This window comes from Panthera tigris, chromosome A2, assembly GCF_018350195.1.
Source record: "Panthera tigris isolate Pti1 chromosome A2, P.tigris_Pti1_mat1.1, whole genome shotgun sequence".
NCBI classification, from domain to species: domain Eukaryota; kingdom Metazoa; phylum Chordata; class Mammalia; order Carnivora; family Felidae; genus Panthera; species Panthera tigris.
The window spans coordinates 96632973-97156704 of record NC_056661.1 but is presented as its reverse complement, the minus strand read 5'-3'; the positions used below and the strand labels follow the sequence as shown (position 1 = coordinate 97156704).

Sequence of the window (523732 nt, the reverse complement as noted above, 5' to 3'; positions counted from 1 at the left end):
CTGATGGAGAGCCCCTGGCGGACACTGGCCAAGGTCCTCAGCTCTGAAACCACATGTACCCTTGAGGTTTGAACTTCATGCTCAGGGGTCTCTCCCACCACAGCAGTGAGGTAGGTCCTGCATTGGTGCTCAAGACTATCAGATTTACGTGAAGTCCTCTCTAAAACAGTTTTTGTGTCCTGGAAATGAGGATTCCTCTCAGGAACACTTCGGTTATCCGGTCAGCTTTGAAAACTCTTATATTTGAAGGGAAAGCTTGTTTGTTATCAATAAAACAATGTCTTGGTTCTTTTTTTGTCCTTGTCACTTTTTTTCATGAGTCCATGAGAGAAAGTTTGGAGGGGAAGGGATGAACATAACTTCAATAGTCTGTCTTTCAACGCATCCTCTAAGGCTGATAGGTTCAGAGGGTCCCATCAGACCAGCATCCTTACTGGATAAGTTTTGCCATGGGCCACCTATCCAAACCTAGTAAGACCTTTCTTCTGTCTCGCCTTGGGTTCTTTGATAATTACTTAATTTAGTTTCTTTTGCTTGGAGCTAGAAGTCTCAAAGCTGTGAGACTAGCTCATCAGCCAGATTCCTACAGGTGCTGCAGGAATTCCAGGGTCTTCTTTGACACCCTGGACAATACCTGTGCCACCTTCACACTTTCATGCAGGTGCATATTTCTTTAACTGGCCTAATGTCACCAAGGAGAATTTAGAAGTTTTGTGACCACTTTGGGGTATTTCTGACATGAACCGGATAAATCATTTAAGGGACCATTTAGAACAAGTAGGAAGAAAACCTTGGGAAGACATTCTCTGACTTGTTTGTCTAAATGACAGATCACTTTTTCTCATAAGAGATAACCTTCTCAGATTTTCCTACTTTGGTGTTGAGTGGGTTCCAACTTTTTAGTCATATGGTTTGACTGAATCATTAAAGACCCTAGCTATTGTTTCAATAAGCTGTAATGCTTTTTCTCTGGTGTGTATACATGTAAAAATAGGGTTTCTGTCATCTAATCCTCCTTTCCTTGTAGAGTTTAGGTAATTAGACTTTTACAGAGAAATTTTATAACTGTCTTAAGCTGGCTTCCCCTTGCTTCTAACCCCACCCCCCCCCCTTTCTTTTACTTTTTTTTCCCCTTTGGAAATTTGGAAATGAATCTGTTCATGCATATGCTCTGTCATTATGCGCAAATACTAGGACTATATAGTGCAGCTATAAAGTGAAGTCTTTCCAAAAAAAGGGAAGAGCAGGGGAGATACTAAATTGTGCTTCTTCTGTATGTTTTCCCTTGCCAAGAGTGAAACTCAGAAAAAAAGTTAACTGTGAATTCAAGTAATAGACATGGTTCAGAGGTAGAAAGAAAAATTCAACACTGAAATGTTTTGGCAAAACTCCAGTCTTTAAATTTTTTGATATTTTTAATATGGAGATTTATTTATATTTGAAAAATCAGGAAATGATATTCTTCTTAAATAGACAATTCTTTGGACAAATCAGAACAATTGTAGCTTAAAATCAACATTGTCTTCTTACTAATTTTATCAACATGTAAAAATATTTAGCAAAATATTTTAGTTAGTACAAGATGAGTTTAATTTTTAATCATTTAAATATTTAAGATTTCCTACATTAGTTCCATGGATCCAGTAAGTTATCTTTGTTTCCACAAATTTTTTAGGATTAAGAAAGTAAATAAAGCTGTTTTTCAATGAAAATGTAATGAGAGATGTCTTTGGAAAGAGCTTAAGCTTTGAAATTGTTATTTTCTGGCCCAAAATGTCAACAGTGCCAAAGTGGAGAAACCCAATTTTATGAATCTAGTTTAATTTGTCCAAGATTTCACCTTGATAATGTGGATGTAGATTCTTATGTAAAAGTGCCTCTGAACTAAGTCCTCTAGAAAGGTTTTTTTAAAAGACTAGTGTGTATAAAATATTAAAATTTAGTTTCTTTAATTTCTAGAAATTCTGGGAACATATTATATTATTGTAACTTATTAACTTGTATAAACCAATCAGCATAGAGCTCTTTTCTTTTGTAAGACTTTACAATCTAATTTATTAATATCCTCTGGAATAAGAAAATATTTAAAATCACCCCAAAAAAGCTGAAGACCTTCCTCAATCACAAAAACACAGAGAGAGCTTGCAGCTTTGAGTCTATAATCTCAAGTAAAAGTAAACACAACACAAAAACTCCAGAGTTCAGATATCAAAGGGCTATTCTCCTCTCCAATGAACAGAAAAATATTTTCTTAATTGATATGAGTTCACAAATAGTCAAACAGAAAAACAAGCTAGATTCTCTATTGTCTCTTACCTGACAAGGAACAGATCTCCATCACCCCTTGAAGATTACTAAATGGCAAGACCATACAAACAGACTACCAGTCGTTTTTGCAATCAATTAGGAGACATTTATTGGCCACACACAAACCAAGTTCACGTAAACACAAGGTGCTCAACTGACTGCACAGTCAAGATAGCCTACTATATCATTCGTCCCTGCTCTTGGTTATAGAAAGCAACCAACAGACTTGACCAAACACCAAAAATAAAGCAAAACTCAGAATGGGGGAAAAAAAGGAAAGGAAAGAAAAAAGTAGAAACTGTGAGTCAGCAAAGATAAGTTTCCACAGTTGATTGGGAAACCCTGGGGAGCCAAGAAAAAACATGGCTTGGCTTAGTGGCTCATTGAATTCACTTCCTGGACAATGCCATTCTATTGAATCCAGCAGACAAATCCACTTGGGTATCTCAGTGGATGACCTATCAACATGTTAAAGTACAGTATAACACAGAATTGAAATATAGTTCTCATACAAATATAAAGTGAACACAAGTCAAATATTTTGTCCAACTGTTTATTTATTTATATTTTTAAAAAAGTAATCTCCATACCCAACATGACCTCAAGATCAAAAGTCACATGCTCTGCCAACTGAGCCCGCCAGGCACCCATTTTGTCCATTTTCAAAATATTAAATTGTCAGGAATTGTGAAGGGTCTGGGCCACCTGGGTGGCTCAGTTGGTTAAGAGTCCGACTCTTAATTTTAGCTCAGGTCCTGAACTCACAGTTTGTGAGATCTAGCCCCGTATGGGGCTCTGTGCTGGCAGCATGGAACCTGCGTGTGATTCTTTCTCCTCTCTCTCTCTCTCTCTCTGCCCCTCCCCATTTGTGCATGCACACACTCTCTCTCTCTCTTTCTTTCAAAAAAAAAGTACTGTGAAGGATCTGAGAGTTTACACTATTTGCAGGCAAAAAAGTTACTTGCAGTGGATTCGTGGATGCTGGAAGAAGACACAAGTTGCCTGGGACAGAAGCAAAAAGACATTTATTACTTACGGCACAGCAAGCAGTATGAGCATAAGCATTTTTGGTGCCGGTTCTTCAAACCCTAATTTCTACATAGTGATATGAAGATGGCCAGGTGCCACTTCCACATGTAGTGGGTTGCATTCTAGAAGAGGAACTCTGAGCTTAGGTATACACACTAAGCATGAGTGACCCCCAGCTCAGGAGGGGGGGTCTATCTCTACCTTCCAAGGCTGTAAGCAAAACTGCACTTCATCCTAGAAGCAAGTAAATGTATCATCCAAGGCTATGGCTGAATTATCATTTTTGGAATGATAATTCAGAACAAAGGCAGTTAGTACCTCTACCCATAAGACACACAGATATGTGAGAGACCCACGGAGAATTGTCTTCTAACATTAACAATTAAAATGCTAAACCTAATTCAAAAAACATTTTGAAAAACTATTTATTGGCACTTGAGTAAAGTAATGTTAGTATAAAATTGCTGGGTTAGATATAAAACTGGTTACGTCACAGTAAGAAACAAAAAAAATGCAACACAACTTTGGAAGTTAACTTCTTTCACACAGAAATCTATAAGATAACATGAATTTCATGGTGTCTAGGCTCTAATCAAACAGAAAAAAGGACAATAAAATACAAGTAAAAGTGCTAGTTTAATTTTCTTGAAGAATTACATAATATTTATTTTTAAAAATTTAATAGTGATCCAATATGACATTGAAAATATATCTGTACTTTCTTGGCTTTATTTCCCAGCCCTGGATAATTTTTCATAAACTGTGAACATAACCTGCTTGTTCATCATTTCATGTCTTTGCATGGATACTGAGGATATACTTACCTTCACTGCTTACACAGTAAACACTTTTGCATCCTTCAAAATCTTACCCAAAGTTGCTAACAAAGACTAATGCTCATAGTTGTCGTGGTAATATTCAGAGTAAAATATAATATCTAGAACACTGAGATATCCAATTTTCCTTGACAAATTTGCTCATATCCCAGAAGGAAAAAAACAGCATGTTTCCTATCCAGGGATTTATCAATTGTATGAATATTTTCAAAGAACAAACTTTTTGCTTTGTTACTTTTCTCTATTGTTGGTCATTTTCAATTTCATTGATTTCTGATCTCCTCTTTATTGTTTCTTTTGTTTGACTTACTTTGGATTTAATTCTTGTTTTAAGGCTTCTGAGGTAGAAACTTAAGTCAATGTTGTTCAATATTTCTGCATGTCTAATATAAACATTTAAAATTATAGATTCCCCTCTAAACATTGCTCTAGTTGCATCTTGAATATTTTAATATGAGGTCTTTTCATTATTATTCAGCTCAAAATATTTTAGATTTTTATTGTGATTTCTTCTTTGACCCATGGTTTATTTAGACGTGTAATTTCCAAATACTTAGAGAGTTCCTAGATATTTTTTGTTAGTATATTCTGCCTTTAATCAACTTTGTTGAGGTATAATTTTTGTACCAACTACTGCATTCAATTCAAGTATACAATTTGATGAGTTTTAATAGATCTGTAACTCTCATGATATCACTGCCAAGCAACATGTTGAATTACTACATCAACCCCCAGGTTTCCTCATGCTCTTTTGCAATTTCTTACCTCCCTGCAACAGGTAGGTTAAAATGACCTGAAAGATATACTATGTAGACAATAAAACCCCCCACAAACTTAGTGTGGTATATGAATACCATATAATGGAAACCTCAAACCAAGGAAATACTACCCAGGATAAAGAAAGATATATAATAATCATTCAAATGAACATGAATCATTCTCCTAATAGACCATACTATGGGTCATATAACAAACCTCAAAAAACTAAGAAAAAATGAAATCATACAAAATGAAAAAAAAAAAGGAAAGAAATACAACCCTTGACAATCAGGACAGGTAGCCTAGCATGTTTTTTGAGGAAAAACAGAATAGATTTATTGTAACGTTGAGTTTGTTCCAGAATATTAAAGAACATTGTAAAGGATAAAACTTGAGTGTGTATAGCAAGTTATAGGAGGTTTGAGGAAAATGAATTTTATTTGCCATACTTTATATCTGAGTCTGAAGGAAAACAGACAAAATATATTAAGATTTTGGCAAAATTTGCTTAATTTTGATGTGTTTTTTAATAAGATATGTTAATATTCTTTACCCAAGACTAAATTAATGTAATATTAGAATTTTATTTTCTACCTATGAAAATATAAATTGATCTTGAAATATTTAGTCTGCTTTTAACAAGCGTAATAAAAGATTTTTCTTTATCTTCAGTGTAATCTGAAAATGTAGCAGAAATTCCATGTATCATCAGAATAATTTCCTGTCATTTGTGCTGACTTTATTATATGCTTGATGACTTCAAAAAAAGTACATCTTTTCAGAACAGCTAAAATTCAGTTCCTTACAAGTTTGTTACCTTCTTCTGTTTTTATTGTATATTGTTGGAACTTTTATTTATGTATAGTTAAGCTATAACTTGTCATTGTCCATAGGTAACTGTGCTCCTGTCTCAAACAAATGACCAAATCTTTTTGTTCTTTTTTTTTTTTTTTTGGGGGGGGGGGTGAAATTGAGCAAGGGGCAGAGAGAGAGAGAGAGAGAGAGAGAGAGAGAGAGAAGCGGGGCTTACCTGGGGCTCATGTTCACCTGAAGCAGGGCTCGTGCTCACCCCATGTGGGACTCAAATTCACAGACCCTGAGATCATGACCTGAGCCCAAGTCAGATGCTTAACGACTGGGCCATCCAGGAGCCCATGACCAAATTTTTTCTTACAATTCTTTATTTTGTTTCCTCAAGATCAGATCCTAAATTCAGGAAAATAAATGTTTAGGATGTCTTTTTCATTTTTTAAATTGTGGTAAAATATGTATAACATAAAAGTCACCATCATAACCATTTTTAAGTGGACGGTTCTGTAGCATGAAGCACAATAAGTACTTTCACGTTGTGCAACTATCACCACCATCCAGAACTGTTTCATCTTCCCCACTTGAAACCTCATACCCATTAAACAATATCTCCCTGTTCCTCCCTCCCCTGCAGCTCCTGGCAACCACAATTCTGCTCTCTGTCTCCATGAATTTCACCACTCTAAATAGCTCATGTGAGTGGAATCGTTGAGTAGTTGTCATACTGTGACTGGTTTATTTCACTTAAAATGTCTTTAAGCTTCATCCATGTGTAGCACGTATCAGAATTTTCTTGCTTTTTAAAAAATGCTTTATTTATTTTTGAGAGAGTGCAAGCAGAGGAGGGGCAGAGAGAGGGAGACAGAGGATCCAAAGTGGGCTCTGAGCTGACAGCAGAGAGCCTGACATGGGGATTGAACTCATGAACCATGAGATCATGACCTGAGCTGAACTCAGATACTCAGCTGACTGAGCTACCCAGGTGCCCCAGAATTTTCTTGCTTTTTAACGTTGGATAACGTTCCACTACATGTAAATTTCATGTTTTGTTTTTATCCCCTTCATCCTGCAATGGACTCATGGATTGCTTTCATTATTCAGCTATTGTGGATAATGCTGCTATGAACATGGGTGTACAAATACTTTTTCGAGAAGTTGCTTTGAAATCTTTGGGGTATATACTGAGAAGTAGAATTGCTGAATCATACGGTAATTCTATGTTTAATTTTTTTTTTAGGAGCCACCATACCAGTCTTCATAGTGGCTGCACCATTTTATATTTATACCAGAAATGTCAAGTGTTCCATTTTCTCCACATCCTTGACAACACTTGTTACTTTGTGTTTTTTGAAAACAGTTGTCCCAATGGTTGTGAGATGATATTTCATTGTGGGTTTAATTTTCATTTTTCTCTATTGATTAGTGATTTGAACATTTTTTTCTTGTGCTTATTGGCCATCTGTATATTTTCTTTAGAGAATTGTTAATTCAATTTCGTTGTAATTATTTATTTATTTAAACATTTTTTTAAATAGGCTTCACACCTAGTGTGGAATCTAATGTGGGGCTTGAACTCAACAACTCTGAGATTAAAGCATGAGCTGAGATCAAGAGTTGGATGCCTAACCAACTGAGCCACCCAGGCGCCTCTCTTGGCCCATTTTAAAATCTGGTTGTTTATTTTTTTGTTGAATAGTAGGAATCTTTATATATTTCTGTGTATTAAACCCTAATGAGATATATGATTTGCAAATATTTTCTCCCATTTCATGGGTTTCTGTTGATAGCGTGTTTTGAAGCACAAAAGTTTTTAATTTTGATATAGTCCAATTTATTTATTTTTTCTTTTGTTGTCCGTGCTTTTGAGGTCATATCCAAGAAGCCATTGCCAAATCCAATGTCATGAAGCTTTTCTCATATATTTTCTTTTAAGAGTTTGGGTTCACTTTAAGCCAACCTCTTGTAGATAGTATAATGTTAGAGTCCATCTTCATTCTTTGCATGTGAATGTTTACTTTTCCCAGCACCATTTGCTGAATAAATGTTGAATGCCTTAAAAATTCACATGTCCTCCTTGCACAGAAGCCATGCTAATCTTCTCTATATCATTCCCATTTTAGTGTATGTGCTCCCAAAATAACCACTAGATGTCTTTTTAAATTAAAATTAAAATTATCTTTGAGATTTCTCAAGGAGCCCCTGGAAAATCACAATGATTTATATATTTACCTTATAAAAACAGAGATGCCAGAAATATTTTAGGTTGCCCTGATATAATTTATATTTCTGAATTAGCTTGTCACTATTATAAAAAAATTCCTGGGAAGAACTGTCAAGTGAAAGGATAATTTTGTACAGATAAAATATTATCCATATAAAATTTTCTGAGACTGTACATTGCACCAAACAAATTGACAGCCTCAAGAGATTTGTTAATGCTTTCATTGTCTGTGATAGGATCTTAACTGTAGAAAAATTTTGTTACAATTCTTTGAAAGAGTTATGTATTATAGTGCAATGGAGAAGTTTACTCTCCTCAATTTTGTTATTGTTCATTACTGTAATATATCAATCTTATCATAGTCCAATTAGCAGGCAGTTCTGCTTCTTTGGTAGTTATAATACAAAAAGTATTCTTTACCAGATCCAGAAGCCATGTTCTTAAACAGTTCTTCAAGAGAAAGACTTCAAAAGCACAATTTGTAACCCATGAACTGTGACATAATTACTATACCCCAAAGTAGTTACTTTATTTGTGGAAAGATTTTCAGAAATAGTCTGAAAACACCATTTTTGCCTCTTCGATGGAAAAAACATTAAAAAAAAATTTTTTTTAATGTTTAATACTTTTGAGAGAGAGAGAGACAGAGAGATACAGAGCATGAGCAGGGAAGGGGTAGAGAAAGAGGGAGACACAGAATCCAAAGCAGGCTTCAGGCCCAAGCTATCTGTACAGCTTGACTTGGGGCTCAACTTATGAACTGTGAGATCATGACCTGAGCTAAAGGCTGACGCTTAATGGACTGAGCCACCCAGGTGCCACTAAGTAACTGGAATTTGCATAAAAGCTTTAAAAAATTCCTTAAGCTCCTCTTCCTCTAAAGAATACTTCTCAGGGCGCCTGAGTGGCTCAGTCGGTTAAGTGTACGACTTTGGCTCAGGTCGTGATCTCATGGTTCATGGGTTCAGGTCCCACGTTGGGCTCTGTACTGACACTCAGAGCCTGGAGCCTACTTCGGATTCTGTGCGTGTCTCTCTCTCTCTGCCCTTCCTCCTGCTCACACCCTGTCCCTCTCTCTCTCTCAAAAATAAACATTAAAAAAATTATAAAAAAATAAATTCCAGTTAGTTAATATGCAGTGTAATATTCGTTTCATGTGTCTCATACGATGTTTCAACAGTTCCATAAACACCTGGTGCTCATCATGATAAGTGCACTCCTTCATTCCCATCACCTATTTTATACTCTGAATAACAAAGGATATTTTGCATGTTGAAGATGCCCCCTTTTCCATCTCCTACTACCACTAGTCAAACCCAACTTATTATTGAGCCTAAGATATAAGAAACAACTGAATGGATTATTGTTAATTTGAATATCCCAATGGTATAAGCTCTAGGTGATGAACAACTATTTGGTGTTACCTAGCCATGCTCAAAGAAATGGAAGAGATGGAAGAAGAAATAGAACCAGGCATCAAGCCACCAGAAAGCTGGTTGAATTTTGAGTGCAAGAACAATTATATTATTGTGCATATTGCACTAAAATGCCTTATCAGAAAAAAGAGTATCAACAAAACCATACTTCAGAAACATTTTTGAAAAAACAGCCTTTCTAGAGTGTTGGTATCTCTTGCTATTTCCACTCCAGCTGTTCTTATCATCCACAATAATATTAAGATCCTAATCCCAAACCTGGGTGTTCATGCATTCATCCAGCAAACATTTATATATCACTTCTACTGCTGCTAGAGTGCACTGATGAGATGAGAGTCTAGATCAGGCAAAAGGAACAGAAAGAGAGGCTTAAAATACATTTGAGGTAAAATGTATAGAATATGGAGACTGATTGGAATAAAATAAGAAAAGGAAGTTTAAGATTTTATTTTTAAAGTTTTTTTAACATTTATTTATTTTTGAGAGACAGAGAGAGACTGAGCATGAGTGGCAGAGGGGCAGAGAGAGAATGAGACACAGAATCGGAAGCAGGCTCCAGGCTCTGAGCTGTCAGCACAGAGCCTGATTTGGGCTCGAACTCACAAACTGTGAGATCATGACCTGAGCTGTAGTTGGATGCTTAACTGACTGAGCCACCCAGGTGCCACAGAAAGTTTGAGATTTTAAAAGAGGATATAATCATGACTCTCATACAAAAGTAAATTGGACACCTGCCCAAGATCTTATTTCATTCATTAACTAATGAGGAAATCATAGATGTTACAATTGATGCAAATGAGATTTACAGAATCACACATATATTAAGATTAAGTATGCTAAAATTAATTCACAAATAGTTGCAAAACTGGCTCATTCCAGTTTTATTCTCTACCCAGGAGGTAGAGAGAAATCAGTTGCATTTATTCCAGATGAAATTCATATGCATGATTTTGGACAGCAATCATTTGTACTAGCTATTAGTTATCTACAACTTATAAAAATGGTAAAGAAGCTCAAAGACAATGAAAAGTACAGAGAACGTATAGAATCAGATACCAATAATGGTGTGCTTAGGCAACTGTTTTTTTGTGTGTTTTGTTTTTTTAGAGAGACAGACCGTGTGAAAAGTGGAGAGGAGTTGGGGTGGGGGGAGAGAGAGAAAGAGAGAGAGAGAATCCCAAGCAGGCTTCATGCTCAGCAAGGAACCTGACATGGGGCTTGATCTTATGACTCTGGGATCGCTACCTGAACCGAAATCAAGAATCAGACACCCAAATGACTGAGCCACCCAGGTGCCCCAAACAATTGTTTAAGTTTCCATTGAAGACATCCATTTCAAAAGACAAAACGTAATGATTTTACTTAAAAAATTTTTTTAAGAATATAGCTTTTTCAGAGACTTAAAAATAAATACTGACAAGTGCTCTCTATATTTGGCATTTGGCAATTGGTGTTACTTTTTCAGGAAAAAGTAATAACAAGACTCATATTCTTGAGAAGGTTTATTTATCTAAATCTATCAGAAGGATCACAGTAAAACACTGTTAAGAAAATGGACTCTGGTTAGATTGCCAAAGTTCACGTTCTGACTTCATTACTAACTAGCTACTGACTTTGGGCAAGTTATGTATTTTCTCCATAACTCAGTTTCTTCATTGCTTAAATGAGAACAGTAACAAGATTTAATTTATAGGACCGTTGAGAAGATTTCATTAGATAATAAATGTCATGTACCTGACATATGGTAACCACTCAGTAAATGCTATCTATTAGTATCCTGAGAGAAAGCCTATTAATATCACCAGGCTTTTTATAAAGAGTATATTTTGATGGAAACTTAAATGAGTTCAAAATCCTTTCTCTGATTACAGCATTTTCCAATTCCCTGAAATTTCCATTCACACACCTCCTCAGCCCTATCACCTTCAGAGCCAACCCCATGAGATGCAGGTAAGAGCATTATCATGAGAGAGGGAAGGAACAATCACTTCATGACTACAGCCACAAAGTCTCAATCCCACCATCACTAATGTCCTCCGGGCATCTAAAGTCCCATGGTACTCACCTGTCAGCAGTGAGTATTTTGCAGATAAATCCAAACTCTAATACTGTGGCCCCAAAACTATTGCGTGGTATCTTTCCCCATAGCAAGTATTCATCAATCAAATAAGTTGTTTTTAATCAGGTTAAAAATTCCCAAATTATATAAACCGTACATGTCAACTAGGTAAAATAAGCATTCTAAAGCAAAAGTAAGACATATTAGTAGGAAAGGCTGAATGACGGGTGGCTTGGATAAATCCTACTGCTAGAAAATAAAGGAAAATAAATACTGAGCAAAGCAGTGTTACACATGTGCCCCAGCCACTTAAACAAGGACTCCCCAATTACCTTTTATAATTTCAAGTAAAGCCTTCAATAATTGCAGCTATGTTTAAAAAAAATGCTTAGGGAAAAAATCCTGGAAGAACACGCATCAAATTATTAGCTAAAATTGAGTCAGGATAAGGAGTTCATTGCCTTTTTTTTAACTTAGTTTACATTTTAATTTGCTATCCAAATTTTATATAATGAATCACTTCAATGTTTAAAAGTAAAGGAAACCAAGACCCACAAAACCCTCAAGGATGCCCTTTTGAAGCCTCAGACAGAAGAGAAGGGAGAAACATAGACACAGAAAGTAATATAAATTGTCTTAATTATTTTATTTTATTTTTTTTACTAACTGCCATACTGCTATGTCAATAACGAACATTTCCCTACATCGTTAATACAGAAAATATTGCTCCTGTATTGGGAATACACTTGAAGAGGTATGGAGCACCTGGCAAAGAAAAGTAGCCAACTTTATGATAGAAAGTTCTGTATTCCCCTGGTAAATGCACACTTGTTATTCCAGCTTTAGCAATATCAAGTGAGCACTTCTGTTAAAGTTACCAACTTACTTACTCCCCCAGTTTCCATTGTAACTCCTTTTTTTTTGGTACATGTGTAAGAATCACAAAACTAAGAATGGAGTTTCTTCCAGAAACTTCCACAGCACCAAGAGGAGAGGAGGGTGGTCTGTGTTTGAATGGACCTTAAAATAGATCGGCACTTCTGGTCCCTTTGTAAGGATCATAACATAATTCTCCTCCGTCAAACTAAAAGAAGATGTGGAAATGAGAAGAAACAATCAATAGGGATTTAACTTCAAAAACAGGAAAAAAAATACTGCTTAAGAGAGCATGCTAATGGGCTGTGAAAGTGAGTCCCTCACAATGTTTTTCTGCTGGCCCCCAGAAAGGAATGCATAGGTTATGCACATAAAATCCCTTTTTCTATGGTAACAGCAACTTTCCCCAGGGCAACAGGAAATAGGAAAGGAAAATGTTTTGCAGGTCTGAGGTAAAGTTAAATATAATTTTTTAGTAAATAATCAGACTTCACCAGCTCCAACTCTCTTGCCACCAAGGACCCTATGCTGTCTTGCTCTTTTTTTATTGTATCTTTTTTTATTGTATTGTATGCTGTCTTCCTCCCTTATTGTATCAAAGCTTACTCTTTATAATCTGGATAAATGTTCTTTAAAAAGTAAATATTTAAGGGGCGCCTGGGTGGCTCAGTCGGTTAAGCGGCCGACTTCGGCTCAGGTCATGATATCACGGTCCGTGAGTTTGAGCCCCGCGTTGGGCTCTGTGCTGACGGCTCAGAGCCTGGAGCCTGTTTCGGACTCTGTGTCTCCCTCTGTCTGACCCTCCCCCGTTCATGCTCTGTCTCTCTCTGTCTCAAAAATAAATAAACGTTACAAAAAAAAAATAATAAAATAAATAAATAAATAAATAAATAAATAGTAAATATTTAATTGTAGGTCATTATTTGAGGTATTTACTCACAATAGGAAATATGTTCAAAAACACAAGGAATGATGCTCTAAGGTTGGCATCTAAGACATAAACGCAGGTTAGAGAGAAAAGAATCCTCTGGTGAGCCTTAAATTACATTCCTATAGCTGCCTTCTTATAAAGCCATAAAATTAGGCCTATCCAGAAAGATTTATGTATTTCTTATTCTTAATTGAAATAAAAAACACATACAATTTATTATCTTAACCTTTTGGAAGAATACAGTGCAGTAGGGTTAAGTATATTCACATTGTGGTGCAATGCATCTTCAGAACTTTTTATGCTGCAGAACAAATTCTATACCCATTACACAAAAACTCCCCATTTCTCCCTGCTCACATCCCTTGGCAACCACTATTCTACTGTTCTATGAATTTGACTACTTTAGATACTTTCTATAAGTGGAATCACACAGTGTCTTTTTATGACTGGCTAATTTCACTTAGCACAATGTCTTCAAGTTTCACCCATGTTGTAGCTTGTGACATGATTTCCTTCCTTGTTAGGGCTGAATCATATTCCATTGTTAGGCATATACCACCTCCTTGCTATTATGAATAACACTACTATGAACATGGGTGGGCAAATAGCTCTTCAAGATCCTCTTTCAATTCTTTAGATACCTGCCCCAAAGTGGGATTGCTGGATCATATGTTAACTCTATTTTTAATATTTTGAGGCACCTCCATACTGTTTTCTATAGCAAATGCAACATTTTGCATTTCCACAAATGGTGTACAGAGGTTCCAACATTCTTGCCAACACTTGTTATTTTCTGGGGTTTCTTAGAGTAGCCGTCTTAGTAAGAGTAAAATAATATCTCATGGTGGTTTTGAAGACTTGTATTTTTGATACTACTTTTTTTCCAATTTATAAACGTTGCCTATAATTTCACTAAATTATAATATTGTGAGCCTGCAAATATTACAATACTTGGCAAGTAATGATACACAAGAATTTAAAAGCTTTGTGATTTTGCAATACTCACAAGAAATTGGTGATAATTTGGGAGTTGAATTTGAAATTATAAATCCCCCAGTTATTTACTTAATTCCTGAAGGTATACATAAACTTCTGGTTTCTATGTTCTGGTATTATTTCTCTTTGTTAAATATGTACTTTTTTACATTAATATTGGTGCCACCAAATTTTTATGAAGAACATACACAAAGTTATGTATTTTTCTACATGTTAACATAAAAAGGACTCTTTTCAATAAATTATTTACATGAAAATGAAGAGAAAATTATTTCTGATTAATAGTAACCATAACACAACTTTTTTTTTTAAGATTTTACTTTTGGGGGAGAAGCCAAGATGGTAGAACAGCATGGAAGTTTTTTGTGTGTCTCGAATCCATGAAATATAGCCAGACCAACACTAAACCATTCTGTGCACCTAAAAAAAATTCTTCTGAGGATTAACACAATCTGCACAACCTGAACTACAGAATTCAGCAGGCACATGGCGTGGAGAGGTAAACTGGGGGAGAAAGTAACTACAGAGGGCAGGGAGCTGCTTTTGCGTGAAGGGGGGGTGGGGGAAAGAGAAGAGAATATGGGAAAAGCACTCCCAACCCCCCACCAAAAGCAGCTGGAGAGAAAGTGGAAAAGTGGAAACAGCCCCAGGGACTGAACTAAAACGGAAGAAAGGAGAAACGAGAGGGTTTAAATTCCATTAATACTACAAACAGCGGGAGTGGAGAGTCTGAAACTCTGCAGCTCAATACCTGGTGGTGCTCTGCTGGGAGGGGCGAATCCCTGGGAGCAGAGTGGAGTCTGGGTTTCTTCAAGCCTCACAGGAGAGAGGCGGTTTCCCTGCTGCAAGGACGCCTGGTAGAGGCTGTGTGGGTCCCCCAAAGACAAGGCCCCAGTGGACATGGGAGAACAACCACTTTGCTGGTGCTGGAACAAAGTCGTTGAAGGTGAAGCCTGGTGCCAGATGGGTGTTGTGATTTTCCATAATCCCTGAAATGCTGTGGCTACACTATCTTGTGAACTTTCTCTGGGGCGGGCTGGCACCCATCCGCATTCTCTGGGTGTTGGCAGCAGCATGGACCTGCAAATGTTCCTGGGTGCAGCCGGCACCCAGCCATTGCTCAGTGAGGTCTTCCACAGAGGGGCAGAACGGGTCAAAGCTGTAGTCCCTTAGAAGTAAGGGGTCGGGAAAACAGCCACATTGGAGACAAAACTCAGGAGGGAGGTGCTGCCTGGGGCTTGGTCATGAACTGTGTGAAAGCAGGGAGTGGACAGAGTCCAAAGACAAAGACCAGGTGTGCGATTGCTGATTGGGGAGAGCAGAGTTCTGATAATAGAGACTGAGTAGATGGATGACGCCATTTTCACCGCTCCCCCACCTGTACATTCGCACCTACATGCACCACAACAATCCACCCCAGTAAGCTAAGCAGCTCCATCTAGTGGAGTACAGAGCCGTTACACTAAGTCCCACCCAACTGGGCCAACCTCCCTCTTCAGGAACACAGTCTCTCTGCTTGCTTAGTTTATGGACTATAAAGCGCTTCATAGTTTGACTTCTAGGGGAAAACGAAGTAATTTCAGTCATATTTCAGTTTGTTCGCTGGTCCATCTATTCAATTTTCTTTCTTTCTTTTTTCTTTCTACTCTTTTTTGTTTCTTTTCTTTTTGTTGAATACAGAAAGAGAAAAACTTCATTTTTATCTTCAATTTTTATAAAAAATATTTCTCTTTAATTTTTTTCTACTATACTTTTTACTTTTGTGTAATTTTTTTAAAAATCCTATTTTACTTCCATCATTTCATTTTAGTCTACTTCAGTGTATTCATTTTTTCAAATTTTCAAACGATTTCCTTTTTTTGTTTTCTTTTTTTCCTTCCCCTTTTTTCTCTAATCCATCAAGCCCCTTTCAACACTCAGACCAAAACACACCTAGGATCTAGCATCACTTATGCGATTTTGTGTGTGTGTATTTGTTTTTAATTTTTAATTTTAATGTTTTTTTAATTTTAATTTTTTTAATTTTAATTTTTTACCTCATTAATTCCTTTTCTGCCTTCAAAATGATGAAACAAAGGAATTCACCCAAAAGAAAGAACAGGAAGAAACAACTGCCAGGGACTTAACCAACACAAATACAAGCAAGATGTCTGAACCAGAATTTAGAATCCTGATAATGAGAATACTAGCTGGAGTTGAAAAAAGATTAGTATCCCTTTCTGTGGAGATAAAAGAAGTAAAGCTAGTCAGGATGAAATAAAAAATGCTATAACTGAGCTTCAATCTTGAATGGATGCGGCAGTAAGGATAGATGAGGCAGAACAGAGAATCAGTAATATAGAGGACAAAGTTATGCAAAATAATGAAGCAGTAAAAAAGAGAGAGGTTAAGGCAAAAGAGCACGATTTAAGAATTAGAGAAATCAGTGACTCATTGAAAAGGAAGAACATCAGAATCATAGGGGTTCCAGAAGAGGAAGAGAGAGAAATATGGGTAGAAGGGTTATGTGACCATATCATAGCAGAAAACTTTCCTAACCTGGGGAAAGACACAGACATCAAAATCCCAGGAAACACAGAGGACTCCCATTAGATTACACAAAAATTGACCATCAACAAGGCATATCATAGTCAAATTCACAAACTACTCAGGCAAGGAGAGAATCATGAAAGCAGCAAGGGGAAAAAAATTCCTTAACCTACAAAGCAAGGCAGATCAGGTTTTCAGCAGACCTATCCACAGAAACTTGGCAGGCCAGAAAGGAGTGGCAGGAAATATTCAATGTGCTGAATGGGAAAAATATGCAGCCAAGAATTCTTTATCCAGCAAGGCTGTCATTCAAAATAGAAGGAGAGATAGAAATTTTTCCAACAAACAAAAATTAAAGGAGTTTGTGACCACTAAACCAGCCCTGCAAGAAATTTTAAGGGGGACTCTCTGTGGGGGGAAAAGATAAAAAAACAAAAAATAAATAAACAAAGACCAAAGGCAACAAAGACCACAAAGGACCAGAGGACACCACCAGAAATTCCAACTCTACAAGCAACATAATGGCAATAAATTCATAGCTTTCAGTACTCATTCTAAATGCCAATGGACTCATTGCTCCAATCAAAAGACATAGGGTAACAGAATGGATAAGAAAACAAGATCCATCTATATGCTGTTTACAAGAGATCCACTTTAGACCTAAAGACACCTTCAGATTGAAACTAAGAGGACAGAGAACAATCTATCATGCTAATGGTCAATGCAAGAAAGCCGGAGTAGCCATACTTAAATCAGACAATCTAGACTTTAAAATAAAGACTGTAACAAGAGATGCAGAAAGGGATTATATCATACTTAAGGGGTCTATCCACCAAGAAGACCTAACAATTGTAAACATTTATGTGCCAAATGTTTAAATCAGTACCCAAACATTTAAATCAATTAATCACAAACATAAAGAAACGTATCAATAGTAATACCACAATAGTAAGAGACTTTAACACTCCAATTACAACTGACAGATCATCTAATCAAAAAAAATCAATCAGAAACAATGGCTTTGAAGGACACACTGGACCAGATGGACTTAACAGATATATTCAGAACATTTCATCCTAAAGCAGCAGAATATACATTTTTCTCCAGTGCACATGTAACATTATCCAGAATAGACCATATACTGGGACACAAATCAGCCCTAAGTAAGTACAAAAAGATCGAGATCATACCATGCATATTTTCAGACCACAACACTATGAAACTCGAAATCAATCGCAAGAAAAAATTTGGAAAGGTAACAAATACTTGGAGACTGAAGAACATCCTACTAAAGAATGAATGGGCTAACCAAGCAGTTAAAGAGGAAATTAAAAAGTATATGGAAGTCAGTGAAAATGATAACATCACAACCCAACACCTCTGGGATGCAGCAAAGGCGGTCATAAGAGGAGAGTATATAGCAATCCAGGCCTTCCTAAAGAAGGAAGAAAGATCTCAGATTCACAACCTAACCTTACGTCTTAAGGAGCTGGAAAAAGAACAGCAAATAAAACCCAAAACCAGCAGAAGACAGGAAATAATAAAGATTAGAGCAGAAATTAATGCTATCGAAACCAAAAAAAACAGTAGAACAGATCAATGAGACCAGAAGCTGGTTCTTTGAAAGAATTAACAAAATTAATAAACCACTAGCCAGTTTGATCAAAAAGAAAAAGGAAAGGACCCAAATAAATAAAATCAAGAATGAAGGAAGAGAGATCACAACCAACACAACAGAAATAAAAACAATAATAAGAGAATATTATGAGCAATTCTATGCCCATAAAATGGACAATCTGGAAGAAATGGACAAATTCCTAGAAACATACATGACCAAAACTGAAATAGGAAGAAACAGAAAACTTGAATACCCATAACCAATAAAGAAATTGAATTAGTAATCAAAAATCTCCCAAAAAACAAGAGTCCTGGGCCAGATGCTTTCCAGGGGAATTCTACCAAACATTTAAGGAAGAGTTAACACCTATTCTCTTGAAGCTGTTCCAAAAAATAGAAATAGAAGGAAAACTTCCAAACTCTTTCTAGGAAGCCAGCATTACCTTCATTCCAAAACCAGAAAAAGACCCCACTAAAAAGGAGAACTACAGACCAATTTCCCTGATGAACATGGATGCAAAAATCCTCAACAAGATATTAGCCAACTGGATCCAACAATGCATTAAAAAATTATTCACCATGACCAAGCGGGATTTACTTGGAATGCAGGGCTGGTTCAATATCTACAAAACAATCAATGTGATTCTTCACATCAATAAAAGAAAGGACAAGAACCACATGATCCTCTCAATAGATGCAGAGAAAGTATTTGACAAAATACAGCATCCTTTCTTGATAAAAACCCTCAAGAAAGTAGGGATAGAAGGAGCATACCTCAAGATCATAAAAACCATATATGAAAGACAAAATACTAATACCATCCTCAATGGGGAAAAACTGAGAGCTTTCCCCCTAAAGTCAGGAACAAGACAGGGATGTCCACTGTTGCCAGTGTTATTCAACATAGTATTGGAAGTCTTAGCCTCTGCAATCAGACAACACAAAGAAATAAAAGGCATCCAAATCGGCCAGGAGGAGGTCAAAGTTTCATTCTTCCCAGATCATATGATACTCTATATGGAAAACCCAAAAAATTCCACCAAAAAATTGCTAGAATTGATTCATGAATTCAGCAAAGTTGCAGGATATAAGATCAATGCACAGAAATCGGTTGCATTCCTAGACACCAACAATGAAGCAACAGAAAGAGAAATCAAGGAATAGATCCTATCTACAGTTGCACCAAAAACCATAAAATACCTAGGAATAAATCTAACCAAAGGGGTGAAAAATCTATACACTGAACACGCAAGAAAGCTTTGAAAGAAATTGAAGAACACACAAAAAAAAAATGGAAAAAGATTCCATGCTCCTGGATAGGAAGAAGAAATATTGTTAAAATGTTGACACTACCCAAAGCAATCTACATATTCAATGCAATCCCTATCAAAGTAACACCAGCATTCTTCACAGAGCTAGAACAAAGAATCCTAAAATTTGTATGGAACCAGAAAAGACCCCGAATAGCCAAAGTGATCTTGAAAACAAAAACCAAAGCAGGAGGCATCACAATCGCAGACTTTAAGCTATACTACAAAGCTGTCATCATCAAGACAGTATGGTACTGGCACAAGAACAGACACTCAAATCAGTAGAACAGAATAGAGAACCTAGAAATTGACCCACACACTTATGGCCAACTAATCTTTGACAAAGCAGGAAAAATATCCAATAGAATAGAGGCAGTCTCTTCAGCAAGTGGTGCTGGGAGGTCTGGACAGCAACATGCAGAAGAATGAACCTGGACCACTTTTTTACACCGTACACAAAAATAAACTCAGAATGGATGAAAGACCTAAATGTAAGACAGGAAGCCATCAAAATCCTGGAGGAGAAAGCAGGCAAAAACCTCTTTGATCTTGCCTGCAGCAATTTCTTACTCAACATGTCTCCGGAGGCAAGGGAAACAATAGCAAAAATGAGCAACTGGGACCTCATCAAAATAAAAAGGAAACAATCGGCAAATAATAGGCAACCGACATAATGGGAGAAGATATTTGCAAATGACATATCAGATAAAGGGTTAGTATCCAAAATCTATAAAGAACTTACCAAACTCAACACCCAAAAAACAAAGAATCCAGTGAAGAAATGGGCAAAAGACATGAACAGACACTTCTCTAAAGAAGGCATCCAGATGGCCAACGGACATCTGAAGAAATGTTCAACATCACTCGTCATCAGGGAAATACAAATCAAAACCACAATGAGATACCATCTCACATCTGTCAGAATGGCTAATATGAACAACTCAGGCAACAATAGATGTTGGTGAGGATGTGGAGAAAGAGGATCTCTTTTGCATTGCTGGTGGAAATGGAAGCTGGTGCAGCCACTCTGGGAAAAAGTATGGAAGTTCCTCAGAAAATTAAAAATAAAACTACCCTACGACCCAGAAATTTCACTACTAGGTATTTATTCAAGAGATATAAGTATGCTGTTTTGAAGGGACACATGCACCCCAATGTTTATAGCAGCACTATCAACAATAGCCAAAGTATGGAAAGTGCCCCAATGTCCACTGATGGGTGAATGGATAAAGAAGATGTGGTATATATATATACAGTGGAGTATTACTCAGCAATCAAAAAGAATGAAATCTTGTCACTTCCAGCTACGTGGATGGAACTAGAGGGTATTATGTTAAGTGAAATTAGTCAGAGAAAGACAAATATCATATGACTTCACTCATATGAGGACTTTAAGACACAGAACAGATGAACATAAGGGAAGGGAAGCAAAAATAATACAAAAACAGGGAGGGTGACAAAACATGAGACTCTTAAATATGGAGAACAAACAGAGGGCTACTGGAGGGATTGTGGGAGGTGGGATGGGCTAAATGGGTAAGGGGCATTAAGGAATCTACTCCTAAAGTCATTGTTGCACCATATGCTAACTAACTTGGATGTAAATTAAAAAAATAAAATAAAATAAAAAAAGATTTTACTTTTAAGTAATTTCTACAGAGGTTCACAACCCTGAAATCAAGAGTCACATACTCCACCGACTGAGCCAGCCAGGCACCCCTAACACAACTTTTTGATACAGCTTTAAGAAAATGTAAAAGCACATAAATCTGAGGCAACAAAAGGAAATCTGTTAAAATAACACAAGAAATTTTGAAGTAGTTTTATGTTTCACAAAATATGTAATTTTCAATTTAAACATTTTTATGTTTATTTATTTACTTTTTGAGAGAGAGAGAGAGAAATCCCAAGCAGGCTCTCGCCCATGGGGCAAGCTCACAAACCGTGAGATCACGAACCATGAGATCACCATCTGAGCCCAAACCAAGAGTCGGTTGGACACTTAACCGACTAAGCCACCCGGATGTCCCTGTAACTTTCAATTTAAAAGATGGTGTGTGTACAGTGCTTGATTAAAATTATGTAATAAAGTCCAGAAAAGCACCAAAATTCAGGCGAAATTGATTCATTTATCTGTATTAAAGTATTTTTACAAAACCCTTTGGACGATTTTGACAGACACTGAGATATGAGAAGCTTTTCGCTAGATAATGCTTTGGTGGTTGTCACCTCAGTATGACACTGAAGGGACATTGTACCCAACTTTTCACCTCACTTTCAAATTTTGCCTATTTTTTTCATAGCAAATAAAAATGTTAATAATTTGTACTCTACTTTTCTGAGGTTTTGAAAATGCCTCCCAATGTCACTTTCACATTTAGGGTCATCTTCTGTCTCTTACTCCTCAGAGCTTTTTATAGGATGAGGCCCAAATATTAAATAAAGTGAAAGGCTAATGTTATAATATTTAAATAAAATAATCTTTGTGCACATAATTTCATATAATTTATGGGAAAATTTGAGAGATATGGGTTGTTAGCCAAATTATAATGAAATTTACAAAGCTTTGTATTTGCCACAGTAGACCTTAGAAGAAATCTCATGTTATAAGGTTGGTAATGTATTAGTTCTTCTGCATAATAAATGTTATTGTTAAATGAATAGTTAACATTGATTCTTTTGTTGCACATTCCTAACAAAATTATAGTTCTTTTTAGGTGTGCTGACAAGACTAATTTCCAATCTCAGTTTTTAAAACTTTGTTCTTCCTTAATACAATGCTCTGAAGCAGTTCTAACCAGTCTCTGGAGGAAGAAACTTCCAGCGATAACACGTTCTATTTCACACTGATTCTCATGAGTCATCTCAATAATATGTTGTTTTGAAGGACAGCAGCTGGCAGGAAAAAGTAGAAAAGAAATAATGCATGAAATTTTAAACTTCATAGTATACCCAAAAATCTCTATGCAACTGGTACAGATAAGACTGTTCATGCTTTTAGATTTTTCCATACCTTAAATATACTGCTCAAAAATGTGATCAGTTCTCTATGTAGCCACAGGCATGGTATAACATTCTTCTAGCAAACTGAAGGAAAATGAAAGAAATACACTTATTTTTAACGTCCCTTTTTAATTATATATGTGTTTATTGTAGAAAATTTGCAAAACACAATCTAAAAGCAAAAATGGCATCACTCAAAATTCCACTTTCTAGAATAACCATAATAAATATTTTAATCAGTGTATGGAAAATATATTTATGTTAACAGACATATCTATGGCTCAGAAAAGAGCTAAGAAAAAATTCTCTGAAGTATTGAAATGAATTGTAAAACATCAAGTAATACTTTGCATTTTACAGTAATATAGTAAAAAAGCCTAAGTCTAAGAATTTTGGCACAAGTACAAATTCCAAAGTACCAATGGAAAAGCTAAATTTTCTTTATTTTTTTTAAAGCTGAATTTTTAATCAGACCAATGCATATTTAGTCTAAGCTAACCTGTTCATTCTGATTTTATCCATTGATATATTTACCCATGTGAAGTGGAAAAAACCAAATGCCACCACCACACTGAGATGACGGACATTTTATTTTCATCTGTAAAGTCTCCTTGAAAAATAGGAGTTATATCAGAAAAGGAACAAATCTAACAGAACTGAAGACAAAGCAGGGTGTCCTTATCATACAGAAAATTTGAGGAATTTCTTGAAAATATACAGTAGATAGTGGGGTGAGTGCTAGAAACCTCAGAGGAATGCAAAGCACTGAGCCAGCAGGGTTGGTAATGTGAGCTGGCCACAGGCCAGTTAGTAAACCAATTCATTAAAGAATTGTGCAATAGTTGGGGTCCCAACTTGAATGATCTTTATCTCACAGGCTAATTCCCTTTAGAAGAGCTAACTAAGATGGAAATTCTGACTTATGGGAAATGAAAATCTACTATGAGCCTCGTGGCTCGAATAAGGCAAAAAAGCAAAATCTGACCTTCAAATGGGCATGAGTGGACATGAAGAAAACAACAAGGACATGTAGCTTTAAGTTAAAATGAGTTGGACCACGTGATCCTTTCTTTATCTCACCATCTCAGGTAATTCAGTAGGTTGTCTGGTTATCTACAGGCCCTTCAGAAAAGTTGCCTTTTATCTCCTGGAAAGAAGCATTCCTTAAGCTTTTCTCTACCACATTTATGGAACCTAAATCACTTCTTCCTGGGTGGCAGTTCTCAACAGAATAGAAAGCTTGAAAATGGCCAAGGTTCATGACTACTATACTGATGAACCAAATCTTTCATTTATAAATAATGAATACCAAAAAAAATGAGTTACAAGACATTTTGAGGAAAATGAATAGTAAAAGTGACACCAAAATCAGTACACAAATATTGAGAAAAAAGATAATCTTCTAAAAATTTATAATTCATACCTTCAAATAGATTTGAAAGGTTATTGCAGTCAAAAACTGAAACTATCAGAATAAGAGGATTTTTGGAATTTAAAAGCCTTATGATATTTTGAAAAAAGAAAAGAAAACTCTATTGCAGGACTGAAGGGCAATAAAATATTTTTACAACAACCTAATAACTGAAAGATAAAGTAGGAAGAAATTCACTGTTTTAGGCACTAAGCAAAGAGGTGGAAAGTATGAGAAAATATGTAGTAGCCATTTGTAATTCTTTCTAGCTACTCAGCAATTTTGAACAACCTTCCAATATTTGAGGAATTTCCCACCTTATGAGCATCACCAGGACAGAAGCCACTTTCTTTCCCAGCCTCCCTTGTTATTTGAAGGTAAAATTTGATTAATAAAAATGAATACTGCAAACTATGCTAAATTATTTTTTAAAGAGGCATAATTTATATGCTAAAAGATAAATGGAATCACAAAATGCCCAGCTGAAACACAGAAAACAGAAAAAGAGGAAGGAGAAGGGAACAAAATAACAAGTTCAGTGAATAGAAAACAGTTATAAACAAAGTAGATATTCATCAAACTATATCAATAATCACTTTAATGTGAATAGCCTAAATACACCAATTAGAAGACAGAGATTTCAGAGTGGATACAAAAATTCAAACTAAACATATGCTGTTTACAAAAAAGCCACTTTAAATATAAATACACAAATGGATTAAAAATAAAGATATGGAGAGACATATACTATACTAACATTAATAAAAAAGAAAGCTGGAGTAGCTGTATTAATTTCAGAAAAAAGCAAACATCAGAAAAAAAATTTTTAGGGATAAAGACATACATTACATAACGATAAAGATATCAGTTCTCCAAGAAGACCTAACAATTGATGTATGTGTACCTAACAACAGGACTTCAAAACACATGAAGCAAAACTGATAGAACTGTTAGGGGAAATAGATAAAACCAGTATTATATGTGGAGACTTCAACACCCCTCTGTAGGTCATGCATAGATCAAACAGGCAGAAAATCAATGAGAATATAATTGACTACAACAGTACTATCAATCAACTTGATTGAATTGACATTTATAGAATACTCTGTACAATAAGAGCTGAATGCACATTCTTCTCAAGTCCACCTGGAGCATTCATGAAGGTAGACTACACTCTGGGTCATAAAGGTCACCTTTAAAATTTTTAAAGAATAGAAATCATACAAAGTATGGTCTCAGATCACAATGGAATTAAGTTAGACCAATATAATTATAGATCTGAAAAATTCCCAAATATTTGGAGATTAAACAACATACATCTATATAATACATGGGTCAATGAAGAAACCCCATAAGAATATGGGAAAAACAGGAAAAACAGTGCTTAGCAGGAAATTTATAGCACTAAATGTCTATATTAGCAAAGAAGAAAATCTAAAATCAATAATCTAGCTTAGGAAACTAGAACAATTTATACCTAAAACAAGCAGAAGAAAGGAAATAAAAATTAAAACAGAAATTAATGACATTGGAAAGAAGAAAATAGTAGGACAAATTGGCAAAACCAAAAGTTGCCTTAAAAAAATTAATAAATTGATAAAGCTGTGGCCAGGTTGGCTAAGAAAAAAGAGAAAAGGGGTGCCTGGGTGGCTCAGTTGCTTAAGTGTCTGGCTCGGGTCATGATCTCCCTCTTTGAAAGATGGGGCCTGCACTGACAGCGTGGAGTCTGCTTGGGATTCTCTCTTTCCTTTGGCCCTGCCTCTCGTCTGTCTTTCTCTCTCTCTCTCTCAAAATAAATAAATATTTAAAAAAATTAAAACAAGAAAAATAAAAAGAGGAGATACAAATTATCAACATCAGATACAAAAGAGGGGTCATCACTACAGATCCCATGGACATTAAAAAGATAATAAAGGAATACTATGAAAAACTCTATGCTCATAAATTTGTTAATTCAGATGAAATGGACCAATTCCTTGGAAGACACAATTTGCCAAAACTTACACAAGAAAAGACAATATTTATATCTATTAAAGAAATTTTATCAACAATTAATTACTTTCCATCCCAAACAGAATACACCAGGTCCAGATGGGTTCATTGGTGAATTATACCAAACATTTAAAGAAAAAAGCATACCAATTCTCTGCATTCTCTTTCAGAAGATAGAAGCAGAGAGAATAATTCTAAATTTGTTTTATGTTAGCTTTACTCTAACATCAAAATCAGACAAAGACATTACAAGAAAAGAAATTATAAATTTGTCTCATGGACATAGGTGCAAAAAACTCAACAAAATTTATAGAAAGAATTATACACCATGACCAAGTCGGATTTATCCCAATTATGCAAGTCTGGTTTAACATTCAAAAATCAATTAATGTAATCCATGATACCCATGGGTTAAAAAAGAAAAGTCACATGATCATATCAATAGATGTAGAAAAAGTATTTGATAAAATCCAAAGTGCATCTGTGACAAAAACTTTCAACATAGGATTAGAAGGGAACATTCTCAACTTCATACAGAATACCTACAAAAATCCTACAGTTAACATCACACTTCATGGTAAGAAACTTGAAGCTTTTCTACTAAGATCAGGCACAAAGCAAGGCTGTCCCCTATCCCAACTCTTTTTTAGCATTGTACTGAACCTCCTAGTTAATGAAATAAGACATGAAAAGAAAATACAATGTATACAGATTTGGAAGCAAGAAATAAAATTGTTTTTCTTAACAGATAACACAGTCATCTATGTGGAAAATTAGAAAGAATTGACAAAAGGACCCATGCCACTAATACGCAATTATAGAAAGGTTTTGAGATACACGGTTAATGTACAAAAGGTAATAGTTTTCTTTTTTTACCAGCAATGAACAAGTGGAATTCTACTACTGATACTTTGAGAACTGAGTCAATTATACCAACTGGTTATATAAGATTTGAACATATTGGAGACAAGACCAGCATAAAAAATATACTTCAAAGCGTCAAAGTTAAGAGCGTATGAGTTTTAAGGTGATAGAATTATTGTGAGTGTAAGGCATAAATGACATGTAAGAGTCAGGATTCTTAAGAAGAGCACTGGGAAGACAAAGAACATCATAAACAAGCTGGGTGACAATAGTTTGAGTTTAGTCCTCGGTTATGTTTGGGAATGGTGGGAAAATATTTCCTTTGTGCAATTATTCAGCTTGAGTTGATGAGACTCCACAAAATTTCTTTGAACAATAGATGCTTTTTGAAGACCCAGAATCTTTGACTTCATGTCCCTCACTGTGGGTCTCCTGCCATGGGCCCCCACCAAGAAAATCTAGATGAATATGTTAGAAGAGAAATGTTAAGCTTTACCCATCAGTGCTAGGTTTCCTCTTGATAGAAAAGAAAATGGAGCAAACTTAGAAGCAGGTAAAAAATGTAAAAACTCAACTAGGGCAGTCAAAAAGAATGAGTAAATGACAGGGAAAACAAAATGGATCAGTAAAGTTTATCCCAATTGATGCTGCAAAGGGGTGTTTAAAGGGAGTATCTTTGATGCAATCAAAGCAACAACAGTTACTCTAGGCCTGGAAAAATAAGGCTTAGAAGGGTGCAGAGGACAGATCATATTGATCCTTATTGGATCTTTGAGGATAGGCTTTGGATGTATCACCAGTAGCTACAGTTCACAATTCTGAGTTGGATTCTCTGGTTGAATATACATGAGACAAGTAAGAACACCAGACTCAAAGGCTTAAGAATTTCCAGGGCAATAAAAAAAGAACCACAAATGCCTTGGGACTTTGCAGGAAATGAAGAAATACAGACAGTAGGAGATTTGGAGAATGAAGGAAGCCATGAAATGAATTGTACTTAAATAATTTCTTGATACAGATGTGGAGAAATATGTTCAAAACACGGCATGGAACATTGCCATGATTTAAACCCCATGCTCAGTTCATTCCTGGGTGCCAGCAGAAAGTACAAAAGAGGGGGCTGGGAATAAGTGTTTTAACTATTCATGATAGGCCACATGAAGAGACCACATTGCACATTTTTTAATTTTTCAAAGACAAGAATGAGTCAAATGAAATTTCTGGACAATAAAACCATGTGCATAGCTGGATATTATCCCCCAAATATGTTGAAAACATGGCAGTAGAATTAATAGCTTAATAGAAGACTACTTTTAATTGAGTTGAATTTGATAGGTTTTGGACTCAGAATAGCTGGTTCTGAATTAACTACTGCCATATAGGCAAGGTTCAAACCAAACTGTTTTCTCTTATTTTGTTCATGATTCTCTTTGCTTACCTTTCTTCTCTTTTTATTATAATTTTTTAATGTTTACTTATTTTTGAGAGAGACAGAGAGAGACAGAGAGAGAGAGAGAGAAAGAGAGAGAGAGAGAGTGGAGGAGCAGAGAGAGAGGGAGACACAGAATCTAAAGCAGACTCCAGGCTGAGTTGTCAGCACAGAGCCCAACACAGGGTTCAAACTCACCAACTATGAGATCATGACCTGAGTGAAAGTTGGACACTTAAACGACTGAGCCACCCAGGCACCTCTCTTCTCTTACTACAAGTAGATCAGAAGCAATGTGGATCCGGATTGTACTATATGTTAGAAACTAAGTTGTCTACTCTAACTTCATCAGTTATTTTCTTTTTCCTTAGAAGCAGATCCCAGAGTTTTAGCTGGGGGTGAAACATGTGGAATGAAACATTGTTTTTCTATCCTCCCACACCTTCACCCCAAAATGTAACCACGTTCAGACCAATGAAATATTAGTAAAAATGTGTGGGATTTAGCTTAAAGGGAGATGACTCAGCAGAGAAGGACCCCTTTTGTTTTTCTGCCTTTCCTCCTTCTGGCCAGTGGTCATCTAAGACTGGAAGATGGTGGAACAACAGAATGGAGTCTATGTCTCTATTGATACTATGGAGTCACTTCACCAACCCTGGAGTTATTTCTTTTTGGTCTTTCATTTGGGAGAGAAATAACTTCTATCTTGCTTTAGCTACTGTTACCTAGGAGTTTTCTTTTACATGCAGCTGAAACTAATACTGACTGATGCACCTCATACACCAAGGCCTAAGAACAGCTTGGTTAAAGTCTTTAAGGGGTTGGGGGTATGGGTGTATATGTGTGTAAATGTAATACAGGTATACCTCAGAGATATTGTGGGTTCAGTTCCAGACCACCACAATAAAGCAAATATCACAATAAAGCAAGTCAAATAATTTTTTTGGTTTCCCAGTGCATATAAAACCTATGCTTACGTTATACTGTAGTCTATTATGTGTGAAATAACATTATGACTAATAAAGCAATGTACATACCTTAATTTAAAAATACCTTATTGCCAAAAAATGCTAACCATCATCCGAGCTTTCAGTGAGTCATACATAATCATTTTGTTGGCAGAGTGTCTTGCCTCGATGTTTATAGCTTCTGGCTGATCAGGATGGTGATCGCTGATGGTTGGGACAGTTGTGGCAGTTTCTTAAAATAAGACACCAGTGAAGTTTGACACACTGATTGACTCTTCCTTTCACAAACTATTTCTCTGCATCTTGTGATGCTGTTTGATAGCATTTGACCCACAGTAGAATTTGTTCCAAAATTGAAGCCAGTCCTCTCAAATCTTGCCACTGTTTTATCACCTAAGTTTATGTAATATTTGAAATCCTTCGTTGTCATTTCAACCATCTTCGCAGCATCTTCAACCAGAGTAGATTCCATCTTAAGAAACACTTTCTTTGCTCATCCATAAGAATCAACTCCTCATCTGAGATTGCAGCAATTCACTCACATCTTCAGTCTCTGATAATAACATCAAAGATCATTTACCACACATCACCATAGCAAATACAATATTAATGGAAAAAATGGAAAGATTGCAAGAATTACTACAATGTGGCACAGATACACAAAGCGAGCAGATGCTGTTGGGAAAACGGCACCCGTAGACTTGCTTGGCGCGGGGTTGCCACAAATCTCCAATCTTTAAAAAACATAGTATCTGTGAAGTGCAATAAAGTGAAGTGCAATAGAATGAGGTATGTCTGTCTTCTTATGTGTTCTGTTGACTGTTTTTTTAAAGGGACACGTGAGAGACTGGGATTGAGTTTGAAGGATGCCAAAGAAAGTACCAGCATCCCTTCAGGACCAGACAGTCCAAACTTAAGGGAACCCTATTCACCCAGAGGGCAGTGAAATCCCACTGAATAGACTGAATTGAATAAGAAACTAGAGGGGAAAATTGTGAATTTTGACCTAATTTGGAAGGGCATTTCTTTTCACTTTAACTCCTCCTAGAAGTAGCAGGGCGGGTGGGGGGGTTCATACATTCTAACTTGGGTCCCATATCATGGATTTCTAAATTTGTCTGTACAACCTCAAGTGTGCTTTCTTGGGCATAATTTGAGATTAAAATAATAAATGGGATGAAATTTTGACCTAGGGTATAGAGTGTTTTAGAATTAACAACCTATTATGACCTATTTCAGAGATTACTATGAATAAAAACTAAACTGCCCATCAATGGGCATAAAATAAACAAAGTAGCAGTGTGTGTTGTTGGGGAGATTCCCAAGGATAATTATAGGTTTACCTTATCAAGCTGTTGGTGGCCCCTTCTCAAGTGTGACAGCCACCCCATAGGTGTGATTGTTAAACCCAACCAGATAATAGAATGAGAAGCTGAAGAGAGTAGAGGGAAACCATTCTCTATCTTACCCCACTTCATATAGTGGCTCATTTAACAAGAGCTTGCTTTCTTTAGGGCATTCTGGTGAGGAATCTCTCCCCTGTAGCATTCGAAAAATGGAAGTGAAGGCCATTGCTTCCTCATGGCCCAACACACTGCATTTGCTCTTTCTTGCTGAGGACTGCTGACAACAGAATGCTATCTATTTCTTTGCTCTAGCTCTTGAATTCCAGAAGCCCACTTGCGTTGAAGTGAAACGCAAGGTTGTAAAACTATGGGGGATTCTATGACCTATGGTGAACTGTACTATAGATATTCCACTGGTTTTGATATAAAAATGCAAACATCGGGGTGCCTGGGTGGCTCAGTCAGTTGAGCATCAACTTTGGTTCAGGTCATGACCTTGCAGTTTGTGGGACCGAGCCCTGCATGGGGCTCCATGCTGACAGCTCAGAGCCTGGAGCCTGGTTCGGATTCTGTGTCTCGCTCTCTCTCTGCCCCTCTCCTACTCATGCTCTGTCTCTCTCTGTCTCTCAAAAATAAATGTTAAAAACAAATAAAAACACAAACATCAACCAGAGAGAGTGTGTTCATATTTCTTATATTTATTTTAGCATAATAAATACCAAATATGTGCATGTATTTATACTTGTCATACCTATATTCATATTATATTATATTTACATTTATTTTAGTATTCTACATGTATACTATAATGTAGAACACATCAAAATAATTATATAATATGACACATAATATGTCCTGTTAATGACTTACTATATTATGCTTACATTTATTATATTATACTACTCTAAAATTATGATAAGTATAAAATTTATAGAATAACATAGAATATTATATTGGTCTACTAGGGCTGCCATAAAAATACAACCACAAGCTGGGTGACTTAAAGACAGTGATTTATTTTTTCACAATTCTGGAGGTTGGCAATCCAAGATGAAGGTGCCAATAAGAGTGGTTGCAGATGATAATCTCCCTGTCTTCACATGGTCTTTCCTCTATGTGTATGTGCTGTCTCCAAAGTGGAAGTTAGGGCTTCAACATATGGATTTTGGGGGGACAAAATTCATCACGTAACAAATATTTTATATAGATTTTATGTATTAACCATTTATGGAATATGTAAGTGTAGAATTAATCAACATTAAAAAAAATCCAAGATAAAACTATCTAATCCACCTAAACTACATTTTTAAATGAACAAACACCACACGTGCGCGCACACACACACACACATACACACACACCTTTGTAGTAGGTATAGAAGGCCACCTCTTAACCTCTAGGTGTGTGTCTGTGATGGTCCAGTAATCATCTTGTGGTAGGGACCTCTCTCTCTTCCAAGTGGCCCTCTAGTCCATCACTGTGGATTGGAATCACTATGCAGGCCTTTGTCACATTGACTTTCAGAGCTTCTGCCCAGAGATTTGATCTTTCAATAGGAGAGAAAAAAAAAAGTGACAGCAGATACTACGCAGCAGAAGTAGATGTCATCAAGTTCTAAATAACAAGGATTAAAAAAAAAATTTTTTTAATATTTATTTATTTTTGAGAGAGAAACAGAGCACAAGTTGGGGAGGAGCAGAGAAGAGGGAGACACAGAATTGGAAGCTCTGAGCTGTCAGCACAGAGCCTGACGTGGGGCTCGAACTCATGAACCATGAGATCATGACCCGAGCCAAAGTTGGATCTCAACAAACTGAGCACCCTAGGTGCCTCGATTTGTATACTTAGTGAACCCTGATATGTTGGTCCTAGATACGGTTAGTTTTCCTGATAGGAGCTATCACTGGAATGGAGACATCTCTAATACATTGGTATCAATATTGTCCTAAGGACAAACTGGAGCTTAAGTTCTACATTCTGTTCACTTATGCAGTCTACACAGACTTGCCCTACAAAGGTAGGCACAACTGAAATGGGGGAGAAGTAGAAGGATAATTTTAACCTAGGGCCCAAATTGCATTCTACAACTTAGCTTTATCATAAGAAAGATGCATTTTATACCAATGAAACTAAGCTGGTTTTTAAGCTAAAGACAAATCTTTAGCTAGATTCAACAAGAAAAAAAGATAAAGGACTCAAATGAATAAAATCAGAAATGAAAGAGGAGACATTTCAACAGATACCACAGAAATACAAAGGATCATGAAAGACTATCTGAACAATTATACATAAAAAATTAAACAACCTAGGAGAAATGGATAAATTTGTAGAAACATAATGTACCAAGACCGAGTCATGGAGAAAAACAGAAAATCTGAACAGACTGATCACTAGTAAGGAGACTGAATCAGTAATCTAAAAAACCTCCCAACAAACAAGAGTCCAGGATCAGATGACTTCACTGGTGGATTCTAATACTTAAAAAAGAAGTAATAGCAATTCTTCTCAAACTCTTTCAAAAAATAAGAGGGAGCACTTCCAAACTCATTTTACAAGGCAAACATTACTGTGGTACCAAAACCAGAAAAGGACATACAAAAACAGAAAATTATAGACTAATAGCCCCAATAATCATGTATGTAACAATCCTCAACACAATATTCATTAACTGAATTAAACAATATATTAAAAAGATCATACAACGTGACCAAGTGGGATTTATTCCAGTGATGGAAAGATGGTTTAACATCCACAAATCAATGTGATCCACCACATTAACAAAATGAAGGGGAAAAAATCACGACCATCTCAATAGGTGGAAAAGAAATAGTTGACAAAATTTAACATCCATTCATGACAAAAACTCTCAACAAAGTGGATATAGAGGGAACATACCTCAAAATAATAAGACGAACCCATAGTTAACATTACACTCAATGGTGAAAAACTGAAAGCTTTTGGATGCCCACTCTCACTATTTTAATTCAACATAGTACTAGAGCACGTAGTCATAGCAATCAAAGAAGAAAAAGAAATAAAAGGCAATCAATAGGAAAGAAAGAAAGCTATCTCTATTTACAGATGACATGATAGTATATACAGAAAACCCTAGTGACTCCACTAAAAGCTGTTAGTAATAATAAACAAATTTAGTAAAGTGAAAAAATACGAAATAATATATAAAATCAGTTGCATTTCTATACACTATTAACAAACTATCAGAAAGAGAAATTAAGAAAACAATATCATTTACAATTGCATCAAAAAGAATAAAATACCTAGGAGTAAAGTTAACCAAAGAGGTGAAAGACCTGTACATTGAACATTATAAAACATAGATGAAAGAAACTAAAGAAGGTGCATCTGGGTGGCACAGTCAGGTGAGACTCAGACTCTTGATTTCAACTCAGGTCATGATCTCACATGATCTCATGGTTTGTGAATTCAAGCCCTGCACTGGGCTCTGTGCTATTGGTGTGGAGCCTGATTAGGATTCTCTCTCTCCCTGTCTCTCTGCCCCTACTCTGTGCTCCCCTCTCTCTCTCTCCCTCTCTCTCTCTGTCTCAAAAATAAATAAAGTTAAAAAAAAAAAAGAAAGAAACTGAAAAAGACACAAATAAGTGGAAAGATATTCCCTGCTTAAGGTTTGGAAGAATAAATACCATGAAAATGTCGATACTATCCAAAGTAGTCTACAGATTCAGTGCAATCCCTGTCAAAATTCCAATGGCATTTTTCACAGTAATAGAGCAAATAAACCTAAAATCTGTATGGACCTACAAAAGACCCCAAATAGCCAAAACAGTTTTGAGAAAGAACAAAGCTAGACGCATCGCAGTCCCTGATTTCAAACTATATTACAAAGCTATAGAATCAAAATTGTATGGTATTTGCATAAACAGACACAAAGATCAGTGAAACAGAACAGAGAACTCAGAAATAAACTCATGCACATGTGGTCAATTAATTTACTACAAAGGAAGCAGAGATATACAATGGGGAAAAGACAGTCTTTTCAATAAATGATGCTAAGAACGGGGCGCCTGGGTGGCGCAGTCGGTTAAGCGTCCGACTTCAGCCAGGTCACGATCTCGCGGTCCGTGAGTTCGAGCCCCGCGTCAGGCTCTGGGCTGACGGCTCTGGGCTGACGGCTCGGAGCCTGGAGCCTGTTTCCGATTCTGTGTCTCCCTCTCTCTCTGCCCCTCCCCCGTTCATGCTCTGTCTCTCTCTGTCCCAAAAATAAATAAAAAATATTAAAAAAAAAATGATGCTAAGAAAACTGGACAGTCACATGCAAAGGAATGAAATTTGACGACTACCATACCACACACAAAAATCTACTCAAAATGGATTAAAGACTGAAATTAGAAAAAACAACCAGTAAGCTTCCTGACCTCATCCTTGACGATGATTTTCTGGATTGTACACCAACAAAAGGAAAACTTAAAAAGTAGGACTACATCAAGCCAAAAAACTTCTGCACAGCAAAAGAAATAATAAAATGAAAAGCAACCAACTGAAGGGGAGAAAATATTTGTCAATTGTATGTCTAATAAGTAGTTAAAATCCAAAATATATAAAGAACTCATACAACTCGATAGGAAGGAAAGAAAGAAAGAAAGAAAGAAAGAAAGAAACAAAGAAACAAAGAAACAAAGAGGAAGGAAGGAAGGAAGGAAGGAAGGAAGGAAGGAAGGAAAGAAAGAAAGAAGGAAGGAAGGAAGGAAGGAAGGAAGGAAGGAAGGAAGGAAGACCAGAAGGGGGAGAGAGAGAGAGAAAGGAAGGAAGAACCATCTGATTAAAAAACAGGCAGAGGATCTAAATAGACATTTTTCCACAGAAGACATACAGATGGCTAACAGGTACATGAAAAGATGCTTAACATCAGTAATCATCAGGGAAATGCAAATCATTTTTTTAATATGAAATTTATTGTCAAATTGGTTTCCATACAACACCCAGTGCTCATCCCAACAGGTGCCCTCCTCAATGCCCATCACCCAATTTCCTCTCCCTCCCACCCCCATCAACCCTCAGTTTATTCTCAGTTTTTAAGAGTCTCTTATGGTTTGGCTCCCTCCCTCTCTAACTTTTTTTTCCCCTTCCCCTTCCCCATAGTCTTCTGTTAAGTTTCTCAGGAGCCATATAAGAGTGAAAACATATGGTATCTGTCTTTCTCTGCCTGACTTATTTCACTTAGCATAACACTCTCCAGTTCCATCCATGTTGCTACAAAAGGCCATATTTCATTCTTTCTCATCGCCAAGTAGTATTCCATTGTATATATAAACCACAACTTCTTTATCCATTCATCAGTTGATGGACATTTAGGCTCTTTCCATAATTTGGCTACTGTTGAAAGTGCTGCTATAAACATTGGGGTACAAGTGTCCCTATGCATCAGCACTCCTGTATCCCTTGGGTAAATTCCTAGCAGTACAATTGCTGGGTTGTAGGGTAGATCTATTCCTAATTTCTTGAGAAACTCCACACTGTTTTTCAGAGCAGCTGCACCAGTTTGTATTCCCACCAACAGTGCAAGAGGGTTGCCGTTTCTCCACATCCTCTCCAGCATGTATAGTCTCCTGATTTGTTCATTTTAGCCACCCTGACTGGTGTGAGGTGAATCTCAGTGTGGTTTTGATTTGTAGGAAATGCAAATCAAAACCATAATGAGATCATCTCAACATCTGTTAGAATGGCTATCATCAAAAAGACAAGAAATAACAAATGTTGGTGAGGAGGTAAAGAAAAAGGAACCTTTGTTGCACTGTTGTAGGGAATGCAAATTTGTGCAGCCACTATGGAAAATAGTGTATGGAGGTTCCCCAAAAAGTTAAAAATAGAACTACCATATGATTCCACAATTCTACTTCTGAGTATTTATCCAGTGGAAACAAAGATAAAACCTGAAAAAAAATGTGCATCCCTATGTTCATTGCAGCACAATTTACAATAGCCAAGACATGGAAATAGCCTAAGTGTCCATTGATGAATGAAAGCATGGATACATACACACATACACACACATATACATGGGATATTATTCAGCTATAAAAAAAAGAAAATTTTGCCATTGCCACATATGGATGGACCTTGAAGGCATTATGGTAAGTGAAATAAACCAGACAGAAAAAGACATATATCATATCATCTAAGTGACATGTGGAATCTAAACAAACAAACAAACAAACAAACAAAAACAAAACCAAACTCATGGATGCAAAGAACAGATTGGTGGTTACTATAGGTGGGGGATAAGGGGGGTGGGCAAAATACATGAATGCAGCCAAAAGGTAAAAATTCTTGTTATTAAATAAATAAGTCCTGGGGATGTAATGTACAGCATGGTGTCTATAGTTAATAATATTGTATTTATTGTATATTGGAAAGTTGCTAAATGAGTATATCTTTAAAACCCTCATTATAACAAAAAAATTTTAAACTGGTGATGGATGTTAGCTAGATTTCTTGTGATCATTTCATAATATATACACATATTGAATTATTACCTTGTACACTTGAAGCTAATGTGTTATATGTCAATTATATCTCAATTTAAAAACAATTGTTTAATTCACATCTAACTTCCCATGTTCATTTTCGAGTAAGTTCCAAAAGGGAGAGAGGTAATCAGTGAACACTTTCCCAACCCCAACATTGGAATTTGATGAGGTTTAGCCCCTGCTAACAAGGCTTAAACCTAATTCTCAGAAATGGGCATTATTTCAGTGCTGGACTGATGGGGTAATTTGATATGCCAATTTTGTGGTCCTAAATCTAGTAAAATGCCATCACCCTACTGTGATTAATCTTAAGAACTGCGGGTACTGTTGAAACTTGGGGTGGTACTCAGATGACTCAAAGTTACAGAAATGAGTAAAGCACAGTCTTAAAATATATTTTGGCCTAGAATGTAGGCTGTTGTGCTACCTTATTAGACTTACTCTAACACAAGGTTGATGTAAATAAGATTTAAATAAAGTTGAAACCTCTTAGAAATAGAAGAGAAAAAGTGGTTTTATTATTTTAAAAAATAATTTTTACCTATAATGAATTTTCATAAGGAGCTGTTTTTGAGTATAATGCCCCTATTTTTTTTTTCCTGGCATGACATGAACTGCTTGAGAAGAACAAGGATACAAAGTTATACAAGTAATAATTAATTCGAATTCAGTGATTTTCTTATCTAAGGCCAGATATAAAACAGTAATTAATGATCTTCCAGAGGTTCTCTTGCTTTCTCTTGGAGTTATTGCCATGGGTGCACATGGTATTCTGTAAACTCTACTGATTTGCCAGAAAGCAGCATTCTAGATGCACCTGTGTCACCTGTCTCTAGGGATTATCTGGCAACATAATTAGGGAGCTCTACTGTGTGCTAAAAGAGTTCGTTCCTTGGGAACTCTTTGGGAGGAAAGAGCCACGTAGCCTCCTTTTCTCTTATTGATCCTTCCTAATTCTCAATTAAACACTAATCAAAATAAAAACCATTTAAGAAATTTGGCATATCTAAAGAAATAACTTAAACAGCCCAAATTAATAGAGATCCTTTGTTTGCACTGAATGATGATTACGTAATACCTGTTCAAAGAAGACTTGGGCAACTATGGTGCCCAAGAGCAGTTGGGGTATTCTAGCTGGAGAATCCTTGGGTGCTCATCCTTCAACTGTACTAGCCCAGTGTCTGTGCCCAGTACTGCATCCCCCAAATCCTGGTCTAGTGTCTGGCACAATGAAAGAAATCAGTGAATACTCAGGCACACATACACACAGACACACACAGACACACAGACACACAGACACACATATTTATTTATTTATTTATTTATTTCTATCCAGATTCTTTTCTATATCATATTTAGAGGAGCCAGAAATTAATAAACATACACATGCATACACACACTAACACATACAATCACTATTCATTTATTTATTTCCATCCAGACTCTTTTCTACATATTCAAAGAATCCGGAAATCAATAAATACACACACACACACACACACACACATTTATTTATTTATATGTAGATTCATTTCCATATATATTTAAAGAAGGCAGCAATCAATAAATGTACACACACATGCATTTAATTAATTAATTAATTAATTTTCATCACGTTTCTTTTCTACATGTATTCAAAGAGCCCGTAAGTCAATTATTATACAGACGCAGACACACACACACACACACACACAGGTATATATATACCTTATCTATTTATTTCCATCCACATTCTTTTCTATATATATTTAAACATTTTTTTAATGTTTATTTATTTTTGAGAGAGAGAGAGAGTGCAAGCAGGGGAGAGGCAGAGAGAGTGGGACAGAGGATCTGAAGTAGGCTCTATGCTAACAGCAGAGAGCCTGATGCAAGGCTCAAACTCAAGAACCAGGAGATAATGACCTGAAGTCAGATGCTTCACCAACTGACTTCACCCAGGCGCCCCTCTGTTTATATTTAAAGAAGCCAGATCAATAAATATACAGGCACACAAAGGGCACATGGGTGATTGATTAATTGATTGATTTCCAGAGACATTTCTATATATATTTAAACACACACACACTTATTTATTTATTTATTTATTTTCCAGATACATTCCTATATGTATTTAAAGAAGCCAGAAATCAATAAATATATGGACATACAAAAAGACACACACACACACACATTTATTTATTTACTTGCATTCGGATTCTCTTTTACATATATTTAAAGAAGTTGGAAATCAATAAATATACAGACACAGACACATACACAGTCACACAGACATACACATATGTATTTATTTTCATCCAGATTCTTTTCTACATATATTCAAAGAAGATGGAAAAGGGGTTAAGGGTGGGGGTTGGGTGTTTATTTCTTCAAGAAAATATTAGGAAATTGGGCTCCATCCCACAACCCTGGGATCATCACCTGAGCCGATATCAAAAGTCAGGCACTCAACCCACTGAGCCACCTAGGCACCTATAGTGTATTTTTTGATGTATGGGTCAAAAGTGATTCTTCTCCACGCTCATATTTGATTAATTTTATGTTTTTAAAAGGTGTGTATTTTCTCATTGCTGTGTAACTTATTTTGTATTACTAATATAATTTATTCAAGAAAGGTAAGACCTCCAATGAGTGAGACACAGGTCTCTATCAAGATTGACCAATGAAAGTATATTTGTATGTGTTAAGTTAAACAACGTAGTCTTCATTTTAAACAATTGCTTTTGACTAATTATTTGCCTCAACTATGCTGGATAAAAGGGATTCTTTATGTAATTTGTATAGCTACAAAACAGACCTTGTTGATACCACTCTGAGAAGCCACTTCTTTTATAAAACTGTTCATGTATTTTAACAAATATTGCCTTTGCTAAACGAAATAAGTTTAATGATCTAGACTTGCCTTGTGATACAGTTGCATAATCTAACTTAATACAATGTTGAGGTTCAGCAACTTTTTGTTTGTTTCACTTAAGCTTTAATTATATGAGTTTTCTTTGAAAGTTTGTTCATTTTTGAGAGGGGATGGGGTACAGAGGATCCGAAGTAGGCTTTGTGCTGACAGCAGTGAGCCAGATGGGGGGCTTGAATTCAAGAACCAGGTGATCATGACCTGAGCCAAAGTCAGACGCTCAACTGACTGAGCCACCCAAGTGTCCCTACATGGTTTTTTTTTAAATTTTGTCTCTTGAGAGGGAGAGAGAGAGAGAGAGCATGTGAGCATGCGAGTGGGGGAGGGGGACAGAGAGAGAACCCTAAGCAGGCTCCACACTCATTACAGAGCCAAACAGGGGGCTCAAACCCACCACTCTGGGATCATGACCTGAGCCACCCAGGCCCCTCTAATTACATGGTTTATGGAGAGAGGGGGAGGTCAGGATGGGGAGGAGCCTAGGTGTCATAAAACAAGGGTGAATAGGATATTTCCATTTTCTTTTTTTTTAAATATGAAATTTATTGTCAAATTGGTTTCCATACAACACCCAGTGCTCATCCCAACAGGTGCCCTCCTCAATACCCAACACCCGCCCCCCATCAACCCTCAGTTTGTTCTCAGTTTTTAAGAGTCTCTTATGTTTTGGCTCCCTCCCCGTCTAACCTTTTTTTTTTCCCTTCCCCTCCCCCATGGCCTTCTCTTAAGTTTCTCAGGATCCACATAAGAGTGAAAACATGTGGTATCTATCTTTCTATGACGTATTTCACTCCATTTTCTTTCAAACTGATCTGGTTGATAGTTTTTACATCACATTGTGTAAATTATAAGTAACCCCTATGCAGGCATTTGATAGGCATTTGATTGTGCCCCCACTCCCAGTTTCCCCAGTTCCACCCATCACTCTACATACCTGTGAAAGTCTGTGTACTCTGGGCTGAGTGGACAACTATCCAGGGTAGCCTGCTTCCAAGGTGAGAGTTTTTAATTGTGTGTTTTCATCATTAGTCCCAGCTCTTTTCATTTAGTCACCATCTCCCATGTATCCTTCCCAATAAACCATTGTTTATGCGACCACCGTGTCATATGAATCCAGCAACCCCTTGAAACTGGCACATTAAGTGTCCCTTGGTCAGTGTTTTGTATGCAAACTATTACAACTCTGATGTCATTAGGTTTTGAAATATGATAGGATGAGTGCCTCATGGACCCCATTTGTCCCTTTTCTTCATGACTTTCATGATCACTGTTAACGTTAATTGGTATTTTAAAAATCCACATGTTCATTTCCCATCTTATTTAATATTATCTTATTATTCATCTCCATCTTATTTCATTAGTATGTCTTCCTTTCAGTCCTTAATGATTTTATAATTTTTCTATTAATAAATATCAAGTATTCCATGAGGGATTCATATTAAAATTTATTTTCTTAATAGAATCACCATTATGTGGCTTTATATGTTAAAGTTTTGCATCTTAATGTTTTTATATTATATTCATAAAGCATTAATGGTGGTGCTTTATTTTTACTTTATATGTTAAAGTTTTGCATCTGGGAATAATTTAGTTGATTTCCTGGAGTATTCTGGGTAATTGATACTGGGTTGTTTAACGTGTTCTTTATACGACCCCCCACTTCCAAACTTACCCCCACCCTCCCTCTAGGCTCCCAGACCCTCTCCCCTGCCCCACCCCCATTGCTTCACCCTCCCCTCTCCTTTCCTCCCCTCACCCTCTCCACTTCCCCACCCCCATTGCCCTACCCTCCCATCTCCCTTCCTCCCCCTCCCCCACTCCACACCCTCACCCTGTTCCTTTAATGTCGGTGGACGCTGAAATGATCAGGACACAGTTTGCACTTAACCACTAAATCTTTATTAATTGAATTTTTATTATAACATCAATACAATATTAGTAAATAGAGAGAAATACAGCAATAAAATGGGGAAGGGTAGGGAGGTGGTAGGGAGAGGAGGCAGGGGTAAGTAGGAGGGCCACTGACAGGGGCATCATCACTTTCCGGTAACTTCCATAAATATTTACCTTCCATCATTACCAGTTTCATTCCAGCAAGAATTTTTCAAAGAGTACCTACTCATCCTGTAACTCTCCAAAGGCTTTGCTCACAATCTGGACCCCTGGAGTTAACACCCAGGGCAAAGAGCCTCTTCTAAATGATTTATCTAATCATCTTTGAACTTTTTCCCACTAGAGTTTTGTCCATGTCCAATCTGCCCTAAATAGGTTGATCTCTCTGCAGTTCCCTCTGAGTTTATTTGAAATCTTTAAGGGTAGCAATCATAGGGTAAAGGATCACAAGTAAGTACACATGTCCACTTATAGAGTTATCTAATACATAATATCATGCTAACTTTTAAACTAACCCCACCCACTTAAGATTACTTAATAGTCCCTCCCACCCTAAAATACTTATCATTATATATATCCCCTATTACTTAAATGATTACATAAAGAAATAAAAACAACGCAATTTCCACAGACCAATTCAATTGATCGTTTTCTACAATCCGAGACAACAAAGAACTTTCAACCCCACTAGATGTTCATTCTTTAGATAAACGGTTCCCACCCAGCTCTTCATCACGGCAGGTGATCCTTCATTTTTGTCCGGGTCTTTCCAGCAGTGTTCTCTGTTGCCAATCTTGGAACTGCATCTGATGTTCGATGTCTGTGGTGGATGACAACCAGATCAATCCAGGAGCCCAAGAGGTACCTGCAAACTTAAAAACAAATCCAGACTGCACGATACAGATGTGCCCTCTTTATCCATTGTGCCACCTTGCATGATTGAATCAAACTAATTCTCTGTTTTCCAGCATCCAATACAAATACCTCATTGCTCAAACTAAATTGACCCTTCAGAAATGTATGTAAACTTCCTCCATCTCAATATCCTAGTGTGATGACCTTCACTAGTTCTCTCCAGGGTCGCCCAACAATGGGAGCTCATATCTTCTTCTTCCTTGATTTCATGAACACTGAAAATTTGGGTCAAAAGTTAATCACGTTTGCCAATTTGTTTCAAAAAGGTCGACTACCGGCTTTGCTTAATAATGCTGATATGCTGATTTATTTATGTCCTTTATGCTTTAGTTTGCTCCCTTTCTAACTCCCTTAGAGATTTAATTCCTTTGCTCTTTCCTTTCTAATGAATAAAGGCATTTTTGTGGGAGAAATGCCAAAAAAAAGTGTCCAATTAACATAATCAACAGCAACAAAATAAATTCAGTGAAAGGAAACTTATTAAATCCTGATACTATAGAATAAATTTGAAATTACTTATTCTTAACACCTACATTTATAGATAGTATAATAGAGAGTATATATAGCAATAAAGCATAGTACACACTGCCCAAAGTTTTCCACAAGCTTTACTAAACAGCCAAATGTGCGTCAGGGTCTTCATCCCCATCACCATGCTCTCCCTGACCGCTGCTTTCGTTGGTCAACGTCTCCAGATGTTTGCTTGCGGTGATGGCAAATGTCCGTGTGCACATGCCACAGGGCTGCAGACAAATGACCTACTTCTAGGTCCTCTGCAGCTTGAAGATCAATTGACAACTGTAAGTTTGACACAAAACAACTTGAATCAAATGTATGGATGATGGATTGATCTGAGGTAAACTGAAGTGACGCTTCAAAATAGTCCAGAAGCACAAACGCACCATTTTAAAAGTAATTACTCTAATACACGTGGGTGACTGACAAGCTTTCTGATTCCACTGGAAGGGGGGGGGGGGGAGGAAACGTTTTTGGAATTAACTAGCCAATTAGTTATCTTCTTTGGATTTGTAAATCTTTTTGTGTGACTTGTTAAAGGCCCAATTGATAAAATTGAACTTGTATATGTTAAAATAGAAGACTGAAGGCTAACGGGATAAACCACTATACAAATACTCCAGTTCTGAGGACTCTCATTCACAGTGTTGTAAGAGAAGTTCACAGTAAAATATTTTATACTATGTTAACTTATCCATTTTAATTAGTTTAACAGTAAGAATTGGATAGAACTTTGTAATTCAATGGAAATAACGTCTGAAAGCAGTCACCACTTTAAAACACTGTTAAAAGACACCACTAATCTACAGCTAAAACTTTTAAGTATTTAAACATGCAAGAATGGGGGGGGGGACGATAATGAATGTATGAAAGATGATGTGGATGAAAAATGAAACTTCACCGTTGGACTCCTCTTCATGATAAGCAATTGGAAATATGTACCACACGGCCTACTGCTCAAACTGTGTTTTGGCAATTGGACGTTGTGTATTGAAACACATGCCCCTTGAAGCCTGCCTCTTTCTCCTCCGTGCATGGCAGCAAAATGGAGTCTCAGCAACCAGGCAGGAAAGATGACACGAATCCTGCAGCAGGGTTAATGGCAGTAGTAAAGAATCAAACAGAAAGAGAAAGGTTAGACAAACAGTTCAAGGTAGTAGCAATAGACCAGGCTAAAGAAGTCAGGCAGTCCCAGGTTAGCACAAAGCATCCAGGAGACTAGACGTCATCACCAGACTGAAGACAACACTTGTGTTGTCCGTTGCTTTGAGTCATTTGAGTTGCTTCGAGGCCTTTCATTCATTGGCAGCTTATTATCCTCTCCATCCCCTAGAGGGGACCGCTTTCCGTTGTGTGAACTCTTGATTCTTTTAAAGTGGTTACCCATCAGGTCACTCTCTGGATTTAAAGCTCACAAAAGAAGTCCGTATCTTCAAGGCCATGTCCAGTGCCTCAATCCCTCTTCTTCAAAGATATCCCTCGCAGGCATAGGAGTGTGGGTCTGGGTGCTAAATTCGTGTCCCCTCTCTAAGCATCCTAATGCTATAGTCTAGTGAGGGGACTGCTGATGAAATGCCCAGATGCAAATGGAGGCAGACACATGGAGAGATGCTTCCAAGACTTCAGATGAGGCTCTTCCAGCCCGTTAACAACACCCGTGAAATTTCTTCTGATGGACAAGTTGGTAGCATTAACTCAGTCTCTTAAGAGGTGGGTATGGGTTAGGAATCCTTTTGATTTGCTGCTACTCATTAACCCTCGTGCATGACCAAAACGTAATCACCAACAGTCTCTAATTACCGGGTTTAACACTTCATGGAAGCCATTACTGGCATGATGATGGTAAGGTGTTGTGAGAAAGCCAGAGTTCTTGGGTACATGTGGTTTGCACCAGGGTGTGAAGGCACACTCTAAACATGCCAGAATCCCTTCTGAGAGAGCACTTCCTTCTGAGGCCTGAGGTGTTGCTGTTGCAGGGGGTTTGCCTGCTCCTGGGAGAACCAGTCTAGTTGCTGCTCCTTGAGAATTAACGGAACCATGAATGTGGAGTCTGAAGATGGTGAAGTTTCTAAGGGTGCAGCAAAAAGATCACGGAAGCCGTTTTACACTGCACCAACAATTCTGGCTTCCTTAATAAGGCGTCGGTCCTCCAATGATGTAAAGAGGGTACCGAAACTGCAAGAAAAGTCATGTCCTCCTCCTCCTCCTCTGTATCTCCCCCTCCATAGAGAAATCAGCATTTCCTGTGTTTGTATCAGCTTCTCTGTAAATGTTAAAGGTGGAATCTGGCAGCCTATTAATTCAGATGGTGACAGAGATTTCAACGAATTTTCGTTAATGTTGGCAGTTACGGTGGAAAACCGAGAGAGAATTTGTTGGTAAATGCTCTGTCGCTCTTTTGGTGCTTTTCAGGACATGTGCCCGTCCAGGGTGGCCCTGACCTTTCCGTAGCCGTTTCAGAGAGGACCGTGCCTCAGGTTTGGCCTGAAGATGCAGTAGCCCAATTTGGCACACAGTCATTGGTTGAGAAGCTGAACAGGAGTAAATGTGAGGGCAGAGATCTCGAAGGACACGACAAGTGCTTACATGGTGCTGTAAGACGGCGGCGGCGGCGGAGGCGGCGGCGGCGGCGGCGGCTGCGGCGGCGGATACTGGGGTACCGGAGGCTGGCGGTACCAATGCGGATTCCAGGTGATCATCACGGGGACATAGAGTGATCGCCCGTGTCCGTCTCGCCCCACTGGGTACCAGGCGAATCCTACCGGGTAGGTCGGGTACGTGGCATAGGTGGGGTACGTTTGGTATCCAGGTATCTGAGGTACGTATTCAGTATACGTCGCCAGGTGAGCCTGGTCATCCAAATTTGGAATAGAGAGTCGAGGATACTGATTCTGGATGGTGAAGTTGTTGGGAGCTCGGCAGTCGTAGGAAACTTGCAGTTTCCACCCCCTTTTCACCTGGAGAACTTGGGCTCCGTTGGGGGCGATCGTTGGGGTGATCAGCCCATCTTTCACGTTTCTGGCCACGAAATCTCGCAGAGCTGCCATTTCAGGCTCGGACAGTGAGTACACGTGTCCGCTGGGGATACTGTGTGCTCCAGGGATCATCTCTATGGTCGGGTCAACCAGACGGTGATCTGGGTAGACGTTTTCATCCACCGGAGTGTACACGTTCTGGACGTAGTAGTACCTCACTGGTTGGTAAACTCTGTATCCATCCACCGGGTAGTAGAAGGACGGCTGCGCTGGTGGGGGGAGCGACGGTGGTATCGGAGAGTACATCCGGCAGTGGTATCGGCAATATTCAGAATCAAAGACGATAGATCGGGTGCTCCATGTGATGTTGGGGTCGTGTGTGCTCAGCCAGCGCACCCCGAGGACAACGGGGAAGAACGGAGACTGAGTCACGTCGAATGACAGCACCTCGCGGTGATCTCCCAGGTCAACGATCAGGTCATGTGTTTCGTGGACAACGGGGCCCGATGCTATGGGACGTCCGTCAATTGCTTCCACAAGTATCGGCCAGTCCTTGACTCTCAGAGGAATCCCATTTTGGGCAACGTACTCGTGATCGATGAAGTTGCCAGAAGCACCAGAATCGATCATGGCTCGGACGAACAGGGTGTGTCTGCCCGGGAGATGAATCTGGAGCATCACTTGCAAGTGTGGAGATGAAGCATCATCTTGTGGGGACCTTATTAATTCTGGCCCGGTCGCTGAAGGTCCCTCTACAGCGGGGCCGGGGAGTTTCCCGCCGGCGAAGCCTTTGAGGCCTTGGCAGGACAGTTGTCGGCGTAGTGACCTCCATTCCCACAGTAGAGGCAAAGGTTCAGCTTTCTGCGTCGTTCCTTTTCTTCCTGGGTCAGGCGCATGCGGGCACCTCCCACAGGCTCGGTGGGATCTACCTGGTGGTGGCTGGTGATGTGCGGCAGAACGAGCGCGCGCGGCGGGGAGCGAGGCTTGCGCGCCGCGGCTGCTCTGGCCAGCCTCCTCTCGATGTGGATGCACTGGCCTATCAGTGCGGACAGCGACTTGGCCACTTCAAGGCGCGACAGCTCCGCCTGGATGTGGTCGCTGAGGCCCTCGTGGTACTGGTCAATCAGGGCGGGCTCATTCCAATCCAGGTCCTGGGCAATCATCTGGAAGGCGTTGGAATAGTCGATGACTGACCCCATGCCTTGGCGCAGACGTCTGATCTTGCGTTTGGCAGCCTCCCGCCTCTGAGGGTCTTCAAAGACGTGCTTCATCTCGGTCATGAAGGCTGGGTAGTTGTGCATCAGGTAGTGGGATCGCTCCAGCTTCGCGGAGGCCCAGCGGGCGGCACGGCCGGTCATCATGCTGGTCACGAAGCAGACGCGGACGCGATCGACTGAGAAATCTCGGGTGCTCTTTTCCATGAAGAGCTGGCACTGGGCCATGAAAGGAACCAGCATGTCTGGGTTGCCGTCAAACTTCTCGGGAAGGTCATCTGGGCACTCTTCCTCTATGGGAGTGGGCGGGGCAGCGGCCGCCGCAGCACCTCGGAGCTCGAGGTCATCCTCCTCATCCTGAGGGGCGGGCTCCACTTGCTCACGGAGGGAGGTGTTCTCCTCCGTGAGTTTCTGCACCTGGTTCTGCAGGTTGTTGTTCTCCTCTGACTGCTTCATGACCTTCTCTCTGAGGTTGTTGATCTCTTCAGAGAGATCGTCCCGCCTTCGTTCGGCCAGGTTGGGGATGTACTGGCCTCTTTGGCCGCTGCGCGAGGAGGAAGAAGAAGAAGAGGAGGAGGAGCAGGAGGAAGAGGAGGAGGAAGGGCCGTTGGGGGGAGGAGGAGGAGGAGGAGGTGGGCAGTCGGGCCCCAGGGTGAGAGTTGGAGTGGGAGGGGACCTCCCAGGTGCAGCTTCGCTCCTGTGGGGATGGAGGCCTGGGTCCTGGCCTCCTCTTCCACCCTTTCTTCTTTTTGTTTTCAAAAGCTTTTTGTTTCTGTAAAGGAAGACAAAAGCATAAATTTAACATGTACATTCAAAGCAACACATTACAAAAAAGAATTTAGCATTTAGAGTGTCCACCAAAATACTTTAAATACATGAGTACTTAAAGTATGCACCAAAATACTTTAAATACATGAGTATTTAAAGTATGCACCAAAATACTTTAAATACATGAGTATTTAAAGTATCCACCAAAAATACTTTAAATACATGAGTATTTAAAGTATCCACCAAAAATACTTTAAATACATGAGTATTTAAAGTATCTCTTTGCCCTACTTGTTTACATCAGTAATTAATAAAGAAATGCAAACCTTGAAAAGGGGAGAAAGAAATTAATCAATTAAACAAAGCATAACAAAAAGCACCCCATTTTTTAAAAATCCAAATGACCTTTTCCTCCTCAAATGTCACCTGTTCATTATGACTCAACAACACATAACTATATCAACAGCAAGCTTCCCTTCACCGACTAGAAAAGAACACTGAGACATTGTAAACAAACAACTCTGTATCAAGAGAGCACAGCAAAAACCTCTCAAGTCAAAGACCCAGTCAGAATAAAACCACAAAGTAAAGCCAAAATGATTAACTGTTATTAGACAAGTTACCTGAAACACAGCTAATATTCCAGCTAATAGGGAACCAAAAAAAAAAAAAAAAAAAAAAAGGTGGGGGCTTAAAATCACAATGCCTATATTCATCAACTCTGGGGGAAGGGGGCACTTTGGCCAACTGTCATGTGGTCTACCTCCATGCAGAAGGTAAATGATTATCAAAACAAACAACAACAACTGCCACAAAACCCACAAGATTATCTAAATTACTTTTCTGACCACAATTTGACTTCCCAAAGAGAATTCCCTGTGGGACAGAAGTGGCACTGAGCAGCAACATGTGTATATCAGTTTCCCTCCTTATTATACGATCAATCAGCAAATATTAATTGATGCCTCTTAGGAGGAGCTGAGCTATCAAATTGGACACTCAAAAACTTACAGTATAGATTTAATTAAACAATGCAGGTAAGGCACAGGGTGAATATTTAATAACTGTTAGTTATTACATTATTAATAGTTATTAAAGTTATTAATAAGTTATTGATAGTTATTCATCAATAAGAAAATAGAAATGTAACATTCTGTGTAAAGAGGCTAAGATTAAAATAGGGAGGGGCTGCAACTATAGCAACCTAGGCATACATTTTCCACCTAAATTTTTAAATTATTTTTGTATACACCGTAGGTTGAACAAATCCAGGACCTCATTTGACTTCCAGGTCACCAGTTTGCAATTTCTTGTTTTTAAACAAAATTTGTCAGCACAGTCCCACCAAACAAAAAGTTTGTAATTTAGAGCAGGATAGGGCTGCACTCCTAGGTGGTGAGTGGATATATGGCGCATGGGGGGGTTGGGGGATTAAAGGTTCCTAATTATGGGTATGGGGACAATAAATCACACCTAAAATAAATGATCCAACAGTGCCTATGTACTTCCTAAAAATATGGCTAAGTGCATTTAGAGTAATTTTTTTAATAACTTTACAATGAGCATTAAATTCTCATATTTGGAAAACTTTAGAAAAGTGCTCAAAAGTTTAAAAATATAATATACAAAGCAGGCAGACTGCCTATTCACTACAATTTTAACTTGGCAGTCTTGGCCACCTTTTCCTCTCTGACTCATCAAGGCAAAATGGACACTAAATTAATTATATTATTTACAACCCACAAAGATAAACATGTGTTATTCAAAGAAGTTAGGTGAAAAATAGCTAACATTTCAATCAATAGGGCATAAGAAAAAAAAACAACGTGATAATCAAAAATGATGGCTGTACACTTCAGCCTTGACCCTGGGTGTAGAGAAATACCCTTTCCTTCCTCTTCCTTAAGACCCCTCATAATCCTTTAGGCCCCTCCCCTCCCCTCCCCCTCCCTACTCCAAGGAGTGGCTATACAGCAAGCAGAATCTCCCTCCAAGCCCCCAAGCAGAATCTTTAAGGGACAGAATTACTGTGCCATTTTAATAGTTTTAATTGACATTTAAGATTAAATATTCTAAATAGTCTAAAAATGCAGAAAAACTAGAAGATGCAATACATCATAACCTGTGACACTGTTTCATTTCCAACTCCTTGGAGATAACTGTATTGGTGACACTCAGAATATAAGGTTACAAAATAGTGGGCTTTTTATTTACAAAATTAAGAGTTTTAATGTCCCATTAAACAACAACTAATAAGCACAAGTCAGGTGACTCGGGTGCCACTTCTGTCATCCAGACAATACTTTCAAAATTCTGGAAAGGCATTCAGAGCATGGCCTGGCGCTGCCTGACCCAGGTCAGGAAGGTTAACAACCTACATGTCAATCACAGTCACTGAGATGAGTTTTATTGAGGCCCAGATCTGATGGGTTTTAATATCTGCAAAATACAATAATAGGACAGATATAACAACATGTTCAGAAATCAGCAATCATTGTATTGTTTGGGGAATCAGAAGATCAATAATAAGCGTTTAAAATTCAAATGCTTTTAGTAGACAGGAAGGTACCATAAAAGTGAAAAGGACCTGAAGTTAAGACAGTAAGGAGGAGGCTGTGACTGTAATTTGGGGACGCATGCCCCCCCTCCCCAAAGACATTCAATTCTTTAAAAAAAATTGTATTCCAGTGCTGGTCAAACAAATTAAGGGTCTTATTTGGCCTGCAAGGTCACCAGTTTGAGACCCCTGACCTTTACCAAGATCAGGTTTCAGGTGCCCACCTCTGGGGTTTTAAATTTTGGGGTGGGGTTCTACACTTGATCTTAGCCAAAAGGCTGAGAAGCGATTGGGGTGGGGTTCTAAATCCTAAAGGAGATGACTGTCCAGAGAAGAGCGGTTTCAACTTTAAAAGTGATAGTATAGTGGGCAGGCAGGTTAACATTTGTGTAAATAAAGTTTTAAAATATTTAAACAGTAACTAGAGCACCAGTTAACATAGAAACAGGAGCATTATGACTTGATTTGAATTACAGAACTATGGCTCTTTAAACCCCCCTTATGAGGGGCTGTACTGGGGAGGAGCAGTCAGGTTTTAGGAAAACCTGAAAGGATACATAGCATAGAGCCGAGCCACATGGGACAGATGTCACCTTTACATATGAAAAAGAATTCATTGCTAGTCTATATAGGAATTAAATACATTTAATTCATCTCTGACTATTCAGGATGACTTCTAAAAACTTCCGTTCCCCAAACATATCAAAGAGTAATAGTGGTCCAAAACTGTCACACATTAAACATCTCATTAGGAAATGACACTTCATTAAGCAACTCTTAATTGCTTTACATTTTCAAAAGTCCCAATTTCTTTTTTAGTACTCTGTGTACTATTTGTGAAATGCAAATTATATTAATATGCACATTTTGACCATTGTTTTGAACTTTAAAAAAATGCAGACACAGAATTTCCTAAGAGGAGTGGGGGGGGGAGGGTCAGGGTAGCAAGGTGGGCATGGGGACTTACTGAAAGCTGTAATTATAAGTATGTATAAAAGTATCAAGATAAATGAGGTTTTAAAATTTCTTCATTTAGTTAGAAACATAAACATGGTACATATGACTAAAAGTAAGGCATAAATTGGTTTAATAAAAAAGTTTAGCAATGCCAGCTAAAATGTTCAACTATGTTCAAAATGTTTTTACATTATACAAATTTTAAATGAAAATTATGTACCACCAGTAAGTAATCCACTCACCCCAAATTTAAATATTTAAATAATTAGTTTTTGCTTTTTATTTTAAAAAAGGTAATTCTTCTGAATATTTTAAATTAAAATAGTTTTTTTTAATTATAATTACAGCTTGCATTATTGGAGTTTAAAGTATATATATATATATATATATATATATATATATATATACGTATACATACATACACGCTTTTTTTTTTAAAGATCCTATTAAGTGTGAGAAATAAGGCTAGCAATGCCTTGGACAATCCAGCACAGCAAAGCACCACAGAAAAAAAAAGCAGAAAACACCTGCAGACACCAAAGAAGGCACTGAATAAACCAATTTACTCTGGTCATTTAACACATATTTAATGAATGCCTACCATGTGCCAGGCACAATTAATAAATATGCAAGCAAGTTAGCCAGGGCTAATACCCTAGAGTTCCAAGAAAAAAAAAACCTAGCTTCACAGGCATACACATAAACACCTCATCCTTGCTCCAAGGCCAACAATGCCAATAAGCCACTAAACTCCTAGGAAACACAGTTCACATTGTTCCTTATTTTGTATCCACCAAAGAATCCTATTCCAGTAAGCCACCATAAATGCCCATTAGTGTCTCAAAAAAAAACCTTAAAAGTATTTAAAACAACTTATTTCTCATTTATAGTAAAAATATTTAGCTGGATTGCCCTTAGAGGCACCAGCCATGTATGCTCAGAAGCACCTTTCATAACCCACTGTCAAGTTTAAATTGTGGATTATGTTATTTAATATATGCAAAGCACTTGTAAAAAGTGCTTGTAAATTCCAGGTATAATTATCATTGTTGCTAATTGTTCTTGCTTATTGTTCTTATATTTATTAGACACTGCTGGATAAAAAGCAAAACCGGCGCCACAGCAACCGCAGAAGGGAGGGGCTGTGCAGCCAGGCTCAGGCAGAGAAGGCAGTGCGCAGGCGCAGAGGAGGTGGGCCTGATGGGAGGGGCTGGGGGCTCACACTGCGCAGGCGCAGGCGGGTTCCGGGGAGGCGGGGCCGTAGGCCAACTCAGAAGAGGCTGGCTCAGGGAGGGGCCAAGCTTTGGAGAGGCGGGGTTTGAGCAAGCCACCTCAGAGGAGGCGGGCCTAGGGAGGGAGGTTTCAGTGGGGTGCCACCTCAGAGGAGGTGGGCTCACAGGGGGAGGTGGGGTCTGGGGGAGCCACCTCAGAGGAGAAGGGCTCAGGGAGAGGCGGGGCCTGGGGGTGTGGCCTCAGGGGAGGGCTCAGGGAGAGGCGGGGCCTGGGGAAGAGGCCTCAAAGGAGGCGGGCTCACGGGGAGGCGGGGCCTGGGGGACAGGCCTCAGAGGAGGCGGGCTCAAGGAGAGGCGGGGTCTGGGGGGAGACACCCAGAGGAGGGGGCTAGGGAGGGGCGGGGTTGGGGAGAAATGGTCTAGAAGGCGCGCTCTAGGAAGGCGCGCTGCAGAGGAGGCGCGCGCTGAGTAGGCGCTGGGAGGCGCTAAGCCCGCTCTGAGCAGATACTGCAGAGAAGGCGCGCTAGAATGGGCGGGGCAGGTCTGAGACTGGCTGTTTGCCTCTCCCACGATCCCCCCCCTCCCAAAACCCCTCCCACCAGCCTCCAACAGCCAGATTCATTTCATGCAACAAGAGCAATCATCCCCAGATCCAACCCCCCCCCCCCCCCGCCCATACTAAGCAAACCAACAGTTTCCACAAACTGTTGCTGGACGCCCATTCGCGCCACCACTACAACTACACTGCCACTTCAATCAAGCGCAACTAGGCAAGGCAGCTCGCTCTGCCACCACCAAAAGATTCCCTTTTACACTCAAGTCAGCGCCCCTCCACTCCACTGCTATAGCAGGAATGGTGTGGGCAGAATGTTAAACACTAATTTTTGCCCGGGGCTCCATTTTGTGTAACAGCACCATCATGCAGACAACCGTCCTGCAGAAAAACATAGTGGGAGCCATTCCAAAAGGTGTGTTAGAGACAAAGGGTGGGGTCCCCCTCTAAGAAGACGGAGTAATCTTACTCTACAGCTCTTGTCCCTTTATAGCAGGTTTCTTTATAGCATAAAACAGTGCAGCTTGTATATCTCTGCAGCTGTTATTACTTTGTAGTGCATTTTAGGTGTAAATTCTCTGCAGCTCATGTACCTCTGCAGTTCCTGTGCCTTGTAACACAATGAAGCGCTGTTGTAGTGCTAATGGTATCATTTTTGTAGCGCTAATCTTCTGCAGCTCAGATTTTGTAGCGCATTTAAAGCGCAAATCAATCATCAGTCTGTAGCTCATATATTGCTGCAGTCCATAATGGTTTGTAAGCGCATTGAAGCGTCCATCCATCTATAGCGCATCTGACGCGCTTATCAGTTTGTAGCGCATTGAAGCACCCATCAGCTAGTAGCGCATTTGAAGCGCCAGTCTACAGTGCATTTGAAGCGCTTATCAGTTTATAGCGCATTGAAGCGCCAATTAGTTTGTAGCGCCTATCACTATGTAGCGCATTTGAAGAACAAATTGCAAATTGGTCTGTAGCTCTTATCCGTCTGCAGCTCATGTCTGTCCGCAGCTCATGTCTGTCTACAGCTCTTATCTGGACTTGGGTCCTGGAAATCAAAGCCCTGAAGGCTTGGTTTCTCTCTCCACTCTGTTTTGGGGTACAGCCAGTGAAGGCGTGACAAGATTTTCGTGGAGACACTTAGGGGCACTACTCTATCTCCCGCAGCTCCCGAAAAGGACAGGGAATGAATGTGATCTTAAAAAAAGAAACATCCTCACCGCATACTCACCACGCGAGGACTCCTCTGCGAAGACAGGAGGACGGGGTCCCACACCTGTGCCAGGCGTGGGTTCCGCTGGGTGCTCCGCAGCCCGGAGTGGCCCCGGACGCGAGCCCGCTCAGCGGACCTTTCGCAAGGCTCGGTGGACCCTCTTCGCTGTTCTCCCCAGGTCGTAGTCAGGTTTCTTCGACACACACCAACCGAAGTTGAAGCGCGTGTACCGGGAGCGCCGACCGGGAGCCTTATATAGGCTGAACAGAGGAGGGGGGCGCCAAATCCCAGCGTGCTCCGCGGGTTAGGGGGGCGGAGGGGAGCGGGGGCGGGGGTTGGGGGGGGATTGGGGGATGGGGGTGGGGGCGATGGCCACGCTACACTGGCCCGCCGCTAGGGGGAGTACGGGATTAAGGAGGGGGTGCAGGATGCTGATGCTGAACTGGCCAAGCTGGGAGGAAAGAAGAAAGGGAGGGGAGGGGAGAATCGAGGACGGCCGGCCTAGTCAGGCCAAGAATGCAATTGTCCCGGTGGTGGGAGCTGGGAGACCCTTGTGCTTGGACGGGACAGGGTCGGGGGACACGCAGGATGAGCCCCGCGACCACTGGCACCTTCTTGCTGACAGGTTAGTGGCCCGCGCGCGACGGGAGGTCCTGGGGCCAACAGGCCGCCGCCTCCCCATCCCCCGCCCGGGTTTTGGATACCTGGGGGCATTTTCTGGGCGCCAGTCCCTCTTTCTACCCGCATCCTCACGACACCCCTTGTCCAGAACACCCCGCACCCCAATTCCTGGGCCCTGTGAGTCCCTTCTCAGCCTTGACCCCTGGCCTTTTCTTTTTCTCCGCGCCCCCGCGGGCCCCTCCCTGCCCAGAGCGCGCAGAAATTCTGTCTCCAATTTCCATTCCCACCGCACCCCCTACCCCTAATTACCAGCCCTGGTGGTGGACCTCTCCCCATCCCTGAAGCAAAGACTTGGGGGTTGTTGCCCATTTTTCTGGGGGTCGTTACCACACGAATGGGGCTCTGCGGCCCGGAGACAAGCCATAGGAAATGGGTGTCAAGCTGCATCCCCTTCCACATAAACATCCTTTTTTTTCTTTCCTTGAATCCGATCGGGAGGGAACACAAAAATGTGCATTTGAAACACCTAATTCCCCTTCTTCCTAAAAGCATTTCTTGGCGGCGGAAATCTCGTTTTTCTTAGATTTTACGGAGCAGGGAAGCAGAATCGTGAAATGCTGGGAGCTAAACTGGGCGTTCGGGTCAGGGTTAACCCCGGCTGGGGGCCAGAGACGCTGCAAACAGCCGCGTTTGCCCCACCAAGTGCACTATTTTGAAAAGCAAAAACAATTAAAAACAGCTGTGGATGCCTCCAGCGTGCTTGGAGGCTTCGGAGGCTCCCAGCTATGGCCTTTTAGTGGTGATTACAAGGTTTACACAGAGACCTAGCTCTCTCTGCAACGTTACGTTTTTCTAAGTCTTGTAGAGTGAATGAATACATTTAGTCACGGTAACCGCATGTTTAATCCTTTCAAGCGTGTTGCTGAGATTCGGCCACAAATGTTTGTGTGTATTTATGCATATAAACATACATATTTTACTTTAGATAAAATTGCAATGAGTTGCAAACCTCTGAAATACTGATGAACAAGGATGCTTAAAAAAAAAAAAAAAAAAAAGAGCCATAACGAGGATTTCCATTTAAGCGCCTCAAAGTGTCAGGGTCTGAGAAAAAGGACAATTTGTTGATAATCTTAGAAAAAGAGGTTTAAGTTAAAATGGAAAGCCAATTGTCTACAGCTGAGTGAGGTTTCTGAAATGCGGATGACCACATTTGTATTTAAAGGCTAAAATTGAGTATATTTTAGTAACATTGCTACAGATTATTTATACATATAGGATAAATAAGAATTCGACCCATTGTACGTGACAGGGTGTCAGGGATCGCAATTAAAGCTAGCTTTTCTAGGAATAAACAAAAGTGGAACACAATTACTGGGATTTTACTTTTTATCAGAAATAAAATGTTGACCATCAGATCTATGAATGAATGAAGTGAAAATTTCCAACAGTGGAAGATGTTTTTCTAGGAAGTTGGGTGAACACAATTATACTTTTTAGAAGTGCCTTTAATCTTAAGATGTTCATCCTTTTCTGCAAGATAAAATTTTAGGATGTCTTATGTTTGTCAGAGTACCATTCTGACTGCCGAACTGTCAACCCCTTAGATGTTTTTTTCAATCTAGAAAATTTAGTTTGCCTATTTGTTAACGGATAGATATTCTTTATCTAAAAAGTGAGATTAAAAACCAGGATAGATGGTAGGGAAAATAAAAGTTTAAAAATCTATCCCGAGACTTTTAAAGTTTGCATAACTTTGAACCAATTTCATTTTTTATTTCAAAATGTTAACCAGAATTTGTTTGTATAAAAACATCTTTAGTATTATTTTTTATCATACTGAATTTTTATTCACTGTGCAAAATTCAGGAGAATAAAACTCCAGAAAACTGGGAAAAAAATCAAGAAGAAAATCAAGATCACCTGTAACTTCTTCATCCTAAACTAATCCCCATGCACATTATGTAGTTTACTTTTTCAGACTTTCTTTATGCATTTACATGTACCAAAATAACATATATTTCTCATAGAGCTACATATGTATGATTCCTAAAAATTAAAAATCAGATCAAATTAATTTTCCTTCATTATTTTCTTTCCAAAGAGACCTAACTGTTAAACAACATTAAATTTACAGAGATTTTTTAAAGGAAATAATATTAATTGCTTTTTCTAATTAAAATTTAAATGAACAACGTTAGTACATAAATATTTAAAACTGGATAACTGATAATTTCCTCTGATCTCACTATTGTAACATACGCATAGTTATCATTTTGGTGTATTTCCTTGTGTTTTTTATTTCTCTTCATATTAAATAATTTTTATTTTGCTTAGAAATACTTTTCTGAGCAAAAAAAACAACATTGATAAGTAATTATGATAAGACTTTTCAAATCTGAAACAGCAAAACAATATTAAAAATAAATACAAAAATATAACATTGACAAATACCTTAGATAACATTTGTGTTATCTTACAAAACATTAGCCTCCCTCCAATTAATAGACAAGAATTTAAAACACTTTTTTGACATTTATTATTCCTAAGTGAATTTTGGATTTTCTCAGATATTCTCAGTGTTGACTATTTCTTACCCATTTTGCACACAGTTACATGTAAAGCAAAAAAAAAGGTGTTACTGAGCATATTTATTTTATCAAATAATAACTGGGCATTATATTTGGATATTTTAATTCATTTTGATGAGCATTTGCTGTGGATCCATGAAGCTGTTGATTGACCACCTGTATTAAACTTCTAGTGCAATGGGAAAATTGTATTTCAAAACAAAGTAGCATTTTCCCTTGTCAAATACTAGCTAGACTTCTCTTTGGACATTTAACCTATTTTATGACAATTTTCCATCTGTGAAACTGTTGACTTACCTCAAGTATTTAGCCTAATTTCTAGGGTGGCGGGAAAATTGTATTTCAAAACAAAGTGGAATTTTCACTTGTCAAATAATTAGACTTTCTAGTTGGACATTTTATGTATTTTAAATGAAAATTTGCTATAGATCTGTGAACCTGCTAATTTACCAGATACTTTTGGCTTCACTTTTAGGGTGGTAGACAAAATTTATTTCTAAGCAAAGTAAAATTTTCAGTTGTCAACTGGACTTAGTATTTGCTCATCTTACCTCTTTATTATAAGGGTTTTCCATAAATCTAAAAGCTGTTGGTTTACCCGATGTATTTAGCTTAGCTTCTAGGACAATGGACAAATTGTATTTCTAAGCAAAGTGGAATATTCACTTGTCTTGCTCTCAGACATTAAAAATAGCAAGAGACAGCACCAGAGAAACCTAGTGAGAGACCATCCAAAGAGATAAGGGTAACATGTATTCAGTTTATAACGCTGGTTTTCCACTGAGAAAACCATACTCTAAACAAATGCTGAGGCAGTAAAGAAACCCTGACATGTTAAAAAATTCTCCATCAAATATTCAGATTGTTTGGGATTCCAATAAGGGCAGGATTTATGGATATTTTCTCCAAAATAACTAGCCACTTTATTTCTTTTCTTTTTTGATAACTGTACACTTACTCTTACTGACTCCTTTTCTTAAACCTTACCCTTGCCTCAGCTCTAAACACCAAAGTGCAAATCCTACTGCTGATCTTGTTTCCTGCTTAGTGTAAAAGAGGACTCTAGGTGAATAGATGATACGAGTTTATGTGTCCATTAGAGATTCTTGGGCTGGAGCTCTGTTTTAGTCCAAATCTTCACAGAACTATTAAACATGGTGACTTTTTTTTTTTCCTTTTCATCCTTTTGAACTTCTCCAGCATAGATAAAGAGACAGACATAACAGACAGACAGACATGAACAGACTGAGTCACTCACTCTCTGTCTCTCTGTCTCTGTCTGTCTCTCTCTCTCTCTCTCTCTCTCTCTCTCTCACACACACACACACACACACACACACACACACACACACTCTTATATGTATATACCCCATCCAGGCTTTTTCTAAACTTTAGAATACTGTTCTCTGGTTTGCTATCTCTCTGATTTCCAGAAATATTATGCCAAAAACAGGAAAGCAAAATTAAAAAAAAAAAAAAAAAAAAAGAAGCTAGTGTTCCTAAGGATCAACAAGTCTTTTTAACTGAATATTTTTTGATTGGGGTTTTCAAGTTGGTAGGATCAGATAGAGTCTCAAGTCTCTTAAAGCTGTTTTACATGAACTGCCTCCAAGCAACATTCTCTCTAAGAAGAATTCCTGGTGTCTTCAATTTTTTAAACAATGTAACTATAGTAAACACAGTATTGAATAAAAAACAGTCTCCACAGTCTGACGCCCGAACAGACATTTCCATTGAGGCTCCTTTCCTTTTAGTCTTTGTTCTGTGTGCATATGTAGTTTTCAAAGACTATAATTTTAATATGTATAGGTTTTTTACACGTTGTTTTGAAACATAAGTGAATCTTACTTTCAGCAAAGCATTTGTTAAGGCTTGAGATGCTCTTGTGGGTGAGATGGTGTGTTGATTAGCGGGATTGCTTTGTGGGCATGAGGCGGGCTGAACTAGCACCCTCCAGGTGTGTGGGGTACTGGGTTTGGGTCCAAGAGTGGTCCCTGGAGAAAGATCTAACCCTTTGCCCTGGGTCTTTTGTTTTTCCAGCATTTTTATGAATGACTTTGATGAAGATCTAGGATGCTTGCTTTAAAATCCAGGAATGACTTGAAAAGGGGGAACTGTTACAAGTAGATAACAAGAATTTAGAGTTTAATGTGGTTTAAATAGGCTGCGATGCTATGTGAAAAGATACTTAATAGCAGTAAATGCATCATAATTCATCAGTGTATAAGGAAGAAGGTGACTTAATGTGGTGGCAATCTTTGAGGAAAAAGGTTAATATGAACCAGCAGCATGATGTCTCTGTAAAAGAGAAAAAAAAAATCAAATTTAGATTCTGATAATAGTATAGTGTCCATATGTCACAAAAACGAATAGTACCCCACTCTAATTAACCACATCTGTAGTATTGCGTCCATTTCTGGCTGTCACATTTAAAGAGAGACGTTGACAAATTAGACAACTTCCAGAACAGTCCGTGGGGATGATGAGGGGTCTGGCAATCCTGTCATAGGAGGTATCCTCAAAGGGTCTGGAAATGTTTAGCTTGAAGACTAAAAGTAGACATAAACTCTTTTCTGTTTGTTTCGGGAAACAGAACTAGCATCTAGTGGATGAACTAGAAGTGGATGAAAAGTAGAGCTGGATTTCAACTCCAGACCTTTCTAACAGTGCAGCTCAGCCAGGGAATCAACTTAACACCTTTACTTGGTCTCTTCTTTTAAAATCTCAGAACTATTCACCTTTCTTTCAGTGAATATTTAATCTGAAGGCCATGCTAACATTTTTGCGTAGGGCAGCAGAGATACTTGTGATGGAAACATTTTATTTTTTTCTGATAAACTGTCTGAAAAGAATAATCCTCTGTGTTGCAAGTTGATCTCTTACAACTGGAAAGTAGCTGAAACAGGGCAGTTTAACACATTCCTTCCTCCCCTTTCATTGTATTTCGAACTTGAATATCTGAGAAGAGAATTAAAGGGTTTGTTTGTTTGTTTATTTGTGCCCTTTTTATTTCCCCCTGCAAAGTGTCCTGACCTTAACTTGTTTCCTATAGTTATTCCTTTCCTGGTGTTTCTTGCTGGCTGGGAGCTGGCTTCCCGGGCAGAGTGGCCATGGATGATGGGGAGCCCAGGGTTAAGGGGGAGCAACCGCCATTGGCTGCTGGTGCAGGACAGCTAAGCCCTTGGCTGCTGGATCCTCTTACCCTGGGGGAAATGGGGGGCAGTTGTCCCTTCCGCAGTTTTCACCCCTCTTATATGACCTTGCAATACTTAGTTATAATTTTTAGCTTTTCAATTGAAAATAAAACCTTTCAATCAAAAGTAATTTCCTACCCTGTGGCCTTTTAACTTCTCTCCATTTCAGGTTAGCCTGGATTCTGACCATCTCAGGAGCACACTCTCAGTGTCTCAACATGTCTTGTGGCAGATTTTTCTTTCCTGTCCATCTGCCTGTTGATCGTTTATTTTGATTACCATATCTAACTTTGAAAACCTGATTGCTCAAAATTAATTTATAGAGTATACACACAGGACCCCCCCCCCTTCTGAGGCACGATAACCTGTAATACATCTGACTCCATGGAAACTATTTTTATGCTCCAGAGCCTTGAAAACTAAGGGTGACTGTGATGAGCAATGTAAAGAAAGAAGAAACTACCCTTCAGTCATCTTTTTTAACCAACTTTTTCCTACTTTTTTCACTCCTGTCTCTCCCCAACACCCCCAGCCCCATACCCAGAACTTTCTCACTCCAGTTGTTAGGTCAGAACCATGGTCACTCTAACTGACTGTGTTAAGTATATTTTTCATGTTAAACAAGTTTGTTCTTATTTTCTGTATCTTTTATAAAAGTGCCATGCACTTTTGTGGGATTGTAATAAGGCACAGGGCAACTTGTAATGGCTCACTTCCCAGTTGTTGAAGATGCCACAGGCGGTCCTGTGCTGAGCTCATATTTCTGAGAGAGAAATGCTCAGAGATGAGCTTCTGGCTTGTCAACGCTCGTTCACCTGACCCACGGGCGGCTATTTGCGATTCCTTGAATGCAGTGATCGCTCCTGTGCCGGGGAAGTAAATAATCCTCAAAGTTAAATTTTAGAAGTTGAACAAGTTGTCTCAGGAAATAAATAGGTAGTCTCAACACATTAAGTTGTTGGCATGATTATTAATGTCATGTTCCTGGAGAAAAATAACGTGGGTAAAGCTAAAGTGCTGTTTTCTTCTAGAGTCACTTGGGTAGAATTTTTTTTTCTTTTGATCTTCATCTGAGAATCATTATGCAATATGTATGCAATAGCGGTTTAAATGTGCTTTATTGCTTACAGAGAGCTCATCTTTGGCATGTCTCACTTTCTACTTAATTGCCTTGGACTAATCAGATTTTGAGAATAGATCCTCAGCATTCTGTACCCCGGGAATTGCCAGGGCATCTGTTGTGACTTCGGAAGGAAGACTTTCTTTTCTGACAAATGAAGCTGTTCATTTAAAAAATGCTTAGGAGTTAGGCAGCTCTGGTGTAAATTCTTCCCCGTTCTTCAGTGTTTCACTCATTCATCTGGTCACCACTCTGATTATTATGGAGATCTGGGGTTATTGTGAATTTGAAAGGAGAGATCGCAGTTAATTTTCCTATAGTAGTTAAAGTGAAATATTTTAGCTTCCGGTTTCTTCAGCAATAGTCATAGATGTAAAGTTGATCTTTTACCTTGGAATGCAGGAGAAAAGAAAAAAATAGCCCCGGTGTTCTTTTGGGGTTTTTCTCTGTTTCTTTCTTTCTTTTTTTTTCCTCCTTAGCAAATTGGTAAGACATGTGGTTAAATGATGCTGGTTTTTCTCTCTTATGAAATAGTTAATCAGTGTAGCACTTTTAACATTTGTCATTTTCTCTAGCTATAGAGTTGATTCTAATCAAAGGCCAGTACCGCAGAAGTGGAAACAGAACAGGTTGCTACATGTGCTTATCAAAATCTGAAAGGTTATTTTTTATCTGGCTGTTTTACTTCTAAGAGTTTAGCTTATAGGTACACTTGTGAAAGTGCTCAAAAGTAAAAGTATAAGGATGTTTATTGTAGGGTTGATAGCAATAATGAAAAATTAGAAAAAGAAGTGGTCATCTTTACTAAAAATTCTTTTATTTATTTATTTTCTGGGGGTGTCAACTGGTTTTGAGTCCCCTCTGAGATGCTGGGGATTATAGGGTCCCAACCATTAAGGATCTTTTACACTAGTGGGGCTGACAGAGATAAATCAAATAATCACACATATAAATGTGCCCTTCGATCTGTGATAAGTGCTACAAACACTACTAGAATTTCTAAGTAACGGATTTAGCCAGGCAGGGGGATTAAGGAAGGCTTCTCTGAGGAAGTATGCAGATCTGAAGGGTGAGTAAATGTTAGTGAGGTGAAGAGGAAAGGTGTATTTGAGGTAAAAGAAGAGCTCTGTAGAGGCCCTGGGGCAGGTTGACTTGGCAAATAAAAGGTGCTGGAAGAAGTCCAGTGGAGTTGGAGCTGACAGAGAAGAGGGAGCCCAACACAAAAGGAGGCGAGCTAGCAGGTCAAGGAGCAGAGTTTGCAGGACCTGTTAGACTGCATTTAAGAGTGTAATCTTCAGCCTAAAACCTAGGGGAAGTCTTCGGAGGGGTTTAAGCAGGACACGATCAGATTTGCATTTCACAAAGAGCATTTTGGCTGCTTTGTGAAGAAGGGGTTGGAGGGGTCAGAACGGCTTGCAGCACACTCCTTCCAAGGCTACTTTTGTAATCCAGGCTGGAGTTGGAGACCTCCTGAGCTGGTGTGGCTATCGGGGATGAAGCTGGGAGGGACACTTTGAGGAGTAAATAGCAACGGGAGTGGGTCGTGGATTGAATTGGCCGCGGGGATCAGCAGGAGGAGATGGCAGGAACGATTTCTAGATTTCTGTCATGAAAGGAGGAGGATGAATGGGGGTGCCATTCATGGGATGAGGAACACGGTAAGAGGTCCAGGCTTTAAAGGAAAGATCAGGAGTTCTAGTTTGGACGGCTGAGTGCAAGGTGCTGATGCGTAAATTATGATTGAGCCACACCGGCATAAAGCTATCTATGCAGCCTTCAGATGTGATGTCACGTAAACATATTCAAGATCTATGCTAAGGGAAGACACTGTGATCACATTATGTGGAAAAGAGTACGGTGTGTATATGCACGTGTGTATGTGCAAGGACGTATGTCTGTATATGCATAGATGTGAAAAGGTGTAAAGCCCTTTGGGAATGGATGCCCTAGGCACTGGAGGGAGGCCACAGATAGGGGAGAGGGGATTTTGATTTTTTATACCCTCCTGGTTATACTATTTGAATACGTTGCAGTGGTGATACAGGGCTTGTACAATAAAGAAAAGTAATGACAGTTCCAAGTAAACAACTGATACGAGAGTCTTTCTCTTTCAGAGGTTTCTTAATTGGAAAATCTTGTAAGCATTGTACTTTTTGTGTTTTTAACAGCATTTTCCTGACAGTTTGACTTCCCTAACCTGGTAGCTCTTACACTCTGCCTTTTAATCCTTTTCCACTAGATTGCACTATTACACTAGATTTCACATAGCCTACATACTATTTTGTATTCTGCCGTTTGCTAATTTTATTAATTTCAAAATAATCCAACATTTTGCAGATCAGGACATTAAATTATAATGGTGCATATAACTAGTACATATATTATGCATCCCTTTTGTTAAGGGTCCCACTGGTGCTCCTTATCCATCTAACGTTTCTGAGATGGAACACAGATAGTCCTGTTTCCGGGCAGTGGAAACCCAGTATGTGCTTTGGTCAGGCTATTTGAGCAAAGGAGTAAAACTACTAAGAGAAGTGGACAACTGTCCCTTCTCCATTATTCTATCAAATCAACACTTCTTTTATTGGGTATTTAATTTTCGCCCCAATTTTGATATGTATGATGCAAAGTTGATTCTTGTGCCTGTGCAGATTTTGCTTCTGTTGTATTATTTGCTCAGAAAAAAAAAAACAAAACACCTAAGAGTTTATGAGAGTCAGAGCTAGCACGTCGTATCAGTAGAACTCGCTTCTAATTACATCTGGCTTTCCTCTGAAGGATTAGGCTACAGCTCTCGCCCATCATACCATGGCCAATGCCATCATCTTAGTCCTCTGGGAGGCCACGTGGAGTTGGGGGGTCATTGGAGCCCCTGGGCTGTTGGCTCTGCTCATCAACAGCCTCCAGCATTTACTACATGCAGCTCTAGAAATATCACTTTTCATGTGTCTTATGACCATGAGAACAAAAAAGAGAAGCTTAAGTCTGTAATGCCAGTTGTCACATTTTTTTTTCATTTAAGTGTCTACTTTTTAAGAAATCACGTTTAAAGGAATCCAAAATTTCCTTCACTGTGCCTGGGTGGCTCAGTCGGTTGAGCGCTGACTTCGGCTCAGGTCATGATCTCACAGCTGTGAGTTTGAGCCCTGCATCGGGCTCTGTGCTGAGCTCAGAGCCTGGAGCCTGCTTTGGATCCTGTGTCTCCCTCTCTCTCTGCCCCTCCCCGACTCCTGCTCTGTCTGTCTCTCACTCTCTCTCTCAAAAATAAACTTTAAACAAATTAAAAAAAAATAAGATTTCCTGCATGTTAGTTGAAGATTAAATGTAATAATAGCTCACATTTTTCTGAGAACATCATTATGTGCAAAGCACTCTTTTGAGGGTTTTAAATGTATTGTTTAATACTAACAACATCCTTATGAAGCGGGCACTATACTGTCCCTACCAGATGAGGAGACTGAGGTACAGAGATATTGCATAACTTGCTCAGTGGACAAAAACTGGGATTTCAACCCACTCTTATCTTCAGAGACTCTGATACAAAACACTACCTTTCTGTATTCCAACCTTATTTTACTCCAAAGACTAGTATCTTACCTTGCTTATGCTAAAATTATAAAATTCAAATAATTTTCAAACATATTTAATAATTACTTATGTTTTGCCCTGCTGGACTCCTATTTTAACAAAGTTTGGAGGCTTCTTAGTTTGGCATTCCTAGGTTTAAAATCCTGCTGTTACACTTCTCTTTAGAGGATCTTTTCCTGAGGTTGGAGTGGATAGTCCTTCTCAGCAAAGCCTTTTTCCCCCATAGTTTCCAACTTTTTAATTTTCCTCTTTTAATGAATCATGTGTGTGTGTGTGTGTGTGTGTGTGTGTGTGTGTGCATGCATGCCCATGTGTGCAATCATGCACATAATGCATGGAATTAATTTTTATGGGCATTGCCTCATTGCTAGTTATTTCTAATCCAGCAGTCGAGGGAAACTTACTTTTTCTAGAAAGAAAAATAAGCTGAAGATGATGTACTAGTAATAATATTTCAAAATACATTTAAAAGTATGTAGTTTATAAATTGCTTTTCCATTTAACCATTTGGGGTTAGTACTGATGGAGTAGATGATACGGACTTTGCAGTAAGCCAAGAAATAAGTTCAAAGTCCTACTCTGCCACTTAGTAAACTTATGATCCAGGGTATGTTCCATCATTTCCCAAGTCTTTTTATCCTCAGTGAAAAATGGAACTAATAATACCTACTTCCCATAGTTGATAATGTAATGATTATCAGTTAATATGTATAAACTCTTAGTGTAGTGCCTCTCACTTATTATTCAAAACGCAGTAGCTAATGATAATGTCAATGCACATTTCTAGAGAGAAGAATATGAAGACATCTTAATATAAGAGACAATTTTAAAAGTATTAAGGATGTTGCATAAAGGAAGGGAAGAAAAGATACAGAGGGCCAGGAAGCAGCACAGCGACGTGGGGAAAGCAGACAGATGTCAGGGACATGAGCTATCTATCTACTTTATGAAAACAAAGTCTGTGCCCCCTTCAAGTGAAATATGAAAAGAGACAGAGGAGACAGTGGACAGAGAAAGACATGACAGTTTGGTTCAAAGGTGAGTGTGTTAATCAGATTAAATTTCATTTGGCATTCCCTGCTGTTTACTTGGACAGCAATGGCAGAGTAAATCGTTATTTATTATTTCTTTCCCTTGACATTCTGATTAGCTCATCAGCAATCAGTCACCATTCACAGCTCTTCAATTGCTTTTATTAAATAACAAACCCCACCTCCTCAAGTCCGCAAATTATTCAGGTTTGGGAAAGAGTAATGTCTCTTTGGAGAGTGCTTGCTCCAGGCCAGATGAAATGTAGTCAGTCATGGTGCTACGAGACTCAGAATAAATCATGGAATCTTAAGACGAACTTTAAGTATCATATAGTTTCAAGGGAATTTAAGGGCATGCCAGCCACCTTTGGATTAATTCAGACTTTGATGATTTTTGAGAGAGAGCTGTTGAGGAATTGGTTAAATTGTGTATGCCAGCTAATCATGTGAATGTCTTCTTAGTTTGGGCAGTGTAAACGCAGTAAGCATGTTATTCTTTGCTTTTGTGTTTATGCATCAGAGCAAAACTCACATCCAGGTACAATTGTTGCACAGATTATCATGAACCCAGTGAGCACAGTGGAGTTTCTTTCAAGATTTCTGAGGATGGTCTGTTATCTTTGGAAAGAGTCCAAGAACCGGTCCATACAGGTTGAAATTTTTTTGCATATTAGATTTAATCTTGATAAGTTATGTATAGAGTAAATATTCTTAAATTGAGTTGTGTTTTCCCATGCTAACTAAGGAAATTTGTTCTCACAGAAAAAGAAATGCTTTGGTCCTTTTCTAACAAAAATCAAACTTTAAAATGGTAGCTTTTTTCAGCGAATATCTGCATTTGTCATTGCACAGATTATAGTAATTTTCTATACAAGAAGCTAGTCAACTGGATCCATGGTCTTGGACACACAATTAAAAACAAATAGTTATTTCCATGTTATTGAGATTTCTTCCTCAAGGTGTGAGACTTGAATGTGGAAGCAGGCACACCATCCGTGGCGTTGTGCCTTGCCTTTAGTGACACTGTCTGGCGAGTAGAGTCATAAAAAAGTTGTCTTTTTATTTAGATTTATTGGACTACTGTCTTCTGTGGTCAGAGTGGAACTTTAAATGGATTACTCTGAACTTTTAAAAAAAATGAATATGCTCAAAGCAATGCTGGCTTTAAAATAGAATGATGCTGGTGGAATGTGTTTAAACTCTTACACTGCTTCTATTTTTTAATGACTGAGGCACCAATCAAATTTGTCTTTTGAATCTTGTAAAAGCCAACTGGACTACCCTTATATAGGACCTAGAACGTATGAGCAATGAAGCAATGTCCTTCACCTGGCAAGGACGTGACAGAGTGGAAGAAATAAAAATCCCATGGATTTAAGTTATCTTAGTATATTCTTTAAATCACCCATACAGTACAATGTATGTAGTTTTGTGTTTATAACCCTGAACAATTCTTTTTTTTTTTGTATTTTTATTTAAATTTTTTTTAACTTACATCCAAGTTAGTTAGCATATAATCCAACAATGATTTCAGAAGTAGATTCCTTAATGCCCCTTACCCATTTAGCCCATCCCCTCTCCTAGAACCCCTCCAGTAACTCTGTTTGTTCTCTATATTTAAGAGTCTTTCATGTTTTGTCCCCCTCCCTGTTTTTATGTTATTTTTGTTTCCCTTCCCTTACTGAACAACAATTCTTATGCATACATAGTCTGAGAACTACTGGGCTAGAATAAAGGAGGGAACAAAAGGGGTGCTGTCTGGATATTCAAACCATTCTTTTTTTAGAAAATTTTTTTAATACTAATTTATTTTTGAGAGAGAGAGCATGAGTGAGCAGGGGAGGGGCAGAGAGGGAGAGGGACAGAGCATCCAAAGCAGGCTCAGCACTGACAGCAGACAGCCCTCACACTCAGCAACCGTGAGATCATGACCTGAGGTGAAGTCAGACGCTTAACTGACCCCGTCACTCCAAACTGTTCTTTATGGTAACTCTCCAATCCATGGGAAAGTGGAGGTAGGAGTGGATAAAGTTTTCAGTTCTATGGTCAGCCTTACATTTGGCACATATGATGTGACTCAGTGAATATCCTATATACCCTTGGGTTTTGTAGGTCTTCTCTCAGTCTTCTAGAGTTCATATTGTGTATGAGAATTACCTGATAAAACTGTGTAACCCACGTAACTACACTCTCCACGTTGGAGTTATGAATATGTGCTGAAAACATTTTTTTGTTACGAATTTTTTGGGGTATGAATATGTATTTTTAGAGAGTTGCCCACAAGATTCTTCTGTGACCAGAATGTAGTCTTTGGAACCCAGTGATCAAGAGAATGCAGTGGGGGTGGGGGAGATATTTGGCCACAAGAGGCCATGGACATTTCTGATCCTATTTTAGCTTAAATTATTTAGGGAGTAACGACTGTGTTTTTCACCTAGATTTAAAAGGAGACAATTTGGGACTCCTGGGTGGCAGAGTCAGGTAAGGGTCTGACTCTTGATCTCAGCTCAGGTCTTGATCTCAGGGTCATGAGTTCAAGCCCTGCATTGGGCTCTGTGCTGGGCGTGAAGCCTGCCTAAAAAAAATAAAAATAAATAAAAGGACATAACTTCAGTTATTAAGCAAATCAACCATTTCTTAGAAGGATCATCCAGAAGATTGGTCTTTCAGTAGATATAAAATTAGTACACTTAAGTTTGCATATTTTAAAAATTAAATACCCATCAAATCATTTATTTGCTTGGGGTGCTAGGGCCTTTGATTTCTACCTGCAGGCATCACTGAAATGTTCACCTGAGGTTTTGTTTGCCTCTTTGTTAGTTTTTAATAACTTGGGTGTTGAATTGTATTCTTTTTTTTCCATTTTGGAAGGGAACTCAGTATTTCTCATCATTTAATTAAAGTTCAGAATTTTATTCAAAATTCAGTTTAAAAAGGAAATACACATTTCATCTCTTAGGGTGAGGAACCCCTTTCAACATGAAGCTTCCTGTACTCCTGCTGATGTTTTTATCTTCACTTGTCCTTAGTTTCTGATTCGTGAGGTATTTTCTTTACTTGTAAATGCTGGTTTCGCCCATTCTAGTTTCTCTTGCATTGTGTCTCATCAGGTTTGCTCCCTTTCTTTATCCTTAGTCTGCCTGTCTCTTTTCCCGAGCTGAACAAAATCTGTTTTCCCACACTCAGATAACCTGCCCTCTCTCCGCCTTGCTATGTCGCCGTCTATCTATCATATCATTTAATCTCTTTGCTCCCCTATCCCTGCCAATGTTCTTAAGATTAACTATATTTGCTGCATCTATATCTTGACCTTTTGCGGTTTGGTTTCTATTCTTGTCACTTTGTTGCAACTCCACTTTCAAGGAGTCCCTGGTAACTTCTCATTTTACACAGACTAGTAGTCTTTTCTAAACTCTCATTCTCTTTGACCTTTTTGCAGTATGTGAGGATGTTGATTCCAGTCTCCTTGATATCTCTTGTGTTGACATATGTGACACTTCAGGCTCAGTTGTCCAACCTCTCTGACTGCCTCTGCTGCTCTTTGCTGAATCATCCTCTGTGCTTGCTATATAAATGTATTTATTACCATGTTCTTCTGCCTTTGCTGTCCATGCCACTTCTTTGTGCGTTCCTTCTTGCTATATTTCAGCTCCAGAAGCTAGGACAAAATTGTAGGGTATACCCTGGGGGATTCCTGGACTGAGCTGAACCCAGAGGGAACATACCTGAGATGGTTAGAGGAAGGGAGAATGTGTTGGAGACCCAATGTTGTAGTTAGGAAAATCGTACCCGAATATCATGTCTAAAAGGTAAGGATGAGGGGCGCCTGGCTGGCTCAGTCGGTTAAGCATCCGGCTTCGGCTCAGGTCATGATCTCGCGGTCCGTGAGTTCGAGCCCCACGTCAGGCTCTGTGCTGACAGCTCAGAGGCTGAAGCCTGTTTCAGATTCTGTGTCTCCCTCTCTCTGTGACCCTCCCCCATTCATGCTGTCTCTCCCTCTCTCAAAAATAAATAAACGTTAAAAAAATTTAAAAAAAGGTAAGGATGAAAAATGAGGGAGTAAGCAGTAAGAGTGGTGGTTCGATGATGGGAAATAGAATAGATGAATGGCTCAAGAACACGAAGGTGTATCTTCTCCAGATCACCTTGGTATATGAGGGTGCCTAGTGCATGTGACCTGGGAGCATGGTCTCTTTAAAGAATTATGCTGGGGTTTTGGCTTCAATAATCATTCCTCTGGGGATGAATTTCCAATCTGTATCTGAAACCCCATTAAGTTCTCTTATGAACCAGAGTTCTATTTCGATCTTTCTCTTAGATGGTTTCACCTGGATATTCCAAGTAATACCCCGGACTTAATATATCTCAAATTAAATTTGTCATCTTCCTCCTAAAACTGACTCCTTTTGGGGGGATTCCTAATGTATCACTATTTTGTGTCATCCCGGTTCAAAAAGTCAAAACCATCTTTGACTCCCCTTTTAACTAACCGACATGCGGCAATTTGAAAACTTTCTCAGTATTATCTGCATGATGTCATGTAACTGGCCCCAGCTTTATTTTCCTTTTGCTTCAACCACTGATTTATGGGCTCACTGCTACCCTACACTCCAGAGATAGCCTCCTATTTATTAGCCCCTAATCCCAATTCTGCTCATTTCTGCCAATGTAATGTTTCCAAAACTCAACTGTAAAATTTCTTTTTTTTTTTTTTAATGTTTATTTATTTTGAGAGAGAGAGCTTTTGCAGTGTGAGTGGGGGAGGAGCAGAGAAAGAGGGAGAGAGAGAATCCCAGGCAGGCTCTGTGCTGGCAGCTGCACAGGCCCAGTGTGGGGCTTGAACCCACAAAACCATGAGATCATGACTTGAGCTGACACCAAGGGTGGGATGCTTAACTGACTGAGCCACCCAGGTGCCCCCTCAACTGTAAAATGTAAAACATACTTTAAACTTATCACAGCATCCCTATCCAGGGATTATGGCTCCCTCCTGAGGGTTTTGTAGTACTTCTCTATCACTGTGTGTATGTGTAATGATTATATGCATATATATTTCATTCATATTTGTGTACATGAATGATCAATCCCTGAAGATTGTGGACTTGTTGAGTTGCAGAACCTGTATCTTGTTTACCTTATATCCTTACATATTCCTTGTGGTGACACACAACAAATATTTATTAAATGGAATCAAACAGCTAGTGGGCTGAAAGGAATCTAATCCCAGTTAATAGTAGCTGATCTGTGATAGTCATTTTAATGTGACATTAATTTCATTTTTTGTGCATTTGTTTTATTCTGAAAAGCTTTTTTATTAAGCTGTGCTGATGGCATAAATGGAACCATTAACTGGAAGACCAAACAGGCCAACAATTATATTTTCAGCAGAAAAATGACTGGTGGGAAGAAAGATGGTGAGTTTAGGTGGTAAATCTAAATCCCCTTTGGGGGGTCAATTAAATGTTCGCTTCCAGTGTCCCATTTGCTTTTTTAGTCTTGTGTGGATTTTTTTTTTTTTTTTGGTAAGTCAGTCTGAAAAAAATCAGATTTTGTTTTCCTAATCTTCTAAAACTTCTGATCCTCTATGTTCTTAATCCATTATTTTCTAAATTTTTTTTCCTTTGCTGTAGTTTGCCTTTTTTTTTTTAACTAAAAATAATTCTTGTTTTTAACCTATTGTGACCCTTATCCAGTCATTACCTTGCCACTTATAAAAATTGTCCCAGTGTGGTTATTATAACAATTTATTTACAACGTTGAAAAACATTAAGAAGCACATTTAACATAAATCATTTTAAAAACAGTATTTATTCAACCTTAGAAAAATGGTCATAAAATATTTTGGCTAATTGTGGATGGTTTTTTGACTGATTTTTTTGTTGCTGCAAAACCAAATTGATATGTTTTGCTATTAAATAATTAGATGGCACTTACTTTCTATTGGAAAGATGACCTGACCCTTGGATGATTTTTTTTTCCTAAATTTTTTCTTCCCTATCATAAATGTGTCCATTAGCAATATGCCAGGACCTTTGAAATAATGCATTTCATCAGGGAGAAAAAGACTTACTTAATAACCAAAAGATGAGTTGTTTTCAAAATGCTGATTATCATCATAAGCTTTCACTTAACATTTCTTGATTATTTGCCTTTAAGATCTCTGCCCACCACCCCCACCCCAACCACATATATGCACATACACAATTTTGGCTATATGTGCTCCTGCATGTTTGCATGTAGCCTGGTTTCCATAACTTTGGGGCAACCAAAGTGTCTATAAAAATAGCAATTTAAAAATGTGTTTAGAAGAGAAGTAATTTTATGTGATAAAAATGGCTTTACTGCCATATAACAAATCCTGGGTACCTTGTAGGAATGATTCCTGGCTTACCTCACTCTCTTCATACAGCTCTAAAATTAGAGGTCACTAGCTTTATTCCAGCTAGCGCCAAATTATTCCTTAGCTGGAATCATCCACTTCCAGGTCTGTTTCACAGTAAGACAGAGGCTTCCAATTTTCTACTCTGCTGTTTTTGAAACAAACCCGCAAATACCTTTGCATTTTTAAAGGAATTTTGATTGGTAATATCCATAATAAAACATAGAGTTTTATAACAATAACTTCCCATGAGAAGATCACAAAACTTTGTTTTAAAAAGCACTAAAAAATGCATTTGTTCCAGGACCGAAGCCCGTCATCTCAGAGTCCTTTCCCCACACCTTCCTTAGATATTCTCAAGGGATTCCTCCTGGTTTCTTCAAGGGAATTACCCATGATGATCATCAGTATCTGGCTGCTTCCTTACTCAAGCTGAGGGCCCTCAGCTTCTTAGGCATATCCCCTCTTCCTGTTTTCTGATCTTCCTAGTTATGGCCCCAGATGACTCTCGGCGGTGTTGCCATCTGCAATGTACTAAATCTCTTCATCTCCCGAGGCCTTGGGACTTGCTCTGCTTCCTGGTGCCCCACATGAGATCACCAAAAACTCTCCCTTTGGACTTCACACCATTCTGCACTAAATTTACACTCATCCATTCTTTTTTTCTTCAGTTTCTTCTCTTTCACTTTGATCTCTAGAACTCCTGTTATCTTTGAGCATGTCCCTCCATTTCCTACTTGATTTGCCAAAAAGGTGTTCCACAGTAAGCTGTTGAGCCCCGATGAGTCATCTGCTGTGGTGCTTTCTTTCTTTCTTTCTTTCTTTCTTTTTTTAATGTTTATTTATTTTTGAGAGAGAGAGAGAGAGAGAGAGAGAGAGAGAGAGAGAGAGAGAGACACGGAGCATGAGTGGGGGAGGGGCAGAGAGCGAGGGAGACACAGAATCGGAAGCAGGCTCCAGGCTCCCAGCTGTCAGCACAGAGCCCAATGAAGGGCTGGAACTCATGAACCACGAGATCATGACCTGAGCCGAAGTTGGACGGACGCTCAACCGACTGAGCCACCCAGGTGCCCCTGCTGTGGTCCTTTCTTAGTAAAATGTGCGATTCCAAGATCTTTGCATGCAGCATTCTCCAGAATCTTCAAGAGATACTTGTCTCCTCCTCTTTTAAACTTCATGCTCTCATCGGATCCCAAACTGATTTTCTCCTTGGAACTTGAGTGATAATTACAGTTCTCAAAATAGAAGTGATCAATACATCCTAAATCTACTGAGATACCACATCCTCAGTTTCTTTGAACTCAACCTTTAGCTTTTTTTCCCTCCCTGGTCTTCTCATCCGATTTAAACACTATCACTATAGTTCTGTATTATCAAAATATACAGAGAATGATGCCTTATCAACTGTACGAAGAGAATTGTTTCTAGTGGTTCATAGAGCAAGGCCGTTTTAAATGCTACCTCAGGTATCAAATGTTCTTTGAGATGTTCTTGACCGTGAATTCCAATCATCTCTTTTTGGCAATTTCAAGAGAGCACAAAACATTCTAAGAGCATTTATAGAGTAAAGTAAGTTTAGTGATTGTATTTTTTCTACACCTTTTAAAATAATGCTGTGTCCTAAATTTTAGCAGTGGGATGGTATCTCTTCTGTAAATAGGATTTTGAAGAATTTGAAGTCTCAGAGCCACACAGTTGGCACCATTCTATCTTGGCACAAATTACAAAAATCATAAAGAGCATTCTAAATATAGATTCCCTTTTTTTTCCCCTAGGGTGGAGGTAGAGGAACTTAAAATTTATCCCAGAATAATTTAAATAAAAACGGAATAAGCCTTCACATTACTCATTCATATACTTCACTTAGATAAATGTTTTCGAATTCTCCTTTCTTTCTTAACACGACTCACTTTCCAAAATGGGTGAGCCTTAGGTTTACTGATAAACTTTTATTATTTTTTCCCCTAAGAAACAAGAAACAAACTTTCTCCTTAGAGAAAGTCAAAACAATCATGTACTGATTTCCTAATTATTTAATATTAAACTTAAACTTTAATTTGACCTTCTTGGGAATAAAGTCATATGTACTCTGAATAATTTGCTAGAATTCTCTTCTGCTGTCTTAAAGGAGCTCCTCCTTAGCTTACTGACAGTCAAGGACTGGCATGCCTTGAAGATGCAAATATCTCTCTAGATGACTTCTTTTCCTCTGTGGTTGGAGAGGAGCAGGAAGTGCTCCTATGGCTGAAAGTATATATTCTTCTTTGCCTCTGAAAGGTGGCAAATGTAGGAGGAAGAGTCACAAAGTTCCAGGACTTCAAAAGACCATCTATCAGGGATATGAGTTTCTCCTTCTAGGCTCAGGTAATGCCAGCTGAAATGTCTCCTTTTAAACTTCAAGTGTGTTTCTTTCTTTAAACAAAAGAATCTTCAGGTCTGTTTCTTTCTTGGAGTTGTGACTGTCAACTCACTTCTTCCCGTTGTGCAGTGTTATTACGGTAACTTCACTAAATAGAAGAATGAACTCGGACAAATTCTGGTTTGTCATCAAACAGAAGAGATGATTAAGAAAGTGCAGGCATTATGCAACATAATTAGCTTGCTGTAGTAGATCGTAATAATAACAAGGTACAGACAACCACCAAATGTATTACCTTATGCTTCCAAATCAACAAAATACATGACTTACTGGGTTCAAGTCCCAGCCTTTCCTCTTACTCCTCCTGTAGGCTTGAACCCATCATTTTGTCTGTCTGGGTTCAATTTTGTTATCTATAAAATGAAGGACTGAACTCTCCAGGGGGGCAAGTGCATGCCAATTCCGATTGATAGTGTCTGTCAGGAATTCTGGGTTGAGAAGAATGCTGAGGCCATATCCAAGTAGGAAGTAATGCTATGATCTGTCTTTAGTAGAGAAATATATTTGGCATGCTCAGGCAGGATGACATCTAAAGCCCTTCTCAGCAGCAGCGTTCACGAGACTAAGTTCATCGATCACCAATTAACAATGTTTTGCAACCACTTTCCAACTGACATTTAAGAAAAAAACAACAGGACAAAACAAAAACATGTGATCATTATATGGAAAATCAAGACGTTTCACTCCAGTGTAGAAAAATAGTTTCGGTAAGTGGCTTTGGTCAGGAGGAAAAACAAACCTTTTGCTTTTTGTAGAAAAAGATGCAGTGTTTCTCTTCTACCTCATGTAAAGAAAAGTGGCCTTATCTCTTAAAGGAATGAAGTTAAAAAAGCAATTTAATGCCTTCCCTGTGATGAATTCTACAGCCTAGGCATGGTCTGTGACTGAAATAAAAACAGTAGCTGACCACCACCAAATGAATGGCCTGCAGTACTTTGATGTTGAGTAAACTCACAGGTGAAGGGCAGACTGCTGAGAAAAACTTTTGATTCCAAGCCAGGATTTATAAACCTGGATTGATCAAATATAAGGTAAATCTTAGTGAGAGGGGGAAAAGAAACCCCACAGAAAGGTCGTGTACCTAGCTGGATACTGATGTTCCTCAGAATAGTTTTCTACAGCAATTATCTAGGTTAGTAATTAAATTTCAATTTGGCTATAGAAATAATACATTAAAAAATAAATTGGGAAGGAAACAATAAATATATCGGACTCTGAAACCCTGAAATGAGTTCTCTTGAGGCAGAGACAGCAAATGAGTTTCATCTCTTAGAATCAATCTGGATTCATTGGTAGCAGCTTCTTGTGGTGCTGTGTGTTCAGGGGCTCCAAGCCTTTTAGCTGGTAAAGCCATAAAGTATAAGACCAAACTTAATTTTTTTTCCTGACAGTACTTATAAGTTTTAATTACCGGGGATGGCCATATAATAAGTTTAGCAACTGTATTTTTTACGTAACTTTCTTTTAAAATGATATCCTGGTTCTTAACATTAGGATTAGCGTAAGGATTTAAGGTAAAGAGGATTTTGAGGAATCGGAATGTCTCATTGCTTAGGCAAAAGTTTATTTTCAAAGCTGTGCCAGATAAATGGCTGTTCAGTATTACCATTCATCTTAAACGTACTTAAAAGTCTTCCTCAACATTTTTACCCCCAGTTTTTTTCAGGCAGTGCTATGAACAGTTGAGAAATATGCACCATCTTATTTAAGTAATTTTCACTCAGTTAAAGCACTCTTGTCATGCTTCCCATTGAACAGTTTATGTCTTAAAACTCTCTGAACATGAGAGGCAAATTAACAAAATTGAAATGCTTTTAGAAGTAGACTTTAATTTCTTAATAATAAATTACTTATCAATTATAGTGCGTTATAATATTCTTAGGCTGATTTAGCTATTGCTGAAGGTAATAGATCACTTAATCAATAGATCTCTTTGTTTAAATTATGCAGTATATTTCCCACACAGCAGATATGTAAGAAATTATTTTATACAATACATTAAATCCATTCATTTTGATTTGACAGTTCGTGTTTACATAATGTATGGGTTGAATTAAGACTTTCTATGGTACACTTATTTATTTCTGAATGCATTTAATACATGGAATTTACGCTGCCATCTCAAATAATGGCTGTGTCCCAATTATAGTAAGATCATCTATTCAGAAGTATACTGCATCAACTAAGGACCAGGAAATCTGCCACAAAAGGTGGCCAAAATCGATGCGGCAAATGCAGGCTCCTGTTTTTCACATCTAGCAGAGCCCCGCGTGCGTTAAGACAGAACAAATTTGTTCTTACTTTAACACACAACGCCACCTCGTTTGGTAGTCTGGTTTCTAAACGTGCATGCAGCAGATTAATAGCAGCAAATTAGAAGGGATAGAGAAGCTGCTATAGGAAACATACCGATAGCAATGAGAAATGACAGCTGACAACTTGTCTGCAGATGAGAAAACAGAAAATCTATAAAACACACAACCTTAAAAAGCATTAGCAGACTGGGACCCACTAGCGGAGGTGTGTGATCAGTAAATGACAAGGCAACCAAACGGTCCATAAGGACGTCATTGTATAATAGAGCAGAATGCAATAATTGATGTGCCAAATGATGATGCTGTACCATCATGAAAAAGGATGGACTCCATCCTTTAGAAAACTCAGCTCTCTGAACTGTTTCCTTCCTTGGGTCTCCTGGTAAAGTGAGAATTTACTGTGTCTTATTAAACCTTAAAAGTTAGAAAGTGATGATATAAGTGGACCCTTTAGAATGATTAATTTGTTGATAAAGCATCTATGAGAGAGATATACACATAATAGGTGCCTAACAGAGGCCACCTGGACGTGAATACTGACAATACTTTATGACTTTCTTCTCAGAGATTTCAGTGGAGAGACAGCTTTCAGATTTAAATCTCGCTGGGACTTGCAGGGTCTCACACTCAGCAGCTAGTTTATTTTATAACCGTGCACTTGTTCTTGGTGATGCAGAAAAAGGTCTGGTAAGTGTTCTTTGGACTTTTTTGTAGAGAAGGGACTTTGTACGTGCCTGTACACACACATATGCCATTAAAAATAATCCTTGTGATAATTGCGAAGTTATATGCTATAAATTCTAGCAATGCACCACCATAATCCTTTCAAAATTTCATGTTTACTAAATACATCCAAATTTGCTTTTGTTTTTAAGTAATTGTACATAAGCACTCAAATGCACACCCTCATCACGATGTGGCTCCCTTAGGGAGAAAATTTCAAATGGACTATTAATAAAGGAAGACAGGATGCTATTTAGCTAGCATGAGGCCCCACTTTATTGTTACTGCCATCACCGTCTGTTACTTGATTCTTGGCTCTCTGCTGTCACATGGTTGTTGACATGATCTGTAGTTTTCTGTACCTTATGACTAAAATGTACAGAGAACAGTTTTGTAAAGTTTTTGGTAGCGTGGTAATGAAGAACATTGAACTGAGTTTAGGGACCCTGGCCCCTTGCCCACACACCCTTTTGCTCTTCTTAGATATGTAATTTTTCCTAAAAAAAATCTGCTCTCTGTGACTGTCCTCAGTTTTTAATCTTTGCAAATCTAGCTACCCTTGCTGTTTGAAGATGCTGTTTTTGACCCCCTGTGGGTTGAATTTTTGGTTTAATTGTTTTTCCCATTAATGGTGATGGATTTGCACGGGATTTAGCCACACACTGGTTTTCAGTTTCATTTGTTTCCAGTGGCATGTGTTTGCAGAGGTAATGGATTTGCAGCCGTAGACAATTGCAAAGCCATGTGATACACAGAGAGACCAGAGCCTGTGACCTCAGTTTGATTAGCATGACACTGTACACATGTATATTTCAGAGATCATTAGATTTTAGTACTGTGGATTCTTAGAATGTTTAAATTTGATTTTTTTTTTAATTTTTTTTTAACGTTTATTTATTTTTGAGACAGAGAGAGACAGAGCATGAATGGGGGAGGGTCAGAGAGAGAGGGAGACACAGAATCCGAAACAGGCTCCAGGCTCTGAGCAGTCAGCACAGAGCCCGACGCGGGGCTCGAACTCACATACCGCGAGATCGTGACCTGAGCCGAAGTCGGACGCTTAACCGACTGAGCCACCCAGGCGCCCCTAAATTTGATTTTTAAGATTTGTTTTTAAGGAAAGCAATACACTTCAGGCTTTCTGTTTGTGAGTACTGCTTAGGTACATGTGGATGCAACACGTGTTAACTGAGTCACAGCCATTGTTGGTGTCGGTGCAGACCAAATCAGCGTTATTTATATAGCTCATGCTTAGAACAAGAGCCTGTAACTTGGAATTCTGTGTCCCGTGTTGTTTCCAAAAGGAAGCTAGGTGTAAATACCACCCAGATAGCCTCTGTTGAAGAGTGATTTGTTTTGCAGGTAACAAATGGGAAAGGGAAGGGTAAAGGGCCCTTCTAAAATGTTGTGTGGGTGCCCGTAATTTAAACTGATGCTGCAGAAAGGAAGTATCATTTTCACAAACAAAACATAGTGGCTTAGTCATTTTCCATTTCTAGATGATGAATGTGCCATACATCCATATCATGTTTTTCTCAGAGTGAATGGCGTACTATACTTACAGTGAAGCAGCCTTTACTGCAGAGTTGCCAAGGTAACTGACCAGCAAGTACGCAGTTCAGCACATTGCAGAAAGGCAATTGAGTACATGTGAATAAAGAAATGTGCATGTCATCTTAAAACCCACGAGGGCCATGGTAAATTGTGGTTTGGCTCTGTAGATCACAGAAATGGTTTTTATGAAAGCGGAAACTGAGATGTTCCATACTAGTCCTTGTAGTGAGGTCATGTGCAGTGGCAGGTGCCCCTTCGTGGTTCCCCTTCAGGCCTTGCCAAGGGCTATATAGTAAATAGAATCATTTCAATATTGTTTAATATGAACAACCTTTCTTTTGGCTTTAGAAGCTAGCTTTTATTACCTGATGGCGGCAAAAACTAAGGGAGACTCTTAGTTTATAATGTAAATGGAGGCTGATAACCCATAAACTGCTACACACATGTGAGAATTAATTCGTTAAAAAGCTGAAATTTAAGTTAAGTATTATGTATACATTTAGTCCACAAACATAACACCTGTGTTTACCTCCACAGTGCTTTTTAAGTAGAAGGTTTTCATCCATTCAACAGGCATTGATAAAATTATTCAAATATGTCAGACACCTTCTAAGTGCCAAGAAAATAACAATGGTAAGTAAAATTCAGTGCTGGACTTCAAGGTGTTTTAATCTCTAGAAAGAATAAATTACGTAAACTCTAGAGAGATTTCTTTAGATTATTTAAAGTACTCCTGTGCTTTGAGGGTAGGATTGTGATCTAGAATTTAACCACCTTGACATACAGAATGAAGTAACTTCTCAGTAGGGGTTCACAAATCTCCATAATTTGACTCTTCTTCCTAGTTTTTCTCCTTTTGCCTTAAATATATCTCAAGATCACAACTTAATTTTTTTTTCCTTGAAAGGTCCCCCCAGTATCCCACGACTGTATCTTACAAGTTTTCACCACTGAAATGCCCGAATCCCCATCTATGAGTTTCAGAATCTTGTTAGTATTTTATGAGCCATATGGAACTCTGCTTCTTACATAAATCTTTTCCAGATCTTTTCCAGCTTCCATTGCTCCTCACCATCTTACTGTGTGTTGCCAGAGCAGTCCATACGTCTGGGAACATACCTAATTAGGTGGGCATTGGTCTCCCAAACCAAATGGTGAACTCATGGAAGGCAGGGACTGGGCCTCCTCCATTTTCACATTCTCCACAGCACCTGGCATTCAGGGGAGGCTGTGGAATCCAACTGATGAAAAATCTCACATTTTCATCCTCTCTATTTTTCTGTGACTTGCTCATTCTTGTTTTTTTGTTTTTTTTTTTTTTTTTTTGGAATGGGACCATTTCCACAGGTGAGTAAATTGTTCTTGGGGGGAAGAAGTTGGGTATTCTAAGGGCCATGTGCAGAGTACTTATGAATACTAGCAAATCAAGTCAGGAAAGGAGGAGTCTCTCTACGTACCTAGTTTAAACATAACTTGCAGCTTCCTTCCATCTGTTATATAGCCTTTGAAGTTGTGTTTTTAGTAGCAAAGCTATGGGTACATGAAGCTACAATATTTTCATTCAGTTCTCCATTTTTGTCAGCCATCCACAGAACTGCAGGGACAAGTTTTCACAGATAAAGAAGCATTTTGTGAGAGTTTGTATTTTTATGCTGAAAAATTTACTGTCAGTGATTTTGCTATCTAGGGCTTTTAGTTGTGAGCCTAGGGTAAGCAGCCTTGAGGTTCTCAAGGTTAATTACTACATTCACAAATCCATCAGTGACTAAGAGAAAGAACTGACCTGATAGGATTTATCTGTTTAAAAATTGCCACCACTAGCCAATCAGGAAGATAAAAAACTAAAAGAGATTGTAGAGGTGACAAGTGTAATGGCAGTAATGTGTTGGTGGAGATGATGATATCACAGGAAAAAGAATAGGTGGGAACTAATTAAACCAATTTAGCCATTTTAATGTACTCACATCACATAAGTAATCAGTAACTCATGAAATCTGCCCCATTTCATTTAAAGAAATTATTTGCGCTAAATTTTATTATGTGATTGTTATGTTTATTTGGGATGTAGCATACTAGAATAGATTAATAGAATTATTAAAAGTCAAGATCAGGTAAAATGGAGTAAATCATTTCTAGGATAAATACGAGGAAAAAGTATCCAATGCATTTTTATAAGCATATATGAAAGTCACCTATTATATACATTTGATATTATATAGTCTGCTATGCTTTGTCTGGCAAATAGTTAATATGGTTTAGATTTTTACCACTTAAAAATTACTCTTTATACTTCACTTTCAAAAAAGAAAAAAGAAAAAAGAAACTGTAATCATAATTATGTGGTGGGTCAGTTCTCATCATATATTTTGTTGGTAATGATTCCCATAAAAAGAAATTACCAAAAAAATATTATGAATGTCTTCTTATTTAATAACAGCTTTAATTATTAAATGTGCCTACTTTTGTTTACATAATATTTGAGTGTCTAAACACACCATGTTGAAAGAGTTGTTTCATGTTTTGTCCTGAAGTCACTTTCCTTTAAAACAAACTTCGTAACAATATCTTGCATGCTGCTTCAGTTCTCCCAGAAATTTCTAAAGAAGCAAAACCCTTCTTTGCAGTGTAAGCAAACTATGAGTGTTTCTCATGATCTCTTATCTTTCCTTTGTTTTCAGTGTACACTATTTTCTCGAAGGTGCACTCTGATCGGAATGTGTACCCATCTGCAGGTGTCCTCTTTGTTCATGTTTTGGAAAGAGAGTATTTTAAGGGGGAATTTCCACCTTACCCCAAGCCTGGTATGTTCTCGGTGGGAAACAAGTGGGTAATTTACTCAATTTTCCTTTTTGTTCAGTGTATATGACTCACAAGGTCTATGATCAAATATTATTAACATTATTCAAAATGGTCTGTAAATGTGATAAATTGGCTGTTGTAGGGATATTGCCTGTTTTAAGATTAAAAATTTAATCACAGAAGGAAATAATTCATTTTGAATTAAAAAAAAAAAAGCTTGTTTCTAGTTTTCCAATGTTGAGTTTTGTGCTTCTGACAAATGACCTACCTGTATTCGTGTAGAAATAATTATAGCTGTACAGTTATGATTTTCCATATTGAGACTTCGATTCTTATGTAGTATATTGATCTTTGGAAGACTATACATATGTTGTAGAAGAGAATGAAATACGGTATTTAGAAAGAGTTCTCAAGAAAGCTTTTACAATATGAGATAATTTTATATAACTTCATAATATAATGAAGATTAATTTTTCCTTCAAAATAATACTAATTGTGAAACCTTATTTAATTCACTGTTGGTTTAATGCCACCTGGATGGCTCAGTCAGTTAAGCATCTGACTTTGGCTAAGGTCATAATCCCACAATTAGTGCGTTCGAGCCCCATGTCGGGCTCTGTGGTAACAGCTCAGAGCCTGGAGCCTACTTCAGAATCTGTGTCTCATTCTCTCTCTGCCCCATTTGATGAATACCATCAAATTAATTAAAATATAGAAGGGGTAGCAAGCAAAAATATATTTGTTACTATGACTCCTAAGTAATAAACAATGAACTTTCTGAGAATTGTACCATTAGAATTAATATAAATGTTATTTTTGTAAATTATATGATGAATAACATACCTGCAAACAGTCATAGAAAATAGTTAATCATGTTCTCACCAGCATTAAAAAAATAATCTTTTTATAAGTTATTTAAAAAAATTTTTTTAATGTGTATTTATTTATTTTGAGAGAGGGAGAGAATCCCAGACAGGCTCCACACTGTCAGCCCTGAGTCCGATGCAGGGCTAGGACTCACAAACCATGAGATCATGACCTGAGCTGAAATCAAGAGATGGTTGCTTAACCAACTAAGCCACCCAGGCACCCCCCCCCCAAAAAAAAGGTTTTTATGTGGCATTCTGTGTTTGCAAAACAACATAGCTGAGCCTTTTGAGCAGTAGCTCCAAAGTTTGTGAAGAAAATATGTAGTTAAGAGCATAGTTTCTGGAGTCTGCCAGGATTAAATTCTAATTTCACCATTTAATAAGACCATGGAGAAGTTACTTAACATGGAAAATTACATATCCCATGAATAAAATTAGGGCTAATATTATTAGCAACATTTTTATAGGTGTGTTTGAAAATCAGGTGAAATAGTGCCTATAGAGACCAGCCACATTCTAACAAATGGTGCTATTATTATTTATTAATTACAGTTCTTTTTGGATTTATAACATTCTCCAAAGTTTTAAAATTACATTATTTTTGTTTTTCTGATACTTTCATCATTTTGAGGTATCCATTATGATTAGTTTGATAGTATCCAGAGTGTTATGAAAGAAAGGCTTCTCAAGAGAATATGTGCATCAGCATGATTAGAGGATTTTCCTGAAAGATTGTTGTCTCCTTGGCAGAACTTTCACACTCCTATGTGACAAAAAAAAAAAAAAAAAAAAAAAAGAAAAAAAGAAAAAAGAAAAGAAAGAAAGCAAATTTCCAAAAACATTGTATGACTGCTTTTCTTTGTTGCATAAGATTTCCAGGCAAACTAAATAACCAAAAAGATTTTTTCTTTACTTGAGGCTCTAATTGAAATTCCCAGATGGGTTGGGTTTTTGTTTGTTTGTTTGTTTTGTTTTGTTTTGTTTTTTTGGTGTGTATTTAGTTTGCTACAAATGTAAGAAAAATTTTTAGAAATATTTTGATTGAAATTACCAAAGCAACATGTGTGAAAATAACTGTCTTATATCTTAATTCTGTGTTTCTTATCTAGGCGAGATTAGTAATGATCCTATAACATTTAACACAAATTTAATGGGTTACCCAGACCGACCTGGATGGCTTCGATATATCCAAAGGACACCATATAGCGATGGCGTCCTGTATGGGTCTCCGACAGCTGAAAATGTGGGGAAACCAACAATAATTGAGGTAATTTACTTAGAACTTTTTTTTTAATTTGGAAATATGCCATTCCTTTCTGTTTATCTACCAAGGTCTTTGTTTCAGCTTTGTATATAAAAAAGGGAGCAGTCTAAATTAGTGGGAAAAAATTAAAAGACATTTAAAAATGATAGATTACTATAATATGAATTCTGTGTAAGAAAATAAATACAAACTTAAAACACTTATTTGCTTTATATATTAATTTCAAATTGCATGTTCATTGAAATACAGTCTTTAAACAGACATGTGCTCCTATCATGTGCTAAGTATTATGATAACTGCTGGTAGTAGAAGATGAGTAAGAGGTGAGTCCTGCTATGTCTTCCAGGAATTGAAGCACTGGAATGGAAATCCATTGTTAGCCAACACTGTCATAACTATTTTAATAAGAAGGTACTGTTTGATACAGAGTTGTAAATAGGAATTCACTTCACAAGTAGAAGGAAGCCTATCTTAGAAGAAACAGCACATCAAAATCTTGGAGATGTAAGCAAAACCACGAGATCTAGAGAACTCTAAGTGTGGCTAGAAGGCAGGATGCACCCCAGAGGGCGGATGATGGGAATAGAGGTGTTGATGTTGGTAGGGGTAGATCTTTGAGGGCTCCATAAGCCAGGGTGATATGTTTGGCCTTTATTCTGGAAGGAATGGATGCTATTATAATCCATCAGATTTTCACCAGTACCTAACATCATACCTGGAAGACATTAGAAATTAAAACAATAGGGGTGCCTGGGTGGCTCAGTCAGTTGAGCGTCCCGACTTTGGCTTAAGTCATGATCCCCCGGTTTGTTCGTTCGAGCCCTGCTTCGGGCTCTGTGCTGGCAACTCAGAGCCTGGAGCCTGCTTGGGATTCTGTGTCTCCCCCTCTCTGCCCTTACCCTGCTCACACTCTGTCTCTCTCTGTATCTCAAAGGTGAATAAACATTGAAAAAAAAATTAAAACAATAACAAAAGCAATATTGACATTGAATGGGAATTAACACTATAAAAACTAAATGGATATAAAAGCTAGTAAGGTTTCCCTGTCATACCCAACAAAATCAGAATTATAATGGCAGTCAGTGGCAAGAGAGTCCTACTGCAGTTTTATACCCTGATGCCTCAGGAGCTTAGATTTCTAATTTAACTTATTAATTCCGTAAGGGTTTAGTGGTAGTGACCAGAGCAGCATCATAGGAGCTACTAATGGAATTGCCAGGAGCTTGTACAGGTCCTGAATGGCATGTTTTCCATCTGGTATAAACTCTCAGGGGATCACATGCTTTGAGTTTTTCTCCAAAGGTTTAATCAGCCATAGACTGTGGATATGAACTTCTGTGTTGGCAAAGAGAAGGTGTTTCTTCTTTTGAATTGAAGTTTGAATTAATATGACTTTCCAGTGACTTCTATCAATAAATCTCCTTCCAGTAGACAATGTAGATATAAGATACAGAAACAGAACATATAAGTATCTACATAGATATATATGTAGATATAAGAAAAAAGTTATTTTGAGTTAGGGAAGGATTTCTTAAACAATACCTACACATTTTTACTTAAGAGAAAAGACTGATAAATTTTACTGTGCTACACTTGTCAACTGGTGTTCATCAAAATCGTTAAAAAATAGACAACCCACAAACTGGGAGAAGATACTTTAAAAATATATAGCTGACTAATGATATGTATCTAAAATATAAAAAAGGACTTGGTAATAAGAAAAAAAACATGAAAATAAGTAATAAGGCATGAACAGACATCTCACTAAAGAGGAGACACAAATGACAATTAGGTAAAGAAACTTACTCTGATCAGTAATGAAAAATGTTCAGATTAAGACCACAATGAGAATTTTACCCTTGGTAAAAGTCACTGAGGGTGGATATGGGGATTAGATAAGCACTTTGGAAAACAGTATTGAATATTTCACATAGATGAGTGTCACTGTACCCTATAATGCTGTAGTCCCACTTCTAGGCATATACCCAAAAGAAACACTTGCAAATGTCTACTGGAGGTGTGGCCAATCATGCTTATTGAACGATGTTTGTATAGCAAAACACTGGAAACGCACAGAGCAATGGAGACCCAGAAGCCTGTCGGCAAGAGAATAGATAACAAAAGTCTATGAGAAGAATAGAGAAATAAATTGTGGAGTTTTCATTCAGTGAATTAAAAAAAAATTTTTTTTAAGTAGAGTGGACACACAGTGTTACATAGTTTCAGGTGTACAACATAGTGACTTGATAACTCTCTAGTTATGCGATGCTCACCACAAGTATAACTACCATCTGTCACCATACAACTCTATTATAATATTATTGAATGTTTACAGCAACAACGAATGTAAGCTTGCCCAGCAACATGGACAAATGTTTTAAACATAATGTTGAATGAAACAACCAGCCCCAGAAGACTACATACAGTTAAACACTGTTATAGAACTCGGAAACAAGCAAACTAACATATTTTAAGCATACATGCATTTATAATAAGACTATATTTAAAAATGAATGGGATGATAAACGTAAAATTCAAAATGGCTACTGCTGGTTGCAGAGAGGGATGGGAGAGAAACACATGTCCTGAGCCAGGATTCTCAAGGGTTCATGATGTTCTCACTCATACCTTACTACTAACATAATGTTACAAATATGTATCAAATAATATGCTAAAAAGGTAATGATGAAAATTTAGCATATCTTTCATTTAACACAAGTAGTGATTTATCTGTAAATAACATATCTATATTTGTATATAGTAACATATTTACAGTATTTTAAAATATTCTATTAACGTAGTCAAAAAGAGGTTTGCATATCTTAAGCTAATATTTAAACATATAAACCCACTGATTAATTTATTCATTAGATATTTGTTAAGCATCTAAAATAGATCAGCTACTGTTCTAGAAATAGGGGATCAAAAAAGCCTGAACGCATGCATACCTCTCTGCTATGAAGGGCTTCACATCATCATGAGAAGTAAAATTTGAGAACGTTAAAATGTTACTTTATTTAAATACCTCATTAGAAGTGATAGACTGCATTCTGTTATAGCTGTTAAAATTAAACATTAAATATAAATTCAGATAAAATTCTCTCCCTGATTTATGAAAGGTCCTTTATTCTCTTCAGTAGTCTGTGACTTAAAAAAAAAGTATTAGAATTTATGAAATTTATAATAATGAAATTTGTGATAATTATGGGAAGTTAGCCATAAAAAATCTTGCCACGAACTTGAAAATGTCTGATCTTTCTGAGTTTTAGCTTTGAGATACCCTAACAAATAGTAAAAAATTGATACTTTTTTTTTCCCATTGAGAAAATGATTAAGTTATTTCACAGGGTAAACTTTTAAAATCCTCAAGTCTTTTTTGCATTTTTTCATTTGCTTCTTTGTGAGCAATAGTTCCTAATTTATTTTAATGACTCGTCTTAATTTTAGTGTCCCGTGGGAAACTTGTTGATTATGTGTCCCAACAGACAGCAACAAGGAAGTCATTAAACCCAACAGAAATTTGACAAATTGGGGACAGAGAAATCCTTTTAACTTCGTGCAATAATATGCTTTTCAGAATATGTACTTTCAAATAGTGTTAAAGGTTTGGACTTACTTATTCCAAAATTCTTTTTTTTTATTGTTCTCTCAAATAATATTTCTGGTGAGCGTAATTTCTTTCCTTTAAAGCTCACAGATGATGCTATAACAGTCTTTGATATTTATTTTTAAATGAGCCAGATTGTTCTTTTCGTTTGAGTCAGTTTTGTCCTGCTCTTTTTGTCTCAATGTGCACTACAGCTTGTCACTGCCAGAAGGCTAGTGCTGGGATTCTAAGACGATTGCACAATCATTTGTTGTTTTTGAGGTACTGCACACCTGTCTGAATGATTTAATATCTGTTATAAAGTTAATTATTCCTTAATTTTTGAGGCCCTATCTTGTTGTTGGCCTTTGCTTTGTTTGGTGTTTGCACTGGCCATTTCGGGGTTGACTTTGATGTAAGTTCATTGGCTCTGCAAATGTTTACTAATATTTGACTCTACAAAGGGATTGATTTGTGTTTTTGAGCATGTGCCATAAGCTTTACAGGCTATGATCCTTATTATTCTTCTGCTCCCATTGGGAGATACGAGGTCCAAGGGGTTATTCATGCATTTTTTTGACTGGTTGGTGTGCAGTTTATTACTGAATACAAAGAACACAGAGATGTGCTTTTTTTCAAAGTGTACTTTTTAGTATGATCCTTCAGCTCCATTTAAAAGTGCAAAAATACATTGTTTTGGCTTTTTTGAAATCTTAGACCGGCACTGGTAAGTAATTTCTAATGGTTAATCCATTTACTAATGATGCATCTTCGTTGGTACTAGCACTTAATGGTGTTCTATAAAAGGGTCTTTCCGATTTTAACTTTTTGTTTTTGCATGTTAAATAGACTTGACTAATTATTTATTTTCCCATAACATTGCTAAAAGCTCTGAGTCGTTATTGCCTGGAGAAGGCACATTTTGTAAGTATATAAACAAATAACGAAAATGGGAAGAACGACAATTTGTTTTCATTTCGTCCTTAATGAATTTCATTTCCCAAATAACATTTCACTTCTTTAATATGATTTTCTTTTTCTAATAGATAACTGCCTACAATAGGCGTACCTTTGAGACTGCAAGGCATAATTTGATAATTAATATAATGTCAGCAGAAGGTAGGTACGAAGGATATGTTGCTGATTGTTTTCTTATTTACCAGAAGTATTTCATTATGTTTTGTGTCTATGTAAAACACAATTCAAGATTTTAAGGTACCACATACCTAATGTTACCAATAAAGTAGTAAAGTGTAGAAAAGAAAGTGAAGCAATATGTAACTGGTTATAAAATATTATGATGTGTGATGATGCTGAAAAGCTCAGAATAGGGGGCCAAACACATGGGCCACTTACCTCTCCACGCCTTGGTTTCATCATCTGTAAAATGAGACTAAGACCAGCATTTCTCTCCCAAGTCTGGGGTAAGGAAGGAGTCTCTGAGTTAAGGATTGAAATGTACTTAACATGGGGCTGAGCTCAGAGTGTACAGTCAGTAATTATTAGCTAGTTTTATTACTTTACTTTAAAACTGATCATAGGTAGTGGTTTAATTGTGTGTGAAGATGGAGAGTTGTTGATGGGAAAACACTGGAGTTTGGGTCACAGTCTCCTTCCTAAATAGCAAATCACGCATTGCTGGAGCCTATCAGCAATTTGGAGTTACATATAGTCACATTGTCAGTTACTCCCAAGGATTTGGAAGGTTAGGGACACAGGAAATATTCTAAGAGTTGCACTCTCAAGTATTCTGACCCTTTTCTGGCATTCAGTTGGGAAAAAATTCATGCCACTAAAAACTTTGTAGTTAAAATTTGTAAATCATGGGATACTCCTCTCTATGCTAGATATCATTTATGAGGGTAACAGAAGAACTGACACAGCATTTTTACCCATAAAATTAGTAAAAGCAATTGTGCATCTTAAATAGGGAATTCATAGTTCTATTTACCAGTACAATTCAATGAGCAAACAAAATATTAGAACCTACTAATTTGCAATTCTTGATAATTGAGTTAAAAAATACCTCTACACTATTTGAAAGAAAGCAATAGTTATAGAATTGATGCTGCAAAACATAATTGGGGAGATTGCTTAAAGATTTTGAACCCCTATACGTGAGTTTTTTCCCACGTGTTTTAGCAGCGTCAGTTGCACACAACAGTGTGCTAGTTTAAAACTTAACGTGACTTTCATATATGAAAGGCAAGTTCAAATGCCAGTTCTGTGGGCCTGGACAGATGATTCCCTGTCCCTTTTTCTACTTCCCAAGGGCTTTTGGTAGGTATTCCTGTTTGGACCCAGAAGACTTTTGCAACTGTAATTGGATGCTTGCATCCAGTCTAAGCTATCCTTATAGAATTGAAGTACCATTAATGGTCAGAATAATCACAAAATTCCCTTTCTCCTTGGGAATTCATCAGTGTAGTGATATAGTTACATTACAGTGGGCTTGGACCACTAACCTCACCATTATGCTCCCAGAGGGGCTCCCCTTTCTCAGGTACAGAAGTCCCTACAGATTGAAAGACAGTCTGGTATACAGTTTGAACTTCCTCCTCAAGTCTGGTCTCAGGACTGGTAGATACAGAATACACGGGCATCCGTCCTCTATGTGTTTGATATGTAGAGACCTATGCTCAAGCAGATACATATGTAAGATTGAAAGTTGGCTTTACAGGCTATTTATTTTATTTAATGTGTATTTATTGTAGAGAGAGAGCATGAGCAGGGGAGGGACAGAGAGAGAGGGAGACAGAGAATCCCAAGCAGGCTCCGCACTGTCAGTACAGAGCCTGACACAGGTCTCAAGCTCACGAACTGTGAGATCATGACCTGAGCCCAAATCAGGAGTCGGATGCTTAAGCAACGAGCCACCCAGGTGCCCCTGTATCGGGGGTTTTAAAGGTGTGTTGGTGAAGGAGGAAGAGTAGATAGATTTTGGAAGCCTCCACTTTTATTTTGGGCAGAGCTGCCCCACTGTCTTTTACATAGGGTTCAGTGGCCCCAAACTGTGAAAACCAGTGAACCAAATAGCGTGCGTTTATCCTCACTGGTCTCGATGGAGTGCATGTGGGCACTAGGATGTACATCTTTGAGCAGGGCCTACACACGTGCCGTGTCTCCCGGATAAGGTTAGGAAGAGAAATAGCAGGAGTTGCATATCAGGATAATCATGCTCAGTCTGACTCTCTGCCCAGCTGTCTCCTCCTCTGAGAGACCTAATGGGAAATTAGTCATGTAGAATCACAGAGCTTGGAGCTCAAGGAGAGTACATAGAGTGATTCTCTAAATTGGGTCTAGTGCCTCAGAGACCTGCCACCAATTTGTTGGCCTGCCGTTCCCTTGGCCTCTGTGATGTCCAAAGATAGCAGGCATGGGATTTCCCCAAAGTTAGAAAGCTCCTATGACTCATCTTTGGAAGGTCTGGCAGCAGCTCTTGGCTCGGTGGACAGCAGGCAGCTGTAGGGCCCAGAGCCTCCAAGGGGTGTGGCGGCAGTGTGTCTCAGAAAGGAGCCACGAAACAGGGTCACATGGATTAGGAAAAACCAAGTAACAGTTCTCCAAAAAGTGGCATTGATAATAAGAAAAATGTTTTGCACGCTTTTTTGGAAAAGTGGATATAAAAACACGGAGTAAAATTAATGGATGATAGACTTCTAGCACACTCAAAAACTATATTTGGTATTATTTATAAATATTATTTATTGCCAAGAAACTGTTCTTCATGACATATTTATGCATGGCTGTTTTTCACTATGGAGAAAAATGTGGCATGATTAAACTACTGTTTATCTGTATAAAACAGGAAATGTATCTGTATAAAACAGGAAACTTATCTACATAAAATAGAATAAATAAATCATATTTTAGAAGATTGCAGATGGGCTATACATCAAACAAATCTAACAAAATCACAAGCAGAATGAATGGCAGTGTAGAAGATGAATAAAGAACCTTCCGTGATTAGAGCCTCGAAAAAATCAGTCTTTAGGAAGAGACACCATAGGTCTAGAAAACCCCCTTGAAAATTCTAAAGCCTGAACATGTTCCCTGAACATCTTCCCCTGAACATGTTCCCCTGATCATCTTCCTCTGGCTTCAAATGTCTTTTAATATTAAAGAGGCTTCATAAGAGGTGAGGTCATCAAGATTTCAGTTATTTATTGTGTAATTTTTAGTTTTTATTTAATTATTGAGTAAGAGTGGAATACTTAACAGATGTATGAGTTTTAATGAAGTAAATCAGAGAATATATGTAGTGTAATTACTACTGAGGACTTTAAATGTGTATATAGTCCAGAAATAATTTCTTTTCCTTCTAAGGGGAGAATTCAGGTAAACAGCTTGTTCATATTATTTATAATAATTGCTAAAGTTTACTATTTTATAAGTTCTTACTCTATGCTAGGAGCTCCACTGAGCACTTTATATACACGGTCTCCTTTAGCTTAGATAAAAAATATATGAGGCAAGTTCAAATGATGGCAACATTCTGGGCCTCTCTAAAGATCATTTTCCCCTTCTGACAATCCAGAGCAAGTACCTACTCACCCCCTGGTCGTGAGTATTAAATGTGATAATTCACCGCAGTCCCTTAGCTTGGCCTACCTCATAGTAAGTATTCCCAAAAAAGTAGCCTTTATTACTACAGAAATATTATTAAACATAAAAAGCTATTCTTTATCTTAATTTTTTTAAGTAGGCTCCATGTCTAACATGGGGCTTGAGCTCATGACCCTGAGATGGAGTTGAATGCTCTATTGACTGAGCCAGCCTGGCACCCCAAAGCTATTCTTTATCTTAACAGAACAATCTGAATATAGGAAATGATGTTTTTTAATTCAAGAGTAACATTTGAGGAACTGAAATACAGTTGACCCTTGAACAATGCAGGGGTTAGGGTGCTGACCCTTGAGCAGTTGAAAATCTGTTTATATCTTCTGGCTCCCAAAAGACATAACTAGTAATAGCTTACTGTTGACCAGAAGTCTTACCAATGATAACATAAATAAGTCTGTTACACATATTTTATATGTTATATGCATTATATACTGTATTCTTACCATAAAGTGAGCTACAGAAAAGAAAATGTTATTGAAAAAATCATAAGAGAAGATACATTTACAGTACTCACTATATAAAAAAAAAATCCACATATAAGTGGACCTGTGTAGCTCAAACTCATGTTGCTCAAGAGTCAACTGTAAATTTTATTTATTTCTATCTATTCTACTTAGTTACACTGAAAGTCTGAATTGGACATTGGCTACTTAAAAATATTAATTTAAAAATTTTTAGAGGGAAATTTTGATGAGATGTTGAAAAGGAAAAAAGCTAAGTAAATCTCTAACAACATGAGGTAGGGAATTTTGTGAGAAATTTAAAATATAATTCCCTAGAATATTTAATTATGGAGTGATCAAAAGAGAAATTACTATGATTTCAGATTTCTTTTTGAAAATACAACCAGTATTTATTTTAGTAAAAGTAATGTTTCAGCATGCTCTAAAAAGATCAGGAATACTGCAAATTAAAATTATGGTATTTCAAATTATATGTAAATAACTCACAAACAATTACAGATATTTTGTAACATCTCTATTTGGAAAGAACGTTGCTCTGTGCTTCAACCTTGTCCTCTGTTCAAATGGGCAGTGAAGTACATAGGGTTGTAATGATTAAATAAGACCATGTACTTGAAAAAGATCTGTCGATTTTAAAACACTACAAATACAAAATATTATTCCTACCCACGTAGAGTTTTCTGGAAATACTCCTTCCATATTGGCAGGGGAGGAGACTGGCAAGTCACTGGGAAATTTGAGGCAGGTGTGGCATTTTTATCTTTTTTGGTCAGATCCTACAATTACAAATTGCCCTGCTATCCCTTGGATTTGATTACATTGTAGGTAAAATTCTGTGTCAGATGTATGTTATGTTTTTAGATATGTCCTCCGTTATGCAGAAAGTCTTTAAAGTCAATATTATTATTCCCCAAAGCCAGGATTATGACAGAAATCAACAAGTCTCAAATTGTTCATCTGTTTCTCTTTCGAAAGACTATTTTATTAAAGATACACATATCCTTTTTCACCAAAATTAGACTTCCCGTTACCATATCAAGCAGAATTCTTCATTAAAAATATGAATGTAGAAGAAATGTTGGCCAGCGAGGTTCTTGGAGACTTTCTTGGGGCGGTGAAAAATGTGTGGCAGCCAGAGCGTCTGAACGCCATAAACATCACGTCAGCCCTAGACCGGGGCGGCAGGGTCCCACTGCCCATTAATGACATGAAGGAGGGGTAAGCAGACCTTTATCTCGTTGCCTTAAATATGCATTGTTAAATATGGTGATCTTATCAAACTTATTGTAGATAAAGGATGGCCTATTGCATTCTTTTTAATAAGTAGGTATTATACAGATATGAAAACACTAGCAATTTTCTATATTGACAAAGAGGTTACATTAATGGTTCTTTATATCTGATGTTCCAGGTCCTGTGAATTCTAATTGTAGATCAGGATCAGCATCATAAATTATAGCACTAAGTCTTTTGTACCTTCCATAGAGGAGCTGAGTATTTAGGGTCCTGAATTTCAAAGGAAATTGATGCCCCAGTTATCAGCTGCAGGACACTCAGACTGCTGTAACTTTATTCTAGGAAACTATTTCTTCGCTTTAACATTCTTTCCACCATGTGTCGGTGATGGATAGCTGGAATGGATTTGAAACCTATTCCTAAAGCCTGGCCTTGTCACTCATAAGCTGGGTGACATTGGGCAAAATGCAGCACTCCTCTGTGCCTCGGTTTCCCCATTTGCTCCAATGGGCATTGTACTCTTTCTTCCTTCAGAGTTGTTATAGTGTCTAAATGAGAGTGCATTTGAGAGGGATTCGTCTATTGTCATGCCTTGCAAATGATGACTTATACCTGTATAGAGTTTAAGAAACACTTTTTATGCCTGGATAAATTGAAAGGATTGAATGTCAACATCAAATCAAATTTGGTCTTTAATTTTTAACCTGTAGGTTGAAGCAGATCTACCTTTTTTTTTTAAACCATTCTATAAATATACGAGATATGGAATAAATCACAGTTTATATAGCATATGCCTTTCCAACTCCTCCTTTATCCATATTCATGGTAACATTTTTATACAGATGATATCTGGAATTAACTAAAATACCTGGATTAATAAGAATTAAATTTAAGGGCAGCTTTAACAGAGAACTTTGTTGGAAATAAGGGAAGAGATCACAAATAGACACAGATGAAGTATGGGAGAGTAGGTAGAAGGGGGATAAGGGATAAGCAGTGAGCTGTGAAGTCCAACTTACAAATTTCAGAATTAAATTGTAGCTTGTATGTTACAGTAATGGATTTTGAAGTCAGTCAAGCACACATAGAAGTGCTTTGAGAAAAATAGCTGCTTTATCTCTTGTCTATCTATTGGTTGGCTTTCTATATGAAACCATAATTTTAGAGCTTAAATTTTTTTACTTCAGAGTTCCAGCATGATTCTGTTTCCCACTGAGTATTTAAAGTAGAACCATGGAAAATGATGAACAGAGAATCTCCCCTGAAAACATTCTCCAAAGCTGGAGTCTTTTCAACAGTTTCTTAAAGTGATGCGTTTGCAATGATTGTTAAAACAATGACCACAAGATGTTAGAGGAAGCAACCTGGAAAACAGGCATTGGTAGGGTTTTCCCTGGTTGTGCTTTCTTCTGGGCTCACTCTTCCATAATCGGTAGTGCAGGCCCCGCCCACAGAGGCTCTTTTAGAAACAATGACCCTAAACTGAACTGAACAACTATCTAAACCAAACGCTGACCAAAAAAAAAAAAAAAAAATGGTGCTTCTCAACCATGTCTAGCCTAAGAATTGCCAGTAGAGCTTTAATAAAAATATGGATAGGTTCCTGGCTCCTGCTTCCCCTTAGAGATTCTGAGTCTTGGAGTCTAGGGCTGGGCCTGAGCATGTGACTCTAAATTAAGAACAGAATTTTTGTCCTATAAGTACTTGTTAGAGAATTCAGTCATTAGCTGACTGACCCCCTAGCACCTGCTAGAGGGAGGCATGTGCTGTCAGATATTTGAGAGAGTCAGTCCCATGGCATTTATTTGGACCCTGTTGTCTCAGATCCCTTCCCAACTTGAAATGCTTTCCATGAGTTTTAATTTAATGTTAAGCCGTAACCTTTACAAAGTATTCATATGATAAGTCTTTTAAAATAGCATTTCTATAAATTGTATGCAATGCCAACTCTACTACTCCAGTGTCCCTATATGAACACCAGTGAAACAAGATCATACTTGAGTATCATTCCAGAAGAAAAAATTGTCCCTGGAATGATTTTGCGTATCTTCTTTAGTTGTTATATAATGCCTTGGTAACACAAATAATTTTTTACCCTGTTGCCTGAAACTTAGAAATAAATCCTGTGCTTGACTAACTCCTCTCTTGTGCTGTTCTTCCTTTTTGCTGATGTAAGAATCATAATTCTTAATTTACCTAATACTTTTTGCCTCCGTACTTTCTTTTGAAAGTAACCTGGGCTATAAATCCCTTTTAAAAGTGAAATTTTGAAAAGTTCAAGAAGTAAGGTCAGTATAGCAAAAGAATTCCATCCCTTTCTTTTTTTTTAAACTTATTTTCCGTTTATTTAGTTTTTGAGAGAAAGAGAGAGAAAGGGAGCATGAGTGGAGGAGGGGCAGAGAGCGAGGGAGACACAGAATCTAAAACAGGCTCCAGGCTCTGAGCTGTCAGCACAGAGACCGACGCGGGGCTCGAGGTCACAGACCGAGAGATCGTGACCTGGGCTGAAGTCAGATGCTTTACCAACTGAGACGCCTGGGCGTCCCAGTCCCTTTCTGTTTTAAGATTTTATTTAAAGATGTAGTCATATACTTCTGAAGTATTAATTGAGCACCTGATAAATGAGTTCTGCTTAATATTTAGTAGCAAAAGTCTCAGACTGTTAAACATACACACAAATGATATCTCCATGAAACTATTTCCTATTACTCATGGCAGCCGCAATCTGCTAATGGCAAGTTTTTCCATATTTGATAGATGGAGTCAGATAAACAGCAGATGAATAGAAGTTCTCCGCAGTAGACCCATCAGAGGAAACCCACTGCCCTTCTGCAGCCCCAAGTGCTGTTAAATGTCAATCACCAAGAACCCCCTCTGCAGCATCCTGGCTCCTCATCCTTCCTGATGTACATTTGTGCACCTCTCGAGGCTCACTGACAGCTTTCAAACTTCTCCTAACTCTAGCAGAAAACAATTACAAAGATTTACTTCAAAGTAAATAAGCTCCTGCGAAGGAAGGCTGAGCCTCCTGAAAAGATTTTCTTTCCCTTGCCAGACCCATAACCCCGGGCAACTGTGCTCGCTCTGGGTGTGGTCTTGCTGCTGCTTTTGCTCCTGATAGGGAGCCAGAGGCTAAGGACTCGTGGGTGCATTTAGCCTGGGATAAAGCTCGTGGAAAGAGGAGTGGGTTCATATTTCATTCTAGGCATGGCAGAGCTGCCAGCCCGGGGTGAGTGATGTGGTGTAAATGGCGGCTATGAAGGGAATGATGGGGTGTGAGGATTAAAGAATATACTCACTTTTCATAAGAGATTGTCAAACCCACCACTATTTCCTCTGGTTACCGAAGCATGTGGATCTAGCCTCAATCAGCAACAGAGAATCCTGGTTTATTCGTTAGACAATCTCACAAAATACTCCCTCTAATTAATTGTTTGCTTTCTGCCCTATGAAGGCCTCAGTGAGAAGTTACACTTGGGGAAGAGAATGTAAGTCAGTGGCTGCCAAATACTGCTCTGATGCAAGGTCATGATCCTGGGCCAGTCTGTAGTGCTCTGCTGACTTTGTCCCCGTGTTTTCTGATTTATGAGATTGTCCTTTATTCTTAAGTCACGTGCCTCCTACATTTTTGGTGCAAACATTCTTTTGTGGAATGATGCTGATAACCTGATGGGAAATTCTAAAATAGAGCCTTAGTAATGTAAAAATTGGAAGTCCATATAAATCTATTTTTGTAAGTATAAGTCGGTATAGCTATATGCCTAAAGTCTGTTCGGGGTGCCTGGGTGTCTCAGTTGGTTAAGCGTTTGACTTTGGCTCAGTCCGTGAGTTCGAGCCCCGCATCAGGCTCTGGAGTGCCTGGAGCATGCTTCGGATTCTGCGTCTCCTTCTCTCTCTCTGCCCCTCCTCACTCACACACTGTCTGTCTCTCTCTCAAAAATAAATAAACATTAAAGATTTTTTTAAGTCTACTCTACGTTCCACGTATAGATTCATTTTTTTTTTGTAGTTAAACACTTACTAAGTATTTGTATTCAGGAATACTATATTAATCTTTAATGTACAGTGATTTTAAAAAAATCTACGCTCACAATCTAGTAGGGACCAGGTGAGTAATCAGATAATTAGAAAACAGTGTCATACACACCACTGCTGAGATATTCACAGAGAGTGTATCTCCTTCACTTCAGCTCCATGCCTGGAAACGGTTCATAGAGGAGGGGGAAGCATGATCTCAGTTTAAAATACAAATTAACCTGCCCCCAAAAATAGCAAAGAGGGATTCTAGATAGAGGGGTCAGCTTGAGCAAAAGCCTTTAGGTAGGAGAAACCCTGATGGATTTGGCAACCTATTTCAAATGGATTTGGGGGACAGGGATCCAGAAGTGGTAGTTTCCAAGGAGGCAAAACCCAGACTGGATAAAGCCGTGTATACCAAGAAAAATTGTTTCTGTTTTATCCTGAAGCATTAGGGACATTTGCAAAATATAACACATGGTGAAGAGTGGTAGAGTAGACTGAACCCAAATGCCTCCCTTCTGCACGCAGGAAAGTCTGCCCCCAACACACAGAACTAGAAGGGTCTGACCCTTCAGTGTGTGCCAGTTCCCTCTTCTGATAATTTATTCTTTCTCCAATGTAGAGGAGCAAGTGAACAGTAGAACAGAGTCTGGAAGTGCCCTTTATTGTATTTCTTATTCTGTATTACATCTTTTATTTAGTTTAACTTATCCTTTATTGTTCATCTTATTTTTTGATTGATTGGTTGCAGATATGCACAGAACAAAGACATGGTGTGGGGGACAGAGGCAGGAATCATAGTGCATTTTCTTTTAAGAGCTCAAGTTCCCAGGCAACATGTAACATGTGGACACATTCTTCCCCAAACTCTCTTTTATTTCCTATATACACAAAATAAAGAATAAGGCACATTCATTTCTTGGACAAATAAGTAAAGTATGCATTCACTGGATCCATTTAGCTAACAGAAATCTGGCTGAAAAAGGCAGAGTTTGGGCTTAATTTTTTTTTTTTTTTTTACCTGTTACTTGGTTTAAAACATTGTATGTGTAAAGGCACAGTGAATATGTTCTACCTCAAGGGAAATTGAGTTGTTCAAACTGGAAGAAAAGATTCCTTTAGAAGGAACAAATTCCTTCCGTGTAAATCAATTCTCAAGATTCTGAGGTTTTGGTAACCTTGCTTGAGAGCCTTATACTTGACAGTATGTTACCATCTCAGCTGTTTACACATTTTAAAGCTTGAAAACACGTGTGACTGAGGTCATAAAGGTGTAATGATCTTTTTTGTTTCACTTCGTAAAAATTTTGTTTCTGCATATCAAAAAGTGAGCCGAAAGGAAAACAGATTATGAAAAATGTAATTTTAGCATGTATAGCATAGTTATTATTCATGGCCTTATACTAAATTTTTTTTTGTAAAAAGCCAACATGTTGAAGCTTACAGGCTCTGCAAAGGAAACAATGAATACACATTTTCTGGACCTGCAAGGCAAATCTAATATCTCCTTCTCTCAAGCATGACATTTGTAGTCTGTTTGCATTTTATTTATTAACTTATTTATTTTTCCACTATTGATATTTAATCGACATGTAACACTGTACAGGCTTAAGGTGTACAGCATTATGATTTGATGTATGTATATATTGCAAAACGATTACCATAATAAATTTAGTTAACATCCGTCACCTCGCTTAGTAACAAGTTTTTTTTCTTGTGATGAGAAAGAACTCATAAGATCTACTCTCTTAGCAACTTTCAAATAAGCAGTTGCCTGTGTTTTAAAACTGGTATAATGCTGTTTATTCATTCATTTGTTCTGCAAAGAGGCTCCCTGAGGACAGTGAGAAAGACTGGGTTCAAGGAGAATCGTTAAGGGGCTGTTGCTCCACGGTCTGTGGAAAGTGATGGTGATCAGAAGTAGGGTTGTAACAGTGAGATGGAACAAAGTGGACAGGTGTATGGGAGAGTTCTTTCAGGGTAAATGTCAGAGACTGATGATGGATTGAATATGTGGAAAGAAGGACAGGAGTCAAAGATGATGGTGCTTGAGCATCTGGCCATGCCAATCATCGAGAGAGAAGAAGATGGAAAAGGAGGAACAGGTGGAGGTGGGGTGGGGTGACGATGAGCTCAGTTCGGAACATATTAAGTCTGTGAAGCTTATGGATCATCCAAGTAGAGATGAAAGTAATTTGGCAGTATGTGTCAACTGTCATAAAAATGTTTCTACTTCTAGGCATCTCTTTTAAGATAGTAACATTAAAGAATATGCACAGAGATAGTCTTTGCAATATTATTTATAAAATCAAAACTTTGGAAGCAACTTACATGTCCGACTCTGAAATAATTGTTGAATAAATCATGTGCACTTAAAAAAGTATATTGCCATAAATCTATAATTATAAAGCCTGTACAATGGAAAATGCTTATGATGCATTAAGGAAAAAAAGCAGGGTGCAAAATTATATTTTAGAGATGATTGCAGTTAGGTTAAAATGTATGCATTTGAAAAATACTCTGCAAGGTACATTGGAAAATGAAAATAGTTATCTTGGTAATATAAATTAATTCTGTTTTTTTATCCCAGTTTTTATGTAATGTTTTTATATTGCTTTTATAATTTGAGGGAAAAACATTTCAAAGCACCGAAAACTTATGCCCATTTATGTTATCTTGAATTAGTTTAAACTCTTACCAATTATAAATGCAAATCAATGTCATGTTAAAGCAAGTTAACAGTTATAAAAACACTCATTTTATTTCTGTATTTATAAGTACATTTCATAATTATTAAGGAGAAATAAGATCTTGGCTAAGCAGTTAGTAAGGGAATAGAAATTGGCTTTTTATAAGCTTAAAAGTAAGAACTTGTTTTAAATAGAATATATTTATAATTACTGATCATCTGAATACTCCACAGTGGTTTCTTCTACCTACTTTTTGTACAGAATTTTTGATTTTTATTTTCATCTTTAATTTTAGCCCATTATATACCATTTGTCTCCCAAAGGCACCATAGTTTTTAAAAAATGTTCCTTCAAATGAATCTTAAGTCCAAATATAAATTTGACACAAAGAGCAGCAACCAAATGAGTTTGTATAATCAAATTCTGGGGCACAGTTGTCAACTCAGGGTGTGAGTTCGTACTTCCATTGATACAGCTTTGAATTTTTGTGCTGCACTTTCATTTAATTTCATTCCTAAAAATAACAGCTTTTTTGAGACGTAATTCACACACTGGGCAACTCACCTATTTAAAACATACAACTCAGGGCCACTGGGTAGTTCAGTCGGTTAAACATCCACCTCTTGATTTTGGCTCAGGCCATGACTTCACGGTTCGCAAGTTTGAGCCCCACATCAGGCTCTGCTCTGACAGCACAGAGCCTGCTTCACATTCTCTTCCTCTGTCTCTCTCTCTCTCTGTCCTCCCTCACTTGTACTCTCTCTTTCTCAAAATACATAAACATTTAAAAATAAAACCTATAACTCAGTGGATTTTAGCTTATTCACAAAGTCGTATAATCATTACCACAATCAATTTTAGAACATTTTCATCATCCTAACACCTTCCTTCCAGACCCATTGGCAACCACTTACTACCACCACCAGCCCCAGCCCTGGGCAACCGCTATTTACTTGATATCTTTAGAACTTTTCCTATTGTGGACATTTTGTATGAATGGGATCATGTAATATGTGGTCTTTCGTGACTGGCTTCTTTCACTTATCCACAATATTGTTTTCAGGATTCATCCATATTGTAGCCTGTAACAGTACTTTGTTTCTTTTTATGGTTGAGCAATATTCTATTGTATGAATATTCCACCTTTTATCCATTCATCAATGAGCATTTGGATTGTTCCTCTTCACTACTGTGAATAATGTTGCTATGAACATTCGTGTGCAAATGTTTGTTACAAGAGATCTATTTTCGTTTCTCTTAGGGTATATACTTAGGAGTGGAATTTCTGGATCATATGGTAACTCTGTATTCAACCTTTTGAGGAACTTCAAGACTATTTTTCAGAGTGGCTGCACTATTTTACATTACCACCAGCAGAGTGGGAGAGTTCCAATTTCTCCACATCCTTACCAGCACTTATTATCTGTGTTTTTATTAGAGCCATCCTAATGGATGTGAAGCATTATCTTATTGTGCTTTTGATTTCTATTTTGCTGAGGACTAATGATGTTGGGCATCTTTTCATGTACTTATTGGACATTTGTATACTTCTTTGGAGAAATGTCTATTCAGATCCCTTGCCATTTTTGTTTTTATTTTAAAAAATATTTACTTATTTTGAGAGAGAGAGAGAGAGCATGAGTGGGGGAGAAGGGCAGGGAGAGAGAGAAGAGAGAGAATCCCTAGCAGGCTCTGCACTGTCAGCATGGAGCCTAACATGGGACTTGATCCCACGATTGTGACATCATGACCTAAGCCGAAATCAAGAGTCTGATTTTTTTTAAATTTTTAAAAATGTTTTATTTATCTTTAAGACAGATAGAGCATGAGTGGGGATGGGGCAGAGAGAGAGGGAGACACAGAATCCAAAGCAGACTTCAGGCTCCAAGCTGTCAGCACAGAGCCCGATGCAGGGCTCGAACTCACGAACCATGAGATCATGACCTGAGCCAAAGTCTGATGCTCAACTGACTGAGCCACCCAGGCGCCCCAAGAGTCCAATGTTTAACCAGCTGAGCCATTCAGGCATCCCAGATCCCTTGCCATTTTTAAATTGGATTATATGTCTTTTTGTTATTGAGTTGTAAGTGTCCTTTATATATTGTAGATACAATTCCCTCATTAGATATATGATTTACAAATATGTTCTCTCTTTTCATGGGTTGCCTTTTCACTTTCTTGATGGTGACCTTTGAAGCACGCAGTTTTTAATTTTGATAAAGTCCAAATTATCTGATTTTTTTGTTATTACTTTTGGTGTCATATCTAAGAAACCACTGCCTAATCCAAGGTCATAAAAATGTATGACTTTTTCTCCTCAGAATTTAATAGTTTTAGCTCTAACATTTAAGTCTCTGATCTGTTTTGAGTTTATTTTTTATATCATATGAGGAAAGGGTCCAACTTTATTCTTTTGTATGTGGATACCCTGTTGTGCCAGTACCATTTGCTATGAAGACTATTCTTTCCTCCATTGAATTATCTTGGCACGTGTGACAAAAATCAGTTTACTAAATGTAAGAGTTTATTCTGGAACTCTGAATTTTATTCCATTAATCTACATGTCTGTCCTTATGCTAGATTACTATTGCTGATTGTTTTGATTACTGTTGGTTTGTAGTAAATTTTAAAATTGGTAATTGTGAGTCTTCCAACTTTGTTATTTTCTTTTAAGAATTTTTTTTATTTATTTAGGCTCCTTGAATTTCCAGTATAAATTTTAGGGTTAGCTTGTCAATTTCTGCAAAGAGCTGGAATTTTGATGGGTTTATTTCATTTTATAAGTAGCTACAGCATTATCATTAGAAAAGGAAGTATTTATTTAGAGTAATTTCCTGGTTTTCTCTCTTCTTTTGAAAGACCTATGAGATGCCCTTTTCTCAAGCAGCTTCAAGATTATTTAAATGCTCTTAACACTATCCTCTCTCTCTCTGTGTGTGTGTGTGTGTGTGTGTGTGTGTGAAACTCTTGTTGACCAATTAAGTAGAGTTTTTCCCCCTAATTGCTAAGATACGCACCAAGAAAATAAAGTTTGCTTGCTGAATTTGTGCTTATCAAATGATAGCTTTCTCTTAGATTGACTTCTTGGATAAAAGAGTATAATAAGAAACTTAACAGTAGGGGTCTATGCAGTAGGAAAGCTGACAGAACTCTTGGGTAGAATAGCTACATGTCCACACCTCCAGAGATGTAATGTCAGAGTCTTATTAAAATGAAATCGAGTGAGATTTATTACTAACAATTATTTATTATTTTAGCAATAGTGTTATTTCTAAATAATTTAAGAATAATTTTTAAATGTAAATAATCTATCAAACAGTAATCATAAGGTGACAGACACATGCTTACTTGGAATTAAATAGGATGAAAAAAAATTTTTCTTTTTAGAAATTAACACAGAATCAAGAGAGTATCTGGAACACCAAGGCACTCAGTAAATATTGGTTGAATAAAGGAAAGAATGGAAGGCAGCCCCTACATGAATCACTGTTTTTAAAGCCCAGGCCCCTACCTTAGGGATGATTCTAGATAATCCCTCAATTCAAAAGGATAAATCCTGCTTTCAGTGTAGATTGTTTTTCAGTGTTTCCAATTTTCTCAAAGGATAACCTGAGAGTTTCACATTTTTGCAGCGTTTATGTCATGGTTGGTGCCGATGTACCATTTTCTTCTTGTTTACGAGAAGTTGAAAATCCACAGAATCAATTGAGATGCAGTCAAGAAATGGAGCCTGTGATAACATGTGATAAAAAGTTTCGTACCCAATTTTACATTGACTGGTGCAAAATTTCATTGGTGAGTTTTTATTTTATTTCATTTTTGCAAATGTAATTATAAGTGATGTGCCTGGAGATAACATTTGACTGAAACCTGAATGGCTTTTGGGAACAAATCCTAGGTTTACTTTGTTAACACAATTGACTTCCCTCCACTTTAAGGATTTGGCAAGCTCGTTGACAGTGTATCCATTTAGGGAAGAGTATCTCCACTTTTGTCCTCAGTCTGCCGTTGATTAGTTGGGGCTACATTAGTTTGGCAGGTGGTCCCAATGATCCCCCTGGACATCCAGGTGGCTGCTAAGTCAGAATAAATATGGAGTCTGTGTGACATATGAAGAAAGTCTCAAATACGCTGCCACTACCCACTTTGGAAGGAGAGACTATAGCACAATAATAAATCTGAAAATAAACCAATATTGTGCTATGGGTCAGTGTCCTAGAAATTCAAATTGTAGGGAGAGTCCAAGGAATAAGAAATAATTCCAAGTGTGCAAAATTAGAATCTTACCCACAGCCCCACAAATATTAAATATCTCTTTTTAAATTACCTTTTAATTCGCATTCTAAAAGACTAAAGAAAATGTAGGTAAGGTTTCCTCTACACTTGATATGTATAATATTTTATATAAAACTTGTATTTCTTTATCTTGCTTTCTGGAAGATAGGTAAGTTGTTTTACTTCTTTAGTGACCTTTAGATTTAACTTCTGTCAACTCTTGATGATTGGTGGTGAGTGAAGTCGATCTAAGTTTAAAGTTGACATTTGAACAAAGTTATTGACACATAAACACAACTGTCACTTCATGTCTTAGAGAACCGACTGCAGGCAACTTGCCCGGATCCAGTAAGGGAGAACATAGCATTCACATTGTAGCACTTAGCACCTGTGGCCCTTGGCCCTAGACTCCTCTTTGTATGTGGCTGTGTCTGAGGAAAATAAGTTTCTTTCTTTATCTTTTTAAGTCAAGTAAAATTATGAAGATGCTGTGGTTTACGTGTATTATAGGTAAATGTTGAATTTGCAGAGCGAGGGTGCCAGAGACGAAGAGGCTGCAATCATAACTTGAGGGGGTACCTGTAATCAAAGTCCGTGGATGGCAGGCCCCAGCAGTGCCATTTTACTTGTGGTCCTGCTGTAAATGGTTTCTGCTTAGGAATATTATCTAATTTCTAAAGGTTTAAAGACGACTTAGGCTTTGAAGATTTTAGTTTCTGTGGTAAGACTTTATACATGGCAATATTGGGATTTTCATTTTTTATTCTACATGCATTTATTTATATGTCACATCTCATCCCAGAAGATTTCAGGAGGCTTAAATGAAATAATGAAACAATAAATATAATAAATAAGATATCAAAGAAATGGAAGATCAGGACCTGAACTTTATTAAAAAAAATAAGCTTAAGGTCAAGTTTGACAACAAGTTTCCTACATTGGAGATTGAAAGAGGAAATTCATCAGTTACTTAGTTCACTCCTTCTTAAAGGAGGCAGACCATCAATTCTTTGGCAAAAAAAAAAAAAAGTTTTTCTAGCACTGTGTTCTTCACAAAGTTGTTCAAGTGTTTTGTTTTGTTTTGTTTTGTTTTGTTTTGTTTTGAGAGGATGCTGAGAAAAGCCACAAATCATTCTCCCCAGCATTTTTGGGGGAGGGGGAAGGGCGAGGGGAGCAAATGTAATGACCAAGTTCACATGACTATTTTTAGAGTCCTGTAACAATTAAATGCAACTCCGTGAAAGCGGTTCAGTTAATGTGGAGGTAAATTAATATAGTGCAAATGTGCATTTTTTGATTCTGGGATAGAATGTAGTAAAACTGTAGCATTAAATGAGTGACATGTGCCTTTGGCTATCTTTCCTAAAAGTTACTTCTGTCTGCTAGATGGCAGAAAGAAAGATCAAGATTGTAGTCACTTAGAAATTGTCTCTCGTTTTGTCTTTTCTCTTTCATTAACCTTAGAAACCACACACACACCCCTGTTATCAGCTAGTTCATGGTTTGTTGGCATCTGCACTAGAGGTTTGTCACTAGGAGACAAGAAATGTACACAGTAGTAGGAACATACTTTGTTTTGCGGGAGGGAAACTAGGAAAGAACATCTGCATACACACATAGCGTTATTACTTATGGATTCCCGAACATATGTCTATATGTTGTGGAAAGGACATAAAAACTAGGCCAACATAAACCCTTTGTTCCTTTTTTTTAAATGATGATTTTTGAGAGAGACCGCGTGAGTCGGGGAGGGGCAGAGAGAGAGGGAGACACAGAATCTGAGGCAGGCTCCAGGCTGAGCTGTCAGCTCGGAGCCTGACGTGGGGCTTGAATTCGCTAACTGTGACCTCATGACCTGAGCTAAAGTCAAAGGCTTAACCGACTGAGCCACCCAGGCGCCCCAACCCTTAATTATTTTTGCTCATTACTTCTTCCTAGCTGCCATAAACAACTGCAAGTTCAAGATGATAAAGGAATTGGAAGAAATTGCTTTTGAGAAATGTGTCAAAGAATGTTTTGATATGTCTAGATCTTCAACTCTTGTCATGTTTGTAGCTATTAATTTGATGTGTAATTGTCTTCTTTTATATCAGGTTGATAAAACAAAGCAAGTGTCCACCTATCAGGAGGTGATTCGAGGAGAGGGGATTTTACCTGATGGTGGAGAGTACAAACCCCCTTCTGATTCTTTGAAAAGCAGAGACTATTACACGGATTTCCTAATTACACTGGCTGTGCCCTCGGCAGTAGCACTGGTCCTTTTTCTAATACTTGCTTATATCATGTGCTGCCGACGGGAAGGAGTGTGAGTACTTTAAAGCACTAATAAAAAATTATAGAGCCTACTAGGTTAACAACACATAAGATTCCATTAAAAGCCAAGTTTCATTTGGTTCATAAAACACTTTATAAATTAATTGAAATTGTGTTCAAGTCAAACTACAGTACTTTATTCCTTTAAAATGAATTAAAATAGTTTGAGTCTAGTCAATCAAATTAGGGGACATAATTACTTTATTCAACAATTATTAAGGCTAGATGTAAATTCATGCTGGCAAAACAGTCCCAAGAATAATTGAGGCTACTTCTTTTGGTTATATAAGCCATTTTGTGCAGAGACTGTGGGATCTACTGATATGGTGATTGCACTTTAAATAAATAGTCTTAGTTTGATCGGAAGTGATGGTCAGAATTCTTCTTGAAATTGTTCTGCTGTCAAATGGGTGGCACCATCTAAATGTTTAAGAAAATATGTATCTATACATATAAACCTAGGAGTAAATTAATGAAAATAAGAGTATAATTTGAGTAATGAGTGTTCACTTCATGAACAGTTAGCACTTTCAGGACATCTATGTCAATTAAAAGAATCTCCTGAGATTATCTAGACGTCAGGGTAACAAAGCAAAGGATAAAAAATTAATGAAGCAGCAAGTAACAAATTCTTCCATTTTTTACATGTAGCCTGATTTCATTATGTCATAGAATTTATTTCCAAGAGCTTGATTCTTAATCTCCATTTTTTTTTCATCTTTCTGTGTGTTTCTCATCAGTATTCCATCTCTGTGTGTGTACTCATCTAAGTAATGTCATCAACCTGGTGGCAAATGCTTCCTGGTTGCATTTAATAGTAACAATGTCAGCATTTCCACATCATGCAAGATCCCATGAACATATAGTCTTAATGTTCCAAATATCAATGCTATTATTTAATTCATAAATTTTGTTTTGTTTCTAGGGAAAAGAGAAACATGCAAACACCAGAGTAAGTGTCTTCTTTCCTGTTATTTTCTTTATCATTTCTTTCACTTCTCAGTTGCTCATCATGCTCCATACATGTGTGTCATGCTTTTATTTTTTCATTTGTCATCGTTCACAGTTTATTTCATGAATGTGAAAGCTGCTTTCTAAATAGAGATATTTAGGAGGGGTAGAAACTAAAAAATAAAAAGGGTTTGAAAACTAAGATGACATAAGTAAAAATTAAACCTAAAATTTCAGATTCAGAATATTAACTTGCCATTTATATTATGTGATTTCCCAACCTGCATTTCTATAAACCAGATAACAGATGAAAAGGCCCTTCATACACGTTTTCCTGAATCTACAGTAATAACCTACCATAAAATGAAACTTCTGTGAGTATTTATAAATGCCCCATCAGAAGCAACAATATAAAAGCTATGGTAGTCTAATCTTAATCGTAGAAATTAAATAGAGCACTAGCTTGTTACTTAGGGCTGTGATATTAACAAAATGCTTTATAGCTTAGTTTAATGAAAGACACATTTATTTAAAAATTGATTTGCAACTTTCTGCGTTGCTGTGTTAAAAGTATGTGAAATGTACTTCTTTCAGAGATAACTTGTAGAATGCCCAAAAGTGCAGTAATGCCTTGTTTTAAAAAGAAGAAAAAAATTCATAACGTTTTTCAAATTTGAAGACCCATTGGGCTAATATGTGATTTTAAACAGATGTTGTTTTATTTCTTTTTGATCTAGCATCCAGCTGGTCCATCATAGTGCTATTCAGAAATCTACCAAAGAACTTCGTGACATGTCCAAGAATAGAGAGATAGCATGGCCCCTGTCAACACTCCCTGTGTTCCACCCTGTGACTGGGGAAATCATACCCCCTCTGCACACGGACAGTTATGAGAGCACCAATATGCCCCTGATGCAAACACAGCAGTAAGTATCCGCTTGGTAGTATAATTATTAGTATGCATGAATATATCTACTTAATTTCTATAAAGACCAGAACTTTTTGCTTTGCATTTGTTTGTTTGTTTGTTTGTAACTCTAAGAGAAAATACCAATAGGACATTGATGATATAGATCCTGACCCCACTGTGCTGACCCAAATATAAAGAATTACTTTCAGGAAATGCACTTTTCTTCTTCACTAATTGAAAGAAGATGACATCCACCTTAATAGTTAAGAAACTGACACTGCTAACATACCAATCATGTTTGCTCAAAGATGAGTTAATTGTGAAAAGAGAAGCATATCCTAAAACATAACAAATTATTTTTTAGAGCTATTATTAGAATTATTGGGTTCTGTTAACCTATTTTTTTAAGTTTATTTATTTATTTTTGGAGAGAGAGAGAGTGCAAGCAGGGGAGGGGCAAGAGAGAGGGAGAGAGAGAATCTCAAGCAAGTTCCCTGCTGTCAGTGCCAACGTGGGGCTCAAACTCACAAACGTGAGATAGTGATCTGAGCCGAAATCAAGACTCGGATGCTTAACTGAGCCACACAGTCACTCCTGTTAACCCGTTTTTTAATGTTATTACCAGAGATCTATTTAATCTAATTTTTTGTGCCTCAGGGTAAAAGGTTTTTACGTTATTTCTTATGATATGCTTGTATATAAAAATGAGTAGTTCCAATTTTGACTATAAGCATAATTTATTAGTGCCAACCTTTGTAGTACTGGAAGGACTATGATTAGAAAGCCTGGAAGAAAACTTTGTAAAGGGTACCTTTGGGGACAAGGGGTTAATTAAGGAAATTTCCTAGTTGCTCTTTGAGAACCCACCTTATATGCCTAGAAGATCAATTTTGATATAAGGGGATTGTAGGTAAAATTGTAATTTATTTTTAACAACATTGGGTTCCCCTGTAAATTCAGTTTCCCAAGGAAGTCACAAGTTTGCTTTTGAGATCCTCCACTTTTTCACTTTACTTTTGTGAATATAATATGATGGATATAGAGAAAAATCTACCTCCCTCTCCCCACATAAACCTTAGTGTATGATCAACAGGTAATACTAATTAAAGATTTCTCTGGGAACCATACTGGGTACAGTTTCCCATTGCAAGTGCTTTTTTTGTAATCATGTAAAATGTATGTGGTAATTTGAAAATTAAGTGGTAATTAATAAGAGTAACTTAGATAGTTAGATTTGATGAATTTGTCCACAATACTTCAGAAATCTAAAAGTATTGTATTTTCCTGAACTGCTCTAACATTATCTACTTAGTGGTGAATAGGCTAAGGTATGTGTTTATGTGTGCACGTCTGTGTGTACAGTAATTGATTCAAGTCTGATAGACAATGGAGAAACTTGCATACATTTAAAATTTTTGAGTTTTGGAAATATTAATATTCTGCCAGGGATGTGAATATTAAGGTCTCACAAAATTTAGTTGTACTGAATGGAAGGGATAGATTTCTACGCTCTCTGATGGTTGGTTCATGGGTCATCCTAAAACCCACTTTACCAGAATTAGATACTGATGGGAAAAATGAGTATAATTTCAAAAGTATTATAATAGCTCACAATTTAAGCAATCCTTCTTGCTTTTTTTAGATGAAGATTATGAACAGACTTATCATTCATTTCCAAATGGAAAGAATTTTTAAAAGTCTTTAAGGCTACCATTTTGTATTTTCTTTACCTAAGAGTGCCAGTGAAATCTGGGTATATATTCTTCAAATGTTAATATATAATCTCAAAAAAGTGAAATGGTCAAATATACTTGAGAAACAGTCCTTTTGTTTGTTTGTTTGTTTGTTTGTTTGTTTGTTTTAAAACTATAAGATTTTTCAGAGGCCTTGAGTATATTGATATGCTTTATGAATCCATGAAAAAAGGTCAGACATAACTCTTCAAAGACCACATGTTCCTAGTGATAAAAATAACAATGTATCACATTTTAAAAGAGAAATATTTGTTATAATGAGTAGGGGAACTTAAATATGTTTGCAAGTCAGCAAAACTATTGCTAGTGAAGTTTAAGGGAAAGAAAAAGTCTGTGTCATTTTTTAGAGACACTTTCTGACCATATATATTGAGACTAAGAATAGCTCCTTAAAAATTATTTTGATTTTCTGTGGTTAGGATTTTGCAATGTTGCTACTAATATACAAAAACAATAAAATTTTCTGTCTAGTTTACAACCAAATACATCTTCCCAGTCCTTCCATAACCCCATCGACTATCATTATGTTGATCTGATCTATTTGCAAATGCAATAGGTTATTTTCTTGAACTTGCGACAATTTGGCCATATACGTATTTTTAAGTCCAGAAAACTTTCACATTATTCAGATTTCTGCTAATGGAAAAACTCCATTAACTAGCACTTCTATATAAATAGGGTACATAGATAATTGATGATGTTCACAATGATTATTCTGAGGCACTGCGAGATCATCAAGTACGTCTGACTCATCAGAGGAAAATTAAATTACATTTGGTGTAGTTTCAGTGTTGAGTGTATATTATCTTTCTTTTATTCTTGGAAATGGATAATATGTGCACTGTCTCTATGGTAACTGCCTATAAGCCAGAATATGTGATTAACCTCATTTTCCAACCATGCCAGATAATAGGGAATTCATTGTATCAGGTTCGTCACAGCTGTCCTTTACGCAAATTCAGCTTTTACTCCTTACCTTAAAAAGCATGTTTTTCAAGTTTTATTTCAGCATCAAGTACATATATACATAAATAGTTTGGTCATTTGGATTGAACTGAATTCTCAACATTAAAATGAGATATTACATTAGATGAGGTATTACAGTACTTGATAACCAAGTCCAAAGCTTGGATAATGCTCCCTGGTATTTATTAATTAACCCTTCCTAAAAGGGCATGTGTTTCATCTTCACATATTCATACTAACTTTACTGATTTTATCATTCATAAATAATTTGGCTAGCGACAGGATTTCATGTTGATTCATCAGGCTTGACACCGGAAATATTCAGGCATAAGGAAATGGCTGAAAGTTTATGTTGGCTTCTGAGCAAGACTCGAGAACATGCCAAGCTTTTCTTCAGAGCTGCACGGAAATTTGCTTGGGTCTCTTAAACAAGTCAGTCCCGGATCTAGAGAACCTTATAACAGTGTGAGGTAAAGAGAACTCCTAACAGTTGTATGATGAGGGGCTGTCCCAGTAACATGTCAGTAACACAGTAATATTTTCTTCTTGGTACAGTGCTTTGCAGGACTCTAGACTGGCACCATTCATTAGTAAAAAAATGTTTAATCATTTGCAATTGATGAAATTGGAACATGGATAAGAGACAACACTGAATTAGGTCAAAACTGAAATTAGATTATTTACCTATCTTGATTTTAAGGCAAAGATAATGTAGTCATTGACCTCAGAGGGATCTCTGATCCAGATAACAGGCAAAGTGATTGAACAGGTAGTGGAAAGGAGACCTGGACAGGGACCAGAAGGTGGAGTACATGCTCAGGAAGGACGATTTCATTTTGCACAGCGTTCCTTCTACATTTCAGATTACAGAGACAATATAAACAGGCTGTTAAAATGATCACATGGTATAGAAATGCCAGGGCAATTTAGTTTTGTCTTTGCTAATATATTTATTAATTAATGTTTTATTTTGGAATGATTTTTGAGGTTCAGAAAAGGTGCAAAGACAATATAGTTTCCAGAGACCCCTCACCTAGTTTCTCCCATTGTATATTTGTCACAACTAAGAAACCAACATTGACTATTAAGCAGACTTCAGATTTTTTTTTTAATAATTTGAGATTTCACTAGTTCTTCCTTTAATGTCCTTCTGTTCCAGGATTCTGTTGAGGACACAATAATTGGCATGTCTCTTTAGTCTCCTCTGATCAGAGCAGTTTTTTAAACCTTCCTCTTTTCCCATGACCTTGACGGTCTTGAAGAGCACTAGCCACATATTCTGAAGAATGTTCCTCATCCCCTAATACAGTCAGGCTTTCTGCATCTGTATTTATCTTTGCAGTGGAGTGAATACATGTTACCATTAATAGTAAGAAAAACTTTTCTCTCTGCAGGCTGTCCCCTTACTTACTTATTACCATTCATTGCTGGAGATTGCATTATAAAGTAGTTCTTTATTTTTAATTTTAATTTTAATTTTTTTTTTATTAGAGAGAGAGAGCAGGGTGGAAAGGCAGAGGGAGAGAGAATCTTAAGCAAGCTCCATGGTCAGTGTGGAACCTGATGCAGGGCTTGATCCCATGGCCCTGTGATCATGACCTGATTTGAAATCAAGAGTCAGACACTCAACTGACTGAGCCACCTAGATGCCCCTATAAAGTAATTCTTAAAAGTAAATGTTGCTTTGCCCAAAGAATCATTGTGATTAAGGGGTATGTTTTTGACCAAAGACTTAATTTAAAATATATTACAGATTGATATACCTCAAAAACAAACCTTTGTAATGATTTAAATGAGGAAAATCAAATTCCAAGTCATAGAATTTTAGGTCCTAGAAGGGATGTTGAAAGATAGTCCAGCCTGGTTGTTTCCCAGCCATATTGCAGATCATATTAACCTGTGGAGCTTTTGCAATGCAGATCCCAGGGCCCTACTTCTGTGGATTTGGAATCTGGTGGAGCTGTAAGTTAGGTGGAGGAGGAAAAAGCATTGACAATTCCCAATTAAAATACTTAAAAGGGCTAGGCTTTAGAATTTGGGAACACCAGCTTGGGGTGGGGTTTGGGGGTGGAGGTGGGGAAGGGGCTATTATTCATAGTCCTTCTCCTAGAGTTTTAAAAGGGGAGGAGTTTCTCCTGATTCCCCACTAAGAGGTGATGTACAAAAGAAAAGTGTGAAAGGGGGCAGTTCAGGTGCCTGATATAGTGTTGGGACTGTTTCTGGGTTTCTGTTTATCAGCTGCTATCCTTTTCACACCTCCTTCTGCTGCCTGAGGAAATGGTGTAGAGAAGTGAGAAATGAGTACTGATTAGTACTGACTGGGACAGAGAAATGCTGAACCTTGAAAAACTAAAAACCACTGGGAAATTGTCATTTTGCAATTTTATAGGAGGCATTTGCTGGGGAATTTCAGACATTCAGTTTTCTAAAAAAGGATTAATTCTAAAATTTATAATGTAGTACATGTTTTTCTAGGGGAGTAGATCTGCCTCCTTATTAATCCTTTTCTCATCCCAACACAATATCAATGGACTTTTCCTGAGTGGGAGGCATCCTCATAGAAGATTTTATGTAATGAATAATAGGGAAAAGTATCCAGACATTTTCTAGAAAGGTTTTAATTGTCTATACGAAATTTTCCTTATTCATTATACTAAACACAATGCCTAATCCAGAGTAATCGGGTCTCCCTCAAAACAGGAGGTAGGTAGTGCTTAATCTTCTATAGATTAATGAATAGAAATCTAGAATTCAGTCTTCTAATGAGAGATATAGTAACTAATCATTTTAATTTTTATCTATTTTTCTGTTTGTCTTCCCTTTGGTAATAATGAGAAGTAGCTATGGTAAAATTTCATGAATAAAAAATTAGGTTTCAATGAAAGTTAGTATCAGTTGAAGAGAATGTATTAGGGTACCGAGATAATGGTTTCCTGTTGACAAGAAGTGTCAAGCAGCCAGGGATATTTCAGAGCCATTGACTTTTTTTTGTTTTAATTCAGCAATGGATGCAATATCTGTGATGAATTTTGGTTCTGTAGGTTTCTACTGCTTCAGTTTAAAGCTGTGGTAGGCTTGGTAGGCTTGCTTTTGGCTTTGTACAAGCAAGGGAAACTAACTAAAAGAAATAAGTGAATTTCTCCTTTCTCATTTATGTTCCATATATATTCTACATTGATTTATTTAAAATTAGGTTTTGAAATTAAAAATTATAGTGATGTTTCTCTGTGTCCTTCCTTTCTTCCTTAATCCATCCAAATGGCCTGGTTCCTTAGTAAAAGCAGGTGAGGGGTCCAAATCAGCATTTTTGTTAGAAAAAAATTATAGAAAATTCAAGGGTTGAGCAACATCAATTTTGCTGAAATAATTGGGAAATTCCAAAAATATATTACTATTATTAAATATGTTACTTACTGCTAAATAGCTCCATACTAATTCAAAAGAGAAGTATTTTGTATTCTACATAGCCAAACTAATGTCATTTATTTTCAATTCTGGCACAGGTTCTGTGGCTTAATGAAAATCACTTAACCTTTCTTTGCTTTTGAGTCTTCAAGCAAGTAGGAATATAATGGGTTGATAATCATCAACCTTACTCATATAATTACTCTACAGGATATCCAAGAATGTCAGATTACCTTAAAATGGTTGTACAAATAATAAATAATTGTGTACTCCCCTCAATCACTTATTTATTAATTTGCAAGTTATTACCTTTGCTTCCTTAAAGAATAAAGTTTGTGCAATGGCTAATTTACATAATTTTCTATTTAAATGCATGTAATTAATGGTAGCAACATTAGAAAATAATTAATGCTAATAATTTAGAGAAATACAGTGTTCTTAAATCTTTTTTCTACGTAATGCAGTTTACACATAATAATCTTTCAGTTGGTCCATTAATAATGTAATTATTCTAAATAGTTTTATGACTTTACAGAGGTCCTTCTTTGAAGGATGATTGGGCTTCTATTTGAAGTCAACCACACTTTCCTGTATAATTGCCTTTAGCAGTCTGCTTTCACCAAAGATGGAATGCTTCCGTTTTCTCGATGCCTGGTCTGCTTGACTTAGCTGAGTTACTCCAGCATTTCTCCTGTATACCTGAAGCAATGCTCTTAGGAGGGACCTCCTTTCAACTCTTCAATGTAATTCACACTTCAAGTATGCCCACCCTGGGTATGTTAACACCCTGACACTCACAGGCTCACATGCAATCACAGGTTTGGGCACCCACAAAAGCAGAGCCAGGTGTGCACACCCCTGGAGATTCTGGGCAGGTTGTATCTTCACTGATTTCTTGTTGAGCACCTTTTTGCTCATATAAGCACTTTTATGTAACTCATCTGTGTTTCAGTTGAAGTTGCAAGTGGTGCACGTCCGTTGTTCACACTTCACCAAGTGGGGCATGCGCCACAGGTAATGTTAAATCTCTAAACCAAAGTAGCACAACCGTTTTCTCATAGATCTACCTTCTGTGTGGCACTTTCTCAACCGTTTCTCCTCAAACCTAGCCAAGCCCACTAGTACTTAGAAAGTTTAGCAGTATAGACGAAGAGGAAAAGAATCAGAGGCTAGAGAAGAAACAACAGGGTGGAGATTGACTTTGATCAGTGGTTTTCAAACTGTGTTCCACAGAAGGGTAAATTGGAGCCAGGCCAGTAGGATGACTCCTACTGGCCAGTAGGAGCAAGGGGGTTCCAACTGCTTCAGCCAAATACTGATTTTGAATTGGGGGTATCCTTGATTTAGGGATTTTGAAAGGCTTTTCTTGTCCTCTGCAGTATTTTTGTTTTGTCAAAATGTATTGATTTAATCCATTAATAAGCTTGGTAGAGCTAGAGGTGGTGAGAAATGAAGAATGTGTGTGTGTGTGTGTGTGTGTGTGTGTGTGTGTGTGAGGTGTGTGAGGTGTGTGTGTAAGGTATGGTGTAATAGCTTCTATTGTAGAATAGGTAAGCCCAAATTAGTTGTTCCTGAGAAGTTAAAACAAAATTCCTATCCCCCTCCCAAATGCCCATGAAATTGCAGATGTTTGTTTTCCATCTTTAAATCTATAACTTATTTTTTCTGTGATTTATAGATTAATCATTTGATACTTTAGAGATGGAGACCACTATAAATATATCATGTGAAATACTGAAAGAATAAACAAACAAACAAAATATTCCCGGAGACCACACAAGGATAAGTAGGGCTGATAGGTAATAGCAAAAAAAAAAAAAAAAAAGAATATAATTATTGGGATGAATTATTAAGTAGCTTCCTCGAATTGAATTAGAATTGATTTTGTTAACAATATATTTAAAATGGAACTGAAAATTAAAAAAGAAATTACTTGAAGTCATTAACATTTCTGTAGATTAATTTAAGAGTTTAAACAGTATTTAACTAGCATATACAGCTTTCCACTTTAGATTGTTGTATGTGGAACATAATATTTGCCTGGCTGAAATGATTCAGATCAATGGTTTTCAAACTCTGTTTCTTGGAGGTTTCTTAGAAATGCCTTAGGGGCCAGCATGTGGGGCAAAGGAAACAAAGCAGGCGGGATTCCTGGCTCCCTTGTTTCAACCCAGGCAACCTCACATTTATCTCTTTTGTACGTCAAGAGTTCTGCTTAGGATTTCAATTAAAAGGAATTCTATTGCTGAAGAGAAACAAAAAAACTCTGAAAACCCCTGGCATGGATCAAGCCCTACTCCTAGCAAGGGGCTGACTCCTAGAATCTCTTCCACACAGAATCTAAATTGTACATTTTTGCAAACAAATTTGAATATCAATGTTTGAAACTAAGTATGTATGAACGTTAATGAACACATGTGTATGATGTGAATCTTTCTGGGTGTCTTCACTTTTGCCCATACCCATTAAAAAATTATGTATCTCATGTTTACTGTTGAGGATGCTAAACAAAATAAGGGATTCTTACTGTTAAGGCACTTTGGGGCAAATAAACGTTATGTGATGAGAAACAATGACAATGCAGCATGTGTGTAAATCCATGCTCAGTGGTAATGGGAAGGGAATGCTTAGAGAGTAAGGAGGCATAGAAGAAGTGGTACTTGAGATATTTTTTAATTAAAAAAATAATAAGTTAAAAAATTTTAATTAGCATTCCTTGTGGGATATTTTTAAATTATAAGAGTAATTCGTTTCCATCGTGACAAATTTTAAGTTGAGTTTGCAAGGACAAATGGGAGTTTGTTGGGTACAAGAGATGGGAATGGCCATGGTGTGATGGCGGTTCTATTTCAAGCAGTCAGGGGCTGCTCCATGTAGGGACAAGATATACTGATGGTCTTTTGGGCCACACTAAGGAACTTGAAACTTAATTTGCATGTAGGTGTAAGGAAATCATGAAATGTGTGTTGTTTGAATGACGTAACCAGATTTGTGTCTTAGAATGTGCACAGTGGATTATGAGGGAGCAAGAATAAGACTAAGGAGACAGTTCAGCTCAGTTGTAAAGATCAAGTGAGAAATGGTGATGGCTTCAACCAGGTTAGCAACACAGGTGGGGAAGAAGAGGACAGATTCAAAGGAGATTGAGGAGAATCATCAAGGGTTCCCAAGATTGGGATGTGGGGACTGAAGGAGAAGGAAGGGTTGATGATGACTTCTACATCTTAACTAGTGCAGTTGGGTGGATGGCCAGTGTCATTCCCTGGGACAGAGATACAAGAGCACAGATTTGGCACAGTGAATGAAGATGGATATGTATGTTGTTCTGTGTGAGTGTGTATGTATGTTCTAGACCTGGATCTGAAAGTGTACAGGTTACAAGCACAAGCCCCGAATCCCTGTGTTCACATCTTTATCCACCACTTCTTAGCTCTGTAGCCTTGGACTTCTAAAGCCTGTTTCCTCATCTCTAAGTTGGAGAAAATAATACCCACCTCCTAGGGTTGTTGTGAGGTAGAATGTAGCATTTAGTAGGAACTTTATGAATGTTACCAAATATTATTATTTATTTTCCTCAGACCTCAGGTTCCTCATCCATAAACTCACGAGGGTGTGCTGGGTTAGGTGATTTCTGGGGCCCTTTTTAACTATAAAGTTTTTCATTCTAGTATGTCTGCTGTCTGTTTACAAGTGTATAGACAAACACAGTTTTACTCAAAAATGTCAATCATTTCTAGGAACTTGCCACATCAGACTCAGATTCCCCAACAGCAGACTACAGGTAAGTACTAAAAGTAATAATGTCATGATGTTTATGTATGAGGCTAACAGATTAAAAGAGAATTATAGTACTATATAATTTATGAAGCTTTAGCTTCACCAAGTAAGGCAAAACAGTTGTGTCATTCCTTAATCAGAGTTTGAACCTCAGAATAATAGCTGAGATTATTGCATAGATTGGCATCAGAGTGATAAACACTGGGTAAATGATCTTAGAGCAAAAGCATCCATGGAGGTCCTGTCTAATTAAGGAAGACTGAATAAAATCCCCTTCCTTCAGTGAAGCTCCCTATTCTTCCCCTTGGTATGAAAGATTCTTAGCTTGGATGCATCCAGGATTTGTCTCAGTAAGTGAGCAGCTTGAAACTGACTCTTACAAAAGGAAACCATTGTGACTAATCATTGAGGCTTCAGGGGGATAAATGAGAAATGGTTGGCCTGGTTTTAATGCCACTTTAAAAAGCTGTTATAACATGACCAGTGACGACAAGATGGCAGACGATTCTCCCTTGACTATTCTATTTCCCTAAGACTTGCTTTCTTTAAGTTTATTTCTTTCAAGTGTCCCTAAAAAATTTCCACAGCCAATTATTTCATTCATCTCAGCACTGAGTAGATAACTTATTCATGATTGTCTTCTAATTAGTGGTTGATTCCTAGTTCTAATTGCCAGGCAACCAGTCATGCCTTTTGTAGCTCTTTTGGAGAAGCAAGAGAAGTTTTAAAAATGTAAGTTGGATGTGGAATTCTGAGTACGCATAGTGTTATTATGGTAGGGAAGCTATTAAGTAAGTCTCTTAAAAACTTTAGGCACGTATAGAAATTTATTGGATGTTTTTCTTCAAGAATTATTTTCTCTATTACTGCTTTCGGGAATTTAAGGAGATTTCCGTTTGACAACTTTTCAAAGATTTGAGGCAAGTATAATAAAGTTGTTCATCAGATTTTAATTACGAGATAATGTTTATCAGAATTTTATCCCACCATTTTGACCACTTGTTTTAATTAAATGCTAACATGTCTCAACAAAGATGTTCAATATATTGATGTGGTGGTGCTACTGTGTAAGCATTCAGGAGATTGATGAAGGAACAAACTTGGTTATAAATATGCGTTACTTAAAGAGCAAAGCAAAAAATGAATCCCTATTAACACTAATTGCATGGCCTTTTTTTTTTAAGAAAAAAACTTGTAAGGGACTGTTTCTACATTTTCCTCATTAAATTCTTAAAACTTCTAACTCCTCTAAGATGTCTTTCCTCTGATTCTTCATTATTTAATGCAGGGAGTGAGTAGAAGGGAGACCGTTTCTAGTAGAACAGTAAATAATTTACCTGTATATTTTAAAAACCCAGGTAAATTTTACTTATTCCTCCATTAGAGAAAATAAGGAAACCTAAGTAGATGATATTAGAGAGAGATATTTGATAGTTGTATAGATTTTTAGCAAGTAGTCTTGTTAGTATGCTATATTTTAGTAACAGGCAGTATTTCCAACTACAGGGACAATTTGTGTCTGAGCAAATGGGATAAAAGCCAAAGAATTTCCCTAGGGGAATTTTAGGCTGTTCAACCCAATTTTCTAGATTTTTTTCTAAAATAGATTTTGGGGAGCAGGCATTTTGCTTGAGTCAAGGAAGCTTTGATCTCTTTTTTAGTTAATACTCTAGCCTATTACCTTCTTGTTTTCTTATATTTTTCTGTAATTTGGAGCACATTATTGACTAAAGTGCACTATCTCCTCTTGGTTGTTTTCTTCTTGTCATTGCTGTTTTCAGTGAGTCCCCAATGTATCTAAGTGCTAAAGGGAGAGAGACCACCCTAGCATTTTTTATAATTATGATGGATGGTTGTGTTTCCGCCTCTGCTAAATGCATGATCAAATAGAGTTATGCCTCCCAGAGAGAGGAGCTAAATGGGCAGCTTACATTCCTTATTCCCATTCTGTTCATTTGAATGAAAAAATAGTTTGTTTCTCAATTTCTGAGTTATTCTGCTCTGTATGTACATCCATGGATTTAGTGCTATTTATGTATTTTCATGGGTTCAACAGCTTTTCTGTCACTCCTTCCTGCTTATCCTGGTACCACAAAGAGGCAGCCACATTTGTGATTATTATTATTGTGTAGTAATAATCTGCCATTTCCAAGTATCTCAAAGCATGAAGTGAGGTCATAGTTTTCTTTATGAATATAATTTAAGCACAGGGTTTGTTTGTCTCTTGGATACTGGGTAATTTTATCTGTAGCTTCTTACATGGAATTTGTTAGGGAAGAGTATATTTTGAAGTTTGTTTTATTTAGTTGTGTGTGTGCTTCTTTTTTTTTTTTTTTTTTTTTTTTTAAATGATCACCAAAAGTTTCAGAAATGAACTAGCTGCTGGTGGTGTAATCCTGGACTTAAGCACTAGCTGGGATAATAGAGCAGTTACAAGCTGACAATAGCATTGCCTTTTGGAGGAGGCCCAAGCCATTAGGTTTGATGCCCCTTTAGGTTTTCTCATTTTCTTTGCCCTTCCAACCCACACAATATTTTCTAAAAAGTCACGATTAAAAGGTACAGTCATACATCCCGCAGTCAACCTCATTCTTTCTGTTTATTGTGGGAGGAATTTTCAGACCATACCTTTTGAGAAGTTCAAACCATTATAGTTTGGGCCCAAGAAAGAAAGGATTAATTTAGAATTTTTCCTTTTTTAAAAAAAAAAAAGAAAAGAAAAACCTATGGCAGAGATATAATGCAACATAATTATTTTAGATTATGTTAAGGAGATAGAAAATTACTCCTGCTCATAATATGTTTTGCTCGAAATCTAAAAGTGTCCATGCCCTAATTCGTGCCTATGCTCATTCTTACACTTTGCAGGTAAATGGTATCCCTGAAGAAAGAAAACTAACTGAAGCAATGAATTTGTAATGAGACAATATAGCAGTACTATCTTATTTCTTCTCTTTCCCAATAATGCATGAGCTTTTCTGGCATATGGTGTGCATGTCGACAGTATTAAGTATGTACCAAATAACACAATATAACTTTCATTTTACTAATGTATTTTTTTTGTACTTAAAGCATTTTTGACAATTTGTAAAACATTGATGACTTTATATTTGTTACAATAAAAAGTTACCTTTAAAATAAATATTATTAATGAAGCTTAATGTCTGGTGAAATTTATTTCAGAAAATACTCGATTGCCTCCTGTATAGTTGGCATCCTCTGTTGCTTGGAAGAGGTTCAGTGTTTGTATCCTTGTGGCAAGATTTAATCTGTTCTTTTAGATACTACTTCTTGAAGTGCTTTAAGGTAGACCTGGTTTTATGGATTATGGATCTGATGATACCTCGTTTATTAAGGGTGGTCCAGGCTGCATAATTACCTGTTTCCATAATCATATATTTGGTTTTGGAAGCAAGCTGGGAGCTGTTACTCAAAAGAGATAGTTACCTGCTCTTGGTGACATGAATTAGCTCCAAAACCCTGAGCCCCCACTGTGATAACACTACTTGCAAGGCTTTCCTAATACCATGGTGGTCTGCTTCATGTGTTGGACACTATTGGATCAATGTGGTTATCAGACTACCTCATGGGGCCACTTTTGTTGCAGACTAGACCAGCTACAAAACCTTCTCCTCCTCTTCTCTGAGCGGAGGCCGCTGTGAGGATTGGGTAATGCAGTGGGAGTTAGCATTGGTTTTTGCACTGATCATATTAAGGAATTGCATGGGATAAAAATTGGCCAGCATTCCACAAATTGTTGATAATTGCTTAATCTCTGCAGTTCCTTCTGAAAAAATGGTCTTGTCTCTGACTTAATATTTTGATGGGAAGAAGGAGTTAAAATAATTTCCCAGTGGTCACTACTAACTTAATAGTCCTTACTTTATGGGTCAAAAAAGATGGGGATTCTGCCACATGCTGAGGATTTCTACCCCAACTAAACACCCTTGTAGTGGGCAAATGAGTATATGGTAAATTTGGGATCTTAATGGTGACCTTAAATTAGACCACCTTTTTCAGTTGGCCACAGTAAGCCCGTGCCCCCACCAAAATAACTGCAGTGGTTATCAGTACCCTCAGGAATTCCAGAAAACTCAGATCTGGATTCCAAATATCCCCTAAAAGTATGTAAATTTTCCTTCTTCCAAGGTATAGTCACCCAATAAATTATGATCTTTCTTTGGGAATGTTCATATCTATAAGTCTACACTGATGATAAAAAAGAATATTAGGCAAAAATGTTTAGGCTAAATGTGAGGCTACAAGACTATTCAGAAAATAATTTAAAAACAACATCCAAGACCAGAGCCTCCAAATACAAAAATAGCAAGTAGGTGGGGTGTGTGACTTCTGGGATCAATGAATGATCCAGGATTAGAGCTCTCACTTCCTATGTCCTGACTGTCCTGAATTGAGTGGAGGAATAAAAACATTGCAGCAAGCCATTTTCAGATGGAGTAGCTTCACAGATTTGCATTTTGGAATTTCCTGTACAACATCCTTACTAGCTGCTTATATATTGCATTATTTATTTGCTTAGTTATTGCCCAACGTATTAAAATGAATCAAGTCATGCTCTGAGAATATGGTGGTAAGCCAAACAAAGCACAGGCCCTGCCCTCATGGAATTTGCATAGTAGTAGAACAGATTAATCAAGTCATCATACAAATAAATGTCAAGTTGTAATTGTAATAAATACTTTGAAGGAAAATAATTGGTGGTATAAAAAGTTAGAGGGATTTGACCTTGTGAGCAAGGTCAGAGGTTTCCTAAGGAAGCTTGTGCTATCAAAAGGATGAATATAAATTCATAAGATAAAGTGGAGTAAGAAAGAATATTTGAGATGGAGAAAAGAGAGTAACTGAATTCTTTTGGGAGAAGAGATCCTAGTGAATACAAAATTCTATAAGAAAGTTCAATGCAGCTGGAGTAGGGACAATAGGAAGAAGATGTTGGGAAAGTGTGCAGGGTGAGATCCAAAAGATAGGTAGGACCAAACCATGCATGACTTGAAGGCAGAAAAGTAAAGTCTGAAGAATTTTAAGAAGGAAGGCTGTGATGTGGTCATATCTTGCCTTGTTATACAATCAATCCAGCTATACTATAGAGTAGATGGGTTGGGCGGGTATGGATAGGTCTGTTGTAAACACAATTGGAGAAATAACTGTGATCAGGATAGTGGTGCAAAAGGTGGCAAGAAATGGACAGATTCAAGAACTATTTAGAAGGTAAAAAGCAGTTGGTACATTGATACTTTAGTAATAGTGTTAAGTAAAGGAAAGGGGCTAATTCTGATGACAGGGTTTTGTTTGTCAAATGATGGTGCTGTCCATCATGGATAGAGCTAACAATGAGGAAAATAATGAGTTCAATTTTAGGCAAAGTGAACATGAAGTACCTTCAGAAAGCCAAGCAAAATAGGCAGTTGAATCTATGAATCTGAAGGTCAAAGTAGAGGTCTGAACTGAAGATACAATTGGTAAGTCATCTGGATCTCGGTAGTCAGTATAGTTGGGAAATTTGATGAGAAAACTGGTCCTCAGTGTATCACCTGAATGTTCCCAGGTCAGCTCAAGTTTGTGTGACAGCTATTCCTCCGGTAGCTAGCAGAAGGATAAAGTATATAAAGTTGGGTATTTGCGAGAATCTAATTTATACACATTTCACAGAATTAAAATATAATATGATTTTTGTAGACATCTCACTACTTTAATAAATCTTACATTTTTAACCCATAAGCGTTCCTGTGGTCAGATCATCCCACTTTACATTCAGTTAATAGAGTGCAGGTCATCTTAAGTAATTAACCAAACATCAGAAGTGTAATTAACATGGTCCAGGACAGCACAGAACATCTATATCAGTCTTCCTTACACAATAATCATGAAAACTGAACAATAAAGTTCTTTCACATGTACAAAAAACTGTCATGGGCTGGTTTACACTTTTACAACAGTTTTAAAATTAACTGGATAAAGAAATGATGCAGACATTTTAATCCAGTGCTATAGGTAGGCTCACAGATCATCTCATCTGTGGTCAGATCATCTCACTTTACATAAAGTTCATCTTAAGTAATTAACCACGTAGTTTTCATACTGGTGTTTATATTTGTAAAACTGGGGCAGCCATGGGGAGGTGCTGCTTGGATCTTCCTTCAGGAAAGAATTTGCCATTCAGCTGCAAAAAGGGCAGTCAACTCCCAGCTCCCAGCTGTTAGCACCTTCAGGATCTGCCTTGGCCTTTGAACAGAGGAACAGTTTTCCCGGGCAGCCACCCTCCAGCCATGGCTGAGCATGGTATCAGCACCAGGGCCTAGGACTCCTCTATTGGGAAATCTTTACTCTGGAATTTCATGGTAGGTTGGCTGAGACCCTCAGGTTTGCATTGCAGTTGGATGACCTCCTTGCCCAATCCTGCTTCCTCTCCACTTGCTTTCCTTTTAGAGAGGTCAGATCTCCATCATGGACTGGAGATTTCCCTTCAATTCAAAATAATGGGGCGCCAGAGTGGTTCAGTCAAGCATCCGGCTCTTGATTTCGGCTCAGGTCATGATATCACAGTACGTGAGTTCCAGCCCCATGTAGGGCTCTTCTCAGAGCCTGCTTTGGATTCTCTATCTCCCTCTCTCTCTGCCCCTCATGCATTGTATCTCTCTCCCTCTCTCAAATAAATGTTAAAAAAATATATTAATAAAGACTGATTAGAGCTCCATTACAAATATAGAATATAAATCTATGTGTCCTATGATCTTAAAAGTGGATTTTATTGAATCAGAAATCTGTTCACTAATGCCACCTCAGTAACTGTGTGTTGTCTGTTTTTGCACCATTTTCAAACAATATGTAATTCTTTTCTAATCAACTGGGAATCAAATTGATCACTCATGTAGAACAAATTCACAAAAAGCAGCAATACAACAGAAATACTGAATTAGTTGGTTTCCCCCAAAACAGGTCATATATTTGGGGATGATCCCAGGAAGCCAGACTATGGAAGCAGAAAGATTGAGGTTAGGAGGTTTTGAAGGAAAACCAACAAAGAGTATGTCGTTGATCTGGCTATTATTCTGGAAAGAAGAACTCTGTTCTCCTGGGGCGTCATCTAATGAACTATATAGAATACACCTCAAAAATTTCCTTCAAAGTGATAAGAGTTTTAGACTTTCATCCACAGACTCATCATCCTGCAGCTGACTTGCTCCAGGGGGGCATCAACTCCCCTGCACTTCTGGGCTTTGGCTGTGAGTGGGCAGAACAAGATCCTGGGGCTCTGGAGAAAACCCTGGGGCAGGGAAGCTGAGAGATGCTATGGAAACTTGAGGTGAGAAAAGAAAGCTACATGAGCTACCAGCAGGATATCTTGATCAAGCAAGGGATGCTGCTGGATTTTGCACCACATCATTGCTATAAATTGTTAAAAGGCAGTTACTATCATCTGAACTTATTAGATGACATTTCAGTTTGCAGTGGGATGAAATCATTGACGCACAACCTGTAAGCTTGTGATAAACATGAGATTCATACACAAAGGAGAATTGCTTGATGAGTTTTTTGCTCTATACTGAAAACTCAATGCGATGAGAGGATGGATTTTCATTTGGGGAAAGATTATTTTGTGAGCTGTGTGGATGTGACAAAAATATCCCTGAGATCACAGTAGCTTAACACAATAAAAGTGCCGTTCACTCATATCATAGTCCAGTGCAATGAGGTCAGTCTTTCTCCATCTTGTATGCTACATGATCTGGAACACATGGTATCCAGGATTTCTATGGGAAAGGAAATGAGAGCTGAAGGGTCACATGAGATATTTTTCAGAGCTGGGCTTTAAAACCGCTTCCCTCACTTTCATCTATACTCTATTATCTGGTAATGCTATGGTCTCCAAAAGGTATTGCTGTGGATGCTGTCTTCCTGTGTACTTAGGAGGAGGAAATGGTGTGGGAAACGTGAGCATTGTTTTGCCACAAATGTGGACTGGGCAAAACAATGATTAGTGATTATGGACTAACAGAAGTGTATGTAACAATGGAGGACAAAATTACACAAATAAGTAGTTCTATCATCCCCAATTACCTACATTGTGAGTTAGAACTTTCAACTGGAAATAAAAACAACAACAACTACTACTACAAAGAAACAAACTGGATATAATAATAGAACTAGATAAATAGAGAAATATTGCATTAAATTCTGGTCGAAAAATATATGATTATCGGTTCACAATCCCTTATCTGCAATTCCCAAATCCAAAGATTTCAATTTCTTTGAAAATTCATAGCAAATCAATCTAATGGTAGAATATGACCTGAACAAAAAGGAGACTTATTTTATCTTTCTTGATCCCACTTGGTGTGATGCTTTGCTATAGAAACATTAACATGTTTCTATACATGATTTCATTACATGATATTGTCTTCACCCTACTGAGTATGTTATATAACATAAGGAACATACATTGATTACATTTATAAAATCTGAATACAACTGAATACCAAAATATACATGGTCTTCAGAATTTCCAGTAATGTACTGTGGGCCTATACTACTAATTTGATAAATATTATGTTTAAATTTTTATTATGTTTCTACAATAAACTTCTTATTACCTAAATTTGGGGGTCCATGTGTATTCCTAAAGCAAATGAAGGGGTAAAATAATGAGAAAATATTGAGACAAGCTGGTCTAACAGAATAATATAGTACATCTCCTAGTTCTATCCACTGAGAGGACCTAAGAGCAATAATACCTCACAAACTCTAGCACTCAAATTTTGGTTTCTAGGAGCCAAGGCTCCTTGAGGAAACCGCTAATGTCAGGGCTGCGGAATAGAAGGCATTGATGAGCCCAGAACTTCTTCTTGCACCAGAAGGTAGGAAAAAGAATAATGGAGATTTATCAAAAGAATTCAAGAGCCAGCTAGAAGGGGCTCAGCTCACAGTGGCCAGATATGGGACAATTTGATTAACAAAATATAGTAATGTATTATAATCTCTAGATTAAATAAGATCCCTGAAACTACAGTGATACAAATGAATGTATGAATGAATGAATGAATGAATGAAAAGTGCATCCTTATGGTAGAATGCCAACTGATGCAAACGATATGATGAAATCATTTTGCAACCACCACAGAAATAACTGTTTCACACAAGAATCATATGTAATTATATGGAAACCAAGATCTGGGAGCTAGATATTCTAGGGTGTCATTGCTTCTAAGTCATCCAATGGACAGAGACAGAGCTATAAAATATATAGATGTATGGGATGCCTGGGTGGCTTAGTTGGTTGCAGGTCCAACTTCACCTCGGGTCATGGTCTTGCAGTTCGTGAGTTTGAGCCCCACATCGGGCTCTGTGCTAACAAACAGCTCAGAGCCTGAAGCCTGCTTCAGATTCTGTATCTCTCTCTCTCATGTTCTCCTGCTCTCTGTCTCTCAAAAATTATGTCTCTCTCTCCTGTATCTCTCTCTCCCTCCCCTGCGCATGCTCTGCCTCTCAAAAATTAATAAATGTTAAAATATATATATATAATATAAAATATAAAAAATATATGCATAGATAGATGTATATGTGTAAGTATACATCCTCTATCTCTATAATAAAATAGGATATTTACATAGCCTCAAAGTATCTCCCTGCAATGTAATAATTAATTACTATGTTAGTTTCCTATGGCTGCTGCAGTAAAGTACCATAATCTGGGTGGCCTCATAGTCCTAGAAGCTAGTAATCTGGAATCAATGCATAAGCAGGGCAACCTCAGGGGAGAATCTTTCCTTTTTTCTTCCTCGTTTCTGGTGGTTTGATGGCAATCCTTGGCATTCCTTGCCTTGCAGTGGCAGATCTTCAGCCTTTGCCTCTGTGATCACATGGCATTCTCCCTTTTCGTGTCTGTGTCTCTGTCTTTCTCCTTTTCTTAAAAAGACAGCAGTCAAATTGGATTGAGGACTCACCCTGTCCCAGTATGACATTTTAACTAATTACATCTACAGTAACTCTATTTCCAAATTAGTTCACGTTCTGAGGGACTAGAAGTTAGGACTTCAACATATCCTTCCCCACTCCCCATGTTTCATAGGTTTATTGCCAAACTGCTTTCAAGAAGGTAATATCAATTTTCATCCTAACTTATGCAAAGACAGTTTGGTAAAGATGACAAAAATAGTAATATGCATTCCTGGTACTAGTTCTAATCAATATTTCTTTGATTACCACTGAGGTTAAACACTTTTTCCCCATAATGTTCTGGCCATCTTTTTTTTACTCCAGTAAAAATAAATAAATAAAATAACATTAAATTTATCATTTAAACCATATTTAAGTATACATACGAATGTTAAGTACATTCACATTGTTGTGCAACAGGTCTCTAGAACTTTTTCATCTTGCAAAATTGAACCGATTATACAGTAATATACATTGTATATACCCATTAAACACTAATTTACCCTCCCCCTTTCCCCAGCCCTTGGCAACCATCTTTCGACTTTCTGTTTCTATGACTTTGACTACTTACTTTAGATACTTTATATGAGGGAAATCATACAGTAGCTGTCCTTCTATGACTGGCTTATTTCACTTAGCATAATGTCTTTGAGGTTCAACCATATTATAGCTTGTGACAGGATTTCCTTCCTATTTATGGTGGTATAATATTTAATTGTATGTCTATATCACATTTTCTTTATCCATTCATCTATTAATGGACATTTAGGTTGCTTCCACCTCTTGGCTATTATAAGTGATGGGGCAATGAACATGGGTGTGCAAATATCTATTTGAGATATCTACTTGATCACCATATCTTAGCACTGGCATAGGAGAAAACACTTTACTGTGAAGATACCTGGAAAACACCACTTTAACCAAATGATCAAAGTTACCATCACCAGTAATGGGACAAACTGATACATGTGCCTCCTGATATGATGTGCCAATAAGAACTGCCATCTCTGTGATATTCCTGCTGAAAATGCATTCCTTAATCTAAATCTGACAATATAAAACTTAGAGACATTCTACAAACTGATTGGCCTTACTCTTCAAAACTCTCAAACTCATGGAGATACAGACTGAGGAACTCCAGATTTAAAGAGACTTAAATGACATTACAACCAAATGCAATGTGTGATATGGGACTGGAATTCCCAGCTCTTTTTGCATTGGGGCGCCTGGGTGGCTCAGTTGGTTAAGCATCCAACTTTGACTCAGGTCTGATCCCACGGTTTGTGAATTTGAGCCCTGCATCGGGCTCTGTGCTGACAGCTCAGAGCCTGGAGCCTGCTTCGGATTCTGTGTCTCCCTTTCTCTCTGCCCCTCCCCTGCTCACACTCTGTCTCTGTCTCTCTCAAAAATAAATAAACATACAAAAAAAGAAAATCAATTCTATAGATAGAGAGATGAATGGCTATATAGACAGAAATGATACAGCAAGTGTGGTAAAATATTAACATTTCGCAAATTTGAGTATATGGGAACAGTTGCACTATATTTAAAACTTTGCAAATCTGAAATTAGTGTCAAAATAAAAATTCTTAGAAATAGCAAGCTCACTAAAATATGAAGAATGGTTAAAAAGGCATGAGATTAATGCAGAGCAAAGAAGAGCAACTGTTTAGGAATGTGACAGGAAAGAAGAAATAGAAGTGTTTGCCTTTGAGAAATATTTTGTACACAGAACTGGTAGGGTTTGCTGATTGAAAATGTGGGGAAAGGAGGAATCAAGATGACTTCCAGAGTTATAACCTTAGTTTCTGGGCATATTTTTGATCCATTTACTGAGTTTGAGAAGGTTGGGCACAGAATGCTTCTAAGACAAAGTCAAGAATTTAGTTTTGAACTTTTTTTCTGGTTGCAAAAGCTGTCTCTTACTAGGGCAACGAGCAGGGTAGCTGTGCAGTCTCAGGAATTTTCACTGCCATGTGCCAAATTTTTGTGTATGTAAGTTTGTGGCAAGCTTCTAAAACAAATCGTATCGGTTACAGCAGTAGTATTAGTAAAATGTTAACTGGCATGTATACTAACGCTTGGTAATGTCTGTATCAGTGCAAAGTGTTCAAAGGTCTGCCACAGATAAAGATAATGAAGTTCAGGGGTCTTATTTCAGGTGAATGTGTAACATAGGGCTATCTTAGACAAATCTGAAGAAGAACAAACACATTTCAAAGGTAAATAGAATTATGCCCTAATTTATTTGTGTTGATAGCTCATCTCTGAAAATCATTGGAAAATTAAAATGAGTAATTAAAATTGCTTTCTCTTTGTGTTCAGAGGTTGAATGTTGACATCATGAGCTCCCAGGCCAAGCCAAGAAATCAGGGTCATTGAAAGAGAAGAGCTCTTTATTGATTGTTCATGGAATTTCTAGTGAGACATAGCAATGTACATTGATGCCACATCTTGATAGATGATAATCATAGATTAGATGCATAAGGTCTTTGTTAAAAGAGCTCAGATCTGTCATGTCCACAAAGTGCATCAGAGTGACTCACAAGCCTATAAAGTCTATTTTGTTAAGAAATGCCAAGTGCCTAAAAATAAAAAATTATATGGGAGAAACTAAGAAAACTTAGTTTCCTCTGAGTTTATCTCATTTAATTAGGGTGGCATGGACACGTTCTCATAGCATGGCAGAAACACAAAAGAGACTATAACTCAATCATGCAAGAGATTACCAGACAATGTGCACCTTCTTTCAAGCCACTCTTTGTGACACATTTGCTGATGTCCCATTAGTCAAAGCAAGTAAACTGGCTGAGTCCTAAATTGGAGTGGGAGAAGAATATAAGATTACAGGGCAGACTATGAATATGGGGTAGTTATTAATGGAGCCATTAATGCAATCGACCTACCACAGTCTACACTCTGGTCCTGATTATTTATGTTCTTTCCACCTGCAGAATACACTAACCTCCTTTCAAGACTCCAAATTCTCATTCAAACATGGCAACACACTTAAAATACTTCTTATGATCTTCTCTTTGGATGTGGCTTCTTCTGATATGGAGACACACACTGAGACTGTGAGTAACTTGCCCCGCTCCCAAAACTCAACATAAAATGGTGAGACATGGATTTGATAAATACAATAGATATTTCTTTCTAAACAGGAAAGCCTTGGAGACATATAGCAGTCATTGATTTGTTTTCAATTGCTGTAAATCAGAAATATCACGAAAATAAAAATGATCACACAATGTATCAAAGACCTGAACTTAAATCTAAAATTATAAACTCTTTGAAATATAGATAAAATGGACTCCATCAAAATTAAGAACATTTGTGCACCAAAAGACACTGTCTAAAGGATGAAAACATAACCCGCAGAATGGGAGAAGACATTTGCAAATTATATGCCATAGGGGTTAATACCCCAAATATGTAAGGCACCCCTACAACTTAACAACAAAAAAATCCAAACAGCACAATTCAAAGTCGTCAAAGGACTTGAACAGACCAGTCTCCAAAGAAGAAATACAAATGATAAGTAAGCATATGAAAAGATGAAAATACATCTTTAATATTTTAAAATATTTGATATTTAGGGGTGCCTGAGTGGCTCAGTTCATTGAGTGTCTGACTTGGACTCAGGTCATGATCTCATGGTTCGTAGGTTCGAGGCCCACATTGGATTCTGCTGTCAGTGCAGAGCCTGCTTCAGATCCACCCCCTCTCTCTGCACCTCTCCCACTGTGTGCTCTCTCTCTCCCTCAAAAATAAATAAACATTAAAAATAAAATAAAATAAGATATTTAATGTTATATTTTTACATTTTAAATATTATAAAATCTATTATGTCAATATGTTAATTGACCTGAGAAGAAAAATGAGATGATCATCTCCACAGAAGCTGAAGAGTCATTTGATAAAATTTTCAATTCCAGTTTTGACCTCCAAAATACTCTAAAAATTCACATTAGATGGCTACTTCTTAATATGACATATCCAGCCAGCCTTGTGGAACACTAGAGGCACTCTGACTAAATCAGGAATATCTTACTTGAAGGACCATGACAAGAAAACATAGAAACAACAAGAAATAGACATCAGAATAAGGTAATAAAGGTAGAAAATAATAAAGGAGGAGGTTGAACTATCAATATTTAAAAATGATATGGTTGTATACCTGAAAACCCTAAAGAATCAGCCAAAGTGTTTCAAATGAGTAATAAAAAATTCCCTAAGATAGAGCAGATGTAGATTTAACATAGAGACATCTCCATATACAAACAATTATTAGTTAGAAGCTACCATGATAGAAAAGATCCTACTTCGAGTAGCAGTCAAAAAGAGAAAACATCCAAGAATGAACTTAACTGGAACAGAGCAAGTCTTATATGAATAAAGACTTTAATGTGCCACTGATATAGAAGACAACTTATGCAAATGGAAAGACACATAATACTTTTGGACCCAAACCATAACCAAAGGATATCATTTATCCTAAATTAATTTATGAAGTTAATCTGATTCCAATATAGATACTAATAGGGTTTTTTTTTTGGGGGGGGGACATACAAGCTGATTCTGAATTTCACTTGGAAAAACAAACAAACAAACAAGAATAGCTAAAAAAAATCTCTGATTAAAAAAAGAGCAATAGGGTACTTTCACTAGACATAAAACCATATTATATTATAACATTATGAAATAATATAACATATGAGAAAAACCTCTGTAATTAGAACTGTGGGAGGCTGTTGCTTGACAACCTGTTGATTCAGAGTAAAAAGTACATAAATTGTCCCATACAAATGAATTAATTTAGTATGTGCTATAGGTTGTATGCAAAGTCAATGATGGAAAAGGTGGACTCTTTAATAAATTGTATTGGCAATAGGTAGTCATTTGAAACAGAATTAAGTTGGATCCCTACCTCACATCATAAGGTATAGGAAAAAAAAACAACAAGTGATTTCTTTTATTACTTTGGAGTGAGGAAATCTCTAACTATGCAAAAACTATTCAAAACCCAGAAGTCATAAAAGAAAAGATTGACAAAATCTCTCTGTGTATAGAAAACTTCTACAAAGCAAACACCATAAACAAAGCAAAAGACAGACTGAGAAAAAGTATGTGTATCTTATATCATAGACACAGGGCTAATCTCCCAAACATGTAAAGAATTCTTCAGAGTTGATAAGAAAAAGACCAATAACAGATAAATGGACAGACAGTATAAGCAGAGTGTTCACAGAAACGGAAGTATGAATTGCTTTTAAATATATGGCAGGATGCAAGTTGATACACTGTTGAGGGTGTGGGGCTGTAGGAGATAAGCGCTACTGCTTTGCTAGTCAGGAATATAAATTGCTGGGGTCCCTAAGGAGAGTAACCGTGCTGAAATACCAAATTAAAAATGCATATACCTTATGGCCCAGTAATTCCTCATCTGGGAACTTACACACATATTCATATTGGTGGAAAATGATGTATACGTAAAGCAATTCACTATATTATTTGTAATAGTAATTGTTTGGAACTAATTAAGAAGGGAATGGTGGATCAACACGGGAATCAGTGAGGGGCTGTGGATTGATGTTGGGACACTGATGCCGTATAACACTATGGTAACAAAGAACGGGGGAAATTATGTATTGATAGGGATTTCCCTACCCATTTCTTTGTACTGTATAAAGGAACTTTGTAAGAATACATGAAAAGCTAGTTAAGTACAAGCTACAAGTAGTTGTCACCAGGATTAGGTAGATGAAGGACTGTGGAGGAAAAACAAAAGTTCTCACTCTCTGCCTTTAATATTTTTTGATTTTTGAACCATCCGAGTTTATTTCCTATTCAAAAACAAACACAGAAAAAGAATTATAGTAAGGCCGTTGACCTTGAAAGAGGAAAGTAGAGGACACGGGCTGGCGCCAGTATACATTCCTATTTCTGTTATCTCCACATATCTCCCCTGGCATTTTAAAGATGACCAGAATGCTGAGAGAGAGGCTTACCAATCCTCTGGTGTCTTCTTTCTCATCTCCCCTTATAACTCCATTGGTATTTTCAAGGCTAGCACCTTGCCAAAAAAGAAGCGTACACATGCTTCATGCGGGAAGTGATGGACCCTTGCAATTTTTGTTCCAATAATATGCCTGTTTCTTTTGACATGTACCCCACTGGATAATATTAGAACTCTGAAAAAAAAAAAGAATTAAAGATAACTACTGGAATGGTAAAAGCAGGGGATATAAGGTTTAAATCGGTAGAAAAATAAACACTGGATGATTGCAACATTTTAGAAAAATAAATCACAACAATAAAGAGTAGTAATATAAAATGGGATGGAAATAGTAAGACTAAAAATTACAGTTAGCAGAAAAAAAAATATGACAATGTAAAACTCCCTCTGGCAATATCTGGACTACAGCTATTTTGGTTGTTTGATTGCAAGTTCCAACGTAAACCCGAGCTGACAGGGGACCTAGGGTGAGGGAAACATTTTCTCCCCATATTGAAAACTAGAAGAACCATCAGAGCTCCGCACCACCACCAGCTCCTGGGCAGTAAGATGCCCCTGCGGTTGGGGCGTGGCAGGGGTGGGGTGGGGTGGGGGGAGAGGCTTGGAATTTGCTCTTAATCACAGACAGATGGACTATCGAGGACCCACATTTCTGCTCCATACAACACAGAGTCAATAATTTTGTACCATGAAATGTTTAAGAAAGGCATAACAAAAGCCCACCACTCACATTAAAAAAAACAATGGAAAAACGAAAAACTCAATAAAGCTCCCATCAAATGACCAGCTCTGAGCAATGTTGCTTCCTGGCGTACCTTCCACGTTAAACTATTTATGTAACGTAGCCCAAGGTAATAGAATGAAGTGATGTAGTAGATGGAATTATAAACCATAAACCAGCCATAAATTGGAGAGAATCTTGCTTTTTAAAAAAATTGTAAGACTTCTTTATATAAGGATAGTAAAAGTAGATCTATTAGTTTTTAAAATATTTTCTTTCAATTTGCCATTTAATTTATTTATGACATTTCTTTTGACCAAGAGAAATATTTCTTTTTCATAAATATTACCATCATATGCACTTTGCTTTCCTCCTTTGTTTATATGTTTAAGCTATTTTCTCTGTATCAGAGATTAGAAAAAAACCAAATTGCATGTCTCCCTCCTTTCCTTGTTTAGTTAAAATTCTATGTTCACTAAATTATGAATTCTCATATATACAAATGACTCTATTCCCAGTTTTTTCTTCTGATCTCTTGATGTAGTACATGAATTTAATTGTAAATTTCTGGGTTTCTTTATTATTATTATTATTATTATTATTACCTTTAGATAAACTTTTTTTTAAGTTTATTTACTCATTTTGAGAGAGACAGAGACAGCACAAGCGGGGGAGGGGCAGAGAGAGAGAGGGAGAGAGAAACCGAAGCGGGCTCCGCTCCGCACTGTCAACCGAGAGCCCGATGCGGGGCTCGAACTCACGAAACGTGGGATCATGACCTGAGCTGAAACTGAGAGTCCGATGCTCAACTGACTGAGCCTCCCAGGTGCCCCTTTATTATTACTTATTATTGAATGCAAATACTTCCCTCATCATTCTTTGCGGCAGCTGTGGAGGTGAGCTCAGCTCTCAATACAAAAAACTCAACTGTGAGGTCCAGCATGCAAGACAAAAAGTCACCATTTTGGAAGCAGTAAATGCTCCTGATCAGCACTAGAAGGAAGGAAGGGCTGCTCTTACACAATGACAGATGGAAAGAATATGTGTGGAACTGAGGTAATCCACTTGGGTTGTGGTCACTACTCCGTTGTCCTCCTGGGACTGTAAATGAACGAGTGCATCAACCTCTGCCTAATGAGTATGATTACCAAGAGCTCAGTGACCCGCCCAGAAGGAGAGTGTGGATTAACCACAACTCTAGGTAAGCCAGCAAAAGTTGCACAGCTAAGGGCAAAGGGAGTTTAGAATTGATGGTGGAGGACAGAGATAGGACCATCAGTTGTGTCCCGGAGGCTAACTGCACACACAGGGACTGTAGCCTGTCTTATTGACCTCTCTTTTTAAAATTTACCTTCAGAGGGGCACCTGAGTGGCTCATTTGGTTAAGCGTCCGACTCTTGATTTTAGCTCAGGTCATGATCTCACGGTTCCTGAGTTTGAGCCCCGCATCGGGCTCTGCACTGACAGTGTGGAACCTGCTTGGGATTCTATCCCTCTCCTTCTCTCTCTGTGCCTCCCCAACTTGTGGTCTCTCGGTCTCTCTCTCTCTGTCTCTCTCTCTCAAAATAAACTTAAAAAAAATAAATATTGTTTTTCAATATAAAGAAATGAAAATAAAATTTACCTTCAGAAAAAGCGGCCCATGGAAAGCATGTAGGACAAAAGTGTGGACGTGGATTTGTGCGCCACAGCAGGGCAGGCTGTGACGGTTGTGCGCATGCCCTGTTCACATCTCCCGTGCAGAGAACCTGATGAGAAGAACGTAACAGGCAGTCTGTGGATACCACACTATGGCATCTGCCTCACTGTTCAGCTCAAGGTCTGGATATTCCTCGGCTACACCCAGCCAACAAGAAGCAGGGCAGCGGCCAATTACCCAGGCTGTCCCTCTCTGATGCAGGACTCCTCTGACTGGATAATCTTTTCTCTGGGGCATCTCACAGCCTGGCTGAGACTTTCTCAGAGTTTCATGCACACGGAAGCTCCTCTTACTCAAATTTCCACCCTTTTCTCTCCCTTTCACAGGTGTCCCAAATGCATCATGGTGTGAGGGAAAGAGAGTCATCAAAATGACTAATAAATTTTGAACTCAAGCATTTTTATGTAAAAAAAAAAACATCTTCAGTCAAAATAGAAGACAAATGACAACAGGGGGGGAGTATTTGCAACATTAGACAAGTGGTTATTATCTTTATTTTACAAAGAATGCCTGAAGGTTACCAAGAAAAAGATAAGCCTTTAAGTTACATATAGAGAAAAGAAATAAATAGACATTTTATTTAGAACAAAATCGAAAACTGAAAATAACTAATTATGACCCGATTCTCCTATTAGCCCACCCAATTACCTTCCCTCAAAGAATTCCTTAGCTGTGTACGAGAAGGTCTCAGAGCTGAAATATTATCTCCTCAGAGAGACCTGATCCGACCTTTGCATGGAAGAGGCCTCTGTAACAATGCCTGCTTTTAGGAAATGTAGAAAAGGGGATAAAGAGGAGGAGGAAATATAATTTCCTTTTTTCCCCCGCAACATTAGATATGTTTGTTGTTTTATTGTTTTTCTTGCTTAAAAACAAATATAGCATGCAATATATGCTGTTTTGCACTTATTTATTTGAGTGTAGTCGATATACAATGTTACATTAGTTTCAGGATAACCTCCTATCCAGCAGTCTACCTAACAATGCCTCTGAGTTCCATGCTCCTTCTTTCCATCCACTTTTGTGCTAAGGGTCACTGCTCACTTTGTCATAGATCACAGATTGGGGATTTATGGGTTAGACACACCTAAAGATAACCCTGCTATTTCTCCCAAGCCCTCTCTGTATAGGGTGGGGTTACCTTTATTCTCCTTCCCAGCATCATCATATGTTATGGAGTCTCAAATTTTTACAAAGGACTAGGAAAACTAAAGTCACAAGAAACAGGAATTTTCTTGAATCATCCAACATCCTCCGGATTACAGGGAAAAGGGAGCAGTTGAGACCACATTCTAATGAGGAAAAGAGCCTCTGATTCAAGGTCTAATTTATAAAGCCACTCACTGGGCCTAGATGGTCTCAGAGCAGGATCATGATGGTGAGTGGTAAGAAGCAAGTGTCCACACATGTGGTCACTGCCTTGTGCCTAGAGCAAATGTGTACCAACAGCTTGAGTCTTTGGCCTGGCATCTGGTCCTCAGAGCAGTAACCTCTGAAAAGGAAACAAAATTGTCAGTTAGGGAAGGAACTAGCAGTGATACCACTAGAATTGTTGGTAATCTTTTTTTTTTTTTTTTTTTTTACACACACACGCACACATTGTGAATGGGGGAGAGGCAGAGAGAGAGAGAGAGAGCGAATCCCAAGCAGGCTCTGCACTGTCGGCACAGAGCCCGACGTGGGGCTCAAACTCACGAACCATGAGATCATGACCTGAGCTGAAATCAAGAGTCGGACACTAACCAAATGAGCCACCTAGGCACCCCTGATTGTTTGGTAATCTTAAAAAAAAAAAAAATGAGGAAACAGCATTGGCTGAGCAGGAAGAAACGATGTGGAAAGAACAGGAGGAGACTCCCAGCCCTGTTTTTCTGAAGAGGGCCAGAGGACTGTGGAAGTTTGCTATCAGGATATTTTATGAGCTGCTCTGGGTGCCCCTATTGCTCAACAGACTGCTATGGTCTGAAGAAACACTTATGACCATCACACTGTCTTGTTCCAAAAAGGATATAAGAAGGCTTACTGGGCAGGGCAAAATATAGTCAGAGAACATCGTTTGAAGTAGATGAGAAGGAAAAAGGGGCCAAGAAGGGGAAGGAGGCTAATAAAAATAACGAAGACCAAAGTGCTCTGTTGTCTGGGATGGAGCAAAAATTTAGCTCTTGTTTTTTATCAGCACATGTAAAAAGCCAATTCACAGTGTCCATAAGATAGTAGCAGATGAACTGTTCAGCAGAAGCACAAATATTCCAATTCTAAGGCCAGAATGAAATAACTCTTAAGAGTCCACATAAAGAGGCCGTTGTGTAACATAATCAACAACATTCTTACAGTTGACACAATGATGAATTTCATATAACTGTTTTGTAGAGTGTCCTGCAATGCTGACCACTGGCTTCAAACTGGAGAGAGATTCTAGGGAGATATAAGGAAAATATTGCACAGGTGGTCTTTGCTAGGTGCTTGCCTGACTTAACTCTGTGGGTACATTTTAAAGGATCCAAGGAAGTGATAAAGAGCAAATCTTAAAAATAAATTTTTTTGGACGTTTATTCATTTTTTGAGACAGAGCACGAGCAGGGGAGGGAGAGAGAGGGAGACACAGAATCTGAAGCAGGCTCCAGGCTCTGAGCTGTCAGCACAGACCCCGACTCAGGGCTCAAACTCACAAATCATGCGATCATGGCCTGAGCCAAAGGTAGATGCTTAACCGACTAAGCCACCCAGGTGCCCCTAAAGAACAAATTCTTAATGTTTCTTTATAAATAGTGTGTTTCAGGGGCGCCTGGGTGATTCAGTCAGTCAAGCGTCTGACTCTTGGTTTCAGCTCACGTCATGATCTTGTGGTTTCATGCGTACGAGCCCTGTGTTGTGCTCTGCGCTGGCAGCATGGAACCTGCTTGGGATTCTCTCTCTTTCTCTCTCTCTCTCTCTCTCTGCCACTCCCCCACTTGCTTTGTCTCTGTCTCTGTCAAAATAAACTTAAACAAACAAATAAATAAATAAGTAAATGAATAAATACTGTGCTTCAGTCAAACGCATAGCTGACAGACATTAAGTAGCTGGGAGTTCAATCCCAGATAACCTAACCTGAAGTTCAGCTAGGAAATCTAGGGATCTAGGAAAAAAAGCAGGCTCAATTGGATATTGAGCTAATGTAGGAGCAACATTTTGGGGGGAAATTTAAGAGTCTAATAACTATTTTCTGATGGAATACTATAGAGCTTAGCTAAGAGTCTCTTTAGGGGGAAAAACTTTGAATATGTACTATCACACAGATAGATGGGTCATTAGGTTTCAAATTTCTGCTCAGTATAACCTGGTCTTAATTAATATGAATCTGGAAAATGTGTAAAGAAGGCATAACTTAACATAGTGGCCATTAATCCCCACCCCCCAACTCTAAAAAAAGCATCCATAGAAAGCCTAGCTTTGAGTGCTGTGATTTCCTGATGTTCTTCCAAGTTAAATTATTTGAGTAATGTTCATCAAGGTAGCTGAATGAAGTGACCTTCTGTATAGAATTAATCAGGAACCAACTGAAGTTTGGAAAATATCTTTTTTCTAAACTTTAAGAGTCCTATATATACGCAGGATATTACTTTTTTCTCAAATGTTCATGTTCAACAATTTTCCAGCTTGTATTTTTTCTATTTATGACTTCTGGTATATTGGTTTTAAATTTTTATGTAATGGGATGTAGCCATTCTGGTTTTCCCTTTTGCTTTATTCTTAATGGATCTTTTCTCATCTTGAGATATCCACTTACATTTTCTACTTCTTCTTTTATGTCTTTAAACCCATCACTCATCTTAAGTGTCTTTTGGTATAGAGAGTAAGAATGGGAGTCTGCTACTGTCCCCATCCCCATTGTTAAGCAATTCTTGGGACTATCTAAAGAATATTTGTACCTTTCTCTCGTAAAGTAAAAATCAAACTGTAACATTATTCTAGTATGTCCTGGATTAAAATGTTTCTGTGCTTGCTATTCTGTCATTAATCTATATATTCTTGCATCTACTATTCCACACCGACGTAACTGTAACTTAATAATATGTCTAAATATCCAATTGTTTGAGTCCTACCCTTTTCATTAGTCTATTTAAATTTTTTTCTTATTCTTGCCCATGTATTACTTCTTTACAGTTTCCATTTTAAATTTTGTAGTCTCTGAGAAAGGGCTCCAGCTCCATGTCCCTTGTGCATGTGTATGTTTTAAAAATGCTGGGCCCCTCAGACTTCAACTAAATGTTTTTCCATCACTTTTTCTCTCCCAGTGATAGTGTCCTGAGGTAAGGATGAGATGGAAGGAGGCAAGGAAATGAAAAGATGGGTTGTTAGTTCTAGTTTTCTCTTTCTATGCCAGGGATGGCTGTCACTGTTTTTCTCCCAAATTACCTTGGAAAAGCACATCTTGCCTCTCCAAATATTAGTTATCTTCTGAAACCGATCTCACGTAGTCTCAGAGAAGAGAATCTATTTCTTTTACTAGCAGAGCTTTGACCCAATGACTTGTCAAATAAAACAAACCAAAACAAAAAACCACAACTGGCTTAGTTATGAAAAACTATAGTCAAAAATCAAGTACTTACTGAGACTAGAAGCTATAAAGAGGGTGAAGAATTACAAAAAACAAAAAAAACAAAAACAAAAAAACCCCAAAAAACAAAAAAAAAACCCCTGCCAGATACAGAATCAAGCTTTATTTTTACTGTAGGATAAGCCTTTAAATATAGCAAACATTTAAAATATTGGAGATATTTAAAATATTGGAGATACCTGGGTGGCTAAGTCAGTTAAGTGTCTGACTTTGGCTCAGGTCATGATCTCACAGTTCGTGGGTTTGAGCCCCATGTCGGTCTCTTGTGCTAACAGCCCAGAGCCTAGAGTCTGCTTCACATTCTGTCTGTCTGTCTGTCTGTCTGTCTCTCTGCCCCTCCCCAGCTCATGCTCTGTCTCTCAAAAATAAATAAACGTTAAAAATAAAATTTAAATTAAAAAAATATTGTTGATGTTTTAAATTTGAAAATAGGGGCGCCTGGGTGGCCCAGTCGGTTAAGCGTCCGACTTCAGCCAGGTCACGATCTCGCGGTCCGTGAGTTCGAGCCCCGCGTCAGGCTCTGGGCTGATGGCTCAGAGCCTGGAGCCTGTTTCCGATTCTGTGTCTCCCTCTCTCTCTGCCCCTCCCCTGTTCATGCTCTGTCTCTCTCTGTCCCAAAAATAAATAAAAAACGTTGAAAAAAAGTTTTTTTTTAAAAAAATTGAAAATAAAAAATACGGGGAAAATATATTTTAAAAAATTTTTTAAAGATTTTTAAAAGATGTTTATTTTTGAGAGAGAGGAAGAGTACAAGGGTGGGGGAGGGGCAGAGAGGGGGTGGGGACGGAGGATCCAAAGCAGGTTCTGTGCTGATAGCACAGAGCCTGATGTGGGGCTGGAACCCACGAACCATGAGATCATGACCTGAGCTTAAGTCAGACGCTTAACCACCTGAGCCATCCAGGCACCCCCAGAGAAAATAAATTCAATCAGGACATTTTTCTTTCTTGGGATAAGAATCTTGATACTATCTTTTTACTAAGATGTATAATGTCAGATTTTTCACTGTGTTACTCAGTACAATTTTACCTTTGAATCTTTTAAAGACAAGGGGTATGTGATTTCATTCAGTTTTATAGTCTCCCAAATGCATCATAAGTGTTACTTTTGAACATGGACAAAATGTCTGCATAATAATTTTTATATCTTAAGGCAATTATTCCTAATGTATATGTATAATTCAGGTTTTCCAATTTTGTCATATGCAGGTTCTGGTACCATGTTAAATGGCAGTCGTATAACTTCGACTTGTGTCTCCTCATTTTCACTCTATTAATATTGAAAAGGTAAAACAAATAGTATTATTAAATTTTTGTAAGATTTAAAACCAGAAAAGAATTTCTAGAATTCAGTCTTCAACCTCATAATTTCGAGAATGTAGTTGTCACTGCTTTTTTCTCTGGAAACAATTTTTAACAAGAAAATGACCCAGAATACACCTTGCCAAATAAGTTTCCCCAAATCACAATTATCTTAAGAATGAACAGATTAAGTTGTATATTTACACAGTCAGCCTTACACGTCTTTGCAGAGAAGATGAGCTGATGAGATGGGTTGAACTGCCAATCAAGATCATCGATCTTTAGTCTAGTCTTTGTAGTTAAGCTAACAGAGTCATTTTCCCTTGAATGAGGTGAAGAATTAAATTCCTTTCAATAGTTCCCAAACTTTCTAGGTACAATGCTACCCAATCTCCTGTAAAACAGCCGACTCCCATGTGGTACACTCAATTTATTAAGCAAAACATTAACTTGTCTAAGCCATGGAACACATCCAGTTTGTGAAATGACTGAGTCCCAAATGTATTCTCTTTTAAGATTTTACCATAAAGTCATTCCCAGGGAATGAAATGAGTGGGCCTAAGTTCTGTGTCCTTTTGAAATAACACCAATTTCACTTGCATTTTGTAAGTCCATGGGTCATGACAATAGCATTGTTATCATACTTATTAATTATAACCTTTACTAATGTTAATATTAGCCGATATTGAACTTTAAGATTTTTTTTCAATACAATTAATCAATAATGAACCTGACATAGGTATGTTTCTGAGTCACTTGGTAACCTTAGATTTTCTCTGAAAGCACAAACAAATATAACTAAGTAGGTGGTACTGTTGATACCTGGGCTCTTAACTTCAATAGAAAATGTCACAAATTAACTTCAAAAATTTTTCTATAAGTTCGCAACTACATCTCAATATACTGAGGAAGATAAGATAGCCTTCTGCTTTCAAAAGCATATTTCTTTTTGGCATGTAATTTCTGCTTATTTCTTTTGGCATGTAATTTCTGCTACATTCAGTGGACATGCTTTTAAAACTTACCATCTGTTAAATGTTTTGATGCAGTTTTTTCACTTAATATACATCTGAATTTCACAGCATTATTATTTTTACATTTTTCATTTACAATCAAGTCCTGTTGAAATAAATTAATTCATTAATCTGATTCTATTCATACTGGCACTCACATATACGTTTCTATGTACTGGCAATGGTTTTTAGTACAGTTTATTTCATAATGGTTTTTTTATGTTGCATTCTTTGACACAGTTACATTTTGCCTATTAAACAGAGAGGAATATTTTTGACTTCCACAAAAAGCACAATCTCTCTTTCTTTTGAAAATACATGGCTTTCTTGGTTTATCTTTTCACTTCCCTACTTCCAACAGAGATGAGTCCAAAGAAATAATTCTCTACTACAAGACAGATAATAGTGTAAGTGCAATGGCAAATGGCAATTGACACCTGGCCCCAGCATAAAACAAGAAAATGAATGGGAAGATCCACAGTGAGTAAAAGACTTACGGTCTACATGGTGTGGCTGGTGCTCAGCTCTGCAGATACGGTCACTATTTGCCTGCCTGCATGAGTGAGTTGCATTTTTATAACATTATGCAAATCGACATTCTAAGAGCCAAATCGAGTATATCTCAGCCTCTTGTCCAAATCACTAAGGAAAAGTTTTTTCCCAGCTGCCTTATCATTTGCGGGGCAGCCTACCTGCCTCGAATGGGATTAGTACTTGACACCGTTTTTTGCAGCACTCACTAATTAATTAACCCAGCAAATAACTGAGAGAGGCATTGTTCTAAGAGTTGACAATACCACAGTAAATAAAATAGAACAACCCGCCCTCAGAAAAGTCATGTGCTAATGGGGAGAAGTGGAAAATTAAAAAATAGTTAAGTAAAAGGCATAAGTATGTCATGAGTATGGGGAAAAAGTGAAGTCATTATAATATTCCAGGAAAGTGCTGGTGGGTTTTGAAGCAGGGTGATCCCATTGGAGGTGATGAAGGTGATTGAATTACTGAATTACGGATACATTTTGACAAGATTTACTAAAATATAAGATGGTAAGGTGTAAGAAAAAAGGAGTCAAAATTTTTTATTTGGGCAAGTTGAAGCATGTAGTCACCATTTACTGAGAAGAGAAAGATGGTGGTGTTTTTGTTTGTGGCCAGTAGTGGGGAAGCTTAACTTTGTTTTAGACTTGCTAAGTTTGATATGTGTTTTAGATATTCAAGTGGAGATGTTGAACAGGCAGTTGAACATATCTGAAGTTATAAATTTACTAGTCAACAGAATATAGATAATAAAGTCACGTGACTAGGTGATAATCACTTAAGACGTGAGTATGGATGTCTGAGGTCTGGGCTTTGGGGAACCGCAATTTAGAGGCTGAGGGTGTGAAGAGAGGATTCAGGGAACAAGCTTGAAGGAATGGCTCATGAGGAGAGGAGAAAACAGGAAACGATGGTGTCCTGGAATCATAGTGAAGATGGTTGAAAAGGGAGGTAGTAAATCAACTGTGTCAAATACTGCCTATATAGGTCAAGTAGGGTGAAGACTGGAAATCGATCATTGGATTTAGCAATATGGAGGTTCTTGTTGATCTTGACAAGAGCAGTTTGGGCCGGTAGGAGAAATAAACACAGCAGTAGCTTTGGGAACACAAGAGATTAAGAGGAGTTTGTTTTTAAGTTGGGAGAAATAAAGCCAGAATCCTTCAGCTGATGGTCAAGACTTTTTAATCTACTTTGTGTATGGCACCTTACTATACCACCTTGACCCTGGAGTTGCAACCTTACTGAAGAAACGACAAAATAATGGGAGTAGGTAATTTGTGCTAGAACAGTTTAAAAAAATAAGATAAAGAAAGTATTGTTTTCACAGAGATGGTGGAATTTAAATTATTCAATTCTTAATTCTTAGAATTCTTAAAATAAGTTGGATTTAGGTAGATGAAAAGAGTGAGAACAAAAGAATAGTATGATATTTGGGGGACAGTAAGACTAGCCTGGCTGGAATTCATATTAAGAAGAGATGGGATGATAAACATGGAGAACTTTTACCATCAAGCTAAATTCCAGCTTTGTTATTTCGGCAATGGAGATTATAAGAAATAATCCATCTGCAGTAGCTGTAGAATTAAAAAATAAAATCTTGTTAATAGTTTTCTTTTTGGTGACTATCAGAAAATTGTCTTAGATGCTTTCTAAATGAAAAGTAAAAGCTAATAAAATTAGCTGAATTTTAAAATATTGTAATAATTACTTTTAAGCATGAAGATTTCGCCCTATGCAAGACAGAAATACTTCTAGGTAACCACAAATTTCCTTTTAAAATATTGATCTGCCCCATTTTTATGCTCTGAAATGGTATTTTAAAAGTATTTTGTAAATAAGAAATAAGTTAAATCATTTCTAATTAAACCATTAGCTCATAATATCAACTCTACTTTTGGAAAATAGTCTCTTGCTTATATTACCTTATTGATCTTTAATTTTTTTTACACTTTTTTTTTAATGCTTATTTTTGAGAGAGAGAGAGTGCACGAGCAGTAGAGGGGCAGGGACATAAGGGGACAGAGGATCTGAAGCAGGCTCTGTGCTGACAGCATTAAGCCCCATGAGGGGCTCAAACTCATGAACCATGAGATTGTGACCTGAGCCAAAGTCAGATGCTTAACTGGCTGAGCCACCCAGAAGCCCCTATGGATCTAACTTTAAAAAAAAATAGAAAATACTTCTAATTTATACAAGAAATTAAGAGGAGTTTCATTAAAAGACAAATATAGACTTAATGGAGATTTTCAAATTTATCTTGTCTTCACCAATCCTCAAAATCACCCTAAATAAAACCAAACTTAGTATTTGGAATTTTTGAAGTAGTTGTCAGGATCAGTTCTGCAGATAACTACCCAAGTTACTTTATTTTTACAAAAGGGAAGCTGTTAGGTTGAACCATATGATAGCATATTAGTATTTTAATACAGTGCAGCATAAAAATTCCAACTTGGCTCTGTGTTATAAGTCCACATATAAAGCAGAAGAGACAATTTAAGGGAATGAGGCATTGTCCTAAAACTTGCATTCTCTGAAGAACTGGCTTTTATTGAGGATCTATCACATGAAGGTTATGCCCTTAGTCTTATATTTATTTAGCCTTAATGTTTATAATCTAGTAAGAAAAATTATATAAACAATGACAGATATGGTTATTATTAAAATTAACTTTACAAAGCTTACAAGCTTCCTGTGATCACATTTGAAATAATGCAGCATTAGTGGGGGAAAAATTCACTCACCTTAAAAATTTTAACTGGCTATTTATCTTAGAATGGAATGGTAGGGTATAAATGTTATTTCATATCAGTACCTAAAGCAAACGATAGGATCTATCTAGCTGATAGGTACAGTGAATGGTTTTTGCTCAAGGCTCTGAATTTAATGCTTTTTTGGCTATCCATAAAAATGGGAAGGTTTGGCAAAGGAAATGGGGAAGGATTGCAGTAGATTTGAGTCAACCAAGTATCTTTTGGGCCCAGATGGTAGATTTCTCAGTGTGATTTATATTACAGACAATCTGAGTTTAGAGAACCTCCATGGTTTTATCTCAATTTTAGTGTGTTGAAATATTCTGTTAAACATCTTTTTCTGAAGAATGGGATGACAGAGCTATGATAGTCAGAATCTGAATCAATGCAGAAACAGTATTAAAACATATACCATTCATAGATGCTGTCCTTATGGCAATTTTTACCACAATAACCTCTTACCCATAAAGACTCATTAAGAAAATTTAATGTAAATAGAATATGCTTTAATTACAAATGTACTATATTTTAGTTATGATATATAACTATAAATAAAAGAGTGGGACATATGAAATGAGAGCATGTGAAGAAATGGCTTGCTAGTTAAGCTCTATGCTTGAGTTCAAATAGGAAGGAAAACATATTCATTGGGTATCATGATTGGAAGACATAAGTGCTTCCAAAAAACAGAGAAATACTGGTCATCTTTCTTTTTCAATTGTTTCATCGGGAAGAATCTTTTTCAGGTGATAAAACTTACAAGCTAAATTAAAATGCACTCTACTCATTGGCAAGCCACACCAGCAAGAATAATGTGATCACGGTGCTTGGAAGTTTTTGATTTATAACTATACTATTCTCTACTTATAAGGCTGCAGTCTAGGAGGCAGAGCAATGAATCATTACAATTGTCTATCTGGGAAATGTCAAAAGATTAAGTAAGGGCAGAAGAAGAGAGAAGAAGAAAGAACACACATTTTTGTCTGAGAATTATTCCACAATTAATGGGAAGATACCACTAGCACATAAATCCAGTGCTGAAGAAATAATAATTAAATTTTTAAAATCTTCAAATAAGGCTACTAATAAAGCATAATGCTTAAACTTCCTGGGTAGAAAAGCAGATTATCCTCTGTGACTCTGAAAACTAAATCATTCCTTATTCAACTATCACAGTGACCTCTCCCGATACACTAAGAGTTTGGGAAAATAAACTTAAGCTGAATAAAATAAATGAATTAGAAATTTGAACCAATCATTAATGGATCCAGATTTAAAAAAAAAAAAGGACACATACAGTTTAATTGATACTTTGCTGATACAAAAATAAGCATCCACAGAATGTTTATTTACTGTTTAAATTACTCCATATTTTCATATACCATGAACAGAAAATATATTTTATCCCACACACAGTAAGAACAAACAAGTGCAATCTTTCAAACATTAAAAGTTATAATCAAATCTGTACAACAGATAAATAAATTTATACCTCTAACAGTTAGCCTGTAACAAAACAAAATGAAAAACATACATTGCCCGAAGTCACCGGTTTACTTAAAATTCTACTCATGGTTAATACATCTCACTCATAACAACTTGAATTTTTACTACACTGCACAAGTTAGATTGATAAATATTTTAAAAATAGGGGGGAGTAATAGGAAATACCAAAATGATTATAAAGAGCTTTCCAAACATTGGAAATAGACAGAAATTAATTAGTTGAAGGAAAACATTAAATGGATCCACAGGGTACTGGTTTTACACTGGTACAGCTTCAGGAAAGAAAACATGTGAATGTCTGGATTGGAAAGAAAATTTGGCCTTTTTATAAAAAGAAGCAACAGCATCAACAGTGACAAAACCCTGTCATGGAGCCTAGAACAACTCTGTGAGACAAAGTGTACAAAGATTTAGGTATACCTGAAAAACACAGTTAGGAAGAAAAATCATGTCAGGAAACAGATAACATCAGAACATGAACATATATAAATTAAAGGCATACTGTTTATCATTCCACATCATTGCACATATGATAAGAAAACAATACTGCAGTCATTCTTGAGTAAGAAAGTTTCGGTGAAGTAGGAAGTTGCATGATAAATACAGGTGTAGACAATCTTATTACCACAAATTTAGTAAATATCAAAACACTCAGTGGTGTCACTAAGCTAATTAAATTATCTATATGTATTTACTGGAAAGGTAATTATTTCCCTGCCTTCATGTTAACTTAAAATCATTTATAAATGGCAATATAGATCCAGTAGAAAAGACTTTTCACATGCAGTCCTATACAATGCACTCTGCTTCAATTTTTTTTTTCAGTATTTCACATTGGAGATGTACATTTCCAATATATATACAACCACACATGTTCAACAGACGCCACTGAGCTGTCCTCTTGCCACACAAATTAATTTACATATACATTTATATCTCCAGATAGATACTTTTCTCCTCTAGGCAGACACAAAATCAGTCTGAAGAGTTTAAGTTTTTTAGGATCTTAGGAACCTAATGTCTGGATTTGTCTTGAATCGACGATAAGATGAGGAGTCCACAAAAAAATGCAGCTATACATGCCAACCTTTTCAACAGAGATGAGTTATCTTTAGGAATAATAATCTGTGCAAGATCATTAGTGATCTGAGAAATTTCATGTGCCACACAAACAAATATGAAAGTGCTGACAATGATGTTGAGCATAGGGTTTCCGGGTATGAGAACCAAGATGCCTCTTGTGTCCGCTGCCAGCCAGATGTGATACTGGCAAATAAACAGCTGGAAGGAAAGTATCTAAAGTTAGATATGTACAGATGGTCCAGGACTATCTCACAGTTTTGCCTAACTTAAACATTTGGTAGCATCATTACATTAGCAGGCTTTTTCCAAACCATTTAATTCTGTTTCACTCTTGGTCCTGAAAAGTCTACTGTGGTCTACTCTCCAGAACTCCTACTTGCTCAAGTACTACTTCAAAGTCCCCAAGAAATGAAACAGGACCCTTAGAACTTTAAAAAACATTTTTTTTGCATGACATAGAAGACAGCTGACAGAATGATATCTGAACTCTGGTATTTAGACACCAAATAAAGAATCACTACGTGTGTGTCTATGCACATAAGTGTATATATATATATATATATATATATATATATATATATATGTGCATACTGCATATTTAATTATATTTGTGAACCATATTTCTGTATGTGGATACATGAGCAGGAAATGGCATAGATTTTAAGATGTCTTCAAGTGTGCTTTGAATGGCCAGACAAATTTTTTCAACTGTATTTTCATGCTTCCATAGTATATTTCAACTTTGATGTGAGTATACATATTAGATGACACCACTACAACTTTGATTGTGATCACAAATGTTCTCTCATGAAATTGGTTCAAAATATCAAAGAGTAGAAAAATGCTTAAACTACCTCCCAAATATGAGACCATAACATTTCTATATATTTTTTTAATGTTTATTTATTTTTGAGAAAGTGTGTGTGCACACGCACATGTGCAAGCAGAAAGAGAGGGGGACAGAGGATCTGAAGAGGGCTCTGTGGTGACAGCATAGAGCCCGACGTGGGGCTTGAACTCATCCACCATGACATCATGACCTAAGCCAAAGTCAGACACTTAACCAACTGAGCCACCCAGGTGCCCTAAAATTTATTTTTACTAGAAATACCAAATTATAACTTCATTCAATTAAAATTTATACAAACTCTCATACTCCAAGTATTAAGGGGTTGGCAAAATATTCTTTATATCTACTGAATGATTTGGTAAGCCATTCTCGATTAATAATTCTAAATTCTATTCAGTCTCACTTATGAGACAAAAAAATAATAGAACATTTATTCAAGAACTCAAAAATTTATTTTCCCTATTTTAAAAACAACTTAATAAATCTTATACTCTAAAATGTATCTTCTATGATTACAATATGAATTCCACTGTTTTAAAATGCTCTATCTTGGGAGCGCTTGGGTGATTCAGTCAGTTAAACATTCCACTCTTGATTTCAGCTCTGGTCATGATCTCATGGTTCATGAGTTTAAGCCCCATGTTGGGCTCTGGGCTGACAGCGGGCAGCCTGCTTGGGATTCTCTGTCTCCCTCTAACTCTGCCTCTCACCCTGCTCCCTCCCTCCCGCGCACGCTCTCTCTCTCTCTCTCTCTCTCTCTCTCTTTCAAATAAATAAATAAACATTTAAGAAAGTAAAATGTTCTACTTTGAATAATAGAGCTCAGAATAGGCAGAATGTATTTTAAAACATACTTTAAGGTTTTAAATAATTCATATTAGGTACTGCACACAAAATGTAATGAGTTTAAAAAATTTCCCCAAATTTCCAATCACAAAATTTCCTGAATTTTATTAGGATAAGTATTGATAAACTAAATTCTAGTAATATTTAATTATGGAGATGAAGAACAAATCAAAATCCCCTCAGCTTGTCTTCATTCATATCTATTTATAAATTTCATTTATATCTATTTAATTTTTTTCCTCTCCTGATGTCAGCATCTTAGTTGTGTTTAAAAGCTTAAAACAATATAAAGAATATTTGAAAGTCATCTATGTCCAGTCATTTAAGTAAGGCTTTAAAAACATACTATTCTACTGCTGTTGAAAGTTCTGAATTTTTTTCTATAATGCCATAAATAACATAGCTTTGATTTTTTAAAAATGTCTGTTGGATTCACGCACACACAGCCACACACACACACCTGCATGTAACACTTGGCTATAGAAGATAGAACAAAATATTAATGTACCAACCTCTAATGAAATTTTTCCAAACCAAGCAAAAAATGAACTATAAACTGAACGGGCATATCCAGGGATATTCCTTATTAGGATGAAGGCTAAAATCTAAGGAAAAACCACAAAGGCAAAATAAATAATCTGTTTACTAAAAGTGTTTGCTTCCTGTCAAGTGAGAACTTTATTATCTATGTTCTTGGACTATTTGATACATACACAATGTTTTTTTTCAATAAAGTTTTGGCAAGTCATTTTTGTTCTAGAGTCTGTCCATGTTAGGTTTCTCAACATGTGCTCTGTATGTATACCGCATGCCAGTGCAGAATGTAGGTAGTGCATGGCTGAACAATTTTATGTGTATTTGAAAAATTGTAAACCCACGTGAGGCCCTTTGTGTAGAAAGAAATGATATCCTATGTTGTGTAGCAAAATTCATAAAATTTCATGATACAATTTGGCTTCTTCCATAAAGTATCTGCCTGACTGGCAGCCATATGCCTTCCTTTTGCTCTCTTCAAAAGCCTCCTTCCACTAACAGCCATGTAAAGATGAGAAATGGCAGGACTTTTAAGATGTCCTCATGTTTGCTCTGTATGGCCAGGCAAATGATGCCTTAAACTGCATTCACATGTAATGTATTTTCTCCTTTTGATCTCTTCTCTCCAAAAACAATCTCCAGCTTTTGGGCGCTGGCCTTTACCTCTCTCCCCCACCCTTCTGTACTAGGTGGAATAATCTTGAATTTTCTAAACTTCTAATTCAGTGTCACACTCAATAACTAGTTTATCAAGCAAAGAGCTCTCTTTAGAATCTACTCTCCTTATAAAGAACAAAGAAATTGTAAGTAAAAAAGTTTTCACTTTCACAAACATCTTCTCTCCTAAAACTTCTCTCATAAAAAGATTGAAAGATGTATTTGCACTTCAGAGAAAAATCCCATATTCAGTGTTGATCATTCTGGGCATCTGGTCAAAGGCTTTCGGAAGAAGCCTCTGGGATGCATACAAGATGAGCAAATAGGAGATCTGTGGGTCCCTCAATCATTGGGAAAAAGGAACCAAAGTGAACTACTCAGGTACTATTAAGTTGAGTGATCTTCATGGGCAATAGCATCAAAGGGACTCAAGTTTGAATCTGGCCTTTCCCTTGTATTAGTTTTGGGATTTAAGGCAAGGTACTTTACTCCCTTAGGTCTGTTTCCTCATTCATATAAATAGGGATATGATTTACTTGGAAGGTTGATGTGAGCATTTGATGAGAAAACACATAAGAGGTACTTATCATAGCATGCACTGTGAGTCATTTAAGAAACATATTAGGTTTAATAGCACAGCTGGTATATATAATGGTAAAAATCATAAAGGTGAGACCTACACAAAACCCTTGAACATGAAACCATTTAATGAGTTATAAAGTACTGCGTAAACTGTAAAATGCTAGGAAGAATGACATAGATACCTACAAATCACTAGTCTGAGCTCTCAGAAAATCCAGGAATAGTTCTAAGCAAATCACTTTCTTTCTTTCTTTCTTTCTTTCTAACTTTAGAAAGAATATGTACTTATTTCTTTAGCATATTCCAGTCTGAGTTTTGTCATACACTTACTAAACAATGTGATAAGGGGGATAGAAAATCAAGTAATAGCCATGGAAAAGATAACAGGGGTCTAGGGAGCCATCCTTATTAGCTTTGTAAAGAAATAATAATAATGCTTAAAATTTGTTCAGCATTTATAACTTGTTGGGTACTGTGCTAAGCACTTAATATACATTATTTATGGTTAATCACCTGTATGCTGTTCTATAACAAGCCCTTCTGGAAATTTCTATCCAGATTGATGGGCAAAACTAAAAGGTCAGGATTCTAGGATTGCTCTACAAGAGTGAAACAGATAGAAGGATTGAGAGTATAGAATTATTGAACAATTATATTATACACCTGAAACTAACATAACACTGTTAATTATACTTGAATTAAAAAAAAAAAAGATTTGATATATAAGCCTTCTGCAGGCCAGGCTGGGAAAATACTTTCTAACAGAAAACTAGGAATCTTGTACATGTTAAAATCTTAAGAAGCTCCCTCAGATAAGTATGCTAAAGGTACACAATCATATATATCATTTTTAAAAACCACAATGTCCTATATACACACATCTACACCTATACCCTCACACCTACGTTACCCTTTGGCATCTGAAAATAAGAGTGAAGTGTGATAAGGATGTAAAATTTGGGGCTCCCTGGATGATCTGGTTTTTACAGTAGGGGACTGGGTCCCTTGAAAAGAAGTAGCTGCTAATAAAATTAGTACTTGCTTCAATTTATGCTCCCTGTCCATTCTTTTCCTCTGCACCAGAGGGGCTGAGGCCCTCACTGAAAAAGTATTAAGTAAACAGGAGTGTGTAGAGGGTAGTGACTGGAAAGGAAGGTGATAAGGATTAGCAGTGCTTGCCTGTTATTGTATGTGTATCTACTCTTTCCCTTAGCTCTTCTTATATTGTTCTGTATTGGTGCATCATGAACGGTAACACCTCCCTTCCATTATGAGTAACAGAAATGATATCAAATATGATATACCAATCATTACTGGTAAGGACTATTACTGTCTACAGAAGTCGTGAAAATGCCACATGACTACAGCATAATGTTTAAAATTTCATTATCAATTACATTTTAAGAGTCTGTCACATGCTCAATTCTACTGACTATATAGAGGCTTAAAAGGAATAAAATAGTTCCTTGCACTGAAGAGAACTTAAGACCTAAGAGAAGATCCTCTAGAAATGACCCCTGCTCCTCTTTGCTGGACTACTCATTTATTAGATCATGGCTTAGACACTACTTTCTCTAAGAACCCTGCTCAGATACCAAGATAGCTTGAGAAGAAACCCCACATGCTTCCAAAGCTTCCTGTATTTAACCATCGCCACACTATCACAATGTCCCATCATCACTGGCAACGGGAGGTATCCCTGCAAAATGTCAATCTGCTTTGAGTTGCCCCTCGCCTCTGCCCACCTCTCAGTCGCTACCAAACACTTCTCTAGACGCTGGCTGAGTTCTAGCCTGAACAACTTTCTGTAAATTTCCTGAATGTCAATTTGCTCCCTTCCATCGCAGGGCCTGAGTTCTTGCTGTCCTTTATCCCTCCATTCTCAACTTAATTTTCTCAGGGAAATAATTTCTGACCCCAGACCATGCCTGCTACAACTTCAACTAGGTCATATCCCCTTACTATATTCTCTTGTAGCATCATATACAACTCTTTATAATTATGTGGTGATTATATGATTACTATCTGTAATAGAAGAATGGAGGCTCTGGGAGGATAGGAACTATGTCTATAATACCCCCAGCATAATATTAGTGCATAGTTATATTTGTTAAATGCATGCAAAATGTTAAATGAACAAATATTTACTGGTTCATATCTCTACTAGACCATAAATTCTATGAGGGCAGGAGCTGTATATATCTTAACAGTAAACTTCTTACATGTAGCATGGTACTTAACACATTGATAGTTATGATTTAATAAAGAAATATGAGTAAATGAAGACAAAGCAAACATGAGGAGAGTTAACAAGTTCTGAATGCCTACTGTAAAGTGACAAATATTGACAATTTCCATACATTTCACGTAACAACCCTTTAAAAGAAATTTTAAGGTTTCTGTACAGTAAAGGAAGGTAGGGGTTAGGATGATTAAATAACATACCTACATTTTATAGTTTGATCTCAAATCTCTCTGCTTCTAAAGACTGTGTTCTTATCAAGAATTAAGAAAAACATTTTTTTTCCTAAATCAGGATAATTACCTGCACCACAGATACAGATGGGTGGAGTTCATTGCACTCTGCTTTGTTTTTACAACTGCTAGCCCAGATGGAATAGGTCTAAAACAAAAAGAATATATATGGATCAGTTCCTGAAAATACTTATGACTCAATGAAGCAGCTTCCTCATAATCTACACAGTTTTTGTTTTGTTTTGTTAATAACATTATGCTCCATTATGTTATTTAAAAAGCCTTAGTGAAAGCTGCCCACAGGTTCGGTCATCACTTATTTTGGTATGCTCAACTGTTAAGTAAAAGAAAGCAGACAGAGAGGAGCACAGGTCTGTGCTCCTCTGGAAATAGTGATCATGAGGCAATGATCACTCTTCCTGTCAAACACCTCACATTTTATTTTTCCCCAAATTTATTACATTTTTACAAATTTCCATTTCACTGAGTTCTCAGTCATTCTTCATATTTAACACATGCATATATACACATACATATATACATTCTCTTAGCATTTATGTTCAATGAGAAGAAAATGGAGAAAAAGGATTTTAAAAGTAAAGATTTATTAAAAATAATTGATTGAATCCCTATCTCTTAATGTTAATATTCTGTACCATTTAGGATTTTGGAAAACTAGAGGATTACACTTTGAAACTTACCAAGAAAGAAACTACTGAAATAAACAATAGAAAATTTGAAATTTTGTTTGAAAAAAGAGGTTCACCCTTTCCTTCAGAAAGTACTTGACGCTTCTGTAAAGCCAGATAAATGAAAGCAAACAACATTCCATGAAAGACTACCTAAAAAATAAGAAGAGAAAATTTGTTTTAAACAGCTAGATTTCAGTAAGTAGCAGAAATAGTTGGAAAATAAGGACAATATATACAAAAGTAAGTAGGTTAAAAGCTTAAAGATTAAATGAAGGTCTTAAACTTCAAGAAATGACATACAATCAAGGATTGTTAGAAACGATCCACAGCTCTTGCAACAATATGAGATAAGCTGGTTCATTTTGAGCAGTCTCAGCCGCAAGTGAAGAAATAAAGAGAAGTTCAAAATAATGACAAAAACACAAGAAACAAGTGTTGATGAGAATGTGGAGAAAAAGGACCTCTTGTATACTTTGATGGGAATGCAAACTGGTACAGACACTGTGGAAAACAGTATGAAGTTTTCTCAGAAAATTAAAAGTAGAACTACCCTGTGATCCCATAATTCCACTACTGGGTATTTATCCAGAGAATACAAAAGCACTAATTTGAAAAGATATATGCAGCCCTATGTTTACTGCAGTATTATTTACAATAGCCAAGATACGGAATTGGCCCAAGTGTCCATTAATAGATGAATGGATAAAGAAGATGTGTGCATATATATATACACACACAATGGAATACTATCCAGACATAAAAAGAATGAAATCTTTTTATGCAATAACATGGATCTAGAGGGTTTAATGCTAAGTGAAATAAGTCATTCAAAGAAAGACAAATATCATATGATTTCATTCATACGTGGAATTTAAAAAACAAAACAAACCAACAAAGAAAAAAGGAGACAAACCAAGAAACAAACTCTTAACTACAGAGAACAAATTGGTGGTCATCAGAGGGGAGGTCGGTGGGGTGATGGGTGAAATAGGTGAAGGGGATTAATAGTACACTTATCATGATAAGCACTGAGTAATGTATAAAATTACTGAATCACTGTATTGTTCACCTTAAACCAATATAACACTATATGTCAACTATACTGGAATTAAACTTTAAAAAAAGAACAACAACAATAAACTATTCTGAAGACATATGGCAAAATTTAAATGCTCAACCAAAATAAAACACATTTTATCTTGATACTCTCAATCAAATAAAACAACAATAACATCACCAATATCATGCTTTTAAGAAGGAGCATATGCACACAAGAATGGGGAAAAAAAATGGTAGACCAGAAAGCACATAGAGCTTCCTTTTTTTTTTTTTTTTTTAAACAAAGGTTTAAAGTGAACTATCACGGTAGATTGCTGTAATGACTAGGTTGAGAATTTAGAAGTTGGTAGCAAGACTTTAGCAAAGCTTTTTATTTATATGTGATTTTGAAGTGCAATGTAGTATACTGGAAAGTGCAAAGGTACTGGAAACCAGAAATGGCACAAAATAGGCATTAAGAAAACATTTGTTGGGGCACTGGGTAGCTCAGTCAGTCAAGCATCTGACTTCGGCTCAGGTCATGATCTTGCAGTTCATGAGTTTGAGCCCCCTGTCGGGCTCTGTGCTGACAGCTCAGAGCCTGGAGCCTGCTTCGGATTCTGTGTCTCCCTCTCTCTGTGCCCCTCCCCTGCTTTCTCTCTCTCTCTCTCTCTCAAAATAAATAAACATTAAAAATATTTTTTTAAATCAATAAAAAAAAGAAAATCTTTGTTGAATGAAAAATAGGATGAGTGAAGTATGGAAGAAAAAAGGGAAAGAGAGAAGAGAGGTAATTAATATTTATTCATTGTCCATTATTTTCCAAATGCTGTGCTCGATATTTCCTGGCCAATGAATCTTTCCTTCAAGATTAAAGTTACGGAATCACCCATGACACTGTTCTCTCTTCTTTACACACTTCTACCACAAAATCCATACTGTATATAACTTAGTACCTAAATATAAATAGTAACTTTGGGTTTTAAACTAGATTGTAAGGCTTAGAAGCCTGGTGGTATGTCTTCTTTCTCTAATATATTCCTCATAAAACCAACATCTAGAGCATATACTAGGGTTCAATAAATATTGTGTTGAATGGCCAAAACACATATATGAGGGATCATTTTTATTTTTTTTAAGTTTATAGGGATCATTTATTTTTAAGTTTATTTAAGTAATCTCTACACCCAACATGGGGCTCAAACTCACGACACCAATATCAGGAGCCACAGGCTCCACTGACTGAGCCAGCCAGGCACCCCTATGAAGGGTCATTTGTAAATCAAAATTATGTCTCAAAGAAAGGCCACTTTATAGACAACATTTTTACAGTATTTTCCTGCTCATATATATATATATGTACATATATATATGTATGTATATATATATATATATATATATACACACACATATATATGTGTGTGTATATATATACATATATATATATACACACTATATATATATATATATATATATATATATATATATATACACACACACATGCATACCCTCTCTCCACTATAAAAAATGGGAGGAGGGCTGCTTTAATTTACCAAGTCAACATACTTCCTTATACTAAAACTAAATAAAAATAATTATAATTTTCCAAATAATTCTTTTAAAGCGTTAATTTGAAATGGCAAAAGATCACAAGGTAAATACATACGTAACGGTCTAACCTCCATCTGAACCACCATTCATATACATTCCCTTTCAGTTCAAAACACTTGGACAATGGCCAAAGAGAAAAGATCTTCTCAAATGCACCCTGAGAAAAGGAATCCAGAACACAAAATAAGATGGTATGAGTCAATACTTGTTTTCTAACTCTATTCTAAATTATAGTTTTCTACTAGGATTATAAAAAAGTTATTCACAATTTAAAAATTCTTTAATTTGACGTTCATTTGAAAATAAATTTATTTTACTAACGGCTAATAAAGATGACTTAAAACTTTTTTGTTAACTTACTTTCACTGCACATGAAAGGCTACTGAGACTGCAAAATTAAAACAAAAAGTAAGCTAGTAACTGGAAAATTCTTCCATTTAAGGTTTTTAATCTATTACATAAAGCAGCTAATATTTACTGATCAAAACATCAAAATACAAAAGACCTCAGCCATTATGATATCAATATCCTAAAGAATGATGGTTAAAGTTAAAATACAGTTTTTCCTTCTCTAAATGTCCTTAATAATCTATAATCAACCATCTGAATTAAAAGAATCCTCCGAATTAGTCACCTTACTTAATCAACCATACCCAAATGCCATTACCAGCCTTTGAAACAAAGTTTACAATTTTACTCTGGTCAAGTTAGTGAATGCACTCTCTTATTAATCTGACAAGCCTGGAAAATCTGGGACTGAAGGGGCAGAAGTCTTGGGTGCATTCCTGCACATTAATGAAGTCTTTCAAAGAAGAGAACAAAAACCTCAATTCCCAGACTAAAGAAGGACGGCAAACTTTTTGAAGGAAAGCTCCATTATTAGACCTAATGCCACAGCATAGAAAATGTAACATAACAATTTTTAAAAAGGCTATTAAAAACCAAAAAAGTGAAAACAGCATTGTATTTTAGGTAATGTTGAATCTTTATAAGAACTTTATTATTTTAATAAAATACAGTATCCTCCATTTAACCATTTAAGAATTTAAAATACCTATAACTTATTAAACAGAGGTCCTATCAAAATCTGTGCCTCAGAAAATAGAGGATTCTTACCAAGAGTTGCAATATAAAGTACTTATAGATCATAAATATTGATATGAAGTACAGAAATATAAATATCAAAATAAAATATAGAAATATTTAGCATCTATTAGAAATACATGGTCCTGTAGATCATATATATGTATTTAGCACTTAACATATTATTTCTGATTAAAAATTTATTTATGTGATCAACAGAAAAGTTCTTAGTGAGCACCCATTTTGTGAAAGACACTGGGCTATACTGGGCCATGTACTTTTTCCTTTTGTACACTAATCCAAAGCTGGGGAAACCTTTATTGAACCTCTGGTTCACCTTCCCTTGTCTCCCTCAGATGCACCACAGAGTGTTTGGAATTTTAATCAATAAGTGTCAAGTAGCTGTTGCAGTTACCTGGCTATTTCTTCATACGTTTGCTATTGTTTCCTTATTATTTATAAATCTCCTGCAAAAAACCTTGCAGGTCAGGCAGAAATAAAAATGCTTTATTTCTAAGCATGAAAATAAGAATGAAAGCCTACAAAAACAAACTAATAAAAACCAGCTTTATAGGATCACTCTCTCCCTCTCTCTCTCTCTCTCTCTCTCTCTCTCTCTCTCTCTCTCACACACACACACACACACACACACACACACACACACACACACACGATGCTTATATGGCATTTGCATCTGACACAGCTAAGTACAAGACAGGGAATGTTGGAGATGGGAGCAAACTACAGAATAAGTCACAACTACAGGCATTCAAATTAAAATATTTTGTTATAAAGATCATACTGCCCAAATAATATGTCTGTCTGATGGACTGACCAGCAGGTAGGAATTTGCCACCTTGCTAAAGTAGCTGAAAACATCTCAACCGTCATAAGAGGGGGATAAAAGGGTAGAGGTAAGAAAATGACCAAAAATTTTATTAAATTAAACATATTCCATACATACAAACCCATTTGCTCCTGAGTTGGTTTTACTAACTGCCAAAATTTTAGTCTATGCAGTTATGGAAAAGTCAAGTAACACTTTGAAGCAATGAATAATGCACAAACCAAGCTGCAAATTCTGTCAAGAGAATTTTGATCTCCACTTAGAGTAGTGTCTTATAAGAGGCATTCAATAAACGTCTGATTGATCAAAGTCAAGTAAAATGGATTTTGAACAATTGCCAGAGGAAGAGCTTTAAATTGCTCTTACAACAAAAACAGTGGTAACAAAAGTAGATAGGTCTCAAAAGAACTACACTGAGTAGTCAACTACAGAGTGACACTTTTATTACAGTCATTAAAAAATGAAGCTAAAAAAAAGCTCTGACTCTTCTTACATACTTTGACTTGAACTTTAAAATAAAATAGAACAAAATATAAACTGAAAAGACTGTACAAACCTGAGAATATGCCAAAAAACATATACATAACAGCAAGAAGGCTAGTTTCAACAGTAAGCCAAAATGCCAGAAACAATTTCCTAAGAGAGAAAACATTTAATTTACTAAAAAGTATAAATTTACATAAAAAACATATTAAATAGTCTCTGTTTAATGTATTAATACTCTGCACAGTCCTTACAATAATCAAAGGCTGCCTATAGGATACATAAAATATATGTAAGTGGTATAAACTGTAAGAAGGGCAAAAAGGAAAAGACGGACCAGCCTCACTAGGAAGGAGGCCACAACCCACACCTGACACCTTACGTATCTCCTGTTCATCCACTATAAATATATCTGAAAATATCTCCTGGATTCAATTATACCCATGTACTATTCAAAGTTACAACAAAATTTGGAAAAATATGTCAATATGTTCAATGTAATTCTAACAAACATTCATGTTGAATATAGCTTAGGTAACACTGCTTAAACATTAAAGTTTCAAGGAAAGAGCTTAAGAACTCCCTAATGGACTAACGTTTAACCTTAAAATGTATTTTAACGTATGCATATTTTAAGTTACATGTTCATAGTTTATATATATTGATTTAATTTGTTAGGTTTGTGTCGAGGGATTAAGGTACAAAGGCTATTCAACAACATTAATGGACTTGATTAAAGGCTGGAACTCAACTCTTTCCTGAAAAAGTTATTTGACATTATGATGGAAGTCAGTGGAAGATATTTTTGATATATAATATTTGATTGAAAGAGTTAAGTTAAAAATTACTAAAAACAACAATTTTTAATTTTTCCAAAAAAGGGAAGCTTTTATTTCAATGATATGATCTTCAGGGGGAAAAAGCATGAAGAGAAATGAATGTGGCCTCACTTTGAATATGACTAGTAACTGGCTATGTGGAGTTTGAAGGTGACGACCTTCTGGACGCTCAGGTTTCTTTATATGCACAACAGGCTGACAGTAAGTGTGTAAAGAGTTGTCTAGAGGGTAAATTGTATTAGTGCCCTTTAGACCTGGCTGACATAAAAAGCCTTTTTGTAAGTGAATGTTTATCCAAAAATCTCAATACATGTAAAATATATAAAGCAGAGCTGCCAAAGACGAGAGAAGGCTATAAGGGCCTGGAGCCCCATTGGATTGCTCTCCTCTCCTCCAGTGGTCTTCACTCAGGCTCTGTACAGGACAGTCTGACAAATGCTGCGTCAGCTGATGTGTAAAACGACTTTGAAAAATTTAGATTAAAAAAAACACATACATACAATAGACATGCAAACTATTAATCTGCACTGTTATATTACTTGAATTATTTAGCTGTACCATTTTGGAAACATAGTTTAAGAACAAAGTTTCAAATATCAAAACTACACATAAATTTAAACTATGTCTCAATAAAAAATAGCCTTTAACAATGAGAAATAAATTTTGTACATGAAAAGTATATATTTATTAACAGTAAGAGAGTATATTTACCGTTTGCTTTTTTTTGGATTATTTGTGGCCATAGTGCTAAAGTAACATATATGACCATGAACCATACAGTGACCAAGGGGACAAAGTAATAGAATTGATAAGGCCGATCCATTACTATACATAACACCACTACCAGGAAATTGAGACGAAATAAGACCTATTAAAAAGGAGAAGAAAATGGTTTTCATTCCAGGTATGCAGGAAAAGCAAAGACAGATTCTCTCTGACAGAGTACAAACGTTTATTTAAGACCAAAGTAATAACTGCAAGTATATTTTACTAATCCTTAAAATTACATTTGTTCTACAATCACTGTAAAGAGTTGAATATAAAATATTTATGCATCATTATATTAACTAAATCCAAGTAAAACACCAACCTCAGCTGTCCTCTGGCTACAACTGTCATCTTGCTAAATGTAGGGAGAGAATCATAAGTCTCCTTCCTAAGGCTATGGTTTATAAGCAGAGATTAGATTACGTCAACAAAAGGGTGTCCATTTCATCTGTTTGATGTTGATTTACCCCATTTAGGATTAAGTTGAGAGTTGTCATAGATACAAAATAATATTACTCAAATTAAAAAGTGACTTTGGGACCTCTGTTAACAGTCATGTCAGACCGTGTGATGTCACTCAAAGAACACAGGGTTTAAGCAGATTGATATTAGAGTTGTGCCACTTACTATCTGACCGTAGGCAAATTATTTAGCCTCTCTGAGCCTCAGTGTCCTTTCTGTAAACATGAAGATCACAACTCAGGGTTGTAATGAGGGATAAATAGTGTTCAGGAAGTGTCCAGCACAAGGTGGAAACTTAATAAATATTAATCCTCTTCTTAAAGAAAACATAGCATATTATAATAATTCCAGGTAACTGTACATTTCTATAAAACTGAAGTGAATTAGCAGTGTCGTCCCTTGAGTACCGGTCCTTTTATTAGACATTCACTTAAATTACATTTTCCCTTCCCTCAGTAATAAATTATTTATCTCGAATTATTAACCACAGAACACAGAAATAACATAACTTTAAAGTGCAATGTCATATTCAAATTATTGGTGGCCTTATAATGACCATATTCATATTTTTATGTCAAAATGAAAGAAGAAGAACTGAAATCATCCCTACCTGACAGACTCTATGAATTCCAAAGTCTCCTTTGATCCAAAAGTATGAGAAATGCCCATACCCTGTCTGAAACAGGTATGCAGCAACCAGAACCCGGATGTGCATGTACACAGGCAAAAACTGTTGACAAAAAAATAAATAGGTAAAATATGTTGGCACTAACTATACTTTGAAACATCATAACCAGTACATTTAATCAAGGCAATGGATCATCGTTACCAGTTGGTATAAGCTCAATAAAAACATTTATGTTCAAAAGTTAGGCAACACAGACCAAGCACTAAAAAAATGTAGACTTCAGAATCAGACCCGATTCAAATTCTGGTTCTGCCCCTTACCAGCTATGGGACTTTAAGTCCGAGTTTTCTAAAATGCAAAATAACAAGGTTCTTATGAGGAATGCAGGAGTTAATAAATGTGAAACACTTTGTGTATTTCCTCCACTTAGAATTAAATATAAGATATCCATAGTTATTAATCATCAGATATGCTGAATACGAGGTAACTCTGGATTTCACATTTTCCCAGTGAGAAGATAAAAAAAACCAAAAAACAAAATGCCACATTTTTGGCTCCCTTAAAAACATGGACTTTAGATTTGTAAATTGTTGTGTAACTACTTATTTAATTATTTAGCAAAAAATGTATATTAAAATATATGCAAACATAATTTAGAAATATTATTTCCCTCCCATTTTTTTTTTTCAATATATGAAGTTTATTGTCAAATTGGTTTCCATACAACACCCAGTGCTCATCCCAAAAGGTGCCCTCCTCAATACCCATCACCCACCCTCCCCTCCCTCCCACCCCCCATCAACCCTCAGTTTGTTCTCAGTTTTTAACAGTCTCTTATGCTTTGGCTCTCTTCCACTCTAACCTCTTTTTTTTTTTTTTTTCCCTTCCCCTCCCCCATGGGTTTCTGTTAAGTTTCTCAGGATCCACATAAGAGTGAAACCATATGGTATCTGTCTTTCTCTGTATGGCTTATTTCACTTAGCATAACACTCTCCAGTTCCATCCACGTTGCTACAAAGGGCCATATTTCATTCTTTCTCATTGCCACGTAGTACTCCATTGTGTATATAAGCCACAATTTCTTTATCCATTCATCAGTTGATGGACATTTAGGCTCTTGCCATAATTTGGCTATTGTTGAGAGTGCTGCTATAAACATTGGGGTACAAGTGCCCCTATGCATCAGTACTCCTGTATCCCTTGGGTAAATTCCTAGCAGTGCTATTGCTGGGTCATAGGGTAGGTCTATTTTTAATTTTTTGAGGAACCTCCACACTGTTTTCCAGAGTGGCTGCACCAATTTGCATTCCCACCAACAGTGCAAGAGGGTTCCCGTTTCTCCACATCCTCTCCAGCATCTATAGTCTCCTGATTTGTTCATTTTGGCCACTCTGACTGGCGTGAGGTGATATCTGAGTGTGGTTTTGATTTGTACTTCCCTGATGAGGAGCGACGCTGAGCATCTTTTCATGTGCCTGTTGGCCATCCGGACGTCTTCTTTAGAGAAGTGTCTATTCATGTTTTCTGCCCATTTCTTCACTGGGTTATTTGTTTTTCAGGTGTGGAGTTTGGTGAGCTCTTTATAGATTTTGGATACTAGCCCTTTGTCCGATATGTCATTTGCAAATATCTTTTCCCATTCCGTTGGTTGCCTTTTAGTTTTGTTGGTTGTTTCCTTTGCTGTGCAGAAGATTTTTATCTTCATAATCCCTCCCATTCTTAATTTTTTAAGTTTATTTATTTATTTTGAGAGAGAGGGAGAAAGAGAATGAACGAACGAACCAGCAGGGGAGGGGCAGAGAGACAGAGGGAGAGAGAGAATCCCAGACAGTCTCCGCTCTGTCAATGCAGAGCCTGATGTGAGGGCTCCATCTCACAAACTGTGAGATCATGATTTGAGCCGAGATAATTTAAACTATGAGATGAAACTATCAGACACTTAACCGACTGAGTCACCTAAGTGCTCCCAACCCTTAATTTCTAAAACAATTTTATTTTACTCTCCTACATCAATGTTACATCATGACCAAGATGCTTAGAATAATTTACCATGGTTTTTCAGAGCATCCTATCTTCACTTCTTTTTTTAACATTTATTTACTTTTGAGACAGAGAGAGACAGAGCATGAATGGGGGAGGGTCAGAGAGAGAGGGAGACACAGAATCTGAAACAGGTTCCAGGCTCTGAGCTGCCAGCACAGAGCCCGACACAGGGCTCGAACTCACGGACCGCGAGACCATGACCTGAGCCAAAGTCGGATGCTTAACTGACTGAGCCACCCAGGCACCCCTCCTATCTTCACTTCGAAATTAAATGAAATGTAACACATTTCTGATCTATATTTTATGGGAATCACTGGAAATATCTCATTTATAACTCCTAATTCTCATAACCCTAGAATGCTGTCATTCATCCTATCAGCCACCACCCCTTTACATGTATGATCATGATCTCCACAACACAACTAGTGCACTGGTTTTGAAATAATCTTTTTTTAAATTTATTTTTATTTTTTTAATTCATTTTTGAGAGAGACAGAGATAGCGTGAGTGGGGGAGAGGCAGAGAGAGAGAGAGAGAGAGAGAGAGAGAATCCCAAGCAAGCTTCGCACTGTCAGTGCAGAGCCCGATGCGGGGCTTGAATTCATGGAACCACGAGATCATGGCCTGCGCTGAAACCAAGAGTCAGATGCTTAACTGACTGAGACACCCAGGCACCCCTTGAAATGATCTTTAAAAGGCTTGTTCAGTGACATCCAACCCTTGCAATTATAAGATTATTCTTTTAGGGATAATTACTAAATCTATGTAAACATTTTTTGGCTCCTATTTTATAGATGCATCTGATCACTCTGTGATTATCCAGCATTGACAAACTTATGGCCACTTCAGGTTAATGTATGTTTTCCAAGTGATACCTTGTAGGAAAAAATAAAATAAGTAGACATCTTAAATAGATTTTATGAGTCCTTCAATGTATGCATCTTTTGTATATATCCTTGAATGCACCCTTGAGCACATCTTTTTCTTTTTTGAGAAGGCAAAAAGCCCTGAATTTATAATAGGTCATAAACTCTTCAATACCCCTTCTACTCTAGCCAAACTGTTAGGGTTCTCTGTCTCCTAGAGTGATTCTTGTGCCTCCCTGTCACCTTTCCTTTGTTTATCTGTTTATTCTACCCTGGAATATTCTTCTTGTGACCATATTTTGCTTATTCAAATCTTATTCTTCTTTAGAGCCCTGTTCAAAAATTTCCTATCTTTACTCTCAGATGAAAGTCATTTTTCCTTCCTCAGAGTTCTTACAGCACTGACATCTATATATCAAACAGGGTTTTTATTTATTGCCCTTCATCATTAGTTCTTTTTAAATGTCTTATCGTTAAATCAGAAATTTTCGATGAAGGTGTAAGCTACTAGAATCACAGTGATGAAGGTAGGAAATGTCGTATTAAAATAACCTCAGGATTTATCTAAGCCTGTCACCTCATTCTTGAAAGCACTCTAAAATATTCCCTTCAAGTATCTGAACACTTTGAACAGCAGAATATGTACAAATTCCCAAGGCAATCCATTCATTTTCAGATGGCCATTTACTACCATAAAGTTCCTTTTCAAGAAAAGTTGAAATCTAACTCTATGTAAAAGCTACCAACTTCAGTCTTCTAGGGCAATGCTATGCAATAGAAATAAAATGCAAGTCACATAGTGCACTTTTAATATGGCTACCAGAATATTTAAAAAGCTCAAAGAATCAAGTGAAACTAATTTTAATAAATATAATGTATTTAATTGAATATATACAAAATACTTTCATTCTAACATGTAATGAGGATGTAATAAGATATTTTATATGTTTTAGGCTAAATTTTTGAACTTAGTATACATTTATCACAATTAATCATACTTAACTGGTATGTATTTCACATTCACAGCACATCTCAATTCCAACTAGTTATATTTCAAGTGCTCAACAGCCACATGTGTCTATCGGCTTCCATAATGGAGAGTCTAGCCTTACAGCCTTTTGCATACACTGATTCTTAGATCTGATTGTTCTACAAGTACCTGAAAATAGTTGTCAAACCTAGGCTAACTATTCCCAATCACTTTAATCACTGTCCACAAACATGCTTTGAAATCCCCTCAAGACTGGGGCTGGGCCTACAAACTTCGGACTTGGTTATTACATTTAAAAAGTAAACACTATTCATTTAAACTAAATTAAACACTATCACAGCAATCTGCCAAGTACCTGCCAATGTTGGATTATTGAAAATTTCATGTAATACTTCTCCCAAGTTTTTATTTTAATGCATTTTAAGCCAACAAAAAAGTTGTAAGAATAATACAATGGATATCCATATACCATGCTGACCCATTTTAAAGAATGCTGCAGACTACATCGTTCCTAAATATATTAGCAAGTATCTTCTAAGAAGATAAAATAGTTTCTTACATAATCATATATCATTTTAATAACCCAAGATTTAGTATTACTATAACAGTATCTATTGTAAAATTTACATTCAAATATCCCTGACTGTACCAGTAACATCCTCTATGGTTTAAAAACAAATTTTTTTTAGGAATCTTGGATCAAGTATCATACAGTGCACTTAGTTGTCGTTTCTCTTCTGTCTCCTTTAATCCAAATTATTTTTCTTTTTATCTTTCATGAGTCAAGTACTACAACAAAATTTTAATATTAAAATATGTTTGGAATTTTAACTGCATTACAATTAATAGCTAGGCTGGCTTCAGATTTCGTTCTTTTTCTAGTCCCACAAATTTTCCCTCAAGATCTTTTATTCAGATCCTTTCATGAAAGTTACTTACAAACTCCCAAAGGAAAAAAAACCCACTGTGGAACACAAAATCATCTACTGTATAGACCTAACTCGCTGTACTCTCCATATGAAATTCACAGTGTTTTATCCCTATTTCCTATAAATTATGTTTTAAAAGAATGTTTATACCAACAATTGCAATCTGCTAGACCATCTGGATTATTTTAAGAATTCTCTGTATTTTTTTATGGTTTCTATTTTAGTATAAAAACATGGCACAACTAAAGTTTGACATATTTTAACATATTTTACTCAAAATAAAAAACATTAAGATTATGTAATTAAAATAACCATGGCAGTTAAAAAAGGTTTTTAATGAGGGTAATCCCTCAAATATCCAAGAATCAGGTCCCAAAATATGTTATAACCCATGCTAATTATGCTTTGCTAATGTAGACACAGGTAATTTTTAACCACAAAATCCTATTATATAAAAGAACAGGAATATGTTAATTAATCATAACAAATGGTCTGTTAATGAAAAGTATGTCCTTTCAGAACAGAGATTTTTAAAAACTGTAATTTAGGATATATTGGGATGTAGTCTAAGATATGTTAGAATTAGAATGCTAGCTTGGCAAATGATTATAACAGAATGCCAAATTACCTTCATCCTTTTATGATCCAAATTCTTTCTGGAATCACTGAATTGAGGAACTTAATCTGCCATTAATTCTTTCTATCTGATTTTTTTAAAATAGGAGTATCACCCTTTAATATGTCAGCAATAAATTATGTCTCTAAGTGGCATTTTCTTAAAACAAAAGACTTTTTTCCTTCTCAAATTAATCTAATCCTTATTCATATGTGAGGGGTATTTCTAAGATTCAATATTCATCTCTACTGACTTTTTAGAGAATCTGACAAATCTATCCTCCAAATTCTGAGCTGGGCTTACAAACAGTCTTACTATCCTCATCTCCCCTTGCCTCGGATTTCTTTTACTGTCTTCAATCTTCTGTACCAACTTGAACTCACTAGGTCCCCTTCAGTTGCAGCGCGACAGGAATTTCACTGCTGCCACAAATATACACATCATAGCCATACAATTTCAGTAAAAATTATACTTCATTTCTTTATCTTCTGCCCTTCAAACAAACCATCCATAAAATCATGGACAATTTTTGAAAATAACGAAAAGATTCAATGAAGAATAATATTATTTTCAAATTGTTGGAGATATCTGAAGAAAACCTCAGTATTATTTGTTTTCTTAACTGCTACTTTGGAAATTTCAAAATACTTCTGTCTGGACAAAATTCTTATCTCAACTTATCTCAATTTATCACCAATTCAAATACTATTTACAGATGTGTGCTTTGTGTAAACAAAACAATAAAAAACAGTTCAGTAGTTCCATAATTGTTTTAAAGCATATTTTATAGAAATCAGTTTGTACCTTCACTATAAAACTTGCGTGAAAAGTAGTTATAAGATGTAGGTTCGCCCTCCAAAGTCTGCTTTAATTGCAACGTAGCTGGAATGTTACAACTCGGAATACGTTTTTTTTGTTTTTGTTGTTTTTTTTTTACTCCTGTCAAATCCAGGGTGTCCTGAGACCATGAGAATCCTATCTTTTAAGACAACTAGGGAGAAGGAAAAAATGACTTTGTCCAGGTACAGCACATCAATGGTACAATGGTAGTCCATTAGTACCTGAGTTCTTTGAATAATGGAGGAAAAGAGTTCTAAGGTTTTTAAACTCTAGAAGTGTAACAATATAAAATACAAGTAAGGGTAGAATATAAATATAGTCATCTAATTTGATTTCTTTTGATAGTAACTTGTCTATTTGAAATCTTTTGCAATTAAGTGTCATCTACATTGTTTCCTCCTAAGTTTAAATTAGCTGTCCAACAGGGTGGCATGAATTAATACCCTTAGGTTATCAGCTGTTTCTACTCCATTAAAATTAAGGCCAGGTATTACTAATAAATTATTGCCTGAAGACTATACATTCTCAAAGAGTCAGGTGGTAGGAGAAGAATGGGAAGGCATAAAGGTTGGGTAGAAAATAAAATGGGTCTCTAAATGGTCAAGAATATAAAACACAAAAGAGGTGGTGCCCTTAAAGAAACATTAAAGTGCCACTGTTTCCTATATTTTCTGAATTTAAATTCAAAATACTTACTGTACTTGCTCCAGAGATATGATAAATCAGAATCACAAGTTGCATCCAGCCTTTCCATTCATCAGTTTGTTCTCTATTTAACACTTTAGTCTGTGGAAAAGAACCAGTCTGTTTTACAATTCATTATGAAGGTATTATTAAGTAAATTTTTCTTATAGGACATAAAGCTAATGCTTCTGTTAAAAGAACTTTGGAGAAAAACAAACAATTAAAGATTGTCATTTTATTTGATAAGATATATAATGAAACTATTTCAATACAATATGAATTGGAGAATTAATATAAACTAAAGGAGATTTTATATATTTAAGTTGCTACTCATGGTTTTATATTAAGATTACATTTAAAGTTTGACAGATGTGTTTGTTAGTGTAAAAAATGGCATTGTATAATTTTCTTTAAAAAAATCTTAGGAGTTTCAGCTAGAAAAGATCTTACAGTTCTCTTATATTTTACTGTGAAAAAATGGTCCATTATTATAGTTTATTTTCCCAAGGAGATGAAAAAACTGATTAGTCATCCTCATATGAAAGTTACTTCTTACAAGAGAGTTTATTAATTCAAATAAATCATGCCTTAAAAAGAAGTTACGCTAATATTCTGAGCAATTACAATAATTTGAAAACAGGAAATTCAGACTATTATAAGCAGTGCCCACATTATTACATAAATTCTAATTTGTGTGTATATATGTCTGTATAGATATATAAATATAAAATGTTTGTGCATATAGGCATTTGTTAATTATATTTTTTAGTTACTTTTTAAAAACTTTACATAAGATAATAGTATCTCATGTTTGTAGACCATTATAAAATTGGGAACACCTCCACTTTCCCTATTCCCAAACAGGCAAAATAACACTAAGTCATGACATCTTTTTCACAGATCCTTATTCACCAATTTTTTCAACAATCTTTATGTGACTCTGAATTTCTTCCAAACTGTTTCAAAAAAAAGCAACTGTTAAGAGTCCACCAGGCAAAGTACAACCACAATATCCTTTTGTCCTCTTCTATATATGTGTTTGAATATTCTGGCATGGTACATGATTATTATTTCTTTAATCTAGAGTTTACAATGAGATGAAAGAGTTAACATGAGCTAAAAAGAAAATGACTCTTACCTCCTTAGTATTTTCATTGTAAAATACTCCCAAAACCAAGATGTAGATAATTGGAATAAAGAAAGTTGAATGTGTATAAAATTTGTTTTCCTTCATAAATAGATTTGCACGGTCACACATATAGAAATAAGCCATTATCAGGCCAAGTTTGCAGAAAGACTGTAAAAGTATTTCTAATGGAGACACAGAGGTATTGATAATATTTTTCTTTTCCTCTCCACTTTCCAAATCAGTACATGGCTTATTCTTCCGATGAGTGTTACGATGAATTATATAAAAAATTAAATATCCGATAATAGATAAAGTAAAAAAACAAGCAGCTAGCTTCTGTATGAGGGTAAGAGGAGGCCGAGGTTGACAACAGGAACCATCTACAGGCTTCAAAATCTTATTGCAATACACGTTCATAAGAATCATTGCACTCTGTGAACAAATCAAGTTATTTGGTTATTATCTTGTCAGTAATGTATCTTGCATTAGATTTTCTCTTGTGAATATTACTGACTTTTCAGCACCGAAACTAAAATGCCTTTGTACTCTTTGCTACCATTTCCCAAACACTCATGCAAATAATGGTATTCCTTAATCTGTAATAGCCAGTTCAGGGGTTTTCAAACTTCTTGGACTATGATCCATAATGAAACACTCATTTTATAATGTGACCCAGAACACATCCACAGGAAACAATATCTATCCTTACTATCTAGAATGCACTCTGACATTTGTCTATTCTATTCTTAAAAAAATAAAACACTGATTTCATGGCTATTGGGCCATGACCTTTGGTAAAACAAATACTGACAGATGTCAAAGCCCAAAGAATTTTAGTTAGCAGACTCGCAGGATACTTAAGATAGAGTGCCAGTCTTTAGATGTAAAAAAAGATGTAAAATTACTGCCACCAAAAAATCATTAATTCTTAGCTAACAATATTTGTAATGTGCTTTTCATTTGGTTTATCATTTATGAGCACTTAGAATTATAAAGTTTTAAGATTTCTAATGTTAAATAAAATGTGGAATCTTCAACATGGTTTCATTATAGCACAAATCTCCTAGATAAGCTGCCAAGATTCTGCCTAGTTGAAAGTTCAGTCAAGTCTAGTTCTATAAAAATTTTATAGTTTAGGCTATTTTGGAACTCTAAGATGATTATATTTTTTAAGCCTAAACGTTCAAAATACTCAACTATTTAGAAAATCTCATACTTTTAGCCCTGCAACTTCAGGAAGTTCTGTACCTGAAAATCTTGAAGATACTAGCTTACAAACTCCAACCCAAGGTTCTTAACCAGTTCCAGGGGGTCCACAAAGCCCCTTAAAGTATATGGAGAGCCATGTGTGTGTATATGCATATACACACACAAACACGCATTTCTGCAAGACTGGAACAGAATCATTCCTTTTTACAGAATACTCAAAGGGGTTATGTGATTCTCAAGAAGATTAAGAATCACTCCTTTATAAGAAAACAATAACTAAATAATATCTGCTGTACTGTATGTGACAATTTATAACCATGAAGTTCTCTTTCTTATTTAACCTATTTCCATCTGTCTGGATTTGTTCAGTAACTACTATGCAGCCCGTATAAAACTTAGGGTAAAATAACGATAAGAGAATAAAAATTATGCTACATGTTTTAAAAAGGTGCTTTTCACAGAAGCTTGATCTTACACATTTAAGGTTTTTAAGGCAAAGAGAACATAATACAGTAGTTTTTAAACAGGAGTGTGGTGAGAACTTATAAGCTTAGGAGACAAGGTATATTAAGAATGAGGAGCACTCAATAAATGAAGTTTCATTTCCTCCCTCCCATAACTTCTTTCCTTCTTTTACTAAAACTCTTACATGTATAAAAGCAAAATTAGTTCTACGTGCATGTTTAGATAGAATAACTACAAGTAATTAAGACTGTAATAAAATAAGTTGTTTGTTACCATATTATAGTGACTTATAGCTAAAACTAATAAGATATTGTAGTTTCTATCTCCTGATAGATACAAGAATTCTTACAGTTTCTCTGCTTGATTCAGGAAGATGTAAGCCATCCAAAGACTCTGTGATGGTTTCTTGAGCAATTAATTTAGAAACACTGAACATCTTAACATTTGATTTAGAATTTCTGGTGCTACTATTCAAAATGCTGACTGCAGCTTCATTGTAGGCATCTATCTTCTCATTAGTGATCATTTTCCTATTTTCACTTAATAGATCTTCATAAACAGGATCTGTACACAAAACACATATTTTTAAAAACACATTTAAAAAATCCCTACTGATAGAATTAGTGATCATGCAAGTTCACTGATTGTACTTCATATTCTGTTGTGAAAGTTCAGATACTTTGAATCAATCGATATCTCTTTTAAATCTAAAGAACTTTTATCCCTCTCTTATCTTAGTACACAGCTTTCAGGAAATATTTTTATGTTCTAGCATATCTTAGGAGTTTAAAATTTGGGGATACTGAGTACCACTGGGCAATGGGAATTGAAAACTAGACCGAAAAATGGGGTGCCTGGGTGGCTCAATTGGCTGAACGTTCAGCTCTTTATTTCAGCTCAGGTCATGATTTCATGGATCCCTGAGATCAAGCTCTGTGTCAGGCTCCACGTCAGGTTCCGCACTCACAGCATGTAGCCTGCTTAGGATTCTCTCTCCCTCTCTCTCTGCCCCTCCCCTGGTCGCATGCTCTCTCTCTCTCAAAATAAATCAACAAACATTTAAAAAAATAAATAAAACTGGATTGGGGAAGACTGCCGAATTAAGAGTAACAGTCAATCTTTTTTTTTCCTGCCACTGCTTTGCTCATACAATTGGAAGGTAATATTATTGAGGATCAAAGTCCCTTATCACTTACCATAAATAATTTTTTTCTCATTTTAGTAAAAGAAAGGTTAACAATTAGTTTGTAAATAATATAGATTGCAGAATAGATTATCACTACTCTTGCTGTTCCGTTTAACTTGACATTCAATTTGGAAATAATTGTAAGAGTTTCTGACAAGCCAGTTGAATTGCTAAAATATCCAAGGCAATTTCATATAGTGCTAGACATTAAATAATGGACATTCAATAAACTCCTGAAATGACTTGATCTAATGTCAACTTTCTCTTAAAGAATTTCATTACCAAGTATAAACTAGATGGTATGAATTTAAATACATTCTGTCAATTCCAGAATTTATTTGCTTCCAATGACTCTAATATTATGAAACAGACTTAATAATTTTTTTCTGTATTTCCCAATCACCATAAATATACTTTGTAAGAAATAAAAATCAGGGGTAAACATCTCATTTATCTTTGAGAACTTATTCTTTTTGTTATATGCTACAGCCATTTTGTATGCTGAGGCTCCTTGAAGGATATTTTTGTTTATTTATTATTTATTTTCACTTATTATATTTATTAGTTTATCTCTTCCTTAAGTTCAAAAAAGGAAAGCAAATAACTCAAATTTATTCTAATTTTGCAAACCTTATTTCAAGATTTATCCTCATAAAGGAGTAATTCTACTTCTTGAAACAGGAGACAATAAAAAACCCATGCTTCAAAATATATACATAATGACATTTGTTCATTACTCATTTGTTCATTCCTTACCTTGTAAGACCCAATAAACATCACTAGTCTTTGCCAGTTTTTCTAAAAGTGGTGCTATGGAGGTAATGTTCATTTTATATTGGGAAAGAGCTTCATTGCTACCATTGTGAATCTTGATAGACCACTAAGAAATAAAAAATAAGCATTAATTCAGCATTTATCACAGAAAAATTATAACTTGCTCTATTGTAACAAAAGTTATTTTAAGATAATCTCCACTTTTATTCAACATTAGAATAAAATTTCGTCAAATTATTTCATGAAGTCTATGAAGGCAATTAAAAAAAGCTGATATAACATTAGACACTCAATGTATGACATTCAAGAAGAATGTAATTTTATAAATAAAATAATATTGACATTTAACACCAAGTTTACTAAATTTATTCAAATTGTTTCATTAAAATAAATCAGCATCATTAATTATAATAGAAATAGTAATCGAAATATAGGTACAATCAAGAATTCTATTTAACATAAGTTAACTTTTCCTCAGCGTGTCCTTAAGAATGAAACAAAAATCCGTACGTAAGAATATGCATAATAACTTACTGTGGCAGCTCCTGCTATAATCACATGGGGCTTTGCAACAGAATCCTAAAGAAAGAAAAATCTTCATAAGAGTGTTCCATCTAGTTATGGGAATTAATATAAGTAACATCACTTACTTTTTGCCTTAAATTTAAAGTTCTTCCTTCTAAATCCATTTTAATTTTCTGAGTTCCTTACTGGATTCTCATTATAACAAGATGGCACATCCAATGCCTAAAACCTTACATGGTTATGTGGTTATACAGAATAGCATGAAGCTTGTATGTTTAATTTTTTGGTGTTCTTAAAAAAAAAAGCCCAAAACATATCACTGAAATTTAATATGGCCTAATATTATTCTGAATTTGGAGTAAACTGTTTAGAGTAAAGCTCTAGTATATTATGTCAGCCAATTAAAAAATATTAATGAAGACTAGAGGGTACATAGAAAAATGTTAAATAAAATGCAAGAAATGTAATCTTTGGAAAAGCTAAATCTGACATGTATAACGGCTAATTATCATAGACCACAATGTGCAAAGAAACAAGGAGAAATTTGGTAGAAATCCTCATCAAATGCAAATTGTACTATTACTAATACTACCAATTATACAGTACTTAGTAATTTACTAAGTTCTTTTAAATTAGCTCATTTGAATATAGATTCTTGCCACCCATGAGACAGGCAGGAAGATATTATACACATCATATCAAATTAAGGATACAGACTCAGAAAAGTTTATAGGGTATTGCTGAGGCCTGTAAGGGACAAAGCCAGAGCTTAAGTCTTGTGACTCCTAAATTTAGTGCAATTTTCACATCAAAAGACCTGCTATTATAATCATGTGCGCAAGGAACAATTAAAAATAAACAAGAAATTTAATTAGAAAAAAATATGACTCATCTAGAAAAGTAAAAATGACAGGTATTGTCTCATTATAAAGGTAGAAGACTATGAAAGCAGAGAAAAAGAATAACAATAATTTCCTTCATGGATACTCTCATTTCCAGTCTAGTGTGTTTCATTTTACACTGCTATTTTAGTGGAATTTCTTCCTCATCTCTAGGTGGCTCCCTTTCTGATTTGTCACAGTCATTAACCCCAAATCTTATTTCTCTTCTACAGGTCCCTCTTGCCTCCCTTCTCACTTTTGGTATAAAATTCTCAAATTTCATGGAGAAAATGGAATTCATCTGGCTTGTGTGCTCTAGACTTCCTCTATTCTTACAACTTCTCTCAGCCTATCTTCCTTGAACAACAGAGTCAATGGCTAATCCTCTTAATGGCTAATCCTTACTCTGTGTCTCTATAGGCCCCCTTTTTCTGCCCAGGGATATATCCATGAATGATCAATCTCCAATTCTCATCAATTTCATTTTCCTTCTCTAGCCTCCTTTCTTCCCCCATCTACAAAATGATATATCATCTTTAGACTAAAAAAATGTTCCTTCAACCTTGCCTCATTCTCAAATCCTTCCTCCTTGTACTGTTAACCAACAGATTACTTGGAAGAGCATTTTGCCCTCCCTATGTGAATTTCCTTATCTCTCATTTATGCCTCAATTGATCACATTTTGATTTGGGGCTTCACCATGCACTAAGACTGATCCCATTCATGAATTCTGGATTTCTACGTTCTGTTAGCTTCATTCTACCCTGTCTAGTTCCTAAAGTGACACTTCTGACTGTCCACTTTTTAAAACTCTTTCCTCCCCTTGTGTGTCATGATACAGTTATTCTTCTCCTGCTTTTCCTCTTACCTCCTTTACTGCCCCTTCTCAAAATGTTTTTGATAGTTGCATTACCAAGTCCTCTTCTTTAATCTCTAAACTCTGTGCCTATTCAATGTCTTCCATTCAAGTAACTTCAACTATCACCTCACACAATACCCAGATTTTCCAATTCCATCTGAGTAGCTCAGACTTCTTAATAAGTGCCTTCACCTACAGAATTAAATCTAAATTGTTGGTTTCTTCACAGTTTACCCTAATTTCCCACGACTCCCTCAATACATGTCACCATTCTGTTTAAACATTTCAGTGGTTCTCCACTACCCTCAACACAAATTAAACTCAATATTCTTATTTTTAGGAAATATGCCCTGAAGTATTTAGAAGTAATCAAAACATGGATAGATAGATAAATGAATTTATACCACACCGAATACAACTTAAGATATTATTCATAATATCTGCTTACCTTATCTCTTATTAGCCCTCTCCTCAAATGAGGCACATGGAAATAACAGCCAAAACCAAATGCAAATAAAAAAAGCACTTTGAATTTAAGCTCCAGCCATACTAAAACTACTAGTGATTCCCTGAATAGGCTACAGTCTATCTTCAGTATCTTTGCATATGCTATTTCTTGTGCATGAAACAACCCTCCTTTCTCATAACAGGCCCTCACCCTTAAAATCACTTTACCTGAAAACTAGTTTTGAAAACTTATAGTTAGTGCCTATTCTCTGTAATCTTGCTGTACCCTATTCTTCCCCTATTTTGGCACTTGTCACATTACTTTCTTAATTAACTATATCTGCCACTCATCTGGAAGCTCTTTGAGGAGAGGAACTCTATCATGTTAACTGGGTATCAGCACTTTTTAGCCTAGTACCTAGAAAATGGCAGGTGATTAATAAATATCTGTTGAATCACAGCAGAGTTGTCTAAATTCAACTTTGCTTTTATGCCTGTAGGCTACAATAATGCTCTTTCAGTTAATAAGTGTATCCTTCTAACCCCACAGTTCTTCTGGAAATATTACCTCCTCTGTAAAGCTTTCTTAAACCATCACCTGTATCTAACCAACCCCCATCCTAAGTGCCTCTATCCATGGTGCTTTCATAGTTCTTTGTGCTCAATTCTGTACTTACTCTTCATCTTACCATATTATTATTCATCAGAAAGTCACTATACACTAGATACTGCAAATTCTTTGAAGGCTGAGACTGAGGCTAATTAATTACTAGCCACACTCCTAACACCGAATGTAAAGCCAGCAATATCACATAAATAATAATAATATGGATTGTTGTATTCTCAGGGCCTAGCTGCTTACTACGAAAATAATAAAAAAATACATAAAAACATGCATACATACATACTTTTTAAATAAATGAAATCAATCCATCAGTCAATCTTAAGTAATGACACAGCCATCTACCTAAATAAGTGGAATCCTTCCTATCCCCCAGTAGTCATAAGGAATCTTACAATAGAATCTAAAGCTCTAAAAACTAGTTTTAGCAAATTACAAGAACTGAAAATCTGGATATGCAATGTAACTCCAGGTTAGTAAATAAAAAAAGTTATCGATGATTTTACAGGACTTATAAATTATACTGCATTGATGTTTCTTTAACTGTGAATTTCTACTACTTTAATGATATACTTTCAGGTCCAGCACAAACATAAAACATGTGTTTAAATCATTTGAAATATATACATGTAACGTTATTCTACACTTTTGGAATAAACAAATCAACAAAAGACAAAATATAATTATGTGAGACTGCAAGTTACCAGAAAGTTGAATTCTAGAATTTGTTTTCATATTTTGTTTTTTGAAAACTGAAACACATTTTGTCAAAAAAAAATGTTAGAAATGTTGACTAGGTTCCCACTGGATCCTACAAAAGCTTATTTGGTGTATAAAGTGGTTGCAGTGCTGAACATGTACTGTGAAAAGAAGCAAAGAAAAATACCAGTGCAGTATAAGTAATTAAGCAAAACAAGGTCAACAAAATTGAATACTGTTTTATCCATCCCAAATGCAAATACCTCTAAGGAAAGAAGACAGGTTTAATTAAAGGACAAAGAGCTATATGGAGACTACTGTGGAGATTCTAGAAAGGACTTTGGGGTTTTCAAGGTGAATAGAATGCTTGCCCTTATATCTATCTCCAAACATTATGAGCCAAAATATGCCAGACTTGACTTCTGGGCCACAAATGTAATGATAAAAGGGAAGAAAACAGGCTATTTAACAACAACAACAAAGTTTCCTGAAGAATCTGGGCATGAGTTTGAAAAAGTGGGAACATGCTCAAGAGAATGTATGTTGTGCAAGAAGATGACCTGGGTTTGCGTTAACTGGGCAACAGAAGTAACAGAAAATTCTGTCTGGAAAATGTGGCATCGGCATAACCACAGTAGGGTTAGAGTGGTGGCAGCAGAGGTACTAGATCAAAATTCCCTCTTCTCAGTAAAGTGACCAGATCCATCCAGCACAATTAGTCACTATGAAGAAAGTCGGCACAGACAGAAGAGTAGGACAGGCAAGTAAGGGGGAGAAACACAAGGAGTGCTCATGAGCTTTTAAATTTTGGTTGCTTAAAACCAGAGACCTAGATGTTCAAATACAGACCTCAGTCCATACTTTGATACACTGTTTCATAGAACCATTAACTTCTGGGTGCCATAGAAAATCCTACAAAAAGAAACATAAGGAATAAAAAGTCAAAGAAACTTATTCGTGCTGCCTAAAAGAAACATGAACCCATCTCTTCAAGAGTACCTAAAGTAAGGGGTGCCTGGGTGGCTCAGTCAGTTAAGCATCCGACTTCGGCTCAGGTCATGATCTCACAGTTCGTGAGTTCGAGTCCCACGTTGGGCTCTGTGCTGACTGCTCGGAGCCTGGAGCCTGCCTTGGATTCTGTGTCTCCCTCTCTCTCTGCTCCTCCCCTCCTTGCACTCTGTCTCCCTCTGTCTCAAAAATGAATACACGTTAAAAAAAAAAAAAAAAAAAAAAAAGAGTACCTAAAGTAAAACACACCTTGTCCGTGACATCTTCATCTCCCATCTCGGTTTCCCAAGGGCCTCACAGGAATTCTTGTACCCACTTCTACTTTCCTCTAAACTACTCTCCACAGTCATCTTTTAAAATTTAAATCTGATCTTGCCACACATCCTTGCTTAAATATTCAAGGACTTTCAATTGTCCTCAGAATAAATTTCAAAGTCCTTAAAACTACTAAGGAGGTATAGGATCTGGCCTCTACCAAGACATTCTACCTTTTCTCCTCCCACTTTCCCCTCACTTTAAGTACCCTGTTGATTCTCCTTCAGCTCCTGGAATGCTCTATGTGCTCCTTTTTTCTCTAGGACTTTGCACATACTGTTCTGCCCACAATGCTCATAAAACTTCTCCACTGAGCCTGACTCGCTCCTACTTATCCTTGAAGCTTCAGTTAAAACATCTCTTTCTCAAAGAGGAAAACTATTTTTAATTCACCGTTTTGTACATTCCTAATGCCCACTTCTTCCTTTTTTTTTTTTTTTTTTTTTTATTATTTTTAGAGGGAGAGACAGTGCGAGGAGGGGAGGGGGCAAAGAAGAGAGAATCTTACGCAGGCTCCACCTTCGGCACGGAGTAAGACTTGGGACTCAATCGCACAACCCTGGGAGTTAAATCCAAAAGCTAAAAGAGTTAAAATCAAGAGTCAGAAGCTCAACCAACTGAGCCACCCAGGCGCCTCCCACTTTTTCCTTTTCACCATCCTTATTCCACATTTAAAGCATGTAGTGAACTGTAATGACTTTCAAAATCCATTAAGTCTAGGACATTTTTGTCTTGACCCCTACTGTATTCTCAGTATTTAGGAGAAGTCACTGTGACTAGGAATTCAGAAAAGTCACAGATATTCTTTTATGGATATTAATCCTGAACACATACTGGTTTCAAATTAACATACAAGATTATTATTTTCTGGATTAAATAATCTGAGAGACCAAATTTTCCATTTCATTACACAGAACTGTGCATACAAACATTTATTCAATCATTTTACCATTCTTACCTACTCTAAATACACTGAAATATATTTAATACCTACAAAGCATTAGCTGATCTACAAATAAATTAACCAATGAATATAGTTTCAACATAACATTTAGCTTACTGTTACATTAACCTACCACTTTAACTGATGAAATCTTGTCTTCAAAAGGAATGTTTCCATGCTGTCATTAAAAAGAGAGAAAACAAGGAATATTAATGTATAGATTAATTTTATGTCATTAATTCTCCCTTTAGCTGCTTTTGCTGATTTATTTATGCACTACATCTCAATTATCTATATTCAACCTGAAGGGAAAAACACTTGCATAGAATACCAAAAAATAAGTGACACTAAATTGTTTATATATGATTTTTAACATCTAAGGTAGAGTCTAAAGATAAAACCTCAACTCCAAACAAGCAGTTATGTGAACCTGTATCTTTTTGCCAAGATTGCCACATTCCAATTTAGTCTTAATATAATATTATCTATGGCAGAGATGGAGAGCTCCTCTGCATTTCCTGAGTCCCCACCAGTTAGACAGAACCACATGACTAGTTCTGGCCAACGTAACATGGCTAGATGTGACGTGGGTCACTCCCAGCTGAATTTCTCAGGGTAATTCTCTAGTCTCTGGTTTAACCTGATGCTAAGACTACAGAGGCTGACTGTAGTCAGACTACAGAGGCTGGTACAACTGGAAGGTGGTATAAATTCCAACAAGGAGGGATCTCCAAATGACTGCATAGAGTAAAACCTCTTGTCAACCCACCCACAACATGTAGCTCTAAGTGAGAAATAAACTTCTGTTTTGTTAAGATTGTAGAGTGGTTTGTTGCTGCAGCAACATCTAGTCTGTTCTCAACAAAACACTAGTATCAGTCTTGTCTGAACAGGAGTGCACATATACGGCTCTAGGTTATTTTGGGTTTCGTTTCAAAGACTGTATAAATGGTCCAGTTGAATAAAAAAATCAAAGTTTGGAGACAACTTCTAGTAACCAAGCATTCCATAAAACTCTAGGGTGGGGTGGGGGATAGAAGTGGTCAAATAAAAAAGGTAATTCTTCCTACAACCAAGGTTGAAATGTCTTCATTAATTTAACCAGACAAACAGTATTTATACTTATATCTCTGTGAAATAAAGCTTACTTTTATCAGCATGCTAACTTTTAAAATTCAAGCATCATTTCCCAAAAGGACTCTGAGAGCAACTGTACTTTCAGGTGTGTTCTATGAAGAGTTTCCTTGGTCAAATAAGTCTCGGAATTACTGGGTCAGACCAAATCACACAAGTGTTTTCCTTCTACTATCCCATAGCTATTGCATAGCTCAGGTAATTCAATTTAACCTCTCTCTTCTTTTCCTTGGATATACACAAAAGAATATGTCTCATATGTAAGTCACAAAGCACAGTAAAAATAAATAAGCGCTCATGAGTCCATCGCAGAAATCAGAGCACTACCAACACACTGAATGACCTATGTGGACCTTTCACTACTTTGAATTTTGTTTGTATTTTGCTTTCTTTTTTATTATATAGTTTTGTCACATGTATATGCATCCTTTAATGATATATTGTTTAGTGTTACTGGCTTTCTCTCCCACTTTTAATTTTGAGAAATGTCAAACTTAAAAAAAAGAAAAGAAAAATGTCAAACTTAGAGCAAAATTGACAAAATTATAATGAGCACCCCAAATACCCTTTATGAATTGTTAACATTTCCTCCACCAGCTTCTTGTCTCTCTCTGCATAGACATATACATTGTTTTCCTTTTACTGAACCATATAAAAGTAAAGTGCAGGATGAGCACTGGGTGTTGTATGGAAACCAATTTGACAATAAATTTCATATATTGGAAAAAAAAAAAAAGTAAAGTGCAGACATAACATTTCACCCTTAAAAACATCAGCATGTATTTCCTAAGAACATGGATATTCTTTTACATAACCTCAATACTATAATCCCACCTAAGAAATCTGACATTGATAAAATATTAATCTAATATACAGTCCATGTTCAAATTTTCCACTCTCTTCTTTTTTCCTCGCTATAGCTCTTTTTTAAAAAATTTTTTTAAATGTTTATTTTTGAGAGAGAGAGAGAGAGAGAGAGAGAGCGCGAGCATGAGCAGGGGAAGGCAGAGAGAGAGGGAGACACAGAATCCAAAGTAGGCTCCAGACTTTGAGCTGTCAGCCCAGAGCCTGACATGGGGCTCAAACTCATGAACTGTGAGATCATGATTTCAGCCGAAGTCGGGATACTTGACCCTGAGCCACCCAGGCACCCCTCTCTATAGCTCTTCTATTTTAATCTAGAATTCAATTAAAATCATATCTCTTTATCATGTCTCTTTACTCTTTAAATCTAGAACATCTCCTGGCCTTTTAAAACTTTCATACATCAATGAACTTATCATATTTATATATATCAAATATTATATTTATTATTTTTGTAGAGTCTAGGCCGGTTGATAAAACACACCAAATCTAGATTATAAACAGCACTGACAGTTACCCTGTTGTGCATATCTCTTACACGAGTAAGAGTTTCCCTACAGGTTCATAGGCCATACAAATATTTACCCTCACATGATAATGTAAGTTATTTTCTGAAGCATTTTAATAATTTATATTTTCATCAACAGTTTCAGATACAGAGTCTTTAATAAATCTTGTCAGATTTCATATTTTTTTGCCATTGTCAAATTTAATTCCTGTCACTTAAGTAGGTATAAAATGGTATTTCACTATGGTCTTAATTTGAATTTCCCTGATTACCAATGAAGTTAAACATCTTTTAGATTCATGCTGGGATTTATGTTTTCTTTTCTGTGAAATGACTGGCCATGCCTTTACCCTTTTGTTTTCTATTAGGTTGTCTTTTTTTTTTTTTTAATTAATTTGTGATTCCTTACATCTCTTGGATGTATATTATAAATATCTTCTAGTTTGCAGCTTAGCTTTTTTCTGTCAGGTATCTTTTGGTGAACAGATACTCTTAATCTTAAGGCATGTGAATTTATCCATCTTTTATTTTATGGTTAGCATGTTTTGTTTCTTATGTAAGAAACTTTTTCTTACTTGAAGTAATGAAGATATTCCCCTGCATTTTTTTTCCCTAAAGGTTTAAAAGTTTTGGCTTCCACATTTAAGTCTAAATTCATCTAGAAATGATTTTACTTGATGGTGTGAGGTAGGGCTTCCAATTTCACTTTTTTCTATATGTATAACCATAACCATAATGATGCCTCAGATCATTAATTAGATAGACCTTCTTTTCTCCAGGGATCTTTAATGGCATCTCTGTTATTTATTAAGTCTTTGTATATGCATGCATTTATTTTAAAGTTCTATATCCTGTTCGATTGGTTTCTTGATTTAGCTCTACCAACACCACATTGTCTTTATTACAACACAGTTAAAATCAGTCCTGATACTGGAAGATAAGTCTTTTCCACCTTGCTCTTCAGATCTGTTGTTGTTATTCTTGGTCCACTGCCCTTCCACATAAAATTTAGGATCAACTGGTAAAGTCCCACAACAAATCCTGTTAGGATTTTATTTGAATTACATTGAACCTACAGATCAATTTAGGAATAACTGACATATTTACAATATTGATTCTTCTCATCCCAAAATATAGTATATATTTTCCATTTAATTATATCATTTTAAATTTTGTTTACATAAAATTTTTTTTCTGTACACAGAAATCATCCACGTTTGCGAGGCTTGTTCCTATGTACCATATGGTTTTTGTTACTTTTGTATACAGTATATTTTAAGTATTTTGAACTCTATATTCCTGGAGTGCAGTATGCAATTCACTTTTAACAGCTTTATTGAGTTACAATTAATTTTTGTATGTTTATCTTAATATCAACTATCTTGTTGAAATTTTTATTACATCTAGTAATTTTCTATAGATTCTTCAGAGTTTTCTTTGTATATAATTGTATCATATGAAATTCTGAGTCTATCTCTTTCTAATCTTTACATCTTTACCTTTCCTTGGCTAAGGGCCTCTAATATAATGCTGAACAGAAGCAGCAATAATGGGCAGCCTTTTCTTCTTATTGAGTTTAACATAAATGTGTCTAACATTTCACTATTAGGGATATTTACTGTAGGCATCTAGAATTTTTATCAGGTTAAGTTAGAATATAAAGGAACTAATCTCATAGAGACAGAACGATACCAATTCTCTGATATTGTCAAGGCCTGCTTAATGGCCCAACATGTTGTCAAAAAAGGTTCCACATATACTTTGAAAAAATATATTCTTTTATTTTTTAGTGTCTTCTTTAAGTATTGAGCTGTAAGTTCATAAAATCAGATATGCTTAGTAATTTTGCTTGTCCTATCATTAAATGCATGAGCAGTGAGCAATTCTCTCACTTTGATGAAGGATTTGTCAACTCCTCACTGTAATCACATTAATTTTGCTTTATACATTTTAAGGTTAATTTATTTCATGTGCATGAGTTTAAAATCTTAGTGATTTGAAACTTTTGTCATTAAAACGTATCTGTATCCCTGATAATACTTTTTGCCTTACCATCTATTGTCTCACATTAATATGACTTATCTTTCTTTAATAAGTATTTGTCTAATAAATCTTTTCTCATTTTTAATTACAACCTTCCATATCCTTTTGTTTTAGGTATGTATTTTGAAGCAGCAGAAAGTTCTTTTAAAAACCAATCTGAAAATCTGTTTGGTAGGCAAGTTTAGACTGCTACCCTTATTTTGATTATAAATGTTTCTACCATTTTACTTTTTGATTTCTAGCTCCCTCACACATACATAGGTTTTTTTATATATGTGGAATATATATAAACACTGATTTTCACATGTACATATATTTTTGTATATATACATATGAATGTATGTGTGTGAGCATATATGTGTGTGTGCATGTGTATGTATGTATGGCACATATATTTGGCATTAGATGAGTTTGGTTTTAATTTTTTTGTTCTTCTGGTTTGGAATTCACACATCCTAATTCCTTTATTCTTTGTTCTTGAAATTTTACTATCATCTTTAACTTAAGTTCTGAAGTAAGAGAGTAAAGAGGACATTAGAAAACTGACCATCTCCCTCTGATTTACAAGCTATTATTGGCTAGTTCTTTAATACAGTCTTTTTGTAAAATGTAAAAAAGAATTATTATTTTATATAGACAGTGTTTGTTTAGATTTACCTGTTTAGGATTTTATTTAACCACTGCTTCTTACATTTCAGATCATTTTTTTCTGAATTATTTCCTTTCTTCCTGAAGTTTACCCTTTAAAAAGTCCTTTACTGTAAGTCTATCTAGCAGTAAACCCTCATCACTTTTGTTTATCTGAAAATGTTCTAAATTTCAAGAATAGACATTGTATGCTAGATACACAATACAATTCGAGGTTGAAATTTACTTTCTGTCAGAAGTTTAAAGCTATTATTCTAGTGTCTTCTGGCTTCCAATATTACTACTGAGAAATATGCTGGCCCAAAGCTTAGTTTTCTACTGCAGCCTTTGGCATCTGTCTTCAGGTCAGCCTGAACCCCTACTGAGTACCTACTATTATTGTTCCCATCTCTGGTTTGAATCATAGTTTGTTCCTTTTGGGGGGAGTGTGTCCCATTTCCTCAAAGTCTAGAAACACATCAACAAGTTTTTTGTTTTTTTTTTTAAATCTAGGATCTAGTTAGTTTGAGGTAGAAGGGGCCCCCAGAGTATCTAGTTTGCCCTCCAGCTGAAAGCAACACAGTTTTGCTGTTGTTGTCGTTGTTGTTTTACTGCAAGACGTCCAAGTTTTTAACATCCTAGCCTAAATTAAAATCATTGAAAAGGGGATATAACATCTAGTGCTGCCCAAACTTATTTGACCACGGCTTCTACAGAACTAATCTACAAAATAGAATTTGAAAAAAGTCCTGCTCTATAGCTTCTTTAAAATTCTTTTTGCCTTGTGGCGCCTGGATGGCTCAGTCGTTTAAGCTTCCGACTTCAGCTCGGGTCACAATCTCATGGTTTGCGGGTTAGAGTCCAGCATCCAGCTCTGTGCTGACAGCTCAGAGCCTGGAGCCTGCTTCAGATTCTGTGTCTCCCTCTCCTTTTGCCCTTCCCCTGGTCATTCTCTGTCTTTCAAAAATGAATCAACTTTAAAAAAATAAATAAATAAAATAAAATTATTTTTGCCTCAACACAGAAAAGAAAAAAATTCAAACAAAGAACTATCTTCAATACTTCTACCCAAACTAACCCACACCGAGGCTAAAACAATAATAATAATAATAATAATAATAATAATAATAATAATCAGCTTATACAATGTGCCAGACTGGGTGAGGCATAAGACATGTATTTAAAAAATAATAATGATAATATATAATCTCTGTCTTCAAGGTGTTCAGAGACAAGAGAACTAAGTAAAATACATTTTGGCAAATGCTCCACTAGCAATTTGAACTAGTTTCTCAGTAAATGTCTACGACAAACTGTCTTTGTTTCTTTTTAGAATGCATATACACTTAAATGTATCTGGTTTGATAATTGTGGGTTAACCGGGCACCTCTAAACAATGAAAATTGGAAACCTAGGTGTTATAACTAGGGCTCAGAAACAATATACCATATTATGCCCACTTTGGGCTATAAACTAAACCATTATAGTTTTTATCAACTAATTGTTGCCAAATCTATTATTCCAGTTTTCAGAAATTCACACTATTCTGTGCCTAGAAATACTAAAAGTGTTTCTTTGAAGTCAGAAATCTCTCTACTTTTTAGAAGTTCACTTAAGTTTTTTTACCTTAAATTGTGATAATCTCATAGAATTCAATAGTTCCAATTTTCTATATAATTTTATGTATATAATTACCAATGAAAAATACATTTACAGATACCAAATTAAATGAAAAATTGACTTTATCATTTTCCATTATGCAGATTTAAAATCTATACTAGCCTTTTCTAGTGGACAAAATTTCTAATAGCTGATGGATTCTTCTCACAAAGAACAGTTCCCAAGGAATTTAGCACCCACTACTATCATTACTATGTGGCTAGATGTTTAGCTGTGAAGTCCCTAATTTTTTAACTCCTTACCACAGGGCTAGTTGAGGTGAACAGGCAGATTTTCATCATAAAATCATGAGCTATTCCCCCTAAAATTCTGAACTTTCTTGCATTTCACTTTTCTCTCCTTGCTATTGCCCACTCCCAATCATACACAGCTGAAGACAGGGATTCGAACTTTGGATCACTTAAAAAATGTATAAAAAGAAAGGTATGATGATTCATAAAATATTAACTAATCAACAAATTAATTAACAAATATATATATAGAGAGAGATCCATTCTTGCTAGTTTTCAAAGATATATTTTTAAAATCAGAAATTTTCGGGGCGCCTGAGTGGCTCAGTCGGTTAAGCGTCCGACTTCAGCTCAGGTCACGATCTCACTGTCCGTGAGTTCGAGCCCCGCATCGTCGGGCTCTGGGCTGATGGCTCAGAGCCCGGAGCCTGCTTCAGATTCTGTGTCTCCCTCTCTCTCTGCCCCTCCCCCGTTCATGCTCTGTCTCTCTCTGTCTCAAAAATAAATAAACGTTAAAATAAATAAATAAATAAATAAATAAATAAATAAATAAATAAATTTTAAAAAATAAAATCAGAAATTTTCTATAAAAGTAGCAGATATTTGTTGCATTGTTGTTTTAATTATATAGCATAATTGCCCAGTGCCAGTACAGTTGCAGAAAATTATGTCCTGATGGGCATTGCCAATAAGAGTATAAATGAAAATAGTTTAGCAATATAATCAATATTTTTTAAACTGGATTCTTTAACCTAATATTTGCATGCAGGGATTCCATCTACAGAAATAATTTAAAAAGCAAAGTTTTCACACAAAGATATAATTGAGAATGTCCTTTCTTAAATTGCAAAAGTAAAAAAAATACAAAAGTACAAGAAGAAAAAAGAAAATTATATATTACATCATATCCATTCAATAACATGTTGCCATTATGATGAAACTTACGTTGATTATATAATAATACCATGAATTATGATAAGTGGTGGAAACAAGACATAAGACATGCTAAAAGATTACAAGATTATTATTTTAAAGAGACTGAAAAGAAATATGGCAGATATGAAAAGAAGAATAAGGGATATTTGCTCTTAGTTTTTGTTGTAAGGAATTCTCAAAAAAATTTCCATTGAAAGAACTTATCATTTCTGAAAATTAGAAGTTTCAGGTAATAAAAGGTTTACTAATCCGTTGCCACCACTTTTCTTATGTTCCTCATTATGTTCTCTATGATATTCCCCATCGTCCCTTTTTCCTTCCACCTTTCCCAAAACCAAAGTAATAAAACTTTTATCACTCTTTTTGTTATTATGAAAAGACACATTCCTCCTATAACTATTCAGGTAGTTAACTTCTAAAACAATAAAGAAAATAGGTAAGTTTTACCTTATTTCCTTCTTCTTTGAATTGGGGATTAATTATTTTTACAAAAGAATAAAACAACTGACGAATTCTGGAATCTCCAATAAATGCAATATGTTTATCTACAAGACAGTTCTTTGCTTCACTGAAATCAACAAAGAAACATTAATTACAATAAGTAAAATCAGCATGTTGGCATTTCAAAGCACAGTTTGTGAAGTACTGCAGGATTATTATACATATAGTTCACGTTGCTTTAGAAATAGGTAGCTAGGTTTGTTTAATCAACCAGCCCATGGATGATCAACTAACTCTCAATACTCACAGCCCCCGTTTATTAAGTGTTTAATATGTACTCTAAGTATGTTAAGTGCTTTATATCCATTATCTCAGAATAACTCGACAAGGTAGCTATCCAGGTCCTAAAGCTAGAGTCCTTCTCTCAAGGGCTATTTATTGCCTTGGGCCTGATTATCTCTCACCTGAGATAAAGAAGCTTGGAGAAAATTCTTCCCCTAATGCTTTTGGCAGGAATCTTCATTTGGACTCACCCCAACCCCCACACTCTGTTGGCAATTCTCTACCATCATATAGAGAAGTACCATGTAGTATTTCCTTTGCTTCATCAACCTTTCTCCACTCGTTATTAAAACCTATGCTAGAGAGGTGCCAGGTGGCCCAGTCAGTTAAGTGTCTGACTCTTGATTTCAGCTCAGGTCATGACCTCATGGTTCATGAGTTTGAGCCCCATGTCTGGCTCTGCACTGACAGCCTTGAGCCTGGAGCCCGCTTCAGATTCTGTATCTCCCTCACTCTTTGCCCCTCCTCCACTCATGCATGTGCTCTTTCTCTCTCAAAAATAAATAAATAAACATTAAAAAAAAAAAAAGACCTGAGAAAAGAAAAAAACAACGAAGTAAGAAAACTTACCTGATTTTGTATTTATGCATCATGCAACTGTGAGGTTGCCAAACTTTCTCTCCAAGAAATCTGCCACTTGAGAGAAGGTATTCACATGAATCATTGCCTGTAACAGTTAAACAAACAATATTGTAAACAATAGTTATATTTTTGTACATTGATTATCTGACCCCATGTAAGCTCTCTGAGATCAGAAAGCATAGTTTTCTATGCTTCACTGTACCTTCTCGATACATTATTTATACATCCCTGAGAAGCATAGTAAATATTAATACATTAATATTCAGGAGGAGAAGAACCACTGATGACAGATACTTCACTATAGAAGATAGAAGAGACTCCTAATTCTCAAATGCTACATTCACTGCTTTGGCAGTGCCTTCTGCTTCAGGTTCTCTTTCTAGGGACATCATCTCAACCTCAAACTAGCCCTTAAACCTGCTTACCACTCCTAGTTGGGAAAGAAGAGTTTAAGGAATAAGAGAGAAGACTTTGGAAATGTCTTCCTATTCAACTATTACAACGTATGGTGCATTTGCACATCTGGAAATACAGTAATTAAAATATTTTTTAAACCAACTCCCTGATTTCCACGACTTTCCTGTGAGGAAGTATGCTATCCCTATTCTGTAAATGTGGAAACAGAGAAAAGGATTTATTCAAGAACTTCTTATTGAGGTCACTAAAACTTCATCCTTTTATAATTTACAAAGTAACATAAAACTATTTTAGCTACATGGTGGCTGAAGGTACATAGGATCAGTATCAACAACAAATGCAGACTTTAGTTTTTAATATTCAGCCTGTCTACCTCTCTTAACGTTCTCCCCTTCTTTTCCGTTGACCAACCAGCTCCTCCCAGATTGGTTGGGACTATCACAGTTTCACACTGAAAGTTCCACATCTTGGAAACTCTCAGTCCTATGTAAGTGGGGAGGTGGTCACCCTATTTCCCATGGCCATTTTATCATACACTAACTGAAATGACTGAAGGAGTTTAAAAGGGAGTTGGAAACATTAAAAAAGTCCAAATATGTCAAATGGATAAGGGAAAAAATGAGACATTTCGAATAATATAATTAAATCACATATTATTTAAATTAATCTCTGGTTCTTTATGAAGAGTCATCAGCAAGCTCTATTTGTTTCACAGACCGTTAAGGTCAGGATAACGAAACTCTACAGAACAAAAATGATACTGAATCACTCAGGGTGGAGAAAGAGAAAACCCAAAGATATTTAAAGTGGAAGAACACATCTTTCTTCTCAGTCTGGTTATCCATTTATCTGGTCAATATACAGATAAAAGGTGATACAAATACAAGACAGGTATGCATAAATAATGAAAGTGTTGTTATTTCAGTGTCATAAATTCTAAAATAGAGCAGGAAGGGAAAGTGAAAATACTGCATTGTAGTGTTGGTAGAAAACTGGATAAGGAAAGCAGAATATCAATTATTAAAATTTTGCAATATGTATATTTTGCAATTTTGTATATGTAGGCTGCGCAGGTTTTTTGTTTTGTATTTCAAAATTTTTTTAATAACCTCTCTAAGGAAACTATAAATAATCAGTTCTTAATTTTTTCCAATTATTAAAAACTAATTCTAGTTCTCAAAAACAAAATTAAGCTACATAAATAATCAAGAAGGAGTAAAGAAAAGACTATAGGAACACACAAGTTATTTTTCTAAAAACATCCATCTGGGCGCGTCTGGGTGGTTAGTCAGTTGAGAATCCAACTCTTGATTTCAGCTCAGGTCATGGTCCCAGGGCTGTGGGATGGAGCCCTGCGTGCGGCTCCAATCTGAGAGTGAAGCCTGATTGGGATTCTCTCTCTCCCTCTGCCCCTCTCTCCCAGGTTGCACTCTCTCTCTCTAAAATAATAAAACAAACAAACAAAAAAATCCTTCTGCTATATTCTTTTATAATGGTTCTACAGTAAAATACTATTAAAAATCTAGTAAAGGGGTGCCTAGTTAGCTCAGTGGGTTGGGTGTCCAACTCTTGATTTTGGCTCAGGTCATGATTTCACAGTTTGTGGGATCGAGCCCCATGACAGGCTCTGAGCTGACAGTGTGGAGACTGCTTGGGATTCTCTCCCTCTCTCTGCCTCTGTACCCTGCTCTCTCAAAACAAATAAACTTAAAAAAAAATCTAGTAAATGTTTAAAATTAGAATGGAAATTCCATATTTGCAACATTTCTACCTCTTTAAATATTTATAAACTAAGTAAAAAGTTAGTATCATCTATTTTCTAAAAAAGTTATAAAAAGTTGCAAATAACTCGGTATTAATTCTGTGCACTTTTTCTTCCCTTTCTTTCTCCCTTCCTTTTTTTTTTTTTTTGTTGTTGTTATTTGATTTTTGTGTGTTAGTAGAACTTTAAACAGAAACACACCCTAGCCAATCTACAGTATGTGGGATTGTTATTGTTAACCATCTATATGAATTATCAACATAGTTTTGTGGAGATGGAAGTACCAGACCAAAACATCTTAAAATAACCAGTCTTTCTCCACCAGAAAATGTGTTTTAAAATGCAAAGTTCTTTTCTTCCTCGATACTACTACTCACACATTGTTTTTCAGTAGTTCAGCCAGTGGGAAATAACAGCTCTCAACTGATGAACCCAAACTAGAAAACAAAAAAACAAAAAACAAAAACAAAAAAACAAAAAACAAAAACAAAAAAACAGCAAAACAGATTTGAAGCTGTCACTAACCAAAAGACACTATAAACATAATTCTTTAGAGACTACTAGTCTTTCCAGGAAAGAAAGTTCTAATTTGCTAAAGAATGCTAGTTGGTGATAACTCTTCTTAATATATTTTATGATGCAATTTTTTTTTTTTTTAGTAATCCTTGTATCTGACATTAATACTCTCTGTATTATATCAGTTAAGGCTCAGTCAGAAGACAGAAACTGCACTGCTATTTTAATAGAGAGACTCTAATATAAAGAATTATAGAAAAGCAAAAGAACTAACCAGGCAACTGAAAAGGCAAGAGACTTTTTTTTATACTTGTCAGGAAAATAATAAAAATACTGGTGATAATAACTACTATTATCATCTGAAAATAAATTAACCTAATTTAGAAAAGAAAACTCCCACAAAATTCCACACTCAAACACAAGTTCTCTTTTACTGAGAAGGAAATACTTTTGGATCAAATCACTAAATGTAATCTAGATGTTAAAATAAGTTAACATGCCACATCTTCATTATGCATACTAAGTATATGTAAATATCTGCTGGCACATACTTCCCCGTCAAAATTGACCCAGAAAAACCTCCAAACAAAAGAAAACAAAAAATCCCAGTCATTATTTTCAATTGCCTCATATAATTTTGATAGCTGCTTTAAAACAACCAGTGTGAGATGCAAGTTGCCAAGTGCTCAGATAAATCAAGCTAGGAACACAATAAAAACAAACAAAAAACAAACAAACAAAAACAACTAAAGAGAAAGAATTATCTACTTCAGCTATCTCCAATACTAGATTATCTAGATGAATGGCTGTGTCTTCCTCTTCATTCTATTACCTTAACCATAAGCATTCTGGTTTGTCAATCTAAAGTCTTGGGTTTTTACACATGATTTTTCTATGTTAGAAAGATACTAAAAGCAAACAAAATAAGTAAAAAGACAAATTTTTAAAAAGCCGAAAAACAAATGTAACTGCTAAAGAAAATATCTAACATGCTAAATAAACTGTAGCTTATATTTTCCTTTGAATAGAATATCTCTGGCACACTGCACCTTTAGACTGGCTGAATCATCCTACCAAAGCTATCTGTTTATTACTACCAACCATGAAAATATTAGATCATAAAGTTTTTAATATGATTTGTAAAATATTTTGTTTGCCTAAAATTCAGCAAGGTTACACTTTGGTCTGTGCTAAAAAATCACTGTTTACATTTTTCTTTTGACAAACTAGGAATGCCTACATTACAAGTGGCATCTTATAGATCAGGATCTTTCTGGCAAAGAAAGAAAAGGCTAAGAGACCTAGAGTTGCTTCTTTCTTAAAATTCGGAAGCTTTGAACTCACTTTTCTCCAAAACATGCAATAATACTTAATACTTGCATTTAATAGGCCTGGTGACAGAAAGGAATTAGATTTCAACAAACTTAAAGCATTTGAGACAAGTTTACTTTATCAATTAAAAAATTAAAAATTGTCCAGATTGGAATTACCCTTAAGGCTATTGATACTGGCCTCTTGTCACAGAAATGATGTTTTTAATCTGTAATCACAATAGAAATGGACATTTTGTGATTTAGTAACTTTAGAAATTGAGAATATTTAAAAAATATATAGTTAATAGGGTTATTTTTTAAAACGTTTCTATATTTTATATAAAAATATTAATAATGAAAAAAACCCCTCTATTTTGTAAAGTTGAGATCAGAACATGCTATTAGAACATGAAATTCAATTAAAGCCAAAAGAACCAGGGGCCCCTGGGTGGCTCAGTCGGTTGAGCGCCCAACTGCAGCTCAGGTCATGATCTCACGGTTCGTGAGTTCGAGCCCCACGTCGGGCTCTGTGTTGCCAGCTCAGAGCCTGGAGCTTGCTTCGGATTCTGTGTTTCCCTCTCTACCTCTTCCCTGCTCACATTTTGTCTTGCTCTCTTTCAAAAAGAAATAAAAACATTTAAAATAAAAAAAAATAATAAAAAAACAAAAGAACCAAATGAAAGGAGAAAAATAGGACTTCAAAAAATAAGAAAAATAAGGACTTCGAAAATCTATTTATCCAGTTATTGTTTATGGAGTTTCTAATGTGTGTTAAACTCTGATGATTTAAAGATGAATAAAATACCCTTGGAGGCTTATAGTTTGTGTGGGGGAGATGGATACAAATTATTACAATATAACATAAGTATGTACTAACTTCTATAGAAACACTGAATTGTTAATTCTTACTTCTGTGGTGGTGACATTTGAACCAGACCCTAAAAAAGAACGACCCTAAAAAAGAAAAATCTGTACTGTTTTAAGGAGGGGGGGTCACTGCAAGCAGAGAAAATCAGGTATCTGACATATGTAAAAGGGAAAAGCATATTTAGACTGTGAGCCTGAAGTTTAGAAGAAGGAAAAAGATAAACATAGGTAATAAAAAGTAAGCTGGTCAGATTCTGAAGTTGTACACATGCAACTTTCAGAAAATTATTTTACTGGAAAAAGAAGGGGAAAACTCTTGGCTGGTACTGTGAGGCTGAATTAGTGTTTCTAAATGATTTCACCCATTTCCCTCTGGAAAATGCTTTCTCACTCCATCTTCTATACATCACCACTGCCTAAGAAGCTCTGAGAAAGGCAGTCTATAACCTAATGGCATGAGGCAGCCTAACTAACTGGGTTGTAAATCCTAGCTCAGTCACTGACTAATTGTGTGTCCTTAGGCAACTTAACCCCTCATGCCTCATCTTTACAATGTAAATAATACTGTAATTCGCTGGATCTAAGACGACTGATTATAATATAGACACATCATTATTTTATGTAACACTAGAAAAATGCTATCAATTAAACTTTGACCTGCAACAAAGTTTTAAAAATTCATCCTGATTACAGAGATGTCAAAAATGGGGGGTGGGGGTGGGGAGGAATGATATATAATTTATCTACTTCATAGAATGGCTGGAAGGACAAAAGAAGATCAAACATGTAAAACCCTGAGTAGAACAGTGATTGACATATAACAAGTACTCAATGTTATCACGTGGTGTTTGCCAAGCTTTACTTTCTGTTGTATATAATGCTTTCTTTACTTCCTATAGTTTGTATATATATATTCAAACTGTATTCACTCTACCTTGCCTGAGGCAAACTCATACCGACACAGTGCACTTTTTAATATAAAGCCTAAACCTCAGTATCTAATATAAGGTCCTTACTTATTTTTAAAGATTTATGATATTGTGATTCAAGCGTAGGGACATCTTTGTGTCAAGGGCGCTACATTTCACTCAGTTTGACACTGCCAAAGCATGAGGATGTCTAAAAACTTCCTGGTATGATCATTATTCCTCCCAAACAGTCTCTGGCTCAAGTTTTTGACATTCAGTCTGGGCAAGTACACACACCAGGTGTACTGCTTCACATTCAAGGCACTGAAGCACCTACAGAAGCTGATGACTAGCTTCTGGAGGAGGCTTTATAAACAACCCCAGATTGCCACACTGACTCATAAGGTTCCATCTGACATTCTATTTTCCCTTCTGATGACAGATTTTGAAAGGATGAAATATATAATCTAAATATAATAATCATCCAAGCTTATCAAAAGATAAACGCACAATATAAAAAAAGGGAGGGGGGACTAGATGTTTACTTTTCCCACTATAGCATCAGTTACAACATTTACCTTCACCACCATCACAGAGACAAAATCGAGTTAGAGTACTGTCATCTTATAGACAAGATCGAGTTAGATTACTGTCGTCTTATACCAAACTAACATAAAATGATTAATAGTAGTTAAAAATTTTTCTTCAAAATGACCACAAATTAATGCATCGACACTATAAAACATTAGTTTTATTTTGTACATCAAAGTGTCTGACTTCTGTTACAGCCACTGCAGATGAACCAAAGCCCGGCCAGATCACATGGCTGTGATCTATAGGAGGCTGAAGGGAAAAGGCCAAAGGGTATAAAGAATTTATCTTTTAAAATCGATTTAGTGCATTCATATAAAGAGCTATTCGTCCATTATGGTACTAGAGTATAAGATTTTTAATCCTCAAGAATTGGAGAACACAAGGCAGCAAAACTGATCAAAATGTCCTACACTTTGAAAGATCTCCTGGGATGAAAACAGAGCTCAGATTCCTGTACCTGGTTTACTGGATATTTTGCCAAAGTGGTGTGAAGTTAAATGGGAACAGCGTTAAATGTGCACCTGTCCATTACACATTACATCTTGACCAATTAATCTCACAGTCACCAAGAGCTGTCCAGATAATGGTTTCGATAATACTAAGAGCCAAAAATAAGAGATCCTATCATTATTAATTTCCCTCAGCTTGTCAGCCTCTCTCCTAGTGGCATTTTAACACAAAACTAAAAAAAAAAAAAAAAAAAAAAAAAAAAAAAAAAATCAATCAATCAACAAGGACAAGTAAATACCCCTTGATTACTGAAAGATAGTTCGTTCTGAAATACGGAGGTCCTATTTCCTTTCCCCCTTTACACCAATTTCAAAACCCACATTGAAGGCCTCTTTGCAAACTGCTTCCAACGTTAATTTCCCTGCCCACCTCGACTCCTATCAAGCCAGAACTTCAAATATCTGCCCCACTGTCTTTAATTTGTAAAAAGTGTGCAATCAGAACCCTTTAAACGTTTCTGAATCACGGAGGCTGGGTGACACCTCCTCCATTTGGCCAAGGGCATCCTTTGCCAGCTGTCGCCCCCGCGGCAGAGGAAAATGGGGCGGCCCTTGCCGCTGTCCAACAACAGCTCGGCTTAGCCGTACAGGGCAGAGGCCGGATTAAACAAAGGCGAAAGAGCCAGACCCCTAGGGCGCAGAAATCGACGACCCCAACTCCGGGCAGAGGTGTCCCCTTGCAGGGCGGCCTCCGCCTTCGGCGGCCCGGGCTAGTCCCCCCCCCCCCCCCCCCGCCCCGAGGGCCGCGGGGCCTCCCTCCTGCACTCGAGCCCCGGGCCTGGCGCGACTACCTCGGCCCAGCTCGCGCTGGTGCTCGGACCCCGGCAGCAACTCGGGCCAGACCCGGGTCGGCTGCCCGACCGCAGCGCTGGGCGGCTCGGGGGGCGCCAGGACCACGGGCCCAAGTCCAGGGGCGGCCCTCACTGGAGTCCGCTCACTAGGCCTCGGGCGCCCGGCCCGCCGCCGGGGCCACCTGGGGGCACGTGGGGCCACCGCCTCCCCCGCCGGCCCGGCGCGCGGGCGGGCGGGCGAACGCGTGAGCGTGGGCGTGTGTTGGGCGAGGGGGGCGGCCTCCAGCCGCCGCGTCGCCTCCTCCCCCGGCCGGCCCGGGCAGGGGGAGGGCCCGCTCACCTCGGTAGCGGCGGGAGGCGAGGTGGCACGCTGCGAGGAGCAGCACGGCCACCAGCGCCAGCACCTTGGCGCTCCTCACGCTGAAGTAGTGGTTGATCTCCCGCTTGCCCAGGTTGTAGGCCAGAGCCGCCATCTTGGTTCCTCCATGACAACAGTGCGCGGCGGAGCGAGGAAGGGGCGCCGCACAGGGGCAGCACTGGGGCGGCCGCCGCAGCCAGGCGAGGAGCCGCCGCCAGCTCCCGCGGCCGCCACCCGCGCCTCCCGCCGGGGAGCCTGACCCCGCCGCCGCGGCGCCCCGGGCCTCCACCTGGCCCTCCTCGGCCGCGGCCGCCTCGGCGGCTTTCCCCCGGACTCGCCACCCCGGCTCGGCGGTGGCGGTTCCCCAGGCGCCCTGGACGCCTGTCTCCTCCCCTTCCTCCTCCTCCCCTTTAGCCTCCTGCCTTAATAGCGGCTGCGCCTGCGAGGGGGGTCCGGATGCCCGGTGCTCCGGGGTCACGGGCTCCTGATGGCCCTCTGGGGTCACCGGGTCATGGGCGCCAGCGGGCGGCGGCAGCGTCAGGGGCATGGGGATGTGGGGAGAGGGAACGAGGGGTCCGACCTAGCCCGAAAGCGAGCTCTGGGGCTTTCTCCTGTCGTACTGGCCACTACCTGAGTCTAGGTTGGGGCAACAGAACTACACTTACGGAAGAAAAGTACACATTATTCCACTTCTTCCTTCCGCAACGCACCCTTTCCTGACCTTTCTACCCCCCTGAACCTGCCCAGCTGGATGCGACGTCCCAGGGGCTTATGGTCAAGCTAGCTGGTCAGTCTGGCTGATCGTAGGTGCTTGCCAGATGTCGAAACCGCTGATAGCCCTAGCACTCAACCCACGGGTAAGACCAGTTTCAACTCTTAAACTCACTTTCTTGGTCCATTTCTTTTGAAACTTAAAGAAATTCCTCAGTTTGCCCAGTTCCAGTGGGCAAAGGCACACTGAAGTACAGAGTACAAGGTACGGAAGGAACCTAGGTTTGTGCAGGTGTCGGGGAGAAAACATCCTCAGTCTTCATTTGTATTTACGTGAGGTTAGTAGGTGGATACGCCAAACATTAAAAAGTGTGTTCATACTAATCATTCCTGTTCCTAAAGATGGTTAATGTTTTTGTGGTTATCAATAAAGCAAGCATGCCTTTGCTTTTGTTAAGCTCTTGTTACCCTCACCCAACTTTTTTTTTTTTTTTTTTTGGTCTCTCCTGTGCTGCCCCCAGATGGGAATGGTTTTTTACTGTTTCCCTATCTACTTGCCTTGTATAAGTGAGTCATTGGTTAGTTGGGGTGTTTTCAAGTATTCTTTCCCATTTAGCCATTCCTGAACTCGTGTTTATGAGCCCCTCTTAAAATTATAGAATGTTAGGTTTGAAGGGACTATTGAGATCTTGTCATCCCAATTCTTTTCATCCAAGGACTCTTTTTATTATGTTTTCATCCATGGACCCCATATCTTGAAAGATTTTGTCACTTAAATGAAATCACATACATCACTGTCATGGATGTAATGCTAATAAGCAATAAAGTTAAATAAGTGTACAAACACTAGGCACTGTTCCCTGGAAATGGTCGCTTAATTTTGGCTGTCACTCTTCTGATCCAAGGTTGATCACATGCTGGAAGAATTAAATCTGATATTGTAAAAACCAGATAAGTAACTCTGCTAACAGCATATGGTCCACCAATAACATCCTAGAAATTTCTATGATGTCATCAACAGCAAATTAGAATTTCTGATCAGCGTGTGATAACCAGTGTTAGCCTGCGGGGTTGATTTAATGCCTGCCAAAAGTAAAGAAACTTGACATTTTATTTAATTGCAATTTCCAGAAGGCTTTCTGAAATATTGTAAATAGCTTGTGGACTTCTTTCTTCCTTCCCTCTAGTTTAAAGCTAATCCCTCTCCTCTCCTCTGAATCTCTTCCTGTCCCCCTTTCTTGGGGTGTTGATGACTCCATCAGTCATCCCTATGTCAATCATCCTCTCTCTGTGTCTTCTTTAAACTCTCCCTTTCTCCTGTTTCCCTTCCACCAATAAGTTTCTCTTTTTAGGGAAATACATCCCTGGACTCTGTATTTCTGTGTGTTTACTTTTCCATCTCTCTTTCCTTCTCTGACAAGTATCTAGAAAGAGGAGTTGACTTTGAGGTCTCCATTGGCTCCACTCCCATTCTCCTTTCTAAGTAACTCTCTCAAATATACTGCCTCCTCTCCATCTTCTTGTTGCCTTGGTTAAGGCATGATTTATTGCCCAAATTTCCCATTTTTTTAAAACTCGTCTTCCTCAATTCTGGCTCAAAAATCCAATCTTTCTACCTCTCTGCCACACCTCTAACCAGACTGAACTTTTTTTTTTTTTCCAGACTGAAGTTTTTAAAGCCCAAATCTAATGATGTTAAAAACTAGACCATGGTTCCATGTTTATTTGCCTATCCCTAAACCATCCAGAATGTTTACTAATGCTCTGCAAGTTACATCAACCCTAATAAACTGATAAACAGAGAAAGCATTTGATAGGAATGCCTTAAACTGTGCATTACTTAAAAGCAAAGCAAAAACAACCACATTTTATCCCTCTTCCTCCTCCTCCTCCTCCTCCTCCTCCTCCTCCTCCTCCTCCTCCTCCTCCTCCTCCTTCTTCTTCTTCTTCTTCTTCTTCTTCTTCTTCTTCTTCTTCTTCTTCTTCTTCTTCTTCTTCTTTCCAAATGTCTATTTGCCATTGTACCACAGGAGGTCACAGGGACAAAGCAGATAGGAAAAAGAGACTGAAATGGAGCAGCCAGTGCAGCAGGAGGAGCACAGTTTTGAGGTGAGAATCTTCTGGTATAAACTGTTTCTGCTTCACTGTATCCATTCATATTGTTTATACTGATCTAATTTTTTATTATGGTAAAATTGACATATAACATATTAATCTCAGATGTACATTATGACAGCATTTATATACACAGTATTATAGAATGATCACCACAATAAGTCTAGTTAATATCAGTCACCATGCATAGTTACCAAGTTTTTTTCTTGTGATGAGAACTTTTAAGATCTACTTTCTTAGCAACTTTGAAATATGGAATACAGTATTATTAACTATAGTTCTTTTCTGATCTGAAAAATTCCTCCTTCCTCTTCCCAAAGCTATCTCTTTCATCCATGCCTTGGGATACTATTTCATTTGAGAACTTGGTCTCGTAAGTTTCCCTTCTTTATTTCTACCTTCAACTTTTCCCTCTTCACTGTTTGTCCTACATATAAGCTCAAATGTTTCCTATTTAAAGTGCTTTCCTTAACTCACTACATAAGCTCTCTTCTCCCTATCAAACCTCTTAAAGGAACAATCTATAGTTACTGTTCCCATTTTTTCTTACTAGTTATTGATTTTTAAGCTCTCAAAAACTGACTTTTGCTCCTATTATTTTACTTAAACCACTCTTTCAAATGTCAACCACATCCTAAATTACCAATTCCAATGTCTTTATATTAGCTGTATCCTTCTTGACTGCACAGCATTGTTGGAATATTTGCTTTCTTAAAATCTTCTCTTTTTGACTTCTGTGCCACTACATCCTTCTGTCTCTCTTCTTTCCTTTCCTGTGCATCTCCAAGAAGAATCCTCTTGCTTTTTCAAAGCCCTTATATGGAAGTACTTTTCAGAGTTTTCTTGTTTGCTTACTTTTTCTTCTTGGGAAACCTATGTTGCAAGTTGGCCTCAGCTATCACACTGGATCCATGTGTGCAACTTGGATTTCTCTCATGTGCTCCAGACCTCTTTTACATATCTCAGGGATAGCTTCACTGAGTATCTCAAGGTACCTCAGGCTCAGTGTGTTGAATACCAGTTTTATTTTCCTTCCAAGACCATCCATCCTATTATGTTTACCATTTAGTTTATTGACACCACTATCCTCAAGTCATGCCTGCTAATCTTTGACTCATCTTTCTCCTCTGCCTAATCTGAAGTAAGGTTTTTCAACTGGGGGGTGTGATCACAGATGAGCCATTTGATAGTCAGAATAAAGTGCTAAAACTTCTATTTATAGTTAATTTCCATTAGGAATGATTTTAAAAGACAATTTAGGTGATAAAAACAAACTTTGTTCAACACCTCATGAAGCTCCCTTCACAGAGCTGCAAAATGGGGTGGAAGTCAAGGAATTTTTATTTTATTAAAAAAATTTTTTGGGGGGGCACCTGGGTGGCTCAGTCGGTTAAGCGGCCGACTTCGGCTCAGGTCATGATCTCATGGTCCGTGAGTTCGAGCCCCGCGTCAGGCTCTGTGCTGACAGCTCAGAGCCTGGAGCCTGTTTCAGATTCTGTGTCTCCCTCTCTTTGACCCTCCCCCGTTCATGCTCTGTCTCTCTCTGTCTCTCAAAAATGAATAAACGTTAAAAAAAAAAAATTTTTTTTAACGTTTATTCATTTTTGAGAGACAGAGAGAGACAGAGTGCGAGTGGAGGAGGGGCAGAGAGAGAGGGAGACACAGAATCCAAAGCAGGCTCCAGGCTCTAAGCTGTCAGCACAGACCGTGAGATCATGGCCTGAGCAGAAGTCGGATGCTTAACCGACTGAGCCTAGGTGCCCCTGGGAATTTTTATAGGATTAAAAATAAAGAACAAGGAAGAGAGAGAGAAAAAAAAAAAGAAACTATCTGATTGGCTGGAGTCACATAGTCAACCTTTTTGGCATGAGAAGAAACAAGGAAATAAGTATACAGCCCAGAGCTAGCTTGCTTTTGGGAATTGGCTTCACTGCATTTCTGGTTAAGTTGGTTGGGCATTTAGAGAAACACAATCTAACTTTTGGTTTGTTGTTATGGCACCCCTGAACAGGAATGGCTCATCTTAGGCCTAGAAAGTTATTTCAACATTCCTAACTACAGTAAAACAGGGTTTTATTACTATTTCATATAAGTACATCAGTACTCTAACTTGGTCTATATGTAGAGTCATGTCAAGTGCACTTGGAGAGGAATCCTGAGGGGAATGTGGGAATTCACATTTGTGAAGAGATCAACAATGGCTCACTTAATTTTTTACTTTAAGCATATTGTGTCTATGAACCTAGCAAATGGATTCACAGATTGTATTATCTACTTTCACTTAAACTCAGAAAATAGAAAGTGACATTAAAAATCTCTATGCTGAATGGGAATTAAAGATGATTCTAATTATAAAGGCACTAGTGGTGCACCTGGGTGGCTCAGTTGGTTAAGTAACCGACTTCCTCTCAGGTCGTGATCTGTCAGTCTGTGGTTTGAGCCCTGCCTCGGGCTCTGTGCTAACAGCTCAGAGTGTGGAGCCTGTTTCAGATTCTGTGTCTCCCTGTCTCTCTCTCTGCCCTTCCCCTGCTTGTGCTCTGTCTCTCTCAAAAATAAGTAAACAAAAAATAAAATAAAATAAAATAAAATAAAATAAAATAAAATAAAAGCACTAGCAAACAAGAATATATAGAATGGAATCTTCTATAACTAATACAAACTCTTCATCAGTTATATTACATGGTTTTAATTTATTATATACCCACATATGGATATGTCAGATATATATGTAGATTATATATCATCCATGACATTCATAGATATGGACAACTTAAATCTGTAAGAAATCAGAAAAAATCTTGAAGTTATCAATATTGTTTGAAGTGAGAATTTTCATTTGCTCATTGTAAACCATAGATCTTGTTGTAAAATACATAAATCTTATTTGAGGTGAAAGTTATTACTAATATGAAGCCATCAAAATTAACAAGCCATTTAGAAATTAAGCATCCAAACATGAATTAAATCACTCTTTTTAAGAGCAAAAAAAAAAAAAAAAAAAGTTTGTGAGCACATATGAATGTTTCAAATTACATGTATAATATTAGTTCATTAGTAGAGCAGTACATATTTTATAACTAAATAAATATGCATTAGTTGGAGGAGTGCATGCTGAAATTGTAACTGATATCGGGTGCACATCAAAAACCCCAAATCACTTACTTACTGAATCACCATATCCTGTTTATTCTGGCTTCCTCAAAGCTCTTTCCTCCCTAGAATGCTCTAGTTCAGGTTCCAACCTAATCATTGCAAAAGATTCCCACTGAATTCCTTCCACTAATGTCTCACCTTTCAATCTCTTTTTTTGCTAATTGCTGCTAGAGATGCTTGTCTGAGGCTTATATTTGGTCTTGTCATTTCCCTGCTTAAAAACTTTGGTGGTTCCCTGTTGGGACACAATGAATTCCCAGCCTCTTAACATGTTTAGAATTGTTTGTGGTTTGGCCTAAACTGCCATTTCTTCTGTTTAGCTCTCATTTCATTCAACCATGCTATCCCACAAGCCAGGAACATTATATATCTGTCACTTTTCTCTTACTATTCCTTTAACTTAAAATACTTTTTTCTCTGCATCTCACATTCTACTTGTTTAAAACCTGTCTTCTTCCCCCCCCCCCCAACCCCCTTTAGCTTTATTGAGGTACGACTGACAGATACAATTGTTTATATTTCTAGTGTACAATGTGATGATTTGATATATGCACAGTCTGTGAAATAATTACCACAATCAAAAGAACTTTCTCCTTTAAAGCCTGCTCCATTTTGCCTCTTCCATAAAGTAAGCACATGGCTCCTTATGGGAATATAACTCCTTTCTCTGATTTCTCATAGTACTTTGTTCCTGTCTGTGCTTAAGTATGCATTCAACACAGGCCCTGTCCAGTCAAAACAGATATCTTCTTTACTTGTGCATACTTGTGTGTTTTGGGAAATTACCAGCTCAGTCTTTTGGGATATATCCCACTGTGCTTTATAATCTATTCAGTTATTATGTTTATCTTTGTCTTCTTCATTCCTCTCCTTCTAGATTTTATGCATTGGGGCACAGGGAGTTAGTACTTTTTGTATTATTTGTAGAGAAAACTTATGAAAGACTTAGAAATGGACCAAGATATTGTAGTTGTCTTCAATGGAAAACTAGGCATTGTCCAGATTATCTGATTCTATCAGGTCTCTGAATCTTTTATTGTCTTTGAGTTATTTTACATTGCTCCAAGTTATATAATACTTATAGTAATGCAAATGATTTTTGTCCATAGAAATGCAAATTGTATCTCATTGGGATTCAGTTGATTATTGCTCTGTGGATATTGAGCAGTTTTGAAGTTTAACATTTGTTAAGCAAATTTACTTCACCATTCCTAATGCCATATATGTGTGGTTCTTTTAATTCTCCTTTGAACCAATTGTAATATCTTCTGGTTCCTTCATTAATTAATGAATTAAAGAAAAGCTTTGACACATGTTCATTTTATATCTGTATGAAAGTCTTGCTATATCTTCTTCTAAAAATTATCTTTTAATACATGACTATGACTTGAACTTAATAAATATTAATGTTTCTCAAATCCAAATTAAAGGTCATTTAATGAAGAACACTGGAAAAAATTGAGGCACTTTTCTTCTAGGAATTTTTGAGAGTATGGGGTAGATCAATATTTTCCAAACTGAATTTTGGCTTGTCTGAACAAGTGAACAATCTCCTACAGGACATTTAAAGCTTGTTTCTGTCGCAGTGAATTTGAATATTGGTCTTTGGAGTCTTTGATCAAGTTGAGTATACCCAAAACAAAACAAAACCCAAATATACAATTTGTATTTACTCAAGTATTCCAAAACTGATACAAAAAAGAATAAGAAATTCTAAAGTGTTACTCAATTATTTATTACATTACATCATTTTTTTTTAGCCAAAAGATTTCACCTTGACAAAAATTACACAAAAATCTTCTCAATAATCCTTTGGAAGTTGTAAAAGGTAAAATTTTCATATGTGTTATAGTAGTCTAAATGTAAGAAACACATCCTGAGTGCACCATATGTTCACATCTGTCCTTCTTGTCTTCGGATTGGGAAATGCTTGAGAATCAACCTTAGGTCTCTGTTTTTTGTCTAAATTCTCTGCATATCCCAATTGTATTCTCTTTCTCCCACTTTTTCAGCTTCTTTTCTATCTCCTTTTCTTCCACTCCAATTGTAGTGTTTCCCAAACATCTGTACTTCTGAGAAAGTTCTTCACTCCCTACCATCGGATTCCCATTCACTTCACTGTTTTGGACAAAAGTGGAATCAGAGAAGACGAGAAAAGAGTGGACAGATTGGAGACAGACTTTAGCAGCAAAATAGACAACACTTACTGATGTATGTAGGAGATGAGGAGGAGAGAGAACCAAGGGTGACTTCTGTTTTTGGCTTGAGCAACTGATGGCTTCAGGGACCATTTACTGACATGGGGAGACTGGAGTGGGAATGAGCTTGGAAAGATGATCAGAACATTGTTTTCAGTTGCTTTTTGTTTGCATTGAAATGTGTTTAGAAATTAAAACCCAGAAAATACAGTATATACTACATTTTCTTGTGTGAAATTCTGCTGCAGCCACCACTCTCAATACCCTCTCTTGAGGACAGAAAAATGCATCTTCCCCTCATTCCAAGTTGCACACTTTTTTTTTTTTAAGGATAAAGGGGAGAGGGATGGTAGTGTAACAATTATTTTGCCCTAGGTCTTCCTCAAAGGCTGAGACAAATTCTCCTTTCTGTACAAGAGTTGTTTAAATTAGCTGGAAATTCACAGTTCACTGCTTTTTAAAAGGCACCCTATCCCTTAGGGAAGGAGAATATGAATATCTCCTACTGTTTCTAAGGTGAAAGATGTTAACCATTGATCAGATCAGATTGGGGCAGCTTGAACAAAAAAAAAATTCTAAATGACCTGCCTGGTTTCACAGCCTTCTGGCCCAAATGGTACTGACATTTTCATTAAGCAGGTTAAGGAAAACAATAGAGGTTAATTAACTTAGTGGTGTTTCAACTGAAATGGCCGAAACTGCCCTAGGCCTCAGGTAAGTCTAATGTTGTTAGTCTCATCTTGGCCTTCCACTTTACACTATATCACCTTTGAAGGTCTGTAAACAAATTAGAATCACTTTTTGTGTATGGCTGCGTAGCTCACAGGGATGTGAAAATATATTAGGTAACGTCTGTAAAGCACTTTAAATGATTTATTCTTGAGCCAATTTTTCCTAAGGGATACTTTGTCTCACACGCTTCTAATTGCCATCTAGCTAGATGATAAAGAGCAATCTTCAACTAAACACTTAGTGGGTTGCAGGAGATGACTCATAGATCTTTTTACTCTATGCACACAGAACATATACTTACATTTCCCATCATGAAATTCTGCCTTTTTAACTAGCATATTTTTCTTTTTGGTGACATTTAGATATCATTTTTGGTTTGCAGAAGTGGCAGGTATAACTTTGTGGTTGTTAGAAAAAAAGTTTTTACTACGGGGGTAGAATAATGTAAAAAGAGCGTAGGTTTTGAAAGAATGTTCGGGGTTTGACACCTGGCTTCACCATTTACTCGCTAAACAATGTGGCAAATCATTTTGCCTGTTGAACTTCAACTCTCTTACTTGTAAAATGAAGATAATAATACCTATCACTCAAGGTTGTTTTTCTGACTAAATGAGTAATGTATAGTTTTTGACACTTAGGTGATGCTCAATAAAAGATTCTTTCTTCTTTCAAAGTTCATTGTCACTTGTAAATTCATAAGCTATCGTTCTTAAATTTGCTCTCTACCAGTCAATATCTACAAGTTAACATGTATGTCATAGAGACCAGGTGTTCAGTAGAAAATAGTCAAGTACAGATATATTCCTTTAGATAGTTAAATAATCCTTGGTTTAGTCTGTTAAACAGTACACCAAAATGATATTGAAAGGTCCTGTCCTTTTTGCTTTATTTCTAAATTTTAAATAATTTTGCTAAACAAGCTACTCTTTAAAAAATTTTTTTAAATGTTTTATTTATTTTTGAGACAGAGAGAGACAGAGCATGAGCCGGGGAGGGGCAGAGAGAGAGGGAGACACAGAATCCGAAGCAGGCTCCAGGCTCTGAGCTGTCAGCACAGAGCCTGACGCGGGGCTTGAACTCACGAACCGCGAGATCATGACCTGAGCCGAAGTCGGCCGCTTAACCAATTGAGCCACCCAGGTGCCCCAACAAGCTACTCTTTTGATCATAAGTAACCTATAGAGATTATTTTTGATCATGCACACACACACACACACACACACACACACACACACGCAAGTCTGGTTTCATTATGTTTGTTTACCTAGTTCAGCAAAAGGTATTAACTAACCGTGTATGCCCCTTTGAGCATTCAGTATTGAGCAATTATATAGGCCAAAGAATTAAATTCCTTAAATCATTAAGGAATATAGGATTCAATCATTTAAAAACATCTATTTTTTTTCCTATCCCAAGATTGGGAAACCAAGCTCAAGAAAATCTCTCCACCAAGATTTCACCTTCATTGCTTATAGATTCCAGAGAACTTCTTTCTACTTGAAGTCCCAAATACATTGTGGTTCCTGGCCAGCCAGTGAGTGACGTAGCCTATGAGCTGTGAGGCTTTAATCATAAAACAGGTACCAGACCAGTTTTCTTGGGTGGTACCTGTTTTATGGTTTCTTGCTTTTACACATAAAATACACATGCTGCTTAATGATAGAATTTCCATAACTGATTAAATGTCACTTATTTTCAATTGTGACCCTCAGGTATGACCTTGTGTGACAGTGTCACAATTGAAGATAATAAGATTCTCTGTTGGTGTGCAATATATAATTTTTTATAAGAATTTGATACCTGGTGAAAACAGCTTCTTAATGACCCAGTGCAGGTAACTTCATTTTCATGGAAGGTATAGATACTCAGTAAAGGTGTTTTGGTTTTAAATTCTGAAGGAGGCACTAAGAGTTAGAAGCCACTTTTTAAAATGTTTCACTTGAAGTTGAGAGTTAAAGAATTAGAGGTAAATTACCAAGTAAAAGAAAGGACTTCTTCATACACATATCAGAAAATAGACAATTAACAAATAAATGCCTTCAGTATTCCAATCCAAATAACTATAATTAAATTTAGTTCATTTATGCATTTATTTAGTCTCATGTATTTAGTTTTGTGTATTTATTTCTTGTTCTGCTGCATCTTGCTTTGGTCATCAGGCTGCTTTCGTGAAGTCATCTGCTTCTAAAGTAGAAAGGGTCTTGGAAATCCCAACTCGTTCCTACATATCTGACAATTGTGCAGGCGGTGTTATCTTTATGCTCTAGAGTTGCAACTCATGAGCCTATTTGTTGAAATATCAACAATTAAAAGAACACAGTACAGTCCTTTCTGTGAAACTCTGACATTGTCTTTCTTTTTTGAAGATACAAATTTTGACCTCTGAGCCTTTTGGCAAGCATCAGAAGATAAGAGAAATCACAAGACTAAGTGATTATGGTTATTTTACTGTGGTAATCAACAATGCCTAAACTGAAGACAGTGCAGTCTCTACTGAGTGTAGTACATGGTTTTTTGTTTTGTTTTGTTTCTGTTTGTTTTGTTTTTTTGTAATAATTAGTATTTTTCCTGGGAGTAAGAACATGTTATGAACAATGAGAGCCCTGACAGATAGATCTTCAGGGCCTTTCAATTCATTCTGTTATGTGTACAATCTCGGAAACATGTATATGAGTAGTATTTTATGTATAAAACTTGGGCTTTAATTTGACACTCTTTTGATTAGTTCTTACAATAGTGTTGAGCTAATCAAGAAATACAGAATATGTCAAGAAAACAACTATTTGGGGCATCACTTCTTTTATAAGGCAAAACCCCCAAATCTTCATGAATTTCCAGGGCTCCTATGGGAAATTTTTAGAGGTTTTATGTGTAAAGAAAAAGGATGAAATTTTAATTTTTCTGAATCTAGGCTACGATAGTGGGAGAGCAAAATCAAGAGTTAACAGAGTACTTTAAATCACCTATTATGACAAGATTGGGTGTTCCTGAGGAACAATAAATTGGCCACCTATTAACCAAAGTGACAATACAATATTCTAAATAACAAGAAGGCAACACAGTTGCAAAGAATCTTAGATCTTTCAGAAATGAGGAACTTTATGTTTTTGTTGCTTACTAATCAAGGGCTTGACAAAGTCAGCACAAGACACAGAAGACTGTTTTGATGTTTTGACATGAAATTTCTGCCACACAGACAGATCACAGAGAATGTGAAAGAGTATCTATTTACTATCCCTTGTTAAGAAAAGACCAAATAGTTTGAGATAGGCTGTTGCTTTAATATATAGAAAACAAAATTCTAGTTTTGTATTAATACTATATGTAGCAATAAAAGATTCATGAGCTCCTTGCTCTACTTTTTAAATTATACAATTATAATTATATACTTTTTACAAATAAATCCATCAAAATTAAGTGAACTTCATCAAAACTTGAAAACATTTTATTTCTTCTTTTCAGACTCATTGCTTGCAGTTTGAGGCAAATACAGTTTGTTTGTTTGCTTGTTTGTTTGTTTCCTGCCAAACTGTAATTTCCTATATCTATTAAATATTTGTCTCACATTATCCTCGTTTACATTCTGGAAGAAACAGACCTTTTCAGACAAAACTCTTCTCTTTTCCTTGAAAACAAAAACACATCCCATTCCTTGCATTGACAATTGCATTTTTCTGCTACTGTTGCTTTAGTATGGTCTTTGATTGCCTGTATAGAGTATAACTCTCAGTCAAATAAACTATGTTTCATAGAGTAACTGGAAGAGAAATGTAGAAGTATCTATTGTACACTGTTTAGCAAATTAGCAAAACTCCTGAATACAACCAGAAAACCCTCTGGAGTCACACACATTTATATTTACATTTTAAATTAGAAAAATGAACACAGTCATTAACATGATCAACAAATACATCCACTGTAAGAAACAAAAGCATGCATCTTAAAAATATGTCGAGAGACTGCATTTCAGTATTATATTTCACTTAGAAATTGCCTAAGTGTCCAAGATTAGGCAGTAAATAACTTCATTTTAAGAGTAGTCCAAGGTTTTAAAGTTAAATAAGTATCTTGGCTAAGTTAAGTAGACATGCTGCAACTTAGACAATCACTTATCAGAATTAAAATTTAAGAATTTAGATGATTTATATTTACATAGTTTGGGAGTGAGAATTGAGATTCCCTATATCAATTTGACTTCATACTTGTTCCAGGAAATTCTTACTCAGGAGTATAAAAGATATAAACCAGGAAACAATTTTACTATTTGCTTTAGGAAATTCCTGAAAAGCAATTTATCCATATGATTTGTTCATCTGGCCAAACAGCTCTGTCTCCTATCAGGATAATAAATTGCTCACTTGGCCAAATAGGTAGCTTATAAAAAAAACCATTTACTTATTAAGACTCATGTCAAGAAGCTGGCCTTACTATATTTCTCAATCCTAAACTATTATGTCAAGGACTGTCCCCCGTGTCAATTAGTTCTCTGTCTTGACAAACTTGCCTTCAACCACTTAAGCCCAGATCCCCGAGCCCTATAATTATCCTTCCCTAATTTTCCCATTTTGAGACATTACTAGGATCTCTCAAGGTGGTGTTATCCCTTACTGCAGTAGGTCTAATGAACTTAGCTTTGATTGATCAACAGAAACCGTGAGTTAATAAATGTGTGTTGCTTTAAGCCTAGAAGTTTGTGGTAAAATTGTTATGCAGCAATAGCAAATGAATACAACTACACTGATAAAACCAAGGAAGAATCAGATAGCTCCTTTCAAACCAAAAGTTTATCAAACCTGCCTAGATTGTAAAAGATACAAGTTTATTATGTGAACTTGTATTTTTGTGCAAACCTGCTTCTGATCTTGAGGTTTCTGTAAGAAATTTTGAAGGCTTGTTTTACATGTCCATTTTTAAAAAATTTCCTGAGACACTTGGGAATATTAGAGTTATATAAGTGCTTATTTTTCTTTATGAACCAGTTAGAATGGAGCTATTGGGATTTGAGAGACTATAATTTATTTATGTGCTCAAGAGGTAGGAAAACATCAAACATCCAGTAAGAGGTAAAGGTTTTCCTCAGTTACAGACGCACAGACACACTGAGAGCTTGCAGCTTCAGCTCTGCAATCTCAATCATAGATTAACAATAAACACAGAACCATGACAACTCATGAGAGCATATCTCAAAGGGATGTTCTACCTTCACTGAGAATAAAATGTTTTCTTGACTGAGTTGAGTTCACACATAATCAAGCAGACAAACAAACAAAAAAAAAAGGTTAACAAAGCAGATTATCCTCTCTCACCTAAAATATCCGTATTGTATCCTGACAATCACCTAACAGATCATAAAACTATTCCCAAATACTGCTATTATCAGTGAGGGATAACTTGTTAGCTGTACAACAACCAGACTTATATATATGTACACAGGGTGCTTTCTTGACTATGAAATCAAGACTGGCTCAGTGGTCCAATGTACCGATGGGTCCATGGGTCCAGCTGTGGAGTTAGAGAAGACATGAACAGAAGAATAGTCTTGACTAAGAGCCAGCAAAAGGAAACAAAAACTCCCACAGTGTACTCACAATGATTTAGGCTATTTTAGTATTGAAGAGTTTACATGGGGAGTAGGATGGCCAAAGGGGCCATATTACTGATGACCTTGAATGTTAAGACGTGACAGTGAATTACCGTTGGGTGTTAAAATATACTTCTTTTCCAAAAGATAAAATCATGGTGTTAATACAGATATAAAACTAAATAGATGTTAAAGATTTTAACTCATTAACAAGGACACTGGTCATAAGTTCAAGGGGGAATTATAAAAAAAAAAGGACACATTCATAAATCAGGAATATTGAAATAAATGTGCAAATGGAGGTAAAACTGGCCTCATGGGAGTAGGTGTGAAGGGAGGAAAGTTCATTGACTGTCTACCAGACAAAATTTACACAATTGTAGACAATAATTATTATGCATTGTTATAGGTTATCTCCATCTGACAAAATTGTAAAGTAACTCAAAGACTAGAATCAGACAGTTGAAACAGTATGGCCAAATAATATGTTTTGTTTTGTTTTGTTTTGTTTTTTTCACTGACAAATACTTAATCATAATATTTTCCTACAATGAGATTGACTGGCTTGATGGTAGAAAGTACTGGGCCACTTATGAGAAGGGTTTTAGATTTGATAGACAATTTGATAGTTGCTTAGATGTAGTAAGGGGGAAGAAAGATTCAAAGATCATTCATTACAAGTGTGGCAATTGCCAAAGTGGTTACTGGTTGCTTCATGTGGGCTAGGATAATGATGGCATGGTGCTGGAGACAATGAAGGGAGAATCATGGAAATATTTTAAGAGGAAATCATTTTAGAAGTTCGAACCTGTGACAAGAAAAGAAGCCTTTTGGTTTGGAGGGGGAGGGTTGCCATCTACTCCATTATCATTAGACACTCCTTTTTAATGATTCCCTCAAACAGTCATGCAATCTAAGTAAAAATAGTGTGCTTGCTCAGCCTGATAGCTCCTGGGTAAGTCCTTTGACTTTCCCTTTTGGAATTGACTTAGAATATATCACCTTTCCTGATGCACTTGACTAGAAATCATTTGTGAACCTACAGATAAAGATCAGGAGGGAATTTAGGAAAGTCCTGAAATGAACAGAGAAGACATTGCTTAGTAGTTTTCTTCTCCTTGTGTGAATTTGATTAGAGAATATTCTGAGTAAAAAAAAGAAAGAGAGAGAGAGAGAGAGAGAGACAGAAAGAAAAAAAAGGAGGATTTGGAGAAACATCCTCTCTTGAAAAAGTTTGGGTGAAAAGGCATTAATGACCAGGGATCTTTTTCAAATTAAAGATATGATGAATACTAGGTTTATAGATATATTCTGTTTGCTTAGCTTAAGGTCCTTTGAAATTCAGTTTTATGTCAAATATATCTGCTCTAAATTAGTCAACTTGCTGTTCTGGTTTCCCAACATTTCAAAAATTTCACCTTAGTATCATCTCCTCTGTTTATCCATATATATAAATGAGGTAGTATATTGCTTTGTTCCTTGTTTAAGAAAGAAAAAGAAGGAAGGAGGGAGGGAAGAATGAAAGGAGAGAGGGACATGGGACAACAGGAATTGGGGAACTAAGGAAGAGAGACAAAGAAAAAGAAAGTGAGGGGACCCTTGATTCTAGTTACAGTTTGGTCACTAACTTGGAAGTTATGGAAGTTAGTCTGGCCACTACTGTAGACTTGGGGTACCTTTTCTTTTTCTGCAAACAAGGTAGTAATAAAATCCTCAAACTACAACTTTCCTTAAACTCTATTAGACTTTCATTTATACTACAATGAATATTCAGTACCTCAGCTTGTGCCAAGCCCTATACTAGGGGCTGGGGATATGGTAGAGATAAAGGGTGTTCTTGCTCTCTTTAAACTTTTGCTCTGGTAGGAGGTACTAAAAAATAAACACACATAAGTAAAATACAATTTAATACAGGGTACTTAGTAAGAGACCTTGTTTGTTCCTCCTCAATGGATGGCTAAAGCCAAATCTGAGATTTAAAAATGTGTTGAATGCTCCAGATTGTGAAGACAACAACAAAGAATTGGAGACAGATATCCCCTCAAGGCTGTGGTTGCTTAAGTAATTCTCCCAAGTGTCCTTTCCATTTTCATTCCACGTCTCCTAGAGGGGATTAGAGAGGAGAGAGAGAGAGAGAGAGAGAGAGAGAGAGAGAGAGAGAGAGAGAGAATGAGAGAGAATCAGCTGCCTGAAATGAAAGTGCTTGGCTTCTCCTCTACTGCATTTGTTACTAGAGTACTATATTGTTGCAGAGTTGGGGAGGTGTCCCCTAAAAGTCACGTGAATATTTGTTTAACCCCAAAAGCAAAGGAAGGGGAGCTTCAAGACAGCCACCCATAGAGATTGGGGGTATCTGCAAGAAAGCAAGACTGCTTCTTGTTTTCTGCGGGGTCAAATGCTTATGCGCGTACTTGCTGATCTCTCTGCCATTTCCACATTGTGGAAAACCAATCAGAAACAAATGGCAGAACAGAGAGGAGTGACTTGTCCTCTAACCTGGGCATGGCAAATATATTCCCCAGTTCAAATAGACCCTATAACTGTAGATGGACTTGAGCTGACCTCCCAGTAACCTTACCTGCTGAGTAGATCTTGACAACTAAGAGCTTGGTGACATACAAAGGGCATTTCCTGTGGGAAGGTCGGAAGAAGTGAGCCAGAATGGGATTGCATATGCCAGGGGTCCCTCAGAGTTTTCTGAGGAACCAGCAGTTGGAAGCTTTTTGCAGGGAGAACATCAAAGGCTAGGTGGTGTTACCCAGAGAGAAGCCTCTATGACCAAAAGAGAACCTCCAAAAAGCAGACAGTTACATAAGATCTTGGCTATCTTTTCTTCCTTTTCATCCCCAATTCCAGAAGCCCTAATATTGGAAGGATGAGAGAGGAGGAGTGAAGGAACATGCTGGGAAGAGACATCCTGAGAAAGAGAATGAGACTGAGGTTTATAAATGAGTCTGGATTTTTAATAACCGAAAGTGACCCAACAACTTTGGGAGCTGCCTGAGTTATTGTTAAAAGGCAGGGAAGGAAAATTGAACAGTGCAAGGTTGAAGAAAGTGGTTGGAAAAAAATAATTTGTATTCGTTCGTTTTCTGCTCATGGATCCCCCCCCCCCCCCGATAGAGTTTAAACTATAAGTAAACTGGTTATAAATAGGTGGGATAATTGTGTTTGGTGTTAATGCTATGAAGCAAAGAGAGGAAAGAGTAGAAAGTAACTAAGAAGATGGTGGTGGGGAGGAGGCTCCCTTAGTTATGGTGGTCTGGGAAGCTCTTTGAGTTGAAAACTTACATGAGAAAGAGACACTCATTCCAAACTCCAAATTTTTACACAGAAGTATAAAATGCTCTAAGGTAAGATCAAGAAATAAGGCCAGTGTGGATGGATTTTAGTTAGTGAAGCAGGGGGTGATAGAAGATACTTCTGGCAAAGTGGGCAGAGTTCTAGTAACAGAAGGCCTGTAGGCCTTGATAAAATACTTTGATGGCAAATTTCTTTTCTCAAAAAATTTTCAAGCATTTTCTTGACCCTAGCCTCCTTGTAGAATATCCTAGATTGGTTAACCTAATTTTATTTAATGGATAACATATACTATATAATTATAAGTAATTCTGGTCTCAGAGGTAAGAAACTACTAAGACATCTTACATCTGTTCTCTTATGACCCCAGTGCTACTGTTATATCAAGATAGTTATAAAAAATTCATTTATGCTGCTCCAGGTCTCCTATCACTCAGCTCTTCATACCCGAGGATTAAATCCTTGCCCGTCAGAGGCGTGCACATACTCAAGTAGTTATAATTGACATCTAGATTCTACATGATATATCTGCTTATCAAAGATTGAAGTTATGGGCTTAAGTGTTGTTGTAAATAGTTCATATTAATCATGCCAAAAGAAAGAACAAACTATTAATTTGCTAACATAGAGAAGGTATGGAGAACACTGGAAACATGGAAGCTAAAGATTCTGCTCTTTGATATTTATGATTTAAACCCCAGAACAGGAAATCCTCTTGGACTCAGCTTTAACCCCAGGGATGGAAATCTCTGGCAGGAGCAGTATGCATTGTCTCTCATTAGAGTGCAGTTTTTCCATAACCACGTTAAAGAATGCACAGGCAGCCAGGGACGTGTGCTGGGCCCTCTTGCAGCAATGTTCCTGGCTTCTTCTCTAATGTGAATTACAGACCTCTCAGCACAATCCTTAAACTTCTCCCTGCTACACTTATGCAAATAGTCACTCTGAATCCAACATGATACCTTTTGGTTAATCCTGGGACATTAAGTATTGCAGCTGTCTCATGGAAGAAACAGAGAGAAAAATTTCTGTTCAGTATGGAAATAACTCTATAAAGCTCATGATAAATGAAGGCTTATGAATAGTATATCAGTTATTGTAGTCATCATTATAGGAGTATATTTCCTTGGGTTCTTATGGGAAATTACTTTCTTTGGCACATTCTCGGGAATTATTTCCTGTGTTCCATTAGCTCCGTGGGATGACATACTAAAATGACGGATGCAGTTCTATTGTTTTGTTAGAGTGCTCTGTAACTGCTCTTAGGGCTCCTTGTTTGAATGCATGTTATATTCTCTTTGAATATTATCTGAGAATATGATTCATAGTTTAGTCTTAATGTTTCCAAAAAAATGACTTAATGAACAAGAAGGAAACTTGTTCTGGTGGAAAGAGTAATAAACAGCAAAGCAGGTAATCCTTGTTCTAGTCCTGATCCCACTGCCAAGTATGTGAACTATGGCAAATTGCTTTAGCTGCAGAGTCTGTTTCTTTATCTTTTACTTATTTTTAAAATCCCCTTCAGTGTATGTTTCCTGTTATCCTAACATTTTCAGCATTTAGTAAATGATAACCCTTTACTGAAAAATCCTGCTGGGGAGGCAAAACTGAAGTACAAAAATTATGAAAAGATGTACAATCAAGTACTGACTTACGTAGTATGTTGGTAAGAGATATCACTTGCGTGCAACAGAAGTCCACAGACTAAGCAAAATTGAAGTTATTTCAAAAAGTATCATGGGGGCTCTCAAGATTAGTTGGAGGCCAGGTAGGGGGCCAGGCTTGGGAACAGGGAATATTTTGGAGAGTTCTGAAGAGTAGAGAAGCAAGAAGTATAGCTGCCATAGCATGGCTGGAACAGTCTGGTCAGGATTCTGCTGTTATATTGACACTGCTACATGATGGTCAACCACTCATGTTGCCTCAGTTGCTCAGATTCATAGCGTAGGGTAAAAACATTCAATGGGCTGACATCAGGTGTACTTAGAGGTGGGACCCTGTCAGGGCAGATACTTACAATTACTCTCCAACTATGATCATGTACCAAAAGGGGAAATCGTTCCCTGAAAGGAAGCTAGAGTGCCTTAAAGTAGAATGGTTAATGACAGTTGTCCCCACATATATTCAATCACAGAGACTAGAGAAGCTAAGTTAATTTACACTGGAATTATTGAGAGACTTTATGAAGAAGGCTGGATAAACAGAAGTGGAGGTAAGGTCAATGGAGAAAGATTAAAAAAGAAAAAAGAAACAACAACCACTGCCACACACACACACACAAAATACCCCACAAAAGAACAAAAACAAGCAAAAATAGATCTAAGCCACTATAATTCAGTCTGTTGAACTTTCAGTATTATTTCTAATCAGCAGCATTGTACCTTTTCGTTCTCAGAGAAGCTTAACGTTCACTCATGGGAAAGAGAACGGTGTAACTCTTGGCATAGTCTATTTGCCAAACCCCAGCAAAATCACATCTTCTCATGAGAGAGTGCACTCCTTTTTCCAAAGGCATCCTGAAAATGCGTTCCCAGGACATTGTCCCAGGCCACCAAGGGATCTGGTTCCTCAGTTTCCCCACCCATTCAGAAAATGCCTCATCTTCTACATTATAAAAACAGTAAGCACAAAAATATATTTAAAAAGAGGTAATATAAGAGGTAAGAAATCATATACTTTTGTCATGGCTATCACTTATTATTTGTGGGATATTTGTCTTCTCCCTTTCCACCAACATTTTATTGATGGGTTGGAATAGTGTGGTTCATATGGTGACATTGCTTAGAGTTTCTAGCAACAGAAGCATACTCTCTTTCCACAGGACTGTATGGCTGTGCATGGCAACAGCCAGCCATCCCTTTGTTAACCAATTTCAAAGGCTATTAATGATCAATGGACTATACCTAGACTTCTGTGGCTGAGATGTTCAAGTTAAATTTTAATCCCCCCTTCACCCATACTAGAGTTAGAACTGAGGCTTATAGAACTTAATTAATTTTTCACAGAAAAAGAAAACCATGCTTTTTATGGCAGCAACATGAGAGAACCAAGGAAGGCCTCCACCTGTCTCTGTCCCAACACAATTTCAAATAAACACATAAAACCGACTTCAATCATAACATTTTCATGAATATAAACTTGGGGATTTCTCTGTGCTGAGCATGCATATTAGGGACTCAATAAATATCGGTTGATTTAATTCAAAATACATCTAGAAACTGATAGGGAAGCGCTTCTTCATGTTGGCTGTCATGAAATTACATTACTGTTGTTTGGGGTAGTCCCATGAAGTAGAACTCTCACTTCCCCCCAGAAGCAGTAGGAAAGCAAACAACTCTCTAGATAACAGGGTAAACATGAATAAAATATATTTACAGTATCCTACCTTGATGATGGATTTGCAAATCTGTCTGCTTTCAGATGTTCAAGACAGAGAAAAATTGCACAGGAAAAAAATCTTGTATTTCCTTATCAAAACCGGTGAAAGTAAACATGTATAGTAAATTGGAAAAAGCCTGTAAGTCTGGAATATTTTTTAAGTGTTATCTTTTGTGCATTAGCTTGGTGTTCTTGGCGGTGAGAGGAGGGCAATGATTATTGACTTTCTCTTCTTTAATTTCGTTTTTCTTCCTCAAAGTGACAATCGACAATTGACACCAGTGGGATGAGACAACCACCAAAGTGTATTTTCCCCCCAATTCATTGTGAAGAAAGTGTTCTGTTTGTGGCAAATTCCTGCACATAAGGCTGACTAGGATGCCAGCAATTAATGGGCTGCTATGGTTAACGTTGGGGCATGGAAATCTGAAGACAGACCCAGTCTGCAAGAGGTGTGTTGTCGGGGCCGAGCCAGCAGCTGGCTTTCTAGACACCTTACAGAACCCTGTGAGAAGGCTTTATTTTGGTGAATTTATCACAGTAAATGATCTGGCCCTGAACTTGTCTAGGCTTGAAGCCCTGAAGTTTTAGTCAACTCAACGAGAACGGATGCATTTCTCAGTGACTCTTTGATGGAAACCAAGCTCACAGGTTGATATCTAAAATTGAGTGCCAGTTTATTAATTTTTAATAGGAAATGTAGTTGTCACACTAACCAGAGAACTATAGTCTATGACCAGTCCATTCTATTTCTGTTAATAATTGAATGTGAGATGTCAAATTATAGCCTGAAATTCACTTGATGACTATGAAATCAGAACAAAGGGAATGGTTAAATAAACATTCTTTAACTGTTAATACATTCAGGACACAGTCAACTTTTCTTTTCTCTTTCATATCTTTTGTTATTAGTATTACAGGCTAAACTTAACCATTTCAGGGCCATCTTCCCTCATTTCCCAGCCTTAGGGAAAACTTTAATCCTTCATGTACTGAGTTCAGGAGAATTCTATTTTTAACTTTTACTCTAACAGGGTGTCATTTATAAAGCATAAATTAAGATTATAGGCACAGTTTTAAAATGTGCATATTGGGGGTGCCTGGGTGGCTCAGTCGGTTGAGTGGCCGACTTCGGCTCAGGTCATGATCTCGCGGTCCGTGAGTTCGAGCCCCGCATCGGGCTCTGTGCTGATAGCTCGGAGCCCGGAGCCTGCTTCTGTTTCTGTGTCTCCCTCTCTCTCTGTCCATCCCCCGTTCACGCTCTGTCTCACTCTGCCTTTCAAAAATGAATAAATGTTAAAAAAAAAATTTTTTTTAAATGTGCATATTGGTAGCACATAGAAGTCACAAGTATTCTCAGAAGGCTGAGAGTTTAATAAAGTTGAGTAATACCAGGGCACCTGGGTGGCTCAGTCAGTTGAGTGTCCAACTTTGACTCAGGTCATGATCTCATGGCTCCTGGGTTTAAGCCCGATGTCCAGGCTTTGTGCTGATAGCTCAGAGCCTGGAGCCTGCTTTGGGTTCTGTGTCTCCCTCTCTCTCTCTCTGCCTCTCCCCCGCTCGCTCTGTTTCTCTCTGTCACTCTCAAAAATAAATAAAAACATTAAAGAAATTAAAAAAAAATAAAGTTGAGTAATAGTCAATCTCTGAAGCAGTAAGTTGGCTATTACCCACTGCCAAAGCGAGCCAGGAAGGATTTTCCAATTGTCGACCAGGAGAGAGACACCAAATTCTGACACATTCCTGTCTCTAAAGAAGTGTTATGTGGTAAGAATACTATATCATGCCTCTTTACAACCTGGATGAAATATCCACAAGTACTGTGTGTGTGATTTTTCTTGGAGTCCAGGCCCCCACATACCTTGGTAGCAGAAAGGAGGTTGTGCAAACTATCGTAGGCGAAATTAAACTCTGCTGGGGGTTGTGTCTGATGGGCCTCTGACTGTTAGAAAAGTCACATTTAATATGCATACTCCACCCTCACTTTAATTTTCCCTTACCTGTTCAGCAGAGGCTGGTGTGAAGGCAAGCAAAGAAAGTGAAGAACTCGAGGGTGTTCCACATTTCCACCCCCCAGAAGCAGACATCCTTGTGGCCCTGCATACACTGAGGAGGCCTGTAATCTAGGCATTCTAGATCACCTCCCATACTTGGCCACACTCGTACCATTTGGAGTAGCGGATCTAGGTCCAAGACCTAAACCCAAATGCCCAGGATTCATTTGTATGACTAACAAAAACAACGTCTCTTCCCTCCATTTCAAAAGGATTTTGTCCTTTTGTCCTGGCTTTGCTAGTTCCCAGTCCAAAGTGTTTTTGTAGATGGGATTCCTTGAAGATGTTCTAGGCAAAACAGTTGATTAAAGAGGAGTCTCTGAGAGGAAGCAAGGATGTTCCAGTTTGAAGAATTCCTGCCTCCGGTAAGGGAGAAGAGAAGGGAATGAGTTAGTATATATCTGGAGAAGAGTAAGAGCAAGGAGGGAACCTGTTTGTTGAGAGGCAAAGTTTTCCAAATGTGGTATAAAGAGCTCAAGCTTTTAAGTCATACAGACCTGTGTTTGAATTCCAAATTATCACTTGCTGATGGAGGGTGGACAAGTTGCCCAGCTTCTCTGCTGTAGCCCCATGGGTGTGATGAGGGAGGAAGACATCTAAGTCACAAGTGAGACCACATGAACAAAGTGCCCATCAAGTGCCTAGACCACTGTGCTGTTCAAATGACAGTTTCTTTCTTCTTAACCCATGATGTTTAATTGTGACCAGGTGAAAAAAAGGACTTCAGGGATAATAACCTTTTCTTCCTAGTTGATTGAAAGTTTCTCTTCCTATAATGTGATTGCCCTGGTAAAACCCAGAGAAAAGCTCTTTCATGCCTTGTCTGCAGACATCCCCCCCAGCAATCTCTTTTCCTGATTCACTTAGTGTACTTACCCTTGCTGTGATCACCCATAAGAGAGGAGATTGGTTCAATTCAGCAATGAGGAGAATATGTCACTGTCCCACAGTGGCAGTAATGGCCCTTCTGCCCTTGGGGAGAGAGATAATAGGCACTACTAAGTTATTTGGAACTTTCATCTATACACCTTTGTCCTTTTCCACTTTTGCCCATTTGATCTTATGTTTTATTTTATTTTATTTTTTTAATATTTGATGGCATCCAAGGCTGGGGTTTGGAAGTGATTCAATTAAATGAATATAACAATAATGTTATATTCTTATTTGTTTTTTTGGATTTTTCAAGATGGGTCCAGCTAATTCTCAGACTTCTTTACTTTCTGCATGTGCCCTGAATACCATAAATACAATATTATAGTGAACCAACATTTTCACCAAGGAGAATCAAATCTAATCTCACTAAACTTGTTTTTCAAATGTAAGAGCCAACACTGTGATTACCTGGGGCCCCAAGGCATGAACTAGGAATAGGAAAACAAGAGTATAAAATAAGGCAGATTGTTTTCCAACAGGAATATAGACATATAATTAAAATGATTTTCAACCTACAGACACAGCCTAGATTTGACTATATCCAGGATGGCAAGGGACACAATGAATACCTTGTTTCTTTGACTAACAATGAAAAAAAAATCTCATTAAAAAAATACTTCTTCAAAAGTTATGCCCTAGACTGCAGAGCCAATCACCTAAACAGAAGATATTTGGACAGAGTATGGTTACTATATATCTATAAAGAAATCTAATTTGGAAAATGCTGGTCATTTGATTTTGAAAGAAAAGCTAATACTGTACTATAGTTACTGTAGAGACCTCAAAGAAACCATTGTATTTTTGCAGTTGAATTTAAGTTACAGAAAATTCTGGTAAAGCTTTTCAAGCTGTATCTACTACATTGAGTGAATCAGAGGTGAGAAATGTTCTAAATCAATAACCAGCATTCTAATGTGACTTTTATATAATTCTTCAAGAGGAGATCTAGGAGAGCCAATGCAATGTGACTTCTAGTCAAGCCCAGACAACGTGCTCTTGCTACCTTGTTCTCTCAAGAGAAGGATGAACACGTGGGAATGACGAAGGGCTACCCACTTGGGATCCTATTGATTTTCACGTGTTATTTTCCCTTCTGCTTGCCTCCCCCACCAATTTCTCACTCCCTGCTATTTCTTTCACTGCCAGCATGGCAGAGAAAAAAAAAATGTGGTTATTGGTACATGTTGGTGGATATTGTACATATTGGTACTTTGAATAAGGTTTTCTATTTCTGTTCATACTGCAAGAGTGTGTACAGAGCAGGGGAGTTTTTCCACAGTCCTAATGGTTCCTTTGGCCAGAAACTGACTGATATTCAGCTGAATTTAGAAATTATTATTTCGAATGGCCTTAAATGTGTTGCTTTATAGGTAATTAGGACTTAAATTAGATTTCAGGGAGCCAGCATCACAAGTGATTAAGGAATAAGTTCTGGAACAGAATCCTGATGTAACTTTGGGTAAATTACTTAACCTCTTTGTGCCTCAGTTTCCTCATTTGTAAAATGAATGCTTGTTGGGATAAGATATTTTTATATGTAAGGCATTTAGAATATGCCTGGCTCAAGATAAATATAATTTGAATGTTTGCTCTCACAGGTCTACAATTCCTTATTTGTGATTCTAAAATTGAAAAGCTGGGGGGAAATGGCACATATTATAGAAAACTTGCTAAGTGGTTACGATCTGACGTGAACTGATCTGTGGCAATTTATAGATTTTATTTATCCCACTTTGTGTGAATATTCATATGTAAGATTAAAGAACTATTAAATATGTTTCATTATAAGCTAGACACCCCCCCCCCCCCCACTCCAGGGTTGTTGCGCAAGATACTATCTGCAACTTTTTAAAATCTAAGATGTTCCAAATTCCAAAAGATATCACCTGAAGGGTTTTTCGAAGCTTAGTTAAGCAAAGTACAATAAAACAAGGAATGCCTGTATTATAGTATGCTTTTGAATTGACTGTTTAAAAATTACATTTCTATGTCTCTATTTCTAGTTATTACTTTTTGCCTTAAAGTTTACTTTATTGGATCTTAGTAAGTTACACTTCTCTTTTGGTTAGTGTTTGTATATTACCTCTTTTTCCATATATTGCTTCCAATTTTTGTTTTCTTACATTCAAGGTGATTGTCTTGTAAGCAGTATACAGATTTTTAAAATCTATCTTGTGGGGTGCCTGGGTGGCTCAGTTGGTTAAACGTTTGACTTTGGCTCAGTTCATGATCTCGTGGTTTGTGAGTTCAAGCCCCCCATTGGGCTCTGTGCTGACAGTTCAGAGCTGGGAGCCTGCTTCAGATTCTGTGTCTCCCTCTCTCTCTGCCACTCCCCCTTCATGCTCTGTCTCTCTCTCAAAAGTAAATAAACATTAAAAAAAAAATCTATCTTGAACAATTTTGTCCTTTAAATGTAGTATGTAGTCATTTTATATTTAATATATTGACCTTTATATTTGTGTTTAAATTTACTATATTAGGCTTGATTTTAATTCTTCTTGCCTTTGGGTCCTCCTTTTCCTTCTTCCCTAACTTTATTTGAATTAATGAGTATATTTTATTCTTCTTCTACTTCTGTTAGGTTGATAGTAAAGCATTTTAAAATATTCTTTTGTGGTTAATGTAGAGATTACAACATACGTCCTTCGATTATTACCATCTACATTAAGTATCCTCTTCCTTATATTAGTCTTTTACTGCTTTCTGGACAATGAAAGGATCTTACAAACATTCTGATTTCATTAACTCTCCCCTTTTGTGCAGTTGTAATATGTATTAGTTTCCATATATTAAAAAAAATTTTTTTAAGGTTTATTTATTTTTCAGAGACAGAGAGACAGAGCGTGAACAGGGGAGGGGCAGAGAGAGAGGTACACACAGAATCTCAAGCAGGCTCCAAGATCTGAGCTGTCAGCACAGAGCTCGACGCGGGGCCCGAACTCACAGATGGCGAGATCATGACCTGATCCAAAGTCGGATGCCTAACCAACTGAGCCATCTAGGCGTCCCTACAAAACCTTTTTATTTTGGTGTAGTCCCTATAGTTTAATTTTGCTTTTGTTTGCATTGCCCAAGGAGACATTCTAGAAAAATGTTTCTACAACCAACATCAAAGAAACTATTGCCCATATATTCTTCTAGGAGTCTTATGGTTTCAGGTCTCACATTTAGATCTTTAATCCATTATTTTTGTGTATGGTATAAGAAAGTGGCCCAGTTTCATTCCTAAGCTTGTAGCTGTTAAATATTGTTATTTTAAAGTTTCTAATGATAATTCCAATATCTGGGTCATCTTTAGTTCTATTTCTTTTTTCTTTTTTTTAATATTTTCTTATTTTTGAGAGAGAGCGAGAGAGCGAGAGAGCGAGCGAGAGAGAGAGAGAGAGAGCATGCGGGGGGGGGGGGCAGAGAGAGAGGGAGACACAAAATCTGAAGTAGGCTCCAGGCTCTGAGCTGTCAGCACAGAGCCTGACATGGGGATCGAACTCACAAACTGAGATCATGACTTGAGCCGAAGTCGAATGCTTAACCGACTAAGCCACCCAGGTGCCCCTCTTTAGTTCTATTTCTATTCTCAAATGTTTCCTTTTTTTTTTTTTTTTTTTGTTATATGTTCCAATTTCTTTTCTCTATTAATATGTGATCAGAATTGGACGTCTTGAACAACAACAACAGAAAAACATAGAGGTCTTGGATGATGATGTCTTTCCCCAAAGATAATTTAATTTCATTTTGATGGGAAGATAGATATACGGAAGATCACCTTAATCTGGTTGAGAGTGGATTCTCTACTCTGATGGGACTGGTCTAGTTCTAATTCGCTTTCATTCCTAGGACATAGCTCTTATTTCTAGGGTATGGCCTCTCTATGCTCTCAAGTTGCAACCATGGGGTTATTTCCTACACCTCCTTTACTTTCGTGATCCCTGAGTTGTAAACTCAGCACACGTCCCAGCACTACCGTACTACTAAAATTTTTGCCTAGCTCTTTAGCAAACTGTTATATTGGCTAGGTTTTTGGGAGTCTTGCTCTGTGTATGTGCCATTTTGGAGATGGTGAACTCTTTTCAGGGAAACTGCAAGCAGAATTTCAAGCTCACTTTTATGTATTTCCTCTTCTTTCTCAAGTCTTAACCACACTGGCTGCCCTCAAGTACAAATTCTGTCCTTTTGGCTCTCAGAGCACAGCTACCAGGTTTGTCTGTCTGTTTAGCTTCAGTTTCTGCTACAGATCTGCAAATGCCTTGAGGGGAAATCAGCACAAAGGCTCACCTCAGTGTGCTTACCTTCTCTGCAGGACTCTGCTTCTCAAGTCCTCCCTGCCCTCAGGACTCTCTGATGTTGTCAAACTAATGTTTCATGCGTTTGATAGTTGATTTTGGCAAGAGGACTATTCTGATGTATGCTTCTCTGTATTAGCTGAAAGTAGAGTTTCCCCAACTTTCTTTGGAAAAATATATAAGGAAATTCCTATATTTTGCTGCAATATAAATCTTTCATGTCAGTAAGTGATATTTTTAAGAAAGATATTTTCCTGGTGTTTTAATTTAGGGTTTTATTTGTGACCAAAAGACTTGGCACCAAATAAATCCCAAAGAGAGTCCTCATGCATGAACTTGAATGCTAGAACATTTATACAAAGATATGATAATTTAAAATTGTAAAAGCAGGCTGGTTTTCTTTCTGCTATACATAAGGGACTTCAGCATATGTGATGTGCAATATATTCAAGAAAAACATTATATCAATGTGTTGATCTACAGTTAGTATGTTGGTAACCATTAGCATTAAATTCGCTATATTTTTGTTTGTCTTAGGATGTTAAAAGTATTTCAGGAATTACAATTTGGATGAACCAGGTCTCTTTATAATGTTTCCAATAAAGTTTGAACTACTTGCTACATTTTCTCTCAATAACCTTTCTTGAGAATTAACAAAATCCTTCTATTGATCTCTGTTTTACCCAGAAATATTACAGCACATATAAAAACATTTATTGACATTGCTGTTGATGACTATCAAGATGTTTCTTCTACTGAACATTATTTTTAAAGTAATGATTGACAAAATATTTTTCTCTCCCTTTATCCTTGCCTAAGTTTTTGCAAACTGTAAGTGTATCTAGTAAGTATCAGAACAGGAACTAATCATTTCTGCCTACTCACTGTCATTGATACTCTGACAATTATCAAAAGCCTTGACATTTTATTATAATCTACATGAATGATGAACATTTCCTTTAAAACAGAATCTTCAGCTTGACTTATAGAATTGCAGAAATAGCTGTGATAGTTTAAAAATTATATTCAACTAATATTTATAAGGGGAAATTTAAGACTTCGGAATAAGCAGAGAAGACTACTGTCTATATATTCAGAGCCTTTGGGGATTCCTATCTGAACCTATAGGAACATACAACCTTGTCTCTAACTAAGCTGTTTTACAACTTTGTACAGAGTAAAGTTAAGTTGTACAAAATGGGTAACACTGCAAATAATTCTTGTCTGTAGACATACACAGAAATTTTATATCCTAGAGGGAAAATATTTTTCCTCCTATGGAAAAGGCAGTCTTGCAAATTCATGTCAATATTACAGATTCATGAATGTGTCTCCCTTGAGGTCTCTTTTTGAACCTATTGTAATGGGTCTCTCATTTAATTAATGGGTTAAAGAACACCTTTGATATATGTTAATTTTGTATTTGTATGACGGTCGTGATTTTGTCTTCTTTGGAAAATTATCCTCTAACATAATGCTTCCTTGAGCTTGTTCATTTATGGAAACTCTTTATTAATTTTCTATTTTTTGTTTTAGTTCCAGTATAGTATATAGTATACAGTGTTATATTAGTTTTGGGCGTACAATATAGTGAGTCAGCAATTCCATACATCACCCTGTGTTCATGATGATGCATTTCTTGATCACCATCACCTATTTCACCCATTCTCCCTCCCACCTCCCCACTGGTAACTATCAGTTTGTTCTCTATAGTTAAGTCTGTTTCCCTCTCTCTCTCTTTTGCCTTTTCTTGTTTGTTTTATTTCCTAAATTTCACATGAGTGGAATTATATGGTATTTGTCTTTCTCTGACTTATTTCACTTAGCATTATACTCTCTAGCTCCATCCATGTCATTGCAAATGGCAAGATCTCATTCTTTTTTTTTTTTTTTTTTTATGTCTGAATAACATTCTACCTCTTCTTTTCTGGTCATATGTCAGTGGACACTTGGGTGCTTCCATAATTTGGCTATTGCAAATAATACTGCTATAAATATAGGGGTGTATGTATCCCTTTGAATTAGTGTTCTTGTATTTTGGGGGTAAATACCCAGTAGTGCAATTACTGGATCATAGGATAGTTCTATTTTTAAATGTTTGAGGAAACTCCATACTGTTTTGCACAGTGGTCACACCAGTTTGCATTCCCACCAACAGTCAAGAGGATTCCTTTTTTCCCCACATCCTTACCAACACTTGTTTCTTATGGTTTTGATTTTAGCTATTCAGATAGGTGTGATGTGATATCTCATTATAGTTTTTTTAAGTTTATTTATTCATTTATTTATTTGGTAAAGAGTGCAAGCAGGACAGGGGCAGAGAGAGAGAGAGAGAGAGAGAGGGAGAGAGAGACAGAGAGAGAGAGAGAGAGAGAGAGAGAGAGAGAGAATCCTAAGCAGGCTCCATGCTGTCCATGCAGATCCCAACATGGGGCTTGATCCCATGAACCAAGAGATTATGACCTGAGCTGAAATCAAGAGTTAGATGCTTAACCAACTGAGCCACCCAGTTGTCCCTGCAATTATTTTTAATATGATTTCCTGTACTTTTCATTTCAAAATCTGTAGATTGGTTCAGTAACTAAAACTGCCCACTTTTCTGAAAACAACTACCAATAAAGGGATGTTAAAATATCTAGGAGCACGAGTTATTATATGTTTGCAAATCTTCAGATGTAGGATAGTCTCTTAGGCTACTTATAGAATAAAGTCTTATTTATTTCTGTACCCCTTCCCCTTTAGCAGAAATGCAAGGGGTAATTTCCCTATTGTTACGACTACACTAGTTGTCTAGTATTTTATCTCTATCTTGGGCTTAGAGAAGTCCTGAAGTATCATAATCAATCAGGAGGGAGATTTCCTCAATAGGTTGTTCAGTAAGGGATTGGTAAAAAAAAAAAAAAAGCCTGTAACCCAGAAGGCAACATTCCTGTTTACAATCAGTAAGTGAAGAGGTGAAGCATGGGTTCTAATTAAGTCCTTTATCATTGCTAAAGAGAGGATCAGCTAGAGTAGTGATATTCTCACTCAAGGCAGGGTTCCTGCTTACCCACCTTCCATTCTTTTTTGTTAATTTTTTTTTAATGTTTATTATTTTTGAGAGAGAGAGAGAGAGAGAGAGAGAGACAGAGACAGAGAGCAAGCAGGGGAGGGGCAGAGAGAGAGAGAGGGAGACACAGAATCGGAGGCAGGCCCCAGGCTCTGGGCTGCCAGCACAGACCCTGATGTGGGGCTTGAACTCACAAACTGTGAGATCATGACCTGAGCTGAAGTCAGCTGCTTAACCAACTGAGCCACCCAGGTGCCTCCCACCTTCCATTCTTTTCTGGGTACTGGAATAGTGCTCTTGGCATTAGTCCTTAATTAGATCTACCCACTTATTTCTTCCCAGGCAGCAAGCTCTCTCTTGGGCTATGAGGCACCTGGGCCTCCTTTTGGTACTCCCTTTCATTTACTCACCTCTTTCCAACTTTCTTTTAGCCAGGGATGGGGGGAAGGTGGTGGAAAACCCATTTCCTCTCTATTCAGGCTTCCCTTCCAGGCATTTTCCCTTTCATCAAATTTAGTTCTCCTGGTTTTTTTTTTCCCCCACGATAAACTTTGATGGCTCATTACTCTTAGAGATTGAATCATTAAGAACCAAAATATTAGTTCTTTTTCTTGATATTGAAACCCTGCCTCTAAGCGAGGGAAATGTTTGCATTCCATCATTCTCTGCATGAAAGAAAAAAAGAAAAAATTAAACAATTTAGGTTCGCATATTATAATAGCCATAAAATTGTGGTCTTGCCACAGAAAAATACTAGGTTGGGAAGCTATAGAAGGTGGAAAAATAGATATTTGAGCTGAACAGCTTCCCTTGTTACCCTTTTTTCTTAGGTTCAGAATGCAGAAGAAATACTGTACTTATCTACAATTCCAATAGAAACCACCTGAGGGCTGATGTGTGTTTCAGAGTTCAAAAACTTTTAGATTCATACACTATATGTGAATTTATTATGTAATTTCTCCCAGAGGGGCCTGGGTCAGCACTGCTTACTCAAAAATGTTAATTTTTTTGCTACCAACATATGAATATCCATACTCTAGAATATCATACTCTGTAGAATAAAGTCTTTAAATAGCCTCTTGTCAATTCACATCAGCTTTTGCTACTAAATGATTTCAGATCAGATTATATTTTGCTACCAAATGAATATAAAATTGCTTTAGATTTTCGGAGCTTCCTGGATTTTGCAATTTGAATAAGAGATTTGGACTCATATTTCCTCAAATTTAAGATACCATCAATTATGAAATGCTCTATTCATTTAATGATAGTTTTGAGAACCAGAAAAATAAATGTTTCACTGGCTATTATTTTATGTGTTTTTACTTTGTTTTATGCTATCTTAGTTTATATATCTGATTTCATTGTATGTGGGCAGTGAACATGGTGTGCATAATACCAGGGTTTTCTTTTTCTTTTTGTATTTTGTTGAACCTTCCTTTGTTGAACTTGGTTATTTATTGTAAATTTACTTATATTAGAATATATGTACTTATATATACTTACTTATACTTATATACCCCCCCCCACATACCTATATATACATACTCTGGTGTTATGTATATGTGTATACATGCAAGTATATATAGATACACATGTAAATATTTGTATATATTAGCAAATGTTATGTTATCCAGATATTGTTGACACTTATTTGAATTGGCTTGATTTGGGAACTCACTTATGTTCATTGTTAGTTACTAGAGTGTCATTGCTTCTAGACCCTCTCAGTAGAAGGTAGAAAATATATCTGTGGCATATAAACATGTACACACATATATTATGATACATGCATATCTATGTCTGTTTATATATCTACCCATATAAATATTAAAACAAATGAGTTCATACTGATACCTCCAATTCCAGTTTAACAGCTCAGGCCTCTTTCTAGCTTTCCTCCTTTTCATTTTTGTGACTCACCTCTTCCCTTCAACCCTCCTGTATGTAGCTAATCTCCTGACCACAGGAGCCATATCTTTGGCCTTTAGCTTCACCATCATCAGTCCATCGTTCCCCTTTCCCTGTCCTTATGGGTACTTGACCCCTGTCTCCACTGCCCCCTCCGTGCATACGTTGCTGGTCCCTTGGTCTATTACCTCTTCAGCAACAGGCCCTCCACTACTTCCTGTCCCTTTGACCAGGCTGCCACCTCCAAAGAAAGAGAAGTCAAAGAAAAAGGAAACCAATTAGGTAGAGGAAAAAGAGGAGAAATAGAAGGGTTTACGTCCTATCTTTCATGGCCTGAAATTTTACTCCAAAGTTTCTAGACTTGGATTTTTTTCTTACTGAATTATTTTTCTGCTAATGCTTGGTGAACTTTTTTGACAAAGGAATCTCATCACTTATTTCTTAGAAATTCTTTGCCTCTATTTCTCAAAGCGTTGCTATTCCTGTTTGTCTTTTCTCTCCTTTTATGGAAATTCTTTAAGTCAGGCATTAGAACTTCTGAATCTATCTGCCATGTCTCTCAAAATTTCCTTCACAGTTTACATCCCATTGTCTTTGTTTTATGTTCTAGAAGAAATCCTCAGTGACATATTACAGTTTACCAATTTACTCTGCAGTAGATCCAGTGTTACTCAGTCTATTCATGAAGTTGTATATTTTAATGAGTATATTTTCATTTTAAAAACCTTTAACTACTGAGAACAAACTGAGGGTTGATGGGGGGTGGGAGGGAGGGGAGGGTAGGTGATGGGTATTGAAGAGGGCATCTTTTGGGGTGAGCACTGGGTGTTGTATGGAAACCAATTTGGCGATAAATTTAATATATTAAAAAAAACCTTTAACTGATTTTTTATTGCTATTATTCTTGTTTCATAACTACTTGTTCTTGCTTTTAAGGTATTTGATTAAATTATGTGCTTTATTTCTCCTACAGTATGAAATATTCTTTAGAGACGTTTCTATTAACTCATTCCTCAGGCATAAGATTTTTCTTGTGAGCTGAGGGGCTGAGTTTGTTAGCAATCTTTCATGGTGTTGCTATGGGATAAATACATTTTATTTAGACATTTATCTTCCATGACAGAATTCTCCTGCACGTATGCTAGGCTGTGGCAGTCTCCCAATGGTATCCAAATTGTCTCTCAATGGGAATGATGTAGTTCTCCTGATACAACATAATGTGGCTATAGCAAGGACAGTATTTTCTTTCAGGATGACTGTCTTAACTGCTTAGCACAGTAACTATGACATGCTCCAGATACAAAGGGCCCAAAGAATTTTTGCCTATAATGATTTCCAATTATGATGACTTCCCACACAGTGGATTCCTGAATGCCTCTTAAACTTATGGCTGTCAGTCTTTCTTTCAATGACATCTCATAGATTTACATTCACCAAGAGTTTCCTTTCTCATTAAGATTTTTCTTCCTTCCCCCCTTCCTTCCTTCCTTGCTTTCCTTCCTCCCTCCCTCCCATTTCCCTCCCTCCCTTTCTTCCTTCCCTCCTTTTCCCTTTGTTCTTTCCTTCCTTCTTTTTGCTATTCTCTGGTTTTATGCGTGAAGTAGATATATCAGCATGTAAGTCTATATCTTAGAACCAGAATCTGTTAATAAAATAGTACCTGTATGTTAATAAATTTAAATAAACAAAGGCATTTTATATCTTTGGCTTCATAAAGATTGAATCTATATATTTGAAGTCTAAAGGCTCTTCTGGATCATTCTTATCTATGGGCAGTCATATGTAGCACCCTGTGGAAAACACACTTTCTAGGAGACTAACTTCTTTAACATGTTTAGGATTGATACATTGATACTATAACATGGGAAAAGACTGGGATTGTATAAGCATTGCCTATTTGATTAAACTCATACTTTCTTTTTATCTTTAATTGAATTAAGAATTTCTAGAAGTTAAATAACCTCTCTTGAAAGTCAGCCAAAGATTTTTGAGAGATAGCTATTGGGGAACTGACTATGGTTCTCTATAAGCATGTATCATGTGCCCCAATCTCTCCTGGCCTTGAAAGTTTGATGATTTATTAAACAGTTTGGCAATTTTTGTTGCCTTTAATTGCATTGCCCGACTTCTGCCAGGTAATCTTTTCTTCTGCTATCACAATGTTTCATTTCAGTGCTGCTTCATAATGCAGTAATTTTGAAAACATTCTAAATGAAAATTTGGAATCTGAATTTAAGTCAATGTGCAGCTGTATAATGTGTGACCCCAGTGCAAAAACAGATCACAACTTGAAGCAAGGCTCTTCTTTTACTTAAGTAAGTTTTGTCAATGTGTAGTCAATGCCAGCTATATCACAACTTGCTCCTCAAAGTTTCTTTGGACATAAAGTGTGAAAAAATATGCTTTAGTCCAGGAAATATGGTATTTTTGTTAAATATCTAATATGCTGAATTAGAGAATAGAAACAAAAAGGATATAATATTCATTGGGTAAGAAGAAGCAACCAAATTGTTCTTTCAGAGAGGTGTCTTCTGATTGTGTGAGAAAGGAGGGTTAACTCCAAATAGCTTAAGAAACAGAACATACTGGCTCATGTAACAGAGAATCTAGGGGTTTGATGCAGGACTCAAATGATATCAGAGCCTAGTTTTGACATTTCTCTGCATTCTTCTATCTCCTGGGCTGGCTTTATTATCTGGGTAGCTCTAGACCTAACTTTTCTAACATTCAAGTCCATAGGAAAAGGGAGACAGTGTCTTCTCTGGCGGTTTCCACACAAATCCTGAGAACCATTGTAATGGGACCAACTTGGGTAATGTGATCCCCATCCAATCTCCTGGGGGATCTGTTGTTCTAATTGGCCAGGGGCCAGGATGGTGGTATGCTACCCAAAATGTACCGATTGATTGTTGAGAGGTGTGTAACTACTTTGCCAAGGAAACTGTGCAATTTACTCAAAGAAGTAGGAGATGAAGATCAGGTGGTCAAGACCAATACCAAAATATCTTAGATATATGGGTGGATACGGAAGCCAGAGAGAATAGGATAAAAGCTTCTAATTGTAGAGTCTGAAGGTGGCTGTCATTTCCTATTTGATAACAGAATTTTATCAAATTATGAGCATTTTTCAAGGTCTCTAATTAGTTCTCTATCATCAATCTTACATAACATTCCTCTTCTTATAGGTAGATTAAAGACTATTTAAGATCAATCTAAAAAGAAAAGAAAAGAAAAGAAATATATAGGAATAAAACAGAAAAAGGAAATGTTTCCTTAATTGATCCAAGTGCACTTAAGACTCTTATTATTTAACACGATGCCCTAGAAAACGAATTCCATTGCTCCTGTTGTCTCTGGTAAGTAGGTAAATAGTAGCAAAAATTGTTTCCTGGCAAACTAGGGGTAAACCACACTATATTGTTTGCTGTTCTCATAAATCCCAAATGCAGTATGCTGCTTCTGGTCAGAACTCAATTATTGTTGTTTACCGACCCATTCAGTAGCATAAATATATGGAAAATATGATTGTAATGTGGTATTCTAGCCTCAAAGCTGATCTACTACACCTTCCTCTGAGATCTTAACACAGATAAGCAGAACAGCAAGAAAATAAGCAACGATTCCCTTTTGTAACCAACAATACCCTTGGCCTTCCCCTGTCACTCTGCCCCTCACGCCCACACCAATGGGACCAGATAAACATATGGAACTGAAATGTTCTCTTCTTGAATCATAAGATCATAACTATGCTTGAGTGTTATCAGTCTTTCAGCTTCACTAAGGCTTTGCAGTAATAGATGTGAGATGTAGTCTGTCTTAAGGGTATTTGCGTTATAAAAGGAAATTCTTGAGGACTCTAAAGAAGCTCTAGGAGCTTTAACTGGAATGGTGGGAAGAGAGGTTCTTTGCAGAGGGGTTGGGGGGGTGGATACCCTATTCCCACATTTTCAGTGGAGCAGCAGACACAGACCAGGTGTTTTTCATAGTGTTTCTGCTATAGGTTTAACCTACCTGCGTCAAAGTGCATCCACTTCTGGGCACGTTGTGTGTGTGTGTGAGTGACCTAAAGATACTAGAATTCTTCCCTCTTCCAGTTCGTGAGAGAGTGAATAAATAGAGACTTGGCAGCCGCCTCACAGAGGCTGCTGACACCTGCTCCAGACAAATCCCAGGGCAATGTGCTTTCCATCTTCATTGCATGTTCTTCACGAAGAACTAAACTTTGTTTATCCTCCATCCAACTACAGATTATATTTCATGGCCAGCTGGTTCCCTTTGAGGCAGAATTTGGCTCCTGAAATATAGTACTTGCCTAGGTAAATGTTTAAGTTGTTTAACAAAGAACATAAAATCACTTTTCACTTTTCATTAGTCTAATAGGGACTATTCATATGTTTCTTGACAAATTTTTTTTTGCTCCCTCCCCTCAGAACAGTATAAAGAGACCAAATATTTTATCATCGTGGAAGGAATTCTTTCTACTTTATCATTATTCACATCACTGTCCTCCTGAGGCTGTGAATATGATCATAATAGGTCTAGAGTTATTGGCTTTCAATTAATATAAACATTCTCCATGAATTTTGGAGCGAGGCTTTTTTCCTTTTTAGTGTATTTCCCTTTGGTGTTATTATGTAGTACTTTCCGTACTCACCTCTGTCATGATAGCCTTGTGTGCTTAGAATTAAAAACTTAAGTCCCAGTGAAAAAAACTTAAGAAGTATATCTGCTTCTAAAGATCCATAATCATCTCCCCAAGCCCTGCAGTGAATACCCATAGTATCTATCGCAGCACTGTGCACACATTATGCATTCTCTCATGCTTGTTATTTGAGTGAAAAAGATGTACATAGTTTTGAGTTATCTATGTTACTATCCCCAAATCAAAAATAGATCATAATATTAGCTCTTTTCATAAATCTTCCATTATGGGTTATTTTGATGGTTCTGCTGCTCATTTTCACAGAGCCCTAACCTGCCAACGTGGGCTGGATCCTCATGAATGCAGTGGACTCGGATGTGACAAAGCTTCAGACTGTTTCATTAGGTCCAGTTTGCCTGGTTTCACATAAAAAAGGGAGCCTGGAAGTGTCAGTCCCTGAAGATCAGAAAGCAGCCACCATGAACTAAGCTAAATGAGACACCTCTGATTTTTCGGGCATGACTGAGAAACTGATGGCACCACAGCTGTGCAGGGAGAATGCAGAGCAGAATGGAGTCAGGCTGTCTAGGTTCAAGAACCAGATCTTCCCAATTATGAGTGTGTACTTTTGGATCAATTATTTAACATCTCTAAGGCTCAGTTTCCCTGCTTGTGAAATGGAGATAATAATAGTATCTAACTCACAGGGTTGATGTGAGGATTAAATGAGATCATGCTACTGAGAGAACACGGGACAGAGCCTGGCACCAAATAAACACTCAATGAATGTTAGCTGTTAAGTCCTGTCTGCCGTAACTACTCCTTGACTCTGAACTACTAAAGCCCTTGGAATCTGCAGTGCTCATTTTGGCACTTGATCATGCATTCATTCATCTATCACCATCTATTGAGGTGACTTTAATCCCTATTGGAGGGCTGAATATGGCTCACATAGTGTTTAGGATAGCAGATTGCCTATTTTAGTGCTCTGCGCATTAAACTGACCTCTGATAAATATTTATTCAAAGCTCTAAGTCAATACTAAAAAAGCTAAAGGAATATTGTGTTCTATTAATGCAGAAAAAGTGTCCAGTTTATAGAAGCCCTGCTTTATTCCTCATTGCTAGGATATTGGGTTTAATTATGGGAATCGATACTCTGAGAATGATTCTGGCAACAAGAAGCAAGAAGAGGAGGGTCTAGCAACCTTACATTATACGAGAAATGGTTGAAAGGACTGGACAAGGCAGGGGATGAGAATGTCTGTTTCTTTGGTGTTAGATGCTATTGGAGAGGTTTACAGTTTTTAGATTTCTATTTGTAGTCAATTTTTAATTCAAATCCCTTAGGCAGGATTGGGGGTAGTTCCCATCAAGGGTTACCACACTTTAGAAGCTCTTACTCTTGGGGTGTCTGAGTGACTCTGTTGGTTAAACATCCAACTCTTGATTTTGGCTCAGGTCATGATCTCATGGTTCATGAGTTCGAGCCCCACATCAGGCTCTGTGCTGACAGTGCGAAGCCTGCTTGGGATTCTCTCTCTCTCTCTTTCTGCCCCTCCCCTGCTCTCTCTTGCTCTCTAAAACAAACAAACAAACAAACATCTCTTACTCTTGTAGTTACTATGGCTTTAAGTCAGCTTTATTGTCCTTGCCTTGTGCCCCCCCCCCCCCGCCCCCGCCAAATAGTGCTCCCTAGAGGCTCTTGGTCTTTGCTGAGGGAGCATCTAACCAGTTTGCTGGGGGGCCTCAGCATTGCTGAATCGGAGTCAAACTCTCACCATGCTCTTCTCCCATAGGCTCAGTGGGTTCTAAAACAATGGAGTAGAAACAGGTGGGAAATTGGAACTAACAAACTGTAGTTAGCCAAGGGGCTTGGATTCATGGTCAGTAAGAGAGAACTGGGTTGGACAGAGTGGGTTCAAAGCTGTATCTTTTTGAGAACATGTACTTGGTCTGAAGGCAAACTCTACAACTTTGCAGCTTAACCCTACGCTCAATATTAGACTTCCTGAAACCTTGAAGATTCTTTCTCTCTCAAGTGATTGTGCTTTATAGTTTATTTAAATTATTAGTGCAAAAAAGAGTGTGGTTTTTCTACAAAAAAAATTGTCATGTTTATACTATATTTGGTTTGGAGACTAAATATCTAAATATGTTGGTCAAACTATCAGTGGAAGTACCGAGAACTGCTTTGTTTCATGATCCGATGTTTGGGATCATTGAATTTTGCACTTAAAAAACCAATTACTTTGATTTTATGTTCATTTTTGTTGAGTGCAGTTTCAGGCTGTTACTTTCAAGTCCATCCCCATGTGGGTTCTCCTGCCTTCTAAGCTTTCTACCATCCTGACTGACTTTAACTCTAATGGTGGCTCAGCTGTGTGCTTGAATGTTTTGCTAGTAACTCAAATTTGCTGATTTCCCATCACAATGGTATTCTCCATTACTTTTTGTCTTGTAATTCATGTAATTGTAGGATGTTTGTTTGATGTAAACTCTTAGTCCTTTTTGGAAATATTTAAAACACTGTGTTCTTTGGGAGCACATGAGGAATAATATTTTAACACATAGCTTTTATTTTCACTGAGCCCACATTAAGCCAAGGTAATTTTGTTCCATGTTGTGTAATGTTCTCACTTGTGATTATTTCTGCAGGTTTCTCATTTTCTTTTTTAAATCACGACAACTAAAGGGCAACAACAGCGGCTGGAGTTAACGTTTGTCAGACATTTTAGGTTAGTTTTCCCCTTTGCATGACCAGGATCCAATGACAGCACCCAGCTGGGTACATGTTGAGATTGCCACCCACTGGTGAAATAGAGAATTTTCATTTTCATGTGTAAGAAAACACATTCGTTTTCTGTTTTCAGAGTAGGAATTCATATATTTAGGTCCTTTAAAAAATATATTTCAAGCTCCATTAAAAGAATAAAGAATTTCATTATTATGAAACAATTTAAAGCTTTATGGGAAGAATAAAAAAGTCATCATTATAAAACCATTTAGAAACCTTTATTTACATCTCTTGTATCCTCTACAAAGGGGTGAAATGAAAAAAAAAAATATTGGAATTAATTATGCCAAGAGTGCTATCAGTGGTTGCTGTTGAATACTAAGATTAACAGGGATTAAACTAATTTTTGTTGCCTCTTTACATTTTTATTTACTTAATTTTTTTTTCTGCAGAAAGCTTGTATTGCTTTAAAAGAAAATATAAATCCAAAGAGGGAAAATAGCAATATGTGTGTATATAAATCGAAATGTAAGTCTTCAATAACAGCACTTTATGGAGTGTTAAAAAAAAAAAAAGCACCACCTTAAATCAATGCCACATTTAACTAAACAGATACAAAAGGAACAAAAGCTCTGAGATTGAACTGCGGCTTTCATCACTCTGCTAGCACAAATTTTAAATTCAAATGCATACATAAGAATTTATTATGTGATAAAGATGCCATTTCAACTTCATGTGCAAGGATGCTTGGTTACCTCACATCATTTACCAAATAAATTCCACATGTGAAAATTAAAAACATAAAATGAAATAAATTTCAAAATACATAAATGAATATTTAAGCTAATCAAAAATGCAATGGAAAAAATTATAAAGGAAAATATTGAAAACTTCTGTGTAAGAGTATTACCGTAAAGCAAATGAGAACCTGGGGAGAAAATATTTATAGCATATAGAACTGACAAAATAAATATTTTTTTTTTTAAAAAGCCTGTGAGCACTTGAAAAAAAAAGTTAAACCTCACTACTAATCAAAGGATTGCACGTTTTTTTGAAATGAAAAATTTTGCTATAAATTGGCCACGATTTAAAAATATCAATGTTGTCAAAAGTACTCCATACTATAGAACTACTTTGCTATTTAAAATTATTTCTTAAAAAGATATAATAACATGGAAAAATACCCATATCAAATTTAGATTATAAATAGGGTTTAAATAATAATGCAGTTTATCTGTATCTCTCCAGGAAAACGTTATTTCAAATGTTTAAATGAGATTATTTATGTTATTAGAGTTATTGGTGATAATTTCCTTTTTCATGCATATTTGTATTTTTTAACTTTTGGCAACAAAAAATTTCAAATATATAAAATCCTCATTAAAATTCATTTAATTGGATTACAAAATAATACATGTAGTTCGATTACTATTTTAATAAGATAAAAATCATATGTATATATATACATTTCTGCATTTATAATTCATATATGTAGATTAAAATTGTTTTAGAATTTAATAGTGATATTTGTATGGCGATTTGTTTATATTTCTATGGTTATAGGTAATTATTCATCATTCATTATGTAATTATTTTACTACTGATAAATAAAAATGTACATTGTATATACTGAAAGTCGTCTTTAGGACGATAGTTAAAGACATGTAAAATATTCATGGACACTTAATGGTTGAAAGAGGGAAAAGTATAGGCAGTATATGCAGTTTGTTGACAGTGTGATAGAAGTAGAGGCATATATCTATTTTATTCATACATATATATGAATAGACTTAAAAACTTGTGAGAGTTCTAAAAGTTCAACTGTGATTATAGTACTATGAATATAGTTGATAGTTTTCTTATTTATTTTTCTGACTTTTTAACTAGAAACAATAGAGTCTGTACATGTATGTCAAATATATACATTGAATTGCATATTTTAAATATATGCAGTTTATTATGTTGGTTATACTTCAATAAAGTTGTTAAAATATATAGTACAAAATTGCTGCTCAGAAACAAGACAGAAACAACTCTCCTCTTTCTAAAAAGAAAATTTAATGTTTAAAAAGTGTGGTGTCAGTTTTTACTAGCCCAACTTTCATTCCATCCCATTTGTAGATATGTAGAATACTTAAGACATTTCAAAATATTTCTTCACTGGCATTTGGGACAGTATTGAATCAGCACTTTAAATTGGGTTCCATAAATTTGGATCTGCACATTCTTTTCTAGGGTATGGAGAGTGGGGTAGAATATTTCTACCTATCAAAATAATGTTAATCCCTATCATGTGCAAGGAGCCAAGTACCTCGTGGAAACATTTAGCTATTTTTCCATCAGAATAAGGTCATTTCTTATGATTAACAAATTTAAACAAGCAAACAAACATGATTTGACTTTTCAGAAGGAAACCACTTACTCAGATATTAGAGTCTCTCATTAACACATCCTGTGCTTCAGCAGTAATTTTATTGATTATGTGAACTGTTAAATAGTCCATCTGCAATGCAAATGTGACTTTAAAATTAAAAACCTGACATCAATTTATTTTCCTCCAGCAAATTCAGAGCTAAATTAAATAAAACCCTTGATTTGAGGCAGCCAGCCTTTTCTGATAAAGCTTTCAAATATCCGGCATGTTAAAAGTGTGTTGCTAGGTACGTGAAAGATGATACTAGACAAAGAACGACACTGTTTCAATCATTTTTTAATAAAGGAAAATATACAGCTCTCCTGTGTAGCTGCACACTGCTTGACTGGTGGGCAATACTAATATGTGTCCAGAGATATGATGATGTATCTGCTAGTCTTGCCTAGCTGTGCTGAGACCTCTTGTACAGATGCTCCTGTGTGACAGCTGGCTGTGTAGTCTGCTCTGCCTTACTTGTAAGGCTTGCACTCTAAAAACCAAGCAGCTAATTTTAAAATAGTAATGCATGGCACAGTCCTAAAGAATGGATGAAAATACTCATCCCTGAGGCATATCATGAGTTGATTATAATAAAAATTGCTTAATTATTTATTAGTAGTTGCTTTATAAATTACTCTGGTTTTGCTGAAGGGTATAAACTGTGAGATGGGAGAGAAGAGCTAGAGAGGTGAAATTGTCAGGGGACACTGCAGTTAAGGGTTTCATATACCACACAGATGCCTTTGACTTTATCCTGTAAGTGATGTGGAAACAGAAATCTTTTAACAGGAGATTGAAAGGCCAGATTTGTGTTTTCTCTGTGTGATGGGAGATGGATGTGAGAGGGACAGGAAAAGAGGCAGGTAGCAGTTAAGGTGAAAGACCACAAAGCCTAAAGTGAGAAGTACAGGGGAAAAAGATGGGAGGAAGCACCAAAATATTTGAAAGGGAAAACATGTAGGGAAAACCTTCAGAAAGATCTGGTAAGTGAATATGGGGCCAGAGATAAAGTAGAGGAAAGAATTGAGTTTTCCTCTTTGTATAACTGGATGGATAGTTAGCACTGTTAACTGATATTGAAATCACAGGTGCTGATGATGCCTATTAGAAGGGGGAAACCTAAGTGGCTGGTTGACCTACTTTGCTAATGGATACATGCAGTCACTCAGAAATTTTACAAGAGCAAATTGTATAGATAGACATGCAATAAACAATGACAGTAAAATTATAGACAAAGCCCTCCAACTAAATCACAAAAGGCTCCGAAAGCATAAGAACCTTTTTATGAAGCTGATGTCAGAGACAGGGACAGAAATGGAACAATTAGATTGCATTAATTGTATTTGTTATGTTGCAATGGCAATGATTTTCTCACAGTAATAATGAGCTCTGTTATAATGGGCATTCACCTTGTATCCCACCTATTCATTCATTAGAATGAGGGTTTTTTTCCCCCCTTTTACAAAGTAAATACACAATAAGATCAAATAAATTTTGATGATTGCCAACAGATGGTGAGGGGCTCAACCTCAGACCATCTGATCTTTTGCTTTTCAGTTCTTTCCGGCTGTTCTTTCTACTTAATTACCTTCCCCTCACTTCCTAATCCCTTCCATGTAATTCTACACCAAGATTGGGTCTAGCACTCTCTATTAATTTTCCACAGCCTACACTCCTTTCTGATAAGATATTCTTTCTTTGTAGCTGTGTTGCTAATGGATCTAAACAGTCTGGTTTTAGCAGAACCTTTCAATCCTACTTGAACCATGTCTTTGCTCAATTTATTAATTCAGTTTAATGCTGAGAATTTAAAACTGACTCTTACAGTTTAATCTCATTTCACATCTGACACAATGGATCAACCACTAGTAATTTTACACAATCAAAGAACTATTTTAACTGACCTGTCTTTGAAATCCTTCTCATATGAGACATTTCTTTTTTCCAATCGCTAAAACAGACTTACTAGAGTGATATATGTGTTTCAGCGAGAAATTTCCTTTATTACATGAATGCATCTATGCATTTTTTATGAATGAAGCAGGAAAAGTATTGCTGTAATAGGGTTTTTTAAATGAAATTTTAGGCAAGTGCATAAAGAGTAGGAATTCATGGAAGCTCAACTCAGAAGGCATCTCCTAACATAATTTATTATAGACTCTGTATGTGTATTTACATAATCCGTGTCTAGAGAGGACCTTCTTTCTTCTTTTGACAAGAACATTTTAATGTCCAGTTCAATATAATAAGAAGGCTGTTTCCATGTCCTGTTCGATAGTCCCCAAGAACACTGCTTTACAGAGGTAGACTAATAGAATTCTGTTGATTCAGACTTCCTGCATTATACATGTGTTCTCATGTTTCTGTCCTGTTTCCCAGTAGTTTGTTTCACCAAGTACTTGTTCTTTTGGTATAGAGATTGCATACCAAAAACTACACATTGTAAGCATTTGTAATAAAATAAGGCTTAGTTTTAAAGGTATTTGAAAGGTATCATCTGTTTTGTGAGTGCCATTTAAAAACAATCAGTATTTTTTTCTGATAATGAAAGCAAAAATGTTCATTTAAAAAAGTTTTAAAAACAGAAAAATTAGAGGAAAGAATCCCAACAATACCCATAATCTCACTAGAGATTATGGCTGTTAAATTGTTGCATATACCCTTTCTGGATCTTGTATGCATATCTGTTTAAAATGAAAATTTTAAAACAGACTGGGACTTGTATATAATGATTTATAGAGATAATTGCTACACACATTTAACTTATGTGAACTTTACTCTGCATGTGTGTGTGTGTACAACAATTAAATAGATTTAAAAAAATTTCCCCTTTATTGTGTTCATGAGTGTACTCCCCAGAATAAGCATGAGATGGGTGATATGAATTGACTCTTTCCTCAATCTCTGTGTCTCAATTCCTGTATGTCTCTTATAGTATGTGCATCTTGCTACAGTGACTGTGACTCCAGTGGTAAAAACATATATTTTTCCTACAACATAGTCTAACCTCAAGCCAACTTCTCTGATGCTCACAGACACAGTTATCTATTCTAATACTAAAAAGAAAAACTATGATGAAATTATGGTATTTGGTATCCAACCTGGAGATTTTCAAGGACAATGTTAACTATATGAGATTTTTTTCATCATGATTGAAAAGCCTATCTGCTGCATGAGATGCAACTTCCTTGTAATCTACTTGTTTATTTTAGTATAGAGTTATTAAGTTCCCCCCCCATATCACTAAGTACTCTTCGAGAACATTGTTAATAACTGCATCACAATCTATCATATGGATGTGCCCTATCTACTTTAACCAATCCACTATTATTAGACATTTGGGTAATTTCCAATCTTTTGCTATAAATAAGGCTATGACAACTGTTGTGCCCGAGATATGATACGACTGTCAGCCATTATTTTGCACGTGTACTTACTGCTGTTGTAGTGTCTTCCCTTCAGGCACTTCCACCACGTTCATTCTGATAAGATACAGGAGGCAGGAGAATGTGATTTCTCACAATAACCAACTGGGGATTGACTTCAATGGAAGAGGAGGCAATAAAACATGCATTTTTAATACAACCTTTTGGTGTTCCTTGGTGGCTCCTTATGATGACACCTCCTGTGCAGAGGGTTAGATTGGCACTTAGTCGTGTGAGCCAGTTCAAAGAGGGGATTTGCAGTGGCTTTTTTGGGAGCTCCACGGTTCTGCTTCCTTCTGTCAGCTTCATGCTGCAAATAGCCACGGCATTTCTCAAAGTTAGAAGACTTCTAACTGCGATTCATGTGCTTGTCTTTCATACTGGCATAGCTCTCCCTCCAAGCCTAGGTTGCTCTGGGCAGCTGCACTAGAGGACAGTTATGTGTTCGCACTTGAGCAGTGGAAGAAAAAGTAGTCTCACAGCTTTATGAGAAACTCTTCATACAAACTGTGCTTGTTCAAAAGTCTTTAGAAAACTTAAGGATTCATTTCCTAAGATACATTCCAACGTGCGAATAATAAGTGGTCAAAAGTATAAACATTTTTAAGGCTTTTATACATACTGATAAATTGCTCTCCAGATGTTTTGTACCAACTTATACTATGCCAGCTGTAAATGAGACTGATCTTTTGGCTGAAACACTATCTTTTTTTTTTTTTTTTTTTTTTTAAGAAGCATCGCCATACACCGGTTAAGATTTTACTTTGTGTTTCTTTACTAGACAAGTTGAACCTTTTTTTTTTTTGTATATTTAATGACATTTTGTTTTGTTTTGTTTTTCCTAAAATTCATGTTCTTTGTCCAGTCCCACCCCCACCACACCCAAGTTTTTTTTTTTTTTTTTTTTTGGTGCAAGTGTTTTGTTTTTAAATTAATGTCTAAGAACTTTTTGTATTTTATGTTCTTATCTAAAGACAAGTACTGAAACCACATGAAATAAGGTGCACATTTTTCAGGAGGGAGGAGTGACAGGAAGAGTGTAGGAGGATAGACAGGGTGCAGACCTCCCAATAGAGATGTTGCTTATGGCCTTTGGTGCCCTCACCCCCTTGAAAAATTGCCCCACCCATGGCTTCTGACTCCTAGGTGGCCAGGTGTTATACCACATGACTTTAATGATCACAGCTGATGGGATGTCTACTCAAAGGTCATCAGTTAATAGACTGCCAAGGGATTTATGAACTGCACCAGAATCTCTTCCAAAGGAATTAGGATAGGAAAAAAACAAAACAAAACAAAACAAAAAAACCAACAACTGCCAATTAATAGTGGATCTAAAAAGACAAACATGCAGAATATGAATGAACCAGATTAGTGGTAGAGTTGCAGAGAACAGAGTCACCAATTCCTGCCCCTGAGATCTCTAAAGCCACCTTAAATGGAGAGTCACATTCCAGCTCCAGTTCCAGCAAAGCTGTTTATCTTTCCCACTCTAAGCATGTCCCTGTCCCATGAGCTTCCTGGACACATCTCTATTATTTACAATTAAGTGAACTTGAAGAAACAATGATTCTGAGCGAAAGTACTTACGATACAGATTTAAGAACTACCTTAGTTACAATTCCATACATATCCCAGTAGAGCCATCCTTATAGTTAATTCTTTGATTTAACAATTTGTTCAACATAATATCATCGAACATGCAGTCTATGTTAGGTATTGGGCTAGGTGATGAAGGAGACACGGAGACGAATCAGACAATCTCTGCGATCTAGAAGCATATAGTTCAATCACACTTTTCTACATGGCGTGGTCTTTCATTACTGCGGATTGTCAGATCAATGGTGACCAACTAGTTGCTAGGCAACTCGAAAGACAGGAATACAGACCTGATGCAGCTCTATTCTGATATGTATTCTTCTTTGAAATGTTTGTCAAGAACTGTGAAGGGGCTGAAATTTTCTCTGCTTTAAAGCTAAGATGTTAGCCTGCCACAGTTTAATAGATGCTGGCAGAAGACATGTGACATCTAGGTCAGAGACAAAGGAGTTTATTATTACTCACAGCAAGGCAAGCAACTGGAGCTTTGTGTTTACTGCTGGTTCCCTTGCCCCCAAGTCCTATGGGGGCAATGCAGAGCAACCCAGGTGGATGTGTCACAACTGAGGAACACCAAGTGTAGGGAACCCAAATATTTTACAATGGGCTGCAAGCAAACCAGCCAGACATTTGCCCTGTAGGGAAACATTATCTTTATTACAATGGACAGTAACTGTTCTGCGCTCTGGAAGGAGACACTATCTCTCTCTTTCAAGACTGTCCCTGTCACTATACAAACATCCTTGAAATGGTTATCCAGAACAAACATTATCAGAATCTTTGCCTGCAAGGCATTTTGCAGAAACACCAAAGCCGCATGGAGAATTGTTTCCTTACCATATTCTTTCTCTGGTACTTTTTTCAGCCTTTCAAATTTTTGGTTCTTATTTCTACTAACTCTAAGTACCTACTCACTCTGAGATTGGCCTATACTCCTCTGTTTTTGCTATTCACTCTATATCCTGTTGACTAGGTGTACTCGTTGAAACTTTTTTGTTTTATGTAATAGAAACCAACTTTCTCTAACTTAAGCCAAAAAGATAGTGGAAGGATACTGGATTATTTCATAATTCAAAGCAAAACACCTATTACCATTCTAGGACCTCATCAGCAGAAGTTCATGGCCCCCCCCTAGAGTGCTGTATTAGCGTGCCTCAACTTCGGTGGCTCCCAGTCTCTGTCATTCTTCACTCCAAGTTTTAAATTCTCAGAGGAGTCAAATGGCACAGTTTGGCTGAGGCTCTGCCTTTATTTTTTTCAGTTATGAAAGGGGAAAAGGCCATAAAAAAGCACAGACCTAGTGTATCTTAGCTATTCCCAAAATAGGAGAGATTATTTCTTGGGAGCTTTGGAAGCCTTCTCAATTGCTTTCTAGTCTGTCTAGATTTGTTTTGATTGATATTCCATTACTCATAAGAGATATACAGTTATTGTATGTAACTTCTTCTTTAAAATCAATTAAATATAGTTTTGTTTTGCAATTTTTTTTTTGTTTTTTTTTTGTTTGGAGTTATTTTGTGACCTCATAAGCAATTTGGTGATTCAAGAATTTTGGGTAAATATAGGTAGCCTCTAGTGGTTGGAGATCGATTGGACTATATGTCTTTTCTTGTCAATCTTGCTATTAAATGGTGTGCTACAAGTAGAGCAAGGCTTAGCTCAAATTTTGTTAATATTAAATATTTATTAGCTAGTCATTTATCTTCAAGACCATTATTTCAACAATAAAAATTTATTTTCCACATCTTTTATGCTAATATATCCCCTGATGTAGATTTCAATAATGCTCTTTTAAATACTGCAGTAGCTACCTCTAAAGCTTGTCTTTTCCTAATTAGGGTATTTCCAAGGTTCCTAATCAGCCCTGGAGTGTGGACTAATGTTACCTTATTGCCCACATGCACATATATACATGAGACTTCCTGTGGAAGTATTTTTAAACTAAATTACCAGACAGACAGTATAATAGGTCAGAATTTAGGCATTTAGTCATGCACTCATGCTAATTTCCATACTCCTTTGTAATTAACATTCCTCCTGGCTGGATTAATTGGGTTTGCAATAAGTAATCACATTTATAATACTGCAACTGTTCCCAAATTAATTGCTCACAAGTTCAATGAGCCATTACATGTTCTCATTTAAAGCAGCTTAGAGAGCCCATGATTTTAGAGCTGTGATCCTAAACATTTTGGGAAGAGGGGCTCAGAATCATCCAAGAATATGTCAATAATATGGTAATGGCAATAAACCAGTGGTTCCCAAACTTTGAGAGTACATGGGAATCATCTTAATGTACTCACTGAAAATGAAAATCTCTTGACTCCACCTCAGCAATTCTGGTTAGGTAGATACTATGGGATCTGGAAAAACTTTAAGTATTGCACACCATCTTCCTAGAAAAAAGCCCATATACACATACTTCCAACTTTACCAGTGATTTTAAGGGAGGGTTTCAGAACCCTGTGGCATTAGTTGAGTACAATTTTTCTCAAGACTGGCTGCATATTACATTCGCCAAGGGAGTTTTAAAACAATATTTCAGACCAATTAAATCATAATATGAGTGGTATAGGGTGACTAAATTGTCTGCCTGTTTTTTTCCCAAACCCAGAATGGAGGCTAGAGATTTCTCCCAATGTATCAATCTATTTTACTGAATTAGACTCACTTGACAGATACCTAGCAAAAGTGATAATAAAAAGAAGCCCACTTACCCTATAAATCTTACAAAATACACAGTTTAATTTGTGTATTGGTGAGAAGGCACATCATTTTTGGCATTGATTTGTCTTTCTCTCTTCAAAGGTTCAAAGGATTTAGTGGACTTTGTTTTCTTGTTTGATAGATAACTCTCCCAAGCTTGAGAGAAGAAAAGCAAGGCTCTTTTTATAATTTATGGTGACAAGGTGAGTGTTTATTGTGATAGTTTAGTTGAAGAAAATCTAAGAAAACATGTGGAACTTCAAATTGAGCATAAGCTTACTATATTTTAATATTTAACAAAAAGTAAATATTAATTATGAATAAACCCAGAGAATTGGCTAAATGGGCAATTTTCCAGATGTTATCTGAGGGAAGTCTTTTTTTTTTATTATTCTTATGATTAGGAACATATCTTATCATGATGAGCAAAGTAGTAGATGGAAAATTGTGTTACACTCATAAAGTTTAAAAAAAAATTTTAGACACTTGTATTATAAGGAAAAGGAGACCTATAATCAGTGATAGAAAAACCATGTTGGAAATTACTATAATCCAGCATCTTTGAAGTGGATCCATTTATAATAATACTCATAGAGACATTCAAAGCACTGGCAATAATAGGTGATTTAATGATGCTTAAAACCCTTGAGTAAATTCATATAGGCCAAGAAATTTCCCAGAGGACATGAATTTAATAATTATGATCATTTTGTGTGCTGATCACTTTTGAGTTAGAATTTCTGCTTCCAGAGACAAAGTTTTAGAAACGCAAATTGTGAAAATTAAGTGTCAGAAGTTTGACTAGTTCAACATGTATGTGTATGACTTATAGTCCATTTGTGTACAAGAACTAGTTTCCGAGTAAGCAAAAGGGTGGTTTTCTCAGCTCAGAAAGCTTTGTCTCCAAAATTAGATGCACCTAATGACATTTCAGAAATTTTGCCTTTTTTGTTGTTGGGTTTTTTTTTTAATGTTTATTTATTTTTGAGACAGAGAGAGACAGAGCATGAATGGGGGAGGGGCAGAGAGAGAGGAAGACACAGAATCGGAAGCAGGCTCCTGGCTCCGAGCCATCAGCCCAGAGCCTGATGCGGGGCTCGAACTCACGAACCGTGAGATCGTGACCTGAGCTGACGCTCAACCGACTGACGCTCAACCGTCGGACGCTCAACCGACTGAGCCACCCAGGCGCCCCTTGCCTTTTTTGTTTTTACTGTTAAGGTGGGATCGTTAGTTTCCTTTGTAAAAAATTGAGATTTTCAAGCTTCTAATAAAAGGTTGATACTTTTTTTATTAGATTGTGGAGGAGGACTCGCCAAAATTGTGAGAGTTTGGAAGTTTGCTTGGAATCCATTTGTAGGAGAAAGTGAAGTGTAACTGCATTGTAGATGTGCTGTCATTTTGGGCCACTCTTGTCAGAGAAGCTAATGCTCCTGGAATGGGGAGGATGAAGTTACAGGCTTGAGGGAAGACCCAGCTTTGTGGGGATGATGCTAGTGGTGGTGCTGCGTGCTTACTGTCCATCAGTCTTATAAACTGCTACGCATTCCTGTTTCTGATCCTAACAGTCTGGTGGGCAGTTCATCACTCTCCCTGTCTTACAGATGAGGAAATGGTGGAGATAGGGTTCATACCCAGATAGCTCTGCCTTCCAAGCCCCTGTTCTTTCTATCATCCTCTTATTTCCATTCTATATAATTCCCCAACCCCTTGCTTAAATCCTGAAGGGTTATTCAGTGCATTTTGGGGCAACATTTGTATCATTGGACAGCTCTACTCACCCAAAAAGGCCATTCTCCTTTTGAGCTTATGTTTGCCTCCTTGTGACTTCCATTTACCAGCTCCATGGGAGAGATATTAAGGATAGATTAAAATGGGTAAGAAAAAAAATGGAGCATTGAGGATATGAAGGTGGGCTGCCATGGAAGCTGGAGAGAGGGCTGTGTGTCTGGGGCAGACAGGAAATAAGCACAGGAGGCTGTTCTATTTTCTCCTCTGAAATTTGAGTTTTCATTCTCTGATGGTGTGCATGTGGCTGTGTTAAAAGACTGGGGTGTTCTATTATCCAGTCAGCAGGGGGAGCAGTGAACTCAAAGTGACATCCCGTTGGGAGAGAAAGGCCATCTACTCCGCACAGTGGTTTATGAGTAGGTGTTCTTATTCTGCCTGGCATTAATAGATTCCATTAAAAAAATTGTTTCTCCCTTTTTTTTCATGCTGTTGATGGTTAATTAAGTCATTGGGCACCAAGAGCAATGTTATACTAGAAAAAATTCACTTTACTGGCATTTTGTGTTCGTGAATTTCTTTAAATATGTAGTGAATTGCAATTTTAAGGAGACCTTTCTAGAATCCATAGGATTGTTAATTCTGGCCAAAATTATTCTTGTAGGTTGGGCTCAGCATAATAGCTCTGTTTGAGAAGAGCCAGATGAAGAGGAGACATTTGGTTCTGGGATGACCTGAGGGTCTCTGAAGAACATGTTCCAATTATTGTCCTTACAGTCTTTTATAGTCCCAGGAATTGCAGTCTCTTTTAGGTTAAAGCTTCTTTTAAAAAAAAATAACAAAAATATGCATAATTTTCCTAAAAATAACATTATTATTATTATTATTATATAATAACTCTCCATTATTGAATACATTTGTTCTTAATTTGAAAAGGTTTTGTGAACAGGTGCACTTTGATGTTGTAAGGTCCAACTCTGGGTCATAGAGCATCTGCCAAGTCCTGTTCAAGCGTAGCAGAGAGGTCCCATAGCAGGAAAGTGGAAGAGCGAAATATTTCTATTTTAATGTGGGTTGATGCTGGTTGGTTCTCTCAGGTCTTAGGACAGGAAAAGCAGCATGCTCTGAGTATGAGACCCAAGATGAGATATGAAGGTCATGGTTCAGAAAAGCCCAGGGTTTAATGAATAAGTAATACTGCTTTTGTATAGTGGTTCCTAACATGTTTCTTGGTCATAGACCCTTTGAGGTATCTGAAGAAAGTTGTGGATTCTATTCCAAGAAAAATGCACATACACACAAAATTTGGTGTGCTATTTCAGGAGTCCATTGATGTTCTGCCCTCCCCTGAAGCCCATCCTGAATCCTTGTTTAGGGCAGTAGTCTTCACAGTAGGGGGACGGAATGTGCACACCCTCTAGGGTATGTATGAAATGATCCACTGGAGTATGGAATCTTCTATTTGTATTTATTTTCTCTCTTTTACAGTTTTTTTTTCCCATGTAGGTTTTCCATTGCACATCATGTATTAGTCCCATAGTACGTAGTACGTGTATAACATTTATATATAAATAGATTAACAAAATCAGTTAAGGGCTCACATTTTTACTGATAGGGAGGCATGACTCAAAATTGATGGGTTACCAATTGAAAGAGTGGTGCTAATTAAATTTAAATTCTAGGTTCTCCTCTCCCTACACTGGAGGGCCAGGGACAGGAGATTAACTCAAGAGATGACTACCAGTGCCTGCAAACTTCAGACCTAAAGATGATCCGTAACCTTCTCAGAGAACTTAAGACACTTTCCCAGGTGCTCTTGGCTAGTCACTGGTGGAGCTGGTGCACATAACCTTGGCTGCTGGCCACAAATTATGTGCTCATTTCACCAAACTGCAGGGAAAAGTCAATCATTATGGGCAGTCGATGGCCCCATTGCAGCAGTTACTGGTGCTCCCTATGGACACTGAGTAGTTCAATCCCTGGCTGATCCAGGCACAAGGATAGAAAGCATATTTTAGCTACTTGATCAGAGGGCTAGGAAGCCGAGCTAACAATTCAGCATTAGCTCTCTCCTGTTGGTACAGTAATACCAACATATTTCAAAACAGATAGAGGGCTCTGGAAGGGTTGAGATTCATCTATGTACAAAAAAGATTTACAATGGGTTATTAAATGGGAGTTTTGAGGCTGGTTTCTCAGGAAGTGCCAACCACTCTTTCTCCCAAATTTCCCTTGGTGCCACTGTCAAAGGCAAAGTACTCATCTAGATGGATTGTTGTTCTGACCCAAAACGACATTTCCAACTTTTCTTATATATAATCCAATTTCTGAACTTCGTTTTCAGTGATATTAAGTGGAATAGCAGAAAAAAGTATTTTGGCATTAAAGATAATAAATGTGTTCTGCATTGGTCAGGTGTCCTTGCTCTTTGCCAGTGCATTAGCTGTATTGATTTTAGAATTTTAAATGACCCTTTTTACCAGACTTGATTAATGTCTCGTCCCCCAGTCTTGGCTACCTGCTCCTTCCTTCTCTCATATGCAATCTTCTTCCTTCTCAGACTGGCACAGTTAGAGGTGGCTGACCTTCATAGGACCAAGGGTCAGGAAATGTTGTGAGGAGGGTCCCTTGGGCCTGGTGATTAGTCTCTAAAGAGAGGGCTGGTGTGCCAGGGTCAAGCCTTCGGTACTTTGCCCAGGCCCCGGGAACACTCACAGTGGACCTCCTGCTTGGTAAGTACCAGACTGTTCTAATACGTGGCTTCCAGAGAAGAAGCCTCTGGCCAGACACAGAGCGTTTGAAAGTGAAATTAGATCTCTGGCAAAAGCTGACCAGCTAAACCCAAATGTCACTATTACTGCATGAAGCTAAGGTTAATTTTCTGAGATTCCCTCTCATTAATTAATAGTGTCCTCCGCTATCCTCACAGGACACTTGGTTTAAAATTGTGTTCACACATTATTTTATTCTCTCTCTGCAACTAAACTGCGAAATCCCTGAGGATGCCGCTGCTTGGTATGTATGGCCTCGTGCGCCCCTTTCTGATGCCCCCCAGTGTGGCTGGGTCACTGTGAGTGATGACTCTTAGGTTAGGGTTTTCTTCTCTTTCAGAAGATGAATGGGTGGGAGGTGGACCACTGTTTCCCCGGAGATGGCTACTTCTCAGCCAGGATTGTTTTCGCTTGTTGGCTGCTTATTTCTTTTCATAATATTTTAAGGCTAAATTTGTTGTAAATGATAAAGGTGATATAGCTATATCATAGCAAATCTGGAAAATTCAGGCATAAAAGTCATTCCTATCATTACTCCATGAACGCGCCTACTCCTAACATTTTTACACGCATGTTTGATATATTTCTAATGACAGTGTACTTGAAAATGATATTTTAAAGACTGTAATATTCCATTCTAAGCATTTTTTGTTGTTCAACTACCCTCATAAATGTTATTGGGTTATCAACACTTATTTCACTGTTTTCCCATTGCTTTCTATTAGATATACCATTATTCATTCCTCATTAGTATTTATTGGCTATACCATCATTTATTTCCTCATTATTATTTTATCAGATATATACCCTTATTTATTGAACTATTTTTCTGTAGTCCCAACTGATGGCTAAATGACTATTTATGACTCTTGGCTTAAGAAATCTGCCTATTTGGATTCAGTTTGACAAAGACCATTATTATTATTATCATCTAACGTAGTATTTGGCTCGTAGCTGGTAGTCAGGAAATGGCTTCTTCCTTCTTCGCTTTCACCCTTTACGTTAACTTTCTTGGATTGTGACCTGAGGGCAAGGCATGTTGAAGGAATCCAGAGATGTCTAACTGGTTATCATGTAAGCTTGCCCTGGCCATTTTAATTACTAATTTGTAAGGAGTACTCATATTCTGATATACAGGGGTTTGGTTTTCTTTGTATCATTTGGTCAGCTATATTGGTTCATTCTTGCCGGATACAAAATGTTAGAGCCACAGACGGTTGTGGAAATCACTGGGTACAGTGACTTCCTGATGGATGTACCTCAGAATTTTGCAGGGTTCTTAGGAATACTGATTCCCTACTAAATCTTAATTTGGTGGCTGAGGACTGGGAATCTGCATTCTAATAAGCATCCCTGTGTTCAGATTCAGGTGGCGGGAAGGACCATAATTGGAAGTTACCGTTTGGGTAATAGACTATGCTAACTTTTTAGACTTGATGTTAGATTTTCATCATGTTCAGTCTTTTGCTTTTAAAACTAATTGAATCTTGAGATGACTTATTTCAGGAGGCAAATATTACAATCCCAATTATGTTCTGCAACAGGAAATAAGCTCTAAATGAATCTTAACATTTTACTTGACACATCACTCTGTTTAAGTGTATTAAAGATGTCATTGAAAGGTGCAGGGGAGGAAAATGAACTTGATTTGGCAGGTAGGTGTTCATGGTACTATTATCCACAACTGTCTGTGCTGATTGACAGCACACACATTACCTCCTCACACGCATTGTACTCAGTTGCATCAGATTTAAGTGTATGGCATTTTTACTGAATATTTGAAACTGTTTTAGTTAATAGTATTAATTGTGCATAGACCAACTTTCAGCCACTGCTTCAAAGTACTTAATAGACAATAAACCAGAAGGTTCTGTGGATCTCTGCTTAGAGTAAACTTAGGTCTACAATACCATTTGTTTAAGCATTATGTATTTTGAGCAGGGCAAGTGTTTATAGTTCAGAGAAGGAAACTTCCCCGTATTAGATATGGAAGTTGAGGGGCAGAAAGATGAAATGCTCAAGGTCCCTTGACCGCAAGAAGCAGAGTCAGAATTGGGGTTCAGATCTCCTGGGTCCTTGTTCTCTGCTCTTTCTATTATACCACACTGCCCTTTTTGCATAGTTTCTATCTAATGAGAAACAGTCTAACGGCTGGTAGAGATGCTATAATCCATACTTATATTGCAAAGAGCATCGAAGCAAGGAATTCTACTCAGCATTTTCTTTTGGAAAACCAAACATGCTTTATTTCATTTTTTTCACAATTTATTTAAACATCTCACATATACAAAATAGGTACAATTTAATCTTTCTGCTTGTCCGAGAAACAAGGCTTCTTTTTGGTACCATGGGAGAGGATGAAAATGAGACTGGCAAAGAACAAATGCTGAATTTAAAGAAGAGGACGAGGTTGGGCAAGCAATCTGCATACTTTTATTTGGGAAGAAGATGTAAAATACTGATGCTAAATCACATGAAGAAAGAACACACACGGCAACCCATTACAGAGGAGTCTTTCTTCTCAGAGTCCTCTAGCACCATCAACAGTCTTCAAGTATCTGAAATACTGGTAGCACCTTTGTATTTGGAACAAAACAAAACAAGTACCTCAGCTCATCTCCGTCTAGGTCAGCACCTAATGGTGTGGATCACACTCATAGGAAAGTGTCTTGAGGTAGTTTTAAACCTTTGGAAGTCTGGGTTTTAAACTTCCCTCTGTGGAAGATATTCAAAAGCCACAAGTGGTGCAAATTGTTCATGGTTTTTATTTTATTTTTCAATTTTTATTTTGGTTTTCTTACAAAGGTTGACATTTTCCACAACAGGTGTAAGAGTGTTGAAAAAAATTCCAAATCTTTGGGGGGAAGGGAGGGAATGAATGAAATTGTATTGCACTATGCTCTGATCAATCCTTCTCCTTCTCTTTTGCCCACAATTTAAGCAAACAGATGTGCAGGGGAAATGAAATGGAAGGACTCAGCTCTCAGTTAAAAAAGAAGAAAAAGAAATGGCAAAGAGAGAAAGTTTTTTTCGGACTTCTTTTGTTTTCTTTTTAATTTAGGTTGAGTTCATTTATTTGAAACAGACTGGGCCAACGTCCACCCTGATTTCTTGGTCAGCACCACCGATGTCCAAAGGTGCAATATCAAGGATAGGCAGGCGGGATGGCTTATTTGTTTTGTATTCAATGATTGTCTTTTTCCATTCATTTGTCTTTTTCTGTTTAAAAGAGGGAAAAAAGTACACATATGAAAAGCAGCACTATTTCTACATCTAGTATCGTCAGAACCTTAGATATTTAAGAACCACTTTTGGGCTTGTTCATTCTGAAGAAGTTTGCCCAAAGTTAACATGTTCTCTTTGCAACAGAAATATCAGGGGCGTCTTTAGGGAGAGCAGTTTCTTACCAGTCTAATTTTTTAAAAGAAAATTTCAATACGTATTCCACGTGGCTTACTGCTACATTATCGTTTTTTGGGGTGTGCGTGTGTGGGTAAGGGAGAGCCAGGTGGGTATGCAGGCTGCTGCAAGTAAATTTTAATTTTTCTGCAATGTCTAGCATATTGTAGAGAAAAATCGCATGCATGCCATACTAATAAGTAAAATAAAATACATATAGCCATAAGTGACAGCTTGGGACCTTTTAACCTCAAGTAATTTTAAATTGTGGGCAGACATCATAATTTAACAAACTCATGTTTAAAGAAAAACAGCTAGTGCATGGACACTGTATATATTTTAGCATTGCAGAGAATTTCAGAAGGCAAGGTCTGATAAGAACACTCGGAATTTAATTTAAATAAATACAGTTATGAAAATAGATTTAGTAAGTTAGGTCTCTTATTCATCCGTTTATGGTCTTATTCATTCATTTACGGTCTAAGTTAAAACTCCATCTCCCCACCTCCAAAATACACTCCCCAAATAAGCGTATCCCCACATTTCACTATTACTTACAGAGCAGCCGTCTACAAGAACAGTGTAAGTGAACCTGCTGTTGCCCTCGGCAACAAGTTCAACATCGTTGGAGCCTTGCAGAATGACAGCCTTTTTCAGGTTGCCAGTCTCCTCATCCATGTATGCAATGCTGTTCTTGCAGTGGTAGGTGATGTTTTGAGAGGCATGGTTGGCCAGCAGGCGCATGAAGGCAAGTTGAGTAGCCATTTCCTTGGTGGTTACTCCTTCAACATTATATTCAAACTACAGAAAATAAGATAGAAATTCTAGTTAAGTGGAGATGGCCTCAGGTACTAAGAGTCAAAAAAAAAATGTCTGGTATAGGGAGGAATAATGGACTCAGAGCTGACCTTGGGAAAAAGGTACTTTTCCAGGAAACTCAATTCACTGGTCTTTGAAATATTAGTTACTTAGAAGGGACATAGGAACTACCAGGCTGAGGCAAGATCATCTCAAAAAGATACCTGTTCTAGATAAGGTATTTTTAATGGGTATGTATCTTCTTTAGAATAAGAGAACAAGGAGACAGAGATTCAGACCTCTTTCTTTTTCTGTAATCCCCACCAGGAGGCATGCAATAAAGTTGGTGAAAAGATTTGATTAAAAATTTAGAAAAGCACATGTTCTGAAAATATACATTCATGGGTACAGGGACGCATATGCTGGCCAGTACTTCCTCACACTAAATGTCATTAGTCAGTTTCTCCAGGGATTATCAGTTGAGCCAAATTTGCAGAATAACTTTGAATTGTGTGGGTACGTTCAATCAATCCATCTTTAATGTACAATTCCAGGATAGAACTGGAACCCAAGAAAAGAGCAGGTTCTTTTAACGATCCCATTTGGGTAAACGACTAAAATGCAGACCATTAAAAAGCAAACAATCTTAATAATATTATTTAGTAGGAGAAGGAATGTTTGTAGGATTCCTCACCTGGGTACCACCATTGATAGTTTCTCCTAACCATACGTGCTTCTTGACCTTGGAATTTCTGTACCAGTTCTTGGCTAGGATGTTTTCAGGTTGAGCCCGGATACAGGTTTCGCCAGTAGAGAAATCACAGTATACTTTGATAGCATCCATAGTGCATCCTTGGTTAGGGTCAATCCAGTAGTAACCTTTAAAAAAGACAAGACCCAGCTCATAAAACTTCTTATTGAGTAGACTATAGGTTCTAATAATTACTAGACCAAGATTTTGATTCTTATAAGTAACATTGTCTACCCTACATTTAATAGGAAGAGGATGGCTACTTTCCAGATTAGACAGTTCCTTCTCTCCTCTCCTCCGTGAAACATCAAATCAGAGTATATGAAAAATGCAAAAATACACATTAAGAGAAGCCTGAAACTAGATGCTGGTGAAGAAGAAAATGCTTCTAATTAGGCATGATTCTATATAATGCAATTTTTACCCAAAACCTTTTCATTCTAAATGTCAGTGGGAACTGACTTTGCAAAGCCCAGCTTGTGAGAAGGGCCATTCTGGCTTGGATATCTTGACCTACCACTGCTCCACTCGGGGTGGCTAAGTCTCAAGTCACGGCATGTGCGAGCTGGGTTCTTCCTAGAGCCTTCAGGAGTAAGAAGGGTCTCAATCTGGTTGTTGAGAGATTTCAGAGTAGCATCAACTTCATAATCCTTGGGTCTGAGAGAAGGTGGTGAGCGAGGCTGGTCAGCCCTGTAGAAGTCCCCTTCGTAACCAAAATCATAACCACCACCACTTGGGCCAGGAGGTCCAGGAGGGCCAGGGGGACCAGGGGGGCCCTGCAAAGGTGAACGTGAGAAAAAGGAGGTTTTGTATTTGGTCACAGTGAGAGACATCAGTGACAGCAGATTTTCAGTCGAGCATCACACACAAGCATGTTCTAATAAGTAAAAAAGAACTAAGTCCATGTAAATAAACAACTTGATCTCAGACATACTTGCAGGGATGGACCTAAGCAACGTATCACATACAGATAATTTTTACACATTTTAGAACTAACATGTGGCAGTGGGGGACAACTTTAATGTGTTGTCGTAACCATCTTGGTTTAGTCTGAAGAAGATATTCCTTAGGTCTGTGATGCTCTTTATTATTTCCCAAAACGATACTTACAGCAGGACCTTGGCTACCCTGAGAGCCACGAACGCCAGCAGGTCCGACTGAACCAGGATGTCCAGTGCGACCGTCTTTGCCCATAGGGCCAGAAGGACCAGCAGGGCCCTAGGGAAGAAGGACGCAGGGTCTGAGTGAGTCAGTAAAAACCCCACAAGGAAGCAGAGGCCTGGGCTCAGTGCCTGACATAAACTCCATTTCAGAGATAAATGTCTCTTAGATTGACTTACCCTAGGACCAGCAGGACCCACAGAGCCAGGAGCACCTTGATCGCCATGTTGGCCCTTTAAAGAGAGAACAGGAAAATCACACTTTCAGAACACGTGTCGACAAATAGGTTTTTTTAAATTGAATGAAAAACTTTAGTTTCAATGGACTCTGGATTGAGAAAATTGAAAATGTAAAATGGGGCTCTTTTCTCCCATTATGTCTATTATATTCAATTATATTTTTTTCTACAAGCTATTTCAGCAGTGCAATATTAGTCATTCCTCTAATTATATTTATTTTAAGTGGGGTTGAAGGACATTGTTGCCAAGAGATTTTAATATATGTATATTTCAATTTCCCTTAACCCTCACCTTTTTGTGTTGGGATGAAATGGCATTAATCTCTGCGAGATGGAGTGAGCCAGAGAATGGGAAATGAATATGATGTAGGACATTTTAGAACAACGGCAGTGAAAATTTGAGGAAGATCTTTTAAGATCCGTATACATGCATGATGTCCACATTTTACTTACAGCAAGACCAGGAAGACCTTGCAGTCCATTGTGTCCCTTTAAGCCAGGAAGACCTCTAGGCCCCTTGTCACCAGGCTCTCCTTTATCACCTCGAATACCTTGTGGGCCCTGTATAGAAAAAAGAAGGGCAGATAGGACATTTACTTCTTTAGAAAATGAGACTCCCGTGCCCACAAATATTGCTTAATCTGTTTACAAAGCAACTCAGGATGTGCAAAGGTTTAAAAGCCATGGGGGTGTTATCTATTCCCTTAATCTGCTTTAGTTGAGCTTCCTGTGAAGTGGCTAGATTTTTGTGATTATTTAAAACAAGCAGAAGGGATTTGAAATAGAAGAGACTTAGAAGCTATTTGTAGCAATTCTCAACATGGACTACATTTTTAAAAAAATATGAAGTCTAGCCTGTATATTATTTATTTTCTTCGCAGACAGTCTGGACTGAGGCTCCTTAAATGTTAATTTGTAAAGAAATCATCACCATGTACATACAGTAGGACCTCTTGGACCAACAGCACCAACGGGACCAACAACACCAGCAGGACCCTGTGAGTTGAAAAAGAAAAACATAACTGATCAGCCAAGCCCAAAACTCTCCTCCCCAAGCCCCCATAGTTCCCAAGTGTGGGGAGGTCACAAGGGAAGCCTACAAAGATGGCAGCACAAAGGGACTGGTATTTACAAACTTACAGGTTCACCACGGTTTCCATGTTTTCCAGTGGGACCCACGGGGCCATGAGGACCAGGTGCGCCCACAGCGCCAACTGGACCAATGTTGCCAGGGTAACCGCGTTCTCCCTACCAAAGGCAAAGTGAAGTTTAGCATCAAACTGTCCTGTGTTTTGGTCACTTTTCAATTGGAGAAAGACAGAGAGGTATACTGACCTTGTGTCCAGGTTGACCGTCGCGGCCTGGGGGACCATCATTCCCAGGGTTGCCCTGTGAAGACACCACACCAATGAAGGCACTTAGTGAGGCCCTTTAACCCACCAGCCCCTATAGTTCAGCTCCTCCGTCTTCATCACTCCCAGTGCTCACTAGTGAACCCGCTTTCAGACTGTTAAAAGACAGGAGCAAGAACTTGCCAACCTAGTTTCTTTTAGAGGTGTTTTGGATATTTTGGCCAACTTTGAAGCATGCTCTTCAAAGACCCATCCATCCCCCAGTCCAAGTAATTTTTCGTATTTTCAATACCAGGAGTGGTCAGTACATGTTGATTTAATGGAGAAACAGACCATCTTGTTCCAAAACTTGGAACAAGAGGAACTCAGCTCAGGATATGATGTTGCACATAATGAAACACAGCTAGGTTTTCTAGCTATGTTTATGTAGTTAGTATGTAGTCTAGTATGACAAACCAAGCGTCATACTCACATCCCGACCAGCTTCACCAGGAGCACCATTGACTCCAGGTGCGCCCACAGCACCAGAGGGACCACGAGCCCCAGGTGGACCAGCGATGCCGAGAGGTCCAGGTTCACCCTAGAGGCAGAGAACACAAAACAACATTCTTCTTACTGGATTGAGAGCAAACCTCACCCTTCCTAAACAACCCCGGCGAGGAGATTCCAGTTTGCAAGGAGAAGGTACAGTGAGACTGAATGGGTCACAAAATGGTAAGAAGTGTCATCAGTGTTATCCTTGCCCTCATCCTACACACTCAGATGGTCAGCTTTATTGAATTTTGGAATGCTGTTCTGTACAGGTGAGCCTAGTTACGTCCGATATCCCAAATGAAATGAATTCATAAAGTTGAGAGAGTTTATGGAGGTGAGCTGAGCCCTAGCTGCTGTCATGTATAGGATTTAATGGAATGATTCAGAACTTCCAGAGCTTCATTCTTCCAACAGGATAAATGATGCCAGCATTTCACACTGCAGAGGAGTAAATGCAATTAGAGCTTATATAGTTCTTAAGCATGTAAAAAGAACAAAAATCATTCTGCATAATATTAAGCTGTATCTTTATAGCGTGTGTCTAAGTAAGGTGGTATTAAAGCTTCTTAGATAAGTGACATGTGATCTGTATAAAGAAAATGCCATGAATAAAAAATCTTAAGTGGAGTTATTCAGTGATCAATCTGTCACATCTGAAGTGGCAGCTTTTAAAATCTTTTATTATGTTAATGAGAATAAGAATGGTGTCAAACACTTACCACAGATCCAGAAACACCTGGTAGACCACGTTCACCTCTAGAGCCTGGGAGACCCAGAATACCAGGAGCACCAAGAAGACCTTGAGGACCAGGGGTTCCAGGGGGTCCCTGAACAAGAGGAAAAATACCATTACTAATAAGCCCCTCAGTGACAATATGGGTTGGCTTGAGGATTGTGAGAATGTGCTATCCTCAGTTTAGAAAAAAGCTAGTGACCTTCCATTAGTAGGATGTATCCTTGACTATCTTTTCTCTAGTGATGAGTTTCATGTTGGCAAGTATATTTCTTTGTACCCAGTTCCTCCCTGACACCAATGGAACGACATTAAAGAATATGTGGTTGTGATTAATGAAGCCATCTGGGGTAGTGAAATAGAGTTTTTATGGAATCTATGCCAAGATGCAAATTTTGACCTCGGCCTCTAACTGAACCAGGTCTAAGAAAGACACATTTCAGAGTAACAACGATACTGAACAACGCATGTTTAAGGAATTGGTAGCTTGCTGAGATTTGATAAATTTACAATAGGATGACCATGGCAATGGGATTCTGTTCAGTTCCCAGTACCAGTAAGGTGCCATTTTGATAAAAGAGTGAGTTCCCTCATTTATTGTCATCCCCATCTCATGCCTTCTGAGCAACTGCTGAAGCTATGACACCTCAGTATCTGTTGGACAGATTTCCTGGCTCAAATTGAGCTCTACTTGAAAGCCTGCAACACTCATCAACAAATATATGCCACTTGAAGATCTGTGTAAGGCTTTATTTTAATTCAACACAAGGTATTAAGAAAGAGAAGCTTGAAATCACTTACAGCAGTTCCAGGCTCTCCAGAGGGACCCTTCTCACCAGCAAAGCCAGGGGGACCAGATGCACCTGTTTCCCCTGTTCGGCCAACTGGACCTTGGTCACCCCGAGGCCCACGAAGTCCTTCTTTACCAGCAGCACCAGGGGGACCAGGAGGGCCAGTGATACCCTGTGAGCAAATGGCAAGGTCATTTATCCTCAGTTAATCATCACAGACCTGGGAGAGAGCAGCTGAGGTTCCAGATATTAAGATGCAAACAGTGTGAAGCAACAGGATGATACCCTGACCATTTGGGGGACATGTTTAGGGTCTGTAATAGTCTTTCTTATGGAGAGAAGCAGCTCCCATCCTTTCTCCGGAGGTTATGGCAAAATGAATAACTGAAGCAGAGGCTATGGCAAATGTCAGCGAGGAAAAGCAATGCTGTGCTACCAGGATCCTGGCATATTGGAATCAGAACTATGTAGAGTTAGAAGAGTTCGTCGTCAATGAATGGGACTTTGGGTTTTGGAGGACTCTGCTCATTTCTTTTTGAAAAAAGACAATACTGGAATTTTGTTCATAATTGAGGAATCACATATGCTCTCAACTAGGTTTAATTAAATGCCTACAGGGAATGAAGATTTTTCTGTTATGAACCTGTAAAAGGATTCCAAGAAATCAACATCTTTGTGATTTTTTTCCCTGAAACCTTAACCGGAAGACTTAATCCTTGGTAATTAATTAAATTCTCTTGAGTCCTGACAGGAGAGTCTGAATCAGAATTAAATTAGAGGCCAAACCACCTTTAAATTCTGGAACAATTATACCTTAACAACAGAGGCAGAATGTTGGCCATAAAGGGTAATTAGATATAGAAATATCTGATATGTGACTAAAACTGTTCTGTTTTTTTTTTATTTTTAACGAAGAGACCGTGCCCCTAAAAAGGGACTTGTGTTCACATGAATAAAAGCCTCTTAAGCCGATATTATAAAATATAATTTGTGATGATTTTGTCTTAATGGTTCAGGAAAACTGATTTCAGACCAGGAAAGTAATAGCAAAATATTAGTAGCGTGTTTCTAGAGAGTTTCTTACCAATTTCCTATTAGAGGCAAGGTTGTTTGGCTAAATGACACATTTTGAAGTGATTTACTTACAGAGGGTCCAGGAGGACCAGTCCGTCCAGCAGCACCAGGGAAACCAGTAGCACCCTAAGAACCAAGCACATTAAAATTCCACAATCAATGGCAGCTCTAGGGATGTGGGTAAGATGGAAACTTCTCCTCTGACAACTCCTCAATACACGTGACCACAGATGGACCAAGGAGTAGGTGGTGGCAACCTCATATAGGGTATTATTTAACAAGAACCCCCCCAAAAAATTAAAAAAAAAAGAAAAAAGGGGGTGCCTGGGTGGCTTAGGTGGTTAAGCGTCCAACTTCAGCTCAGGTCACGATCTCGTGGTCCGTGAGTTCGAGCCCCATGTCGGCCTCTGGGCTGATGGCTCAGAGCCTGGAGCCTGCTTCCGATTCTGTGTCTCCCTCTCTCTCTGCCCCTCCCCCGTTCATGCTCTGTCTCTCTCTGTCTCAAAAATAAATAAAAATGGTAAAAAAAAAAAAATTAAAAAAAAAACAAGAACCTCAAAGACCTTCCATCTCTACACAGCTTTCCGACCAGCGTGCCCCAATTGCAACACCCATATTTTGCATTAAGGCTCTGATGGTCCTTTTTGAAATGTGGGTATGTAACCTGATGGTTTTAAGAACAAGAAGACACCATGCTATTATTACACGTGCATACGTTAATAAATGTCTTAACCACTTGGCTGGGTGCAAAAGAAGTGGACACTGGATAAGTAATTTTGTTTACACAGGAAGGTACAACAAAAGACCATGAGTATTAATTGCTGTCCAGCAAGAGCAGGAAGGAGTCAGTGCAGTTCATTCCTTGGGAGGTCTGGGTGTTTAAGGAATCTGCATAACAGCACTGGGTGCCAAGAGAAAGGGCATGGTCAGGCAGGAGAAGGGGGGCATCGGCAAAAGGATAAAGAGAAATCTTTTTACCCATTTCACAATTCAACAACCTGGCATTAACTTTGGTTATTGCCTCAGGTGAGGGGTAGCAACATACACTACACTGAGCTCCAGTTGGGATTAAGTCAATATCCCTTGGCCTGACTATCACTTCAACACCAGAATATCTTCAGATACAGTTAACTTGAATTTCAAGAGTCTCCTTATTATAGTCCAAAATTAACCAAAAATCTCCAAAGTTTCAAGGTTTTCATAGATTCTAAAGAAAGAAATGTCCTCCATTATAAATACTCACAGGAGGGCCACCATCACCACGACTGCCAGCAGGACCAGGGGGACCATTTGGACCCTAAATGGAAATTGACAAAAAAAGATGGGGTCAAATCACAAAAGAGTTCTTATACATGTTGCTTTTTTCTTCAAAGGTATCATTCCTAAAAAAAAAAAAAAAAAAAAAAAAAAGTATCATTCCTATATCTATTAGAAGCAAATCCCGAAATCAAAAATGGTAATCTGTGTCATAAGATAAATGTCCTTTTTTCAGTGTTACCACCCTCATTGGGTTACCAAAGAAGTAAGATGAGACAATATTTATGAAATTTCTATAAATTATAAAGCAGTATGCAAATGCTAACTCTTACATTCCTGGTGTAGTTACAGTAGGCACTTGATTGATATAGGTTGAATGATAAGATTTCAAGGGTAACTACACAGGCTGTGTTGACCACCAATGAATTCAACTTACAGATGGGCCAGCAGATCCAACAGGGCCCGTGGGACCAACGGGGCCATTTTCACCCTTGGGCCCTTTGGTTCCTCTCTCTCCTTTAGCACCAGGTTGACCAGCAGCACCCTGTTAGAAAGGAATAGTTGGAGTTCAGGCATTCCAGCTCACTCTACTTGCCAGTTTGGGATGTTTTGGGGTTAACCATCATTATGTGATACTCACAGCAGGACCAGCAAATCCGTTGGGGCCAGCGGGACCAACTTCACCACGTTCACCCTAGGTGGGAGAAGGGATTGAAGAATGTCGTAGCAGTATTAGATTCGTTCATGTCTAAAGGCTATGAGTGTCCAAAATGACCCAGGTTTCTACTTACAGGGCTACCACGAGGACCAGCAGGACCAGCGGGACCGGCAGGACCGGCTTCACCCTTTAATGGAACCAAAGATGAGCTTGTTAATGTGTTCAAAGAGGAGGTGGGGGGAGGGAACAGCGGTAGACAGTGGGCTCTTGTCAGGGTTTGCAGTCACATCAGAAGAGAAAACTAATGCTCATCTCAGACAGTAAAATAAAATGGATTCTTACTGTGCTTACTGTTGTATTCATTTTTGGGGGTTGAAGTGGTATTGGTCATACACTTGCAAAAACACTATAAATCAGTGCCCACAATACTAGGAGGAGGACATTTTAATTTTTAGATGGACACTGAGCTGATCTATTTGCTGCAATCTGTGCAATACAATAAATAAGGTCTATTTTAAGTAGACTGTTCGATGTGAAATGGGCACACTATGTATTTTATTGATTTTTTACAATTGAAGGCTTTGAGAAGGCTCAGTGCATTAGGATATTGTTAATGGGCAACAGGGAAAGTCTTTAAAACAAATGATAGGGATTAAAGTATAGATCAGATAGCTAGCACATCTATACGAAGGGAAAGAGAACTTTAAACACACAGCATTTGTTTCCTGCTGCCCCATCACAACAGATAGGTTTTTAAATAAGTAGGCTTTATACCAAGTCATAAAAATGAATTGCTGGGGCTCCCTGGGGCTGGGGCAGGCAGGAAATTTTAGATACTGCTGTTGGCTCAGAGAGTTGCAACTCCGTGAAAATGTGTGCTTACCCGGTCGCCAGTGGCTCCAGCAGGACCAGGGGCACCTACAGCACCAGGAGCACCCTAATACCAAAAGGAAATGAGTCTTATTAATAACACCCCCAGTTTCAAAAGTGACCCTTGCCATTCCCCCTTGCTGTGCTTATACAGTGACTGAACACTTTCACCGCACACTCTGGATGGACATCGAGAAGGCTTTTGATGCATTTCAGTTCTAATTATCAAAACTATTAGAAGCGGCTCTCAGAAGGAAAGTACCCCCAGTGATAAAGGTTATAGAAATGTGTCAGTCAAGGGCAAGTTATGAATTGGGGAGATCTGAACTCTCTGCTCTTGTCAAATTCCCTAGAGAGCAGCAAATGAGTAGCCTTGTTTGAGACCACTAGGACTGTGTGACTCAGAGAAAGGACTATTATCAATGTGCCAGAGTGAGTTATCAGCTCTGAGGGAGGTGAGACAAAGGACCGAGGTAGCTGATGGCCTGGAAGAACCATGTTGCCAATGCTCTGGTAGGGTTATTATACCTTTACGGGATTATCTTTGGCATCACCAGGGCAGTAACAGGTAATCGTTGGGACTGCTCTTCAGGTGATAAATTCTTAGGACATACATTTGAATAAATGGGACCTTGTTAGAGGTTTTGGCTTTTTAAAATGTAAGAGTTATCGTTTTGTTTTGTTTTGTTTTTCTAAAGCCCTATAATAATTTGAACGGTCACTTGAAATTCTATTTAACCTAGAGCTTTTGGTTTATAGTTTGTACTTCGTATAGTTAACACTAAGGAGGTTAAGAAATTCAGGTTTTGATTTTCAAAGGGATAAGTTCTGTTGAATCTTTCTTTTGGGACATGTAAAATGATATTACTATTCAGAGATCCAGGAAGGAAAGGAATAGTCTTTCACTAAACCTGGATCCTTTTGTCAGTTCTATTTTGGAAAACTGCCCACCTCAAATCGAGTGAAATGTAAAAATAAAATAAAACAAAATACCAATCTAAGTACACACAAACAAACAAAATTCTACTCACACGGGCACCATCTCTGCCTGGGTTACCAATTTCACCTCTGAGACCAGTTTCACCCTGAAAGTATAAAGCAAGAGTAGCTTTTCGTTTTCCAACCACATTTTTGAAGCAAAATTAATCTGAAGTGTTTATACCTTCGGTTGCTTACATTTTTAGTAATGTCTTGATTCCCTACTATTCTATAGAATGTTGAATGAGGAAAAAAAATGAAGGAAAAAATAATTCAAGGCCCTCTCCAGATTATTGTTAAATATTCTTTTCTAATTTCCATACACCCTCCTGAAGCATAATCAAGCAAGGTACAAATTCATGTGGACAGAATTATAAGGCAACATCACAATGGGCTTCAGTGTCTGATCACTCTTATGGCATAACTAATGCAGCAGCACGGTTGACAGCTGTTCAATATAGCTTCTTCCCATTAATTAGGGCAGGATGAGGCATTATTGTTAGTGGCATTAAAATGAGCCTCATGTATTACTCAACACCATCTGTTTGCGTGAAATTCCATGGTAGCAAGGAATTTTGCCAGATTAGTGAGTTTAGAAATGCGTAGGTGCTAGGTGGCAGAGGGAAATGCGTATTGATAGATATCAAAATGCTACCAGACCACCTACCAAGAATTGTAAAAAACTGGGCAACCCTGTGCAGCCTTCTTTGCTAGAGTTCATCAACAACATGTCTTAGGGTCCAACACTGAGAGGGTACCTTTTCTCCCTTGCCTCCAGGTATGCCGGCAGCACCCCTCTCTCCTGGGAGTCCACTGGGACCAGATGGACCAGCAGTGCCTGGAGCACCAAGCACACCAGGTTCACCCTTGAATCAAACACATGTGAAATCAATTATTTCAGTGGCAAAAGAAGAAAATGAAGACTCGAACTCTTGAAGGATTCCAATTTAAACATTTAATAGATAGCATTCTTGCCAGTTTAGAGACACAAAGGAGGGCTGTTGAAAGGAGGGAGAATCTAACAGAGGGAGATGCTATTAATGACACCGTGGCTAAAGAGAAGAGAAGTGGGAGTGGGTGGCTGTGATTTTTCTATAACCCGCTCCTAGTCCTCTTCAGGCAGGCAGGCGTGGAGAAGAAGAGGGCAGGACAATAGGATGCAGAGAGTGAAAAATGTTTGCCCACAAACATTTTTCAAGGATAAGTCTCTTAGCCCACACAGGAAATAGGTAAAGAAACCTCATCAACGGGGGAGATGTTTACATTTTAATCTCCTTAAGAGCAGGAACTATAGCTTCCACTTTATATAAAAACCCTACAATTCCACATACTTAAAACCTATCGACTAACTTCTAAGATAAAAGTCTTTGGAAGTACTACCTCACCAAACCATATTTTCTTTCTTGTTTCCTCTCTCCCTCTTTCCTTTTTATTTTTTCCAATATCCTTCCACATACCAAAATAGCTTTTTGCAGCTAATCCTTACATTTTTTTCCCCTTAAAGGTAGAAATCAGGAGTAATATGAGTTGCTTTTCTTTATTGTGGTTCATCTGTTTTTCAGAAGTGTGTAATTCTATCTATTTTAAAATCTAAACCACAGATTCTGTTTTGAAATACAAGTTGCCAGGCTTATGTTTTGGGGATGAATATATTGGCCACTTAATTTTTACCTCTTCTGTTATTAAAATTTAGACTACCTTTTGAAATTTTACTCTCTGAAGTAGCATGGTAAGAAGGTGAAACTTTGTTCTCTAAAAATACTGTTCAAAATTCTATGATGTTTCTAGATTAAAATCAAAGTATAGGGGTGCCTGGGTGGCTCAGTCGGGTAAGTATCTGACTCTTGATTTCAGCTCAGGTCATGATCTCATGGTTCGTGAGATCAAGCCCCACATCAGGCTCTGCACTGACAGCATGGAGCCTGCTTAGGATTCTCTCTCTCCAGTTTGCATGCACACTCTCTCTCTCAAAATAAAAATAAACTAAAAAAAAAAAACCAAAAAACAAAAAACCCAAACAACCCAAAGTATAAACAGTTTGGTGAAACAAGAGTAAACCCATACTAATTCATTTATGTATGTAGAACACTGGGATTTCCCTTCTTTTGGAATAATTCAGGTCTGCTAGAATCAGATTGTCATTTACTGTGATGGAAATCAACACAGAATTGGAAATAAAAACTCTGAAAAACAATTCATTTACTATTGTGAATGATCTAGCTACTCTAGAATATAGTGGGCCCAAGCAGCAATATGGGATGCGAAATTTTACCTTGTTTCCATCAGGCCCAGGGGGTCCAGAAGGACCTCGGCTTCCAATAGGACCAGAAGGACCAGCAGCACCACTTTCACCAGGGGGCCCACGCTCCCCCTGTTAAAAGAAAAAGAAAAGAAAAAAGAAAAGAAAAGAAAAGACAGATATAAGTGTTGCACTGTTCAGCACTTTCAGAGATACCATTTTTCACATCAGAGTTCACAGATTTTTAGCTTTTGAATCCTGGTCCATTAACAAATTATAGTTATTTTTCCCTAATTTCTCTGGTAGTAAAATGAACGAATGGGATGAGATAATCTCTAAAGTCTCATTCAGCTTTAGTGTTTTGTGGCTGTAACTGCGGAATGTTTTTCTTCTAGAGTACAACATTCAACCTTTGGAAGTCATTCTTTTTTTTTTTTTTTTTTTTTTGTAATAGGTCCACAGATAAAAACAGACATCAGTTATGCATGGTATTCATTGGGAAAGACTGTGCCATTTTAAATGAAGAGCAATGCTAGGTGTAAATAAGATGAGATATTGTCATGTCTATGCTCCCTTTTTATAACCTTATGCAATAGTGATGTAACAATTATAATATTAACAGGATGTATATGTATATATGTGTGTGTGTGTGTGCATGTGTCTACCTACCTTTCTAAATATCTCTCAATTGTATGTAAATATCACCATGACATGGTGGTATTCCATGGCCCAGAATATTTAACATGTACACAGTCCACATTGCACCTGTTTCAAAGACCTTTTTTATAACTATGGTTTTATGATACTAAATTTGGTAACTGACCATATAATAGGATACTTGTGGGGCAAAGTGATCATTCCAGTTTTTCCAATGACTACAGACAAACCAAATCTATTTATTTTTTTTATAAGAGCAGATTCATGATTTTGGCATTAGAGTTTGAGCATCAACATGCATTGCAAAAACTGACTTCAAATCTTAGTAAGACATTACTTTTTCTTGTTTGTCATAAATATATCATACTTGTATATATAAGTTACTGAATATAATACATATATTAGCTCATTTATGTTTTTTATAACTGTGGTTTTTGGCTAAGAAATACGAATAATTAAATTTAAATTTTTGATTTAATTTACAGATCAAACATTCTCTACAGATTATGTGTAACTACAGAAGAGTCTCAGAACCTATTGCAAGGTCATCAATAGCTTTCAAAAGAAAGCACTACTTGTTTTACAAACACATCACCAGAAGTTTATGAAAGTTAATTAAATAACACTTACTCTTGGGCCAGCAGGACCAGGGAGACCAAATTCACCAGGGAGACCCTAGGCAAAACATGATAATAAATAAATCATGAAATGTACGTATGTTCTTGAAATCCACTTATGATCATATTTAGGTAATTTCAACATAGCGGCATAAAGCCACGAAGGCTCTACCTCCCTGAGTGTACAAGTACAGGGCTATTAGGAATAAGAGAAATTTGTTGTATACGGACAGGTACAAAAAGTGAGAATTCCACTGATATCAAAGATACTTCTATGCTAGAAGCTGGTACCAACAAATTTAAGCTTTCCATTACTTAGTTTATTGCTTTTAAAAAAATGACAAAACAGACTATCTCATTTGATATGATAAATAATGATGAACAGTATCAGACATTGCTTATTTTTAGTTATATAACAGACTGCTTTCTTAATAGAAATGATCATATTCTGCACATTACCTAGTTAATTGTATACCCAAGTGTATCTCCTTTATTACTGACCAGCTGTCTCCTTAATGTGCCCCACTGTTGACAAAGGAGACCAGGCCACAGAATGTAACTGAATTGAGGCACATTCATCACAATTACCAGAGAAAATGACTCAGAATTCATGCCCTGATTGTGGCTAGCAGTGTCATGTCTGAATGCCAAGAAAAATATTAAACGCAATTTTTCAGGGTCTAGTTTGATGGAAAATCAGCGCATTTACTTTTTTGCTATGGGAAAGGAAATAATTTGCATGTTAACGTTACCATGAACAATACAAAAAGTAAGGCTATTAAATGGAATGTTCATTGGTACATTTTACTTCCATAATGCAGTGTTTCATTCAGTCTTTAAAACGAAGGATTCATTATTCCAACAAAAATGAGTAAGTTGGTTTATTCTCTCCAAAGTACCCAGGTAGGCAGAACACTATCATTAACATGTGAAATAAGAAGGTTCTTTTTGCCTATTGTAATTGCACTGCAGGAGGGCATTACAAGGGGGAAAAGTCCCAACTTCAGGTAAGTCTACTAGCACTTGTTTCACTCACCCTTTCTCCTGGTTTGCCAACTTCACCAGCTGTACCTGCAGGGCCAGGCAGACCCTAGGAAACAACAAACAAGCCACAAATCTCAATCTTAGGGCTACATTCACAGGATGCTAATAATTGGGTTTTTCTGGATACTGATAGTGACATGATCACCAACTATTGCGTGTTATTACAGCATTACACAAAAGTTTGCCTTGAAAAAGTAAATTTTCATTTAACTTTACAGTTCTGAAATCAGGTTCTGTGTGGTGGGGGGAGTGCTATGGTGATTTGTAGCTGGATAGTCTGACCAGAGGCAGTATTCTGTATGTTTTAATTGACTTACCTGGAAGCCTGGAGGACCAGCGGGACCCTGTTCACCTTTTCCACCTTGGACACCCTGAAAGTGATAGGCAAGATAGCATGAATAGAGGTGTATGCCACCACTGCTGTCTACCTATAGAACTCTTGGACTGGAAAAATGAGATGGTCATTTTGCAGGACTGGATTTGTTGCAGGGCAGCAAAGAACAAGAATGGAAGAAATACTCACTTGTGGTCCAGGGGGTCCCTGAGCACCATTGTTTCCGTCAGGACCTGGAGCACCCTAGAAAGTTTCACAGAGAGGCTCAGAATTACCAGTGAGACAGTTTAAGAAGTCTCAAAGCCTCACGCATTACTTCCTCAAAGCTTATCATCTTAGAATGACTCATTGTGGGTCCCCTGCCCAAGTACTAACTTTTGAAATGGCTTGTGGGAAGTCCACGGATGGAGGGCAATTTATGAAGGCCAGAGAATGCTACTAGCATATGCATAGCTCTTTAACCATAAAATAAATAAAAATCAAATGCATCCATAAATATTTTTGACCTAGTATACATTCTGATTCGTTACAGCTCACTGCTTTGTAAGTGCAGTTTAAAAAAAAAAAAAAGACATTTTTTGATGGTAAAAGGATCCTTGGGGATGCCATTTTGAAAAGAAAATGCCAGAATTATATCAGGTGGCCTCAAAGGCTGTGTGTTTTCTAAGCGGGTACTATGTGGGCAGCTACAGGCAGAAGTTGGCACCTACCCGAGCACCGGCAAGACCAGCATGACCTTTATCGCCATTTTTGCCTGGATCACCCTATAACAAACATTAAAAAAGTACACATTTAATGTCAAATTAACCATGAAAATTTTGAAATGTTAATTTCTTGCTTGATTGTTTTCTAAGGTTCCTAGTCTTTGAATTCTGTTTAGCTGGGGCGTGATCCATCTTCTTGCAAGTCCAAGTACAATAAGGTCCACCTGTGTTTGCAGAGGTATAGACTCAGGAGATAGGTTTCCATCAGGGGTGCAGTGACATATTGGAGATCAATTATTAATGTGGTAAGTGGCTTGTTGTTTTCTTGTGTTGAAAGGGACCTCCCCCTGGCCCCCTTGAGGTAGAGCGGACTGAGGGCAGGAGAGAAAAGAGAGTTTTGGTGAAATGTGGCAAAGAAGTGCCGAGGGAGAAGAGAGTGTGGCATTCTTACAGTGGGGCCTTTGGGGCCAGGGAATCCGATGTTGCCAGGCTCTCCTCTTGCTCCAGCTGGGCCAATTGGTCCAGGCCGGCCATCAATGCCAGGGAGGCCCTGAAAGCAGAGTTTATTTAAAGTTCATTCGGCATCAACAGGGCCTCACAACCTCAAACTTGTGATGCTGCCATGGGATGAAACAGAATCATTTTCTGAATGCAAACAGCTTCCTGGTATAAAGTGTCAATAAATTATGAATCTATTTTCCTTTTCTAAATAGGATGTCAGTACACACACGGCCAAGTCAATCTCATATGTACACAATTCCTGCTTTCCCCTCCCTTCCCGTACCCCTGTCACCCTCTTCAATTTTCCCTGCCATGTTTTTCTCTTTCCTTCTCTCCTTTCAGTCCTGCGTTCATTTGGACTCCATAATTACAATCTATTACTTTGCATTCCCAGATGATGTATGTGGCTGATATTTATTTTCTGTGTGTTCATGTATAAAGAAGCCACAGAATAGACTTGATAAGGGTGCAATAAGTGTCCTTGAAAATATAATGGAAAATGAGCAGTTCTTACCATGGGACCTTCTTTGCCAGCTGGGCCAACATTTCCAGGGGCACCAGGAAAACCCTATAAAATAAATGAGGATGCTTTCATGTTGGCACTTTAACGCACATACTCAAGGCTCCAATTCATTAAAATCTCACAAAAGCATTTTCCCCCTGACTTCTTGTTTGTTGCCTAGGGTAAATCACTGGGAGGTATGGAAAGAGCTCTGAAATCTTTCTTCTTTCTATCTTTTATGCCTTTCCTTTTATTGGATTTTAGTGCAAGTGATTCATTTACAGATATCTCAAGAAAGTGTTAAGCACCATACTATAGGGGCAAAATGTATCATGTTATTTACCTCATAACAGAAAAACAAATACTTTTAGTCAGCAATTTTCAAAGTGGATTTTTTATTGCTATATTTGGTGTGTTTATTACTTGTTTATGGGACAATTACAGATGATATTCATCCATAAGAGATAATGGAGGCAAAAAAATCACTCTATTGCTATGGATTAGAGTGTCTACGAATCTAAAGGTCATTTCTCTGTGGCGAGTGTGATGCTGAATACATTACAGCATTTTGTGATTGCTGGAAAAATGATTTCACTTATGAATCTAATACACTGATAATGTATAGTCCTAATACGTTTCATGAACACCTTATATAAAACTCACAAATTGAGATACAAGATTCATGCTGATAGGAGAACCAACCTAATTTGGATATATTAAAATCAATCTATTTTTCCAAAACCTCCTGGCCATTGTATCAAGCAGTAAATAAGAAATTTACGAACTAACCAAATTCGTAAAAGTATCTCTGAGTGTTAATAAAGTTACATTAAAAAGGCAACCATCAGCAAATCTACTAGCAGATTTACGTTTGATGATTTTTTTACTGTCGTCTTCTGATATTAATCATCCCTTTAAAAAAGGAAACGGTGCCAGGTGTGACTCACTCAGAATCTTTCTGAAACTTACTCGGGGTCCCATGAGGCCGGGCTCTCCAGGGCGACCAGCATCTCCATTGGGGCCTCGGACACCAGCAGGGCCAGTAGCACCGCGGGGGCCAGGAGGGCCCTGTTCAACAGAAGGGGGAGAGAAGGGTGCTTAGGCGGGGGACACACCCACCGAATTCTCTCCCTGGGAGTGAGGAATGGACAGCTTACCATAACACCGGCTCTGCCATCAGCTCCAGGGAGACCACGAGAACCAGGACTTCCCTGTGAGAGAGTACATGAAACAGCAAGAGTCAGGGAAAATCCTAGAATCCAACAGGGCAGTGTTCACAGAAATATGGCATGCATGCGAGAAACCGTGATGCCCTTAAGGGAGAGAGACCAACACAGGCCAAGTCAAAAAATTTCACCCGAACCCCAGAGGGATGTGTGCAGGAGACATTCTACAACAGTAGGTCAATCCTGTTCCCAGACCAGACTGAGTCACTGATCTAGAAAAGCAGATGGAGAGCAGATGCTCCCTCAGTCATTCTGACCAATTTCCAATGAAAGGGTGTTCTATCCCTCTGGTTGGTGTGCCTGGGTGTCAAGAGCATCTGGAACCTACTCTCAGCCCAGGAGGCCCAGAGGGGCCAGCGGATCCAGCTTCACCATTGGGGCCTCTCTTTCCTTCTTCACCACTGGGACCAGGAGGACCTTGAGGACCAGCAGAGCCCTGTTTCATGGAAAAAGCAAAAGAGGAGGGAGTAGAAAAAAAATCATTTTTATGTCAAATCCACCCAGAGAAAAAATAATAACTTTTTAAAAAAAGCAAAAGTATTACTTTTAGGATTGAAAAAGTAACAAACCCATCAAATTGTAATTATAGAACTACTTACAGGCTCACCCTTGTTGCCACTCTCTCCTTTGGAACCAGCTGGACCAGGTTCACCCTAGGGTTCATTACAAAACAGTGGTCAAATGACAAACATTTGTCACAACTCTTTTACAGACAAGCATCTTGGAATATTCACGGATCAAGGTAAAGAGAAGTTCAGGTTCTGTAAGAAATGTGTCCAATTCATATTGGAACAGCTTATAGCAGAATGGCTTAGTTGAAAGGACAAGGCTGATAATAGAAATGTACCTCACTGACCTTTGGGTAATGTTCTAGGATAGCGGGAGGGTGTGTGTGCGTGTGACAGAGAGAGAGAGAGACAGATGGACATACAGAACATACATGTACATGCACTCATAGAAGAAATGCAAACTAAAAATGCTAAGAAAAGGAAACATAAAAACGATAAATCCACAAGAGGAAGGCTAGATGGTGACAAGATGATGGCAGAGCTAGTACTTCAGGACGATGGAAGCTGTGGCCACGATCACTTACAACGAGTCCTCTGGCACCAGTAGCGCCAGCAGCACCAACAGGGCCGGGAATACCACGGGGTCCAGGGAGGCCAGGTGCCCCAGCAACACCGGGCAAGCCCTGTGAAGAGAATGCGGGGTGACTCATCATAAGATGATTGGCAGATGAGGTGGTGCTCTTTAAAGTGCCTTTAAAAGCAGAGCAGCACGTAATAGCCATATACTCACAGCAGCACCCTTCGCACCAGTCAGGCCGTTGGCTCCAGGGTTACCCTACGAAGAAAAAGAAGGGAGAAGGATATCAGTTCATAGGAGTATTTCCTTTCTTCTCTGAGCCCACCTTCACTCTTTTGGCTTTCTTCCACTCCCTGAGGTTAACGACAATGACTACTTACAGGAGGTCCAACAGGGCCAGAAACACCTGGAAGACCCATTTCACCACGGGGACCCGCAGGACCAGCAGGACCAGGATTACCGACCGGTCCAAGTTCACCCTAAAAGAAGGAATGACACTGAGGCATTAGTCTGCGAATAATGAAACAGCATATCTCCATTTTTAGGACATCAAATTTCATGAACTTTCTTCAGAACTGTGATCATTTCCCTTACCTGGTTTGGTACCACAGATTTGGATTTGGGTTCCTGTTTTCCTGGTCTAGTTCTCCCATCTTGGCTACCATCTTCACCTACCTCTGTCTCTCTGCCTCTGTCTCTCCTACCTCTGTCTCTACACCTCTGAACCAGTGGAGACTGGTTCTCAGCTAGTCAGTCCTGACTAGTTTGGGAGTCTATTTCAGAGGGGTCCCATAAAATAAACCTCCATGTTGGCTTTTATATCTATGTCCTTGGGCTCAAGTATAGAGACATGATCTATTTCATGCTTGGAGTGAGAAAAGTAGCCATTCTATATCCATTTGGAAAGGGCGACTCATTAAGTTACCTGTTCTGTAATTATCTATCTGCAAACACAGTCTGTGTCTTTCACATCATAATAAGAAGTTTATCAAGGTAATGACAATGGTCACCAGTGTTTTTACCTTGGGGCCAGGAGCACCTGGGAAGCCTGGAGGGCCAGCAGACCCAATGGGACCCTGAAATCAAAGTAGAATACGGTAAGAAACTTCCTCCCAGTAAATTAACAATACAATGAGGCTAGAAGATTGCAGTGGCTCAGAGTGGCTGGTTCCTACCGGCAAAGAGAAAAGTGACAGCTAGTCTGTTGTCATTAATATCAAAGGGAAGACATTCAAGGTATCCAAGGTGAGGTTGATTTTACTTTGTGCATCAATGAAAAGCCCTAGGGATACTAGTACTTATAAAGAGAACTTCCAAAAGACCTCATAGAACATTTGGTAAGGGGTCTAAAATGGTGTCATTTTACAAATTAATAAAGAAGATAGTTCCCATCCCACACTCTCAACCCCTTCCAAATTCTTCAGTGTCAAAACTTACAGCAGGACCCACAGGACCCACACTTCCATCACTTCCACGGGCACCCTATGAAGAAAATAAGGAGAAAAAGTCAAGAGGAAAAGTTAAACAGCAGTTGTTAGAAGACTATTTAAAAGGATAAAAAGGGACAAAATTGGAAATACTCACAGCTGGGCCAGGGGCACCGACACGTCCTCTCTCACCAGGAAGCCCACGAGCTCCCTAGAAGCAGAAATATTTTCAATGAAATCCAGAATGCTAATTTAAAAAATGTCACAGGCATAATTTGCTTGGTCCAATTTCCAACATGCGTAAGAATCCACTAGAAATAACTAGGTCTTGTTCTAATTCCAACTAAAAGGTAATGGATTTCAATTAAGTATGCAGAAAGTTATTAGAAAAATATCAAAGAATACAATGCCGAGGGAAATGGTAATTAGCAAAAACATTAAAGAAGTTCCAGCTTGCAAAGAGTGTACACATTTAGATTTACAATCAAGTAATCAATAACTTACTGTTTGACCTGGAGTTCCATTTTCACCAGGGGCGCCAGGTTCACCCTACATGGAAAAGAAGGATTGGGATTTTGTTCATTACAGGTATTGATTATTTTTTTTTCTGATCAGGTAATTTTTACCCTCTTATTTTAATTTGAACCATTTACATATTTTGAAACTTGTAGACTGCTTCTCAATTATGCCAATCACATAAATTTTTTTAAATTTCTAAAATTTATGTTTTTATTTAGATAATACCAAATATCACAGTACTAGGGGCATGTGGTTACTTGAGGGTTATTTACCCTAGCTCTAATATTTCTCCTTAGACTTTGGATATCATTTCGACTAGGCCTATTTACCAGGAATAATATCATAAAAAGAGATGGCAGAGGATAAACTGCTTTCAATAGAATCATATTTACCCTCTTTAAAGTTATTTTTTTAATTTACTTTTATTTATTTACTTTGGTGGGGGAGGGGAGGGCAGATAGAGGGAGAGAGAGAATCCCAAGCAGGTTCCACAGTGTCAGTGTAGAGCCCGACATGGGGCTCGAACCCATAAACTACAAGATCATGACCTAAGCTGAAATCAAGAGTCGGACGCTTAACTGACTGAACCACCCAGGCGTCCCTAAAGTTATTTTAAACACTGAATATTTTCCTTTTTGTAAAATATGCACGGAAATTTAAAGCTTCATAATATTTTTCAGAGCTATCTTATTTATTTCCAACCTATATTCTTGAGTAAAAAGCATGGTGGGAGGGGGAGCAGTAATTTAATAAAATGGTACATGTAAAGAAACTTTCTTTCTAAATAATCTGATGAAGATATAGAAGACACAGGTTTGAGAGACCCTTTAAGGACCCTTCATTTCTAGGATTCTAGGTGAAGTGTATTCTTTGGGAATAAGCACAAATGAGAGGTAAGGATTTTAGCCTAAAGCCTTCTAACTACTGGATGTGTGACTCTGGGTGAGCCACTCATTCTCTCTAAGCCTCAGTTTCCCTCATCTGCAAAGTGAGGGGGTCTCCAAAGCTCATTGTGGCTCTAACATTTGATGATGCTGAGACTAGTAGTCTGAGCTATTACATTAGGCCCTAGGGAGAATGAGTTTGACCTTATCCATTTGTGTGGCAGCTGGAAAGTTAGAGCAGACTCTCCATATTCACGTTCATTTCTGGTCCCGCTAGTATTCGTCACTCATTAATTTGTAATTACGTTGGTATTCACTTTAATATCACATTATCTCCTTAATAGGAGAGAGAACATTTTATAGTTGAAAGCGCTGTCAGAGAAGAGCCTAGCCAAGAGATAACACACTTCTGAGACTTTAATTACCTAATTAAAAATTTTTTGAGTGTGCACAGATAAATCACAGGAAAGAGGTTGAAAAGTGGATTGTGACATGAATGTACCTATCTAATTTGTGCATGGCAAAGGAGAATTTACAGTTTAAAATAACACGGCGTTCTAATATCTGATTTTATGTTTATTTACTTTTATTTTGGCTGCAGAGGTCGGGTGGAGGAGGAAAGGAAATGGAGGAAGAAACTATTGACATTTTTATCTCAACTGTTTAATAGATATTAAATTAAATAAATATTATTAATAATTGGCCTTTTGTCACAGAATCCTGTATCCTCACCATTAAGGGCTCTGAAGTACTGAGGGGGAAATGAGAAACTCTTTGGAATATGAGTAGTCTTCAGTAAAAATATACTTTCTGATGGTGATGGGGAATTACAGTCAATTGTTTTAAAAACAATGCTTCTGATTTGGTACTTACCTTCACACCTGGAGCACCAGGCTGTCCCTTCAATCCATCCAGACCATTGTGTCCCTGAAATGCAAATTCTTATGATTAAAATTCTGTTTCGTTATGGTGCTTGGTCAAATCCAAACCTCCTGGGTGAATCTGGTGACTGCTTCAGTACAATGTGTCCAGGGCCCAGCAAACTTGCTCTGTTTCCCCAGGTAAGTCGCTAAACCTCCCTGTGCTTGAAAGGGAAGGATATAGAACTAGATGATCTCTCACATTCTTTCCATCTTTAATCATTTTACGATCTTCAGATGGTTATAAACACCTCTTAAGTCATATGCCTTTTACACAATTTTCTCTGTAGGGATCCTCATTTCTTGGAAGCTGTGGACAGACTGAAAAAACTATACCCCACTGTACTTCCCAGCCATCCGACCTCTTCTCTCACTCTCTTCACTCTGGTGAATTCCAGGAATTTGGAAGCAAGTATGTGTCACCCAGGAGTTTAAATATAGTTGAGGTTTTTCCTAAAAATAATCAACATTTTCTTTCCTCCGGGTAAAGAATGTGCTCACCCTAATGCCCTTGAAGCCAGGAAGTCCAGGAGTCCCAGGGAAACCACGAGCACCCTTAAAAAGAAACACAGAAGGTAAATGTTTTCGTTCTCAATTAAAAAACAATGATTTCTTCCCTCCAAAGTACTTCTTCTCATGGAAGTTCAAACTTGGAATCAATGGCTGGGATATTTTTAAACCACAGATCAGCAAATTAACTTGCTCTAATTTGAGTAACTAATACTATGGTATTTGTACAAAACATGATTTAGTTTATAGTATGCTTGCTATCATTAAGACGACATTATTTGCATTAATAAAAACTGTATGCATCCTTAACTAGGCTCCTTGATTTGTCAGATGCCTTCAGTGAGTGGTGCATGCGTTCAAACATCTATGTGGCCATTTAGACTGATTCCAGTTTTACCAACTGTCTTATATGTGAGATGCTTCTGATGTCTGGACTGTATACACTGGGCTAATAAATCTTACCTGTGGTCCAACAACTCCTCTCTCACCAGGTCGTCCAGGTTTTCCAGGGTGACCCTAAAACATGGAAACATCATAGGGTAAGCTGCTTTTCTTGCTAAGCCATCAGATGGAAGTTGGAACATCTTGGTTTTTAAAATAGGGGGAAAAGGCATCATATAAAAATGTGGGTCCAAATATATATTTAATTAACAACTAATTCCCTTAAATACAAACAAATTAAGATTTCATTAAAGTAATGTTTTCCAGATGGGGAGAGTTATATCAGGCATATTCAGCTTTTGGCAAAATACTTCATTTGAATCCAGAAATTCTTGTTGAGGCAGTATTTAAATGGCATTTTGCAAGTGCTTATGAGTAAATACTTACATCCTCACCAGCCTTGCCAGGAGGCCCAGGTGGACCACGAGCACCCGCAGGACCCTAAGAAGAGACCAATCGTTTCGTCAAGGTTACATCAATAAACTTCTTGAAAAAAAAATCTTTACCACAAAGGGGGAAAATGTACTCACAGTTTGACCAGGCTCACCAGGCTCACCAGCAGGTCCTTGGAAACCTTGAGGACCCTAAAAGAAAACAGAGATGTCATGCTCCGCACCTTTGTTTAATTCTGTCTTTTTGCCCAAGAGAGATTACTAGCTTCCAGTACTTACAGGAGCTCCAGATGCACCAGGAGGCCCTCTAGGTCCCATCAAACCCTGTAAAGAGGAAAAACATAGTTAGCACTGATAAGTTCTCATGGCTTTGGTTTGGGTTAGATAGGATAGTACAGTATTGCCATAGACATTTTGCGATGGACAGATGAAGAGAACTATCCTGGTTTTATTTCATAGTTTTTGTTTCTCCCAAAGAAGCTCTTAAGGACCCACGTTTCCTCCACGATTTCTCTGCCTTTGCTCTCACTTCTTCTCCTAACCCAGATCAGCAGAACCCAGTTGGATGGGTGACCACCGGTTCCTGACAGTTGCACACAATTGGGCATACTGAGGTGGTTCTAATGCCATGAAGCGGATCCGTCTCTGCACAGTATAGAATACACGACCGCCTTCTATGCGGCTGGCGAAGCCTTTCCATTTGGATTCCCTTGATCATATGTCACTTCTGCATGTCATATCTAGCTAGGAAATTGATATGCTTATTGGCACAAGAGGCATAAATTGAAAAGGATTAAAAGTCCTTCTTAATGATTAGAGGGAGGTTCCTTATAGAGCCTTGTAGCTCCTTTAAGGGCTGTTGGTGACCGATGAAAACGTCAAACAAAAGGGGATGTAGTGAGGGGTGAAGGAAAAAGAAAATATTACTGAAACATCCTCCTGGAAGGATCTAATATTATATCTGAAACTGTGGCCCACAATAATGGCAGATTGTTGTTTTTGTTCTTCATTCTGTAGCACACAAGTAGAGTCAAGCAGCATTACTAGTTTGGGAGCTAGCTCCACATTCTTGACTCCCCGGTGCAGTAATGAATGCCTGGGCAAGCTCTCCTGTAGGGGCCAGCTCCTTCACACTGAAAATATTGCATAGACAAGTCTAGGGCAATTTATTCGTGACACATCAACGATGGGGGCTCTACAGGAAAGTCTGCCCCACTGCACGAATGCCTAGGGTGAAATAATATGGATTTTATTAAAAAGCACATCATCTTAATTATAAGAATTGTTTGCTTTTAGAAATTGCTTCTACATTAAAAGAAACTGTCACTTTTCAATCAAAATGATTGTTTAGGTATACGTTAAAAATAATTTTTTTTGACGCCATGAATTTTTAATTATATTTATTCATTTTTCTGCGTATTTGCAACAATTTCATTTACATAAAAGGCAGTTTATTTTGCAGGGGCTGTGAGACGGACCATGATTACTCATTAATTCAGAGAAGAACCCTGTGGGGTTTTATAGTTATTGATTTTCCAACATGGAAAATTATTTTAATACTTTATTGCTGCCTATCTTCTTATTTGTGAGCCACATATCTGTTGATTACATATGTCTGTGACTGTGTGGATGTGAAAGCTTAAATTATATTTCACTGATATTTAAAAGTAAAACACACTGTTTTATGCCCCCCAGAGAAGGTTCCAAAGTCAGGGGAATCTGAAATCCATATTAATTTTCTGGGCTTATGCAGGCTTTTTTTGTTTTTATTAGCGTTTTACTTTTTTCCCCTTTAGATTCTTCTTGAGACATAGGTACTGCTTTAAAACTGACTAACGTCCAGCATTAGCTAAAATGGCTAATTTCAAATATCCAATATAAACAAAGCCAAAGAAAATCTCTACTTCTTCATTTCACATATGGATGTTTTAAATTACCAGGACAAAGCAGGAAATTGGAAATCATCAATTAAAGGCACATTACTTCTCAAGTGAGAGTTTTAATTTACAGAAAATATTATCTTGCCCTTATAGTGTATTAGCTTATTACGGACCATTAGGTCCAGCCAAACATCTTCTTTTGAAGATAGAGCACCAAATGCATCGTCCAGGTAAAATTTATATTTTAAAGACCATGTTAACTTTAAACTGCAGTGTTTAATCAACTTAATATTTTTAGTTCCAGCAATTTTTTCCTTTATTTTATACATACTAGTATATATTTTGCATGCTCATATCATCCTTTTGCTAACACATCTCACTAATGCTTGTTGGAAGGTTCACTTGTTAAAGATAGACCATCATCATCATAATCATATAGATGCTTTTCTAGATGTTACTCAAATTATGCATATGTTGCTAACTATGTGTGCTGAGTGATATGAATGCTAAATTGCACTCAAATTCTCTTCTATATTGGTTTATAGTTAATAGACTAAAAAGGGTATTTTTATTGAAAGGTATAAAAAGAAACATTTCCTGTATTGTTAACTCCTTGAGGGAGGGAGAGATTCTGTCATATTCATTGTTGCATCCCTAGTGCATAATACAGTTTGGGGCTCATTGAAGGCACCTGATAAATATTGTTGAATAAATTGATGTTTTATTCAAGTACTAGATACATGAGACATGATGTCGTTGATTATCAGACATTCTAATTCTGCCATTAACCACTTCCATGGCCTTAAAGGGAAAGGGCTTAAACTCTCTTGCTATAGAACAAACAGCATGGACTAGAACTTGTTGCTCCTTTCCGGCAAGTTTATAGAACTTAATAGGTCCGTGCCTCTACGGGTTGCTTAAAATTCTGAGCAAGGTCAAAGGATGTAAAAAAATTAATCAGAATGATCACTCTTTTGAATTAAATTGATTTATCTAAGTTATGGTTACTATGTCCAGAGATTATTTACACATTGGAAACATGTTTGTAGAGAAAAGTGAACCCTGAATCTAGGCTCAGATTATTATACATTTGAATACAAAAGGAATTGCTGCTTTTATCTGATCTAAGTATTAAGTGTTAACCTCGGGAGCTAAGGAAATGGCAATGTGAAATTTTTAACATGAAAAACAAATTCTTTTTGTTTTGGTTAAGATAAAAAGAGATAAGCATACCATTGGTCCAGGGCCAAGGCCAACTCCTTTTCCAGGGTCATACTGAGCCGCAAAGTTCTAGAGAGGAAAAAAATATATATATACATTATAAATGCCAGCCCTATAGTTCACTTTCTCATTCTACTTGTAAAGATTTTTACATTATTGTTTAAAAGGGAGCAATATTTTTATATAGTTGTTAGTTTAAAATTCCATATTGAAGGAAGTTCCTAAAAAGTGAGGAAAAAAATACAAGTTTAAAAAAATTTAGTCCACACCTGGTTTGAAGTAGGAAGCTTCCCTAACTTATTTTCCAAACCCTTTCCCTCCCTGTCTATCACTCCTCCCCTGTTCCCACCCCCTAAAACCTCTACACTGAGAAAGGGGAGCCTTCTACACTTTAAGCCACTGGGGATCCCTGATAAATTACACAGAGAACAAGAGGTCACCTTTGTATTTCCACCTGTTTGCCAGCTCCTCCAGAACTACCCAAAGTGACTAAGAGACCTTTTTCATGCTTGAGTTTCAAAAACGAGTTTTCAAGTTTAGAGGAAAATTAAATTAAAATGCCCCTTGGAAGATTAAACTTTTAAAAAATAGTTCACAGTAATAACTTTACTGTTAAAGATCTCTCTTATAGTAGTAGGTCTATTAAAGAAGGTGCTTTTTAATGCACTCAGTAGATAAGCAATCATAATAAGATCTTTTGGGGGAGAAAGGTCTTATTTTACTGGCATACAGTTGGGTATTAGAATCAGGCTTCTGATTCATAGTGCTAACCAATTAAGCAAATATGTTTTCCTTCCTGCAGTGAGGCCATTTGGCACTCATACCATTGTTAAAGACATAAAGCTAAAGGAAGATATTAATGAAAAAGGGAAATGTACTTTTCTTAAATTAGTTTCAAGCAAATTAAACCTAAAACTACTTTGAATGTTGGTTCAGCAGACTTCAAGCCAAGGAGAATAAAAAGAGTAGGATGTTTGTGAAATTGCTGAAGATCAGGGATTTCACTTATAATTCAATCTAATCAAACTCTTTAATAATGCAACACCTCTTATTTGTGCCCTACTGATGAAAGATATTAAATCCCCAAATTAAATAATAGTTGTGAGGACTGCAGCTACCTTCAGTGAACACAAAGACCAGTCCTGTAATTGACAAGGGCTCACAAAGAGAACAGGCAAAGCAAAATCTTGAATGAAGAAACCAAAGAAATGAAATAAAATGTACTAATATTCAAATAGTAGATGCTCCCTTAACTGCTAAAAAATAACTTCCACAATGAACCTTCTTCCAATAGAGGTATAACAAAACTAAAGTTAGCTAAACGTTAGCAGTGCTTAAGACACCTTACCCCGCCAAGACCAGGGGGGCCAGGAGGACCAGGTGGGCCAGGAGGGCCTGGGATACCGTCGTCACCATCTCTGCCTGGTGGGCCTGGTGGACCCTGTTTTGTAAAAAGTGAATTAGGTCAGGGTTAGACAGATCCCTTAGAAATCTATACATATAAAAGAAGACCTAAGAACACATGTGGTAAGATCAGTTGTTCAGCTCTTTCAACGTGCAAGTGGTAAGGAAATGTAATACGCCATATTTGTCACTAATGGGAATTCACTTATGACATGGGTCTTTCTTAGAAGGAGGTTTACTGACTGGCACACAAAGAAGACACAAGACAGAGTAGTTCCTCTGGAAGAGGGCTATCTCAGGATTTGAATATTAATTCATAATGGAGCTCCAGTATTCAAATAAAGATGGAAATTACAGCTACAATTTAGAATTCTATAAACTTCATATAGAAAAGAGTGCACAGCGATGTACCATGTATACTGATTATCAGTTTCAGACTGATGAACTTATTCAATTGTTTTGATATATTATGTATGAACAGTAGATTAATTGATATCACAATTAATAAAGCCACTTTATCACAGGATAGAAAATCCTGCAGATTTCTTACCATTAACACTATTTACATTGTTAAGATAATTTACCGACATATTGCTACTTCTAACACATTGTCTGAGTGGAATACATTTTAGTCTGTACTTCCCAACACATATAATGTAGGTATTTATACACTGGCAAACGTGTTCTATAATGCAAAAGCATGTAGTTATACATGCCAAATAAGTATAGCAGGGAGATCTAAGAATATCATGAATAAATCGTAAGCCTAACTTGAACATTTATGAATTTACACAGAAACATGTTGTTGACTGACTGATGTTTCACTTCTATTACCAGACTACGTACGAGATCTTACTTGAAAAGCAAACAAAACATGTGAAAAGAGAGGATGTATGGTGGTAGGTAGATACATTTCCATTATACAGGAGTTGGACAGGTCAACTGAAAACAAAGAAAGATAGACCATGCAAAGAATATGGCTGCTTATAATAGTTTTGCTTTCCAAAAGGATAGTCTTGATCTAAAAAAAATTATTGATATATATACAATAATGCTCATTCACCTTTTCTGTAGGACATTATCTGCTTAAAAGGTGGTGCAAATATCTGGATGCCCCACCAGATATAAGAAATATAGTGTTCGTATAAACTGTAAAAGTTTCCTGTAGTTTCTAACATGTAGTTATTCAAATATGGTTCAAAGCTTTTTAATAGTTCAAAAATTACACACCCTTTCTCCACGTGGTCCTCTATCTCCAGTTGGGCCCTACAGGGAAGATACAAACAGCACGATAATAAATGTCTAAGCAATTAACAGTGAACGAGCAAGCATTCTTGACAATAATTAGTCAGTAAGACTGATCTAAACACAATATTATTAGAAAGTAGATATAAAAGTGGCATAATACAATAGAAAAAGTATTTTGTTTTTATTATAATGACATGGGATGTTTTTAAACTGGGAGACTACAGGCTATAGTCTCCAGTCACTACGCCAATATTATAACTACTATTTTTAGAAATATGATTTCTGTGGATAAAATTACCATTTGTTACATCATTAACAGTATATTTATATAGTCAAAGCCCTTTAAAATAAACTTGCATTTACTACCTATAATTAACATAATACTCATTCCATCTCCAGAATTAAAACAAGTCTTTTTTTCCTTTAGTATGTAAATCACCAGTTTGTGTAATATCAGTGTAATTAGAGATAATTCTGGAAGATAATAAAGCTTGGTTATCTTTAACATCAAAGATACTTTATTTTATGGTTTAGCTAATGCATATTCATGTGGGCAAAATCTTGACAAAGTATTTTCCTTCTGTAGTCTACTATAAATTTAGTTAAATTAGAAGTTCTTTCTGATCATTTCAGATATTATGGAAAATATGAGACTCTTACCTTTCTTGCAGTTGCCTAGAAAAGAATAAGTAAGAAATTATTAGGGGGAAAACTGTATTTGTGTTTTTAAAAATGGCTCCTAGTTCTGTGAAGTATACAAATATATCTACAGAGTATATACACTGTGCGTACCATTATTTAAATATTTCAAAGTTCGATTTTAAATTTTACCAATAAATTAAATAAAATATGTTCAGAACCAAAATTTATACTTATCTGTAATTATGCCTCAAATTCAATTCACGAGCTAAGAATTTGTTCGTAATAGTCTTGCAAATGATTCCAAGGGAATAACAAAGATTCTTTAGTTCTGTGAAGTCTCCTGCTTTGTAGTAGCGGATGCTTAAAACCCAAACTTCCACTAGATTATTTATTCTGTTTCTTAGGAGTGTTCTTATAAGGGTGGTCTTATTCAGTAGCACCGCCCATTTTGGACATTGGGGTGGATGCCTTCGAGGCAGCCAGAAAAGTTTGACTACCACAACTCTTGATGATTTTCTTGGGAATCCAGGTTGTTCAACACCAATGTAGCCTCCTCTTCCTTCCCCAGAGAAGACATTAGTGTGACCACAGTAATCTCAGTATGTATGTGTGTGTGTGTGTGTATATATATATATATATATATATATATATATATAACAAATTCTAAAAATTATTTTACTCACCTCTTCTAAAGCTGTAGAGAAAAGAGAAAAAGAGGGACATAATTATTAGAATCATTTCATCGATCCATAGCAGTGCTTAACAAATAGATATATTAGTCTATAAAATTGACTTATCCAATTAAAGGATCAAGTGTTTTTTCTTTTTTATTAAGAATATTCTAATGCCTTGGAAATTATGCAGGTCAAAAGTATGGCAGGGGTCAGCAGTGTGATTTGTTTGCAATATTAATATGTAAATATATTTCAAATTAAATTGTTAATTATTTACTATTTTATAAATGCTGTTAAATATTAATGTGTCTGAAGGATATTTATAATGAGTAGTAATTAAGTTAGTAAACTGCATAGGTAAATCACTGAATGTGAGTAAGACGGGTACATTGATGAGGAAATAATTTATGGTTTAGATAGTTTTTGATATGTAAAAATCTAAAAAAGGGAAAATTTAAGGAACTATGTTATCAAAACAGACTTTTTAAAAAACAAAATTTACTTAGTATTTCACTGAATTTATACCATTCTTAATGTCCTTTTTCAAAAGGTCTAATTTGCAAATTAGTCACTATGAAAATGGAGTCATTTGGACATCTGAAATTTTGCTTTAAATTGGTTCACTTAAATTAGGTAAGGTCATTTTGCCAATATGTATCACTTTTGTCCCTGGGAAGGAATTGCTCTGTATAAATGGAAAAACTGTGGATTAAAGATCTTGAGAAATAATGGGAAAAACATACTAAAGTAATATCCCCCCCTTTGCCATAATTGCTGTAAGTCCTTAAAGACTGAATTCCTCTCCTATGGTATAAAAATTATAGGTTAACACAGGATGTAAGGGTGGCCAAGCTGGCAACAAGATGAATCACCCCTAAAAATTGCTTTAATTAGGTGGCCAAGAAGTGTGTCATTTGGAGTGAGAACATCTGTTACAACAGTCACAATTCAGGAGGGTGGACCACATCCAGCACTGACATTTAAGGGCAATTTATAAGAATTACTTTTAAATTAGGAAAATGATATGTTTACTTCATTGTATCCATCAGTAGGAAGAATAATTAGGCCTAAACTTGATTAACAGAAGTCCTTATGATTTTGGAAATTTGCCTTTTAATTACTCAGACTGAGCCATTTTGAAGAAATGTGTGTTTGGTAACTTTTATTCCAGACTGTAGTTGGCTGTTGGTCAGAGGTGAGTTGCCTTTTGTACCTTCAAACTTTCCTAGGTCTGTTTTTATCATTTCTCTAGGAGCCAACTCTTTCCCCCATCCTCAGATCTCATAAAAAAAAAAAAAATTGGTAATATGAATTTCTTCAATACAATTATTCCTTAGTATCCACAGTGTGTATACTAAAAGTGGACAAAGGGAGAAAACACACATACAAAAGTGAACCAACAATGATGCAATGGTAGACACCGTGGCATGTGGGTGGAGCAAACTTTCTGGAGTGTTGGGTGTGGCCAGACACCCCTCATACCCCATCAAGTCAGTATCTTTGTCTGGTATCTAGACAGCCATTTTCAAGACAAAGACAGATTGCTTTTCTCCATTCTATCTTGACATAGAAGTCTGGTCACAAAACCTATGTCTGGAAGGTGGCCTTGGAGTCCATCTAAACTCCATTCTGCATTTTAGAGAAGGCTCAGTTTGACTTGCCTGAGGTCACGTGGTAAACTAGTGACAAAGTCATTGGAAAAAACGCGGTCTCTTGAGTTTCAGCTCACTGTTGATATTTCTCAACTTGGTATGGTCAGAGTGTCTGATTGTCACTGAGGACACGTTAAAGAGGTAACTCTCAGGCTCAACAAAAGGTAGAACGTATTTTAATTAAATAAAGTTACCATTTCCATGACCAGATAATACATGGAGAAGCTAATCTTACTCTTCAGAGTGTATCCATTCCAAGGAACATCCATTTTCCTTCCCAGGATACACTGACTAGCTACTGGGAATGGCTTCAATCAGAAACGCAGGTCACCTCTATATGTAAACCCATAGAGTCTCTCATGGGGATTTCATTAGCATAATGCCTAGTCCTCTGTGCTTTCCTTGTCCTCCCTCCAGAGGGCGCCTCATAGTTATCATCCTCATCCAGGCAAGACTTAAACCGCCCAGAAGAGAAAAGCCCAAAGTCCAGATTTACATAGTGGGGTGAGTTTTATATTACGAAATTAAAGGGCTTTCTAAAGCAGGCCTCAGGTTTTACAAGGTGGGCATCAGTGCAGTTATGGGGCCTGTTAATGTCTCATCCTAAGGAAAAAGACTTTCTGCTTTTTGAGCTTCACTAATCAGAGGACCCAGATCAAATTAAGACTCACTTTCAGTTGAGAGAAAAGTTCCCTAACTTTTGGAGAGAGTTGAGCCTTTTATGTTTTCATTTTCTAAAATAATTTCCATGTTTTCATCCATGCCGGTGGTTCTCCACATGCCAGGGAGCCTTGCCTCCAAGCTGTACCAGGTTTTCTTTCTTCCGACCAGGGTGCCCACCCATCTAACCTTTCTTCCCCGTTTGCCCCAAGCAAGCCGAAGGCACTTACATTGGCATGTTGCTAGGCACGAAGTTACTGCAAGCAGCAACAAAGTCCGCGTATCCACAAAGCTGAGCATGTCTACCACTTAGACATGCAGACTCCTTGTGTCGCAGAGCCCCTGGGTCACCGGCGGAGGTATCACCTGGCGGGCGCAGGCATGCAGTCGTGGCCAGTACCTCCAACTTAGCTGTAACCTCCTGCCGCCTTGGTGCTAAAATAATAAAGCCCGGATCTGCCCTATTTATACGGCCAAAGTTTCCCTGGCCCGAGGGTGCCTCCAAAAGCGCCTCCACCAATCGGAAGGCTGGGGCTGGGGGCCCGGGCAGCCACAGCTGGGAGGAGACTGCGGGGGCGCAGAGGAGGGAGCGAAGGGGGGAGGGACGTGGCCACGGGGCTGGCTTCTTAAATTGGTTCCATTCTTTTTGAGGACGTGGACACTTTTGAGGCTTTCAAGGGGGAAACTCTGACTCGCTGTCTGCATACCTCCGCCCTCCCCATCCCCCCTCCCTTCCCCGCCCTTTCCAAGTTTGGAAACACTTTTGGACACGTCGGAGCGCTCTGCAGACACCGACTTGGGCACATTTGCCGATCTCCGGGCACCGGGCAGCTGTAGAGGGGACGGGAGCCCGGAGATCAAAGTAGGAGCTGTCCAGCCCTGCTTCACCTTGTGCCCTGAGGGCCACCCGCAGGGTGGAGGGGGCCGGTCGGGCGCGGAGGAAGTTAGGGAGGAGGGAGTGGGGATTCGACAGCGTGGCGCAGGCGGAGGCCGCCCGCCCCCGCCCCCTCCTCCTGCTCCCTCCCGCAACCCCCTCTCCAGTTTTGGGGCGTGTGTGCGCCCGCTTTTTCATCAGTAACGCTCTCTCTCTCTTCTGGCCCCGGGATAGGGTGAGAAGGGGTTTCTGTCTGTGCAGGGTTGGGTTGGAGTCCCAGGACGCCTGGTGTCCGGAAGGTGGGGGGAGCACGCTAGGGGCAGCGTGGCAACGAGTGATGGGGGAGGATGTGCTCTGCGCACGCTAGACCAGACGGCTATTGGGGAAATCCTTCGACCTCCTCGCTTCCTTCTGCTGAGGCCGATTCTCGGCTGAGGCTTCAGAGATCATCTGGCCCTGCAAAATGACTGCAATGGACGACTTGGATGACTGTCTTATGGGATCTCTCGTTTCTGAGGTTGCAGTGAAGAATTTGTCCCCTCCGCTTCAGGTTTCCACTCTCCACCTCCTCTTCTCCACAGACATCTTGTCCAGATTTACCAGCTCCAGGGTGAGCCTGGACTCGGATAACTCTCCACTGAGTCCACCAATGCCTCTGGACCCTGATGCGCGTTCACTGACCCTACTTACAGGCAATGCCTAAGCACCTTCGTGCCTTCCTCCCCTCCCCTCCACACCTTGGGGAAAATGCCTAGCCCATCTAGAGAGGCTTCCAGTTAGACTTTGGGATAGGGCAGTCTTTTCTGGTAACATTCCAAGCTGCACTCTCATCAATGTGGATATTAACTCTCTCCTCAACACCCAACCTCCTTCTCCCCTTTTGGCCCCATCCCACTCTCTGCTCTCCAGCAGTGGGAGGAGGGGTTCCAACCTTGACCCTGAAGCAAGGAGGGTGAAAGGCCTCATTGAGAAGTCGGAGATTGTGGAATACTGATTGGGTGCAGTCAGCTTCAGTGGATGGCCCTTTTCCCAACCCTCCTGAGATGTCATTGCGGGCCCAGAGGAAAGGCAATAGGTCTGGGACTGTACTGTGCTTGCCCCGCACCCCCATGAGGCCGTCTGGTGCCACTCAGAGTGTCTTGGGCTCCCAGAAGTCAACTCGAAAGAGCCATCTTTAGGTCAATTTCATTGGCGCCAAACAGAAGTGAGTGGGCAGCAGTTCCTTTCTCTCCACACCCCGCCCCCCTGCCCCTTTCTTTCCCCTAACTCCTCTCTTTTTTTTTGGCTGTGCTTTACGGAAGAATTCCTCCTAAGTTAACTCCATCAGCAACCTCTATAAACAAAAGGGACTGAATGTTCTTAAACTGGTTGCAGCCTGGAAACTTAAAAACCAACAGGTTAATGGAAATACAAGAGAACAACCAAAGCTGTAATAGACCCTTTCTTTTATTCTAATTAAAGGCATTGACTGGGGAGATAGCTTTGAATTTTTTAAGTAACTTGGAGTGAAGGAATTTGAAAGGGTGTCTGGTCAGTTTTAGGAGGGTGTTTACAAGGAGGACTCCACAGTCAAATCGGATAGTTCAAATCAGAAAACCTTTTTTGGAAGTGCCACCATAATTTCTCTTTTAGCAAAAAAATGCTCAGCTAGTTTTGAAGAACTAGAGAAATATAATTTCAGTCACACGTTTATAAACTGAAAAGAAAAACATCTCTGCAGAGTAAACTGATAACTTGAAACACATTCCTAGAAACTGATGCAAATAGCAAATGCTGCCAGGCTCCTTCCCTGCTGATGTGGCAGGGGTTGAAGCCGGCAGTCGTCAGCATTTGGTGGGAGGCCCTGGAACTAGATGGAACAATGAAAATGGTGAAAACTGAAGGGGAATTTTTCTTTTATAAGCGGGAGACTGATTCCAGTCCCAGCCATTTTTATACATTTTTTTTTTTTACTCTTTCTTACTCATTGCTCAATGAGGAAGATAGTGTTTATATTTAGATCTCTTAAATATTTTGTACCTCAAACAGAGAGAAACTTTTGGTGTGGATAGGGGTGGGGCTGGGAGGAGAGCTGACCCGAAGCCTAAACGAGTGTCCTGGTGATAGCTGCCATGGTGTGTGAGTGTAGGGGGGCCTGGCACCTGATGATGATGGGTTGGGGACTGAGCCTGAAGAGAGAGGAGGGAGGGAGTAGATGAGGGAGACATTGAGAGCCAAGGAATGGAGGGGTGGAAGAAGGAAGGCAGAGATCAGTCTCTGCTTGACAGTTAACACCTGGGTTCCCATTCCTAAAGTATTCTCTGTTGCAAACAGATGGCCTCTTCAGCTCTGTACCCTCCACAGATTTCGAACCGGTTCACACCTTAAAGTATGATGTGAGAGTCAGCCTGATACAGGGACGTGAACAGGCTTATGAAGCCACACTGTCTTACATTTGTATTCCTCTCTTTACTTTGATCAAAGTAAGCATCTGACTGATGTCTCCTTTCAAACATTTGTTGAGGATCCGCTCTGTGGAAAGCCCCAATATTACCCTATCACATTCTAGTTTGAGTTTGAGTTGAGTTGATTGTCAAACAGTTGTAAGAAGGTATTAGCTGATAATTAAGGTGGTAGCTGACAAGGTTTGATTGCTGACTTCTTTCTGTGATATGTTTGGGAAGGCATGGGGATTCCTGCCCTACATCATATCAGTTGCATTATTCAGCTCCCACTGATTATTTAAATGAGACAAGATGTATATTCATTCAAGTAACATTTAGTGTTGTGCCAGGCACTGTACTAGTTGGGTTGAAACAGAATCACATGCTCATTGCCCTCAGGCAGCTGATGGTCTGCTGAAGGACAGAGAAGAGTGTGGGGAATACTACCCTGGGCAAGGACACGATGCTTTTTGGCGGGGGAGGTTTTAAGATGGACACCTAATCTAAACTTAGGTAGGTGGAATCAAGGAGGGCTTCCTGGAAGATGCAACTAGCTCAAGCCCTAAATATGAATAGGATTTATAAGAGATGGGGGAGAGATTGGGCACAGATGCATTAGAATATGTGGCAGTTCTGGGGCACCTGGGTGGCTCAGTCAGTTAAGTTTCCAACTCTTGATCTCAGCTCAGGTCATTTTTTCATAGTTCATGAGTTCAAACTTCATGTCTCTCTCTCTCTCTCTCTCTCTCTCTCTCTCTCTCTTTCTCTCTGACCCTTTCCTGCTTGTGTTTTCTCTCTCAAAATACATATATAAACTTAAAGAAAAAAAAAAGACAATGTGGCAGTTCTGAGCAATGGAAGCATTTCAGCATGGTTGGATTGTGGAGTGGGGATGGGCAGAGGGGAGGACAGAGGACAGAGGACAGAGCTAGAGATGAGATTGGTGGATTTGGCAGGAACCAGATCAAAAAAGCACCTTTAAGCTGTATTCTGGTGTTTATGTTTTTTAAACTGTGCTATGGGGAGTGTTTGGATGATTTTTAAACAGAGAAATTATGTAATGAGAGAGTGCTTCTAAAAAGATGGTTCCGGCTGCAGTGCAGAGAAAATGATTAGAGGGGGAACCAGTGGAGACAGAGGAGCTAGTAAGGAGGCTTCAACACTAATTCTGCCAGAAGACAATGGTGGTCAGTACCAAGGTGCCGTTAGAGTTGGAAGTAGTCTGATGCTTGGTATGGGGGAGCATTGCCAGGTGTCTGGCCTCAGCAACTGGCTGCCTGGAGGCATAGTCCATCGAGCTGGGAAACATTTGAGGGGAAGACTTGAGGTGAAGGAGGGGAGGCTACAGAGGCCAAATCTGGGCATGTCAGTGTTGGGTGATTATGGACTACCCAAATGGATAGTTTTCATAGATGATTAGGTGGATAGGCCTGGAGTCCAAAACTTATACTTGGCCAGGGTTTATGGACAAAGGAGTCAAAGACATTAGATTACTAATGTCATGGGAGTGGGTGAAATCCCCCAGGTTGTATGTGTGTGTGGAAGTGGACAATAGTAAAAGCCCAGAACAAAACCCTGAAGAGGTCCAGCCTGTAAGCAATGGACAGAAGGGGAAAATGGATAAAGGTGACTGAGAAGGAACAGTCACATAAATGATGGAGGAAAACCACAGTGTCTCCATCACAGAAGGCAAGGAAACAGGTTGCTTGGGGGAGAAGAGTATAGATTTTTGGGTGTTGAAGTTTCATATGTTACTGAGAGGTCAAGTAAAAGCTAAAAAGATTACATAGATTAGCAACTTGGAGGTCACCGGTGATCTTGGTGAGGTGGTTTCAATGGAATGGAATCCAGCTATGAGAAGGTGGAAGAATGAGGTGAGAAACACATCTAGGGTAGAATTTAAGATATATAGGGAGTATAATATGAATTGGGAGAGAGTTGGAGTATAGTTTAAGGATGATGTTAAGATTCATATGGAAGAGAATTATGTATGTTAGAATAAGACCATCTGAATGTTTAATCTTAACAGATGTTTTATCTTAAACCCCACTTTAAAGACTTCCACTGAAATGCTCTTCTCCTTCAGATTTCCTACATTATACCCCTCCTCATTTGCATTTTGCATTAAGTGCTTATAGATTTTTTTTTACCTTCATAGTGAATGAGCATTCTTTTTTTTGGGAGTTCTCTTTAAAATGTGTAGACAGAGTCAACTTATCTCATAGTTTATGAATCCTAATTTAATCTGGGGAATTAATCTGGGACTCAGTACCCCATTTTTCAAGTTTAGAAATATGAAATAGATACTCATTTCTTTACTTCTGCATGACTCTGAGTGTCCTTGTGTACAGGTTGTATGGACAGGTTTGTTTTGTGGTATCTTGTTATTGTCTGTTCTAAGGGTGATAATTCCAGAGACTCTATTAGGGCATACAAATCTCAGCTTTCAATTAAGTCCACCTCTTTCTTTGAGAAGATGCTGATTACATTTCTTCAGCTAGTTCCAAATTCATCCTTAGATTGAAAAGCACCAGAATGCTGATGCATTCCAAAAGTCCACTCTGGCTTATTAGAACTTTGGTTGGCTTGGTTTCCAGACTCATATTTTCCAATTCTTTTCAAGTAGCTGGATGAAATGAGGAGACTTTTACTTTAGTTGCAAGAAAGATTCTGGGTGTTGGTAATTGATTGATTCACCCATTAAGTTGAATCAAGATACATTCTCTTTGGTTCCTACATTGCATATAGAAAAAGAGTTATAAAGACTTACTTATACATGATACCATATTTAGAATTTATGTAATTTATATTTCATCTTTTAAAAATAACTAGTGAATTAAGTTAATGGTATTACTGACGAATTCTTTAGAATTTAAAATTTGATCTTGACCTTTGAAATTCTCTATTTGCATGGATAATCTTGCAGTTAGTTAATGAGCCATCATAACTACCTATTATATTGTGTGCTAAGTACTATGCTAGGAATTTGACATAAATTATCTCAAACCTCCAATAATCATTATCTAAATCTCAGTAGGGTATATTCTATTATTCCCGATTTTACAAGTAAAAAACCTGAGGATTAGAGAAGTGAAGTGACTTGTCTAAGGCTTCCTGTATATCCTAGAATGAGTCAAGTCTCTGTACATTTTCTTTTCTTTTTAAAAAAATATTCTAGCGTAGTTAACATACAGTGTTCTATTAGTTTCAGGTGTACAATACAGTGATTCAACACTTCTATACATTACTCAGTGCTGATCAAAATGAAGGCCTCTTAATCCCCTTCACCTAGTTTACCCATCTCCTCCCTGCTTCCCTCACTCCATTCACCTCCCCTCTGGTAATCATCAGTTTATTCTCTATAGTTAAGAGTCTGTGGTTTTTGTTTGTTTGTTTGTTTTTTATCTTTTTTTCCCTTTGTTCTTGTGTTTTGCTTCTTAAATTCCACTTATGAGTGAAATCATATGGTATTTGTCTTTCTCTGCCTGGCTTATTTCATTTATCATTGTACTCTCTAGATCCATCTATGTTGTTGCAAATGGCCAAATTTCATTTTTTTTTTATAGCTGAGTAATATTCCTGTGTGTGTGTGTGTGTGTGTGTGTGTGTGTACATACCACATCTTTATCCATCCATCTATCGATGAGCTCTTGGGCTGCTTCATAATTTAGCTATTATAAATAGTGCTTCAGTAAATGTAGGAGTGCATATATCTTTATGAATTATGCTTTTGTATTCTTTGGGTAAATATCCAGTAGTGGATCATATGGTAATTCTATTTTTAATTTTTTGAGGAGCCTCCATAATGTTTTTCACAGTGGCTGCACCAGTTTGCATTCCCACCAATAGTGCATAAAGGTTCCTTTTTCTCAACATCCTCACCAACACCTGTTGTTTCTTGTGTTTTTGATATTAGCCATTCAGACAGGTGTGAGGTGATATCACACTGTAGTTTTGATTTGCACTTCTCTGATGATTAGTGATGTAGAGCATCTTTCCTTGTATATTTTCTAATGCCTTGTAGATCTAATATCTAGTGGCTCTCACAATGACAATTGATTAATTAATGAAAGGAATTAATTTTTCATTGACTGACCTCACTTGAATGTGAGGTCATTGATAGCAGAGACAATGCCTATTTTATTCACACTTCCAACCCTTTATTGTAGCATAGTGCTTGCTAAATAATAGATGCTCAACAAATATTTACTCAGTAAACAAAGATAGAGTTGGCATGACATCATTGGCGAATATGGGTCTTAGATGTCAGTTCTGGTTATTGTCTTCATTGTTGGTTTTACCACTTAGTCCACACACTTAAACTTTTCTTTTTATTGATAGGTAAGACTGACAGTCAATACATGAAATTACTTGAATAATACGTGAATGTGTTTTAGCCTACTCACCCAATAGCAGCACCTAACTTTTCCTTGATATCACATAAACGTTTCAAGTCCAATTATTGAAGAACAAAGTGATTGAAGATTAGGAAAAAGCTAACTTTACTATTATAAAGTCACAAAATTTTAGAGCTGGAAGACAACTGAGGGATCATCCAAAACATAATCATAATTCTAAATGTGTAGAATCAGAATTTGTTTTCTACCATACTTTTAATACCTGGCAAATGTCAGGTATACATCAGGCATTCAATATGTTTTAGTTGCATGAATTAATACATTTTATAAATGAGAAAACATGCCTACTGAGGTTATATGACTAGCTGCCTTCTGGTAGATCTGTGACCAGGGGGTTTCCTGATTCCCAGTCTCTTGCTTTTTCCTTTAAATTAAAATAACAACTAGCACTTGCCTGGAATATTTTGCAGTATTTACAACAATCTGGAAATTGGTTATTATTTTACAAAGGATTAAACTGAGGCTTCACAAAATTAAAGTTTTTCTCCAGGTCAGTGGTTCTCAAAGTATGGTTCTGGACCAGTAATATTAGCATCAGCTTAGAATTTGTTAGAGATACAAATCACATTCCCCATCCCAGACCTAGCAAATCAGGAACTCTGGACATGGGTTAGCAGTTGTCTGTGTTTTAACAGCTCTCCAGGTGATTTAGTACTGAGGAATGTGACTGTCATGGTTAAACTTGAATTAGATCTAATTCATCTAATTCACATCAAAGAGAATAGATGTGAACATGTCAAGATGGAAAAGTGGGAGAGTCCAGTTAAGAAAATGTTAACTCCTTTTGTCTATGCTCCTTCACTCCAGAAAGTCCCCTTCACATCTATTTTTGCTCTCTTTCTAATATATCTGTTGACTTACTGCTTCTTTTCTTAATTTTTCTTGGTTCAAGGGGACGGGTAGCTAAACATTCTGGAAGGCTATTGGTTATTTTTTATTTATAGAATATGCAACATCAAAGGAAGACCGTTTCAATCCTGTTTTGCTGATCCAAACTCTATTTAAGGTTATTTGGATAAATAGCATTTATAGTAGAAAAATGTGTGTTGAAGGATATATATAACTCTTTAAGAAAGCTGAGTATGGTCAGCTTAATGGTTAGAACTTGGTGCTAATAAAGTCTAGGGAGTCCCTCTGTGGACTAATTAACTTCCCCCTGCTACAGTACCTTGGAATTCACCACTCTGTGGTCCTGGGTCTAATTCCCTGGGTAATTAGTTCAGGTGAGGCAGGAAAGATTCATGGTTTACTGCAAATCCATGACTCATTCTGGACAGTGCCCCCCAAAGGCCCAGATGATGTTTTGAAACATTTTATTTATATATCGACATCACAGACATACGCTTCTATTCCCTGTGGTTCCCATGTCACGTTTGATACTTGAATTAGAATGGTACTCGAGAGCCTTAAAAAATGGACTTTCCTTCTGAAGCACCCAAGAGAGTAAGTGAGCAAATAAATCTTCCTATTCAGAACTTCAGAATGTGCAAGATGCTAGACTAAAACAATCGCAGAAGTCATTGTTTCTGCCTGTGAGTTCCTGCTCGGCTTCCTGACAGGTCCTGATTTTACAACTGTGGCCACTGATGTACACCTTCAGACCCAGTTCTGCCCAGACTCTGGAAATCTGCCCTGTCCTTGTATAAGATGAAATTAAGAAGCTCCAGTTTTAGCATTTTCTGTCACTCATTGGATTTGACTCTATAGCATTGTTCTTTTATTCCCGACACCCAATTTCCTTTTTTCCCCCAATTATCCTCAACAGGAGTGACTTATAATCCCTATATACTGGAACTAAAATTTTGTGGTTGGGAAAAAGTACACAAAACTAAATCTGCATATACTCAAATCCCTTGCTTTCTAAAATCTGAAGTGGAGGCAATGTACTCACGGGGAGAGATTACCTTACATAACTGGAGAAAATAACACATTAGCTCATTAAAACAGAGATATTGTGCATTTGTTTAGTGAACAGTGTATTAACAAGATCTAAGGGAGTCCACAGGAGGATCAAAGAAGTAACTGATTCTGCTGGGGAAGGTGACCAGGGGAAGGAAACGCTGAAACTGATTCTTGGAGAAATTTATCAAGCAAAAGGGAAAGGAAAACCTTTTTTTTTTTGGAAAACCTTTTGTAGGGAGGCGGTCCAACATGCATGGAGGCAGATGAAATTTATTGTAATTTGTACTTAAAAAATAATTAATGTTATAACAATTTCCCTCTAGAATAATGGTTCTCAACCCAGGGCGATTTGGGCCCTGGGAGACATTTGGCAATATCTGGAGACATTTTTTACTGTCACAGGCGGAGGGGGGTGGTGTGCTACTGGCGTCTAGTGGATAGAAGCCAGAGATGCTGCTAAGTATAATCCAATACACAGGACAGACTCCATAACACATAATTATCCACCTCAGATGTCAATATTGCCTAACCTGTCTTACTCAGTCCTGTGTCAACAGGCAGAGTTGATACTGATTTAACATTTGTTGAGTGAATGGAGACATGAAAGAGAAGGGGAAGTATTTGGGGAGGGGAAATACATATGCAGAGTTAAAAGTTAGGGTATAATTAAAGAGGAGTGGAAAAACAAGGCCATTGTTAAGTTAAAGAAAAACTAGGGCATCTTGTGCCATATTAAGTCCTTTAATACACAGTTTATAGAGAACCATGGAAGGTTTTCAGCAGGAAAATGATACCATCTGATTTGTGCCCTACCAAGCAGCAGTAGAAAGAACCAGGAATTTGGGAAGTCATTGAGAAAGGCGTGGTAATAGTGCAGGGATGATGAAGGCCTAATCTAAGGCTGAAGTAGTTAAGATAGAAGAGGGCAGATCTGAGAGCTATTTGAGACTTAAAATTGTTAAGACTTGATAATTAAATGTGGAAAATGGAGAAGTTTCTGTCTTGGGTTATTAAGTGGACATTGGTATCATTACTAGAGATACGGAAGATAGGAGTAGAAGCAGGATTTGTGTGTGTGTGTGTGTGTGTGTGTATGTATGTAAGAGCTTGTCTTTGAATATTCATTAAAAATATTAACTTTATATTATATTATTGCATTATATCATTATACTCAACAGACTTTGATTAACTGATTATTTAGGCACTGAGAATATCAAAATAAATAATTACAGTCCTTCAGAAGCTGACATGTTTATAGGCGCTCTAGTCACATTAGCCAAGAGGTGGAAACAACCCAAATGTCCATTAATGGGTGAATGGATAAACAAAATGTGGTATATCCATACAATGGAATTTTATTCATCTGTAGAAAGGAATAACGTACTGATATATGCTTCAACATGGATGAACCTCAAAAGTATTATGCCAAGTGAAGGAAGCCAGACTCAAAAAGGTCACATGATATATGATTTCATTTATTTGAAATATTCAGAACAGAGAAATCCACAGAGGCATATTCGTGGTGGCCAAAGGGCTAGGGGTAAAGGGCAACAGAGAATGACTACTTAAAGGGTATGGGTCTCTTTTGATGATGATGAGAATGTTCTGGAACTATATAGTCGTATGGTTTCACAACACTGTGGATCTACTAAATGCCACTGAGTTTACAGTTTAAGGTGGTTAATTTTATTTTATGCAAATTTGCCTCAAGTAGTTCTTAATTTTAAGTTTATTTATTTAGAGAGAGAGCAAACAGAAGAAGGGCAGAGAGAGGGAAAGAGAGAATCCCAAGTTGGCTCTGCACTGTCCAGTCCAAAGCAGGGCTTGAATTCACGGACCCTGAGTTCATGACCTGAGACACTTAACTGACTGAGTCATCCAGGTGCCCCTCAAGCAGTTTTTTTTTAAAGGAAGCTCACATTATTGTGAGAAAAAAAGACTAGTAAAATATATGCCAAAACAATGTGAACCATCTATTATTGTCTCAAACAATACAAAATGTTCTTCAAGCCGAGGAAACTTTCCATATAAAGCTTCAGCAGATATGAAAGCCCATGTCATGAGTGGGGAGCAAAAAGGGATTGAAGAGACCATTTGCTCTATTTTTACAATCCTGGTTACCACACTACAACACTACATGTAAAGCACAATGGAGATATTCCAGAGACATAAATTGGTTCCATCAACGTCTTGTGATCATACAATGGGAAAGGTCTGAAATAGTACAGTTCACTGTTCCTTGGAACTCAAGTCTCCTATAGACTTCATCTCCAAAAGATTTGTAGAAAGTGAAGTCAGAGAATGACAATGATAATTAAAAGAATTACAAATAGAAAAATAATTGTTTAAGAAAGAATAGTGGAAACTTATAACACAACTTACAATCATGTGGCCTTTAAAGCTTTATATGGATTTCTCAAAGAACATTAAGGAATTTCCACTACTTCAGTTGTTTTTAAAAATAAAGAATAGGCTAAAAAATGTAGTGAACAATAAGGAATTGGTGGAATAGTCTCACAATTAACTGAAGATATTTTCCTGATGTAAAATGAGATAAGGAAGATATGATTATTATTTTCTATACCTTAAACAATAGACTATTGTTTCTTTTATGTTTATAATGCCTTTCAAATACGGTGATGAAGAACTGGAATCACTGAATAGTTCGGATAGCTCCATCCCTCCATATTGGAAGAAATATTACTTAACCTACCTCTTTCTCAAGCGAATCATTTATCCACTTATTCAGCAAACATGTACTGAATCATGGGCTCTGAGGAGAAATGGATGCTTAAGATGATAATTGCCTTCAAGTTGCTCATAATTTAGTGAGGATGTGAGAGAAACAATACAATATGATAGAGGGTCTTTCTGTAGGAAAACAAATGAGGTATCTAACTTTGCCTGAGAATATTAAGGTGGATCCCCAAGAGGAGAAGATGATTATTGATGGGTAGGGTTTTGTGAGGTTGGCACTGCAGGAAATAAACAAGAATATGGAAAAGCATAGCAGCATGGTGCAATCAAGTTATTTTTTCATTTATTTATCAAATACTTACTTTATGCCAACTATATCTCAGGCACTGTGACAGACACTAATAATCTAAGGCTGGAGGGTTCCTGCTCTCATTATCTTATAGTCTAGCAGAGAAGACAGGCACTCAACAAGTGTGCACAGTAAACTGAGATGAATCATCTGACAGGAAATACATAGGGTGCTACTGGAGTACATGGCAGGGACCCTGATCTAGCCATGGGATATAGGGAAGGACCTGGGGGAATGTAAAACTCAGAATGAGCATGATGTCTTAGCTTGGGCTGCCATAATAAAATACAACAGGCTGAGTGGCTAAAACAACAGACATTTATTTCTCACTCTTCTGGAAGCTGGGAAATCCAAGGTCAAGGTACCTACAGATTTGGTTCCTGGTAAGAACCCTCTTTTTGTCTTGTAAATGATTGCCTTCTTGTTTTATCTTTACATGGAAGACAGGGAGCAAGGGCTCTGGTTTCTCTTCCTCTACATAATAGGATACTAACCCTTCATGGGGGGGGTCTCCCCCTCATCACCTCATCTAAATCTAATAACCTCTCAAAAGCCTCATATCTAAATACATTGGGGGTTAGGGCTTCAACTTTATAATGTGGTGGGAACACAAACATTCAGTCCATAATAAATGAGTGGCATTTAGCTAAAGGAAGGGAGATGGGTGAGTAGAGGTTGCATCCATAGCGGTATGTTCCAGGTTACCCAAAGGACAATCAGGGAAGGCCTTAAAAGGCACATTAAGGAATTTATCCTAGCAGCAATGAGAAGCCACTGAAGAGTATTAAGCCCGGACCCAAATGTTAACTCTAACCTTCTCTCTAACTCTAACCCCAATCAGATTTGTTTAGAAAGACAACTGTCTGTGATCTTGAGAATGGATTAGAAAGGGGTGAGTGGAACAAGAGTCTTTAAGAGAACTTAAAGAGATTCTTCCACATAAGAGATGACTGGTAGCAGGGTCTGGGGTGATAATATTGGGGATGAAGAGAATTAGGTGGATTTAAGATATGAGAATCAGGAAAAGAGAAAATCAAATGTGACTATCAGTTTTCTGCCTTGTTGTGATGACATTTCGGAGACAGAAAATCCTGGCAGAAGAGTGGATTTGAGCTTGAGAAAATGATAAACTCCCTTTCAGGCATGTTGTTTTTGAAATACCTGTGTATAATTTCCCAAGTATGGAACATGGGAGCTGTTTGTGGTAAAAAAAAAAAATCAGAAGAGAAGTGTAGAGGTAGTCAGCATCCATGTCACGGAAGGCAAAGGTACATCTTGTAGGAAATGGAGAATTATTAAGGGGTTCTCAGTAAAGCAAATCTGTGGTTTGACTTGTGTTTTAGAACAATAATTCTGGCAGTAGGAAGGATGGATCTCGGGGAGTTGACACTGGAGGCAAGCAGTTAAAAAGCAATTGTATCACATAACTTAATGTGGGGGGTTGGACAGAAGGAGGAAGAGAATCACGTTTCAAGGGCAGGTTCATAGAATTTGCTGAAAGAATATCAGGATTAGGGGAAGAATTGTGAATGACTCCAAAATGTCCTTGGATGACTGAGTGGATGATGGTGTCATTAATAAATACAGGGAAAGTAGGGGGAAAGGCGGACTTGTGAATTTAACTTAGATTTGCACATGGTATATTTGAGATGGCTGCAGGACATTATTTGCTGCTGACTGGCAGGCAACCGCTACTGGCTTCTGTGACATCACCATTGCTAGTCTTATTAATATTGACCCATTTAAGTTTCCATCTATAACTTCTTTCCTTCTCTTGGTTCCTAAAGATGGGTCTCCTCTCTCTGTACAGTACTCCTCTGAGAAGATTTTTTAACAGGGAGGTCACTGAATATTATCACTCTGATGTAAGCACCACCACTAAAGGCTGACTTTTGTTCTATGAACTCAATGTTAGCTTTATATATACAAATAATTCCAGATATTTCTATTTGGATGTTTTGCCATTTTCTCAATTTAACATATTCACATCTAAGCCTTCCAAAATTCTTCCACTATGTCCAAAATCCTTATCATTTTCCTGAGTTTCTTTGTACAATAATGTTCTCCTAGTTGTACATCTGAAACCTGAGGGTCACCTCTGATTCTTCCATAGTCTTTGTTCTTCAAATTCAATCAGTCATAATGTCTTATTTTCTTTCCTTTAAGATGCCACTTGTTTCAACTTTCTTATATTACTATCCCTAATGTTCTAGTTAATACAAAAAGAAAAAAAGAAAAGAAAAACGTTTATTAAGCCCCATACTGTGTGTCAGATGGTCAAAGGTGCTCAGAGGGTAGCACCACTGGAAATACAAATAAATAAACCAACAAATGCCTCTTAATATGATGTGTTATTATTGTACAGTACAATGTATAGTGGAGGCCACAATGAGAGAGCTGTTAGTTCAGGCTATGAAATATCAAGGAAACATCTATAAGACAAACAAAACCATCAATGAGTCTTGAAAGATGAAAAGGATGGCATGATAGATAAGAAGAGAAAGACAAGACATAGAGGTAGGAAGTCCAGTATGAACCAGAATGTTGAAGCCACCTTCCATGGTTGATGTGGCTAGGGTACAAATTATGTAGCAAAAAGTGTTGGGAAATAAGGCTAGAGAAAGGCCAAATCACTTATCCTAAATAAGCAATGCATCACCCTACCTGCAGATTACTGTTCCAACTTTGTAGTCAGCTTTGATGCCTCCAGTCCTTCCTTCATCTGACTAACAAGAATTTATTTTATATGGTATTTAGAACGAGCTTTCAAAGTACCGTCATGATGAATGGATAAAGAAGATGTGGTTTATATATACAATGGAATAGTACTTGGCAATGAGAAAGAATGAATCTGGCAATTTGTAGCAACCTGGATGGAACTGGAGGGTATTATGCTAGGTGAAATAAGTCAGGCAGAGAAAGACAGATACCACATGTTTTCACTCCTATGTGGATCCTGAGAAACTTAATAGAAGACCATGGGGGAGGGGAAGGGGGAAAAAAGCTACAGAGAGGGAGGGAGGCAAACCATAAGAGACTCTTAAATACTGAGAACAAACTGAGGGTTGATGGGGGGTGGGGGAGAGTGGGTGATGGACACTGAGGAGGGCACCTGTTGGAATGAGCACTGGGTGTTGTATGGAAACCAATTTGACAACAAATTATATTTAATAAAAAGAAGTACTGTCATGAATATGACCCATTTAGCCAGCACAACATTCCTTGAGGTAGTAGCAAGCTCAAGTTAGTAACTTTTTCGATATCGACAAAACCAAGTTTAGACTATAGATCTTTTATATCAGATTGTCAAATGCTTGCCATTCATGTATGCATTTTGTGTGTTTCTGCCAAACTATATCTCTCACACAAGGCTATAATTATCATTCTATTGCTCAGAACTTTCATTTACTCCCTATTATCCTGTATCAGCAAAAAGAGCCTCTCTGCTTGATGTTTTCAAGGCTCTTCATAATTTGGAACCACCATACATATTTAATCTTATTTTTTACTACTCAACACAATTTGTCTTTGTGCTCTGGCTATCTATTGCTGCCTAACAAGCTAGTGTGAATCTTAGTGTCTTTAAACAGCAAATTTTTGATTTATGGATCAGGAATTCAAGTGGGGCTTAGTTAGGTAATTATTCTGTTTTACTTTGTATTGGCTGAGGTCACTCAGGGTTCAGCCAGCTGCTCTGGTCCAAAAAGGTCCAAGGTGGCTTTGTTCGTATATGTGTGGCCTTCACAGAGATGACTGAGAGTCTGGGCTCAAGGGGGACTATTAACGGAAGTGCCTACATGTGGCATCTCCAGCACAGCAGTTGGTTTTCCTATTTGGCTGCCACAGAGAGTGTTCTAGAAGATTAAAACAGAAGCTGCAAGCTTTCTTCTGTCTTAGCCATAGAATGGAAGTTATGCAGTGCCACTTGCACTACATTCTATAATCACAAAGAGAGCCTGGTTGCCAACTGAGATTCAAGAGGACAGGATTACATAAGGTGTGATTACCTAGAAGCATGGTTTATTAGGGAGTAACTTTTGGAGACTAATAAGCACACTTGGCTTCAGTCAAACAAATCCTCAGTATGCATGCACACGCCAGGCTTATTCCTACATGTGAACCTTTACCCCTGTTGATCTTTCCACCAGATTCCATTCCATTACTCCTTTGACTTCTTGAAATCCTGTCTTTCAAGGAGTGTTCAAGTCTTGAGCATTTTGAGTCTTTCTCTGAATACTCTTGTTCTCAAAAAAATCTTCCCCATATTTAATGGGGAATCATCCCCATATTTAATATTTAATGCAACAGCATTTATAGTCTGGCAGTAGGACTAGAGAGAATGAGACTGAGTTGGAGACATTTGGGTGGAAGAACCAACAGGGCTAGATCCATGTTTGAATGCTGTGGGCTAGTGGTAGGAATCAGTCAGAGATGATGTTGCAGCTTAGAGCCCCAACAGATGAGAGGATTGAGCTACTATTTACAAAAGATGGAAATACCATATGAGCAGTGGGGTTGGGAGAAGAGATTAATTCCCTTTTGACTATATTGCTCTGGAGGTGTAGAAGAGCCAGCTGAGGGAGTCTTGCAAACAATTAAGTGAGAGGAATGGAGATGGGAGAGAGGTCAGCAGTAGAGAGATCGATTCGGGGAGCTCCTGCTGAGGAGGTGCTGTTGAAGCTGTGGGACTGAAGGGCACATTAGTGGATCAGTCTGTTAAACCTCCAACTTTGGCCTAGGTCACGATCTCATGATTTGTTGGTTCGAGCCCCAGGTTGGGCTCTGTGCTGACAGCTCAGAGCCTGGAACCTGCTTTGGATTCTGTGTCTCCCTCTCTCTCTGCCACTCCCCCACTTGAACTCTCTCTCTCTCTCTCTCTCTGTCAAAAATAAATAAACATTTAATGGGGCGCCTGGGTGGCGCAGTCGGTTAAGCGTCCGACTTCAGCCAGGTCACGATCTCGCGGTCCGTGAGTTCGAGCCCCGCGTCAGGCTCTGGGCTGATGGCTCGGAGCCTGGAGCCTGTTTCCGATTCTGTGTCTCCCTCTCTCTCTGCCCCTCCCCCATTCATGCTCTGTCTCTCTCTGTCCCAAAAATAAATAAAAAATGTTAAAAAAAATAAAAAATAAAAAAAAAAAATAAAAAAATAAAAAAGTACTGAAGCTGTGGGGTTGAATAAGCTTGCCAGAGGAGAATTTGTGGAGATGGAAAATAAAACAGCGAATGGCAGATTTGGTGGGGGGGGGGCGGGGGTGGGAGGGGGGTTGTAGCAGAAAGAACATGAGGATCCAGAGAAAGAGTAAAGAAAAAGATAAGAAGACATCTGAATGAGTGCACAACTCCTAATGCAAAGGAGTAGTGGGCTTCAAGAAGCTGAAGATGGTCAAGTATTAAGGCTGAAAATATGCTTAAGAAGCAAGGGACTAAAGAAGAGTATTGAACTTTATGATTAAAAGATCACTGATCATGATCTAGGAATCATTAGGAGGAAAGCTAGATTGTACCCAGTGTAAGTGGGCAGCGGGATTAGGAAGTCGTGAGTCAGACTGGCCACTTTTTCAAGAAGCTTAGCATAAAGAAAAAATAGGATATCCTCTGCAGTAGAATTCCAAATAGAACTCTTAAAAATGACTGTTCTTCTCTGATGGTAATCATTAAGTGGGAGTAGTGTGTGTGTGTGTGTGTGTGTGTGTGTATGTGTGTGTGTAGGGATACGCTATATAGCAGTGTTTTCTAAGCCATGCTCTGCATTAAAATCACTGGAAGGTGAATTACACTTTTTAAGGCTCCAAATCAGACTTACTGAATGAGAATTTTTAGGTGAACCCTTGGCATCTGCAAGTTAAAAAAAGCTTACAGACACTGACTTAAGGGTTTTGGTACATCCAGGGATCTTGGACTTCACAAAATACTTGTCTTCATGGGAGTAGGGCTAAAATGAAATTAAGCTGTTGAAATGGAAGACTGAAAAAATGAAAACTACAGGAAGAATTTAAGATATGAAAAAGAAGACAAATATCTCTAAATTGAAGACAAATATTTTGGCAACTACAGAAATGCTGTACTTTAGATTTATTATTATTATTATTATTATTATTATTACTTGTATTATTATTTGCATCAGCAAGCAATATGGACAATTTTATGAGAGTCTATCATCAGAATTCCAAGCCATTTTCCCTTAAAACTGGGCTGGGGGAGGAAGGCAAAAAGAATGTGGTTTGTGAGGCAAGCTAAACCTCAGGAATTATTTCAAACCAAACACTTTTTCTAACTATTTGAAGCCTGGAAGCCTGAAGTCTAGATATTGGGGGCCAGGGAGTGAGCAAAACTTGGGCTGTGGAAACATTTGTCATTTCCTGGGAGGTGCCCTGGACTTAACCCTTGAACACACTTCTGAAATGTGACCAAGGTGAAGTCCAACTCTAGCCTTTTTCTTTATACTTTGCAGATTGGTGTGTTCTTTATCTACATCTCAGTGGGAAAGAGTGGCTTTCCTGGAGAAAAAAGCAAATAGTGGTGCCATTTGGGGACGTCAGTGATACCAACATTATTTAGTGCCTCTATGTTCTCACACTTTTTTGCAGTAATCCAAAACACAGACACAGTACCACATTTTAGTAATTGTATTTAAATATGAATTAATTCATGGTGTCATGTTGTGTATATGTTTTCCTGGGAAAATCTTTATCAACACTGAGCGTCTGGCTTTTGTTTTGCACTAGCATGCCAGGAAGGGGTTACAGAAGGCCTGTCTTCTTGATGTATAACAGCTGGTAAGAAAGCTCTGGGTTGTGCTAACTCACCACCCCCCACTGTCTCTTTCTACTTAGTAAAATTCCTTGCAAAGTTGAAATCCAGTGGTAAAAGCAAAGGAAGCAGCTTTGGTTCATTAGTTTCGAGAGGGAATAAGGATGAGATTGTTGTAGTTAAAAAGGAAGTTTTAAATGCAACAACTGGGATGCAATCTCCAGAATTCATGGTTAGAGTGTTGTTCCTGAAAAGGAATAATTCAGGATAAAGAGTAGTCTTGGACTTATTGAGAGCCTGAGCTAGAATTGGAAGCCCCAAACCAAAATCACAATCAAGTCTGAAAGCTCGGCATCTTCAATTATGTGAACACTGCCTGGCAGCTTTTTGCTGTATGCAACTTACAGTAGATAACAACTTCCACTGCCTCTCTAATCAGTGTCTTACAGAACTGGGCTTACTCGCTACAAATAAACAGGGACACAAAGATGAAGTGTCCACAAAATGGCACACCCTTGGGTCAGCATAATAGCCACTTAGGTTGTGGAGAAATCCACATGATTCATGAGGTCCTTAACTAAACACATTAAGGAACTATATATTACATTTTCTCCAAGTCAGAATAAGTGCTTTAAATAGCAATCAGGAAGGAGAGGTCGAAACGTCGATCTCAGAAAGGCCCCTTTCTCTCTTTCTCTGTGTCTCGTGTCTCTCTCTCTCTCTCGCCTTCTCTCATGAAGATAAAGTGTCAGTGTGTAACCCTCATCTATTGAGTAAAAGTAAGTCCCCAAGGAAATAAAAACAACTCACTTCTCATTTAAATCCAAGGATAGTCTGGATGGACCCAACATACTACAATGCTCACATGAGAACCATGAAACTGATTTAAAGGACAGGAGTTGGGAAAGGAAAGAGAGAGAGAAGGTAAAGTTTTCTAAATGCATAAATGCTGCTACAGAAAAGGATGGCTGGTTTCTTGGATTGAAGTTGAGGGCAAACTTCCTCTGTCAGAGCACCTCTGTTGAGCCACGCTGGCTTCTCTCTGGAAGGGCGGGCTGTGGGGCCGCAGCTGGGCTGGGCTCCAGCTGGTCAGCTATGTGGCACTGCTGCTATTGTTGAACAAAATTCTTTCCTCATTACACATTTCTCTTCTTGATTTAATAGAAAGTACAGTTCTCAGGATTTTTCTCTTTGTGAACTTGAAGAAAATCAGAAACAAGAGGCTGATTTTCCCCTCACTTAACAAGGGACAATTTGCTGGATCTGTAGCTTGACGCCACTTTATATAAAATTAATTCTAAGAAGACAGAGGAAACAGAAATTTGATCAATGTGATCGGATGAATATTCAAGCAGAATCCATAATTTACGAATGGAGAAGTCCGTTAGGGCTGATTGGCTGGTTTTAATGGAATTTAATTCTGTGGCGATTTGCTTTAAATTGCTTGTGTGAATTTAACGATCAGTCCAATATTGTTTCTATTATATATGTTAAGAGAAACTTCTGGAGCTGGGACATTAATCTTTTTTGGAAAATTATTAAAATCTGGAAGGAATAAAAATGAAAGAGGGGCATTTTTTAATCGAGCCTCATTTTTTAATCTGTAAATTGGGGGTAATGCTTTCTCAGCTTATATATATATATATATATATATATACACACACACATATATATACACACACATATATATATACACATATATATGTATATGTATATATAACATATGTATATGTATACACACACACACACACACACACACACACACATATATATATATATATATACATATATATATAGTATGATGAACCGAACCGTTATGTGTGAATTTGCCAGTGCTTTTGATAATCAAATGGAAAGACTCTGCAGACTGTAAATCAGTGATTCTCAACTGGGATAGGAAAGCTGGAGGAATAGAATTCGTAGTCACCTGGGTTTTTAAATTAAAGAAGGCCTTAGCCAGATTTGAGGACACCAGTTCATGATCTTTCCCCCTCAGTTTTAGATTTTGAGGCCTCTAATTGCTGGTTAATGTGGCCCCACCTCAGGCAGAATTTTGCACGATCAATTATCATTCAGTTGGCACTCTTGTGTATTTAACAGCTTGGATGATTCAGGCCAAAAACAAAATCGAAAGCATAAATAAACCCTGTTTTTGCCAAAAGCCAAACTTGAAAAAAAATTATTTAAGCTAGAACTTGGAGCCCAAATTCTCTAGAGTGTCATGGCTGTGACAGTCTAACCCAGTGATTCTGAGTGCGGTCCCTTAAACAGTAGAATCAGCATCACTTGGGAAACCTGTTAGAAATAGAAATTCTGGTCTTTTATCCCAGACCTACTGACACAGAATCTCTAAGGGTGGGGCCTAGCAATCTCTGTTTTAAGAAGTCTTCCAAGCAATTCTGGCCCACACTCAAATTTGAGAATCACTTATTGATCTAATCTAATCCCACTGACCATTTGGTCACATCACCTATTTGAACAATTATGATTGTTGTCACTCAACCTCTACTTCTCTCTCCTAACCCCTCCTTTGCATTGTTGGTACTGATCTTCCTAAAGCACCTTTTAATTATATCGTTTCTCTTCTCAAATTGCTTCAGTGGCTCTATCGCCTGCCACATATGCAGTTATTGTAGCTAAATGGGGTTCTCACTATCAAATCCTACCAACTAGTTTTACAAAGGAGACCATTGTGGGACAGGGAATGAAGGTGGAGAAGCCTGGGCAAATCAGACAAATCCTTGACATCAATCACATCAGCATATTTAGATTTGGTTTAAAATGTGCCCGTTGGCAGCTTTGGGGAGTGGGAGACACTGGAGAAGTTGTGCCATGAGAGGGAAACATGCAAACTGGGGTGTGTGGTTAGATGGGGCAAGAGGTCTAGGATCCAAGCCTATTGCTTTGTTTTTGCTTTGGGATAGTCAGAACCCTTTGTGTTTTCTTGGAACTAGCTCATGGGGTGTATTAGTTTGCTAGGGCTGCCTTAACAAAGTGTCACAAATGGCACGGCTTAAACAGCAGAACTTTATTGTCTCCCAGTTCTGAAGTCTGCAAGTCTGAGTTTCAGGTGTTCGCAGGACTGGTTCCTCCTGAGAGCTGAGAGGGAAGGATCTATTTCCCCACTTCTCCACTTGGCTTGTGGAGGGCTGTCGTCTTCTTCCTGTGTCTTCACATCACCTTTCCTCTGTGTGTATCTCTGTGTCCAAATCTCCTCCTTTTATAAAGACATCAGTCTTATTGAATTATAGCCCATCCTAATGACCTCATTTTAACTCTTTAAACTCTCACTTTTAACTCTTTAAAAACCCTATCTTCAAATAAGGTTGCAACCTGAGATACTGGGGGTTAGGAATCAATATACAAATTGGGGGTGGGAAACACAATTCGACCCATAACATGGGACCAACCACCTTCTCCTCTACCCTTGGGTGGTCCAATGTAATGATCCCAAGAGGAGTAGTGTGAAGAGTGGTGAGTGGGCAGGTGCCATTCAGAACCATTTTTTTCCCCAACCTGGCAAACAGCTCTGACACTCATTCTAATTCTAGAAATGAAGAATGTTAACACTGGAGATTCTTACAGAGAACTTATAGCCTGACCTCATCATTTTGAAATGAGAGCCCACTGTTGGAAAGAGTTTCGCCCACCTTCACAAATCGGAGCAGGCTTCTGATTTCAAGTACTGTGCTTTTGAGTACGCTGCATTCCTAAGTGAAGAAGGGACTGGCCCAAGGTCACAGCAGAGATGGGACTGCCAGACTCAGTTCTCCTTACAGGAGTCTGTGCCCTTTATGGTTAGTGCTGAAGGCAGGTGTACTTCTGAACACTAAACATTGCGTAACACTTGTGTGCGTAACCGTAACTTTCCAAAGTCACTTTCCACCTGAGACAACAGTATTATTGTGATCTACTTTCCACCAAAATGGATTTCCCCCATGTTTTTACTGTACCATATTTGCCTGACTTCATAATATTTCTAACTTGTTTGTTAGAACTTTTGTAATAATTGGTATAGAAGGGATAAAGAAAAGGCTAACCTGATGGGCCTCTTCAGAACAAAAGTTATTTATTTCCTGCAAATTGTCAGAGAAAAAGAAAATAGATTCAGGAAGGTTTTTTTTGTTTGTTTGTTTGTTTTCTTTTTTTTTTTTTTTTTTATCTTTTAAGACACACGCCTGCAGAAAAAGAAAGAGTTGCTGATCAGTTGCTGCCCTTGGTGGGGGAGGGGGGTGGGGAGGAACTAGGATAAAAGCCTCATTAATTTTGACTTATTGTGACTTTGTGATTATTTGAATATATTGAATAATGTATATAAGATCATGGGGGAAAGAATAATTAGAAGAAAAGTTTTTTCAGGTATACAAGAGGCAATCAGGTGAAGAAGCAATCCTTTCTCGTTAAACCATTCTGTCTCTGGCATCTAGCATATGGCCGGGCAAATAATACGTGCTCAGTAAGTTTGTGTTGGAAGAACGAATGAATAAATGAATAAAATAGTATACTTACAATATAAGCAGACATTGGCAATACTTGGGCCGGCGCCCGGATATGATAATCTAATTGCAAATCTTGCTTCGTTATTTATTAAATTTGAATCTCAACGAAGCAGTTCTCAGTCTAGTTTTAATTACCATAGCCTCTTTAAAGCAATAAACCTGGATTTCATTAAAAGAATTATATTACCCAAACTTCATTAATTCATGCTCCTCTTTTCCTTTATTTAGTATGGCACGGTGAAGTCTAATTTCATTGAAATGACCCAGAGGGAAGTAAGTGATACCAAATAGGAGACAAAAAAAAAAAAAAAATGAGTGAAGAAAAACTCCAGTGTTTACCAGAATCCCTGTGTTTCTTTATGAAAGTCAGCCTCACCTGAGACAGAGGGAGAAGAAACAAAATATATTTTTAGAGAATATAGACAGATGAGTGTGGCTGTCTTGGGGTACCTGAGAAATTGTTAGGAAGTGTATAAAGTAATTGCTGCTCTACAGATAAAAGTCATAAATTTCTCCCCTGCTACAGCAAACAGCAGCACGCACACAGAAGAATCAAACTTTAAATCCAGCTGGTTATGGAAATCCTATCAAAGTAATACAGCATATCTTATTCAACTTTGCTTGACTCCAGGAGTGAAATAAACACCTAAAATTTGTTGTCTTTTAAGAAATGTTCAAATTCTTTATTTTATTTAAATTTTTTTAATGTTTTCATTTTTGAGAGAGAGAGAGAGAGAGAGAGGGAGGGGGAGAGAGCGCGTGCGCGCATTGGGGAGGGGCAAAGAGAGAGGCAGGCACAGAATCCGAAGCAGGCTCCAGGCTCTGAGCTGTCAGCACAGACCCCAATGTGGGGCTCGAAATCACAAACCATAAGATCACGACCTGAGCCAAAGTCAGACACTTAACCGACTGAGCCACCCAGGTGCCCCTCAAATTCTTTATTTTAAACTTCATTTTCTTTCATGTCTATGACTGTACTAGGTGACTGTATAGAAGTCTCTGTGCTTGATTTTACTGCTTACTGGGAGTAGATTTTACAGTGGCACTGACATTCTGAGGCAACTCCACTTGGTCATCTCAAATGGGTTACCTAAGATTGGCATTGGTCTTACCTAGCTGGAGCCTTTCTTTTCCTGTCACTTGAGAGCCAAAGCTGATTATAATCAAGAGTATAGAGGAGAAAGATGGACAGAAAGTGGTTTCCTTCGGCTGATCTTGTTGTCTGTTTTATAAGGTCAACACTCTGGGTTTTCAGTAAATAATCACAGTTTTACCTTATTCCTGGTACCAGGACTTATATTCATGTTTATCAGTGTTGTATTTTTCTTTGACATGTTCAGCATGCTCTTGCTTCTATAGTAATTTGTTTCTCTTTCCTGAACCATGAATGTGTTGTCCTTGGGCCTATTCTCTCACATTAAGCAAATAAAACTTCTATGGCTCAGTAAGCCTCCACAGCCTTTATTATTAGCAGTGACATTCTTTTGGGCCTAAAGGAAAACCGCTACATAATAATTAGATCTCACAGAGATGAAAACCAGCAAGTTTTCCTTTTAATTGCTGAGTATGATCAGAATGGTGCATTTTACTGCCACAAAACATTAAGAGCTATTCTTTATTAATAATACTTCCCTTTTACCAGGCACTTATCACGTGTTCAGAGTTAATCTTTGCAACAACCTAAACATGTCGACTTCCTTTTATCCTGTAAATACAGATGAGAAAATCCAGGATTCAGCTCACCAATGAGTGGCACAACTGGACTCGGAATTAACTGTACCAAACTCTGAAGCCCCTGGTCTTTCCATAAAGAACTGCCTGTCAATATAGTCTGTAGTCAGGAGTAAAAGTCAAGTTTCTAAGCATTCAGACCACTCTAAAATGCCTCTTTAAAAGGTCATTTTCCAGAATATTAATAAAAGCTTCTACTCAATTATAATTCTTCTTAATTAAGTGAAAAATAGGGGGAAAATCAAAACAGAAATAGGAGCTTGGTAAAAAGGAAAATATTCCTTTCAACCATATGCCTTCGTGGCACCTATAAACTTGCAGCTCTTTTTGAGTGCTGGCCAGAAACGAATAGGGTAATAGAAATGAAAGCAGAACCAGATGTGGGCAAGTCTAAGTGACCTGCCAAGTGGAAGATAATGTTCTATACAGATGCAGACACGAACACAGTGAATAAAACTCTTAAAGACATAGTCATCTCCATTCACTGGGCACCAAACAATGAGAAAAAAAAACCCACATCTTCCAAGGGGGATGCTTAGAAACTTAGCTCTAAGGTTTGGCATATAGAATTCTATTTCCATTCCGAATTGTTTTCAACTTCCTTTGCTAAGCATTATGGGACAAAGTCTTAACTGATTGCAAATGTTTCTGTGGTAAACTTTTCCATGGGAGTCACCAGTTGGATTCCGCAGGCCTTCTTCTTTTGCAGTAAAACTTGGGAAGGAGTGGGTAACAACAAAATCTTCCTGTAGGACATCACTGTAAAAAGTTGTCAATAAATGTGTATTCTGTGTTTGTTAAAGTACAGGGTGCTCAAAAGGAGCAGGTAAAATAAAGTCATAAAAGAAAGTACTTGGAGTCTAATTCCTTCTCAGCCAGACGACTGACTTCTAGTGGTTTGGGAGTGCAACCCAGAAGTATGAGTGGTTTCCAGAAAAAACAGTGTGAGCGTCCAAACCAAGCAATCTACTTAAAGTGGGCAAAGCAGAGCTGGATGCCATTATGAGTTTGAAGCAAGAGACATTCTTTTCCTTCCTTCTCTCTAGTGAACCTAAGAACTGAGTTTTAGTAGAGAATCAAAACGTGAAAAGATTGCTGGGGACAAATTGAGCTCTTAGCAGTTACTCAGTGGTGTCATCTGTTGTATATCTGCATTAAGAATTGAAATTCTTCAAAATAAGCTTTCTAATCAGGATTAAAAGGCAGAAAATCTATTATCACTCCTTCTGGACGTTCCTTCTTATATTTCCCAGGGGTCAAAAGTCTTCATTAAAACATACAGCCATCCTCAAATTGGACTTTCCTGAAAAGGGCTTTCTTATTTAAGACATCTTCAATAGAAAGACAGCTGGGTTTTCCTTTGCAGAGTGCAACTGTGAACATAGCCAGTAGTCATGAACACATTAACCTAAAATATGTATGTTTGTTTGCTTGCTTGTTTGTTTATTTGTTACTTTTCATCAAAGGTGAAGAGTGAAGTTCTTCCTAAGAGAAATCACTTTTCTTTGGTCTCCAGAGATTCACAGAGTTTACTTCCTGTATAGCTCAACCTCCAGGACTTCATAAGCACGGAGGCTATTTTTTTTTTTTTTTACCTTATCATTAGGGAAGAAACCAAAATGTCTGAGGGCGGCAGGTCATTTGGACTGGCATGGAGGGAGCTCTCCTACATTCTTAACAGGGCAGGGCAGGGTTAAGTGAAGCCCATTTGTCCTTGGTCCTCCTTGCATGTCACTTGTTGTCTGTGGTATGTGGAATCCCTCTCTTATCTTGGGATTTCTCTCCAGAGGCCCAAGATCTTCTCCTGGATTCTGTCTCTGGCCAGGACTCATGAGATACATTTCTCTTATCTTATCCCTTGGATATGACTGCCAAAGCTTTACATTTGAGGTCTGGAACTGAGCCCAAAGTAATAAATCTTTTAACTCTGTTCACACAGTACCTACATGGATCTAGTTCTGAGAGGGGGCTTAGAGTGTTGAGGGAGAGCATATCCCCATTGCTTCTAAAAGGACACCAAGGAAGGTGTGCCAAGTAAAAGGGTACTGGGTAAGTGCCCTCTGTTTGCTCAGCTCTAAATTTAGACTCTGGTGTAACTTGTAAATTCCTGTGAAAACAAACCCTCCAGGTGTGTGTGGGGGTGGGTGGGGTGGGGGTTGGGGTGGGCGATTCCTTGTGGACACTGAGATTGGCAGCATCAACTCAACCCATAGCTGGGGACATTCCAGATCTGTGATTCATTAACTTTATGTTTTTGTGGCACATGTTTGATTTCTAGATTGGGCGGCAATGCACTTGAAAAGATGAAAAGGTAAATCTCACTTTTAAAAAAAGGGAAAAGTTTTGGAAAACTGAAAAAACTTACTGAAGTAACTACCCTCTTCAACTAGTCACACTTCAGGACTTCAGCTCCAGTCCCTATTTGAATCAAATTTTTGAATGTTCTGACAATACTTTTACATTTATAAAGCAAGATCCTCACATGTTCCAGTGACTGCTCAGTTCCGTTTCCTGCTAGATTGAATTTAACTTCTCATCTCTTATCCTTAGCAAGGAATACTCTGTTCTATTTTACACTGTATGGTCACATAAGCTCAGCATCTTATGGCCATCACCATAAGGGCTTACGCCCCCAGTTGCAGCAAAAATACATTTTACATATTGAGCCCAAACTGCACACTGATGAATGGTTTACAGTGCACTAGTGTGCTACAGTTCATTGAGAGCCTGTGCCTCAGAAAGCCCTCACTTTCTGCTCTCTCCAGCCTCAGCTTGAAAGAAAACATCAGGAGCGGGTATCTGAGTGGTAAAAGCCTACATCTCTGTGCCTCTTTTCCTAGCCGATTCTTGTTAAGAACTGTGAAGGCTTTGAGATTTTACCACTTGCCAGCTAGCAAGTAAGACTGCCACCATTTTGTGGATACTGGTGGCAGACGACAAAAAAATCCCTGAGTAAGAGACAAAGGACTGTTTATTACTTACAGTGACAGCAATGGTAAGAGTATAAGAATTTTTTTTTCTTTTGCCAGTTCCCTGATTCCCGCAGGGTGGTGGGAACAAAGAAACAACAATGGGAGCCAAGTGACAGCTGCACATGCAGAGGCATCTCTAAATTTAGGGAACCCAAATATTTTATAATAGGCAGTAAGCATTTCTGTGTTTTCTCTCAGGGAGGCATTATCTTTATTATACTGGATGACAAACATGCAGAGTATCTCTGTTTCAGAGGGAAATACTATCTTCTTCTTCCAAGGCTGCTTACTGTACATCCTTGAAAAAATAGTCCATGATAAAAGAGCAATCAGCGCTTCTCTTGCAAAATGTGCAGAAATATGCACCCCACAGAGAACGGTCTCCAACAATTTTGTACTTCTATTCACAGAGCTAGTAAAACATTATTATTATTATTTTTTTTATGATGAAGGAGAGTTAAATTATTTCCAGCCAGGACTATAATTCTATCCTAGGCCGTGTTATCTTTCTGTAAGTTTGCTATACCAGCTTGGAGATTAACGAGAAGAAAAAGATAAGAAGAGTTGTTCTTGAGAGCTGAATGTATTTAAGGACTCATAACTTGTCAGTTCTTAGTAAATGCTAAGTAGTAGAAGTAAATTATTCTTCACCAAATGATGACCTTTCTTTTCACATTATTGCTCCTGAGTTCCTGCCTCAAAAAACTACTAGGGGGGAGTGTACTTGAGTGTCATTCTTCCAGTGTTCAAACATTACCCAACCACTATAAGATCATTAAAATTTTTATGTCATCCTTCCCCACAAACCAGGACATTAACCTTACCAGTAATAAGTAGGTAGATGCTAACTTCAAATATCAGTCCTGTAATTGTCATTAAAAAAAAAACCCAAACACTTACAGATTGGAAAGCAATTATTGTTTTGTCAGTTCAGAAGTTTATACTATTAACCTTTTAACTAATTAAAAATGATATAATAAGTCCTAACTTCAGGAGACTAAAAATACAAAGGAGGGGAACTTCACACAAACTGAACCATTATAGGAGTTTTATTTGAGGAGTGAAGAGAAGAGTATAATTAAAAGTGTCTCCAATTCAAAGGGGCTCCAGGTAAGTCACCTCTCTGAATAAAACAACATTTTTCTCAGTGGGAGTCTGGTCTGGTGATCATAAAAATGATAGTTTTATATGTTCTGGGAAATGTAAATATCAATACGAGAATGATCTCCCCTCCTCTTTCATTAGATTTTCCTCTTTCCAAGATGGATCATATAGCAGGGTTAGAATTCATACAGAGTCTCTCTGCTAACCAAGAAAGAGCTGTCTGATGAATGCTCTAGGAGAACACAGCTTGGGCAGATAAAAAGAATGGCGGGGGAAAATGACTGCATTGCATCAGACTCAGATTATTTTTCCCTGAGGAAAAGGACAGCTTCAGCCTTCTCTTTTGTGAGCTTTCAGCCTGCCATTACTCTTCTTCTGGGTCTCCACCGTGAAGTAAATAATTTCCAGGTTGCTTTCATTTTGGAAAACAGAAAACACCCTGAGAGGATTTAGAGAAAATAGCCATGCTCATCAGAGATACCCAACTTCACGACTCCTTGCTCTATGGAACTCTGAGGGAGAGTTTGTCTTTGCTGTCTTTATAGCTATGGAGTTTGTTATGCTGTTTCTGTGGAAAATATATTCGTGTTAGGAATTGAGTTCCATGTGAAATGCAGATAAAGAAATGTCTGGTGCAAGCTGGGATAGAAACTTTCTTAAAAGACACCATTTCCTTGTCTCTGTATATATTGCTGAGGTACACACGATTTATTTTTCTTTTAAAATTAGATTCCAGTTGGTTATGAAAGTGTTTCTCTAAGGGCCATATTTTTCATATAAGTTTCTGTCCGAAGGGTATAATTTCTTGGGCTTCTAGAAGGCCCTTTTGTTCAATTCATATACTACTTCTCTGCTCATTATTGTATATCTTTTGTATATCTTTTCTATTCAAATATATCTCCTTCTGTAGGTGGTAATTACAGAGCCTTGCCACTATGCTAGTCCACACGGGAGATGACAAAGGTGAGCATCGTTTATGACTTCAGGAGTTCATGCCCTAGGGCTGTGCTGTTCAATGCAGTAGCTACAATATGTCTAATATGTGGCCACCTATAGCTGCTGAACACCTGAAGTGTGGCTAGGGTGAATAAGAAGCTGAAATGTTAATTTATTTACTTTTAATTAACTAAAATTTAAAATATCTAAGGTTTTTAAACATTGATTGCATGTTGAAGTGATAAGAAAATAAACAGAATCTTACGATTTATTTTACCTGTTTAGATGAACAGACTTAGAAAATAAGAGAACCAAATTCCCAGTTAAATTTGAACTTCAGATAAACAAGGAATGAGTTTTTAGTGTAAGTATATTCCTTTTTAAAAAAAATCTGGCAAGTCTCCCTGTTTTCATTACTCATCTTAATATGACTGCAAGAAAATTTAAGATTATATATTTGGCCCACATGGTATTTCTATTCAATAGTATTGTCCTAGAAGAAATATTGTTAGTCTGACTTCATTAGAATACAAACTTCATGAAGGCAAGGACAATTTTTTTTTGATGTGCTTGCTAACATAAATGCCAGTGTTTTTTCAAACGTAAAATTTGCTTACATGATGTTTTTCCTGGGAACAAAAGTGACTGGTTTTAGAAGAGTTGCTTAAAAGCCAGGGGACAAAGATGTTCAGGTGCTGGGTTCTCTCCAAGACTCTTAATCCATCATTCCCTTCCTTTATTAATCTCCCCCTTCAACCATGAATCCATGCAATATTATTTTAATAACACTAAATACACCTTTGACTTTTCATGGCACCCAACTGGCAGAAAGTCCTCTCCAAGTTACCCAAAGATGGGTTGCAACTCACAACCCAGATCACTGGATCAACCATAAATGTATAAAAACAACAGTAAATGGGCCTTTCAACTTGCCACAAGTTTTTGCTCAATTCCTGTCCCCATTTTCTGAAAAGACTTTCAAACTCTCTCTTCCTCAGAATCCTTCAACTTCTCTATCCTTTCCATTGCTCTCAGCAGATGATATTTTCACTGAGAAAATGGAAACTACTAGATAAGATTGTGATCTCTCATCTTCCCATTTCCAAACATATCTCTGTCTACATCTGTATCTAATCTATTCTTCTTTCCTCCTGTTTAATAGAAGAGCTGTTTGCATCCTCTCACAAGACAATCTGTTCACTTGCACTTTAGATTTGTACTCTATCTCCACCTCTGTCTCCCTGCCTACTCACCCCCCACCACTATATAGGGAGATTGGCCTGTCCCCATCACTGAACTGTGATAGTTCTTATTAAGATCAACAATGGCCTCCATGTCTTTAAATCCAATGGATGTTTTCAGGCTGCTTCTTACTTGACCTCCCTGTTGTGTTTGTCACTATTGATCATTTCTTTCTTCCCTTGACTGGACACAATCCTTTTCTGCTTGCTTCGTCTTTGTGGACTTGTTATCATTACAGGCTCATCCTCCTTTTTCCTGACTTTAAATATCAGAAGTCATCAATGCTTGAGGCCCTTTTCTCTTTTCACTTGGTACTGTGTCCCTAAGCTGTCTCATTATGCCTCTGGCTTCTGTTACCACCTATATGCAGATGACTCTCAAATGTGCAACTGAAGCACACTCCAGACCCATACTGCCCTTCGACATTTCAGAATTGATGTCTAAAAAACACCTCGAGCTCAAAACGTTAAAACCGAATTCATTATTTCTCCCTTTCCCCAAACTTGGTTCTTTCAAAGCATTATCCATGACCCCTGCCCTCTCACCTTCACAAAGTTCAGATTTACACTACAGTCTGACATCTTTCTCAGCCTCCTCCACTGTTTTCCCCAAGGAATCTATTGCACCTTTAATTCCATCTTAGTGTTTGTTTCCTGGACTAACACACTGGGAGATGAAGCAACGATGAAACACAGTGAATACTGTAATAGATCTCACTGAATTCAGTCCCTTTGTTTTCATAGGCAAGGCTTTTGAAGCTTAGAAATCCTTAATTGGGATGGAACTGAACAAGACCTGTCATCTTCAAAGCTCAGAAGCATGACCTCTGTTACGCTGCCCCACCTGGTTCATAGCTGGTAAATGTAAAGTTTCTTCAGAGGCAGACAGTGGGTCTATTCTCAGTATGTCTTTAGACATTTTCAAAGGTTAATTTTAATGTGAGCTTTAATGATATATAACATACACACAGAAAGCCGCATAAACATGTGTTTTTCTCGATGCATTTTCACAAAGTAAACACACCTACATAACCTCCGACAACAAAATACAGAACATTCTTCACACTGCACAAGACCCTTTGGGCTTTCCTCTGAGTCATGAGCACTCCTTCCTCTTCAAAGGAAACCACAATCTGAACTTCTGATAACAAAGACTAATTTTTTTAAGTTTATTTCTATTTTGAGAGAGAGAGAGAGTGGGGAGACACAGAGAGAGAAGGAGAGAGAGAGAGTCCCAAGAAGGCTCTGTGCTGTCAGCCCCCAATATGGAGCTTGAACCCATGAACACTCAGATCATGATCTGAGCCGAGACCAAGAGTCAGTCACTTAACTGACTGAGCCACCCAGGTGCCCCAAGACTAGTTTTTAATTTACCTTTATAAAGTAGCTCAAATCCATTTTCCCCACAGATTCACAGTGACTCAAACAAGTATGGTGTGTATATATATGTGTATGTGTGTATATATATATATATATATATATATATATATATATATATATATATACATCCATATATATATATATATATGCATGTATTTACAGCGATTCACCATAAAACCCCCAGAAACTATTTTGTTCATTATTTTGGTGTGAGAGTCGAGGCCCTTTCCCGCTCCTGACCCAGTGATATTTTGTAAGAAATACATGCCATCCTTGCCAGCAACTGGGTATGTTCATTCTGCTGTTACCTTGGAAAAATTATGTAACACCTCTAAGATTCATCTTCCTCTCTAAAATGTAGATAATAATACTACATACTAAGCTTACCATCATCTGGAAGAAATAAGTTAATGCATACAAAAGTTCATATCATGGTGCCTAGAACCTAGTATAACTCAATGAATGTTACTTTTGTGGGAATTAGCATTAGTATTACTAATATACAAGAAGTTCAGACCAGAATTTTGCAAAGGCAATGTGCTAAATTAGTGCCTTCCTATCCAACCGTGGACAAATGATTTAGTTTTTGAGTGTTTGTGTTTCCCCTCTTTTCTAAAGAGACACAAGGTGAAGAAACAAGTAATGAGTTGTTTTTGTAAGCACTGAACTGTACAGATGAGAAGATGAAAGGTGCTTTTTTAATATACAAATTATGTTTTTGTCTCAAAGCACTGTGATGCAAAGGCAAGTCACTATCCTCTTGAGAGATGATTTTTTTTTTGAAAGAGTAAAAGTCATATTGACTTTTGAAATCCCTCAAGAACACTTATTTGGATTACACTCTAATACAAAAACCTCTATCTCCATTCCAGATGAAAAGATGTCAAGAACTAATATATTGAAAAAGGAATCCAAAATTAACTTCTCCTGAAGTAATGAGATTAATAACCACAAAGGCACAAATGTGTATATATTGTTGATTATAAATGGTAGGGTTTGGGAAGTACATGCTAGAGAAGAGTCAGGAATCCTGGGATCTGGTATCTTCTCTTTTGCTAACCAGTCGTGTGGCCTTGGACAAGTCATCTTACTTTTTTAGGACTCAATTTCCTTCACTGTAAAATGAAGTTGTTAGTTCAAAAACTTTATAATTCTATTGGACACATCACTCTTTATACCGTCTCCCAGTGAAAAAATTTTAAATCTATATTAATTGTTGATGAAACTGAGATTTTTGGAGGCTATAGAATAATAGAATAATAGTTACAGACTAAAGAATTCAAGTGTGTGTGTGTGTGTGTGTGTGTGTGTGTGTTGGAGTGGTTCAGACACTGGGGAGAAATGAGTTTATAAAAAGGGAAAGAAGATAGTATGGGTGACAAGAGAATGAGTGTTTATAATGTTAAATCCTAGATTTCTTGTTTCTGAATATAGCTTGAACCTGAGAGTTCTCAGTTTGGAAGCAAGATAGGGAATGTGACACAGAGGAAACAGTACTGAAATAACAGTCAGGAATCTGGATTCTAGTAGCTGCTCTATGTGATTAGTAGTATGATATTTGACATGTCACTTCACCTCCTGGGTATTATCAGATGTAAAAAGAGGTGGTTGGACAGTACTACTTAGACTTCTTCCAGTTCCTAAAGTATGATTTTTAAAGAGGAGAATGAACCAATTTTACTATGTGGTGTGGGTATTGGGTGGAGTGGCTTAATGGAATTCTGGGATCAATCTGAGGCTTGTAATTAGCGAAGAGTCCAGGCAAAACTTTGTACCTTATTTTCTAAGGACATTTGGGACACTTGGAATTCAAATTTTGTCTCGGTCAGCTGTATTCACAATAATGTCATTTACCAACCACTGCAAAGCTCAGTGGCTTCTAGGGGGAAAAAAAGGCATTTATTTCTCATGCATGCCTCTGCAGGTCAGCTAAAGTTTGGCTGCAATTGGCTGGACTGGGCTCCAGGTTGCAGGTTAGATTTGGGAGTTTCTATGGGACCAGTGGGCTATCCTGAGTATATGGACTATTTCAGGGTTGTCTGGATGTATAAGAGAGCAAGTGCAGTGGCTCAAACAAATTTAAGTTTTTATGCATAGATTGTCTCTGCTAATGTCCCATTGACCAAATCAAATCATATGACCAAATCCAAAGTTAGGAGGCTCAGAAGTACTCTCTACTTACCATAGGACCATGGTAAAAATACAGATGTATAGCACTACTGTAAAAGAGTAAAAGACTTTGTTGGACCAGTAGTCCAATGTATGACAACTTGACATATATGTGTGAGTATGTGGATGTGTAATGAAACAAGGAAGACTTTGAGTGGATTAGGTAAGAGAACAGCATGAAGTGTGAGAAGAATCTAGGTTCTATAGCTCTATGCCAATCATTGATTAACTTCTATTTAGGCAAATTCTGTACCCACTAGCGAAATAGTTTCTTATACTCTACATTACTGATTCAATGATGCTACTAATGAATTTATACAGAGAAACTGTTCTTATCATGCTCGGTTATGACCTCCCTATTGCTAAAATCCCACAATTGCTACATGTCATAATCAGTTCTCATTTCTCACAGTATTTGACCTATCAGTGGCATCTGACACAGTTGTATGCTCTGTCGCCCAGTACACTTTTTCAGTTGGCTTTACTTCTGCTCAAAGACTGGTGACCGGAACTAGTCACATGGCTCCTTCCAACTGCAGGGAAAGCTGGATGAGTAGGAGTCCCAGGGATATTCAGGGAACACTGACTGTATCCGCTACATGTTCTGATGGATTCTCCAAGCCCCCTTTATGTCCCTTACTTCCACGACGTTGGGGTTGTGCCTCATTGTATCTCCCCCATATGCTGATGACATTTTCTAAAGGTAAGCATTCTCTAAAAGACTACATGACTAAAATGGCCCTAAAGAAAACATAGAAGGAAGGGAAAAAGAAGTGGTGAACATATGTATGATGGCCTGTATTAAGTCAGAGGCACTATGGTACGGGCACCACTTTTAGCTGTTGACATGAGCAAGTTATTTAACCTCTGTGTGCTTCGGTTATCTTATCTGTAAAGGTTGGAGTGATAACGATAGCACCTACTGCATAGGATCCTTTCGAGGACAAAATTAATATACATGAGGCACTTAGAACAGTGCCTGGCACACGGAAAGCACAATTAGTGCTAGCTATAATTATTTCATGGATTGAACAATTCAATTCTAAATAATAGAGAACTGAAAATAAAAGTGATAGTAAATTTATAAAATTTTAAATCATCTCCCATATAAACCCTAGCCTAATGAGGAAGATTCTCATTTTAATATGTTTTATTACTAGGATTATGGAAACACATAAAAAAATAAAAACAGAATGTGTTCTTTCTCTGCACATGTGGCACTTTGGCTAGAGGTAATTCTTTTTTGGAAAGGCTGAACAAGAGCATTTTGGAAATGGAAAGGAGCCAATGAGTCGGGGGCACTTAAGATGTGTTTGTAATTGCACACCATATTGTTTTATCGAAAGTCTTCTCATTCTGTGTCAAGGGACCATGATGAGTGTCTCGAGGTCTAAGGGGCTTGTTAGAAGCCTGCAGAGAATTCGGGCCCGCCCCTGCTGATGTGGCTCTGTGATGATGGCTTTTCTTCTAAATTGACAGCAGGAAGGTATTCTTCTTGCTGCCTTCTTTCCCTCTGCATTTCCAACAAGGAAGAACAGCGGAGGCAAATGAGACAGAATCTTTTTCCAATTACCTAGTATGCATATTTCATTTCAGCCACTGCCTATGAGGAACATGATACTGAGTGATTTAGTGGTGCTGAGGCAAATCCAGCCTACAAAAGATTTGGGGGTACATTGTTAAATTTCCAGAAGATTATTTGGGTGAAGTGGCATGGTAGGTTAATTATGAGACTGAAAAGAATAAGGCTTTTAGTTCCTTTAGAGGAGAAATTGCAGCCCTAAATACAGCCCCAAATTACTCTTAAAGCACAAAATGGTAAAAAAAAAAAAATGTGACAAATCAAATTGGCTTTTTAGACTGTAATTGTCTTGAAGGGGAGAGGGCAGAGCTTTTAGAGGAGGGGTGATTTACTAGGTGGCACTTAGCTGCGAACTTTTACTTTGAAGAAGGGTGTATGTGAATTGACTTTCTTTACCTCACATCATCATATAACTCTTAACTCTTCATAAACGTTCCTGAGGGAAAAGGCCAAGTTGGAATTTTCCCTGTGCTGAAGTAAGTAAAACATCAGCCAAAATTCAAGCCAACATTTTTTTTGCAAAGGCATAACTTCTGAACAAGAATCTAAACAAAGTGAGTTATGTTTCTTGTTCCTATCTCTTTCTTCCTCAGGTCTTATCACCTTGCATCCTCCTCCTTTTTTTATCCCTTGGATGAATCCTTCCTTATTTCTCTTTCCTTTTTTTTTTTTTCTTTTTTTAACACATACTATGTAGTGTGCTGGGGAAGGGGTAGGTGATATGTGATGAAAAGGGACGAAATGAAGATCTTTTCTCTGTTCTCAAGAAATATACAGACTTCAGGGGTGGGGTGGGAATCCACCTAGAGGCATACTCTTCTAATTCAGGATGCCTGTACTGGAGCTTGGTCTTGCTGAAGTCTAGATGTCTCCCAGGTCTCCTGATTTTGGGGTATGGACCAGTGTAAATTTCAGCTTTGCTACTCACTAGTTGAGTGATCTGAGGTTATAAGTTTCTGAAATCCTTGGAGCCTTCATTTTCTGATCTATAAAATGGGTATAATGGTTGGTTAGCTGAAGATCTTCAAATACACAGGAAGATGAAGTAGCAGTCTACTACAAGAGTAATACTGTAGAACTGCAGGTAACATGAAGACTTGAAGTACGGAAGGGTGAACAGTATTGAGGGGATGAAGAGCAGGATGAAGAAATATTAAGTTGATAGAATCAGGTCTTGGATACCAGATGAATGTGAGGGGAAGGGGAGGAGTGAAGAAAGGTAAGGAGATTTGGAGGTTTCTGGCTTTGGTTTCTTGTGATGCCATTAACTGGGAAAAGAAATTCAGTACAGATATAATCTACTCTGGGTCTTTGGTTTTGAGGGACCTGCCAAACATTCAAGTAGAGATACCCAGAGGGTAGTTGGAAACCTAAGTCTGGAGAAGTCATCAAGTTTCAACACGTATTTGTGAAGTACATAATACGTGGTAGATAATCTGTGAGACACTGAATATAGAATGACTATAGAAAGATTTAATTATCCCTTTGCTTTCTGGTGGAGGAGAAAGATGTAAAATAAATACTAACACAGTGAAATACAGAACTAAAAATATATAAGTTATATGAAGGAAAATCACAGAGTGCTATGAAAATATCTAGTAGGAGGTGCTAATTTAGATCAGGACGTTTCGGGAGGTCTCTCTGAGGAGATTTAAGCTGTGACTGAGGATGAATTAGAATTAACTTGGCGTAGTTTTCTACTAGACTGGAACTACCGCAAAGCCATTCTCTTCACTTTGCCTTATAGTTGCAGGCTGGCGACTACAGGTCTCGTCAACACATCTACATATTAGCCAAAGGAATGAGGAAGAGAAGGAGTGCTGCCTATCTGTTGCAGGAACATTAGCGTAGACTTCATCTCACATCTAATGGGGCAAAACTACAACACATTCTTACCCCTGGCTGGAAAGTGATGAAGGAGAAGGGATTGGAAATTCAGGTTGAGGAACTTGGCCAATCGTATCGGCTATCTTAAGCAAGAATTATGCCTTCAAAATTGAGAGAGAAGGAAGTTTCAAGAAGGTAAATTGGCAACAAAATCAAATGTCACAGAGGTTGAGAAAGATGAGCTCTGAAACGAAACTATGGATTTGACATTTAGGAGGGCAGAGACCCTACCCATCATGCTCTCTGTTGTATTCCAGGCACCTTCTCCAGCACCTGGGACAGAGTAGGCAATTAATCACTGACTAGGGAAATTAATCTGGCTGCAGTGTATTAGATGTATTGCATGCATAAAGGTCTGTATTGATCATCCAGTATAAATTAAATTCTAATTTTCTCTAAGTAAATACTTTCTGGAAAGAGTGAGCATCTAGAGAGTTATCCTTCATATGTACATCAGAAACCAGTTAGAAGGAATAGACTAAAAGTTAAAAAATATTTCCCCAAAGCTCAGTGAAAGCAAGAGAAAGCAACTACCTGGAAGAATTTGCTTACTTCTGTCATTTTTGGTAGCTGTTTTTAGTAGGTGCGCATGGTTTGTAGACATGGAAAAGCTGTTTATGTAACATAGCCATTTCTTTGTATGCTCTCTTGTTAGAGTAGAGATTCAAAGCTGTTTTCTGTCACAGAGGTTGGTAGAAAAATTTCCACGAGACAGTTTTGTGTCATCAAATGTGTTCAATCAGTATCTTATATTTGCATAGCACTTTAGAGTTCACAAGGCACATTTTAATGTAACATCTCATTTAATTATCTCAACCATATGGCAGGTTATGAGGGCAAGTGTCATTAATCTCCAATTTTATCACTGAAAAAAATATTAAAGAGATCTTAAGTAATTTACTAAAAATCACACATGTACTAAGAGATTGGGCCAGGATTCAAACATGAATTTTAATTCTCAATTCAGTGTTCTTCACCAAGTAAAGTTGGCTCCCCAATACATACAATTACTTAGGTGGTTAGTTTCTCATTGTCAGGTGAAACCCCCAAACTGGTAGCTACTTCAGGCTTCTCTGGGTGGGGTGGGGGTGCTTATTTGTATCAATAGGTAAGTAAGTTTTTGAAATGCTCCCTTCCTTCTCTTTGCAGAGACAGCTAAAAAATGATGAAAGGGGACAGCCTTTCCATATGGATGAAAGTATTAATTACAAGGTATGCTTTACCCAGGGATCCTGTGTCAAGCGGTTTTCTTAAAATTTTTTTAGTGTTTATTTTTGAGAGAGAGAGAGAGAGAGAGCGAGCACGAGTTGGGGAGGGACAGAGAGAGAGAGAGAGAGAGAGAGAGAGAGAAACACAGAATCAGAAGCAGGCTCCAGGCTCTGAGCTGTTAGCACAGAGCCTGACACGGGGCTTGAACCCATGGACTGGGAGATCATGACCTCAGCGGAAGTCAAAATAATAGGCTTAAAAAAAAGAATTTAGCATCTCAGGATTTAGCGTTTTTAACTCCTTAAGGAAGCGTGGCTTCCCTGTGGACCTTCTGCCTTTCTTTCCCAGTTGACATTTCTACCTCAGTTTCAACACTGAGTTTTACCACCTGATGTCCCGCCTTTCTTCTGGAATCTTCTGCAGCTTACCATATGGACTTTGAGCCCTTTTAGAGGAATTGTTGATATATTTACTTTTGAATCCTTTCAATTCCCCATCTCATCTTCCTTGTGACCAATGACAGGATAATGCACCTATCCTTTTAAAAAGAAAAGTACTAACTATAAATATATTTGTGGTCTATAGTTCCAGGGTTTTATTTTGTGAGAAGAAAAAAAGACAAAGAAGAAGAGAAATAACTCACTATTCTATAAAAGTTACTTATATTGTAAATTATTACCCATTTGATTTGACAAAGTCTAAGTTTGAGGGCCTTGAGGCTAGGAGTGGTTCTGGCCTGCCTGAGAGATAAATGAGAGCTGCGGATCCAGGTGAGCAATGGAGCTCAGGGACTCACTTGTCACTAGGTGACTTTGGACATTATGACTCTGTGTGCTCTGAGAAGCCTTGCAGGTGAACGGGTGCAATAAATCAAAACTAATCATATCCTGAAGGGAACAACAGCTGTGTTTACACCCTTATGGGGTTATGTTGACCCTCTCTGGTGGGCCTTCTAGAAGTGTCAGATGTGACGACTTGCTAATAGTTTATCTGAAACAGCTTTTGGATCCATTTATTAAAGTTTTAAAGATTTATTTTACATCTTTCTTCCAGGGTTCAGGGTTCAGTACGTTCATTTATTCACTCAACAAACCATTCTTAATGTTCTCTATGTGCCAAATGTGGGCCAGTGAGATGCAAAGAGGAACTAGGCAATGTCTTTATAATTAAGAAGCTTACATTCTAGTAAAGAAGGTAAAACACATAGCCCATGAAAGAAAATAATGTGGCATGGGAATATTTATTAATAGCCTTTTATATATTAATATATTTAATAGAAAGAAAAATAAGAGAAAAAATAGAAGGAGTAGGAATGTATTGAAAAGAGTGCCAAAAGAAGGATCAGTACAGATGTAACATACGTTCTATATTACTGCTTGCTTTCATTTGCAGAATGCTTTTTTGAAAATAAATGACTGCAGTGATATTCAGCTAAAATGATCTAGTCATAAGAAATTTAGTGAATTTGTTCAAAAAGCAAGCACAATTACTGAGGTTTACAAATAGGCAAAACCCAGCAATTATAAAGTGATGAATTTGTCTTTGTCTCTGCGCTTGCCCACATTAGAGTCCTCTGTACAATTTTTGGCACTAGAGTTTGAGAATAATATAGAGAGCTTGGGAAGACTCAGAATTAAAGTCCAGAAATTGATTAAAACATGGTCCTTTACAAGGACAGTACCAAGTGGGTTTTGGGAATTTAACCTTCTAAGCTCCCTGCCCACCTCCATCCCCAGTAAAGATACAATGCAAGTAAAACAGTGTGCGTGACGTTCACATGTGGCTTCAGGACAAAAGTTGGCATCCTTGACAGCCAACCAGATTATTACCCCCAGGGCCCTTTTAAACAGAAATTCTGGAGCCTCCACATGTCCCTAAATGATGGAAATAAGATTTATGAGGAATATCTATGGGACATTTAAAAATATTTGTCAGAATGAATAAGATGAGGATGCGAAGTGACTCCTAAGACTGACTTAGCTGTTATTTCCTGTATCTCTTCTGGAGTTTACATAGAACATTTTTATGAATTTTTTTAGTATTGTTAAAAGTCCCTCCCCATACTGTCAAAGGATTCAATGTGCAAAATGAAGGGTTTGGGTAGATAATTTCCTTACTGATGTGGTGGACAAGAAAAAATATTAGCAGGTGCATTTATAGGCCTCTTTTTCAAAAGGAGAGTCAATCTTCAGCAGCCTGGGATAGTTTCAGAGAATAATCTGAAGACTATCAGAGTTCCTTTCTGCCTTCCACATAACAATATAGGACTATATCTACATGGAAAACTTAATGATATGTGAAAAAATGATAGATTCATGGAATCATGAGGATGAAACAATCTACTATTTCACCTATTCTCAAGCTGTCTATAAATATAGACACATCCTTCCACACATCCTATTGCTTAACTAATATCCATCCCCCTCTGAAAGTTTTCCTTACTCATGGTAACACGTCTTCATTGAAGGCCTATGATAGGAGATGCCAGTGCCAGGGGCTACGGGGAAGACAAAGATTACTGTGAAATGGTTGCTCTTTGCTTTTAAAAAGCATACAACTTTGTTTGAAAGAAAATGATGACCCTAAAAGGGTTTGAAACCTCAGGTTTATGATTTGTGACAAAACGCCTTATTCAATTGTTAATATCTGATCCTTTATTATATTGTATATCCTTGTTTCCATTATTCTCTGCAAAGAATGGATGCAAAGAAACGGATGAGAGAAGATTAGTTACAAACTATTTGACCAGCACAGTATTGACTGTAAACCCTTTCACTAACTCACTACATACTTCACACACACACACACACACACACACACACACAACATACACACACTTTTAACTGATAGGGAATTTGGAGGCACTTATTTCACGGACACTTAATTCTGAGTAGTTTTTCTTCACATCAGAATGCAGTGGTATGCTGAACTGAAAGCATATTTTGGCTTTCCCAAGGGTGTGGGCTTCTCCCTGGGTTTTCACATTTTCCTTTGTGCCTCCTGTGGAATGGTTTGTGGAGACTGCAAAAAAGCAGAGGCCGAGTCTGACTCCTTGCCCCACCCCGCCCCTTCCAGCTCATCGTATTCTTATATAATCCAAGAGAAATCTGCTTTTGGTTAGAATGCAGTTGAGAACGAAGGAAGATTTTTTTTCTTTTGCACATGAAAATGTTCCAAGTTTGTACAAAAGTTCTGTCAAAGCAACAACTTTTAAATGGAGGCAGCTGGAAATCATTAAGGAAACTTGCAGTGGACAGTGATTAAAGCAGGATGGAATTTCCACTCTCTGTCTCTCTCTCTTTTTATGGTACTTTAAGCAAGTTAGTGTTGCTTTTGAAACTTGAATTAGCCCTCTGACTATGAGAGTTGGAAAATTATTTTACTCTTTTACTTCCTAGAGACCACTCCACTGATTTTCGAGGCTGTTACTGCAAATGAATAAATGAACACATTTGGAACTAACTGGTGCTCGGCAGCAGTGTGCCTCATATTTCATGATTATCCTTACATCTTCCTGGTCTGAGTCTGATTTGAAATGATAACCACTGAGGAACATTACGAACACTTTGTGGCTACTTTCCTAGTCTTATATGATAACAGAAGGCTACTTTTTAAGGCCCCAATTTTTAGCTCCCACCTTTCTTCTTTAATGGCTGTGCCACTTTTAATGACAAGAAATAGTTGCAAATGAGTCACTCCAAGTTCTCTTTCTGTTCCAACTTTCTATGGGTTCAGCCGCAAGGCATACAGGGACCTTAGTAGCAAAGGCTGATGGGTAGAGGCTGAGGTCAGAGCTGGAAAAGTGTGGCTGTGGGTGTGGCAGGGTGGGCCCGGGTGTTGCTATAAAGAGGTTGAATCTGGTCAGTGGGGCAGGGCAGAGGAAGCCCAGATGGTGGATAGAACTTGGCAGACAGAGAGAGTCTAGTAGATTAGTCTAGTGAGAGAAAGACCCTGGCTCATGGCAAGGCATGTGGGACAGAGGGGTCCAGGTCTCTTCAGGAAAGCAGATTACCATTACACAGTCAGAAAACAAACTGGTCAGTTAGGAGGGAGGTGGTATCAGGAGAGATCATGGTGGGCTGAGGGAGAGCAAAATGATTTCCTGGCAGCAAAATGATTTCACTACTGGTTGCCTGCCTCACTCAGTACTGGGGAGGCACCAGGCTTTCTTAGTAGGAGTGGCCTGAAGAGACTGGGGGAATCTTTCATGACCTGTCTCCAGCTCTTCTTCCCACTTAACCACATCAATATCAAACAGTTATGTCTTCCCTCTTCCTCATTTTTCCTTGGAATACTTATTATGAAGACCAGAAAACAGAACTTACTGAGAATTGTGATATGCCAAAATAACCTTGCTATTGTGAACGTGCAGGGTTTGTATAGTGGAATCACAAGACAGCTTTGAGTTTTCCCTCTCTTCCCATTCCCAAATCTTTTCTGTCTCTGGAAGAATTCCAGGAAGGACACAGCGGCTCTTTTGGTCTATCAGATGATGAGAAACTCTTTGTGCTCTCTAGTCACCTGAGAGATCTTATTTCAGTTATTAAAATGTTGACTTCCATATAATCACATTAATGTTATTTGAAGTTGAAGCTTACAGTCTCTGTTAGCTTAGGTCTGCAAGAGGTGATTTTGGAAGTGGGGGAAGTCAGACCTGGTGAACTCTGTCTCAGATTCACCACTTCCTGCTTCTATGCCTCCTCCTCCACCTCCAGCTTGCTACTGCAATTTCTAATTCCTCTGGCATAGGAGGGGGCTGAAGGAAAGGGAGGAGGTCAGAGGAAAGGAAAGGTATTATTTGATCAGTGCTGAAATTAGCTGATATCTGTGTTCTCTGCACTTGGCAGTTTTTCGTTTGTTTGTTTGTTTGTTTGTTTGTTTGCTTAAGCTGACACTTTCTCTTGGCAAACTTAAGTGCATTATTTGAAAACTGCCTACCCTCCACCCCCAAATCACTGGGGTATCTGACCTACACTTCTCTTGATGTACTGAGAAATTCATCATTGCTGATGCTTGCTTGTTTGATATTCTCTCTGGGTCCCTGGGAATCTACTGGTACATTCCTTTGCAAGAGTTACTGTGTACCTTGAGGCAGTCATTTGGGGCAGTATTTAGAGGACCCTAAGGCTGTCTCTTTTCTCTTGAATTCACAGTAAATTGTCACACATCCTTTGCACTAAAAAACCATTGCAATCTTTCTTTGTAGCAATCTTTCTTGTCTTCCATCAGTGCACAGTTGCTAGTCTGCTGGAGTTATTCTATTCCATGGTCCTCTGTCAGCACTGGGGCACACCTTGAGCTTTCTAAGTGGTTCCATTGAAGCCACTTTCTCTGGGTTGAAAATGAGGGAAAGCATGCCTAATTTTTCTTGTCATGGGGAGCAAGTGGGACTCAACACTCATCAACAGCTCTTTTACAAAATCTTATTTTTAAATTTCAATTCCCCTTAGCCTCTATCCTCCTTTATACAGTGGAGATGGGTGATTTTTTTTTCTACTACATCTCAGCAAGTCTTATATAGATGGTATCAAATTACCCAATGGTTGAAGAAATGTTTAGCATCCATTGTCTAAGGGCCTCTATAAAGCCAAAGAGAAAGAATCAATTAAAAAAATCTTGTTAAAATCTGATTCAGACACTGAAGGTGTATTGTTTTCTTGGTGGTAGAATCACTAAGAAATAATGAGAGTTTTCTTTTCCATTCTAGGTTTATTAACTTTGAAGAGTTGTGGCTTTTTTTTTTCAAATGTAACACATGCTCTCTATTTTCACAGAAGTCCAAAGTGCTAAACTCAACTTCTGTATACGAGTCTATTATTGAGGCAACTCTTGTTAAGATTAACAAAACAAAACATTAATTTTGGCAGAGGTCTTAAAGTCTATAGTTGAGAAGACAAACTATTAGATTGATTGAAGAGACTTTCATACAAAGGCAGTCTACTAATTTGCTGAGCATTGTATCTCAAGGTTAAAAAATCCTGGCTACATTTTAAAGCAGGGAAGATCAATTAGAACATTCATTAGATTCCTATTTACACTTTAATTGTCAACTCTGCTCATTTGTTGGAACCCTTTTTTAGTCATTAGTGTCTGTCAGTAAGAAATATGTCTTAATTTCACTTATATTCATTTATTCATCCTTTCATTCAATCAACAAACATTAATAATGTGCCAAGCACTTGCCAGCTTTTTAAAACATACTGGTGAAAAAGACAAAGCTTACCCGCAAGGACATATTCACCTCAAATCTTCATGTTACTGAAATCAGTAAAGGCATTAGGTCTTATTAAAGTTAGAAAAATAACTGCCTCTCACAATGAAAATAACATAAAAAGGAGCCTAATAAGTGTACAACCTAGTTGTTCTTTTCTGTCTGTGGTTATTAATTAGCCCAGGTACTTCCCAGATTTAAGATACCGAAGTGTGTTCTGTTTTGGCTGCTATTGGCCTTGTGTCTGTTGAAGAGCTCTTAAGAACAGACAACACATATTTTCATTTGGATTCTGTAGGACCACAGAATCAAGGGTCAGTAAATCCCCAATTTTCTGTTCAGAAGAAGTTGTCTATCTTACCATTACAATATAGAGAATAGAGCCAGTTGAATTTCCCAGATCCTGGACAAACGGATTTCTGAGTACAGCAGGTAGTGGGGCTTTTGTAAACGTAAATCTTCAGAGGAAGACTGTAACCTTTCCAAGGTCACCTATGTGGTATGTTGGTATTTTACATGCCTTTTGATTGGTCAGCTAAATGTCTGATTCTTTAGATAAGAACTGCCTCCTCCCTTTTTTGGTGCTTCTGGACAAGATCTGGGTCAGCAATTGGGCCCTCCAGAGCTGCTGAATGCATGACCCACACATTTCTGAATACTTTGCAGTCAGAACTGTAGCATGAGATTTCTTCTCTTGGAGTATAATTCCAGCAATCAAGTCATTTTGCATTAGAGATTGCATGCTAATTGTTCAATTTGATCTAGTACATGTTAAGTGTTTTCTTGCACCTAGGATGACTTGGTAAAGCATTGTGAAGGATACAAAAGCCTTGTTGACCATCTTCCCCATTAGACAGACACATGACAATGGAGACAGCACAATGTGGTGGTCAGAGAGCCAGTCCAGGAGCCAAGAATGTCTACTCTGCCACGAACTAAATATGTGAACTTGGTCATGTCACAATTTCTTTGGGCCTCAATTTCTTTTCTTTCAACAAATATTTATTTTATTTCATTTGAAAAATCTGAAAATATTTCAAACACATAGAAAAGTACAGAGAATACTATAACAAATACCCATGTGTCCACAATACAATTTAATAGTTGTTATCCTTAAAAGAAAAAGAGGAATAAAAATATTACAGAAAAGAGTTGAAATCTATCCTATTCTATCTTCTCTCCTTTTTATCCCAGAGATGACCACTTCTATAGTGAATGTGTGTTCTTGCTACCCAAATTATTATAATTTTCAAAAACTATGTAGAACACTGTTTTTGCGTTTTTAGATTTAAACCAATTGTGCCATACTGTGTGGGTATTTTTGCAACTTCTTTTGTTCACTTAACATTACATTGGAAGATTCATCCATGTTGATACCTGTAGCTCGATTTATTCCCTATAGTACCATTTAAGTAAATAAACCTCAAAGTTTCCCTTTTCCTATATTTGAACGCTTAGGTTGTTTCCAATTTCCTCCTGTTTCAAACCATGTTGTAATGAACATCATTGCATAATGTCTCCTTGTGTGCATGTCTGAAAGTTTCTCTAGTGCAGAGCTTCACAAGTTTCTAACTGATGCACCATATCACATCAAAGAGGTATTCCGATTCTGTCAGTTCAGGTCCTCGGAGAAGCAGATGACCAAGATGGGAATTAGATGTGCAAGAGATTTATATTGAAAAATATTTGTGAAGGATAAAGGGGAAAGGAATAGAATGGGGCAGGAGAGCCTTTAGATGGCAACACATATTCGACACCGGTTAAAGAAGAGAGCAAAGGGAGGATTGGACTGAAGAGTCTTGGCCACAGCCCAGTTCTGAGAAAACATCCTCCAGGCTGATGAAGACTCCTCAACCAAAAACTCCTGGTTGGAGGAGTCCAGAGTCAGGTAGGAATGGGCTGGCTTTCATACCTATGCTGTGCTCAGTCATAGGCTGGGAGCAGCCAGAGAATGTATAAATCCCGAGGGGCACAACTTGGGCTGTCAACTAAGTTGCCTGCATAGCTCTCTTGAAGGAGATCTCAACATTGCATCTTGATAGTCATTACAGACATTAATTACCTAGCACCTGAGCCAGTGGTGGAGAGAAAACGGAGGCAGCCAGAAATCTAATCAGTTATGAGGTCCAGAACTTTTAGGAACTGTGGCAGTGTTACCTGGAGCTTACTGTTCCCGCTAAAATGAATTTTCTTTCTCCCATTGGCTCTGGGAATCCCTCTTTCTTTTTTTGAGGCAGGCTATGTATTGCAAGGTTTTTTATTTTATTCCATTTTATCATACATTTCTACATGGTTTAACTGAAATGGGTTTATGTTTCTTTAATTGCCTGTGTTATCAGAATTGGAAAGACTTCATTTTCTTCATCTGTGAAATGGGAGTTTGGACTCAATGATTGAGGCCACTTTCTGCTCTATTAATCTGATTCTAATTAAAAAAAAGAAAGTGAAATGGAAAGTGGGCCAGCAATAACGTTAGCAGAATGATGTAGCCAGAGACAATCTAAGGGGAAAGCTCAGACTGTATAGGTCTTGAAAGAAAGATGGGAACAGTGTGAACTGCAGGCCAGCTTCATTTTATAAAACAGAGGTGTCATGTAAGTTTCACTTTTTTGCAACATTTTTGAGAGAAGTGTTCGGAGCTTATTTATCTTAATATATATGACCCTAAATATAGCACTTGGGTCATAAGAATAAAAAAATTAATGTGTAGTAGATAGAACTTAATAAAAGAATCAACATCATTGTTCATTATTGATAGGGAGTTTAGCCCCGTACTTAGAGACTTATATTTTACATTTGTGCCATCTGTACAGGTAGGTAGGAAGAACAGAATTTAGGTTATATGTAGTACTTATATATTAGAGAATTAAGGCTTAAGCAGTGATGGAAAAGAAGACCAGGAATTTGGAGTGAGATGATCTTAGCTTCAGTTTGAAATATTGAATACAATAGAATTCTTCTGAGAAGGATATTAAAATGTAGGCAAATTATTAATTTCTCTAAAAAGTAACAAGAGGGGCGCCTGGGTGGCTCAGTCGGTTAAGTGGCCGTCTTCGGCTCAGGTCATGATCTCGCGGTCCGTGAGTTCGAGCCCTGCGTCGGGCTCTGTGCTGACAGCTCAGAGCCTGGAGTCTGTTTCGGATTCTGTGTCTCCCTCTCTCTCTGACCCTCCCCCGTTCATGCTCTGTCTCTCTCTGCCTCAAAAATAAATAAATGTTAAAAAAAATTAAAAAAAAAAAAAAAATAAAAAGTAACAAGAGAATGCTCAAGCTGTCAATAATGGCAATAACCTGGATCTTTCTATGTGGCTCATCAAATCCTTCTGTGACAGCAGCCAATAATATGAGAAAAGAGGCAAATGGTCCGCGATTGACCAAATCATAGATATGTAGATTTGCAAAACTCACCATTCTCATTCAGTCAAATACCACAGAAATACATTTGGACTTTTTTCATCATTAGAATTGTCCCTTACACAACAGGTCTGTTTTTAAACTGCATTTCCTTTGTTCAGCTGAACCATAAAGGTTTTTCCATCAGTAAATATACTCAACTTTAAAGACCCGATCTTAGCCCAATTTTCTCATTTAGTAATGCTAGCACTGGTGTTAGTGTCAGAATAAGTCTGGTGGTTATAACCAAAGCATTAGGCGGCTTCTCTCTCAGTTAAGTTCACATGAATTTGAGTCTGCTGATTTAGGGTTCTGGGATTTCCTATTCTTCCCTAGCATTTATGAATTCAACTTGCATTTTCAGATTTCCAAAGGCCACTTGAGGGTTTAAGTAATGCCTTTAATTATAACTTAAAGTATAGGCAATTGTATTTCATGAAGCTAACAATTATCCAGAGTATATTATTAGAGAGTGAGTTATTGAAGTCTGCATAGTTTGTGAAAACCCATCAAAATAACTGGGGGAGAAAAGAGATAAACTAGATTGGAACAATGAAGCTTGAAAACAACTTTGATTATGTCTGGAGTTTACATGGTAATGAGTCCTAATTCTCAGGCATTAGAGTTCTTTGTAAAAATCCTTACAGTCTCTCTTGTTTACCTCATTCAGAAATAGATATGTTGGCAATGTTTTCATTAACTTTTTAAATATAAACACTGAGTGCTAATGTGGCAGTTGGCTATGCTTTTGCAGACTTTATTTTATGTAATTCTTAAAATTTCTTGGTGCCATAGGTGATAATGCTCCCTTGAGAATGAATGCTAAGAGGAGGTAAGCAATTTGCTGGAAATCATATACTTTAGAAATAGGAACACTGAATTGCAACTCATATCTTCTGTTCTAGAATCTAAACTAAAAAGCCCATTATACGATCAACTGACTAGAATGGTAGAGCAATTTTCCAGTATTGAGGCATTTGCAGGTGATTTTAAAAATCTGAGTAAGTAAATACTCATAAGAATGACATTGAAAAATACATTGATTTAAAAATCAATGCCAACATTTTTTTTTAACCAACCTGGCCCATTTTTCCTAGTCATGCTCACATGCCCCAAAACCCTAAGGATGATGATAAGTCTGGCATAAAGGAGAGAAGATGTATTTTCAGTCAGGCATGGATTGAATTCTAACCTTTATTTATTAGTTGTATAACCTTGGGCAAACTCTTTGCTCTACTTATTCGTAAACTGGTAAAAATAATAGCAACCCCAACAGGGTATTTTTAGGAATAAATGAATGAGATAGTGTTTGCAAAGTACCTGTCATTCTAGGCACTAAACAAATGATGGCCATTCTATTTATACTAGTGCCAAGTGGGGCATTATTTCAACTTAGAACACCTTACCCCTTATAGAAGGTAGATAGTTGTAAAGTACATCATGGGAGATATGTGATCATTTAAGTTACTCAAATAGGCTATAGTTTCCTGGATTTTCAATGCAATGGTTTCCTATCTGTATTTTTATTTAAAAATCTAGGATATGGGATGGAAAATTCATATCCTTTTTTACAATGTTTCTTTTGTTTCCACGGACACTTTAAGTCCACAGCTAGTCTTATACTTTGATCCGAACATATACAGTTTGCTTCAAGTAAAAGTTGCAGTATGTTTTGCAAACTCAAAGATGTTTTAGGTAAAAACAATCTTCCTATTAAGTTTGTGACCACCTGAGATGTTAGTCTTATTTCCTTACCATGGTCCCTTGGAATGGCATAGCATGACACTAGCACTGGAGTGTCTTAAATAATGACGTTTTTGTCTCCTTCTCAGTAGAAATCTACAGCGAACATCCTTGGAGGTGGAAGTTCTAATGTTCCTTCTTTTGTCAGATAGCTTAGATGCACACTATGAGGGTGTGGAAAGAATACAGAATCTTCAAGAGCCCACTCCTTCCTCCTGTCCTCCTTGGTCTTCTCCCTCTCCAACTTCTCCTCCTCCATGCGCCGCCCCCCCTCCAGTGTTCACAATCTCTCTATTCCTTTTATAGCTACTTCTGCATTGGATGATATTTATAAAACAGGTCTGAGGACACCTTTAGTGTGCTACACAGCTGGGCAGTTTTCAGGGGCAGTAGGAAAAAGGTGCCTATCTCATCTGTAGTATTCATTTAAAAATATAAAAGAAAAAGCATAAGTAACTTCAGAGATGATGCCTGTAGTGATGATTCCACAGCTAACATTGGCTAACATTTCTTTAGCACTTACTTAAGTGCTAGGCACAATGTGCTTTGCATAATCTCACACATTTCTTATGACGATCTTACTATGCACCAAACTATGTCCCTCTAAAGTTCATTTGTTGAAGCACTCACCCCCAATGTGACTGTATTTGGAGATGGTGCCTTTGTAGAAGTAATTAAGGTTAAATGAGGTTTTAAGAGTAGACTCCTGGTCTGATGGGATTAGTGCTTTTCTAAGAAGAGGCAGCAGAGCTCTCTCTCTCTGTCTCTCTGCCATGTTAAGGACACAGTGAAAAAGTACAATCTGCAAACCAGGAAGGGACTCCTCACTAGAAACCAGCCCTGCTGGACCTTGATCTTGGACTTCCAGCTCTGGAAGTGTGAAAAAATACATTTCTACTGTTTAAACCACCCATTCTATGGCACTTTGTTATGGCAGCCTGAATTGACTAATACACACCATGATTATAACCCCTTTTGATAGATGAGGAAACTGAGGCTTAGATTACTGAGGTAAGGAATTCTGACCAAATTTTAATGCTGTTTATAATTTTTCTGTCCTTTCTAGCTCAGGGTGAAATTTGGGGGGCTGCTTTGTAATTGTTTTCTCTAACCGCATGTTTGCTTCCATTTCTTCCTCCTATCTTTCTCATCTTCTTGAAGAGTTATTCTCTCTGTACTCAGCATTTTTGACTTTCCAGTTTCTTCCAAAACTCTATCCCCCAGCCACACGTAGACAATTTGTTGTTGCCTCGTATCCTCCCTCATCTCTTCACAATGTTTTCTGAGAGCCATTTCCTCTCTTGACGTCGAGGGTTTCTCTCACTTATCAAGCGTATCCTTCCCCTTGGTCTATTACAATGTTGTTTCCTCAGTGTTTCCACTTGGATAAATATCTCCGGAAAGACATTGTTTGCTTGACTTTTTCATCTTTGGTAAAGTTGTTGGTAATGTAGAGACAAAGAGTAAAAATAAAATAAGCAGATAATGTGTCATTTTTCTAAGTCAAGATTTAGTGATTCAGCCTCCGCTTATAATCCACTTCTTAAAGAATTTAAAGATGATTTATTTTGTGTTATTGTAAAAAGGCATCCTACCTATTCCTTTCCTATTTTAATTATGAAGTAGTCCTTTGAAATTCTGAATTCTCCACCCATGGGGGTACAAATTCTCTGTAGCTTATTGAACTGCCAATATCAAGACACGCAGTAATGAACAGCAGACACGTTTTTAGTCTTGAATACCCAGCGCCATCTTATTGTTTACATTACTCATCTCTCTCAAGTAAGAGAAAAATAAAGATATTCCCCATAGACCTTTCATTTTACCAATTTTGTGAGTCATCCTTATTCTCCCACTCCTTTACCTAAACTTACAATAAATCATTAGGTCCTAGAGATATAACTTCTTAAATACAGTATCTCTTACAATCAATCTTCTTGTCTCCATACCCCCACCATTATTTCAGGCCCTCTTATTGCTGCCTTGCCACACTCTCTTCTTGCTTATAACCCATCACGATTTCTTGGATAGAGGACAACATATATACACAGCAGGACATATTCTTTCAGGCTTTAATTCTTATCTATGAATTCAATCTTATCACCTACACTTTCTCCAGCCCTGGCCTTTGCCTGGAAATTGATTCATTCTGCATAAGCGCTGCCAGCTGTATGGCAGACACTCTGCTAGACACTGGGGCCACAATGGCGATCAAGATAGATATAGTCTTGTACTTCTGGAATGTGCAATCTACAGGGAATATAGATAAGTTTGCCAGAGGTTATGCGAGAGTATGTTAAGTTCTAGGGTAGGGAAGTAACAGCATACAGTCAGGGTACAGAAGTGACACCTAACTCAGACTTGGGGACATCAAAGAACTCATTATATACAAGTCAAGACCAGAAGGTTGAGAAGGTGGGATTCAGAACCAAGGCTTAGGAGTCGAGGTCAAGGAATAACCGCTTCAGAGAGAACATCACTTGCAAAGGTGAGAAAGCACATGCTATTCATATTCAGAGAACTGAAAGTACTTTATTGTGGTGATTGCAGAAGTGGCAAAGGGAGCTGTGTTGGAAAATGAGGCTGGAGAGATAAATATCTCTAACAATCATGCTCTTTTAGGCTGTTGTTCATGCTGTTCCCTTTGCTTGAAATGACCTGGCAGCCTCCCGCTCAGACTGACCATCTTCTCCTCTATAAAGTGTTTCCTTATCTTGCTTGGTGATACAATTTTTATCCAGCACATACTTGGGTTTATCACTCATATCACTAATCTGTCTCCCCTAGTAGAACGTCAACTCCTGGAGGGCAGAGATGATAATTTATTTATCCTCACATCCCCCCTGTGTTTAGCATAGGACATATTATAAAGTGGATGCCCAATCAGGAACATCTGCTAATGTCACATTTTGGAAAAGATCCTATTTTTGCCATAGGTAATAGAATCTCCTGGTTCATTCAAAGGCTTGGGGTTGTGTAGGTGTATACCACCTTCTTTAACAGGACCATTGGTGCATGGAGTTAGGAGGCTGCGCAGCACAGTTACGTTTATTTGATTCTACAGATTGATATAAGAATCAGGAGTGACTTACAGGAGGAGTGTGATCAGGGCTCCAAATTCTTTGCTTTGAGGATTGAGTTTTTTTATGTGGTTTGAATAAACAAACTTTGGGGAAGAAGGGTATATGTTAAGTGTCTTCTATATTAAGGGTCATTGGCTGAAGCCCTGCTTCTGGTTTCTCCTGGTATGTGATACCAGAATCCATCCTGGCCTCACTCCTGGTAGGCCAACAGGATTGGATTAATAAAGTGTGTGAGGAAAAGAGAAGAATCAAGATGTGGTGAGAGCAAGAGAGGTATCTCTGTAGGCCTGGGACCTTTGGGTAGTGCTTCCTAAATGAACTTACTACTCATTTTTAACTGAGCATCCAAGAAAGAATGGCATCAAAGAATGGCCCTTTGAGCCATGACCTATAGATCTCTGCATAAGGGCCCAGACCTGATGTGTTAATCTTCGGTTGTACCAGCTTCTAGCACATATAGCTTCTAGAGTGGATTTCCAGGAACCAGCACCAAGTGCAACATAGATTGGTTAATGAAACCTTGGAGAAAGAAGGACTTCCTGTTCATTTAAGAAAGCAGAAAGCCAGGGGTGTTGCTGTTTGTTTCTCAAGGTGGTAAAAGCTGGACTTAGGTTCCGCAGTATTGCACATATGCAGAGGTGACGGCCCAGATGGGTGAGGTACACGGCAGTGAGCTGAGAAAGCTTTAAAAAACTAAATGAAATAAAACAAAACCCTTTGGCATATGGCAACAGAACTCGGCAGAAAATGGCCAGTCTTCTGAGTATGTTGGACTTAATGAGAAACCCAGATGCTCTTTTCTTTTTTTCCTTTTCCCAGAGTGTATTTAAAGATTTTGAGTCCTCACGGTTGTCTTCCAAATATGCTTTTCTTTTTCCATAGGCCGACTGCTACCAATCCTTATATTTTCTTCTCTCTGGACATCCAGGCTTGACTCAAAGTTGAGGAATTAGTGTAAAGCTTCATATTTCTACATGTTGAGACTGAACTGTTGAATTGGAGTGGAATGCTTTATACATTATCCCCATATGCTTCCTCTACCCAGCACCGAGCAGAGTTCCAGTTGTTGACTGGCTGTGAGGACAGAGGAAGCAGCCTAATTAGCTTCTTCATTTGGGTCACAGTGGACTCTGCTTAGGGGTGAATTATAGCTTTAATTATTTCATTAGTCAATATTATACATGAACCTCTCCATTCTCTATTTGATTCTTTTAAGGTTAAGGTTGATCTTTCTAATGCTATTAATATGGTTATGGACCAACAAAAAGTTATGACAAATACAGAAATGACTTTGTGGTTCACTTTAAAGGAAGGTGAGTGTGTGTGAGTGTGTGTGAGTGTGAGTGTGTGTGAGTGTGTGTGTGTGTGTGTGTGTGTGTGTGTGTGTGTGTGTATGGGGCAGTGGTAAGGAATATTTGGGATGGGATTTTTTTCCCCAATATGCCTTCAAAGCAAGTCAATACAAGAAGCTTTATATCCCCGAATGTTACATTTTTGAATGTTTTCTTCATTCTCATTGCTTTGCTAGTCGTATGGGTTATCTACTCTTGTATACCAACTTGCCCCCAAATTTAGAGGCTTAAAACAACAAAAATTTCTAATCTCACAGTTTCTGTGAATGACAGATCTAGACGTAGTTTAGCTGGGCCCTCCAGCTTAGAGTTTCTCACAATGCCGCAATCATAGTACTGACTAGAGCTTTAGGCATTTCGAGTCTCGACTTGAGAAGGATCCACTTCTGAGCTCACTCACATGGCTGTTGGCATGGTCATGATGGCTTTTGGCCAGAGACATCAATCCCCTGCTATGTGGGCTTCTCCACAGGGCTATTCACAGCATGGTCACTTGCTTTCCCTAGATCAAAGAGTCTGAGAAAGAGTGAGAGATGGCAAACAAGATGGAAGTCACATTTTTTGGAAGGGAAGTAACCTAATCTTGGGAGTGCTATCCCATCACTTTTCCTGTAATCTATTCATTAGAATCAAATCATTAAGTCCAGCCCACAATCAAGGGGAGAGGATAACACAAGGGCATGCCTATCAGGAGGTGGGATCACTAGGGGCTGTTACCGAATCTCCCTACCACACTAATTTATTAATTAATAAGCAAATATTTAATACAGGTCACTATATAAAAAAACTCTGCTCTGTGGACCAATTAAGAGAAGGAGGCAATGTGCTTTGTGCCTCAAAGTGGGATTTACAATCTGTCTGAGAAAAAAATGTTTATACTTTAAAAATATCCTGCAATTCTGTTGGTGGGAATGCAAACTGGTGCAGCCATTCTGGAAAACAGTGTGGAGGTTCCCCCCAAAATTAAAAATAGAACTATCTTATGACCCAGCAATAGCACTACTAGGAATTTACCCAAGGGATATAGGAGTGCTGATGCATAGGGTCATGTGTACCCCAATGTTTATAGCAACACTTTCAACAATAGCCAAAGTATGGAAAGATCCTAAATGTCCATCAACTGATGAATGGATAAAGAAGATGTGGTTTATATATACAATGGAATACTACTTGGCAATGAGAAAGAATGAAATCATGCCATTTGCAGCAACGTGGATGGAACTGGAAGGTATTATGCTGAGTGAAATAAGTCAGTCAGAGAAGGACAGATATCTTGTTTTCACTCATATCTGTATCTTGAGAAACTGAACAGAAGACCATGGGGGAAGGGAAGGGGAAAAAATAGTTACAAACAGAGAGGGAGGGAGGCAAACCACAAGAGGCTCTTAAATACAGAGAACAAACTGAGGGTGAATGGGGGGTGGGGGAGAGGGGAAAATGGGTGATGGACATTGAGGAGGGCACTTGTTGGGATGAGTATTGGGTGTTGTATGTAAGCCAATTTGACAATAAATTATATTCATAAAAAATATCCTGCAATAATATGTCAGTATACATAAGTGCTCAGAGAGTAACAGAGGTGGGAAAACTCACTATGGAGACAATTTAGGGCTATGTCTGACCTAAGAGAGAGATGGGACTCAGATGCCGCTGAGTGAGGCATATGAGCAGATGACTAGCGGAGGTCTATTTGGAGCCAAACATGAACCAAATGAATAGCTTCATCCTTTTCTAAGAGATTTTAGGACTCTCTCACAGTCTTGCTCTAACAATTCTCTTCCATTCCAACCCCTCTTACCCCCACTATGTTTGGAAGCAAAGGAGAGAAAAGATGAGGAAAGCCAGACTTGCAGTTTTTTACAGAGTGACTTTTTTCTGATTTTGTTTCTGGAAATTTTCTGAGATGACTTATCGTGGAGTTCCTGCGCATCTTACTGTTTGCAACTGCCAAGTAAATGGTGATTAGAATCACATTTTCTGTTTTGTTTATTTTGGTTTTAAAAGATCTGTCCACGGTTAGCCTCTCATTTTGTCAATGAGGAGAACAAAGTCCAGAGAAGTTCAATGACTTGCTCACATTCTCTAGCTTTCAAACCACTGCTGTCTTCATGATATCCCACACTCTGCTACCTAAAGTGGATTTTTTACCCATCACATTAAATGTCACTGCAAGTCTGTGACAAGGTTGTCCTTACTTCATATGTGAGCGGCTGAGTACTTTTTGGAGGTGACACTTTTATTTGCTCATACCAAATAGTATTAGCACAGTTTTTTTGAAAGCATGGTACATACTAAATACCATTTATTTCAATGAGATGTAGGACTTCTTTTTCAATGGAATACTCAAAAAAGAAAATTGAGTACATTTTAGTAATATCTTTGACAGACACAAGGGAGCATTAGAATTATATAAAATTAAAATGATATTTGAATATGATATTCAAAGAAAACTGGTTTGCATTTTGTAATGATAGAAGGTCACAGAGACAATCTAATATGTACCACTCTCTTAAGCAGTTGTGAGTTCCTGATAAGTTTTATACACCAAAATGCCACTCTAGGGGAAAAAACCCAAACTTTTTAATTTGATATTTCAGAAATAGAGTCTTTATTAAATCCGGATTTTAAGTTTTCATTTACATGTGGGTGTAAAACAGTAATTTTCTTATCTCAATTTTTGAACTTCATGTGTATTTTCTAGGAGATGTCTTCCAGACACAGAGGAAATGAAAGAGCATCACCTCTTAACTATTCCTTTATCTCCTCTGCACTTCTTTTTCTCCTCCTTAATTTTAAGAATTTATAGTGGTATCCTGAACTTTCATAAACTGTAATATTCCTGCAGAAAGTGATAATAGCCATGTTAGATGCTGTGATTTTTTTTTAATAAAAGTGATATACCATCTCTCTCTAACAGAAATCCCAAACCCAAAATTAAAATACAGTTAAGTATTACAGATGATGTTGATAACAGTGTCATTATTTTGTGAAGACTAAATATTTTTGGAAGAGTAATGGTGGGTTCAATTTGGTGTGACAGAGTGATCTCTGGTGAAACTGTCAAATAAAACTGATAACTTTAAATTAAATAAAGACTGTGGCTGTAGTTGTATTGACTTATGAAACAGCAAAACCCTTTATGAGGACTTGTTAAGTATCAGGAAAGACCCTAAGCGTTTCCACAACCATGACAATGTGGGATATTTTCAGAGGTACTGTCCTATTGCACCCCAGACTTTTCTTTAAGATAAAATTGTTTTCTCCTTTTCACAGGAGAGGAAACCTGACATCAGAAAGACAATATGACTTATTCATGGTCACACAGTCACTAATGTTGGATGCTAGGTTCCCTGAGTCCGAGGCTAGTACTTTGATACTTAAAACTTCTGAGAATGTGATGGCAGTATCAATATGCAAGAAATACACAACAAACACTCCTCCACAAACACACAGGTGAACAAACATAAACACGGACTAAGTGATGTGTTTTTTCCATGCCCCAGCTCTTCCGGACCACTCGCCATCCCTTCTCATACTATTTTCCCTTTCTGTGATTTTGCTATCTTTTTTCTTTAGATTGGACTGTCTTCTATCTTCTCTGCCTATTGAGATTCTAAGCATTGTTTGTGGTCCATCTCAGATATCATTCTTTAGCGGGGTCGTCTTTTTTTATTTCAGTGGTATGTTTCCTTTCTTCACCTTGGCCCCTCCAAACAATTTCATTTAAGCATGACTTTGGATGCTTTATCATATGGTGCCTTGAGTTAGAGTTACTCATGTTCATACTTATTCCTGCTCAGGAGGGTCAACTTCATAAGAGCAGAGAACAAGGTTTATTGTTTCTGGGCCTTCCAATGGCTTACACAGAGAAGGGGATAGGTATGTGTGAGCTGAAGTGAAATATTTATATTAGCAGTTTATGCCAATTAGTATCCAGGAGATGAAGAGATTACCTTCATGAACCTGAGTAGTCAGGTTCTGAACTCCCTTAAATGATCAGATGGTAATTACTAGGCAGAGGGGGGAATGGTGGATACTAGAAGGAGAGTCACTTACGAAGGCAACGGTAGTAAGAGAGTGGTAAGAAGGGGAGCCCAAGATTCCCCTTTATAAGTACTCATCCTACTTTGGCTATCTGCTCTACTCTTTATCTTTGCTGGTACAATGAAAGCTCTGTGAGCTCATTCCCTGCTGTGTCCTCAGTGCCCAGCGTGGTGCAGGGGTAGACGAGGTGCTTATACACATTTGCTGATGAATGCCTAATGCACGACAGTTGACACTCTCACAATAAGAGTAGAAAAGGGGAACACATGTCATGTACAGACTGTTTATTCGCTGATGATGGTCTGTGCATAAAGTGTTTTGATTTCTTTGTGTGTATTTTGGATATTTAGATGGCTTATGCCTTTTGTGAATTTTGGGTTTCTTCCCCCCTTCCATATGCCTCTCTGTTTTTAGTTACCTTTCTACACTGCCAAAACAAAATAAATCCAACAGCTGCCTCCACTTGAGTTTCCTTTAATATTGTTTTACAGTTTCCCATCTCCTTTAAATATATCCCAAGTATGTTTTTTGTGGGGGAGGTAAGAATTTGCAGAGAAAACAGATAAGTCAATCAATCTTGCCTTAGCACAAAATTTTACTCTTAAAAGTCTAGCAGTGGAAATAACTTACCTCTGTTTATTTTGCCCCCAAAGATTCTTTGCACATTAAATATCTTCTTCAACAGCATTCTAATAATTCATTATTTTCTCAGTTTAAAAGAAAATCAATATGAAGATTTTCCCTCTAGGAATAGATATTAATAAGACTCATCTCACTTTTTTTCTTTTAAAGAAGAGATTCCTAAATCTAGGTGGGAAGTTTTATTTAAAATATTCTAGATGTGAGGGATTTAAATATATTTAGAGAGGGCTAATTTAAACAATTTAATATGTACTCTCTCTAGGGAAATGAAATTTCAGCATATGTGACTTTCATTAGTGGGTTTACCATAGAGATATAAGCCAAAACACTTAACAGGGAAAGCTTAATGACTAATTAATTGATCCTTAAATTGTTTGCTAATGGGTATTACATACTCATGAAACATATCTTTTGTCTATTTTCTGAAGTGCTCTCTTAGGGAAAAGGCAAGATGTTACTTAGAGTAAATCAAACCTTGTCAGTGGTTGGTAAGGCAGCCAGGGTCTCATCTCTGAATAACCCAGAGTATGTTTCTTCATTTTCTCAAGTCATGAAAAGTGAAGAAAACCATCATTAGATGTCAAACTAAAAAATTATTTTATGTAGGAACTCAGAATGAGGTCATCTTTGATATAATAACTATAATAATAAAACCAAGCTAATGTATATGTACAAGGAAATGAGTTAAATCATAAGAAGGCAACCCTATGGTATCTTGCTCACTGATTGTATTTTTATCAGGAAAGATCAAAGTTTCCTAATATTTAGAATCACAAAGAAATATAATCACAAAGTGTGCCTAAAATTTAGTAAGATTTGACTCATTCTTTCATTACATTCTTGTCAGTTTTTTTTTCAAACAGACAGTGAAGTACACTTAAATGCAACTCATACATGACAAACTGTTTTTATATTTATTTAGCTTAAGAAAAATGTTTTGAATACCACCTGTGTTGAATATATACTGACAGTTCCCAAATTTTCTGGCCTGGACTTTCTCCTGTACTCCAGACTTGTATGTCTACCAGCACACTTAACACATTTACTTGATGGGTAACAGATATATAAACTTCATCTCTCCCAAAGGGGACCCCTGATCTTCCCCATGTGCCCCTCATAGCCTTTCTCACCTCAGTTAATGACAACTTCATCTGTCCAGTTGTTCAGGCCAGAAACTTGGGAGTTACACTTGCCCTTGCCCTTTCCCTTATACTCAGTCTGCCAGGTTTCAGAATGCACAGGAATCTGGCCATTTCTTACCACCTCATTCTACCAGCCAGATCTGAGCCTCTGCCATTTCTTGCCTGGATTTACTGGAAGACCCTCCTAGTGGTTTCTCCCCCGCAATCTTTGTCCCCTGCAGTATATTCTGAATAAAGCCACTAGGCTGATCCTTTAAACGTAGAGATATAGTATACCACTCCTCTGCTCTCAAGTATCTCTTCATTTCAATCAGAGTAAATGCAAAGGTCCTTAAAATTGTTGTCAAGGCTCTCCATTATCTGGCCTTTTAATACCTGTCTGACCTTATTTCCAACCACTCTCTACCTGGTCCATACAGCTTCAGCCACACTGGCTTACTTTCTGTTCCTGGAAAATGCCTCCACCTAAAAAAAGTCTTTCTTTGATACCCACATAGCTCTCTCCCTCTCCTTCAAGTCCTTCCTGAAGTGGCATCTTCTTAAAGGGGCCTTACCTGATGCCTTCGAATATTACCATCTCTGCCTCAACAGTGGAAAAGGCATATCTTGCATCTGTATCTATAGGTTCTACTCCTATTCTGGGCAATGTGTTTATTCTCTAGGGTCTCAGTTTTCCCAGTATAAATTAAGGCTTTTGGCAAAATGTTCCACAAAGCGCTTTGACCTCTAAAATTTTTAAAATTTTATGAGACCAATTTGGCCCTGATAAACTAGTGAGATTTGGGCTTGAAAGTCTATTTAGTGCTGAAGGAGACAAACCACATTTTCCTAGAAGCTCAGCTCTTATGGGAAAGGTTAAAACATAACCCCAAATCAGCTAGGAGGAGGTCAAAGTTTCACTCTTCGCAGATGACATGGTACTCTATAGGGAAAATCCAAAAGATTCCACCAAAAAACCTGCTAGAACTGATCCATGAATTTAGCAAAGGGGCAGGATATGAAATCAATACACAGAAATCGGTTGCATTCCTATACACCAACAATGAAGCAACAGAAAGAGAAATCAAGGAATAGATCCTATTTACAATTGCACCAAAACCCATAAAATACCTAGGAATAAATCTAACCAAAGAGGTGAAAAATCTATACACTGAAAACTATAGAAAGCTTATGAAAGAAATTGAAGAAGACACACAAAAAAAAAAAAATGGAAAAAGATTCCATGCTCCTGGATAGGAAGAACAAATATTGTTAAAATGTCAATACTACCTACCCAAAGCAATCTACATATTCCATGCAATCCCTATCAAAATAACACCAGCATTCTTCACAGAGCTAGAACAAATAATCCTAAAATCTGTGTGGAACCATAACATACCCCAAATAGCCAAAGCAATCTTGAAAAAGAGAACCAAAGCAGGAAGCATCACAATCCTGGACTTAAGCTGTGTTAGAAAGCTGTAATCATCAAGACAGTATGGTACTGGCACAAAAACAGACCACTCAGATCAATGAAACAGAATATAGAACCCAGAAATGGACCAACAAACATATGGCCAACTAATCTTTGACAATGCAGGAAAGAATGTTCAGTGGAATAAAGACAGTCTCTTCAGCAAGTGATGCTGGGAAAACTGGACAACAACATGAATAAAAATGAACCTGGATCACTTTCTTATACAATACACAAAAATAAACTCAAAATGGATGAAAGACCTAAAGGTAAGACAGGAAGCCATCAGAATACTCGAGGAGAATGCAGGCAAAAACTCTTTGACCTTGGCCGCAGCAACTTCTTATTCAACACATCTCTGGAGGCAAGGGAAACAAAAGCAAAAATGACCTATTGGGCCTCATCAAAATAAAAATCTTCTGCACAGTGAAGGAAACAATCAGCAAAACTAAAAGGCAACCAACAGAATGGGAGAAGATATTTGCAAATGACATATCAGATAAAGGGTTAGTATCCAAAATCTATAAAGAACTTAACAAACTCAACACCCAAAAAACAAATAATGCAGTGAAGAAACAGGCAAAAGACATGAACAGACACTTCTCCAAAGAAGACATCCAGGTGGCCAACTGATACATGAAAAAATACTCAACATCACTCATCATTAGGGAAATACAAATCAAAACCACAATGAGATACCACCTCACACCTGTCAGAATGGCTAACATTAACAACTCAGGCAACAACATGTTGGTGAGGATGTGGAGAAAGAGTTCTCTTTTGAACAGCTGGTGGGAATGCAAACTGGTGCAGCTACTCTGGAAAACAGTATGGAGGTTCCTCAAACAATTAAAAATAGAACTACCCTATGACCCAGCAATTGCACTACTAAGTATTTATCCAAGGGATACAGGGATGCTGTTTAGAAGGGGCACATGCATCCCAATGTTTATAGCAGCACGATCAACAATAGCCAAAGTACGGAAAGAGTCCAAATGTCCATCAATGGATGAATGGATAAGGAAGGTTTGGTATATACATACAATGGAGTATTACTCAGCAGTCAAAAAGAATGAAATCTTGCCATTCGCAACTACATTGATGGAACTAGAGGGTATTATGCTAGGTGAAATTAGTAAGTCAGAGAAAGACAAATATCATATGACTTCACTCATATGAGGACTTTAAGATACAAAACAGATACATAAGGGAAGGGAAGTAAAAATAACATAAAAACAGGGAGGGGGACAAAAACATGAGACTCTTAAATATGGAGGACAAACAGAGGGTTACTGGAGGGGTTGTAGGAAGGGGGATAGGGTAAATGGGTAAGGGGCATTAAGGAATCTACTCCTGAAGTCATTGTTGCACCATATGCTAACTAACTTAGATGTAAATTTAAAAAATAAGTTAAATAAAAATTAAAAAAAAAACATAACCCATGCTGCTTGCTGGGACAGCCGTTACACTTCTGAAAGAATTCTTATTTAAAATCCTGTTTGTTTTTGCTTGTCCCAGTTTGCTTTGGCTCCCTAAGTAGTTGGGAAGCCTTAGAAAAGAAAAGTGAATTCTCTGGGCCTTAGTCTCCTCATCTGTAAAATGAGGATATTGTGCCAGATGATCTCCAACTTCTCTTCTAGATTTGGAACTCTCTTTTTCCAGGAGGAAATCACACACTTTCCCTCATTGTCACAACTCTTCATCTGGTTGTATAAAATATTCATCTGCAAGTTAGTGACTAGAGACATAACTTCCTTGGCTTTGTGTAGCATGGCATCATTCCCACTGAGTATAATTGTAGGCATTTCTTATTATAGCTCTGTTCATATGCCTAGCTGTCCTACAGAGGCCTTGGCATTTAGATTAGAGCAAGTGTGACTCCAGAACACATTCTTTACATATATTTTCAGTGTTAGATAATTATGCAGAAAGACAAAGCAGAAGGCATAAACATAGCAGCTGTTTTGTCCCCAAGTATTGGAAAACTTCTTGTTAGAATTGAGAGTTTTGTTAGGCTTGACTATAATGGTCAGAAGATCAAAGCTATCTGAATATTTTAATGCCAATGCTCAAAATGTTTCTGGAGGAAAGGTTCTTTTTTAGTCCATGTGCTTAATACTTTCAACTCTGAGAAAGATCAGTTTAATGTTTTCCTGCATAAAGGACACTAGTGAATAATAACCAAGTTATATTATCAAGTTAGTGAGTCATTTTTCTCTTTGTGAACTCTATTTAAACATAATTATTAAACTATAACATTAATCAGTAAAGACTATTTCTGTATGGAATTGAGGCAAATGATTTTTAAAAAATTTTTAAAGTTTATTTATTTTGAGAGAGAGAAAGAGAGAGCAAGTGCACTAGTGGGGGAGGGGCAGAGAGAGGGAGAGAGAATTCCAAGCAGGCTCCATGCTGTAAGCACAGAGCCTGATGTGTGACTTGAACTCAAAAACCGTGAGATCATGAAGTGAGCTGAGATCAAGAGTCGGATGCTTTACCAATTGAGCCACCCAGTTGCCCCAAGGCAAATGATTTTTGTTAAGTACTTTCTAGTTGTGTGACTACTTATAACTTCTAGCGTGTGATTATGGGTCTAACCAGAAAGGAAATTTTCTGGTTTTATTTTTTCTCCATGGAACTAGAGACAAAGAAGAGAATGGTAGTTGAGAAGTACAAAAGAAATCAAGAGCTGACGTAATTTTGGTATGTGGGGCATATTGTTTTGAAATATACTTTTATGTGGTTTTCAACATGTTTTTGAGGTGCTCTTCAACAAATTCTCACAAAGTTCCTTTGAGAATAAAAAAAATAATAATAATATTGAGATGAGCATTCTCCACAGGGCAGAGCCTAGAAAATGGAGGAAGTTTCTAGACTCAATCATGCAACATTTTATTTCTTATTGAGTCATGTGACTACTGTCATTTCTTTCTTCTTTCCTTCCTTCCTTCTTTCCTTCCCTCCTACCCTCCTTCCTTCCTTCCTTCCTTCCTTCCTTCCTTCCTTCCTTCCTTCCTTCCTCCCTCCCTCCCTCCCTCCCTCCCTCCTTCCTTCCTTCCTTCCTTCCTTCCTTCCTTCCTTCCTTCCTTCCTTCCTTCCTTAGTTATATATTGTTCCAAGTTAGGTTTTGTTAAGGATTTGGGAATGTGACTGTCTTATTACTGGAAATCTGTCAGGAACAATGCACTAAAATTCCCAAGGATAATCCAAGGGGTCTTTAGTAACATGGGTACCTATTATAGCTCTTTTCCCATTTTGTAGAAAGGCTATTTTGTAGAACTGTGAACTTAATTGAAATCATATGTCACTACTCTTTGTGTTTCCAGGCAGGCGGACTAGCATCAGCTGTGCAACAGAAATTTGACACTCATGATGTTTTTCTCTTTATTACTAGGGATGTTTTTAAGAAGACTAAAAACTCATGAGTAGTTGTAGGTCTGAGAAACACTTTCAGTTATAAATTTATGGGATTTTTTTATTCCCTTGTAGCCAGAATTTAATTTTATTTCTTTTAAAACGCCATTCTCCTTCTAAAAGTTATTTCCCCTCAATACACATAAACACATAGTCTTAAAACTATGGGAAGTTTTTCCTCATTTCTGACCAATCGTTCTATGTCATATTCTCATTTTCTCCTCCCACTGAGGATGGGGTCCCACCTAGAAACCAGAGGTAGTTCATTTTGGTTGGCCAGAGCAAGCTGCTTTGCTCTTGGCGGTCCCCTTTCCTCAGGGGGACCTGAGCATGCTGCTTCTGTACTGCATATCTCTTGGTTCTTGCTGCAAAGGGGCAAATCTAGAAAAGTGGCAACAGCCCTTCTGAAAGGATTTAGTAACCTTTAATTTAACTGCACCAAAGCAAGTTGATGGGGGAGGAAAAAAAAAGTCCAATCCTTGAACACCTCCAAAAAAGTTTGGTTGCCATCATTAAAGAGAAAAAAAAATGTTTTCTAAGCACAAGGTATGGAAATGAAGAATAATGGGAAATGAGAAACTCACTTCTCTGGAAGGAAGAAAGGGATGAAGGAACGAAAGAAGCTAGGAAGGAAGGAAGGAAGGAAGGAAGGAAGGAAGGAAGGAAGGAAGGAAAGGAGGGAGGAGGGATAGTTGGAAGGAAGGAAATAAATGAGGGAAGAAAGAAAAACAAAAAGAGGAATGAGAGAAAAAGAGAGGGAGAGAAGGTGACGTGGCTGTTAGTGACATTAGTCTCAGAAACCAGCTGGAATATTGTGTGTCTCTTAGCTTCTGCATAATGAATAAAGGTTTTCCAAATGATATAGTTTTGGTTCCAAGAGGGAGGAGGCCACGTTAGCACACTCATTCCTTCAGAACCACAGTATTGCAGCCTGCACCATCTTACTGCCTGTTTTCCCTGTTTACAAAAGGGAAACGGGGTGGAGTTGCCTTTAATTATTAACCTTTAAAATATCCTCTTTATTATTTGTGGTCATGGCAAAAAGCAAAACTTATGTTCATAGATAATCTCAATCCTTATTTTAGTTTTTATTTTCAGCCTCTCCCTACTAAGTGTTTTACCTGAAGCAAACCTAAAATTTAAAGGGAGAGGAAGCAAAAGAAGTCAGGTCCTGTGTGACACCCATTCCTGGTGAATCCAGAGAGAAATTCCTGAGAATGCCCTATACCTACATCTGGGGCACCCCTTATTGGCTATATCAGAGGAGGATAATGTCCCAGATGATTGTATCTCATTTCAGTCATTCCAAGGAGGCAAAATGAAGTTTATGCATTTATTATATTCCTTAATCATCTGTGAGCATTTAACATAAAATTAATTGTGAGCTCTTCAATCACATTTAAAATATCTTGTTAATGGGTTAGGAATAGTAAATGTTGAGAAAGCTAACAAACTGATCTGAACTTTTATTTGGGACCTCTCATGCCTAATTTTTTAACAAATTAATTTTGAAATCTGTATGCGTCACAATTTTTCATGTGTGAGACTTGTGTTGTGAATCTGAGTCATGACAATGGAACACGTATTGATTTCCTTAGATCAGCCATACTAAAAGTAAGGAATTGTGAGTCTATCACCAAATGGTGGGAGAAGAAACATTTTCTTTTGGCATTTCTTTTTTTAGCAGTGAGACAGAGTACTGACTTTTAGGGTTCAAGATCTATTGTTGGAATATTATAAGCAGTATTTAACATTGTCCTGATATTTATCAGGTATCCACTATTTGTTTCATGGGTGAATGCCAATATGCATGATAGCAAATATAAAATCAAATGAATGCATGAGCATAGTTTGCCTGCTAGATATCTGTGTTGTAAACAGTAAGAAGAAAAACAAAGTGCCTTATTATTTCTCTTGGAAATTCAAACTGATGTAACTGAAATTATTACTTTGACACATGATGGATAAGAAGTCCCCCAGTCCAGATAATTAGGTAAATGGCTACTTTTTGGTTTTTCTGTCACTTATGTGTAGACTAGAAAAATACAGAACTAGATCAACATTCAGGTTTTGGAACTATTTAGTTTTTGTGATTTTTAGAAAGATACATATAAAGATGATACATTTAATGATATAACACAAACAGCCAGACAAACATAAATATATGTTGAAATGAGCACATTCTGGGGATTAGATTAAGGATATAATTAATTGAAAGCTAATGCTGCGTCCTCATGAGAGCAAAAAATTAGTGTTTAATAAAATGCTGTGTGGTACATCATTTAGGCTTTTCTTTGCTGGGTAAGGAAGTATTTCACCTGACTACAATTTTTTATGAGGGCATTTCAGAGTCAAATGCCACAATGTGCCATCCTACTGGGGAAACTAATAAGTGTGATAAAATGATGGTAAGCATTCTATTCTTTCCGTGTGGTAAATTTCTAATGCTAGATTATATAATAAAAGTCATTATTTAATGTATACCTATTTACTAATTCTAGAAGCTCAAAATGAAATAGAATTTTCCGGAAAATTATTTATCTTAATTGGAATGAATAGCTAGAAAATATACCATAATGGGAAGGGCCAGGAAAATCTATGGATCAAAACAAAGTCTATGTCCAGGAGCTTTTCATCTGTGAATAATGAGCATGTAAAGATGATCCTGAACAAGAAAATCTCTTTAGGGGAATGGACCCAACTAAATTGAGTACAGTGATGTAAGTTGGTCCAGATTTTGAGATCTATCATTTCAACCCAGACAGTAATGGAAGAGATGATGAAAGAAAAGCCCAGTAAGCATGAATTTATCCAAGGTCTGAGAATCAAAGGAACTTTTAGGAAACCAAAGAGGGATACTACCACTTAGATCCAAATATGAAGAAAAACAAAGGCAGGATGATTAGGGTCAGGGTAGGTGTACAGAGCCTCAGATGAGACAAAAGGCAGGTATCTAGTCCCAAGGCATTAAAGTCATAAGAATGACAATTCTGAGATACAGGACTATATATATATATATATATATATATATATATATATATATATATATATATGGGATATATATATATATCCCCTACTTAGAATATAAATTGGCCCTAGTTAAATATGGACCTGAGCTTGAAGGTGAGACTTTTGTAGGCACAACTGCTAGTCAGGCTTCCCTGGGTTTAGGAATAGGTTTAGGAGCTTAAAAGATATTATAGACAGGACATTACGTAATCATCAAAATATATTAAACTTCCACTAGATATTCTTATGACGTTCCCTTAAGTTTACTGCTTTTGCAAATCTTTTACCAAGCTTAGTAATCTTTTACTGAGTATACCCTTGAACACCACAAGTTTGAACAGCACGGGTCCACTTATACATGGATTTTCTTTTCAATTACAGTACAGTGATGTAAATGCATTTCCTCTTCCTTATGATTTTCTTAAAAACATTTTTCTTTTTCTACCTTACTTGATTGTAACAATACTATATATATATATACACATATATACAAAACATGCTAATTGATTGTTCATGTTATTGGTAAGGCTTTTGGTCAACAGCAAGCCATTAGTTAAGTTTTTGGGAGTCAAAACTTATACTTGGATTTTTGATCGCATGGCGGGGGGGTTGGTGCTCCTAACCCTCATGCTGTTCAAGGGTCAACTATATAGTTAATAAATCTTTTTTTTTTTTTAAGTTTAGGTGAATTTCAGTCGCTTTTTTGTCATTTGCAACAAAAAGAGCTCTAATATTTTTTTAATGTTCATTTATTCTTGAGAGAGAGAGAGAGAGAGAGAGAGGGAGAGAGAGAGAACATGAGCAGGGGAGGAGCAAAGGAAGAGGGAGACACAGAATCGGGAGCAGGCTCCAGGCTCCGAGCTGTCAGCACACGCAGGGCTCTAACTGACAAACCTGGGAGATCATGACCTGACCCGAAGTCGGACATCCAACCAACTGAGCCACCTAGGTGCCCCAAGATCTGAGTAATATTAAACAGACACAGCCTCTGCGAGGTGGGGGGGGGTGACTTAGGTAGGCAATGCCAAGGAGGTGACCTCGGTGCTGGCAGTGAGAACTGCAGGTACAGAGGATTCACAGGAAAGGAAGCTGACTGTGCCAGGGAGACATCCCAGAGGAAGTGTCATTTAAGCTGAAACTAAGGCACCTCCAGGGGATGGGTGACAGTGAGAGAAGAGCTGTAGGCAGATAGTACACCATGTTGGAAGTTTCCGAGGCAAAAGAATGTAAAGCATATTTGAAAAAAATGCAAGTAGTTCTGTCTGTCTAGAAAGTAGTCAGCAAGGAGCGATGTTAAGAGAAGATTCTGGTGAGGTAAGTGAAAGGCTATCCTGAGGGTCTTTGTAAACCCTGTCAAGGATTTTGAACATTAATCCAAGGAAAATGGGCATATGACCACTATTTACTCATTCACTTACTTGATTACTGAGATATATTATGACTTTGATTTCTTGGTGCTTCAGATTTCTCATTTAACTAAAATTAAATGGGTTCAGGTGACTTCTTCAGGGAATATGAAAATGTTGGAGTATTTTATGTTAATGACTAATGCTCTTTGTTTCTTCATTTTTAGTTTTTCTTGACTATTTCAGTTTACAAACGCAATATTAAGGTCTCAAGTCTTATATTCGGGTCATGTGGAAAAATAATAACATGAATTTTCATACACAATGGCCCCTAATAAAACTAGAAAGGTATGTTGCATACTTTATGTTAAAAAGTATCCACCAAAGTGTTTAGTCCAGTTATTCTGACTCTGAAAGAACCTAGAGATTAATCAGTAGTATTGGCAGAGGTAATTGGTAAAAATGGCATATCGTGAATTAGTTATCTTTGTCAGATGAACATAGTAAAATATTTGTGCAGAATTCACATAGATAACATGGGAATTCAACTTGTTTTTTGTTTTTGTTTTTAATCTGTATATCCTGGAGCAAAGGAGGTAAGGTTAGTGAATTAATCAGCAGCAAGGGTGAAATTACACGGACTAAGGACTTCTACTTAACAAAAATCTCTTTATTGCCTCTTTTGTCTAATGGCAGTAATGCTGAGAAGTGGGATGGTTGCCATCACACCTCGACACAAGTGCTGTTCAGTGCTTGATTACATCAAGGCCGGTCCTCCTATTCAGCTCCATTGCAGGAACTCATCCAGTGAATAGTGAAATTATGGCGACAATGCTGTTATTAATCTAAAGATTGTGTTGGCAGTTTTGTTATTAAAAAGTGTGGGGGGGGTGAGGACTAGAAGGGACCCAGAAAAGACTCTTAGCGAAACTTAGATTAAATAACCACCGATGCTGCTTTTTAGGCTTTTCAGAAAAAGGACATTGCTATCTTTTACCTATTGTCTCTCCTGTCAAGAGATGTGTTGCTTCTTCAGTTATTTACTTACTCACTAATTCAACAATTATCTATACAGGGCCTACTATGTATTAGGAAATAAGGCAAATACGATTCTACAACTTTCAGGGACCTTATGACCTAGTAAGAAAGAAGGGAAATAAAAGAATATATGATGAATGATGAGAACTATAATAATAAGCAGAACATATGGAGCCACAGGAGCCCATTATGGGGATTTCTCACCTGGACGAGGGGGTTGGAGAAGGCTTGTTAGAGGAAGTAAGGTTTAGGTTGTATGAAGCAAAAATAAGCGTCTCCAAGTGAAGTCAAGTTTGAGGTGGGGCAGAGAAAAGGGAATAAAAGAGAATTTTCTAGGCAGAGGAACAGCATGTGTGAAGGCTGGAAGGCAAAAGGCTTCACGCTACATTCCAGGATCTTCATGTCCTTGGGCATCATGTTAAAGGATGGACTTTTTTAATGTTAAGGAGGTAACATTCTTTTTTTTTTTAATGAAGATTATGGTGTTTTTTTTTTTATTAATGTGTTTTCATTTTTGAAAGACAGAGAGACAGAGTGTGAACAGGGGAGGGGCAGAGAGAGAGGGAGACACAGAACCCGAAGCAGGCTCCAGGCTCTGAGCTGTCAGCACAGAGCCCGATGTGGGGCTTGAACTCATGAACCGTGAGATCCTGACCTGAGCCGAAGTCAGATGCTTAACCAACTGAGCCACCCAGGCACCCCCAAGAGGTAACATTCTTATGTTTGTTTGTTTTCTAGGTCATACATCATCCACACCACAAAAATTGTACGATCTAGTTATGCTCCTTTTCATGCTTTTTGGTGGTGGGATTCCTCCAGTGGTCTGGACCTAGGTTGCCATGTGACTTGGAAGGAGGGATGTGAGCAAAACTCTCCCTGGAACTCTGTGAGGGTTAGGGCTCCAGGATGATAAGGCCCCAGTGGAGAAGAGGTAGTGATAAACAGTACAAGCTCTGACATAACAACAATCCTAGAAACTCAATTTTTCTCCTTCCAAAATATAAGGGTTTGGGAAAGTTAACACAATTAGCAATTGTGTTAGCTTTTGCACACAAAATTGCAATTTCTTTCTCACATACATTTCACATGGGAACTGTAATAAAAAATATCTTCCTTATAGGTTTGTTAGGATGATTCAAGGAATTAGTGAAAGGAACACCTTGGTACACCAAATAAATGTTAATTGTTATTGTTGTCTTTGTTGTTATTATTCCTATTTCATTCGACTCCAAGGGGTAGAAGAAGCCAGTGTATTCATTGTTACCAAAAAAAAGCCATCACTTCTTATTCTCTGTTCTTTAGATTGATTTCAGAATCATGATACCTTGTTCCCAGAGTTTGACTTTACCATCCCAGCCACGGGTGGCCCATAAATTGCCAGATGTATAGCTTGGATTTAAAACCCCCGGGTGTGTCTTTGTCACTAATTTGGGAGAACATTTGAATGATGGAAACTCCAAATCTAATTAACATCTGGTAAAGTGTCTATGTTTCTGATAGCATAAGGCTGAATATGGCTTTCCCCCAGTTGTGAGAGAGGAGGGGAGGCATGTCATCAAAGCTCTTTAGTGACAGTCACAATGACATCTGCTTTTTAGACCTGGACCCTGCTTGCTCAGAACTGGGATTTGATACATTATATATTTTTTCTTCTTGAGGGAGAATAGTGAAAGCAGACCTAAGCATACCATAATCATGAAGTACTGATTGTTTAAAAGGCAGAAAGGTCATGAAGATACAGGAAGGGAAAACCACATGCTAGAATCACTAATTCTAAGCCCCAGTGGAAGATGAATAGGCTCTTATTTATACATACTGGTCTCAACACTGAGGCTACTTAGGATAAGAGGCAGAAAGGCCCCCATTTCAAATTACCAGGCATCTGTAGCTAATGACTGTATTCAGTTATAGTGCATATGGCAGGTGAATGTTCCCCTCTCAAACTTGTTCCTGCTATTATCCAGATAGCTACTCTTGTTTTCTTTTTGCTTTTTTTCTTGCTAAAATCACAGAGCTGAGCAAAGTAGTAGCAAGCCATCGGGGCCTGCTAATCAAATCTGAGAGACTAGGGCTCCAATCTTAGCTCATCATATGACTTAAGAGGCCCTCATTTAGACAGGATCTGAAAAGTCCCTTCTAAAGCCTTTACAAAGTGAGAATAATCTTCATTAAGTGCTACAGATTTCACGGGAAAAAAATGGATTAGGGGCTTGTCACAAGAAAGATAATTAATGTGCTAGAGAGAAGTATAGGCAATAGAAAGAAAAATTTCTCCATGAAAAGGAAAGAAAAAAATTTACAACAGCTAGGGTGGATAATGATTAAATGTTAAGAAGCAGTTCCTGCTGGCTTGATTTTTATAGTATAATTAAAAGAGAGAGAGAGAGAGAGATGGGATGGGAAGAGACATACACACATACACACAAAGAAAATGACACACAAAATATAAACTCAGGATTAAGAGGTACATTAAAGGTTTTGTGTTATTGGATTGATATTTATTTATCTCTCCTGGATCTAAAAAGATTAGATCTTTTACTATGTTAAAGTCCTCTAAAACATTTTGCTAAATTGCCTTTCAATATATTCTTGGTCAAAATATTGTTGTGGGTTGGGAAATTATTTTGAAGTTATCTTCTAAATTATTTTATAACTAAAGAAGTCTTAGCGATTTTTTTCTCCACTGTTTAATTCAGCTATCTTGCTGCTCATAGTTCTTGCTGAAATTGGTGTTATTTCAGGCCCTGAAGCAAATGGTCTTTTGCCCCTTTTCTAATTTCCTCCTTTCCAGACAGCAGGACTTGGCTTTTTATCAAGGAATCAAATGCCCACCCAATGGGCCTGCTGGGACTTTTTCCAACTAAAACACATTTCTTTCCTGTGAATGTGTAATCATTTGCAAGTGAGTACACGGCCGAAAACCTGTTGATAGGAAATGCTGGAAGAGCCAGTTCTTTTCCGTGGTGCTAGATGTATCTTGGACACAAACAATTAATAATCATGACTTGCTATTTATTTAATTATGATTGCCCTAAAAATTAGAAAATGAGAGAAAAGAAGACATCATCTCTTTCTCAGGTAGGGTGTCATGTGGTGTCTATACTTAAGTGGGATTGTATTGACTTCAGGATCAAGTCTTAAGCTTTGCGTTTCAATTGCATTCTATCCAACTGAAATATATACTGTATGACTATGATGTGTCTGGCTCCATGTTAGGCACACAAAAAAAATCTAAATCTGAATAGACAGTATTGCCTCATGGTTTTCTAGAGGACACAGACACAAATAACCTCAATAAAATGAAACAGTGATAATACAGGATGAGCAAAACCAATGTTGTGCCTGGAAGATGCCCTCAATGCTGCCAGGGGGTTGTGTATCCGTTCAGATTTCATGGAGAAGGTGATCTTGGAGCTGGTGCTTGAAAAATTAAGTACGGATCACCTGGCAGAGAAGCAGGAAAGGACATTTCACTACCATCTAAATTATCTTGTGAAACAAAAATGTGATCATGGCATTCTTTTGCTCCAAAAATCCCAATGAATCCACATTATTTAAATTTAAAAAAAATCCCCAATACTTAGAATCCATTGTTTTAAGTCTTTTATAAACATGTGCCTGTCAAAGTGAAGTTTTTCTAGTGTCCTTGAGGCCAGTTTCTATGCACAGAAAAGACTATTTGTGATTCTTTTGGATTTTCAATTAATATTTGACGTATTATAGATCCAACTTAATTTTTCCTCAATCTTTTACATTCAACTTATGAATCCTATTATTCTAGTAACAATGTAACATATTTCAGCAACCACTTTCAAGGGGATCTTTAAACCTAATTAATTAAAATTATTTAAACATTTTAAATTAAATTTATAAATTTAAAATACTTGATTTTTAAAAGATCCTAAGCTGTCTAATTAAAAGTAAAATCTTTCTAAGTACTTAAGTAAATCAGAAAAAAATCTAATTAATTAAACTTTAAAATATGATGAAATTTAAGTTCTTTTAAAGTGCCTTGGTACCATTTATAAATAGTAAAATCTTCTTAAGCCTTTGAAGTTAAAAAGTTTAATAAATTATCTAATACAATTTAAATGGGAATCATAGAACTAATGCATTGGACACTCTAATGTGCCAAATTCTCTTATGTATTAAAAATACAAAAATACCAAGTATACACAGACTGTGTTTATACATTACTCTCAAAGTAATACTATGGGCTTAGTTTGCTTCATCATTTATATATTTATTTCTAATTCCCTAGGGTTATATGACACTTACCCATTGTAGCAGAGATTGCTAGCTGCCATACAGTTTTTAGTCTCTCATTCTTACTTAGCAATGGGATCTTGGTTTTATTTAGGGCAGCAGCAGGCCAGAGAAATTACATTTCCCAACTTGTTTTGCATCTAAGTGTGGCCATAAGACCAATGAAGTGAGTGTTGTGTATGACTTCTCAAAGAGCCATTTAAAGGAAAATGCCTTATTTGGGAATAGAGTCCTTTGTATCTTTTTGCCTTTCTTTTTTCTTCCGGCTGTCATCTTGAACTACAAGGTGACTCTGAAGATCAAAACAGAAGGACTCTGGGCAATTGTATTAGTTTGCCAGGGCTGCTATAATAAAATGTCACAGATGGGTGGCTTAAACAACAGGAATTTATTGTCTTAACAGTTCTAGAGGGTAGAGGTTCAAGGTCAAGGGGCCAACAGGTTTGGTTTCTTCTGAGGCCTCTCTTCTTTGCTTGGAGATGGCAGGCCTCTCCCTGTGTATTCACATGGTTATCCCTTGGTCTGTGTGTTGTTTGTGCCCTGATCTCCTCTTATTATAAGGACATACTGAATTAAAGCCCACCCATATGATCTTATTTTACCATAATTTCCTCCTCAAAGGCCCTGTCTCCAAATACAGTCACAGTCTGAATTACTGGGGGTTAGGACTTTAACATATGAATTTTGGATGATTACAATTCAGCCTGTTTACTACAGTTGCTATGGGCTGAATGTCTGTGTCCTTCAAAATTCATATGTTGAAGCCCAATCCCCAGTGTTATGGTATCTGGAGGTGGGGCTTTGGGGAGGTAATTTGGTAACAGGGATGAAATCCTCATGAAGGGGTTAATGTCCTTATAAGAAGAGACCTAAGAAAGCTTGCTTCCTCTCTTGGCAATGTGAGGATAACAGCAAGAAGATAGCTATCTATAAGCCAGGAAGTGGGATCTCACTAGACATGGGATCTGCCAGTGCCTTGATCTTAGACTTTTCAGCCTCCAAAACTGGGAGAAATAATGTTTGTTTGTTTAAGGCACTAGTCTATGGTATTTTTGTTATAGCACCTTGAACTGACCAAGACAACAGTGCTATAAGAACTGATAGGATTTAACCAAATCATGGAGGTTAAGGATGGCTTCAAAGAAGAATTATTAAATGAACAAAAATGTGAAGAATGGAAATTAACAAGTGAAGATATGGTGGTAGAGAAAGGTCTTCTCTTGGAGGAGAAAATGTGAGAACAAAGGCTTATGGCTGGGTTTCTAGAGGCACAGAACACCTGGTGGGAGAATAGCCAGAAGGGAAGCGGAATGAGACCAGGCAGGGTCAGGTAGGTTAGGGACTTTTGTCTTACCCAAGAGCAATAGAAATCTTCTGACTATCTGAAACAAGGATGGCATGATCAGAATTGTATTTTGAAAAGGTCACACTGGCTTCAGTTTGGAAAACAAATTGGAAGGAGGTGAGAATTGATGGGAGAAACAACAGAGGAAAGAAGAGAAAAAATGCATAGGCCTGGGTCTGGAGGAGTGCCAACAATTAATGGCAGGGGAAAGAAGGATGAGCCTATAAATGACTTTTTCCAAGAAGTTGCTCTTAGAGGAGGTAAGAGAAAGATTAGTAGCCGAAGAAGAGCAGGGGGCTGAGATTTTGCATCTCCAGTTGGACTGACATGAGCATGTTTAAAATTTGATCAAAAGCCACCACGGAAAATGATTTGCCAGTTCCTTAAAAAGTTAAACATAGAATTACCATATGACCCAGCAATTCTACTCCTAGGTTTACAACCAGAGGAAATGAACACAGGTGTTTAAACAAAAACTTACACACAGATGTTCATAGCAGCACTGTTCATAGTAGCCAAAGGTAGGAAAGCCAAAAGGTCCATCAAATGATAAACAGATAAACAACATGTGGCATACCCCTTTAAGGAATATTATTCAGTCATAAAAAGGAATGAAATATTGATATATACTACAGTATGAGCGGACTTAAAAAATATTGTGCTAAGTGAAAGGAACCAGACACAAAAGAGATCGCATATTATATGATTCTGTTTATGTGACATATCTAGAATATATAAATCATAAAGATAGAAAGCAGATTAGTGGTTGCCAGGGCCTATGGGGAAGGAGAAATGGGGAATGATTGCTTAATGGAAACAAGTTCCCTTTTGGGGTGATGAAATATTTGGAGCTAGATTGAGGTGATGGTTGCCCAACATTGTGAATATACTGTCACTCAGTTGCATACTTTTTTAAAAAAAGTGTTTATTATTATTTTTTTAAGAGAGAGAGAGAACAATTGGGGGAGGGGCAGAGGGAAAGAGGGATACAGAGGATCTGAAAGAGCCCGATGTGGGGCTGGAACTCTCGAACTGCCAGATCATGACCCGAGCTGATGTCCAATGCTTAACCGACTGAGCCACCCAGATGCCGTGTCACGTACTTTAAAATAGTTAATTTTATGTTATGTGATTTTTACCTCAATTTTTTTAAACAACCCAGAAGTTCCTGGGAAGACTCGAGATGAAAAGCATTAATAAAGAGTGGTAGATTTCTGAAAATTTGTGAAGAGATGAAATTAAAGCAAAAGTGGAGAAATTATCTAAAATAAGTATGTGGCACAGCTCCTTTGTTGTAACAGGCAGAAAGTAAGAATGATGGGCATCTATATACGGGTTTGTGCATTTGCTATCTAGAAGTTGAGGAGACCCCTATTACTGCATCTATTTTCTCTATGAATTAACATGTGAGATCACCATGCGCTGAAAGCAAAGGGGCTGAAGGAAGGGCTAAAGATTTAAGGATAATTAAAAAAAAAATTAAAGTCATTGGAAAAAGGGAGACAATATACATTAGAGATAAATATTTAGGTAGTTAGAGCTAGTTAAGTTCACAGCTTGTTTGAGATTGGGTTTTTTAAAGTTTTAAAGGAATTAACCAATTTGCCATCTTATGTGATTTCTTCCCCCCTAGCTATGTTTACCTATGTAGGTACAGGCATGGACAAAGAGTTGGATGGGGAGCCTGGGTGGCTCAGTTGGTTGAGTGTCCAACTCTTGATTTCAGCTCAGGTCATGATTCCAGGTTCATGGGATTGAACACTGAGCCAGGCTCTGTCTTAGTGTAGAGCCTGCTAGAGATTCTCTCCAGATTCTCTCTGTCTCCCCTGCTTGTGCATGCTCTCTGTCTAAAATTAAAAAAAAAAAAAAAAGAACTGGATAACTTGGGATTGTGGTTTTGTTGGACCTGTATAATGAAAAGATAGCATAGCAAGAGAGTGAAGATATTGACAAGAATGCTGTTGAAACCATAAGTCATGAAACGAGATTATCTCAGGAGGAAAATGAGGAAAGGGGGGAAAAAGCTAATGATTAAAGGAAAGGAATAACTTGAGTACAGATGGGATGGTAAAGGTTAATAAAATCCAATGGAATTGGTCTAAATGAGCAGGATTTGAGAAGACAGCCTGGGGGGTGGTCTGAATGCAGCAACAAGGAAAGATGAAGATGTCAACACTACCTCCTGGCCCTAGACTAGTTGAGACATGAGATAATAAACAGTGTTGCAGAGCAACAGTGTCACTGAGGAAGAGGTCCATCTTAATTAAGGCCGGAAGATGAAGGAAATCCTTGAAAGGGGGTTGACGGTATTGGCTGTGTATCAGACAGGGGCTGGTGGTCAAGAAAACAGAAACCATTTCATGTCTTCCATACTGTGGAAATTTAATTCAAGGAACTGGTTACAAAGCTTCTGGCAGGAACAGAGGAACGAAAGGCAAGAGAGGAGGAGACTGAAGGGGTACAAAAGGAGAAGTAGATTCTCAGAGATCAGAAGCTGCTAATGCCCATAAGCCAACCCTTGCTGCTGTGCTCCTGAAGAAACTGTCACAGTCAGTTCTGGATCCATCTCACCGAGGGCTAGAACCACTAAGAAGGTGCTGCCCTGGTTGGGCTGTTGGAGTCCAGATTCCTGATTCAGTCCCTGATTCCTACTGCCACAATTGCCTACAACTACCACACCATCAGAGCCAGAAGCAAGAAACTGCTCCCTCCCTTCCACCTTCTGTTCTCCACTGTCTTCTGTTGGCAGAAGGAAGGCAGCTGGCAGGGAGCCTGCAGAAATATGTTTGCAATCTCCCAGCCCCAGCAATGTAGATCCAAGTGGAGAAGGGTAAGTGTGGGCTGAAAGGAAACATTGAATAAGTGGAAGGGGTGGGGGATGGCTTGCTGCTAATGGGTAAGCTATTCCAAGGAGGTACAGTGAAGGGTTTGGATGGTTGTAGAGTGCTGATAACTGGGTCAGAGATAAAATGAGGAGGATAATGAGAAACATTCTTTATCCTAATTCCTCATCAAAGACCAGAGAAAATAGAACCAAATGGAAGAAAATGTCCCCAACTTCCCACTACCACTTCTAATAACCCACCAAGCTCTATCTTGACTCCTGTGTCTATGCATGAACTTGCCAGCTTCTTAACCAAGGCCAGTCCTGTCCCTTATACCCAGTATCACTCTAGCATCACTGTTTTTGTTTTTTCTTTCGCTATTGGATGATTCCTATCAGGATAACTGTTGTGTAATTTCTTGACAAAATAATTTTTTTATTATTATTAAAAAAATAATAAAAGGAAAGGAAGAAAGGAAGGAAGGAGGGAAAGAAACCCCTCTCCTGACTCCACTGTATCCTACACTGTAGTAAATGGCAACTCTATCTCTCTAGCTATCTCTATCTCTATTGCTCAGACCAAGAACCTGGGATTTCCTCCCTCCCCTCCTTCCTTCCTTCCTTCCTTCCTTCCTTCCTTCCTTCCTTCCTTCCTTTCTCTCACTGTCCCCACCCACTTTCATCCTTTGCACCAATGTATCTATTGAATCTTGGCAGCTCTATCCTCAAGGTACATCATTACCTATTACCACTTTTACCACCATTATTTTAGTCTATCCTACATGCAGCATCCAAATGATCCTTTTTTTAAAAAAAATTTTTAATGTTTATTTTTGAGAGAGAGAGAGACAAAGAGACAGAGAGAGAGAGAGAGAGAGACAGAGTGTGAGTAGGGGAGGGGCAGAGAGAGAGGAGACATAGAACCTGAAGCAGGCTCCAGTCTCTGAGCTGTTCGCACAGAGCCCAACACGGAGATTGAACTCACAACCGTGAGATCATGACCTGAGCCGAAGTTGGATGCTTAACGAACTGAGCTACCCAGGTGCCCCCAGATGATCCTTTTAAAATATTTAAGGTTATGTCTCTTCTTTTCTCTGAGCCATCTAAAACCTTCCCATCTCATTCAGAGTAAAATACAAAGTCCATTTATTCGCTGACAGGCTTCTACAGGATGTGCTCTGTGTCCACTTTGACCTCCTCACCTTGCACTTCTCTCCCCTCAATTACTCTGCTCTAGCCTCACTGGTCCCCTTGCTGCTCTTGAAACATACTAGACATGTCTCAGGGCCTTTGCACTTGCTGTGTTCTTGCTGCCTGAGACAGTCTTCCCACAGTTATTCACATGACTCACTCATTCACTCCCTTCAGGTCTCTGCTCAAATGTCATCTCTGTGAGAGACTTTTTAAACACATCTATTTAAAGCAACAATTCCTACCCTCTTAGCATGCATCATCATCTGCCATACCATTTATCTGTTTATTTCTCCTTTATCTGTCTTTTTCCACTAGAAGATAAAGTTCAGGAGGGCAGAGACTTTGTTTTATTCTTTGCTATGTCTTCAGAAACTACTCAGTGCCTACAACGTCATAAGCACTGATGAATGAATATGTGAAAACATGGAGGATAGATAAACACACTACATTTTATGAGGAAGATACCACACCTGTTGCCAGGCTCTGTTCTCTAGCTTTGGATATAACTTTATGATACCCTTGACACTGGTCCTTGAGGACAAGTAAAACCTATAGACTGTCAGGAGAGACCACTGTCATTTCATTCAGACTGCCTACCTTTCTACCTTGAACCAAATGCACTCACTTATGATCCTAGATCAAGCATTTTTGTTTTCATTTTTGAAGGATTGAGAATTGTGTTTGATATATTTTCTTAATTTACTCCTGAGAAAAAACATAAAACACTTAATACTGATGAAGAAGTATATCTTGGGGCACCTGGGTGGCTCAGTCAGTTAAGTGTCCAACTTTGGCTCAGGTCATGATATCTTGGCTGGTGAGTTCAAGCCCCGTGTCAGGCTTTGTGTTGACAGCTGAGCCTGGAGCCTGCTTCAGATTCTGTGTCTTCCTCTCTCTCTGCCCCTATCCTGTTTACACTCTCTCTCTCCCTCAAAAATAATGAACATTAAAAAAAGTATATATTCACCCTTGAAATGTCCAGATTTTAAGTAAATATCTCTTAGTCTTGGTGGTTGTTATGGTTAAAAATATGAAAATTGAACTCCAAGTTCTGAATTTTAGCAGAGACATCTAGACTTCTGAAACACATTGATTTATATCTGGTATGACTTCCTGAGGTATATGTTATTTTCCCCAAGCAGTGTACTTTTTCCTTTTTTAACCTCATAAAGGGCAGGATGATTTGTTTGGAAAATGTATCCACCTGTTTCTTCTGTGTTGAATACTTTGGTTGTATTTGAGTGATTATTAGTGAATTCTTCTCATGCCCATTAAGGACACAGTTGTGTGCCAAAGTGACTGTGCTCTCCACTTACACTCCTGCCTCCTCCCTCTGGGACACACAAGTGAGGAGTTGGGAGTGAAAGGGTGCAGGCAGAGAGAGAGCAAGGAAGAGCAATAACAGAAGAAAAGTATGCCTGAAGGCGGGGAGAGAGGTTGAAAAAAAGGCACTGCAAAAAATCTGAGAGGCCAGCTTTAGGGGTAGAGAACAGCTGTACTGCATATTGCTTTCTGACAAATCAGTTGAAATGCTTCATAAAAATCCTCAACCCTTTCAGCAAATATAGGGGTTTTTGTTTTGTTTTGCTTTGTCTTTTTCTTTTGAAAATCATATAATGCGGTCGGGAAGGCAATGTTTAATTAAGGGGAAAACAGTTCAGTTCCTGTGAGTAAATTAATATCTACCTTTAGGCAACATGGTGGAATGTTTCATAAGCCAAATGGAAGACTCTGGAAAATAAAGAAGAGTTCAAGTAGCTGATCCTATGAAAACAGATTAAGGTCTAAGATTTTTAGAGGAATAGACAAGAACATTTTCGGTCCTTGTAGTAAACCTGTTTTGTATTGATTAGGCAAACCAAATGAGACAAATGGACACATTTGGTCAATTCAATTTTCAGAGGCACATCCCCATAGTTGTATGGTGTGGTGGCGATCTAGAGACCCAGGGTTAGGGGGACTTCTGGGAACCTGGCTTCATGTGATTATTCAAGTTAATCATTTCACTTGGCAGGTCTGTGTGCTTGAGACCTACAGTTTTGCTTTACTTGCATTGCAATGATATCTGTGTATACTAAAGAAAACTCCGTCTCTACGTTAGCAGATCACAGCAGATGACTGAGGAAAAAAAAACTGGCATTGCTGCTCTGGTACTTGCTCACTGCAAGGGGGAAGGGGGCAGGTGGTGGTGTTCAAGGAATTAGTATGTTTTTCAACATGGAGGTTAGGCCATGTACAGTGGGGGGGATAAAACTATGATAAAGAACAGAACAGAGAACATGTTTTCTGCTGAGGGGCATAAGAAATATAAGCAGCCACAATGGAGGTCATATGTCAAAGCTTTAGGTAGGAATATCCAATTGGAAGAATTGAAATAGATGGCAGTACTTACTAGTCTTTGGAGGATGAGCAGGACTGAAATGGGCAGAGAGTAGGGAAAAGAGAGTCATTCTAGAAAAAAGAAATAGCATGAGGAAAGCTATGAGACATAAAGAGACAGATCCAAGTTCATAAGGACATTAATAAGAGAAAAAAGAGAAAGAAGGAAAAGGAAGGAAGGGAAGGAGGGAGGGAGGAAGGGAAGAAAGAAAGAAAGAAAGAAAGAAAGAAAGAAAGAAAGAAAATAATCAGATTATTAAAGGCTTTGGATTCCAAGCTAAAGAATTGGTTGGAAAAAGGAAACCAATAGAAATCTCTTCAGAAGGGAGATAAAACCAATAGTATATTTCAATGTTACTGAATCTTTTCATATTATTATCTAATATATTTGATCAGTGGATAAATTTGTTGCTAGGTTAACAAGATTAACTAAAGGCTATGCTGTTACAAAAAAAATCTAAGTTGTTAAATGTTACATCTTCTTGGATTGCATTTTTAAATTAAGAATAGATTATTAGCAGATTTTTAATCTCCACCTTAGTGTTTCAAACTTAAATCAAAATGTCATTACAGAACATGAACCATGCTAGTTTACAAGCTAGTCATGCACTAAACCGTTAGGAAGCAAAGCTTAAGTAAGTTTTAATTTCTGCTTTTAGGAAAGAGTTTTTACTTCTATAAATCAGCTATCCCGTTCCTCAATTTGGGATGTAAAAATAAGGTCCTTTTTCACTTAATCTGTGCTAACATCAAATGTTTCTTTGTACTTAACAAAAAGAGCTGTTCCTTTTTTGCTTTCTTTCTGATACTATTCTGCACATTTGAACACAGAAGACAGTAACATTTACAAACAAAGATCTGGGATGGTTTAGCAAGCCAGGGTAGGGGTGGTGAGCTGGATTCCACAGGGCCCTCTGGCTTTGGCCTGGGGTGGATGTGGCCCAGGCACCACACTACTTCTCCTCAGGGCCTTAGGAGGGACCAGGGACAGACAGACAGCTCCCAGTGCTACTGAGCTCTTTTTAAGCCTGCATTCACAGTCAAATTCAACTCCTCCGGGGCCCCGGTTCAGAGCCATCGGAGACTCAGACATTTCCAGTGTGTCCATGTACTGAGTTCTGTGGGCCTCTTGAGAATTTCTTTAAAACTTGCTCTTGGGAATGTTAGCAAGGTTGGAAGCTGTCAAAAAAAAAAATCTGCAAGTGTGGGAGGAAGGGAGAGGAAACTTTGTTTTGATTGTTCTTTCAGTTTATCATCTCAGCTGCCTCTCCCACTCCCTCTCTCTTCCTCCCTCCCTCATCCCTGTCCCTCCTCCCCCTGCCTTTCTTCCACTTCTCTCCTCTTCCTCCTCTCTCCATCTCTCTTTTCTTCTGAGAAGTGGTGAAAAGTTAGAGTTTCTAGATGTATCTCTCTCTCCTTCCTCTGCTTCTCTCTCTCTCTCTCTCTCTCTCTCTCTCTCTCTCTGACACACACACACACACACACACACACACACACACATATTTTGGGGGAAGAGCTATAGTTTCTCACTGAATTTCTCTTCTTATCCCTGTCTTGAAACTTGAAACTGTGTGTGTGTGTGTGTGTGTGTGTGTGTGTGTGTGTGTGTGTGGTGTAGGTACTATGGAAAGATTGAAAAGAAATTGGCTCTGGTTCTCTTCCCTCAGTCCTGAATCTGGCATTAGGCCATTTCTATATTTTCCCTAGGTGGTCCTAGATGATGGGGGGAAGGAAAAGTTTTGCCCGTGTCATGAATTACACTTTTTAATTTTCACAGGCTTTCAGGACATTCTGGCCCTCTCAGTAAAGAATACTTGGAGCTGGGAGGTCAGAGGGGGAACTATTCCCCTCAGGCACTCTGATGTCTTTTTCCCTGTAGAAGGCTGTGGGCTCTCACTGGGGGAGATTCCATCTGTCTGAGCCTGCGGAGTCTGACTCACTGGCCCAGGAGGACAGAGTTCAGCCCCAAGTTGGGAGCAAGGCCCCCTGCCTTAAAGGCATAGCACATGGACTCTGGCTTAAGAGAGTAGAACGGTGCTGACAAGTAATTGGGCTGCTCCTCTATAATTTCCAGCAGCGTTGTTTATGTGGCCGTCAGTGATAAACAAATTCCAGTACAAAGGTAGTAGTTTACCTAAAATCTTTTTCACTTGGGAATGGAAAAATACATATTGGATTTTACATGCCCTTGTGAATTGAGATCACCTGCATCATCCACATGGAGAACAAGAATATTTATTGTATGATTAAGGTTCTGATCCATAGGGGGAGGAAAAATCATTTGCATGTCACGATTTATCCGCCTCCTTAAATCTCAACCCACTCACTTCATAAATTAACAACAGGTAGCATCAATCTCTCTTCAAAATATGTAAGACACATGTAACCTGGGGGGCTCAGGCTTCGTGAGCTGGTGAAAATAGGTGTTGTCATTAACTCAGACACCCACATCTTAAAGCTCAAGACCCTGCGTGCTTGGCTGCAAGAAGTTCGGTGTTTCAGAGAATCCTCCTCCAAGTGATTTCCACAGGGTATGCACACGTATTTATAAATCACCCCGTGTCCTTTCTGGCTCAGATGACCAATAAGCTAGACCTCAACAGGCTCAAGCCTTGACGCATCCAGAAATGTTTTCTGAGTCTGGCATTCTAACCACATGCGGGCACTGCCATTTCAATGTGGACATGTTGCAGCCCAGTCATGATTGCTGCTGGAGGGGTCAGAACTCGGTGACTCGCCCACACAGGTGAAATGATGCTGCTGCCACTCTACTCTGGGGCCACTCCTGGGAGGTGGAAAGATGCCAGTTACTTCTGTGATCTGTTCAGTTAATGGTTGGGGGTGAGACAGATTATTTTCCCCTGTACTTGACAGGTTTTAGATGTGTATGAAGAAGTAACTTATATTTAACATTTTTATTTGAGAAACTTTGATGTGTACTTCAATTTACTAGCTATCACCTTTAAAACTCTTTGACACGCAGAAATTATCTGCTTGATTTATCATTGTCTTTTGAAGGTTGACTCATTTAGCAATGACATGACATTTGCATTTGAAATCAGTACTGTATTTATTTCATTGTTCTGAGCCTTACTAAATAAATCTGTGTGTTTTTTTGGATAATTATGAGAAAAATAATAATGTAACAACCATTTTGGAATATATGGGTTATCCATAGTTCACAGCTCTTTCAACTTCAGTCTTCACAAACTCTGCTCAGAATAGCAAAATGACCATGTTCCACCACAGGGAAAATTGTGTCCCGGTGTGTGGCTGGAGCTAGATTAATAATAGTAATAATAAAAACTTTAAGGACAAGCAATGTGATTTTTTTCAATGTTTCTTCACTTCTAAAGTGAAAAGTTTCTTCATTCCCTAAAGAAGAAAGTAATAAAACTGATGTTAAATATAGGGAGATCAAAATCTCTCTCATGAGGAATGCAAACTGGTATAGCCATTGGAAAACAGTGTGGAGGTTCCTCAAAAAATTAAAAATAAATCTACCCTAAGACCCAGCAATAGCACTGCTAGGGATTTACCCAAAGGATACAGGAGTGCTGATGCATAGGGGCACTTGTACCCCAATGTTTATAGCAGCACTTTCAACAGTAGCCAAATTATGGAAAGAGCCTAAATTTCCATCAACTGATGAATGGATAAAGAAGTTGTGGTTTATATATACAATGGAATACTACTTGACAATGAAAAAGAATGAAATATGGCCTTTTGTAGCAACGTGGATGGAACTGGAGAGTATTATGCTAAGTGAAATAAGTCATACAGAGAAAGACAGATATCATATGTTTTCACTCTTATGTGGATCCTGAGAAACTTAACAGAAGTCCGTGGGGGAGGGAAAGGGGGAAAAAAAGCTAGAGAGGGAGGGAGCCAAACCATAAGAGACTCTTAAATACTGAGAATAAACTGAGGGCTGATAGGGGTCAGGGGAGGGGAAAGTGGGTGATGGGCATTGAGGAGGGCACCTGTTGGGATGAGCACTGGGTGTTGTATGGAAACCAATTTGACAATAAATTTCATATTAAAAAAAAATCTCTCTCATGAGGATAAAGATATAGAAGTCAAGACCGGGTGAACTTGGTTGAAGTCCTTCGATTTGTGGCTTAGGATGAGCATAAGGACACATACTACACTGTAAGTTTTAGAAGATGCTATTAGTCATATTCTTGATAAATAGGATGGATATTGTATCCAAGGCTTTTTAAAAAACAGTTATGTTCCTTATACTTGGCACCCAGTTAGATTGCTATGTATAGAATTTAGACTACCATTGACCACAAAGAGAAAATTTTGAAATAAAAACAGGAATTATATTCAAAATTCCCAAATGCCAGTCACTTTTACTTATCTAAATTCAAAATATGGGAATGAAAGACAGTCATATAGTTATAGTGAACTTTTATTGAGTGCCCACTCTTAATCACACACTTTTCTGATTCTTTACATGAATGTAGTCACCTGCTTATCCCAACAGCTCCCTGAGGTAGTAGCATTATTATTTCCATTTTACAGATAAAAAACAGGCTCAGGAAGGTTGAAGAGTCTGTCCCCAAACCCAGAGCTAGTTACTGGGAGGGCTGAGATACAAACCGAAGCAGCTGGGCTTGGAGCCTGCATTCTGAATGATCAGGGGATGTCTTTTTGATGTGAAGACTGCCTGAGATGATGAAAGTTCAGCAGGGAAAAGAACTGAAGGTTGCAATAATCTCCTAAGTGAGAAAGAGTGTCTTCGAGAACCAGAGTCTCTGTACTGCAAACACTTTGTTCTAGATGAAGAAACTCGCCAAAGCAGCTCAGACGACTGGCTGGGGGTTACTTACAGCTTTTTGTGTGGCAGACTTGAGACTGGAGACTAAGCAGTTTTTCCCGCCTCTCATTAAGTCAACCAACGTTTGTTGTACCAAGTATATTTTAAGGTAGTGAAGACACAGAGCAACACAGCACACAAGGTCCCTTCCGGTAGGAAGATTACATTGTGATCAGAATGGTGATTTAGAATTTGACTAGATTACCAAGGGAGACTGGGGAACACTCATGTTAAAATATTAGAAAAGTGAGGATAGACCATGAGGAAGTGGAGTGGGTTTCATCAGTTCTACCTCATTTTATAGATGAACTTATTAAGACTCATGCGTAATAACATGTCAGAATCATAAATGTCAGAGACAAGCAAGATTCAAACCCATCTTGATACCCCTTCATAGTGAACACAGTGTGTGTGTGTGTGTGTATGCGTGCACGTGCACGTGTGCACACGCACATGCATGCACGTGCATGAACGTGTGTGTATATAAAAAGGACATTACAGCTTCCTGGTTAGACAGTAGCACTTTATATGAATCAGTTAGACCAAGACACCTAGGCCAACTTCTTGGAACCAAAGAGATCCATTTTTCTTGCAGAACCCATACAGTCCAACAAAGCCTCACCTTTTTCTTCACAGTTAATTTCATCAGAAATTCAAACTCACTGACGTTTACTGGTTCAAGTTCCTGGGTTCTATGTTGGGGAGCTTGTGATGTTAGGGAGCATCCACCAGCCCGGTAGCTGCAAAGGAGATGGCTCAAACAGCAGAGCAGAGGACAGGCATATGCCATCTCCCAAAATTAAAAAAAAGAAAGAAAGAAGGAAAAAGGAACCCTGTCTGGATGGATGCAGCCTGAGGCCAGGGTTGCCCAGGGCTTGGATATGTGGGTCATGGCCTTGCTAAGAGTCTTGGCACCTTAAACTTTGAGAAGCCCAGGTGAGGGTGATTTCTAAACAACTTACTTGCTACAGTTCTATAGACAGTGGGAGTAGTAGGAACTAGAGGGTGGGTGTTTTTGCCTTTCAGAATTACTGTCAGTCTTGTGATGGGTTTCTCAGCATGGGGGACCCCATCACTCTGGCCTTCCTGAACCCACAGCTCACCCCCCTCCCCCCGTCAGAGCTAACGTGGCAGAGGTGGTTGGGCAGTGGTTACTGGCTCAGGGCCCTGAAACACTGAGTAATTCTTAGAATGGCTAGGAATGAAGGCACCATTCCAGACACTTCCACGTTGTCTAAAAGTATAAAAAAAAAAAAACCCTACCACCATGCAGCCCAAACTGTTGGAGGCAGATCCCTTGGCTCTGAAACAAGACCCATCCCTTTTATGGAAGGACATTGCTGGAAAGTTCCACAATATAGGAAAGCCAGGGTTCTTTTTCTATTTTTTACAGAGCAGGGAGGGACCAAATCAGGAGTGAGGAATGAAGAGGGATGGCTGAAGGGAATCACAGCGCTTTTCTAGAAAGTTTTGAATTTATATTATCACTCTTGGCTTATAAAAACAAACATCGGAGCTTCCTTTCAGATATCCTCCAGTGAAGAGTCAACCACTTTTCTGGAGCCCCCCAGGCTGTGGACTTATCGAGAAGTCAAAAAGCATGGAGTTTATAATTTCAGAAGAAACAAGACAAGATATATTGCACATCAAATCTTATAAATGACGACTGGCATGACCAACAAAAATAGGCCGTTGTGGCTGCACTCCAGCTGAGAGTTTATTTATTGGAGAAGAGAAAGGTACAATCAAGAGAGAGGGGAATCATGTCAGGATGTTATTGGAGTCAAGCAGATTGACTGCCTGGACTAACATTCCTGACTGTGGAGAGCAGTGAGGCCAGCAGTGGGGTCAGAGACATGAGAACATTTGAGACATGGACTTAGAGCCCCCAAATCGATTTTAAATTGGATTCCAGGTTTTAGTGCAATTAAAAGCCACTGCAAAGTTTTGAGAAGAGAAATGGTAGGGTCAAATTATTAGAGCAGTATGGTTTTCATTTTAATCAGGACAAACCACAGGGACCAGGAGGGTGAGAGGATCAGCAAGTGAGGTAGTTCACTAACCAGATCAATATAGGCGCTGACAATGTCTTTCTGAAACTGACAGATTAAAGCTACAGAGTGACACTGCAGACACGAGGATTTTTTTTCCCCTTTAATTTTATCTGATTCAGTTACCGTGTTAGTTCTGACAGACTTGGATCACCAGCTTGATTAGTTCTCTTATGCATCCATAAACACTAAAATTATACTGTTTCATCCATTTATGTCTTTATTCACATCCACAATTTAGGCGAAGTGAAGAGGAAAAATGTCCAGATTAAGGATGACTGAATTATTTTTCTATCCTATTTTGAAAAAAAAAAAAAAGGAATTCATGTTTTTCTTACTTTGTCATTATCAACCCTACTCTTTTTGGAGGATTTTCGTCTGAAATCTGAATGTGTTTACCAGCTGGGAAAAATCTGACATTTACTTGATTTTGTCCCTTGGAAGTAAAAAAAAAAATTGGCAGTCTTATTAAACAACAAGTCTGCTTATTTATTCCTTCAATCCCTCCCCAGGTTTTGAGTTTCTTTCAAAGCTCCGACAGACCTCTAACCAGCTTTTTAAAGGTAATTTCTTCAAGTGCTGCCTCTGGCCACAGAAAATGCCACGTAGCTTTCTGGGTTTATAAAGGCTGAGAAAGCCATTTTGGTTATATTTGCAGCTTTTTGTGTGGTTCTGGGTGGGTAACACTCTATTGCCAACATTATTCTTTCCCTCTTCTGGGAAGAGCCATAATTGTACTTGGCTTGGTTAACACAAAGGCCTCTGAAAAATATGAAGCTGATCCCTCTAGTGTTCTTTTGTGGAGACTACAGTACAGAGTGCGGGACGAAGGAAAACAGCAGCAAAATGTCACAGACAATAGCTCCTGAAGTCAATCTGTTTTTCAAACGACGTTAATAAAGTGACTTGCAGAGACAGTTCTGTGTCCTGTGTGAAAGTGTTTATGAAAGAAAATGTTGGCGTTTTTCTGCAATCAATCTACGTTCTGCGAGTGTGCAGTTGGTTAACATTATTGGAGGATGTGTGGCACTGAGAATTATCTGAACAAAGAGTAAACAATTTAACATTGGTCAGAGATATCAGAGGTGCAGAGACAATGTAAACTTGCCTCATTTTCAGAAATGAATTTACTACACTGGTTAGGACTATCTGACTATATTCATAGGCTTTTCTGGTCGTGCAAGGGGGAGAGGAGATTTCATACGTTTTTACATTCTTTTCCTGATGCTCCCTGATGTTGAATAAAAAGAGTATGCTATCTTCATGTTTTTCTTTGACATTTTCTTCTCCATTCAGACATTTATTAAATAACTATTCTATTTCAGGCATTGAAGATAACACAATTGATAAGATAGAGTCATGTTCCTCAATAAACTACGCAATCTCACTGGCAGAGATTCTTAAACCACAGCAAAGAGGTATACAAAGCACTTGGGAATCAGAAGAAGTGATATTAATTATTAATATTAGGAAGGGGAATGAGATATTTAAACTGGGTTTTGAAGAATGAACAGGATTTAGGGTCCTCATATTGCAAACAGCTCATGGTTTGTCGGTCTTTGACTGACCCCCAATTCACTAGTGTTTTCCAGGGAAAGCCACTCCGTGATGGGCAGCTGGTCCTCAGAGCTATGCAGCCTGAGTTTCTCCTGCAAAATGCCTTGAGGTTAGTCCAGTTTAGTCCAGTTTCTGTTCTGGTGGCTCCCATTCTTCACATTAAAGAAAAAGAGCTATGCCATAGAAATGCTAGCTTTCAGTTTAATGAACATGAAATAAAATTTGGAAGCATCATAGAGGTAGGTATTCAGACTGCTGCTATAGCTCTGGATTCTGAACAGGCGAAGGTACTGCACAAGCAAAACTAAGGGAAATACTGAGAGAAGAACCAGATCCATTGTGTGTGTCTAGAAGTAGGTCCCGATTGAGGGAGTTTGGCTATATTAGATGACCTCTAAGAGCCTTTCTAGTTGTAAGAGCCCATGAATCAATTTTCAGAATTATTATCAAAAGGGCTGATTGCCCCAGAGAGTCTAGGTAACTGCACAGCCACTCGAAACCCTACTACAATGGTATTTGCACCAGACATTGCCTAACAAGTTCTTCTGTAAAGGGGCCCCTGCTGACAAGATGATATTCACAGTGATGAAGTTCACTGGCTGGAAAACACTGAGGTAGTTTTCAAAGGTTTCTGACTTTCTTGGTCTATAGAGATCATTTGATTCACTACATGGAACATATCATCTGCAGTTATTATATTTACATTTTATGTATACAGTTAAAATCAAATCATACTCCTAAGAGCTAGAAGCATATTAAGGGTCTTAAGAAATTGTGTAATACAAAATTGTGTTGCAATTCAATGTGAATGTCACTATAGTAAGAAAACTGTATTTTACAGGCAGTTAAAGTAACATTATTGTCATTTTGTAAAGACTGAATTCTAGTATTTCAATAGTTCCCTAATATTAAAACAACAATATGGTATAATAGCAAGGCACCAGTGTGTGTGTGTGTGTGTGTGTGTGTGTGTGTGTGTGTGTGTGTGTGTAAAATAAAATTATTCAAGTGTAAAATACCATGGGAGTCAGTGTTTAACCACAAACTAAATAGGAGAGCTGGAAACTATAGATTTAAATCAGACATGCTTCTTTCTAGGAGTCCTTTGGACATAGAGAGTTTCTCTTATAAAACCTTTGTTCAAGACTATGGGTTGACATTGATATGTTGGGATTGTCCCTATGTCTTCAGCCTTTTTATTCCTGCATTAATCACAATACACATTGTTGCATTCATCCTGCCAGTGTAAGACAATTTTTATATATGCTTTCAGAAGAAATGGAGTCCTAAATTAATTTGGGAATCAAAGTTTAAATATTTAAAAAGGAAATCAGCATTTTGTAGTGGGCATATCCATTAATTACAGAACGGGCATGGCAAGGGGAGAACACACATTATGAAATGGGGCACAAATTTATTAGGCCTTGAGTATCTAAGAATGTCCCAACTAACACCTGAATTTCCCTGGGGTCTATAAGACTTTGTAGATGAATGAGGTCATATCAATGGCCATGGCTCAAATTTCATTGGCTTATTTTATTTATATGACTGATATTGGACTCAAGTGGCTCAAAATGTTCATCCTTCTACCAAATCTTTTGGAAAGTACCTCCAGGGGATGTTTCCTATGCGTGCTGGGTTAAGCAACTTCCCCTGAATGCTGCTACAGCTCTGCACACCACAGCCTCTGTTTTGCCCAGCATTACAGTTCCCCATCTCGAGTCACTTATGTTCTCCTAGATATATTGGCTACCGTGTCTGGCACTGTTAATTTTTACTGGGCACTGACACAGGTTCTAGGCATGCCAAATCTGGGTAGGGACGGAAGGGAGAGAGCAAAGGAGGAAAAGAGGATGGAAGGAGGGAAGACATTTTCCTCCCTGATTTTGTTTCAAGGTTTAAAAGTGCGGCTTATGGGGACATCTGGGTGGCTCAGTTGGTTAAGCGTCCGACTTTGGCTCAGGTCATGGTCTCATGGTTCATGAGTTCAAGCCCTGCATCAGGCTCTGTGCTGACAGCTCAGAGTCTGGAGCCTGCTTCAGATTCTGTAGATTCTGTGTCTCCATTTCTCTCTCAGCTCCTCCTCTGCTTGCACTCTGTCTCTTTCTCTCTCAAAAATAAATAAAAACCAAAATCAATAAAAAAAACCCAAAAGTGCTGCTTATGTCTTGGTGGGTTACAGAGTAAAGCAGCCACTGAAAGTTTTACTCATAGTTCTTCCTTCTTGAGATTCAGGCATATCTATACACATAGGGAAAACATCCAAAGGTAAGAAATCTGGGATTCTAAATTATTTTTTCTTCTCAATACTTGATATTTTTATTTTTTAAAAAATTGGGTAGGTGTTCATTTTATGTAAGAGAGAAGGAGAAACATCTGTAACTCAAGGTTTTGGGCTCTGGCATTATGTCCAAAGGCTGTAATGTAACTGGGAAAACCAAACCGTCAGTTTCTGAGTTAACAATTTTATAAATTATTTATTGATTCATATCCCATTTATGTATAAAGAAGATTCGATGGCACCTAAGATAATTAGAGAAAAGCCAAGGTTAAAAATAAAAGACGAAATCCAAAGAAACAGATAGTAGAGAGAGTTCTTGAAGAGGAAATGAAGGAAATTTACTCTGATAAAAAGGAATTAAAGAAGACTAATGGAAAAAGACCTTGCCACTGAGGAGAATGAGAAAGAAGGAGGCACTGTTTATATCAATAGGTAGTCCTCTGTCTTTATTTTCCATGGCACTATATTGTTAAATCCTACTAGCTCTTCGATAGCTCACCTCCAGGGCTAAACTAAGAAATCCAATTACTTTTCTAGAAGCTGTAGTGATGACCAACTAAACTGTGGCCCTTGGGGACAGTATTTGTATCCTTTGACAGCAATTAATGAAACCAATAAATCAATTAGTTAAATTAAATTAAGGTCCACCCAGCTGTTTCCACAGCCCATCCATGTGTAACTAAATGTGATTATAAGGGTGCCCTTGACGTGAAACGGATACAATTCAAGTGATCTTTGCTGTCTTCATGTCCTTAACATCTCCCATTTACAAAATTATAGTTATTCTACCTTTGTCTTGACTCTATATTGGATGAACTTTGCTTGGGGGAGAGTTCTTGATAGGGGCAATGGAAATACTCTTTGTACTACTGAGTGAAAATGGATAACACCGGGGACTGCAGTTCTATTTATTCTTTTCTTGGATTTAAGAAATCTCATTTTTCTTCCAAAATAATTGTTGTTATCCAGATCTATTTTCTATTTCAAAGAGGAGGCTTTTCTCTCTCTTGGCAATGCCAACACCACCAACTTCCACCTTCTCTAGGACCATTCTGATTTCACTCCTTGCCTTACTGGACTAGACTGTCCCCACCCCCACCCCCACCCCCGCCCCCCAATTAACCTCATTTTCTTTCCCTACTTCCCAAAGAAGTAAACTGTTTCTTTTTCTTCTGCTTTCTTCCCACCTTCCTCACATAATGGCATTTTCACCTCTTCAGCCACTTTCCTCCACATTATGAATGTATCTTAGCAGTTGCCTCTTCACATTGAAGCCAGTGAGCTTTCCCCACCCTTCATCCTTTCTTTGACTTGTCTCCAGTCTTAGGTACTGTTGACCAATCCCTTCTTCTTGACTGTTTTGAAATTGGCAATGCTACATACTAGGTCTTCTCTATACCTCTCCCCAATGTCTTCTTTATTGCCTTCATTAATTCTTGTATCTACCAATTCCTCTGCATATCCATGAAATATTTACCAAGTACCCACTTTTGAAAGGCATTGTGTTAGGTCCTAAATGTAAAATAAATAAAAATAAATAAAAAGACATGCTCTTGAACAGCTTATAGAATAGAAAGGGAGGCAGAGGTGAATAAATAGCTATACTATGTCAAAATGAAATAAAATCCTCTGCTATAAGAATACAAAAAATCTTGAGAGAACAATTTTGCCTGGATGGAGCAGGGAAGGACAACATAGATGAAACCTATGTTGAATGACCAGGGTAAAAAGAAAATAAGTATCATTTCAAACATAGGGGGCAGTGTGTGTAGAGACTTGCAGGCCAGGACCTGATCTGAAGTGGAGTCTGGTCACTTTAAGAGTATTATCTATCATTGATAATGTTGGAAAGGTAGATTGTGGCCAGACTGTGAAGAGCTTTGAGTGCTGGACTGGAGAGTTTAGGCCTTTTCACTAAAAATGTGTAGGCTAAAATTTTTGAGCTGATGCCTATAATCATATACAAGTTGCAGAGAACACTTGTCAGCACTGCGAGGAATGGATTAGAGCCCAGAGTTAGCTCATTTCAATGGTCTACAAGAAGAGTCATCAATTGAGACCTGAACTAGGATGGCTGCAGTGGGGATGGATACTGGACATCTTGTGCAGACAAAACGGATGAATGTTGATCTGATGTTGAAGACTGGAGAAAGAGAGAAAACTTAAAGACAACTCTGCTGTTTCTAAAATAGTTTTTAGATAATGCCATGCTTCTATGCAAACATTTCAATACTTTTTCACTGCCTCATTTCAGTATTTGAAATACAGTTTCTATATCAATCAGAGTTCTTTTGGCTACAAGTGAAAGAGATCACCTCTGGCTAGCCAATCAAAAAAACAAAAACAAAAACAAAAACAAAAGAGAGAGAGAGAGAGAGAAAAGGGAACTGGAAGGATACTGAGGTTATTGCAAAGAACTCAAGAAAGATTTGAACAACTCAGCACCACGGAAGACAGAAATCAAAGTAGTTGATAGGTACCTGAAAATAAGGAATTCATGAATATTTTGTCTCGAGTTCTAATTCCCACACTCCCAGCCTCCAGAGTTTTCAGTTCACATCTGTATACTCTTGGGATCTGATTGTGTCAGCCAGGATCAATTGTTTCCCCAGCTTCATGCAACTGCAACCACTGTGGTAAGGTCAGACTATACAGCTTTGGCCCTAAAGGTCATATCCTTGTATGTCAAGGTCAGTATCCCAAAAAGAAGAGAATTTGGGAGCTGGGCAGATACTCTATAAGAGGTGTCTTCTCTATGTTCTAAATTGTTTCAAGCTACGGATTCATTTGAGATTCTGATTTAAAACAGCAACAACAACAACAAAAAACCTAATGGCTCTCTTCCCAGAAAAAAAAAAAGCACAATCACAATGATACACTAGGAGTTTTATGCGCCTCTTGAAAATTATGCACAAACCCAGATAAGAAACTTTTGCTTGCAGAATAAAGTCTACACTTAGCCTGACTTTCCAAGGTCTTCATGATTTGGTTTGTAAGAGCCTCTTACCAGTCTGGCATCCCACTCCTTCTTTCCTCAAGCACTTACAGTAAAAACAAATTACTTTCCCAACTCTGAACCTTTAATCATGTCATTTCTTCTTTCTATAAAGAATGCCCAAATCCTCTTATTGAAATCCTACTCATCCTTTTAGAGTCAAACTGAAAACCTGTCCCTTTTATGAGCTCTTCCTTGACACATCCATCAACACAGAGACAACTCCCTCTCTTCTTGTCATGTGTAATACTTGATACCCATTTCTCTCACGACATCTATTACTTTCTTCTTTACTTTATAATTTCTGTATGGTGTATTTGTGCTCTTAGATGCTAAGCTTCCTGGAAACTGGACCTGGTGCCATTCAGCTATGTGCCTGAACTTCTGGTGTTCTCTGTAAGTGTGAGGCACTCAAGAAATGCTTGTCAAATGAATGAAAGGCTACTTATTGGGAGAGAAAGGTTCCTGTATAATTTTATCCTGCTTATATTTTTACAAGCTCTTCTTTTCATAGGAACAAGTACTTTTCTTATTTTCCTTTTTATTATACTCATTTCCTCAGGCTTTATGTGTTTCTCTGCTTCCCACCTGGCAAATTCCATCTCCTTTCTTCTTTTTTTTTTCATTTTCCCTTGGAGATAGATTTTCCCCCTTCAGCTTTTTTTTTTCTTTTTTAGAATTAATTTGAATGACTGTCTTGCTTTTATTTGTTCTTCAGCCCACAGCTTTTACTTTGGCCTCATTATTCACCAAAGGGAAAATTCTGATCAAGTCAAGAAGCACCCTCCCTTCATTGAAATGCATTGTTTTCAGATTCATTAATGGGTGCAAGAAATTCATAGAAGAGAAAACAGTGGCTGATGTTTATATCTTAGGCAGCCGCATTTAATTCATTCCCACTTGCCTCCATTATTTTCACTTCCTTACAAATGACAGATTTAGAAATCACCACCAAAATATTTAAAGTAACTTTAGCTAAGTGAAAGATTCTCTTGTCTTTGTTTGAAGTGTAAAAACACACTTACAAAATGGCCCAATAGGAATCCCTTCCCACATGGATGGTTTTCTGGATGGAATTGGGATGAAGAGTGGGGTGGGGGCTTGCTATGCATGGAAGAACAGCATCCTCTACTGGTGAGAGGGCCTTTGAGGCTTGAGAAGGCATCTGAGTGTGGAGAGCCAACAAAGCTTTGGAAAATTCTTGGCTGGCATATTCACAACAGATTGAGAATCAATTCAAGACCTCTTATGGTCCTCACTCATGATGTAACTGAAACTTACTTAACTTCATCCCATTGAAAATCAGTAGTAAATCTTCTCTTCCTTCTTTCCCTTCTCTACTAGGTCTTTTCTGCTAAGAGTTACTCTTATTCTTAATTTCCTTGAAAATTCTTATGCAAAGATTTTATTATGGTTCCAACAGTGTATGTTGGTTCAAATGGAGAAACTTGATGTCATCATTATTGTCAAATATTTTCTTAGAAACCAGCTCTGGTGGTGTTCGTGGGGTCTTTCTGTGGCTTATTATGGAGGCCGTCTTATACAATGATGTCTTCTTGGTATTTACAAGCCCTTGGCCAGGGTCCACAACCAGCCATCATGAAATGAAATTTCCATCTGTAGCAAATATGTGTGAAAATGAGTATATCGTGTGTTTATTTTAAAAATGTGGTACTTGACATTTTCTTGTATCTAATGAAGATCATGTTGGCTCAGTTTGTCTTCTTCTACCTTGGATGTCTAATGGTGGACCAAATGACCCCATGTTACTGGGTTTTTCATGCCATTCATGGAATTTTTACAAAATGGCATCTTTCTGGGAAAGGAGGAAAAGTAAGGTGAGATAGAGTTAAAGACAAATAATCAGTGCGTAAGTATGCTGATTTTTATAAGATTTATTTGTGAATTGTAAAATCTCACCCATATCCATAAGTATTAGGCACATATACTTCATTGTTCTCACAAGACTGACAAGTTCCCTAGAGCTTGTATGAAGGGGCATGAAAAGAGGACAGTGCTTTAGGAGTCTTTTCAGTAGAAATGTGCCCCCCCCGGAAGTTCTATTTGTAGGTATTTTTATATAATCTTGATGGAGGGGCAATTTCTTTCATTAGGGGGCTTCAAGGATTATGGTCCAAGATATTTTCTATCTCTAGCCCACTTGGAATTAAAGAAGGTCCCAATATCTTATCAGGACATTCCATAAGTCTCAAATCAGTTTCAACATAAGACACTTAGTTTCAGGAATGATGTTTTTTCTCAGGAGACCTAAAGAAGATCTGAACCAAATCTGGATTCACCAAAATTTGTCTTTGCTCCAGTTTCACGGAGATGGCTAATTAATATCTACTAACTAATATCCACATATGTTATTTTGCATTACAGTCATAAGTATATTCACTTACAGTTCTATATTCTCATTTCTTTATGATGGAGCAATTAGCATTAAACTACCCTTGAGGTTATTATGATTACAATGCCTGTTATAGTCACAGTTAGTCATAACTATAATTATCATCACAAATATAGTGGCTATTAAACTAAATTTTAATAACTCACTCTATTATTAATATAATTTTTATTGTTAACTTCATGCCCTCTTAGAAGCTGCATAATAAAGAATAACTGACAGAGAAGTGGAAATACAAAGAGCAGAACAAGGAATCCTATTTCCTGTTGTTAATTGACCAGGTATTAAAGTTTACTTATAAATTTGTAGTTTGAAACTCAACACATAGGGGTGCCTGCGTGGCTTAGTTGGTTAAGCGTCCGACTTCGGCTCAGGTCATGATCTCACAGCTCATGAGTTTGAGCCCCACATTGGGCTCTGTGCTGACAGCTCGGAGCTTGGCGCCTGCTTCAGATTCTGTGTCTTCCTCTCTCTCTCTCCCTCCCCCACTCACTCTGTTTCTCTCTCAAAAATAAATAAAAACATTTTTTAAAAATTAAAAAAAAGAAACTCAACACATTCTTCTCAATACTAATGGTTTCATGAATGATGTTGAGCTTTCCAACTAGCTTCTACCTCCAAATCTCTTTAAACCATAACATAGCTTAATATAAAACTAATAGGACAAGCAAGAATTGGAGGTTCAGGGCAGAATCGAGGCATGTGGTGCAGGGGGGAGACAGTGAAAAAATTTTCCTTTCTTTCTTGAAAACCAGGCTGATTATAGAGAAAGTAATAATGAAGTTTTCTCTCACTTCCAATCTGACCTTCAACTAAGTTCCCTATGATGGAATCTCACCTGAAAGTAATGCCAGTGTGGTGGGAAAACAGCTACTTGACTACCACATGGGGTCACTGAGCAGAAGAGATGAATGCAAATTTTGTGGATAGGCTTCCACCCACATGTCTGCAGCCTGTCCTTGCCTATAGGTTATCTCCTCCTCATCTGTCTCACAGCATCTGAGACTGCCAGAAACTTGGGATGTACTTCTTCTAGTTGTTCTAAAAGATTTCAGGGTGTCAGAGAAGAAATCTGGAGGTTAGTGACCTTTTGTGCCTTTATTCACCCTTAACTTGTCATCAACATTTCTGTTTCTACAGCCGCTCCTATAGTTTCCCTCTACTGGCCATTCTTAGTATCATAGTTTAGCGCATGCTTTTCCATCTCTACTCAACTATTGCCATAGATTTCCATACTTCCATATTCTCCCCTTGGCTTCCCCAATATTTCACCCATACCGCTCTTGCTTTTGTTTCTCTGGACACATTGATTAATCATCTACTATATCCCCATCACCGTGCTTAAAAATCTTTATAGCTTTCTTTTTGTCTATAATATAAATTCCAAGTTTCTTTCTTTCCTTTTTATTCTTTAAAATTAATTTACTTATTTTGAGAGAGACAGAGAGAGTGTGAGCAGGGGAAGGGCAGAGAAAGAGGGAGAATCTCAAGCATGCTCCACACTATCAGTGCAGAACCATGTGGGGCCTGAGCTCATAAGAGTGCGAGATCATGACCTAAGCCGAAATCAAGAGTCTGATGCTTAACAGACTGAGCTTCCCGGGTACTGCAAATTCCAAGTTTCTTAATGAGATTCTCCTTAGATGAGTAGCCTTAAACTGCCAGAATTATCTCCCAATTTGCTGTCTTATTTACCTTATACCTCAGTGACATGATTCTGGTTCCGTAAACATAACACACATTTTCACACCTTTTTATATTTGCTCATGCTGTTCCCTCTGCCAAGAATGTTTCTCCCTTATTTTTCTGTCAAATTTTTGCTAGTCCTTCACATCAAATTAAAACTTTTTCTCATGAAGTAATTATGAAGAATTGCTCCTCCTCCTCTTGCCTTAAATTTAGGATTAGTGACCTTTTTCTGATGTCCTTTTCATATAACTCTATGGCAGTACCTCACTTACCTCACTTAGCATGCATTTGTTAGCTCTCTTCTATATGTCAGGCACCATTGTAGATATGGAAAATAAACTACACAAAGACCCTGTCCCCAAGGGGCTTATATTTTAATGTTTTAAAATATTAGAGTAACTAGAATAATAGATTTTCCATTTACTGGACAAAGATGGTGAGAGGAGCAAGTTTGAGAATAAAATCAAGAATTTGGTTTGGGTTTTGTTGAGGTTGAAACACTACTGGATATATATGTGGAGGTATGATGTAGGTAAATGGATGTAGGAGTCCAATATACAGGGGGAAATGTATATATTTGGAAATTGCCACTGTCTAGAAGGCACCTTAAATTCATTAGATGGAATGAGAACAGAAAAGAGAAGAAGTTTGAGAACTGAATCCTGGGGTCACTTGAATGTTGGAGAGATGAGGAAAAGCTAATGCATGAGACTGTGGGAGCAACCAGTAGGAGGGAAGGAGGCCCAAAACACAGAACTAAGGGAAGAAGGTGTTTCAGGAAGGAAGGGAGTGCCCAGCTGTAAAAATGCTGCTGACTAAAAATCTGTCTTTGCATCAGCAATGATCTGGTCATTGGAGACTCCATCATTGGTGGATTCATGGGATCAAAAGCTTGAGAAGAGTGAGGTGAATGAGAGGAGAGGAATTGGAAATAGCAAATATAGACAATTATTTCTAGTGTGTAGTGTATGGGGAGGCAGAGAGCTCAGTAAGTGGCTAGAAGACATGTGAGTGGGGGATCCTACATTTGTTTTTGTGGTGATGTACTGATCCAGTAGAGACAGAAACCTTGCTGACACACATGAGAGAGGACAACTGCAGCAGTGGTGTCTGTCAACAGGTAAGAGGGGGGTTGGTCTTAGATAGGACCATTTATCCATTGTAATGGGAGAAAATTCAGAATAGATGGGCCCAGATGCTGATATCTTGGTAGATGTGGTGATAAAAATGGTGGTGGTGGCAGTGCTTGTGGAAATTTGATACTCACTGCCTCTTATTTTTACCCCCTGAATGAAACGAGAAGCCAGTTCAGTTGAGAGTGAGAGGTAGGGAAGAGGCATAGAGATTTGAGGCAAAAACAGAAAGAGTGAAATAGTGATCTAGGAAAAAAGAAGAAATTCATCTTGCTTCTATTCTATTGTTTTTTGTCTATCTTTTCCAACTGAACTCCTTTCACTGTTCCAGCAGGGGGTCTTCCCCAGAGAAAGGGCTTAGAAAATATTGGCCCCATTAACTGATTGGAAGCCTTTTTCTTTAGAGCCTTGGCCAAGGGGGTCATGGCCCAAGGCCATTCAGAGGCTTTAATAGACTACACTCCCGTTTCAAATTTACTCACAACCCCTTCCATCTTTCTGTATTTTAAACTAGGAATTCAGTATACTTGCATATGAGCCACATTCTGCAAAAATATGTTTCTGTTGACATCAGATAAAAGTTGAGTTGTGAAATACATCTCTTTAGAGGATTAACCAAGCTTCCAAAAAGGCTCTTTGTTGTGGGATTTGCTACCAGATGGGAAACTCTAGGCTCTGGATGTTAACAGTATTCCGGTGATTGCAGAAAAATAGCTTCATTTTGTGTAAGCAAAATGAACATATATATGTAAAACACGATGACATTGTAAGTAGATATGCAAATAAGAGTGGAAAAACATAGTTAAGTTGCTTATGGTTTAGAGAAATGGAAATGGAACAAAATTGCTTGTTAATTAACCAGAGCATACCTAGAAAATACTATGTCTACTATTTACTTTCCTCACATGGTTTTAGGCACTGGGTTGGTATGTATGAGAATATATGATACAGCCCCAGTTCCCAAGAAGTGGTCCCTGTTTTAAAGCATTGGAAAACTTTCAAGTGATATGAGGTCTGGCAGCAATTATAAAAGTAACACAAACCTAGTTTGGACTGGATCAGTTAGGGAAGGCTTGCTGGAGGGGACATGTGTTATACTTCAGAGAACTCATTTCTCTGCTTTGAGGGCTTAGATAAAGAGGGGACTCTCTGTCTTTCAACTGCTATTCTGCTGGGCTGGCTCTCTAGTTGATTTTCTATGTGTGTAAATCATGTCCCCCTTTGTTATTCAACAAACACATACCAGGATCTACTAGGTTCCTTGCTGCTGTGATCACTAAGATTCCAGGCTCTCAAATATAAAAGGACAAAGGACGATGGCTGTACTTCCTTTAGCACATGTTTACCAACCACCCACAATGTGCCAGACACTAATACAGACATGGAGAATGAACCAACGAATGACACTGGCAAAGGCCTTACCCTCCATAAGCTTATATTCTATTTTCAAGAGACAGACTAAAAACAGATAAACAGATAAATATGTAACATGTCATGTAGTGATTATTGCTATGAAGAAAAATAAAGATGCATAAAGCAGAGTAAGGGGGATTGAAAGGGAAGGACAAAAGGTCTGTTTTGGATTGCATAGTCAGAGAAATCTCCTATGATAATGTGAAGTTTGAGCAGAGACCTGAAGAAACCAAGAAAGTGTAGAGCATATGGGTAGAGGGAGAATCTCATTCCAGATAGAGGGAATAGCAGTTGACTTAATCAGGCTTGGACCTTCAGGACTGTACAATGAGCAAGTGCAAAGGAGGAGGCTCGTGTGACAGGCTCCAAATGTGGAACTCACAGGAGCAAAAGACAGCTGAGCCCATAATTTTTTCTTAGCCACATGGACTATGAGTTTCCTCCTGCCTCCTGAAGAGAACCTAATCTCCTACAGAGTTCTGGTTCTGTCATGCTCAAAATGCCCTGTTGTCATTTTCATGAAGTCTTGTAGTTATTCTACCTTCCTGCTTATAACCCAAGCACAGCTTCAGGGCACTTGGGAATGCAGCTCACTCCTTATGACCCTCAGAATCCTGGAGAATCTATTTCCTCCTGTCACCTCTCAAGCTCATCTCCAGCTGTATACATTGGTCACATTTTCTCCATCATGGCAGTCTCTTCTCTGCCTCAGCTCTTTCCTTTCTGATGCTCCATTTAGATCCACGTCACCAAGAAAATTCCATAACTTACTTCTGGTCCTGCTTCAGGTCTCAATGTCAGCATCATCTTCAGCACCCAGAAAGGACTTCTTGGACCACCTCATTGAAGGTAGCCACACCCCCTCCTCAACAGCACCCTGTTTTTTTTTTCATTCATTGCCCTTAATGTTCACAAAATCTTGAATTATCTTGTTTATTAAATCTTAGGTCTGTGAGAGCAGAGACTTGTCTTGTCTATCAGTACTACCCAGACAACTTGTCAGGATGCCAGGTATAAAGGAATATCCTTACATTAACTATAAATATTAGTTACGTGAGAGAATCAACATAGACACTCTGGGTTTGGTTGACCCTGCCTAATGACTGCAGTCACAACTGTGGTGGGTAAAAGTCAGTAGGCAGTATCCCTGAAGAATTCTACATTACTAAGTCCTATTTCAGTATGGGTTCTACATTCTATCTTCCACGTTTGAGCCACTGACCCATTTCTATTTCAATGGAGAGGAATGATCTTGTTCAGAATATTTTTATTTTGATGTCTAACTCCAGTGTATCTGAATGAATTAATGCAGATCCACTGTGGAATGGCTTGGGGAAAAAGTACTGGAATTTAGAAGCTGCGAGACTCAGATTTTGTTTAAATGAAGCATTGTTCAGGCATTCATCAGATGACAATATGAGAAATGATTGCTCCAACCTCTGCTGTCAGGTGGCCTGATTCTCGATTCACTGAGATATGAAGGGGGGTGGGGAAAGCTACACTTATGGGGAGAGAACTGAACTGGAATCAGGTGAAAAAAATGAACTCTGATTTTGTGTTTATTCGGTGGCTGAGAAAGAAGACAGCTGTAACATAATCCATCAGAGACAGACATTTGTCTTGAATACTTTCTCACTTCTGTGGGCTGTGATTTGAAGTGAAGACTTCTCTCTGGCCTCTTTGCTCCTGGCCCTGCTTCTTTCATGGTGGGCTCATTTGACCGGCAGGTGTCCGGGCTTTCATCAGCAGAGGTGGGAGAGGAACAGAGCCCAGGAGAAGAGGGTGGTCTGCTTTCAAAGCATGTGAGAACAAGCAAATTGTGATTCATTTTTCCATTATCCTATAGACAGGAAAAATTGCTACATTAGGAAATCACCTGTTTGTGAATACCAAGAGGAATATAAAATAACTTACGAAGACAAACAGAGCTTCTGTTTCAGTGTAAGCAAACTGCTATTCAGAGAACACAGATATCCTCAACTAGAACTCTCCTGCGTTTCCATTATTATAATGATGAGAACAGCCATTTAATCAGCTCTGGGAAACAATTACAACAACAAACAAATAGAAGCCACACTATCTGATTATTTCATTTTTTTTATTTTTGAAGTGAAAGCACCTCAGCTTCGTATTACTCTTGCCGAATGGTGTTTAACTTTAAAACGCAAGTTTTGTCATTATCATAGCTCAATGTTGGCTATCCCTAGGGCCTTCTCTCCTCATCTATTGCTGAAGATTATCGTACTGTCTGATACAGTAGCCAGTGGCCATATGTGGCTATTTAAATTTAAATTAATTAAAATTTAACAGAATTAAAAATTCATTTGCTTTTAACACTACCCACATTGCCCCAAATGGCTACTGGCTATTGTACTGAACAAGGCAGATATAGAATATTTCCATTATGACTGAAAAAATTTATTGCAATGACACTGCTTGAGAAACTAAAGGCATATGTCAGAAGTCAGTATAATATGATAGGAGAGATCTCTGATCTATTTTTTAGCTAGAAAATAATTTCCTGAACAACGTTATGTATGAAATGTCAATATATACAAATGATCGCTGTTCAGAGCCACTCTTGCTGAAGTCAGAGTGGGAGATTCTAGATCCCTACTCATTTGCCACTCACTTCTATCCCCACCCCAATACCTTGCAGATGACCATGGAATCAAGATTGAAAATCACTAGTACAGTTGGTAGAGTGTCATCCTTGAAATGAGCTGACCTGAATTTTGAATTTTGGCTCTTTTCTTACCAGCTTTGTGAATTTGGCAGTTCTTGGAACTTCCAAGAGTTAAGTGCTCCGATCTGTAATATATATCAACTATCAGGAGGCTGTGAGGGGATGTTTAGTTTTCTCATCTCTCGGATGGTGGTGAGGCTACATGCCCGCAAAATAGCCACCCTGCCAGCAAAGGCCAGACCTGGACCAAACCTGGCCCCCTCTCAGTGCTATTTCACTCTACCGCTCTATAATTTCCTGTTCAAATGGAAAGTTTTAAAGACAAATCACTTCTTAAAAACCAGTTGTCTAGATGTCACTTGTGATTTTTTTATTTCTTTTTTTTAAATGTTTGTTTATTTATTTTGGAGAGAGAGCACAAGCAGGGCAGGGACAGAGAGAGAGAAGAAGACATAGAATCTGAAGCAAACTCCAGGCTCTGGGCTGTCAGCACAGAGCCTGACACAGGGCTTGAACTCATGAACTGTGACATGATGACCTGAGCTGAAGTCGGATGCTTAACTGACTGAGCCACCCAGGCATCGCATTATTTTTTTTGATTAATACAATGTGTGAATACTTCTAAATGCATTTAAACAGTTCTCCCTTCCCTCCCCCCAACCTTGAACTAGCAAACACTGAGTAAAGTCTGACCTTCTTGGACACCCTCCATACTTCTTTCTATGCCTCATGCTCTTCCCTCCACAGAGGTTGCAAAGTAAAACTGACAGTCAAATGAAACTCCCTAAGTTTTCACAGTCACTAAAAAGAGAAGGGATATTTTTCAAAAGCCCTAATTTTTGTGGTGAATTAGAAACCAAACTGACCAGGGGTTTGGAGAACATGCTCCTGTTTCATGGGGCTGAGCACAGACTCAGCTTACCTGTGATCTCAATCATCTCTAACAATGGTAACCGTGTAGAGAAACGTTTGACAGTGTCAAGTTCAGTGGTTTTCAATCCTGAAATGGCTATTCAAGCCTTTTAGTGTAGGATACCCAGGGATTGCAGGAACTTGATGATTATCAAACAAAGCCTTGTAGTAACTGAGACACTGATGGACTGCCTCTTGACATCTTCTAGTTCCCTCCTTTCCCTAGCCCTGGGTGAGAATCTCTATCCTAAAGTGACCTTGGATACTTTTGTCACTGGAAAAACACAACTTGCTGTCAGGAAGCTCTTGGTGGAAGCCTGAAAATGGCACTCAAGGGGAAGCCAGGAGGCTGGACTCACTCTTATTTTCAGTGTGTGACTTTGGACAAGCCTTTCAACATCTCAGTGACTCAGTTACCTCCTCTGTACTTTGAGGAGATTGGTTGAAATGACTGCTTCGGTCTGTCACTCACCATTTTGTTCTTTTTTACAATCCAATTATGCCACTCTGAGTAGAAAAGAGTAAATAGTAAAAAAAAAAAATACTTCTTGGTTGGAGCTGGTATCTTTATGCTTCCCACGTCTGTCCTGGGCCTGCTTGCAAGTACTCTTGAGATTCTTATAACTGTTTCTGAGGACAAACCAGGCAAAAATGCATGTGGGGAAAGAGAGATAGCAGGAGTAGCCAAATATCCTGAGAACAGAGTCAGAGAGATGCCTATGTTGCACTCAGTTCTCCTATATTCCATAATCACTGATCTGTTCAGGCGTCCATGCTATCTTTGAGCCAGATGGAGAGGGCAGAGGCAAAGCTAACTTGTCTTGCTACTTCCATGCTCCTAAGTGCAACTGATTCTGTACTCTATTCCTGCATACCTATCCTAGATTACAACTCTGGTTATAAAACTCTTCTCAACTAAACCTTCAGCAACTCCCCTGTGACCACAAAATGAAGCTCCAACTGTGTTGAATGCATTTAACATTAACATGCATTCTATTTTACTTACACTTCATTTATTTTTTAATGTTTATTTTTGAGAGACAGAGTACAAGCGGGGGAAGGGCAGAGAGAGAGGGAGACAGAATCTGAGGCAGGCTCCAGGCTCTGAGCTGTCAGCACAGACCCTGATATGGGGCTTGAACCCACAAACTGTGAGATCATGACCTGAGCCGAACTCGAACGCTTAACTGACTGAGCCACCCAGGTGCCCTTACTTGCATTTTAATTGTCCAGAATTCCCTGGCTTTCCTCATATGGAAAAAAGTTTGTGTTCCTTGCCATACCTCTCCTCTCCAAGTCTTCAAGAAGAGGAGGCTAGAATTGTAGCTTCCTTTAATTTAATACAATGCTCTTTCCACTATACCCTCAGCCTCCAGACAATTACTGTTTTTGTTTTTTGACAATAAGTATTTTTGAATCAATGAAATAATTATCAATCTTTAACACCTTAAAAATAGTTTATTAAATTATCTAGCCTGGTCCAAAAATGTCACAGGACAGGAGATGGGGGCAGGGGTCTCTGGGTATTTCCAAGAAGGGTATGGCCAGCAAGACACTTGGGTGGATGGATTATATATGCCTCCGGTATGTGCACAGAGTTGGGGACAGGGCATGGCACTCAATATGAATAGAGTAGTGCAGGAAGGAAAGAAAGGAGGCAAGCTATCTTTCCTTAAGAAATATTTCTCCCATGTGGAGCACTGCATTTTAAATGTTATTGCTTTGCTGAGTACATCTATAATAGGGAATTTCCAAGCAGAGAAGCAGAAGAATTAGGGAAAATCCTTCCAGTCATGTATATAAGACAATTTTGATGCAGCATCATCTGCTGGGATCCTTAAAGAAGTGTTTGTTCCATGATTAAAATCAAATGAGTCTTTATTTAGGGTTTTCAGAAGCATGTTTGTTCAAGACCTAGAAAGAAGAGAGAAATAGAACTTTCCCAGGAATGAGCAGAGAAATGGGTACATGGAGTTTCAAGTCACACTGGGAAAATATTGGAGAATATTTACTCTTCTAAATCATAAGGACTGTTAAACTCTCTTTCCTATTGGCTGGCTGTGTAGACATTGCCCATTATAAGGAAGATTATTCTGACTAGACCTTGCATAGTCCCTTCAGATAGATTAATAGTTAAGTCCTTTAAAATGTTTTCCAGACCAATGGATGAAAAAAGAGAGAGAAACCTCCCAGTGCAGATGGAAGGAGTACAACTGTTCAGGTCTTTGGTATCTCTGCCATGAGGACTACTCAGATATAAAAACAAGGAATTCTTCATAATATGAAACAGGGGACTTGGGCTTCATAGTATAAACAAAACAAAAATCAAAGTTCTACACCAACAAATTGTCCTACCAGTGGGTGGCACCATTATCCACACCCTTCGTTAAATGATGGGGATCAGGGCAGTTCACCCCAGAATGTGCCACTTTGGCATGTGGATTATTTTGAGCTGAAGATGGGTAAGGTCCAACAGACCCAAGGAGAGATTTTTACCTCCCCATTAACTGCCTAAAAAAATTTACATAGGGAGCCTGTATCAGGAAGAGCACTACTATCAGAGATAACTTTTTTTTATTCACATAAGAAAGACTTCTCATTTGCACAGCAAACATTCGTTTACCATTTACTCTTCCCACCTTCCTATAAACTGTCTTCCTCCTATTTGAGGTCCCAGACTCCTACCCCTTTCTGCTTAGCTCAAGATGCCAGTCGGGGAGTCCCTTATATCTTTGTGGGGCTCCTGTACGTATGTATTTAAATATGATTTCCTCTCATTAATCTGTTTTATAAAAATTTAATGATTTGGCCAGCCAAAGAACCTAGAAGAGAAGAAGGGAAAAGTTTTCTTCCCCTGCATCCCCACGGTAATCTTGACTATAATGCTAAATTTAGTGAAACCTGGTGAAAGTGACTGTCTTGGGGCTCTTTATAAACTATTCTGCCTCTCTTTAGTTTGTTTTTAGGTCACCGTGATTAATACAGAGCTTTAAAGCTAAAGGATTCTTGTCTTCTTACATAGTTATTTCCAGTAGCAGTAGTGGTAGTAGCAGTTATCATAGTGGTGGTAGTACTGGTAGCAATAACTACTCTAGCACTTCTGCTGCTGCGATTCTACCAAACTAGCTACTATTGCTACTTCCCTCCACTGCTAGTTTTGTCATGTCATTAATTGTGCTGGTATTGTATGTCAGGGGCTTTAGATACACACATCTAATGCTTACAATCAATCTGTAAGTCGAATATCATTACTCTCATTTTATACAAGAGGAAACTGAAGCTCAGAAAAGTTTATGTACCCAAACTAGTGAGTTTCTGACCTGAAATTTGACCTTAGATGCATCTGTCTCCAAAGCCCACACTTTTGCATCATTCTTTGTCCCTCATTTGCTACTCACAATATGGCCATAGCTCCATAATCCCTACCTATATGGAATATGCATTAAGATATGCACAGCCCAGGGAAAGTGAACTTTCAAAAAGCTATGCAGGAAGTCCAGATGGTTGCCCAAAAATGGCCTGTTTCCTTTGTGCTCACTGACTCTGGCTTGTCTCAAATGCTTCAAAGTTATCTTAATGTCATTTCAAAGGCAATTGAGGGAGCATCCATGGAGATAAATTGCGTCTGCAGCCTGTTGCTGAATGCATATTAAGTTCTATTCATGGATTTCCTAGCAACCACAGCCCGATGACGCACAGAGTCAGTGAGCTTGCGTTATACTCATCTAGAGAAATTAAATCACTTGGATTTTATTATTAATATTTTTAGAAAGCCTCACTAGATTAGCTGTTTGAAACACGTTGTTATCTGAGTTACTATCAGCAGCTGGTCCCAGTCACATAGGAAGTCACTGAGGACTCTGTAATTTTCACAAATGCTCCAGTGAGAGATTATCTCCCTTTTAATATTTTTGACAATTAAGGATTTAGTCGGGAAAGAAGGAAATTAAAAAGAGAAAGGTTGTTCTAGCAGCTTGTGATTTTGGCAAAGTTCTCAAACTTGAGACAAACATATTAGAAATAAGCAGTAGGCATCCTGGTGAGAAGAGACAAGAGGCTAGGCTCATTTGCATGAAAGGGACATATTGAAACCAAAGAATATAATTTCAACAAACCTGGCTCTCTGCAAGACATTCTATAAGGTTAAGGGCAGAATATTTTCATATTCTGAAAATATTCAGGCCCACTGAATACGCTGTTTTACAGACTCAAAAGAGCATTTGAGTTTGTTTTTCAGATTTCTAAACAGCCTGGAGTGGTGCAGGCTTCTCATAAGTTTTTCTCAAGTTTTAGTTTGTGCTTTATTGGATATACAGGTCAAATACATATGTGATCTACTGTAGTGGTGTGAGCATGGCATGCAAAGGCATGGTTAGGTTAGATAAACAAATGAACATGACATATTTTAAAGCACTCAACATGAGAGAATAGATACTTAATCCACTGATTCTACTTTGCTTAGAATTTTTTTTTTACTAAGATTATTTTTTGGAGCAGTTTTATGTTCACAAAAAAGTTGAGGTTGAAGGTTCACAGATTTCCCATATATCCCTTTTCCCCACACATGCGTAACCACTCCTATTATAAACATCCACCACCAGAGTGGTACATTTGTTACGACTGATGAGCCCACAATGACACAGCATGATCACCCAAAGTCCATAGTTTACATTATGCATCATTCATGGTGCTATACATTCTATAGGTTTGGACAGATGTATAATGACATGTATCCACCATTATGATATCATACAGAGTATTTTCACTGCCCTGAGGATCCTCTGTGCTCAGCCTATTCATACCAACCCATTCTCCAAACCCTGGCAACTACTGATCTTTTTATTGTCTCCACAGTTTTGCCTTTTCCAGAATGTCATATAGTTAGGTTCACATAGTATATAGCCGTTTTGATTGGCTTCTTTCACTAAGTAATATATATATATAAGGTCTCTCTATGTCTTTTCATAGCTTGATGCCTCATTTCTTTTTAGTGCTAAATAATATTCCATCGTCTGGAGGTACCAAAGTTTATTTATCTATTTATCTACTGAAGTTCATCTTGATTGCTTCCAAGTTCTGGAAATTATAAATAAAGCTGCTATATAAATCTGTATATAGGTTTTTGTATAGACATAAGTTTTCAAGTCCTTTTAATAAACACCAAGTAGTGTGATTGTCAGATATTGTAAGAGTATGTTTAAGTTTTCCAGGAAACCACCAAACTGCCTTCCAAAGTGACTTTACCATTTTGCATTCCTGCCAGCAGTGAATGAGAGTTCCGGTGGCCCCCACATCAGCATTTGGTGTTGTCAGTGTTCCAGATTTTGCCCCTTCTAATAGGTGTATAGTAGTATTGCATTTTAGTTTGCATTTCCCTGATGACATAGTGGTGGAACATTTTTTCATATGCTTATTTTCCACCTGCATATCTCATTTAATGAAGTGTCTGTTAAGGTCTTTGGCCCACTTTTAATTTTTTTTAATGTTTATTTATTTTTGAGAGAGAGAGAGAGACAGAGACAGAGAGAGAGACAGAGACAGAGTGTGAGCCGGGGAAGGGCACAGAGAGGCAAACACAGAATCCGAAGCAGGCTCCAGGCTCTGAGCTTCCAGCACAGAGCCCGATGCGGGGCTCGAACTCACAAACTGCAAGATCATGACCTGAGCCAAAGTCGGACACTGAACCGACTGAGGCACCTAGGCGCCCCTCTTTGGACCACTTTTAAATCAGGTTGTTTGTTTTCTTATTGTTGAGTGTTAAGAGTTCTGTGTGTATTTCAGAGGATAGTCCTTCATGAAAGTAAGGCATAATGTTAAACCAGAATTCAGCAAAGACACAGATCTAAATTCTTTAGGACAATCCTACTTTTGACTTGTGCCCTAACCCATTTTGAGTTCGAATCATGGCTGGTTGAGTGTGCCAGATGTGTGGACTGATGATGTGTGAAAAAGCTGAAGCCACTGTTCATTAAAGCTTCTCCCTCATAGTGAGTTGAGGGTGTAAATGAGCTGCCCTATGCCCATTTCCCTTGCTACCACATTTAGAAGCCTGATGGGCCCAAAAGGTTTGTTCAGAAGAGTGACTGATAAAATGTGCGCCAGAGAGCATGCACTAAGGCCACCATCACAGTGCTTACTCTGGGCTATCCCAGTGCTTAGTCTGCTTTTAAACAGAAGGATTCTAATTCTACATATCACTTTTCCAGGTGGTTTAATTTCTACAAATGCAGAATGTTTGGAAACCACTTTATATCTGATACCAGTGGCTCATTTTCTCTTTTTGAAGAGTTTGAAATGAAGACTTGCTTATTTGAAGAAATGAGCAGTTTTCAGACTTTCAAACACTTCTGCACTCTCCAAAGTCACTGATTATGCATAGATTTCATTTCAGTGTTAGTATAACATTTCATATTAATGGCCACCTGTTGCCAGATGGGAAAGCAATGATGGTGCCCAATGAAGTATGCCCTTACCAGTACAGCACATGGCTCATAGGACTGCTTTGGGAAAACAGACTTCTGAGTGTTTTCAGGAAAAATTAATTATTTTGGAATGAATCTGCCAGTTTTTCTCCGAGTGGCTAAATGTCAATAAACTTGAAATAACTTTTCCAATGGACTTTGATATTAGTGCAAATGCATATGTATGTTTGTGTGTATACAGAATATTAGATTTATATATACAGATTTATATTTTACATATGTATACTAAAAAAAAGCACACATACTTTTTTTAAGACTAAAATTACCAAGAATAGCAACATCTTTTTGGCAATATGCCAATTCTAAGAGACTTACAAGAAATTTCAGTGAGAGCCTGATCTGTATATAAAATATAAGTCGGGACCTGAGCCATCATAGGGGTTATCCTTATAGCTGTTCTGTGGCTTTATTTAACAGTATATATGGGAATAACTGAAATCATGATTCATTACTGAAAGAAGGGAGTCCAGGAGATGGAATCCAGGTGGTCTTGCTGATGGAAAGAGAAACCTGACCATCATTTGCTAGCCAAAGCTGATGAAAAAGACTAGGGGAAATGGTAAAATCCAGTGTTTATTTGACTGCTAAAATTTACCTAGGCCTTGTTTTTTAAGTTTATTTATTTATTTTGAAAAAGACAGAGACAGTGCAAGTGGGGGAGGGGCAGAGAGAGAGGGAGAGAGAGAATCCCAAGCAGGCTCTGCACTGACAGTGCAGAGCCCAATGTGGGGCTCGAACCGACAAAGCCATGAAATCATGACCCGAGCTGAAACCAAGAGTTGGATGCATAACTGAGTGAGCCACCCAGGTGCCCCTTTACCTAGACCTTTTGGAAAATATTTCTAAGTTTCAAAAAATCATTTGGAATTAACTCTGAACTTCTGATCTTAATCTAGACCATACAAAACTCATTACTGTCTTTTCTCTTTATATGTTTATATGTAATACCATCATTCATTTGAACATATTGGTTGTTTTATAATTTCCATCCTCTAATCTTCAAATTGTTGACATACTGAAATTATTTCATTCCTTGTTTTAGCCTGTGAACATATGAAATTATGTGTTCTTAAAAAATTGTAAAGTAGGGGCACCTGGGTGGCTCAGTCAGTTAAGCATCCAACTCTTGGTTTTGGCTCAGGTCATGATCTCACAGTTCATGGGATTGAGCCCCATATCAAGCTCTGTGCAAACAGAGTGGACCCTGCTTGGGATTCTCATTCTCTCTCTCTCTCTCTCTCTCTCTCTCTCTTCCCCTCCCCTGCTTATGCTGTCTCTTTCTCAAAATAAATAAATTAAAAAAAATACAATAAATAAAAAATTGTAAAGTAAATAATTTGATTAAACATCTAATACACACTGCTATTCTTTTATATCACTAATCCCTTTGATAATCTTTGACAATCTCTACATCTCTATTAAAAGTTGTAATTAGGTTATTGTGTTTTGACATTTTCACTTTATGTTAGTTTATATATCTCTGTGAATCATTGTGACTCAAACATGAGACCAAATATCTACATAGTGTATGTTCATGTTGGTAAATCTTATTTACTCGGCCATAATAAGGTATTCTTACAATGAGAATTAAATGGTAATATTCATAAAGGGTGTAGCACTTTATCTTTCATAGTAGTACTAACTAAACATTTATTAATAGATAAATTGCTTATTGTTAATAATTTTTATTGTTTAATATTTTATATTATAAATAGTACTTCATTGTCTTCTAAATAACTTTAAAGTAAATATTCTAGGATACTTTCTGGGGTTATGATGCTCCTCCCCCCCCAAAGAAATACCAGGCAACAGGCTCTGGGTTGTTTTCACAGTTTCTGCTGTGTATTGTTCTCTAATTTATATCAAATCCATAATGCAATTAGTAATGTCCCTATTCACAGTCCCATCAATTTTGGATTTTATAATTTCACTTATTTTGCTAACTTATCAGACATGGTTTTGGACTATCAAGCAATTTTTCTCAAAGCATGGGGTATGAAGCTCCTGTATCAGAATCACTTGGGACGCTTGTTAAAATGTTCAGAAATTGAGCTCTCTTGCAGATCTTCTCAAAGTGCCTCTTGAGATGGAATCTGGAAATCCCCATGTTGAACAAACTTTCAAGGCAATTCTTAACCACTCTAAAGCTTCAGAACTACTGTTTTATAATTATCTTAATTTGTATTTTTTAAACTGAGAATAAGGCTTAGCATAATATCTTAGACCTGTAAGTATTACATAGGCAACTGGCAGGTTTTCATAGTAGTAAACAAATCTCCCAAATCTTGTTCCTCCTCCCCACATTCCTCTCTATTTGCTTGATCTATAGAAGTCCAAATGTTAATATTTTAGGGAACACATAAATTGCAGTTCCATCTGCTGTAGCTGTTACAGACATCCTATTATTATAATACCCACATAAGCTAAGGTTGGAAAATGAAATGGATGGTGTGGTCATGAGTTTGAAAGAGCTGATTGGCTGTACCTTGGCCAAAGAAGTAGTAATTTCCTGGGAAAGAAATAGGAACATAACATCCCAGACAAATAAAGTAACTAAGACAATGGAATTAACAAAAGGCTTCTCATATTTTTATGTACAAGATATATTGTTAACACATTCAGTCCATTTCAGTTTGCTTACCTTTAAAATTTACTCGATCCCTGAAACATCTCCTTCATTTTTTGTTAATAAGAGATCAGTTAAAAAAAAAAAAAGGAAAAACTAAGTATGGAAGGACTGAGGAATAAGTGTGTGTATGGTCAGAGGGGAAGTGCCAGAAATAAAGAAAATTTAGCAATAAGAAAAATTCTTACTGACTTCAAGAGATATTGATGAAAAACTGAGTTATAAAATCAACATATCATGTAATTCTATCATAGACACAGCTAAAAATAGTGCTTTGTTCTTGCATCTCATACTTTCTTTCTCCCTAAATATATCCAGACAGTAAATGTACAGAGTTAAGCCAAAACAGAGTTGGATAGGCATGAAGTAATAAACTGCTGTTTCCCAACCTCTAAAATCAGGAGGGAAGTGCGTTTATTTCAGAGGACATTTTGAGAAAAGGGATTAAATTATGGAGAAAAACATGCTTTTTCCCCCTTTCGCTGAGTAGAGCCTCACAGAGAGAATGGAACTAACTTTTCTTCAACACTTAGTGTGGACAGTCACTGGGCTAGAGGCTTTAGTACACATTTTCTCAAAAAATTGTTGAGCAAGCAATAGTTTCCATATATATATATATGTATGTATATACATATACATATATATACCTATAGGTATATATACCTATAGGTATATATATACATATACATATATATACCTATAGGTATATATCTATAGGTATATATACATGTATATACATATACATATATATACCTATAGGTATATATACCTATAGGTATATATACATGTATATACATGTATATATATATATATATATATATATATATATATATAGCTTCCAAACAACGCACAAAATCTGAAGTATCGGGGAACTGTGCACCTGTAGAGAGACACTTAAGTCAATCCTTTTGCCTGATCCTCAGACCTTTTAATGTATTTTCAATTCCTTAGTATATCTCCCACCTGAATGAGTCTTCATGTCCTTTTATCCTCAGAAACTGCCAATATAAGTAACATCTAGAGTGAGTGTGTGCATGTGTATGTATATGTGCACACAACGAATATATAATACATCCATTTTTTAAACAATTTTTCATCGATATCTTTTTATCTTGTTAAAACTTTTCTACCACATCATTTTAATGAATCTACTATATTCCTTTACAGGTACCATAACTTGTTTAACTAGAAGAATTTTAAACATAGAATCAGTTGAAACTCAGTGGGAAAGCATCTTCCTGAACTAGGAGTAGGCATCTCTTTTTCTGAATCTGTGTCTTCCACCACTGACCTTTGCTGGACTGCAGAATGGTCACATAGCATTTCAGCTTGCCCACCTCTAAACTATCTGTTGACTACTCATTTCCCTCCAGAAGATATAGTGAAGTTCCATAGCCGTATTATCAGGCAAGAGATAAAAATTCAGAAGTATAAATGACAGTGACTTAGGCTTATACAATTTTAGACATAGAATCTATTTGAAAAATGATCTAGACTACCATCTTACTTTCTAGAAAAGATGATGGAGGCCCAGGAAATTCAAGTGCCTTGTCCAGGGTTAGGTGCGTAGAACCAAGATTAAAACTGCTTCTCAAATCCGAGTTTGAGGCTCATTCTACTTTTTTACTACTGCTTTCCCAAGAGATTACTTTTATGCACAGTGGAATAATAACAATCATGCCTAGCATTTGTGTTTTATTTTCAACTCACTGTATTCTCTGATTGAATTTTCTTACCTCTCTAAGGTAAACCACATGATCCCCCTTTTTTCTACTAGGAACTAGGGTAAAGAGAGATAAGAAATATGCTGAGACAACATACATAGTTATAGAGGTGGGGCAACTCATCAGAGTAACGTCTTTGATGCCTGTACTATGCTAAGTCTTTTATATGCACTATCTTGTTGTTTGTTCACTTCAGTGAGGTACTGTTACCAGCTCTGTTTTACAGATGAGGAAAAGACATTTCAATGATGCTGAGATCACTCACTAGGACGTGACATAACTGGGATTCGAATCCAAATTGCCTGACTCCAAAGCCCACACTCTTAATTACTTTATCATGTTGCATTCATATGTTAGTTCAGTCTTTTCATTTAATTCTTTATTTACTCACCAAACAATTGTGAAGGTCCATTTGATGCCAGCCTCCATGCCCAGTGCTAAAAAGAAAAACAACAACAAATGAGACATGGTCCAGAGCCCAGGAGAGAGACTTTGATATGTAAAATTATAACACTATGTTGCAGGAACTTTGATAGAAAAATATCCAAGGTCAGGGAGGTAGGGGAAATTTAATTTGTACCGCTGAATCCTTAGCATTGAATGCCCTTTCCAGAAATCTATGACTCATAAAGGATGAGTTTGTGTGGGCCTCAAGAAACCAGCTTTGACCCTCAAGTAGAAGTCTGGTGGCTCACTGGGAATCTGACAAACTATCATGATATTTTAATAGCCCTGCATCAAGTTCCTTTATGAAAAGGAGGTGAGACTCTTGACATGATACTTGTGATATTGGCAAGGATTGATCATGGAAATGGCCAGGAAGCATTTGTTAAATGGCAAAAAGCCTAAAACATAGTTCTAAACATGCCTCAAATTGGACTAAGTACAATTTAGATTTTAAATTAAAATTGTTGGCACATGTATTATCTCCTTGGGCTGCTACGATAAAATACCATTGACTAGGAGGCATAAACAACAGAAATTTATTTTCTCATGATTCTATTACCAGCCCTATTTTACAGATGAGAAAAAGAAATTTCAATGAGGTTGTGGTCACTCACTAAGATATAACTGGGATTGAAATCCCTGGATTCTTGACTCTGGAGCCTGGGAAGTCCAAGATCAAGGCTCAGGCTGGTTTGAACCTGGTGAGAGTTCTATTCGAGCCTTGCAAGTGGCAGCCTTCTTGCTGTGTCCTTACGTGGTGGAGAGCAAGTGGTATATTTCTCTCCTCTTCTTATAAAGCCCCTAGTTCCATCAGGAGGGCTCTATACTCATGAACTTATCCAACCCTAACTGCCTCTCAAAGGTCCCACCTCCAAATGTCATCACACTGAGGTTTAGGGCTTGGACATATGAATTTTGAGGGGATACAATTCAATCTACACTGGTGGCATTGTGCAATCACCAACAGTCTGAAACAAATAGTATGTGCACACATTTATTATTCACTGTTTGTGTGAGCCACATTATCTTCCACATATACATCTTGCACCTTTATGTATTCTTATTTTTACTATGATAGTTCTGAGAAGTTTGAATGAAAAATTCAGTTATTTGCTTAGGAGCTAAAATGAGTGACATGGAGAAATTAGCAACAATAAAAAAATAAGAAACCATGCCCCTATGGTTTGAGTTGCAAATGAGAAGTTTCTGCTCAAAGCCTTGGAAACAAATTAAGAATTAGCATAAAAAGTTAAACACTGAAGTCATGCCTTAAAGCTGCTAGTAACACTTGATAATATTGGTTTAATTTTGGGATATGTTTGCAGCTAGAGTTAATCTTTCATTACAATGAGTAGAATAATAATAAAAATTAGCAGAATAAGAGACTGGTGAACAAATGAAATCAAGTTTTATCAGCGAACAACAATTTGGAGATCACAAATAATGATATTGTGATATTCTAAAAAATGAAAAATTTTATTTTATTCTCTAGGCAGAGCAAAAGCCATTTTGAGCAATAAAGAATGGTGGATTTAAAGACTTGAGATTATTCCCACCAGCCCAATATGCCTTGACAAATCTCTAACTACTCTGAATTTTCTCATATGTAAAATGAACCTTTCTCTCCCTCTCTCTCCCTCCCTTCCTTCCTCCCTTCCTCCCTTCCTCCCTTCCTTCCTTCCTTCCTTCCTTCCTTCCTTCCTTCCTTCCTTCCTGCTTTCCTTCTTCCCTTCCTTCCCTCCTCCCCTTCCTTCCTTCCTTCCTTTTCTGCCAATGAGTACTTATTAAGGCTCTATTATATGCCCATTGAGGGCACCCATGCTAGGAGAAAAACTCTCAAAGCTAAAAAAAAACTTTCTCATAAGATAGGTTTAAATAAGACTTTGTATGAGAAAGGGCTGTAAAAATGTTCAACATTTTAAGTATATTAAGTACTTTTCCCTTTGGAGTTGACTTCTGATTTCAGGATTAATGAGCCAGGGGAGTTTTGTTCATGCCCTTATTAAAGGAAATAAGATTAGTGACTTAGATAAGTTGAAAACTGAGTTCATTAAACCAAATAATTTTGTATAGTTCCTCAAGTCCTCTACAGTTTCAGAACAATTAAAGCAAGCAAGGTAATACTAATTATACGTTCTGAATTTTAGAAAAAGTTGAAAATGTACCTGCTTCAACCTTATCATGTATTCTGAAAGTTAACCATAAAAATCGACTGAGCCTCTGAGGGTTTGATGATTTGGTGGGTCAATAGCAAAATGATCAAAATGACACACATTTTGTTCTCTTACTCATGACTGCATCACATTAATTGCATGCCTCCTGGGCACTGCAGTGCCAGCCCCCAGACTTTTGATTCCTGGGCACTATGCTTTCAGGGAGGCTGTGATCACCATGATGCGTAAGCCCAGGTCTTTTCCAACTCTGCCACTATTTTGCTCCTTGTGGTTATCTGATTTAGTGTATTGGATGAGAAAAGACAGCATGATGGAATGACAAAAAAATCGCACCTTCCAGTTTCCTCCAAGAAGCCTCTTAGGAAATGGAGGGACAGAGAGACAGAGGGGGGGGAGAGAGAGAGACTCTTGGCTTATTAATATGTATTTTCCATAAATGCCTCAGAAATGAATGCTGCTTCTGAATCACTGAAGCCAATTACATCAATCTATAACAAAAAGTTCTAAAACACATCTCTTCTTCAGAAACACAAAGGGACATATCCCAAATGTATACTAGAAGAGCCTCTCTCTCACAGTGGAGTTGTTTAGAATTAAGAGCCACATAAATTGAATTTCAAATTAAACAGGCCTACTAGTAATTGCTCAAAATGGAATTCTAGGCTTGAGGTTGGCAATGCTGTGGCGTATTTACAAGGGCTGAACTTGTCCTTGACACTTGACTACTGTTTTCTTTGAGAAGATACAAGGGCCAAAAATATGTTATATAAATCTGTCTATTTCATTCAGGTTTTGACAGGTCAGAGGGAACAAACACTTCTAATAGGATCAGACTACTCAGATAAATATTCAGAATTGTAAGATTGGCTTATTTACTCATAGGGGTTTCGATCATCTGTGGAATTTTGTTGGAAGAAGAGGGGCTTGAATAAACTAAGTTCATTTTATGTGGGGAACTTGCAAAAGTAAGGTTATTTTTGTTTATTTGCTTTTTACATAAAGCTTTTGATTAAAGAAAATAGTTGTGTAAAAGAATTCCATTTTAAGCAAACACCTTCATTATTGATAGCAGTCTCAGGAGAATGAATCAGTGTGTTTCTTTGAGCAATTGGTTTGTTTTTATCTCAATGGACTCTGTGTATTTTATAACTGATGTTTCCCTCTGCATTTTATCTGCTAGAAAGATTAGAGCCCAAATTCATAGCTCACTTTTTGCAAATGTATCAGACTTTATAGCAAGTACTTTGAATACAAACATCACTCCTAATTCTATCTCTTCTAAACTTTTATCTGGTTCGTTCCACATATACCAAATATATTTTATCTTATTGCATGGTATCTTTTTTGAATTTTCCTAAGTATTTTTCTTGAAACAAAATGGAATGCCTATAGATAACAATTTTTCATAATATTGTTTGCAGGGTCAGCGAATGCACAGAAAATGACAAATATTAATATTTAAAACTAAGTGCCATTGGGTAGTCCTAAAATAAATTACTCTAAGCTGTAGTTTAGAAACAAAGTCCTGATAGTTTTAATTAATTCTAAAGTACATATAAATTATGACTACACAAAGCTTGGAAAAAGGATGAGGAATATTTCTATTTGTTTTTTTAAAACCTCCACATATAAGAGTGGGAACTGAATTCTCTACAGACCATGCCTGTGGCTGCTTTTTCCCCCCTGCTTGCAATTGCTACTTTTGAAGATTTTAGGGACAGGCCAACATTAGTAATTATTAGTTTGCACTGTTCTTGCCATACTAGTTGCTAAACTACTGAAAACTATTGAAATACATCCATTTCTGTTGGTAGAAAGACCTTGCACTGCGAGTTTCCTTCCAGGCATTCTGTCCATTCTGGCCATCCTCTTACATACCAGAACCTTGCCTGTAATTCATCAACTAAAGGCTTAATGCCTGACACAATAGGTGGCCTCTGGTAACCTGCTCCATTCTGTTACCCCTACATAATAATTTTAAATGTTTTGAATATCATCTCTGGTCTACATGTGCAAACCAAGGTAAAATCTTGTACAACTAATGAATAAATTGGAGAGCCAAAATGGTAAAGTAAAAAAAATCTGGATCCTCCCCCTTAAAAGAAAAAAGATTGGAGGGAGTATAAAATGAATTTGGATAAAACCTTCAACCAATTGATTATCTAATCAGTAAGTATTTTTGAGTTTTTAGTATGTCTTTATCACTGTGCTAGGCATTTTAGAGGATATAAAGAAACGTAATACCCAGTTGGGGAGGTGACAATATGTCTGTGACAAGATAATTGCCAACCCAGGTAAGTACTATATGTTAGAGACTTCAGAGATGAAGAGAACACTGATTGAGTATAATTAAGAAGATTTATTTGGGGAGGCAGAACTTGAGCTGAGTCTTTAAGAATGAGAAAGATTCACAAAGGTGAAGGTAAAAATTTAATTCTATTCTGCAGAATCAAAGCTAAGGATGCTGTATCACTGTCTTTATATGTGATTAACATATCTCTTATCAAATTAAGAACTCCAATGATTGCTTTTGGCCTGCATCCTTGTGTGACATCAGTTCTCAGTCCATGGACTTGTAGGTCTCCACTGGCCATGGTAGCCTGATGTGTTGGAAAGAACTTCTAGGGAGAGCCACAGCTGCCCTCCAAAAAGTCAACTTTAGGTTGGCTCTGAATTCATAGGCTACTCACATAAGATTCCATTTTTGTTTAAATGAAGAGATGGAACTAGCGACCCATATTCTTAACAAATCTGTATAGGTGCTGATTAAATCCTCTCATTTTGCATTTAGCTATGTTCTGCTTCTGGTATGCAGACCTGACTTCTTGACTGCAGGCTCCCAGACCAGAATTTGGTGCTCTCTGAGCAAACTTAAGGGAAACTCAAACCTGAAGACCATGGTGTTAATAAACAAAACCAAACCAAATCAAAACAGAGCTTCAAAGAGCCATCACATGTAACTGTATTACAGAGATGTAGAAGAATCTGTTTTCTAAAGGATGCAAACGAGCTGTGAGACTTCTTTGTAACACACAGTATGTTAAGAAACGGCTGTTCAGAAATGACATTATAATGCTGGTTCTTGGGATGGGTCTTGTCATATTTGCGTTTGTAAATATTTACTGGGGGAAGACTATGAATAACATTGCACAGAGTTATTTATCCACAGGCTCTGGGGTCTGAGTTTGACTTTGGGACTTTAGCTGTTTCACATTGCACTTCACGCCCTGCCCCCCATTGGTTTCTGACTGAAAACTGAAACTTCCCAAGGGGTTTTCAGGGAGCAGAAATGTTTCCCCAAATTAAATGAAAGTCCCATGATGGGTATATTCTCAACTGCTTTCAGGGAATTATAGCACTTAGAGAGGACTTTAAAGGGATGAGAGAAAGATGGAATGAAAAGAAGGCAAGACGTATGACTTTTTCTTCTTCTTGTATCTGTGTTGACTACTTACGTTCAGAAACATACTGAGAGGCAAACATGTGACATTCAGCTAGTCTTTATTTTTCTTAATGTTTATTTATTTTGAGAGAGATAGAGAGCAAGCAGGGGAGGAGCAGAGAGAGGGAGACAGAATCCCAAAACAGGCTCTGCGCTATCAGCTCCAAGCCCAATGTGAGGCTTGAACCCACAAACTGTGAGATCACAGCCTGAGCCGAAAGCAAGAGTTGGTGACTTAACTGACTGAGCCACCCAGGCGCCCCTCAGCTAGTCTTTAAAACCATTGCACGTGCATGTTATTGGGGCTTTTATAACTAATTATTTTTGCCTCAGAGGGCTACTGTTATTTGGGAATTTCTCATGGCTTGAATACTATGAGAATCTTCTTAGCTAGGAGGAAAAGGCCAATCAAACATGTACCACAGAACTTAAAAGTTTAGATTCAGACACTGCGTGGATTTAGGGAGAAGACTTGTACTGAAATGAAAGGAAATAAAAGGGTAGCATGCAGGAACACCTGCTGATTAGAAGGTCCCTGTGTTTTCATTTTTACTTTTCTGTTCAATTATAAACTTGATCAGAGAGTTAGTTTCCCTCAGCTATCTTGGACATTCCTGCCTGCAGGTTTACATAAATGCAATATCGCACAAGGAAACCTCAGAACAGCATTAGATTAGAATATCAGAAGAATTTTTTTTAAGAGTTGTACTGCCAGTTTCCAGAGTCCTTAATATCACACACTAGCTAGTTTACACCCCTGGTGACAGTCAACTGTGGAAACAATTGGTTCCTCAATCCTGCATTATTTAATTCTTAAAATTAACACCCACCTTACTTCTCACATCACCTTTGGTATATCAGATAGGAGGCCACAACGTTAGTCAATTATCACTTGCATCTTTTTTCCAGGCACTTTAGAGATCAATTTCAGGGTAATCTGATCCCACAGGCAATCCAATTGGTCATCTCTGTTGTTTCTGGATTGCAAGATTAAGCCTAGTGTAAGGATGCTCCAATACACAGCCCTCTTTTACCTTTCTATTTATTGCCAACCATTGCTAGAAGCATTGAATCTTGCGGCTTTAAAAATATTATATTGAATCTCTTCTACAATATTCCTATTCAGTAACCATCCTAGCTAAGGGTTCCACTGACTGTAAAAAGTTCTTTCTCATGGAAAGTGAAGTTCTGCTTTGCCATGCTGTCATGTTCTGGACTGCTTAGTTCTACCCTCTTGGTATGTAGTAGGATTATAAGCTCTCTACCACATGACAGCCCTTGGAAGGCTGAAAACAGTTGCATTTAAGAAAATGAGAGATTCCTTCCCTCACTTTCTGGTTAGATTCAAAATAATAGTCATAAGCTTCCTGCTTTACTTAAGCTTTACATAAGCTTTCCAGTTCCTTTAGGTCACCAACTTCATCTACTTCACACATGGGCTCATTTATACCTCTATGTCATGGTAAAGTTAGGAAAACCCAAAACACACTAAGGTATTTCACAAGGAAATTTAATATAGGGAGTTGGTTAAACAGGAGTTGGAGGATTTAAAAATAAAGCAAAAAGCACCAAGATACAGAGGGAATAACTGTAGAATACAGCTATCACTCTAGGGCTGGGGACCCTCAGGGGAATCCAGTGTTTGGGAGAGGGGTCTTGCAGAGCAGGGATCGAAGAAATGGTGCTGTCTGAACTGTTTCTAGTTTCTCTCGAAGTTGAAGAGGAACTTTGTGGAGCTGACCTTCAGACTTCTGAGGAGAGGTGCTAGGCTGCTGTCACACCTCATCCACTGAAGAAAGAGCCCTGTGACACCAGCAATCAGACAACTGGGAAGATGGTGGTGCTCACTGGTGCTGACCCCTCAGTAGCTTGGAGGAGGGCCTCTGTTAAGCTGGGGCTCAGCACTTGAGTTTGGGGAGCTGCCTGCCTAGTGATTTTATCCCTGGGGAGAGGGTGATGACCCTGGTTCTGAGAGTGCTGAAGAAGGCCAGAGGCTGAATCCAACAGGAAGAAGAAATAACCTTCTCCCATTTTCTAGTCTTCGGTCTCCCTCCAGGGCATCCTATTGGCAGAACCTAGCAGGACAACAACTGGTAAAGGAGAAATACATGTTGCAGACCTCTGGCCCATTTCCCAAAACAGAGTAAGGAATAAAGAAGGATGAAATTTGGAACTGAGACAAAATGGCCCAGAAAATTACTTATAAAAACTCATTTTTCTTAACTTAAATAGAAACTCAAATAAAGATGGATCAATTTCAATTATATTTTCAGAGAAGGATTAAATTTTTAATAGGAATGTTAGCCTATTTATTCATACGAAGTCACACAGGAAGAGTTGCTCCATCATCCCAATTTATTTTACTTGGGTTTTTTGTTGTTGTTGTTTAACTTTCCTGTAAATCAAATTTTCTCTAGCTTGAAGATTATGAATTTCTTCTTTGGAGACTTCTTCATGTCTCAAATGTATTCCCTCTAGTGTCTAATTTCATGGAATAAAGAATATCAGAGTACAAGTTAACTGCTAAAACTCAAATTACCAAAATAGAAACTCTACAGACTAACTCGCTCGGGAGGTTAAAATTGAAGTAAAATTAACACCACTGACCTCATTCAAAACTTTCCTTGTCAGAGTGCTAAGGATGAAAAGGAAAATATATTGATGTCGACATACAGCCTCCTCTGAAAAGTGACACAACATCTTCTCATATAATAGCCTTGATTTTCTCCTTCTTGGTGGGAGAAAGCACTGACTATAACTTCATGCATTTGGTGTGCAAAGAAAGAAAACTTTACCTTTCTCCAAATTATTCTAAGGTTTTCTGGACTGAGGACCATGGAGGCAGGTGAAAGATGAGGAAAGCAACTTCCTGATCTTGAAAATGCTTTCATTTTTTTGGTATAAAATTAAGAGCACTAGTCTAGGAATTTGTGTTGTCTATTTCTCGCCCTGGTTCTGCCATTTGAGACTGAGACCATTTGTAAGCAGCTCTTTGAGCCTCAGCTTCCTCTATTTGACAGAAGAATATGGGCAATGATCTTCAAGGTTTTTTCGTTTTAGTAGTCTGAGAAAAAGCCATTCTAGAATGTTCTTGATTTTGTTTTCTCTTTTAGAAGTAGGGGGTTGGGGAAAGAGAAGAGGGGAAGAACTGTAATGACTGATAATAATAATAATAATAATTATTATTATTACTGTTTCAATGTTAGTCGTCCCTCTTCTTTCTGAGTAGCAATGAACTCTAGAGTTGAAAGTCCATGTGACATTTTAGAATCAGACTTTGGTTTTAATTCCAGTTCTGTCTTATAAGTTGTGATCTTTGATATTACATGACATCACTGGGCCAAAGAGTCTCTTCTATGAAAGAGGGATAATAAAATCAGTCCAAGATCTTTTTGAGGAGAACATAAGATGATAAATATGAGATCGCCAACATGATCCTTCATACCGATAATATTAATAAAATGGTTAATAGCAATTGCCAACTAATCATCTTGCCTGTGCTTCTCTGGTATACTGGCATGCAGCGTTATCAAAGCTATTCTTTGCCTACTCGCTTCCATGCTGGCATGTGGCCAACTCACACAGAGTGTGGCCCAAAGCGTGTGCCAGCGCTGCTACATTTACATCAGCCTAGATTTCTTTCCGAGTCCCTGTGTGCGCGCATGCATGCACAAGCATGTGCCCTTAGTGGACAGCTGGCAAGGTGATCTTCCCTCTTCTGTTGTCTTCCATTCTCTAATACGTAAGAATTCAATAAGACTGGTCTTTTTCTGCTGTAAAACAAAGATAAACTCAAATTCGTCTTAAAATCAGACTAGTTATCCATGTGTAAGGATAAAGAAATTATTGGCATTGTCGTTTTGGAGATTGGTGAGGCTATGGAATAAAATACGGGAGTTTAAGGAGTAAAAGATTCTTTCTACCTCTTCTAAACCACATCTCCGAACAACACAAAATTATAGGATGATTTACCGATGAAACTTCATTATGAGATAGATTCTTTTGCTCTCTTTTTTTAAATTAACATCTAGTAATAGTATTACATAAATATGTAGGTAACTGAGACCAAGAAAGGTTAAGTGTCCTATTTCAGGACACTAGTGAGTTTAGGCAACGCTAAGAATGGGAAGTCCTTCTGGGTTTATTTTTCAAATTCCAATGGCTTAACCTTTTTGAGGGATGTGGTGTCTGTCCCAGCCGCTTTTGCAGTGGGCCCCCAGGCTCACAGCCCTTTATGTTTCAGTGCAACAGATGGCACCAAACAACGTGTGCCTTCTTGGTGAACCCCCTTCCCATGCTGGTACCAGGCTCCGTAACAGCAGGCGCTGATCAGAGCCTAATGTGCTGATCACAGCTCGGGCTCCTTGTTTTCTTAAAGCACAATGTCTCTTTGTCCCCACCCCCCCATTTATTCTGAGCCCTTCAGCAGCTCAGCACAGCAAGCTTGACAGGACCTGTCTTCCTCTACTGTTAATTTCACAGCCGGATGAGTAGAAAGGTAATTTATATGGGTCAGTCAGATTTAAAATGCTGCTATGTCTCCTGACGAGGTGGAATGAGAGGATTTAAAAGAATTATTAGTGTGGTCCAGAGCGGCAGTCTGTGGTTTCTTCGACACAGTCCTATACCTTTTCCATTTGGTAAATGCCCCACGTGGCCTCCACATGTTGACTGTGGATTACAACCAAGATGAGAAGCAAGCCACTGGGGGAAGATTTTTGTTTTCATTTATTTTTAATTAATTGCAAACTTCCTCTTTCATTTGGCTTGCCACGCTCTGCAGATCCTGGTGACACAGGAGCTCTGCCAGCATTAGGAGCCGCTGTGCCGAACTGTGAGCGGCTTAAAAGTACCAGCCAGCTGCTTTGCACTCAATCCTCAGGGAAGGTTTGAAATAAATTTGCATGCTTGGAATTCACCTTCAAAAATGATCCAGTTGATGTTGCTGAAATCCATCTTTCTCCTTCCTTAAATCTCTCCTTAAATTACAATGTTTGTAATTACAAATTATTATTATTCAAAAGATAGTTATTAATTTTTAGGGGATAAATAGAGTGTCTATGTGAAAGTCATAGAGAGTTTTTCCTGCCCTTCAGATCTTTACTGAAATCCCTGTAACTAAGTAGTTTTTATATAAGGAAGGGATGATGTTTAACAAAAGAGCCAAAAATAAAAATAAAAAAAAGAAAGAAAGAAAGAAAAGAAAGAAAGAAAAAAAAAAGAAAAAGGGGGAAAAAAAAGCAAGCCACGGTGGGAGAAACCCCAGGGGCTTGAGAATCAGTTACATCTCTTTTGAGGTCAGACAGATGTGGGCTGCATCTTCTGCTGCTGAATAACTATGTGATCTTGGGCAAAATTATTCAACAACCCCAAATCCTCAGATTTTTCATCTGTAAAATAGTTGTAAAAACTAAATATGATTACCAAAATGACACATCTTGTACCTCTGTTGCATATTCTATACGTGGTAGCACTTATTAATATAATCTAACAAAAACAGAAGTACAAATTACCAAAATGTGGAATCTATGTGTTTTAAAATATAAGTTGAAAGTTTTCTGTTTCAATAAGATGGAGGATAATAGAGACACGCTCTGGCTACAAACACCTAGAAAATGGGAACATATACAATAATAATGATAGCAACAACAACAAAATTACTGGATATCTGAACCCCTAAAACAGAAGTAGAATTCTCCCCATGAGTAATAACTGAAGAAAGAACTAGAAACCTGAATGGCAACTAGAAGCCCTGAGTGGCCTAAGCATTCCCTGCCTTGGGAGGGACATATGGGTCCCTGGGAATCCAGATGCTTTGGTCTGAACACCTAGATGGAGTCCAGAGAGGGGGCCTTGGGCCCAGGCAAGGAAGGAAAGGTAACACTGAGACTGCCGCCTAAGGACAAGTCCCTTCAAGTGTTTTGAGTCTAAATGAAAAGGTGGCCTTAAAACAAAACAAAACAAAACAAGACAAAACAAAACAAAACAACAAACACCCAGTTAGGCAGCATGGGGAGATAACAAAATATTATAGAAGCTGAGTAAAAATGAAGACATCTCCCTGGGAAATCATGAGCCCTTGTCTTTGCTTCATTGGAGCTTAGACACGATTTTACAATTCTCTGGGAAATTCCAAGCCTAGAAATTTACATACAATTTGCCCCCAAATTAAGTAAAATCTAGTGAAATAACAAAATGAATAAAACAGAGAAAAAAAGGGGGGATGATAGTGTCAATAGAAGCAAACACTGGTTCTTTGAAAAGACAAAATAGGAAGATTTTGAGCAACAATAAAAAAGAAACAGAGTGTGGGCAGAGGTAAATCATATTTGGAACAAAAAGGACAATTGCAGATTGAATGTATGTGTGTGTGTGTGTGTGTGTATTCAGAAACTATATGGAGATAAATTTGAAAGCTTTAGTCAAAAAAATAAAATTCTAGAAAAATTACCAAATTTACCAAAATGACTACACAGAAGATGAATAGTTTTATAACTGTGAAACAAATTGAATCATAGTTACAAATAAATGCAAATAAAGTTAATCAAACAGAGGGTTTTACAGCCAAGTTCTACACATTTAAGAAAGATATATAATTACTTTTTTAGATAAACTCTTCCAGAGAGTAGAAAGAAGATGCTTTAGCACACATGGAATGAGTGCAGTAAACATTGGAAATCCAAACTTGTCAGAATTGTAGTACCACAAAGGAATACTGTTGGCTGATATCATTTGTGACAACGATGCAAAATCGTAAATGAAATATTCATAAAACAAATCCAACAGTGTATTAAAATGGATAGCATGTATTTCATTTTAGAAATACCAAGATGGTTTAAATTAAACAAATCTATTAATTTTATTCATTATATAAAGAAATTGAGGTTGAAAAACATAAATATCTCAACAGATTAAAACCATGATTTGATACAATTCAGTACCTATTCAGGGTAAAAAAAAAAAAAAAAAAAGCAATCCAGACATTTAACCAGAATTAGAATTGTAAGATAATTCCTTAATCTGGTAGACTTTTGGTTGATAGAATACCAACCAAAAACTTACAGCAGAATTATATTTAATGGGGAAACATTACAAGTTCTATTAAATTCCTTGTAAATGATGCTTGCTATCACTACATTTTCATTTTGTACTGGAGACTTTAGCCAGTGCAGTAAGACAAATTAATTATTTAAAACTTTTTAAATGTGAAAAAATCAGAAAGAAAAAAGTAGACTTTGCTCATGATATAACCGTCTCAGAGAAAAATGTAGGAAAGGGGCACATGGATGGCTCCATGGGCTAAGGGTCTGGCTCTTGATTTCAGCTCAGGTCATGATCTCACAGTTGTGAGATGGAGCCCCACACTGACAGCACGGAGTCTGCTTAAGATTCTGTCTCTGCCTCTCTCTCTCTCTCTCTCTGCTCCTCCCCCACTTGCTCTCATGCTCTCTCTCTCTCAAAATAAATAAATAAATATTTTAAAAAAGAAAAGAAAAATGTAGGAAACTACAAGCTATTAGTACCAATAATAGTTCATCTAGATTTCTAGATATAAGACCAATGTACAAAATCAGTAGTGTATGTTCATATCCTTCATAAAATGTAGTAAATGTACCTAAAGGTAAATATAGCAAGAGAAGTGCAATATCTTTATGAAGACAATTACAAAATTTTACTTGAAGGACGTAAAAGAGGAGTTAAATTCACAGAGAGAAGACATGTGCAAAGATTGGAAAACTTAATATTAAAAGGATGGTAATTCTCTAATTAACATATAAAATAAATTTAATTTCACAGGACTTTATAAGATGACTCGAAATGTCACACAAGAGTAAGAAGCACTGAGAATGGACTAAAATAATTTTATGGAAAGACATGAAGAATAAGACACCAGGAGAAGAAGGAGAATAAAAAGAAGAGACCTATCCCAGGAGAAGTAAACTTTTATATTATCATATTAAACGAAACAGTGTTACTGACATGGAGGGAGTTCAATGGAAAAGAAGGGAGTGCCTAAAGACACTCATCCCTATGTAGGAACTTCGTGTAAAGTGGAGTAGCCTTACCAATGTAAAAGGGAAATTTGGGCTGGTCTGTAAATGGTATTGGGACAATAGGCTAGTCCATAGAGAAAAGAATGCTAGATTCCTACTTAATACTATACACAAAAACAAACTGCAGATGGACTGAATACTAAATGTAAAAATCAAAACTTTAAAAATTTCAAGAAAGAATACAGAATAATATTATATGACTTCAGGATAGAGGTATTACTTAAACAACAAAAGCGGCACCTGGATGGCTCAGTCGGTTAAGCCTCAGCTCAGGCCGTGACCTCACGGTTCGTGGTCGGGCTCTGTATTGACAGCTCAGAGCCTGGAACTTGCTTCGGATTCTGTGTCTCCCTCTCTCTCTGCCCCTCTCCTGCTTGTGCTCTGTCTCTCTTTCTCTCTCAAAAATAAATAAAACATTAAATATTTTTTAATTTAAAGAACAAAGAATAGCAAAATAAAAGAAAACCGTGATAAATTTGACTTCATTAAATTAAAAACCTGTGCATGTCAGAATACACCATTAACAGAGCTAAATAAATAAATAAATAATAAATAAAACAAAACAACCTACACTGAGAAAAGATATTTTCCATATATATAAGTAACAGAGGAATAGTATTCAGAATACATAAAGTCTTCTATAGATCAATAAAGAAAAGAAAAACAATCTTTTAGAAAATGGGTAAAGGATATGAAAAAGCAGTTTGTAAAAGGGAAAAGTGGAGTGCTTTATACATATATGAAAATACACTCAACTTTGTTGTTATATAGGGAATGCAAATTAAAATAGTAGTAGAAATAATTTCATCCCCAAGAGATAAGAAAGACAAGTCTGATATCATCAAATGTTGGTACGCGTGTAGGGAAACAGGACTTAGGTAATCTCAGCAGGAGAATAAATTGTCACAACCACAATTTCCACATGTTGTGGAAAACAGTATTTCATTAATGAGTATGCATGGAAACACATGTATCCTAAAATTTTATTTCTAGTTATACGTCTTAGAAAAACTCTCACATGTGTACACAAGGAGTTGTACTTCAAAATTTTCATTGCAGGACTGTTTACAACTGTGAAAAAGTGAAAACGATCTAACTGTCCCTTCTAGAGGACTAGAGAGGTAAGTTGGGTTTACTTATGCAAGGAATACTACACAGCAGTTCAAATGAATTAACTAGATCTACATATACCATTATCAAAAAAACCTCATGAATCTTTAATGAAAAAAGCAAGTTATAAAAAGATACAGGCACTAGTAGTATCAGTTAAAATAAAATTTAAAAACACACCAAACAACAACATGCATTATTTATGCATCCATGCATATGTGGTAGAAGGGAATAACTTAAAAGGCAAAGATATATACATACTTTATCAGGGTGGTATCACTCAAAGAGAGGGGAAGGAAGGCACACTGCTGGTGAACTTTATCTGTGCCTGTATGTTTTACATCTTTAAAAAAAGTCAAACAATAAAGAGACATAATAAGCAAATGTGATCGAACAACGTATTTTGAATACGGTGGGGAGATATGTGAAGTTATGCCTTTTCTATATTTTTGTATTTGAAACATTTCAGAATTGGAACCAAATTTTTCAAAAGATAAATAGCCAAAATATTTTATATATTTCAGATGAAGCTAAGTGCCTCACTCTTCTATGGAGGGTTTGATGTGCCTCCAGTCCCCATCATCATCAGTCTTTGAGAATCAGTGACAAGCATAGAATGGAATTGTTACCTGCCATTATTTTGTTACAATTTACTGCTTGTAATTTTTGTTATCAAAGTAATAGCATTTTCATTTTCCCAATTTGGAAGTATATTCTGATATTAATTATGCTTCTTAAATCTGAGCTTGCCTTTTGGAAATGCGTATATATGCTCTTTCCAACCCCATCTCACCTCATCCAGTTGGGAATCACAGACAAAAAGAATTAGCAGTACACATACATATTTTTTGGAAAGCTCATTAACAGAGTCTAAGAGATAAGGGGACAAGTGTCAGAATTGGAGCCAGGAGTCCTAGCTGGCTGTAACTGTGGAACTATTTTCTTAACTTTTCTGTGCTTTTGTTTCTTTATCTTTAAAGTGGAGGTGTTGACTTACCACTAAATCCTTTCCAGCTCTAAGGTTTTGTAATTTTATGAAACACATGAGTGAAGTCAGTTATAAAACTAAATGGTGATTGGAATATATGAACTGAGGAAGAGCCAAAGGACTCCTCCGTGTCCCAATATCTCTTCCTCTGTCTTTGCCAGAGTGTCACTGTTTCAGATTAAGGTACTGAAGGCTGAAATTTGAAAGCAACTGTTCATGTAAATGTCTTGGTAGAAATAAATTTTAAGATAAGTATGTCAATTCCTGGCTTCCTAAAAGATTCTGGGACACAGGGCTGGTAGTTTTGATGAAGGTGAGCCAGGATTGAGCCAGAATGTTGAAAGCACTGCCTTAGGAAGGATCCTTGTCCTTTAGAAGGATGCATAAGGCACTGTATGCTTGGGAATAATGGATCCTGAATAAGGGAAAGAGTGGACAGAGGAGGGTGGAGCAGAACCAAAGACAGCATTGTCACAAGTTCACAACAGCAGCTCTCAGTCACCTCTTAAATTCCAGCTGATGAAAGAACTGCTTGTCCGAGGGCTTGGGGGCCATCCCAACAGGTCATGACTCCACAGGGAAGAGGCACTGTAGTAGCTACCAGCATTGCTGCAGCCTCAACTCAATATCCATCAGGAGGGGGAAGACCATGCACCCTGTGGGCTGAGCAATACCACCTCCAGGCATTATGGCTCCTCCACCTAGGATGAGACCACCCATAGGCCCACCAACTGGGCTTCCCCCTGCTCGAAGGATGCCAATAGGCATGTCCCTCCAGGAATTAGACCCCCTCTACCAGGAATCAGAGGTCCACCAAGACCCTAGAATACTGTTGATCCTTCTTAAGTCACTTTCCCCCCTGCAATGTGTCTTGTGAAACTGTGTACAGTATGGGCTTTAGTTCCCTCTTTGCTGCAATTAAAAAAAAAGCTGTTTGTTTTATGTAATGAGGAAGGGTGTTTCAAAATCTTTGGATCTGTGATAGAAGTGGTATTCTTATCTTAGGATGAAGTTGAAGAGGAGCCATTATTAGTCAAATGGCTGAAGAAAATATCCCAGTGGGTATGCCTCTTCACCAGTTCGGGGATCCTGGAACAATACCTACCCAGAACTTAGTGCTCAGTTAGAGTTACATTCAAGTTACGTTAGATTTAATAAAAAGCTGGGGGAAAAGAAGTTCATAAACTTAAACAATGAACAATCTATTCTTTTATCATACAGGAACTTCTGAATTGGTGTGGAACTTTTCAAGGATTCTACAGGAGTGATTTAAATGTAATTTCCTGGAGTCTTAATTGCTAATTATTTTAACTAAGAGTTCTAAATGAAACATTCTCTATTTTGAAAGCTTTAAAGAGTTTAAAGCAATTGCTGTCATTGGAAATGTGTTTAGTATCTGTTCTCAGGAGTGGAATCTAATCAGCCACGTAAGCATGGTGACCTCAGAAATACAGCCAGAAGCATCAGCCTTAATTGTATTGAGAACTCAAAGTCCACCTGAGTGCGATACCACTTTAGATGGGTGCAAAGTTTTGGAACTTAAACTTCAGTGAATTCAAATATGGCCTTAAAATTTCTTTTCTTGACACCCAGATCTGGTCTCTAGATCAACTCTTGATAAAAAATAAAAATTGAGATTGATGATTTGCAGGTAAGACAGCCACACAAGTCAGTTTTCTTTTTTCCTGATCATACCCTAAATGCCATTCTTTCAGTTAGTTCTGCCTCTTCTTTGCCAATCTCACATATTATATGTATATGTAAATACAGTACTTATAATAGTCACTGCCTACCAAGTATAAGCATTTCAATACTTAAGACCACATAGCTCAATCAAATGCTTTCAGAAGGTAGATAACTAACCCATTCTGCCATTTTTTAAATGTCCTGCTAAAATTTTATATTCCCACATTTAGGGCCCCAAAGAATTTTGTAGTAAAATGTTTGAGCTACTATAACAAGAGGTTGAGCAGAATTTTAATTTTTGCTCTGAGTTGCAGCAAGTCCCAAATCTGTGCAGGAAAGCTACCAGTTACCTAGAATTCTGAATGCAAGGAGCCAACAGTTGCTGGGACCAAACAACTTTCTGCAGAAAAGATGCCTTACCAACACAACTCTCCCTACCCCTAATCAACAGAAGAGAACTTCTGTGAATTCCCTTTTGGGAAACTCAGTGTTCCTGAGGATGGCTGCACCTCACTTACATTTTGTTTCCCGGTTGGATTTTTGCTTAGCCAGTAGACTTGCTACCTACCCCTGTACTGCTGAAAAGAAAGAAAAGGCAATTTGGGAGAGAAGTGACAGAACCCACAGATAAAGTGTGAGCTGGGTCTAAGATACACACCCTAGTTTTTCCTAATCCAACATTTCCTGGTTCTAAAAGTTGTCTGGACAAAGTAGATGAGTTGGGGGCTGTAAGTATGCCAGACATGCTAAGCTTCAAGGCGTAAATGGACCAGATCACGGACGATCTGTTGGGCATCTGCCAGTAGTCATAGAGTTCCCATCCAAATATTATGGGGATATCTATCAGGAGGCTCACTGTCTTTAGTAGTGAGGCATATTGGAGCTATCATACATCCTCATGGAGCCCACAGACAACAAGCAAGAATGGCAGTCTTGAGCAAACTGGTATGAAATGCAACCTTCCCAGTCAGGTGACATAGCATGTTCTCTCTTCCAGGGGTAACACCCTCTTCTTTTCCATGGCCACTCTCCTAGTTTAATCTCTCTCTGTCATTCTCACCACACCAACAGATTTTTAATCGTTTTCTGTGCACCTAGACTAGTTGTTCCATGTGTCATTCTCCAAACAGCTACTAGAATGATCTTAAGAAAGGCAAATCTAATCAAGTCACTTCCCAGATTGAAATTCTCTGATGGTTTCTCATGTTACCATTAGGATCATTCAGACCCCTTAATTAGCTTTCCTGGTCACTCTAACCTCATCTCTTGGCCACGATGAACTTCTTTCAGTGTATCCATATTGCCAAAGGACTCTCTTTCACTTCCAGTCTTTCATAGTATCTTCTATTCTGCCGGAGACACTCCTCCCTCAGATACCGTACCATGCTTTGGACCTGCTAAATGTCACTTGACCTTCACCTGGCAGATGAAATGTAACTTCCTAACAGTACACCTGACCATTAATTCCTGTGTCATTTGCTGCTCCCTCCCAGGTAGAGTTGAAAACCTGCTGCTTATTCACCAGCCTATCCTGTCCCAGGGTATATACTCAATAGATATTTGCTGAAAAAATAAGAGTTAATTGGGGACCATTAATCCGTGGGCACTAAAAAGATAAAGTCAGTTACCTTAATCAGATCAAACCTGGGCCTTCTGCCCACACCATATTAACATCTGACTCAGAGCAGATGCTAACATTATATCAAGGTATCAACAAGAGAATAGTGAATATAATCCATAATTTTTTAAACAACAAGTAAAAGCAAAAAACTTAAATCTTGTAACAGAGAAACTTCTGCTGACAGTAGTGCCTCATATACCTTTTCTCAAACTCGAACTATTCAAATTGTATTATTATTTATTTCCAACCTTTTCTTTATCTGTTAACTTGAAAATCATCTCCTTGTTCTCATTAATTTTTTTTTCTGTGAGTGCAGGGAAAACAGGCACTTTATGAAATATTCATATTTAAATTTAGAGGCTAGCCTGTTAACTTTCTAGGTAGATTTGCCCAGTTTAGCAACTCCTCTCCTTGGGCTATCCAGGTCTCTCCTAACCAACAACTCCATGCAAATGTGTTCCCTTAAACTCCCCAGGAATATTCACCTTTGAAAAAGAAAAGTCAGGTTAGGTGTTTTGGTTACTCCATTAGTTGGCTAAGGCTGCTGTAACAAAGTACCACAAACTGAGTGGCTTAAACAAGAGAAATGTATTGTCTCTGTTCTGGAGGCTGGAAGTCAGAGATCAAGATCGACATCTTGGATGTCCTTTGGCCTGCAGAAGCATCACCCTGACCTCTGCCCTCATCTTCATATGGCATTCTTTCTGCATGTGTGTCTGTGTCCAAATTTCTCTATTTATAAAGATACCAGTCATATTGGATTAGGGGCATACCCTACTGCAGCTTGACCTCTTCTTAACTAATGACATCTACAAGGATCCTATTTCCAAATAAGGGCATATTCTGAGGTCCCAGGGATTAGGATTTCAACATACATGTTTTAAAGGGACATAATTCAACCCATAACAGTTAACAAATAACAGAAACTTTTACTTAAGTGAAAAATAGAATTCACTGAAAAGGAACAAGGCAGTTTTGAAAGGTCTCAGTGATGGGGACTGCTCGAGTCTATCCCAGGCACTGCAGCTGGGAAGAGTGGACTCTGTTTCTTCCCTCTTTGGACAACTCAGCTTGAGATTCAAAATCCTAGGAAAGTTCAACTGGCCAACCTTGGGTCATATGCCCACTGCTCGGCTGGTGGAGGTGGGATAGTGGTGGTTACGATAATGAGGGGAAGTTTTGGCAGGAGGAGTCTCTTGGGTTTCCGTAGCAGGAGGACAGGTACTTGGGCTTGCTGTTCTGCCCACAAGGGAGGGGTGAAGTTAATTCCTCTAAAGAAATATGATACCTGGATATGTTAGGGAAAATGGTTGCTATACAGCCAAAAAGAAAAGAAAAAATTCTCCATTTTTTTTTTCAAAAAGAGAAAGCAAACTCAAAAGGAATAGTTTCTTCCTTTCTGGTGTGAACGTGAGACCCAATAACAGCCAAGTATGAAGATCTTTTTAGGCAAATGCAAATTGGAGCCTTTTGATCATACTACATACCGACTTTTTTTTCTGATGCTATCTCTTTAGAACAGGTTCTTTTCTATTAGAATAGGCCATCTTTAGCGGGGCTCAGTATATGTCCATCAGTATATGTCCATCTTTTGTGATAAAGATTTTCTGGAAGGGAAGCGATAGGCATTAGGCTTTTGAGTTTTGCTTTTTCATACTAATCCTTGGACCTAGAGGGGCTCTCAGTGCTTACATACAGGAAGCAGAACCAATCCTAGATAAAATGCAGTCTGAATGCCTCTCAGCCCCAGTGACTCAAAAGGTCTTCATCTATTGCGTGTGCTAACTTACCCACCCCCTGCTCCCTGAAAGTGAAGGCTCTAGTTTATCTTCTTAAAATAGCAGTGAGATTAAGGGCATGGACTTGGTTCTGTGGGATAGGCCAAGCTGAATAACATACTTCCTCTGGATCTCATGACCCTCTAGTGTGAAATGACAATGATACCTCACAGGGGATAACACTCTCACAGGGTTTGTGTGAGACTAAGGGCAGACATGTTTGCCAAGTGCAACGCAATCAGCCCGAGAATGTGCATTTCTGTGGTGACAAGTCAGGTTGTGTTAACATTTACAATCAGATTTTGCTGGCCAGTTACTTCCATCTTCAAAATCATGGTACCTCACACCTTGTTTTCTTCCCTACAAAAATCCATCCAAATGTTTCTAGAATTCCCGGGGCAACTTCTCATGTGCCTGCAACAGCTGCCAGCTTCTTCTTTGAGGATATATCGTTGATGACATTTGTCTGTTAGCTTCTGAAGGAAGACAGCTCTTCCTCTGCTGCTTTTGCTCATGTTTGCTGTGAAGGCACTGCTTCTACCCTCTATGTATACACTGTCAGTTTGACCCTTAGATTCTTTGGACTTCTTGAATCTGGCTAAAAGTACTACATATTCTCCAGGGGATGTAGGATTTGGAAAGTGAAATGAAATGTGTGAGTTACAGCCTCTTGTAGCACCATGCTGACCATGTAATGAACACTTGGGGTTGTTTGATAGACCACTGGAGGAGCACCATCAACACTTGTAGCTCCCCAAAATGTGAGTTGGCAAGATTGGAAGGTTTTATTGGATTAGCTCAAGGATCAGTAAATTTGAAAATTTACTTAGGAGATTAAATAATCTTTTATTGTGATTGCTCTTATCTTTCCACTCAAATCTTCTCTAATAAAATTTCTACTGCAGCCAGTGAAAGTAGTGAGGAAGATTATAGTTTTGAGAGTTTTGGAAATGTGCTCACATTTAGACATTCACTATAAACATCAAAACTCAAAACTCTGTAAATAACTGTGAATGATTTCATGAGGCTCTTGACTCTGCCCAAACTGGCAATCTGTACTCTCTCTTCTTATTTGTGCTGTCCCCCAAAGTGCCTGACATGCACAGGCGTGGCCTTTGCGCTCCTTCCCCTTACACTACCGTGGTCCCTCTGCTTATTTAGGCTACTCTCCCTATGTACATTCCTCTGCCCTGAGAAAGTTTCCTTGCTGTACATCTCACTGCCCATTCTGTCTTAGTCACTTTATCTGATAATCTTTGTTAGGAGGACATAAGAGGCTCCCAGATAATACTGGAAGGTCTACTCATTTTTTATGTTTATTTTTATTTTTAAAATCTAATCCCCAGCTTCCCAAGCCTCCCTCATCTACCTGCCATTTTCACAATTTTGTCAGATCTAAGTAACCTTTTCACTGTATTTTTCTTTGAACCAACTCTCATCTTAAATGTATATTTTAGCTTTTATCCTCAGCAATAATACCTAACCATGAAAAAAAATGGCTTTGAGCTGTAAGTTATACAATTTCTAATACACACAAAAATCATAAATAGCTGTTAAAAAAGATCCTTTGTATACCATCTGTAATCATGTGGCTCTAGCAGAACCATCCTTAGTCTCTGTCAGTGTTATCCAGCAAGACTTTGTGATGAAAGAAATATTCTAAATTTTTACTGTTCAATATGGCAGCCACTAGCTGCATATGGCTATTGAACACTGGAAATGTGACTACTGCAACCGATGAACTGAATTTTTAATTTAATTTAACCAATTTATATTAAGAGAGCCACCATGTGGCTGGTTAGTGGCTACTATATTGGGAAACACAGGTCTGTGGTGTAAGGTGGTTGGATTAAATTATCTCTGTTTTTTTCCAGCTCTAAGATGAAAAAAATAGAAGGGCTTCCATAAGTAGGAATATCTGTGTAGACAGAAGAGAAGGGTACTGGGACTAGAACTTTTGGGTAAGAGGAACTTTGTCAATATGGCTAGCAAATATCACAGTACTTGATTAAAACAAAATTACCAAAGGGTGGTAACTTTCATCAATTCTCAAGTCATCTCATAAAGATGGTGGTCTTGATGATAGAAACATAAGATTTAAGGGGCCTTGATAAATTACAGTTGGAGTTTTCTAGTCCCCTTATAACAACAATTTATCCAGGGCTCATTGTGTGCAAAAACAGTTTATGAGAAAGGGATGCAGACCTCAGAAGCAAAACCCCTGGCGTGTGGTCAGGGCCTTCTGGTCAGGGATACACTCTAATGAAAGTTGTAGTTTGTACAGCTTAGAAAACTTTCAAGCACAGTTCTTTCTCCAACTTAGTTTCAACTTGAACAAACACAAGAGCACTTGTACAGAAAAATTCTCCTCCAAAGTGCACTCTTCTGGTGATTACCAGCAGGTCCACTGGCAGCAGCTGGATTGAGTGTCTGAATCAGCCTAGCTGATTACCTTAATCACCTTAATCATAGAATCTACTCTCCCTGGAATGGTCTCAACATGGAGAGTGGCAGAACAGCCACTCTAAGCTGAAAACTCCTCGTTAGAACATATTCTGATGCTTTTAATGAAGAGGTTACAATTTATATTAGGGACAAGATAATTTCAAGGCCTTGCCAATCTTTTGCTAGTTCTTTTATTAGTAATGAAGAGTTTTCCAAGGATGTTTTGTTTAGAATACTGGGCACATCCTTGAGAGGTGTTGCTGATGTCCCAAGGTGAGTGTCTCTTCCCTGACTGCTCATTAACAGCTTAAATCAGTACGTGGGACTTTTTCTTCTCTAGTCCTTCATTTTGAAGTCCCATTAATCCACATATATTTGGGAAGGGGGACTGGAGCTTGATACCCACTCTCAGAATAAGAACATTCCTCACTGTGAATCCTTGAAATGGGTCACTCAATAGACATACCACTCCACTGGGTTCAGACTACCCGAAGATTCAAGGTACTGTACCAGGTTTATTATTTTCATTCTTTTAAAAAAATAGTACATCAGTATACATGGAACAGCAAACTACAAAGCAATACGATGCATTCGTGCCAGGAACAATATCATTGTAATTTTTATATCTTCTCATGGTTGTATGGGTTTGAGTTTGTGCCAGTAAGCCATCAGGGGCTGTTTGTTTTCTTCTGGCACTGCCTTTTGGTAAAAGTCACCACAGAAATATAGTGATAGGGCTATGCTGTATTGTCTAAACAGCTAGATTTTTAATAGGCATGGCTAAAATTTAATGATTGTTTATAATAAATGACCACTTAACTGAAATAATAAGCAACATTAACTAATCTTTAATTACTAATTTTCAGGGGCGCCTGGGTGGCTCAGTCGGTTAAGCGTCCGACTTCGGCTCAGGTCATGATCTCGCGGTCCGTGAGTTTGAGCCCCGCATCGGGCTCTGTGCTGACAGCTCAGAGCCTGGAGCCTGTTTCAGATTCTGTGTCTCCCTCTCTGTCTGACCCTCCCCCGTTCATGCTCTGTCTCTCCCTGTCTCAAAAATAAATAAATGTTAAAAAAATTAATTACTAATTTTCAGACAAAATTTTAGAGTATTACATATTAAATTATGAAATAAACAATATTTTAGTTATAGATAGGGCTAATTTATGATCCTTACCAGAAAAATTAATTGCCCATAATGATTAAGAACATTGATCTTGGAGTCAGGAAGACCTGACTTCAAATGCTGGTGTCTGAATTCCTTCTTCTGTAACCTTAGGTAAGTTTCTAAAACTGTGTTTTTCCAGTTTATTTGTCTAAAAATGGGGTAATAACATATAACTCATAACATTTTCTGTAATAATTAAATAAATATATGTAAGGTGATTAGGATGATCTCTAGCACATGGTAAAAACCAAATAAATGATTTAACTAATTAGCAGTAGTATTATGCTTTTTAAATCAGTCCTTGAGAATCTCTATTTTCCAAAATTGGTTCTAATTTTTAAATTTCAGACCATTTAGCTTTCAGAACATTCTAGAACGCATTTACTTAGACTAGTGAACACTTACAAAACACTATTTGGCTGTCAACTCATTTGATCATCAGAACAACCTGATGATGTAGGTACTCTGATCATGCCCATTTTACAGATGACAAAACTGAAGCACAGGGAGGATAAATAACTTACTTAAAATTACCCAGATCATCTTAACAGAACCAGTATATAAACCAGGCAGCAGGGTTCCAAAATTAGTGCTTTTACCCACTAATCTATACTATCTTTTAGGGCCAGAAGCAAAGGTTGATTTATAATTATAATTATAATATGTAAATTATATAATATATACATAATTATAATGTATTATCATTATAAACAAAACATATCAATGGTTAAAATTTTTTTAAGATTTTTCTTTTAGAGAGAGGGAGAGAGAGAGTGCGCACGTGCAGAGGGAGAGGGGCAGAGGGAAAGAGAAAGAATCTTAAGCAAGCTCTACACTCAGCACAGAGCCTAACCCAGGGCTCAATCCCACGACCCTGGGATCATGACTGGAACTGAAATCAAGACTCAGATGCTTAACCAACTGAGCCACCCAGGCATCCCTATTGTTAAAAAAATTTTAAGCCTATATAAATCAATGATGAAATTTTCAGTACTCCTTCAACAGGGATTACCACAGCATAATTTGCTCCTCCCAGCCCCTTTGAATGAATGTTCTTATTTGGGATACTCTCTGCACTTGAGATTTAAAATTCATTTTTTTTAAGTTTTCTTGAATAAGCTGAAGTTTGCTTCTGATAAAGAAATTATTTTTCTTCCCAACCTTTGAGCTGTAATCATAAAGTAAAAAAAAAAATTCGTTTGTTTGTAAAAATCATCCTGTAAAGAAAACCAGCATCTAGTGCCAGGAACATTAAGGGAGAGTGGAAAAGTTAAGAGAAACTAATTGTTGTTCATTTGAAAATTAAAATTTTAAACCAACTAAAAATGGACTGGAGAGTCTGGCAGTGACCTGACTCTGTGATAGAAATGGGTCTAAGAAACCCCCACATTATGTATACACCAGAGGAATGAGTTCTAGGTGCTGTAAAAACTGAAATTTGAGGAAAAGTGTATGCCATTGTAATATTTAAAAATGGGGGGTCCTGGGTGTCTCAGTCGGTTGAGCATCTGATTTTGGCTGAGGTCATGATCTCACAGTTTGTAGGTTCGAGTCCTGCATCAGGCTCTGTGCTGACAGCTCAGAGCCTGGAGCCTGCTTTGGATTCTGTGTCTCCCTCTCTTTCTGCCCCTCCCCTACTCACACTCTGTCTCTCTCTCTCTCTCTCTCTCTCTCTCTCTCAAAAATAAACATTAAAAATATTTTTTTAAATAAAAAATGTGGGGAATTCCTTTTTTTTTTTTTTAATTTTTTTTTTTAACGTTTATTTATTTTTGAGACAGAGAGAGACAGAGCATGAACAGGGGAGGGGCAGAGAGAGAGGGAGACACAGAATCTGAAACAGGCTCCAGGCTCTGAGCTGTCAGCACAGAGCCTGACGCGGGGCTCGAACTCACGGACTGTGAGATCATGACCTGAGCTGAAGTCGGACGCTTAACCGACCAAGCCACCCGGGCGCCCCAGAAATGTGGGGAATTCCAAAGTATATATTCCTGAAGTAACAGATCTTGTGGGTAAATATATTTTAAAATATTTAATTAGGATATGGGGTGCCTGGGTGGCTCAGCCGGTTGAGTGTCTGACTTCGGCTCAGGTCATGATCTCACAGTTCGTGAGTTTAGGCCCCACATCGGGCTCTATGCTGACAGCTCAGAGCCTGGAGCCTGCTTCAGATTCAGTGTCTCCCTTTCTCTCTGCCCCTTCCCTGCTCATGCTCTATCTCTCTCTGTCTCTCAAAAATGAATAAACATTAAAAAAAATTTTAAAAATATATAATTAGGATAATAACTATATCTGCATATATTTTATATTTTATTTTTGTAAGCAACTTCATACTGTATCTCCCTGTTTCATTAAGTCTTCTACAAGCTCTTTTTAACAATTTTCCTTATGAAAATTAGAGTGTTTCTGTTTTGCATTATTACAAAAACTTCAATGAGAATTACTCTTGTTCATGAATCATTTCACATCATTTATTGCCTATGATAGCATTCTAGTCATTCAACTACTGAGTGGAAAGCTCTAAACTTCAGTGCCCAAATCATTTTTCACAAAGTTATGTCCATTTATACTTTTGCTGGACAAAACCAGTTTTCCTATATCACTGCAGCTTTGCCAGTTTTGAATATTCTCAAGTAATTATATTTCATCCTTTAATTTGCAAATTATTAAAAAATGGAATTGGCCATTGAACCTATTTATAGGTAGTTTCCTTCTGAGTATTATCTGCATATGTCTATATTTCAGTTAGGATGTTAATAAATTTCTTGGTAATTTGTATTAGCTCTTTCTATATTAAGGATATATACATTTTAACTTTTTGGAAATATTCTCCCAAGTTTCTCATTAAACTCTCAATTTAAGTTTGCTTATGACTTTTTTTCCATGTGTTTCAAAATCAAAATATATAGTCCTTATTCATAAATATCAAACCACATATTACATTTGCTTTAATAAGGCATATATTAACTTATTTTAATATTATATTTGTTTTAATAATTTATTTAATAACTTTAATTTCATATTTACTAATCACAGTAATAAGAGGACAGGCATAGTCTTCTAGACTAGCATTATCAGCAATTAGTATCAAGTACTGAAGGAAGAACACATGGAATGCTTAAAAGTGATCAGAAGTTACTAGGATAAATCCAGCATATTATGAAAAAGACATATATACTTTTCTTCCCATCACCATTCTTACTAATACCTTATTATTTCTTTTTTTTTTTTTCTGTTGCATCCACATTCAAACTGCATTACAAAATCTTTTGTATATATAATGGAATATTATTCAACCTTAAAAAATAATCCTGCCATTTGTGATAGCATGCTGAACTTGAAGGCATTATGCTAAGAGAAATAAGCCAGACACAGAAAGACAAATACTGCATAGTATCACTTATATGTGTGGAATGAAAAAAAAAAAAGAAGTCCAACTCACAGAAACAGGGACTAAAAAGGTAGTCACTAGGGGCAAGGGAAAGGAGAAATAGGGAGCGGTTGGTAGAGGAGTATACACTTTCAGCTATAAGGTGAATGAGGTCTGAGGATCTAATGGAAAACATGGTGACTATAGTTGATAACATTGCATTGTATAATTGAAATTTGCCGAGAGTAAAACTTAAATGTTCTCACCAAAAGACAAAAAAGGGAGAAATATGTGAGGTGATGGATGTGTTAAGTGACTGGATGGGGGATCCTTTCACAACGTATATGTATATCAGATCATCACAACGTACACTTTAAATATCTTACAATTTTATATATATCAGTTCTACCTTGATTAAGCTGAAATTGGAAAAAAAAGAGTAGTTCTGGGGATCTAATGCACAACATGATGATTACATTTGACAATAGTGTATTATATACTTGAAAGTTGCTAAGAGAGCTCTTACATGTTCTTACATGTTCTTACCACAAAAAAGAAATAATTATGTGAGGTGTTAACTACTGCTACTTGGTAATCATTTCTCAATATATAAGTGTATCAAATCAACACATCAACTGAAACTTATATGTCAACTGTATTTCAGTAAAGCTGAAAAAATCTTTTCTAGAATATGTCTACATTAGATTGAAATACCAGAACTTCACTATCCTGCTTTTTCTGTGATTCCATTTCTTCTGTACTGCTTGTGTTAGAAGAAAATACAAGGGGGGAAAAAGCCCTTCAAGTTTTCCATTGCATTTGAAAAGCAAATTAAATATCCCGACGGCTCTCCCCCGTGGGACAGGATGGGGTTATTGTTAGCATAGTGCGTGTCACTCTGTACATGAACCTTGCATCCATAATTCCCCCATGTGCTTTGAGAATAAGAACTTTTGACATGAAAAGCTCTGCAGAGATGGCTCATTATTTTGTTTCTGTTTGAAAATGAGGTGAGGGTTGTGACCAAAAGAAGATAGCACGTTGAAAAAAGAAAATCGCTCAGTTTCAGCAGGACAACACCTGGATCAGCTAGAGAGAGAGAGAGAATGGTAATCTTGACAAATAGAATCCATGAACGATCAGATGGGTGCTGTGTCCCACCAGAGCTGGCCAGAAGGTAACAGATGTTGGTGACAGTTGTCACCATCTTGTTCTACTCTCGTCTGACCTTCAAACTGGATGCCCTTTTCTGTCCAGCTCTCTGCTCAGCTGCTCTGCACTCAGCTCTGGTGCACTGTAGGCAGAGGACACTGGGTGGTAAGCTTTTTAGCAGGAAAAGCACAAACGGCACCAGACTGTCCTCTTGTTTTAGGTGTGAGTCCAAGAGTTTCCTTCAACTTTTTCTTCCCAGATCCTCAACTTGCTTTCACGAAGGCCCGGGATGAATATACTAATGTCTCTTCCTCATGGGGAAAATTGGGTTGATTAAAATAATACTGCAGGTTAAATCTTATTTTTTTTGAGACATTTTGTTCTGCATTTGTTCAAAGTCTTAAAGGAGCATTTTCAGTGTTGATTCACTTGGTGCACAGCAATATAAACCTGGCAGTATCGGTATGGTGTAATACTCATTTCCTCAAGCAGATGTTGACCTACTATATTCCTTCCTACTGGGACAGAGCTAAAGAGATGCAGAAATTCACCTTAAAAACACGTACTTCAGTAGCTGTGTGTCCGGAGCCTCACTCTTTCAGCCTCTGGCACATCCCCAACGTGGTGATTTTGCCTACACAGCCTTTCTCGTGCTGTGCAGATTCTTCTCTGATTGCATTTATTCTGTCAAGCCAATCAATGGTTGGCAGGAACATATTTCTACTGTATTTTACCAGTTTTCCAGGTAATATTATTCATTCGGCAGCCACTATTAGCCTAATGTACTATTGCCATCGGGAACCAAAACAGAGAGAAAAATATTCTAAAAGACAACTCATTAAACACTCACTTCTTCCATGAAGACTCTCTCAGCATCACCAGCTACAGGCTATCCCTTAACACATTTCCCAAACTGCCAGATCATAACCACCATTTGGTGCACTCTCTTTAAATACATATTGCTGGACCCTTCCCTTGGACAACACTGTTTCAGTGGGTTTGTAGTGGGGCCCACAAATTTATACTTCAAAAAGTCCCAAAACACATTAAACACATCGTATTAAAAATAAACATCCCAGGACGTGCCTGGGTGGCTCAGGTTGAGCAGCTGACTTTTGATTTTGGTTCAGGTCATGATCTCACAGTTCATGAGATTGAGCTGACAGCGTAGAGCCTGTTTGGGATTCTCTTTCTCCCTCTCTCTCTGCCCCTCCCCTGTTCCTCCACCATCTCTCTCTCTCTCAAAAATAAACTTTTGCTTAAAAAAATCCCAGCTTGGGTCTTAAGATCAGGCAAACTTAGGAAACTATCTTAATTATTGCTTCACATCTTCTGCCTTAAGGATCTGATGATTTAATTACATCTTAAATCTCATGGCTGAAGTGTGCCTTGTGGAGAGATTTCAAAGAAACAAGATGGGCAGTTGGATTTTTTAAAAGGTGGTCATAGGGACTGGAGTGTGAACAGATAATTAAGGAGCAGAGACAGGAAAAGTGCTTCATGAAAGAAAAGGGGACAGAGAAGGAGCGAGTGGGGAGGTGGAACACTCTAACATCCAGGCAGTGTGATAATGACCTCCTTATTGGTCTTCCCGCCTCAGCCTCTGCACCCTCAAATCCCTCACAGCTGTCACAGTCATCTTCCTCTGGCTTCTCCTTGATTGCATTATTTCCCCTCTTAGAGTCCTGTGCCAATGCCCAATTACCTCTTAAGCCAAATTAGCACTCTTAATCACAGGTGTCAAGGCCCTTCACCCCCTCGTTTCCTGTAACTAATGGCCATCCTCACCCCCCTCTTTCACCCCCACTCAGGCTTTCCTCTCTGGCTCCCAGGCTCTGTTTACCAGTCCTTGGATGGAACTTGTCAGCTTGCTCTTGGCAGAGCCCTATCTCAGCTTCAGCTTCAGACAATTTTCCCCTCCTTCCGAAGAGGCTATATGCCTTTTTTTTGAAGGTACTGTTCAAAAGTAACTTTTTCATTTTAGATTTCCCCTTTTCTTGTTCTGGACCAAGATGGCCTTACAGTTTCCCTCAGCCTGATGAAGTTTTAGTCTTCCCGACTCTAGGACCCTGACCTCCCTTTTCTTAAGAGTATTTACTTTACAAAATTTATAAATTCTTTCTCTGCCCCTTTGAAATGATGTAAACTTTTGCCCAGCTTCTTACTGGTTTTACAACCCTGGGTATGTCTTTCTTTCTTTAATTTTTTAAAACTTAAAATTAAATTATTTATTTTGAGAGAGAGCTCGAGTAGGGGAGGGACAGCAAGAGAGGAAGAGAGAACCCCAAGCAGATTCGGCACTGTCAGTGCAGAGCCCAACATGGGGCAGGCTCAAACTCACGAACCCGGAACCACAAGATCATGACTTGAGCCCAAGTTAGATGCTTAACTGACTGAGCCACCAAGGTGCCCTAAGAAATGTCTTTCTTAAGGACCAGGGAACCATGTCTTTGAAATGTAAACATCAAAGGAGATAGTACCCATCTCCCTGGCTCTGTAGAGGGGGGGTGTAGAGGGGCCTAACCTTGATGGGCTAACACATATGGCCTCATCACAGAGGAAGACATTTGCAAACTCAGGAATGTACTCTACATATCTCACTGATCAACCTTCCACTAATGTTCTCTAGTACTTTTCCACTAGTTCACCGCAGCTCTTAACAAACTCCCAACTTTTCTTTCTGCAGAATGGAGTTCAGTCTCTCTCCCCCATGGCAGTAGCTTGAATAAACTCTGTATCCTGCTTAACTTTGTCCATGCACAGCAAAGTTTGCTTGACATTACTTAACACCAGAGACACAACTGGTTGTATAAATATACAACCAATACATTTCAGAAAAAAAAAACATGTATGTATATAATCATTGTATCTATATATCTAAAGTGTAAAGCTTTTGAAGTTGGTGACCACTCTCTTAGTACTACATTCTTCTGAGCAGAAATCTCTGTTAAACCAAAGAAAAGGATAATGGAGTCTCTATATATGATTGGGCTGTCATTACATGGAAATAGTGATAAGTTTTTAAAAATTCTGAAGACATATTAGAACGCTTTTCTACTAGAATAAAAAAAAAAACACAACACTTTCTTTTTTAAGGTCTGGGAAAGATTTCCTAATGCATTTTCTTCTCAGAGTTACACAGTGCTATGGATCTAAAGGTAGGGAAATTTGCCTCATATGTGTTTTGTGTATAGCTGCTGCCCAATTGCTAGAACCCCAGATTCCAGGTGTCTTGTTAGTAGAAAGTACTAAACAGAAACAGAATGAGAGTTAAAAAAAAAGAAAAAATCAATACAACATACATGAACATTTTATATGCAACATATGCACACAAAATATAACTGTAGGGTTATATCGATTTGTATCGATTCATCAAAAGAAAAAAATAAAATGTTTTACCCCAAAGTTTCTTCCAATAAACTTGGGGAAGGAATATTACATCAAGTGTGGAAAAATGCCTATCAACAGGAATATTTATGTGTTTTTGTAAGTCTGTTTTTTATAAAACTGTGCCAAGTTTAAAATTTTTTCATTTTATACCTTATCAATATAATTTTTCAGTTAAATATGTGGAAAAGGAAGCTCACTTGTTAGATAATTTGGGAGATTTACATGTTTCTTTTCTGATATTCAACTCCACCTGGACCATCCTTGTTTTCTCCAAGTAAAGGCAAAGGTACACATTTGCTATTGAGTTGGGAATGAGGGCTCATTAGTTTGTGGGGGACAGAGATTTTTCTTGGCAGTGCTGAATTGCCTTGGGGATCTCAAGTGCTTTGTGTAAACAACAGTGGAAAGAAACCATGTTCTCTAAAACCTCCAAAGCGATCCCTGTCCCTGTCTTCCCTTTCCTGGGAATGTGAAAAATCAAACTCCACAAAAAGTACAACCAATTAATTTGTTTTTAACCTGAGAGCCTGTTGTTTTTTTTTGCTTGTTTGTTTTGCTTTTTTTTTAATTGTTGTTTTTTGCTTGTTTGGTTGTTTTTTGTTTGTTTTGGAACACAGCACTCTTGGGTTTTCCATAAGTATTATTATTTTGGCTTCTAGGTATTGAATTGAAAAGATCGCCACTGAGTGGAAGAGAACCCTGGGATACTGATTCAGTATCTGTAATTTTCAAGATTTTGGTAAATCTTTAGACCCTGTTCATATGCTAAAAAAAAAAGAATACTTTAGATTACAAAAAAGCCATTGATGACACTTAACATTTATTTGCATGTGGATGTGAAAGTATACATTTGAGAATCACTTCTAAAACTAGGAAGTGCAGGTGGCAAATTTGAACCAATCTGCTAATCTCTTACATCAGGCCAAGATTATACAATTTTCTGTTACCTTGTAAAATAGTCCTTACAATTTGCAGATACTGTTCTATGGCCAAGTTTATTAAACCTTTTTTTAAAAATGATCTCCAGTTAAAACTATTTCTGTTCTTTCCATTTCCTACCTAGAAATGCAGATGGGAAATTGATTTTGTGGATCCATTTCATATTTTAAAGCTTAGTGAAAATTGAGTGAATCGAACAATTCATGAATGAGCTTAATATTAGAGATTGCAATTTATCACTTTGGGAGTTTTACAAGTTTTTTTCTCCCTTAAGTTAAAACACTGTTTATATAAGCAGCCAAACTTCTATTGAGCACACTTTTTACCTAGACATTATAGGCCCCGTGAAGGGTTGGACTATATAAGCGATATTCTAAATTTTTAATGATATCACCTGCCCCCTACCCCATCTCCTGCTGTGTCAACCCCTCTTCATTCCTTTGTCTCCTCTCCCTTCTCTAACTATTCTATATTGAGTCCACTGCAGCCTGGCCACTTCAGGTGTGTTTCTAGGCCAGTCTTTTTTTTTTTTTTAAACATGAAATTTATTGTCAAAGTGGTTTCCATACAACACTCAGTGCTCATCCCAACAGGTGCCCTCCTCAATGCCCATCACCCACTTTCCCCTCCTCCCACCTCCCATCAACTCTCAGTTTATTCTCAGTTTTTAAGAGTCTCTTATGGTTTGGCTTCCTCCCTAACTTTTTTTTTCCCTTCCCCTCCCCCACGGTCTTCTGTTAAGTTTCTCAGGATCCACATAAGAGTGAAAACGTATGGTATCTGTCTTTCTCTGTATGACTTATTTCACTTAGCATAACACTCTCCAGTTCCATCCATGTAGCATCCATGCTACAAAAGGCCATATTTCATTCCTTCTCATTGCCAAGTAGTATTCCACTGCGTATATAAACCGCAATTTCTTTATCCATTCATCAGTTGATGGACATTTAGGCTCTTTCCATAATTTGGCTACTGTTGAAAAGTGCTGCTATAAACATTCGGGTACAAGTGCCCCTATGCAACAGCACTCCTGTATCCCTTGGGTAAATTCCTAGCAGCGCTATTGCTGGCTTGTAGGGTAGATCTATTTTTAATTTTTTGAGGAACCTCCACACTGTTTTCCAGAGTGGCTGCACCAGTTTGCATTCCCACCAACAGTGCAAGAGGGTTCCTGTTCCTCCGCATCTTCTCCAGCATCTATAGTCTCCTGATTTGTTCATTTTAGCCACTCTGACTGGCCTGAGGTGGTATCTCAGTGTCGTTTTGATTTGTATTTCCCTAATGAGGAGTGACGTTGAGCATCTTTTCATGTGTCTAGGCCAGTCTTCTAAGCTGATCTTCCCTGAGAGATGAAGTATCAAGGTTTGGTCTGTAAAAAGTTTATATTTTAATTTCAAAGGAAAAGACCAGGATATTCATATGGGGGTTCGGTTATAAAAACAAATCTTATCCCAGAGAATTAATGTGACCTGTACAGAGCCACATATGAATCCTATGCCTACTGCCCCTCATTCCTTGCCTAGTGTATGTATGCCTTCTATAACACCACAGTTCACTTATTATTTCATAAAACTACATAGGTAATTAACTTAAAGGAATGCAATTGGGAGGATATATTACTCCATTTCAAGAAATCTGGAGAATTTCTCAGAGAATTACTTCCTAGCAGCATCTCTAGAACTTGAACATTTTTGCGTTTTGGTACTGTTGTTTTCCTTAGAGAGAAGCTATTGATGTGAGGAATTTGCAAGTTTCTGGAAGAGGAACTTGAAAAATTTGTAAGAGAAACATTTCTGGGATTAAAACTGTACCAAGACACCATTCTTCTTTCAGAGAATGGAAATTTTGCATTATAAGTCCAGGGAATACACTCAGGTGGTCCCAGTTCCTCATGGCAGAGATTGGCAATTAGCAGAGAAAGAAGGGATTGTATAACTTTTCTATTGCTGCTGTAAAAAATCACAAATTTAGTGGCTTAAAAACAACACAAATGTACTGTCTTAGAGCTTTGTAGGTCAGAAGTCCCACATGGGTCTTACTGGGCTAAAATTAAGGCTAAAATCAAAGGGTTGTATTCCTTTGTGGAGATTCCCTTGCCTTTTACAGCTTCCCAAGGCCTCATTGACTCTTTGTCCCCTTCCTCCATCTTCAAAGTCTGCAATGACAAACTGAGTCCTTTTCATGCTGCCATCTCTGGTTCTCTGCAGCTGGAAAGAGCTCTCTGTTTTAAAGGACTTGCAGTTAGATTGGGCTCCCCTAGATAATCCAGGATAATCTCCTTATTTTGAGGTCCTTGACCTTAATCATATCAGCAAAGTCCTTTTTGCCACATAAAGTAAAACATTCACAGGTTCTGGGGATTAGGGTGTGCACATCTTTGGGGGGCCATTATTCCACCTACCATCAGAATCATGGGCTCTAGTTGGTTATTAGTTCTTTGTCTCTAAGACAATTTCCAGGGGTGGGATTTGGGTGAGGTGAGTGAGGTACTCCATTCAAATGCACAATCTAAGCAGAGGCCAAAACCCAGTAATCAAAATTAATACTTTAAAATAGTATTTTAAAAGCTCACAATTGTTGGGAAAGGCAGTCTCATGCATGCAGTCTTTGACCCTCATTCAGCCACATAAGAATGAGTCTTTAGCATTGAATACATCCTCACCAAGAGATAAAGAGCTCATACAGCCTGTGCCAGGGTTATCACCTTGTGTGGAAATATCTTTCCCTGTATCAGATATATGCTTCTTTGTTCTGCTTAAGCATGTATGCAGGTGGCCTCGGGCACACCCCCGCCCCCAGCTTTCAGTATGTGTAACTTCACAGGGGAGTTAGGGGTGCTAATATGGTATGAGAAGGGTACAAAGGCTAATTGCTGGCTATGAAGGACCAGTTGAGCTGATCTTGCTTTCTCTTCTCTATGTGAATAAAGTATTGTTACATCCAGTGCTTCACTGTGTTGTGTTTTCCTTGGCAACTCTGAGAGCAAGATGCAATGGGCAGAAGTGTTTGGAGTCTTCCCCGGGACTGGTAAACAGTGCACTGTGTTCTGCCCCTTTGGGAGTGATCCAGTGCAAGGTGTTTGGCTTGACAAAAATAAATGCGAAAAATCCAGATGAACAAAATATCAAATTTTTGACTAAAGACAGGTGGTTGTTTGTTTGCTTTGTAGCCTTGTATTATTATGCAAAGAGAACAGTCACTTCCAATCCGCCCACAGCTGAGGGTGTACAATGGTGTATGAAGGGTTTGGACAGTGCAGGGCTTGATGTGTCATGTTTTTGATTGTAGAAATTTTATTAATTATTTCATTTTTTTCCACTTGGTTCAAAATATGGAAAAATACCTTGATAAGTGTATATAGGAATGCGCATTTTTCTTTTTGCTTCAGTCTACAGTAAGGTTTTGAATGGTAGTATCATTAGCACCAATGTTTGTGCTTTACCAGCCAGACTTGCGCTGTGGAGAGGTGGCCAAATTAAAGTGGTCTTAATTTGTGGAAGCAAATCACAAGGCAGAAACATTGGATCCCAGGTCAGTGATGTGAGATACCCTTGAATAAATGAGATAATGACTTGAAGAACTCCTATATCCTTATAGGAATCTGCATCAATACCAACATCATCAACTGTGGAAAGATCATCTCTTACACCTTAAGACCTAATTGGCAAAGACATGTTCTATTACCAGCAGTTACAGCAGGTTTCCTTTTTAGCACCACATCAAGTCTCTGGCTTCCTATTTTTGTACTGTTTGGGGATATTCTTCAAATTCAAGGAAACTTATCTGATTTATAGGCCCAGCTGCAAGAAGGAAAACTGTAATATGACCTTTTAAAAAAAGAATTTCTAAATTCCTATCCTAGAGAGTTCTTGGGGATACCATGGCACAGTGATAGGAGATTGGGGTTATTAATCTTTGTGATGTGATTTGGGAATACTGCTGTGGAGCATTATTTGCTTTTTAGGCTGGAATGTATAGAATCAGCCAGAACCAGCCATGTAACACATTTGTATCCAACTGCACAAAGACAGGAAGCAATAATGAGAGACAACAGCCTGTAAGCCAATTCACCATCAGGAATTTTGTAAATTTTTCCCAAGCAAGGATATAAAATGTGTATTCATTCAGCCTATCGACAGCTCCTGGAATTCTGATGTATGCACTAAATCTTGCAAGCAATTCAGTCCCAATCAGTCTCACACTTTCTTTTTCTAAGAAACTCTTTCTCTTCATTCTTTATTCCTCTGTTAAATTTGCCTTGTCCTTCTTTTTCTGCTATTTGACTATAATATGCTAAAGAATGATTTTCTTTGTATTTATCCTGTTTGGAGATTGCAGATGTTCTTGAAGCTGACATATTTCTCAAACTTGGAAAAATTTTTGCACTAGCTTTTCAATTTTGTTTCTATGACATTCTCTTTATTCTTTTCCTCTGAGGCTATCAAATATCAAGACTATCAAGATACTTGGTATGTCCCACAAGCCACAGATGATCTGTTAATTCTTTTAACCTTTTTCCTCTGTATTCTACAGTATAGATAATTTTTATTGATCTGTCTTTAAGGTCATTGATCTTTCTTACTGCTATGTCTAATCTGCCATCAAGCATACCCAGTAAGTTTTTTTTAACTTCATATATTGTACATTTCAACTCTAGAATTCCCTCTTTTAAAATATATTTTTCTTCTTAGATTCTGTATCTGCATTCTCATTACATTCATTTTTCCTTTAAGTCCTTAGACATATTTATAAATAGCTCCTTTAAAATCCTTGTCTATTTCTAACACCTGGGTCATTTTGAAGTCTTTTTCTATTGACCATATATTTCTCTTGATTACAGGTCAGGGGTACTGCTTCTTCATGTGTCTGGTAATTTTTATTGTACACTGGACACTATAGATTTCATGCAGTAGGGAGTCAGGATTACATTGTCTTCCTTTAAAGACTGCTGAATTACATTGTGGTAGGTAGTCAAATTACTAATGTATTTTCTTAATACTCTCATGGTTGGCCTTTTAATGTTTTGTAGAGTAAGTCTATTTCTATACTGTCCTTAGTGTGCTAGGATATGACCCTTTTCTTTAGGGTATGAAATTTTGGAGGTCCCAGGTGAATGCCTGAGGTGCTCACTGAGATTTTACCCTTGCTGGGCCAGAATTCCAACATCCCCAGAACAGCATGACCACCAGTATCTCAGATCAGCTTTCGGTCTGACTGCAGCCATTTTCTGGTTGGCCTCCTGATATTTCTCACTATGCATGACTTCCCAATCTCAGCCATCAACCTAAGCAGAAGCCTCATGCAAACTTTTGCTATTTTTGCCCTGAGCAAAGCTTCCTCCTTTCTAATATCCAGTCCTGCAACTTTCAGCCAACTCAGCAGCACTAAACTCCGATTTCTGTCTCCTCAACTTGGTAAGACTACTGCTCTCCCACTGAGCTTCAGTATTCTGTGCTGAGGCCACGGAATTGTCCTAAGACAGAAAGCCCAGGCTAACATGGGGCTAATCTCATGAGCTGATTGATATCTGATAAAAGTGATGAGTTTTATGGTTGTTTATGGTGGTAGGGTAAGACCAAAACCAACTGCTCAGTCACCGCCCAAAGCAGATCTCTCTTTATTATAGTTGAGTATTACTGCTTTATCATGTAAGCTTTGGGAGTTAGGAGCCTGACCTTAGCTTTTCGACTGTTGTCTACAATCAATTGTGCAAATGCACAATCTGGGAAAAGTTAAGAACTGCAGGAACCATCTTTGTATTTGGGAATGAAGACAAGTAGAGAATCAGATGTGAGCGCAGCAAAAATTTAATTCCTTTCACTTGTGGTCGCTATCTTTTCTTTCCTTTCCTCTATAGAAAATTCTATCTTCTTCATCCAGCTGGGTTGTCTGATCTCCCTGCTCTTCTACAATAGTTGCATTAGAATATCATTTCCCATATCTTGGTTTGGACTTTCTACTTCTTACACTGACATCTTAGATTTTTACTATTTTGGCATTTGACCTCTAACCAGTTTGCTCCCAGTTTTCTTGCACAGTTAAGCTTAAACCATCCTTCAGCCCTCAGTAATATTGTCCTGGGGGTGATTCTATGCCCATGTGTGGTCTCCTGAACTCCTGATCCCTGACTCGCTCTCCCAGAGTCTTTGTTAACATCAACTCTCTTCTTTGACCATTATCTGCTTGTAAGGTTGGACCCCCTAATATGATACCGTCCAATTTCTGAAATGTGGCTAAATTTGTTATGCCACATGATTTTTCTGGGGCAGATTGTGTGGCTTGGATAGAGAAAAGGAGAACAAGCACTTCAGATCATTCCAGTATACCCTAAAATTTGAGAGCTACCACTATAGGCAAAAGTATACAAGACATAATCTTCCATTCCTTTATTTCTGCTCCCAATCTTCCATGCAAAATAAATGTCACTTGGCTTTTTCCTGGTCATGACTTGCTTATTTCCTTCCATGCCCCTTGTTACTTTGTACCAATCACTCAATTACTCTAAATTAGAAGATTGTGGGAGGTTGTTAGCCTAGCATATGTAATTTTTTTTACATAAGACAATTCTATGAATGTGTACAGAATTTTTGAGAATTATAGTCTTCTAATAATCTTGAATCTCTAAAAATGTTAGTATATGCTTTATTAATGATTTTTCACTATTTTTTCTCTTGAATTTGAAGAAATAAATATATCAGAATGTACATGATTGAGGGAGACATTATTTTAAGGATATTACTAAATACTCATTACTATTTACATAAAGTTAATAATTTATAAAAGTCATTATTTTATTACTAGTAACAAACTGCTTACCTCAAAAATAATGTCAGGTTAGTCTAGCCTGACATTAAGGTTCAGGACCAGCCCTACAAAGGATCTTTACAGAGAATCACACTTAGTGGCTTCTATGGATTTTGCAATCTGTAATACTGCTTTTCATCTCCTTTTTAAAAGTTATTGTAGCTTGCCGCTGGTCTAGGAAAGTGGAGAGAAGAAAATCATGTCTTTTGCCCACACTTTTGTCTATAGTCATAGTTCTCAAACATGGGGTGTACTAGAATGACCTGAAAGCCTTGTCAAAACATAGATTGCATGGCTCTGCCTTCAGTTTCTGATTTAGTAGGTGAGAGATAGGGCCTAAGAATGTGCATTTCTATCAAAGTTCGTGGGTGATGTTGTTGAGAACCACCATCCTCAGATATTTCAGAGTCTCTTAAGCCTGAGAATCCCCTGGAACTGATTGTTATTTTAGATACTTATGAAATATATTGCTAGTGACTCAGCTCTGGCTGACCTTTTCTGGCATTGCCAAAATCACTTAATGCTTCTGTGTTTCTATATCAATGTCTGCAAGATGGAATATGTCATGTGAGGCTTAATGACGCTCAGGCTCACATGAATAGAGCTATGGATTTGCAAGTACTTATTTTAAAGTATTATTTTGCAGACTTGGACAATTCCCCAGAGAAGTTATGGTTAAGGCTCCATACAGAAATTGAAATCCCTCTTTAGCTTCAAAATCATTTACTCTGGAGCACTGGCTTATTTGGGGGAAAAATTAGCTTTTTTTGTTATCTCAGTCTCCATGAAGTGATAGCTAAAAATAATTTTTAAAGTTAAATTGTCATTAAATCCTAATGCCTGTTGATGCATTTGGTCAAATTTTGCAACATTTGAGGAACTTTTAAATGACAAGTTAGAAAAATTTAAAACAACTGTTAAAGGTGATAGGTATAACAATTTAAAAAATCAAAAGGTTATTATTAATTGGAGAAAAGTTTGTTTCATTTGAAGAAAATATTGATTTGATAAGAATGTCACATTACATTCTAAGTGTCTTTGGGTCAGAGTCCTACAATGCATAAATTCTATTTTATCTCCAAAGTACCAACCTTGACAAATGTTCATGCTTGGCATTCTGTATCCTTAGAGTAATAATTCACTTGAAACTTAACTTTCTTATCTGGTATTGGTGATAATGCAGCACCAACCTCAACAAAAGGGTTTTAAAGCCTTAACAAGATTATGTATTGAAAATATTTTGGGACAATGTGGGTCATTAGATATTTGAAGTCTTACCCATTAAATATATATACTTAGGTTCTACGGTAATTACACAAACAGAATTTTTAATGGATTATTGCTCTTCCTAGGGATTAAGGGAAATCTCCATGGCAAATCAACAAAACAAAATGACAGTTAAAAAATAAAATAGAAGAGCAGTCAGCTAAATATAAAAGAGGGGGGAAAAACCCCAGAAGTGAAATGTAGGGTTGTCCAGGCAAAAGTAGATATCAGTTTTGTGAATGGAGAATAAGCCTTGGGTGAACAGCAGGGTAGAAGACATGAAGCTGAGATTTTCATATTAATTTAGGGCCCTCAAAGTGGTATTAAGTATCCTAGCTTAATAGTAACTTCTGACTCTCTGCAGAAGTAAGTACAAATCTTCTCTGAATATAAACATGCAGATATTAGACACAGCAATCCCACAGAGTAAGTTCAACAAAATAAGTTCATAATAAAAATGTCCAGAGAAACTAGCCACCATGAGAGAGTTGGAAAGACAGCAAACAACAGATATGTTTCCCAAGAACTTCAAATATTACAATTTGCAGATATGAAATATACAACCCTAAATTTTTTTAAAGGTAAAATATGGGATAAACAGTTGAGCAAGAAACAAGAATACATAAAAGTATCCGGGCATATTTGAAAATCATCCAAACAGAGCCTCCAAATATAAAAGACTTAAATGTTGAAATTAAGAGCTCAATGGATATCTTAACCACAGAGTTAAGGCCACTGAAGAGAGACTGAACTAAAATATAAATCTAACTAAGCACCCCAAAAAGCAGCACAGAAAAAGGAGGAGATGAAATATGGAAGTTCCATTATTATGGAATCTATAAGGAAAAAAAAAAACTAAGATGCATCTAAATTGAGGAAATAGTTAAAAACATAATGGCTAAAAAAATTCAAGATTTGACAAAATACAGAAATCTACCAACACAGGAATCTCATTCTATTCCAAGCAGGATAAATAAAAAATAAATCCATGTAGAGTAATTTTTTTTGCAATATTGTAGAATATTAGTGACAAAGAAAGGATCTTGATAATAGCCAGAAAGAGAATGCATATTATGCATAAGAAGTAACAATTATACTAACAGCAGACTTTTTTTTTATAGCAATAATAGATGCCAAAAGACAGCAGAGAAATATCTTCAATATGGGGGGAGATACTAGGTACTTATCAAAACTAGGTTTTAAAACAAGAGTAAAGTGAAGATACTTACAATAAATAAAAACTGGTAGAATATAGCATTAAAAGACCTTCACCATTAAAGGCCATATTTTAAGGGAAAAAAAATGAAGGCCTGAATTGCATGAAAAAATAATGAGCAAAGAAAGAAGAGTTATTTAAAGAAATAAAAAAAAGACCAAAAATTGGTAAAAATAACCTGTATATAAAATATTAATTTTAATGACACTTAACTTGGGAGTTAAAAAAGGGTACAGCTAGCCTACTGGAAAACAGTGGTCACTTTCACTCCGGGTGTTTGAAATCAAATTATTCTGAAGTTCTTGTGTGTGTTTTTTAAAGGAAGGATAGAATATTAACTTTAGACTTTGCTTATTGTTTATTATAAAATTTGGAGAGTATTTATCAAAAAATAGAAATGGAACATACAACCTCCAAACAGAGGGAGGAATCACAATGAGAAAAAGCAAATAAAACAAACCAGCTGAATCTCAATTATAACATTTCCACTAAAGGAAAAGGAAATAATAGTGGGACAAATAAGAAGTACAAAGTCAAAATAGTAGACACACAAAAAAGTATACCAATAAAAATGTATTATTTGCTATTGCTACAGATTTCTTAGTAACAAATCGTTTCACAACTCAGTGGATTAACACATAAGCATCCATGCTTGTGGGTCTTTAGATGGATTGAGGATTGGTAGTCAAGGCATGCCTGAGCTAAATGGTTTGGATCTCCTCCATATGTCTCTCATCCTCCTCCAAAACCAGCTGGCTAACCTAGGGATGTTTTCCTCATGGCTACAGCAGAGAAACATATAAGCATATTTCAGTCCTATGCTGCATTATGTCTGCTACATCCTATTTCCCAAATCAAGTCCTATGGCCAAGGCCAAAATTGATGTAATGGGAAAATATTCTCCTCTCATGATGTGAGGGTAACATAACAACATAAATTTTTATAAACAACATTCAGATCTATAAATGTGTTTACATTAAATTCACAAGTTATTTGTATCATAAATAAACAGAAATACAGTAATTTCCCCAGTTACAGCATTTTAGCTACTACTAGTTAAAAGAGATGACCAGATTGAATTTAAGAGAAACACAGAAACCTGGAGAAACTGACCATAAAAGAATAGGGGGAAAAAAGATAGCCAGGAACATACTAAACAAAATAAAACAAGAAGTTGTGAATGATCACTTTTGGGAGTACAGAGGGATAGTGATTGATAGGGAACACCAAGAACAACGCATCTAGGGAACTGGTGGTATTCTATTGCTCAATTTAGTGAATGTAAAAAGGAAAAAAAAATTTAAAAAGAAAGAAAAAAGCAGGAAAGCAAGCGGGTTATTGTAGCTGTACTAAAATGGAACAAAAATAAAATGTAAAACACAAAGCATTATTAAGGATAAAGTCGATCCCTATAGAACTGTAAGAAGTTCAATTCACCAGAAAAAATAAATAAATAAAACAATTCTAAAGTTGTATGGATCTGTCTAAACAGCACCAAAATATATAAAGCAAAACACAATAGAGCTACAAGGGAAATTTACAAATCCAAAAATTCTCCTTATCTTTGGTTATTTTTAGAACAAGCAGAAGAAAAAATATAACAATATGGAGCATGTGAACAAAACATCAGCAAGCCTGATTTAATGGGCATGCATGGAACCATATTGCCAACAATTGGATAATACACCTTCTTCTGCATTAAACATAAGACTACATACTTGGCCTTCATGCATTTCAAAAAACTATCATACAGATCTCAATACTATTAAGAAAGAGATCATACATTAAAGGATATAGTTTATAATCATCATCTATTTGGAAAATAACAAATACCTAGAACAGAATAATAATAAAACTACCATATAATAAAACAAAGAATACTGAGTATTTGGAAGGTGATGTATGTATATGTATATAGCCTTTAATACTAAAAACAGAAAAAAGGAAAGGCTGAAAATTAATTTACTGATTACTAAACTTAAGATTTTAGAAAAAAATCAACAAAATAAATCCAAAGAAGGTATAAAAATTAGATAATGAGTAAGAGAAATTAATGAACTAGAAAGCAGATATAATGAAGAGAATCAACAAAGAAAAAAGTTATTTTAAAATACTAGTAAAGATGAACCTGTGATGGAATTTACCAAGTTCAAAGACACAAGTAAGAGTGATAATTTTTTATCAAGAATTTGAAAACATAGACGGAATGGACAGATCTGTAGAAAACTAACTTATGGAAGCTAACTCAATATGAAATTGAAATTTAGATTAGTATTTAAAAATCCCTCACAATGAAAAGAGGAAGCCCAGTTTTTTCAATGATTTCTTTAAATTTTTAAGGAAAACAGGAAATTCGAAACTTATGCAAATTCTCCCAGATAATACACAAAGAGGAAACACTCCACAACTTATTTTCTAATACAAGTATAATCCTTCTACCAAACACAGATAAGAACTGTATGTGAAAGGAAAATTACAGATCAATCTTACTCATGAACATTAATGCCAAAATGAAAAACAGTATCATCAAACCAAGTCCAAGGGTTTTTATAAAAATGATAATATATCATGATCAAATTGAACTCATCCCAGGAATGTAAAGGTATTTTAACATTATAAAATCAATTAATATGTTTCACCACATTTGCAGATTAAAGGACAAATACCATTTGATCATCTCAGTTGAAGCAGAAAATCGTTCCATATAATTGAACATCCATTCATGATTATCACCCTTTCCAACCTAGCAATATAAATATTTATCAAAGCCTTACATGTAGCAAACCTTCTTAATGATGAATTTTGGAAATATTCTTTTTAAAATTAGGAACAAGACAGGATTCCTATCACTCTTCCTTTTTCTTTCTTTCTTCCTTTCTTTCTTTCTTTCTTTCTTTCTTTCTTTCTTTCTTTCTTTCTTTCTTTTTCATCACTGCATTGGAATTTCTGGCCAGTGAAATATAAGAAACAGAAATAAATATAACTTTTGGAAAGAAACAAAACTGTTATCTATGAATATCATAATTATTTGTATAGAAAATCTAAACAAATGTAGAGATAGTTTATTATAATTAATAAGAAAAATGAGGAAAGTGACCGCATATGAAATAAAATTCAAAAATCAATTGCATTTCCTAACACATGCAACAAATACACAAAGCAACTTAAAACTATTTCGACATAAACAAATACTATAATGTACTCAGAATAAGTGCAACAATTATATTTTTGGTGAAATGTTAGTTTGGAGAAAATTACCAAACATTATTGAAAGACATCCAAAAATAAATAAATAAATACAGAGATAGCCTCATATTCAGGGTTAGCAAGAATCAATATTGCTAAGATGTCAATTTTCTCTAAATTAAATGAGAGTTTCAGGGCAAATCCAATCAAACTCCCAAAAGCTAACCTGACTAGCTTATGATAATATTTGAATAGAAGATCAAGGGGTCAAGAAGAGTCGGGATACTCCTGCTGAATAAGAATAAGGTTAAGAGAATTGCCCTACCAGCTACCAGATCTATTACACTAAGCTAATTAAGAGAGTGTGGTATTTGTGCAAGGGTAAAAATTGATCAGTGGAATAGTCAGCCTAGAAATAGATCTCATAGATAGAAATAAGATATATAACTGAGCTGGTATCTTACAAATATAACAGTAATAATTATTTATCTATAGAGGGGGAGAAAGAAGAAATTAGAATACTCTCTCATAACATACATGAAAATTATATCCAGATGAATCAAATACATTAAGGTAAAATTTTACAAATAAGAAAAAATTTAAAAGTGTATCTTTATGATTTCAGGGTAGAAAAGTTTTCTTAAACAAAATACAAAAAGGATTAACTACATGAGAAAAGTTTAATAAATTTAACTTTAGACAAAAGTTCCTTTAACTGCAATTGCAAAATCCATAGAGCCATGAAATATGGAAGTTTATGTTCATATGCAAACTTATTTGATGGCAAAAACAGACACAAGGCTATTCATTGTGCTCTTTATAATAGATGTGAATATCTACCCATTTTGCCTTGGACATAGTAATGAGCTTGACTATAGAATTCTCTCCAGACTCTGTTGGGAGTGTTCATAATACACAGAATATGACCTATGTGATCTTTCTGGGGGAACAAAAATCCGGTCTGAAACACACCTGATTCTAAGGGTTTTCAATAAGAGATTGTGGTCCTGAACATAACAAATGAGAAACACAAAATTCAGGGTAGAAGTTAATTCTGGGTGCTCATGAGGAGGCAAGAGAGGGGATATGAAAGGACCACAGCTGCTCTGAACACGATATAGGGATAGGTAATATTCAAGTAGAGGGGTTGGGGGTGGGTCATGATTTTATTTGCTTCATAACTTGTGTGTATATTTTATATATGTAGTATGTTATATAAACAATACATGGTTAGAAAATGTTTTAATTCTTCTCTCTTCATTTTTTAAGCAAATGATTTTCCCCCTCACAAAGTTGATTTCATCATTCACTAATAAGCCATAAGCTACATTTTAAAAAGCTGAACAACCCTCGCCCCTGTGCACTGGGAGTCCTGAACAGGAATGTCAACTGTGTTTATTCTTAAGCGCTAAAGTGGTTGATGCTTAATGGATGGGTTGTCTTCATGCTATAAAATAACTTGAAATGGACCTATTGGAAAGAAAGCACTCCTCCTCGTCACTCCGAAGGTTTTGACTCATTTCTTTTTTCCAAGGTGGGGTGATTCTCCCAGAGATGACCTCACTTCTTTTCTAGAGGGGCCCTATCACACCTCCCGTGTTGTGAATTTAACGCCCTGCAAAGCATACAACAGCATCTCGAACAGGCAGGAGAGCTGTCAGGGCAGTGTGCTCCAGTTTGAAAACCTTGATTCCGGCCTCAGGCAGTCTTCCTCAAGGTTTGGGCACTAAGGCTGGGAGCGGGGGTATTTAAACAGACAGCATCTGCCACCACAGTGGGCCGGACATTCATCCCCCTCCCATCTCCTGTGCATTAATTTAGCAAAACAGTCTTCCTGCTGGTAAGCCAAAGTAATCAGAACACACAGGAGATAAGACTTCAAAAAGACAGTTTGGAGCCACTTGAACAACTCTATGTTTCTCTGGTTGAGACTTTGGGGCACGTGCTTTGGGCACAGGCATTCAAAATGTGTGGATGCCCCTTTGGAATTTGGGACTTTTGCCCAGATCATCAGGGCCTGTACTTAACTGAGGACTCTCAAGCCTCTAGTTTGAAAACCAGATGGGAGTTTCCACATGCCAGGCCCTTAGGGCAGTGGAGATTCCACAAGATGGAGATATTCTCAAAGGAAAATAGAGTAGCCCTCTTCAAGGAAAAACTTCTACGTCCTTAGCTCACAGCTACTAGTATTGTTTCTTTTCTGACATCACACAGCGGATGCCCTTGAGTTTTTTTTTATAAACTTAAGGTAGAAAATCAAGCATTATTAACATGAAATCTAACACTTTGTCCAGTTACCCTTTGAAAGGCTCAACATATTTTATATAACTTGTGATAATCTGCTTTGTTAAAAAATATTACATTTAAATATTCTGTTCTTTTTAAAAATTATCTTAATAAACTGAATGATGAAAAATAAAATAGAAATATACATTAGATATCATGAAATAACAACTAAATTTTTTTAACCTCCTAATCACCAACTAATAAGTTCTCTAGCCTCTGTGGAGTTTATAGGTATTTTATTTACATGTACATGAATTTACACTATTATTTCATGTATGCTTCTATGGGGTTCTTCTCTTAGTTTATCAAAATTACATAAGATCTTTGAAGTATTTTTTAGGACATATGAGTAGAGTTCCAGACTCTCTACATTCAAATCCCAGAAGTTCTACCTACTAAACTGTGCAGCTTGATCAAATTACTTAACATTTTTGAAGTTTTTCATTTGTAAAACAGAATATCATAAAAGACATTTGATTCCACAGTATTGTCATGGGAATTTCATGGGCTAACCCATATAAAGTGCCCAGAACTATCTGCTTGGTACATAACTAGATGCTCAGTATTTATGATTACAGCACTTAAAAATGCTTGATCTTATTCCATGATGCCACACTTTTCATTTTCTGATGAAATATGGCTTTGTGGAAGATTTTGCAATGGGAAATTCAGGCCTATTTCTGTGAAACCTAGTTTTAAATAACCAGTGGAATGAAGCCAGTAAGTAAATAACACTATTAAAATTTCCTTTTATTTATTTATTTCCTTTTATTTATTTATTTTGAGAGAGAAAGAGTGTGCATGAGTTGGGGAGGGACAGAGAGAGAGGGAAAGAGAATCCCAAGCATGTTCTGTGCTGTCAGCACAGAGCCTAACTCAGGGCTCGATCTCATGAACCATGAGATCATGACCTGAGCTGAAATCAAGGGTCAGACACTTAACCGACTGAGTCACCCGGGCACCGCTAAAATTTCCTTACTGATTTATTACTTCATTTATCAGCAGTTGCCTTTCATCTCTGCCCATATGGTTCTGGAAAACCTTGAATTTGTAATTGGGATCATAGAATATTAACAGAAGGAACAGATTTTATTCTGGCCTAGTGGGGTAGGTGAAGTTCTGCTCCCAACCCAACTTCAACTTTAAAGGGAACAGCTTTTGGGGTGCCTGGTGGCTCAGTTGGTTGGGCAACCAACTTCGGCTCAGGTCATGATCTCATGGTTTGTGAATTTTAGCCCTGAGTCGGGCTCTGTGCTGACAGTGTAGAGCCTGGAGCCTGCTTCAGATTCTGTGTCTCCTTTTCTCTCTGCCCCTCCTCTGCTCTCTCCCTCTCTCAAAAATAAATAAACATTAAACAAAATAAAAAAATAAAGGAACAGCTTTTAATAGTTGAGCTTCTGGGAAATTTTCATTTGAATGAACAGCATCTCATCAACTGAAATAATAAGAACTTTTGAAAACTGCATACGTAGTCTACATATCTCATTTATTAGATGAGAAAACTAAGATACTGAAAGGTGATATGGCTTCTTGGATGAAGGAGATGTAGCCTTCCTAGAAGGTATAGAACAAAAAATAACGAAAAAATTATTTGTAGGGTTTTTTTGTTCCTTATCTTGAATATCTATGAAATCTCAAGCTATGTGCACTTTTTTTCTAAAGTTTCTGCAAATTATAGAGAAGAAACACATTGATTTTTAAATGGAATTGTTTCTCTCCATGTGATAATATTTAATACTTATCTTGTATATATTATATCTTTATGTGGATTATTTTGTTTACTCTTTGACAACCTTCTATGTAGGTGGGGTTTTGTTGTTGTTGTTGTTGTTTGTTTTGTTTTTAAGTTCTCATTTACAGATGAGGAATGTGAGATCCAAGATCATCCAGTTAGAGGTGAAACTATGATTCAAAGCCAGCCTGACAGGCTGCAGAATATATGTGTTTTGTTTTGTTTTGGTTTGTTTTTTTTTAATCAGTTCTGTACTAAGAGAAAGACCACATAGGTCTTACCACCTATGTCATTAGTAATGAGGTTATACCTGGAATCCTCTGATGGTTCATTAATTATAATCCAAAATTATTAATATTATAATGAAGACAAAAACATGCAGTAGGAAACAAGTAATTGAAAAAATATACAATGTAAGATATAAAACGTTTCACTTATAGGAATAATCAGTGATAGGAATTTTAGGCACTATATTGTCCTAGTGGAGAAAGCTCTCTTTAGTCCTCTTTACATCCTATAACTTAAGCTATTACTTACTCCATCCTGCTTCCTAACGTATGACTAGCCAAATACCATCTAAACCAAATGTTTGCAGGAAAGCTTTGGTAAAATGCTCCTTTACAGGTCTAAGGTTTCTAACACTTGCCATCCCATTAATGAGTTTTTTCTCTGTCCCTGGAAACAAATGGAATTAACAAATGGTAATTTCATCTATGGCTCTAGAATTAGTCACACTAAGATTATTGTGCATATTTCCCAGAAGATATATTTTTCATCTTGTAACAAATGAACCATTTAATTCTTAAGATTTTCCAGTGAGAAGTTTCTCTCTCAAGTTGCAGCTTGCTATTTAATGTTACTAGAGAAAAGAGAGGCCTAACTATTGCATCCATCTCATAAAAGATAACAGAATTTTGAGGTTGACAGAGTGATTCATTTCTGACCTATAAAACTAGGACCTGCCTTTTAGAAGTAGTGAGAAGGTGTAGGCAAAATACATTGTCTGCAATCACTGGTCCCCCCACTTACAAAAAACGAAAGTGGGGGAGTTAGGATCTATTCAAGCTCTTATCATTGAACAATCTGTAATTGTGAAAAGCCCTAACTCTTTCTCTCATCATCACTTCATGATAATCACTGTCCTCCACAGCCCTGTCTCCCCATCTTGTAGAAAATACTACTTTCTTTTACATGAATATTTTTTCACTTAACAAATATTTTTTCACTTAACAAAGCACTGAAGTTGGTATATCCCTGTTCTATTCTGGTAGCCCTTTCATTTTTAACAAAGGGAAAACATTTCTATTATACAAGCAGATAATGAATACTCCATTGGACATAGAGAGAATTAGCGGTCTAAATGATCTACCGATCATCAAATGTACATCCAGAGTTACAAGGCAATCCAGCCTTAAAGTTTTGGAGCAGAGTCACACTGTTTTGCATTGTACCTTCTAAAGAAAGGATTAATAACTCCATTCAGATAATACTGGAAGTGGGACAGAGGACTATAGAATAAAAGGATTCAGAATGCCTGTTCCTGAATTATGTCTCAGAATTTCTCAATTCTTGAAATCTCTTCTGAGTCTCCTAACTGTCCAAAATACTAAAGTCCAAGGGCGGCACCAATTGCACAAATTTCCTTTGATATGGCAAATGAGTTCCTCTCTCCTGTTAGGACTAGCTTTTCTCCACTGTTGAGAACATTACTGTAGTATGTTTACTAAGCAATTAGCCTGCCAGTTATAGAAGTATTCAGAATTTGTTAGGAGAGAGGACATAACAGTTGATGGCAATTAATACTAATCTTTAATTTGTCATTAATACTAATCTTTTTTGGTCTTTGGAAAATGGTTAATTTTTGCAGGAAACAAATGTGGTTCTTACCTTTAATATTACTTAGTTTGGAACAATAAATGCAGTTTTAGTTTTCAAAGTTCAGCTAGAAATAGCCTATTCTAGGAATTTTCAGAAGTTTGTCAAACTCCATTTCCTCTAGAAAACACTGCCATCCAGTTTTTAAATAGTAATCAGATTATTCAAAAAAAGCAGATTATAAAATCTTTTTTATTATAGCATGCAATTGCTGCCAAATTTGGCATACCCAGAGGAAAACTGCTATTTAGTAACAAAAGAAGAGCAGTTTATCTGGTCTACTCATTTCAGGCACTGGAATCATAACTACAGCGAGGACTGAAATCAGGTGCTTGAATTCCATCTCTAATAAGATCTGAGGGTTCTTCTATTACGAACTTCATCAAGATAACTAAATGAGATTGGCTGAACTAGCACTGAACAATGAACTCTATATATGTTGTATGCATTTAAGGTGCAACATAACAAAAAATAAAGAGTGGAGCTCTGATAGGAAGCTTCAGTCATTTCTCAGTAAGAATTCATAAAATCATAGCCAGATAAGGGCAAGAGACATATTGTCCTCATTTTGTCTTCTTTCTAACTTATCTACTGTTTCCCTCCTTACTCATACGCCTCCACCTCCTACATCAGGCAGTGGAATTGTACCTCCTATTGAACCCACAGCAGCTAGTACAGTATTTGACACTGGTTAAGTTTTCAATAGGCAAGTCTGAATGGACAAGCAGAATCTCCTCCTTGACTCTAGTGGGTGGGCCCTACAATTTTTCTAGTGATGTATCCCCATGCTACATCCCTGGGGTCCTCTCCGGTCACTGTCCATGTTTCTTAGCTGATACTGAGACTTGCTGCAGTGGTGGGGAGATTTTTAAAAGTTAATTTTTCCTATTTATTTAAAAAGTAATACTATTTGACAATAAGAGTATTTTTTGAAGAAAGCTTTGAAAATATGCCAAAGTATATTAAAGAAAATAAATATCCCGCATAATTTTACTGCTCACACATAAACACTTAGTACTCTGGGGATTTTCCTTTCTGATAACTTATGCACATGTATATTAAAGCGTATCTTTAATTAAGCTAATATCATAATTATAATTTTGACACTTGAGTTTTGAATTCCATGTTATATGTGATGTTTTCCTAAGTTGTTAAATATTCTTCAAATGAATGGTTTTCTAATAATTGGCTTTGGAATTTTATATTTATTTTACCATATGCATTTCCATAATTATTTTAACCATTTTGTATTTGTTTCACTTGTTTCTTTGCCCTTATAAATTAAGGTTTAACTAGGATCCCTGTACTTTTACCTCTATATTCCTCCTGCAACACTTCCTCAGGATAAATTCCAGAAATGGAAATTCTGAGTTAAAGCATAAGAGTATTTTAAAGTCTCTAGATGCATATTGCTACACTTCTTCCAGAAAAATGGTCCCAATTTACACTGTTTGGGGGCTTATCTTTCATGAGAAGATTAGCTGGTAGGTGGAGCTGGAAATGCAAAAGGATCCACCGCAGCGCAGAAGTTACAGAGCCCACTTTGCTACATACATCCCTCTCATATGCCATCTCTATTTGCCTGGGATTGTGCTAGCTCACCATTTCATACTCGTTGCTACTTAGGCTTTACCTTGTTTTCTTTTTCAATTAAAGATCTTTCCTGTGAAATTTCTGCTAGAAATGGCTGGTTCCAAGACTGGGATGTTGTAGGTTTAGCATTTGGTCTCTTTTTGGCTGCTTGAGACCTATTGCTCTACCAAAATGCACAAGGGCTGTATAATCAAATTCAGAGATAGGGTCATGGTTAAATTACCAGAGTCAACATTTGTGCCTAAAAAGCTATTGGGACTGTAATCTATTGTGTGTGCTTAGAGAAAATGCACATTTACTCTTTTGGAATGTCATCCAATATAATGTGTTAAATAGACTAAAGCAGACCATGCCCGTCAATAATAAAGTAGGAGTGATGACTGGCAAAGTTTAAATTCATGCAATGTGAGTTTGCAAATATGTTAGATAAACAATCAAAGCCGAGAGTCCCACACCATATCATAAGGACAAATAATGCTGAGTGTTTCAAGCTTATTGTTACTTAAAATAATAGATTAAGCTATGCCATGCATGGATTCTCATTAAATTGTTCCCCAGGATGGAGGAATAGCTTGTCTACAGCCCAATCGAGGCCCGAAGCCTCTAGTGTCCTTTGGCATGTACCTGAGTACAGATTGAGTAGATGACATTGAATTGGGTACATTGTAAAACTAACTTTTATATTTTTAATAGAAGAGTAAAAGGCTGGTCTTCTATTGATTTTTTCTTTTTTTTCCCTCACTTATCTCCTCTACTGATGACGCTTCTCAGATGAGCCTGTGTAGAAAGGGGAAATGCTGGTTTCTGAAAGGAGGGATGGAATCACAGGTCATAGAATCACAGAATTGAGAGCTGACTCTAGGAGCTATTTGGTTCATAAAATAATTCTCTGGGATGGAACAATGCTACACCAGAGTTAGGAGAGCTTTAATCCTCTTCAGGCAATTCACTGATTCAACCAATATTTACTGACTGCTTGCTATTAAACACTGTTTTAAGTTCAGAGATAAAATAATGGGCAGAAAACAGATCATTACTTTCCTTTATGTCGCTTGCCATATAACATAGAAAAGGAGACATTAATCACATAATTTCACAAAGAAGTGTACAAATGCAACTGTGAAGAGGGCCAAGACAGAGAGATAATAGAGGGAATTGGGCCGCTGAGAAGGTAAGGGAAAACTTCCCTGAGAAAATGACATTCGAGTTGAGAACTGAGAGATGTATAGGCATTAACTATGTAAGGAGAGGGTAGGTGAGGATTATAGATGGAGAAACTCTGTGTTCGAAGGCTCTGCTCAGTCTGAAGTGCTTCAAAGGTCAGTGTAGCTGTGAAGAGAGAGTAATGGGTGTGTCACATTAAATATGACTAGAGAGGTAAGTAGGAGGCAGGCCACGCATGGCCTCCTAGGTCATATTAGGTATTTTTATCTTGATTTTAAGAGTAACTGGGAAACATTGAAGGATTCAAGCAGAAAGTACTATTGTCAGTTTTTTAATTTGAAAAGATCACTAGTTTTACCATAGAAAACAGATTAGAAGGAGTTAGTATGAATAGAGGCCAGCCAGTTAGAACACCATTGCATAAATCCAGGAAAGAGTTCATGACGGCAGGGACTAGAGTGGAAGTGGTGTAGAAGGAGAACGTGGACAATGTTGCGGGATATTTAGGATAGAATATGAACAGAAATTGATGAGAATTTGGAATGTAGGTTGGGGGTAATAAAAATATGTAGGTTTCTGGTTTAATTGCTTGGGTTGTAGTGCCATTTTCTTGAGTTTAAAAATAATGGAAAATCACCAGACTTAGGGGAATATTTTGTTTGGTTTTGGATATCTGTTAAAATTTCTTTGAAATTCATGGATGAGACATGTAGATAGCTGAATATGGTACTCTGAGCTCAGAGGAAACACACCATCTGGAGGTAAAGTTTTCCAGTCATGTGACTGTTGGATATTCAGGCTGTGGTTACAGATGAAGTTGCCAGGATGAAAGTCTAAGTGCGTAAAACGATCACAAGGCATAGGCCTAATCTGCTATATTCAAAAGATCACCTTTCTCTCTCAGGTCAATAGATACTGAGGATTCTTGCCTGGGCCCTCTGTTCCTCTCATCTATCAAGAGAGAATAGTATTTCGTAAAGGAAAGAGTGCTTAATGGTGACATGTTTTGTTGAAGAATCAAATAGGATAAACAATGTTTACTGAACTAAGCATGATTATGGACGTCTGTTACTTTATTGAAAGCCATTTCAGGGAAGTCGTTTAGCCAGGTGATGGTTAGACTGAGGAGTGAAGAAATAAAACAGACAAAAAGTTCAGACAACTTGAGAAGTCCGTGAAGGAAAGAAGAGACTGGGGCAGTAGCTACAAGGGAATAAAGAACTGATGAGAATTAATGAAAGAAACTCAGACTGTGTGAAAGTCAAGGGAAAAGTTCAATTGAGAGGTGAGATGTTAAATATAGAGGAGAGAGGAAAGACAGTCCATAGTAAAAACTTCTCCTTCTCCTTCTCCTTCTCCTTCTCCTTCTCCTTCTCCTTCTCCTCCTCCTCTTCCTCCTCCTCCTTCTTCCCCTCCCTCTCTCCATCCCCCTCCCCATCCTTCTCCTTCTTCTCCCTCCCCTTCTTCTCTTTCTCCTTCTCTTTCTTCTTCTTCTTCTTCTTCTCCTTCTCCTCCTTCTCCTCCTTCTCCTCCTTCTCCTCCTCCTCCTCCTCCTTCTTCTTCTTCTTCTTCTTCTTCTTCTTCTTCTTCTTCTTCTTCTTCTTCTCCTTCTTCTCCTTCTCCTCCTTCTCCTCCTCCTCTTCCTTCTTCTTCTTCTTCTCCTCCTCCTCCTCCTCCTTCTTCTTCTTCTTCTTCTTCTTCTTCTTCTTCTTCTTCTTCTTCCTCTTCTTCTTTTTAAAGTAGGCTTCATGCCCAGCACAGAGCCCAATGTAGGGCTTGAATTCATGACCCTGAGATCAAGACTCGAGCTGAGATCAAGAGCTGGACACTAAACCAAACCAACTGAGCCACTCAGGCACTCCAGCAGCAAAAGCTTCTTAATCATTCAGGAAAACATTGAGTCCAAGGCATAGGTGGTAGAGAATTTGGATTTAGCAGAAAAAAAAGCCAGCTTTTTATTTTTTCATGAAAAAAAGAAAGATTAGATGATTTAAAACATAGATAGATATTTATCTGATACCAAAGACATGTAAATCCCTCCTGATGATTTCCATGTTCTTTGCAAAGTTCCTTCATCTTTATGAAAAGGTGATTTGCTGAGTTTGGGAACTGAGGAGAGTGATTTGAGGAGAATGGAAAACTTCAGACATAATCATTGAGGTGAACATAAGAGTGAAGGAGCCCAGCCAGAGAAAGGTGATGAAATTAGGCAGTACTGAAGGCACCATTTGAGGCTGGTGATTGCAGGTTTATGATGGAGCCAATCTGGCCTATTGTGTGACTTTCTCTGACTGCATGCAGCTGCTGACAGAGTGGTGTCAAGAAAGCAGATAGTCACACGCATTCAGTTTTGGAGTTTCCTTCGAGGGAAATAATGAATAAAGCAGAAAGGCAACAAAATTTGTAGCACTGTCAAGAGTATTATTGAAACACTGGGATACATATTCTAACTGGTCTCAGAAGGGAAATAAGGAAGAAAGGGGAACATAAATTGGGACGAAGTAGAGGGAGTATTAGATTGCAGATCATGACAAAGTCAAAAAATTGTTGTAACAGAAGTAATTAAGGAAAAAAACAAGTTGAGAGAAGAAGAGTTAGTGCTCAAATAATATATTTGAAATATATTTGAATTATTGCTTTGGACATAGAGAAAAGATCAGATCATGCTCATTGGAAATGCAGATACTGAGGATCTGAGATCCCAAAGTATTGGGCCAGGTGACCCAACAGGACAAGGATGGTATCTTGGGAATAGGGGAGACTATCACAAGCCAAAGAATCTGGATCTAGAGATCTATAGTGATCCAGACTTCAGAAGATGGCAGCATGTAAGAGGTGGAGAATTTGATGTGACTGTTTATGTAAATCTCAAAATGTCTTTCCTTTCCCCTCACCATCCATCCCCTCCCCTACTCAAGAGGAGATAATGACCTAAAAGTACCAATGAAGAACAAGAGAACATCAATCCTACTTTCTAGATTGAGGGTATATGAGGTGAGACAAAATAATGTGATGTTACTCCTTGAGAAAACTTGAGGGTATTCTAAGGTAAGAGCCAGGTTGCAGATACAGCAAAAAGTAGATAGTGAATTCAGAGAAGAGGGCACAGATATAAAGGAATTAACAGATTCTGAAATAATAATTTGATAGGTCCCACTGGCAGGGTATGCAAGATGGATAAGAGAGAGGCTGGGTCTGAGCAAAGAAGTACACAGTATCATGAAGATTATGATGTGGTGGAGAATTAAGAGTGAAGGTCTTACATGTTAGCTAGGTGAGTACACCAGTGGCTAGGTGAGTTTTTTACCTCACCTAAGAAGGGTCATAGTGGGACCAGAAACTATATTCCATATGATTTTGTTGACTGATGACTTAGAACTTCAGACTTCATACAGGAAAGCAGATAGTCACAGGATCCAAGATGCTCCTTTCATTCCTTTTTAGAAATTACTTCCTATTTAGTGTGGTGAGTCTTCCTTTACATGTGGTATTCTTCGAAAACTTTTTATTTTTATTGACTTTGGTCTAATCTTTATTCTGACTTGTCTGTGTGTGTGCGTGTGCGTGTGCGTGTGTGTGTGTGTGTGTGTGTGTGTGTGTGTGCATGAGGGCACATGCATGGGCCCACTGTTGTCTTTACTGAATATTGAGTATGATTAGGTTGATTGGCCTTGTTTCCATTATCTCTGTCCCTGATGGAGCCTTAAAAATATGCATGCTCATTTGAGCTGGATTTATGAATATCTTTTGTGTGTGTGAAACCAAAACTGAAGTTAATTTAAAGACCATGTGGTATCAGTGGAAATTACGATTAAAACCTGAGGATGGATGATTAAGTCAAACCAGGAATGATGAAGAGGCCAACAGACAAAAAGGGGGTTTAGAGTTAGGCAGTATAATTATGCATCTGTTTTTCTTTTCTTGGGGCCTCACACGGTGGAGGCATGAACAACTATGAGCTGACGGGATATTGGCTTGGCTCATGATGTAGAGCCTTCCCAGATGGCTCAATGCACTCATTTCCTGCCATGCAAAGGTCTGGGATTACCCTGAAGCTCTGATGCCCTCTTATTTCAATGTATTATATCATTGTTATTTCTTGTAAAACTTTTAAAATATATTCAACAGTACATTATGCCACGTAAGTATATATTGTATATGACATAGCAATGTGTCCACAATATATTATTGAGTGAAAAGGGTACATTACCAAATTAATGTAAAATAGCATGTGTATGTTGTATGTCATAGGCAGAGCAGAAGGAGTCTGGAAATGTATGCCAAACTGTTTATAGTGGTTTTTGCAAGGTATGAGGATAAAGAGCTTAACTTTCTGCTTTGATTTTTTTTTTCTTTTGCATCAACCAAATAATAGTATATAATAAAATATATATATGAAGCTATATATTTATATACATATCTATCTTAATCTTATATTGATTTTATGTCACCTTTTAGGATGATAGGCCCAATCAGTGATTGGAATCACTGATTCAGACTATATAACTTAGTGTCACAATTTTGAAAAAGGGACAATTTTTTTGTCTTGCTTGTATAGTTGACACACAGATAGACATACATTCATGCAGCTTATCTTTAAATTATGTTCTTTTTTGAGAGTCTGAAGTAAAACAGTATTTTAAGCCTGAAAGACGTGTCAATTAATGTATTTCTTTTTGTGAAAGTATGTGATGTCACATATTAGTTGGTAAAATCCAAGCCAGTTTAAAAGCAATTGTGTTATTCAAATGCTTAAAGTTCTCCTAGCAACTGGGACAAATAAACAAGAATAAAGAAAATAGAAATTTGATAATTGTTAGAAAGAAAAAAGCAGAGAATTCTAAGAATGAAAGACAGTTAAAGTAATTAAGATATTTCCCATACTCATGAACTATCAAGTGTGCACCTTGAGGGGTGCCTGGGTGGCTCAGTAAGTTAAGCATCCAACTCTTGATTTCAGCTTAGGTCATGGTCTCACAGTTTGTGAGATTGAGCCCAGTGTTGGACTCTGTACTGATAGCATGGAGCCTGCTTGGGATTCTCTCTCTCCCTCTCTCTCTTTCTTTGCCCCTCCCTGGCTCTCTCTCTCTTTCTGAAAATAATTAAATAAACATAAAAAAAAGTAGGCACCTTGAAACCTAGCAACCTAGAAGGCAGTTTTCAATAACATGCTATGGGTGCAGCAAGGAGGAACAAAAAAGAGGAGTACCCACCTAAGTCTAGGGAATAGAGTAGCAATCAGGGAAGACTCAGAGAACAAAGTCCTGAAGTAAACTGGTAAGATGGATATGAGTTATCCAGGCAAAAGATTCCATTATGAGTGAATGTCACAAATGGGGTTGGTGGGAAAGGATCATACCAGTTGGGAAGTTTACATGCAGTAAAGAATAATAAATGGTGTTATAATAAGCAGATAAGACTTGGAAGGGGTTAGAATACCCAGTAGATACCAGCAATATTAATCACCACAGCTTTGGGTGTGAGGTTTTCTTTATGGTTAGTGCACTATTCAAGTACTGCCTTTGATTTAAAATAACTTGAAGACATTATTCATCTTCCTTTTATTGTCTGTCTACACAAAATTATAATTGCTGACACTTATATTTGCTATCTAGTGATTCTGCTTGACAGGAATTTCTCAACAGCAAACACTATGTACACATATTCCCTAAGTCAAATTCAGTGCTTGGCATATAATATACAGACTACATGGATATAGTGAAATGAGTAAGTGTTGGTGTGGGGGGGGGGGCAGTTTTTGACTCCTTTGCTTCTACTGAGAGATGTGGTAAACAGCACATGGAGCCCTGTACCCTGTTACCTCTATACCACTAACAGTGACATGGAGAAAAGGATAACTAATTTTAGGAATAGATCACTGTTAGTCAAACAAACAAACAAACAAACAAATTTTGGGAATGCTTCAGACAGGTAGATTACATAGAATTGAAAAGGATATTTAGCTATGTTTGGAAAGAGAAAAAAATACTGCATTCTTTAAGCTGTTGAATTTATTCCCCAAACTACAACTCTTCACTATTACAGTAAATTCTCTATTTCAGTACTTCATTACAACTTAATGGGATAAAATGACCATTGATTGAATTCTGGGACTGTAAGAGGAGAGGATGCCTCCTTGTGGTCTTCTAGTTTAGGGCGGTAATAACACATTAGGGACCAGGAAGTCTGAAACTTGAGCGCTGAGTATACACCTCATGGTTCTTAACAAGGGCTGCACACTAGAGTTTCCTAGATGGCCTTTTCAAAATATGTATGTTTGAGTCCACCTGCAATATTTACATGGAGTCTAGGCATGTGCATTTTGAAGATGTTCCACTGTGGATGTTTATGCATAGCCCTTTTTGAGAAGTATTGATAAAGTGTATACAAATAACAAGAACACAATGACAATAATAACAGGAGTGGCTTTACAACTTATAAGTATTTTCAATTGCAATATTTTGCCTAATCTTGATAATAACCCAGCAAGATTAATAACATTAAACCCATTTTACTAAAGGAGAAACAGACTTGGCAAAGCCCAGTAAATTTCCCAAGTTTACATTGCACAGAAATAGCAGGGCTAAACTCAATCCCAAGTCTTCTGACTTTTCTAGTATTAAAATCTTTGGCATCAAGGGGCTCCTGGGTGGCTCAGTTGGTTGAGCGTCTGATTCTTGATTTCAGCTTAGGTCATGATTTCATTGTTCATGGGACCAAACCCCACATTGGGCTCTATACTGAGCATGGAGCCTGCTTAGGATCCTCTCTCTCTCTCTCTCTCTCTCTGTCTCTCTGTCTCTCCCTCTGCCCCTCATCCTTACTCATGATCTCCCTCTCTTTCTCTCTAAAATATTTATTTAAAAAAATAAATGAAATCTTTGGCATAGAGTCCTTTACATCCTCAGATCATACCTAAGAACTTCTTTTTCACACACCATTCACCATAGCTCCTTCCCCTATGTCCTATTCAGTGGAATCCCATTCTTGAAAGCCCTGTTTCTACACATATATTGGAAGGAATTTGGATTTGGCAACATAGCTTTCGAATGAACAAATATTGGCAATTATATCCTGACTTTTTCACAAAAAATATACAGGGGATTTCCAATGATATTTTAAGGGAATTCCAGGCATCAGATTACTGTCATACTAATATTGGAGAAAGGGAATTAGCATTAAAAACCTGATTTTTTTTTTGCCTAGAAATTACACAATATATCGACCACCTACTAACTTCTGATCTCAAAGTTTTAATAACAGATGTGCAGATATCCTTGTTGAGCAATATCTCCTGGGCAAATTTCTTGGAAAAAATAATTTTGCATCTCTGAATTAAGAATTTCAAATGAATTTCAGTCAACTGTGGGGAATAAGCTTAGGAATTCCCTGAGCTTGCACCAATGGGTTAACAAAGCATAAAGAATTAGAAAGCCACAGGATGAACACACCCAAGTTTGGGTAAACAAGATTAGGTAAACAGGGCAAAGGCCCCCAGTATAGGACAAAGGTATAGGAATAGAAAAACTTCAGGATGAAAGCATCAAAAATGAGGTAAACAAGATTAGTTATTTAGGGCAGAAACGCCCCCCCAACTTAGTACAATAGCAGAAAGCTGCTTTCACAGGAAGGAAGGACAAAAACAGGAAAACAGGACTTTAGACCACAGCAGGGCAAAGTTGCCCAGTGTGAAGCTAATTAGCAAAAGAAAGGTGCTTTGTTGACCCTGGGGTAGCATGCTCTTTTTTGCCCCTAGACCAATTCAGATAAACAGAGGTGGCACCTCATGTTTGCTGTAAACAACCTTCCACCCAGCACCAGAGTTTTGTTTTGTATTGACCCAAATCCCTAACACCTTATATCTTCAAAACCCCCTTTTCTCCAGCCCATGAGTTAATGTTCATGGTTTCATTGTCTCTTTGTGCATGTCCATCACACTTGTAAGCTTTCTGACCCTAGTAAAAATGGAGCAAGGACCCTTACTCGGGGCTGTGGTCTCCTCCCAGACATTAGCCTCTCTCACATTTTAATCCTGCATCCCGCTCTCTTGCTGGACTCCAGACCTAGAGTCTACAACAGTCAAGGATTTAAGTATGTTTCTATTTATGGTGTAAAGGAGTTTATAACCATTCCTTGTTTGGGTAAGCTCTCTAGTCCTTTCACTTCTATCTTTCCTCAGCATACCAGCACTTCTTTTTAAAGATGATTCCCATTCACTCACCTTTTTTTTTTTTACATTTATTTCACTTAATATTTCTTTCTATAATCTCACTCTGTGTTTATGTCTTGATAACTCTTTACTTTGTCCTTTTTTCCATGGGATTTATATGCATGGAATAATATCTCTCAATATAATCTTGACCTTAAGAAATCTTTTAGACAATTCTCAAAGTTTCTAGAGGTAAAAGAGAACAAGTTCACAAATCAATCACAGTGACAACCTAGCACAAATATCATGGATGCAGCACCTTTGAATGAGACATATCCTAAAGGATTGACTGTAAGACTTCATTTTTAGGCAAGGCATTATTCAGTGGCAGTTTTAACTTAGAACTAACATAGCTCCCAAGTAAAGTCTCAGATTAGCTTGATTTGTTTTTTAGCTCATCCATCTAAGAAATAGAAGAATTGAGTCTATTTATCAGCTCCCAACTCCTCTTTATATTCTTTCCAACCTATTATTCAAGGTGGCTAAACTCAGGATTGTCACCACTCGACATAAGCACTGAGAGGTGAATTGTGGAATGATACCATTTAGTTCACATTGTTGATGTGCCTGTGGGAAATAAAGCTTGGTAAAGCAAAAAGAGAGCCAACTCTGATATCTATTTTTCTAAGTGCCCTTTCTGATATCAATTTATCTGGATGCACTAAGGAATGTCTTATAATATAAATGTATTTTCTAAGTCATGGTATATACGAGAGAGAAGACAGAATACTTCTACTTTGTCAAATAAAGACTTTCTCAAACACTTCTTTGCTAATTTATTCAACTTATTTTTGGCTGAAAAGCTAACTTTAAAATCTTAAATTCTGCTACATTCTTTCTCCTTCAGCCTTTGGGGGCGCTTTGAGGACAATTGCTGAAGCTACCTAAAAGGATAATAGCCCTACTATCTCTACCAAGAGCACATGCTATTCTTTGAAAGTTAGATTCTGACAGAGAATTGAACCAGGAAATTAGTAGTCTGCTTAGAAAGTGGAGCGTTTGTATGGAAATTAAAGAGTGTTCAGCCAAGGCCATCATTTCTGTTCACTACGTAAACAATAAGTTGATCTGCTGAAACAAGTTTCTTAAGATAAATTATATTAGGAGCCATATTCATCATAGTGCAGATGCTTGATAAAAATATTTGTCAGGATAGCAACCATATAGAATATATTTATTTTTAATGTAACCCTTATATCTAGAGATAGACCATGATGGTTATTATTCATTTTGGGACAAGCCATAATCACCTTAGAATAATAAGGTCCTTGAAATTCTTTTGTGAAGAAAAAATGTTGTCTGTATTTTAGGAGATGAAAATAAAGCAAGGCAAAACTTATCCTTTTATGGGAAGTGTGTAAAATGCCCTTGAATGATGCTTTGTCATCAAAACCAGATGTTGAAAGAAAAGTTCCAATGCACAGTCCAAAAAGCTATAATAATAATAATAATAATAATAATAATAGAATAAGCATTTACTACAGGCCCTTGATTATCATGAACACAAGACAAAAACAGGGGCAGTTAAACAACAACAAAAAGGTTTCTGTGAAAAATAATGACTGTGAAGAGGCATGTTTCCATGTTAGATAGTTTAGTGATTATTCTTAGCTCAGCAAAAGGTAACTACAAATGGATCTGAAAACTGCTTGAATATCTTCCAAAATTGCTCAGGTAGGAATAGAAAACAAACAACGGAAGCAGTGACAACTGCACAGTAACTATCTGATAAGAGATAATAACACAAAGAAAATAATAAACCCATAAAAAACTGAAAATTTATGAGATGACAGAAGTAAAACTAAATATGTTTGTCATAACAACAAATAAAAACAGGATAAACTAATTAATTAAAAGAGTAAGATTGAGTTTGGAAAAGGAAAATAAAAAAAGGAAAAAAAAAATCTATGTGGTCTGTAGGAAACTCACCTAAAACACAGTGACTTAAAAAATCTAAAGTAAAAGGATGAGAAAAATATATAGCATGCAAATGTGAGGTGCAAAAAATAAAGTATGAGTGCCAACATTGTAACAAAACATTGAATTTGAGGTTTAAGAAAAATGAAATGTGCCTAAAAGTATTACTTTATTGTAATAAAGAATTCTAGACACATTAAAGGTATTAATACAATGGTAAAGTAAAGAAAAAAAAGGAAAAGAAAGAAAGAAAGAATGAAAGGAAGGAAGAAAGGAAGAAAGAAAGAAAATAATGGAAAACCCCAAACCCAAACAAAAGTATTTAGGGAAGGCCAAGAGCAATTAGGTAGGAACTCCAAAATAATAAAACAGAAATCCTCTAGCTAACTTAATGTTATGGACTAAATTGTGTTTCCCTCAAATTTATATGTTGGAGTGCTAATCCATAGTACCTCAGAATGTGATGTATTTGGAGTTAAGGTCTTTAAAAGAATAAGTTAAATGTAGTTCATTAGGGTGGGCCATAATCCAATAGGACTGGTTTCCTTATTAGAAGAGAAGCCTAGGATACAGACCTATACAGAAGAAAGACCATATGAAGATAGGAGAAGATAGTGATCTGAAAGCCTAACAAAGAAGTCTCAGAGAAAACCAATCCTGCTAATACTTTGATCTTGGACTTCTGGCCTCCAGAGTTGTGAGAAAATATATTTCTATTGTTTAAGCCATCCAGTCTGTATTCAAAAAGTCGGCTGCATTTCTGTATGTCAGCCATAAACATAAATTGAAATTATATATCAATATCATTTTCAATAGCACCAAAATATGAATCTTGGGAGTAAATTTTACAAAAGATATGCAAAACCTGTACACTGAAATCTATGAAACATTCATGAGAAGATTAGAGAAAAACTAAATAAATGAAGCATTATACCCTGAGTCAGAAGACTCAGTATTTTTGTCATTTTTCCTAAATTTTCCATAGATTAAATTCAATTACAATCAAAATCCAAGCAGACTTTTTTCTTTTTGTAGAAATTGATAAACTGTTTCTAAAATTTACATGGAAATGCAAAGGACCTAGAATAGTCTAATTAAACATCACTGAAAAATAACATCGTATTTAGAGGACTAACACTAATTTCAAAACTTAGAAATAAGTCTATAGTAATCAGTATCAACTGTGATATCGGAATAAAAATTGACAAAAGGATCAATGGAACAGGATAGAGCATTCAGAAATAAAACCATATGTATATCGACAACTGATTTTTGAGAAGGATGCAATTCAATGCAAGAAGAATAGTCTTTTCAACAAATTATGCTAGAACAATTGAACATCCATATGCAAGACAACAATAAACAAACAGTGATCCATACCTCATAACATACACAAAAAAGCAACTTAAAATAGGTCCTGGACCTAAATGTAATATCTAAAATTAGAGACATTCACGAAGAAAACAAAGGGAAAATCTTTTTGACTTTGGGACAGACCAGGGTTTTTTTAAACCCAATGCTACTGACATTTGGAGCCAGATAATTTTTTGTTGTGGAGGGATGTCCTGTGCATTTAGGAAGTTTAGCAGCATGCCTGGCCTCTCCCCATTAGAAGCTAGTAGTTCCTTCCCAGTTGTAACCACCAAAAACTGTATTCAGACTTGCCAAATATCGCCTGGGAAGCAAAAGATATCTGGTTGAAAATCACCAGGTTAGGAAAATTTTCTTAGATATGAAAATCAGAACCATGACCCATAAAAAAATAATTCGATAGATTATGTACGAGCAAAATTTAAAATATTCTGCTCCCCAGAAGACACTGTAAAGAGAATGAAAACATAAGCCACAGACTGGGAGAAAATATTTGTAAATCATATATCTGAAAAAAAGACATCCAGAATACACAAAGAACTCTCAAAACTCCAATAATAAACAACTCCTCAAAAGTGTGGAAAAGATTTGAACGGACACTAAGATAAACAGATGTCAAATGGGTACATGAAAAGATGTTCCATAGCATAAGTCAACAAAGAAATGCAATTTAAAACATGACAAACCATCACATAATTATTAAAATCGCTTTATTTTTTCAGTATAATTTATTATCAAGTTGGCTAACAACAGTGTATACAGTGTGCTCTTGGTTTGGGGGGTAGATTCCCGTGACTCATCATTTACATATAGCAAGTATCGGTGAGGATATGGAAGAACTGGAACTCTCATATACTGCTGAGTAGGAACACAAAATGGCACTACATTGGAAAACAGTTGGGCAGTTTCTTAAAAGTCATATATACACCTACACATGAGCCAGCCATTGCATTCCTTGGTATTTCTCCAAGAAAAATGAAAGCATGTGCCCATACAAAGACTACTGTAAGATTGTTTATAATGGTTTTTATTTTTATATTTATTTATATAAAAATTTATATAGAGTGAGAGTGAGAGACAGCATGAGCGGAGGAGGAGCAGAGAAAGGGGGAGACACAGAATCCGAAGGAGGCTCCAGGCTCTGAGCTGTCACCACAGAGCCCAAGGTAGGGCTCGAACTCACAAACCACGAGATCATGACCTGAGCTGAAGTCGGATATTTAATCGACTGAGCCACCTGGCACTCCTGTTTATAGTAGTTTTATTTGTAATAGCCAAAAGAGGAAACAACTTAAATGTCCATCTACAGATGAATAGATAAACAAACTATAGTATATCCATATGATAGAAAAGTACTCATATGATAGAAAAGTTACTCATATACCCATATGATAGAAAAGGGAAGGAAATATTGATGCAACTAATAACACAGATAAATCCCAAAAGTAGTGATGCTGAGTGAAAGAAGTGAGGTAAAAAAGAGTATATACACTGTATTATTTCATTTACCTAAAATTTGAGAAAATGCAAACTCACTGATAGTGACAGAAAGCTAAGATTACTGGTTACCTGGGAAGGGGTGTAGGATGTAGGGTGAGGAAGGTAGTAGTACAAAGAGGCACAAGAAAACTTTTGGGGTGATAAAGATGTTCACTATATTGATTGTGATGTTAGATTCATAGCAGTACACAAACATCAAAACTTCTTAAGTTGTAAACTTCAAGTGCAGTTTATTATATATAAAAATATTAAAGAACAAGGTGCCATTTACAAGAGCAATGTGGAGTATGATTACCAAGGGATAAACTTAGCAAGAAATATCAAGGACAATTATAAAGAAACTTTAAGACTCTACTGAAGATATGAAAAGAAGATTTAACTACAAAGGGACTCATCTTGCATTTTCATTATTGGATAAAAAGATCCATTATTATAACATTGTCAGTTTCTCTAACTCAGTCTATGCTTTTTAGTACAATGACAATATGAATCCCAACGAAACTTTGTTTTTTAACTATGACAAGTTTATTCCAATGTTCATATAGACAAAATATGTGAGAATAATCAGAAATTAAAAGAGAAAGTTCCAAGTTACTCTGATCTACTACATTTTAAAACATGTAATAAAGCCAGAGTAATTAAAAGTGTCAATCTGATGCATAAATTGTTAAATAGATCAATGAAGTAGACAAGCATCAGGAAATAGGACCAGGTGTATATGAGAAATAAGCATATGGTAAAAGTAGCATTAAAATGGGTAGGAAAAAAAGATGGATTATTAAATAAACAGTTTGGGGATAATTGAAAAAGAAAAAAATCAAGCTAGAACATTACTACAGTCCTTAAAAAGACAAATTCCATATTGAGAAAGATGAAACGTTAAAATTGTTGGGGGCACCTGGGTGACTCAGTTGGTTAAGCATCCAACTCTTGATCTCAGCTCAGGTCATGATCTCACAGTTCTTGAGTTTGAGCCCCACATCAGGCTCTGTGCTGATGGCATGGAGCCTGCTTGGGATTCTGTCTCTCTTCCTCTCTCTTGGCCCCTCCCCTATGCATGTGCTCTCTCTCTATGAAAATAAATAAACAACATTTTAAAAAAATGTTAAAATTATTAAAGAACCAGAAGAAAAAAAAAGTGATACTTTTATAATCTTGAAAGGTAAAGATTTTTCTTAGCCTAGAATAAAAGCCAGAAAGGTATGTAACTAAAGATTTAAGATGCTGAATACAGAAAACAAATAGAAAATTTTTACATTCCAAAAAACAGCATAAACAAGACTGATCAAAATAAAATTCCTGCAATTAAGGTGACAGGAAAAAAAGAGTATTTGTAGTATACAAAGCACTCTTTTTTTTTTTTTTTTTTTTTTTTTTTTGAGAGAGACAGCACGAGTAAGCATACGTCAGGAAGGGGCAGGAGGAGAGGGAGAGAGAGAATCTTAAGCAGGCTCCATGCCCAGGCAGAGCTCTGATGCAGGGTATGATCTCATGACTGTGAGATCATGACCTGGGCTGAACTCAAGAGTGGGACACTTCACTGACTGAGCCACCTCACAGATCACTCTTAAAATTGAAAAGAGAACATATGACTCCTGAAAAGAAATGCAGGCAAAAATATATATAAACAGGCCCTTCACCAAAGAATGAATATAAATGGTCAGTGGATATGTATAGCGCCTTATTAGTAATCTTGTGAACACAAGCAAATACAATAATAAGATATTTCCACCTTTCTGACTAGCAAATATTAAAGGACTGATCAAACTCAGATTGTCAAGAGAAAGGAAATTGACTTTCTCATGTATTGTTGGAGGGAATATGTAAACTGATAATTTTTTTCAGAACATAAATTAGAAACATATGTCAAAACTTGAAATACGCAATTACACTTCTAAGCAATTATCCTAAGTGGATAAATATACACGAGCTCAGAATTTATGAACAACGAAGTTCGCTGTTGCTATATTTCTTCTTTTAAAAAAAAATAGGTTTCTTCACATAAAAATTTTAAACATGCAAGAGTAAGGAGAGAATGGTATAATGAACCAGTAACTAAATCACTTAGTTTCAACAATTACCAACATTTTTCTCATCTTGTTTCATTTGCTACCCCTGTACTATTATTTATATGCACTTTTATGTGGGTGTGAAGACTGAGAATATTAAAGTAAGCCCAAAGCAATATAATAAACTCCACAAATACTTTGGTATCTATGCTTAACAAATAAGGACTTTGTCATAAAACATACCTGGGTTAAGCTACTAACATCACCTAATACCCAGTGCTTGTTTAAGTTTGCTGAATTTTCTCAAAAATATCTGTTTAGGGTTGGTTTGTTTGAATTAAGATCTTAAGTTCCACATATTATATTTGGTTCACTATATCTTTCAGTTTCTTTTTTTAAATATATAACAGTGTTTCCTCTCTTTTTTTTAAATGCCATTTATTTATTGAAGAAACTCAGTCATTCGTACTGTAGAATTTCCCTCAAACAGAATTCAGCTGATTGGTTTCTGATATGCAGTTTATCTTGTTCTTCATTTCCTTATATTTATTGTAAAATGATAGATATATAGGCTTAATTAAAAATTTTTGACAAGAACGTTGCATAAGGGATGCCATGTACTTCCTGGTAAAATGCCTTGGTTGTTCTGTTTATGTGATATTAAGATCCAGATGGATCCAGATGATGTCAACATGATGCATCCATTATAAACTTCTCCAACAACTTCTCACTAATTGTTTTAGATCTATATATATAGATTCATTATTTCATTAGGGATTGCAAAACTGTGACATTCTAATTCTGTCATTCCCTTTGCATTTATTAACTGGAATTCTTTAAAGAACTCTCCCTTTTCAGACTAATTGATTACACTGAAATAGATTTTATACAGCCAAGTCTGGCTTGATGCTGTGCCTTTGTTATTTTTTAGAATAATGAGTTGGTTTCCAAGAAACCTCTAATGGTGACCATTGTGTGTGTGGTACTTATATCATTATGAACTTGTGGATTTTCATATTAATGTATTTCAGTCTATTGCAGGAACTCAATAGACTCTTTTGATGCACTCAAATAGACTCTTCTGTCCTTTTGAAGCAACTCCAGTCTTTTGAAAAGAAATTTCTTGCTTTGGGGGCACATCTAAATGTCCTAGGCTTGCTTTATACATTTCTAGCCCTTAACCTAGATTCACCCATTTTCCCAAGGAGCTTTGATATTTTGGGGGAGTATGGGTGGAAAATAGTATTTAAAGATCATAATCTGGCCACTGGGGATACTCAATCCTCAATTATCAGTGTTGTAAGGTTTTTCCTTGGACACACCTAGGAATTAGGCATTTTTAGAAAAGATAAAGAGTATTGATATTTTCTTTTTTTAAAATATTTTAAATGTTGATTTTTTTTTGAGTGAGAGCAGAGTGGGGGGGGGGGCAAAAGAGAGGGAGACAGAGGATCCAAAGTGGGCTCTGTCCTGACAGCAGTAAGCCTGATGTGGGGCTTGAACTCACAAACCATGAGATCATGACTTGAGCCAAAGTTGGACACTTAACTGACTGAGCCACCCAGGCACCCCAAGAATACTGATATTTTCAATTTAAGTTAAACTTATGGGATATTACTTAACTTCCTTATTTCAGACTTGTGTTTCTTTTTCACTGATAGTCATGGTTCTTAATCATATTAATATACTTATTTGTTCAGTCCTATAATATGCCTATAATAGCTTCAAAATAACAAAAACATTATTACAACTAATTGGGTGCAGTTTCAGATCACTTTTGCAATTCATTTTGTCCTTAGGCTATAATGATTAAGAATTTACAGTAAAAAAAAAGGATTTATTGTCAAAATACTATGTTTTGGAGTCACTTGAAATAATTATCTATATGGTTATATAAACAAATTAGCAAAGAATTAGATGTATTCATTCTTTCTGATTTTTAATGTTTTAATTATTTAATATAAAATATATACATGGTTTGAAAGGCAAACTATAAAACCAGGCACATTTTAAGAAGTCTAGCTTCAATTCTGTCTTCTATATCCTGTTTTTTCCATACACTTACAGATAATCACTTTTGTTAGGTTTTAGTTTGTTGTTTTAATTGCCTTCTTTTGAAATATAAACAATATGTGCATAGATGTAGCCTTCCACTTTTTATACATAAACCAGCATATAAATGCTTGGAGAAGAGGCACTGAATTAGGAGTTGGAAGAACTGTGCCCTGGTTTTGCCTGAACTAACAACTGTATATAAGATTTCGGAACAGTTAATTAATCATCCTGTGGTTTAGTTTCCTCATCAGTAAAATGAGAGAAATCGCCTAGATTACTTCATAATATTAGCAATCTGTACTTTGTGATATTAATACCTCTTTCTTGGCATATACAAATAGAGATATGTAAAGTTGACTGCACACACAAAAATACAACTTCACCTCTTGGTATAATTAACAATGTATGTGCTAATCTAAATACAGGGCCACAGTGGGAAAAATCTGACCCTAAATTGAAGTATTTGTGTGCTTAAATGAGATTTTAATCATGCAAATGGTTGCATTACTACTACATAGTCTTACTCATGCAAAAATGGCAAATCTTATAGTCCAGTTAATCATAATTGGCCTGTCCTCTCTCCCCTTCTTCCAGATGACTATTTTATACTTTTTTCTTTACCTTAACTTCATATCTCATTCCTCATCCTCATCTCAATGGACAATCTTGTTTTACATTACCCTCCCCCAAATTTGAAGCAAATTTCCAAAAACTCCCACCATCCCATCTACCTATTCATCTGCATCTATGCTTATTAACTTTATCTTCTGTCCAGATGCTATAGAGGGAACTGTCCCTATCTGTAGCTGTGGCTAGCCTCTACCGTCTATCCTCTTTCGCCAATTCACTGATCATGCTTTTCCTGAGGGACCATCAACTTTTCACTCTCTATTGGCTTATTCCTACCAGATTACAAATAAATGATTACTTATTTTTACTTACTTTACTTATTTTACTCTCTACAATCACCTTTCCTCTCCACATACTACCCCGTATTGTGCTCCCTTTTATAGAAGAACTCTTTGGAAAAGGAATCTATGCTTACTACCTACAATTTCTCTCCTTCCATACTTCCTTGAACATACTCGATTCTAATCTTTGCTCTCTATACAATTTCTTTTTGCATAAGCCGGAGGCAATCCTGTCATCTCTACCTTCAAAATGTTCTAAGATGCCCAGCAGTTCTTACCTTCCCAAATGCCATTAGCTTGGCTTAAGCCACTATTATTTCACACCTCTATGATGTTAATAGATTCCAAATTGGTCTTCCTGCTTCTGACTTTGGTTTACTGCTCTTGATTCTCAACATGGCAGCAAGATGTATATAGTTAAAACTATCCAGATTATCTCTCTCCTTTCTCTGATTAGTGCTAATGGTTTTCCATTTCAAAATAAAAACCAAAATAGCTACTATGAGCTACAAGGCCTTTCATGACTACTTTTCTAACTTCATATCCCACTGCCTTCTCTATTATTTCTCCAATTCATCCTCTTTCCCTTCAGGCCTTTGCACTTGCTGTTCCCTCTGCCTGAAATGCTATTTCTCCAATATCTGCATTGTTTACTTACTCACTTCCTTCACATCTTTACTTTCCTGGATACTCTATCTAAACCTTCAAATGTTGCCATTGTGTTAGTCAGCTCAGGCTGTCATAACAAGATACCATAGACTGGGTAACTTAAAAACCAGGAATTTATTCCTCACAGTACTGGAGATTGGAAGTTCAACATCAAGGTGCCATCAGTGTGAGGCTCTTCTTCCTGGCTTGTAGAAAACTTCCTTCTCCCTGAGTACTCACATGGCTCTTCCTTGGTATGTGCATGTGGAGAGACAGTGAGCCCTCCTGTGTCTTCCTCTTTTTACAATGACACTAATGTCATCATGAAGGTACCATCCTTATGATCTCGTCTAAACTTAATTACCTCCCAAAGACCCTACCTACTGTCACACTGGAGGTGAGGGATTCAACATTTGAATTTTGGGAGGACACAAATATTCATTTTACAATAGCTATCTCTACTTACATTCCATATTCCCCATCTTTATTTTTTCCTATACACTTGTCACTTTCTAAAATAGAATATATTTTACTTACTTTGTAGATTGTTTGTATTCCCCATTAGAATTATACCTCCATGAAAGCAAGGGCTTTCCGCCTTTTATTTATTGATTCTCTAGTACCTCAAAAAATGTCTGGGGGCGCCTGGGTGGCTCAGTCAGTTAAGCATCTGACTTTGGCTCAGGTCATGATCTCACAGTTCGTGAGTTCGAGCCCTGTGATGGGCTCTGTGTTGACAGCTCAGAGACTGGAGCTGCTTCGGATTCTGTGTCTCCCTCTCTCTCTGCCCCTCCCCCACTCACACTCTGTCTCTCTCTCTCAAAAATAAATAAACATAAAAAAAGTTTTAGAAAAGAATGTCTGGCACATAGTAGATGCTCAGAAAATATGTGTTGAATAAATAAGTGTCCAGAATGCCTCAGAAATTCAAGTAAGCCATAAATATAAAATACATGTAGCCCTTGTGAGAAAGAATCTGCTCAACTCTGAAATAAGCAATGTACTATGGGAAATCTTTGTATTATGTTCACATCCATCATTGTGAACATTTTAACAGTCACTCAGTGAATTTATGAATTAAATCATTCTTTGGAAAATATCTAATTGATAAAACTCCAATGAATAAATTAGGCTATCTGAAAAAGGAGTAGCAAAGTAATTGAAATTCCAATGCTGATATGGGCATCTGTTTATTATAAAACAAAGGCTTTTTTTTCTTTACTTTAGAATAAACAACTGTGACAAATTGGCTCAATATTTCCTTTAGTTATGCTCATAATATATTTTAAGCAACATAATAGGCTTACATTACCCATCTTGTTTTCAATACCCATATGGCAACCATTATGTAAATGTTCCTTAAAAACAAATGATGCTGTTTAGTATACAATGTATGTTGTTTGCTACTAACACCATGATTATGTGAAAGAAAAGAATCATTGAATCATCCTAAAGAAAGGATTAAATTCTAGGAGAACTATAAATAGGAAATAGCTGATACTATTAAACTAATGTCAGAAGCACTTTACTCCAATTTATCAAGATGGCGTAACTTAGAAGAGGTTTTAAGATGATAATAGGTTTTAAGATTAAACACATTTTCTAAATTTTTCAAGAAATACATTTCCTGAAAAACACTGAAAATTAGCTGTACAAAACTGAAATCGTATGGTGGGAAATTATGACTGAGGTAACTCAGTATGTTACTTTGTTTCTCAAAATCCCAAATGAATGTAATGAGGAGAGGAGCCCTTGTGATTATGAATGACTATTTTAGATATTTCAGAAATGCAACAACGAGGTGGAATTTAGTTAAGAATTGTACATTTCTCAGTGTTCTCAAAATTATGTTTTCTTTTATGGATTTCAAACTATAAGAATTTTGGATACTATTTGTAGCCCTATTGAACGGAAAGAGCTTTTTAAGAGACTGGAAGTACACAGCATCAAGTCAAGCAGTTAGGGACCGCATTATAGATATACCTGCATTTCAGGTAGACTCCTCTAAGGGACCCTTCAAATACTTTTTGAGTTAAAGGTGTTCTGCCATATTCAGTTATAGACACGTAGAACCTTAGCATGTAGTTTAATTCTTTTGTTATACATGTAAAATTGTAGATCCTACAGGAATAAGGAGTTTTCCCAGGGTCACATGAGCCAGGTTATGTGAGATCAGGACTGAAACCCATCATGTCAACCAGTTAGCCTCCTTGCTGTTAGGAAGAAATTCCAAATCTTTTTTGTTACTGAATGATATTGGCCAGGTAACACACACACACACACACACACACACACACACACACACACACACAGATTCACACATACATGTATGTGTAATTTTATTTATGCAGCTTAATTTCATTCATAATGGGGATTAGAACCAAGTTCGTAAGTACTTTAATGATATGTTCAATCACGTGAACATTTGGTTAGCATGCAATCTTGGTCTGTTTCGTAAGGCACCAAATTTTCTTAGCATCCAGAGCCTGGGAAGATAGTGAAACATGTTTTTTAAGGCTGATGAAAATGGCACAGGAGTCTTTTAATTTACTTTCTTTTTTGGTAGCTGGCATTTAGAAAAGATCAGAAGCAAATAGTGACTCTGGCTGGAAGCACACGTACTTAAAATTGCCCCATAAAGCTAGAAAACAAGAAATAAGCTATGGAAAAATAGCATATTTGCTGCCTCATTACCTTCCTGCGTATGAGCAGAGATCGGGTATGAGGAGCATGAGAGGGTATTGTCATCAAATGACACAAGTTTTAAAAAAACAGGAAAAAAATTAACAAAATAAGAAGTAAAGACGGTATTGCTGAAAAGTATATTGTTTATCACAAGTTTCAGGTTTTCTGCCTTTTAATGTAATAATCTTTCCAAATTTTCGAGACTATGTATAAGCATAGTCTTACGCTTATCTTATGCTTAATCACAGTCTATGATTAACACTTCCTACAGAATATATTTTGCTTTTTTTAATTTTTGAAGGCACTTCATTAAAAATTTGGAAGTCCAAAATAAATTGTAGTGCTTCATCAATATTTAATTGGATTTGGGGGACCCTTGTCTTATTTCACATGCACTATTGAGACATCAATTCAGGAACTCCAGAAAGACAAGCATCCCTAGGTGGTGCATCTACCTTGTGTATGTTAGTACATTTTTTTGCTTATCAGAGATGTGTGCTTGTGGTCTGGGTAAAACCACAGGAATAAAACACAGGAATATGGGTTGAGTAATGAAAGATCTTGATGATATCTAGAGGTTGGGGGGCACTGATAATGGGATCTGTAACCCCAATGAACACCAGGCATCGCAGTGAGGGTCCTGAGGATGGATTAGAAAGGTTAGTGTCAGTACTATGGGAATGTCCTTCTGTACAGAAAAGGAGCCTAAGAAACCTGAAACTTTCTCCTATCTGTTTTTCCCCAAACTTAGGACATCATAAAAATTCAGGCAACTTACTAGATTCAGATACGAATAACAGCTCTATGGACAAAATGACAGCTTGTGGGGAAAGAAAAAAAAAGAACATTAAAAAAATGCTTACTCTTTCAAAAAGAAAGTTGAATTTAGAGGATGAAACAACAAATAGATACTTTTATTTAAATGTTTCTTGTTTGTTCACTTATATTTAGGAAAAGATAAAACAAAATAATTGGAGTTGTAACGAGACCACAAGTTTCAAAAGAAATGCATTTTGAAACCTGGGATGGTCTATCAAGAATGGTGGAGCAAACCACAAGGACTTTTAAAATATCAGAATGAAATACTAGTGAAGACTGTTGAGCTTGTCCAGGAATTCTTTCTGGGCTATTGTGGATATGCTAGATTGGCTGTTAAACATCCGTTTCAACCTCCTTCTAAGAGACAGAAGCTGGACAAAAATTCCAGATGCGTTTGAAGTAAGGATTCCATATGTGACTTTGCATCCTGCCAATCAGATGCTCTCAAATGACACTTGCATTCAGAACTGATTTAACCTATGAGCGAAGAGGTCTAGTGTGTGAGACACTCATTTTGTGGGTGCAGATTTAGCAAGAGATGCATGACTCTGGAGCCATTAGTGGCAGCAGTAGGCTCTTGGACCCAGATCACAGCAAAGGCAAGAGTGATTCTGGAATTGGGAGTTGGCTCTTGAATTCCCTCCCAAAGGTCATAATTTTCTTGGCAGGCCAGCTCTCCTGTGTGGTTCTAGGAGTCATTCTTGGAGGCTCAGCCTAGAGCCAGCTTCTGCAACTCCTGTAACAATTTTATAAATACTTCATTCCCTCTATTAATTATTTTCTAATTTACTATATTAATTTTTTTGCTTCAAACAGCTAAGGTATTTTTTATTACCTCAGCTGAACTTTTACACAATAGTAGAATACATCCTTATCCTATACTTCCAGCATAGTGCTGCCAGAAGGGCTTAGGAAAAGAAAGAACTAAATAAACTGAAATTCTAAGCCCTCCCCAAATAGAATTGCTCTCTTCCTATCATGTTCCCTCTAGAATCAGAACAACCATTACCTCTTTGGTCTTTGACAACATACTTGACCTCTCTGTGCCTGAGAATAATAATAGTGTCTACCTCCCAGAGTTATGAGAATTAAATTATGAAAGTGTATAAACCACTTAGCACAATTCCTGGTACATAAGTTATCAGTAAATGAGATCTGTTAGCATTATTACCTCTGTATAACTTCTGTCATTTGTAATGATCTGTACGTGAGAAATGGTTTGCATACCTTTGAGGGAAAGAACTAGGCTTCATTCACTCATCTTTCTGTCTCAAGATCCTATCACAAAGCTTGACACTTCGTAGATATTTAATGCTTCCTGATTGACTGTTTCTAGTCTATGAGTTCATAAAGATTCTAAGTTCTCAAAGTATTTTATTCTCTTATTTTCTTCTGGGAAATTATGCCTAGCTCTTTATGGAGGGTTGACAGGAAGAGATAGAAGAGAATAAAAATTTTTTAAAAAGCTCTGTATATTATCCATTTCAGATCCAGCATTTCATGTATGACGAAAGTAAGACCCAACATTACTATTCTGTGCTCAAGTTCACAAACCTACAAACCTGCAACCAGTTCTCAGTCGTCCCCTATTAGGCTTTTCTATGACATCACATTAAGTAGGATATGATCATTAAGTAGGATATATCCAGCCTTGAGAGTCTATGATTTTAAAAGGTGAATTTTCAAAAACTGCAGCATTTTGGATGTATCCTTCAAACTGTATTGAAAACTTCCACACTTTTCTTAATATGATTGTATCTTATTTTGATTACTGAAGAGTATACATTTAAGTATCAATAACTGCACTATGAAACAACACAGTGACATCTCAGAGTAATTAGAAGTATGCAGGGACTTACCCCTGAAACTAGATAGTTCTCAGTCTTTAGAGGACTTATGCTTTCTTTTATGGCTTTGTGTTCAGTTTCTTTTCTCAATATGAGTCATTTGACTGTCTTTTCTTATTGTCATCAATAATCTGGTCTCCAGAAACTCTCACCAATTTTCTAATTTCCTTCTTCTAATCTTCGAGGGTTCAGAAAATCAGAAACTGTTATAGCACAAAGAGTAAATTGACTACTAGTGAGAGCTTATGGGGTTTTCCTAGAGATAGATAGGGATTTTAGTGGGTGGACCACTTGGTATTGGTTTTGACCCTTCGTGGCTTATTTTCCGCCTTATTCTTCTGATTTCATTGGCGTTTTGATAGTTGACATGACTAGAAAAATAGCCTTAGATGTGTTAGACTGAGTATCAATTCAGAACACTGAAGCAGCAACTACCTGCAAGGTCAGATTCCAATAAATTAATTCTCTATGTAATGTACAATGCTATAGTCACTTTGAAAAACATTCCAGCAATTCCTCAAAAAATTAAACAAAAATTCACATGATTCAGCAATTCCACTCCTAGTTATATATCCAGGAGAAATAAAAACATGTCCACAGAAAATAGCGTACAAGAATGTTCACAGCAGTCATTATTTTTAGTAGTCAAAAAGTGGAAACAACCCAAATGTCCATCAACTAACAAATGAGTAAACAAAATGTAGCACATCCATACAATGGAATTTTATTTGGCCATAAAAAGAAATGAAATATCAATCAATACATGCTACAACATGGATGAACTTTGAAAATATTATGATGAAAGAAGACAGTCACAAAAGACCAAATATTGTATTATTCCTTTCTATACAGTGTCCAAAACAGGAAAATTTATAGAGACTGATAGAAGGTTCTGGTTGGCAAGGACTCAGGACTGGGGTTGGGGATGTTGTGAGGCAATTGTGAGAGCGACAGCTATAGAAAATGCAAGTTTCTCTTTGGATGATGAAAATGTTCTAAAATTGACTGTGGTGATGGTTGCACAATTCTAAATATGCTAAAACCATTGAATCGTCTGCTTTAAATGAGTGAATTGTATGGTATGTGAATTATTGGTGAATTATGGTATGTGAATTAAGCTGTTACCAAAAAAGTCTCCATGTAGCAAAATGATGATCAGTCTCCAGATGAAATTCCATCAACTTCAAACAGTATTTTATTCAACAAACTTAGACTTAGTTTTTTTTTAAGTTTATTGTAAAAAGATCCTGTATGTAATAGTATTTTGATGAAACAAATGCTTTTCTCAAATTGCCTATTATCAGTAGGGAATTTGGCAAAATATCATCACTCCAAATTTACACTGATAAAGAGTAAACTTTCACATGAGCGCCTTGGGTCCCACCTCATTTTTTTTTTTTTTTTTTTTTTTTTTTGTCTCATTGCAAAAGACGTCACTGTCTGAAATCTTGCTTACAGGGTAACGCAAACAGGATCTCTTAAATTAAAGGCAGGAAGGTTCAACAGCAGAAAGATGATTAATCAGCACAGAAGAATTTCTAACATCCTGGTTAACTATAGTGGAGTCAATTGGCTTTCTTTTCTTTTTCATTGTTACTATAGAGATTAGGGAACTACAGCCACATGTGGTTTGGACAGGAAGCCTCCTACATTTCACCAGAAACAAAAGGGCAGAGTGCAGCAGCACTGAGTGGGGGGCAGGTCTGGACAACAGAAACTGGAGTCACGTTCTTGGTCCAGTCAAGGGTTGCTGGCTGATGCTGGTGACTCATATGTGTCTCTCAGGCCTACTTTCCCTGTTTGTTACAAGTTTTCAAATTAGGTCCTGGGAAAAGATATATCAGCTTATTGACCTGAGATGTTTTGCTGAAACTCTTCACAACAGGATTCTCACCTTCCTGTGTTATTATTAAAACTTTTAAAAAACAAGACAACAAAATGACATTCCATTATCAGGTAAGTTTAAATAGGGGAGAATAGGGGAAAAGATCGTTAATGATTCAATCTGAACTGTCTAGAAGCAAACAGTTATGTTAAAAATAAATGTATTTTAGCTGTAATCATTTAGACTGTTTGAAAAAAATTATGCCAGGAACTGGTAAGAAAATCTCAAAATAATTACCTATGCATCCTATTTTTACGTAAGATTGGATATTTTTCTCCATATGACAAACTTATGGCTGAGGGAAAAGCTATCACAAGAAACTGTATCTGTTTGCACATGCATGTGTGTGTATCCATGTGTCTACATGTGTTCATAACTTGGACACACAGTACTTGTAACAATTCAGTCATTGCAACAAGGCAGGAAATGAAATTATCAACATTATCTAGTAGTCTAAATGTCTCTTGGATGACAGGATATTCAGAATTTTAAAAATGAAGATAATTTTTAGGGTAAGCAGTATAGTTTGCTAACAAGCCTAATATTCATTTTGCAAAGGTTATTTTACGTGATTATTTAAATGCTTTACATCATAGGGCGCCTGGGTAGCTCAGTCAGCTAAGTGTCCGACTCTTGACTTCGGCTCAGGTCATGATCTCATGGTCTGGGAGTTCAAGGTGCACATGGGGCTCTGCGCTGACAGTATAAAGGCTGCTTGGGATTCTCTCTCTCCCTCTCTGTATATCCCTCCTCTGCTTGCACACTCTCTCTCAAAATAAAAATAAATGAATAAACATTAAAAAATAAATGCTTTACACTGTAATGAACACCATTTTCTAGCCTTCAACCTTGTAACACTGGGTGTGAAGCTATTAGACAGAAGCATTCTGAGACACTCCTTCCATGGAAGTGTCTAATGGCATTGCACCCATGTCCCATACAGTGGAGAGAATCGATTTTCAGTTTTAATCCTAAGCATAAAGTGAGCAATTTTTGACAAAATGGATTTAAAACACCCCTCTCACTGGTACAGCTCAATCCAATAGGAACCAAGCAGCCTTAACCCTACATCCCTATTCCAATTCCTCTCCTCACCTCCAGCCTAGAGTGCTAATCCTACAGGAAAACTGCTTGTACCAAAGGTTCCACATATCTATTTTGTGAATATGGGTAGAACATTTGGGATGTAGAGCAAGAGAGTTGCATCATCACACTAACCATTCTTGGGTTAGGAAACAAAAGCTGAGCACATGGTACAGGTTGTCATAAGGACCCAGATCAGCTCTGATGATGACCTGTGATTCCCAAAGAGAAGTCCATTCCATTAGGTACACACTAGGAGAGGTGGCCACAGTCAGTGGTAAGCTGGTTCAGAACAATTGACTATCCTTTCTGGCTCACTACATATGAAGTTCCTGTTTGAGGACTGATTCTATCTTAGCAAGGGGATTTGGGCAATATAGTAGCAAATTCTTATTGTGTCTTCAAAAGTCCTAAATCTGTGAGAACAGATACTGTGTGGAACTTTTATGTCATTAGAAGCTGCAGCATAGTGTGCTATTATGCATATAATGTAAATGCTAATGGCTGGGGAGGGAGGCTAAAAATGATCCAACTATACTATCAAAAGTCTGATATTTCTGAGGAAAATATGCATTTGTCATGCTAAATCCCATATTACTTCACAATATCTAGACTAATTGTATCAAGAAAGCCCTACTTATTTAGGTAAATTCAAAAACAGTTGGAACAGTTGATTAATCCCCAAGTAGCATAAATAAATCAATTTATGGGCCAACTGGAAATGAGGTTAGGGCAGGAACTATGCACACATTAAAAATGAACTAATATAAACTGAAGTGCTTTGAAACAGCATACTTGCTAAAGGTAAGATATTATTATAATAATTGAGGAATATTATGGGTTTTAACATCATTACTAACTCTGCATGATTTAATTTTAGTTGCTTGCCAGTAAGAATTATGATAAATACCTATTTTCACAATATGCAGCCTTTCCTAAAAATTATCCAAATTTCCTTTGCCATGGGACTTTTCTAAAGTGTACAGAGAAAACTTTTTTTTTAATCCACTTGAATACAATAAAGATGTGCTAATCAATAAGACCAGGGTCAACATCGTCGCCAATTAATAACTTTTATAATTCAGTGCTTATGAATCAGTAATTTAAATCCTGCTATCTCCTTTTCAGAACTAAATTTCTGGAAAACTGTGGCGAAGCAAAAATCTTTTTTCTTTCTTTCTTTCTTTCTTTCCTTCTTTCTTTCTTTCTTTCTTTTTCTTTTTCTTTTTTTTTTTTTAGATCTGATACCAGTAACATCCTTTGACTCATGAGGCGTCCAGATTGTGATACGACAATGTTCCAAGGTGCACTGCATTTATCTCACTGGATCCTCATGCAGACCTGAGAGGCAGGCAGCAACTCCAGTTTACATATGAGAAAGATGATCCCTCCAAATTATCTACCCTGGTTTCAACTAGGTAATTCACAACTCTGCACATCTCCAAGTGAATCACCTCTTTTCTTCTCTGGACTTCCATGTGCTGTAAGTATACTCTCAGCTGGAATACTACCTTATAGAATCCTATATGGGAGAGGAGAGGAGGGAAAGGGGAGGGGAAAGGAAAATTGATGAGATGCTCTGTTTTCAAGCTTCTGTTTCAAGAATGCTCCCTTATGTACTGCCTGATTTTGTCTTTGGCCTTCCAGGAATGGTGGACCTTACTCTTCATGTATGATTCCTAAAACACTGTGGTAGGCCTCCAAAGATATTTGTCGTACTTCTCAGAACCTGTAAATATTTTAGCGTATATAGCAAAGGGGAATTAAGGTTGTAGATAGAATACAGTTTGCTAATCAGCTGGCCTTAAATAGTAAGATTATCCTGGATTATCCAGGTAGGTCAAATGTGATCAAAATTTTCTTGAAAATGGAGGACCGAAGCAGAATAGTCAGAGTCAGAGAGAGATTTAAAGATGCAGCCCTGCTGTCTTTGAAGCTGGAGGAAGGGGCCATTAGCCAAGGAATGGGGGCAGTCTTTAGAGGCTGGAAAAGGCAAGGAAACAGAATCTTTCCCAGAGCCGCCAAAAACAAACTCTTCCTTGCCAAATCGTAATTTTAGCCCAATGAGAGTTGTGTTGGACTTCTAAGAACTTCAAGATAGTAAGTCTGGACTGTTTTAAACTACACACTTGTGTAATAACTTACAGTAGCAATTAGAAAACTAATATGTAAAGCCAAACCAGTGTTCTTCTGGGTACTGTGGGGCAGTTAGAACATCTGTCAACTTGTCCCCACCCCTGCCCACTTGTGCATTTTCTTAGAGATGGGTCACTTAGTCGGACCAAGGGAATGTGAGGGCCCCTGGGGATATGCTGTGTTTTTCTAGTATAATGCTGAACTGCTCTGACAATGAAAGACCTATTCATCTTGGAAAGCCAGAAGGCACATTTATGTGAGGGTGCTTAGGAGACCCACATCACACCAGTTGAACTCCTATCAACCATGTTTATAAGTAATACTGGGGAAGAAAGACACGAAAGTTATGGTAATTTTTCCATCCTCAAGAATAATACTTGTCAGGTGGATATAGGTAGTACCTGGCAGGTAAATGAAGGTAATAATATAGTGTGGCAAATTTTAAGCTCTGCTTGAACCATGGTAGCATAACTATTGGAGCTTGGAGCCTCACAATATGGGCACAGTATGGGCCTTGGAGCCTCACAGTCCTGAGATAAAGGCCCGGCTCTGCCTGTTAGCTGGGTGACCTTGGGCATCCATATAGCCTTGGGAGAATCAAAGCAGAGAGCTGAAACCCAAAGGCTTCCAGTTACCACCTCACCCTTGAGTAGGGGATACTTTTACTATAAGAACTTGAGCTACCTTAACATTTATAATGTACCCACTTGTTATACTGATCTTTTCTCTTAATGTTAAGTAGTTCCACCCTTAAATACAAGAATACAAGGGTTTTGTCTATAATGGGAACAAAGAAAAGATGAAGAGTGTGGGTAGAAGGGATTTAAGTGGGAAGAGCTGAGAAGAATGTGACCAGTTCTATATCCAGTTATATTAGAGGGCCTAGATACCCAAGGGATAGAATGGCTGTTGGCCTCAGCTAAAGGAGAGAAAAGCAGGCTGAGCTTCTAGGCTTGTGGCAGTGAACCAAAGTCTAGATGCATGTGAGAAAGAGCTTTTGACCTTTTGGACATCGAATAGAGAAGTTACTCCTTGCAACTCATATTCTCCCTATGGGCCTATCTTATTTCATTCATCCATCCTTAACAATTTCCTGAACAACTGATCAGTTGCATACTATTGTTATTGAAAACCTGTAAAAACGAGTAAAAAAATAAAAAGATTAGACTAAAAGCCTCTTCTGTAAGGGCTCCTGACTGAAGCTGATTGGGAGGGGTGGGTAGTGGGACCATAAGGAAGTTATTATAGAAAGGAGACAGAAGAGCTGAGGACCCTTGACTCCTATGGCAGAGCTTTTGCTGAAAACTGAAATGACTTAGTGACAGCAAAGCACATGAAAATTACTTTCCTGTAATTAAAGTTAGAAATGATTTTGTGAAGGCTTGAGTCCGATTCTTTGCATCATCTTTGGGAAGCTAGAAGCTTCATATTCAAGACACTAGGATCAATTTATACCATTTTACTGAAAAAGACCTTTAAAAAAGTGTCCCATGCTTTGAATCCTGGTAATGCTAGCCTTAGTTCGGCTTGACAGTTTGGAAATTCACCTGCCTGTTTCAGTCCAGTGGGCAGCATGGATCAGCTCTCAGTGCTTAGGGGGTCTCCCCCTTTGTGGAGGGAGGGCAAGAAACTGGTCAATAAGAGATCATCTATGGACTCATCCCCTTCCTCAACAAGATAAAGGGATTCTCAGTGATGAAGGGCTAATCCCATGGGGGCAGGCAATACTTGTGGTCACATGGGCAAGACCAAAGCAGCAGACAGGAAATGACAGACATTAATGCAGTTTAATAATTTTTTTACTTACCCTTCAACGGTTTCTTTTCCCATTCTCATAATGACCACTTCACCTATTTATGACTTCTCATACCCCAAAACCACCCACCACCCTCACTGTTATCAGGAAACCTAATCTCCCATTGTATGGGAAAGAGAGGGCTCTCATTATTTTCCTTAATTTTCCATTAAATGTACAGCCATCTCGAACCCTCTTTTCTGTCCTTCTTTGGGCTAATATCTCTCCCTCTTTATTGGGTCCTTCTCCTCTGCTATGTACATGCTCAAAATTCTCATGTACCTACAACCAAACATTTTTTCCAAAAGTCTGCCTCCTCCTGAGGCCACCAACTTCACACTCCTCTCTCCTTCATCAGTATAGTTCTTAGATGGAAAGTATCTTTTTGCTTTCTATTCTCTCACCCCATTTTCATTGCTTTTACTCCACAGAAATTCAGCTTCTGTCCCTTCCTTTCTAATGATGCTGTTCCCACAATGGTCACCTCCATCGACTTCCTAATTGCCAGACTGGTTTTCTCACCTCAATTTTCATTGTATTTGATTTTGAAATAATTATTGTCACCAATTTGTCCCTAGCATTGTTTTAAGCACTGTCACATATTCCATTTAGTCCTCAACATAATTCTGTGTATCAGGTGTTATATTCCACATTTTATACAGAAGGAAGCAGCTTTGCTTGACACCTGTAACAATTTCCTCCATCTGGACTATCATCCTCTCTTAGTTTCTATAAAACTATTCTTTCCTGATTCTCCACCTGGGGTTTGGGGACTGCTTTTGCTCTCATTTCCTGGCTCCTTTACCTTTGTCCATTCTTTTTCTTTCCCTACTCGGGTACACAGTTTTTCTAAGTGATCTAAACCAACCCTGCATCCATATCTTTCTGCCATCTCTGTATTCCTGATCCATATTTTCAATGTGTAATTAACATCTCCACATTCATACCAAAGCAATGTTTTGGTATGTTTTCAGTAAACATCTGTAGAATCTATATCACATTTCCAGTATTGGTTGCTGCCCTAGGGACATTCAGATGAGTAAAACACAGCCTTGTCCTTGAGGTCCAGGAGATGGACTTATAAATAATTAGAGTATAAAATGTAGGTATTCTAACAGAAGTATCAGAAGTAGATCAAGAAGTAAGAGAAGGGAGCCTGTAGCTGCCTGATGGCTCAAAGACAGTTTCCCAGAAGAGATGAACACTTTTCATATGACTTCGAAAGAGAATTCTAGGTTGACAAGGGGGAAAAAAAGACATTTAGTGCAAAAGGCCCAGTTTATACAAATGCACAGAGGTTCCACATAGAATGGCATACCCAAGAAAGTCTATGCTTTGCTAGTTTGAATGCTTAGGAATGGGTATTCTGTACTGGGGTTAACAGTGCTACCATTTATTAAATTATTTACCTAGAAAATATCTGGCTTTTCCCTCCCTCAATAAACACTTTTACAATCAGTACTGTTGATTCCATTTTCCATAGGACTTTTGATCCTGTCATAATCTCCCTTTCTTCCTGTGGTCACTGCGCTAGTTAAGGTTCTTACCATAAATCATCATGGATGATTTATTGCTTAAGATTTAAGAAAGAACTCAGCCTGCACTGTTATAAGCCCTTTACCCTGTTCAAAAAAAAATATGTTTACAAATCTAGATGCCCTATTATACTTAGGTAAAATTGTACTGGTTCAAAAACATCACAATAACTTTTCTCAATATTAAAACAGTTTAAAAGAAAGCCCCGCCATTTTTTTTTAATTCATGGAAGCTGTTCTTGTCCTCATACTTATCAATATGGAGGCATCAGTGTCAGACAGCAGGCAGGCATGAGTCTATAGAGTGCAAGAAGACTTAAAGGATCAATGAGGATGTCTCTGAGAAGCATTTTAGGGGAAGGACATGTCAATGTGTCACTAAAAAGATTTGAAATATAGTGATTACCAAAGAAGCTATGGAAGAAGCCAGGAGGTGAGATCTGTTTTATTAGGAGAGATGTGGAGAAAAGGAAATAGTGATGGGTGATATATTCATAGAGTCAGGATCCTGGCTGTATTACATCCTGACTTGAGATGGCTTTAACTTTTAATCCTCACCTTAACAAATGGCTTTTGTGCAATATATATCTGTACCTATAATTCACTTTCAAATAGATTTGTAGATTTTATTTGATTCTAACTTTACAGATAGGAACTATTATTGTTTATTTCACAAATGGAAGGAACTGTGGCAGTGTCTAATAGGCTCGTTCAAGATGAAAGGAGCTAGTTAGTAATCAATAGATCTGGAATTAGGTCTGTCATTTTAGAGCTATTACTATTATATAAGCCTGACTCCTAGCAATTATGAGGAGAACTGAAATTATGTGCCAAATATAGGTTTTTTGAAGGCTGATCCTGAAAAATTTTGGAAATCAATGTGAAATTGAATAAACATGCTAAGATACATTTTCAAAAAGATGTCTGAACATTGTTAGTCCTAACCTTTGATTATATAGTTTTGTCTTCTATGAATCTATTTGTTCAGGCACATTCCCAATTTCATATAGCCAGCTTGTTATCTTCATATCTGTGTAAATATATTTGTATCTATTACAATGGATTCACTGATTTGGGATTGGTATGTTTAGTTATCATATAAATACTACAGGTCTTGAAAGACTATTGTATTGCTTACTTCCTGCCAATATATCTCTTTTTCCTCTTGTAAGCATTTAAAAAAAATAACACTTTTTTTTTTGAAGAATCAGTTTGAGTGAGTATTAAAAGGAGGATATGTGTATTTCTCACAATATGGGGTCCTTTTCATGGGCTGGAGTAACAGAGCCCTGGCTAAGGGCTCAAATGCCCTGCTAGAACTTTGAGACAATTTCAAAATATGTACCATACATTAAAGAAATAAGAAGTAAGAAATTAAAATCAATAATTCTTCAAATGCATCTGGTATAATTTACTAGGACTTATGAGATTTCATAAACGTACTGGGTGCGGTCTCCCATGGATGTTTTTTCAAGACTGGAAGCAATGTGGTAAAACCTGAGTCATGAGATGGTCTCAACCTCTCTTTCACCTATGGCAGAGGTCCATGAGTGCCCCCTCACTGTGAGAACATTCTTCCAAAAGCCAGGTCATTCTTTAGTCTTTAGGAGAAGAAGTGCTATCCACAGTCAAAGATGGGCCTTTTGAGTCTTCCCTTTCAGCTCACTAAAATGCTCCCTTTGTGGTGGCAGATGAAACTACTGAGATAGCCAACAGACACACAAGAATTCTTTAGACAGAGCTTCTGTACTTTCACAGGCTTAGTTATCTCTTTTAGCAATGTGTAATTTCACATAATACATGTGTGTTATCCAGAGATTTTTTACAAATTGTATTGTGGAAAAGGGTGTTATTTTTACTGTGGCTTGTCAGTTTGACCTGTTTGAGAGTCATGCATTTAGAGGCATTGCAACTCATCTCTCTCTTCTTGGGATTCTCAGAAAGCTCTGCCTTAACTTCATCCATTTCTTGGAACAACTTGGAAACTGAGGAAAGGGAGATGTGCTAAATATTGAGGTGGTGCTTACCTCTCTCTGCCTTTGCTTTCTCCTACTGTATAGCTGTACTTTCAGAAAAAAATTAATATTCATACCTCAAAAACTTACTTAAAATATTTTATTTTTAATTCCAAGTCAAAGATTTTTATTAGTATTTAATCTTGCCTAGGCTGTTATTCATCCTAATTTTTTGAGGAAATAAAGGTCCTTTTCCTAAAATGATGGTACTTGACCATGGTACATAAAATTGTATTTAGTGATAAAATAATCCTAAATTGACTTCAACTAGTTTGTAAATTCATCCCTAATCCCTGAGAAGAATGTCAAACCAGGAAACACTAACAGTTCTTAAAAGGATTCAGAGATTTAAAAAAATATATTATGATTGAAATATCCCTGGAGTTTGGCCCCACTAATATAACACACACACACACACACACACACACACACACACACACACACACACACACTTTGGCTAATTCCCTAAGTATTCATTCTATGAAAATACATAATATGGTGAACAGGATTCTTAGAACAGGATTCTTCCATAATATTTTAGATACAGTAGGTATTTCTGGCCAGTATGGTGGGGATGGGGCACTGGATAAAAATTAAGTAACATTTTAGAAAAGTAAATTAATTAATTTTCAGAGAACACAGATAAACCTGAGAATAATTCAGTTAAACCTTTGGGTTTGGAAATACAGAAGTTTTTTTTAACCATCTTTGAATTAACCAACTTAACTGCAACTCTCCATTCCTTTTGTAAATCATACGAGTTGGTTTCCACAGCATATGAGGTGCTCACGGACACTAGGCCACTCTCTGGCAGCCCGCACAGATCTGCTCCTTCACAGTGAGTTGTACACTCACTAAGAGTAAGCTGTGATTGTTACCAACCTGTGCCATTAGTGCCAAATGTGACACTGAAATTATGACACTTAATTAGTATAAACAAACCAGTGAAACACAAGTTTGAAGACTTCTGGTTCCGGTGGAATATAAGTTGCATACTTTGGAAATATTCTATGAAAGTGAATTGTTTATATAGTTCTTGCCATATTAAGTGTGGATAAGAACACTGTCAAAGATGGGGTGTGTATAGGGGAAGTTTTCTTTAAGGTTGCTTCACAAGTATCTTTAAGTCTTTTGCTCCACATTAAAGAAAATGAAACTAAAATTTGAGGATGATACATTACTGGTTTGGGAAAGAAATATGATGTGAAACTCATCTGATCCATGCTTCATAAAAAGACCTTAGCTCTGCTGAAAAGATGGGCAAATGAACATATAATTGTATTTTTAAAGTTAAAATGTTTAAGATGTATGTATGTATTACTTGTATGCCTACTCATTTCAAACTGGCTTTCCGATTAAATGAACAACTACTGGTTGCAATCATGTTAGATAAGTACCTACCATACCTAGGTTCAAATCAGTATTCCATAAATAAGCAACTTTGGCATTTATAAAACTTATTCCTGGAATTTGTAAGGTCAACTAAGGTGGTTGGGGGAAAATATTAACTATCTCAGGGGACAGAAAGCTAACAAAATTGCTCTCACCACAACATAAAGAAAATAATTATTTTTAGAATTTACTAAACAGGGGCATAAGATGACTTCAATCAAAATGATTGTGGTAAATGCTAAGACTCCTTTCAAAAAATGTAAAAGAAGAAACATAATGAAACATAAATCTCTGAAATGCAAGATACATGCTTACAGAAAAAAAGACAGGAAGGATCAGAGAGACAGAAAGATAGAACATGAAGGAGAGGTAATGGAGGGAGTGAAGGAGACAGAGAGGAGACTGAGAGGGAGAGGGAGGGAGTAGAGGAAAAGAGAGAATGAGAACAAGAAAATATAAGAAAAAGAAAGAGGGTAATAAAATGCACATTCAGAATATCGGGGCGCTGAGCATCTGATCTTGATTTTGGCTCAGGTCATGATCACGCAGTTTGTGAAATAAAGCCCCATACTGGGCTCTGTGCTGATAGCGCAGAGCCTGCTTGGGATTCTCTCTCTTCCTCTCTCTCTCTGCCCTCCTCCTGTTCTTGCTCTCTCTCTGTGTCTCTCAAAACAAATTAACAAACATATTTTTAAAAAGATCCTATTTGTTCCTCAATTTTTCTGTTTTTGTTTGTTATGTTAGAAATTCAATGGGGTGCCTGGGTGGCTCAGTCAGCTAAGTATCCAACAATGGCTCAGGTCATGATCTCATGGTTCGAGCCCTGCATCCGACTCTGCTGACAGCTCAGAGTCTGGAGCCTACTTCAGATTCTGTGTCTCCCTCTCTCTCTCTGCCCCTCCCCCACTCACAGTCTGTCTGTCTGACTCTCTCTCTCTCTCTCTCTCTCACTCAAAAATAAATAAACTTTAAGGAAAAAAATTAAGAAATTCATTTATTTATTCAAGAGGGCACAGGAGTTATTGACCTTTTCAGTAAAATCACCATTAACATTTTTAATGGAGCTTTGAGCACCCAAATTATAAATCACCTAACAACATAAGGAAATTTACAATTTTATGAGCCATTCCTTATTGTCTCATCAATCTCGAAAAACAAAAGAGTCTATCTTTTCATAGGTTAGGTTCTCTGGTAAACAGTCGCTGAGGTAGAGATTAGCATGCTGACAATTCATTAGAGAATGTTATCAGGGTCAGCCATTATGGAAGGAAGAGAAGGAAGAAGGACAGGGTAGAGGGAGTAGTTGGAGGTCTTCTGGAGATGATGCCTTGAGAGGAGCTGAACCCTCTGGCATATTGACCAGGCCCCATGACAGAAAGCCTTTTCCTTCCTGTTTTCTGTTGGAGTTCTCCATTGGCTAAATCCAATGAGAAGCCAGAAGGCAATGGGTCCCAAATAGGTCAACCTCCCACGATAGGGAGCAGGGGGAAGTTAGTCTAAAATGGGCAAATGGAAGAGATCTAATATAAGTAATAAATCCTAAAAGTCAATATTAATTTGTATTCATTTAAAAAGTCTTCTCTTAACTGTAGCTTTTCCAAGCAGTTATTTCTGACTTACTTCAGAAGTAATTGTTTTGTGATACCCAGCAGGTACTCTTCACTTTTATTTTTAAAGATTATTATTGGCAAAAGTCTGGAAAACATGTGAAACTCGTGAGGCTCGTAATAAACTTGGGTTCAGATTGCATCACTTTTTCTCTTTTCCTGGTGCTTATTTATCATCATAGGTACTGCTTCATTTACAAGAGAAATTATGCCTGGTATGGTAAAAAATGAAAGTATCAGTAAGGCTGCAAAGCCATAGGAACTTTCTACATGCTAATGGGTACTGGCACAAAAATTTTGGAAACCAGTTTGATCCTACCTAAAAAACGTGAACCTATACCCACTGACCCAGCAATTCTACTTACATTAATCCTAGGTTAATTCATATCCATGCAATTAATAAGGTGGCATTGTTTGTAATAACTAGAAAATGAACACATCCTCAAAGTTCATCAAAAGCAGATCTTTAGTGAAAAAGCAACAATAATAAATTGGTCATATATTCATACTAAAGAATCGCAACAAAAATTAAGGAACTTCAATTGAGCACATCAACATTGGGTGATGCTCTCAAATGTCTTTTTACATGAAAGAAACAAGTCAACAAAGTATACATACATTATTCATTTACATAAAATTCAGAAGTAGACAAAACCAAGCCACATGTCATTTAGGGATGCATCTATATATGGTAAAATTACCAAGAAACAAGGGAGTGGTTAACATAAAGCTCAGGATTCTGGTTATACGTGGTTATATACGTGGGTATATATTGCCAAGCTGCTGAAACATGAATGGCCATTTCAATTTGGATTGGCACAAAGGATCAATGTGTAAACTGACTTCCAGAGAAACAGCCACACTGATATCCTACCAGTAGCTCAAGTACATAAATTGGCTCAAGTATAAATATCTTTTTGTTTTTTAAATATCACAACAAAAATTTTTATTATGTAAATTTTCAAACACACAAAACAAGTGAGAGAACATATAATGAATCTCCATGCACTCCTACCCATCTTCAACAATTAGAAACATTTATCAAAATGTTTTCTTCTTATAATGAAATTTAGATTTCAATAAACAATACTGACTTTCTTGAGTGCTACTTTCTGTGTAGAAGTAGGATGAACATACTCTGAAATTTAATGGATTTGAAATATGTTTCAGTTCATTGCTTACATCACTTCTGTGATTTGGAGCATTTTTAGTTATTTTTATGTAGTAGAATAAATTGCATTTTTAATAGTATCTCATATGGTTGCCTGAGGTAACACATTCTCACACTGAATTATAATTCAGTAAGAAAATATATTATTTTTTTTCCTAAAGTCAAACACCAGTGTTCTGAATGGAATTAAGATTTAAGGCCTGGAATTTAAAATTATTATTTGGCTATATTCGACAGTTTCTAATGAGTAGTGGTAAAGATATGATTATAACTATTAACAGGAAAAAATTTAATTTTCCTCTATTTGTAGACATTTTCACTTTTGTTACATTAAGTTTATACCTTTGGGTTATTTAATATCAGATATTATATTCCACATAATAATATCAACAAACCTTTTATTCCTCTAAGTCTAAATACCTGTAACTAGTTTTAAGTACAAGGAAAGGGAAGGGAAAGAAATGTTCCACTCTCCCACTGTAGAGAGCTATCCTGCAGAAGAATGAAGCAGACCAAACACGAATCTTAAAATTTTTAATCTCAATGGTGGATTGGCCATAGTAATTATTGAACTGAGCCTATATTTTATATGGTAATATTCAGACATTCCCTAAATTTCATTCAGGGGCAGAGGACAAAGGAGCCCTCACAGTATACTTTTAAAAGTTCAATGTGAATGAAAATAAAGCTGCTTTTTGATTTCCATACAATATATTCTGCTTTGTATATATAGTGGTTGCTCATATAAATGATCAAAGAAGGCTGGGGCTCAGTTTTTTGATGGCAGAAATCACCAACACTAAGTAGTCCTACTCATAAGCTTTATCAAGTACCAAAGGGACATGAGAAGAGCATCAACATGGATACATCTGAGTGATGATGGCCTCACCATCCTCCTTTCATTCCTCATGAGGCTGTACCCGGGGTGGTAGTGATTCAGGTGAATGCCCTGCTCAAGGAAAAGGTATATTCTTAGTTTGAGGGGACCAAAATAGAGGGCTACACTGGAATTTAAGCCTCGCTCCTGAAAGGGTCACACTAATTCCCATGTGATTATGATTCCATGTAAGACAATAATTCTGTTACTGGTGCTCAAGCTGTCCACATTACAAGTCTTGAACTTTTGCTAACATTCTAATGCAAAGTTGTCCTTTCTGTGCATATGCTGGGCGTTGCACACATTAGATAAAGAAATTCTACCTGCTCTCACAAATAAACTCCCAACTGTGAAATAGTTCAAATACGATAGAAGTTTAGTTTTTACATAACTTCCAAAATCGGTCTTCCTAATTGGTAAATAGCTCTTGTTCATGTGGTGATTCAGGGCTTTGGGTTTATCCCATTTTGTGGCTTCTAAGGCCATTATGCTTGTTTCATCAGGCTGGCAAATGGGGAAAGGGCTTGGAGGGAAAAAGGGTTTTATGAGCCAGGCCTGAAATTGGCATTCATCACTTGTTTCCAGATTCTATCAAGTAGAATTAAGTCACGTGGGTACCTGCAGCCTTTGTGACTAGCACAGAGAAAAAGGAAATTGGTTCTGTGGACAGCTGGCCATCTTCAACCTCAATTATACACTTCCTTCTCGGTGCCTATTGGGTCCAGGTGTTTTTCCATTTACGTCTACTTCAGGGCTTTTCATGAAGAAACGTGGCCATGGCCTGCCACACAACAAAGTTAAGATATTCATTCAACTTTATGTAATTATTTCCCCATGGCTTTTGATGTCAAGGACTAATAATATCTAATTCTTCTCAAAGAAACTGTTATATTTAAGGAAGAAATAGAAAGGGCACTAATTTTGGAGAACTAATGTAGCAGCTTAATATTTGCTCATTAGAGTCTATCATTGCCAACAGATTTTGTTCTTTGAAATAATTTTCATAATTACTTGACTAAATTCCTCCATGAAAATAAATGGTGACAATTAACTCAAATTTTGCTTTAGGATGTAGATAATTAGTGAGTCTGTGTTTTCCAAATGTCTCTGTCATGGGGGCAGAGACGAGAATTCTAAATTCTTTCCTTGCAAAAGGGCAGTCCTGAACTATACACAGAGCCTGATGTTCGGAATTATGAAACCTGAATGGCACCTGGACACTCAATTTCCATGTGATTTTAGAACAGTCACTTAATTATTCTGTATAACACGATCCCACTTACAAAATATCTTATTGCTATGTTCTGAGGATCACATCAGGATGGTATCAGTACAAATATTTTTGAAGACTTAGAGTTGCCATATGAGTTATAGGTGATATTTCTTTGATTTTTTTTTAGTTATTATTAAAGATTGATATAAGGAACAGAAAATGATGCCCTGGCTAAACAGAGACCATTCACTCAGCCTCTACCAGACCTTATTTTTTATGAGGATTGTTTACTCCTGGCCATCTTCTGAATGCTATTTGGCAATGCTTTGAAATTCCCTCTGTGCTGAAAGTGTTAGAGATGGTCTAGGACTCTCCTCCTGGAAATCTGGGCTTGTTTTACCATCACAGTCAGAGGAATTAGCTCTCCTGAGTGAATAACCTAAGGCTTCCCTGTGAAGGTGCACAGAAACCCAGGCTCCATTTTGTGCTTTGAGAGTTGCCAACAGGAATGGGAGCATTTTGACTTACACCTGGAGATACAGGCACATTCAAAAATAAGAATCATTTATCTGGAGTTATTAATAAGAAGTAAAACTACTTCATGCCTTATTGAGGAGAGCTCTATCTATCTCTGGGGAGGAGAATTTAATGATTTTCTTTCTGAGAAGCACTTTTCTATTGATCCTTTACATAAACAAATATATATATATATTTTGCCTTAGGGAAAAATCATATCAGAGAAATGAAATGCCTTCATGGACTAATATTTGAAAAATGAATTAAAAATGTTAGAGTATAACAACTTCTTTTTATGGTTCATAAAATCCCCAAGTATCCTTAAAAGTACCCATAGTTAATACCTTTAAAAAATCCCTGAGTTTATATTGTTAGATTAGTTTGGTGAAATTTAAGTAACTCTACTAACAAGACTTAGAAAAATTTTTGCTTTTTTTTATTAAAAACAATTTAATTTTCTCAAGGAATTAATAACTGGCTTGGCTCAGGAATGTTGGAACTGTTCACAGCATTATAAGCAGAAACTGTGAAAGGAACTGCAGAGCCAAAAAAATAATGCAATAAGAGGAATATTTTGTGTCGATTTTGCCGTTGGCTTTTTCCTTTTTAATACTTGCGTTACTATCAACTCTCAATTGGGAGAAAGCACTTGTTCCAGCTACTAGAACTCTTTCAGAAACTGGTTCTTGAACACCTACTGTTCACCTGCAGGAACCATTTTAACCCGAAGTTTGAAAATCTTACGATGCTCTCAGGGCATCATCAATCCTTGAAGGTATTTAGTATTGAGAAAAGAAAAGGATGCTTCTATGTAAAAGAAAAAATGATGGTGCCAAAACTATTGCCCCAAATTTGTCCTCAAAAAAACAAGAGAGAGAGACGGGGGCGGGGGGAAAGGAAGGAAGGAAGGGTTCAGAATTTTTTAAAAACTGCCCTGAGAATTATGTCCTTTATCCACTGATATTTTTGAAACCACAAAATTATTAACCATTGACATCATTGTCTAAATAGCTTTCATAAAAGTTAATAGTTTAGAAATAATAGCTGACAGTTAAATGTCACAATGTGAATTACAGAACCAGCGTAGACTTTTGAATCTTCTCTTTCTCGAGCTAGCTGAATTTTTCCCATTGAAAGGAAAAGAAAAAAGATACACTTTTTTCTTACAGGTACATTTTGTCCCCTTAAGGCAAAATGTCTCATAAATTGAGATTCATTGAAATGTATACCTAGATTTTGGTGTCTTCATGAACTATAAAAGCCTAAGATTATTGCCTCAAAAAGGAAAAAGAAATTAGTTAATTCTGACCTTTTAATCTGTGACTTCAGTTTTATATGATTTCTAATTTCATTATGGAGGATTATATTGAAAATCATCCCAATATCCATTATACATTTCAATATCTATAAATTATGCTATTTCTAACTTCAGATCAGTTGCTAATGTGTTTATCTTCTCCTTCTTGACCTCTAATCAGTTGCCTTAGGAGACTTATCAGCAATACTAACAATGAGTCAAGGTCATGTATTATCAGTCTTTGTCCCTGTAATCCAGCTCAGAGTGAGACAAGTAATCTTTAGGAGACCTGAACAAACTGCCTTCCTCTCAGTAACTCCTGCTTTCCTTCTCATATTGGCTGTCCCCTGAAGCTCAGTCGCATGGATTCAGCCTTATTGTATGGGAGATTGATCGAGTTGTAGCACCTACCACTCATTCATTATTCAGGAGGCTATCTATTGGCCACAGTGCTTTCCCATTTTTCTCACAATTCCATGTACTGTACTTCCCATCAAAACTGGGCTCTTGGTCAGGCAGGAGACGTTTCCTGTATGTAAGAGGATACTTTTAAAATCAAGGCTATGCAAGCCGAAATCTTCACACCGAGCAGTGCTCTGTGAAATTGCATGAGAGCATCTTCCAGTGTTGATCATTGGGCTCTACTATTATATTCTAAGACCTGCATATTTTCTAGTATTTGTATTGTCTCATATAATGGGCAGGGCTGCAATTGATATTTAGATATAGCTTTCAGGTATCACCCACTATATATTTGCAGTGACTAGTTTTCATAGGGTTGGGGACTATTTCAGTAGGAAAAACATAAATCGTTTCCATAACTGGGTCCCAAAGAGGAAATTTTTGTAAGGAGAGTCTGAAACAATGAGCAGTACGCAGTGACAAGGTCTGAAACTGGAGAGGGAACATAATCAAAGCACCTGGACCAAACCCTTCCTCTAGTGTAATAACCCCCAGAGAGAAAACATTTTATGATTTTAAGTGAGAACAGCACCTTCAGGCCCAACACTTAACACAGCAGAAAGGAAAGCCTTTTCCTTTCCTGTCCTGAAGCAGCCTGAAGAACTGTCCTATCACTCCTACTTTGGGGATCATCTGTAGCCATCATCAGAAGAGTTCACAGTAGCTATGATCAGAGGCAAGAGGCACTCTGTTCTTATTCATGGGTATATTTAAACACTCCATGGGGACTTCTAATAATTATTGCCTGTAAAGAGTGGATTATACCAACATGATTCATCCATTAGCTTACTCCCCACCCTGTTTCTACACATTCCCATTTCCGATGATCTCGTCCTCCACTCAGCCTTAGTCACCCACCCTAGTGATCAAGACCTTTTTGTCTTCTTGTTCTTGTCATTAGCAATAACTGCTTTCTTGTAATGGGCAATGAACTCTCTGGCTTTTATTTAGGATTAATCCTTTCACAAATACCATTTTCACCTGCTCTAGAACTCTGCTCTTCCAATGATTACCCTTCTCTTCTTCATTAACTTTTCTTCCCAATTCAACATACACAAATGTTGTAACATCTCCAATAAAAAAAAAAAAAAATACAATTCTACCCCTTAACAGGAGATCCTCTTGAGCTGCTACCACATTTCTCTGCTCCTCTTTATGGCTATCTAACACACTCTTATCCCAGTCCAGTCCCCATCAACCCACTAAAACTGTTCTTTTCAATTCACCAATGACTTACATGTGACCAAACACTTAGGTCCATTCTCAGTCTTCATTTAACTTGGCCTCTCACTGTCATTTGGCATTATTCCTCTCTGCCACCTTCTTGGAATGCCTCTGAACTATTGTTGCAAGGCATTGTTCTTTTTTCTTATTTGCTGCTTCTTATCAGTCTCCTTGTTTCATTTTACTCTTCTTCCTGACATCTAATGCTAGAGAACTGTCTTTTATTTTCAATTGTATTTTTTCTATACTTATTGCCAGAGGGATCTCAGTCTTTTCCAATGACTTTAGATATCATTTATATGCTTCCCCCCCTCCCCAAAATCTATATCTCCCACCTAACCTTTTCCATGAGTTTGATTAGAGTATTTGTCTATTGGATCGGTATACACAAAGGCCTAATAGACACCTTAAACTTAGCAAGTGCAAACTGCACTCTGGATTTCCTCTTCTCTCTTCCCTAAACTTGCTTTTTCCTTGAAGTTCCCCAAGTCATTATATTTTATGTCACTAAACAGAATGACTACTCATGGGTCAAAGTTCTGTTACAAAGATCAGCAGGGACTGAGGGATGTAACATGGTTGCACCCTCCAGTTTTATTTATTCATATTTGAGGCACCAGCTTCTTAATTACCCTCCAGCCATATGTTATGCTCCTAACTAATGGGCACATCTGTGGAAGAAAACAAACACTTTTCCACGATGCGATAACACTAAATCCTCCTTGTTTTATAAGCAATCAATTGTATGTCATGGAACTAATTTCCACCGATCACTATTTTGTTTTTGTGTAGCCTGTGTTCTCCTAAAGACTAGGTGATAAGTTGCAGCCCAGATAATTAAGAAACAAGTAATTTAAATACTGAGTTATACCAAGGAATTATAAATGGCTCCAGGGGCATGTTCTGAACAGTTTTGGTTTTGGTTTTTTGTTTATTTCTCTTTTTTAATATTTCCTCTTTAGTTCTCCCTCAACCCATCATTTACTGAAGTTTCATTTTTCTATTTTAACTTTTCCATTTAATATAGATTTCATAGTCAGAACCCAGGAAGTCTTCCTCTAGAGGTTATTCTCAGAACAAATCAGTTTGTCATTGTAGTTAACAATGCTAAGTATATGCTTATTTATCAGCCATCCTGTTATTTACAGGATTTGAGAGATGTTCATCTAAAAGTCTGTGAGTTTCTGTTAAGTTTCTCAGGATCCACATAAGAGTGAAACCATATGGTATCTGTCTTTCTCTGTATGGCTTATTTCACTTAGCATAACAAACTGAGGGTTGATGGGGGTGGGAGGGAGGGGAGGGTGGGTGATGGGTATTAAGGAGGGCACCTTCTGGGATGAGCACTGGGTTTTGTATGGAAACCAATTTGACAATAAACTTCATATATTGAAAAAAAATAAAAATTAAAAAAAATAAATAAATAAAAGTCTGTGAGGACCATATTGGTCATGAGGACTTTTTTCAGGTATATTTTTTTTGTTTTGTTTTGTCTACTTGCTCTGCCACTAGCTTTTAACATGTTAAATTGAGTTTTGGTCTGTTAATCTGCTGCATCAAAGTAATAACAGGCCCTTAACAGCAATAAACAGAAAATTAAGAGCTTGAAAAGCATCTGGAAAATATATAACACTCTAGATACACAGAGTTTAACCTTCTTATGAAACTGGAGAAAAATAGTACCTTAGAAACTTTCCCTGTTTATTTCATTTTGATTTTTACTCTGTGAAACTGAAGAACTAATCATACTTCATATGTAAGCCAAATGAAAACCCTCACATATTTATGGATATTGAAGCCTGGCTAATTTTCTTTTTTTTTTAATATGAAATTTATTGTCAAATTTGTTTCCATACAACACCCAGTGCTCATCCCTACAGGTGCCCTCCTCAATGCCCATCACCCACTTTCCCCTCCCTCCCACCCCCCATCAACCCTCAGTTTATTCTCAGTTTTTAAGAGTCTCTTATGGTTTGGCTCCCTCCCTCTCTTTTTTTTTCCCCTTCCCCTCCTCCATGGTCTTCTGTTAAGTTTCTCAGGATCCACATAAGAGTGAAAACGTATGGTATCCGTCTTTCTCTGTATGACTTATTTCACTTAGCATAATACTCTCCAGTTCCATCCACGTTGCTACAAAAGGCCATATTTCATTCTTCCTCATTGCCAAGTAGTATTCCATTGTATATATAAACCACAATTTCCTTATCCATTCATCACTTTGCTATGTTTATTAAGCAACATGTTAAATTTAACTTAACCAACTTTATACTGCAGGTCTCTGTAGAATGAAGAATTTCAAAATGTAAAAAAAGTGGTTTCCTTCTTCAAGAAAAAAGGATTCACATAAGTAATTAGAACATGTTATATTTCTACAAGAAAACTTAGTTCGGGCCTAAATATTTCTCCAGCTGGACTCTATGTGTTATTAGGGATCTTCTAATTCCCTATGATATATCTTTTTCTTTTTTTTGAAGTTTATTTATTTTGAGAGAGAGAGAAGTGAGTGTGCATGCACGAGCAGGGGAGGGGCAGAGAGAGAGGGAGAGAGAGAGAATCCTAAGCAGATTCTGCCCAAGGCAGGATTCCAACTTATGAACCCTTGAAATCATGACCTGAACCAAAAACAAGAATTGGACACTTAACCAACTGAGCCACCTAGGCGCCCCTATATTTTAAGTTTTATTTTGTAATTTTTAAATTATTTGTAATATTAATAGAGGACTACTTCAGAGCATTGGGATGACTTTCCTGTAATTGAAAACTGCTGTAGACTGAAAATACGTCTGTGTTTGAGTTTTTGATCGAGCTGGTGCTCTAAACCGACAGTTTTTTTTTTTTAATTTTAATTCATTGATAAGCTTGCCTGGTTGCTGTTAACTTCTTAAAGTAACAGTGGATAGCAATAGCCCAAAATCTGATGAATATTCAGATTGAATTATTTTCCTGTGTTAAATACAAAATTTTTCGTATAAAGTGATAATTCACAACTGAAAGATATATCCTATCTCTTTTGCATTGTTGGTGGGAATGCAAACTGGTGCAGCCACTCTGGAAAACAGTATGGAGGTTCCTCAAAAAACTAAAAATAGAACTACCCTACGACCCACAATTGCACTACTAGGCATTTATCCATGGGATACAGGTGTGCTGTTTCCAAGGGACACATGCATCCCCATGTTTACAGCAGCACTATCAACAATAGCCAAAGTATGGAAAGAGCCCAAATGCCCATCGATGGATGAATGGATAAAGAAGATGTGGTATATACATACAATGGAGTATTACTCAGCAATCAAAAAGAATGAAATCTTGCCATTTGCAACTACGTGGATGGAACTGGGGGGTATTATGCTAAGTGAAATTAGTAAGTCAGAGAAAGACAAATAAATGACTTCACTCACATGAGGACTTTAAGAGACAAAACAGATGAATATAAGGGAAGGGAAACAAAAATAATATAAAAACAGGGAGGGGGACAAAACATAAGAGACTCTTCAATATGGAGAACAAACTGAGGGTTCCTGGAGGGGTTGTGGGAGGGGGGATTGGCTAAATGGGTAAGGGGCACTAAGGAATCTACTCCTGAAATCATTGTTGCACTATATGCTAACTAATTTGGAAGTAAATTTTAAAAAATTAAAAAAAGAAAGATATATCCTAATTTGACTTTAGCTTTTAAATATATTCTAAAATATCACTTTAATTTGACACCACAAAAATGATTAAGACAGAACATTTTTTTAACGTTGTGGGCTAATAATATAGCCACAGCCAATCACACTAATAAGTGTTAATAATGGGTTTGTACGAAATGTTGGGTGCAGATGATGTCATGGCACATTGTATATATGAATTTTCAGTTATTACAATTATTATTAAAAGTAAGAACCATTTGCATCAAACATTGTTTTAAGCACTTTCCATGAATTAATTTCTTGAATATTATGTTATAGGCCAAATATTCGCCCTCCAAAGATGTCCACATCCTAAATTCCAGACCATGTGAATATGTTACATATATGGCAAAAGGGACTTTGCAGAGGTAAGTAAGGTTATGGACCTTAAATAGGGAAATTATCTTAAATTATCAGAATGTACTCAATTTTATCATAATGAGCCCTGAAAAGCAGAGAACTTTCTCTGGCTCAAGATCAGAGAGATGCAGCAGAAGCAAGAAAGATTCAAAGTATGAGAGAGACTCAACCCACTATTGCTGGAGAGGTGAGAAGAAATGGGATAGCCTTCAGGATCAAAGACTGAACCCTGGCTCATAGTCAACAAGTAAATGGAGACCTCAGTCCCATTACTGCAAAGAACTGAAGTTGGCCAACAACCTAAATGAGCTCAGACACAGATTCATCCCCAGAACCTCCAGAAAGGAATACAGTATTGCTGATTTCACCCTTATGAGACTCTAAGCAAAGGATTCATTGAGTCATGCTCCACCCAGAATTCTGACCTACAGAACCATGAGATATAATAAATGGGTATTCTTTAAAGAATAATGTGTTATGTGATAATGTGATATGGCAGCAACAGAAAACAAATTTTTTTAAATATGAAATTTATTGTGAAATTGGTTTCCATACAACACCCAGTGCTCATCCCAACAGGTACCTTCCTCAGTACCCATCACCCACCCTCCCCTCCCTCCCACCCCCCATCAACCATCAGATTGTTCTCAGATTTTAAGAGTCTCTTATGGTTTGGCTCCCTCCCTAACTTTTTCTTTTTTTTTTTTTTTTTTTTTTTTAGAAAACAAATTTTCATAGCAGCTTGCAAACTGTTACTATTATTACCTCCATTTTACATGTAAGGAAACTGAGGCACAAAGAACTCAATTAATATACCCAAGGACACCAGCAGTAAAGCTGGGATTTGGTAGAAGAAATGAGCCATCACTTGGCACAGTGTATTAAGGTTTGTTGCAACCAAAAGATTAATCTTTGTAGTAATCAGAAATATGTAATTTTATTGAAAGAAGACGTAATGTGTGAATTGTGTCATTTGCATATAACCCATACTAGTTCATTAATAGCAGTATACCAGTAATTACTAGTAAGTTTACTAATAAATATTAGTACATTTTTCCTCAAAAAATATTGTCAACTTCATTATTTATTTTAGAAATGCACAATTAAGTTGCTTGGCCTATCAGACCAATGAATTAACAACTGAAGAATGAGAGATCCTTACTGAATCAAAGGCATAATACTGAAGATAATAATTGAAATAATGGTTTAAAATTTTCAAAACCAACATTAAGCTCATATACAAAGCATAAAACATTTAATATAAATTATGTTAAAATTGTCTCTCTACTTTCAAAAATGACTTGTGAGAATTATATGCAAATATGAGAACTATAAAGGTAGACCTGGCCACAAAAACAAAACTGAGCACATGTTTCTTATAAAGTATCCTTATAAAATTCAAAACTATGTAAACTATGTATCAACAGAGGAGACCACAGAAATGATGGCATTAAGACGTTGCAGAGGGGCACCTGGGTGGCTCAGTCGGTTAAGCATCTGACTCTTGATCTCAGCTTAGGTCTTGAGCTCATGGTTCATGGGATTGAGCCCCACTTCTCTCTCCCTCTCTCTCTCCCCTCTCACTATAAATAAATAAATTTTAAAAAATGTTGTAGAGATTTAAATGAATTTAACTATAACATGTTAAAATTTAAATGTCAATATTACCTAAATGGACACATAACATTATTAAACAACTAATAAATTAAATGTATGGAAATATGAAGAAAGTATTATTTTCTTACAAAAATATTTTCTTTTTCTTTTTAAGTTTATTTATTTATTTTGAGAGAGAGGGAGAGTGCGAGAGTGGGGCAGGAGCAGAGAGAGAAGGAGAGAGAGAGAATCCCAAACAGGCTCTGCACTGTCAACACAGAGCCTGATGCAGGCTCAATCCCACCAACCTGTAAAATCATGACCTGAGCTGAAATCAAGAGTCAGACACTTAACTGACTGAGCCACCCAGGTGCCCCTTATAAAAATATTTTCAATTGACAAAAAAGTACAGGCATGTTAAAAATATTAGTTGTATTTTATCAATGGAAACATGAAACAAACATTGAAAAGATTTTCTTTTTATCATTTACTGTCAACTAACACTGTTAGACAGGGGTGCCTGGGTGGCTCAGTCCATTGAGTGTCTGACTTCAGCTCAGGTCATGATCTCACAGTTTGTGGGTTCAAGCCCCACATCGGGCTCTGCACTGACAGCTTAGAGCCTGGAGCCTGCTTCAGATTCTGTGTCTTCCTCTCTCTCTCTGTCCTTCCTCTTGTGTGCTCTCCCTTGCTCAAAAGTAAATCAATAAACATTTAAAAAAAAATTTAATGTAGACAATTTTTATATTTCTCATAATGCTACATGTTCAACATGACTAGAACAGAAATGGTGTATGTCCTATCTCTGAAAAATATACAGGATTTGTTATGAAGAGAACTATTTTGTCATATGGTATTGTTGCAGGATACATAGAATAAAATAGCCTTAGAAGTTAGAAATAAATTGGAATATTATTGCTAGATTAACATTTTATAATAATTATTTTATAATAAACATTTTATAATATATAATTATAAACTGTATATTAAAATTGAAAATAATTATAATAATCATTTGTTACAGCTCATTTACTCAAGTTTAGCATTTTCTATATTTTGCATTTCAAAGGACAATGATTACAAGCAGTTTTAGTGCATTCTGAAAACTTTCGGCTAGTTCATGGAATGGTTCGGAAACAGTTTTTAAAATACCTGATAAAATAGAAGTATTCTTAAGTAATACTTATGATACATTTCAGCTTTGTTAGCAAGTGTTCAGGTGACTTTATTTTTTTAAATTTGTTTTTTTAATGTTTATTTATTTTTGAGACAGAGAGAGACAGACCATGAATGGGGGAGGGGCAGAGAGAGAGGGAGACACAGAATCGGAAGCAGGCTCCAGGCTCTGAGCCATCAGCCCAGAGCCTGACGCGGGGCTCGAACTCACGAACCGTGAGATCGTGACCTGAGCTGAAGTCGGACGCTCAACCGACTGAGCCACCCAGGCGCCCCTAGGTGACTTTAAATGTGCAGTATTTATAGAATATTGAGCCAATAAAAGTCGTTTTTTCAATAATTTTTAAAATATACTTCAAGTACACTAACAAATATTGAGTTAGATTTAATTTAATTTTATTTTACTTTATTATTTTTTGGTGAAGAGCACTAGAAGGTAGGAAAGACCATGTATATCATGTGGGCAGATTTTTTAATTTTTTTACTTTTTAAATTTTCTACTTTTTTATTACAGTTGTTATAGTAAAATAAATTAAATTGCTGACTTTGATAGAGTGAGACATTTAAGTTAAATAGAAAAGAGGAAGCCTCATTTACCTCTAAATATTCATAAGTTCAGACATATTGTTGCTAAATTAAAATGGCATGGAGACCTATAATATTATCATAGTTAATTTTCACACATGACCTAATGTTAAAATCAGGCAGACAAAAAGCAAAAACAATACAGTTCACAATGCTAAAATTAGTCTCAAATTCTCCAGGCTAAATGACAGGTATGTTGCAAATGTATGCATATGTTTCATATGTCCTATATATAAATCTATACATACCCTCCACCACCCCAGTAGCAACTTTTTTTTTTTAATGTTTTATTTATTTTTGAGAGAGAGACAGAGAGACAGAGTGCAAGCTGGGGAGGGGCAGAGAGAGAGGGAGATGCTGAATCTGAAGCAGGCTCCAGGCTCTGAGCTATCAGCACAGAGCCCAACACAGGGCTCGAACCCACAAACCATGATATCACGACCTGAGCTGAAGTTGGACACTTAACTGACTGAGCCACCCAGGTGCCCCAGTAACAACTTAATAGTCTCACACATTTTAAACTACATGGTCTCTGAAAGATACAAACCTTGTATGTATAATTTTTTACATTGGTCTACTGTTGATAGATAACAATTGATAACTGTTTCTGTATGTGCTAAAAGTAAGAATAAGCTGTCTTCTGACCTTGTATTCAAGTGGTATGGTGTAATGGAGACTTGTCTAGAAATCTACAAATATCATGGACTTGGCAAATTCCATATATTGTAAAAAACCAGTTGGGTCATGGCAGTATTTGTCCAGTTGTTCCAAATAGGGTTGTATAGTTCCAAGTGAATTTTTTTTTTAAAGGATGATTCTATCCTTAGATATTCTGATCTCTTTTAAGACCACTTCTAAATTCAAGCCAAATAAAATATTTCTTAAAGTGCTACTCTTTTTCTGTAAAGAATATAGCTTCTGTTAGGTATCACCACTCCTTTGATTTCTCTCTTAGGCCTTTAACTCCTAGTCCTTCAAGAAAACACAAGGTGATAACATCAGAGTTTTTTTTCTTTCTTTCTTTCTTTTTTTTTTTTTTTTTAAAGAAAAACATGGTTTAAGTCATGTATCATAACAATCACTTTTGTCAAACTTCCTGCAATATGGGTTGTTAGTTGCTGGAAGTGGTGATAAAGAGAGGTTGTAGACTTCTTCCTTATATGTCTGAAAATCAAGTGCTCCGAATGTCGAGAACTGGAAATCCAGACAGCTAATCTTGGTGTTGCTGTCCTTTCAAATTGCATTTTCATGATTTTCCCGCTTCTAACAAATCCTAGTATCTTGAGTAATTCTCTGCAATAAACCATCAGAGTCTGACAAAACAATTGTGAATGAAATAGAATGGTTTTATGAACAATAAAAGTGCTAGAGGTAGATGTTAAACTTATGCTTACAAAGGAAGAAAAGAAAGCCTTACTGAAATTAAATCATTTCAGTATATTGGAACTATATTATTTTTGTGATCATCATTTTAAAGTTTTCAAAATTTATCTTAGGAATAAAAATGTCTATTGTACCTGACAATAGATTTTTTTTCTATAAAATCTATACCTGAAATAATCTGTTCAGTTAAATACCTTTATGTTTTACTTGAGCCATCCAAATTATGTTAGTGAAAATTAAATTACTCTAAAATGCAAATTTATTCAGCATTTAATAAGCACATTCTGCTGTCTTTCATATTAAATGATGATATATTGAATGATGAATAAGGATTTTTTTTTCTGTTGAGAAATTACCATTTTTTCTTAAAATACAATTTTAAAGGTTTTTGCCTGGCTGTCACAAATCCTCTTTCTAGTTTTTAAGATGAGAGCCCTTTTAATGCTTTACACATCATGTTTTGTCAAGAAAGATTCTTGTATTTTATGAATTTCTCAGTAATCTTTTAAATAAGTCTCCCTCATCCATATAAATGTTGTCTTGTTTACATGAGATATTAAGACAATTCTCAAAATTTCGAACAGCACTGAATCAGTTATTCTTTGAAAAATATATTAATAAAAATCTAGAATTTATGGTCCTCTGAAAGAGAAAAAAAAGAGTAGACTGGAAATAGCAACAATCTGTTCTCTTCTCTTAGCTATTTACAAATATTTGATGACTTCAACTCATCTTGAGGTGTGTTAGCAATTAGAGAAATTCTAGAATCTCTTAAAGCAGATATTGCATAATCACTTATTGTTTCATAGTATCCCCAATCCAAATGGTGACCACCAGAGAGTTCAGAAATACTGAGTCAACTATGAAGTAGACCCGTATAAGGAACCAACAGGACTCCTAGAAGGAAAGTCATTTCAAGAGAAGAAATTGGACATAAAAAGATTGACAAAGCCTTAGTCACTGAAGGGAAGGGCAGGCCTGCATTCATGGTGTCTGTGTCCCCGCTCATATCCTGTAATGATAATTATATCATTAGGCTAATGTATGAAGGAGTAATTCTACCATTATAAAATTCTACCATTATAGAGTTTTAACACAGAACAGGGAGTCTTTCCTGTTTTTGAACTAAATGTAGAGTTTTGTCAACTTCAGGGCTCCAGTGCCCCAACTTGGGGCTGAGCACAACCTGAAGAGATTGGAATGAGAGAATTTTCACTCTTCAAGTCCTTAGGGAACCCCAGTGGTGCCTGCAGGAGACTATTGTACTTCCGGGATGTGGAAAACTCCCACAGAAGTAAATGTAGTGGTGCTCAACTTTGGGAAGGCAGAGCAAAAGAGGAAAGAAATAGGAGCCCCACATGGCAGCTGACCCCATGGTGTCTGCATTTATGGGAGCTCACATGAGGCGCTCCCAATAATACATGAAGACAAAAAGCTCAGGTCATGATCTCACTGTCTCCTGAGTTCGAGCCCCACATCAGGCTCTATGCTGACAGCTCAGAGCCTGGAGCCTGCTTCCCGATTCTGTGTCTCCCTCTCTCTCTGCCCTTCCGCCACTCATGCTCTCTCTCTCTCTCATTCTCTCCCTCAAAAAATAAACATTAAAAAATATACATTTTTTTAAAAAGACTTGAATATTTTAAAGACAAAATTAAAAGGATGCAATTTTCAGTCATCTGACCGGGGAACAAAACTATCCCATTTTGTAGAATTTAAATGTTAATTTTCCTATAGTAAAGTAAAAAAGTTTTAAAAATCAATGTACATATTGTGAAAATTTTCTTGTTTTTTCATTTTATACCTAGGATGCTGTTCCAAAAAGTCAGGAATATACATTTACTTCTTAGCCAGGATAATTTCCTGATTATAATGTTCTGAATATAAAGATTTTACTTTGTGGTCCTTTTGCACTGAGACAAAGTTTAATGAATTCTGATGTTTAAAAAATATCCTAAAAAAGATGAATATGATGTCAATAATGAAGAAAAATGATGCCTTATTGAAAAATATAAATACTACATGTTTTTGCAGCTGCCATACCAGCTTTTTCAGCCCTACAGGAATAATCCCTGATGAAATAAATTAATTGATGTGCATTTTTGTTTAAAGCCTAATTAGTTTTTGTATGTGTGGGAAAGCTCATATTGAAGAAATATATATTTGATTGTATCGCTTTCTTGCTTAAGATCCCTGGGTGACTCCCTACTACCACCTGTTGTAAGCAGACTTGGAAAGTACGTTGCTAAGCAGGAGTTTTGTTAAGGAATGATTTTAGGATCAATGCTAATGGAAAGGAAGGAAAAATAGAATTAA

The 523732-nt window shown here is 37.5% G+C and overlaps 4 protein-coding genes, 1 long non-coding RNA gene and 1 other non-coding gene across 18 annotated transcripts; 2 read left to right on the top strand and 4 right to left on the bottom strand.

Annotated features, from left to right (window-relative positions):
• Positions 1 to 7778: 7778 nt before the first annotated feature.
• LOC122236768 lies at positions 7779 to 7885 on the bottom strand. Its single transcript, XR_006215020.1, has one exon. It is a non-coding gene; the product is annotated as a U6 spliceosomal RNA (small nuclear RNA).
• Positions 7886 to 46156: 38271 nt separating this feature from the next.
• Positions 46157 to 55209, bottom strand: PEG10 (paternally expressed 10). Its single transcript, NM_001291371.1, is given in 2 exon segments — positions 46157 to 48431; positions 54955 to 55209. A coding segment is annotated over 1 exon segment (1113 nt). The 5' UTR covers positions 48311 to 48431; positions 54955 to 55209; the 3' UTR covers positions 46157 to 47197.
• Positions 55210 to 55379: 170 nt separating this feature from the next.
• Positions 55380 to 123528, top strand: SGCE (sarcoglycan epsilon). 3 transcript variants are annotated; one of them, XM_042966644.1, is made up of 11 exons: positions 55382 to 55561; positions 83150 to 83272; positions 85249 to 85406; positions 90036 to 90108; positions 95096 to 95294; positions 105655 to 105817; positions 108391 to 108602; positions 109536 to 109562; positions 110299 to 110487; positions 120334 to 120377; positions 123242 to 123528. In XM_042966644.1, exons 1-11 carry the CDS (start codon positions 55453 to 55455, stop codon positions 123256 to 123258), a joined length of 1314 nt encoding a protein of 437 aa, XP_042822578.1. In that variant the 5' UTR covers positions 55382 to 55452; the 3' UTR covers positions 123259 to 123528. The 3 variants fall into 3 exon arrangements, 2 of the variants coding, with proteins under 2 accessions (XP_042822578.1, XP_042822587.1); XM_042966653.1 differs by lacking the exon at positions 55382 to 55561 and adding an exon at positions 81087 to 81104; XR_006211207.1 differs by lacking the exons at positions 120334 to 120377; positions 123242 to 123528 and adding an exon at positions 109862 to 109935 and having other exon boundaries at positions 55380 to 55561; positions 110299 to 110390.
• CASD1 (CAS1 domain containing 1) lies at positions 60169 to 201632 on the bottom strand. 9 transcript variants are annotated; one of them, XR_006211204.1, is made up of 23 exons: positions 201390 to 201632; positions 193361 to 193457; positions 192455 to 192575; positions 184119 to 184163; positions 182569 to 182631; positions 178221 to 178265; positions 177669 to 177792; positions 176076 to 176290; positions 174062 to 174484; positions 172936 to 173025; positions 165937 to 166056; positions 164808 to 164964; positions 163331 to 163410; positions 160900 to 161001; positions 158205 to 158345; positions 157574 to 157651; positions 153768 to 153860; positions 147727 to 147794; positions 145693 to 145786; positions 140111 to 140258; positions 138692 to 138815; positions 136339 to 136521; positions 60169 to 60446 (listed from the first exon to the last, which is right to left on the bottom strand). XR_006211204.1 is itself a non-coding variant. In XM_042966590.1 (18 exons), the coding sequence occupies exons 1-18, from the start codon at positions 201520 to 201522 to the stop codon at positions 151491 to 151493; spliced, it is 2394 nt and encodes a 797-aa protein (XP_042822524.1). In that variant the 5' UTR covers positions 201523 to 201632; the 3' UTR covers positions 150298 to 151490. The 9 variants fall into 9 exon arrangements, 4 of the variants coding, with proteins under 4 accessions (XP_042822524.1, XP_042822547.1, XP_042822529.1 ...); XR_006211203.1 differs by lacking the exon at positions 60169 to 60446 and adding an exon at positions 124442 to 125977; XR_006211205.1 differs by lacking the exon at positions 60169 to 60446 and adding an exon at positions 127679 to 128145.
• A 337-nt stretch (positions 201633 to 201969) lies between these two features.
• Positions 201970 to 269879, top strand: LOC122233582. 3 transcript variants are annotated; one of them, XR_006211211.1, is made up of 5 exons: positions 201970 to 202264; positions 252466 to 252526; positions 264051 to 264167; positions 264339 to 265205; positions 269704 to 269879. It is a non-coding gene; the product is annotated as an uncharacterized LOC122233582 (long non-coding RNA). The 3 variants fall into 3 exon arrangements; XR_006211212.1 differs by lacking the exon at positions 252466 to 252526 and adding an exon at positions 204149 to 204227; XR_006211214.1 differs by lacking the exon at positions 252466 to 252526.
• Positions 259568 to 295465, bottom strand: COL1A2 (collagen type I alpha 2 chain). Its single transcript, XM_007076695.3, has 52 exons — positions 295031 to 295465; positions 292498 to 292508; positions 291833 to 291847; positions 291155 to 291190; positions 289869 to 289961; positions 288533 to 288589; positions 285699 to 285743; positions 285558 to 285611; positions 285415 to 285468; positions 285049 to 285102; positions 284578 to 284631; positions 284030 to 284083; positions 282258 to 282302; positions 281911 to 281964; positions 281764 to 281808; positions 281349 to 281402; positions 280707 to 280805; positions 280540 to 280584; positions 280334 to 280432; positions 279840 to 279893; positions 279569 to 279676; positions 279172 to 279225; positions 278984 to 279082; positions 278027 to 278080; positions 277463 to 277561; positions 277018 to 277071; positions 276497 to 276550; positions 276291 to 276344; positions 275966 to 276019; positions 274943 to 274987; positions 273689 to 273787; positions 272175 to 272282; positions 271470 to 271523; positions 270452 to 270505; positions 269702 to 269755; positions 269551 to 269604; positions 269347 to 269454; positions 268897 to 268950; positions 267726 to 267779; positions 266590 to 266751; positions 265775 to 265882; positions 264994 to 265101; positions 264505 to 264558; positions 264310 to 264417; positions 264112 to 264165; positions 263623 to 263730; positions 263111 to 263164; positions 262881 to 262988; positions 262288 to 262546; positions 261714 to 261898; positions 260780 to 261022; positions 259568 to 260041 (listed from the first exon to the last, which is right to left on the bottom strand). The coding sequence occupies exons 1-52, from the start codon at positions 295098 to 295100 to the stop codon at positions 259895 to 259897; spliced, it is 4104 nt and encodes a 1367-aa protein (XP_007076757.1). The 5' UTR covers positions 295101 to 295465; the 3' UTR covers positions 259568 to 259894.
• Between the last annotated feature and the right edge of the window lie 228267 nt (positions 295466 to 523732).

What these genes read in the sequence shown, in the direction of transcription:
- SGCE (XM_042966644.1), top strand. Translation starts at nt 55,453, where the DNA reads ATGCAATTGTCCCGGTGGTGGGAGCTGGGAGACCCTTGTGCTTGGACG. An exon ending in TGGCACCTTCTTGCTGACAG is followed by an intron (nt 55,562 to 83,149) that starts GTTAGTGGCCCG and finishes CTTTGTTTTCAG; the next exon opens with TGTACACTATTTTCTCGAAG. An exon ending in TCCACCTTACCCCAAGCCTG is followed by an intron (nt 83,273 to 85,248) that starts GTATGTTCTCGG and finishes TTTCTTATCTAG; the next exon opens with GCGAGATTAGTAATGATCCT.
- COL1A2 (XM_007076695.3), bottom strand. Translation starts at nt 295,100, where the DNA reads ATGCTCAGCTTTGTGGATACGCGGACTTTGTTGCTGCTTGCAGTAACT. An exon ending in CTGGTCCTGCTGGCCCAAGA is followed by an intron (nt 273,788 to 274,942) that starts GTAAGTGTTATT and finishes TTCTTTTAACAG; the next exon opens with GGGGAGCGTGGGCCCCCTGG. An exon ending in CCACCCCGAGTGGAGCAGTG is followed by an intron (nt 261,899 to 262,287) that starts GTAGGTCAAGAT and finishes TCTTTTTTAAAG; the next exon opens with GTTACTACTGGATTGACCCT.
- CASD1 (XM_042966590.1), bottom strand. Translation starts at nt 201,522, where the DNA reads ATGGCGGCTCTGGCCTACAACCTGGGCAAGCGGGAGATCAACCACTAC. An exon ending in GTATCAAAGTATGGACTGAG is followed by an intron (nt 178,266 to 182,568) that starts GTCTGTATTTGA and finishes TTCTTTCTTTAG; the next exon opens with GATTCTGTTGCAAAGCCCCA. An exon ending in GTTTTTTGGCATATTCTCAG is followed by an intron (nt 161,002 to 163,330) that starts GTTTGTACAGTC and finishes TCCTTTTCTCAG; the next exon opens with GGTGCATTTGAGAAGATCTT.